Here is a 576,716-nt window from a genome sequence, read left to right as displayed (position 1 = left end):
ATGGCCAGGTAAGTAGAACATACCCTTGTACGGTGCTGGTCGATTTGTTTGTGTTGGTTTTAATTTGGCAGCCAGACTGACTATTCCCACTCACTCCTGGTTTGCACCAGCTGCTGCTCTGCCCTGATTCATTATTCAGAAGATCATTAGTGCTGTTTGGGGGAATTGACCTCTGAAGGGCTCACCCTTCTCAAACCCAGCTTGTTTTGGGTATGTCTTTGGAATGGCATCTCAATTATCCTTTGGCCTGTAACACCCAGGTGGAGGCTTCCCTGGGAATGTGGAGTGGTGGTGTTGGCCCACTTAACAGATGGCTGTGAAATTGTCTGGGTAAAGATATTTGTCACCAGGGAAAAGAGCAGCAGCCAGGACATGGCCTGCCACATGGATTAGCACTGTGCTGGCAGGTGCTGCCTTGATGCCAAGGGCTGAGGCGCCAAGTCCAGGATTCCTGCTCTTTGTGATCCTTCCCATTCCAATTCTTTCCTACTCCTTCAGTCACTGAAAGTCCTGAAAGCAAGTCAGAATGTCTTTCCTTAGTAACAACAGAAAAAGGGGAATTTTCACAGAGGGACATTAAAAGAACAAAAGGATTGAAATTTTTTCTCTTTAATGGCTTACAAGTTAATTTTGATTCCTTTAAAAGTCTTAGTTCATTTGACCACACTTGAAGAAGCAACTCATTGATGTCTCCTTATCTTGGTGGTGTTGAAACATCTCTAACACCCCTTTTCATGCTTTTCTCTGAAGAACAGCAGTGCCACACAGAATTTTCGTCTGATGTTTGCCTTCCTTTTCTCACCTTTTTGGCAAAGGGATTACTTTACCTTTTACAGCAGCAGTTGCAGATGTTGGTAGATTGCGATTGTTCTGATTCTTTGGGTCTGGCTGGCCTGAACCTTGCTCAGACCATCAGATATTCTGCTGAGCCTTCATCCTTTTATTTCTCTGGAGGCAGTCAGCTTCATGATATCATTCAAATTTGTAGTAAACAGGACAACAGATGACTTGTAGATGTTTTGGAAAATAAGGCAGTGAATTCTGTGGGTCTTTTTTTTGTTTGTTTTCTTGTTTTCCCACCTCTAATACTGCCAGTTGACCAAATCCCAAATAGGAAATTACTATGAAGGAAACAGCAACTACCTTAATATCTTCCTTTTACCAAGAAATGTGAATATGTGATATATCCAGTTTCTTCTTAGCAGGTTGTTGTTTCTCAGGGCATTATAAATTCATTCTAAAACCCAGCTAGGGAAAATCCACTCCTGTGATGGTCTTTGGTGTAAAATTCACCCCAGAAGTCTCAGACCTTTTCTTTTCCTTTCTCCATCTGTTGCTTTGCTGAGTGCCTTGCAGAAACTCAGCAGCCCAGTATGAAGAACTCATACGTCATAAGAAATGGGAAGCAGGAACTTCCCTGTGTTACCCCTGGGTGCAATAAAGCCAATGTTTTTAAAAGAAAATTCTTTCTGTGGAACTCTTCCAAGGCCAATTCTCTGTGCTTGCATATTTTCCCCATTTTATGTAATTGTATAGATGACATTTTGTATGCTACATTAAATCACTTCAGGTTTTGGAAGGCAAATTCTGGCAACACGCTCTGAGTAGCATGAGATGGGAAAGGATCAGATTGAGGGAGGGAGAGCCCAAATGGAGAGACAGCATTCCATCGTGGTGGATTCCTCCAGTGAGAGGAACTGTCCCGGGCGCTGCTGTTAACAAGCAGTCAGGCAAAAAACAGGAGTGGGAATCAGAGATCAAAAAGCTGAGCCAAAGTGCAACATCAAAAGCCTGCAAGTACAGCTGAGCTGTGCACAGCCATCATCCTATGTCTATTCTCATCTAACAAGGGGACAAAAAGTGAATTTCAAAATACTTATTCCATCAGTGACTATCAAACTGAAGAGTTTGACAGCGGGGCGCTTCTAAATGCAGAACAACGGGTAAAAGTATTCTTCAAATAGCATTGCCAGAATTCCCATTAAATATCAATTAGATCTATTTTTTCTTAATAAGAAATTACCTGCAAGGTAAATGATCATGATAAGCAGGATCCACAGATGATTCTGCTCTGCTAAAAGGTATTTTTAAAATAACTATTCCAGTTAAATTATTTTTTCTTGTCAATGAATATTAATGTCTCTCACTGCTCCTGTGTCAAAAGGCAGGCAGAGAGCTGTGTTTGGGTTTGGGCTTCAAATATTTAAAGATGTTTGGGGAAGTCTGAATGCTGTGTGGGCACCAGCCTCAGTGCAGCCAGGGAAAAGGCCATCCTGGAATGATAAATGAAGTAGCAGAGCAAAAGCTATGTTGTGCATGAGTATGGGGATTGATATGGACTGTGAAAACCTCCCCACAATCCCTTGTAGAGGAGAGAGTAACCATTCGGTGCTGGCTTCTGTGGGCAGGACATTTTCTTCTGCAGGGGTGCTGTAGTCTAGTCAAGTAGAGGAACTGGTTTTCTGTGCTACTGTTGCGGTGTGCATTTCCCAGGACGCACAAGGCAGCATTGGGGTGCGACACATTTCCCCCCGGGGAGACTTTTCCTCCCCGCTCTGGACTTCGGTGGTCTTGGCAGTTGCTTTTGGGGCGCAGAGATGTATCAGAGGCGAGACAGGTCTTGGGGTAAACTAAGGAGATTTATTACAGGTATAACTGAAGCATAACAACTAAAAGCTGGACTCCAAAGACAGGGAGCACATGTCCTGCCGTGGGTTTTATAGACGGGGCGATACAAAGCAAACAACCAATGAGAATGCACTCATGGAGGAGTCTAGGGCAGGGAATACAGAACTAGATCCAATGGGAATAGCAGAAGCAGTGTCATGATATGAAACAGCAAATGATATATCGAGTTAGAGAAGATTGGCAAGGAAGGTTCTAGAAACAGAGGCAGGGACACAGAGAAATTACACATAACAGCATGTATAATTTAAATCATAACACACAAATGAAATATAAAGCTAGCTTGAAAACTTAAAGCAGAAAATCCACACCACAACATGCTACTACATTTCCAAGGTATAATGAGTAAAGGATAGTGCAGTTTGGGGAGAAAACTTTGTCCTCTGTTGTTTGCAGAGCTACATAACTTACAGCAGTACGGACCAAAGGACATTTCTTGGCTGTATTTGTTGCTACCGCTGCCAAAGCTTATTGAACAGTAAGTAGCAGAGTCATAGAATCCCAGAACAGTTTGGGTGGGAAGGGACCCTGAAGATAATGGAGTTCCAACCTGGCCTTGGACACTTGCAGGGATGGGGCAGCCACAGCTTCTCTGGGCAATCTGTGCCATGGCCTCACCACTCTCACAGGAAAAGAATTTCCTAAAATCTGGTCTAAATCTACTTTCTTTCAATTTGAACCCATTCTCCCTTTTCCTGTCACTCAAGCTGTTGTAAATATCTTTCCTGTAAGTTCCTTTCAGGTACATGAAGGGCCAATTAGATCACCCCAAAGCTTCTGTTCTCCAGGTCTAACAATCCCAATTTCCCCAGCCTTTCCTCATGGCAGAGGTGCTCCATCCCTCTGATCAACTTGGTGATCTCTTCTGGGTTCACTCCAACAGTTCCCTGTCCCTGTAGTAACCAGGGCTCAGAGGCTAGTTTTGCTGGGAACCTTTTTATTTTCATAATTTCCAGAAGATGTGCTGTATTGGGATAATTGTGCCAGTCAGCTGTGGAAAGTGGCAGGAACCACCCCAAAGCACAGTGTGACCATTTAGCATTCAGGCCAGCTCTTCTCATTAGTGCCAGAAGGATTATACCTGAGTACAGCATATTAGAGCCCATTTGCATGGAAACTGAAACCACTGAATTTTTATCAGCTCCTCATTATTCCAAATGTTCTGTAAAACTCACTTTTATTGATTGAGTTTAAGGCATTATGGTTGGGAATTTTGCTGAGGCAGGTGAGGATTTCATTCAGCAATGGAGGGATGATTATCGGCAAAGAAAGGAAAAATTAGGAAAGCAAAGAAATGAAGTTACAATGGAAATGGAGAATATATTTAAATCTGTTAAAGAAATGCATAAAGATGTCTCTAAGATTAAAGTAATACCTTTCTCTCTTCTGTGGTTTTTGACTGGTCACAACAGACAGCCACTAAATGACTACAGAGCCTCTGCTGATTCTGCTTGTGCTTATAGACAGAATTTGAGCCTGTCTTGGTTTTCAAAGATAGTATTGTGAGGTTTTTACAATTCTCATGTAAATTTAGTTTTCATATTAAAAAAAAGGTTGGTTAGTGATGATCTGGACAGTGCCAAACTACAGAACAGCCTTGAAGCCTCTCTTTCCCTGTGAAATCAGGCAATGTTCAGGTCTGCCCTGTCCCAAATTGCTCAGAAATACAGATTTTGTCCCATTTTCCTGCCTCCTACAGCCATGCAAGCGTTTGGAGCCACATTCCTTCTAGAGCTGGGATGGAACCAACCCTCCTATGAGCTTCCAAGCAAATTGTTTTAGTATCCACAGAAAACCAGAACAATTTTTATGGCAAGGAAGTGTAACCTGGCTGAGTTAGAGGATTAGTGGAAACATTACCGTAGTTTAACATGTCCCTTTTAGACTCTGGCCTTTGAACAGAAGAAAACTGAATGGATCTCTGCCTCACAGAACTCATGAAAAGATAATCCATAGACTTAAGGGTGGCCTGAAGGCAAGAAGTGGAATTCCATTCAACCTCTGAATGGCTTTCCCTGACTGTTTTACATAGATACTGAAAAATTTCATGTTATCCCAGCCCCTAGATTTGTGGTTAAGGGGTCTTTTTCCAAGTTGTATTAGAACTCTTTTTTTTGTGTTGGTTGAAAGTTAGGCTTAGACTGTAACAATACAAAGTTGCTCCAATTCCAAGCACAGTTCAGTGGAAAGAGAAATAAAAAAATGCAGTTAATTGGTGTAATGTTATCTCATCAAATAATTAGGGTAAATGCGCAATCCAATTTCTGCTGTACCACAGCTTACTCCTCATGTACAGCAATGTGCAATGATGTTATTAAGTTGTTGTGCACACCTAGTGGAAATTGAAGAGTGTTCACATCCTAAATGCACCTACATTTAAAAGTTTAATATACCGACTGCTTTTAGTTGAAATGCCTAAACATGAGTCATTAAAATATTTTAAATTAGTACCTGCCTCTGGAGGTGACAACGCTCAGTTCCCACATCACATTCACAGTGATCCATCATCACTTGGGTACAATTCCCTTGACTGCAATTAATCAGAAATCAACTCCCACCATTCTGGCTAAGGTAACCAAGGCACTTTAGTTGATATTTTCAGGGCCACATTTTGTCATGTGGCAAATATTGCCACTTTTCCCGTCTGACCACTTGGGCAGCCAGGGAGGATGAGGGTGAAACAACTGCCAGGGGCTCTTACTGATATTATCAGTAAGATAATTCCAGATATATTATTATCTGGAAATAAAATAAAATATAAATGCAGCATGACATAAAATATTTAAAAGATCTGTTTAACAGCCAAAAATGTTAGAAAGCCAGCTTTATTTCTGAAATAATATCTATTTATCTATTTGGATACAGCATGTATTTTCATGTTAATGGAGCCCTTTAGATTATACCGGGTTTTTTCCTCATTGACTTTCCTCTTTCAGTGTGAAAAACATTTATTTCATGAACCCAATTTTCTCTGAAGTTAGTGGCAAATGCTTCTGTGCGGAAACATATGAAGAAACCATTAGTCTGAAGACCTAAAGAGCCATTAGTTAAAGCACATAGAACTGCACTAATAAATAGATAACAGATCAATCTTTAGTGCAAACCACCAGAACATTCATAGTGTGGGTTTCAGTTCAAAATTAATGGGTTTTTCATTGCTTTGTAAAAGAGCCATTAATGACCTGACTTTGATCACTTTTCTATAGCCATAAAATGAACTGGCAGTGAATGAAGAGGAGTAAAATTAGAACTTTTTTTGGTGAGCTCCAGATGCTCTAAGGATGAAAAATGAGCCAAATGTGAAATGATGGTCACTCTGAATTTAATGGTAAAATTCACTTTGCATTCAGAGGGGCAGAGTTTAACAGCATGGCAGTGTTGGTAAATACATCATTTCATAAAGCTTTGTCATAAAAATCATGTGACAACTTTTTTCAATTAAATCCAACACAGAAAAACTAGATTTGTGTGTATGCAAGGAGAAATTATTGATTTGCAATATCTATCCTATTCAAGTCTACTTGGACAGAGCCATTCAAATCTTAGTCCTCACTTCTATGCAGTGTAATGTGCTGCTGGTTTTGCTAAACTGATCTAAACCTCTGGTGCCTACAAATCGAAGCTAGGAATTATCAGCAGCCAATCCATGGGATTCCCATACTTTGTGCTTCCATACATTGTGCAGACAGCTGGGCTGGTGGATTTCTGGGATGGAAGCTGCAAAGTCCTGAGCACAGCAGCTCTGCTTGGCTTGGTTTTATTTTGAGAGGCTTCGTTTTTCCAAAGCACGTGCCATGGGTGCTGTAATTAATCCTCAATCTCCCTGATTCTCCATAAAACCTGGACTTGCACACGGGCAATAAAAGATATTTATTTGAGCACTGCAAGCAGGCAGTTATTTCTTGGGAAAAGGTACTTGTAGACAGATTTAGTGATTCCTTCAATAAACACTCAGAGAGAGCCAGCCAGAGGAGCCCTTGATTGACAGTGCTCTCCGTTCCCTCATCCTGATGAGGCTGGGCCAGTGGGGAGTCTGACCAGCAGGTCAAATATGTATTTGGGGCAAAAACTGACAAAGAATATGCTAGAAAAAGTGATTTTCCAGCTGTGTGCAGCCATTTTCAGCACCCTGGGTGGATTATTATTTGTGTGTAATGGAATAGCTGGGGACAGCAGGACTGGGAAAACAGGATTAGGATCACTGTGGTGGTAAAACACTGACACTTTGTTGAAGAGGGAGAGTTGCCTTCTTGGTTATTATAGTGCTTTATTTTGCTTTATTTTATTTTTGGCCAGACAAATACCTGATGCGGTCTGAGCATTTCTGAGTCTGACTGAGCTCTCTGTGTTCCTTCGCCCATTAATAATTTGTGAAATCCCCCTGGAGATTCCATCCACACCCTGAACACAGCATCTCCTTACCTGCAAAGGCAATGAACCCATGGCTTAAAAGCAGATTCTAGAAACAACGTTTCTTTTGATTTACTCCTGTTTGCTGTTTCTTTCTGAGTGATTTTAGTGCAGGAGAAAGACATGACATGATAAATGAGTAACTTCAGTGCACTTCAGGATACATTTCTTGGGCCATTGCAACCCTTCTCCTGAGGCACAGATGATTGATTCTGACTTTATGTCCATAAAGTATCCTGCACATGCCTCTATAGCTGAACATATGGCCCCATTGTGCTATCCCCTGGGAATCCTGATGCTGCTGGAACATAAAGCAGTCTTCTGCAGAAATGGTTTGCTAAGTCTAGGTTTGCCTTTTCCTGTGCAGCTTCACAGAAGGGGCCTTCCCTGACACCAGAGTTTCGCCCGAACGTGGATGCTGAGAGGGTCTAAACCACAACTGCACGGCTTCACCTCAACTCCAGGCTTCTCTTGCTGTCAGAGGCTTTACAACTGACCTGCAGAAACCACCCTGCTTCTGATGGCCTGCACAGAGCCATGGGAGGAAGGAGAGGTCTTTGAACACAAAATGCACTACTCCTTAGACAAACGGTGCAATTTCAGAGAAAGCAACACAATCTTTCACTTTCATTCATCTCAAATAACATTGCTATGTCTTAAAGTATGCCAGAAATCTCTTTCACTATAATGTAAACCTTAGAAAAATTTTCCACGTACCACCTGCCAGCCTTTTTTCTTTTTTTCCTGACAATTTGCAGATTTCAGTTTTTTCTTTTATCCTCATTTTGATTCTTAAACGTTCTTAACTCTCTGCATTATAGGGATGAACTGGGACCTTTTGTATAGCTATTATTTAAGAAGTCATCTCTCTAGTGGTATAATTTAATATTATTTGAGGTTAGTTATAAATAAAAACTAACAGTAATGTTATTGACAACAGTCAATAGACTGAAACAGTCAAACGAGCTCCTCATTGTTATGTGGATGTGTAGGATATTTGCTTGACTTCCTGCAGGAGAGTAGCTGCAATCTATTAGTAAATGGGAGCACATGGATTATACTCAGGTAAGGTGCACCTTGGGTAACTGTTATCCTGTTTAAAACAGAAACAGGTTTTCAAATAGCCTGTGAAGAGTACAGGATAGAGGCAGGGATAATTGGGGTAAAAGATTTTGATGGAGACAGGAAAAAAGCCATGTGTGAGAAGGGAGGCAGAGTATGAGGTGCAGTGGGTGTTTGGGTGAGAAAACAGCATCTGCACATCACTTACTTTGACATTCTTCCTTGGCTGCAGGGAGCTGGTCTGAGTTGGTTTCACAGGTGATTCACCCACTGTGCAAGTGGAAAGTACAGCCATGTGCTCAACAACTGTGAGCAAATGTCTGCCTCACCCAGAGCAGAAGTATTCCACCTAGCTCACTGCTAAATACCCAAAAGTCAAATATTGCTGCTTCTCACAGTCCACAATCCACAGACCTAGCAGGGAAGTACCAGTATTTAAATTCATAGAAAGAGAAGTATCAGGTTGTTTCCCTTTAGCTGCCTCACACTGCACAGCATTGCTTGTCCTGGATTGGAATATACTTAATGTCACAGGCTCAACTTTGAGATTTGGGCATGTCAACAGGCTGCCAGAATGAGGATCTCAGTGTGCTGCCTGATGACAGCCTCTGTAATTGTCATTTTACCTGCTTAAGTGCTCTTTGGTGTGACCCAGAGACATATTTGGACAGCCTGGGAATGATCCCAGGGGAGCAGTTCTTCAATTAAATCACTCTACAGAAAAAATGGATGAGATTTAGGTACCAAATAATTAGAATCATGCAATTCAATCTGCATATTTGGTAATAATTTTTTTTCCTGTGGAAAAGAGTGTGGTTCTGTACCCATTTTCCCTACCTCATCTCATCTCACTTCCTGAACAAACAACACCAGGAAAAAACCCCACAAAGTTTGCATTCCTTCATTTAACTGATGAAAATCTGGAATCTGGCCACAGTTACAAAGCTTTGAATGTTGTCTTATGTATGTTGCTATACCTTCCAGATAATCAAAGAAGCCATATAGGACATTCTGCTGTGGCTCTCAAAAATATGGAATACTTTGGAAGTAAGACCATGTATTTCCTCACATATTGGCACACGCACACATGGAAAAAACACATCCAAAAAAAATCCAATGTTGACTTACATACATTTTTAAGCACATTTATACTTCAATATAGCCCTCTGGAATGTGATTGGTGATTTTCCATGTGACTCATAATAATGCAAATGAACTTTGTCATGAGCTTAGAACCCCAGTTTTAGATAAACGTGGCCAATTCAGGAAGAGATACTTTGCAGGCAGGTCAGACTGAAAGCTGGAGGTGTGTCACATCCCTGTTTCACTCTCAGCTTTCCTCTGGCTTTCAGAGAAGTTTAAGAAACTGAAAAAACTCGAAAATTCCATTTTTAGAGTTGGGCATCTATTGCATGTTTTTATTTCCCTTCAGACTTGTTGTTTTGACACAGTTATAGCTTTTTCTGTAGCCCTGGGCTACTTTTTAGGTCTTTTCTGACGCACCAAGCGCTGATGCCCACTGGCTATCCCCTTTTTGGGGACGGTGTTGCCAAGAGTGGCCACCCCCAGACCACTACAGGTCCCGGTGGCGGTAAGGCAGGGCCACTGCTCTTCCCAGCAGCAGCAGCTGCCTTAGGGAAGGAAAGGCTGTGTGATGGAATCCGCATCGAGAACCAGGATAAAGGAAAGAGAGGGGTCTTCGGTTTGAGTCCAAGAGAATTTACTGTTCAGGGTGTCAGGGACCCAAAAGACCAGGAACAGCTCGTTACACCTTTTAAGGAGAGGTGGAACTAGGGAAGGGTACAACACAGGAACCAGTCAGGGGCCAACAGGGGAGGAGCTGAAGGAGGGACTTACAAAACCACAGCCAATAGCCAATAGCAGGATACAAGGGGAGGGAACAGCCTGGATAAGTCAATGGGGGCCCAAATTGCTCAGAACTTTCTAGAACCAGGGGAAGGGCTAAACACAGATTGACATTTGGGTAGGTGGGGTAGGCTTGAGGGAAGATGGACATAGGGGTTTCTGGAAACAGAGGAGCAGCTTTGGGAATAAATGACAGGGAGGAAGGGGAAGGGATAACTCAGGGAGGGATAACATTCGTATTCAGGGGAGAAAACGGCGATCAACCATCTGAAAACTTTAACAACAATAGAAATGCACTGCCACATTTTCCTCCTGGGTAGTACTTTTAATTTTGCCTGTGTGTCATTCAATCCTTGTAAGTGATAGAAAGTTCTGCCAGAGATGATGTTGGCTCCATTCTGAGCTCCAGTGAGTTACTGACTTGCTCTGCATTGCTTTTTGCTTATAGCAGTGCAAAAGAAGAAATCTTGCAAATATATTTTGAAAGCTTTAAAGGTGTTCTTGGTAACAGCAGTCATCATTAAATGAAAACATTTCTATTTATTGCATGCAAGTGCAGTCATGTTGTTTGTGGCCTTCATACCCAATGAGCAAGAAATCCACTGTATTTGTACTTTTAATTTTGCATCTCTGTGAGCAATGTTTTCCCTGGGGGCTTGCAGAGGAAACCTGAAGCATAATCTTGATTTCAGCTGCAATGCAGAAATACAGCTGCTCCTGGTGAGCGTGTGGATGACCTTCACGTACACATCGGCTTTTGTTTGACTTCTGAAGACTCCTTTTGGAACTTTTTTTGGCTGCTGGCTACAAAACAGAACCTAGAAGGCTTAAGAATATGAAAGAACAATCACTTTCATGAGAGGAGGGGATATTCCATCCCTTTCTCAGGAGGTGAGAAGAATGCCTCACTCCCAGGGATGGCTGACATTTCTGTGCCAATCCTTATTGCCACAGCAAGCAAACAGTGGTGATGCAGGACATATTGCAGGCACACCTTCTCATCCTTGTTTTCAGAATGGCAGTGGCAGTTTAGGAGACAAAAAAATCTTTCCTAAGTGTGAAAACTGATAATGCACAAGTCTCACCATGGACCTCTGCAACACAAGTCAGCCTGCTCCAGCTTCAGGCAGGTATTGGCAAACAACAGCCTAGAGAGGTTTCTGAACTTCAGCACCAGGGCTGTGCTCCCTGGCTTCTCTGGGAGTCAGGGGCTTGAGAATTAGCACATTTTACACGTCTGGCTCTCTGGTACCTGCTGAGTCAGTTTACCTGGCAGGCCACTAGGAATGGTGATTTTGTGTGAGCCATGTCTGCAGGTGAAGTGGGAAGCAACACCTGGACTGTGCAAGCAGAAAATCCAAAAGGAAAAGAACCTCCATGTTTTATCTCGCCACACTTGTCCCTGAGATTTTTGGAGCTGTTGCTCACACCATCTCCAGCACCAGAGGAAGTGCTGAGGGACTTCCTTCCATCACCAAGAGGCCTCTCTGGGTGTTTGTGGAGCTCCACAAATGTGCTGAACCTGTGGCTGTGCTGTCATATTTCCCAGTGACACATTTCAGGACGTGCTGTCCTGCCCTGTGCTCCACTGCTGAATTGCCATCACCTCCCCTCACTCACAGAGGGTAATCCAAGTAGAGCTGTCCCTTGGAAACAGGGCAGTGCTCCCAAGCTTGAGAGGAGGTAATTTAATAACTTTTTAGGCTAGAGGCTGAAAGAAAGCTCTTTCTTTCATGCTTATACATGTCCAATCTTTATTTACCAATCTTTCTATTTTTCTCTTTTTAATTAGACAATATATTCACTGATGTCATCACTATTAATTTGTATCTATCAAACCCTGACAATACTCAACACCTAATTCCTCTTCTTATTATTGAACTCTTCAAAACCCCAGAGGGTAAGATCAGGCAATTCTTTAGAGCCAGAGTCTCCCCAGCCAGAATCTCTACAGCCAGAATCTGAAGTGAATGAAAAACTTGTGTATTTCATCTGTTGATTAGGTTAATCAGCCATTGATCCAAAGACTTCAGTGGGAGTGTGACAATCTGGGGTACGTGAGGACAAAGGCATCGGGGTGGGGTTGGTGTAGGATGACTTTGCATGGATTAAAAATGGATTTGATATTTGGTGCTCCTTTAAGTTGTGATTGTGCTGCTGCTGTGCACTTAAGCCCGAAAAGAAGCATGTGACCAGTCCCATGGATTCAGTGGATTGATTTCTGTGATGGAAGTCAAGTACATACATTTTGGAAGGACCAAGAGCTTAATTTAGGATTCTCTTGGAAAAGCAAGCAGGCAAGCAAAGTGTTAGTAGTCATCTGCTGCAATATTTCCAGCAAAATTTATTTGGGTGAAGAGAGAGTAAATATTTTGCTCACAACGCCATCCAGGCTCAGATGTGCACACACAACCATCCTGTTGAGTTATGTTTTCAGGGCTGTACACATAAATAATAACAATTCAGCCAAGGTTTCAAAGCTCTTCACAAAGGCAGGGAAGTATTATCTTCATTTAAGATGGAAAGGACTTTAGATGAGGTGCCTGAGGTCACAAAATAACTGTATTAGATTTGAAACCTGAGCTTACTGTCAACCAGAATTGAAATGTAATTGTCTCTGTTCAATTGTAACTTGATTTTCATCTGTGGATTAATGTTCAGATTTAATGGGTAAGAAGGTCAAATCTTTCTAATGGAAACATTTTTAGTCAAATTCGCCGTCTTTACCTAAGCCTCATTTTTAATCACTTACAATTTATAGCTCCACTAATTGTGACCAATTACACCACTGTGCTGCTAAGGTAACTTAATTTCTTTACAGATTTCTGATGTTCATGGTTTCCAGCTTTATTGCTGTCAGTTGAAGCCCTGCTTGGACAAAAGCAACAGTGTGGTGGGGATCTCAAATATTCCTCATCACCAGGAAACCTCTGGGATCTCAGGAATTGTGTCCTAGGACAGAGTGACTCTGTACTTTCTAATGCCATGATGTATTTAAAAATGCTACCTCAAATACCATTTTTAAATTGTCACTTTTTGAGCTCTCAGCATCTCTTACTTCCGTGGAGCCCTGTGAACCCACTTTAAGCAGTAGCAAACACAACACTGACTCCAAAGCACACGTGAGGCTGGAAGGGGGATAATTTCATCTGATTACATTAATATTTTATTGGAAGCAGAGTGACAAAGTGGAGACTGATTGCAAACAGCAGACAATCACTGACTCCTGAGACTGAGAGAATCCTGGCACTCCACTGGCACTTCAAATGCTTAAAGGAGCCATTCCAAATCTGCAGGATAATGGTTGAAACATTTTAATTCTGTGGTTTAACTTGCATCACTCACTTAACCAGTTATTTTGATTGTGATTATGAAAACATTGTGATATGCTTAGAAAAACCTTAAACAACCTATAGCAGTGTGTATTACTAATAGACTTGTATGTTTTCCTTATCATTTTCTCTACCAGTAATTTATTTTAAACCAATGAAAATGTAACTATTTTGTTTCAATTGCAGAGCATTTTTAGTTTGACTCAGATTCTTTTCCCAGAGCCACACGAGGTAAGAGATTATTAATGACTTTTTCCTTATTATCCGTTACTCTGAAATGGTTGCTTTAATTACGGCATCTTGATTTAATATATGTAAAAGCATTTTGTAACAGAAACCTTCACTATTTATAGAATGACTTTCACTGTTTCCTGAGATGCTGCAGTCAGGTCTTATTAACAAAGTACAGCCTAATCCTCCAAGCATCTCTCCACAGCTGTTCCCAGATTCAGCAGCTCAAAAATGCTGAATAATAAGGATGCTGCAAATGCTCACGGAATTTTGAAGGGATTGCAGTGGGTCAGTGTGACGCCTGTGAAAGTCTCAAGTGAATTGCTGCTTTTACTGACTCAGAGTGACGCAGAGCTGTGAGGCATGCTTGGAGCAGAGGGGCAAACCTCTGCCACTGTGCTGTGGGGATTTAGTTCAATGTGTAAGTAAAACCAACAGCCAAACCCACAACCCCCAGTCCAAGGGGACAGGGGGAGAGTCAGCAGTCCCAGGTGGAGCTTGTAGGGCAGATGTTTGTGTTCCAGCACTCCCACACCCCACAGAGGTGACAGGGCTCTGCCAGGAGTGCAGGGTGTGGGTGATATCCCCAAGCTCCAGCACTGCTTCAGCCCCCAGCTCATGCAGATCCCTGACCTCTTCTGTCTTTCCCTGGAGATCAAAGAATGCCTCAAGGTTCAGCCAGAAGTCTGAGCAGACATTAACAGTTCTCCAAATAAATTACTTTGACTTCCATAAGTAAATCCTTCAGAAAATTTGCTGCTCTTGCCTGAATCTGCCATAGTTTAAAAATTCTTATTATGGGGAAATGTTGCCATGAATTTTCCTGGTTTGCTGAGTGTTCATATTAAAGGAGAAATGTGCAGTTTCTCATGCTGGTGAATTGTAAACACAGGACCATGTTTTGTAAATATTGGCAATGTTATGAATTCCTTCTCCAAGAGAAGGGGAGGTTGAATGACAGCCTCCTGGACCAATGTGGCAGGAGAGGTGGCGATACCCTTCTCCAATCCATGGTCACCTTGCCACAGGTATATAATGGAAAAATAAACTAAGGGGCAGGTCTTCTGCTCTGCTGCTCTGTTGCACCCAGATCTGTGTCCCCAGTCTGTTTTCTGGCTAGGCCTCCACGGTGATAGGGAAATTGCACTTTCTATGGTTTACAGGCTCTGTGAGAGGGAAATGTCTCCGGTCCACTACAGTGGGAGGTAAAACTCTAAACACAGATAGAATAGGTATTTTCACTTGTTTATTCCTGTGAAGGAAATCCTCCTAACTTCGTGCTTCCCTCAGTAGGGTTGCTGATAACTTTTACCATACCATGCTGGTGAATTTCTCCATCAGTGCCTCTATCCTCTGTTGCTTAAACCAGCAAATTTTTAGTTTGTTTATACGCCCTTAAAGAATTTTCAAGTTTGTTGGAATGTTTGCTATGCTCTCTGTATCAGATCCTGAAAGAATTTCCTAACAGGCCAGACCTGTAATTGATTTAATTCTTGGACATTTAAAAAGAAATCCTGGCTGCCCTTACATGAAGAATTAATATGGTTGAAAATAGGCAATACTTTACTCAAAAGATGAAAAACTTATTAAAATATTAAAATGCAAAAGTTACAGATTTTCCTTGCAATACAGAGATAGATGATCAAAACTGTAGCAGGAGTGGAAAACTTCTACACTTACTAAAAGATAGAAAGGGATAAGGAAGAGTAAGAATGCTTTATATCAGATTTGAAATTTGATTCATTCACTAGTGGGTCAAGAACCCAATCAGCTGCAGTATAAGTGCTTTACTGTCGTACTGATATGAACATGCTCCTCCCACCCAAAATCTGAAATTTGTTACTTACTATGTGTTTTTATATGTGTAAAAATTAGTTCTGTGTATTGCAAAGTTGAGCAGTACTGAACGTAGATCTAAGTATTCCCCCCAGGAAATATCCAGTCATCTTAATCATGTGCTTGAATTATGCATATGAGACTGTGGAGCCTGGAGATTATTGCTCAGGGACTGGCATCAGTGTAAGTGTATTACTAGGGTGGATGAATTGCACCCAACAGTACAATTACGGCATCCCAGTTTGCCAGGTTCTGCCTTATCTCCAAAGGCTGGCTTCAGGGCTTAGGGAGGCTGCAGCTGCCAAGTCCCCCCTCATTCCTGAGGTCTGTTTTATAACAGGTGTGATCAATGTGTCAGTGTAAAGCCTGAGACTGTTCCTTGTTCTTTCACAAGCTGCCCCCGTCTCTTTTGTACATAAATGTTTATTTGTATACAGCAGGAGACAAAAGCATTACGGCCCCACATACAGACAGACATGGAATATTCCCATGGATAATGTATTTCACAAGTATTCCTTGCAATTGCAAAAGCTCTGTGGGACAAAACATGAAGAACTAGGAAGACCAGCTTTTAAATTATTACATCTAACAATAGTTTGTCACCTACACAGGATCAGCTTCTTGACTGTTCCAGTCCTTTTTGGGTTGTACTTAACCTTTGGTGTTTGGTTTTGTGGCTTCTTGCTGGTTTAAGTTTTTCTACTTCTGTCTCATAGATTAAAAACCTTCTGATAGTTTTGTGTCGAAGTCATGTGAGTTTGGCAGGGTTGTCAAAAAACAACACAAATAAACAAAGAGCAAACAAAAATCATTTGGGGCAAAATTGGATTGGACTCCTTGCTGTCCTCCCTGGGTGAGCTCTTAGCTCTTGGTTGCTCTCGATGGCAGTGTCTAATCAAGCTCTGAGCTGAGAAACGTGCACAGGAGACCACAGGGAATTGTTTTCATGAAACCTCAGTTAATATCCTGTCAGTTTTGTTTATTATTTTAATAGAGCAGGATTTACTCTGCAGTCACAAACTTCACATTATATTTGCAATTGTAATATTATTTGAAAGTGATGCTCCAAAACCTCATCATTTGGGAAGTTAATGGGAATCATTCCAGCCAGTTGTACTGTGTGTTTGCACCACGTGTGTTTGCACCAAGAATCTGGGAACACATGAGCACAACTCCACTGAGAATTCTCACTGAGCCCCTCAGTCAGGAGTTTTGCAAGAGATGTGACACTTCTTGTGCATCTCATCTTTGTTTTCAACAAGTTTCTGATCAGGAAATAGAGTTCATAATATATAATTTATGTGACTCTTTACACTGTCAGGCAGCAGTAGCAGTGCATCATTTGCAAGTGGTCTATAGATGGAAACATCTCTGTGTGAATTAGCGGTCAGATAAGTAGTATTTGTTCAAAACAGCTCATGAAGAATTAACAAAGAAAAACCAAGAGGCCAAATGAATCCATTTAACACCCTATTGCAAGCAGTTCCCCCATCTCTGTATTTGTGATTTCACTGCTGTGTTGTTAGTATCCTGTTGTGTGAAAAGCCATAATATTTTTTTGTGGAATCCATGGTCTTATTTCTGGGAGAATAATCTCCACCACAAGGCTCACAGATGTCTGGAGCTATTTGATTCCATTTCTCTTGGCAGAAGGCATCCCTGGTTTTTAGTGCAGGAGGAGGGCTGAACAGGCAGTGCTGGGAATGCAACTTACTTTCTACACTGCCTCTTTTCCTGTAGGATTGACAAAAATCATTAGTTACAGCATGATTGCATTACAACTGTACTGCTCTAACTTAATAAACAAGTCACACCTAATTAGGTAACATGAGAACATTTCATCCTGGTGGAGATGTTCTCATGTTGCCTAATGCTGTGCAAGGTGCCAGAACCCTTGTTCTGCCATGGACATGGGTGTTGGGGCATGGAGTGACTGATGTGAGCCCTCTGCAGCCATGCTGCTCCTCCCTTCCTCCTGCCAGGCAGCTTTGAGGCTCCAGGAGGCACCCGGGTGTCCCTCCCAGTGCCCAGGCAGTGCCAGCTGGCCTCACCTGCAGCCCCACGGAGCAGGGAAGTGCCTGGGGAAGGTGTGCGAGGCTCCGCGGGCTTTGCTGGGCACAAGCAGAGACAAAAGAAGGGATTCTGGGTTGTCACCCCAAGTGGCTTGTGGAAAGCCACGAGTTACTGCAGAACTCACTGGCAGCAAAGCCCTGAGGAAGGATGTGGGGGAGGCAGCGGTGGTGGTGAGGCTTTGATGGGCTGCTGAGATAATCAGCCCATCGGCTGCTGCAAAGGTCACGTCACAAACCTCCTCCTCCAAAGCTGTCGTATAAGAATTCCTCAATTCAAACCCTGTATTTTTTTTATCACGTGTACAAGCAGCAGATGTTCTCACAGCACATCCCACAGAACTTTCACTCCTGTACAGAATGAGGGGTCTTCCTTGTTTGTTAGAGTTGACACGTGGACACAAGTTGTTCACGAGGACACGACACCATGTGCTGTAGGAGGATTCCTACAAGTCAAGCACCCAGGAGGTCTCGGTTCTGCTGGCTCTCAGCCTCCAGAGCTGGAGAGGCCCACTGGAACCAGCTGTGGGCACTGGACTGTCCTCAGAGCACCCTGCAGCCGATGCCCAGTGCTGGCACTCTCCGCAGTCCTGTGGGTGATCCTCATCCAGCACCGACCCTTCTCTCCACACTGACCCCCCAGCAGGCTGCAGCCTATCCAGCTGGGAGGTGGCTCTCAGGATCAGTCCTCTCCTCATGCCTGAGGCCTAACCCTGCTCTGCAGGGAGCCCAAGGGCTGAGGGCAGCAGATCCCTGAGGACCTCTCCCAGCCACAGGCTGTGTGTCTCTGGGATTTTCCAGGGCTAATACTGCTCCAGAAATCATATTATATGAGATACTAATCTCTGATATAAGAGATGTTAAAAACATATTCTGCAAAACTGATTCTCCGTTTCCACTCTGTTTTCAGCAGAAACCAAATACATCCCATTAAACCCAATGAGAACTGTAGCCAGCTGCCTTGACAGGGCATGTTAGAAATACAGCTTATTTTTCCCCTCTTCAAATTCACAGAAGGTTTATTGATAATATTTTCTGTTAGCCTAAAGCATCTTTTTTAGAAACAAGTGTCTCTCTTGTGGCTCTTTATCAGTGTCACTTCAAGCTGAAATGTTTGCAGAGCAGACCAGGAGTGCTTTCTAACTCACTTTGTGTAGATTTAAATGAATATATTATGCAGGGCAATAGGGGATCAGACTCAGTGGAGTATCTTCAGGAATAACTGAAAGCAAGACTTGTTCCTGGTACTTTGTAAATAGTAGCAATAACTCTTCACGTTTCACACACTATTTGAGCTTTTAAAATTCTGCTGTACCATTCTGTGGCCAGGAGTGAAGAGTGAAATCCTTTCAGATCTCTTGTGATTTAGCAGACAGCTTTAAGGGGTAAATCTGAGATAAAGAGGAATAATTAACTTTTTCAGAAGTCACTTTCAGCAGGAGAATTTAAATCTTTTAATCTTTCAAATTGACCATGAACCTTGCATTCATTCTATGTTGTATAAAATTACGTGTTACAATATTTAAGTAGGTAGAACTGCACCGTGGACAAAATGAAGTGTGGAAAGTGTTTTGGAGGAGATAGAAGCAAGTAAACATGAAGTATATGAAAAATCTAATCAATAAGATAACAATTTCAAAATAAAAACATTAGCTGCTACAGTCCAATAAATCACATCAGTTGTGTGGAGTAGCACCATTGGATTAAATTATAGAGTGGTGAGAAGCAGAGCACATCAAACACAAATAATCTCTCCCTCTGGTTTATTTTGGTTTATAGTTGAAGGTGTAGGAATTGCTTTCCCCAGCAAGATGGGGAAAAGGAGGAAAGGAGCTCATGTAGCAATTGCAGTACAGCACAGCCTGAGCCAAGTCACACGTTTACAAAATGTCACACTCTGCCATGGCAAACGAGCCACTGTCACACCCTTAAACAGCTCTTTTGATCTATCCTAATGCACAAATTATGGTTGTTATCACGTCTTATTACTGTTATCTTGTGGAAGATTGAAATGTTTTACTCTCTGATAGCAAATTCCTAATAATTTACCTGCCTGAGACACAAAGAAATTAGGTAGAATGCCAGTTCTTTCTGGAGTTGTTTAATATTCCCTCAGTGGTATTTACTACACTTTGCTGCAGAGATGTATTTTGAAAATCCAATGTATATAACTTCAGGACAAACTGTATGGCTTTGGTTTGATCTAAAGCCCCCATGGCACCAGAGGAACCTGCTGGAGGGGACAGACAGTGCAGCTTTTTGCCACTTAGCCAATACATATCAACAGGATGGCTGGGATACTTTCAGTGAGGTGAGGGGGGACTGTGCTGAGAGGAAGATGTGATATTGGGCATTGTCCTGCTCAGCCAGTGGTACAGGTGTCACAGCAAAAATGGTGACAGCAGCACAGTGCCCCTCCCTGGGGCATGTGCCATGCATGCCCCTGGCATGTGCCATGCCAGCAGAATAAGTTTTTGCAGCATTTTAAAAAAAACAAACACTAATCCCCTGCTTGTTTCAGTCCTTCAGTCTGTCAAGCAAACAGGAAAGATGAAAAATAGAAATCCGTAAGGTGGAGTTCAGTCAGCAGGGTGGCAATTTTTACATGGCTTAAAGGCAGGATGTGGATGCTCACACCTGGGAGCAGTCTGTCTAGGATTATCCAAGCAAAAAGGCCTTGGAGGAAGCTGCTTGGTCATGTTTTCCATACATTTGGAGGAAAATCACTGGCATGTTTGCTTGGACCCCTCCAGCAGGCAGGACACAGCTGAGTAAGGGTATGCAGAGGGCTTCTCATCTCCAGGGGAAAAGTCCAGTGCAGGGTAGGGAGTGGAAAGAAAGCTACTGGAGTGCTGGGAACAGTGCACAAAATCACTCAGTGAGGAGTTTTGTCTGGGCAACTTTCTGAAGAGTATCAGAATATAAATCACACTGTCCAAAATTAATAGACTCCTCAACCACTTCAGTTTATTAACATTCCTGGCAATTCTGCAGAAGCTGCAGTTAGTTTGGTGAATTCCATCGTGCTTCTTAAGTGGAGAGAATACTTCCTAAGCAATTTTATTGTCCTTTTAATGTCTGAACCTGAGACTGTTAGGGCTGCAGAATGATTTATAATGATGTGCTAAACTGGAGTCATTTCAGTCATTTTATTAAGCCCTTTGTGGATGAAATGGACACTTGCTAGGGCTGTGTTTTCTTTGAACACACTCCCTGTGCCTGTGTAAAACACGTGTGCAGCTCCTCAAGAAGTGAGGATGCAAACCATATGGTAGAGCCTGGGGTGCCAAAGTGCAGTTCAAATCTCTTAGTGGTAATTTAGATGTGTTACAGCAGTGTCTCCCCAAACACTGAGGAACTCTTCTGGTTTTAATGTATGTTACTTCTCATAGTGACATGATCTGTCAGTAACTGTAGTGATTAAGTTACTGTTCCTAAGTAACAGTGGTCCTAACAGTGGTCTCTCATTATTCCCTATCCATATTTTCTATCCTGTAGTTCCCAAAGATCATTTCCTTTGAGGTGATGATTGGTTAAGTTCATGTGATTTTATTTCTGGATATTTTTCTCTGTAATTACCTGCAGGACAGTTACTTTTGACAAAATTTGTACATAAAGAAATGTTAATATCTAAATGTGGTTTCTCTTTGAAATTCTCTTGAGACTTTCCAACTTTGTATTTTTCACAGTGTGCCAAGAAGACATGTTTAGGAATATGCAGTTCTCTGGTTCTGCAGGATCTATTATTTGTTTTATTCATTAGCTGAATTGCAGGTTCTTTGGGGAAAGACATATTTTGAGTCTTGGGTCACCATCTGTGAGATGCTGGGGTACAGAGAGTAGAGCAGATGCAGTAACAGACAATGAACTGAGAACAGGACATGGAGGAATGCTCAGGTCAAACATTTATTGATGCCCTTTAACATAACGACTTGATAATACTTAACATTGAGGACATCTCTAGCAAACTAAAAAAGCTACTCTGAATTTAGCACAGAATCTTCCATAATACTGAATTCACAAATGTAGTGTTAGTACTGCTTCCTCTACTTTTTTTTTTCCTTACAGTCATTTGAATATTGCTTTTGTTTTTCTCCTTGGTTTTGAAATCTGGTTTTCTTTCAGGCCAGTGTAATACAGGCTGGCTGTCACCAGGATAATTAACAAAGCATGAGGGAAAATGTACAGATTTTTTTCAGTTACCTTTGCAACTGTGAAAAGCCAATTTCTCTTCCACTGCTTTTCCCAGTATCATAAATGCTCCTCAATGTTCAATCAGTTATAATTGCACATAAAATCAAAGGATCTTCAGGATCAACACCTTAGAAACCAAAGAAATCTAAAAATGACTCAACCTGGGATAGAAGATCCTAAAAAGAAGTTGAAGACAGTGCTACATATTCATGAGGTTTTACAGAAATGAATATCAGAGTTATGAAAAGTGTATTTGAGTGTAAAACGCCCATGTTCATTAATCTCTCTTCAAAAATTCACAGGGTGGCACAGCAGCTTATCAGCTTTTTGGGAGTACAGTTCAAGGGAGATGTTCTGTCTCGGAGCCTATCTGTGGTTGCTTTTCAGTGGCCGTGAACAGATGCTGCACAGGTAGGACTCATCAGACAAACATATTTAGAGCTCTGTCAAGTCCATGATAACTAAGAAAAATTGATAAGGTTTGAGTTTTTTTCCTTTTCTCTCTGAGGGATGCATGTTCTATTTTATTTCTTGTTTAAAAACTATCATGACTATGAAGAGTTTGACTTCACCATAGAGTTTTAGAAGATATAGGAGGTGGTTCCAGGAATGGAGGGTTGTCTGGGTTTAAGGGAAAAGAAAAGCAATTCTCAGCGATCTGTTGAAATTTATTAGAGTTTTTGTTATAACAAGGCCATCATGCTGCTCTGGGTGCCATGGAAACAGGCATTGCTGCAAACAGGGGAGGCTGCTTTCAATCCATTCCTAGTTCAGAAAAACATAAAAGAAAGTGGGGTTCTGTGAGCTGAGCTGTTTAAAGGACTCTGCCCGTGTCTTTAGCAGTGCACATGGTCGCTGTCCCAAGGGACTGACAGACACCTCTAACTGCTTCCAGTCTCATGGAGCAAAACTGGAGCGGCTCTCCACTGATCTCCCATCATAAATAAATGGGCAAATGGGGATATGGCTGGTGAGCAGCCCAGATGGAGTGGAAGGGGAGGGGGTTTCTTTCCTAATTCTAATTTGGACCATGATGCAGCTTCAATTGCAGTTTGGGCTTCCTGGAGCTAATCTGGGTCCAAACCAGTCAATTCCTAATGGTCTTCCATAGGAGAGAAGGAAGGGGCAGGAGAGCACTGACATCACCATGAACTCCTGCATTTTATTTCTGTACTCAGAGATCTCAAATTTTAGATCATTTTATGTGTTTTAGTGCAATATATTTCCTCTCCATAGTCTTAGTAAAATATTGTAAGTAATTTCTCACTCCAAAAATAATCTGTGGGAATCAGCATAATGGTTTTCCCTTTAGAAGCACAGTAAGTGCCTTGTGCAGCAGCAGGATTCAGAGAGCATCTGTTGGGATTGTTGTCATAGAGATCCCAGGATTGCTGCACTGAATGTATAATAGTTCATGCAACAATTTATGTGCTAAGTTTTATAGCTGTAATATATCAGCTGGAGATTGCCATCTGAAGTTTCTTCAGCTTTGCTTGCTGGGTGGGAGGTGGGGTTTCCCTCAAAACTCAGAGAATGAAATCAGAGAGATGAATGTGAGATTTTTGTAAAACCTTACATGTTAACAGTCATCTTAAAATATTGTGAAATTGATAATGATCACATCTTTCTATAAGATTCATGAAAAATCCAGATTTCTCTCTGAACTGCACATGTATTGTTTGTTCTTCCTGTTATTCAGTAATACAGCAATTTATTATTTTTTTCACTGTTTCTGTGCTTATGTGAAGATGAAGTCAAGGAGAGTCTGGAGTAACACATCCTTGCACTCCATGCTTTATCCATTTATTTGTATTTTCTGTGATTTTCAAGGGATACTAGAAAATAATCTAAATAAATCGCCGCATCGAGCTGTATTACAAACCTTGAAGGAAACCTAAATAACTTTGGCAGGTCATAGGAAAAATATTTTTAAAGCTATTAACTGTCTGTCAAGTTACCCACCGCAGAGCCTTCAGCTGATTAGCTGCTTTCTGCCCCAGTGGAAATCAATTGCACAGAAAACCTTGAGAGCAAATCATTGGATGTAACATGGAAAACCTGATCTTTTTTAGGATATGGAGAAAGTTTCTGGAGAACAATAGCATTTATTTACTGATAACTGCCAAGGTTGGCTGTTTGATTACGTGTTGGTCCTGCCAAGCTTCGATGTTTGTAAGGATAAAGATGTGGGTGAACTGTGCTCCAAGTGGGAGCCTGGCTCTGCTTTGGGTTTCTATCAAATAGATGCTGCCTCATCCAAACAATCAAGGAAGCAACATGCCAGGCTTGGCATAAAGATGTGCTTGGTGAAATACCCCTGGGGTGAAGGAAAAGCTGTGATCACTTTTGTCTGTCTGCAAACGCTAAAGAGGGATAAGAGAACCCCCTGGGGCAAGGATGTGCTGTCATCTCCAGATGGGCAGGAACTGGGCATTTATTGTGAGTTCCATCAAGTATCACATAGCACAGAGGGACAGACAGACAGGGCTCTCATCAGCCTTAGCTGAGAGGTAACAGAGTCCACCACAAGATTTTTTTGTCCCAGGACAGGAACCCTAAAACTGCTGTCAGACCAAAGCCTATCCCAGCCCCTTGGTGGGTGCAGAGCTGCAGTGGGAGCTGAGGCTGGGGCCCGGTATCCCTGGGCTATCCCTAGGCTTTCCCCACCCAGTGGATCACTGCACAAAACCAATAAACCATAAGCTCTTGCAGCTGGCAGAGCTCTCTGCTGCCTGACACAACCTGTTTGTATCCATTTTAAATGCAGGATTGCACGTGGCAGATCAGGCAGTAGATGAGATGAGGGTCAGAAAGCCAAGGACTCTCGTTTGTTGTAAACACCATTACCAAACCCAGTGGGCTTGATGCTGCTTATTTGGGGTGGGAAAGAGCATGGATGAGGGACAGGGCACCTATGGAAACAAACTGGGGATCAGTTTGTTCTGATCTCTTGGACAGCACCTGGATGATCATTACTACACATGTAGTTAGACACATGTATAGTATCTAACTTAGAAAGGGACAACCCCTTCACTTGACTTTCACCTACCAGATTGTGTGAATATGACATATAAAAACGCTGAGTTGAGGAGATGCATTTTCCTGCAAGGGGTTCAAAGGAAATATTTGCTTTGCTCTTTCTTGTCTCTCTATTTTCACTGCCAGGGACAGGGACCATATAATGGTCCTTGTCCAGGAGGGAAGAGCACAGAGTCCATCTTTTGATCCTACAGCAGTTGGGATGGAAGGGCTTGAGTTGTGTTCCCCATCCCCACAGGTCTTCTGGGCTAATACAAAATGCATAACTAAGCTCTGTCAATTACTTGAAAAGTAAAATAGCAATTAGAGAGGAGAAAAAAGAAGGATGAAAAGCCCTTGGCATGTTATCACTCTTCCTGCCAGGAGACAATTAAGCAAAGCGAGCAGCAGCTGTGGGGAGCCACCAGCCATCCTTCAGCATGGGATCATTGTCACTCACTGCAGATGCCATCCTCTTCCTCAGCTGGGATGTTCCATTTATTTCAATTACTGGAGCTGAGGAAATATTTGCTTGTTCCTCTGGTTTTACATCTCTCCTGTACCTGAAGTTTCTGATACTTGTCTCATCATTAATATTTCTTACCGCAGTGTGCCTTCTCCATCAGCAAAGGTCATTCCCTATCAGCTCACACACCAAGAGAGGCATCATCCATCTTTCCAGGACAGTGTGAGGTACTCAGCCATACCTGTCTGTCTGACTCTTGTTTGTCTTGCCATCTGTCTTGTTCCCATGTGTAACATCTAATTAACACTCATGGTAATTAATAATGCTGTGGTGTCTTTTCTATTACCTATTATTGGTGTCAGTGGGAATAAATCATCATATTCAACACAAAGGGAATTGTGGTATTCAGTGATGGAGAACATAAAAAATGCACTCACAGATTTTACATATTCATAAAATAGAAGGCAAGGACCATAATTTTTAATAGAAGATTTTGTATCGTGAATAAAACTACATTTTTCTACTTCTATGTAGAGTACTAACAGGGCATTGCATAGCTGAGGTCCCTGCACACAGTGAAGACAGTTCAGTGATCAGTTCATGGCCACTGCCTTGGAGAAATAGTTGATCTGTACTGTTTTTAAGTTTAATTATTTGCAGGTTTTGACAGTGGTGTTTGGCCTTTTTGAAATTGTCAATTTGAAATGTATTGGCATAAAAAATTGCAGACTAAAGGTTGAATGCAGTCATTCTCCATGGATAATCTCAGAGCAGAACATTTGGCCATCGATGTCATAGAACATGGTTTCTGCCACAAACTTCGTGGATGATCATAAATGCAAGTATTTCTGGTTTAAAAATCAGATTGATTTCTGCTTTTTTGCATGATAATTCATTTTAGTTAATTAAACAGACCTTTGCTTTTAGGTCCCCCAAACATGTAGGGGAGCAGTGCCCCAGTGGCACCAAAACCCATGCCCTGTGTATGTAACATCCAGGGAAGTGGGGTATGGATACCAGCTGCCAAGAGATCTGTCCCAGAACCAGAAAGAAAAGAAACACAGCCAGTGGCTGGAGGAGGAATTCCCATCCCCAGCTGTTTCCCTGGGTACCACCCACAGACACATTGCTTTGTTATTCCACACACATTTGAGCCAGAAGTAATAAACACTTCACCCTCTCAGATCTAAGAGATAACACAGAAATAGTTGCCTAAACCCTGTTATTTTGTCTAGGATGCTTTAACAGAACTTCAGGAAAACCTTACCTCTCACTAGTGCTGTTAAGCTTTCCAGGAAAATACTAGAGAATGATTCCAAATTTTCAGTCTTCCAGAAGCTGAAAATATTTTACTGATTTAATTCCTATCCTGCTTACATTTTCATGCAGGATCAGGTTTCCCATTCTTGAGGGATATTTGTTTTCAGCTTAGGTCAGTTTTTTATAGAAAAAAAAAAAAAAGACTTTCTCATGCTGGGAGCTGTTTTATGAAAGAAAAATTACCTTTCTCACCATCAAGTTTTCCAACTCCCTTGCAAAGATGAATTAAATCTGAATCTGTCTCAATTACTTGGGGATTGCATTTCATTGTAACTAATCACATTCTATTATTTTTGCAGATTAAGCATAGGGACTGGCAGTGTGATTTCAGAGCTTACTGACAGTTCTACCTGCAGTGCTGGGTTTCTGAACTTGAGAGGAAAAGTGATTTTTTTTTCCTGCCCTGTGTTGCTTTGAATGCAAAATCTTGTCAGGGCAAGAGGCAGTGACTATAAATTGATTTTCAGGGAATTCCAATTGTTGATTGCTAAGGGGTTTTTTGTTGTTGTTGTTGGGCTTTTTTTTGTCCAACTGGACACAGTCCTAAGTAACCTCTTCTGACTGTGCTCTGAGAGGTGCTTGGACTGCAGGATCACCAAAGATGCCTTCCTACCTCAGCTTTTCCCCCTTCCATGAATTATCATCAGGAAGAAGGTACAGAACTGCAAATGTCTGAGCTCTGTGTTAATCACAGGTATCCCCTGCACCCACCTGATCAGCCAAAAATTACGAAAAGCAAGGGAAGTACTGGGGGAAGTGTTCCCAAAATTGCCATTTGCTTTCTGCCCTGATGGAGTTTGGTGTTATTTTAATGTCACAAAAAATAATGAGTGGAATATGATAAATGAGGTGCCTATTTCAATGAGCTTACACACCCAGAAACAGATGCTGTCCATGCATTTCTTAAATATGCTTTCAAAGAATTGAATTGCTCTTCCCCAGAATTTACAATTAAGTAAGTGCAGAGAAAGTAGATAAATCAAAAAAGCAGTGATTGGGACATAGCGTGACGTTTACTTTTTACATTTAATGTCTGACTGGTATGTTTTTATTCCATCCTCTTTTGTCATATTTGAATGTTGAAGGTAATTTTAATCCTGGCTGCAGTTTCCTGATGATTCTCCTCTAGTTCTTTTTTATCCTCCCATTTTCCAAAGCCCATTGAAGCCTCTTACTGCAGCCCTTTCTTCATGTCTTTCCAAACTTTCTTGGCTGCTGTGTTGCCACCCAGAGAAAGGGAAAATTCATGGTTCAGGGAAAATTCAATTGTTATATATGCTGGTGGGTTACTTGTCCCAGAATTATTTCAATAACTAGTAGTGATTTATTTATTTTTAGAAGAAAAATGATCTCCTGTTTTGTTTCAGTCCTATGAAAGCAAAAGATAAAATAGAAAGAGAAGGCAGCACTTCTTTTTGCTGATGATGCATTTGATGGATGTCTCTCTGAGGACCTGATTGAACTTGGTGTTATACCTCCCAAATGAAGATAAATCACTGGTGAAGGGGTTGTGGAGTACATGCCCAAAATCAATTATGCTCACATGGAGATCTATTAATCTATTTCTTCCTGTTCAGTCTACCCAGCTTCTTTTAAATGGCTTTTTATCATTCCAAACACAGGTTACCTTTTTTAAGTGGTGGTACAGTTCTGGTGGTTTGCATTAAAATCAGAGTTGAGCCTCATATGTGAAGAACCCTTTCACCCCTTCCCTGTACTCAGACCAATTACCTTAACTCAGTTCTAAACCATTTCTCCCAACAAAATCTCTGAGTCACAGGGACACTGACCCTTTCTGCAGAGGCTTGTGGGGTTTGACACCTTTCCTTGTTGATAACACAGCAGCCTGGCAAAGATTCCTGTATGAAAAACAAAGTCATGCATATATGAGGATGTACAGTTGGAAACACGGCAATGAAAAAGACATATCCAGGAAATTGTCTCTAGTGGATGGGAGTTCAGGGAAATCCAGTGAGGTTTGGAGCTAGAATGTATCAGATGGTCTCTCCATTCCCAGGGAAAGGCAATCTGATCACAGTCCATGTCTCTAATCAAGGAAGATGAAGGGGACAGAGCAAGCATTGAAGGGAAGTTAAATAACAGTTGGGAATTTAAAATTTTGAAATTTTGTCAGATATTAAATTTTGAGGTCACAATTTTCTCAACCAAAATGATGGCAAGCAGCTAACTCCAGTCTACTGCTTTCCATTTCATATTTCATCATGTTAACAGTGTAAAGGGCTGTTGACCAGGCATGGAAGCAAAGCATTCTGAATGAATCCCAAATCCTAGCCCAAATAATTGTCATTCTGTCAGTGAATGCCTGGCATTAGAATGACCCACTAGTTCTGTCTTCAGACTGAAATATTGGCAGCTAACATAAAGAAATCCTGTCACTGAGTTCTAGCATGGGATACTGGCTGGATTTGATGATCTTAAGGGTCTTTTTCAACCTAAATTATTCTAAATTAATCCATTCAATGAGTGGTGTCCATGCACTGTTTTTATGAGGCCAAAAGCATTGCCATGATTTGGTGTCGGGAACAGTAGCACTCCAATGACACAAGAAGCAGTGTCTTGGGTGATTTTTGTGGCTGTACTTGTAAGTTCAAGGAGCTGTGCACTAAAGCCTCTAAATCCCACATGAACATATTGCGTGGGAGAATCTCCTGAAAGACAGGAGGCACTCAGGCGTCTTTGCATTTAAGATTCCATGTTTTGCTCCAGGGCTGGATTTCCAACTTGTAGCTGGAAGAACAGCTCTTCAGGGACAGAATTCTCTGTCTTTAGAAACAGTGTCTATGTTAAGCAGCCCCAAGGAACGAGAAAAATCACCTTAATTTTAAAAGGTGGTGCTTTACAGCTCTGCAGGTGGGCTTTCACTCAGATGTGCTCACAGATATCTGTCTGAGACTTCTGGGGTTGTCCAATGAAGTGTTTGAAATGCTGTTTTTTCTTTCAGTAGCTCTCTAGAGACTATCAGAAAGAGCTAAGAGGAAGCAGCAGGGAGAGTGCATCCAGCCCTGTGGCACTCCAGAGCTGTGGCCCTTAGGAATTTTGCTGACATGTACCATGTAGTTGCATTTGTGAAATAAGGGACCCTCACAGATCCCTCTCCTCTGCAGAAGTGAATTAACATTCTGTCATAGACCCTTACCAATTATCTCAGCCCTGGGCTTGAGTGCAGAGTTCCTGTCAATAAAGCCTGATAAACAAATGCAATACTTGGAGTGTTTAAAAAGATGGCATCAGTTTCGTGGCTGTGAATTTCATTGACTTTCTAAGCAGAGCTGGACTTTTGCTGGTAATTCATTCAAAGCAAGTAGCCAGTGCATAAATCCTCACTTCTGTGGTAAAGCCCTTGCATGCAAAATTAAACTGGATGAAATCTAGAAGCCTGTGGGTGTTCTGGGTGAATTTACAGCTTTTATATTCAGCCTTTCTTCTGACAAAATTAATAAATGTTTGGGATTGTTGCAGCTGCAGACAGCTCCTGTAACATATTGATTAGCAGTATATTGACAAAAATTGGTCTCTGTTAACAAGAAACAACACAGTGATTGATAGGTTACAAAAGTTATACAAAGTGTGTGGACATGTTTGGAGAAGTGACACATCCCAAACAGTCAATTATGATAGAAATGATGGAGCAGAATTCTCCAGCTCAGCCTTGATTACCTTGCAGAAAGTGATCCTAGGCTTTTAGGTAAGGAATAACTTATTTTCATTCTATTGTTGTTGTTTTTATTGCTACTATTATTGTTACTATTATTGTTATCTGTTGACTGTATTTTCTAGCCCATAACCATCAGGGCTACAAAAGTGATTTTCTCAGTTTGCACCATCAAGACTTTCTGGTTCCAGGTAAATCCAGTTTGGCAGAGCATGCACTGAAACTGCTGCCAGCTCTCTAATCTGGTTCAAGTCAAAATCATGTTTGAGATTACTTCAGCATGACATGAGAAGGAAATCTGTTTTAAATATAGGGAGATGACTTCAGTATACATTCCTTGAGCTTTATTTAGTGTGAGGATTTTTTGTTTTCCAAGTAAGTTGACTTTGGAAAGAGATGTTAGAGAGACAGGCTATTTTCACGCCTCTTTCAATCTGTCAGAGGAAACCACAAAGGTTGTTGTTGTTCTTAGAGTTCTAGTTTGTTTTCTCAATTTGTGGATGCCAGTCTGATAAAAAAACCTCTTTAAGAATGTTAGAATTGAGCCCAACTATCATACTTGTCCAGCTCCATTGCTTTTTAAATTTTTCTTACTTAGTGTAGGAAGAAAGGGGCAGATCCAACAGAAAGGAGTTGCAGCTTATGAGAGAAGGAGAAATAAAGGAGTACCTTTTTCTAGCTGAAACCTGGCTTCAGAGAAGCATTTACTTTCTTAGCGCTGCTTAGGTCTGAAAAGATCTATTCATAGTAAATTCTGGGCCAGGAAAATGGTTTTTTAAACTCATTTGGCTTTTGAGGCCTATTTTTCATTTTCCTTTTGTTCTGTGCAAATACATATTTCCAGACCTTTGTGCAGAAGCTTCTCATGTTCCCTATACCATCCCCCTTTACAGGTAAGTCACTGAGTGGACTTTTCCACAAGACAGAATTATAAATGTTACAGTACAGCCTCCAGTAATGACACGTGGTATCACATTTCCAGAACCCTTTCCATTCTTGATTTCACTGAGCAATTTCTTCATGTGGGTTTTCCCCTAAATCACTGCAAATGATTGCGGCAACCGCAAGACTTCACATGGGTGAGGGCAGAGAAAACCAGTCCAAGGTGGCTCAGTGAAGACTTTAAAGTGAAGCTTCATCCTTCTGAGCCCTACTGAAGGACTGAAAATACTCTCACTGACTTAAGGAGAGTAGATCAAGGTCTAAAGATGGTCAGTGAAGCATTTTCAAAATAAGGATGGGAAATATTATCTGTACCCTGAAAGGGCCTGCTGTATAGAAGGATAAAAGGGAAACAATCGTGCAGACAATGGGTTTGCAACAAGACAAACCACCAAAGCCTGCAGACTTTATTTTGTGTGACTTTCTATGAGAAAAAACATAAAATGCAGTGAACACAGCCCTCACAGATACGTACACCTGGCTAACTCATGGCACATTCGGCATTGGTTACCTGTGAATTTAATAAACCTACATTTAGTTGTCTCTTGTGGCCGCAGTCCTACCTAGTCCATCTGGGATATATGTACAAAGAAAGAAAAACCTCACAGCACTTCCTTGGTCTTTTCCCCATTTCTATTTTGAATCATTTCTGTCAGCTTACATGATGGCAATTGCTGCCTTTTATTCATTGCAGGAGTATATAAATGGCTGAGCAGCCCTGACTGTATGGCCAAGAGCACAGAGGGGCCTTTGGGGCATCTCCTCTTTCAGGACTCACTGATTTCACAGGTCCCCCCATCAGCCTGTGGTTCATTTACAGACAAGGGGGTTTGTCCTGCATTTGCTGAACTCGGTGAATCTTTTTGGACTGATGTGAAAGACAAGTAACACTTGAAAAACATCTGTTGTGTCAAAGGGATGCAGCACAGGGTAGGTTTTTAAAGCTAATTTCAGTCAAAGCGAAAACTGGGTGGGAGTAAAGCAAGCAACTCTTCTGACATTTGGTACAAGGATCTACTATAGAAAACAGGGTATTATCTCCCTCATTGTCAAAGGAAACAAATTACATACGCTGGATTAAATACAACTTATGGAGGTGGTGCAAAGACTTTACCAAACTGCAGGGTAAGAACAGGTGACCAAAGCCAAGGGGCTGATTGCAGCACACGCACTCAGGTAACTCCGCTCAGCTGTGGCGGAGCCCCAGAGCGCTGAGGGGGCACCACCTGCAGCAGGCGCCGCATTCCCAGTTCGGCAGCCAAACAGGGCAGTTCTGCTGCCTTTGGAGGGTATTGCTGGTGTTGGATCCCTCCTGGCTGTACGGTATTCCTGTCCCTGGATCCCTCATGGCTGAGAACAGCAGCTGCTTCTCTGTGAGGGCGGGAGCTGGGTAAGTGCCGGAGGGCTGGCAGCTTCGTGTGGGGACCTGGTTTGGGCAGGAAAAGGGAGCTGTTCTTTGCACTGGAGACGTTTGTGTTTTTGCTGAATTTGAGGGCTGTGTATGTTCATGCTTCGTGAGGTTTATGACATTTAATTTAATATTATGAGTATGTGGAAGTGCTGGGGTTTGATGGAGTCTTTGTGCTTGGGTTTTTTCTTTATTTCTTCTTTTTTTTTTTTTTGCGATCAGGTTTGATGTGTTAAAATATTGAAGTTAGGAGCAACACGTATAAAAACTTGCTTTCTTGTGCCATACCCTTGAAAAAGAAGGTCCTGGTGCAAGGGGGAACTGTATGTAGGTTTTGGGGTTTTTTTCCCTCCAAATGTTGTTAATGGAGAAGAAGAATATGGAGGGAAAGAAGTGTTTGCTATGTGAGGGAGAAAAGGTCTCTCTTGCCTAATTGAGTGATCGTGGAAACACTGTGGCTTAAAACAAAGCTGTTCTTACTGTTCTTGGGTCTCGTGTGAGGGGTTTTTTTCTGCATGGTAACCATAAACACAATTTACAGTGGCTTATCTTACTATAAAAAATAGAAATTAACCAATTGAATCTACCTATGGCTTCTATCTTCTGCCCTGCAAAAGTACTTGGTGGTGGCAGCTGCAGTTAACAGGCTCAGCTGGGAATGATGAGCGGATGGGTCCTCAGAGGAAGGGTTTGGGTTGTGTTAATGGCATTTGTGCCATGTGTATTAAATATTCCTAAAACATTTATCAAGTTTAAATGTAAATAGCAAGGAAAAGTATGCAAGAGCTTGTTAATGTTTTCTTCCTCTGCATATCTTGCTTATGAAATGGACCATTACTGCCTTCTGTTTGCATTCGTTTTTAATATGAAAATCATTTTGCTAGTTGGAAAATTAATATTTTTTTGAAGTTGTTTAAATGAACAGAACATGTGTTTAATGGTTTGTGGGGATCTAAGTTAGAGCAGCTAAAGCTTTGGTATAGAACCAGTGCTAATGTGGTTTTGTATTAAAAGCCCATTTTAAGACATCTACCAGAAACAATACATTACAAAAGGAAATTGGTAGGTGCATGGCTAGGTACCATATGAGTTTTTAAACCTATAAAATGGAGTTTTTAATAATAAATTAAATTTTCTTTACTAAAAAACCATCTCTTGCCGCAGTATTATTCATCATTACTACCTGAACCTCCTCCTCCTAGAACCTGCAAACCTGAGCTACTTCTGTTTTAAAAAATAAACTACAAAAAAAACCCCCTAAACATCAGAGGTGTTAAAATACAGTCCTAGTAGGTTTTGGTAGCTTAAGATTGTGGTTCTGGTTTTTTCCTTTCCTTTCTGTTGAGAGTTATTGTAGAGCTTCCTTTTTGTCATTTTTCTTCATATCTATGTCTTTTTGTATTCCCTGGAGGAAAAGCCAAATGCCAAGCTGATATATAATTACAAATACACCTCGCTGTATTCCATTAAGACTGTGTTTCATTAAAAAAAAAAAATCTCAAAATCCCAAAGCTATCACCACTAATGATGTTTGATGCCTGCTGATTGAAATTATGACTAACAGAATAATATCTGCTACATGTGCTTACTTGGATTGTTGGCTCAAGAGTCATGTCTAAAAGATGCATTTAACTCTGACCACAGAGATTCAGTTCCTTGGAATTCCTTCAGCTTTCTAGGGTAGTCTCATGATATTCTGGGAAAAAAAAAAATGGAACAGCAATATTTTAAGATTAATTGCCCTGTATCTAACTATTGGTCACTAGTAGGTTGAGAAAATGGTTTCGTTTTTGTCTTTCTGACCTCTTGCAGCAGTGAACCAGGGTGAGCTCACAAGGACCCACCACTGCATAAGCACCTCTTGGAGGGATAAAAGAACACTTTTAATGGATGGTGGAAATGGCTGAAAGTGGGGGTTGCTGAAGAGTAGTTCCAAAGTCAGGATTTATTCTGTTTGGCAGGAGGCAAGAAACAGTCAAAATGGACAATGCAAAGCACTGAAGGTCAGAGAAGAGCATTTTGCTCTATCAGCATCCTTTGATGCTTTAATGAGCATTTTTTGATTATTCATCCAATTATATAATACCTTAAACTGATTTTACTTGCAAATATATTGCCCATTCGCAAGTCAAATGTGCCAGAGAACTCTGCAGTTTTTCATTTCCACAATATTTCATGACTTTTAGTGAAGTCATTATAATAGTGGCCTTTACTTTTTACAATAAATCCCAGGCATCAATTATATACTTAGAAATATGAGACATTATTTGTGACTTTGGAGATGCTAATATAGACATATTTTTTCCCCCGAAAAAGAACTTTTTGTGCAGTTATGAGTAGTGTCTTTCTGGGACTGAGTTAATGAAGTCCTTGAATTTGTGCTGGGTCAGAATCTGCTCTAGTGTTGCCCGTTTCTTACACAAGGGATTTAAGATGTACAAGAGGCTTTGCTTCCGTACCCCTGACTTTGCTGGCAGTGAAGCCCAACGTTTCCCCAAGGGAAACTGAGTTCTCAACTCACCCTGATTTTGACTGCTGTCCCCACCCCAGGCTGGAGTGCTCAAATAGCTTCACCCAGAGTAAAATGCTGTTCTGCAGGGCTTGGGTTTGAGCACCCACCTCAGCAATTACAGAGCCTCTGGCACTTGATCTGGGAATATGCCTGTGTGAAGGGAGGATAAAATTGCAGCTTTTAGCTGGTGTTGATGGTGCTCTGATCTAGCTATATCTGGCAGCTGAAGTTTGGCCATCTCCAGGCTCTTCCCCACAAATTAATTCTGGGCTATTATCCTCTTGGGTACTTTTCTCTTTATTTTTCATTTAAAATACAAACTAATCCGAACCTTGGCTAACATTCTTTCCCAGGTTAGAAAAATCTTAACCAGCCTGAGGTAGAAATTGTGTTAATTGTGCTTGTACCCAGCCAGTGAGAGGGTTGCACTGAAGCCCTTTACCTGCAGCCCAAAACAAGCCAGTGATTAAAAGGCAGCATCCTTGGAATTAGCCTTCCTGCTCCCTGGAATTGCTGTTCCCATGGTAAATGCTGAGATGCAGGAGGCCAGGCCCTTCAGCATCAATCACACTGGTGACTCGAGTCATGGGCTTGCAAAACAGTGATCTGCATAATCTTTTTTTCTGAAACCATTACTGCCATGTTGGCTTTCTCTGATGGAAGGCCAATAGTTCTGCTTCCCCTCAGAAATTATTGTCAGATGGAAGGAATGAATCACAAGAGAAATTCTTGCATCAAAGCTGCTGAAGCCAGCTGTTATGGAAATTTCAGGGAATATCTGCCTCTGTGGCCAGGCTGCAAAAGCTGCATGACCCAAATGCAGTGGCAGTTTGGAAAGACAAGCACAGATTCATTAGCTCAGATTTTCAGCTGTTTGGCTGTTTTATTTTCTAGCAGGCATTACCCTTTTCCAGTGGATTGATGTAGCCTTTGTTTTTCCATGTGTGACAATCCATTTTCAGACCCTCAAGGATCCGCAGCTCCCAGGCTGCAGTGTGCTGCTGACAGGAGCTGCAGTATTTCTTACCCTAGGAGCAGGAATTGTGCATGCAGAGCAAGTACCTTTATAAATGAGAGAGTCCTGCCAAGTTGAGCTATCCTTGGGATTTAATAGATGTCCCAAAACACAGCAGATGTCTTGGGCCTTGCAAAGAACCATGCCGTTGTTACTAAGAGCAGTCTTGGGCCCTCTGAAGACCTTCCTGTAACCCTGCCGAGCAAACCTGATACTGACAGTCCTTCGTATGGATTGTTTTCCATCCCTGGACTCTGAGGCCACAGCCAACAGGTTTCAAGAGTGCACCCTGCCAATATTTTCCACTTACATGTGCCATGAACACAAACTTCCATGTATTGTATAAAAAAACCCCTGTCAGATTCCTGAAATCTCCAAACCAGAGGAGTTAAATATTTCATAAAGAGAGCTAAGAATGGTTTTCTATGGTTTTTCATATTCCTGCATTTCACCGTGTTTCACGTTGGACTGTTTGTTTGCCTCTGATGTTTATTTTTGTTCCATTCCCCAGCAAGTAAGAACAGCTACAATCTTGAAACATCCTCTCTGCCATCTTTATCTGGAAGTACACTGCTGTGGAGGGAATTTCTTATTTAAGAGCTTAAAAACAATTATTTGGGTGAGTAGTATTGATCTGAGGATTGTGTTCAAAATACAAGTGTGTGTAAACTAGCGGGTTTAGTGATAGCAGTTGGTACATGGCTTCAAATAATTCACTTCAAAATGGTGCTGGAGTGTTACTGTGGATTCTGCTGAGTGTTTTGTGTCATGTTTGGAGATCTGTATTCTCAGAAGAGTTGCACTGCATGGTTTATGTAGAATCAAATTATATTCACTTTGATGGCGGAAACTGCCAGCAATGAGCATGACCCCTTTCCTCCAGCTGATATTAAAAATGTTCTTTGATATGATGGGAATTACTCAAATACTGGGAGTTTTATAAGAGCTTGAAAGTAGGTGAGATGTGCTGCTGCTTTGTGGGAGAAAATATATTATTTAATGTAAGAAACTATGCCTGGTACATGAAAGAGAGTTGCTTGGCTTGAATGCATTTGAATTCTTTATCATGACAGTTTGCGCTGCTAATGAGGCGCTATTGGGAGAGAAAGCCATTTTGCAGACTTGCTTCCTCAGCCATTTGGCGTGGTAATGAATCCCCTCCAAGCCTGGGACCACAGGATTTGCCTTTCCCTCTCTCCCGTGGAAGGGGACCCCTCACTCCGGCAGAAGCTGCAATTAGAGCTTTGCTGGAAGGGCCTGTGCTCTCCTGTATGTGCACCTTGTGGGTGTGGAGTGGGAAGAAGGCCACTTGGGGAGCAAAATGCACACACTTGCCTTCTAAAGTTACTCAGAACTGAGTTTTAAAGTGGTTAAAGTATTTTATCCTGCTTTTATTTCAATTATTATGAATTACATATCACTCATAATCTGTACTATGGCATATTTTCTCCCAAACCTGTGCTGCTTCCAGCTTTTACTCTCCTGTGGCAGATCCAGGTTCATAACCAAATAAGCCTGTTCCCTTCTGAGCAATGCCTTCCTCTCTCAGCTGTTTCCCTGAGGGCTGCACAGCACAACATACACACGTGGTCCTGAAAGAAAAGCATTTCCCCTGTGCCTCCAGTCAGAACAGCAAGACTTTTAATCACCTGTCAGGCCTTTCTGATAGGCTGGCACATTTAAACCTTAAATCAAAATGTGTTTGCTTGGGTTTTTTATGTCCTTTCCCCCTCTACACATACAAACCTCAGCAGAGGAGATGTGACAGCTCTGCTTAGCACTAGCACAAGCAACTCTCAGGCATGTGAAGGGACAAGATCTCTGCTGTTGGATTACATACAGCAGCACCATCACAGTGATCTATACTGCTCATTATCTACTTTAATACTCCCTCGGAGTGTACCAGACATGATGGATTTTATCATCAGCTGATATCTTTGATTCAGCTGCATTTATCTCACCAGGGCTCTACAGATGTCTGCAAACCAATACCTGGCTTTAGATGTTAAACAAACAAAAATGTGTCTTCTCATCAAATACCCTGTTGAGGTATCTAATTTTTTTAATCTTCTATTTCCAGTTTTAATTGCTTTTTTTTTCCTTGCAAAATCTCACTGTAACTCTCTCTGCCCTTCTGCCTTTCCACAGAGAGCAGGAGCTTTATCTTTATTTTTTAACAGCAGCTATCTGAATGCCTCTGAAAAAAAGAACTGATTAAAAATGTTTTTAAGAGTGGCTGTTTTCTTCTAAACAGGAAGCAGATTGAGCAACATACAAATATTCTTAATAAAAATCGTTCAGCTGAAGTTAATGAATGTGAGCATGAGGAGATCAATCAGCCGTATACAGGAAATGATACAGAAACACATCATGCCAAGAGCTCACCACAACTTCAGCTCAGATGCCTCAACAAAGTCAAGCCATAGTTTAGCCCCCAAATCTTATCAGATGCTGGTAGAGGTAAATCTGTGCTTGAGTGGAGAGTGGTTTACAGCCAAAAAATATGGATTTGAGGAGGGCTGCAGGGAGGCTGCAAAAAGGAAAACCCCACAAACCTTCAGCTCTTCTGGAGTGACTTTGTCAGTGCAACACCAGAATCTGTTGAGAAGGAAATGTGAAACTTTTGAGGGCTGGTTGGTTGTTTTTCTCTTGTTAGAAATATTTTCAAATGTTCCTTAAATCACAGAAAAGTTGAATGCACTTTTCCATGGAAAAAGTTGAACCCAAATTTTCCATGGACTGAAGAAGACTGTGCTCACCTGGCAGTGGACCAATTTGCCCCTAACCAAGTGACATTTGACTTTTGTTTTGTTTTGTTTTTCAAACATTTGCTCTAAAATGAAACACCAGATTTGGGTTGGTATTGTTTGGGTTTGGGGTTTTTGTTTGTTTGGAGGGGGTTTTTTTTGTGGTGGTGGTAAAAATTCCTTTTATCTGCTTTTTGACTTGTTTTTGCCTTCCTGCTGTTCACATTCTGTCCACATAGCTCTGGGCTGGAATGAGTATGTGTCCCTCGATAACAACAATCAGGGAAATTTTTATTCCTGGCTGCAAGTCACTTCATTCAGAAGTGCTTTTTAATTGCAAGGGGCTTCCACTAAATGGAAGATAGCTGGGATTAATTTGTGTGGAGCAGCTAATTGTGTTTAATATTCAACCTTGCTTGCCATTGAGCTGACAGAACCATCAGGAACAAACATGAAGTCTGGCTGGGGCAGCTGAGTTCATCTTGGCAACCATTAGGAAAAAAGAAAAACCAAAATCCCAAAAATTATGGGGAGAAGGGAGTGCTGTGAGAGCATGGCTGTCTCCACGGGCTCTTCCTCAAAAGCAGAGATGAAATTTCTGTCTGTGGCACAAGAACAGTGCATGGAGTAATAACATTGTGGAGCCATGGCTGTTTTTATTCCTAATTGAGGAACACCAGAACTACTGTCATTTTCCCTGCTCCTGTTTGCCTTAGGCCGGAGGGGTGGAGCAGCTACTTGTTTCCATGGAGATGCTTTTTTAGCAGGAGAACTTGGCCTCGTGTCTCTGAGACAGCAAAGAGCTGATTTCCATCACTGCTTTTGGAAGGACATTGTGGGTGAAGGGGTGTCTTTCGTCTTAAACCTGGAGGAGAGGGTGGGATGTTAAAAAAGGTCATCAGCATATTGGGATTTTACAGTTCAAGTCCCAGAAGTCATAAACTGCCCCTTCACATCTGGAGCTGCTAAAAATCTAAGCATGGATCTCCATAACAATCCTGTGACTTTATAAAATGGGAAATGCAGTAGATGAGAGAGTAATGGAAGTGTCTTCTTGTGGGATTTTTGGGAATGTGTAACTTGAAATCAAGGCTCTTTGCAGATGGGAAGGGAGACAACAACATAAAGCATGGGTGGATTGGCTTATGTTAAACACATTGTTGGTCTCAAGGTTTTCTTAAAACTCCTGGTCCTTGCATCTTACAAAACTAATGGGACAGTCTGGGCTTGGAAAATCCATTGAAACAAAAGGGACAAGGTTTCCCATTGGCTTCAGTGAGAAATACCTGGGGCTCTGCTCTTGCAGCAAATGAAAGACTTCCAGATGTGCAATGATATTAGCAATGAAAATTGAGAGGCTGTTCCTGTGGAAATTTCTTTCTGCTGGCATTAGTGAAAGAAAGATCAGGCTCACAAGGTAAAAGAATTCCCTTCTGTTTGCAAAATGAAATGAAAATCAAAGCCAAAATTTGGATAGAGCTTGCAAAGGAATGGCATTCTAGATATCTACTAATGTTCTATGCAAAACTTGTAGAACTGATCCAGTGTAGGTTCTCCCCAATCCAATTTCTAGGTAAAATCCAGTCTGGGTTATTCCCCCATTCCAGCGTCCGAGCAAAATCCTGTGCGGGTTTTCCCCCATTTTTGCTGCCTGCTCTGTTCCCTGAGATTTGTGTAAGAGAAATAAGGGGAAAAAGTAGAGTTTTGGAGTGAAGCTGGGACACGGTTTGGAAGCATCTTATATTCAGTGAGCTTTCTCATTGGAAGCAGCTGCTTCCCTCTTGCCTAAATATTTCCAGCTAATTGGGCTTGTGGCAGAAATTCTGTGTGAGAATTTACAGCCAAAATGGCCTTAATGAAGAGAACAGCAAATGCAGACAAATTCAATGAAGTACTTTATCCTGCCTGACAGTAATAATTACTGGCACAAGTATCCAGGCAGGTTTCTACCAAAATGTGGATGCTTTTTAGTGCACAGAATTCAAGTTTTCCACTTCAGCATAAAACCAAACAAAAACAGACCCCTAAGAGATCTGTTCAATTTCTGAATACTCATTCCCCATCCTGTATTTATTTCTGTGGCCACATTTGTGTTTCCTTAAACAAAGTTTCATTTTAATCATCTTGCATCCCCCAAATAACTTTGAAAATTCTGAGGTGGAATCTTTTTAAGGAAATTAGAGCAAGGATGAGCATTTTGCAGCACTTCAGACTCTGCCCAATGTCATTGTTTCTCCAGTAACAAGGCCAGCATGCTTTCAAGGACTATGCTTCCAAATATCCCATTTTTAGAGGAATTGCCAACAGAGAAACCATTCTTCATCTTTAATTATTTAGGAGAGAGACTGCCAGCAGCAGGAACCCAAGCACAGACCTATCAAATGAATGGCAGCAATTTCTGGGGCCAATATCTGCTGGGGTTTGTTCAAACAAGCAAACAAGGCCTGAGCACTCCCAATTACAGATGTGTCCAGGGCAGCTTTTCATGGGATGGGACCCCTCCTGCCTCGGCAATGAAGGTACTTCTCCTGGCATGATAAAGAAAGCTGCTCTTGGAATGAGGTCTAATTTCCATTTCTCAACTGCAAGAAGGTAGCTCCCTCACCTTCTTCAATTCCAGCTGAATTTCTTGGTTTCTTCTTTGCAAATTCTCCTGTTCCAGTGGGGTCACAAATTTGCAGCTGTGATTTATGTGGCTGTAGAGCTGTAGGAGATCCTCAGTCCTGGCTTCTGTGGTGATTACAGACCCTGGGAAAAGGAGGTGGTTTTCAGAAAAACCATGGCAGAGTTTGTATCTGGAAAACAGGCCAGATATTTGTGATAATTACCTCTACGTATAAATTGTCAGGAAGTCCCAGACTGAAGGGGAAGAACATGGGTTGGAAGTTTGTGGTACAAACCAGGATCTAGTTGCTGCAGGGTTAATAGTGTCAAGATGATATTTGCATTAGCTAGCTAATTATTTAATTCATCTGCATGTTAAATGTCTGATTTTTATGTTAATTGGACGTATTTCTGGCAAGGGAAAATAACATCTGACAGTGACATTTAATGTCATTTGAATCTAGTTAATGTTGAAGCAGTAATTTCTGTTCTGGTGTTAGCATGAAAACAGAAGGGCTCAGTACTTTGGTAGCAATTCCTGCATCCCACAGCTGCAGGGAGAGATGGACAGAACTCACCCTGCCCTGTCTGGCTGTGCCATCACTATCCTTCCATTCTCTTATTATGATGAAAACACAGGGATACAGTTTCTCCTCCTCCTCCCTCTGCCCTCCATTGTGCTCTCTTGTCAACTAGAACAGAAGGAGCTGAAAAAAAAATAGCTGTGTAATTTGCCAAACCCCTTAACTTAATGACTGTGTTTTGTCTGGGTTACTAGGCTTGCATTTTACATCAGAGTATCTTAAAGCAGTTCCTCATTGTTAAAATTTTAAACTTGGTGGAGATCTGGGGGGAAAGAGCTCCTTCATATTAATAATTAAATGGCAACAAACCAACAAACCCATTTCTTTTTCTACCACTTTGATTAAAAGGAAATAGCACAAGGTGGTTTGTGCAAGTATTGCAGGGAAAAGACCAGGTGATCTGAGAGCCTTACACACTCAGATGATGGATGCTTGTGTTCAGCAAGGCACTTACACACGTGACTAACCTTAAACACCTTGGACAAAATCATTACTGCCCAGAAGTCAATATCATTGACCTCTGGTTCCTCCAGCACAGGCAGTGGATCATCCATTGCATGCATTGGTCTTCCTTGCCAAGCAGCAGCGTAAATGTACCCTCTTGGAAGGTGTTATTTGTATTGTAAATTGATGTATGCACACATCAATTTATCTCTCAGCTGTTGGGAGGGAGAGGAATTCTTGTACTTCGTGATATCTTAAAAGCTTGCAAATATTACTCAGCAAACAGTAGGTCTGAGCCTGTGGGGCTGTAAATGAGTTGTGTTTCATTGATTTCCATGGCTCTGTGCAGTTTACTGAAGGACAAGATAAACTTCTGAATTTTTCCATGCCCCATTGCTGTTTGTTGTTCCCAGAAGCTGCTGGAAGCAAGCTGAGTTTCTATCCCATGAGCTGCTGACAGCAGAGCCCTCAGTCCAGGGCTGAGTTGTTGTGTCTAAGAGCCAGGCAGGGTTCTGGAGGATCTGCACTCCTCCCGTATCAGCCAAGGGGTGTCTCAGTCACAAGAGCAAGTTGGCACCAAAATTTACTGATTGGCTCAGCTGGGTTTTGGTAGGAGACTCCTAAATGTGTTTTAAATCCAAAGGCATAGGGGGGTGTGTCTGAAGCATGAAAATACCAGCATTCTTTCATTAGCTGAAAGAAAATCAGAAAGAGGATATATGAAACTTTACCTCTCTCCCAGGCAGAAGTGCCTACCTCCAGCTTGGCTCAGTGTTGTTGGAGAGTTACAGCCCAGAGCTATTGCTCCTTAACACCTCATTTGTCTTCCTGGCTGTGGGCAATTGGATTACACTCCCTTAAAGCAGGGAACAGCATTGTCTGCTTTGATGTAGTGACCTGAAGGACACACTGAGGAAGTGGGAGACTCGAAGCTTTCTCTCTTTTTTTGCATCACTTTTTGCAAGCGTGGTTTAGAGGCACCGTAAATCAATCACCTCTTGCCACCACATTGTAAAGAGGACAAGTGAGAGAGCTGGCCTAAGAATACAGGACTTTAACTCCATATTCCAGTGACATGGTACTTGCCAGAGGGGGAGGCAGTCCTGGATTTTGGACAGCTAGCAGTGGCCTGGATGTGCTTAGGAGAAGCCTGTGTTAAAACTGGAATGGCAGGAGTGGAGGTGTGTTGATATTCTATCCAGAAAACCAACCTAAAGGTTGCATTACATACAAAATATGCATAGTTTAAGACAGTGATTTAGATACCTAAGAAATTTCACGTTGGAGCCAGCCTTTACTGATGAGTTATTGACTGTATCCGTAGCTCGCTGAACAGAGCCCCAGCTCAAATAATTTGTTTGCTATTGACAGGAGCTGAAATTGAAGTAAATTAATTTAGTCAAGCTTATTGATTTTTCACCATTTATGAAGAAGAGAGGTAACATTATCTAGGTGCTGCAATCACAAGACTCCTCTCAAAGGGTCATATTCTACTTCCTGTGAAGGTAATTCAAGGAAGATGATAACTCTGTGTGTGCCTGCTGCATTTTCCCAAAGAGGAGCCAGTTCTGACAGTGCACTTAAATTAAGGATGACACTTTCCAAAGGCTGAAATGTTTTTGAAAATCAGAGAGATGTAGTCATATCTATAGATATTCTACAATCTCAACAAAATGAACAGTAAAACACCAGGAGCAGGAATTTTTCAGCTTCATTTGTGTTCTGTCTCCTGTCTGGAAATACAGTGTGATCAGAACTACAAGGTGGAATTTATCTTAACATGTCCGAGAGAAACTCTACTCATAAATTACGACTTGTGAGCCTACAATCCCTTTCTAGTTAGGACACGCCTCAGGGCTGGGGGAGGTTGGTTAAGGCACCAGGGGACTGGAGAAGGGAAATGCCTGGTGCTTCACTGAGTGCCTCTTCTTAGGGGCACTTTGCCTTAATTCCTAGGGATGTCGTGTTCCCATCACTGTCCTCTGAGTGATGCCACCAGACTGAGTGTCCTCCTGCAGTTCACTCTGATGTGCCACATGAAGTGTCTTAGTGCCCTGATGGGGAAAGGCAGTTTTTTGTGAGAGGGTAGCTGAATTCTCTGAGCAGAGATCAGTGAATTGGTTCCGTGTTTTATTTATACTTTAGTGCTGTGTAGCAATTGCTCTCAAAAGAAGCCAACATCTTTCCTTGTATCCTGAAACCCCTCTGGTCAGCCAGGCAGGCTATTGTACTGCTAAAATTATCCATTATTTACCTGTGGACATATCCATTGTTGCTTCCTTGATTGGGCTTGTTCTTTTCTTTATTAGTCTTCTGAGGGGGATTAAAATTAGCCAGATATTGAATGGCTCTTGTATCAATCAAATGGAGATGCATTTATGTACAGAATAAATGCAGCTTTGTCCAAGTAATGAATCAGTGGAACTGTGAGTAGTGTGGGCTCACCGTGTGTGGCTGTGGCAAGGACTTAGGGAGATGTTAGGACTGAGACTGCTAAGCCCAGGTGACTCTGATTGACATTTGCTATTCATAAATGGTTTTATTTCATTTATTAACAAAATTAAACTAACCAATGTCATTTATTGAGACTGGTGGAGGGAAAAGTATGCAAAAATTACTTATCTCATTTGCTTGCGTGGAACTTCCTTAAGACAAAAATCACAGAAGCATAGTGTAAAGTGTATAGGAAATGGTCCTGTTAATTATTTGAGAAATTATCAAAGTTTTATGTTGTATCTGGAATTATTAGAAAGTCTGGTGTGCTCTGCATCCGCCTCATTGATATCAAAGTGTTGAGTACTCCGTGGTGCTTTGTAAGCGTTTCTGTGGTGCCCTGTGGTTTGTATGTGCATGACTGCCATGGCACAGATTTGTGACACACTCCTTAGTCTTCACCTGTCACCAAAATGCCTCGTTTGGGCAACATGGCTGTGCTTTGATCAGTCATTAATTACTCAAAAAAGCCCTTTTGTTATATGGGTGATGTGACTGCAATTACTTCTTATTTAAGTGTGGGAAAGGTGTGATAACTGCTCACTGTGTAGCTGGAGTTGAGCTGATGGTGTGCAGTGTAATTGCAGTGTAGTTAAAATGCAGGGATTTCTAATAAGAAAAGCACTTCACCTATCAAGTGGCACTAATAGGTGGATCACTCACAGGAGCTTCCCAGTTCCAGTACTCATCCCGTGTCAGAGCCCAGAGTTTCCAGCACTGTCAGTGCTCAGCTGCTCTGGGAGCTCACGTATTCAAACACAGAACTCCTGCAGAACAAGCTCAGTGATATTTATTCATTTGAAATGATCTGGATGATTTTGATTAAATGGTTATGTGTGACTTTAGGAGTAAAAATACCAGCTTTCTCTTTTTAAAGTATCTACCAAAGAATATGTATGTTGTAAATGTAATTGCTTGGCAGTTGTTTTCATCTTGGGACAAGTGTGATCATCTTCCAGAGGGAAAACCATAACACAAAAGCCAATAGAGTCACAGGTTTCTTCAAGATTATTGTATTTGCAGGTATAAAAACAAAACTGGTACCTGTAACTTCTATGGGAGGTATTAAGTAATGATAGGGAGGTTCAACATGCCATGTAAGTTTAACCTCTGCAGCTTGCAAACCAGTTTTCTGCAAGTGTGAAGGAAAAGAATCCTGTCCTTTGGTGCTGAGCTAGAAGGGGAATTAGAAGAGTCCTCCTCTGCACAGGATGGCAAGAAGCACTGGGTAATGGCCTGGTCCCACTGCTGTGGGGGATCTCCGCTGCCTTTACAGGCTGCTAGCATTGCTGCTGGAGGAGAGAGGTGTGGCCACATTTATCCCAGGAAGAATCTGCTGAGGCTGAGCTTGACTCCAAGTGGATCAGGATTGAAAGTCTCACCCTGATAGCCTGCAGGGTTAGGTTATGTGTGAGCAAAGGCAGAGCTGTGAAGTTTGGGGGAGTAGTATGACTGGGCATACATAATTTCCAGCTTCTGCTGTTTGTAACCATGTAGGGAAGTATCTCTTATTGTTTGTAGCCATGTAGAAGCACCTCTAGCCACTCTCTCCTCAGGGTTTTGGAAGCATTTTATAAACAAGGGATGTTTGCCTGGCTGCCAGCAGTTGTCCTGGGAGGGATACAGAAGTAATCCATTTATGCCAAGTTGAGTTTGATTGTGTTGAATTTAGAGCATGAGGGCTCTAAATAATCAGGGAAATTAGAGTAGAGAGTGATCAGCAAGCAGATATGAGCAATGTGATCCAAACGCTCTCTGCTCTATGGGCAAAGAGATCGGGTTGATAACATTGTGCTGCAGGAGACAAAAAGGAGTTTGGATCATAAAGCAGCTGAAACTTGCCAGACCAATTTTTTTCCCCACTTTTTATCTCTGTTTGAACAGCACAGAACTCCCATAGCACAGACACTGGTGTGGAAACACAGATGCAGAAGGGGAAACACCGAAGTGTGAGGGTGTCCCAAACTGGCATCCAAATTGTGGTATCCAGGAGCTCTGTGTTTTGAGAGAGGGAGCTTTGTAGGGTGTCAGGAATGAGCTCTTGGCCATTTTTGGTATTTTGCCATTTTTGGTCTCTTATTAAATTTGTCATTGAGGATATGAAAGTAACAGTCTTGGTCTGAGACTGCTCTTCAGCTGGTCACTGTGGCTTTGTGGGCAACACCACCACATTCCTTCCATATCTGAGGCATTTACATCTTCCAGAGCTCTTCATGGACCAGTGTGCACTAATTCAGTAGTTGCTGAAAGACAGATGGAATAAGTAAAGTGAGAGTAAAGATCCTTGCTAACTGCACAGAGCAGATACATTCCTTTCCCTTGAAATTCCCATTAATTTTTGGATTTGTTTGGGTAAAACGGTGTCTTTTGGTCTGAAAATATCAAAAGCACTGACCTTTATATACAAAACAGGCATTTTGGTAATTTCCCCCTCTATTTTTCATGGCATGTGGTCATTTGTTGTTCAAAGCCCTTTAAACTTCTTATCTGAAAACTTTAGATCCTTCTTCAAAGAAAGAAATGGTTAAGAAAAGGTTTGAGCCTGTAGTATTCCTAATTAGAAGTGGGATGTAAGAGATCATCTCTTAGTTAAGGATTTCTTGAGTGTTGGTGGAGAAAAAAAAGTGGAGAGTGGCTAGCATATATTTTTGATTCCTTTTAATTAAAATGCTACAGTACTTTTATTTTCAAATTGGCATGATGAGCTTTATGTTCTGGGGAATATTGGAGAAACTCTTTGTATGTTGTTCATATGGGTGTTGTGAGCATCAAATTGCAGCAAAGTGTCAGCATAGCCCAGGGCTGGTGGAGTCTGTGTCCTTTTATTTTTACTGGCTACATTTTAGATTGCTGTCTTCTTGTTGGGTTGTCTGGTTAGTAGATGAATTCCATTTTAAAAAGAGCCTGATTTATTTTTTTTCAGGCTAGTCATCTGAATGGAGATCACACTTACTGAGAATAACCTTAGCTGTTTAGAATATTGTAATTGGAGTTTTCTCTGCTGTTAAGTTGGAATAGAAACAAAAACCATCTGCTTTTCAGCTTTGTCAGTGGATATCCATCATCTCAGTGGCAATTTTGTTCAATGTGCTCTCAGCTGATGTGTTTCCTCTGACTAAATTCCCTGGAAAAGCACAGGGTTGCTGTGGTATGGTTCCTTCTCTCAGAAATGGCAATGAGAAGCACAACATAACAGGGTGAAATAAATAAATTTCAGGCAATTGAGATGGGGAAAAAATGCTCAAAATGTATCAGGTTAAAACGACATAGACATGAACCCCACCTTTGTGGCTGGCAGTGATGAGGTAAAGCAGCAGGCAGTGATTTTTAAATGTTTTGATTATTGTGCTTTTTCACCTAAGGGATATTTTAATACAGCAATAACTTAAGGCTAATGTATTTTAATGTACCATAGTGACACAGCCAGTAAAATCCCAGCTAGCTCTGACTCCCGGCTGTGCCAAGGGCCGATCCCGAATCACCAGCAGATTCAGGTAACAGTGCAGAACAAGGCTGTTCCTCTACAGCAACAGGTGTTGCATGCCTAGACTTCAGAGCAAGGACTAGAGAAGATTCTTTTTCATAGGATTTCTCAGAGACCTTTATTCCCCAAGAGGGGGGTACAAAAAGGAGCAAAGAACAAAGCCTGTGCCCACTTTAAAACCCAAGGGGTGGGGGTGTGGAACAAGCAGATGATTGGTCCCGGGACAGATGGACAGGGGTTTTTTTCTGTAACATAGGGCAGGGTCAGGGGAGAGATGGACAGCTGACTGGAGCTTCTAGGGACAGGGCAGGGGTAGGAGAGAGACACAAAGAGACAAAAAGGGGGACATGCCTGGACATCACCCGACGCATCGAGCAGGAGGAAACCGGGGAGAACCATTGAACTACAGAACTCAAAACAACAAAAACCCACCACCACACCATAGCATTTTCAAGAGTGCCTTGTAGTAATAGTTAAAATCACAAAACAGTTTCTGTTAAATTTTCCTGTTTTCAAACACTCCAAACTTTCTCTGTTAGCATAGATGGCCTGGATCTGAGCTGTGCCCAAAGCAGATTTCTTGGGGTTTGTAACTTACTTCTATGCATTATTAAAAAAAAAAGAAAAAGGCTTCACTTCTTTTTAGTCATGGCCATCATAAAGATTGTCCTTTGTATTTGTAAAATTGCAAATTTCCTCTTTTTGGGTTTCAGAGAGAGGAACCATTTAACTCTGAACTTCAGCTCTTACCCAGAGCCAAGTCCTGTGTGCATTTTCATGTGTTTAAGCCTCATGTTAGTTGGATGAGGATTTGAAGATCTTGCTGCAGTTGACATTTTCTATTTTACTACCTAGAAAGAATCATTCAGTCTTGCATATTCCATATTTTGATAGAAAACTCAATGTTTTTGAACAAAGAAAGGTGATTGTTTCTCTTTTTTAAAACCAAATGAGCTGGGATGCCTTTTGAATAGCTTCAGTGGCAGGCTGAAATTACCTGTAGATGGTTCATGCTTTTCTTTGCAGAGGCTGAAGACCCAATTTCTCTTGTAGCTGATTCTGGCAGGTTTGATGTTCAAAAGGTCAATTGCATGAGAAGAAAAAGGAAAAAAAAATCTTAAATGGCATCTTTGAACAAGACAGACAGTAAAATTAAAATTCTAAACTGTTGATATGAGACTTGAAATGTCCCTTGAATAGAAGACTAGGAACAGTCACCTCATTATGGAGGAATCTTTTCTTGAGGGTTGGCTTTTCTGCTTTCGTTGCTGAAATTTCCATGCAGCTATTTTATTGTCTAATTACTGCCAGTAAAAGTTATTTCTTCTGTCTAACAGCCATTTCTAAAAGTTCCGTGCAGAAAACGCTCCTTCCTTCATTTCCTTCTGTTGTAAGCAGTCAGTGTGTCGATTCTTTGCTTCCTTTACCCCTTGATTTTTATAGTCAATATTACCTAAAGTTCAGATCTGATGATTGAAATCACTTGGGAATCTCCAATATACACAGAAGTGACCAAAACTGCAGTGCTCAGAGAAGATAACACATGGGATGGAGGTGTCTGGTCCCCCCTCACTTCCAGCATCTGTGTGAAGTATAAATGTAACCTGCCTCCATTTACCTCGATTTTGGGTCAGTATTTTAGAACTAGGTCTGCCAAACAACGTTTTTCTCTTCAATTTTGTCTATAGTCTCAGCTCTAGTTAGTGCCTGTCTTTGTCTGAGGAAAATAATCTACTTTCTGATTTTTTCCATGCTTTATAGTTTGGGATCATCTCTATGTTTCATCAATATCCAATTGGATTTTTTCTCCAGTTCATTATTAAAGATATGCAATTGTATCACTCAATGTGACAGCAAACATTGCTGTATCTATTCCTTCCACTTTGAGTCTATACCCTTGGTTTCCTTTTTAATTAAAAATTTTCAGTGTTTTTCTGCACACTGTTCAAGTATTGCCTTACCAGATTACTTACTTTAAAATTCCATGGTTATAACCAGCTGGTAAATTGTAGTCAAATTAAAAGCATCTTTCTCTTTCCCCATCTTTCCTCTTTGCTCCATCAACCAATTTTTTTCCTCATTTGTACTTTTTGCAAAATAAAGCAATTTGGGTTGTTGCCATAGTTGCTTTGAACTTTCATTTCTCAGGCCTGAGCATTGCAAACAGTTCTACAAATACCTTCTGCTACTGATTTATTTTTATGAAAATGTTCAGCCTGTGCCAAACACGAGAGGGACCTTAACTGGAACACAGGTTCAGAGGTGTTAGAGGCAGAAGTATCCATGGAAACAAACTTCTTTGCAGATGTGCAGATATCCTTCAGCCCTGCCAGCCAGAGGTGGGAGGTGCCATTGGCTGACCTGTCGGTGAAAGCTTTCACCTAAACACCACCACCTGAGCCCTGTTCAGTGTCTGCTCTGAGCAGCTCCCACAGCTTCCCCGCACAGGACAAATTCTGCAGCGATGAAATAATGGATCCAGCACCTGATACTGTCTTTGTAGAGAAAAGAGTAACCTTTTCCTGAAGGCTTTATTGTCTCATGTGGCATCATTAGTTATTCCCTCCCATTCTTCTCTTTTTTTAAGCAGCTGTGTTAAATCCTTTCTTTAACCTTCATCATTTTCACCCTTCTTGAGTCTGAGCTAATCCAAGCAAGGCCTGCAGCCAAACCTGACTTGTCTGGGTCAACCAAGCAGTTCCACTTAGGAATATCATAGCTGGGATTAGGTAGACAAAAACATGAGAAGGAAGCAGCGTTCAGGTGCTCAGCACACATCTCATAAACCACCCCTCAAGTAATTCTCCCTGAATTCCTAGGAGACCTCTCTAGAAGATGATGGGTTTTTTTCCTTTTTACATTTTTTTATTTCTTCAAAATAAATCTAACCTTTAGCTTAGGTAAAGGCTTTTCATGTGGATAGAAGTTGGCAAAGGGAGATGGGAGCTGACAGCAGAATTGCTGGCCTGGTGGCCCCCCCTTCATCCCATTCTCTGGTTCATTCCTCTGTTTTTGTAGCCAAAATAGCTACTATTTGTGAAGAAAATTCTTAACTTAATTAACATTAACTATACAACATGTAATTATAGACGCAGGAGCAGAAAATATTAACTGTTATATTAAGGAGTCTTAGTGTAAATAATGGATCTTAAAGCTGCAGTGACTTTTTTAGAAAGATGTCAAAAATCCTAAAGGCTTCTCAGATGACTCGTGGGGGTTTTTTCCCAATTCCCATCATGTTTGCATCCCTCTGTAGTTCAGTTTTGTGCATAAGTGCTGTGATGTGCATTTGTTATACAGGACTGGGCGTGAGCTGAGCAAAGGATTCCCCAGGAGTCCCAGTGGCTGCTTTGGCACCTCCTCAGGTGTGAGGGTTGAAGCCCAGGAGCCACCTCAGACTGTTCCTTTCCAGCAGTGTGTTCTTCCAAAGTATGACAAGAGGCTCTTGCCAATTTACAGTTCTTCTGTAAATGGGACAGTGAAAATAAGTGGGATTTGTCTGACAACAGGTCAGAAAAAGCTTTTTTACTTTGTTCTTTCTGTTTAACTTACTGGCTTCATAATGGGGGCAATAAATTCTTCAGAGAGGTCTCCTGTGTTGTGTCATAATCTGTGGCACTTGGATCATATGCTCTGAAATAACAGCAAAGGAATGAAGCTTCATTTATTGTTTTCTGAGTAAATTATGGTGTCATATTGCAGAAAGAGATTTTAAAAATGTCAACTGTGAGTAAGCAGGGACTCCTGCACCTCCCTAAGCACTTAGCTGTGCAAAGGAGTGAGATTCCCTCTGGACATGAGTCAGTGGGGCGAATGTGATCTGTGGATTTACCTTAAAACATGGAATGGGTTGGCATTGGCAGAACCAAGTACCTCAGGGAGGGAGCAGTGATGGCAGAGCATTACAAAGGCCTGGTAAATGTCATGAATAATTAGATGCTTCCCACAAGGACTGGTTTAGACAGCTATAGAAATTGTTCCTGGATAATTCACAGCACTAGTTGTGTTCGTTTTCCCATAATCTGGTGGGATTGTAAACCATTTGCATTATAAAGGACTGAGAAATGTGGTCACTGGAGCCAGGATAATTATTAGTAATTAATATGGTAATTAATAATGGCAATTATAGGACCAATGGGTCCCATCTTTCAATTAGCTGGCATGAGATGAGGATCTTTCAGGAGCAAAGAGGGAAGAAAAAATACTCTTTGTTTCCTGTGCTCATAGCCAGCCCTAGAGCAGATAAGGAATTACAGCAGAAATTTGTAACTGAGTTTGTGGCTGCTCTCTTATTCTTCCAGTATCATTTGTATAATCTGTTGACATCATCAGCTGATGTAGCTGAGTCTGCCCTGCCTTTTGCTTGAAGTTTGCTGCTGCATTATCAGCCAGAGGAAAGCCTTGTGTGCCCAAAAGCTGTGTGTGCTGCTATAATAGGCCAATGTCCTGTGCCTGCAAGCTTTTCCATAATAGGGGAAAATTTATTAAAGAGCGTTGTTCATGGGGAAAATCCACTCTGCTGCTCTGGAAAGCAAGCCCAGTAATGCAGGTTAATTCCATGAGCTCCACCTGAGGCTCAGGCAAAGGATAGCCAAATCAGATATCGATCACTTGGACCTGGCAGGGCAGTGCCTGAAGTGACCTGGGGTGTGGTGGTCCGTGGACCATCCACAGAGGATGATTCACTCCCTTGGAGAATATGCAGCCCCTAGGCTGCCTCAGTTAGCAAAGACTCTACTTTGGGAAGTGCTTTGGAGAGTTTTCCTTGTGGCTCAAGGTGAGAGAAAATAGATCAATCCATGAGCCTTTGCAGGTCTAGTTAATGTTTCATACCCCACTGGTTATTTGCCTTGTTCCTGGTTTTTAACCCTCCTGACTGATTCTTTTCAGAGCCTTCCCTTGATTGGTCCCTTTCCCAATTCCTTTCCCCATTGGCCAAGTTGTGAAACCCTGCCCCTGGCTACCCTACATAGTCCCTCTCCCCTGGGACCATCTGGCTTTTTCCCCTCTGGACCTTGGGGAATAAAGAAGCTCTCCTAGAGATTGGACAGACCCAGTTTTGCACCTTTTCCTCCTGCGTCGCCCGGGGTAGCAAACGCAACTTTGCTGCTCAGACAGCCTCACAAGAGCTGATCCCTGTGTGCCTGCGAGTGCACCCAGAGCTGATCCCTGTGTGCCTGCGAGTGCACCCAGAGCTGATCCCTGTGCCTACGAGTGCACCCAGAGCTGATCCCTGTGCCTGCGAGTGCACCCAGAGCTGATCCCTGTGCCTGAGAGTGCCTGTACCTCCATAGAAATGGGTGTCTTTTTAAAGAGAGGAAGGTCACAGCATCTTTACTATTGAATCAGGCCACGACACTGGGGATGAGGGTATTTTATGGGAAATAACACTCAAAAACCTTTAAAAAGCCAAGGAGATGTTGAAGGTAGTAACCACTAAGGTGGACTCATCTTCCCAAATTAGCCACAGCTTCAAAAGCACATCTGCTCCCTCGGACAATTCAAACCCCATGAATTCATTCACTGATATCAACCTCTTTACTTTTCTATTCACCCTCCAAGAGTTAGCCTCTTCTCAGTGAATCCGTGGGAACTGGGAATCCGTGGCCCATGTGCAGAATGGCTTTTTTGGGAGAGCTGTTGTGTGTGGCAGGTAGGAGGATGCTGACTTGGGAATCATTTGTCAGAGCACTAATCAACCATGCAGTAGTTTCCTACTGCAAGCTCAGCCTCTGTCATCCTGAAATACTGAAACCGGGGAGATTTAAATGCTCTGCAAATATAGGCCCAGTCATGGGGAAAAATGAAAAATGCCAGCCCCTGATTAATGACATTGAAAGTATTGTGACAATGTGAAGCTGAGTGTATGATGCTCTGCCCTGGACTTGGTTTCAGCTGTGCTTCTTGGGAGCTGTTGGAAATCTGCACTTGCTGATGCAAGCTGGAGGAACTTGGATGAGCACATTCCATTTCCTGCTGCTGCCATCAGCATCCCAATTTTAGAAGCAGTTAATGGGAGGAGACTGTTTGGTGGGTTGGGCTTTTTCCTCATTTTTACCTTTTATTTTCCCTTCTTTCTGCCTATCCAGCCCCGTCAGGAGACCGTTCCACAATCTGATTGCTGTAGTGGTGGTGAGGAGCATTCGTTCCTGGGAAGTTCTGTAGCTCTCACACTTCAGCCTATGGAGCTGTTTTCCCTCCTTGGGCCTTCCTTCAATCACACTAGGAGTGACAATTCCATTCCTTTCTACTTTGGCTAATCAAGCCAAGGTCTATCAGTTCCCAGTTTCCTTCTGTTCCGTAATTACCCAGGTAGTTATTTTCAGACCTGTTTTACTTGCTGGCTTTTTTTACAGCTCTGGTAGGCTTTGCTCAGCATTTCAAATGAGGTCATTAGGCCTTTGTACAGCAGCTTGAAAGCTCAAAATAATTCTCATAGATTCAATTCTTCCTTTTTGTCACTGCAAGGCACCTTAAAATCAGTCTCTGATCACCTTGGTGGTTGTTCAGTGAGTTTTCTATGCCACACATTTACATCAGAAAACTTTACTACTTCCTGAGTCTGAGTTTGTACCTTGTGCTGCTGAGTTTTACCCTGTTCTGCTTTCCCTCATCATTCATAAACTTGGGTTTGCATGAAAAAAAATCAGCAGCTGACAAAAATTGGTAATAAAAGCTGCTCAGAGAAGAGCACTCTTACTTTAATTCAGGGAAACAAAAATAGACAAAGCAGATAAATCTGAGAGTATGTTAGTGTTTTATTTTGAAAACTGTTTTCTATGGTTGTTTTATACTTATTTTCTACTCCAAAGTGGAAGAGAGCAGTAGAACAGGGGCAAAACCCCCAAGCTCCTACATTAATCATATATGAAAAGCCACCTTTCAAAATTGATTTAGGAATGATAACATTATTTTAAAACCTTTGTGGCAACCCTAAATTTTGTAACTGCATTTAATCCAGTAATATTTTGAGCTTAGTCTCACAGGCTTGGAGACCTTTTATGTTTCGGCTTTGTCTTTGCTCCTTATCTTCCAGCTTTACCAGAGCTCCTCATGGAATCCCATCTGAGGCGGAATTCATCTCTCACAAAGAACCTGAAGACTGAAATCCAAAATTCCATAGGTCTGCAACTCAGACAAGGTCCCCAGAGTAAAATCCCCAAACTCAGATGCTGCTGAGAAGACATCATACCCTTTTACTGCAAAATATATTGGAAAAACTGCAAGTTGTCATGTTTAACAAAGCTCACTTTTTTTTTCTTTTTTTAGCACATAATCTCCAAATTTGATATCTTGACAGAAAGATTTGGGAGTGAGGAAAGTTATGCACAGAAGAAACTTCTGGTATTTGCAGCTACTTAAGCAATATATAGATTATAATACGTTTGCTGAGACTTTGATTCTTTCTGCACATTGGCCAAATAAAATTAACATTGGAAGAAAGATTTCAGCAAAGAAAAGTGGGTGAAATTCATAGGAGGAGCTGAAATTTGCACTTGGCGCGTTACTGCACATCTGAGCTTCTGGTTTATCGGTAAATCAGCTTTAGGTAAAATAACAACAAACCACATCCTCCTGTCTTGACTTCTGCGCAGCTCAGATGTTGTAGGAGATAACTTCCAGTTTAATTTCCAGATGTCCTATGCAGTCAATGGAGTGCAAAAGTCTTGAGCAAAGTCCTTTTGGATTATCTGATTTAATAACAGGAGAAAATAAAATTTCCTCCTGGGTTCTGCATTAGTATAAATAGATACAACTTTTGACTTGTGGAGGCTGTTCTGAGTTGCTGAGACTGTGTCTCCAATACAGGGTTTTTGTCAAGTTTTCTGCCACAGAAAATGTAGGTTCTTTTAAATGGAAAGGGGACAAAAAAAGCAAGGGGAAAATGTTTCCATTGTGCAGGGTAGAGGGAGAAAAAACCAACAACAAAATGGCAAAGCATTTCTCTTTCAAAACTTCATCTATTCATGTTAAAGGTCATTAACTTTATTTTATATGGAAAAAAATCAAACAAATTTGTTGAAAAATGTAAGCATCTAAAATTCCCTTCAAGAAAGAAGGTCTCTGTGGATGCTGTCACTGCAGAGTTATTACTGAGCTGGTTACAAATAACGTTTGGATCACAGAGCCCAGTCTAATTTTAAGATCTGCCATTATCATAAATGGTTATTCATTTTGGAGGATTTTAGAGCAGGTTCTCAATGAACACGGAGTGTGCTAAGTGCAAGGGGCCTTTCTGGGTGAGAAGTTGTCTTTCCCTGGATGGGGAAGTCCTCTTTGCATCTGGGAGTATTTATCAAGTCTTAACAAATGGCAAAAATAGGAGCCAGATCCTCAACTGACATTGGAAAATAGTTATTTTTGAAAGTCAGGTTTTTTTGATTCATTTTTTTATGGGCAGAGATGTTTCCTGACTCGTGACAAGGGATTTCTGTTTTCAAGGGGTCTGTATAAAGCGTTTTGTCATAATGACAAATTAATATCTTTGTGTCAACATTAAGACTTAAAGCCTCATTCAGCTTCATTAATGCAGCAAATTTATTGTGCATCCCACCTGCATCATGCTCAAGCACATAAATGGCACCCTTGATATTCTGTAATGACTGCCCGTTCCCTGGCAGAGCAGGATGTGTGGCATTAACATGAAGAAACAAATCCTTTCTAATTATTTATATTTTTTACCATATTCAAGATAGAGTAATTAACATGCAGCAGGGTATAGTCTAGATGACCAATTAACTTCAAATAAATGTGTTCTGGTAATTACTCCCCATACAGCAGTGTAAATATTAGATTAAGTTTTAGGAGTGAATTTTATGGATCTTTGAGTTTGAGTAATTTAAGATTAAATAAACTGACTGAACTTCACCTGAAATTTCTGTTTAACCTCCAGGCCATTTTCCCTTCCTTCAGCCCAAAGATGGAACTGCTCGGGTCAGCACAGCCTGAAGTTCCCACAGAGTCCCTTTTGCCACTGAACTGGATATAAATCAGGAGGGCTGCTCAGAGACACTCCTGGGCCTCTCTGGATTCAGGAGGTTGAGTTTGCTTGCATCATTTTCATGTTGCACACATATCTAGCAAATATTCCTGGAAATCAGTCAAGGCCATGAAGTTAATACCAGAGTCAAACAGCCTTTAAATTAATAGTGAGCAATTGGCTGCATTGCAGCCACTAATTAAATGTTTCAGCAGAGCTGCTAGTACCTGTCATCCAGAGCTGCCGTGCTGACAGACCAAAATTCCATATGAGGCATCCTTACTTTTCCAGACATCCCTCAGAATTCCTCATGGCCTTTTCCTCTCAAGGTCCACCTTGGCCCCAGCAAACCAACAAGTGGTGCTGTAAATTTCTGCTCATAGGTCAGCAGTTTGTAAATGAGAAGGTTGATGCATCTTAATAGAATAATAATAATCTGAATAGAGAATAAAAGTAAAAGCAGTTGGGGTTGTGCATTCCCAAAGCCTTTCGCAATCCCCATCTACAGGGAATCAGCTCTGTGGTTCAGGAAATCCATAACCCTTTTCCAACTGGTCAGAATAACACAAAGCAGAAAAGAATAGTTAATCACACCCTTGGAGAAGGACCAAGTTCCAGACTGGGCAACTGCAGGAGAGAGATCTGGAAACACTATTTAGCAGTGCCTCTAATTCCTATGGTTCAGCCACGTTTCCATGCCTAAGCAACCCCTCTTTTGCTCTGTATTCAGACAATTATTTCCATGGACATTGACTTTGCATTTGTGGAGTTACAAGAAGAGTGGATGTTGCCACCCCACATTGCAGCCCTTACATTAGGAACATTAGTTAATATTGTTAATATGATTAACATTAGTTAATAAGCACTGGTTGAATCAAATTCATGTTTTCATTGCAACAAATCCAACTGTCCAAAGGTGCTTAATCTCATTACATCACTTTATCTCATTAAATTATCTCATTACATAAATTCATCTCTACCTCATGAAGGGCTCTTAGAGAGACTCATACAAGCTGGTGCAGTGAGCTTTTTAAATAGCACTAAAATTGAAAACTCAACATGTTTCCAAGTGCTGTTTAACAATTAATTTGCCAAATATCAAATTTGATTTAACTATTTTCAAAATCGAGACATGCATGGGAAATTTCAGGTGAATGGGTTTAACCCAGTTGACATTACATAGAGATTTCACAATAGCTGGATGTCATAAAGGAGGTCGGTTGTAATTAGTTTGGCATTGAAGACCTGTCTGCCTTTACCATGTGCGCTTGAAACCACTTAATTTCTGAAAAATAGCAGATTTATAGCCCTGGCAAAGGTCATGCAGTGTAGGAATAAGTCTGTGCTACACCAGAGGTGATACCAGGCTTTCAGAGCCTGAAAAATATTGGTGAGCAGTGTTCCTTTCAATCAGCTTTTCAGAAATTTAAACCTTTTTAACATACAGTCTCCAGTCTCTCAAAAATACTAACGGCCAGGCTGGGTGCCAGCATGTAACAAGCTGCTTTCCGAGGTACTAGCTCTCACCTTTATGTAGATTTGATGGGATTAAAAGCTGTGCTGCAAGAACTCTTTGATCAAAGAAGCAGCTGAAAATTGTACAGACTCCATCTCTGTCTTGCTGTATCCAGTTCATCCAAGTCTGGCATCCTGCTCTGTCTGTGGCACCATTCTGCCATTCCTGCCTGCATTCAGCATGCTAGTCTGAAGCCCAAAATCCGAATTTCCCATAAGCCAGCCATTTGCCTGAAATCCTGAGGATACTTTGGTATTTAAAAGTGGAGTTTTTTTCTGAGACATATCACAAGCATTAAAAAAAGGGAAATTAAACAACTGCAGAGTGGATTTTTTTTTCAAACTTTGCAAAGGTTTTTATTATACATGAGGATATGAGGGAAAGATCACTATAATGAATGTCACAAGCCTTTGATTTACCTGCTTGGTTTTAGTCTCTTACTATTGAATTACAGTAATAAAAGACTGTTCAGGACAGCAAGCAGGAAATGAAGTAGCAACTGGTGATAAAAGAGGCTTCTGGGGAAAATACATCGAGAGCCCTTCAGGAAACAGAAAGATGTTCTTGCTTCAGAAACGTCTGTGGGCCTGCTTCCAGTGGGGCTGACAGCCTTGGTTTAGTTTGGTTTCCTGGTTTATTCCCAAAGCTCTCTGAGGTTGGAGCTGGGGCTTCTCTCTGTCCTGCCTGTGCTGAGCCAGCAGCTCACGGGTGGGTTTGATGGTGTGTCTTGGTTTGGAAAGACAGGTATCTGTCAGAGAAAAGAGAAGTTTCCCTTGGAATGGAGAATGTAAAACCCCCTCCCTCCAAATTATTACAATTTTCCAATTAGGATCTTTCAGGCAAAAATATGGGAATTGGAGTAACAGTTCTTTACTAGGAATATTAAAAATGCAAATGCAGTAATTAAATAAATAAATAAATAAAATAAACAAAAGTCCTAGAAAACCCTGACAGAGCCAGAGATACAGCCTGACACCCTGTCGGCCAGGGTGTTGGAAGCAGTCCAAGTCAGTTCTCCTGGAGTGACAGATGTGGTTCTGTTGGAGTAGAGATGATCCTGTAGTGGCAGTGAGATGAGTCTGGTCTTCCTCTGAGAATCCAGTGGAAAAGAGGATGATCTGGGGTCCCTGTGTCTCTGTTTTATCTGGGTAGGGAATGGTTGGTTCCTCCGCACTGTGTGGTGCATCTCACCATGGGATGATGTAATGTGTCATGTCATTGGTGAGCCATAATGGCCCATTAACAGAAGATATCCCTCTGAGGGTGGACAAAGTTGATGGAAGAGATAAAAAACACTGCCACACCTGGTTTTAGCAGATGATCTGTTATCAGAAGGCATCCACCCTCCATTCCCCTGGAGCTACAAGAGAGAAAAAAAAAAAAAAAAAAAAAAAAGAAACCATCTCCCAGCTGCTTTCTACAGATGAAACAGAATACACATTTTTTTGTTTGGTTACATAACCCAAGACATGGGGGGACACTGAGAGCTGGTGTCAGTCAGGAAACTCTTGCTGGGAATTTTGTGGCCCTCATTTGTTTGCAGCTGGAACTGGCATTTTGCAAAGTGCTTTTTTGAATCACCTGAAGCGAATGTAATATGCAAAGATGCAAAATGCCTGGAAGGGCTGGAGCTTCACTTTGCCAATGGCATGGGAATGAATAAATGAAAATCAATTGCATGAGAAACCTACAGATTTGGCAGAGGGGTTGTGACAGTTGCTGATGTTTCAGTTGCTTGCAGTTCATGCTGCATCTGAAGTACAGCATGAATGGGTCCGTTTCAAAAATGTTGAATGTTAAGATCCTCAGTGAATGGTTTTCAAGGGCTGCTCTATTAAATCTCACCTTTATCTGTAGTGGTCTGATTCAGGAACCTCCTTCTGGCACAGAAGTGGCAGCAGGATATGTGAAAGCAGGATTTGAGCCCTATTTTGAGAAAGCAATGTTGTGTTGCTTATTTGCAGTCAGCCCCAAAACCTGGTGTTTTGCATCTGGAAGGTGAACCACAAGTACATCAGAGGTTGTCCTTGTAGATGAGAGCCAGTTCTGCTCTTTGCGATGTAATTGTGGCAAAAATGTGTTCTACCAGAGCAAAAAACATCAAAGGAACCAGGGTAGCACCCACCAGCAAGGGATGTGTCCAACAAGTCTGAATGCATGTTAGCACATGTGTTATGTTCTGCAGTGACAATCCTGACCCTGCAGCAGTTGGGAGTCTTTCCCAAAGAGAAGTTGGGTTTATGCTGGCACTGCTAAAGCAAATCTGAAGGAGAAAGGATGGCGCACAGGAATGTTTCTTTGCTCAGTAACAAGTGAGGGGAAGTGCCAGTTGTTTATCAGCAGTTTGGAAGTCTGTGAATCTGACACTTGATCAGTGGCCTGTGTGAGCACTGCCTGGGCTTCCCCTGCTCCTCAAAGGTGCTCTGACCTGGCTGTGGCTTAAATCAGAGTAAATGCTTAAATCAGTTTGCTTAAATCAGAGCAAATGCTTGGAACTGCAGGCTGGGTGTTTGCATGCAAAGCAAATGCTCTAAAGCTGATCAGAGGAGCTACAAAAGGGCAAGGGAGTGTATTTCAAAGAGAACTGGAGCAGTAAAATTTGATTTCATTGGAACATCTGACTGGCAGATGGTAAGGAATAAACTGAAGAACGTGAAAACCATGTGGGTGTGTCAGGGGAGTGAGTTACCAGCAGGTGAAGTGTGGGACTCGTATAGGATAAACCACAATTCAGGCTCTGAAATAGTAACAGTCGTGACACTTTCCCAGAGGTGAGGGTGGCTCTGATCTGTGCCAGCCTGTGGCCACAGGAGCCAGCAGAGTCTCAACATCTCCAGAAAGGCAGCTGCAGGAAAAAGATGTGGACTTGTTCTGTTGATACTCCCACTATATTCCTTTTGGGAGACAGGAATATGTCTACAAGGTGCAAAGTGACACTGGCTGTCACTTTTTCAACCAGCCAGCAAGCTAGAACTGCACTGATGTGATCCTCCCACCAGGCCTGCAGCATCATTCTCCAGGGTGGAGCTGCTCTTTGCAGGAGGTCTGAATGGGAGCACAGAGGGCCAGTGGGTTTTTGGATGGCAGGAGAACATGCTCCTTACTTTCTTCAGTTCCACAGTTCCACGTGGCTCAGTGGTTTGGTGTCTTGCTCAAGAGCACAGCTGGTCTGTTTTGACTTGCCTCCTTGGATCTGTGACAATGTTCTGGATTTAAATGGGAAGAATTCATTATTTCGATTCTTGGACGTACTCTATCTTTTAGACTTAAAACAGCAGTAGTAATGAAAACTTCCTGGCAAGTGTGTATATATATATATATATATATATATATATATATTTGGTGAATGTGCTTTCCCTAGGTTTTCATCTCTTGTTTATCCCAAAGAAGGTAGAACATGGGGAAACTTGTTAATGGACCTCACAGGAATGAAAAAGGCTGTAATGTCTAGTTTTTGAAGGGGCAGACATTAGCCTTGGGAACTGTGCTTTTATATATTAGTCACAAATTTTGCTTTCAAGGCTGTACAGAATTGGAGAAGAATCACAAATGGAATTGTGCTTGCACAGACAGGAGGTTGCATAACTGGGCTGAGATGTCAAAAAGCTGTTGTTGAAATCAAACCTGCACGTCTGTGGGGAATTGTAATTCCCAGTTAAAAATGCAAAGCATACGTCTCTAACTGAGGGTTATATTAATGGACTTGTGTAAATAACAAAGCATTCAAGTTTTTAAAAGCCTTTTCAGAGGAAGGGATAAACCTGTGGCAAATTCAGCATGGCCTTGGCAAGTTCAATCCTGTGGTCTTTGCTGTCACATGACATTCAAGGCTTTCTTCATCATCTTCATCTCTTCACACCCTCCTGGTGAGACTGGATGAGCACCCCCAGCCCACACGTGTGTTTGGCAGTCACTGGTGTGCAAGGAGGGAGTAAAAATGTCACTGCTGGGAGTATATATAGGAGGCTTCAGGGCATTTCTGGCTTTCTTCACAGTCAAAAACTTTTTAGACATAAAAACTGCTGGAAAAATAAATGTCCTGTGTACTGCTAGAAAGAAGTGCTCCTGAGAATTTGTAGGGCAAGCCTTGGAAGGGAGGGGATAAATAACAACAGCTAGGAAATTGTAATAGGGAAAAAAAGTAAGATGGATTAAAGTCAATTCTAGGCAAGAAACTTTACTCTTGTACTTTAAAGTACACCTCTCATAAGACATAGCCTTAGTTGCACTGGTTTTCATGAGACATAATCACATACTTGAAGCTTTTAGAGAGTTCATTCTTGGAGGTACTTTTTCATATCAGGGTTTTTTCAAAAAAAGCACAAACCCACTCATGTTGCTGGATTACTTTTTCCCATCCAGTGCTGCAGCATATTCCTGTCCCATCCATCCTCAGGCTTTTCACTTGTATCTGTAATGTTTTGCAAGGATTTCACTGAAGTCAATTAAATTAATCTGGATTTATCCTGAGAGTTTGCAGAGCAAGAACTGCTCCATCTCATTTTTAAGGGTCCTATCTTTTTCAAACATGGGGCCTGCCTGTAAAGGGGTGTGGGTATTTTTTGGGAAGAGAGTGTAGGACCAGGTGTCTGCTGCTGTTTTTTCATCAGTGAATGGACTTTCCATCAGGGCAGTAATCTCAGGGACACCCAAAGCAGCTTTTCCTAGAAAGGGAAAGCTAAAAGGGTGTTAGCTGTGGGGCTCTAAATAGGGATCCAGGATGTGTGGTTAGCAGAGGAGTTGTGTGTGTTTAGTACCACTGAGACAGGATGGAAGCCAACTTCCCAGTTCAGGAGGGTGCAGGATAACTGCAGAGGTGATGGTGAGGAGCACACATCTGACGTGGTGTAGGTGAGAGCTAAAAATACTTTCTTCCCCACCAATGTGGAACAGACATCGTGGTAATTAGGCATCTTTTAAGCTTGGTTTGCAAATTGGCTTAACAATATATAATTGTGATTTACTTTGAGACAAATTAGCATTTGACTTTGAATTTTGGATAAGTCACCTGCATTCCTGGTGTGTTGTTATCATGGAGCTCATGCTTGGCACTTCATGGTTTTTAGGTCAACAGAATGAGCACACTGGACAGCTTTTTTCTTCCTAGTTCAGAAGATTTAACCTAAATCGTGGCATTAAGCAACATTATGTGTATCTGGTTATGCTGTTTATGAAAAGTGCACAACACGTTCCTTTTACCTTGGAATCCAGCCAGTCAGTTGTTACTGAGTTTCTGGGTTTATGCCCACAGGGTCTAATTGATCATATATTGATCATACCACAGGGTATTATTGATCATACAATACAAGAATTTTTGTCAATGAACTGAAATCCCCATGTTGCCCAAGTTAAGATGTGTTTGTGGCACAAGGAACTGACCCCAGCACTTTGGTGCATGACACACTGGGGTGTGTGGAAATCTAACACACTGAAATGTGTGCTTTTCTTCCCTTTTTTTTTTTTTAAAGAAAAAAAGACATTGCTTTTGAAAAGTAGAAATAAATCTTAACTGCCTGTTTCCACTATGACCCACATTCATTTATTTCTCTGTTTGCTGTGGTTCTTATATCTATCAAAACTTTTGGTTATCATGGAGTGTCAAAGCACAAGACCTGGCAGCTTGACTCGAGTGTCAGGGCACTCACCAGAAGGGAGCACAAAAAGGAGGTGAGAGCTGCACTATGTCCATTTAATAATCAAAATCAACGGGCTGAGCAGGAAGAGCACATTCCGGGTATTTTTTCTGCTTTATGGTTTGCATGCTGCTGCTCCAGTTGCACAAAGCTCCTGAGAGTCTCTATAGTTTATAGTACATGACTCATTGGTCTTTTGACACTGAGCTGTTTGACACAGAGATTTTTATTTGTACTTCCACGGAGAAATGTGTGTACAGATAAAGGTTACAGAGGCAGGCGAGTGGCCCTCAAATTGTGTTAACTTTAAAAAGCCTGTTCTCCTCTAAATTATTAAATAGGATGGCAATGATGTCCCTTCAGAAGGCTCAGAACGTGCCTCTGTGGTTTGTGTACATATAGCCAGAATGGGGGTACAGAAAATACCTTTTACAGGCTGTTTACTTCTCACATAATCAAAATGGCAGTGGAAGAAGCCATATTTGAAAGTGCCTTATTGTAACCCAGAACTGCTTCTCCTCAGCTTGGCTTAGCAAGCAGGTGGGAATATTAAGCTAGGGAATGTGACCATACTGCAGTGTACTTCCCTTTTCCTTTCCCTTTTCTAATCATTATTGTGGTGCCAGCGATCTCAGGTCCTTTGGCTACTGCCTTTTAGGAAGGGTTTTGTATCTATTATTGCTCAGTCTCCAGCAACACTTAATGGGAAGTGCCCTAAATATATTTGCAAATAAACACCTGGAGCTCAGCAGCAAACTCCCCCAGGCTTTGCTTAAACATTCTGTAGGTTCAAAAATGGAAAGGTAGGAAAGAAAATGCTAAGGATAACAAGGGGATCTGTGCCAGGTAGGTTCTCCTGGGAGCTGCTTCGAGGCAGGGAATGATTTTATCTCCCACTGCCCTCAGGAGCCACCAGCGTTTCTGTTCCTCATTCCATTAGAGCAGCACAAACGAGCCAGAGCTGTGCTGCATGACGGTCAGACTGTGGCCATCCCTGTCTTTTAAAGAAATTTACTCAATGGTGCATGATAATTTTTTTCTTTCAGTGCATCAGTTAGAGACAATGAGAGCATTTTGCCCAGAAACACAATAGCTACTTTCTTGGCTGCAAAAATCAGTGGTTATTTAGACTTCCTGGAGCCTCAATAACCCCAAAGCAGTCACTTGCTGTGAACCCTTTGCTCTGCCTCTTTCTAATGCCCTGCACTTTGTATTCTTGTTGGAATTATTATTCAGTGGTTTAATCTATCTCAAAGATATAGCAAGGAAGACTCTGCTATGCCATCTCTAGAAGAGCTCTCCTGACAGACAGCTAAAAGTTTCTCTAGTTATCTCCAGGTTTTTCAGAATTCAAAAATTGCTGTGGAAAAGCATAAATTGTTTGGGGCAGAGTTGGTTGAAATTCTGTCAAAATGAGATGATTTTAATGAGTGTGGAAAGAGGCTGCATACAGGAGTCAGCCATGCCAACCTGCTCAGAACCTCAAATGATTATAAATAGTCTTGAGATAACTTGAAGTGATAGGTTCTCATTTTTTGAGTGGTTGTTCTGTGTCTGAGGACAAAGATTCTGTATATTTAAGTTTAAAGCCCTCATTCTATACTCATCTGTCTTGATGGGGAGATAGAGTAGAGAAACAAGACAAAAGGAGCCTGCTGTTGGTCCCCACTCTGCCCTGGTGCTGATGGAAAGGTGTCAATAAAATAGTCATGGTTTGGAGCACATACAGGTATGGATATTCTGGGATTTCCTGCTGCAGCTTTCAGGCTTCTATTCCAAATCCTTGCATTCCGTACACTTCAGATTTTGCAAATCTTCTTGAGAGGTGAATAAAAGGAATTACAACCTACATGGGACCTTTCAGTTGATTAACTATTTCGTCCTCTGAGAAGAAATCCTTTTTAGAGGTTGGGAAAACAAGGTGGTAAAATGTGCCTAATTACAGTTGACTCCAGTGGACAAACTTCAGTTTTAGTCTGGAAAAGCTGAAAAGAAGTCCATGGTTATTTTAAAGTCAATTATCACTCTTCTGAAGTCCTGCTGAAAAAAAAAAAAATTAACAGCTAGGCAAAAACAGGCAGTAAAACTACTCACAGATGAGGCAAAATCTACCATATGTCAGCTCCACCTTAGAGCCAGTGGGGTGCTGCCTTTGTTTGTGTCAATGGGATATTTTTGCTGAGGTATTCCAGGACACCTTGTGCTTCCCATGGAAAAGCCCTGGCACTTGGTGGGTCTCACATGGCAGGAACAGCACTGAGCCTATTTTGGTTTAGGGTTCATTTTTATTTTACAGTTAGGTGCTGAGGCCCTCACAGGACTTACAATTACAATGTAAATATTTGAATTTTTATTTTTCAGAATTGATCACCTGACTTTAACATCTGCTGAGTACAGGCAATGCAGGAGCTGAGGGGTAAAAATCACATGTATGGATCTCCTCAGCAGGGCATTGGCTCAGCTCTCCTCAGCTATTTGCTCCCTACGTGTTGGTGCTGAATGTGTGGGCACTTCCTCCCTGCTGGCATCAGTACTGTGGCTGCTGAGGGCTTTGGTGTGCTCCAAGTCATTTATACTGCCTAGAAAATGGGGAGCAAAGCTTGCTGAGAGGCTCCTGAGCAGTGCTCTGTCCAGCAGGCACAGGGCAGGTGGGAATTTCCCTTGGGACATCCCTGGAAAGGGGAGAACTTGCTGTCAGGCTGGCACAGCCTGTTGTGTGACTGAGGGGGTGTGATAGCTGGCAATGACGCTGTCCCTGATCATGGCAGCCCCGGCCACGGACGAATCCCATGAACCAGGAGGGACAGAAAGCTGATTGAAGTCTTTGCCTTGGAGAGAGAAAAAGAACTCTGTCTTCCCTCCCTAGGAATAGGGAGATCTGTCATTTCAAAGCTCTGTTTCCGGGCACTGTTGATCCACACCCTCCCAAGCATTGCACAGGCTGTTGAAGTGAGTGCAGCACTCAGGAGTGCTTTGTCCAAGAAGCTGTGTAGTAAAAAGGTACCAGAAAATGCTGCAATGGAGCCTCAGGGCAGGAAAGCAGCTGCCGCCGTAGTGATGGGGATTCTTTTCTTTTGGCTTCCTTATCATCTTTGCTCTCATGGATGACAGAGGAAGCAAACTCTTGCCTCCTCATGCAATTGTGCGACTTGTAGGCGCAGCAAAACCACCTCAGTGTGCTATGGAGCCCTAATAAAATACTTGTTAGTAGCCTTGGCTATTTATGGACCTTACGTTGGAGCTGCAGTGGGGGTTTCCCTGTTGACCCATGTTACAGGGAGCTGCACCACAGACAAGGAGCTAAAATCGTACTTTACAGTCTGGATCAGCAAATTTCTTTGAAGTTCATTGATTAAAGCTCGACACAAAGTTATTTTTGGATGGCAATTCCCTGACTGACCTCTCCCTGACTTTGCAGAGAGAGTTTCAAGAAACCCAGGGCTTCTGTATGCTGTGGCACTTGGGTTGGTACCGAATGGCAGAGGAGGGTGGTGGCCAGGGAGGACACTGGGTTAAGCACAGCTGTGGCAAGCACCGGGCAGCTCCTTGTGGAGCGCAGACAGATGTGGATCCGTGTTTCCTGCAGGAACAGGCTCCCAGTACCTCTCTGAGGGAGGCAGCAGCTCAGGCAGGGCTGCAGAGACCTCCTTTGGGCAAAAAGGAGGCAAAAAATCCTTGTGATTCAATGAATGAGGCTCTGTTAGACTTCCTGGACAGTGGGCTTGCTGTACTAAAAGAGAAATTGCAGAGCTATTGAAGAAGGGCAGAATCCTCTGAAATCTGCAGGTGTAAGGGCTGCTAGAAGAGTTTTAGATGTATTGTACTAAATTCAGCAAAAGTTGAGAGTAAAGTTTTAAGAAGGAGTTAAGGGAGAGAAAACATCTAAAATAAATCTCTGACACAGACTATGTGCTAAAGGGGAAGACAAGAAGAGGAACAAAAAAAGTGGGTGAAAGCATTTTATGGAGACTGGAAATCCTTTGTGGAGTGGAGCTGCTCTCTTTCCCTCTTGTTTGAGAAGGGACTCAGTATTTGTCTTCTGGGCCCAACTGAGAGAAAATGTTCCATGTGGTTTAGGAAATGAACACAATTTATTCAATTCACCTAGAGAAAGAAAAATCACAAGACATCACCCTTGATTAAACTAATCCGGTGCCATCCTGTTCTGGTCTCAGACATTCCACAATCAGAAAAACAAGGGAACACCTTCAGATGGGTTCTTTGCTGGATAAGAAATGTGGGGTGATTTCTTTTTCACCAGTCAATGTACTAAATGTACAAACAATGTATTTTCAATGTACTTAAACCAAAACTACAGAACAAAGCTTTAAGTCAGTATTATGAAAAACCACCAAAAACTACCCCCAAAACATATCCCCCCACCAAAAAAACCCAAACAAACAAACCAAAAAACCAACCACACAAACAAAATCAACCAACCAAACTAAAAAAACCCCAAACAAAGCCAGAAGGAATGGTAAATGTACTCTTATTGGTGTTCTTGGAGAACTCTCACCTCTAAATGTTACAAAGTGATGGTGCAGACAGGTTTTTGTCCTGAACATCTTCTAAGAATGATTATGTGTCCTTATTCGTTGCTTGACAAGAGTCCCTGTCCCTCCAGGTCAGTCGAGGAACACCATGCACAGCTCCCTGGGATCAACCAGGGAACTTTGATTGTATTAGTTTCAGGCTCATTATTTTTCCAGGGAGGGAAAAAAAGGTGGAGACATGAAATAAGATCAGCTACCCGTGGAGGTAATTTAAGTTCTCTCTCTAGTTAATAAGCAAAGTAGACAGGAACCTAAAGATGAAGGTGATTATGGCAGTGCTGTCAAAAGCTCTATAAAAGTGGCTGAAAGTCTAAGACTAAAATAATGATTTTGTGTATAATTAACGGAAAGTTCTCAACAATGGGCAATAATGTTCCCAGGAAGGTGATGCAGATGTTTGGTTATTTGACTTCAGTCAGACTTTACATACTTAAAGCAGAATCACAGCTGATGAAACAGCACTGATTCCTAAATCAGTGACTAAAGTCACTGATTCCTGCCTAACGAGCTTCCTTAGCATCACTAGGGTAATTCATTCCCAGCCCTTGTGGAACACAGTACTTGTGATTAACGGGGATGAGAGAATTCACCACGTGAGGCTTTTGAGTTGGGAAGAAATGCAAACCTCCATCCCAAACTGCCATTTGTACACTGCTTAAAGCAGTATCCCAAATCCTGAGAGCAGTTTTTCCCATTTTGTAGAACAAGTAGCTAACATCCTGCTGGAAAAGATCCCTGTCAGGCTTTTGCTGTGCTATCTTCGCATATATTTTGTATCCAATATCACTAATTTCTGTGTTGAGAGCTATGGAACTTGCTCATGGCAGGGATCGTCCTAAGGATGTTTGTGTTTTACACGTGTCATCCTGGATTTGGGATACTCGGGAATGTCTTTGCTGTGCCCGCTGGGTTTGTGGGATGCCTTTGTTGCCATGGATTGGCTGCTCAGTCTCAGTTTACTCACCCCTCTGCTTTGCTTTAACAGTTCTGCCACTGCAAAGCAGCCCGGAGAGACGAAGTCCTGAGCCGAGCCGTCCTAGACTCATAAGAGCACTGATAAACACCGGGAAGAGACAGGATGTGCCGCTGGAACTGCTCCCTCCCCGGCCACCGAAGGGCTGCCTCCCAGAAGATGGAGCTATTTCCCTGAGACTGTTGATGGAGACCTTGTAAGTTCAGTATCACATGAAATTGGGGAATTCTTACAGATGTCAGGGAACTATTCTTCACAGCTGAGAGAAAGAAGAAAGAAATGAGCTTGCTGACCATAGTTATTTTATTATAAAAGAAATTTCTATTTGTTTTTTTACCTCAGTAAATTATATTTCTTAATAGAAATAGTACATGAAAGCGATCTCAGTTATTAAGAATCCAGATGCCAGCCATTTTTTTTTACTTCTAAGCTATACATGGTTCTTGGCAGATTTAGGTGTATAAAGCATTGCAATTTTCTTGAATTTATCACTTGATTAGGGAGGGAGAGATTTTTCTTATTGACAGCAGTCACTCCCTTTTTGCTGGAAGCAAATCCATTTATTTCTCTCTGGGGTGGAGAGGGGTATTTATTCCTGGTGTGCTTTGGTTTCCACCTGTGAATGATAATGCTGGGAGGCATCTTAAATTTCCACATTGAAAATCAGGTGAAAAAGTAATGAGCATAGGAGGCTGAAAGCAAAAGATGGATGTTGATTCTTGCTAAGGAGGGATGGTTTGTGGGAACCCACAGTCCCTTGAGCTGGAGCTGAGCAGCAGAGCCCTCCCGGGATCAGATGATGAAGGAAATTGCAAGTACCTGGGGATTTGAATACATTTATAATGTGTTTGTGTGTTTAGTGTCTGATCTCCCTCCCTTAAAAGCAGCGTTAACACTCTCCCTCCTGCCCTTCCCTGCTCACCTCTGAATCTAGAATAAGGCTCTTGGTCGTGCTGAGGCCTGGACACTCTGAGGAGTTTCTCTGGGAACTGGACAAAACTGCTGTTAATGACACCCAACAACTGTCGGTGTCTCAGCCTCGCCGTGGTGGCTGCTGTGAACATTTTACTTTTCATTTTATTGCTGCAGATCAGATACTGGTTTTTACAGCTCGCATGTGTGCTATCTAAACTGCAAAAAAGATTAAGAAGAAGGGAAGTTTTATAAGCACTGACGTGGTTGTCATGACTACCTAAGCCACTTTGCTGGTGCCATACAAGTTTTTCACTTTATCTGTCTAGTTCTTATACAAAAAAAACCTCCACATCTATTTTTGCATGAGAGTCTGAAGAAACAGGGCTCAAGAAACATCTGTAGGCATCAATATGTGTGTGGGGTGTGACATGCAGGTGAAGCTGAGGCTCGTCCCCCCCCAATCAAATCACAGATGCCTGTGTTAAATTGTGTTAAGTGCCTTGGACAGGGAGAGAGCCAGGTCCAAAGTATCTCTGCCTTTGTCTGAACTGACAAGATTGGAGTGCTGGCAATCAGGGCTCCAAATGACATGGGGGAGCAGGCTGCTCTGACCTACTGGGAGGTGCAGATGTGCTTCCTGAAGCTGTCAGTGTTAGAAAGTTCAAATTTATTGATAACATATTCTTAAAGAGCCTCCCCGTCTCGCTTTTGAAGTCTGTAAGCCTCTTCCACAGGCCCGTAAGGCTGGAACAGCTGGGATGTGTGAGTGCTTTCTTGAAAAAGTACAGTTGGGCCTCCAAAGCCTTTTTTGGTGGTTTGGGGGTTTTCTTTTTCCTTTTTTTTCTGTAAAAGAAGGGTTTGCTCAGTGACAAAGTTGGGGATCATGTGCAAGGAAACAACCAGAAACAGGAGTTACCTGTGTGTAAATGTTAGCATATTCCTGGTGCTTTATTTCAGGATAGCAATGGGTAATCACAAGGAGAACAAGGAAAAGCACTAAGTGTGTTTGGAAGAAGAAAAGATGTACCATGCTCTGAGCACAGGGTCTCCAAAACAACAAGGGGCAGTTTGAGATAAAGTTTTGTTGCCAGGAGACTGTAACCATGAAACAGAAATGCTGATTAGCTGAGATACTTGTGAGATGATGAAAAAAGACAATTCCGTGTCTGTGTTATGTCAAAAGCATAAAACAACAGTTATCTTGGAAAAGCTAAACACAACAATGCAGATCCTAACAGCAGTAAATCCAGCCCAAGTGCAAGTGATCATAGGCTGATTTAAAGTTTAAGAACATAGCTGGAGTTGGTCATTAAATGCTCCAGGGGTTAAATTATTGGAGGAGGAAGTAGGTGAAGACAAAGAGGTGAAATGTATGCAGGAGCTCTGGCATTCTTTGAGCACTGAATCAGCTCAAACCTGTTGGAGAATGGGCAGCTGAGGTGAGAGGAGTCTCTGTAACCCGTGTGTGCACAGCTTTGTGCTTTCCTAAGGAGCCAGGAACTTCTGAAGAGGATCATTACAGCATAGAAAAGCATTTTAAGTTCCAGGTGCGCATCAAAGAGAAAAGTTTAGGAAGAAATCTCAGAGAAATCAAATTAAAGGAAACAAGGATAGCATTTCAGAAGACACAGGTCTGGTCATCAGGTTCCTTTAATGAGAATAGGAAAATAGTAACTTGTCAAAAAAGAAGCCTTCTGTTAAAAATCTCCTCTTTTATGTTACCTTGGAAAGGCTGTCATGGTCAGAGGGAAGGAAAATTGTCCACCATGCAGAGGCAGGTTTGCATTCCTCTCTGTCATTTGGTTCCTGACAAAGCTGGCAAATGCCTGTGTTAGAGAAAACATCTGCAAAATGCTCCTGTAGCTGGTGTAGATAGGAAGGAAGTTTCCGTGTGAATTCCATACGAATAGAACTAAAACCATTTCAATATGTTCATTTGCTTTTTTTGTGTCATGACAGTCTGAAGTTGTGAAAGCATTTGCAACTCCTGAAAAAATTGTAGACTACTCAATCATGTTATTAGAATAAAATCAATGATTTATAGTAAGCATTCCTAAAACCTGCAAAATGTAATTTAATTATTTTGCCAGTGGGAAATGATAAAGAAATGAGTTGTGCATGCTTAACCTAATTTTTGTTTCTTAGCACAAGGTTTGTAATTACTTTAAGTAAGCAAGTTATTTGTTTCTATTAGCAGTAATTGACGAGCAAATGTGATAGGGCCATATTTTCTCCTGGAAAACTCTACTAGCAAATCCCTGTAGTTAAGAGCTCAGACCAAAATTCCTCTGCCAGGTGGGCCTCCAGTGTGTCATCCCACAGACTCAGCTATCCTTAGCATAATGCATCCATTAGTAATTGGAAGCTGCAGGTCCCTGTTACTGCACACTCCCTGCAGTGACACCCCTCAAATCCTCAGTGAGAAGAGGCAACACTAGCAAGGTAACGAGGTTTTATTGCTATTTCTCAGCTAATCTGTTTTATTGTGACTTAGGCTGCTCTGCCGGAAACATAAACTAGGCCTGGATCTCTGTTTTCTACCTGTGGGATAAGTGGAATTTTGATTGTGTTACTGCAGAGGCTTTCCTTCTGTGACACTGCTGCTGATTTGTTATTCCCGTCCTGGGGGTGTTGGAGTCACGGTGTCTCTGCCAGTTCCCAAGTCCTGGCTCCCTGTGCCTCTCCAAATGCTGTTCCCCAGTGTTTTGCAGTGATGGGTGTGATTAGCTGCTGCTGTTGTTCTATTGACTGATACCAGGTTAAAGACAACCTGTCAGGTTTGGCTTCCTTGAAAAATGTGTGTCAGAAGCTGGATACTTCCAGTAACTGTTTGTCACTGGGTATTTGCTCCTGTAAACAACTGCTGGTAGCTGCCTTCTGTAAATGCTAAATAAAAATGCCATTTCCCCACAGCATGTCCTCAGAGCCCCACGGGAGTCACTGGGGTGGCTTTTACCAGCCTGTGGCACAGTTAGTAGGGAATGCCCAATCCCCTGCAGCTCACAGATGGTTCTGGAGCTCCTCAAAGCTGAAAATCATCAAGCAATTTTAAAAACCAGGAGTTCATAAAAATCAAGGGGTTTTTCATAGGCAGAGTGCATCTCAGAGAACATGCCCTGTGTAGCTTACCCCCAAGTAGCTCAGGAGTGAGAAATTACAGAAAAAAAGCAGACTGGGGAGACACATAGAAATCCACAGGGAATCATAGCTGCCTGTTTTCTCTCTTCTCAATTCAATTATTTCCTACCACAAGGACATGTAGGAAAATAAACAGAATTATCACCCGGGAAAGGACAATGCCGATTGATGAGTGCATTGTGTGGCAGCAATCTCTTCATTGTGCTGGGAGATGACAAAAACCATTCCTAATGAGGGCTTTCACTGCTTGCAAACTCAGCCACTGCTGATCACCCCCTCATGGATTAGGGATGTTCAGGAGCAGCCAACTATCTGCAACAAAGGAGTACATTTTCTCAGGATAAAAAAGCAAGCTGAGGATTACAAGGACCCAACAGTCTTTATCTGCAGAAAATCCTTGTTTCAGGTTTCTTACCTCTTCTTAAAGGCTTGGAATAAATAACATTGATTTCTTTTAAAACTTAATGTGTTCACTGTTAAAATATTCACACAGCTTAGAAAAGAGAAGGGATTATTTTGCTTTTAAGCCTTCCTTCAATGTGAGAAGAGATCTATTCTGCCAAATTTGTCTACAAATTATAACATTTTAGACAGATATTATATATATACATTTATACTTATTTGACCTGTTCCTTCTCACCTGCTAACTGAAGGTGAAAACATTTTCGGAAACTTTCCAGTTTCTATCTCTTTGTGTCGATGCAGATACGTAGATGCAGGGGAAGGCCCTTAAGCTGAGATCAGTGGAACTGTTCCCTTGAACTCTTTTTCCTGCCTTTTCCTGCCCTTTGAGCTCTTTCCTGGCAGGGATAGCTCTGAGTCCAAAGGAAATACCTGAGTGAAGGTTCATTGTGCACAGTCTCTGTATTATTTTGTGGTTTCCTAGTGTTGAACTCCCAGCCAGTCCATAACATCTGGCTGCATTTGTGCACTTGGCACAGAAACCTGTTTGAAGTGCTCTGTTTCTGCAAAGTCATGGAAGATACTCTCAGGAGCTGGCCCACAGCAAAACATATCCTGGGACAGCAGAGCAGCCATGGATCACCTGCCGGGGCACAATCGATCCCAGCACCTGCTTTACGGGCAGAGGGAATCGAAGCCTTCCCACTGGGGCTTTGCCTGGCTCAGAGTTGTCTCTCCATTAAGGCCTCATTGTCAGTGCTGCCCCAGACTGGAATAGGATGCACTCAGCGGGGGAAACAGCCACCACTGGCAGGCATCACGAGCAGTATTTGTTCTGGAAGTGAGGTGCTGGGCAGGAGCACCTGCCCATAAGGTGCTGCCCATAAGCAGGAGCCAGTTAATACCTCACTGTTCTGGGCATTGGGGTTTGCAAAAATTCCCCTTAGTTGGAACACTGCTGCCATATCCAGAGTTCAGCTGTGGCTTGTAAGCTGCTTAAATATTAAATGGTTATTGATTTCTTATCCTGGGAAACTTGATTGTTTAAGCCAACTGAAAACTCTGTAGGTCCTTAACAAAACTGGAAGTGATGGGTTTGAAGGGAGAATAGGGTAGAAGAGCTGGAGGGGGGAATAGCCATTACTGCAACCAGGGTGTTACTGCAGGCCAGGCAGAATAGCCTGGAAGTCCTGGATTGCCTTGGTCTCGTGTTGATTGGGGACCAGTGCAGGGCTCAGTGGCTGCAGCAGCACAGAGTTTGCTGGTAGAGGATATTTGCACTAAAGAACTTTGCTCTACAGTTAAACTGGAATGGATTTTGGATGGATTTAGAAATAAGGTTGTTCCTAACTCATAGGCTGGGGCTAAGGGACGTTCCTTTCTCCTGTGGTTCAGGTTCTCTCTCAGTGGCTTATATCCACTACAAAGAGTTTCCAGGAAAGGTTATTCAGCATTAAGTGCTCAGCCCTTGGAGACCTCCAGGGAAGAAGCCAAGGAAGTGAAGTGCATATTTTTGCTGAGTATTTTTCCATCCAGCCCTGGCCCTTTGATCTGAAATGTGGAACCTGTAACATGCCTATTCCATAGCAGCATATCCAAGCCCTCAGTTTAAGTTCAAGTAGTGAGCAGGGTCATTTGCAGAGGTGGATTTAAACTTCTTCAGAATTTTGAAAGATTCTGTTTTTAATGAAATTCTCTTCACTATGTGTTTCAGATTACAAAAATCTATGCTGCATACTTTTATTTTCTCACCTGATTTCGGCAGTGTCTGGGTTTGCTGTTGTTCTCCAGGCTGTATTTTTCCTTTATTTTAAAATTGTCAGACATTTAAAAATGAGCAAGCTCCTGATTAATAACTAATTGGCTTTAGCAAACAGCTCTTGCTGGGTGGTTACCTTGAGCCAATTCTTATTAGTATTCCAACACACGCAGGAAGTGTTCTCCCTCGTTGGAGGCTGATGTTACATCTCTTTAGCCACTTATAAAATAAAGCTAAGTGAATTAGTATTGATTCCCTTCCTTGTAATAACAGGAATGCAACCTAATCACCTCTTCAAATCACCCAGGCATTCCTGACTGAGGCTGGAATGGAAAAAATGTATGGAGAGGGCAGGAATTTTGTGTTGCTGAGGGCAATTCTCTGTGACAGGCATTTCCCCGGGCAGGGCTTGCTCCCCACCTGGGCAGTGAGAAACTGAGAATATTTTGAATATTACAGTTGCTAGGTACAAGAAGTTGTTTTTCCTTCCACAGTGTCTTGAATTATGTTTGGGTTTTATATTGACAGCAAAGATTAATTAATATTTCACAGGCTTCACTCAGGAGTTCAATCCCCCAAAGCATTTCTCCTGTTTTGTTAAGCTCACACTCCCACTCCCTTAGGAGAGTTTTTCTTCTTTATCCGTTTTTCTGAGCAGGCCAGGAAATTTATTACTCTTATTACAGATTGTGAATGCAGGTACTGTGGAGAGAAAGACAGATAGGAAGTTATTGAGATTTTCTGAGCAGCTTTTTTCCTTTTCCTGTCTGAATAATTCTTCCTTCCCTCAGCCTTAAAGAGGCTAAAACCCCCCTCTGTTTCCTTTTCTCTTCCTGCAAATCCTGGGACACCAGAGCAGAACACTATGTTGTGCTGGACAGTTTACAGAAGTTCTGTGCATACTGAAAATCCTCTTGCAGGGCTCAAAATACCTGCCAGAAATGCTGCTGCTGTTCAAAAAGTAATAATATAAAAAGAGACCATACCAGAATAGAATTTGTCATTAAGAAATGCTGACCAGCTTTCCTGATCAACCTACTTCGTGCGCAGTGTTTGACTGGCTACAGGGAGCTATTCCTAGGTTATGGTTCTCCTGGTAAGGGTCATACAAATACTCAAAAAATGCCATGCACAGCTTTTGCAGGGCATTCAAGACATAATCAAACCCAGCAAGGAAAGGAACTACTTGAAAAGTAAATGAAATCAGGTTTTGAAATGTTTAGCCTAAACTACTGATGTTTACACAGAGAGCTGAGTTTGGAGAGAGGTTTGTTCTTCACTGAAGTTTTCCAAGTGCAGTTCTTCCACTCTTCATTGCCTCAGCTTTCCAAAACTTAAGGCGGAATTGCATCTTCAGTGGAGGCTCCATGGAATGTCACCTGCTGTGACATCCCAGTGCTCCAACCCTGGGTCCCTTTGCCCTGCCCAAGGTGTGTGACACACTGGCTGTGTTTGCCACTCAACTGGTCTGGGATGATCCGGAAAAGATGAAAAGGGACCCACCCAGCTCCCAGTTTAGTGTCACAGATTCATGAATTCTCTTCCAAAAACCTTCGGTCAAATGATCCTTGTAGTGGCTGTTTGTGTGCAGTAGAGACCACCATAAGGATGAAATGTGCAATAAATTTCCTTAGGGAAGTTGTCTTTGAGTGAGCAGTGACCAAGGAGTATTTCAGAGGACAGAAAAATTTCTCAATTTCTTTATTGAGAAACTCCTTGCATCTCTTGAAATGTAACACCCAGTGCATTTGTGCAAACACAAAAGTGATAATAATAAACTTCCCTGTTTCTCATGCCCCTTTCTACGTAATCAAACATCTGTTTCATTTCCAGAGTGACACTCCCCACCTGCCACAGATGAGCCTGGAATGTTTGGTGCTTTTATTCCAGAGAGCTTTCGCAACACAAATCAGAACAAATCTATTCAATATTCTTTTTGTTGCTGTTGATTTTGGGATGCCAACAAACTCTGCAGCAATTTGCTGTAAATGCAGTGGTAGGGAAGGGATTTTCGTTAAAAAAGCAGGTAGAAAATTGCAAACTAAAACCCAGTGATCAGGACTTTGCTGAGGCAGAAAATCTCTAACAATCAGTTTAAGCAAGGCTGGAGTGTGCTCTTAAGGATTGGATTGAGACACCTTGACCTTTCTATGGAGACTCCTTCAGGAGCTGGGGTTACTCCTACTATAATGTTCCTTTGTCTGACAGCTGAAGGGCTGCCTGGAAGCTGAATTCCCAAAGCTGTTCCCAGGTCCTGTTGTGTAGTGAGAGTGTTGCAAGCTGGCTGTAGGACCCAGCTTTCCCATGGGAACACCATGGCTGTTTGAGAGGGTGGCACCCTCAGGAAGCTGAGTAGTTCATTTAACAATCTGTGTTTGAAGCAGATACAGGAATTCTGTAGTGTCTCTCATCTGGAATTTCACTGTTGCCAGTGTTGGTATGGATGTCACACATAAAATAACTCCACATTTCTGTTTCCTTCATTGTGATTGTGATGTGAAAGAAACTAGGTTGGGTCTTGAGGTATGGTAAAATGTATTTTGCCGTGTGCAGGGGCAGTGATGTCCTTTGGGGTGCTTTTATTGAGCATGAGTTACTGCTAAGTTGGCTCAGAGGCTAAAAGAAAGAAAATTCAAGCCCTGAAAAGCCCTTTTCCAGCCATTTTTCACTTCCATTTTGTTCCACTCCTTTTCCTGTCACTCTGCTGTACAGACCTGTGTAATGCTTAAGATATACAAACTATTTTTAAGGTTAGAATGTTCATATCTCAGGATGAAAAGTTACCCATGTAATTCCTACCATTGCACAACGATGATCACCAACAGGAGTTGTGGGATTCTTTAACCAGTGAGAATCAGGAGAGATTCCTGTCACAGCAGGAATTTATAAATATGAAAGTGGATTTCTTTATGATTAAAGGCTCGTTTGACAGGTTATGGTCTGGTGAAAATAAGTCATGGTTAAAAAATAAGAAATATCTTTCAGAAAACAGAAACTTTCGATTTTTTTCACCTATTATTAACCTGAACATCATTCTTCCCTGAGAGCCTTTTAGAATTTGCACACAGACATATCTGCTTGTCTTTGTCATATCTGGAAATAACTATTTTGAATCAGGAGAGGTATTTTCCTGCGTAATGCTTTTTCTCCACTTTCAAGACTTTTTTTTTTTTCCATCCAGAAGTAAGAAGTGGTTCATTTCTGAATATTACCATCTATTAACACCCTCTGCTAAATGAGATTCAAGCCTTTGAGCTGGATTCAGGTGAAACCATCCTGAGCTCAATCCATTAACACCTCCTTTAGGAAAAGCTTAGATTTGCTCATGTCTAAAGTCACTGTAGGGCAGTGTGGAAGATAATGGAAAATCAAGTGTCAACTGTTGTGTTTTTACAGTAAAAACATGATCAGTATTCCAGGGGCCCATTATTTTAAAGGAAGGTTTCCAGCACCATAAAGCTGAGATGTTTGACTGTGAGCAGAGAGTGACATTGCCCAGACTTGACCATTTTTGGCATTATTAATAAACCCCAGTGTTCCTCAGAAAGGGCAAAATCACCTTCTGTCATTCAGTTTTGTGCACTTGCTAATACTTACATGTGTTAGAAGCTGGTCTTTCTGGGCTTAATTACTGGGGGGACACCTTGCATATTAAACTGAATCATTTTTAATATTAAAAACCTGCTTGAAACTCTTGTGCTGCAGCATGAAAAGCTTTCTACTCTCTTATTTTGCTCCTTAATGGGGGATCAAACACTGTCTGTTTGCTTATTCCAGGAACAAGTGCAAGCAATGGCACAAAAGTATCCTGTACATCGTTTTAGTTATTGGGGGGAAAATTATCACCACTTTATTCTTAATTTTTGTCCTAGATCCACTGACTCTATAATTCACTGCAGGCAGCACTTTGGCTTGGTGCTGTTCATGGGCTGAGCCCTTCAGCTGGCAGGAATCGGTGTGGTTTTATTTGATCAGCTCTGAGTGGCTCCAGAAGTGGCATTTGAAATACCAGAGGTGCCCAGGCAATGAGAGAGCTTTAAGCATATTTATTCTCTAAGGGGAAAAATCCCCTGAGCTCCCATCCATGCTGAAGGCAGGAACCCATCTCTTGCTTCCTCTGCTCACAATCAGATGTCAGGAGGATCCCTGCTCTCCCCAGAGCAGCTGTGTTGGCCCTGCTCAGCCACACAACTTCCTTTCCTTTTATTACAGAGATGGAAATGTTAGCACAGCTCAGCTGCCTCTGAACCATTGATCCAGATCAGTAACTGAGCACAGCAGTGTCAGGAGGGGAAAGAAGGGAAATTACACATGGCTAATAAGTACTGGCTGCTAAGGGAAGTTTTCATAGAATCATGGAACGATTTAGGTTGGAACAGCCCTCCAAGATCATCCAGTCTGGCCATTCACCCCGCCCTGCCAAGGCCACCACTGTCCCCAAGTGCCACATCCACACAGCTTCTAAATATTTCCAGGGATAGTGACTCCCCCAGTGCCCAGGGCAGCCTGTTCAATGCTTGATGATATCCCAGTGCAGAAAATTTCTCTAATATCCAATTTAAACCTCCCCTGTGAGCATTTATAGCTGATGCCACAGGGTGGCAAGATGCACATCCACAGCTGATGCAAGAAGAGGCTTTCCCAAGAATTTACCACTAATTGTGTCTGTAAAAGGCAGGATTGCTGGGCTAATTTCAAATGATGGATTATGTGTAAAATTAGCTTTCCTTTGGAAAAAAAATCTCCTTTTTCGTCAGTAATGAAAATAATACTTCTCTGGTCAAGCTGAATATGTTAGTGATTAATATAAAATTAAGATAAATCACTGCTGAACAGTGCAGTAAATACGCACTGAAATCAATCAAGTTGACATCACATCCTAATTATTACTGGGATTCTCTTCCACCAGGCTGTGTTTTGTTGTGTTCACTGTGTTCTCATCCTCCTGAGCCACTTCCATGCTCACATCCCAACTCTCCTGGGGCAGTTTTATTCCCCTCACTACCCACTCAGATCTTAGCAAATAGATCCTCGTGTACTAAATACCACAGCATCGGCCAAGGACCTTCTGTGCTGGAGGTCACAGTGTCTTTAGGGGGATTTAAAGCTGATGGTGCTGCTGAGGAATCTTCAGTATTCTGCTCCAAAAATAAGCAGGGTCATTAAGGAGCCACCTAATTTCCATTCCCAGTTTTGTTCATGTCCAATAGAACTGAGAAAGTGGGAGGTCCTGTGATGGCCACCAGTGACGAGCGAGTTTTTTTGTGTCTCTCACCTTTTTTTTTTAATTATTATTATTAAAATTACCCATTTGTTCTCTGTTCTAAATATCTAAATACCGATGGACTCGGCCATGGGCTCTGCGCTGCAGCTGGACAGCAGCGCTGTCCGTCAGAGATCCCGGGTGTGGGAGGAGCTGGAGGCTGGAGCAGGTGTTGCCATGAGTTTTTCCCGGTTTTGCTGAGCACTCATATTAAAGGAGAAGTTCGTACCTTCTCAAGCTCTTTTAATGTAAACATCAGCTATGTTCTATAAACATAGCCATTGTTTTTAGATTCCTTGCCAGGACAAACAAGACTGTGTGACAGTCCCCTTCACCAATGTGGTATGGAGGTGGGAATTCCTTCCTCCAATCCACAGGCCTCATAGTAAAAGTATAAAAGTAGGTTCTTGTAAATAAACCGGGGCTTCTGCCCTGCTGCTGTTGTTGCACCCAGATCTGTGTCTCCAGCCTGTTTTTTCCTGGTTAGGCCTCCACGGTGATAGAGCAGGGACACATGGGACACCCGGCGTCTCCCGGCTTCCCGACCCCAGCTCCAGCTCTGGGCAGAGCTCCGGGGCTGCTCTGCCCCAGGAGGGGGAATCCTAAATCCAAAACACACCAGGGGGTGTTTTTCCTCGTGTGACTCTTTGTGTGGAGAGAAAGGAAAGGGAGAGGAAGGGAAAGGAAGAAAATGTACAAAAATCCCACCAGCTCTGGTTTTCCACGCTTTGTTTAGAGCTGGTGTGCACTGCCCAAGCCAGGAGCACGTGTCCTTGTGCAGCGGCATTGGCACAGTCTGGGCTCCTCTTTTTCCCAGTGCCCAGTGTGCCGAGCTGGTGCTGCTAGTGGTGTGTGAGTGACAGTGGCCTGGAGTCTCGTCCCTGCCCGTGTGTCCGAGCTGTAGGCCCGGGTCACCCACGACCCGTGGGGTGCTGGGGCAGAGCCCTCCCTGTGCGCCGCTGCAGAGCTCAGCCGGACTGAGGCTGGGCCAGGAGCCCTCTGTCCCCACGGCCACGTTCACTACGGGCCATTTTCTGCTTTCATTGTGTTTGACATTTTGAACGCTGAGCCTCCTTCCAGGTGGGCAACCGGCGGCACTAGGCTGGGAAATGAGCTCTGTAAGATGGAGAACAGATAAAAAAGGGGGAAAGAGTGACCACAGAACTTAAATGAGATTTAAGGCAGATTTTTGTCTTATGTGATATCTGTTCAAACAAGAACCTACAATCCTGAGACGTTAAAAATGAGAGCAAATGCAGACCCTCTTGACCCTTTGGGAGACAGAAACACACTTGGTTCATTTGGTGTGTTTAATGCTCAGAACACAAATTCCCCTGCTGACATACCAAAAATGCTACTTGCAAGGTCAATGCTGCCTTTGTGAGTTGTATTTTTTATAATCCAGCTCTCCTTCTCTTTCACCATTCTGTATAAATGCTGTTTTCTGCCAATATCAATTGGCTACTGTAGCAGCAAAGTCCTGTACCAGGGGCCAAAGGAAGGCTAAAGAAAAACACAGCTCCCGAGCATCCTCCTGGAATGCTGGAGCAAGCAGGCAGATGGCACAATTTAAGTGTTTGTGTCTGTATCAGCGACAAACTAAATTTCACTTGCAAACTCAGTTTCTGCCCTTCTCAGCCTCTTAATGAGGCTGATGTATCTTCTGAGAATGTCAAACAGTGACTCCAAAATAGAATAAATTCTTAATAATGTAATCAGATATTTAAACATTAGCACTTGCAAAAATTTAGGCATTACATGTTCTCATTAAAGTCGGTTTCTTCCTTGTTTATGGCAAATAGGGCTAGGAATGCTGAGGCAGCAGGATCTGTGTCTCCTTCAAAACCACCCTGTTCCCTAGATCCATCCTGAAATGACGTGGCAGTGCTGAGAAAGCCAAGCCCATGTCCAGTAAAGTCCTAACTGAGTTTGAGCAGAAATCGTGCCCAAAGGGTCTGCCCAAGGTCAGGCTGGTTTGCCCTGGGAGCCAGCAGTCAGCTGGGCATGGAATCACAGAATCTCCTGAGCTGGACAGGACCCAGCAGGGTCACTGAGCCCAACTCCTGGCCCTGCACAGACACCCCAGGAACCCCACACCAAGACCTGTGCCCAGAGAAACCTGCACCTCAGAGGGCTGGGGGAGGCAGAAAATTTTCCCTCTAGGCAAGCAACGCTGAGGCACAGCAAGTGCTGTCTCTGCTAGTGGAAATTCTGGAAAATCAGTCTTGATTTCTGCAGTTGGGGAATTTCTCTTGGGATCCTGCTGCTGTCCTAAAGCTTTTTTGATAATGACTTATCAATAGGTTGCTCTCACTGATCTCATTTACACAAGACTTTGTTTGGGGCTTTTTTTCATCAAGTAGGATTATTTTTGAAAGGTCAAAATGCTAAAGAAATTACAATATTGGAAGCATGTTATAAAAAACTAGGAAAAATATTTTTTTAATAAGGACTCAAAAATGATCTCCCAGTGTAAGGTCCACTCTAAGCTGCAAAGCCTGGCTCACCAAAGCTATGTTAAAGGGGTCTGGAAAATTAAATACGAACTGATTCTGCTGAACCCACCAAAATGGGTTTAATTGTTTGTTTGGCTTTGTTTCTTAGAAGGAAATATTTAGAGGAAATGAAAATGGGAAGTTAACAGATCTGTAACTTCCCTTCTAAACATTTTTGTGGAAAACCCTCGAAGGAAGAACTGTACTTCTGTGGATGTGAACATAATTGAGTCCTCCAATATTCTGTGCTAATGGTTATTTCTCCTGTAACAATGAATCCTGAAATGTATCCTGCAAGGAGGATGGAAAAATAGTTTTAAGTGGAGACTAGGTAGTATTTTGACTTAATCGAGAGAATAATATTAAATAACTTGTAAAACAGTTGGCCAGGTGCAATAAGCAGAGCTTGGAAAAAAGGCAAAGATATTCCATTGGTTCAAGGAATAGATTTCCAAAACATAACAACCTTTAGAAATGTGATTGAAATAAAAAGATACTGTGCCCCGAGGGGGAGTCTGCACACACAGGGGTCTCGGCTCAGTGGGGCAGCAGTGAGGGAAGGAGGGAACAGGAGGAGTCAGAGAAGGGAACCTTTCTCTTGCAAAAATGCTGGGAGAGAACCTCCTCTTAGAATCAGGATGTACTGCAAAATGTACATGTGATTCTGGTGGTGAAGGAAAGCCCATTTTGCATTCTGGGAAAACTATTTTAGCCCCTTCAAGATATTAAAAAAGGAGAAGAGCTGAGCTGGGGCATTGGGTAATGAGGCATCCCAGCTTGAGTGCCTTCAGTGATCCACCGAATTCAGGAGACTTTAATCAGCACTGGCTCCAGAGAGAAAAGTAGTCCAAGTGGTAATTGGGCATTTCATTTGCTGAGATGACCAGAATAAAGGCTACAAAGAGGTTTTAAGACTGATAGGCTACCTTTTGGAATATCTTTCCTAGATGAGTGCCATGAGTTTCACCATATTCCTCTCTCCTTTCAGCCAAATTGGGAATTAATGGTTTTCGGACAAACTATAAATGGAGAGATGTATGTACACACAGTGGTTTCTCATACCTTTATTTATTATAAATAATAAGAATACCTGCAGGGCCCTACAAGCATTTGCTTTGCTGCAGCTGTTTCCAAATGGTTTTTCCACTTTAGGGCTGAGAATGAAGGCAGGTCTGAAAGCAACACAACACAAACATGGATGGGGGATGTTGTGGTTTTTAATTGCACATTTCTGTCTCCTTTGCAGAAGCTGAGCAGTTTCTCTGCAGTGCTGAATTCAGCCCCACTGCTCTGTCTAACCCCCAAGCTCACCAAATTCCTGCAAGGTTGGAAACCAACTGTCTGTTAAATGGGGAGTTGCTCCAGGAATCCAACAAAATGCTGATACCCATTTTTAATTTATTAATTGAACCCTTGAAAGCATTGCTTTGGCAAACAGCTCTTTTTGTAGCTCTGTTAATTACTGAATAGGGATAATCCAGCCCTTCCTGCTATTCCGTGGTGTACTGGGAGTGTACACATTGAATCATCTGGTGCCCCAAGTTGGGCTCAGATGCCAGCATGAGTTAGTGCATAGTTAAATATCTGGCAAATTAATAAAAAGCATTCCCATCCTCTTTCCATGTGCAAGATACTTGCAGTGAAAATGTATGTGAGGAAAATAATGTATTGGAAAAATAAAGCCATCTGGTGTGAGAACAGCAAAGCTTGTTGAAAACTGGTGTCTGCTCTGAAATGGGCACAAAACAAACAAACAAACCCCCTCCCTGTGATTCTAATTTCTTCCAGTTGCCTTAGTTCAATAAATATTCCATTATTTTCCTCTCCTCCACTGAAGTGTAGTTTTCAAGCTTTAGAAGGAAGAGCTGCTTTGAAATGAGTAATTGAACCATTCAGTTTTCATTCCTTAGGAGAGAAACACGATTTTTTTTTTCCTAAACAAAACACTGGAGTGTAAGGTTTGACTCCTGCAGGAGTTCATCCAAAAAATGCATAAATCTGGGGAAAGTTTATTTTTAAAGACAGGGGCATTTTTCAGTGAAAAATATTAAGTTTGAAAACATTAAATCTGAAAGTTTCACCCAGAAATAGTGAACAGGGTCCAAAGGCAACTTGAGTCAACAAATGACTGAAGAAAAGCCATAAACGGCATAACATAATCCTGAAGGAAAATTTAAATGACAGCCCTATGGCACAAAAAAAAAGTGAGTTACAATTGCAAAACCAGGCTGTCAATATTTTGCTCCTCCACCGATACAAGTTTACTGAAGAAAATTCCAGCTAGTCTCCAATTTGGCATGGCTGTGGGAACAGTAACAAGCACATGGCAGGTAAGAACCACTGGATGGATGGAAATAGGATCAGGAAGGTTCTCATTCCTCTCTGCCCACCACACTTAAACAACACTTTGAAGCAGCTGACCTTAACAGAATTCCTAGGTAAAAGAAGAAAATTCAGTATCCTGTTACTGCTTAGCTCAGGTCCCAATTTCATGTGATCAAACTTGACTTACCAAGTTACTGAATTAAAGAGCATAAAATTTCCAAAGTCAAACAAAAAGCTTGTATCTTTTCTCTTTCCAGCTACCACCATTGTTCTGTGCCCTCCAAATAGTTGTAGTTAATTAGTGGCAACTCTGGAGGAAGGAAGAGCAGAGATTCTACAAAAGCTGTCCAGTTTTAGAAATAACTGTAGCTGAAATGCATCACTTAGCATATTTTTTAGAAATAGACATTAGCAATATAATCAAATATGCATCCTCCTCTAAAAAGCCATTATTACAAATCGATTTTCACATTCAGATGTTCAATGCCACATTTTCTGAAGATGCATCTTGAGAGAAGTTCAGGGTTTATATGTGATGTAAGATTTGTTCTTTCTTCTTCTGAAGGGTCTTCCTTGACTGTCTTTACCAATTGAATTTCCATTCTTAGGGGAGGAACGTTTTCACATCTTGCATTATTTGTATTGCTGAAAGCTCGGTTTGTGTTACCTTCCAGGCTCTCCCAAAGTGTCACATTCTGAACTGGAGGGATCCTGGCAAAGCGGTTCCTGTAGGTGCCCCGAGGGACGGCAGAGCCAGAGCTGTCACCCCCACATTCAGACACCACCAGTGCCCAGTGCCAGTCTGCACCAGCCCCTGACCTTTCAGCTGGAGCGAAGAAATCGGACATGTGGCCACAGCAACTTTTTAATGACCTAAAAATTCTAATTCAGAGACTCATTAGAGCTGATACTATCCCTGCCTCTATTCTGGAAAGCAATTAACCAGTTTAGAAAGTGGCACATCCCTAAATGGTCTTCCAAACCATAGAGATTAGGGACCACCACTCTGGATTAGGCAATGGATTACAACATGGAGAAAAAGAGACTTGGCTGGTAGGGTTATGTCAAGAAAAGGAAATTATGCTGTTTGATTCATGCACCCAATTAAAACTGTCTCAAAGAGCTCAAACTCAATCACAGGCACAAGGAAGTGCTCACAAATGCTCTGAAGAGCAATAATTGTTCATTCAAATTATTTAGGAGAAAATTTGTAGAAGAAAACATGCTGGAGAAAATCTAAACTCTTCACAGTCTGTTTGGAGTAGAAACCACCAAAAGTCATTAAATTATTCACTAACCATCATTTGTTCAGCTCGGTGTATCACAAAAGTTACTGATTAGGAAGTTTATAGGAGTTGGATGTATTTACAGAAATGTGTTTCTCTTCCTTCTTGTTACATTGCAGCAGGTTGGGGTTTTGTTGAAAAAATGCAGAGGGATTAAGTTGTGCATTATTTATGGCAAATGCTCCCTACTCGGATCCTGAGCTAATGGGGATGGCACCATGAGAATTTTTTAACTATTCAGTATTGCATTTCACTTTCCAAAATGAACAGCTTTTGCCTAAAAAGTACATTGGAAATAATGAGAGGAAAGCCAAGCAAAAATCATAAACATAATACATATAAAAGAGTAAAAGCTTTCTGGTGGATATTTATCAAAATCTTTGTTGTTTGAAAAGCAGGACTTTTTTTTTTCTCACTCTTTACTTCAGCACAGAACTTTCCCAGGTGGGATTCAACAGCTTTTTACCTTACAGCAGCACAAATTCTTGACTCTCAGACTGGGCAGTGTTGGGTATCATTTGTTATAAATCCTTGAAAGTGCCTGGCACCTACAGAGGGATCCACATGGCCATTAATTAATTAATTACTGTAGCAGGCGATCAGAAACTTTTCACTGTTCACTAACAGAAACAAAAATGCCTCATCTTGAACAGTGAATTCCGAGTGTGTGGGAGGAGGTTTCCTCCAAAAGCCATGAGATGTAAATCCCTGTTTCCAAACGTGCAGAGCTGCAGGGTTGCTGCAGCACTCACTGAGATCAGGGAGGGACAGGGGGGTGGTGAAAGGTATCATCTGACTGGCGTGGGATGGCCTTCACTGGAAGGAGGAAAGTAGGACAAGGAATGTTCACTCTCTGATTACTCTGATCTGGCATATGTTTTTAATCTCTTGGAAGGAACGGGAGAGTTTAAGCCTAGAGAGGATTATTTGGCAGTCTTCTGTTACTTGTGCTTTGTAAATGTAGGCTTAATGTTCTAAGTGCCTTACCCTGTCCCAAATCTCCCAAACTTTGACACGCTGTTATTTCTGGGTTTGGCCCCTATGTACATTCAAAGGTAGTAAAATTCCTTTAGAGTATGGATGAAAACCCAGACTGTGGGTGTGGGTCTGTAACAACCAGCTCTGTGACTGTGATACTAAAACTCCTCCAGTGGAGCACCTGTGCTGCAGCTCTCCGAGCAGGAGGTGTGGATGGAGGTGCCCGACTGCTCCCAAGAATCCCTGACTGCCAGCTCAGCACACAGCTGTTGTTATACAAGAATATACAAAATAATTGGGGCTGATTTCACTGGCACTTCCAGGAGCTTCTGTGCCAGCAGCCACAAGTCCTGTATCCTGAATGGTAACATATGCCAATATGGAAAGGGCCTGTTGCTTTCAGTGGAAATCATTTTACAGCCTTTATTTCCTGCAGGCTGACAGGACCCACTGTTGCAGCACCAGGAGAATGCTGGGCACTGCTCAGTCAGGGACTGGAGAAAGTTGATGACTAAAAATTACAAAATCATCTCCCTTTTTAGGGCTCTTGTCCCTTTTCCAGTTACTGTGCGAAGGTTCTTACATTGCAATGCTAAGCCCTTTTTCACCAGTGGCTGAAAGCAACAGATGTTTGAGTGTTGCAGATTATTTAGACAATTTCTTCCTAGTTCATAACTGCTGAAGCATCAGCACAAGGAAAATGCAGAGTTGTGCTTCCCAAGGCTTACGGTTGAGATTCAGTGTCCACAACTGGAGCTGCAGGAATTAAGCAGAAGTGATTTTTAATGAGGAATTGCAATTGGTTCCTTGCTCCCTGGCAAACTGAAAAAGACACTAAATCAATCAAAACTCAGTGCAAATTATTCATCTGACTTGACTGAGTTTAACACAAACAACCCATCGGGGCAGCAATAAAAGGCCCTTTGCTCTGAAGGGCAGCAGAGCCCGGAACCCAAAGCACAGCTGAGTTAAAAAGCTCCAGTTCGGATCGGATCTCGGGTCCTTTCCCATCCCAGATAAACAGACATTTGTAACTTCCCAGAGTCTGCAGGGAATACAGTTGGTGTTTAACACGAGGAAAAGTGCAGGAACCATCAACATTTCACACCCAGTCTTAAAAAAGGTACCGATCTGGATTAGGAGAATAATGGATCTTCAGATGAACAAATGTTCAAATCGTGGAGCAATGTGCTGGTGAGACAGAGGTTTAATTAACTCTTTAGAGGTGGTGTAAATTGACACAGCTTCAATGGAGCCCACAAAAAATGGCTCTGGCTTTATATAAATATACAGTAATGATCTCCCTCTCTTCTGTTTGGAACCTTTTATCCTCAAAAGGTACGTTCCATGCGAATTATCTTCATTCCCCCCCCCCCCTCCCCCCCCGCCCCATTTTAAGCTACAGGCTCTGGCCTCTCTATTTAACTGTAGCATTTTCTATCAGAAAATCAGGCAGTGCTTTCTAAGGGTAGCTCATGCATTGAATTCGGCTGTCACAGCTACTTGTGCTGCCTTAGGTAATTGGTTCCTCACAAATCTTTATCTAAAATATAAAGGCAAATAACTGTTAAAAACCTTAACCTAAATGGAAGCAGTAAATTAGCCCACAAATTTCTTTTACTGCTGCGTTTTGCTTGGATTTACTCAGCCCATAAATCAGAGCTGAGTGGGAAGTTTGCAGGGTGGTGGTCACAAGGGGCTGAGCCTCGAGCCATAAATGTTAAAGCTGAGGAGGCTGAACCAGGAATGATCTGAGCTCTCCTCCACACAGGGTCTGCAGGTTCTGCTGCTTCCTCAGGACCACAGGACTCTGTGTCTAGTTTTAAATACTTGTAGGATTGTTTCAGGGATTATTTTTTAACTGTAGAATGGCAGGTGGATGGTGGGGGCCCAGCTTTCTCCAGTGAGAAATGGTTGGAGCCACCACTCAGACCACAGGATGGCAGGATCTGGCTTCCTCTTTAGCCCCTTTGATTTGAACTTGTGTGCACAGAAAAGTGCTGGGAAGCAGGGGTGGAAAAGGGCAGGAAGAGCAAAGGAAATGATGGCTGAAAGAATGGTGGGGAAATTTCAGGCAGGGCAAGGCAGAGGGCCTTGCTGGACTGAGCCTCCTGTCTCCTAAAGAACATTTCCAGGAATTGTCCAACCCCCAGACTGTTAAGCTTGGGAAAGCAAGCCTTGGGCTGTAAATACTTCGGGGAAGTCAGCTGATGGTTCCGACTCTGGAACTGCTGTTTGATTTATGCTCTCAGTGCAGTGGGTCCTTGCCCCTTGAATCCAACTGCACTCAGTGTGTGACAGACCAAGTGATAAAATCCTGGGGCAATAGGGATTGTCTTGTAAAGGTCACTTGAGCTCCTGGGTGCTCTTTCAACCTGCAAGGCTGAGGAAATCCATAAAATTAAGATTTGCTGCTGGTCCTTTGTGCTGCTGGCTAAAAGCGTTGCTGGGTTCATGGAGCTGCACAAGGAATGTCATGGGCTGTGGAATTTACTCACCTCAGGGCCACTTCTCGAGCCTGCAGCAGTCCTGTAGGTGTGTGGTGTGGATTGGGCTGAATAAAATGTGCTGAATTCCTCATGTGAGTCCTGGAGGAATGGACAATCCAACACTGAGGAACTCAGCTGTGAGGGTCTGGAAAGATGGATATCTGGAGACATTCTGTGGGCCAGGCCTCCTCCTGCTCCGCACCCCATTCCCAGAGCTGTATCCCAGCCTGGCAGTGTCCACCAATCCCTGGCACAGCTGAGGCAGTGTCCACACCTGCCCCTGGAGCCTAGTGCAGCTCCTGAGGGGCCAAATGCCAGCGAGTCCCACCTGGGAAAGGGCCGGGGAGGGCCAAAGGGTAGTTAGGGCAATTAGGGCCCTCTGTTGGCCCCGTGGCCTCTTGCAATTCCTAGCAGCTGAACACTGCAGGAACCCAGGGGTTGGTACCTATGCCTGACTTTCTGTATCTTTTCTGTCTTTCTCTCCTTCTAATTCTCTCTTCTTGGAATTTTTGCGTAAATTAAAATTACTTAGTTTCCTAAGTTAATGCTTTCAGAGGTGTTTTATGTTGATTGACTGTTGCATTAAACCTTTTGCCACAGTTCTCTGATATTCTGAAGCTGCCAGTAAAGTCTTTAGTGTTGTTTTGAGCTCTTGAGGATGTCTTGTCAATATTTCCCCCATGTGTCTAACTTAGAGTACAGGAACCATTTTAAGTCCTTTCAAAAGCCTCATCAGGTGAATTTTCTGGGACCTTACAGCACTTCAGTGGATTGAGGATAGTTGCAGGTAGGACTAAGTCCTTGTTGGAATATTCCTGTGTTTTGTTAAATGCCATACTGGATATGTGTTCTCTGTTATGGAAGTAGGTCAAGGAGTTTGTTTTCTGACATTTTCCCCTCTGCATCTCTGTTATATTTTTGCAGTCAAATTCTTCTTTAAAGTACTTGTCAATTAAAAATTCACGGCTTTTGTCCTTATACTACACCAGCACTTGGAGAACAGGGCTGGGGTGTTAAGATCTGAATTTGTATTTCAATAGTGTTGCTTGAAGATGAACATCAGAAAACTCATGTTTTTCTGGACCTGGAGTGCCTTGTTCTTTACAGCAGCTGTTCTGTAAATGCTGAGGGTTTTAGTGATGTCTAATAGCAGAGTCTTAGACAAATTCACACAGTTTAGCCAACAAACATTTTGTAATACCAGCAGAGAAGATGAAATAACTGGATTTTCCCTTTCTATCCTGGGGTTGGATTTTTGCCTCCCAGTATTCAAAATAAATTTTCTTCAGAGGGAAATGCTATTCTAAAGTTCAGTGAAATTATGACACGAACTCTTTAAAACCTCCTTGACACCAGTTTGTAGTGGGTTTTGGTGCTTGGTCTCCGTGATTCCCAGTCTCTGAATTCCTCTGTGATGTCAGTGTTTGTCCATGTCTGTCTCATGCCATGTAAATTCTGTATAACGTATAGCATTGGACTGGTGTGAGGGGTGATTATGTGAGTTACCGTAGCTAAAGCATGAGAAGGGGCAGTCAGTAATTAACTGCGTCACATTCCTTCATCCTAACACAGAAAACGTTTTATACACAAGTCTTTCAAGTACTTCTGGCTCAGGTTCTGCATTTTCCCTTTTGTTTGGGTTCTGAATCCCTACACACCAACCCTGGTCAGCCTGACCTCTTACTTCTGCCACCTGCGCTTCACAGTACAGATTGTTCAGGAATTCTTGAGCAGAGATTCTTTTCTATAAATTTGATGCCCATGAACACTTGAAATGTGTTGATCTTCTTTGTGAGTTGTAAATACTTTAAAAAGCCATTTTGCCATTTACATTCCCTGTGTGCTTGTTCCAGTGCAGATCTGCTGTTTGTGTTCTCCAAACCACTTCTTTTGCTCCTGCACCTCAAATATCAGCAGAGCAATCTGGTGCTGCAGTCTCAGTCTCTGCTACAAATTCCTCTACAAACTTGGCCAAATCACTGGATATTTCAGTGTTCTGTTTGTAAGCTGTGAAATGGCACCTGACTCTTCTGTCATGGTGCTTTATACCTTTTCAAAGCAGTGTGTCTAATCTTTGCTGAATTATTAATTAAAGCTTATTAAAAACAGTAATCATGGTCTGAACTTGTTTGTGACCTGCACATTCAGTGGGGTGGGGTAGGGCAAAGCTGCTCATTGATTTGCTACAATTTCCTGTAAATTTAAGCCTTAATTTCTTTGGGTTAACTGACTTATCTTTTCTTTGTTTTTCAGGAATGACAGGCCTCATGTAAATCATGTTGGGGTGTTCTGGGCCAGCACTGCTGCCTCTGTTCCTGCGCTGCAACTGCAACGGCACTGTCCCTCGCTGTCCCTCGCTGTCCCTCGCTGTCCCTCGCTGTCCCTCGCTGTCCCTCGCTGTCCCTCGCTGTCCCTCGCTGTCCCTCGCTGTCCCTCGCTGTCCCTGCTCCATCAAGAGCATTCCTGGCTGTGCTGAGCAGGACACAGTGCTCTCAGGGAAAGGTGAGTCCTGACCAGCTCCCTGTGCCATGGTTCCCACCTGAAAAGTGAGTAGAAAATTGTTCCTTCCTTCTATTCTTAGACAGCAGTAAAAAGGCTTGAGGTTGGTTGGGGTTTTCCAGCAGATATTTTTGCTTGTAGGAGTTTCCTAAGGAGGCTTATGCCCACACATGGCTGTAGGAGAAGGAATCTCTCCCTCTGGCTTTGTGCCGTCCTCGCACAAGGGGGTGCTGAAAATCCCCCTGTGCTTTATAGACTAACTAAAACTAATTCTATTTGTCTTTTAATTGAGTCCCTTTGAGGCAGCAGTTGGTATGTTTGTGGGTATTCATTACTTTCTTGGTGCCCTCTCTCCTGAGTTTAGCTGGCTCCTTTTTATGGCACATGCATGTGGTTCAGCAAACCCTGTTTCCCTGTCACTCCAGAGCATGTTCTGGAATGGGCCAATTCCAACTGCCTGGACAGGGGAGCAGCCTTTGGCTGGGCATGAGAAGTGACACATGTTACTTGAGAGCTCATGAGGGGAGGCTTCGTGTTTGCACCAGAGAGAGTCTATGGAACCTCAGCTCCCTCAAAAGAATTAATTTAATATTTACTGTCAGAGATTTTGAGCAACTTAGCTGGTGAGGGTGGGGAGATGCAGTTATTTTGTTTCTGTAGTGTATCAGAAATGTTCTTACATCCTTTTCCCTGGAAGCACACTGAGTGTTGGATGCTGATTTGGTCCCACTGCCCCTCAGAGACCAGTTCTTTCTGGGAATGTCCACGTGGACACATCCAGTATGGAGGAGAAAACATAGTCTGGCTCCTCAGGTTGAAGGAGAGGCTGGTTCACAAGTAACCATGGTAACCACATTGTCACTGGGAGTATTGAGACATTTACATACCAAAAATAAAAAGGTCCAAACCCACAACAGACATTACTGCTCCAGCCCATTCGGAAATCTTACCCTTGGTTTTGTTCCTCAGGGATGCTGGCAGCAGCGGCAGGTAAGGAAATTTTTCCCTCCTCTATCTCCTGCATCAGCAGCAAACCTTGTTTCTGCTGATAAACCTAATAATGGCTTCCAATTAAAAGGGGATATTTGAGTTTCAAGTTGGAGAAACACTGAAAATGATTTTATGTTCACCTTAAAAGGTTTCCGTCTGTCACACACTTCCCAACCCAGTGTGCTCACATCAATATTTATAACACCCAGCCCAGTGTTTTCACAAAAGAGCCATTAATACAACATATCAGCTCTGGTGACAAGTTATATTTTATTACTGTCAACAAACAAGGATGTTCTTTGTCTGCAAACTCTCCTTTTTTTCCCTTTTTTTAATCAACCGTTAGGTTTGAGTTTTGAAGGAAACGTGTAGATGTGCTTTCCAATGTTTTCTGGAGGGCTACTGAAGACATGACAGATGGAGCTTGTAGGAGCTGATGGAAGACACTGATTAATTTTCCTAGGAGATGAAATAACAGTTTTGGTGTAGGATCTTCGTTTGGGATTATAAAACTCACCAAATTTCTGAGAACCAGGGAATGTCAGGAGTTCCTGAAGTCTCTGAAATAAAGATTTTGAAAACCCCTCAGAGTATTGATCATGACACCATTGTTCCAGGTTAATTCCATTTGTACTTGTTCCCACTGTGTAAAGGGGACAGGGGCTAGATCAAAGCCATAATACTTGGGAGTCTCATGTCACTGCATTGTGGAGGCACTTCACGCATCCAGGTGTGCCTGTCCTGCTCAGAGGGTGTCCCTGGGGCTCTGCCACAGCCCCTCACACCTCTCTCCACCTCTCACCCCTGCAACTTGACACGAGATCTTACAGGAGCCCTCTGGAAAACCAATGTTTGGATGCACTCTATGAACCATGTCACGGTTTATTTTTCTTCCCATGCCAATGAGTCTCTTCAATGACTCTTCAGCATGTATGGAAGTAAGAAACTTGATGTAAGTGGCTTTTTTTTTCAAAACAGAAACTATTTTTAAAAAGAGACTCATGCCAGTGGTCAGTTCCAGTGGTTTTAGTTGGATTTAAGCAGCAGGAGGAGAAAAATGGAATATCTGTACCAAACCTGTCAGCTCTGCAGCTGGTTAATGAAACTAATAACTGTGTAATGATCCCCTGCTAATACCCAATTTTTAAATAACTTAAAATCTGATAAAATAGCTCTGTTCCACAAAACTATCCATCGAGTCAGCTGTGCCTTATTGTTCCAGAATTCTCTTTTCCAGTCCTTGTGGAGGTGTCCAGCTGCCAGATCTGTTACAACAGCCAAATGACCTGCACACACCTGCTGTTATTCCTTACCACGGGCTCTGAGGGAAAGGTGGGAGCACCTGGGAATAGTCCTGAGTTTCCATTGGATTTTGGAGCTGATTACAGAGACTCCCATTTCTCTGAAGGAGGAATGTGTCATCCTTGGTGTTCTGCCAGGTTCTGTTTAATTGCTCTTCATTAAGAGCAGCCCCAGGCATGAGATAATCCATACGGAGGCCATGATCCATCCTGACCGAGCTGCATCCCAGGACTTGGGAGGAAGCTGCTGCAAGGCTCAGCCAGGCCAGGTAAGACTCTCTCAAAGCTGCAGAAAAACCAAATGCAAGGTGGTCTCCTCATAAGGACAAAGGAGCTCATGTTTTTAATTTTCTGTCACTAATTTCCTCTCTCATTCTGCCATGTGATGCATCTCTCATCTCATTTAGAAAAGCAAGGGAGAAATGGAAACACACCCAGAGATCAACACTGTTCTGACAGTGCTGGTGGTGGGATGATCATCCTCAGCTGTGCTCACTCATTTGGATCTCTTTTGAAGGTCATGGCTTTGAGTATCTCTGCAAACAATGCACAGAGCTATGACTAAAGTAGGGGGGAAATTCTAGACTAGGATCAAAATGTGGAACTCTTAAAAATCCTCTCCAAACCCTAAGAGTCCATAGCTGTCCATACACAAACTGTGGTTGTACTTGGTGTAGCCTGAAGATCTGGCCAGCCTGTGAGCTGTCGTTCCAGCTGGTGTAGACTGGAGGCATCGCAGTGGTTCATCCACATCCAGCTGACTTTAAATCTGGTGACCTCCTGAAAATGCACTGGTGATCCCAGCTGTACTGAGCTCAATATTAAATCCCACTGAATCTGAAGGCACTGGGATTGTGTCGCCAGTGTCTGATACGGTGACACACAGAAAACAAAAAACAGCAAAGGGAAATCAATTGTTTTTTCCTTTTCTACTTTCAGTTTTTGACCAGCACGGTCAGGGAATGTTACATTTGTGCTCTTCAGCTGGATTTGGCATTGGATATTTTGGTTATCAGTATGGAAAAAAGGCAGTTTGAAGTAATCTACCGACAAAATAATTTTGAAGGTGTTTTTAATGTCTTGTTTTAAGAAAGAGAGTGGCTGAAGCTTGGATTCAGGTAGCAAATCCAATTTCCTGTTCTGAATGGCAATGCCAGTGGTTATTAGACCATGAAGGACAATACTAATTTTAAGGTGTATGTGGGTGGAGAAAAAAAAGGAGATTGAAATAATCAACATGTGAAAATTGAACATGTGAAATCATAAGTGAATCCAGTTTCCTTGGCAACTTCTACTGTGCAGCCTGTGTATCCCTGAGAATTTCACAGAAGCAAGCAGGTACTTACTGGAGATGGGAATGCTTTGGGGGGAGAGAAGTGGGAAACTCTGTTTCAAACCTGTTTTATGTGTGGTTTTGTGTGTCACTGTTTTCACTTCCCATTGAACTGTCAGTTCCTTTCCCTGGAGCTGTGGATATGGCACTGGGAAGAGCAGTGGATAGGGTTGTTGAAGTCCCCCTGTTTTTTTTTTTCATTGGGAAACTGAGTGGTCATTAAATTGTGTTACAGAAATAGTTACAGCAGAAGAGACTTTGGTTAGAGATAGACCAAAATCAGTTGAAAAAGTAGTAGGAAAGTATTTTGCTTTGGTGTTCCAGACACAACAATCCCTTCAACCAGGCTCTGGGCTGATGTCTTCATCAGTCCCTCTGCTTCCAAGCATTAAATCATCACAACTGAAGCATCAAAGAGCTCACAAGGCTTAAAAAAAAGAGGAAGTGTTGGGTTGTTTAGCTTTTCCCATCCATCATTTCAATCTTTGCATGATATCTTCCAAGATTTTCTTTTTAATAAAAATGGAATTGCTCTGCAATCCCATGAGGGGTCCTTTCAGGAAGGAAGTAAAATTGCAAGACCCTGAAAATCACAAGGAATGAAAATGAAGCTGAATGACAGACTTAATTGGCTTTAATTGGAAAACCAGCTACTGGGAAAAAACCCTCAAATGTAGCTAAACAATACTGCAGGTCAAAGGGAGTTCCTGAGGAGAGGAGTAATGGTTATAGGGGATCAGGAAAGGAACAAGGGCTGTTTAACCCAAAAGAGGAAAAATGGAATAATTTGCTTTATACACCTCCACATAAATACTATTTTATATATATATATTTATTTATTTATATGTGTATATAACTATTTAACTATATAAATATATAAATACCATTACCCAGTGTAAATCTTCTTAGATTTCTTGTACAAAATATTATTATTGGGATAAAAAGTTTAAAGATATTCTTTAATACTCTCACTTCCTTTGCCTTTCCTGTCTGTGGTACCTGCAATAAAAGTGGAGCTAATTCTGTTTTATGTTTGGACACACATTCTGATTTGACCACAGGAAACTGCCACAGTGCTATTGCCGAAGGGTTTTTTTGGATGGGTTTCCCAGTGTACTTCCCAGAGGCAAAAAGCACTCTGGAACTAATGCCAGCTCAGGCCAGAAGGGCAGACTTGGCACATGGGCTCAAAATCACTTTCTGTGGCAGTTGTTGACAGCAGCGAAGTCTCTACAGGAGTTGGGTGTGCTGAAAAGGACAATTTAATGTTCTAGAGAACAATTCTAGAGAACTCTGATCAGGATTTACAACTCCAGTGCATCCTTGATACAACCAGCACCAGGTGTCAAATGAAGGAGCTTGTGAGGTATTTCTCTAGTTTCTCCAAGGTGCTGGTACCAGATCTAATGCCAGCTGCTCATTTTAATATTAATATTTCCTGGTGTGTTAACTCAGCCTAATCCCCTAAAATAGCCACTTTTTTACTGTAATTTATATGTGACCTTTGTGAGCAGAGTATCTGAGGACACACAGAGGTTAATGAATTCTGTCTTTTCTCACCAGTGTGAGGCACTGAAGTAATAATCTCTGGTTAGAGAAGGGAAAAGAGGGCACACGTCATGTCCAATATTTTAGCCTGTGGCTGAGCTGTGAACTAAACCCAGCTCTCCAGAGCCAGGCTCAGAACTGAAGCAAATAGGTCACTCTTGCTCTCACCAGACCATCCATGGGATGAATTGCAATGCACATTTAAAAAGCACTGCAAGTTTGTGAATCTAGGATCCAAATTTTCCTCTGCAGATTTTGTCTTCATTGCTCTGCCCCCAGCTCCCAGGGTGGTTGTGTTGTAACGAGTGCCAAAGTTCTGGGTTTGCTGGGGGAAAGCAACGCTTGGAGCAAAGACAGCAAAGGCTTCTTCTCTCCTGTAATAATCCTGTGCAGCTCTGGGCCAGAGGAAATGCCTCCCTCATGGCAGAGCCAATGCTGAAACACTTTGCAACAGCCTTCCCATTACCACTGGGGCTTTGTTAACTTGCGAGAACATTAGCAAATCTAGCAAATCAAGTTCAAAAGATTTTGCTGCTGCCTCTCGTAGCACAACCCCCTCCCAGGTCATCACACAGCATCACATCAGGCACAAGCCTCTTCCAGCCCCCTCCCTGCTGCATCACTGCAGAGCGGGGCAGGACCTACAAGGCACAGGGGGTGATGATCTTCCCTTCTTTCACTTCGCTGTTTCCAGTTTTCCTTCCTTCTGCCCTTCCATCCTTCTTTCTGTTCTTCTGCCATCTTCCATCTGTCTTTACTCAGTTTTTATCCTTCCTTCCTTTCCCTTCCATCTCTCTGTCCTTCCTCCTTCTGTTCTTCCATCTTTCCATCTGTTTTGCCTTCTCTGTCTATACATGTTCCTCCTTCTACCCTTCCATCCTCTTTTCCATCCTTCTGTTCTTCATTCTGCACTCCACTCCTTCCTTCCTCCTTTTGCCCATGCTTCCATCCCTCTGTTCCACCAGTCTTATTTCCATCCATCTCTCCTTCTCTGTTTGCCCTTTAGTATTGCTCTCTCTTTCCACCTACTCTTTCCTCCTTCATTCATTCTTCTGTTTGTTCTTCCTTCCTTCCTTGCAACTGACTCTTCTGCCTTTTTTCCTTTTGTCCATCTGTTCCAAAGTCTGTTCTCTCTTCCATTCATTCTCACCTTTATATACCCCTTACATATCAAATCCACATATTTATAGTGGATAAAACTGACTCTTTCCTGGCCAGCAGCAACAGATCCCCATTCGTGCTCTGTTTGGGGGCTTCTGTGTGTCCATCTGTAATTCCCTCCTCTGTCCCTTGTCCATGTGCTGCCATCCTGACGGTGGCACCTGGGGGCAGCTAAAGGGCCTTTTCCTGCTGCTGCAGGATGAACTCCATCACCACCATGCAGAGCATGCATGGAGTAAGAAGGATTTGATTTTCATGCAGAGGCACAAGTTCTGTACTACAATGCATGGCCTTTGTTCAGTTCCCAATGAATATCCCGTGTGACTCCCTACCAGCACTCCACTGTCCCTCTCCACATTCCTCTCTAACGCAGCTCAGGTGAGGCGAGAGCAGCATCAGGAGTCTGGATTCAGGGAATGTGTGCTTTTGGCAAGAGCCCCAACAAGTATTGCTCCCATCCATCTCCTATTACTGCGCTGACACCTTCAAATGGCAGCAGCCTTTACAAGCTGTGTTGGGAATTATCCTGCACCTGCTCACTGGAATCACTGTATATGTATTTATCCTTTTCTGCTCCCATCTTTGTACCACATTGATTTGCCAACAAGGGGGAAAAAAAGGCATTTATCAACACACCACCATTTTGTGCAGCACTCGGGCAATTCTGAATGGATTCTGTTTGGATCAGATACCCAATATTGTTCATCCAAGAAAAACAAAAGCAAAGAGGCCAGGGGTGATTATACACAAGAGTTTACTGCAACACACATACAAATACCCCCCTCCTGCTTTTTCCCAGCCATAAATTTTAAATGACTGTGGTGGAAGGAAAAGGTTTTTCCTCTCTCTGAAACAATTCTGAATACCTGTTCTGACTTACAGGACCCACATTGATCTGCCTGTCATCCTGCTCCATTTGGAGTGATAGAGCTGCAGAAAAAAGCTTTTGTTTAATTGAGATAATATTGTATTTTTCCTTTAGGAGAGAACTGAGGGATGAGGGATGTTCTTCCTGCAGTAAAACAACACTGGCAGGCAAAGTCTTGACAGCAATGCCCTAATTCAGCACTTGCTTAATTCTGCTGACTAAACAAGGCCCTGTGCTGAGCTGTGAGCACTGCTGGTGTCCCACGGTGAAATCCAGTTCACTGAGAGCAGTTTTTGTGCCCAGACACATCCCTGGCATCGGGCTGGGCACTGGCTCGGAGGGGATGTGGAACTTCCCTCACAACTGGAGCAGGGTCAGCTACCCTGGTTCTGGACTGCTCTCAAAACAAAGGGGTTTTCCCCTTCTGCTCATCCTGAGTGAGGACTTGAAGCACTGATGGACATTCCTGGCCTTGCCTCAGGGTGCAGAGCCCTCTCCATGTGTTTGCCTCCTGTCCAGGGGCAGCCAGCTGGAGGGACCAGCTGCTGAGAACGCTGACACAGGGACAGGCCCGGGGTGACTGTGCCAGATGTGCCTGAGCTCCCCAGGGCCCCAGGCACTGTTTGGGGTGACAGTGTTCTCAGGAATTCTGCTGCTCCCATTGCCCTGCCAGCAGCTGAACTCAGCACTTCAAGGGAGTGACACAAAACAACCTGTACCACCAAAAGAGGGGAGCTCTCATGCATGACCCAGGGACTGCACACTACAAAAGACCATTTTATTACTAATTTCTGGGATGTCAAAATCTGCTTAATTTGGAACCATAGGCTATTTCTTTGGGAAATACTGTGCCTCCATCTGCACAAACCCATCACTTAGATTCCATAGGATTTCTTCAGCAGTAAATCATGGCCTTTAAACAAGGAGGTTTTTAAAAGCACACATAACTCAGAGCCACCCAAAAAATAAGTTTTCTTAGAGAAAATTGAAATGACAAGACAGTACACATTTATTTTATCAAATTGAAGACAATATTAAAAGGGAAGGGGGAACATATTAAAAAAAAAAAAAAAAAAAGAAAAAGCTGAGTTGCTACATTGCCTTGCTTTACCATCAGGAATGTTTCTGGCAGTGTCACTTTGTCCTGATTAAAGCCCTCGGTGGCAAAGGGAGGCCTGAAATCCTTTATTCTGGTCAGGATTTAGTGCGGGTTAGTGAGGATCCCTTCAGGAGACAAACCAGTGCAGTCACCCCTGTGTCGAGGTGTGAGGAAAAGGGTCAGTAATTATTCCCTACCTGCAGTCCTTTGGCAGCGGGAGGGCACCAGATCCACCCCCACAGGCCAGGGGCAGAGCAGCAGGGAGGGAGGGATGCTTGGAGAAGGAGCTTTAAGCTCCAGAAAAAATTTATGTAAAGCTCTTTTTCAGAGTCCACTTTTGTTTTGAACCAAAATTTTCCTGCTTTACTTGTTCTTTGTCTCTTGAAGAGATGAGGAAACAATAGCTATCACTTCTTTTTCTTGGACTGTCACCTCAGCACATAACTACACGTGGTCTGCTCCACACACATGGAATGGGATCCACACCATCAGCCACCACAGGACTGAGGAGACACTGTGACTTAGGCATCAACTGGACTGGAGGGAAAAGTCAGTAAGAGTTACAGGTTTATAGAAAGGAAACATAGATGGAATGTTTGAGTCGATGACTTGTTTGTAAAACAAATAATATTTAAACATAGTATCCAAAATTAGAGTGGGAACCTGGCTAGAGAGCAGGTGCCCAGATTCTATCCCTTGCACCCCATACACACACAGGGCTATTTCTGCCTGATAGTTCACTGATATTAAAATCATGAGGTGTCCACAATAAACTATTAAATAAAATATTACAGCACTAATTCCTTCACTATCTTGTCATTTAGACGATAATCCAATTGTCCCAGTCAAATCCTGCCTGGCTTTCCCTACCTTCTTAGCAATTCAGACTGGACAGATTCCCTAGAGCTGCTCTTCAGATCCAGGTCAGGATTTTATCACCAGGATGTTGCAGGAACAACAAATTTCTGCTGTGTGCAAGGCAGTGGGGTATGAATGATAAACAGATGAGATAGTAGATAAGAGATGTCAGACAGACAAATGATAGATAGATAGATAGATAGATAGATAGATAGATAGATAGATAGATAGATAGATAGATAGATAGATAGATAGATAGATAGATAGATAGATAGATAGATAATAAATCTGTCTCTCATCTGTACCAAGCCAAGCTGCTGTTGCTGCACAGGCACAATCCAAGGCCATGGGCAGCACAAAGTGGAGTGTGTGGCACTGCACCCTCAGCTACCATGCCTTAGACAATGTGGTGACAGCCCTCCAGCCCCTTCTGCCCTCCTGATCCCCATCAAAAAAGAGGCTAAAAAAGTAAGAAAAATATTTTTGCATCCACACCTTCCAATTCTGTTTAACAAACAGTACATTGGTTCTAGTGAAATAACGATTTCTTGATGGACTCTCATCAATGGCCTGTTTCCACATTATCTAAAATAATTGCTTCAGAGTGACCACAGAAGGAGCAGCAGGTAGGAAATGAGGCTGCACTTGCCAAAACATAATGGATCATTTAGTCCTTCTCGGAAGGCTTTAACACTTCTGTGCCTGATGGCACCATTCTGATGATAAACCTGGCTGTGGGGATCAGGTCCTACACATCAGCAGGTCAGAATTCACATCTGCCGTATCAGAATAAGGCCCCCAGAAAATAAACATTAAAAAACAGAAGTATTCAAAATGTACTCCTGGCTTGCAGGCTCTACACCCTCTGTCTGAGCTGATGAACATCTCAGTCAGGAAGGAGGTCTCTCCTTCCTGTTTTTAGCGAGGGGGGGTGTTGGGAAGAGGGTGCTGGTTTTTTCCCATATTTTGCACCTTTGAATGTTTCCTTTCTTTCTTTTCCCCTAATTTCATTTCCAGCCCTACTTTCTCCAGCTACCAATATGGATAAACCCAGTTGTACAAACACTTAAAATATGCCAAAGTCTTGAAGAATTTTCATTTTTTGCCATTAAAATCCTTGTGTGAAGCACTGGCTCCATACATGTTCAGGGGACAGAATAATCCTTCTTAGGGGTGACCTGCTTTATGAAAAGGAGCCAGTCAAGCCATTTAAATAAATGTAGATTTTAAAGTGTCCTATAATAGAAATTGTATTTGAATTATATTTTTTATCTAGCGCTTTCCAAGTGGTATTGTGGGATAAGTTTGAAAATAGTCTTAATTTTTCATGAGTGTTTTAGTGTACTTTTAGAAGAAGATGTAATTAAGACTGTGTTTTCCCACATGGTTTCTCAGCAAGGAGAGCTGCATCCATGGATGCCACTCAAGATGGTTTTTGTTGTGGCTCCATAATGAATCGGGCTAGGAGGACAAGGAGCAGCTTTGCAGAGAGCATTAGGACTGATCTGTGTATAGCAGCTATTTCTGGGATTGCAGTCTGGGTAATTATGGCCCTAAGTTGCCACACTATTTGTGTAGAGCCTCCTCCACGACTGTAATTCCACTTGTACTTTGCACACCCAACTCAGCCTGCACTGAAATGCCGTCAGATTTGGCTGCAAGCTTTTGCAGTAGAATGAAAATGGAGATCCATTGGAGAAACCAGAGCTACCCCTCCCAAAGCAGGCTCCAAGTGCAATGGCCCATAATAAAATGAAATTAGGAGATGCTGGATCCTGCACCTGGAACAAGGGACTGCAAAGAGGGAAGACTGCACTGACTCAGGGTGACAACGAATCCCATCACAGGGAGAGGGGAAAATGTTACAGTCGAGGACCTTCAGCTCCTCAACAGGCATGCTGGAGAAGGAAAACACAAGAAAGGGAGTGGGAAACAGCCTCAGCTCAGAATCACACACAGGACTAAGGAAAAACTCACACAAATGTGTTTAGAACTGTTTAGGGTTAAGATGGCGTTCACAATTTGCAGTTTATGAAAATAAATAAATACAGACCCGTGAATTTCTAAAGTGCTGCAGAAACAACAGGCAGCTGATCCTTAGGATCAGTTGCATTTGCCTTCGGTCCCCTTGCATTTGCCTTACTGTCACTCATATCTGGGTAAAGGCAATGAGAAGGGACACATTTGTCCCGCTCAAATTTGTAGTTCAGAGATCAGGAAAAGGGTATGTGTTCTCTGTCATAGTGTGCTAAACAAGTGTGTTTTCTTTCCCTTTCATAAAAAACATCCCCTGCACCAGAACCCAAAGCATGACCCTCACAGCAGATGATTCTCTCCTCCAGAACTTCACCAGCTCAAACAAGACTGAGATAATCCCAGATATGTCGGAAGCACAATGTTCTCATTTTCAAACTGAAAGAATCAGAAAGTAACAAAATTGTTGAGTGTTAGAACCCATTTTAAATATGACTGGCCTAAATATTTAATGATCTGTGCTTGGGAATTATGACTTCACCAGCACCACCAATGACAGGCTATTTTTAAAACAGAAACTCCACTGGATTAATTTCCCCAATTTCTATCACTCAGGCATGGTGTATCCAGTTTGTGCTGCAGCTTTTGAATTTTAGTGTTTCCAATAATTACTAAACCCTCCTACCTTGACTCTTCAGTTCACCCACTCTAGATGAATCAATCAGTAGTTATTAAAATTGTTTGTCTGGGCTTACCTCATTTTCTGTGATGTTTCTATTCTGCAAAGTAAAGAGCCAATACAATGTTTTGGGTATCACCAACACTTTTCCAAAAACCACACAAACAGAAATGCTCAAAAAGGAGATGGATTTGTAAATACTGTAGGAAATTCCCTTGCCAGGAACCTCATGGGCCTTCAGTTCAGTCTTCCCAGTACTGAGAACACCAAAGGAGACAATCCTGCAAACTCCACCCAACAAACACTGTGGAGAGTTGTTTGTAAAAATAGGTAAAAATAGGTTGGTGAAATCCTACAGTATTTTTTCTTAAATCTGAGATACTTTGATTACAAAATGCTCTTACAGCATTTTGTACTTGCTTGGCTGCTTCCTGCTCCTGGCTAAACTCCTTGGAAAACAAAAATGAAGTACTGATGTCTCCCTTTCTTTCCCAATCTTTCCCAAGGTTTTAGGGTTTTTTCTATTCAGGAAAAGTTGGGTTGGTTCCCAGGGTTGATTCCTGGAGAACATTGTTCAACCCAGGATTGGTACTGTGAGGCCTTACCATGTGGGAGCAGTCCACTCCTTTTTAAAGGATATGTAAACTCTTATCCCATAAAAATGTATTACTCTATCAAAGTGCACATGTTTCCAGGAAGGAAAAGCCAATACTTACATTCTAACTCCCAACTTGCTGTTGAACCACAGCAGTAGCTGTAAAACTGAACCTGAGCCATAGAAAACACGTTCAAGTCTCTGTAATTTGGGCTTGGATCTCAACAGGAAGCCCAGAACAGAGGGGGAACTATCATCCCCAGCAGCCACTGGGCCAAGAGGCTCCAGCCAGCGCCTCTCACTTAAGAGCCACTGGGAGCTGATGCCAATTCCTGCCTTCCCCAGCACTGCTGCTGCCACAGTGCTGACAGGACAGACAGACCCTGCTCCTTCACCAGGGCTGTGTGTGGGGCGAGAGGAACTTCTGCAGGTGCTGTAAAATAAAGCAAACCATAAGGGAAACCAGGGCCTGAATTCCAACTTTACCATTTGCTATTACCACTGACAGCCTAATGCTCTGTACAATGATCCCCTTCAGTTGCTAAATTAGCTTTTCCAAGGGGGATTTCATCTGGGGAAAGCAAAACAAAACACCAGCTTAACAGAACTTGAGGGCTTAAACATTCTGATGATACAAAAATAAGCCTGAATTATCATCGCTCGATATGCACAGCTCACAAAGCTTCCAAAACAACTCCCAACAACTGGTAGCAGCTCTCAGATCAAAGGAGGCTCCTGGGCTGATGTGAAACTGCACAAGCCTTTCTATTAAATATTGAGATGAGAAATAGGATTTATCCTGCAGGAATGTGGGCATACCTGCACACACACACCTATAGGATCTGTGCACACACACCACTCCAAATTCTCTATGGCTCTGTTTCTATATACCTGAACATACACAAACCTCTGTGTGTTTGTACACATATAAAGTCTTTTCAATCTGGGATCAAATTCTATTCAACAACAAATTAGATATTTTCCCCCAGCAATCCTGTAAATATTCATGTGGTTTCTTCTCCCTAAAAGTTAAGACTGTCACCCTCTTCTAGAACCTGCTAAATAATTCCAAGGAAATGAAATGCAGCTTTTGGGATGTCAGTTGTTCCATTCCCAGGTTTGCCAGCAGACAGGGAGTCACAGAATATTCTGAGCTAGAAGGGACCCACAAGGACTGTAAACCACTCATTCCCAAATCATAAGCCCTAATTTTCAGCACACAGATGTTCATGTCAAATCTGTGAGTTCAGTGTATTGGCAGCACAAAGTTTGATCACAGATTGATCAAATTTCAGCTACCTTATTACAGTGAAATATCCACCTTAAGTAGTTGCCAATAGTCACATAAATCAAACCAAAATGAGTCTTAAAGGAAGGTTCATATGCAGCAGATATGAAAGAGCTTCCTGATTATACTAAATTCTGATTTAATTAACACTTACTCCTAGTCTGCCTTTATTTTTTCCTTTTCATCTCCTGCCTGTCATTCACTTGACATCTCTACCATGATGAGAGTAATGCTTATTATGAATGGGAAACACACACAGAGACACACAAGAAGGAAAACAAAAAAAGAAAAACAACAACAAAAACCCCAAACAAGCAAAAATTCTCCTCACATTTCCAATACTTTCTCTGCTTAAAGAGATTCTGCTGATTCACATTGGAACCTTTGTCCTGTAATCTTTTTTTTTTTTTTCCACTTCATTTCAGACCCATATCATGATTCTAACAGAAACCTTAACTCAGGACAGAATTTCAAGAGAACAACTCAGCTTCTCCTCTCCCCAGCATATTTCTCTATCAAACACCAATCCTTGGCTGCTAAGTGCCTCCAAAATCAGCCTGATGCTGAAGCTTTTCAATGATGATGAAACAGAAAAGTAGGGCAGAGAAGGAGAGGAAATTTGTCAAATGTATTCCTGATTGCCCTGAGTTCTGATCCACTGTAGTGGGAATGAAAACAGGCATCACTTCCAGTGGATGCAGTTGCAGTTGTTTTCTTCATGATTTCCTCACTTGCAGATTATTTTTTATTATGCAAAGCACATTGTTAAATGCTGAATTACAGGTGAGCTGACCTTCATTCACTCAGTTTGCTCAGGGTCTACATTATAGGAGAGAGAGAATTAATTTGCCTCCAAGGCTTCTAGCTGGCCAAGTATGCTCTGTGGAATGAAAAAAATCAACTTCTGCTGCAAAATGGGAGATTGAAATTTTAGTTGAAATACAGAAGCAGATTGACTCACATGTTTCTCTTTCCATGAGCTTTCTGCCAGTACACAATTACATTGCATGCAAACAGACACGAGGTGCACACAACCTGGGCAACACAACAGCTGCTCCACGTTTGCAGTCAAACTGTGCAGAAATTATATTGGCCACTACAGCCATCAATATTTTTTCTGATGCAATTTCTACCTAGTTTGATCCCAATTAAGCACCTGAAGTGCACTTTCCAAGTTACGTCAAGGGCAAAGTTCCCTTTGCTCAGTATTTTGTCTTGTCACAACCACATTGACCCTGGAATTCAGACAAGCCTGCAGCAAGGTGCCACAGCTCGGCACAGTCAAAGCTGTCAGTTTTGCAATATAAAGGTGGGAAAACTCATATCCTTACAGGATTATGGGGATGAAAGGGGAAAAAGTGCCTTGAGCTTCCCCCCCCTGCCCCGCCCCGATGACCTCACACCCGGGGAAGGAGAGAGGAACCCAACCATCCAAGAGACAAACACTTTCCCCCCCAGGCCTGAACTTTCCAAACCACTGCTAAAGAAGGGAAGACCTTGGAGGACTTGCAGATGAGTGTAACAGTGAGGTAACAGAGATCTGAAGATTTTATTCTTTGTTGAGACTAATCAGATTTTTTCATGGCATATCCTGTGGAAGTCACCCCAGGGAAGAGTTTGGACTGTTGGCTGATAAAGTTTTTCATATTAAATTATATTTTTGCCTTTGAAATTGCCATTAGAGACACCACCATAAATGGTGAAGGCTAAAAATTTGTCAAACAACAAGTCTTAACAAATGTCTTGTTTCCCTACCCAAGTCCTGTTAAAGACAAAGCTATCATGAGTAAGATTTGAAGATTTGTGATCTATATGAATATTGGCGGGTTTTTTCCAGTTTTACTGCAAAGTTTTGCTGTTTTGTGGCTTGAAAGATCTTCCCATCACTGAACCACTGCAGACCAGGATGAATCCCTGGCCTGGAGCTCAAAACCCATTGACTTTCTACTCCATATTCATAGGGGAAAAAGCCTTCAGAGTGGTGGCAGTAGATATGCCAAAGATGCAGGACTCAGATACAGCTACCAAAGAATCAGTTTTTTCCTGATGGCTGCTTTGTGTGGCTCCTGGGATATCTGTACTTTTGTAATGAGCAAAATAATTATAAAACTAATAACTTAAGACAAGCAGCAAAAAAGTATTGAAAGCACGTGTGTTTTTGGGGATGTGTGTAGCAGAGATCACCCTCTGGATCCAGCACTGGGGACTGTTTCTCATCCCACAAGCCAAGATAATACACATTTCAGAGCCGCTGTTGTGAGCTAGTATTTAAAGCCAAACATTAAAGGAAAATAAACCTTTCCAATCAATTGTGAAAGTAAGACCAGCAGTGAAACTGCTGCAGAAATGGAAGCACAACTAGAAGAAAATTAAAAACAGCAATCCCAGAATATCTGTCCTAATTAAACATTAGCTGGGAATATGTGAATTAAAATAGGAGTGACATTTGAATTAATAAAAGACCAACAAAATATTTCAGGAACTGTTTTTCCTTGACTGATAGTGTAATTTCCTGAGCTGCAAGGCATGTTGTCTGTCTGACCAGCTTTACATGGACACTTTGTAGGCTCATGCCTACAAAGTGTCCATTTTTGGGAACTGATTAACCTTGTCTATCCAGGGTGTCCAACCAAGCCACCTCTACGGCTTGGGTAGTCAAGAAATGATCCATGGAATTTTTTTAGCCTATAAGTAAATGTACAAAATAAATTGCAAGAAAGCCAAAAGGTGGTGAAAAGCACACAGTGCTCAGGAGAGAAAGAGAACCTTGAAATGCATCCACAACTTTCCTGTGCTGGGCACATTTTCCAACACTTCCCTTTGTTCCCAGCATAGATACAAACTGAGCACCACTACAAAGCCCCACAATACAGCAAGATACAGTGAGATTAAATATAAGAGCTAGTTGAGATTGCTGGAAAAACTAAAAGATAAGGCTGTTAAATCACAGGACCATGTTTACATCTACCATGTATTTCCACATTTGTAAGACCATTTTTCTATGAGAAAAACATTTGACCAGGGAAGGGTTGTAAATACAGAACTGAATTGGTTTATACTGCCACAGCACCCGAGATTTTTGGCTGCAAGGTGAAAAACAGGCTTAGTATTTCTTAAAAATACAGATTTATGACAAGCCCTGCAGAGGAGGCTCCAGCAGACAGAAAGCTCTGTTTGGAGCCTCCAGTCTCCCTGTGCTGTATCCCTGCAAGCTCCTTTCTGAATACACAGCAGGGGCTTCACGCACCAGTTTTTCCTTTCTTTCCCACTTTGCTCCATTTCCTGGTACCACAAACCCATTTTTCTAAATGGATGTCTTGGATCCTGAGTGCCCCCCTGGGCAAGCCCGTGTTTGAGCAGCCCTGCAAGAGGAGAAATGCAGCCTGATACTCATTAAAAGTCTGCTGATGAGCTCAGCCTCTCCTGCTATTGAAGATTCATCAGTTTCTTTTTCCAGGAGAATGTATTTGACTGCAGTATTTGGAAAGTAGAGCAATAGGACCAATTATATCCTAGGAAAGCATGTGTCTGCATACAAAATTTCTGTTGTGGTGGGATGGCATTAAATTCCCTGGTAGATTGCCAGAGTTTGGAGATATTAATGCTGGATTCTGACATGGTGACAAAGCTGTGTTGCTGCGGTGCACCAGTGCCCGGGGGAGGATGTTTGCACACTCCTGCACCAGGCACAGGGACAGCACAGAGCTCAGAAACCTGACCAGAACACCCAGACAGAACCCAGACTACCCATGGCACCCACTATTGCACCCCACAAAGGTGGGAGTCCCTGTGCTCTGTCTGCTCAGTGCCACAGCTTCTGGACTGAAGATGTGAAACAGCCTCAAAGGTAAAACCAGGGGCTGGTTTTACCAGGGCTCAGCTCCTCCAAACATGGGTTGTGACCCTCAGGTCTTGTCCCATTTATAGGAATAACCACGTACAACCTACAAAACCACATAAATGATACAAAGAGTTGAAAGTTGGGACTGGCTTCCAAATGCTTTTGAACAGAGCTAGTTCTTAAGTCACACGGGCACTTTTAAAGTGTCTTGGTCATCTTGTTCTTGTACAAGGATGCCCTTGATATTCTGCTGCCTTAACGTCAGCCACTAATATCCCATTGCCTTCCATGAGGAACAGCTGCCCCAGCTACTGCAGCTCAGGATGAAGAGAGGAATGCTGTAAAATCCCAGGGAAACACCACTCAGAGTAAAAAACTGGGAGCAGAAGATACCTGGGGTGGGTGTGCAGGACACCAGAGCATGTCTGTCAAAATAGCAACAGGACATGAGGCACTAAATCTGCAGAGCAGCTCCCAGCTTCCACAGGGAGATATTTGAAATGAATTGCCTGGGGGAGCAGGCTGTGGGGAGGGGAAGGAATGGCAATTCAAAGCACAGAGTGAAGGAGAACCTTCCTTTATTCACTCCGAAACCTGCAGACAGCAGGTCTGAACTCAGAAAACTGCAGTGTAATGGAGGGGGTTGGGTGAAATAAAATTAGTCTGTCAGAGAACGACCAAAGAAAAGTTAATTAGAGATTAATATTAAATGAAGGCAAGAGAAGTTGGAAAGGATAAATTCAGCCAAAAAGGTTTGTAAGAAAGGGGCATTCTGTGGCCTGGTGGAAAACAAGGAGAGCAAGACCATGCTACTGCTTTTTCTACATTCCTCATACAGGAAAAGGAAGCAAGCCTGAAGGAGAATATAGAGCAAACAACCCCTCCACATTTAGTTCATTTCAGCATCACATAGAACTTGCCCTGAAGAGCAACATTCCTGTGCCTGGTGAAGCTCCACCAGATGTAACACTGGGACACAAACCCACCACTGCACTGCAGTGCCAGTAGTTCATCCTCAGCCAAAGGCCCTGTGCAGCCCATGGATTCAGGGGATTGTTTCCAGTTTACAGCAGCTGCAATGAGGGGCAGATTTGCAAGGGCAGCAAGGCTGCACAACCAGGAGGACACTCGGCAAACAAGAAGAGCCCCTGGCTTCCCCTCTGACCGCTGCAGCTGTGGATGCTCTGCCAGGCACAGATCCTTCACACACTGAATACTGAGTGTATTGAACACTGTGTGTGGATACTGGGAACTGTTGTGAAAGGGATGCCCTGTTCAGTATCAGTCTTCATGAATGTCTTCATGAATGTCTTCATGAACTGTCCCACCTGTTCTCAGTCCCTCCTGACACCCACAAGTTAGAGAACTCTCCTGGGTTATTTTTCTAGGCAACTTCAGAGAAAAGGTCATGACTGGAGAACCAAGTACATGGCCCAGAAAAAAAAACAAAAAACAACAACAACAACAACAACAACAACAACAACAACAACAACAACAACAAAAAAAAAAAAAAAAAAAAAAAAAAAAAAAGGTTTGTTATGGGATTTCAAAGAGAAATATTCAAAGCTCTTGCATATAAAAACCTTATTAGCTGACCAAACATTTGAATACTGAATAAATAACCTTTCCCTGGCAAAAATAAAGCTGAATGATCTGAAACAAAATAAGGGCATCCATCCAGCAAGGAGAAGGAAAAGATAAGCTATTTTGCTCTCTAAACTTCCCCAGCTTTCATTAGAGGTCACACAGTTCAAAGAGGATCGAGTTCAAACAGGACTCCAGCGTTTGAGCTCAGCCTTGATCACAGTACAGTGTTCCTGGGAAACACAAAGGGGGAAATGATCAGCCCTATCCCAAGATAAGCTGACACATGAAAAAGCACAGACCTGTCCTGCACCCTGGTGCAGCAGCTTTGAGTTCCCTCCCTGTGCAGGGAGCTTGTCCTTCCCAATCACCTCCATAATCTCCTGAAAGGCCAGGAATATACACAGAATTCCTACCCAGCAATGGGAAATTTCACCCATTCCTTACAAAACGGGCTCTGCACCTCCCAGCAATCTCCCACTTTCTTGCTCACTCTTCAGTAAGTCCCACGAATCTCCAAGGGAAGGAGCCTCCCCCTCCTTCCCTGAGTGCAGATCCTACTGATCTCTGCTTTAAATAAAGCAAACCAATGTTGTCTGCCCCAGGGATGTTTGCCATCGAGTGGTTTTCCACAGAGAGAGGAAACACAATGCCCAGAGGAGATGGGAAGACACATCCCACACAGAGATTCAGGCAGCTGCAAGTCCTGCCTTAGTGCTTGATCAGGTTGCAACTTTGGAGTTATTTATTCAAATTACTCTTTTAATTTGAATCACAAGTGGATGCTTCAAGTAGCTCAACCTGTGTTTTTCAGGCTTGAATATCCACACTGAGTCAGGCCTGTCTATAAAAGCAGTGAATTGAATATTTTTATTAGGCTCTTACCATGCATTTTTCTCCTGAGCTCAAACTCTGGCAATTTATTATGCAGCAGCTCCTTTCCCGAGCCAGGGGAAGAACCAGCCTTTTGTCAGTACATGGAACCACCAGCACGCTCATATTCCCCACAAAACCCCCTCGTTTCAAAACATCAGCCTGACTCAGAGTGGCGGGGTTGGGAACCAGCTCGTAGGGGAGGGTAATGAATGCACAATGTATGCACAGGAACAAACAGCCGGTGAGTCATCCCAAATTTGTCCTACATTAACTTCACAGCCAGTCCCTGCTGGGGAACACAGAGGTGCTGCTTTAAAAGAGCTGGAGAAAAACTCAGGGGACATGCTGAACTCTCAGCTTGTTCACCAAAACGTGTAATTTGGCAATATCAACAACGCTCAGAAAACATCAGGGCAATGCATTTACTTTCTCGAGGATTTCTCTGCTGCAGGTAGGAAATACACAGTTCAGCCCAGCCTTGCCAATCAAAGAGTAGCTCAGATACACTTATATAAATGCCTGCAGAATTACCACGAAAACTGAACAATCCTACAGGAGATGCTTTCCCAGCTTTACTGCGATGTCTGACAGCAAGAGCACACCATCTTTTCTTACACTTTCATTTAAAAGAAGCTCTTCAGCCTTTTGCTTGGGGATGTTTGCAATTTTGGGTGCTTTCCAATAGAATGATTTTTTAAGCAAGTAACAGTATTTGGCCCATATTTCCAGAAAGAAAAGCCTTCCCTTGCCCCAAGCACAGAGAACCAATAATGGCAATTAGTGCAAAGCAGAGTTAATGAGTTTTTTCTCATGGAAACTCAGCCACTGCATGTGGGCCTGATGTTCACCTATAGGTACGCAGGCCACAGGGGTGTTCAAACCCACAAAGCCATCCCTGAGACGCTCCTGTGCTTGAGCTCTGCAGGTTCTCTCAGACAGGGCCTGGCAAAAACCCCACTTGTACCTTCAACCACGGGGTTTCACCTTGTGAGTTGGTGTCACAAAACATGATGCAGACCCTTCTGTTCCCTGTCCCTCACAGGCTTGGTTTAGTGCCCTGCAGTGAAATCTGCTTTATAGAAGCTTTTCTTCCGGAATAATTCAAATTAAGATCTCTGTTGGAGCATGCAATTATCCTACGTGTGTCTGAAATCAAGGAAAGTCAGTCAGAGGCAGATCTGGAACTGGGGATTATTTTCACAGCATATAATTTTCAGATCACGCACATCAATGTTATAATTGGGCTGTGGGAGCAGAGGGTATCTTTATTTACACACAGTTCCTTTAACTCAGCAAAGTGCTGTAATTTCCTTTCTCCTTAGTAAATATTTTTCTCTCCAAACAGGCATGGCAGGGATGGTCCATGACTGGGAAAGCCCTGCTTGCTCCAGAGGTCATTGCATTTGATAAATTAATCCTAATTGCAAGCAGTTCCTGTGACGCTTGTTAGATGGAAACCTTGGGAGACTGAAATGGGTTTGTGATTTTATTCAGGAAACATTCCAAGCCTAAACATTTGCAATTCTCCAAAATATAATAAGATCACCTACTTAAAAAAAAAAAGGAAAAAACCCATGAGACTTGCAAAACAGCAACAGACACCTTTTAGGACCAGGCTGTTTCATGACCCAATAAAATCTTGTTTATATTGATTTGTATCTTTTGGTAGATTGGCAGAGGCAATAGCGGAGTTTTTCTCCAGACTACCTTAATCAAATTTGCCAAAGTAAAATTTTTCATGTCTGCTTAAAAATCCTTACTGGAGTCTTGTATGTGGGTTGGACTTGGACGAGGTTACTTACTTCCATCTGCTTCATTTCATGAAATTTTTAACAACCTAATCATTTGTGAGACTTCTGCTCTTCTTCCTTGCAAACCTTGGTTGGATTTGTCAAATGAATTTAAAAATTTTAAACCCATGGAAGAGCACAAGAGACAAAATAGTTTTGCTCAGGGCACAAGTGACTGAGATGCAGACACTACGATTTCTTTGTCCTCCTGTTCCAGTCATTAGGAAGTGCTCAGGTCACGTTACCAATTTATTTTCAACAGGAAGACTTGGCATATTTTTTTGCCCCATGAAAATAAAAAGCCATTTTAGAGCCAAGAGCTCATTTCAAGGAAAACACACAAAATGCTACAAATGGTTTGAGCTCGTTATTTACTCCAAAATCAGCATCACACTTTCAGCAGCTGTACACACCTAATGCAGTGGCCACAAGCCTGCTCAGCTAAGAGGCAAGTTATATTTCTGATTTGATTCATGTCCTGTGCAGCCAGGACCTGGCAGTGTCAGCTGGGCAGTTCTGGTGTTGTGAATAGTCATTTGTTGGGAACTGGTTTAAAGACAAAATCTGCTCAAGAAAGCAAAAGTAACACAAAAAAGGGCAAAAGGAAAGATTAGCAGAATGTTATTTATCTTTTTCTTAGCAAGCCAGCCATACTGAGAGTTCTGTGTCATTAACTTTAAATACAGAGGGGTTTATAGGTTTATCTTCATGTTTTCATTCAAGCACCTATGAAAACCACATGTGCGAAAGAAAATACAATAAATTAGAAGCTGAGGTTTCTTTCACTGAGTACCCAAACAATGTGTTAGTCACAATTCCAGATGAACTCATTCTGGAAGATTTCATAACTATCTTTTGTTTGTTTTCAGCTGTTCTGCTGATATTTCATTGAAGTTTGCCCCTGCCTTTTCTGCAATGTGTTCCTTGCCTACAGAGCTTTCAGTTCCCAGAGTTTTCCAGGCTGACCTTCCTGCTGTCCTTGCCACAGTGTGTCTGCGTCTCCTTCACAGGATCCCACTGCTCTGCCAATGCCACTAAGCAGGGCTCTGGGGGCAGGAAATCCCTCTTGCACTGGAGTAACTCTGGAAACTTTGTCTAAGCAAAGCCCTCAATATGCAACCTCCGCAGAGCATCACTCCATACAAAATGGAGCTGATTCCTTTAAAGAAATAATGACTAATAATCATAAAGTGAACCAAACCAGAATATTTTTGCTGGTTGTCTGATTTGTGAAGGATGAAGATACTTCAGGTCATGCCACAGGATTGTGCCTACAGTGCTAAGTCCAACATCGAAAATAAACACAAAAATCTCTTTTGAGTAGCCTCAAAACCTCCACCAGTGTTCGTAAAGACAGACTTGGATTTTTCTTTCAATTACAAATATCATATCAGTTTGGGTGGGATGGATCTCAAAGCTCATCTCATTCCACCCCCTGCCATGGGCAGGGACACCTTCCACTATCCCAGGTTGCTCCAAGCCCTGTCCAGCCTGCCCTTGGACACTTCCAGGGATCCAGGGACAGCCACAGCTTCTCTGGGCAGCCCGTGCCAAGGCCCTTCCACCCTCACAGGCAACAATTTTTTTCCTAATATTGGAAAAAACCCACCCTCTGTCAGTTTAAAGCCATTCCCCCTTGGCTCTTGCATATGTTTCAGGATTTTCTGCTGGGAGTCTGTGATCACCAGAACAAAACTATCAATTGCTCTAATTTAGCTTTTAAACTGAACTGAATTAAGATTCTCTATTATGTCCTCATTCAGGGCTTTTCGAAACCAAGCCTCTTAGAAGAGAAGGGGAAAGGTACCTGTAATAAGAGGTGGCTGCAACAGAGCAGGCCAATTTCCTGCCATTTAACATCACAATGGTGGAGTTATTGCTAATAACATTCAATTTGTAAAGCCATTAAAACAACAAAACAGCCCAATTCGCTGTATAAAAATTAATGGCTTTGTCCTAGAAGAAAAGAGGTTTGTTTCAACAAGACAGGGAAGAGAGCTGTTCTTGTGACTGCTGTCCTTTTTGCCCCCTCTGCTTACCCAACACACAAGATCCGTAAATGTTCTTACTTCCAGCAGCTTCCCGGGGCCAGTCTCTCCCTTCAGCTGTTCTCATGAAAACCTGCTTCAAGCCACAACTGAACCAACATCCAAATGAGGACGGAAGCTGACCCAGATGTGTTCAAGCAAAAAGACTCAGAGGCTCAGCAGGAATTCAAGCAAAAATGGGAATAAGGAGCAAAGGAAGGCTCCCACTGCTGTGGGTTTCACTGTCCAAACCTGGAGGAGTTTTGCCCTGGCTGAGCCGCCAATGCCACAGGCTTCATGCAGCTCCTGCAGGACGCTCCTCTCTAGATGTTATTGATGGTGCCCACCGCAGGATTCCCCCCAGGCAGGGCACACAAATGGCTCTGGAATGCTGGCAGTGCTCCAAGTGCTCAGTGTCCCTTACAGCCACAGTCATTGACTGCAGAGGTTCTGGACTCAAAACATCACCACAAACATTCTGAAGGCAAATATCAAAAACCTGAATCATTTTACACATCTTTCAGCAGAAGTCTTTGAGCCCTGCAAACTCAATTACAGAAATGAATGATGAGACATCTGATAGGGTAATTATTCATAATTAGATTTTGACAATTGTCACAGCACCCTAACGATGTGCTTTAACAGGGGATGACACTCCCCCGGGGCCCTGGAATCCCCAACCAGTCACCGCAGATCAACGCAAATGAAAGATGAGACAGGCCTTGCTTGGAAATCCGAGGATTTCTGAACTCAAATGCTGATCAGAGCCAAGGGCCCAGAAAAAAGAGTGCGTAGTGGGTTTTAAGGGGTAGAATGAGGGGGGAGTTTAGGGTCAAGGACCAATAGCAAAAGAACTGGGGAGGAACACAAGGTGGGGTTTACAATTCACGGACCAATAAGCAGAACAAGGGGAGGGAAATGAGTCACAGGGGTCAATGGGGCATCCAAGATTAGGGCATTTCCAAAAGGGCGGTGCAGGCAGGGGGCTGGCATAAGGGAGGATTGACAAGAAACAAGGGAACAGGGACAGGGTAAGACTGACAACTCAGTGAGAGGACACAATCTCAGGATGAACCAACAACACAGGAGGATACAGAACAATCCACTATTAACAGAACATACCGCAACATCTCACCAACAACCCAAGGTGGTGGGGGAAAGAGCAAACCATTGGGGCAAAAACACACTGCAACAGACAATCTTTGTGAGATGGGCATTTGAGTGATGGGGAGAGAAGTTCTCATCTCAAAATTCACCAAAATGTTAGTTACTGTATTGAAAAGTCATATGCAGCAGTGTATGCAAAAAGAGAGGAACACACACAAGCAAGAGACACCAAGCCCTGGCACCACCTCTGCTGTTTCTGTGCCTGGGAAGCCCAGGAAGGCTCCAAGGGGTGTGTGCCCAGTGCAGCAGCAGCAGCACTGTCCTGCAGTCTCCTTGTCCCACCCCCTGGGCGAAATACCCTGTGATGTGCCAGGCTCACAAAGCAATTTCCTGATGTATGCCCTCCTCACCACAGCTTTTGTGGCAGTCTGTGACTCGCCCCTCCTTAAACCCAGCACCTCCCAACACCTGCAGTTAACTAACCCAAGCACTCAACAATAAGGAGGGAAAGAGGGAATGAGCTCCCCAGTTATTCCAGATGAGTGCCTGTCCCACAGACTGTGAGCTGCCTGCAGGGAGGGCCATCTCCATCTTCTTGTAAACAGTAGAAACAACACCACTGGCATATCACAAAAATAGTAGGTAATTTTATCTTAGACCTGGACTGAACAAACAGAAATGGAAAAAAAACCTTTTGGCAGATGTTAGTCAGAAAGTGAGAAGTAAAAGAGAAGGGTTCAAGTTTTCCTTCATCCTTGCCTGATGGCAAAGAGGAATTTGCCCCATTTTCCTTCACTAAATAGAACCGTAACTTTATGGAAACTAAAAATAACGCTGACCTGGTCATTGCTCTTTATGACTGCATTCTTATTTCCAGTTTCCCTCCTTTATTCTGTTTCCCTGACTAATTGCAAATTGGTTTAATGTTTCCCCTTCTTCATGAGCATCCCTCCCAGAGGGCACAGCCTCCTCATCTCTTGCGTTTTTGGCTTTGAATAGCTGAGAGCCACATTAGCATCCCCTGACTGGAGCAGGACCAGAGCCTTGCTTTGCCTTTCTTTCCTCAGCCTTCAGTAATCCTTCTATTTGAAACTTCCTTTTCAAGTGGCTGAATTTCCCTTTAGCCCATTTACACTCTCTGAGGAATATTAGCACTAAGGAATCAGCCACATCCACTCTTCCTTTGGTCCTGTCTCCTTCCTTCATTCCTGACCCTTAAATACAGATCACTGGTCTTCAACTTCTGAGTATCCCAACGATGTCTGTCAGCCCCTTCCGCTTCTGCACTAAGGAGCTGACAGATACATCATGAAGCAGGACTTGGGGTTTTATTCCACTGAAAGTATCTTGAACAGACCAGGAGCATCACATTATAACCCCACACTGAAGGCAGCTCTAATTGAAAGGCTCATTCCAGTTTGGAGAAGACCTGCGGGCAAAGCTCACATCCAAAGCAGATCCCAGCTCCCTCAGATCCAAAAGCAACACAGGATGTACATTTGGGAACCACTGAAGGCAATAACGTGCAGTTACTTAGTCCTTCTTCATGGAATGAGAATCTGTGTCTCTGCATGTGTGTCCGTGTATTTGTTACCCAATAATTCTCTAGTGAGAGGCAGCAAACACAGAGGAATGGGGAAGAGAAAAGTACATCCCTTTGCTCTGGCACATGGCATGTGACAGAGCAAGGAAAACTGAAATATTTGGGAATCTAGGCCTCCACCAAAGCAGCCCCCCTAGGGCCTGCTCTGGCTCCACACTGGACATGTTCCTTTCCCTGAACCATCCTCAAGCCTCTACCACGAGCCAGTCAAAGAATTCTGTTTGCAGGAAGCATCTAGAAATAAGGTATGACCTATGCACATGCACTTAACCTGAGAAAAAATGAGCCAGTAATCTTCCCGTGGCCTGTAGAGAAACAGGACACATTTTATCTCCTGTGATTAAATTAGTGCTTGGCCTGCAAGAAAGTTGTAGCATAGGATTTCTCTGTATTACTCCTGTGAAAAGCACTTTTCCTATTTTCTTTCTGATTCCTTATTTGCAGCCAGAGTCCCATTTGGGGAGAGGACCATTTACTGCGACACATTTTTCTTTGCAGATTACACCACCTCCAAGAGGTTTTCATTCCTTGCAGCCCTTACTTGTGCTTCTGTTTTCTAATGCATTTTGCTGCTGCTGCCCTAACATATGAGAAGCCAAATATCTAAGATAAGTAGCAGAAGGGGGAGATTCAGGGATGTGCGCTTGCCCAGATTTCTTCATTTCACAGTAGGTCCAAGAGAAATGCACATATATTTTTCAAGAGATCAATCAATAATCCTATTTTGTTTGCTTGCATCCTCAGTGCAGCATTTCCATCTTATTCCCATAGAATACAAAAGGCTCAATTCTTATTTACCTGCCACTGAGCAACAGGTGAATGTTTATGCATAGGCTTCAAGGAGGTTTAAAATAAGAAAAAACAAACCCTTCTCTGACAGCAAACATGGAAATAATAAATTGCCTTAACACAGAACAGTGGTCATGGCCAGTGAAAAATAATGAGCACCCTGTCTGGTTTTGAGGGATTCCCTAGGGATGTTGTAGAACCAGCAAACATTTTCTTGACTAACCAAGAAAAATCAAAGTACAGCCCCGTCAGCCTTTCTTGTCCATTCCCTGGACGGCTTTGGATTGTACCTGGACAGCACAAACTACCGTAGCTGCTCCTGCATGGAGCACAAAGGATGATAATCTCAGTAGAGTCAGCCTGAACCACACCTACACTGCTGCAAATGCAACCTGCCCAGCCTAGGAGAAGGACTTCCATGATCCTTGTGGGTCCCTTCTGATTCCATGTGCCCCACTCAAACATGCAGCTGACAATCTGGCCCTTGGAAATAATGGAATTACACAGAAGTCTCCCTGCTCTGCCCTAGAGTTAGCCAGGAAAAACAATGAGTTAAGTGGAGAACTAGAAAAACTAGTGTCATTATTGAGTATGGTGTTGGAAATACTGAATTTTTCCACCTTTGTCACCATGAAAAAAATGCACCTGATTCCAAGTTAACAAATTGGTAGAGGACTTCCAAAGGATATGGAATAAGTGGCTGCAACTCCTCATTTCTGTGTCCCAAAACTTAGTGTAATGTCTTTCTGACTGTGCTGGCACAGCCTGGCCTGGCACTCAATGCCAGCGGCTGCTTTTTGCTGCAGAATTGGCAGTTCAAAGGTGTAAAGCTCTATTTCTGCACTAACCTGATTTGGGGCTGGGATGGATTATGTAAGGTTTACAGAGAGGTATTCATCAGCACAGGCTGACAACATTTCATCTTGCACAACTCCATAGCAGAAACTAATGAGACATTTAAGAAAGAAGATGAAAAGGAAGAAAGAGGAGAAGATAAAAGAAATGCATTGTTTCTTAAAAAAACCTCAAACACTAAAACAACAATAAATAATAAGCAGAACAACTAGAAGGTAAAGGAAAGAACATTTTTCTGAAACCTTTGTCTTTTTTGTTCCTGAGACGTGTTGGTGTTTGTCTCCCTTGAGTTTTCTTACCGTTCTCAATGTGCGTGATGAATTCCTGCAACTGCAAAGAGCAAAAACCCAAAGAACATTAAATGTGATTTCTCCTTTTAGTCCATTTTCCCAGCACAACTTTGCAGGCTGTATTATTTACCATTAAACAATTTTACATTCAACACTTCAGGAGACATTTTCTTCAGTAGCAGTTCTGTTTGTCACTCTGAGATGAAACTGCTGACTTTAGAGTGGAGAGGATTTTAACAGCAGCCAGCAGAAATGTCACTGGGTGTAAGTAATTCTTCCTTAATAAATACAGAAAAGTCTCTTTAATTTGCACAGCTCTGGTAGAACTGTAGAGGTGGCAGCTAAGGGCTGTCCTCTCCGTGTAATACAGGGACAGGGGACACGTGGCTGCCCGTGGGAAGAGAAAGGAGGCTCTAAAGAAGATATTGAGTTGTTAATCTGTTACCACATTGCACCTGTGACAGAGATGGGGTGTAAAGGGCTGAAGTTATTTTTCTTACATATTCTTATGCCATTTTTTATCAGGGAAGAGAGGACGCCATCAAGTTTCTCAGGTACATTTCTTATGATTAAAAGCACAAGTTAATGATGTCAAGTGTTACTTCAGCACCTTCTGCAAACTCATCTCCCATACTCTTGGATGAACTTGTTTTCCATTCAGTAACCTTCTCTCAGGCTGACTCTGAGATGCAAAATGCTGCACAGTTTTGGGTCCCAGAGGATTCAAACAGGAACAGTATCACAGAAAAGAGAGTGGGAAAAGATCCTCCCAGGTCAGTTACTCCTTTCTCTTCCTCAGGGCAGAATCAGCTCTGACTTTGTCTAAAGTGATCTGAAGAACCCAACAACAGCCCTGAAATGTGCAATGCCAGAGCCTGCTCTGCAGGACCCCTCCCAAGAGTTGTCCTACTCACCCTGTGCCCCAGGGGCACCTGAGCTGCACAGCAGGGAGCCCTCACCGCAGGAATTTTCGGGTGTTTGACTCTCCCAAGCAGTAAAACGACAAGATTCCTCTACATGCAGGTTAGAAATGAGGCTGCACATTTAGGACTTACAGTTTGCATTCTGTAATTGTATTCCCATAAACTCAGAATGATTTTATCAGTTCTCTTTGTGCTAAACAAGGAAATGCGTAATGCTTGTGGTCACCCTTCTTTTGATATTCCAGGATTCTCATTTATTTGGTCCCACAGACAACAGTGAATGAAAGCCCCATGGAACAAACTCAATGAAAGGGCAATGAATTTAAAGCAGCCTCCATCCTACAAATGCAGCATAAACCACAGGATTCATTGCCAACACCACCAGGCACATTCATACAACAAATTTGCTTCTTGCAATGCTTTCCTGTGACAACACAAGGTGTTCAATGAGCTGAAGGCAGGGCTGACATGGTGCAGTTGGGGAGGGAGAAGAGTCCCTTTCCCCCCTTGTTTGGTTTTCCTATCACAGCTACCAACTGGGATTGGAGAGAACTGAAAAACTCTCCACCAGGCCAGGGCAATCTGTGCCAGCACACACTGGCTCCTCCCAGGAACTGCGCACAGGGAAGGTTTTCACAGACCCTTAAATCCCAAGGCACACAGTGACAGTAAAAACAGAGAGAAGAGTTCAAGGAGAGTCATATTATTCCACTGATGTGTTACACCAGTAAAAGCTGAATGTCCGCAAGGCTGCTGGAGTAACAGCAATGCTTTCTCTTGAAAAAGAGTAGTGTTGAAATTTCATTTAAAAGCACCCAAAACACACATAGCTAGAGGTGATACGAAGGTTAAAAAGTTAAAGCAGTAAGAAAAAAAATGAGGAAAAATGGAAAAATCAGCTAGCTGTTGATAAAACCAATCAGTCGTGGTACATCCACAGACTGAAGGGAAATCTTGGGCACTTTTGACAGGAATCAGTGTTTGGATATTTGTGGATGATCTCAGTACTTTCCATTGCCCCCTTTCAAAGTGACTTTGAACTGGTGCCTGCCACAGGACAGGGTCAAACATTCCTTGTCTCCACAGGAGGGAAGAGCCAGCACCAAGCAGAGTTGTTCTCCCAAGTGCTTACGCACTGAGGTCTTCAGTCACTTGGACATACACAAATAATTTATCCTACTCTGCTGCAACAAGATCTGCTAAATTATCCTGCCTGTCCCTGGACAGGGGAGGGCTTGGAGAGACGCCAGCCACCAGCTGAGAGCTCTCCTTGCCAAGTCTGTCAAGCAAATTGATTTTCCTCCAAGACCTTTGGGCCCCTCTGAGCAAAAAGAAACCATATTTCATCTCCTTTTTGCTCAAAGGGCTTGGAGCAAAAATCTCCAATCTGGACTAGGGGACACAGAGGGCCACCTCTGGTCACTTACAAAACTTTTGGATGTGGCCCAAGACAGCAATGCTGTACCAGTGGCAGCTGATGAAGGACCAGCTGTGACAGGTCTCACTTCTCTGATATAAACACATTGGTCTGTCTCCTTGTTCACTGGAGATATTTTGAAGGTTCTGTGCTTGGACAGGTTTGTATCCCTTTCCATGATACAGCTGCTCCTCTAAACAGTTCTAGAAATTCGTGACAATTAGCAGGCTTGTAAAAAGTAAATTGAGGATGTTTTTTGCACCGGAGTAAGCTTCAACACATCACTCTGGTGCATCATTGCCGCAAGTGAAAATAACCAGGGAAGATTTATTGTGTGCCCTCAACAACAGAGGAGGAAATAAAATCTGAGGCCAAGGGTTTTCCACTCAAAATATCCTCACTTCTGCCTTTGTCTGGGCAGCTCCTATGGCTTCTCCTGAGTTCTGAGGAAGGGAAACATAACAAAACCAGCACTTTTCCTAACACCAGAGATGGCACATTTCTGGTTTAGGGACGTATTCCACACCAGCACTCCCATACAGGCTGTGGGAGCTAATGATGGCATTCCTTTCACGCAATGGCCATCAACTATTCCTTGCCTGAGACAGGGAGAAACTCCATTCCCAGCTCCAGCAAAATCCCCACCACAGCACACCCTTTGCTCAGCAGCACCAAATGGGTGAAGAAGGGAGTCTTGTATCCCCAATTTTTCCCTTTTCCATAGGGGCTGTGTGCCTCGTGCTGGCACTGCTCAAACGTTGAAATAACCATTTTGTCCTGATATGTCACACACAGCTCTTCTTAGGGATTCACTGCTGTGACAAAACTCTTCCCATCATCTCAATGTGTTTTTAATGGAAGCCAATGCTAAGCACATAATGGTTTAGCAGAAACACATCTTCAGTGTGCAGAAAGGAAGAGAACCAACAATGCCAAGCTTTGGTCAAATCTAAATTATTCTGTTTCAAACCTAAACAGTTTTGGTTTAATTACAATTATTGTTGCCAATTTCATTAGGACAATCCCTCTGTCTTCCCTGTCTTTCATCTGCATTTCCAGGACTTGAATAAATAAATATACATTCCAGTGAACAGCAGCATTTCCATGAAGCTTTCTCTACTGTACACAGATGTCTGCCTGAGAATTTCACTCCACCCCTGCCAGAAAGGAGAATAAACGATGATATAATTTACTTTGAACACTGTCAAGCTTTGGATCCAAGGTTTTGGTTTAGTCTACACTAAGAAAACCAGACGTGAAATCTACATTTGCATCTGGGATTAAATATAAATCATTTATAGGGAGAAACGAGAGGAAGGTCATTTAATCTCAGCATTTTATCTTTGATTTCCTCCACCCTCAGCAATGTGCCAGGTGGGATCAAAACCTTGTTTGGAAACACTCAGGTCAGAACAACCCATCACTGTTTATGTTACAGGCTTAAAATATGATAAACTGTATCATACCTCAATTCTCTACTGTTTAATGTAACCTCTAATATTTCCCTTAGTGACTGCAAATCCAGTCCCTCAGATTTTGCCATGCCAGGGACAGTTCTGAGTGCTCCAGGTCAAACAGAGGAACTGACCTCAGTGACGTGGTTGCTCCTGAACTCCAGCAAGTCCCTCAAAAGTGGCATTGGACACGGCCAGGGATGATTAGGGACCCTTGCACGAGTGCTGGCCATGCTTTGTTCATATGAAATTTAGTGCATCAGCTCTCCAGGATGCTCCCACTAAATCCAGTTTCAAACAGACACAAAATTTTCAGCTTTTCTATATATAAGCCAAGCTGATTCCTTATCCCATCAAATTTACATGTTTCTCCATGGTAGGTACTGAGGAGAGCAGTAATTAGGAATAGTGAGGAATGCTTTCTCTCATGCACAGAAAAGAAAGATTTAACTGTTCAGTTGTTAACAAGGTGGTCCCCAATGGTAACAGAGTTGGATACTATTGATACAGCACATTTCCAATATTTCTCCAAGGAAAAAAGGTTCAAATAAAAGCAGCAGAGTGTCAGAGATTTTACCTGTCAGAGCAAGAGACGTTACAAATGTAGTGCATTCAAGAAGGAAGGGGAGCTAAAAAAAACAAGCACCACTTCCCCACCACACTGACTGGGATACAGTCCAGGTACAAAACGTACCTTTTTTGTCCAGTTGTGTAGTGCCCCAAAGCACTGACCAGTTCAGATATTCTCCCAGATTGTGCGTGGAGAGGGTTGACTCTGCCCTCTCAAACTGGAAAATTACCCAAATCACCTTTAACCTTGCTCTTCTATTGTATTGGTTGCATTTACCTGAGCACACACATTTATTTAAATGCAAGGCTCATGGCATCAGTTTGCTTTAAAAAAGAAAAGCTCTGTAACAAATCTTAAAAAAGCAACCAGCTGAGCTGTGAGACAAAATTGGCAGAGATATGGAAGGCTTGGCAGAGCCCATTTGCACTCCTCACAGCTGGACACAGGAGTGCTGCTAACCCCATCTCCACTGGGAGCGCAGGTCAGAGCTCTGCAGAGATTTCTTTGAGACATCCTCTTTTCACTTGCAAAGGGAGAACATTTCTGCTGAGAAATAGGAGTGATATAATCCAGCAGGTCAGGGATAAACAGCATCCCTCTCCCACTGCCCTTCACAGACACATCCCAGCAGACAGCTGGGTTTTATTTTCAAAGATCACTTCCTTGGCAAAAAATTATGCAAGCAGATAATAACACCCAGGTACAGAGACCGCCCCCTTATGTACACAGCCCTGGTACCTGCTGACTGTTCAACAGGGAATCCCTGTCTAATTTGATGCAGTTTATGGTTTGTTATTAAATAGGAATACAAATAAATGTTCTTTATTTTCTGTTGGATAACAGCTTCTCTACAGATAATCTTCCTAGATCAGGGTGCAGTTTACCACACCTGACACCTCACTAGGGAATCCCATGGGTGTCCCAGCTGATGGCTCTGTGTTTGCTGCAGGAGCCAGCCAAACCCTACCCAGTCCCACCAGCCAATGCTACATCCCTGACAAAAGCTCATTATTCAAGATGTTATGCAAGGGACAACACAGAGAGAGGCTGTATCAGAAGGGCAGGGAACAGGTACAGAACAGGGTGGGGCAAATCAAGGCATTCCTGGGCCCCACAAGTCATTACAAAATTCGTATTAAAATTCTCTTGCAAAAATAGGAAGGGAAAGAAAATTGCTGACAGAAGTATGGAGCCCAGGCACTGCAGGTTTGAGGTTTGTGGGGGAAAAAAAAGAGAAATCACTGTACTGTGTTTTTTCTTTTTGTCTCTCAAATGGCATGACCCTTTTTCCCCAAAGTATTCTCCAAGAGTTTTTTGTTTCCAAAAAAAGACAAAGATTTCCACAGACAGTTCTGTAGGAAGCTCATCATTGTCTCACCAGCAGCACTGATTGCATATATAATTCATAATTTTTGCCTTCTTTAGTGACTGCAAACTGACTTTCATAAAAAGCTCTTGCCCTGCTAATGTCTGTCCTGCAGGAAAGGCTTTGCCAAAGCCCAATCAATTAGGAGGTATAAATCCATGAGCAATCAGGCTCCATTATTTCCCAGCTCAGGTCATTCAGCTACCTTTGCAAAGCTGATGCCAGTGTCAGGGTAAGGGAAGAAGTCCCTGTATGTGGTAGATGTGACCTTGGTTGGAGGCTGGTTCTTCACGGGCTGCTCCATCCCTCCCCCAGGCAGGACAGAGTAGGGAAAAATTCAGATGGGAAAGTCTCGTGGATCAAGAGAAAGGCAGTTTACAGAAGCAAAGGAAAACAAAATATTTATTCTCTACTTTCCATCAGCAGGCAATGTCCACCCACTTCCAGGGCTGTAGGACTTCAGGATGCATAGGGAGTGCTCCTGAAGACAAACAACATCATAACAAATGCCTGCCTTTGTCCTACCCTCTCGCAGCTTTTTCTGCTGGTGTATGTGGAATGGGGGAATCCCCTTGGTCAGCTTGAGCCCCTTGTCCTGGCTGTGTCCCATGCTCTTGCCCACCTCCAGGCTGCTGCTGAGGGGAAATGCTGGGGAGACAGCCCCCATGCTGTGCCAGCACTGCTCAAAGCACTGGGGTCCGACCAACACCTTTTAGCTACCAAGACAAAGCTCAGCACTGTGAGGAAAACCAATTCCATCTCAGCCAGACACAAAACAGCCAGAAACTCAACAAGTTTTCAAGAGGTATACATTTGGCTCAAAATTATTTATGGTTTTCATAATGCATTTAATTTTACATGTCCATGTGTGTCTACTGCATGCCATGTTTCACTTTGAACAGGAAGAAAATAAAGTATAATATCTCAAGCTTTGTGAATGCACTTAAAAAAAAAGTCAACTGTCAAAACTGCTCTTAGAGAAAGGTTTATTTTCCAGTGTGTCACCGTAATCAGATCGGTGTCTTCAGCTCACTGCACTGCATTTCTCCCTGACAGCAGCAGCAGTCACAACAGCAACCAGTGAGAGTCATCAAAGACAACACTTGCTGCAGGACAGAATCCATCCCCAGCACTAGGCTGTGCCAACTGCTCCAACAAGCTTCCCCAGGAACTCCATGTGAAGGATAGACAGGGCTATTGAGGCACAGACATGAATTCCAGAAACCCAAGCTTCATCCCAAAGTCCAAAATCCCTGGGTCTTGTGGGTTTAGACCACTGATTTCATCTCAATGCACTGAATGGTCTGGAAAACCTGTGGGAAACCTGCACACAGTGGTGGAATCGACTGAATGTCCCTCGGGTGGGATGTGCCTGGTCCCTTCCCTTTGGAATCTCCTGGCTTCCAATGGCTGACAATGTGCCAGTTGCTGCCAGGCCTAAGGCACCACAGCACAGGGAAATCAGCACAAACAAAGCCAACATTCTGTTCAGTGTTGCCATCCATGGCACCTCAGTGAGGACTGCAGGGAGCACAGTGCCAGGGAAAGAGCACTGACCTCACTCAGGCACGAGCGTGCATTGAAACAGGCCCCAAAGTGATGGCTGCAGGCACATTTCAGGGGGGTTCTGTAACCTCAGAGCTCTCAGACAATGACAAAATCCAGACAAAGGTGAAAAAAGGGGTTTTGCTTGTTCTAAAATTGAGCTCCAACAAAGACATGAGAAATAAATACACCAACATTAGTCCCTTAAAAGTTGTGAGCTTCAGGTCCCTTTCCTTCCAAAACCTTCATCAAGGAAATTGGCTTCCACAAAATCATTTTACTGGAAAGGGTCACACCAAAACATTCTTTTATATCTCTCCCCAGGTAAGCTTTAAGAGACAGGTTCAAGGCAGGCAGTCAAGACACGGGCAAAGCTGCACCGGAGTCCCTCTAGGGGCAGATCTGCCAGTAAAGCCTTTGGTCAAAGTCTCGCGTGTCCATCAGCTGCAGCAGTGCACAACAGGCAAGGTCAAGGTCAGCTCCCATATAATAAACAGCAAGTATCCTTGGAAAGGAGGAAGAGAAGAGGCCAACTCTTTGTTCAGTGTTCAGTTTTACTTGTGGGAACTCTTGAAAGAGCCATTTCTGTGCCCTTTCCTCACACATGGATCATCTCCTGCCTTCTGCGACAGCCAGGGCACCCAGCATCCGCTTATTCACCCTGAATAAGCTGCAGCACGAGTCAAGAGCTGCACGTACACTTACTTTCTTGTTCTAGGACGACTTTCCAAGAGGACAAACCCTAGCTATCTTCTTGGTTGTCTTATAAACCCTCCCACCACTGCAGTGGGCACTGGCATGCAGCCATGCCCACAGCCTTCTGGAGGTGAAATCCCTGTGGACAAGCCTGGAGCCAAGATGGAGTCCAGCCCAAAGAAAGAGAGAATCCTCCTGCCCAAGGTGTTGCCCTTTCTGCCAACTGTAGGAGCCTGTGCATTTCAGCAAGGTCTGTCCTTTTTTTTCCAAAGTGCAATAGAAGAATCAGGACTATTGTTCACACTTTACCACTTTTCTTTAGCTCTCTGTAAGAGGCTTTCTAGAGGAAGGAGTAACTTCTTTTAACAAAGGCAGTTCTTTAACAGAGCATTCCTCTGATTCATCACTTTCATCCTTTGTGTGTTTACAAAATTCATGCCACCCTTCAAACAATCCTCTTGCCACCAGATCCTAAGAGTTTCAATCAATATTCCACTTATTCCCGTACACAACTATTTTTTTGAAGTGCAAACCTCCAGAAAAGATTTTAGCTTAATGCCAGAATAGCTTGAATTTTTTTCCAGCCTGAACCAGTTGATTTCCAGTGGCACCTGGGGAAAGCTGAGGGTGAGATCATCTATCCCTGCTCTGAAATGAAGCTCACACAGGTGCAACTCCCACTTAATCCAGCCTCCTTTTCATCACAGGTATTAAGGATTCATCTCCAAGCACTTATGCTCTTCTGTTTAATCTCCCCTTATCTCCCAAGTGGCCATCGAGCAGCCTCTTGGAATTAAGAGGGTTCAGTGCTAATAAGCCCCGGAACAGCTCCAGAGTACTCTGTTTTGGAAATGCCATGGAAGACACTCCTCAGCCCCTCCCAAAGCACCTCCTTGAATCGCTTCCCTTTGCAGTGCAGTATCCACAGATCCCCTGCTCCACACCCAGCTCATCAGATGAAGGCAGAGAACAAGCAAACTTCCAGAAGGGTGCAAGTCACGGAATGCTGGTCCCATATTGGCAGCTGCCCTAGATAGCAACCATGTCTCAGAGAGAGGGAAGGGGCTGAGTGCTCAGCCAAAAGCTGCTGCCTTCAATTAAACAGGTATGGGAGACACTGACTGGTGCTTTTACCCTTCTGTGGTGGGGGAAGAAGGGTGAAAGCATCAGCAATTCTCTGGGGTGGCTGGGGCTTTTAGCCCCTCACCATTGCTGGGCTGCAGGGCTGCAAAGTTCCTCTGCACTCACTGGGCTCAGGAGGAGATTTCCTGCACACAAATCCGAGTCAAACCAGGAAATCTCTTGTGCTGGGTTTGTGCCTCTGTTATTACAAGCTGCCTGTCTGGCAGCTTGAGCAGGAGATCCTTTCAGTATTACTAAAGCAATAAAGAGTTGGAAAGGAAAGAGAAGAAAGGACAATGTGGATTTTTGCAAAGGGAAAGAGCAGGAAGGCCCAGGAGAGTGTCAGAAGAGCCAGAGAGGGACATTTTGGCTATATCCTCACTGTGCAGTTATCCCAGGCTGTGAGCTAGGTTTTATCCCATTCCTCACATCCATCTGGACACTCTTTACTGTGGTTCTGGAAGAGTCAGGTCTGAAACTCTCCTTTTTGCTCAGAGAGGGAGAACTTTTTGCAAATTAATGCAGCTGGGTCAGAGAGGATCAGGGATCTTTCCCAAAGGAGACAAAATCCATCCCTCCATCAATGTAACTGACCAAAAGCAATTGTAGATCACCAACAAGCACAATATTTACCAAAAAAAACTCCCAGACCTCAGAAAAAGTGAGGACATGCTAATTTAAGTAGGGTGTCAGTACATCTGCACTCTCACACAGGCTGCCTTCAGCAATTTGATTAGAGTGCAGTGCACAAAACAGAAACAGAGCCCTACCCATAACCTGTAAAATATATTTATTCTTGGTTCATGTTTCCACCAACCCGAGCACAAGAGTTGGGTTTCATGGTGACAGCCATTCTGCACTTCTTGCAAAAGAAACACCATAAAATAGATTTAAAACTCTCTACCTACAAATCAAAGGTGTGCCAAATGTGTGCAGAGCTGAGATTCCCAAGCAACATGGCCTTGTGCTCTTAGAAAGCCCTGTTACTCCCCTGAATATAAATGATAAAGACATCATATAACATAGAAAGGAATGAAAAAATCCCTTCACAACACAAAAAAAATCCTTCTAGTGACTTATTGGCAGGCTCAAGAGATAAGAAACAGAAGATAAGTGAAGGCAAGCACCCCAAGTGCATTTCAAATACCAGTCCCAGTCTAAAAGAAGAAAATCTATTACTCTTCTCAGGAGAAGGAATCAGGCTCTCTATTGTCTCCAAGTATGGAAAAAAGAACAATATCTCAAGACAGGGTTTGTACTTCTTGGGAGACAGATGGGAAAGGTGTTTTGTCATTTTTTTGTTGAACTTTTCTCAGAAAAGTCACTATTTTACCAATAAATTACGTTTTTTCATAGAATTTGTGCTCTGAACTGATACAGAAAAAGGATTTGTATAGAAGATGTTAGAAGAGAGTTTTTCAGAAGTGATCCCACATCACTTGACTGGGTGTTACATCTCTGCAGAAGTTGCAGGAATAACAAAAATGAACACACCCGAGGCTTTCTTCAGAGCCTTCCAAATGTACTCTTATACTAATTCACACTACAAAATTTCCCTCTTTAAGACCAGGTGTTTAAGTTGAGTTGGAGGTACTTGAGAGGGTGTTGTATGAATCCACTGCTACCCTGAGCCACCCAGAGCAGTCTGACAGGGAAAGGACAGATGTACCCACCCAACTCCTGATTTTTAGACAACAGCAATAAATAAGTCCTGTGACAGATTGGAACCTGTCCTACTTCTCTACCAAACTCTCACAGGAGACAACATTTTTACTAGGCTTAATTAAAACTCATATTAATAAGATAAAGTGCAGTAAACTAAACATAGCCAATATCTTATTGTAAGAAAAAATATTGTTATATCTTCATTATATTGGCTATATGATGTGCTCACCATATGTTTGAAGTATTAAATGTAAACCAGAATGTATGGTTAATAAATAGAAATGTTAAATATACATATAATATGGATATGCTTAAATGTAAATTGAACATCAATATTTTCTACAGCACACTGCTTTCCCTTATGGTAGGTAAAAAATTACTGACTTATCACATGTAAAAGCTCTAAGCTGGTAAAAGCTTATTTCTGAGATCCCTGTGCTATCACTGATGTCCTGTGCAGCCTGTGCTGAGCTCTGCCCAACCACTGATTTTCTTGCAGCACTTTGAAGGCAATTCAGTCAGATTTATTTGATTACCCTGAAATGTAAGACCATACATGTACAGCAGATTGTTAAAAATGCTGGTTACCACCAAAAGCACAGCAAGACACAGCTGGTTTGACCAGGCCATGCACAGAATCACCCCCTTCTCATAATTTGGCCCACTCTTCACCATGTGTACAACAAACACACTGGCAGCTACCAAACCCTGCCTGGGCTGCAGCCATCCTGATCCCATCTGCTCTGCAGCAAACAGGCCTGGGGTATCCAGCCAAGCTCCTCCTCAGTGCCCATCAGCTGTGGCTTGAATTACTTGTAGGTGAAATATTGTTCCTGGCTTGAAACCCCAGTCTGGACTCAGTGGTGTCAGAGGAGCAGTCACTCCTCAGTCTGGTTTCTCAGCTCACCCTCCTCTTCCCTCCCAGCAGAGAACCACTCATGACTTCTTTAGCTGCATTTGTTCTCCTTGTGGTTCTAAGGCTCACTCTCTACAACAGCAAGATGCAGTTTCCCCACAGTAATGGATAAAAAGTACAAAAATTTCATTTCCAGCATAGATCTGTTTTCTTAGTCAAGCACAACCCACAGGAGGCCATGCCTGCTTTAGAGCCCAGGCCATACAGGAGAATATGGATTACATGATTTTTTTACTATTTTGCTGGTTTGGCATCACTGTCCTTTGGGTTTTTAAAGCTCATTCCAACTTCTGCTCATCACAGGGACCAGTAGAACAGACCAAAGCAAGCACGGGCCTGTGGTCCCCCAGCTGGAGGGAGTGAACATATTTCAGGTATGTATCATGTGCTGTGACAGAGGTGTATGGTCAAGAACATCTACAGTGTTTTATAGGACATAAAGGAGAAAATGTGCTGTAATAAATTGTAAAAGTTATGCCTTTTAGCATCTGGATGGCCACTTTAGAAATTTAAGACCTCACCTTTAGAAAGTGAAACAACTGAGCTATAACTCATTTTTATTTCACTATTTTACTTCCCCATCAAAGATTTTCACTCCACATACACAGCCTTTTTTTCAAAAGCTGTCAAGAAAATAGGAAATTTTGCCTTGAAGAAAAACACAGCTATTTCTTTCCATTCTACAACATTGTGTGTTTCAATCCAGACAGGGTTGCAGCAGTTCCATTTATGCAGATTATATTTCAGGAGAATCCGTCAAAGCAGGGAATGATTGTTTCACGTGAGAAAGCCTCAAGATTGGATTCTGGAAGGTAAATATTCCAGGAAGGACTCATAGAGCCATTCTACACTGTAGGTTCACCTCATGCACAAGGCTGAAGCAGCTTCAGAGCTGTTATCTACTTTAGCCTTTCCAAAATGTGATTTCATAGTCACAGTGTCTTGTTCAAACAAGCTCTGGGCACATAGCACTTCGGTTCAATGTTGAGTTATTTTGCCATTTCTGCCCTTACATTTTCAGCTGTCCAGGTGGAGCAGCACCTGAGCCATGGACACCTTGAAAAAGCAAAGTCACATCTCACCTGGACCCCAGTGGTCACCATTTCTTCAACAGCCCATTTTTACTGCTGCTTGGGTGAAAGATGTTTGTGCAACAACTCTTAAGTGCCTTCATTTCTATACAGAGCTTAGACACAGACTTTTACTAATCCAAAGCAAAGCCAAGGTCCTTCACTCTTATTTTTTTGGAAAAGTGGAACAACTTTGCAGTTCCTTCACCCTTGATGATGCAATGAAGGTTTCCCCTGCTTCACCCAGTTTGACCCCTGCAGAGTTTATTGTGCTGTGTATCACAGGTTCCTTCCTATGAGCCTGCAAACTCTCACAAAAAACTGAGTGGGACCTATTTCTGCTGTCTTTAGTTTAATCCAAGGTCACACAGAGATCTTTTTAAAGGAATTAATGCTTTTTAGGACTCCAGTCCTTTGGGTCCCATTTTGCCTTGGGTAATCGAAGCTTCCCAAGAGAAAGTGGGTTTGGGCAGTATTTTATGCCTCCTTTATCAATCAATATACATAAAACACATGCTGAGGTCTCTCTCACAGCTCCAAGGAGCCTCCCAGCATTGAAGCAGAGCTGCCGGGAATACTTGATCTTCCTCCTTGCTTTTGCCTGCAGAGTGGCCTCCCGTGGTGCCCTCAGCTGGAGGACAAAGCTGTGTCATTGCAGAGGGTTGCAAACGAGCCGCTGATTACAGAGCACAATTAAGAGACATCGTGCCGGTCCCTGCAGGCTGGTGCATCACAACCTTCCGCGCTCCAAAGGTCAGTCGAAGCGAGCACAGTGGGAAGCTGGATCCCTGTCACTGGGAAGCTCATTGCAAGCAGGTTCTTGTCTTTTGGGGAAGGCACGTAGAAACATTTGGATTTAATTGCAAGCGGCAAACCAGAATGCCAACGAGATGACAGCAAGCTGGTCCTCTGCAAGCACGTGAGCTTCAGTCACCAGCACAAGCCAGGAAAAAAAAATCAATGTTATGAACTTGGGAAGGTGATAAACTTCTCTACAAGGATATAAGGATATTCCTTAGCTGCAAGTGTGACTTGCATATATTCATAGTCTTTGAGACATCTCACTCAAGCACAGGTTTTTTTACACTGTGAGTATGATGTGGCTTTCACTTACACCACATTTATAGCACTTTTCTGCTGAGTTTGACAACATTGGAGTTTGGAGAAGCAAAGCTCCACAGGAGTTCTCAGACCTCTGCGATTTAGGCATGTCCTTCCATATTTTAGATTCCTATCTAGATATGTAGAGGTTTACAAGATTACTGCCCTCTGTGAGCAAACCCAAAGGGAGTAACAGCAAACACCGTGTGAACACACAGCTCTCCCTAACACCAGTCCAAGTCCTTTCCCATTCCACCTGCACATCCCTGCTCTGAGCTGGTACCACAGGGATAAAGGCAGCTGATGCTACAGACCTCATGGGCTAAGGTTTGTCTCTGTAAATAAAACCAGTGCTATTTTTTCTTTGAACAACCTTTAGCAGCTTGATCCTACCTCTGGGAATGATATTTCCTTTACAGAAGCACATTTGAAGGATAATTCACACAGACCCACTAAGAGCTGAGGAAAACCTCCAGAGAGAGCAGACCTCGAGCCTGCCCCAGCAGGTGAGTGCCACTCACTTTGATCTGCAAACTCTCACATTTTTGCTCCATTTCTGCAAACTTCAAAAATTCGAAGTTTCTGCAAACTTCCTATGCTAGGATGCAACCGTGCTAATTTTGTTTTATGTAGACTATTCAAGAATAAACTTGTAAATAAATTTCTCTTTTTCCCTATGTCTTCAAGGGGTTTGATGGAGTGTCTGCTTATATTTGGGCCAACTGTTGCCAGAGGCTTACAACAGCAGAGTAACTCCCAAACTTGAAGTGCTGGGTTGGCACAGTCTGATCAGAGAGAGACAGACTGACACTCTTAAAAATATTTCTGCTCAGATTTTCCCTTCTGTCTCAGAGGAATAAAACATTTTCCAGTGAGGCTGAATTTTCCTTTTTGTGATGCCTTCACTAGAGAGGCACCATTCTCTCAGGCTCCAGAGACAAAAGATTTAAAAACAATCTTTCATGTCTAATTTCAGTTTAACTTCTGACTCCCGGTCCCTGGCTCTATACCAGGATTTCCGTGGCCTTCTGAAGCAAGAGTAAACTTAAGTATTAAACAAAAATTTCTATTTAAAAAGAAAACAACTGAACTTTTCATGTGTAAATCTACACAATTGTTCTAGAAATTTAAACATGACCTATCATCTCTAACACCTCTATCAAAAAACCCCATGCTGAACAAAACTGAGGGCTTCTTCCCTTTTGTTGACAATACAACAAATAAACTCAAAGCAAGAGACAACTGTGCACAGGCAATGTGAGAGTCACAGCAGATGAAGAGCTAATGTAGAAAAGCTGATTTCCTGTTCATTTTCTGTGCCTGAGTTCTCCTCTCATGTTTCAATATCTATACTGTACTATGATTTCACAGAGATCAGAAAGCCCTCACAGACACCGGTCCTTGTGTCACAGGCAAGCGGGTCCTGCACAAGCAGGACCTGCTGGGACACCCCCTGCCCCCAACAGCACAGAGAGAGAGTTACAAAGTCAGCCCTCAGATGTAACAGGGAGAGGAGAGAACACAGAACAAAAAGGGAGACAATTCAGATGGAAAAGATAAGCTGAGGACACAGCACAGCCTTGATCTGTAGCTGATCTCATGCCCTCAGCACTGCTGGAAGCTCTGGCTGGAGCACAGCAGACTTACATAGACCAGCCCCAGTTTCATTTACTTAGAAATGAAAGGCACTGCTGGCAGAGGCTTAACACACAGCCAAGAGCTCAGGAGCAAGTTAAAGCCAGCTGAGGTACCTCAGGTGGCAGACATGGCCCCTTACACACACTCAGATGTGGAGGCTGAGCTCCTTCCAGCCATGCTGAGAGCTCTCCATGCCTTGGCAGGGATTTGGGCACAAAAGCAGGAGATCAGGGAAGGACAGATCCACTGAAGTGGCCAGCGAGGTCTGCAGCCACCATCAGGCACTGTAGCTGCAGGGCTGCTAAGTCTGTGAAAGGAGGTATGAAATCATGCCCAAACAGTTCATTCTGAAAGTTGCAAATATCGCTGTTTGTGCAAGAATCATCACAATACACTCCCGCTATAATTTTTTTAAAATAATCTTTTATGTACCTAGGATCAGAAGTATGCAGAAAGAAGTTTAAAATGCAGGAACAGAAGACTAGAGAAACTTGTTCTCATTGTTCTTACAAGAACAATACTCCAGATTCCCCAGAAAATATATTTCCTTATAAAGCCCAAGTGCTATTTTCCAATGAACTTAAAATCTACCAGGGCCCACCAGACACGTGTATACTCCCAGACACAGAGCCACTGAACACCAGGAGAAACTCCTCAAAGATTTCAAGCACAATTTTTCCTCACGGCGTTCTATGCAACACCCACAGCCCATTTCTGGCAGCACCGGTGTAGGGGTGGAGCCCCATTCTCACCCCCTCATCCACAATGTGGCAACGCTGGCTTTAACAGGATGCTTAAAATTAAATTCCAGCAGAATCCACAGGACAACAGCTCAACATGTTTTCCTCCAGGGCAGAAGTCTGGTGTTGTTCTATAAGTCATGTTTTTGGTTTGGGTAACAACAATCCAGAGCCAAGGCCCCAGCACTGCACAGCCCCAGGAGCAAGGGCATTTCAGGTGCTGAATATGGGGATATGGCATTAAAAAAGGAGTAACTTCTGGCTGTATAATTATAAACTGCATCATTATGCATGTGCACAACCAAAGGAGAGGACAAACTGAGGTCACCCAGGAAACTTTGATGCTGGCATTTCTTCACCTCCAGGTGTCTGACTTTGCAGCTTTAATGATATTCTTGTCATGAAGGGGTTTTGTTTAATTTATATATAGATTATGGGTTGCTGTCTATTGGCAGACACCCACAGTATTGGCTGGATGCAGTTTAAACAGCAAACCTTCACTCTGTTGGAAACACTTGTTTTAGCCAGAAGAGCCTTTCATTGCAGGTGTTACACTCTGAATGAAATAAGAATCTATTTTGATTCTGTGATCTGCCCAGGGATGACAGCATCATTTAATGTACCCATCAAAAGTTACTAACTTGATCATTATGTAATGGGGAATGGTGCATTTGACCTTTCTTTTAAATTACCATCGCAGACTTTTAATGGGTTTCTCAAAAGTTATTGTTATTAACATGAATATTTCAGAAATAAAATCAGCCCCTTACAGTCAGTTATCACAGTGCTTATCACAAAGCTGAGATCTGCAAACAGCCTGCTCAGGTATCAAGAACTCTGTTGTTCCTAAAGGAAGACTTAAATGGAGACAAATCTATTACCTGGTTGAGATAATGGTAAAGATAGCACCAGAGTTATCAATTGTTTTAAATGGGACAGAATTTTACAGCGTGTCCTGTGGTTAGATGGGCACAAGCTGATCTTTTGCATCTGCCATGCCTGATTGGCGTGTGCTAGAGGTGGCTGTGAGGTGCAGGGCACTGATCTGTCCCACATGCTGTGAACCTGCAGCTCCAAGGTCCTGCAGCCACACATCAGAATTAATGTCACATTTACAGCCAAGGTTAGCCAGCAACACAAGAGAGCAAATTCCTAAACCATGTGGACTGCATTTTTTTTGAAGATGCCCCCTTTTAATTTTAATTTTTTAATTAGGAGTGAATAAACTGTTTGGTCATCCAGAAAGAAGGACAAAACCTCAGTCACATCCAACTCTGTTAGTCTGCTGTTCATCTTTCTTTGGTGCTACACCCACTCAGATAAGGGCTCCAGTGGGTCTCACATCTGCTGTGTATATTTAATTTTTTAGTCACTGAAGGAAAAACTGTAGTAGTGGGTCTGGAAAAGGTACAATGCACACAGGAGGGATCAGTGGTTCCCTAAGGATGTCCCCTTGCAGAATGTCCCAGTCCCTGGTCAAAGGCCAGCCCCAGGTTCCAGACAAGTGTTTGTGCTTTGGCCTTTTCTGGGAAGAAAGGGGTGAGTTTTGAGGGTGTGCAGAATTTTTTTCATAACAGCCTCCCACTTCTCATGGCCCCAGTGAAGAGTTATCAGAGCCCTGAGTGCCCTCTGAGGGGCCACTACTCCATTTAATGTGCTAAATGCCACCTTGCAAGCTACAGTACCATTTACTGAAATCAATGTAGAGCTAAGTTACTAAGCATGTGAACTTGGCTACAAATAGCAAAGGCATTCTTCAGGGAAGATTTACTTTTTTTTATCATGCCATAGTTTCCAGCTATTATTATTTCTTAAATATAATTATATATAGTTAGTGCTAAACTGAGTTTAGAACCCGTTGTAATTCCATGCTTTCATCTATTTTTCTGCCCCAGCAAGCCTAACTGCCAATAACAGGAAAAGTCCACCCCATTTATACTTGATTCTACACTTAGAGCAACTTAAATACCACAAATTTTAATACTGGGCACTGCAAAAGGCACTTAGCTACGTACTATGCTGCCTCCACTGATTCAGGATATGCAATAACTGTGCAATACATGTCACTAAAGACTCCAAAAGCTACTGGAAATGGAGCATGTCTGGACTTGTGGAGCACCATGGCAATATTGTGTTACCCAGCTTTTTACCTGGCAGCAGGCCAAAGCCAATACAACTAATTAGCATGAGAGATTTTTTTTTTTTACAAATGGAAAGGCTGCAGTTAGAGACAATCCAAGTGCTGAGCTCTGTGTAACAGGCAAACACCACTGTCATTTTTTTTCTTGTGAAGAAAGGGGCAATTTGCTCCTGCTCACTCCAAGAGAGAAAGTCACAGCTCTGTTCTCCGGATCTGCTGCTCCTGGGAGACAGCAGCAGAGAGGACCTGACTATCACCACTATGATGAAGATTATTCCCTTGGTGCACTGTACTGAAACACTTACTTGCAGATCCCCTTCCATTATATGCAATTTTTAGTTGCTTTTTGCAGATCATATTTTTCTCACACATCCTTCAATCTGCCACTGCTACAGGGTTTCATCCAGTCAGGTCCAACATGCAGACACAATTTCCTGTTACAGAGAACCCCACAGATGCCTTCAACTCAGCACTGATATAGAAGCTTTCTGAAAATTGTCTACTCCCTGCCAGAGCTTTCAGATTTCATACCAGAAATGAACTTATGGCTCATAGTCTCACTGCCACTTGCTTTTAGCATGTGGCAGGGGTTCACTAGTGTGACACAGAGCTCCTGGCACAGAGCAGAGGCACAAAAAAGCTGCAAAAGCAGTTCTGGTGCCTCCAGCCATCACACCCAGAACTGTTTGCCACCAGTACCACAGCACAGCCCAGTCTCACATCAAGGATTCTGTTGGCACCAAAAAGCACTGTTGATATTTACTCTGATCCTCTGAAAAATTAGTGGGAAATGAAAAAACAACAAGGAACAAGAGTCTTTATTCAGGATGGCAAAACCAGGCAGATTATCAGATCAGGAGAATAAATCTGTCTCCTTCATAGGCAGTGGTATTTGGGATGGCACTGAGCAGCCATTTTCATGGTTCCAGAAATTCTCTTTTTGGTCTCTGACTACAGAGACCACCATCACTGTTGGATGTTCCCATCCCGTTTCCCACTCCACACCTAACTCATCTTTGCACTACCAGAATGTACATACAACAGCAAAGTGGCTCCCTCACCCTGAAGCCAGCCACATGCTTCAGAGCCTCCTGGCTTAGGGCCATTGCCCACTGCTCCCCACACATATCCATAGCCTGTGGCTTTTGGAGCAGAACACATCATTCACTGCTGGAGGGGCAGCTGGAAGGCTTGGTGCACTGAGTCTAGATAAAGTTCTTTAAATTATTTGAGAATATTTACTGGCAGGTGCCAGCACAAGGCAGTTTTTCACTCTTTTTCATTAGCTGTTACTCCCATCCTAAAGGACCCTTCCCAGAGCTCTCCTGGGAATAAATCAGAGACCTATCCTCTCCTGCCAAGACTAGCCCAGAACAGTGGCTGATAAAAGGCAAGTGGCATCACACCAAGTAAATGGCTCATTAATGACAACATTTAGCAAGAGACAGACACCAAAGGTCCACCTCAAATGGGGAGATCTGTGGCTGACAATGTGTATGTGACTGCAGGGAGAGCAAAAAATAGCACGGTATAAGGAAGGACACACAGCGAGGCTCCCAGGGATGCTTCTGCCCAAGAAGAAATCTTTCCCTGAGAGTCTACAGAAGCCATTCTTTGTGTCGCCTGCTGCCCCATTTACTCTGCTCTGTACAGGTCAGAAGAAGTCAGCTCAGAATGTCCAGGTACAATGGAACATCACTTTCAATCCTCAGCCTCCAAAGCAAGGCAGGCACCACACTGCCATGGACACCTTCAGAGTGGGGGACTTGGACCAGGATCTGTCACTTCTGTAAAGTTTCAAGGGCATTCCCTTCCTCCCAGAGAATGTTGCCGGAGCAGATGACTGCACCATTGTGGAGCACTTTTCCCACTGCTGCGGGCACCTCTGCAGGCTCTGAACACTTAGTCCAGAGCTTCCACCAAAGTCATATGCATTTTGAAACACAGTGACTCTGCAGCCTTGGCCGAGGATTTCAGCTGCATTCCCTAAGCGTTATGCTCACTGTGCTAAAACGCACCTGCAAAGCAGTTCTTTCTGATATTTACTTTGTAAAATTAAAGTACAGGGAGGGAAAAAAAATAGAAATCAGTATCTTTCTGCTATCCCTTAGTTTGCATAAGCAGTCAATGGTAAATGTCAAATGCCAGCAGTGCATTAGAAAAGGCACACTGAAAAATTCTGTCTTCAAGGCCAGAGCCCAAACTCATCAGTCCCAAAACTGCTCTAGTTTCACACTCCACATCCTATATTAGGAGCAGGTACACTAGTGCCTAATTTAGCCATCACAACTCCAGGAGTGAGGGAGTCAGAGAGACTCCAACAGCACCTATGCAGAGGGTTCTCTCTATGCTGAATTTTAGGAAGTGCTCCCCTGCTTCAGACAGATCTGCCAGGTTCAAAGGAAGGAACATGGAATATTGTGAGATTTGAGCTCATTAGAGGAGCAGGTGGGGATGTCTGCAGCTGAATAAGCAGGTTGCTTTGGGAATAACATGAAACAGATGTCCTGTCTTTGCACTCCTTGAACATTCTCTGCAAATAAATTGCAAGTTCAAAGTTTAGGGGTGAATCTGTCATTTATCTCTTTAGCAACTCCTCTTCTGTCTTCTTCTGCCCGTTTCCTTTCAGGGAAGAAAAGCTCTTCTGTAATAAGATGACTTTAGAAGTTAGAGAGCAAAATCTGCTTTTTTATTGAGCAAGGGAAATGAAGGACTCCCTGCTAGATGAGTTTACTGATATTTCAGGTAGAGAATACCAGGAGATGCTCTGCACATGGTCCAGGACAGGCACACATTCAAATATCAAAGCTCACTGAAGAAAATTATCAACAAGGCTTTATTAAGGGGATTTCCCTTCAAGATATTTACCCCAAAATGTTTATTGTTCAGGCTGGGAAAGAAGTTGGGTTTTTACATATGTTAAGTATAGGCTGCAAACTTATTTCAGCAGAGCAATGCATTTACTTATATTAAATGTCTGAAAGAGATGAGGGATACTGGTTCTGACCCCATACCCGAGTCCTGGGAAATAGTCTGGGCTAGAACCATATTTGCCAAGAGATTACTTAAAGTGCACATTAAGGAGGCTTGATTTCCCTCCATTCAGGAACATTTTGCTTTGAAAGACCAAAGCACACAGCATCTCACGCACAGGCAGTGTTCTGGGATGTCTCCGTCTGGAGACACCCCCTGCCTCTACCAGAAAGCAGCTATTGATCATCACAAAGTCCCTATCACTTCCTGTCTAGAAGGTCTCACTGAGATCCATTCAGGTCTGGCAGCCAGCCCCACTGGTCAAAGCCCAGACATATTTAAATAACATCACACAGGTAACCTACAGGGGACTAAAATAGGTAACAAACTTCCAACTCTTACTAGCACAAAAAATGGGACTTACAGTCTACATAGCAATGTGTCTCTTCTGCCTGTATTGCTGGGATAACCTTCCCTGTGTGCAATTCTCTTAATAATGTGCCTAATTCAAAACTGTGCAAAAGAAACTTCCAAAAATCTGCTCAGAGGATTAGCTCAAATCTCAAGACAAAGAGGCAATAATTCACCCACTCCATCAGCACTACCAGAAGCTAATGTAAAATAAATTCCATAAGAGTTTCCAAAAATGTCAGATGACAATAATACCTTATCGAGGCAGAGCATATTTTATGTATCCTGTTCATTAGCTGAAAAGTCTGTCTGCATGACTTTTTTCTCATTTGAATTAATCGTACTGTATATTAAGAAGAGACCCGCTGAGCTCTTTAATACATAAAGTATTTAAAAGATGTTATTTAAAAAGTTATTTTGGAAAATTGCAATTACACATCTATGTGTACACTTGTGTTTATTGCTTCTGTTCCTGTCAGCCTGCATCAAGAAAGAGACACATGAGCATTTCCACAGCCAGAGGTTTGGAGCCACCATAGGGATGTTTACAGGGAAGTAACAGTATTACAGTATAATCCTTGTGAAAGGCTACACATCTTCCAACACAAGTTAGGTTGGCACAAGTAGATTTGCCTAAGTATTTCATACTAACTTTAGAGAGTACCTCAGCTTTGATCTATACCCCAGTTCCAAACTCAGGAACCCAGAAAATCCTAAGCTCAGCCTAATCCATACGCAGTGCCAGCAACCTCCAGCTGATGCTGTGCATGGAAGCTCCTCTGTGTGCAGCATCTCAGTTAGTCTGGAGCCTTACATATTTTAAAAAGCCCTTTGCAAGTCAACAAACTCATGTCTACCAATGTACATCCCCTTATGTGAATTAAGTGTCATGGCTAAAAGGAACTTCAACTTTTTGCTTTGTCCTTTACAGACAGACAATTTTTCTAGCTTGAGATTCTTTTCCATCTGATACAATAAATACAGCCACTGCCAGTTTATCCCCATTTACTCCAGCATCTGGCAGCTCTTCTCCCTTCCTACTGTTCACCCTTAAACTATCTATAAGAAACAGCCTAAAACATCAAGTCAGCCCCTAAAGTGAGATTTGGGCACTGATTTTTGTGTACAAGACAAGCACAATTTATGCATATAGGGCTATCAACCTGCTACCATGATTAAAAGCAGAAGAATAGCAAGGTATGAATTCCACAGCCGTAACAAATCTCATGAAATTTGTGGATCACATCAGCAAACAGGTCTCAGAGCCCCATGGACAGCATTGGTAAAAGTTGACACAAGGGCAGCAGCTCCAAGTGCTAAACAGATAAAGTGGTATCCCCAGCAGAATCTTTCTTCATTCATTATCAGTGCATTTTTAGAGTCACCACATAACACTACCCACCCTTCCCCACAGGGATATGGGTATCAAGTAATTTGTCAGCAGAATATTGTCACATTTTACAATATCACCCTTAAGTACATGAGCCCTCAATAGGACTGTGCTGGAGGGTATTGATTTTGAACCACTGACACAGCAAACAGCATCCCCCAGCAGGAGAGATGCCCAAGGTCAAATGCCTTCTTAAAATACACATTTGGCTACAGGAGTTTCATTAAGTTCAATAAACCATCAGGTATCGACTGGCAGCACTATTTATAAATAATCAGCCTGTGCAGTGCTGACCCCTTTTTTTATTTAATGAAATTTGCTTCCTCTTGTCAGTGTCAAGTATTTTGAGTCGGCAAAAAGCTGTGACCTTTCCTATGCTAAAAATGAAACTGTGTATGAAGACTGTCATAAAAACCCAACACCAGCTCCCAGAAATAGCATGTATCTGTTTAGGTAATATAAACAAGATGTCAAGTCTCTAGGAGCGTGAGCTGTTGAAGCAAGCACCAAACCCTCCCTAGACATTTGCACACCACAGACAGGGAGCGAGGGAGCTCTTTCATTCAGCTTTCATTAAATAAATAATATATTATGCACAAGCAAAATTTGTGTTATTGCAGCAGTGAAGCAACTCATCCTGAATTAAGAGATCGAGGAATTAAATCGCTCACTCTTTGTGCATTTCCCAAAGGGAAAGAATTTCCTAAAAGCAGGATTTCTTGTAGAGGAGCTGTCCCACAGCACTGTGGGCCCAGCCAGGTCAGGGCTGGGCCTCAGCAAAACCTCCTTTCTCAGAGCTCCAGCACAGGACCAACATCCTGCTGTCCTCAAGCCCCCACACTCCCTTAGTTCAGCATTGCTTCCTCCTCCTTAGCCCAGAACTGACAGGAGCTTTATCCACCACAGGCTGGCAAAATCTCATTTTGAGTTAATGGCCCTTTATTTCCCAATGGAATTTCCTTACTCCTATTCTTTATACCACAGTGGCCAAAGTAGGGACTGCTTTTCCTCTTTCAGAGGTAGTTTGTTCACCTCACCTTTAAATTCTCCTGCACCATCCATAAGGCAGGTAGGGGTGGGGAATCACAGCAAAAAATCCAGGAAACATAAGCTCATCCCTCCAGGCCATTCTATATTTAGCAGTTCCCTGGTGTGCTGCTATGTTTCTAATTGCTGTTGTCAGAATGCATGCAGGAGAGGGAGCTGCTGTATTACAGGAGAACAACCCTTCCTACCCAGGTGTGAAGTGTGGGACATCAGCTGACCCGGAGCAGGAGCTGCCAGGGTCAAACACAGCACCCAGACTCTTCTTTCCCTAAGGCCCAGCCTTGCTGGAAGCTGCCTTGGTTTGCTTCCATGCACACCCCCCATTCTCACAGCAAGGAGCGCACTCCTGGGGGGTGTGTGTGTACACAGTTATAGTCACTACCTGGCATGGGGACATTCTGATTTGCAAGCGAGCAGCGTTCAGCGACACCACACTGTAACGAATATGGGGGATGGAGAGATAAGGAGTTATTACAAGGCAGGATTAAAACGCTTCAGTTGATCTGTATTGATTTTATTTTTGCCGTACTGCCTGCCTGATCATACATCTTCCCATTCCCATCCCGCTGCTGGGCAGGAGAGGGCACGGCTCAGCCGAGCCTGCAGAGTCCAGCATATATCCACGGAGCAGAGGAAAAGCCGCCGGCATCCTTGAGTGGTTACAAATTACAGACCTCTCACCAGCGGACTGGGCTGGAGCCAGGATCCAGCTTTCAGCGTGCCAAAGCCAAGTACAGCTAAATTACACTCTCAGCTGCTCTGCCAAACAGCCACTGTGGCAGACAGAGTCCCCAGCAGGTCCATGCCCAGGGCCACCATGTGCATCCACCCACAGCATCCCAGGCACCAGGACAGAGGAGTCAAACTCCTCCCTGGCTGTCACGCTTGGCCCAGTTTAGCCCTGCCCACGTGTAACAGCCAGAGTCCCCTCGGGGAACAAGAGACGAGAGCTGCACATGGGAGTGCTGACGGAGAGCTCCCACACCTGCACACCCAGCAGCCACAGGTGCTGCAGTGCTGCCTCCGCACCAGCAGGGAACTCCCTCTCTTTCCAGCCCAGACTGAGCCAGGAGCAACTAGTGTGTGACCAAACAGCTCCCACCCCTCCCTGCTGACCAGAAAGCAGCAGATCATTGGAAAGCAGGAATTATTTTCAACCTTGTTAGCATTTGCCAGGTGTCATTTCAGCACTAACATTATAGGTGTTTAATAGGTCCATACTGAAAGTCTTTGAACCTTGCAATCAATGCAGCTGAGCCGCTGCACAAAATTTACCATTGATCTGTGTTTCACTTCATTAAATGTTAGTTTTACAAGCTTTGAAGATAGGCCCACTTAAAATTGTTTAACAACCTGTGGCTGCATCATCAGCTCTAAATGGCCACGCAGTACTGACTGCAGGCTAACCCACTAGTCAGTGATTTCTTGCCCTACAACAGTATCAAACTCACCTTTAGAAACCTGTGACATGTTCAGCAACATTCCCTTTAAGCTCAAAGCACACTGACACAACCACTTAGAGAGAGCACAGACAATGAAACTGAAACCCTGAGCCCACCTTTGAACACCCAGCTCAGCTGTGGCCGAGCTGCCCACTCTACAGGCCCCAAGGAAGGACTCTCAAAAATTCTTCAAACACCAATTTTTTAAACATACCAGCTCCCCTGGAGCAAGCAGGCACATGCTAGTTACTTAGAGACCACACAATCCTCAGATAAACTAAGCCATACAGATTTTCTGCAATAATAATGTGCACACCCAGCAAATTAATCATCAAATCTGCTTTCTGGCTTCTCTTCTTTGATCCACTGAGTTAAGAGTGAAACACAAAACCTTCATTCCTGCTACACCAGGATGGCTGAGAGGATCTATCAAGCTCTTAGTCCACAGGCAATGCTCTGCATGGAATAAATTATGAGGGCTGATAGCAAAACCATCACTCTGCTACCACTACTAACACACAGTGTTACTTATCTTCTCGACAACGGTAATATTTTAGTGCAAATGTGTTTATGTACTAGTATTTCCTCACTTCTATGGCCTTGCCTTGCCAGCCTCTATATTTTCACTTCCACAGCCAACAGCTAGTAATGAAGAAAAATATTTTACATTCATTACAGAGGAAAACAACAACAAAAGAATTACATATCCATTATTCCTTTATGCTCTGCCCAAAGGTTACACTTTCCTCTTCATTCTTGTCTCCTGCAATTTATTAAGTCCTTTGCCAGGTAAAATTCATGGCAATTCTTGGAGTAGGTAAAAATCTATTTACACAAACAACTGATATATAACACAAATCACCAGATAAGAATCAGCATCCTTGAAAATTAATATATATATATATATGCCTCTTTAAAGCATAGCAGTAGCTGAGGAACTTTGTCACCTACCATGTGCAGACAGGCTGGGGCCTCCTTGCTTCTGCTGCCACCCAGGAGCTACTTCTTGAAACACTGCTCAGGTCCTTTGGAAATGGCTACTCATGGTTGTTTGTGCTGAGTGCTGCTGTGATAGTCCTGCACCATGCCTGGGTGCACTGCTCCCCTTCAGAGGGAGCCCTCCTCTTTGGCAGTGGGGGGCTCAGTGAATCAGGTCACATCTACAGCCCAAAAAAACGCAGCTCCCCCATTCACCAGGCAAATAATTGAACATGGCAAAAGCATAGAAAACATTTTTGCATTGGTGCTCCACATGACAGACCAAAATCTCCCAGATGCCACTACTGAGGTATTACCCTTCAGTAATTACTCATTCTCATGCCAACAAATGGGAAACCTCTTTTGATTGCCATGAGCTCCGTGGCCAGGAGGGAGACACACATGTATAAATGTTGAGATGTGGGGGTCTGCACTACACAGAGTGATAAAAAACAACCCCTGCAGTACATCCCAGGGGCATTCACAGCACCCACAACAGCAGTGGCACTCAGAGAATTCTCCTTTGTGCATTATTTCTCTCCCTCACCCATGGCTTTTCTTTGGGCCAAGGAGACAGCAGAGGCTGGGAAGTGGAATGTTGAATTTGGAGCTAAAGCATCATACAATGCAATGTTCATTGTCACTGTCTGCAGGAGAAGGCTGCTTTTCTGACAGACTGACATTTACACAAAACAAACACACACCTACAGGATAAAAGGAGTGGGGAGCTGCTCCAGCCACAGCCCAGCATGACTTCACAAGGCCCAGCAGCCTCTGCCAACTTCCCTGGCACAGCCACAAAACCAGCTCCAGACCCAAGGCAGGAAAGGAGAAGAACTGAAATCAGCGCTCAGCTGATGGTTCCTCTGATTTTTCCTCCAAAGTTTTATTCCTCCGAGCATCAACAAAACCCAGATGGTCTTTTCTCTGAGTGAAGACCATTTTGCACCTGGAAAACACCAGTTGGGAAGAGAAACCAGAAGGCAAAGGGGAGAAATCTGCTCATGGAAGCATTTTGCTTTGCAAACAGAGCTGTACCCCTCTAATCAGCAGCAAATGTTCCTGTGCACAGCAGGAATATGTGCAAACCAAACCTGTCTCTCAAAGAGATGAAGGCATTTCTTCATGTCAATAAATATTTCACATTGATGTAAACAAAAAAACCCAAACAGACATCTGTTGGAAGGTTTAAAATTGAGGGAAAATGTGTTAACAAAAATGGTGTTAATGAGGCTGTTTGGGATCTACCTTTCTTTTCTGAAATTATTTGAAGGACTAGGGCCAAAGTCAGCAGCAAGTTGAAGGGGCCTTCCCTCAGGAGCAGAGTTCAAACAGCAAGATTTTTCTGAGCAGTGTTCCCAAGCAAAGACCAGATGCCTTCCAGTAGTACCACGGCAAACAACACCACATACTAACATAAACACTAAGCTAAGAGCAAATAAAATAAGCCTGCATTTCAGGCCCTGGCTCCACAAACCCAGAGTAAACCCCATTCAGAGTTACCCCTCTCTACCAACTGCAAGGTGAAATTGATTTTTAAAGCTTTTTAATCACTACATGTAACAATTTCCATGTAATTTACCCATTCCTTAGGAAATCGTAACAGACACACCAAAACAAGAATAGAAAATACATCGTTTTGAGGTAATTTTCCAGTCATTTATATGCATGAGATCCCAGTTAACAGGACTGTGTCTGTAAATCAGCAATAGAAACATGAAGAGATTTGGGTCTCTTTTTTTAAGTGAATATCTGGTAAACCAGCACTAATTTTCTGGTGGGTTGGAATATTGTACGGATGACTCAAGTAATTGAAAACAGACTAAGAATTTGGGTTTGTGTGCAGTTTATAGCTCAGCACTGCAGTAATTTTTGCTCCCCTTTGGATGTCTTTATCTGAAAAGAATGAAAACTCACAGGACATGTCTGAGCAGAGACGTCTGTATTTTGGTTACACAGCCCTCTTCTAATACTATCCCTTAATTTATATAATTTCAGCTCCTCTTGTTCAGGCCACTGGAATTCAGAGGCCAGTAACATGTGAAATAGGAACTAGAAATGTGGTTAACAGGCAGTTTAGACCAGAACCCTTTTGGGAGCATATTTAATTACTCCTAAGGAAAAAAAGAAAAAAGGTCTGCCTAATATTTCCTCCCCAACCAAATGAATAGCACAGGGTAATTAGACTAAACATCTTTCCCTCTTGCAGTCACTCCAATTTATGGACTCTTTATATATTTCCTACAGTGACAGAAAACTAAAATGCAGCAAATGTGACTTAGAACCTTAGAACATAACCAGCCTGAGTTACCCACGGGCACAGGTGGAGGCACAAATTATTTATGTAGATTCCATCCAGCCCAAAAAAATTTCCCTCCCTCTATGACACAAGGACTGGAAATCTCCAAATTCTACCTTTTCTAAAAAAATTCTTTCCCCCCCAGACTCTCCCAGATCACTCCCAGATGAGTATTTTCTGTATTTATGGTAGAACCTGTGCTGGGGGTGAAGGCCCAGCCCTGGCAGCGCCGTGAGGGGAGAACGGCGGCCGTGAGGGGAGAACGGCGGCCGTGAGGGGAGAACGGCGGCCGTGAGGGGAGAACGGCGGCCGTGAGGGGAGAACGGCGGCCGTGAGGGGAGAACGGCGGCCGTGAGGGGAGAACGGCGGCCGTGAGGGGAGAACGGCGGCCGTGAGGGGAGAACGGCGGCCGTGAGGGGAGAACGGCGGCCGTGAGGGGAGAACGGCGGCCGTGAGGGGAGAACGGCGGCCGTGAGGGGAGAACGGCGGCCGTGAGGGGAGAACGGCGGCCGTGAGGGGTGTGTGAGGGGCGTGCTGCTCCCACATTCCTGGCTGCATCATGTGAAAAGCCCCACTGTAAAAACCAGCGCCAGGGAGCTGAGGGCACAGAAACAGCCCGAACAACTCCTGCCCCAATCCCAGCAAGTGAATCTTGGGACACAGCAGGACTAAGCTCTCAGTGCTTTCCTCAGTCAGGCAAGGACACTTCCAACTGAGATTTCAACATCAATTAATTAATCAAGATCCAAGATAAAATCTTATCAGCACCAGTCTGGGCACTGATCACTGGCTGCCTCTTCTCTCCATTGTTCCCTCTTCCTGCTAAGGTAGGGATATTAGCAGGGAAAAAGACAAGCCCGCTGTCACATGGAACTATCCTCCAAGAAAAGAGAAGGCAGCTTCAAAAGAGCAGAGGGAACCAGCTGGGAAAGCCTTGAGTTGTCTATTTTTCATTTATTTGTATTTTTTTAACTGATTGCTCATTTTTACACCTGAAAATATCTCCAAAGCGCCTTTAGAGCAGCACATTTATTGCTCTCTGCTGGCACATACCTGCCTTCCCATCCAGCTCAGTTTTCCATCAGTGCTCACAGAAACATTTTCCTGGACATAGTAAAGTTATTACTTAATATAAGCACATATGGATTATGGATGCAATGTATGGATATCCCTGTAGTTTCCATTCTGTCAGGGTACCAACACAACTTCTTCCCTGCCTCTTTGGCTTTGTTTGTCCAATGCTACAAATGCGGATAAACTGCTCCAAGACAATGCACACATGCTGGAATAGCACAGGAGGAAACTAAAACCTGCAGTCCATGTTTAATAGCATAAAGTGAGAGCACCCAAGCAACACATCCAATCCCCAAAATACTCAGTGCAAAACTCTGAAATCTCTAGTGAGAAGCCAAAGAGATGCAGCAAAACAGTCACAACAGACTTAAAAATAAAAATCAAAAGGAATTATGAAAATCGTGCTAGAAAGGAGAAAAAAGAAACCAAAACAAAACACAAAAACCCCACACTGTTTTAACACTAGAACATACAAGAATGCTCATAAAGAAGGCTTTAGAATAAGTTTAATAATTTGTTGTGGTTAAAGAAAAGGCCTTATTTATGACATCACTCATCTGGCACCTAATTGTATGTGCATGTTGGGGTTCCAGTCTGAAGCAATGGATTAATTCTCCAATTATTTCACAGGATTAAAACTACTACTCCCCCTAGGAAATGTACTGTTATTGTGAAGCCCATCAAGACTTGCTATTTCATAATTAATACTAAATAAAAAGTGAATTCTCTCCTTTGTCTAAATAGTTTGCTTTGGCTCAGCTAGGAGCAGCAATTAGCAGGAAAGCCTCCCTGAACACGTTTGATCTGCTACAGGGTTTCCTGCTGCAGATCAGAGGACCAAACCTGATTTCACACAATCCGTGGGGCTTATGTTAGCTGGATGTGCTGTAATTAAAATGATATTTTCTTTTTTTTTCCGCCCCAAGGGCTTTGTTTATCTACTTGTGCTTTCTCAGAGAGGCATGCACGTACCTAATTTAGCAGTTCTGTTGATTTGCACTTCTGCTCTTTACCAGCTCCCTTTGTAGCATTCACTGTTTGTAGTTTGGTGCAGAAACTGGGACCTGTTGTCACTGGTGTTATAGGTCTGTTTTATTAGCAGGAGTAGAGGAACAGTTCCCATGGAAACATTTCCATGTTTCATGGTGTGCTTTTCCTGGGATGCTCAAGGTTGGATAGGGTGGGATCTGGGCCTTCCTAAATGGGAGCATGCAGCAGTCTGTGGAGACTTCCCCTTCTGCAGGGGGAGGAAAATACTATATTTTTGGATTATTTATTCCCTCTCTTATGAAGTCTAATGCCTGTGAAAACAGAGCAGCTCAACAGCCCCACATCATTGATTGATGTTGAGGCCAACTCCCACCACTGACAACAAACCGGATTCTACTCAAAAGAGCACCTCCAAACCCAAGAGAACATTTTCCTTTCACTCTGACCTTTACACTTAAGCTGTGAGTGAAGCTGTGGTTTAACAGGGTTCAGCACACTGGCCTGAGCCAGGATGGCCCTGTGTCACATCAGGGCCTTCCCAAGCTTCCTGAAGAAACCCCCATCAAACCCCTCCTGCTCCACAGGAGAGGGATTCAGGCCTCAGAACACCACTGCTCACTGGCCAGTCTGAGCCTCTGTCATTTACCAAGAGTGGTGATAAAAAGAAAATGAAGTCACCTGTGAAGGGATTAAACCACCTTCTCCCTCTCAGTGTTTGCCACACACAGATGAGCTCATTGCAAACAGATCACCTAAACACAGCACAAGATTCACCTGCAGCCTGGATCCTGGCAGAGCAGGTCCCCATCCCCCTTCCCTTTGTCCTCCTTCTTCCCTGAAGCTGGCAATGGGCTACCAGTGTTATTTTTTTCCTTTTTTTTTTTTAAATCTGCAGACTTACAAATATTTTAAAAAATCTACTTCAACCTATACACAGTAGTGAGGGGCAAAAAAAATACAAAGAAACTCCAATCTTCAGGGCCACAGCCAGTGCTTTGAAGACATCATTATAACAAGTTTATATTCAAGAGGAGAGTAATTATCATGTTCTAACAAACACATTAAATAATTCAATGTTATTACTTTGGCAGTTCTTTGTGAACCAAGTGTTTAGGAAGCTGTTTCAGACAGAAGAATGTGATGCAGTCCTGGTGTCCCTCCCCACAAGCTGGTGGCATGAGGAGAGCCACTGATGTTTGGACTAGGGTGCAGCTCCCCAGAGCCTGACTGCAGCAAAGCCTTCACATCAATATCACAGGACACTATGGTTTCACTTATTTCTCATCATTGTCATCAATATTTCTCAGTTTTTGAATTACTCACATGGAATTGTCTGAGCTTTCACAGCCAAGAAAGATTCAAATAACATTTCTGTCTCTGGTCTATGTTATCATAAGCTTTTAAAAAACAGTCATATTTTTATGTATGTAAGAGTATTCAAAAGTTCATTGTCCTTTACCATCTCTGTGTTGCTTGACCCCTACCAATCACATATAGTCTTGCTAAGCGCCTTCCCCTCCTCTGACCTTCCACACATCAAAAATTTCGACCATGCCATGCTATTTCTGGGATTAAAAAAAAACGAAACAGGAGGCATCTGCAGCCACCAAGCAGGAAGGAAAGGAGCTTTTTCTTTAAGAAAAGAGAAATTCCAAGCAAAATGATTCGCTCATTCCTCCTCTGGCAATTCCCCTTCCCCCTCACTCCCAGTACTGCACACATCAGATCTGAGCTGCCAGCTCTGGCAAACACCACCTCACAATCCACTCTTGGGCCCAACTGTACATGCTAGAAAGTACCATAACCACAAGGCAGCCCAGCAAATCCCTGTTTGCTGCTCAATTAATTAATGCAGAGCCTCTATTTACTCATTCCAAGCAGAGCTGCTATCGAGTCAGCTGTTCTTACCTTGGGGAACTTCAATGACCAGAATTGCAGTGTGGTGTCGGTTTGGGGACATTCATGGCTGGTTCACCTGAGCCTGGAAAACACAAGTGTGGAGACAGACAAAGATTTTGGCATTCCATACCCAGCAGCTGCATTTGCTGGCCCATTCTGCTCAAAATAAAGGACAGTCTCATCAAGACTTTTTTCCACTTAAAAGTGGGGGAAAAAAATGGCTGAGCCATTTTCTTCTGTATCAAAGTGGTGAGATCAGTATAAAGAATTCACACCACTCTGGGACTTATTTCAAAAACATTTTGGGAATTAGACAAACCAGTGCCCTGGCATGACTGGTATTTTTTGGGGAGACAACACAGAGAGACTGGGGGGCATATGGTGTTTGAGAGGTTTGGGTAACACAAAGGAGCGGAGGGCCAGGCACTGTCCCCAGGCCACAGAGGCTGCTTGGGCTGGTTCTCCTCAAAACATTAAAAAGGGCACTCTGCCTTTATGCCACATTCATAAACATGTCCATCAACTGCAGCCTTTGGGGAACAGGCTCTACTGAAACTAGTCACTTGCTGAAAACAAAGTGCCATTCTTTACCTTCTAACCCTTCAGCAAAGTAGCTTTTCTGCAGTAGAGAAGGTAAAATCCACTCCATACATCCACTACACAAGTGCTATTTAAAATTCACAAATTCACTCGCACAGTGAATTTATAGTTCATTCAGGCTCAGCTCAGATCCTGGGAAAGTAACAACACGTGCAAATCTTCAACCAAAGCAGAATTCTGCTAAAAACAACTGCACAAAGAGTCCACGAGGCTTGGCACAGTTACATTTCACTGAAAAAAGCTTAACCACTGGGGCGGGGAGCAAGACAGAGGAGCTGAAGGTCCTCGAGTACTACAGCAATTTTTATTCATTAGCACAGCGGCATTTCAGCAGGCTACAGACCCTCCCAAGAGCACTGACCCCCTTCTCCACACACTGCCCACTTTCTCCTCTTAGGAAGGGACATTTTAAGGAGCTTCCATGGGATTTATTAGCTTAAAGATACTGACTGTACTAAAAATCTCTTTTCTCAAGAAAATTTAGTTAAAGTTCTGTGCTCTGCAGTATGAGCCAGCCCTTTCCCCTGGCCCACACAAGCCCAGCCTGGCACAGGAATGTGGTGGCACACAAGGCCATCAACAGACTGTAGAACACTTCCAGACTCCCCTAGCCCCACCAGCACTCCTTACCTGAACAAGAAGACTCCAGGACCTCCACATTTTCCTGTCATCAACTCCAGACTGCTCTGTGAGGAGGGCAGGAAGAGAGAACCAGCACAGGTGTCCTGGGGCTACAAACACAGCACAGCTGAGGACTGAACAAGTTGCACCTGGTCACAACCCCCTGCACAATTACCTACAGCTATTCCTCCTTTAGCAGAAAACAGAGAAGCAACTTCACCTTGCTGGGATTTTTTAAAGACACCTGGCAAGAAAATGAAGAAAAATGCACAGCGTGCAGCTCATTTCTCACGCAAGCAGGAAACATTTCCAAGGGCTCCTGCCTGTAAGTCCAAGCAGCTCAGAGCTTCAGTCAGTAAAGGAGAGCAAACAAGGGTGGGATTCTATAATTTATTACCGTTGCTAAGATGAACACAATACTTGATACCCCATTGTATGCAGAACTGTAAAAAAATAGCTTTAATACAGTATCAAAATTTACACAAGTGTAGTGTCAAAAGACCAGTGTCCCTCGCTTGGCCCCTGCACATCCAGAGTGCAGGCACAAGTACAGGTGTAACAGCTGTTCATACATACAGAGAGATAGGAATACAACTATTGAAATTGAATTCTGCAAACAATATAGCAGAGAAAACAACATGGGAAGAAAACAGATAGCTGTCTGGGATGGGGGTCATATCAGAAACCACGCAGGAGGGCAATGGTTTAAAACAGAAGGCTGGATTCTGCATTTCCAACTCAGGGAGAAGCAGTGAACGGGAGTTTTGCCCAAGAAAGCAACGCTGGATCAGAGGCCTTACACTGAATGGTACCAAGTAAAAATAACAACAGAAACCAACAGAATTACTGATGCAAATTAATACACTTTTCCTGAAGACAGATAGCAGATTTACATCATATTCTTATATAACAAAAGATTGTACAGCAACCAAGCTACATTTCACTGCAAATAGCCCACGGTTACAATCCAAGCTCAGAAAAACAGAGGTTCTGACTTTGGCTCAAATCTTAGTAACCAAGAACAAACCAGAAACCCAGGAATTGTTGCATTCCTATTTAATTTTTTAATTAATTTTTATTAGTCTTTTTGATACTCAGGTAAAGGTAAAAAGTTAAGCAACAGCATTCAGTCACAAGCCTGTTGCACATTCATACATGAAACTATCATTGCTTTAAGATATACACAAAATATCTATCATTGTAATTCAATACACACAACTAGGATCATACACAGAGATAAAAATAAACTAAGCACATCTAGGGCGCCGTCTGGTCAAATCTCAGGCAATCTGAACAAGAGCTTTCTGCCTCATAATAATGAAAGACATGCTCTGAGGATAATAAAACCTTTTTCTTTGAAAGAACGCTACATTGGCAAGAAAAGCTTTTTTAATAATGCAGTGCAATCTTTTAGATCCTTGTAGGCTCTTGTTAAACAAACCAGCATGTCTCTAAATTAAATAGTAGAAATTAGCATCCTGACAATTGGAAAATACTTTCCAAAATAAATTCTGATGGAAATCCTGACTTGAGACTTGTAATAGTGATGCCTAAGTATTCTATTCATTAAAGGGCCATTCATTAAACACCTTACACCTCTTCAGAAGATGTGCATCAAAGTGAATCAAAAAGAAAGCTATCTTGACTTTCATTTAGAAAGAAATTGTGGAACACTACAAGTACTGTAGTTATGCTACACTACCGGCTGGTTAGGACTTTATGGTCTTTTAGCACCTCCAAAGGCAGGTATTCTACCAAAGCAAAAAAATCACCTGGAAATTGCCTAAGCACCATTAGCGGATCCTTTACAGACTGAACTGTGAGTTACTAAGAAGCGACTTTCTCAAACCTACGGAGACCAAAGGCACAGTTTATCAGTGTCTCTCCAGTCTGCTGTAAAATCTCTCTTAAACCCAGTGGAAAACTCATTCAGACCTATCAGAGATTCACTGTAACTAACCAAAATAAAACTTATTTTGCGTAACGCCTGCAGAATCCCAAATATCTTTTGGTTAGGATGGCAATACCTCAATGCTTTTAAGGGTGGAGTGTTGCAGTGAGGGTGCAGTGCTTCATTAGCCAGGATATTGGAACAGCAGGACTGGGGGACACTGCCACACGACTCCCCACCAGACCCCTGTGCAGAATGTCCCCCCTTTCCAGCAGTCTCTCGCAGTGCAGACCCCCCGTTGGCAGCTGGGAATTGCGGCGGACACAGGTGGCTCTTCCTCTCTCCTGGGCAGTTCAGACCGTGCTCTTCAGAGAGAGGACATGCTCAGGGCCTCTTACATAGGTCCTTTGTACTGATTTCCTGACAAGTGTTGTCTAATTCCAGGGCACGACCCTGCAGCATCTCCAAGTTTCCTCCACACAACCTAGAGGGAGGGATGGAAAGAGAGCTCATTATCTCCAGTTAAGGAGCACTGGCATTCCTATGGACATGCATCTGGGAATGCCACAGCTCGGCACACACACCATGCAGCACAGCTAGGACACAGGGCAGGGACACACAACAGGAACAGAGATTGTCTCTCAAAGGACACAACATTCCTTCTGAACACAGAAAGCACATGCTGCCAGGGAAAAATGATTAAAAACAGGGACACATGAACTGGCACGTGCATCACTGGGATATTTTATGCTTCACACACAAGACTGAGGGTTTGCAGACCTCAACAGAAACTCCTGTCCAACTGTTTCCCCAACCACACCTCTTGCAGAACGTGATTCAGAAGCACAAAGATCCATCCAGAAGTGTCTAAATGTCTCCAGTTTAAAAACCACAGAGCAGTTCTCTGTTTCAAAGATTTACTTGTTCTCTTAAAATCAAGCAAGGCATTAGAAGTGTTTACTGCACTATTTCTTCCTTGAGGAAATTGTGCCTGCACATACTGTGCTACACTTTGCTTAACACCTGTTTCAATACTGGAATTAAAAAGGTAGAGAAGTGATACACCCCAACACTCAGGGAAGTATTTTATAATGATTTATAGAGAGGTTGATGGAATATGAGCACAAGAGCAGTAGCTTGTGTCATGTCCCCAGGCCTCTCAGGGACCACTAGAGACAAGAATGGTGATTCCCATCAATTGTATAGCAATTTCAGATTATTTTTTTGTAACTGCTACTAAATCACCCACTAATCTCCAGGCCAACAGCAATATGACTGTCAAGAAAGGTATAAGCTGTTTTCCATTGTCATCATTCATTATTTGTATTTTACCAGTGTCTAAAGTTCAGCAGTCAACAGACACTGCATTATCTGGTACTGAATAAAGGCAAAGGAGCTGGATCCTGGGAAGCTGACATCCTGAAAAGGTAGTTCCTATAGCTGATGAGCAAAGGCAGAACAAACCCAAGGTCCTACTGCGATTCAGTGCAAGAGATGGGAAAATAACCCAGTTTCTTTGAGCTCTTGCTGAAGAAAACCTGAGTGTAAGCAAGAAAACCAGAAATACTTTAGACTGGAAGTGACATGAGTACAGTGTTAAAGCACAGGGCCTGACAAAGTTGTCTTTAAAGGGAACTGTCTTTAATTCCAATGGATGGGCATGACCCAAACCCTGCAAACTTGCCATATGACCAAAATTTTGCAGCCAGAAATCCCAAGTCACCATCCTAAAAAACATGTGTGCTTTAGGCACATTTGCTGTGCAGTGGAACACTGCAGTAGTGAGAGCATGAAAAATGGGGGTTCAGTGACACCTCCCCAGTTGGGTGTCTGTGGCACAGCCAGGCTGGATCTGACTATACTTTCCAGCCTCTGGTTCCTGATTTTCCTAACCTAATACTAGCAAAGAGGAAGGTTTCCTGGACACCTTTTCTGAGAAGGCACATTGCACCTACCCATGACTTTCAACAATTTTTCTTGTCAATAGATATTAACACAACATTTACCATGCAGCTAATGCTGACACAGTAATAAACTAGGAGGTGACACTTCCCAAAGTCCTCTATTTCCAATTGAATGAGTGACCCCTGCTTGCTAGGAGGGGACAAACCCATACAAGAGAGCCCATGTCCTGAGCACAAGTGACAAGCTGGGGTCAAAATGTCACTCAAAATCATTCCAAATTTCAGCAGAAACCTCAGCTAAAGAACAGCTGTGAGGCTCACGGTGCAGCCATGGAGATTCCTTTTTAGCTTACTTCTAACACAGCAGAGTCCCGGGATGCAGGAATGTCCCTGGAAGCCAGACAGGAACCCCACTGCAGGTGAGAGCCATTACATCTGCTGGCTGCAGCAGCATTCCAGCCTTGTGGTACTCTGCAAGCAACAGGAAATACCCATGGAAATCTCAGCTCCCTGGGCCCTCCTGCCCAGCTACACCTCTAATCCCAGCTGGTGTATCTCACCTTCCCTTGGCCTCCCTTCCCAAGTGAACTGCAAACAAAACTTCTCAGTAACCTGAGAAAAATAATGAATAAAACCCCTCCAGACATCTCTGTGCTTTGGAATTACCCCCATGCTCACTAATAGACAATGAGCTACCTCTAAACCTGCTGCCACATGTGGCTACATTCGTAAAAGGCACTACAGTCTTATAAATAAAAAGTAAAACCATTCCCAAATACATTGTTGATGAGGAGGCACCAATTCCATCCGTACATCCTGAGGAGACAATTCCCACCTCCGTTATCTTAATAAAATACCAGCATGATCATATACCACTGCAAAATTCCTACAGCATGAATTACACATCCATATTTGCATTTTGCAATATTTTGGTACCAGATTGCATTTTTGTACCAATCAGCACCATGCATCAAAATTCTGGAGCTCAAAACTAAACTTGTCATCATTCCACTGTTTTCACAGGCAAAAAAGATGCCATGGCAAATGTTTCCTGTGAAACACCCACAGTGCATCAGGCTGCAGCTAAACACTGAGTTACAGACTGGCAGGAACTGCAAGGAAAATGTAAAAGAAAAGAAACATTATAATTAGTTCATCACAAATCCACTGTGCTTTTAACATGGACGGGGTGGGTGTAAGAGAAGACAAAACCAGAAAGGAAATAACCAACTATTAAAAAAGTATAACAATATATCAATAGTCAAATCAGGCACAGCTTATAAAAGAGGAACAGAGAGCATTTCAACACCAGCAGCAGAGCTTTGAATGGCTGGGGAACAAAGGGACAAGGTGGGATACAAGCATATATTTGAGACTTACGCAAATGAAGTGATAATGTCAACTTGAGCATTTTAGAAGTGGCATTACTTACATCACAAGAATTTTATGGATTACTATTAAATATGTATGACTTACAAACTGGGGTTTTATCCAAAAATTGTGAGGGAATATCACAGGCAGAAAAATACAAAAGGGCCATTGTTCAGGTGGGGAAACTGAGGTTGCCAGGTTTCATCACACTTGCCAAGATTTATTCTTATGAAGGACAAATTCAAGTCAGCTGAGTCATACAGTACTTTATCCCAGATATATTATACACATAGATTTTTCTGATCAATACTAACCCACATGTTAGCATTACAGTGTTCCTAATGAAACAGTAATTGCATTACAGAAATAGTAATTGACTTAATTTCCATATAAAATCTTCAAGGGCATACTGTCAGCATTTAAACAAAGATTACTCTGCATCTTCAGGTGTTTCCAGGCTCAATATGGAATATCAAATTAAACACCTTAAACTCACACTGCATGTTTTTCCATCTGTCTCAGTGTAAAGCCAATCTGTATGGAGCACCACATGCAGTTTGGTCAGATACAAGTGGCCCAGGCATGGAGACACAGACGAGGTAACTTTTTCTTCCAACCATCCTGCCTGGCAGAGTAGCTCATGGAAGATCCTTGGCCAACCAGCTGCATGGCAAAGCCCTGCTCTTGATCCCCACTTCCTCCACCAGCAGGAGACTCCAGGCAATTTTTAAAATATTTTTTTCATTTTTTTCAAAACCAGGAAAGCAACAGCGCTATTTTAACAACTCCCTCCTCTGTTTTCTAATGGAAATGTCCCTTTAAAACACACTCCTGCTCTTTAGATTTCTTGCTGTGCACAAGTGGGTTGCACTAACAATGAGGTTTTATAACAGAGACTATTTCGTTGTTGCAGGAATTCCAAGTTGCCAAATTTGTACAGAAAAGCAGGCTCCTGATGCTGGCTGGTTCTTCCTCCTGGACCTGATTCTTCAGAATGTGCATTCCCCAGGAAGGTGGGACCAAACCCATATGTCCACCCTGGGAAACAGCAGGGTCTGTGCCCTGACTGTGGATGGGGAAGTCGGGCAGTCTGTGAGCTGACAGCTCACTCTCCATTTGGATACAACACTTCATTTATATCAATTGCTGCAGTACCTCCTTGTGAACTTAAAGCTCAGCTTTCACATCATATTGAACTAAACTCTGTGTATTTCTTATCAATCCATTTCAGCAACCAAAGTGTCAGCTGTTCAAATATTTCACTTACACAGACCAGCTGTTATTACAAGTTGTCAAAAGCACCTTGTTAAATGCTCTCTTCAGGGAAGAGCCTCTGCCAAAGGGGATTTTAAGAGAACTACAAAAGGCTTTTTTCCATAATGACACATGATCTCTTGACAAAATTACCCGGCATAGCTTTATTTTCTAGGCGGCAGCAGCAGGTGAAATATGAAAGATGCAGAGAGGACCTGGAGCACTCTGAACCAGGCACTCCTCGGGAGCTGGGAACGTTGTACCGGGGTGAGATCGGTGCACTCCTGGGCAGAGTGCTGCTCGCAGGGACACGGCTGGGGAAGCCACTGCAGAGGGGACCTGCCAGCAAGGGCACAAGAAGAGGGGCTGCAGCATTCTCCGCTGCCTCTCCCCTCTGGATGCCAGGAAAACAGGCAAGGTGGCTGCGGGGAAGTACTGCTGTGCCCGAGGGTTGTGTTACAGGAAGGGATCTGATTGCTGTAATTTGTGCTTGGCTCCACAGAGGAGAAGCCAGTGTCACCCGGCCTGAGGGACATAATCACCCTGCAAAAGAACTCGGATGTCCAGGCAAGCCAACAGCACTGCTGAGCTCAAAACCAGAGTAAATGTCTACAGAAGTCCCTTCCAGAAAGAAGACAAACCTTTGCCCCCCAAGTAAGTCCTTGAAATACCTGTATAGGTGGGGAAAAACACCCAATTAACCTAAAGCAGGTTAGAAAAGAGTGAAGCACGAGAGAAGAGGTGCCCAAAGCCCCAAATAATCACGAGTGAGCCAGCACTGGGAGAGAGGAATATACAGTCCTCACTCTGCTCAGCTCTCTATCAGTTTTATTCCTCTCCAGAGGAACACAGACACCACTGGCACTTGTGCTGCAGTGAGACAGTGAACTCAGCCACTTGTTGTCTCACCTCACCCCATAAACCTTGGAAACTTGTAACACGTTCTAAGTTTCTTTAGTTGCAAAGTTTTACTGCTGACAGAAGGGAGAACTTGAAACTTTACCCTCTGATTACTTGTCAACTGCTGTGTATCAATGCAACGCAGTCCTTTGCAATCCAGCCCAGACTTCAGGGTAAAACACATCTGCTCCCAAGGGAGTTCCAACACTGACCTTGGGATTGTGGTTTTTGCTATTTTTAACACAAATATACTGCATGCCTGGGCTTTATCTCTGCATTAAAGTCTTTCTGCACAGGTTACAGGAATCCCTTGTATTCCACTGGAGCACCTTATTCAGCATAACACCACCTCCAGCTTCAAAGAAAAACTACAAATGTAACGTGGAGAGCAGTTACAGCTGGAATCAGCATGGCTGTGAGGGCTGGACCCTGCCCAGGAAACACACAGTCCACAGATGCAATGAGTGACAAACAAAAACAACCCCACTCATGATGGTAACATCGCGGTGGTGCCCACGGGGATGTTGCCAGGACAATACACACATGTCAAGGGACAGACAGGACGTTTTGTATGGACTGTACCAGAGCAGCAGTGTTACCTTCAGAGCATTTACCACTGAGTCAGACTGCTGAGAGGCTGAGCCATGTCCACTGATGTTGGCTGGCTCGTTTGCAGAGCAGTGATTCCCCTCCGCCCCTCCTGGCATCCTAATGGCATCCTTCGCAAAAAATTAAACACTATTTAATACACAAAAGGCTTGGTCACTGATTAAAACAGATGTCAGGTATTTATTTTTCTTTTGCAAAAAGCTGAGAAGCCCTGAAGGCGTGTGTTACTCCGAAGCCCCCCTCTTTCCGTGCCACAGTAACCAAGGGCCACGTGAGGCAGCGTGGGTGGCACTGCAGAGCATCACCCAAATGCTCTGGCCCTCAAGGGCGTCTCCCTGGAAAATCAAGGCATAGTAACAAAATTTCTTATGTGTGTACATCGCCTCACAGAAGTGCTACTAAGTTTAGAGAGATAATTTTAACTTCAGAGGAAGGTTTTGAGAAGGTCTAATTTTATCTCCATAATCCTGGAGGTTGTTCCTTCAACAGAACTCACATTTTTGAATGTTGCTGCGAGGTTTGCAACACGAGCTGAGCCGCAGCTGACCAGGGAAGGAGCCAGAAGCTCCGGGCTGCCAACTCACTCCTTCCGTGTCTCCAGCTCCTCCAAGCAAGGGCATGGCCCCCTTGGCCCGAGAGATGTCAACTTGTCCGCAGCAGTGACAACCTCGGGGCTTTGTCCTCCCAGTGGACACCTGAAAGGGCTCTTGAGGACATTGCCAAAAAGATGCAAACTACCTAAACTCTTCCAGCCCAGTCACCTCAAACTTTGCAGGATGTGAAGCATCTCCTGGAGTGAGGTAACCTGAGCAAGCAGGTGGCTCTGGAGGAGTGCTAAAAATACCCCTGCTGCATCTGTGGACAGCAATGTGAATGCTGCGGCCACAGGGACCGCCCCAGCTCCGCTCCTGAGCTGCTCCCAACTTGCCCTGCTCTTCCCTTTCATTCCTCATGCAGAACTTTGTGTAAAATATTGAGAAATACAAAGAAGCAAAACGTTTTAAAGACCCCGGGATGGAAATTTCCTCCCTTAGAGAGTAACAAACACCATAGAAAACATTAAGAAACAATGTAGTGGTAATTCCTGCTGGAATGTGTGGGAAACGCATTTCTGAAAGAAAAATAATGACAGTGGAAAGAGCCTCTGATGAGGATCAGTGCCCCATGTGCAGTCATTTGCCCTGCTGAGCAAGCACATAGCACAGTGTAGAGTTTTTGGGGGTGTCTCTAATCTAAACAATAGGAAGGATGAAGATAGGTGTGGGAGAAAAAGGGCACAGAGCAAACACATGAGGCTGAACTTCACAGATCCAATCTGCCTGAAAATTCATTGCAAAGTAACCCGGTCCAAAGCAAGTTCCTAATGCTCTTGGACATGCTAAGGCCATTGTAACCAATGGTGCAGGCCCAGAGCAGCACCAAGAGGCAGAGAGAACCTCCCAGGCACCCAAAACATCGAGTTGACCCCCACAGTCATCTGCAGGACTAAAGCCCACATAAAAAAAAAAAAAAAAAAAAAAAAGTGCTGCATATGCTAAACCACAGAAAAGGTATTTTAAGCCTGAATCTGAAGCCTCATTTTATACAGAAACTTGTCCTCCTGCCAAGCGCCAGATCCATGTAATCCATTAGAGTGGGCACTAATGGATCTCGTAACCAGGCTGACAACAGCAGCACACACTCGGTGCTGTGTAAGGCAGCATCCTGTAATCCCCTCCAGCAATGACCAGGACCAGTTTTCTGTGAGGTATGGAGGGAGTTTAGGACTTATTTTGCTTTGGGAAGGATTTACAGATCTGTTAGTGACTGGCCAGACTTAATGCTGTGTTTTGAGAAAGGAAGTGAAAGTTGAAAGGAAAGGCGTAATAAAGCAGATTGTAACAAGTCTGGGTTAGGATAAATTCAGTCTGTCAGCTTTGGAGCTTTTATCAGTAAAAGTATTCTGTTTCTTTACTAACTCCAGATGCAGTAAAGATTTTGGTCTGTTTTGAATAGAAAATAGAAATATTACCATTAAAATGCTAAGAAAATGAGTATGGACTATGCATGTAAAGCCTCCTGAACACAATAAAATCCAAACTTCCAGCAAGTGGTGCTGCTCTCAGAGTTCAAGCCCTCCTCCAGGCAGTTGTGTTCCACAGCCTCTTCCCTGCCATATGTAGCATATTTTTGTCTCATTTCATGAGAATGAGAAACTTGTGAATACATTGCTTCAAGCATCCAGCACATGTTGGTAGGAGAATGAAAATTAGTATTTTCCCTGTAGACATCCTTCTCCTTCCTCCCTCTGTCCTTGATAAGAAACATAAGCTTTTCTTAAAAAAGCAAGGCAGATTTTGCAGCCCTGAAGGCCCTTCCTCAGCTCAGGGACTTCTCATATCAGGTAGGGCCACTCCACTGAGGCAGTGAAGCTTCTGCCTTCCTTGGCGGAAGCTTATTCCAGGGGATGATGGGTATGCCCAGCCTGAGCATGGGCCCTGTGAGCTGAAGACTCTCTTAGCACTGCTGTTAGGAATTCCTGAGGTAGTGAAGCAAAGCAGGGGGAAAAGGGACTTTGCCAAAGCGGTGGTGTCTGAACACAGGGCCTTGGGGGATAAGGAACTGAGGTCTGCAGAGCCTCTGGCACAGCTGCAACTTTTTCCCAAGGGGAGCACGGACATGTTTCAACTTCCACAAAAACCTGGTCTTGGTGTCCTTGCACTGAGCCCCTGGTCACTATCCAGCCTGGAGTACAACTGGATCCTGAGCAGGAGACTGAGGATGGGAAGAGAAATCTGCTCCCTTCCTCCTCTTCCCTAGCACCACACCGTGCCTGCATCCAGTCACTGGAAGCATGTTCCATGTGACAGAGCTTTTCATTTCTTATCCAGTAACAAACTGTGGTCATGGATCCAAATTGGACAGGAGAGATGAAGTCATAGCTCTGTAGAGCTGAAATCTCTACAAACATCTGAAGTAATTGTGAACAAATAGTGCTGTATAACAGCACCTGAAAAATAATTCACTTTTTTGATCATCCCACACAACCAGCCTTCCCTACTGGCCCTGGCCAGCCCTTGTGCCCAAGTATAGCAGTGTGCATATGGCCTCTTCTGAGTCTAAAGGGACTTCTGTGCAGGCCATCCCACTGCAGAGAGCAGGTAAAACCCACACTATATCCTGTGTATGGCTTCCCACAAGGGTAAGAATCCCTGAATGTGCAGATCCATTTGCTGTTAGAAGTATATCTAACGCCAAAACGCAACTCTAGTGAATAGAAAGAACAGGAAATCTGACTCAGCCCTGTAATATCACCTAACAAAAAGCCCAGATGAATGGAAATCTAGCATTTCACTCACACTAACTGCAAAACGTTACTACTCAGGCCATTTTCCCACAGTGCCAGAGGCAAACCCTGCACTGTACCCTGGTGAGGGTCAAAATAAAGACCCCTGTGTAGAACAGGGTATTCTGTGATGGAGAGAATTAATCATGAGCTTTTCTACTTATGGCAGTGGAAAGCTTCATTTTTTCAATCTGTATTGTTGATAAGGACAGTCATGAATGAAAACCACTGCAGCACCCAGCCCAGTGTCCAGCTCAGTCCGTGGGAGTCTATATGCCAGCCCCTCCGGAGGTGCCTGGCAAGCAGGGAGAGCCAGCAATGGAAAAGCAGTCCAGCTGCCCCAAGGACACTCACAGTCACCTCATAAAAGCTTCCAAGAGAGCAGGATTTTCCTGCCTGCTGGGCACTGCTCTGTTCACTCACCATCCAAGCCCTACCTCGTTCTGCAGCAGCCTCTTATCCCAGAGGCAAGTGGTTTACTGGGAAGCAGATCCTTCCTGCTGGGTAACTGCCATGCCAGTTCAATTACTACCTGATTTTCAAAGCTTTATTCCCTGATTTCCCCAGCCCTCAATTTCCCTGTACAGCTAAAAGCAAACACAGAGCATGTTTGTCAGCTTGTTTCAAACAAGCAGGAGAAAGGAAAACCAGAATGCAGTAACTGCAGCATGTTGCTCTGCTGGATTAATAACACACTAAAGAAAACAGTGCCTTTTTTTAGGGAATATTCCTGTCAATTAAAACACACAATCTTCAGACACTGCAGTTTTTCACCTGTCCTGAAAGACCTCAGCAGAAACCTTTCCAGGATATTGCTGCCAAAATCCACACACTCTCACAGTGGGTTGGATGCACACTCAGATTTCTGAGTGGCCAAAAGCATTGCTGGCTACACCTCCTCAGAAACAGCCATTTCCAGTGGGCCCTTCAGAAACTTCTTTTGATAATGAACAGGCAAGAGAAAAAGATTCTGGGCCATGGCAATTCCAAACCTTGGAGGCCACACATGTAAAATCTAGAAGATTCCATAGAGTCTACTACAAAATCCTGAGGACAAATTCCAGACTTTTAGAGTTACAACTGGAAAAAAACACGATCTGTCCTCTGAGAACTGCAACTCTCTGTACGCCAAGATTTTCTTGAATTTGTGTCTTGATAACATGAAGCTCATGAGCTCTTGTCTTCCAGCCCTCCCCTGCCAAGCACAATGGACACTGCCCAGAACTCAGCTGCTGGGAACTGGACCCCTTCATTAATGCCCTATTAATTTACTAGGGGTGGGAGCACATGAAAGGACTGGGTGGGCAGATGCTCTTGATTAATCTTCTTCCAGCAAATATTTGATTACATGATTAGGAAACATCAGTTTGTTCAATGGCTTTTAATCACGTTTTGGTTGAAGGATTCCCTATTCTACATGCTAAGGAAAGGAGGAGACAAACACTGTGGGACTATGAGTGACACAGATTTTAGGAAAAAACCACTAATCAAACAGTTCCCACCTTCTAATTAGATTTATAATTTAAAAATGTCACGAAGGGGGAAAATAAAAATCACAGATCTCAGTGAAAGGTTTTTGAAAGATTTAGAAATGGGTTGAAATAAAATGTGATAATCTAATGGAAAGAGGAAGAAAGAAGGAAATGGAAATTTTGGAAGAGCTTAAAAATAAACTAATGTGTGCCTAAGAGTCATGCCTGCCATTTCCCAGTTTAACATACCAGGACTGGAATGGACTAACAAGGATGCAACCCCCCCTCCCCGCCAAAAAGGGCCTGAAGCAACAGTGCAAGTGAAAGAAATACAGCAAAAAGAGACAGAAAAGGACGAAAATCCTTGGAAAGACAAGAATGAGGAAACAGAGGCAGCAGAGCCCAGGTGAGAGGGAGCAGAAGGGCTCCAGTTCAGCCTAGCACCAGAGCTGCTTCCTGGTCCTGTGCTGTGGAAGCCAGGAGCTCACTCCCTGCATCCGAACTCCAGTCCCACTGGCACTTTGTCTGCAGCATCCTGGCATTACTTCCCCTCCCCTTCACTAAAAGGTAAAGCTGAATTACAAGGACAAAGAGCTCAAAGGCGAAAAGTCTCCTCCTCTCATGAAACAAATAAGAACTGAAGCAATTTAAATTGGGTGACTTGCCAAGTTTATCTTTTGCAAACGCATTCACTGTCATTATATGACAGATGTCCACATTCCCAGAGTATTTCAGCTGAGCTGATCAGCCCTGAAATACCATCCCTACAAAAACTCAGGGATATCTTCAGCTAATTGATGTGTGGATGCCAGATCCTGATCTGGCTTCCCCCAGCATAAAACACAGGGAGCAGTCATGCACCACAGCAAGTCTGAGAGGACACTGCTCTTTCCAGGCCTCTGAAGTTACTCACTGACATAACAGGGCTGTCACAGCCCACAGAGCTGCAACTAGGATCCAAATGTGATCTTTGATCCCTAGGTATTTTATTAATTATTGCTGAGTATCTTCATTACAACAGCTTAAGTGCTACATCCTGGTGTAGTGGACTGTTGTGACAAGATTTGAGTGGCAGAGGAAGATTTAGGGGTTTAGTAATGGGGAGGCTTTAGGGATGGCTTCCCAGTTCTCAGCCCTGCAGCTCAGTGCAGATGAGTTACATGTTTAAGAAGGAGGAAAATTGCCTTGTCCACCCTGTGCTTCTGATGGGGAAGAGATAGAGAAAATTAGGAGTAAAGCTGAGCCACGGAAGAAAGGAGGGATGAGGGGAAGGTGTTTTAAGATTTAGTTTCTATTTCTCATTATCCTACTCTGATTAGAGTGGTAATGAATTAAACTAATTTCTCCAGGCCAAGCCTGTTGTGCCCATGACAGCAACTGGGGAGTGACCTGTCCCTGTCCTTATCTCAACCCATGAGCCTTCTGCTGTGTCTTCTCCCCCTGACCAGCTGAGGAAGGGAGTGATGGAGCAGCTTTGGTGGGCATCTGGCCTCCAGCTAGGGTCAACATGTTGTACGTGGTTAGAGCACTGCTGATGCTGCATTTTCCCTTTTCGATGTCAGCTGCACAGCCCAATCCCCAGTGGTGCTGCAGTTCCATGTGCACTTTGAGTCAGCAGAAGGCACTGCCAGAGCCCATGTGCTGCTCCTGTTCCTGCCCCAGCCCACAGGGAACTACTCTACCTGAACCCCATCCAGCAAACCAGAAAGGTTCTTGCTCAAGCCCTGCAGCCCCCAGGCTCTGCTGTCACACAGCCTTGCCCACAGGAGTGTTTGAGGAGCACCACTGCAAACTGCTTACCCCTCAGCCCAGCCACAGCCAGCACAGTCTGGCATTCCCAACAGAAGACCCAGCTGCATGCCATAAATCTTGGAAAGTATGTGCTTTCTTGCTCAAAAGTCTTGCTTGTGGCCAGAAACTGAAAGGGTCTGGATCATTTTTTACTATTGGAAAGAAGGAAAACAGAACAACAACAACAACAAAAGAACAGCTTTCACCAAACCTGCAACCTATGGCTCCTTGTAACTCTGAAATCCCCTACTATGCTCTGAACAGCCTTCTCAACCACTGTGCAGCACAGCAAGAGACATTAACAGGCTTAAGTGAATATTCCCATTTTTATACCTTTTCTATTACCTGATCAAACTAAAATATTGACTCAGTAGTGGTACGGCAATTCCCCTGACAAAGCAGCCCTTTGGTACAGCAGAGTGAACTGAAACTCAGGTTCCATTTGAACAGTCACGGCAGCACTTAAAACCATTTGCTTTGGAAATGCTCTTGCCACTAAATATTAATAAAACCTTTACATTAGAGGTCTGTGGGGTTTTGAAAAGAAAACTAATACATATGGAGGGAGACAAGCAAAGCAAAAGAAACTGGAAAAGAACCACATCTAAGTGACAGAGGAACAGAATGATTTGTCTGGAGAGGTGTCGACAAATGTGTCAGTGCATTTCCATGAGTGACACATAAGCAGGAAAGCAGGAGAAGAAAGGATATCGAAAGCAGAGAGGAAAAAGAAGAAAAGCATGGCAAGAGGAGAGAAAAAATCCTGAGACAAGGCCAGGGCTCTTCAGCAGAGACAGCAGAGGTGTCACACTCACAATCATGAATTGTCACCTCTCTTCTAAGTGCAATCCTGCAATTCCCAAACCCTCCCAGTGCTCCAGCACCCCATCAGGGAGGGACTATCCAAAAAGCAAAAGGAATCTCTCACTGAGGCACTTCGGAAATTTTAAGGCAGGACACTGTAACTGAATAAGGGCTGGGCCAAAAAAGCTTCATCAGTTGCAGAGCTTATTGTAGATTTTTACTTTATTTGTCAAAAGCACTTGGCTTGGCTTCATGCCCAACAAACTCCCATTCTTCCCATTAAATGGAATCAAACCAGTGCCAGGAGTTTATGCATTTCCATCCTGCATCCTTGTCTTTGTGACAGGGCTTGATCACAGCTGAGGTGAGCACATTCTAGGTGGGACCCATAGGAATAACAAACCCCCAAAACAAACTCAGGCAAATGTAACACCGAGGTGATGAGTGCAAAGTTACAATAAGCTTGGTGTCTACACTTCCTTCCTCTCCCCAAAGCCATGACTTCAACCAGGAGGAAGAGTAAAATATGCCAGGAAATGTGAACTCTTGCCACTCATTAAGTCTTAGAATGAAGTACACAGAGATATAAGGAGATTTTTCAGAACTCTACCACAGATCCTTGTGCCAACAAAACCACATGTAAGACAAACTGATCTGGCTATTTGAAAACAAAAAGTAGTTTCCAGGCTTGCCCACCTTGCTCTTCCTCTTCAAAACCCTACCCTCAGCATCTTTTGTTTCAATGTTTTTTGCAGCAGCTACAGGCTTAGGTGCCGGGCTGTTTCCACAGGCACTATTCTCTAGTTTGGCAACCCAGCAAAGGTGTTTCCACTGAACTCAATGCACACTGTGTGTGTGTTCCAGGCTTTGGTAAGATTTGGGAATGCTTTTTGTGGGTTCTGCCGCAGCACCTCAAACCCAGACAAATCAAACATAAAACACACGGACACTTCTAAAGATTTGGCCCATGAAGAATGTTCTGCACAATTTATCTCCCAGTGTCATTCCAGACTCAAGACAAACCACACAGTATTTTTGGGTGAGTTTGTTAATATTTGCCCTGAGAATCATTCTTGAAAAGAAAATAATATTCGTTATCACTGAGGATCAACATTTTGTCTTTCCTACTGAAAATTGTTTACATGTTAATGGGCAGACATTTCTCGTTGTCTTTCTTTTCCAGATCCAAAAATTAGGGTAGAGAGAAGCAAAGAGCCCAAGATCACCAAGCAAAAAGCTGCAGAGGCCCTTCCAACTGTCATATGAAGGGTGGGGGGAAAAGCTACCACACTTTACTTAAAATCTGCCTTAGGAAAAGGGCAATCAATCTGAACCAATGGATTTTACTTCTTACTGCATCACGGTTACCTTAGATTTTACAGTCACACAATGGTACTAAGTCCAACAAAAAGCACTTTTCTTCATCAATGACTAGTGTTCAATTTAAACAAAATCCAATTTATTTTCTTTTCTAGTGGGCAACTTCATGTGAAGATGTGATGGATTTTTCTAAGGATTATTTAATATAATATAATAGAAATACATTCTAGTAAGTATGTGTATATATGAAAATTACAAGTGTTTTTGATTCATTTGTACTGGACTTCTAAATTTTTCATTCTTAGAAACATGTTAGGAACACCTTTAACATTACATTTGCTTATTCATTCAACTGAATTTCAGTCTTGCATTAATGTAGCTAATATATTCCTTGAAGAATTAAAAATAATATAACCCAGTTATTAATTAAAATGTTTGTGCTTTTGGAGCAAAATATTTTGGATAACTACAAGAAGGAGTTGATATTTAACAAGAACCTCTTGGAATAAAACCAGAATGCAAAGGGTCAGTTTACTGTGATTCCCAACCCATAAATTAACTAATTAATTAATTTGAAGTAGCAGCTTCCAGGAAATTTTCTTAGCAAGGTATCAAAGCCTGAAAAGGAAAAAAAATAATGAAAGGATTGTCACAGCCTTGAATGAATCCCCTACTCAAACACAGCAAAATGAGCAAACGGATGTGAGAGTCTTTGGTTATCTGAGTGTTAAAAGCAGGAAGGACAAGGCTGCTGGTCCCTCTGCAGCCCGGGCACTCCCGCGGGGCTGTCACCCACCTGGGGCAGCATGCGATTTTCCTCCTCCAGCTGTCTTACTCTGGCCTCCAGCTGCCTAACATAGGACAAGGTTGATTCTAAAAAATCAAACAGAAAAAAACTCGTATTATCCACAGAGATCTGCTTGTGTTTACCAGTGCCAGAGCCTGTGCCACATTCTCACTTGTACTCACAGCAGATTACCTGTCTCAAATATCCATGGAACATCCCACTCTGCTCCTCCCAGGGCAGAGCAAACAACACTGACCCTGGAACTGATCAATTCCTTACTGCTTGTGAATCTGAACTGCTGCACCTTAAGGTGGTCCCTTCTCAGACCCAAAGAATCTCACAGAAAGACAACATAGGCTTGAGTTCTTCCAACCCACCCCCACCTGGAAACACTCCCCAGGGGTAATGCATTATCCCAGTGGGTCAGCACTGTGGAGCCCAGGGAGAGCAGAGGGTGCTGTGCAGGCTGCCGGGGTCAGAGGGAACCCTTGCACTGTCCCAGAGAGCTGGGGCACACAGAGCCTCCCCGGGCAGCACAGCAGCTCGTGGTATCCACCTCAGCTCCTGCCAGGCCATGCTGCCACAGCTGGGGCTGGGCAGCAGCTGTGTGTCCCCAGGGCCTGGGAAGTTCCCAGCTGGTTGACAGCAGGACCAGCCAGGGCACAGCACGGCTCACGGCATGTCCTCCTCTCCCCTACACAGCAGGGACATGCTGCTGGCTCTGCCCTCAGAACTGCACAAAGAGCAAACCCTGCTCGCTCTGCTCAGTCATTCACTGAGCTCCACCAGTGCAACCTTTGGTGCATTGTGAAGAACATGAGTCACTCCCAGTTTGCTCCTAAGAATTTGACATAAAAAGAGGAGGTCCCTGATCTGGCACTAAAAGCACCCACGAGCTTTACCATCACACATTTCTTGGGTCACACAGAATTGCTGCTCCTTAAGTCCTGGATCTAAGAGAGACACACGTCTAGGAATGTAGCACTCAAGTGTAAGAAAAAAGGTGCAGAAAAACTGCTTCGACTCTCGCACCTCCTTGTATGTAGGTGGAATTCCACATGTACTCATTCCTGACTCAATGATCCACTCAACTTCCTCTGCGATGTCAATTCCCATCACACGTTTGTACTCACATTGCCATGTAATTAGCAAAATTGATGATTGATGGTACAGAATGGGTATCGGGGCAGTGCTGATGGCTGATACAGCCCTGCAAAGATGCATTAACAACACAGCTGTTCACTGGTTTAAATTGACAGATGAATTTGGGCATGAATTTCCTCTGATACCTCATCACTGCTGCAGCCTGCCTGTAAAGTGTGGGGAATAAGGTGTCACTTACTGCTCTTATGAGACTGAAACAGGCTAAAATATGCATAGAAAGTTACACGACATGAAGACAACACACAGTAATTTGTCAAAGATGATTAATGCCCAGCCAGGCACTGGATTAAAAATAGCCTTGTGCAATAAAAGAGGAAGAGGTAATCTGAGGTTCTGCGCGCTCTGCTGCGTGAGGATTTTCATGGTTAGTGATGGGTGCATCTCTGGAGAGCCGCTGAGCCCGGCTCAGATGAGCACTTAGGAGATGAACAGCTCATTCAATTAACTCCCTACGACAGGGGCCCTCCCACCAAATCAGCTCCTTCCCAGCACAGGCACTCATGCGACGAGCTGCAGGAACTCCCTCACCATCACGGCCATCAGCACAGGCACCAGCTCCCAGCACATCCCAGCCCTTCTCTCCATTATTTTCTACCTGAGATGATTCCCGAGCACCAATCTTGTCAGAGGGGCTGGACCTGGGGCTCCCTCTGGCACTAGCCAGGTCCAAGTTCCTTGGTTACAAGTTCACTGTTGTGTCAGCGCGGGTTTGGACTTCATGCTCGAGTCCAACTTCCCAGCTGTGCTGACCAGTTCTCTCTGTGTGAGCTCCCCTCTGGATTCTCTTCAGCTCCAGGCCTTCTGTGATTTCCTGGCTGAGCATTCCTTATCTCCTCAGACAACATACACCTCTTGGCAATGTCTGCCTCTCAGTTTTATTCCTTCACTTGTCTGTTGGGAGTCCAGAGCAGAGATCCCTGCTGCTTCAAATCACACAAGTCAGCCTCAGTTCTTAACTTCCCGATGCCAGCTTCTACCAGCCAAGGATTTGGTCTGGAATCTCTGTGTCTCTTACCCCTTCTAAAGTGTGAAACAGTTACTTAAATCTCCTCATATAATCTGATTAAAAGGGAAAATTAGGTCATCTACCAAAGGCTTGAGCAAGCAAATGCTAATGTATGTGAGTATTCTTGACACATAGACTAGGCACATATATATTTCAGGATCTGTTAGTATATTTATGCTGGGATGTTATGAGCTTAGAGGAAAAATCAGCAGAAAAGTCAGGCAAGGACATAGGAGATGGAGAAACTGAAAACACATGAAGTGAAACACTGTCACCAAACTTTAAAAAAACCCAACCAAACAAAAGTTGCACCTAAAAGTCTTTATGAGAAGACCTGTATAATCCATCTCGTCTGCTCTGGAACAACCTGTGTAAACAGGACAGTCACTGGCACATGCCATTACTGCCAGTTTCGACCCCTGTGGGCCCCTTGGTTACATGATTTCCACTCCACCTCATCCTCCTTTGTGAGCCATTGCTAAGGGCATAACAATTTGGAAAAATTCCCATTCTCAGGAATAGGTTACTACCAAATAAGCTTCTCTTCTTGAACTTCCTATGCTCTTAACATCATTGAGAATGTAATCAACATGTGGTGCTTTATTCCAGGGCTGAAATAAAACTATTTTCTGAACTATTAAAGACACAAAAATATCTTGCTCTTAGGGAAATTCAGTGACAATTCATCCTCTCTCCACATCTGTCACTCTAACATGTTGTTAGAGAATATCAATATTTACGTAGCTGATCTCTTTTTCTTTTGACATCCACGCTCTTGAAGCAAGAAGATATTTTGGGGTTATGTCAAACTTTATCAGACACTTACGTTGCTGCCAAAGGCATATTTGTGCATTGGTTTTATCCATTTTTATATGACTGTGCCTGGTCTCAGTCTAGCAAGGAATTCATAATATTCTTTAAGCCAGATTATCCTCTACTGTTTTAGAATGGGTGAGGATGTAATTTTTAATTCTGATATTTCCCTTTTTCTTTCTGGGTTTGGTTTTCTTGGGGGAGTGGGGGGGGTTGTTTGTTTGGATTTTTTTGTTTGGTTTAGGGTTTTTTGTTTGTTTGGGTTTTTTTTTAGTTTGGGGTGTTTGGTGTTTGGTTTTTTGTTGGGTTTGTTTTTTTGTTTTTTGTGGGTTTTTTGGGTTTTTTGTGGGGTTTTTTGGTTTTTTTTTTGTTGTTGTTGTGTTTGGGTTTTTTTGGTTTTTGGTTTTTGGTTTTTTTTGAGGTTTACAACTCACAGGCAGCTGTGGGACTGCACTGGAGAACATCTTTAAGTCTGAGGTTCTCTACATGCTTATTAGATCCCTGGAAAGGAGAGGAGAACCCCACAGAATGCAAAAACCCAGAGGTTCAACCTGCTTTTCTACTTGTTCATAGGAGCTAGAGTAACAAGCCCAATACAACGGGTATTGGTACGGAAGGGATTCTATCCAACAGAGGGGTATTTGAGGCAAAGACAGAATGGGAGACCCAAGATCCAGAGAGAAGGCTGCTCTGAGGCAGTCCTTACTCATGGCCAGAAAATGGAGAAACACAACTTGGTGATAATGCAAAATTCACCTGGATTCTGTTACCAGCAATACTTCCTGCTTTGGTATTCATGTTCCTAAAGGAGATCTCCAGAATCTGTGGGAGCCACATCCCAAAGCACTTATTTTAAACACTGAGGGCATAAATGAGGGAAACTGCCAACAGTTTACCTGGGCAAAGAATTCAGCACATTTGGTGTAGGGATACTTTGATGTGTGACAACAAGAGTTCACATATATCCAGCTTTGACAAACTCCATTTGTTATGCTGCTCTTCCAGAATCACAGAATTAACTAGGTTGGAAAGGACCTTTGAGATTCCTGCACTGTGCTGGCAGGAATTTAATAATTGCACATCAAATCAGATTTTGGTCATGCAAATCCACACCCAGCACACTACAGTAACAACTAAATAATCTTTCAATAAATGGGAAATGAAAACCAAGGTTGTGCAAGGGGTACTTTAAACCCTCCTGTAACTATCTGGCAGCTCCACATGTTTAGGAAAGGGTTTCTCTGCTAACTTGGGAGAGATTCAATGACACGCAAACCATCTCCCTGTCCTAGAATTCCAAATCATCTGATTTAATTACCTCAATATTAATATTCATAACTGAGACATGCAATCACTGCAATCCATTCCCTTTCAGCTACCTTGTTTGTATATAAAAAAAATAAAATGGCACTGTTGGATTTACACTCTCAGCACCCCTTGTACTCAATGCTGGCACTGGCAGTGTCCACCTCCCCAGGGCAGCATCAGAGGACCTCCCAAGGTCATTTTTAGTCCTGTCTCCTATGATTTTTCTATTAGAGCTGCACATCTTACATAACATCCCTTACTGAAGAAGTGCTGGAGAACTTCTTGTTAGAGTGCAGCCGAATTCCCCCGCAATGCAGCGACACTGGGATTAGTGCTATCATGTAGAAAGAAAGACATCTGCCCAAGGCAGGATTTTATTAAGCTCACCAGAATGTTTAGGAGATATTTACAACAAAGGCACATATTCTCAGGAAGTTTTGGGACAGCGAGCACCGTGGCAATAAGAGTTTGCATTTCTCAGTCTTCTTGTTGTCTGAAATTCTTCCACCCCAAGCTCAGATTCCTTGTGATTATGGATCCAGCAATACTTGACTTCTCCCAGTAATTAAAAATACAATTACCTAAACTGAGCTAGTTCACCAAGTGTGTCAAAACTGAATCCTAGCAAAGGGAAAAGCTAGCACATGCTGGTTCAGACATCCAGGATGCAGAGGCAGCCCTGACACTTCTCAGGCATCATGTGCCAGGTTTCCCCTTTTCAGCACACATTACACACAGACAGGTGCTAATTACTTTATCTCTGTAATCAGAGAATTTTATTCAGATTTCACACAAAAAATGTGTGATTTCTCAGGCGCAGCATCTTTTAATCACAGATTAACTATTTATAAGAAGAAAGCATACTCTCCTTATCTCAAGGCAGCCCTTGCTGTGACTTTAACAATTCAGTGATGGGGTCTGACTCAGATTCCAAGGTGTTTGCATTTGCCTAGATTTAGGTGCCACTGTGGATCAGACAGTTTAGTGAGCAGGTCTGGGCTGACTGTGCACACACATCCCTGTGGTGAAGCTCTCCCAAGGCTTTCCTTCTTCCCAAGGTCACCAAGAAATGCCCCAGGTCACTCAAATGCTGCCTGGTACACAACTTACTAGAAATGTATTGTTAGCTTCCACTTAAGAATGTTACTGATTTAGGCTTTCTTTAGGCAAAAAAAAAGCTAATTAAAAAAAAAAAAAAAAAGTTTAAAAACCTTGCATGGAGAGTAAAGGATTCAACTATAGGAGCAACTAATAATTATCTCAGATGTCAGCTGAGGTAACGCTTTTGCTATCAGCTGGATAACACTGTCAGACTAATGGGCTGCTGAAACACTAACTTTGCTTTGTTTGGGGTTTTTTGGTGCTAGAGGTGACAACAGCAAAGCCTTCCTTGCTGGCCTGTTAGATACCCCATTAGCACCCCTTCAGCCTGTGCTAAATGCATTTGGCACATTATCGATGCAAACAGAGAAAATCAAACCCATTATGCTGTTGCTGAAGCCTTTCCCACTGGCTGTCAGCTTGTTCTGGTATTGATTGGCTGTGGTTTATGATCAGTAAAATCTTTATTGGTTCCATTTACTCAACCACTCGGGTTTGTCCTGTGCCACTGCACTCTCCTGTGCTCATCAGGAGTGTCCCCAAGAGCAGGCACAGCCCCTGGACTGGAAACATAGCAGAAAAAAGGGGGAATGGATATTCAGCAGGCTCCTGCACGGAATCAAATGGAAGGCTAGAAAAAGCACTAGCAGAAAACAGCTTCGCTTAGGCAAGGAAGGGAGAATAAACACTCGTTCATCTCTGCAACCCAGTGCCCTCATCTCCTTCCTTCCCTAAGCCAGGCTATTCTCAGGCTTGCCTTTTCCAGCTTTCCACCTGATTTCACACAGGAATCTCGACCTTACACTGCTGTCTCCTGGTCACACAGAGTTGCATCTCTTAGGTGTCCCCTGCTGAAAAGGCCCCAAGTCCCCTGCAAACCTGTGGCCACTGAGAGACTGAATCCACTGTATCCATAGAGCCACCTCCAGCTTCTTCCAGTTCTGCTGTGCCTCTGTTAAATGAACATTTACAGAACAAAATGGAAAAATACTATAAATGAAAATACAAGGCTTCCCAGCAAAAGCAATATTTGAGCAAAAACCAGAGTCAAACCAAGACACCAAATACATGTATTAAAGGTTGCTCACAATCCCCACAACTCCCCATAAATGCTCACAGCCGCTTTTCTTAGCACATAAAATTGTATTTCTTAGGCTCCAGTCATCAGATGTTGAAGAGATGTAGTTTAGAAAAGTTAGTTTAGGTGAGGATTTTACTATTGGTATGGCAATCTCAAGTTAATAATACATTGGCTTCCACCTGGCAAACTGCAGCTTAGGCCAAACCTGAAAACTACATCTCCAGGAATTCTGAATCAGACCTCTCAATCCTTTTTATGCTCATCTAGTGCCTCGTTAGGAGGCAGTTATCCAACCTGTAAACTCCTAATTTATGGGTTACTGTTTGTGTGACTCAATCCCAAAGCCAAACGATGTTCCTGAGAGTACAGAAATAGAAGCTCTCGTATTACTGAAACCATTGAACCATTGAACATTTTCTTGCTACAACTACAAAAGAGATGCCAAAACTCAAAACAAAGATCAATAGCCACATGAATATGTGGAGGAACAGCCAACCCACAACTCTTCCTCCTCCCTGTGTGAGTGAAACCAAGTCCCTCTTCTGGGTTTATATGGGGTAAAATTGGATGGAGAGGCAGGGGCTCCAAGAGATGTTTGGGCAGCAGGCAGTGCCAGGAAAGCAAGAGGGGCAGCAGGGCCACTCTCTCAGGCTCTGTTTCCAGCTCCTTGTCTCACTTCTGATCCTGCTGATGCTTCGTTCCCTGCAACAGGAGCATCCTGCATGAACTGTGGTGTGCACACTGCATCCAAAGCCTCCTGTAAACACAGCAGGAAACCTACAAAACCAGTAAGGGAAAAAGCAGCAAGATGCTGCCATTATCCCTCTCTAGGAGAAGCCATGGGGAACATTCCCATGAGCAGGCAAGAGCAGAAGCTGGGGAACTGCCAGAGGAAGATAGGCCAATCTGGGCAAACACAGTGGAGATTTAAAATTATCAGGACAAAAGGAGGTTTTGGATTAATTTATCTACACTGAGTGATTAAGATGTAGGAAAGGCTATTAAATGCAGTAAAAGATGTTACAAGATTAAATATGTCCTGGAGACTGAAACCACCCTCTTGCTTCCAGAGCCCATTAATGAGCCATGGTACTGTAACGCCTGCCTGTCCCTCCTGAGCTAGGCACATTCAAAAGCAGGAAAGATGAGCATTTTGTAAAATTACTGGACCAGCAATCTCAGCACAGAACCTCATTCCAAGAAAAAATTAGCTCTATCCATGGAAAAATTAGCTCTATCCATTTCAGCCGGCAGCTGCACAACAGCAGAGGAAAAAGCTGTCAGTACTGTCTCCATCTCCTCTGTAAGACCCTTTTGGAATGATTGGGGAAGGGATAATGAAAAGAAGTATTCAAATGACAAGGTATTTAAAATCTATCAGTGCAAGCATGTCATTCTCTAGGGACTCATGTCTCCTGGGCTGCTCCCTTCACAGCTGGAGCATCCATGCCTCCAGATGAAATCCCTGCAAGGAGAAAGCCCCAAGAGGGACCTCAGAGATCAAGAATCAGTCAAAGTGTCCAGCTTTGGCTGAAATCAGCACTCAGCTACTTCAGCACTTTGGAAAACTCTGCAGATGTCTCCTGCATGTTCCTGATAGCCCAAACATCCTTACCTTAGGGGCACAAAGATTCCTGTGCCAGAGCAGACCAGACCAGACATCACCCAACAGAGGATACTGCCCAGCTTCAGCTCATTATTTCCCTAATTTCTGAGGATCTGCATGTCTGAGCATTATCTCTGTGCTCCTGATATGATGCTGGGATTATGAGATTATTCCAGAGAGACTCCCAGCAGCCAGGGCAGAGGGGACTCAGGTGCTGCAAGCCAACCCCTGCCATATTACACTTTCAGGCTTCCAAGCTCTCCCAGGGATGGGGTTTAGGCATCCTTTACATATTTCCCTATGGTGAGATTCCCTATCCACATGATGAGTTTCTTTCTGTCCCAAACCCACATTTTCCCTGCCTTGTTGCCTTTGCTTCCTTCCTGAGATTTCTGTGGCTGCATCCTGCACTGTTGCAGCTGAACCTGGGAACTAATCAGACTGTGCTTTATTTTGTGAAGGTGCACAGATACAAATCGACATCATGTACTGATGCCTTGTGAGAGGCATAAACCATGGGAGCCCATGTTTTATCAGGGCTTCAGAGGAAGCCAAATGGTCCACATAAACAACTTTCTGGTTTCTCAGTGTTATTTCACTGCAATCAACATAGACTGCTGTTATATTAGTATGATGCTGATTAAAACACTCATAATTTAAAAGTAATCTCAACACAGATAACAAAACACAGCACTTATTACTGAGAGCTGTACTAGGCACATTTATCTGCTATAAAGCTGTTGAATTAATGACTTACAATGATTTACCCCCAGACATGGAGGCAGACAAATGGAGCCCCTTGTCCTCTCCTTTGCTGTGGTTGTGGATCTGCAATGCCTTTGTTGCAAAACCAGCTGAGATTTCCCAAGTCAGCACATTTAACAAGCAGCTGCCCATTCCCTGGGCTGCACCTGAGACTTCTCCAGCAATCCTGCAGATATCAGGCACAGCAGATGTGGCAGCTTCCTTAGGATGCTGCTGCCTGGCAGCTCCCCCACTGAGGAGTCCCCAGTGTCAGTGAAGCCGATCCTTGGGCTTTAAATGTTGTGAGCCTCTTCCCGACCAAAGAGGTTAACATGAGCTTTCACTTTAACGTGCTTCCAAGACTCAACTATCTCTCTGTGCAGCCCTAACTAAAGGACTTAAGTGCCTTCCATGGAATGATCTGTCCACCTTTGTGGACGCGTGTCCATCCAAATCAGCCACCCAGCACAGCCATTCCCAAATCCACGTCCCCCTCTGAGCTGTCCCTCAAACATGGGAATTGATACCACTGCAGTTGGCTGCCCCAGCAGCTTCTCCTTTTATGTTCCGAGCACCATTTCGCCCAGCAGGGATGAAACCAGCCAAATGCAGGAACTGCTCTAGAACCTGAAAATGGCAAATTAGCAGCTGCAGTAATTCCTCAAGTTTCTAAATAATCTGCATCGATTTGCAGGGCCATAGAGCTGTGTTCAGCATGAGACTCTTCAACATCCAGACAAAGCTGGGATGACTCAGGGAGAGCAGTTCAACTTGAGAGCTCTCCCAGCTGCTTATCTTCATCATCGGAACAAAACAAGCATTTTAAACAAGGTCTCCTCTGTTTGTTTCCTGGTTACTTCACTAATGGGAAAGCAATTTACGCATTTCCTCTCCCCAAACATACGAATAATTGTGCAGGGCTTTTAGTTCCAAAGGCTGTTGGAAGCAGTCATGTCCTTCTCACTGAGGTTTACACAGAGTAATTTGTGACTAATCCTCTGCCCCCGGCACAAGGAGCTCCCCAGGGCCCTTTCTTGCCTCTCCTGGGTCACACAACACACGCTGAAAGATGAATCAGACTCAAAAATCAAGTGCATGTGTTTGTGGGGATATGTGCATGTGAGGTGAGGGTCTTCCCATGAACTACCTGCCCTCAAATTACCAGGATTTTGTTCTGGCTACTCTAAAAGCTCCTTTTATAGGGTTACAACAAGGAACAATTTGCCCCATTGGCAGGCAAAAAGCTACAAGAGACACGTAAGCATTTCCCAAGTAGGTGGTACAGTCCCATTTATCATCTCTGATTAATACTGCTAATGAAACTAGAATATACTAATGTTGTGAAATAGAATAAATTCTAGAAAACTAAAAAAATACTGACATTTTTCTCTACCAGTAGTTGCAAAGTAGGACTGAATCTCTTGAGATTTTTTAGAATGAAGACAAAAAGAATTATTCCTGGGGTTCTGGGCATAAAATACAGATGTGACTGTAACTACAAACTGCAGGAAAACTCCAAGTACAACAGCAGGGCAGGGGGGAAGATTACAAATCCCATTATATTATATATGTATGACCACAGCAAGTCATGTTAGAGACACAAGCAAACCAGCCTGCCTACTGCTTTATTACAGAGAGATCAGCTCAGATACTGTAATGCTGTGGGCAAGGGAGGTAAAATCAGTGTATAAATAGGCTGTCAGGGCAGCTGTTGTAACAAAACGCAGAGAGCATCCTGAAAATTCTGGAGAAAATTGAGACATATAGACAGCCTTGAAGGTTTAAGGCTAGAAAAATGCTATTAAAACAAAGCAGTCTGGCTTCCTGCCCTGCAGAGACACAGGAATTTTGATAATAATTCCAGGAATGCCTGGTTTCCTTTTCGCTGCTGGAGATGGATATGGTCAAAAGAAGTCTGTGGGCTTTTTCCTGTAAAGAAAATCTTGGCAGAAACAATTGGACCAAAATTAAATTTATGAATGAGGCTTTTTGTGTGATTTGGGATAGGAACATAAGACGTGTAGCAATAAATTATTGCAGGAGGGTTATATATTTCATGGGTTTTGTGCGCCCGACAACCAGTTCCAATCTATGTGCACTATTTCCTGCCACTCCTCAGGACAACCCTGCTTTCATGTTCACCTACGGAAATAGCAGGAGAAAATCTGTATCAATTATCCTCTGTCACTTCGTTTACAGCACGCTCAGCACAAGAAGCAAACCCATCCACCCCAGCTCTGTGGAAAACCCAGAACATTCCAGTTTTCCCAGTTCTGTGGAAAACCACAGAACACCCCACAGCATTTCCTCCATCCACCTGCTCTGCAGGGGTATGGAATTGCCTCCATGGCACTAAGATCTGTCACACTACATTTGTTAACAACGTCCCTAAATCTTACACTAAAGATGACCCTCAGCAGCCCCCCAGTATTTTACAGATAGCAACAAGCAATCCTGGCCTCACCAAGGGTACAGAGAACTGCCTTCAGCTTTAAATCCCACAGAAGCTTCCAGTCCTAAGAAAGACTAACAGAAAAACAGAGCACAGGATTGGAGACTAAAAGGAATCTCCTTTCCTCCCATTCTTCCCGGAGCAGCAATTATGACACACTGACCCCAGAAAGAGTTGACACACAAAACAATGCCTTCCTGGAAAGGTGCCAGCAGCTCAGGAAAATTATAAGCTCACTTTTCCTGTAGCATAAACACATTTCACGGAGGTTCCTTGAAAAATAATGGCGGCGGCAGCTCCTCTGTAGAGTAGCCACTGAGAGCTCCATACTTCCCTACCTGGCCTGCTCTTCCCAAGGGAAAGGGAACTTTCTGGGACAGCTGAAATAACCCCTTCTTGGGCACTCTGTTCTGGTGGGAACTGAACTCTTCCAGCAATGGCAAGTCCCACCATTCCTCATCAGCCAAACTGTGACCAAAGCACTTGGGCAGCAAGTAGAGTGAGAAGTAATGGAACTGCTCCATTTGCTCTGTTTGTTCAGTTTTGGGTTGGTTTGGGGTTTGGTTTGGAATTACTTTTTTTTTCCCCCACTCTTACAAATAGGCAGAAGGCAAAAAGGACATTTAACACATCTTTAGCCTCTATCCCAGGAAGCAGTAGTGAGTTTTCCCACCTCAATCTCCCCCTGCTCCCACACCTGTTTGTTCAAAGACAATATTCCCAGGTTTCATTTTCACTTTTTGGTACGGGAATGCTTGCAGAGGCAGCTGACACAGCTGGCTGAGTTTTGCTGAGAGCATTTGTTCTATGCTGACCGGGGCCTGGCTCCACAGTCAGCACACAGGGACAATTTACACTGGGCAGGACAGCAAGAAAAGTGCTCCCACTGCAGAACACACATGGTGACAAGAGGGGGTTGTTAGAAGGCCATGGGATTTTCCTGGTTTTAGTCAAGTCCTTCCTTTAGTCAGTGATCCAAGGACACTACAAAGGGTTATACCCACACTCGCAGGAACACTGACTCCAAGGCATGCTTCCCATCATCAGAGAAAGAGGAAAAGCAACAGGATCAAACCAGGCTCACACAGGTGTATGACACTGGCAGCCGTTTTTGGTGGAGTCCCTAAGTAAAAAGGACTGCGAGCTGCATGGTCAACATTTTAATGAGACATCATTTCCACCTAAACATCAGGAGCTTTATTTAAAAGCCAATGAGCCTTGTGTCAACTTCCAGATTTGCTTGCTGATTACTGTCCTTACTGAGGATGTTTTATATTTTGATATAAAATCCTTCTCTTTGAGTTAAGCAGGAACACACAAGTTATTGCTCTGTCTTAGAATATGAGATTAAAGGGTCAGATCTCTAAAGGACTGGAACTTTTAGTAAGAGAGAGATTAAGGGATAGACACACACCTGGATTTGAACCTTTTGGAAGGGAAAGACAGGGTGGCAGATTCAAAGAAAGGAAATTTGACCTCAGTTTGAACTAACAAGTGAGACAAATCTCTTCTTGTGGAAGTCAGAGGAATGCAGACCTCTTCAGGAAAGTAAAATCAGAGGAAGTGAGCAACAACTAACAATCTTATTTTGAGAAAAGCACCTTATCTTTACTGCTTAATTCTTAACACAGTGTTTCTTGTGTGGCAGTAAAGAATTCCCTGTAAAAAAGTCGTGCTTTTTTCTTGCTGTCCATTACATCCAAAGTCTAAAATCTCTTGAGCACCAAGCACTTGCCACTGGACACGGTAAATGTTGGCAGTGGCCAGTTTTGTTTCAGTGTAATTGTTCATTTTGTCATGTCAATTCCTACTTTATTCTCCTGGTTCTTTCCAAAGCCCAAATAACATCCACAGCTGGGGCCACCAAAGCAGCTTCTTTCACAGAACTACACAACAGTCTGAGTTGGAGCAAGAGTACATTTCAGAACCACAAAATAAATACATTAAAATAAATCGAAAATATTTTTTTGTTGAAAGCTCTTCCCTTGAAACAATAGCTGCCTCAGTTCATAATTCCCAGCTGTTTAGACCCTCCCTATGTAACAGGGATTTCCTAGGAACAGGAAACCCCATCATAGACACAAATTACTTCAAGATCCAAATCAGTTTTCCTAGTCTCTGATTAGAGACACTTCACTCTTCAATATTTAACACATTGACCTAGGACAAATGCAGAACACTTGTGATTTGAGTATCAATTTTTAAAGTGCTTCTGAAGCCTCAAGAGGCTTTTCCCACTAAAATTCAGACCATGCTTAACCTATTTACACAGTCTTTCATCTTCCTGTTGTAAGAACAGTCCATCAAATCTGCTGAGTCAGATAAACCTCTTTACAAGAAAAAGGATATTTGTCCTTTGGATTCAGGCTTAAAAAATATAATGGAAACCACAAGTTTTCACAAATTCTGTAGTAACTGCTAATATTCTGGGGAAACATCATTGTGAGTTATTATTTGCTGCCTGGGGAGAATATCTGAGGAAATTTTGCCTCACAGAAAAGCTCTCCCATGCTGTAAAAAGATAATTTCCCATTCTGTACATTGCAACTTCTCAAATTAAATTCCTTTTCCTGTTGAAATACCGAGTCAAACCCATCCAGCCTACAGTTCATTTAGGGTACTGAGCAGATCACATGTCGAGCCAAAGTCACTTTGATCCTAGGAAAAAAGTAGACTGTTGAATCAGCAGTGTCATCCACTAGATTAAATTTGCCACTAATCCAATGAGATCCAGCACTTACTTTGCCCTACATGTTAAGCATCCCCCTCCCAGACTATTAAGGACAGCATATTTCATTAAATGGTGCCGGTTCATAATTCCCAGTTCACGTCTCAGCACAAATTAAAGGGCAGTTTAAATTCCACTTTCCCTTGCTGATGTGTATCTCTGGGAGTGCCTGCCTTGCCACACTGGCGGGGTGCAGCACCACGAAACCCTTCCCTTTGCACAGGGCAGTAAAATGGCTCAGAAAGTTTTGGAGATGACGGATGTGGGAGCACCAGGAGCCTGACACTGTGAGGGAGCCACAGTGGAGCCAAGCGTGGCTGCTCTGCTGGCACAAGGAGGGAGCCAGGTGAACACAGCAGGGGGGTGAGCAACCCGCTCTGCAACTCCTGGGCAGAGGGAGGTGGAAAATAGGATATTTACATAGTGTAGATATTTGTATTTTGTATGTATGTGGACACACGCACTTATGTGGCAGCTGGGCACAGGTTCAGCTGCACCCCTTGCTCTCTGCTGTGCCAGTGTCGCTGTATCACAGCCTCAGGGGAGGCCAGACTCCCTCCTTCCAGAGTTTCCATATCAGCCAATTGAAACCCACAAAGCAGAGACCAAAACGAGATACAAATGCGGCCTCCACCTCGTGCCCACCCAGCTGTTAACACTGTGAGGTTCACAGCTGCAGCGTCAGAGCAGGGCTGGGGTAGCTCTCCCAGGACAATCCCCTTCCCTCTCCAGCAGCCTGGAATCCATATTATGGAGTGGTGTATCTGTTCATTCTGCTGGAAGTCAGTTTTTAAACACCAGCCTTTACTTGCTTACTGTGGAGTTCCCATTTTTCACCAGGAATTGCCTTTCACCTGTAGCTCCAAACTTCAAGAGACCTTAAACCCTTCTCACCCAGAGCACAGGGAGTGAGTCATTTCACACTATAATTAATTCCTCCTGGCCCTGGGAAAGACAATACAAAAGTTAATTAAGCAAAAGAGACATTAAGGATGTTGTTACTCAAAACACCCAAATTTCACAAGTCGTATTTCTTGACTGTGAGATTACTTCACATCTGCCATTCATTAGTTAAAGCTCCTCTATGAAAGCGCTGCAGAAAAATTATGTTTATTTGAAATGTCACCTTTAAGGAGCCTCATACCAGGTTTAAGCTCAGTTAGTTCATACCACACTAAATTGAAAATCTGTTGAACGAAAGATGAATATGACCAAATTGCAGTTTTCATAATGCAATAGCACATAATCAAAGGTAGGATTGCTGTCCCCAGCAGAATTCTTTCTAAAAAAACATCTGTTTCATTGCAACATGGCAGGTTAATTATTTTTTTGCCCCCCAATAAAATTACTTTTATATAGTTTTTGGTTATTACGTTAGAACAAATGATGCATGGACAATTTTAAACATGATTTCTCTCTCCGTGAAGACAATCAATTAGCAAACTCCCAAATCCTTTTGCAGCTTTTACTCTGGGTTTATTGAAATTCTCTTTAGCTTATACCCCATTCTCATTACTCTCATTGCCTGGTTATTTCTGAGACTGGGAATTAATAAATAAGAAATTAACTTCCTTACATCTTCATATCACCCATTAACATAAACTACTACCTTGAACACCTAGAGATGTGCCAACAAAAACACCTGAAAGCCCATAGACAGCAGTAAGAGTGGACATCTGCCTCCAAATCCTCAAAATTTTTCTCCTCTCTCCTCGTCAAACATATCTCTTACACTTGACATGTTTATCAGCTGGATAAATCCGCACATTGTTAAACCTCACACTCAGAAGCATCACTTGGGCCCTGGGGCAGATATTCACATTGTATATTTTTGCAGCTGGAGGACCCACAGAAGAGAAATATGCTTTGAAAAAGGCAGCCAGGCCGAGACCATATGAATCAAGATTTAACATTAAGATTTATTTAAGCAAAACAATTTTTTAAAAGAATGAACCCCCGCCCCCGCCCCCCCCCGAAAAAATAACATTCCAATGAAGTTAAATCCTGTTGCAAAGAAAGGTGAGGGGACATGTTTGAAAGGAGTGAGGAAGGCCATTTCCAAGGGTGCCATTTAGGGTCTTTTCAAGGGGTTGGAATTCACACAGATATCTTGAATGCTAATTAATCCAGTATATGAAGGGGCTTTCCTTGGCCATAGTCACTTCTTTTACTTGTCTGACCAGTCACTGGTACTTCTGGCATTTTGACTGTTGCTCTGCATCCCCTTTGCAGCCAGTCAAGGACTCAAGAGTTGTTTCTTTCCATGGGTATTTTCAGCAATCGTCCCCAACATTTTTGCTCCTAACTGGCCTGTTTTGTTACAGGAACAAATTGTAACCCTTCCAAATGCTCCTTTCAAAATGAGAATTGCCCATATTCATTCCTGGAGTCTGTCCCATCTCCAAAGAGGAAATGTCTAATTACTCAGTTCATTTCAGAGATTATTCACTCACCCATTTAGCTCCAGGGGAAGTGAGTGCTCGTGGCATTTTCTTTTAAAGGCTTCTAATACTGATAGTGTCACCAATGTAATGAACATTATTATATGAATGACCAGGACACATTTTCTCTAATAAACCAGCTCAAGCAAGATCTCAGTCCTAAAGAGCCACAATGGGAAGCTGTATGGATAAGATACTTAATATGCAGGGGATGAGTGAAAATTTGGTCTTGATTTATTTACTTGAATTAGTCAATACAAGCACGTGTGAAGGGAAGTAATTTTTTTCCTAAAAATGCAGGAAAAGCTTTGTATTCTTTATTCTCTCTGGCTTATGTGTCAGAAAACCATAAAAGCTTTCTAGCTTATCTTTTAGAAAAATAAGAAGCCAATACATAAAAGCTGCTTTATATTACAGGATCTGTGAAGTCAGTGCCTGAAGTGATGGACACTGCCCCAACACCATCCTGGATGTGCTGTCAGTGGGGAATGGGGTCACAGCTGCCCCAAAGTTGGGAACAATCTGCGAACAGCCTTGCCCACACCCCTGGGCCTCTGGCAAATGGGAGCAAATGAGCAAACAGTGAAGCCACAGCTCTTCCCAAAGGTGCATATCCACCCTCGCAGCAGAAAGTGATGGTTCTGAAGAGAGACATACAAATGCCCACCATAGTGGCTCTGCCACCTACAGGCACCTCTGGGTTCAAGGTAGATTTGAAACAGATTTAGACACTTTTAGAAGGACTTGAGTGGAACTCAGGGTGCCAGATCCAAACTGTGCTCTTTAGATGCACTGACTTGGGCTCCCTGGATAGGGAGCTGAGAAGGGAATTCACCAGCACAGGAGAATGTCACAGGGCAGCCCGGCTCCAGCACAGCCACTGCTGGTCTCTGTAGTTCCTCCCACTTCAGCCCAGGGAAAGCACAACAATCTAATTTTCACTCCAACATTTTTCTAGATACCGTACAAAATAGATACACTCTTATTTGTGTCTTCACACAACTGCTGCATTAATAATTGCTCCAGGTACTGTAAGAGGAACTCTGGCTTGAGTCAAGAAGTACAGCCTAGCAGAAGGGGCAGGAGATGGTCCCAAGAGCAGAACACATATTGTCACTGGCACATCAAACACGGGAGCTACTGTTGGGCTGAGACTGGTAAATCACAGGAGCTCTCCATTGCTCTTTCCCTTCTCCAGAGGCAACTCCATTCAGCACAGAGACTGCCCACACTGCAAGATCCACAAGGACAAATTCCCTAGGAAGGAGCTCTCTGCATCCAGCCAAACCTGGACAGCCTGGGCTTGGCTAGCAGTAACCCTTCCACTTCTGGAAGGATTAATCTAATGGGGATATGTATGGTGTAAATGCTATTTACAGCCACTGCAAATGCACACATACACTGTAAATGCTGATAGTGATTTCTTGTTTATTAAGTTATGGGTCTGATTTTCAAAGACAGCCAAGTGCCAGCTTTGTTCTCATTAAAGCCATAAGGAAAAATCTCCCTTGATTTCAGAAGAGTCAGAGGAAGACTCAATACTTACCAAAACTCTTAATTGTACAGAGATGCAAAACCTCACTGAAACAAAATAAGCTTAGAGAAACTGAAAATGATCCAAAAATTCTTCAAGTTCACATCAAGCAAAATTTTGCAGTTTGCAGGTATTTCACATCAAAGCTATAACAGATGTGAAAACAAAAAGGAGCAAGAGAGAGAGACGTAACTGAGATCCATGACTCTTCTGTTTCTTAAATCCAGATATAATGCAGAATGACTGAGTCTTAACCTTGCCCTGAAGTATAATACATGACAGTACATTTCTCACAGAAGTAGAATCTCGGTCTTGTGGCAGTAGCAAGTAAAATTTAAATTACATGAATTTTAAGAAGATATTAATAGGTACCTTAAATAAACAATATGTCATGAAAATAGCATCACGTACATGTTTTAAAACCCTTAACTGAAAGTGTAGTAAAGAACTTGCAGGAACTAATTTTTACTCTCATAAAAGAGTCTAGAACAGCAGCTGAACACACTTTCAGAACTGGCATCAAAAGAATAAAGGTTTAGCTGTGGATCACAGTTCTCAGGACAAACCCAACATCCTCAGTAAATCCCAGTTTATTTCAGAAATATCTCTGATCCCATTGCTAGCACATCATCCTCAGCACCCAGAGGTTTAGGTGCACCCAGGGAGACAGAGCCCAAAAATCAAAAACCCCTTTCAGCACTTTCAATAGCTGAAATCAGCAGCTGCAATTCCCATGGAGCCAATAGAACTTCCTTGTTGTCAAGACAAAGGTAACAGGAATAGATCTCTAATACATAATTATTACTAAAATAACTCCTACAAAGGTATGAGGTAAATCCGGAGCTCTTAAAATGCAGAGGCTTTTGCCGATTCAGGCATTTGGGTGCAAATTCCGTAAGCCAAATTGCAGATAACGGTATCAGGCCAACTTCCCAGCCAGGACACCAGAGACCTCACACAGCAGCTCTCCCCTCAGAATAAATGGTTCAATGTTGAGTCAGAAACCCGCAGAAATAGAACTTTAAGATTGTCATTTTCACATTCCCTTGGCTAAGGTGTTGCTCTAAAAAGAAACTGCTGAATAGAGATCTATCACTGAATTAAAAATTCAGGGCAGGTAAGTTCCATACGGAATGTCTATGTATTTAGGAAACCCATTTATCCTATGCATTTATATTTCTCCCTGAGCTTCCTTTTCATGAAATTGTATTTGGAATTAATAGGATTTAGAATGATATTTAGAATTACACAGTCAACACTGTACAGCTGTGTCCATCTTTTTAAGATGCTTTATAAACCAATTTTCCCAAAAATTTCTCAGCAATCTGAGCTAGATATGGATTTTCTCCCTCCATTTTGCAATTCTATAGATATTTGGATTAAAAAAAAATGCTTAAACAAAATTAAGCTTAAAAAAGTACCTGCTAATGACAAACATTTGCTTAATGGCAGTTGTTCAGCCAGTGCAGCAGGAGACTGCTTACATCTGCCAACAGAAACCATTTTGTAAAAATTAGTCTTGTAAACCACCACACATAAATCCATGGAAAATCAATGCCCGTGGTTTCCATTAGGAAGTAGCAATGAATTATTCCTTATCCAAGAAGTAGAATAAGCTGTTTGGTTTTTTTCCTTCCCACCTGCAAAATTCTGGAGGCCACATACAAACCCTTTATCAGTGAACTCCTCAGTAACTTCTGTGGGCTTCCGGTGACTCCATTTGCCTGTCCTTAATCTTGTCAACAAATTCCATTGTATCCTTCGGAGAAAATCCTGCCGTTGTTTTAAGTATGTCTAATCCATAAGGACAAAGCTTTAATGAGTTTCTAAATTTGTATCTTAAGAAGTAAAATAAAATTAAATTAAAAAAACCTCAGTGACCTAGAATCAGTTCCAAAGCACTGCTCATCGCTTGATTCTGCAGTGAGGTCTCAAGATGGGATTTATCCCACATCCATGAAAAAGAGGCACAAAGCAGGAAAGTTCCCAGTGCTTCAGAGATGGTTTTCATATTCCTCAGAAGACACCAAAGGGCCCACACTCTGCACATTCCCTGTCACAGGGGAAGTGCAGGTGTGTGTGTGTCTGGCAGCGTGACACCATTTCTACATGAGAGACAGCAGTTTTAGTAAAAACAAGGAGTCCAATAACTGAGAGGTGGAGGAGGCCCCTGGGAACAGCAAGAGATTTCTCAATTCTCACTGCCCATCCCTTAGGTGGTTTAATAAAGGCCAGGATATTGAGCATGGCAAAATGAAAGAGATAAAATTCATAAGAACACCTTGTGTTCCGCAGAGTTTGTTTATAATTTGGCAGTTGTGTAATTTAAAAGAATTGAGCAGCACTTCCCATGGAGACTTTATCAACCTGAGAGCAATAACATCCTTGCCTGTTACCTGGGGTTTATTACACTTCCAGCAAAATGACAGATGAAACACTAACCTTTCACCTGCTTCTAGTCAAGAATTTAAATTCCTTCAAATGACCCAAATCCATACCCTGCAGGAAGCTGCAAGGCAAAATCGTTACTTGGTCCTTTTTAATTTAATTTTTCATTTCAATCTATTCACTTAGGTAAAACAAATTAAGGCTGGTAAGCAGGTAGGGGAGTGAAGACAAGTAAGTGTAAAAATAGATGAGGTTCTACATACTGCACCTCTTCCTTTATAGTCCTGTGGCCTCTTCCCTCTTAATCCTGGTGCATTTGTAGGAAGGAATGCCTTTGCTCTCATTTGCAGACACTGGTGGAGGGCTCCTCCCTTGTTTCATATTTTATTTCTACTGAACCTCTTCCCTGACTGCTCAGCCACATTTTCACAGAGAGGTATGTGCATATCTTTAGAATGCAATCTGTGTGGTGTTATGTCTGCACATCTAGCCCAAACAAAATTCTACTTGCAAATTCCCTTAATTATAACCATCCACTGCACTAAAATAAGGCACAGTGTTTAAAATCAGAGTGTTCTCAGGGTGTGCTCACATGAGTGCAAGTCAAGCCACACACACAACCTGTAGCTACACTGCAAATGCAGGCAGGCTCTGCACGGAGGGATCCCCTCCAACAAGCACAGCTCAGTGCCTGATCTACTAAAAAATTACAAACAATTGATGGGGTAGGATTTGAGAATGAAATGAAGCTTCAGTATAAAAGGGTAAAGACAGCTCTTAAATGGTCAACTCAAGTTGATGTTGCAGCATGCAGGAGTTGGCACACTGAGCTGCAGCCAGATTGCTGTGTCACTCACGAGTTCCTAATAGCCACATTTCAGGTTTTTTTCTGCTATGAATTGCCTCTAAGTATCAAATTTTATTTATGTGTTCAAACAACATCTTCATTTCTCTCACTGCTTTTGAATTTCCTGCTACTGCATTTCATAGAGCATCTCCATCTTCTAAAAGTAAAATAAAGCTTCAGTCTCTTTTGCAGATAAACTCATTGCTTATATAAATAGTTTATATATTTTCACTTTTCCCCCACCCTCCTCAGAGATTCAAGTCTTTTCCAGTTATCCCTAACCAACTAATTATTTTTTTGTCCCCGAGGAGGAGATGACCAGAGCTTCACTTATTACTAACAATGAAGCTTATACAAAACACATACATTTGTATTTAGGTTAATTTATATCAAATTCTAGTGGAATTGAACTAACTTATGATATTCAAGCAAGTTGATCTCAAATAAGTTCGTTTTGCTGGGGGATGCATCTTGAGTAAGTTTGTTTTCCCAGGCATGACTCATTTCTAAAGCAAACATTATCCAGAGTGCAGTTTTACTCCCAGAGACATTTGAATCTCTTGCTAAAAAAGTGACAGAAGGACAAATATTTGAGACCTCCTCTAGGAAAAATCTCTGGTCAATCATTGCCTTAACTGGGGTTTTCCTCCTGATCTCACTTACACATTGGTTGTGAATTCTGCAGATGGTCCCTTGTTCACTTTTAAATGTCACTCTATTTTCATGTCCCAACCGTTTTTTAAAGGCAGATTTTCTTAGCTGGTAAAAGGGCACTTGAGAAGGCATAGCAGCAGTCTAAATTTTCAGCTCCAGTCTTGCACTGTGTCAATTTAATCTCATCACTTGCCTGAAAGTTCTTTCATTCTCCTTGTTTTAGAACCTACAGACATATGGCAGTAATTGTCTAGAGGCAGAAAGAAGTGTCATGTGGCATGAGCTGAGAGCAAGCTAAGGAAAATAACAGGCAGAATGTGAGGGTTTTCACTGGAGGTAACAGAGTTAAATATAGAACTGAAGTGTCCCAAATACAATAACAGCACTTTCTAAGGTGTGCATGTGCTATAAATACCTGGGTTTCTGACGGCAGACTCCAGGTGAGGAGCAAGATTCCTTCCCAGCTGAAATGTCAGTGCTTCCTCCAGTGAAGCCCACAGGAGACAACAGCAGAAGCACACAGCAGCAAGGGACCAGCAGTTCCCACTCATCTGCAAGGTCAATACTTCAATACTTTGATGACAGCGTAAACCACTCTGTGTGAACCTGCAAGTATTTGTTTCTTTGGTTGCTCTTACATTGGCTCAGCAAGAGCCCAGGGAACAGGGCTGGGGGACCTGCTCCAGCACTCAGTGAAGAGCAAAAGGCACTGTGATGAAATTAGAGGAAAGGTGATTTAGTCTACATAGATATGAAGGTATCTGCTTCCTTTTCTTTAGTGAAATTATTCCAAACTCAGAGTAAGGACCACCTCACAGTCAGGATTTATACAAGCCCATGTACCCAGTATACATATTTTCAGACGCAAATCAAATGCAGAGCAATACAGATGCTCTTGTAAGTCAGTGGTGTTTAACCCCTTGTGCACCACACCCTCACCTGTCTAAAATTAAAAAAACTGCTCTGCGTACCCAGACCTCTACAGAGTCAAAGCTGCAGCTGAGAGAGGCTCAAGCAATACACCCAGCCCACCGGATGTAAAATGATGGATATCCTGTTTTAACTGATGCCTCTTCATGAGACTTTTCCTTTACCTTCCCAGGAAATACTGAAAAATGTGTTGTCTTTTGATAAGCTTTAGTTTTAAGCCTTTAGGAACGAAAGGGAAAATTAGTGGGGTTAATGTCTGAGCATAATAAAAACAACTGCTGGTAAAAATCCCTATAAAGGTGAAATACAGCTTATTCTGCCTGCAGCTTTACATGCAGCTTGCATTTCTTCCTAGAGCTTCAGCAAAGCACAGGAGACAGACTATTTATCAGAAAACCATCAAGCTGGAATTTCACATCAGGCTAAGAGATCCCAGCTGAGCTGTTTACTTCTAAATAAAAGAACCCATGAAGTATGGTATGGGGCTTGAATTCCTTCACTTGGAACCCCAAAGCTGAATGGTCAGATCCAGAAAACTCTCTCCACAGTTTAATTAATTTCATTTTTGAAATTCTGCTGCACCTAGTAACCAGCTCCACTGTGTAGAGCACAGCTTTAGCCAAATCCATATCATGAATTGCATAAAATACACTGGCTGAGCTTATCAGGTAAAATGGACTATTTTATTAAGCAGTAAAGTCGGGGTATGGAAGGAAGATGGAAAAGAAAAACTTCTGCATCACTGGGGTGGCCACAATCCAAATATTTGCAGCTTTCAGAAGAGTTGTCATGATTTGATGTCATGTATGAAATGCCCTGAAGATCTGAAAACAAAGGCAAATTCTCCATCAGTCAGAAGCCCTTTGCACTATGCCACCTTAAATTAGTTAAGGGTTTGGCATCTCATCTGTTCCATTTTTACACTTTTTTCTGGTGATTTGGAACACCCACACAAACCATTTCTCATTCCCTGTGGCTGCAGGGGACTGGTTGCATGGAGTCACGTTCACAAGTCCTTCTCTAGTAAGAGAGACAGAAAAAGAAAGGAGGGATTTAATTTCCACAGCTCTACGATCAGGAGTAATTTTCTTCCCTCCTCATTACAGTGTCTTTACATTTGTTAAAACACTTTTGGGGAGAAAAAGGAAAGAAAGTGAAAGGAACAAGATGTATTAAGATGCATAAACAGCTAAACAAAAAATCCCTGTATTCCAGCTGTTACTAAATCAGATTAAAGCAGCTCCTGCAGTCAGAACCCCCTCTTACTGAGGAAAGAAGTGAAGCAATGGCTGAGAAAAGAATGGGCCTCAAGAAAAGCTTCATTATTATTTCCTTTCCACTTCAGAACTTTAAACATATTCAGTCTCCCTTCATTTCATCAGGATGCTGCCTAGGCAAGTAAAAATAGTGTCAGCACCAGGACTACTTGCACGGCCACTTCCCTGCTGATCTATCCCTGCTGACACGACATGCAGACCATCACTGCAGCTCGGGATCAGGCTGTGGCGCTCGGCATGTGCAGCTGAAGCAGCTGCCGGGTTGCGGATGGGCCATCTCCGCCCGAGGAACCCCCAGCCTGCCCCTCCGCGGGAGGATGGCACTGCCGAGCACAGCGCTCCTCTCCCACTCTGACACAGAACATGCTTCCAGGGCCTGCACACTCAGCACAACTCAGAGCAGCCGTGACAGGAATTCAGGGTTTCTTGTTCTGCAACCTCTATTTTCCCTTTGAAACAGTTACTATTTATGTGTTCTATCAGACAAAACCACCCTCAGCACATCCCAGTGCTTCCTGCCTTTCTCCCCTTTTCTTGGCTCTGGTACAACATCTCCAACACTTGACACTAAACCTGCTTATTGTTTTAACCACTCATTGCATTAAGTGTAAGCAATACTGCCTAGAAAACTATATAGTGCCCTTTTTCCCTATCCTCCTGTCCTTCAGAGACTTCTTCCTGCTGACACTGCCCACCTGCAAAACCTCAGCTGGAGGCAAGGATTTCAGTTTGCTTTCTCTAAAGAAAAGAATATTTTAAAAATAAGAAACAAACCACGCCATTAAACAAATTGCCTTACTCATTACTCAGGCAAACATTTGGGGGTTTTTGTTTCATTCATGTACAAGAGTTTCATTTCTGTTCCCTCTGGATTAAAACCAAACCTTCCACCACAGCACGTACAGAGGGACTACAACTTCACACACTCAGAGTTGGTTCAAATTTGTTCTGGATTTCTAATGTAAGACATTCATTCCTTCTCTACTATTTTTTTGCCACTTTTTAGCCTTTCAACCAGGAAAAACTAAATTGAAGCATGCAGTGCAAAATGGGCATGTAATACCTCAGAGAGGCATCAAATCCAAATTCTGCCCTGGGACATGAGGATAAAGCTTCTGCAAGTGTATCAGAAGGAGAGAGAGAACTCTGTCAACATTTAATGGAGACCACAAAGCTCAAGTCTGAATTTCCAGAACCAGAAGCTGGAATGATACCTGTGGCTTTAGGAAGTACAGTCAATTTCCTTTCCCTGCTTTTAAAGGAATCTAAACTAAGCTATGAATCCTTCAGTGTTTCTTATCCCAAAGTTTTATCCTGTTTCAAGATCATCTCTCATTCCTTGCTGACAACAGTCAGCGTTTTAGAAGTTTTAATTCTACTAATTAATTATATTCCCAAAAGTAGCATTTTTGATGCACATGGCTGTTCTTTACCCTTTTTCCTACCCCAAGGAAACATTTTTGTTTGCTAAATATCCAGGGAAGGGGCCCTGTACGAGCACTGAAACACACAGCATCTCTCTGTCATAAAAATGAAGCCCAGCCTGCCAACTGTTGGATCTGTCACAACCCACACTTCCTGAAAAAGAGAAGCTTGATCATCACCAATCGAGACTTTGATAGCGTGACCATGGGCTCCTGTCTCAAGGATACTAACAAACTGTTGGGTCTCTTCTGACAGCACCCATAAGGGATTTTAAACTTACAATGAGATTCAGAACTATACTTGTAGCAAGAGCAGAAATGTCTTATGGAATGAAGGTTGAGCTATCCCAAACTAGGCCTCAGATTTGGGCCTGCAAGGCCTCAGATTTGGGCCCATGTAGTAGCAGATAAACCTGTGGCGCAGTTAGAAATTCACTTAAGGTGTGTGCATACTTGAGCTAGGACAGTTAGGATGGAAATATGGTCGCTGCCTTAAACTGAAATACTTTACATATTTGCTCATGCTGAATACCAATAGAAATGCACCTGCAACTGTAAACTATTCTGCACTGTATAAAACCAGCCATTTCGAGAATAAAGAGAATGTATGTTATTAACCATATTGGTCGTATCTGCGTTTGTTCTGTCTCCAATCCCAATTAGAGTCTCTGATTTCATATACTAATTCCCCCCATCACTCACAATAGTAATAGAAAGGTTTATTATTTCTGTTGACAGGAAAGTGAGGAGACAGAAGAGAAACTGAAGCAGCATTTGCAAAAGAAATCAGTAAAATGTGTTTTACCACTGAAAGCAAAGCCAAGGCTGAGAAGTGCTGAAAGTTCATTCCTTGAGCACCTGGAATGACAAGGCAGAACACCTCTAGGAGATGTGGGAAGACTCTTCCAGAGGAACAGCAAACAGGGCCCAGTTCAGCCAGGTTTGTTCTGTCCTGCCCAGGCAGGAGCACACAGTGCCAGTCCAGCCACATGAGGATCATTTCAGAGAGCTACAAAGTACCCACAGAGGTTTGTCTGCTGAGGAAGACAAAAATATTTTTGACCTCAGATACGTTTCTCCAATACAAAAAGATTTTTACATAGCAGAAGTTTGATGACTTCACATTCCAGACATCAATAATTAGAAAGCCCTCTTCTATGACTACCTTGAGAATAAAGCTTAGTCCTTGAAAACAAACCCATGTCTCCCACAACATCATTCATTTTTCACAATTTCCCCAGGGGTGAAGTCCGAGTGCCAATAGCCCTTTAAGGAAACTGTCTCATGGCCACAGTTGTTCGTCAGACAGTTTGGCCGGATTTAGGGATGAAAACCCAAACATAGATCATTCTGATGAATCCAAGATGACAGATGACAAAACAGAGAGATGTAGAAAGAATATGATTGATTTTTACCAAACAGAATATTTCCAGGATTGTTGCACTGCAGGGCTTGGTGTCTGTAATGGATAGAGAAGTTGTGAGCAGCTCAAAGTCTGAGGAGCAGAGTCACCTGATACTTATTTACTTAAATATGAGGGCCAAAAAACTGGCTTACAGACCGTAAAATTCTTTAGCACTGAAGTTTCTGAAGATTTGTAGGCAAGCATAAGGAAAACAGAATTTCCAGGAGAGAAAGCAGGTCAGAGAAGGGAGGTTTTTCCACAGAATGGGCATGATTCTTCTTGACGTAGTCCTGCACCATTCCCACCCTCAGCAGGCATTTTTGATTACAATTAAATCTATTTTATCTACCAAACCACCAGCAGAGTGCCAGGGACAAGGGGCAAAGAGATGATGTAAGGATGGTTGTGATAAAGAGAATAAATAGGTGCTGTGATGACAGAAGAGAACATGAGTCAGCTTCAGGACTCAAAGCAGAGGGGGATACAGAGGCTGTGTTTGCTTGGAGCACACGGCAGCACCGCACAGCAGCTCCTGACAAAAAGTGAATGATAATTCCACCACCAATATTTACAGAGAGCCTTGGAACAACTTTCAAGCTCTTGGTCTTTGGTATTTCAAAGAGCAAGTAGAAAGAATCTCAGCTTAATATTTCAACCTTTACCCTCACGGTATTTATGACTGACTCCAAAGATAATGGTTTTTCCACCACAAGCACACACATGTCCTTTCCAGAGGTTAAAAATCCAGGTAACAATCCAGACTGACCCTGCTCAGCTTTCAGATGCTGAGAAGAGCCTTGTTTGCAAAAGTACAGCTTCTTTCCTTTTAAATAAATAAAGGATTAAATGAAACACGGAGCCTTTGTTTTTCACAGCTAAGACACTGCTGAGTCCTTGTGTCACCCTGGACCTGCACAGAAGCCTGAGCTTAAAGGAGAATTACGAAACAACTTCTCACAAAGCCAAGTCATCGGCTCACCTCAGCTCTGTAGGGCAAGGACCAAAACTGCTTAAGGACCTACAAAATTCCACCTAAGTCCAACATTTAGTTGCTGTGGAGCCTGTCAGAGCACATATCCTAAGTTGCCTAACCCTCTGGATTCCAGAAGCACAGCTGATGCTGATGGCTCCAGCAGCAGACACGAACAGCCCTGGAAGCCGACACTACCAAGCTGAGCTGCTCTTTGCTTGGGCAGGACTCTGGCTGAGCTTCTCACCTCTAGCACCCATCAGCAGCTCAGCTTATAGACCCAACACAGCCAAAATGAGACCTCCAGGACAGGCTAGTACATAAATGTGTATTTTTGCAGAGCTCTGAGTGCAAGAAACCCACTAGGGGAGCAGCCCAGGTTTTTCCATATCCCCACGGTGCAAGAGGCAGACCTAAGGCTTGCTTGCATCACAAGAAACCCCAAAACTCTGTGTCATGTGGTGCTTGTGCTCCAGAGAGACAAGCACAGCACATTTAATAATTTTCCTTGCCTCTCCCATCTCCATCTCCTGCTTCTGGATTCTTCTCTCCGTTTCCTAGTGCTAATCCTCTGCCTGAGTAGATTTTTCACCCAAGAAGTAAAAGCAGCTACAAGACTGGGAGCTGAAAATTCCCCTGGCTGAGTGAGCCCTGCTACAGGCATTTCCCTGTGAGTGGAATCCCAGTGCCTGGGGTTCCAAACTGAGGGCTGTCAGCTGGGATCAGCCCAGGGACTGCCACGGGGAATGAAGGACCACACACAAAGGGATCATCCATACTCTGGAGCTTCCCTCAATCCCCTGAGAGCTTTACAGAGTAAAACCAGTAATTTGATAAGAAACCAGAATAAAGTGAGCTATAAACATCTTCTGCAGCACAAACTGATGCTACATTAGGTTTGTAAAACATCTCATGGGGAAAAGGGGGGTAAAATGCGCAAATCTTAAAATCTCTAATAGTTAATTTTCGAGTTTGGGTTTTTTCTTTTAAATTATGTTTATCAATCATACAAGATTCCAGGGGGTAAAAACAATGAATAATCCACTCAAAATTAATTCTGCACAATGGTTCTACAGTTTTGAAGGTAATAAATCATCAATCACTAGCACAGGACCACAACATCTATTTCATGCACGAAGCAGCACTTTATCATGGTAAATTTAGCTGTGTCTCATTAAACTGACTGCAGTCTCTGGCCAGCCAGTTAAACCTGAATAGGTTTTCACATTATATTCCTCAGAGCTCAAACTAAATCACAAAGTTTCAGCCTCATGTATCTACGTGATCTTTAGAAAATGAGTTAACCATTGCCACTACTGAACAGTGTGGAGTTAGTCCGAGCAGCAAAATTTCAGGGAGAATCTTTCCTCAGCCTCCGTGGCTCCACACTAACCATATTAGATATTTAAAAGCTAATTTAGTCTCTATGCAGTGAAGTAGATTTTGTTTATTTGTGGTGGTTTTTCTTTGGGTTGGGGCTTTTTGGAGTGTCACTGAATTAGTCAGTACCGAGAGAAAAGCACAGTCACAGGCAAACGAGGTGGCACATCCCATTCCTCCAGAAATCAATGGCAATATTCCTGCAAGAGGATCAAACTGTGTATGATCAATTTCTCATTCAAATCATTTCTTCTTCCCACTAAAAAATGAAATTAAAGCCAAATCCCTCTGTCCCTTCTCCCCGTCATTTACTGGCCACACTTTTTCACCTCTGTTAATGCTCAAAAAGATGTTCTACATGTGGCCAACTGTGCCAAGGTTTTATTCCAACCCCGCCTGTTTCCCTCACTGCATTCCCACTGATTTGTCATAGTTTAGTTATGGTGGGAAGCAAAGACTTAAGGAAGGCATTGACTATTAAACACGAAACATATGTTCCCGTGAAAATAAAATCAAGATAATCACTGTGTGAATGGTTCTTTGCAGCAAGATAGATGTCCTCTCTCCCTCTGACATTCCATTTTTCATCAAAATGGAGTTGAACAGGCTGGGAACTCTGTTTTGGAACTACCTCTGTGATCTGCCAACTTAAGCGCCCTAAGTGTTGAAAGGTCAGTTGTTGCTCCTGGCAATCCTAATTCTTATTCCTGCTTCAAGGACTCCACTCCCAGCAGGAAAACAGGCTCAACAATCCTAGTGCAGTATTTCCTTGATCCTACTTCAAATCTCTCTCCTGCATGTGTAAGAAATAACCTAGGCTGTAAGTGTATATGGATTTTTCTTTTTTACATCATTAGTCGGAAAAAGCATATAGTCCTCTTTTCATTCAAGATATTTAAACACCAGAACATCTCATGTTAAGATACTTTCAAGATTCTGGGCTTACCATTGCACTATGTTTGTTCCTGCGATGCTCACAACAGTAACTGCAACACAGCAGAACTTTATCCAAAAGTTACACAATTCTGTGCTTCGCTCTCCCCACAATTTAATCACCACCGTATTTCTCCATCTAGTTCCATTTTCCAGTGAAGTGCTTTAAGAAATTCCTTGGCTCAAGAGAAAAAAAGCTCCAAACCACACCCAAGATCACACAGTAATGGTGATTTTTAATTATCAGTAACTAAAATCTGTATTTCCTCAAGGAGCCATCATCCTCTTTAGCAAACACTGCTGGCCTTCAGCTGTCACCAGAGTGATGTCAAAAGAAAATAGGCAAAACGCAACTTCAGTCTCCAGAAATGCAATCACAGATCATCACATAGCCCAAGTGCAAGTCACAATTTTTCTTTGAAGAAAGGCACTAGGCAGAGCCTGGCGCCCAGCAAAGATGGATCCCAGACTTCCATAACATTAATTTGTGGCAGAGAGCTGATTTCCTGCCCTCAATACAGTAATGGACTGGTAACGCTTGTATTAATTCTATTTTCTCCCTTATTGTGGCATCTCAGAGAGATTGTACATTTGAATATTGAGTTTATTTGTACAGCTAGAGAACAAGCTCTATGTCACCTCCAGTGCAGCTTCCTGCACTTATCTATCCCTTGGATACAGACTTGGAATTTCCCACCAAGAGCTCCACATCCAACCTGAAAGCTTGTACAGGGGCATGGAGGGAATGGGGTGTGCTGACTGTGAATGAATGCAGCCCACAGCTATATATTTCCCTAAAAAGCACATATTACCTTACAGTGAAATTGGAAATACAAAAACTCTCCCTGATAAACATTTTGACTCTTCACAAACACCCTGGCAGTGGGATGGATGGATGGATGAATGGATGGATTTTCCCAGGCAATGCACATGATAAATTTCTGTTTTCAAACCAGAAAGGCAATTTCATATTAGCCTGTTAATTATTAGCCAATTAAAACCTAACATATTTATTTTCTGCGTAATCTTCCAGGAAAGCTTTCTATCCTACCATACCATTGATTCATGTTAAATTTAGCAGAATGACCATTTAGACAAACTGAGAGGTTAAAGGTACTTTAGGCTATATATAGTTAAAAATAGTCCTAAGGCTAAAACTAAGCATTACAAATTATTCAATAAAGCTTTCAAACCTTCTACCTTTGTAAAGCTATTTTCCTAAGTTCCTTGACAATGCTGAAAACAAAATAAAAACCCCTTCAAAATTCGTGTTGGATCACACATTTGTAGTTTAACACGCTAGTTATAAGGTGCCTTCTACCTGTGTAACATAGGATTAAATTATTACTGAGCAATTCATGGCAGCCTTAGTAACTGAAGTTAATTCACTGCTTTTACTTTAATTAATCTGATCCCATAATAGGTGTACAGATGGATAGTCCTATTTGTGCAGCTGAGTGAGCATTTTCTAGTTGAATTAAAATGAGACAAGTAGTCCCTTAAATGAGTTGCTACCCTGTATGGCCAAATTTTAAATGAACCATCAGATTCTTACAGACTGACTTCACCTGGGATCTTTTTCCAAGCCCCAAAGCACAGGCATCTCTAGAAACTTCTTAGTACCATAAACTTCAAACGGCTGCCAGGCAGGGACTAACAAGGGGAGCCAGGAGGAATTCCTAGATCCCTATCTCACTCTAAATAATAAATCTCACACTATCAAAAATAAATCAAGGAAAAGAACTAGAACTGTAGGTTTTAACCTCACAATAGACTTTTAGTTGGTTTTCCAATGTAATTGCTTTTCCACGAGCAATAATAATCAAAGGACTCATAGTAATGACTCACACAAATCGTTAAGATTAATTTAGTAAAAGTGGATAGAAAAAATATTTTGTTTTCTCCTTTTTAATAGGAAGCTCAGGTTCAGCAGCAGAGTTCAACTAACACAGAGTATTGACTGATACTGTGGCAGCAGTCATTTGAAAAATTAAACACTCCATAATGAAAGATTTCTGCCTTCCAGCACACAGGGGGGCTTGGAATCCTGCTTCACGGAGAACTCTGGTAGAGGAGGAGAGGCCACACAAAAAGAAATTTGCTTTTGTAGACTATCAGCTGCCAGGACTGCCAAAGCTCCATTCCCCGTTATGAGGAAAGACTGGCAGGAGCTCCTCCAAGTGCTTGAGACACCAAAAGCCACAGGGAGCTCAGAGATGCTACAGAAACACAAATCCTGAGCAGCCTCTGGGAGCTGGTGAGGATCAGGAGCACCACGATGGTCACTCCACCATGGCTGGCACTGTGACAAATGTCCTGTTTTCCACCTGCCAGCAGAATGAGGTGGGCAGCAGACCAAACTGATACCTGTGACTGACTGAAAAACTACAGTCATTAACAAAGACCTTCAGTTGTATTCAGCATCCACAAACAAGTGATATATTAGTGATCATTACCTACAGATTTTTGAAATCTTGAAATGCTGGAGCTCTGGTTATCCTGTAATCAAATTCTGCTCTCCCATATCTTCATTTTTGGGGCTGTTGAAAAACAGGGCAAATTTAACATAATCCAGCTTTGAGTAACTGGATTATGACATTTTCCCTTGCCCAGAGTCCTTCTAACATTTTTGTTTTTTCAGTCCTTCACTTTACAACCTATGCATTCTTAGGTATAACTCTGAATCTGTCTGACCTCATCCACTTTCTTCTTCTCAAAAAAAACCCCTCAGAAACTATATTCTGAGCAACTCTATTGTCTGCACTCAGCAGGGTGCAACTCCAAACTTCCAGCATCAAACACAGACTGCTCTCATTACAGCCACAGAAGCTACCTCCACATCTGAGTGATGTTTCCCTAGAGATGGTAATCAGTCCTGAGCCCAGTTGCAGGAGAAAGGAGATCCTGTTCAGTCCATCCTTCTCCTGCCTTTCCACTTCCAGCAATTGTGCGTTTGCTGCTGCTCCATCTGTGATCCCGTAGGGGGACAGAGCTCTGCTCCCCAGGCATGATGGCCAGCTCCTCTCTCCTGGAGACTGGAGATGTTTCATCCCTGCAGCATTTTCCAAGGTACCTGGCTTGTGAAGATCTCCAGCCTTGGCTCAGCATGTCCAAGGCAGCAGAGAGGGAGCCTGGCATGCTGCCCCTGGAATGCATTTCCCACTGCTGTGTAAGAAGGGTTTTAGATCTGCATCATTCCTGAGATACGTATCTTTATACATTTCTAAATACGTTTATTTAACAGGCCAATTAGCCTCTCACTAATCATCTCTCATGCTGGGTAAGAGTCTAGCAATGTAGACAAAAACATACAGAATATTCCTGTTATTCCACTCCTCTGACTCTCCTGGCTATGCCACACTCAGGAACATTTCCAGTCTCCCTTTATTGTATATAGATGAATGTACTGCTGGTTTACATTTTTTAATGCATGCTCCTGACTCAAGCTTCCCATGGCTCAGGCAAAAGGAACACCATCATTTGGGAAGTGTGTTCACCATACTGAACTCAGAGACCACCAGCTCTCATGTAAGGATTCTGGACACTGTATTAGAGCATTCCATGTTCACTGATGACTGCTAGTGATGGCACAAGAGTTCATCTTAAAAATAAAATTACTGTTTTGACCTTTTCAAACTATCTGGGATGTGTTTTGATTAACTATTTTATTTTCTTTATACTATTATCACTATTTCTTACTACTGTCTTTGAATTTCTAACTACTTACTGCTCATTTTTCTTATTCAGGGTTCAGAGTCTAATTTCTTGACCCACATCCATTAAAAGTTTGCAATTATAAAAACGTGATAATCCCATTAAGTAACTATAAAACCAGTTAAATACAGTAGGAATGTTTTTACAGGAGAAAATTATATGGCTCTGCAGAAAATTTTACAAGCAAAGATATTTAGACAAGTGCTACCTCAGAAGTAGCACCATATGTTCCTGTACTTCAGCATGAAAGACAAAATGTCTGCCAAATGAAAAGCAATGAATTTTTTCCAAAAGTTGCTGCCACGAGAATTTAAAAATATACACTTAATTCAAGTACCAAATAATCAGAGCAATTGAATTAGGAAGGAGATAATTAAAAGACTAACAGGTTGCTAAATCATGCTCAGGACACACAACCTGGTGCTTGCTCTGGTTTGTAATTAAGATGAAAATAGTAGCAGTACTAATGTCTCTTTAATCTCTGCCCATGTCTGAAACATTAGACTGCACTCAGAGCGCATTCCGGCTGAGAAGGGCCATTAAGGACTGGCTGCCTGGCACGGCAGGAAGCTGCTATAATTGCAGGAACGTTGTGCTCCCAAGCAGGATTGCTGCTGCAGTACTGTCAGCGCATCTCCCTGGCCGGGAAGGTCTGGGCTGTCATCCCGGGATTTCAAATCCCGGCTCTCGACGGGGTGCACAGCACTGGGGAGCTCTGGAGCCTCCACCGACCCCTGAGCAGGGCCATTCACAAACCCTTCTCGAACAGACCCTGCTGCAGTGACTTTGCACAGGAAAGCTCCAGATTCTGGCAGGCTTTCCTCCAGCCCTTCCTCCAGTGTTCCCTTGAACACAGCCCCGGCTTCACAGGAATTTAAGCAAACATTTCAGCCCGCAGTGTTTGACAGAGAGCAGCAGCCACCTACCTGCTAGAACGGAGTCTGCTGGCACCCAGCCAGAACAGCTCCAAATCCCGAGTTCCTCCCTTCCACATCTGCCAAGTCACAGATGTTCAGCCTGAGCCTCGACATGGAGATTTATATCTGCTAAGCACCACTTCCCCCCCTCCCTGGCACAGTTGCAACATGCCACACTATTGATGGATGCTGAGGGCCAGATGACCATCTTGCCAAAATACTGTGTTCTCTCTATTTTTTTTAAGCTCAAGAATGTTCATTTTCAAATTTTATCCTGATGGAAGACGAATGCTCCTTTGGATTGTACCAGTTAGCAGCCTGAAATCTCCAGCAGAGAGCTGACCATGCCTCTGGTTGGTACCAGAATCTCCTTTTCCCAAATCAAGACAACTACAGCTACCCAACTACTCTGCAACAGTAAAAACAGGTCACGAGAAACAAGACAGGAAACAGAGCTTCCTCTAGTAAAGCTATCATAGCCCTTCAGGTGTGGATCCATTGTAAATCACTTTGTATGCCAGGACATCTTTAAGCAGCCCTGTAATTGCAAAGGGTACATTAACAGCTTCTAATTGGACTGTTGCACACAGAAAAGAGAATTAAAAATAGCTTTGTTTCCCACTAGCCCAATTCAGAAAATTCAGGAAGGAAGGACACATTGCCTTAAAAGTTGATTTTGAAAGGAAATACATTGAAAACGTTTGTCTCGAGCTGATTGTTCATAAAGCTGTTTTCTAGGCATGTGAGTGACTTCAGCCCCAGTTTTTACACCTTGCTGAAAACAGACTAAGAATAAAGCTGTTAAAAAACTGGCATGATGCAATGGAATAATCAGCAACAAAACCTCAGGAAACCTGCATTAGTTGGTGGCTGATGAAACCTGTCTTGTCTTTTGTTCAGCTCATGGTTCTTAATACCCAGGTGATGACAATATTTGTGTGGTTGGTAAATTGTTTCCACAAGTGTTGATAAGAGCTGCAAGTGGGAACCAGGCACTACTGACAAAAGTAAGCATTTGCTCCGGGTAACAGCACACCCACAGCTCTTCATACACATCAAGCTCTCACCTTCATAAAGACATTTTTCCTGACTGGGCTGCCACCAGGGGAGCATTCACACATGTAAATTGATGTTCCACACATTGATGCTATCCCAGCCCACACATACAGGAGCTCTCCAGGACCAGAACTCCATGAGTTAGTCCAGCCAAGCTCTCTGGGCAGAGCTGCTTTCTCTCCTCAGTTACACCAGACTCATGCCAAACCCACTGTAGGCTCAAACTCCAGCATTACAAGTTGGAGCAAGGACAGGACTTTCTGATGGCTTTCCACAGCAAGCAAGGGACCAAAGGAAAGCAGCAATGTCCTCCTCTCGTCTGGGTACCCAAGTCCCACCTCTGGAGTCACAAACTTGCTCTGGACCTTTCAGAAGGTCACAGGACACCACGGAACTCAGAAAGCTTCTGCACCATGAACCAGAGCAGAAGCTTTTGGGCCTGAAAAGGACAGACATACTGCAAAAGCCATTTCCAGAAGAGGCATAAATGTTGTTAATCTGATGACCAATATGTTACAGATTTTCAGTCTTTCCCTCTGATGATAAATTCAGCATGTAATACCAAGGTTGTGGGTTCAATCTTCATACAGGTCATTTACTAAAGAGTTGAACTCAATCTTTGTGGGTCCCTTCCAACTCAGAATAAGCTGTGAATCTGTAAAAATAGATGTCACTGAACGTTTATTTTGCTGGCTTTCAGATCTGACATATCCTTGGGTTTGGGCAGAGGGAGAAGTTTTCTGCACAACACATACACATGTTCACAAAACCAGAGCAAAACAGGATGCAAGGTCTGATTACCCCCATGTCTGATGAGCTCTCCCCAAAATCCCACAACTCCACACAGTCAGCCTCTAGCCCAGCTGATTGGTTTGCCATCAGGGCACACCTTCCATGGTGTGGAGAATAAACACAGATGGAGCTGGACATGGACAGATCCACAGGTGACAAGTCAGCATCATGCCAAGACAAAGTCTATAATCTCATCCACCCCTGGTTCTCCACAGATCTGAACTGACTCAAGCCCTCAGATAGAACTTGAATACTGTATTTAGACTGCTGAAGGCATGGTGGTCAGAAACAGAACTGTACCTGCAATCTGTAGGGCAAAGAGCTCTGATTTACACCATTAAAACAGAGAAATCTGTGTTTGCTGAAATTTATCTCTATTTTGCAACAGATATCTCTGGGTGTGGCCAAACTGAGATTGTGCTCTGCTGATGACTTCTGGAGCAGTGAAGAAACTCTTCTAAAGAACCCTTCCCACTGCATTTCCACAGATACGATGGGACACAAATTTGGTACTTGGGCCCCATATCAGTAGTTCCATGAGCTGAGATGCAAATCAAGCCACTGGTTCAGCCAGCGGCCAACTCTCCTGACACCTGATGGGCAAAGCCACAGACCAATACGCCTCAGTGTTTGGAATGGAAATGCTCCTGGTTCCCTGGGGAACAGCATTTCCTAATAAACAAAATGCAAACACTACCCAGATTTCTGTCCTTCCAGGTTGTAAAAACTTACTAGTAACTTTTATCTTTCACTACAGATTCTTTCCTAAGATTTTCCAGAGCCTCCATGCTTCCTGTGCATCATGATGTGTTCCTGAGCAGCAGAGCACAAACAAATAAATCAAAATCCAACAAAACTGGGAAGGTATTAAAAGCACTTAAATGTCAAATTTGACAACATGTATCACCTGACTGCATCTTTGCAGTCAAGATCCTGTTTCCCCTGCAACAAAGACAAGGAATATTCAAAAATCCTACATTAGGTTTAAGTGACATGTAGGATTAATATCTAACATTGACTGACTGAAAAATACATGGGCTAAGTGCAGCTCTACTAAGCACAAAGCAGGTACAGCTAAGGTTGCTACATTTAAACTATAGATCTTTTCAGTGATAAATTCAACAGTATATTGCTTTCAACACCAAGATAAATTGTTTCTCATTCAAACATTCTTCACTAATCCTTCCAATATCCATTTTCTAAAGCAACATTGGAATCAACTCTCATTTTTTTTAGTTAAAAAAATAAAATAAAAACACATGAAACACAAAAAGTAGAACAGACTATGATGCCCAGGAAACTGACTCCTGTGCCTGAAGAACACATTTCCAGGTGACAGCTGATAAGTAAATACACTTTAATTTGCATTGCTGTAGAGTTATCACGAAAGTGGGCCATGCAAGTCCTTTTGTGCTACATCTCCTTTTGGAGGTCCCCCAGCCAGGAATTCCATGCATACAACTGGATGCATTTGCAGTATTTGTGATCAGCATAAGGAGTGAACACTGTCCAACTCATTCTTGACAAATCCAGGATGATGGAGTGACTTGACAGCATAAAACTCTGGGATCCATGCTTCCAAGACAGTCTGACCAGTCACTTCCATGCTGTTGGCCAATCTGGCAATTCAGGCTGAATATAACATTCTAGTACACTCAAAAGTTTAAAAAAAACCTTCCCACTTGATTATGTTCATGGAGAAGCTAAAACACTTAAATCCCAATGCCCTCATGCTGAAATTAGGATTTTTTTAAAATAAAAACCGAGGGGTTTTTGTCCTCATAGTTCTCCAGAATATTCGCATGTGCTATGGTTTTAAGCGGTCACAATGTAGCATGCGGCAGTCTGGACAGGAGTGTAGGCCAGGCATCAACATCATTCATCTGCCTCCAGTGTAATGTTCTTTTTGTTTCTTGTAATCCAACACTATTTTTAGAGGCTCATCCTAATGTCCTCAGCACTGTTTGCAGACCACAAAAGTCATAAGATGGATTTTGAACATCATTAAAGTTTGTTCACTCTAAACCAAAAACAGACAGGAGCCAAGAGGGGATGTGGGTCAGGAATCAATGCGTTTCTCCAAGCTCATCTGCACTTGGCCTAAGTGGGAACTTATCATGGAGTGATGAATCAGCCTTGTACCATTTGTAGAAAGCACTGATATTTTCCTTTGAATCCAAGCCACGGGTACAGGCTCCACAGTTGATCATGGCAAATTTTCACAGCTAGCAGGAGCTTAAAGAGATGCAGTGAAAGAAATCTAGTGAGTTTTGAGGTAAAACATTTGAAGGAGCTATCTCACTACTGATGAGATTAGAGGTGTTTAATACTACAGGCATAAAGGCTCTGGAATAATTTGTGTAATGTTGAGGAAGTACCAAAATGGAGACCTTTAGGAGACATTCTGTATTGTTGGTTACCACATAGCTCACTGGGCTTTCTCACCTATGACACATCTTTTGACAGTGCTTGAACACTGCTGTTTCACTGGTCCAAATAACAACTTCATTTATTGTATGGACTTCTACATACCTGTTAAGTTCACATGAATCACACAAATAAAAAATAAAAGGTAGAAGAAGCATGTTCTTGCTGAACTACACCAGAGCTGCTGGCTTCTTCACTCCCCATGAATGTTACAGAAACAATGCAAATGTGCCCAAAATTTTATAGCAGAAAGGATGAGTGGAACTAAGACTATTTGTTATTCACAGCCTTCACAGAACTGTTCATCTTTTAAGACAGCCTAGCTCAAGATAGCAGCTTTCCCATTCACAATCAATAAATTTGCACACACTACCATGCTGCATACCAAATGCTCACAGACACATCTCAGATCACAATTCTGACCCTCCTCTGTGTGCCTTGCAGAATTAAAAGCACTTAAAAATAAATTTACAAGCCCACTAAACATGCACAGAGTAATATCATTACTGCTTATTTTTTTAAACACACCTTTAGTTTACACCCTTCATCCCCCATGTTATACTTGTATAACTCATTCCCTCTCAAAGAGATTATTGTACTGCTTTCTGCATAAAGCAAAATTCAAAGCTGTATTTCAGTCCTAGCTGATTCTCTTCACAGAGACCACCCTTTAACCAGTGAAGAAGCACAGGCAGACAAGATTTACATCAAGATCATGACTTGAAGATAATTCTCAGTGCTCCCTCAATAACTATATATCTCTGGACATGACAATATGACCCAAGATAAGCTGTGCTTCAGTTTACTAATTAAGACATAACTTACTAGCACAGAAGCCAATGAATTTTCATTGCCAGAGTAATTTTCTTATGTACGCAAGGCTTTATTATACCTCATTCTGTCCCTTACTCCTGTCAACATCTCTGCACTTTGTGTGTGTGGCAGTACAAAATCTGAACTCCACACTACACTGCCTGCCATGCTCTTCCCTAACTACCCTGCACAATCTGCACAACTCTCCACTCTTAAGTACACAATAAAATTTAAAATTAAAAAAAAACATTAACAGATGAATAGAAGAGAAAGGACATTCTGACTGGCACCCTACAAGGTTGAATGTCTTAAGCAGCACTCACCAAAAGTTACTGTAATATACTGACCCTATTCCAAGTGCCATAGTTTAGAGAATTTTACATTTTATTAACTAATATTTCTAAATCCATATTCTATTCTAAAATCACAACAGTAACGCCAAAAGCTGTGTGAAGAACTGATACATGAGGTCTTGAGCTCAGGCTAAAGGTACTCTCTCTACACAAGGACTCAGACAAGGCTTTAATGAGAGGATTTGCCATTTTAGCACTAAGAAAAATAAAAAAACCCATAAATGTTCCCACTTATTTCAGGCAGACAACACTAACAGCCACGCAAACTTCTGATAAGCTCCCTGAAGTAAAGGCAAATGGGTCACACCTTGACCCAATCACCATGAAAAAGAAAGAAGCTTCTCTACAGTTTCCTGTACACACCAAAACAAACTCACTACTCAGAAAATACATTGTTTCTCAAAAATGTCCAATGAAATAAAGAAAACAGACGAAAGATCAGTATGCCAGCTCCATCCCAGCTGTACCGGTAGTAAGTAAGAAATGCTGCCTCAGGCTCCCAGGTGTGCAGTCGTGGGTGCCACCAGGACAGGTCAAATCACACACAGAGTGCTGTGCAGTGCCATTAATAACAGGCAGATTATTTGCATTTCAACTTTAAGAAACACAGCTTGTAAGCAAACATAGAAGGAAACATGACATCATCCCACTCTTCAGCCAGCAAGGAGAGCTGTTTACACAGAGAGGGTATCAGTTAACTCAGCAATATTGTGAGTTTTTCTCTCTGGAGTCACTCTGCTGGTTCCCCTTTTGACTCAGTACAGTGTTTTCTAATTTAATTTTCCTTCTCACAAGTGCATTTATAAGAGAAAGTGTCCAAAATTCATGCTGAGTCATTGTTTAGCCTATGAACACCTTTGCTCAAGGAGAGGTGATGCTGCATTTGTTCTGTAAGAGCCCTCACGTCTCCAGCAGTACAGGAGGTGTTAGTCAGCAGTTTGGCTTCTTTTCATTAATAACCTCAGCAGGAAGCGAGAAGCACACATGAAAGCCTTTGGATACCTTCCTTTCACACAGAAGTCAAAGCTCAGAGTAAAACAAAGGACTTCTTAAAATAGAAATTTGAAAATAAATCACTTAGATTAAAAAACCAACACTTAGACTGCAAATGCTGAGAAAGTAGATCAATTTATAGAGGCACTTACACCCCAGATATCTGTGTCAGAGCTAAACTGTCACATATTCTTCTAGGGTGTGTTAATGCTCTCTTCTCAAAATTATTTTATTGCTGGTATTTTCTCATCTAATTTCAGCAATCTTTCTATCCCAAATACTCTTGTTCTCATTATCTAGAACATTTAGGTGTGATTACAGCAAAATATTGTTACCATGTTTTATTCGGTTAAAACCTCTAGAATTAAATACATGTGTTTTCAATTAACAGGCACCAAGCCAAATTTAGCTCTCCCATCCCATTTTCTATCACTCCAAAGACTAAGAACACTCATTTCAGAAAAATATGTAGGAGAACCATGAAGTAGAGGGCTTTTTTAAAGCCTTATAAATCTTATAAATGAAAGCTGACATGTCATACAAGAAAAAATACCAAGATCAAACCCTTGAGCATAGAAGATGAGAAGAATTACGAAAGGAAATGTTATCACCTCATCCTTTATTCCTTCAGCTGTGCCTGTGAGCAGGAGGCTGAGGTAACTTCCCACATAGCTTAAAACATGCATGAAGGCCAATGACTAATGCATAAACACATCCTGCAAAGCAGCTCCAGCTGCACATCACATTTCTGATGGCATTGTAATATTATACTGCAACTGCTCTGACTGCAGCTCCAGTCTGTCAGGAATCTGCAAACTCTCGGATCCATCCCACATGTCTACCTATAGCCCCGGTTCTGGGAGAGCTAACACCACCCTGTGGAATCCACTGCTTCCCTGTGGTCACCAGGTGCTGACAGGATCCCAAACCCAGGTAAATGGGAGCTGCTAGAAGCTCCCATTTCTCCAGAAATAGCCAGGCTTTCCCCAAACATGATTCCAATTAGGAACACCAGGTCCAGGTAGACAGTACAGCACTTGTGGAATGAGGTTTGACATGCAAAGGAGTAACTTCTCCTCTCAGACATGATTCAGAGTCCAGTTCAGACCAAGGAAGATGAGATAGGTTTGTACTGACTCTGGTAAATTTTGACTACGTAGTTAAAATATTTTGTTTTACTCCTTTAAGTATCAAAACATGTTTGTCTCTGCCATTCATCATTTAGGGTCACCAACATGTCACTCCTGCTGCTCACACAGCAGTCCACAAGAACTACAATAAGTTTAGAAGAGCCCTGCAAACTCATGACACAGATGTGCAAATGTCTGCCAGCTAGAGATACTCCAAATTTGAAAACCAACTGGATTCCACCAATGTGATATAATATACTTACTGCATGACTTTGGGATCACAACCAAAATATTGTCATTTTGTATTGCTCATCAGAGTTTAGAGCCAGGCTTCCAGGCAGTTTCCTAACTCCCATTGTCACAATTTCAGCATTCCTTACTACAAGATCAGGATTTTTATAGCTTTTACTCAGCTGGCAGGGTCAGGTAAACACAGAATTAAGATTTACACACTATTTTCACAATAACAAATTAAAATGACCAGCACTTCTACCACTTCCATATTAACTGTTCCCCACAACTTTACAGTAGCTGACAAAATCAAAACACAAAATACCCAGAAGTATTCAGCCTTGCTGTGAAGACCAACTATTTCCCTGAAGTTTAAAGCCTTTCCTTCACAGCAGAGCTGTCAAGAGCCTTACCAAGTTTGATCAAGGTCAGACAGATGTCACATTAAAACCTTAAGCTTGCATCAAATTACATAAATATGAAAGAAGAGAGGTTTGACAACTTTCTGGTGAGAGAAGTTGTCAAACCAAAAAAGACTTCTCTGTAAAAGTGATTATATAAAGCACAGGGCAGGCAGAGTTCTGATTAAAGTCAGTAAAGAGCCTCCCAAAGCATCAGCTGCCCTGTCCAGCACCTTGTGGTCTGAGTCCAATCTTTTGACAGCTAAAATACGCTGCACAAAGGATGCCAGTCAACTCAGGCATAAAGTAACAACTGCTTTCACTGCACTGTTAGGAAAATGGTTCTTAACAAGGCTACTTGGGTAAAAAAAAACCAACCAAACAGAAAGCCTACAGTGCTGGCAGCAGAAAAAACAGATCTTCCTTCCCCTGTGAGTTTTAAAGACACATACTTAAAACCTTGGACCACCTTCCTACATAAACTGTGGTGGACTGAACATCATGGGTACAAGAAACAAGTAAATTTTAGGAAGTCTGGTTCCATACTTTGTGCTACTTACAGAAGGTCAATAGTAAACACAAAGAACTGAATGGAGAAAAATACAGCATTTAATGGAAGTTGCGTAAGGCCAACTTTAATAACTTCTGTATTGCACATCTTCACATATTTGTCACACATTCACCTTATTAATAATTTTAAAGTCTTTAAAAAGAAGAGTCTCTACACTTACCGTGTTGGGGTTAGTCAGCCCTGTCAAAAATACATATCTCATGGACACAATGTGGATTTGCCCCTGCAGAGAGGGGTTAACTGAAGGCATTGTGCAAGTGAATCCCAACAGGTAACTGGACTAGTGTGACAAAGGCTGAGGACAGCACCCATCTCACAAGCACATGCAACAAGTGGTCACTTCCACTGATGCCAGCACAGCTTCACACAGCTGCTTATGAAATGGAAACACAGGAATTCCATCCAAGACAACTTGCTAAGGCAAAATCATCACTTTCTGCAGAGCTTGACTTCAAATCTAAGTGTAAAGGTCTGAGAAAACGGTTTCCAACCAGGAAACTAATAGCCTTTGTGAGAACATCCCAAAGCACATGGAAGAAATACAAGGCAGCAGGCTACAGGAATTCTGCTAAGTCTAAAATGATTTATTTCTATAGCAGAGTAGGATGTCAACTTTGTAGCTTTCAAAATAACAAAATACTTAACATTGTGACTCTAAGAAATAATTTATTTCCATCAGTCAGGATACACAGCTCTTAAAAACTAGGCATGTTTATCGGAAACCTTTCTAAAAGGCAGCAACAACAACAACAAAGAAGGCCCTTTCCTAAATTTTTAATTTGTTATGATTGAAAATATGCAAACTCAAAGCTTTGAAAAGATTTAGGAGCTATTAGATTCCTTTTTATTGAGCCTACTCCTCATCTGGGGTCTTTTCCAAAGTTTATGGAAAAGGATATAAGAAGCCTTCAATCAATAAACAGGAAATTTTAAAATCTTTAAAGTTACAGACAAGGCAGATTAGGAAGGTGGGAATGAAATTGGAGACACTCAGCTCCACTCTGCTGACTCAGATATAGGCAGGGCAAGAAACATAATGCGATTCCTCTCTTATGCAAAGACAAATCCACCTCGGGAGAAACAGATTACATCTACCAACCACAGAGAAGGGTCAGGGTTGAGAGCTTCTCCTGGATACTCTACACCAAAACTCAAAACACACTTTTCCCCTACTTCTTTAATCTACCCCACACCTGCTGAATGGACAAACGTACTCCAGTTAAATCATCTGCTAAAAGGAATAATGGTAAGACCAGACTCATTGCCTTTCATTTCTCATCAAACATCATTCCTGCTGCAGAAATAGCTGGAATAACACTGAAACTAGCTTAGCAATTTTCAAAGTGAGCTTTCGCTCCAAGTATTGACCCACCATTCATTCCGTTGTACAAACTCCTGTGGTGAGGAGACAGCTCATCTGTCACTTGTCTCCTGAGGGTACCTTCTCTGCTGCCTCCGCTGAGGTGTTTGAGGTGCTCTGGGCTCCCTCCATAGTGTTGTTTGAGATGCTCCGGGCTCGTACCCCTCACCTTGTGCAGGTGCTCTGTGCTTCCACTGGACGTGTGCTTTTGAAGGTGATCTGGGCTGCCACCACTGTGCTTTTGATGCTCAGGGCTGCCACCAGGCCTCTGCTTTTGAAAGTGTTCAGGGCTACTACTCAGAACATGCTTTGGGATAGTTTCTGGACTGCTGCTGCTGTGCTTCTGTTGTTCAGGTACTTTGACAATGGTTTTGTGATGCTCAGGGCTTGGCCCTTTCAGGTGATGATCAGGACTGCCAGAACTCCTGGGCTTCTGCAGGTGCTCTGGGCTGATACTTCTGTGTTTCTGGTGCTCAGGGCTTCCTTCCCCCCGAGGTTTTTGGAGGTGTTCTGGACTGGTGCTTGGGTGGTGTTTGTGATGGTCTGGGCTATCTGTGCTGCCCGTGCTGGAAGTGCTGCTGCCATCCCCAACATCTCTGATGTACACGCTGGTGGCAGTCAGCTGGCACAGGCTGATCTGGCTGTCGATAGAGCTCCGGCTGCCTGCTCCTCCTCCACTTTTCTCCTCATCCAGCAACACACACAACTCCTTCAGCTCCAGGTTCTCCTTAACCACTTCTTCTTGCCTCACTTCCAGCTCTTTCAGCTTCTGCAGGTATAAGGCCACCTCCTTGTGCATGACACTGGCGCTGTACCTGCCCAGCCTCTGCCACTCGCGGGACACCCTCTTGCCCTTCTGCCGGTCATCATCCAGGAAGCAGCAAAGGTCCCTCAGTTCCTGGTTATCCTCCTGCAGCTTCTGGTTGATGTCCTTTAAAAGAAAGATTATCATGACAGAGGAGTGTCTACAGGAATTGATGTTAAACTGTTAAACAGGCCAATGGACAGCACTTATGCAAACTCATATTTAATCACTCCAGTGAGGCATAGACAATGCCATGTGTAGACACGGCATGTTGTAACAGCACCGTGCTTTGAGCAAACAAAGATGCTGTCCAGCAAAACCTGCCCCTAGCTTGGAGTTAATTTCTAATTTCTGATACAGTAGAAAAGTTTCAGGTGCTTAACTGATTTTCATGCCAAATATCAGAGTCATTTAGCTCCCAAACTGGGCAAAGATTGTAAGTGCTCTCATGATGATCTTGCTCCCCTGAGAAATATTCACCTGCGAGTTACTGCTAAATAAAAGTGCTAGGTACATCAGAAATTGTAATCTCTCTTAAATAATTAAGATTTATACTCCCTATTCCCTAAAGCATACTCACATATAAAGATGACCATTTTAGAGATTTTTTCAAAATTTGGGTTTGCTGGATACTGTTTCTGATTGGCATAAAAGCCTTGTCAGTCATCACTTAACCAGGATTACTTCAACCACTCTGAAATGAAATAACCTGCTTAAAACAGATTCTTCAGCTCTAAAAAAATGAAGTACATGATTCTGTGCCCTTCCCTAAGTGAGGAACAGTCTGAAGCAAATGCTCTGAAGTAAAAATGCTCAGGGTATTATTACAGCAGAATAAAAACATTTTCAGTATCTTATCCTTCTAGTTTGGACTGTGACTATATTTCTCTTTCTCCCACCATCTACATATTCATTCCTTACACATGGCATTACAACTAGAAATTAGCCACATTTGTTGAAAAAGTCAGTCTTATGGAAACAACACTTTGCAGTTTCCTAGGAGAAGGAAGCTTTTGTAACTCCACTGGATTTAGGTGCATGAATGCATGTGTTTGTCTGATTTTTGCCTCAAAATAATTCAGAATTTCAACAATTTCAGCCTGTATTTGACAACAGAAAAAAAATTTAATGAGGCTTTAAGGTATCCTTAAAAATCTCTGGTAGTGAGAGATGTTTGAAATGATCCCACAGTGGAATAAAAAAGTTGAGGAAGTCCACAATTCCTGAGTCAGGAAGCAGGAGACACCCATCCAGCTGGTCACTCTTACTGATGGAGCAGTTATTTCACACAGGACAAAGGAGGGAGATTTCCAGACACCAAGACAGGGCTCAAGAAACCTCCTTCTCCCAGATTCTTTTTGAAAGTTCCAGCTGAGGCATCTGAACAAAAGGCGGAAGTCAAACAAGACTTTGGAGTTTGGAATTGAGAGAGGAATTTGTGACTCCTTCCTACCCATCTTAAATGTGTTTGGTCAGTTATCTGGAGGATGCAGAAATCCAGATACTTCTGCAGGTAACTGGAAGAATGATACTATTGTTGTAACTGAATTTACATTTAAAATATAAGCTTCAGTTTTACTCAATACTACCATGCGTGGGTCTCTTTTACCCTCAGACACCACCAAAGTGACACACATACTCATACTTTGCAGAACTCAAAAACTTGGGAGGCAAGAACTGTTTTCCCCCACAAGCTATTTATTTTATGCCACACTATTATCAAAGACACTTTCTCAACAATTCTGTAATTTAAAGCAATTCTACAAGTGAAGAACTCTCTTCTAAGGCACTTTTCTGGAATAATTCAAAAGCCCAGACTGCATCTCTGTCTCTTCTCTCCTTCCCTCCAACCTCAACTTGCTGAAGGAATCTCCTGAAAATTCTCAAAGCACTATGCCAGAAAATGTTCTGTAGTCCTGTCAAAGATAACTTTCTAGGTCTATAACCTACGAGGAAGGTAAGGCTTTGTAAATAGTCACACTTTCTTCCCAGTCCTCAGAACTGGGAAGGAAGCATTAGGGACTAAGCTTCTCATCCACCAAGAGAGTGAAATTAAGACAGGAATAAGCCATTACAGAGTTGGTCTGTCTTTGACTGCAGCCTGCACAAGCACACAACCGAGAATGGTTTGATCAGAGATGTGTTACCATATGTCTTTTTGGACAATAAACTAGGGATTGGTTCTGATCATCCCAAAGCTGAGCCCAAGGGTTTGCTATCACCTGCCACATGCTACACTGTATCCTGGAAATGACCAACTCTCTTCAGCAGCCTACCAGCCTGCCTGACAGATTATGTCATCTGAAAATAGTGACAGAAAATACTGTGAGCTACACAAACCCTTATTTCTCGTGCACTTCAGGCAGGATCATTTAACCCCACTCAAAACCAAGTAAGTCTATCCTAAACTGACAAGACTTCAGGGTTTTTATCAACCCAAAAGAATACTGGGGCAGAGCAAAAACCACCTGTTCCCCACAGCCTGACAAATAGCCGGTCATCTCTTAGCCGGGCACTTGACTGATTATTAAGTGGGATCAAACGCTATTCACTACAGTCCTCATCCAGTTTTCATGTGGCTGTAGGGAGCGGCTCCTCCCAGACCATCCACTGACGAGATTGCTCCCGGCGTGACAGGCGAGGGACGCGGAGACACCGCACAAACTTCAGGGGTCCCATCCTGCCCACCCCACTACCTTCAAGCCGCGGATCTCGCCGAGGTGAAGCTGGAGACGGCGGTTCACCTCGCGGATGAGGTTGCTGTGGTCCAACATCGCGCTCATCTTCTCGGCCTCGGCGCGGCGGAGGCTGCGGATCAGCTCCTCCTTGCTCCACTTGAGCAGCTCCTCGTCCGACACCTTGGACAAGTCCTCGGCAGGCGCTGCCCCGCAACTTTCCGCCGCCACTTTGGACATGGTAGCGGCCCGGCAGCCCGGGGCACCCGCAGAGCCTCCCGGGGCCGCCCCGCCGCCGCCGCCGGGGGAAAGGGCGAGCCCAGAGCCCGCGGGGTGCCCCCAGCTCCAGCGCTGGGCCGGGGGTAATGAGGGAGACTTCTGGCCCCAGGCAGCGGATCCTGGAAAAAAGGAGGAAAAGGAGGAGGAAAGGGTGTGGAGGAAGCCGGGCCACAGGCTGGGGAGCAAACTTCCCCCGTCGAGAAGGAAAAAAAAAAAAAGAAACAGAAAAAAGACCTAGACAAAAAGATCCCCAAGACAAGCTAGGCTCTTGCAACAGGTCACCGCCAGCTGCGTGCCCCTGATCCCCGCCGCAGCGCCAGAGATGCGCGGTGGCTCTCACGGCACCCGCCGTCCCCGGGCTGCGGGATGCAGGAGAGGATCCGAAGTGCCGATGCCGCGCACCATGGCGTATGGCAGAGCGGGCGGGCGGCCGGGCAGGAGGAGCGGGATGGAGCGGGATTTAGCGGGAAGCAGCGGGAAGCAGCGGGAAGCAGCGGGAAGCAGCGGGAAGCAGCGGGAAGCAGCGGGAAGCAGCGGGAAGGACGGAGCGGAGCGGGCGCTGCCAGCGCCAGTGGCGGGCGCGGGGCCGCTCGCGGCTTTTCAGCGGGGCGCGCGCCACGTGCGGGCGGGGGCGGCGCGAGCCCCGCGCGGCTGGCGGGCGCCCCCTGCCGGCCAAAGCCCGCCGGCGCGGCCGGAGCCATCCCGGGGCGGCGGGCGGGACGGACACACCTGAGGGACGGACACGACACACCTGCGGCAGCACCCCGGCCCTCCCGGCCCCGCCGTCTCGGCTGGTGACCGCCGCGCCCTGAGAAATGGAGGCACAAAAGCAGCCGCCCGCGCATCAATGCGATGCCTCCAGTGGGGCGGCTGGCGAGAGGTCACATTACATCACCGCCGCGCAGCACCGCCTCGGCTCCGTGCAGCTCGCAGGCACCGACTGGCTCGCACCGAGCCCGAGCCCAGCTCCTTACTCCAGCTGAAGGTCGCATGCCATGAGCTAAACCCCTCACAGGAATTAGGCTTGGGCTGCTTATAGACCTTCCGAAGAATATTCAGCCGCAGTGTAGCAAGAGACTCATATTCCCCGATTTGCTTAGCGATACAAAGACTCCGCGTAAATCTGCCTTGCAGATGATTTGAGAATGAAACTTGATAATCCATTCATGTACTTACAAAGAAAGATGAGAAGACAGATCTCAGAGGCAGAGGTGGATTAACTGAAACTATTAGGAGAGTAATTGGTTGAATCTCTGTTTTTCAAAGGGATTCACAAAGTTCTCCCTGAACAATTCCCCTGCGGGCAGAGGAGGCTGCCTTGCTTAACGGGCCCTTCCTACCTCCAGTTCTGCAATTTTAGAATTATGTAGGATTAAAAAAGATTTCTGGTTCTTGAGGGGAAAATTGAAGTAGTTAATACCAACACTGGCAGATCACGAGGTTGTAGCAGGCAGCTGCAGAACCTGTCCCACATCACTGTTCCAGCTGGCTCCTTTGGCATTTTCCTGCCAATGCCAGAGGACCAGACCATGGATTATCTTCTGCTCTTAGTCCTATTTAAAAGTTGCTACAAGAATGATTAAATCAAACACTTCATTTGTTCTTACTGCTAATTCTCTCCTTGAACTGCCAGCTGTATGAGACCACAATAAAAGTTCTCCTGCTCCTATCCCTCGCGGACTACACTTGGACTCTTCACCACACGAGTCCTCTGTGCTTTCCCTTTCCAATTGTCACAAAGAGATGTTCTTTCAGCTGATCCATTTTCCATGTACTGCCAGCCTCCCAGGCACATGCCAGACACTCTGGTACCATCCAGGATGGGTCCTGGCATGGGAAACCCACTTGAGCTACTCCCACAGGGCCAGCCTGCTGCTCAGGATACTCTGCCCCTATTCCAAGGAATACCTGTGCCACAGGAGAGGGGCATGTTGGCTCAGCTGTAGGAGGAACCCCAAAGCCCATCACTGTCAACAAGAGCTCCAACCAAGCACAGAGCTTTGCTAGCATGAAATCCCATTTCTTGAGCAGCACCAAGTATTATGTGGAAATTTTATTTTCTCTGCAAACTCTATCACTCTTCTAAATCCTCTGATTTTTTTTCACTGCTCAGAACAAAGCTTGAAATAAAAGCATCTGACCAGACACAGCAAAAATACAGTAAGAGGCCATGAAAAGGAGCTGTCATCTTTTATGCCCAAATATATTTCATTTTAATGCAACTGAAAAAAGAACAGCTTGGCAGCAATAAATAAGGAGTTTTCTTCTTCTAATTCAGCAGTGTATGAGTTGAAAAGTCATACGATGTTGGATTTTTAAAAGTTTAAAATAATTTCCATCCCTGAAATAAACAGTTAACTGAAAAATGTCCAAAAACTTTTTAATCCAAAAGCTTCAGGGAAGAGTGTCCACTTGCCTCAACATTACCAGTGTATTCTGGAACAGCATTTCAGTTTTTGATCATGAGGAGCCATGGAAAGCAAGGATCTGAGGGGAACAGCTCTAGGGAGCACCTTGTTCCCCACAAATATGAAGAACCTCCACATTTGTGTCTTCAGGAGGCACAACATTATTGTACAGGCACCAGTGACATGGGGAATTCACAGAGTATGGACACTGGAAGTCATTCAAACTTCAAAATTTGGGACAAATGCAGCTCTAATAATGGAAGCAAAAACGTATCAAGTGAAACTAATCTGGAACATTTCTATAAGGAGAGGATCTAATTTCACATTCCCTCACGCTTGTGTAACAAGATCAAATGAGAGTGGGAAGCGCAACATAATTACTCCCATCTCCTGGCAAGTTTAAAACTTTCCTTTTAGACAGTCCTGCTCACTGCCCACATGCCAAGTATTTCCCTATTCCTGGCTTTACCTTCAGTGGTGAGGACAATTGCCCCAAAACAAACACTCTAATTTTCACACTAAAGCTGCATTTTTGCAATACTCCCCTGAATAATTCTCATTCACAGCCTGAAATGGAGAGTCTGGGTAAATGAGTTTGGAGAGCGCAGTGCTGGGATTGCTGCAGCCTCTGTCCAGTGGCAAGGGGAATGGCAGTCCCTGTCCATCCTTCCAGTTCCTTCACACCAGGTGCCAAATGCCAGCAGCAATGCGGATCCGCAGCCAATTGAATCTCCATAGCTGACCATGCTTTGCCAGCTTGGTAACATTTTCACTGCTGTGTCCTGCCCTTCCCTGGACATGCAGATACCCAGCAATTGTTGCTGGAAAATTTCTCTGGCATATCCCCATGGACTTGCTTTTCATTGCTGCCTGCAGACCCTCCAGTGTTTTAAGTCTCTGACTGCTGGGCGGAGTCTCTAAGGATTATCATAACCAATAATAATTATCTGATGATTTTAAAAATTCTTGGACATTTCCAATGAGGCCCTAAAGCTGTTCACTAGCTCTCTGCCAAAAATATATCATAGCCAAGTACTTGCCTAGCAGTCATTTTACTCAAAGATGGCTAAACTGTTTTTGTTCAGACCTTCCAAAAATACTTTTGAGAGGAGTTCAAACTTGAAAAATGTCATTCCCAGATTGGAAGGAAGTGGAGAAAGCTTTAAAAATGAAAAGTTCAAGTAATTTTAGTTACAGTTGCTTCTAGATGTTCTTCCCATCAGTCATGTGTCTGTAGCTGACACCCAACACAGCATCCCCAACAGCAGCTGCTCTCCAGTGCAGCCTGTTCATTTCTCTGCTGGCTTGTCCCCTGTCCCTGGGCAGAGCTCCACACCTTCCCATCCCTAACCAAGGAGAGAGTTCCCCTTCCTCACCTTCCCATCCTGTCCCTACAGAGCCTCTCTCCACCATGGCAGCACTCCAGCCATGCATCTCTTGCCTACCAGGTCTGGTCCATTATTCCCTCATTTGTGTCATTGTCATCAGCTCTCTCTGTCCATTCCTAGGTTAAAGTTCTCCTCAGCAGCTTTGCCAGCACATCAGCAAAAATGCTTTCGCCTCATTTGGCCAGGCAGATCTTACCTCTTCCTAGCAATCCTTGACACTCAAAATGGTCCAATGGTCACAAAAAACATCCCTGCTGTCAGTGCCAGCTGTGCCAGCACTTACTGGCCACAGGATCCATTCACTCCTCCTCCGGCTCTTTCACCATCATAGGATTCACTTTCCAGCCCTGACTACCACTCCTGCAGTCACTGTACCAGCATAAATTAGATAATGCATTTTACAATACAATATAGATCAACTTTTCCTAATGGAGTCTCCAGCAGTGTTCACACAGTGTTGGTACATATGAAAGTTAATAGTCTGACACCAGGCCATCCACACAGTATTTCCTACTTCATTGCATGCCCACTTCCACTGCACAAAGGATATTATGGATAATGACATCAAGCTAAAGCTGGCCACAAACAAAATCCTTCAGTACAGACACCTTTGTACTCAACGCATTTACAGATGGAATCCTCGTCCTTTGCTCCTGACTTGACCACAGGTAAACATAAATGGCCAACTCTGAACAAACCAAACCAGGCAACACGCATTTTTCTCATCCCAAAAATACTTTTGAGAAAGAAGTTCATGTATTTCCAACTAGGATAAAATGTAAAAGAAATCTAGAAAAAATGTTTTCAAATTAATAGTCTGAAGAGAGGGAGCAAGCTCAGCTTGCATTAGTCATTGAGCTTTTTAAAATTTCAGAAGTTGCAACTTAAACCCCTTTACTTAATTACTTGTGGTAAATAGTTTCTATTTATTCTTCAAGAAAACTAACTACATAAAAAGTTTTTTCTTCTTGAAATTGTGGAGAAGTTTACCTCCATATTTCAAAATTCAGAAGTTCTCATAAAGCAAAGTTTTCTGTGAACTTCTTCCTGCTGCCACCTACACCTTCCTTATGGTCCAGTGACCATGCAAGTGTGTAGTAAACTGGATCAGCTTTGTGAGTCAATGAAAAAATAATGTTAAAATCTACCACTTATGAATAATAACTGGTTTTCCCATGGATGACTGCATTAATCTGGCTCACAGAAGCTGCATGGGATGCAAGGGAGGTGGAAGGAACACACAAGGCCAGGGATGGAGATGGAGCAAGTCCATCCCTGCTGACAGAAGCCTGCATTTGTGGAGAAGACTAAATACACACCCTGACTCAGGACAGCCACCAAAGATGCCCCAGAGGAGAAGAGTGGAGAGCAACGAGCACATCCTGCTTAAGCTTAGGCAGTGCCTGTGGCTCGGCCAGACTTGCAGCTTTGACATGAAATCTGTAATAGAATGAAAAGTCCAGGAAAGTCTCACATAGGCACTTTGCCTTTTATTTCAATTTCAGACTTGTGTGTCCCTCCTCCAGGACAAATCCAGGATCCTCAAGTCATGGGTTACTCACAGGAGGTAAGGAAAAGACCTTTTCCTGAGCCAGGAAAAGATACTGCCACTCAAACTGACAGGGAAATTGCTTCTGCGGGTGTTGGCCCATGCTCCTGAACTCGCCGGTTCATGTAAATGAACATGCTTTATAACTGCCCAAGGTTAAACAAGTGGGCTGATGGCTGATCCTTAAAGACAACATCAATATGGAAACAGGCACCTTTCCAACTCAGCAGAGAACATTCCTGAGACCATAACTTAAAGGCATCCATAGACGTTAGAGGTAAATCATTAATTATAACATTTTTATGTGGTTGATTTTATTGTGGAGGGCTTGGCAACTTTTCTGCAGAGCTGAGAGTTTGTTCTGGCTGGGATCCAATGGAGACACATAACCAGAGCATCTGTGGGGTTGTTTTAATTGTGCTCCCATTCTTCACTTGGGTAACACTGGTCTTTGCTTCCTGTTCATACTTGATTAGTGAGTAATTAAGGGGCCAGATGCTTCTTTCCACTATTGTTGATGGAAATAAAGTACATGCCCATATGGTGGGGAGTGAGACAAGGTGCATGTCCTGCAGCATCATCCTTTGCTCCCCCAGCCCCAGAAGAATGGCAAATACTGGCACAATATCTACAGACATTAAGATGGAGACCTTCTGTCCTCCTCTAAGACATCAATAGAGCTTTAAGCATTTATAACAAACTTAGTAAACTTAAGTGTTGGAATGAGAGTAAGGCGTTATTGATACTTGTTAATAAAACCTTTTTACAAAAAGTGAATACTCACTGCATTTTTTTATAAAGCTGTGTGTGCTTAAGCAAAACTAATCTACAATGGAACAGACCTCCAATGGTTTCTAACATTGTTTTTAATTTAGAATCGTCTTAATTTAGCAAAAAACACTTAAATCAGCCACCCATCCACTCACTCTGGCCGAATCATCATTATATGATGGCCTTTTATATCCAGCTCCTTCCTTGGTAGGGCAGGATTTTGTAATTTGTAACAAATCTCCCAAAATTTCAGGTTTTGCCTGCAGTATGGTGGGCTCTGTTGTGAAATCATTGGTTATTTACTCACCACTTACTTTGTCACAGAGACACCAGTGGTCTGTTGCAGAAGCCAATTTCTCCCTGTCTCTTGCTGCTTCACTTCCACAACTTCCACAATGCAGCTCAGTGGGAAACAATTCCAGGGACTTCCAAGCTATCCAAACATCCCATCCTAAGGTTTTCACATCTCTATAGGATTACCTCTTTATAGAGAAGCAAAATTAGATTATTTTGAAGATTTCCCTGGAGTTACTTTAAATACTAGCCTGGTTTAAAAACACAAACAAAACCATTCATCCAGCCAAGCATGGGTCCTTGAGTATAAAACTGGAAACCAAGTAATGAAAGAAAAGCCTAAAGCTAAGGAACACCCACAGGAGATATTTGCACATCAGTCCACATCAGTCTCATGTCCTCACTGCAAGCCCAAGTCCATCTCAGCACTTTCCAAAGCCAGTGGCCAAGCCATAGCATCTGGAGTGCTGCTTTCCACGATGTCCTTCCTTGTTTGAGCTCCAGAGATGGGACAGCAGCTCAGGAACAGCTTATCTCCTGACACGTTGACCTGCGATGCTGCCCTGCCAGCCCTGACCCAAGCTTCATCTGAAGGGTGCTTAGCTCTGCACAGCTCCTGCTGCAAGAAAGAATTCCAAGACAAAAGCTCTTTAACTTTTAGATAATAAAAAGCAGCAGGAGTAACACAACGTCTCCAGCAGATGTGGCTGTGATAACATTCATTTCCTTTATATCAGTTGCAGCTCTGATAATTCCCATTTCCTTATCCCTATTCTTTAAAACTGGGCTTTTTTTCTGCCATTCCTTTTTAATTAAAGACAAACAAACAAAAGAAAAAGAACAGAAGACAAACCCAACAGCAACAACAACAAAACTCTCCAAAGTTTGGACTCCTATGAAGTATTCAGAGCTTATCTAATGGAACATAGCACTTCCTATTGAGTGCATTCCCTCTGCTGCTCCAGCAGTTTAAAAACAACTGCAGTATTTCTTAGGTTTGTATCTCACATTTGAGCAAATCCTGGGTCCCCAGCTCCCTGGCAATTCCTCACAGGGCTCTGGTGGAACATGGCAATGACACGGGTGAAAGAGTGGGCGCTCAGAGCCCTTTGGGCTCACTCGCAATGTCACTGAGAGGGCCAGTGAGCACAGACTCTGACTGGAACAGCAGACACCTTCTGCCTTTTTTCTTTTTTTTTTTTTTAATTGCCATCTACAGATTAGTTTTGATGAGAAAAACGAGCAAAGCTGCCCAGAAAAAGAGAGTTAATGGTATGGCAGTAAGGCTATCATGATGCCTAGTGGAGTTCTAAGTTCTAGCTGGAATTAAAGCCCAGCTGGATTTAAAGTCATTGCCTTCACATGAGTTGGAAACTACAGGACTGTAGAAGGAAGCTGCCTGCTAATAGATAAACTGCACACTTGCTCCAGCCCCTTGCAGACCTCAATGGCTCCATAAATTAATTAATTATCAACTCTGACAATGCCATTCAGGAGGGAATAAAGACTGCAGAGTATTATCTATGCTGAGCCTCATTTATTTATTTATTTGCAATGCAATAGCATCCGAGACCCCCCGCCATGGAGTGGGACTCCTTGGAGCTGTGGCTATAGTACCACTGAAGGAGAGGACTGTCCTCCATAGTGCATAAAAAGACAGTGCCCCTAGAATTTACAGGATACACCTTTAGACCTCTGATCTAAAGGAAAAGGAAAGAGGCAAAAATTGTTAAATCTGAGTGTCCCATTTAATATGTGGGCATTTCTCACTGCAAAGCTGCACTCACATTAAACTAAGGAAGGAACAAATCACTGCTTTATTGTCAGTTCAGCAAACAGTAATCAACTGAACCTTTACCATCATGTCATGCAGCAAAACATTTGAAGTTCTTCACTGGTTTCGAGCCACTGAAATATGCATCTACATATCAATGTATCCAGTGCCCCTCTTGGAAGGAAGGTACACAGTAATTGGAAAGGCAGTTCATGAGGTTATTGAATGAACAACAATCCCCACAGATCACCTTCCTCTGCAACTTTCATCTCCAGGAACACACTTGTTAGTTATTCTGCTGATTCCTCTCAGTGGGAAAAATCCATTAAATATTTAATTAGGCTGTGTTCAATATATTAGGTAAGTGAACTACTCTATCTAGTGCCGACTTAACGTTACATGCTGTATCATTACAGCACTGTGCTGCAATGCCATGCATATTATTGGAGATTTTGCTCTATTTCCTTATGAACAGGAACAGCAAAACAAAAAAGAACACCCAAATGATGATTTCTATTCTAAGTATACTCCTTTGGGCTATTATTACTTAATCAATTCCAGAGGAAATGCATGAACTCAGGAAACTGGGCACTGGAGTGAGGGGTTTTTTGGCTTGTTGGAGTTTTTAAGCGGAGTGGGAATTATTCAATAGGGAAAATCCCTGTGTATGGCTTTCACAGCCACAGGCATGACAGACCAGAGTGGACATCCTAAACTGAATGAAACAGAGCTAAAACAGAGAGAGGGCAACTTAGCAATTCCAAGAAATAAGATTTAATCAACTAAAGCACAAACCATTCCTTGAGAACAGCCAGAAAAATCCTGCTGACCTCAGACACTTCCCAGCAATTTGGGATGACACACACCATAATGTTTGGAATACACAGGGAGAGGAAAGAGAATCTCATTGCTGTACATTTTGTCACAGCTGAGGTATGAAAAATGCCCAGGGCAAGTGGTTCTGAAAATAAACTGATAGGTTGCAGCTGAAACAATTGTTTCCAGCAAGGAAATATTAGACACCAAAAACCCCAACCCCCAATCTTCAGGGGGTGAGCATTTTCTCTATTTGTAACATTAGATAAACAACATGCACAAAGATCTTCACACAGTGAACTCTTGCAGCCTCAGCACCGTGAGAAACAAAGGAGGATCTAACCCAGAAGTGAGATTCCCTAGGCTGACTCAGCCAATGTTCTTCAGGGCTAAAGAACAGATTGTAACTTTCTAATATCTGTGGATGGGGACAATTGGGGTCATTCCTGAAGAACCGGGAATATGATGCCACTACCTAAGATGCCAGAACTGACAGACAAAAAGTTATGATTATGAAAGGAAACAAATGTCACTAATTTTTAATAGGAATACAGTGCTATGGAGGCAGAGACGAGTTAGATATTTTAGAATTTGTCCCAAAAGTCACTGGCTCCAAAACATGGCTTTCCATTATTTGTAAGGAGTCCTGGACTCATAAGCTGCTGAATTGCTTCTTATTAGCCTTGGTCCTCATCTCTTTTTAAAAGCAGAATGACATTTAGATAAAGAAAATGACAGAAACAAAATCAAAAGAGGGAAATAGCTAACAAAAATAATTAGGGAAAAAAGTCACATTGTCTACCTTTTTCTCTTGTCAACTAAAATCCTTACACAGCTGCAGTAATCTAAGTGGTACTTCCTTATGTTGCCAAAGAAGCAAAGATGTTAAAGAGAATTTTGCAAGTCAGCCATGTGTCAGAAAATCCCAGCTGAATGTACTTTGATAAATGCCTTTTAAAAAAGAGTAATTGTGCTTGTATTCTTTTTTCCACTATAACACCTTTTTTATTTTGGTGGAAGATTTTTTAACAGTGGTTCTTATAAGCATCAAAATCAAAACATTTGGAGAAAATGCAGAACACAGAGCCCTGTTGCAAACAGCCACAGGAAGATGTGCAGCTCAGAAATGACTTTTGGAAAAAAAGCTGGTTGTGGAACTGAAGACCATCTTCAACTTCACACAAACCCAGAATATCCCTGATCTATCACAGGGGCGGGGGGAAGCAGTTCGAACCAAGCTGAAAGGAAAACCTCCCAGAGGTTTTCTTCTGAGAGGATCAGATGTTGATGTTTCCCTCAAAAGCAGCTATTTACAAATAAATAAATAAATAAATAAATAAGGCTGAATAGAAACAGTTATTTTCCATACAACCTTCTAAAGCTCAGACAAGAACGAAGGACAAAGTCAGAGGGTTTCATCATGATTACAGACACAGAAATAAAAGAAAACAAACTAAAACCAGATCCTGTTAAAAATACTACTGCTTTAAAGACAATTCCCCTTCTTCAAAGGGTGACAGAGATGTGCTGGCCCCGCAGGAAAATTGAGAATCTTTCTCATCTCTGTGCTTTAATCTTGTTGTTTCTCCTCTTCCAGGGACATAAATCACTGCTCAGCCCCATGTCACATCCCTCTGTAGCAATACCATCAGCAGGCCGGGCTGAGCGTGTGCCAGCCTGAGCCTAAACAAGGAGTTTTTTGGGGGAGAAGGAAGCCATCAGATTCAATGTCCACGTAGGACAAACCTAAGAAGATTTCTCTATCAATCTGCATAACAAGGCAGTCTCCTGATCTGTATGGATGGGCACTGCAGCTGATCACTTCACCAGGATTCTGAGGACAGCTTCTGGTATGAAATTATCTTTGCCAAGTTTACATCTCAATAATCCACTTAAAATGTACAAGAATTAATTAAACTTAGTGGATAATGATCATAACAATAGTCCATAGTAATTTCTAGCATTTTCTATCTTCAATGCACTTTACAGGCATTAACTAATTAATGGATAACATGAACTATAAAATCAATGCATGAGCATAGCATATGATTAGGATTAACATTTCAATTACTCTCCTTCGCTGACCACTACATTTACAAAACGCTTCTCACTTCTTTGCACGTGTGTGTAATAATTAGAAAGGATCCTGTACAACTTATTACAAAGTAATAATAGAGCTTCAGAGCTGTCCTGTACACTCAGTGAGAACTGTCATCTGCTCCGAAATTGTCCCTGAAATTCTGCCTTTTTCCCTATCTCCACAGATCTGTGTTATTGTAATCTCTTCTTCCTTAAGCTTTGCTCATGCACATGGATACTGTGAACTTCCTGCAGCTACTGGAGTGCTCACACCCAGGCAGAAAAGCTGCATTTGAAAAGCTGCAATTGACCAAATCCCATTGCTTCTTTCCCCATGGCAAATACCCCCACCAGATACCTGGTAAGTGCAGCCCTCGCTGAGGCACCTCAAAAATCATCTCTAGTGCTAAAAGCAGAGCAGTGCAGAGCTCTCCACAGGACAACTGCTCTGGATCCGCTTCACAGGACATTTATTTTAGCCAGAGCCTTCTGATTGCGCCACAGCAGATTAAATGAAATGCAAGTGTATCTGTGCAGGGGCCAAACATGGAAATCTCCCACTAGGAGGAATTGAGGCTTTCAAAAACACAAAACAAAGACAGATTTTGGCAACTCATCTTTCCCTGCTGCCAATTTAAACCTTACAGTTTAAAATGACTTCCTTTCAACATCTGTTGTTTTTGTGGCAAATGGATTGACCTCTATGAGAAGGGAAAAGTTCCTTCTCTTTTTTTTTGCCGGCCACTGCTCTGCAGGGATGTAAGTGTCTGGATAACTCACAGCTGTTAGATTTTTTCCAACAGTTTTTGAGGGTTTTCAGGTACTAAAATCAACCCAAACTAACAATACCCAAAGCAACAAGGACCCACACACATTAGCTACCACACACAGCCTGCAATAAACAGAAACCTCCCGCAGCTGACAGGGTGAATGCATTTGCTTTTTCTCCAAAACACCAATTTGCAGCATTTTCCTTGCTGGTGCCTTCCTCCCACTGCCCTTTCCATCTGCAGAGACTTGCAGTTTGTCCTCCTGCTGTTCCATGCACTTTTTAAATGAAAATTAATTCATGTTGCAGCATTTTCCCTGATAGTTGTGTAGGCTGAGCCTGCCTTTTCTTTGCTGTTCTCCTCCTTCCTTTATGGACCAGTGCAAATTGCCCAGCCAGAGTCTCCCGTAGGAATCTCTTTTTCTCACAAGTCCCCATATAATTCTTGAGTGTTACATGTGTGGAGGGACAAAAGCATTTCTCCAGCCTGACACAGTTACCTCTTTCAAATGACTTCTCTGCTCCTGTCTAACTCTTTAGGTGGCTGTAGCAGTCTCTGAGCAGATGGTCCTGTTCCAATTCCCCTTTTTTTTTGGTGCTGGTTACATGTTTCCAGTCAATGCAATCAATAGCGCACTTCTCATGTTTGCCGGATTACATAAATAAATATAGATCCAGAGCTCCCAGTGCACAGGTCGAGGTGACAAACGGAAGCACAGCAGTGAAAGCTAACAGCAATCACTCAAACCCTGCCGAATAAAGTTCTTACAAATAATTCAATTATCAGCTTCCTCTTCCCATTTAAATTAATTAAATGCCCATAAACTTTTAACAGGAAAGGCCAGCACTGATTTTAATCTTGCTCATTACCTCTCCTGCGTCTGACTAATAGGGCTGCAAATATTCATTCTCGTGTTAATTATTTTTTATGATGGTATTATTCTTTAAAATGGAGTCTTTTTTAATTTAGGCAAAAGCTTGCTGGTGAGGTCTATATAGTGAATTTTCCAGCTCATTGGATTTTACTTTCAGCCATGAAAAAAACCTGTGAAACTATGAAGACAAGTTTCAATCTGATCACTTCATAAAAGCATTTCTGGACACTGTGGATGAAAGAACTGTGCTAATAAAGTTTTCTGGACCCTGAATGGAAATTCTCATTGGAATTCTCATGAACAGGACAGTCCTAAACCCTTACTAGTAACTGTGGGGAATATTTCACAATTTTAAAATAGCATTAGTGAGGCAAACAGGTTGAAACTGGAGAAAACCTCCAGGGCCACTACTGTGACACTGTGAAGCTGAAACATTAGGTAGCCACAATGTAGGAATCAGATTCACTGACAGAATTTTCCAAGCAAACAGAAGATGGAAGGGTTCCAGGTACTCTGACATGGAGCCCATCATCCCAGGAATCCCCCTGAATCCATCCCTGTTTGCAGCAACCTCTGCTGCCACTATTGCTCTGTGAACTCATAAGAGGATAATGAGGGAAAACCACCCAATTTCTAAAGCACAGGAAAATGTTTTGGAAGAACAGTAATGAGTCCCATCTCAGATGGCTTGGGAGAGCTGGAGAGGGATATTGCTCTGAGCCTAGGAGATGATTTTAGACAAGTTTCAGGCACTGGCTCAGAGCACAAGGAAATTTCCACTGCTGTTGGTACCATATATCATTGGGATAAATAAAGGCTTTCCTAAGCTATCCCCTGCTCATTGCCTTTCAGAAATACTGCAGTCACAAAAACCAGCAAAAACTTGAAGACTGCAGGAAATGCAAAGTATTTCTCTTCTATAAAAATGTTCCAAAGCAAAGAGGTATCATATGGAGCAATATTTCATAAGAAATTACAGCCTCATAGCTCTGCTTTTTGCTTTTCCATTTAGCAGTTCTACCCACCTGCTCTCCCACCCACGCACCCCCAGCATTATTAACACTTATGAAAGGGCATAAAGTTTTCATAATAAAGAAGGGGTTTGTCCATTATCTAGAGAATAATGTGGTTCATTCAATATGCTCCCTTGGGGAAAAAAATAACACTTTGGTCTGTTCTAACTAGATGCTCTTTCTTGGGACAATACATCCTGATTTTCTTTGCATTTTTAAGAGTACCAAACAGTTCTGCCTGGAGACAGTGCTTTTCACTGAGGCAGTGTCAGGTGTGCTGCTAGCATGTTACACATCATCATCCCATACCACGTGTTGTTAGGTGTAGAACAAGATGTATCTTTGATTCTAAAAGCTGTTTTTTTATCTCATTACTGAAAATGAGATTGCTAATGCTCAGGTTTTTGTACACAATATCTACCTCAAGGGTATGATTTGTCACCATTCATTGTTTGCTTCTGGAAAGTTCTTGAGTAGCCAGAAATTTGGTGATGTCATTAAACCATACACTTGCAAAACAATCTAAATAAGCATTTGCTTGCACTAAGGTCAAGGCCAGACTACAAATTTGAAAGTCAGTGGTGGAGCCAGGAATTTCAGCTGACAGTGCTTTAATATCTACAAGCTTAATGTTATGGTAAAAAACAGCAGGAGCAGTCCAGGCAGGAATGTTTTGGCAGAAGGGAGAAGCAGCTCTCAAGGCAGCCCAGCGCCCTCTAAATGCAAACCAAGGTTTGGATGTGCCCGTGGCAGGGAGGTGACACTGGCACAGAACAAGAAAGCACTGGTACAGGTGTCACACTGTGAAACTGCTGGTCACCTTCAGCATCACCTAAAGCCTCCAAGCAGTTGTCAAGGGTAACAGCCCTCTGTTATTCCACTTCATAGTGACTTAGACTAGAAGAAGCCAGGCAGGAGTAACTTCTTGTGTCAAGGCTTGTCAGAGCCCTCAGCAAGTATCTAGCAGGGAGGGGAGAGTCCCCTAAATATCACTCCCCTGGCTGAAATAACCAATTCCATAGCAGCCTCATCTGTCCATGAGAAGTACTGCATGGGAAGTAGGGAAACAGCAGTGGAGTGACTTCAGTCAGTTCAGTGAAATGTGTGTGAACATCACTTGGGGATAAACAGACAAACAAATCAACCCTTGGACCTAGTTACTGAAATTTTCAAAAATAATTAATATGAGCACCAAAACTGCAGAAATTAGACATAAAGCATCAGATAAAACATAATTGTACTGAGGAGCCAAGAACTACATTCCTCTCTGGCTTTTATATAGGTAAGTCAAATACAGCTTAAATAAACTTTCTCTGTATCTGTGTTTGATAGGAAATGCTGACCCAGACTTGACTTCCTCAGCTTTTGCCACCTATCCAGCTGCACCCACATGGGGCCGGTCACTCCAAGGGCTCCATGGGGCAGGCGTGGATCTGAGAGGATGGCTCAGCTCTTCAGGACCCTCTGGATGCAACACCAGCACACAGACCCCGGGACTGAGGGCTACCTGCTTCAGGCCAGCTGTGCCCACAGGGCACATAAGGCAGGTCCAGGTCTTTCTGGCCGAGTGTTCCGATCAGAGAGAGCCAGAACAATTTGTGACCTCCAGCACCACAAACCAGAGACGAAGGCTGTGAGCACTGGGAGGGCAGCCCTGTGTGGGAGCAACTGCTCGTGGAGAACAGGGTGCCGTAAAAGAAATCCCTGCTGGCATTAACAGAGACAGTGAAAGATGACCGGGCATCTGCACTGAGGGCTAATCTCCCCAGAGTGCAGAGGATATTTCCTCTGGGGCTGAGAGCTTGGCTCTCCCTTGGAGAAACTTTAAAAAATGGCGGAATAAATCTGGGTGACATGTAACACGTCATGTGGACCTCGCCCACAGTTCAAAATACCTGCAGCCTGCCCAAGCCGTTCCCTGCTCAACCAAATCCCCTCACGACTCCTCCCTGGATCCCACAGAAAGCGGCGGGGAAAACGCCGGGAAGAGCGGCGGGGAAAAGGCGGAAAGGGCCGTGCGGCCGGCAGGTGGCGCCCGCACACAGGTGGTGCCTGAGCGCCGGCCCGAGCGGATACTGGCACGTATAAAATACACACCAATTATACACTTATATAAATATGTACATCAGCACTCCGCCGGCCGCCTGAGACCCCCTCCTGTTTGAGCTCCACGGAAAAAAGGGGCTTCACCTCAGGCCGTGGTCCTTAACGGCCCTTTGGAGCATCCCACGCCTCCAGGCCTGCGCCTGCCTCCAGCCTCCTCTCCCGGCACTGGTAAAGAGGCAATGGCACCTCAGAAAGCGATTGCAGAGGAATTGCCTTCTGCCTCTCCCGAGAAAGGCCAACGGCTTTTGTGACTCACACGAAGAGCCACGAGTATCGGGATGATTCCCAAGAATCTCCTGACATTTTACAGGGTTTCTCCTCACAGACCCCATTCCTGTGTATGGATGTTGCACACGATATTTTGTACCACTGGCCACTTTGATGTTATGCACCGAAGGGATTCCTTAATGTACAAATCCAGGATTACAGTGTCCTTTGATAGAGGAAGGAAGTTCAGGCATGGCTTACAGGCAGAAGTAAATCAGTCCAGAACAGGATTCCTGGTCCGAGCCTTTGCTTTAGCTACACATCATTCCCCCAGCATCGCCATGAGTCAGTGCTATCACACTGTGTCAGACAGAAATCCCTGCGAACGTGCACTCAGAAAGAGGAGGTGAATTGTCTCAGTGACAGTGAGCCATAGCTGAGGCAGGGAAAGAACAGAAATCCTGATCCTTGACTGCTGCTATAACCATCGGGACCACCCTTATGAAAACTGCCACCTCACTCTCTTCTCTTGCACCCAAGTCAGGGAAGTCTGTTCAAATCAAATCAAATCAAATCAAATCAAATCAAATCAAATCAAATCAAATCAAATCAAATCAAATCAAATCAAATCAAAATAAAAACCAAAACCTGAGCAATTTGCTTTTACTGCAGTGTAGCACACGTAAAGTTGAGTGTGCAGTAACTTGTGGTTACAGCTCTCAAACAGTGATGAAATAAAACCAAGGGACATTTCCCAAAAGGACCACAGTCCATCCGGCTGCAGCTCATAAGCTTGAGAGCAGCTGATAAAATAAGCACTAAGAAAGCCAGAATTTGAGTGCCATAGCCACCTCCAAAAGCATTTGTTCCTAGAAATGCATCTGAGAAACATCTTTCGCCCCCAGTGCATTGCCTTCTTCAGAGGAAGGTAGGAGGAAAATATGCCTCAGCTTAGAGTACTGTATTTTACTACAAACAGTAGCTGGATTTCTATAGGATTGGACAATTCCCTCTCTTGAGTAATGGTATCTCACCCTCTCTGCTCAGTGATCTGTGCCAGAGTCCACTGGCAAAGGGACCTGACAGGCTTGTTCCTGCTTGTGGGGCTGAGTAAGTTCATTAAGCTTACAAAGGAGAACAAGCTCAAATAAAGTGCACACAGGGCACACATTACTGTGCCCTGTCTTAATTAAAATATATGATCACCAAACAGCTGACACCTAAAACACTGCCCACACAAAGGAGGCACACGTGTCCCTCAGTTAACAATGCTTTATTTTCTGTCAAAACTTCTCAGGCAAGGTATTTTGTTGGTGGGCTTGAGGTTTATTTTTTGGGAGGGGCATAAGAGGCTGCACCATGTGAAATGGGGCCCCATAAGTTTTTGGATGTGTTTCAGAAAGCACTTGAAATACAAAGGTTTTCAAGATAATAATTGGAAAAGATGTATATCTTTTAATGACTTGATGACATTTTTGCAATCGAAGATTTTGCAAAATACCATACAAGCAGTGACCATCTTTTCTGCTTTTTCCCATTTTCGTAGCTGATGACAACATTCATACAAATCTAAAAGATTTACATCTCAGAAAGAAATATAAGCATCTAATTATACAGGTTTCCTCTCTGGAAGGGAGAAAAAAAAGGAGAAACAGTCCTGTGTTCTACTTTTAATTTTGCCAGACCTCAAGTAATGAACAATTGCCATGGGTGTTTCAACACTGCTCTGCCCACTAAGTGTTCCAGAATATATGATCCAGGCTTTCTTCTGACAGCTAACTAATTGATCCTCAGAGAGAATCAGCTTTCCAAAGGTGAGGAAAAATTATTTATGCAATCATTTTTTTGTCACAGAAAGCAAAGCTCTAAAGAAAATAAAAATTTTACTTGGAATATGATAAGAAAAAAAGTATTTCAGCAAGCAGGATTGAGCTGGCTTATGTCGTTTCTGAGAAGAAAAATATATGGGTTTTTTTTTTTACTTTGTTCTATTATTTGAGATATAGAGGGTTTAGATTTAAGGTTATCTTTTTTATGTCCACTTTTATCACAAACCTTTCCAACAATCTTGTTCATTCTGGCTGCAGAAACTGGGGCACATAATGTTATGCCATTTGCAACCCATTACGATATGTTGTTCCAATGACTTGCAATTGAGTGCAATATAAAGCTGTTTATAAGGCAGTTACTTGAGTACAGAGTTTACCATAACTAAAAGATATTGAAAAGAAAGGCTCCCAGAGCCATAGTATTTTTATTTGCTCATAAAACTATTTTGGAACTGTAATATTCAAGCGTAAATTTAAGCCAAATTAAAGTGCTGAAATGTTTACTGAGAGTCGTATTTTAGGAACAAGTAACTTCAAAAGTATTAAGAAAACAAAAACTGGGATCTGAAGGCATACCTCTGCACAGGACAGCAAAACTCAAACAGGATGGTTTAGCTGGAAAACAGTGCATTCACTGAAAGTGAGAAGTAATGAATAACCCTCTTATAAAGGCGCTTCACATGCACAAAACCCATCAAACACAAGAGGCTGAGAGACACGTCCAAGTCCTCTTTGAACATCAGGAAAAACACTAAATCAAATGTACATTTCCTTAAAAGGGGCAGGTCTTTGGGAGGTAAAAATAGTTGAGCTTTGCTAATTTAAGTCCAGGACTTGAAAGTGTTTTGCAAACCATCTGGGCTCAGCACTATTCCTGGGAAGTGAAGTGAAGGTGTTATTGTGTCCTTTTTAGAGAGACTGTGTGAGAAGTGGATTTTTGCTCTCATAGTTTGAAACATCAATCATGAGGTAGAAACAATTTTGAAGCACATCTGTCCTTAATGGAGTTTTAGGTCAGCTGCTGCTGCTGGAACACTGAAGCATTCATCTGATTCAGCACAGGAATTTCTGTGTTTTCTCAGAATTCCCAAAACTGAGGGGAGAGAGGCTAAAGGCTGTCACAAAGGCTGGGGCGCAAATTCTGCTCTATCACACTGGGAGTAAGCACTGTGTGGTTACTGACACTGCTGATCCAAGGGGAAAATCCTCTTGTCATGGACCCATATATGAGCAACCAGGAGCAGATGCTGAGTGGCCAGCACAGCATCTTCTCCCAGATTATTACAGACAGAGGCTGCCCAGGACCAGGAGAACCATTGCCCTACCGGAGCAGCCCTTTGGGGAAGGATCAGAGGCTGAGCTCTCTGGGAGGGGACAGTAATTTCCCCAAGGAGCTCTGTGGTGGCATTTGGCAGTTTCATTGCTTTCCACATCTGCTGGTTTGCATTACTGCAAAAAGGCAGCATGAAGTGGAAAAAGCACATGTTTTCAGAGTTCTGACAGTTTATACAGTGTGCCATGCAAGACAGCCCAACTATTTTCCTTTTCTGAAAAAAGTTTCCCCTGAGCAAGCCTTAATTCCCAGTTCCAAACTGACTGGCAATTAGGAGTAGATGAGCACTCCACGCTCCATCACAATACAGTTACAACTATTTAAAACCCAATTAATTTCTTTCTAACGTTCCCATCAAGCTGTAAAGTTCCAGTTGGCAAGGATTTTTACTTTGATTTTGAATTCCCGCTTGGAAGATTAACTGAAAATGGATTTGGCTCGAACAGATGCTCCGAACATATTTTGTTTTATTTTGTTGCCATCTCAAATAACAATACTTAGCACTCCTCATCTTCAAAGCATTATACAAACATTGAGTCACATTCCCTCACAACAATCTCGTGACATCACCTTCTGAGAATAAAATCATTCTCATTGCAAAGATGTGGAGAAGCAGCAAGAGATCCACAGTTTCTGTGGGGTCACAGGAAGAGCCCTCGGCTGAGGCAGATGCAGGAGCCAGAGGTTCACAGGCCCCTTCTGGTCCTCACTTTATTAACCTCCACTTCTGCAGAGGTGGGGGTTGCTTTGGGGTGGAGTTTGCTTCTCTTTTTTATTTATTCAGCTCTGTTCATCCCAGGATAACAGTCATGGTAGCCAGCAGTGCACGTAGCAGCTTGCAGGGGCTCATGCCACTACTTGCCCTGCCACCCGAAGTCAAGCATGCTTGGCTGCGTCCAGGGTAGGGAGTTCCCTTTTCCCTCACTGAATAAATGGTATTTTGGGCATGGTCCTATGCAAGTGTGTCTCTGCCCTCGAGTCACTGAGCCCCATGGATCTGGCTACATCCAGCAGGGAAGGAAGATGATGTTTCTTTTCAGCCACACTAAAGTCTGACCAAGTCGTGATGTCTGAAGAGTTCACTGCCTGTGGGGGGAAGCAGTGCCAGGGCCAGCCCTTAATCCCGGAGTGCTATTTACTCAAGGCTCACACACTGCACACGTGGCTTATGGGCCTAAATTAGGAACCTCATGTTGCTCTGAACTCGCTGGTGAAAGGTGCCTCCTTTCAGGGGGTAACTCAGAGACCTTCATTTAGGCTCTGCTGACAACAGAGTGCGCTTGTGCTCCTAACTTAGACATCTAAATCAGTAGTCTGTGCGAAGCAAAGTAGTGTGAATACATCCCTATAAATACATATTCTCTGCAGCGCCAACTCCCATAAAATGAGTAAATGTCAGACACGTTCAGCACACAGTTGTCAGGGCTTTTTTTTCCTGAAGAAAACTGACAAAATCTCCCATGCAATTTGTGGTCTTTTGCACGTCTTGGTTAGTTCCCCTCCTTATTTGGCTTCTTCCCAAATACCTTAAGAGATTTTTCAGACTGAAGGAATTGGATTATTCCCTACAAAACTACATCATTACCTAGAGAGCCCCTTTCCAAAACATTCCAAGGCAAAAGCAAGAGAACAGTTCCTCCTGAAGCATGACAGGTATGTGGTGACAAAATCTAGATTTTGCTGAATTTATGCCTTTGTGACGTCAAACACTCTTGTTTGTAGACTGGGAGGCACTGGAAAGAACTGGCCTCAGGAGGCTGCATCATTCCCAGGCCCACTCCTGCACAGGCGCTTTTAACAAATTATTTCACCTTCATCCTACTATGAGGTACCCTCCATCTCAGCAAACACTGCCGGGTGCTTTCTCTACTAAGGCCTAGTGCCAGTTTTTGAGTGCAAACTGCTTACAGAATTCCCAAAACCAGCTGAATTGTTGCTGCCTTGAGTGCAGGAAATTCCAGACAGGAAGAGAGTCCTTCAACTAAGAAAGCTGGAACCAGTGAACCTGAATGCAGATGGACTAGTTAAATTGTCCAAAATCTCACTAGAGGTGAGGTCACTCTTGCCACTCTTCTCAGCATAGATAATCTTTTTCTGGTATCTCAAACTAAAAGAAAACAATCACAAATAAGACAACCATAAATAAACCCACCAGTGATATGCATCTTTCCAAGCAGGACATCTGACTCCAGAGGTGAACACTGTGGCAGCACTGACCTAGCTCTTGTCTTCTGCAGCAATTTCTGGCATTTTAAGTTCTCCACAGGGAGCCATTATGGCCTTTCTATCACTGGGATAGTAGGAACACCTAAAGACACCAAGATCACACAAAAACACACAAGGATAGAAAGAGGATGCAGCTGAAAGAATTTTTGAAAACTTCATTCTCTCCATAACAACCCTCAGTTGATGACTTTTGTTTTATTCTGGATCTCCTTTGTTCCTTCTGAGACTGTATTAGCAGCTGCACACCTGGGGACTGAAATGCAACCATTGTACTCACTACAGTGTACCAAGTGTGTAAAATAATCATTTTGCCATATTTATCATCCATCTCTACACATTCTAGTTCCAGAATGGCAAAACACTGCACGATAATCTCTGTGATAGAAGAAGCGAGAACAAAATCTTGTGCTGTTCCTCCTGGACATGCTTATGTGCAGCGAATTAAATAGCAAGGAAGGATGAGTTTTAAATTGATATTTCTCATTGTGCCATAATGCCACTAAAGTTTACAAGGTAACAACATTGGCAGCTGAATCAGGTTCCCACTGGGATTTCAAAAGTGACATGTAAGACCTTACATGAACCACTACTGAAGTTTCAGGCACTGTTTCACACCAGAGCAGTGTTTTATACAAGCTTCACTTCACAGGAGCATCACTTTTTTTCAGGTATAATGAAGTGATGAGCTGTGGAACAAAAAGGAAGAAAGGTAACCAGATACCAAAGGCCTGTATGTATTTATTACTTCAAAGTGAAAACACAGTGCAGATTGGAAGGGGGAAAGGTTCAGTAAAAGCAGTTCCAGCAGAGGAATTTAAAATTGTTCACATATTCCTTGGAAAGAATCCATGGCACTTTCAACTGGTAAGAGTGGTGCTGTGTTAGAAGTTGTGTCATCTGCAAGAGCAAGAAAATAATAATCTAGCTAACCCTTGATTTTGAACCAGTTGACTTGTCCAAGAGCAAAGAAAGCAGTATGAGAAGAAACAGGAGTAAAAATACACCCTGACCAGTCCAGGGTCGAGAGCAAATTTTGTGGACTGTAACAGCACAGATCCTCTCTCCTGAGAAACAGCTGTTATTCCAAATGGCTCCTGAATAGCACTTTTATGAAAATTCCATTGCTAAAAAAATAAACAAGGAGGCAGAACGACCACCATAAATATAAAAATAAAGATTAAAAATACACACATGAATGTAACATATATATAAAAATATAAATATAGACAGAGAATGAAATGTTCTTAGTTAAGTCTGAGACACCAAATGTGAGGTTCTTGCCAACCACGGACAGAAAAAGCCCAGCAATTGTGGCTATTAAAGATTTACAGGAGATTCCTGTAAAAAGCAAGAGGCAAAACCCCAGAAGTCACCAAAGTCATTTTATTAGATAGGCCAACTTAATTAATTTGTTCAATTTGCTTCTCTTCCATGCAAGGGTGTAAATGCAGAGTGGGAAGCAGGAAGCTAGAGGTGGTGGAGACAAAGCTCATTAGGAAGCAATAAAGAAGGAAGAGACACCAGAAAATTAATGTTAGTTCATTGGGAGAATTTTAAAAAATGCCATTTGTCTTCATGACACAGAGGCAGAGAGCTCAGCGGGCCTGTGCGCGGGGCAGGTTTGAGGAGGCCTCTGGCCTCTGACCTCAGTGTTCAATCAAGGCAACACTGAGCTGTGCACGGGGCCATCTTGGAGTATCCGGTGAGTAGAGAGAGTCCTTAAAGATTACAAGCCAGACCCAGAGTCCCAAGAGACACCTAATACACCTGACACAGGATTTCAGCAGACTGCAGACTACTAGTGCCAGTGCAGAAAATTGAAAATCCAAGCTCATACACGCCTTGGCTCCTGCCCAGCCTTGCCTGACATGTCACACACAGAACTCCTTCTTACTACATGCTTGTGTGACATGCATGGATATTACTCTCTGAAAGGGCATTCCATACTTCCATGCTAGACTGGAGTTAAATGCCATTTACCCAGGGAAAAAATTTACTTCTGCATAGAAACTCATTTCCTATGAGCAAGAATTCAGGGGAAGGCCAGCTCTCCCTTAGGAAAGGGGATACAGACATCGAGCCAGCAGTCTTCTGGAGGAATCTCCATGAACCACATCCCACAGATAAGTCAGGCTCAATTATTTTATACCAAAACAATATCTTAGCTTTAATGAGTGCAACTGCCAATACAGAGAGACCCACGTTATGAATTGCTATTTTCTCCTTCCCAGTACTTTCTAATTTCCTGCTAAGGAGGCAGTGGAATGGAGTCATTAATCTGAATTAGGAATACTCTGAACCTGCTCTGCACTTTATCTGCTAACATTTTCTGGCACAGCAGTATCAGATGGGATTCTGTATGTGAGACAACAGGGGAGGTGAGAAACGTAGGGCCTGATTTAAATAACCTCAGAAGAGGTATATTTTTACTAGCAAACTCTTAAATGCAAAAGCAGCACAGGGCTCCCTATCTTGAAGCATCACAGGAGATGTGTTAAGCAGACGGCAGATAACATGTTCTTTAAATGAACTACTTTTCTACTTTACCTTCAAATTAAATATTGGAACATCATTGAAAATACATCACTGAATGAGATCACAAAACAAACATAAATAAAAATATAAGGTATTAAAACAGAAAAAGTACGATTAATAACAATTGTCAGAAAAATAATGGAAACACGGTTATATTTATTGAGCAAATTTCCTCACTTGGGAGCCCAAAGGCCCTGACAAAAGACAGGTCATGCTGTGTCTGTGCTTTTCAAGCAGAAACACAACAAGAGAGACACAAACAAGATATAGCCGAAGGGGTCCAATATCTGAAAACACCTACGCACTCAAGCCTTGCTTTCTTTTTTATTAATATTTTTTATGGGACTAAAATAGAAAGTGCAAGCTGTAGTCATGGAGTGCATTCCCACTGCGTGTGGCACAGGACAGACTCGGACCAACAAAAATACACGGCCAGGACTGAGACCTCAGCGCTGCCCACACCCATTGCCAGCTGTTATACAAAGGAATGCACCTCCCTCAAAATAACTTTCCACAAATGGATAATCCCTGCAAAGTCAGTGGGAGTTTTCCACAGGATTTAAACTGCTCATGGAAAGGAGAATTTCCAGCAGCCAGCCCAAGGCCCTGATGAGCTTGTACGCAAGGTGTCACGAGTTTCCAGGGCTCCTCTAGCAGGACTGGGCCTAATTCAGAGAACAGCTTCACAAAGGCCACACCTGAAATGGTGAATATCCATCACCTGGGACACAACATCCTCACAGCAGCAGCACCACAGGAAGCTTTGTCTGAAGACATGGAAGAAATGCTGCACACACATCTAACCCAGCAGAACACAGCCAATTCTCACTACAAATTACTTAGTAAGTATTCTCCAGTCCCTCCATATATTTGAGAAGCCAAGAAAATTAAAAACCAGTAGTACAACCTTCCCACCAACATATTTCTTCAGTAAAATCAGAATTTTCTCCTGCCTATGGCTGTTCTACTAAGCCAAAATCCCTTCAGCATTTCTACTCAGAACTAAGTGATCTTTCTTCTGCTCCAAACCTCTGGCTCCCAGGGTAGCACATCCATTATCAGGGTTGCATAGTGCAAAGATTTTTCATCTCTGAACCTCATTGCTAAATGTGTACCTAGGCAGACTAGAACTTAGAGCCAAGGAAGTTTATTAAGGCAGAAGACAAAGCTTTTCAGTTGTTCATATTTCTGCGCTTGTTATTTGTTGGCTGTGCCTCAATTTTTCTCAAGGAGGCAATCAGCTCATTTCAGCCTCTTCTCAGCCTGCTGACATGACAGAGAAGAGGGAGAAAAGCTAATGCTGTGCTCCTGAAGCTGACAGGTATCAAGAAACAGATTTGAAAGTTTGAAGCTAAGATCCCTCCAATTTTTGTACAACAGATTCTTCTCCAAACGAGCAGTGCTGTGGTGTCCCCCTCCCTCATCCTTGCACAGCTCACAGCAAGAGAACATGAGATGAAATATTTGTGCTGGAAACAAGATGAGCATTGACAGGTGAGGTGATTTCTTTCATTATTTGATATAAAGAAGTTTTACAGGAACACCAGAGTTTTCTATTCCATGCAAACAGATTACAAAAAATGCAACATACAGGCTACAGAACTAATTCTTCTTTTTTTACTTCTGTTACATGTGACACACAGAAGATAGGATGGAGCTGGAGAAAATGCAAACAGTTTATATAGCTTCCTACCATTCCCAGTCCTGCTACCTTTGTCCCATCTCCCTTTCTTCTTACCCGGACATAGGAATTACCATAAAGGATATAACTCCCCGACTTAAAAAGACATTTTGTGCTGGAAAAAAAAAAGATTACAGAGGGCAAAGGGCTGGAAGCTCCTGTCTTGATTGACTTTATTTATTTTTTAAATATATATGCTGCTGGTATAAGAGCTAAAAAGAGCAAGGTAGCCTTTAAAAGTGTGGGTGTACCCAGAAGGAACCTCTCTGCTGCTTATTCAGCTCTGAATTCCTTTTATTCCAGAGAAAGAACTGCAAACTGCGGAGCTGATGACCTGTGGTTTGACAACTGCTTTAGGACCAGGAAACCACTTGCTCTACACTGGACAGGCACTGGTTTATTTCATTTTTTTTCCTATTTTCAGCCTTTCACTATAAAAAAATTATTACCTTTTGGCAAACAGTTAAGAGTGCAGGAATTGCTGGTCAGCAGTCCTGCTGCCTCAGCATCCTGCCCTTGCCAGCGGCTTTCAGGAAACCCATTTCTTTTTTGGGCAAACTTTACCAGTTCCTGTTGTTCCTAGGGCCACCCAAACATTCCCTTCTGGCTGTGCCCTCACAGTTGAGCACATCAAACAACCCTTCCTGAACTCTGAAGATGCTCCATCAGCCTCCTTTATTGCACACTACCAACCTTTGAGGAACGGCATGGTTTCTCAAGGAAAACCTCATGATTTTGCACAGACATTCCACCCCTGAGCAGTCCTTTTGTTCTATAGGTGGGTCACAACACATGAAAAATATGAATTCTACCCCCAAATTAATGCCTTGCCCCATTTGAGTTGTGACACAAACAGGTAAATCCTAAGCTCTGTTTCCAAATCCCAGTAAAGCTGAAACATTCTAACACTTTTTTTTTCCTCTCCTTCCACTGCCATCCAGTTTTTCCAAAGGAAACAGAGCATCTCTTTTCATGAGCTTTTTGAGAATTTTGGAGGCTGACACTCAGCCATGCAGCAATTCCTAGAAAAAGGAAAGCAGAACAACTGAACATTTGAACTCCCGCAAATAACCTCCACGATGATTTTCCACATGACCCAGAAGAATTATTTTTAGAACCAGAAAAGTAGCTTTATTCTCTATTTCCATTTAGCCCTTGCAGTGTTGGAAAGGACATTCAGTAAGGATGAGTATTATTATTTCTCCGTGATGTGGATTCCCTTGGAAAAGCAGTAATTCTTAGAAGTACCAGCCATGATGAAGACAGGCTGTTCTAAGCACGGTGTAACTCATGGTGAGAGCTTCTCCCTCCTGAGGATTTTCAACCAAAGCAGGCAAAACAGAGCAAACAAAAAATGAGGAGTTTGTTTTGGAAGCCAGAGATCTTCTCTAGCTCCCATTTTGCTGTAGTTTTGTGTGAGATGAGACAAGCCAACAACTCCTCTACACTTTAGGCTCTATTTCTAGGCAGAAATGCCTCCATTACCTTTCCATGAATTGAGAGGTTTTGGCAAAAGCTCTCAACTGCCCTTTTGCACCTCAGACCAAACAGGCAACTTCCCTCCATCCCTGACTTCTTCTTTCCACTCTCCAGGGCCTGGAGGCACCAGGTGCCATTGCATGGTCACAGAAGAGGCTCAGTGGTGCAAACCAGACCACCCTGTTTCCAGTTTTGAGACCTCCACAGCTTCACAGACCACAGAAATTAAGGTTATTTCCACAGCATCCCTGCTCTCTTAATTTCTCGGTGAACATATTTTGTTCAAAAGCCCAGCAAATGCAAAATGCTTATGTCCACCTGGCAGGACCCCACAAGACCCTGGTTCCCATTGACCCCTCTGAGTACAGTGCTGAGGGGAGGTACACAATGTAAAACCGTACACCATGGAGTGACATTTCCCACACAAATGTACCTGTCTGATTTGCCAGTCTCATACTTATTTCTGTGGACAAACCTGAAGACAAGCAGCAGCCAATGACAAATGCTGTGCAAGCATATTTTTCTGTATGAATTACACAGAACTTTCATTTGCATGGCACATGAAATGAAGCAATGATTTCTACTTGCTGTAAAAGCCCATTACATACATCCTATTACAGACTAACACAAACTCTGATGAACTCAACTAAAATGCATCTCAGCAAATGGTTGGGGAGGAGCTGAGCTCTGTTTGAAATCCATGAAAATTAAGAAGATGCATCAGTTGGTTAAAATAGATTTGGGATTCAGCACAGTGTTCTCAGCACAGATGAGAACCAGGACTTGGCTCATGTCTGGTTTCTTCCATAATATTGAAAGTCTATCACAACCTTTCATGGCATTTATATCCCTGTTTGTCAAATTAAACTGGTCTATGCAGACCTTTTTGTGCTGTGCAGTGCTGCAGATAAAAAGCCTTGGCTTAGGAAATGCTTCTTTCCTATTTGTAGTGTCTCTCTCCTGCAATGTCCAGTTGAGACAACTACATGGATACAAGTTCAGATTGAAAACTGGAGTGATTTCTAAGGTAAAAAAATATTCCATGAGAATAATCCCTTTTAAGGAACCACTGAAAAGCTGCTGTGAGAACCATGCAATTTATAGTGAATCAAAAGAAGAAATTCCAGCTACAGAATTTATAATTTAGGAATTTTATACAGTGATTTTTATTTTGTGGTCTCATAGAAACTCTTGAAATTTTGTATGCGTCATCTGTTGGTTATTTATCAACATGTGACATACTATGCTACCTATTTTAAGGAAGTTGTATTAATTTCCATGTTGTTAAGAGGCTATCTTGGTTTTATCCACATTTTATGTGTAGGAAGAGTTAAATGACAGACTGAAGGAATGTCACAGGTGGTATTTGTGCCTCCCTCCCTATGTGCAGGACACTGCCCATGCTCCAGGCCGACACAGAAATTCATTTACTGCAAAAACACGCCCAGGAATATTCCCAGAACAGACGAGGCAAAACTGCCTTATCAGCCCTTCTTCCTTTGCCCCTTTCCACAAGCCCTGCTCGGGCCTGCTCTGAAGAAAAGGAGATTATTTTTCCTAGAAGCTGTACGGGTTGCTGTGGTGTTATCCCAGTGGGCAGCAGGTGCTCAGCAGGGCAGTAGCTGCACTCGGCATTATCCCACCAGGTGTGGCTCTGCCCCCCAGCAAAAACTCACCCGGCCCCTTCCCTTCTGCTCAGGGCTAGGCAGCACCTGGAGAGAAACTGGGAGTCCAAGGGCAGGGGAAGGTGAAATAAATTCCACAGGTGAACTCTGGCACCTGGTGGGCAGGTCGGGGCAGAGAAGCTCAGTGAGCTCACTGGGGAGGCCTGAGGTGGCTGTGCCTCCTCATCCAGGCCCTGAGGCCAGCCCTTTGGAGCGAACTCCAGAGGCCTCTCCCGGTAGGATCCACAGCCATCAGACCCTTGCTGTGGGCACAAAGTTCTTACATTTTTGGGGGGACAGGCCACAAATTCCTCCTTCCAATGAGAACCATGTACAGATGAATTGGCATTTAGCTGCTCTTTCAGTCTGCAAATCTAACAAAACCATTCAATCTGCCTTTTGTTTGTTTGTTTGGTTGGTTGGTTTTTTGGGGGGTTTTTTGGGGTTTTTTTTGTTTTTGTTTTGTTGGTTTTTTTGTTTTAATAGCAAAGATCATCATCATCATTCATCATCAAGAAGTCAGAATTGAGAGAAGCTTTTTTTTTTCCTAGGTTTTGTTCCTTTTTGTCCCTCAATGAATGAAAACTATGATGCTGCAGAGGCCAGGAGAAATTTAGCCATAATTCAAGCAATCACACATACATCTCCACAAGTGTGCAGGGTCAGTATGCCAGGTTTTGTTTGCTTAGGTGGCTCCCATCATTATCTGATTTCTTTCCCTCTGTGGGTCGTGGCTGTGCAGAGAAGCACGTTCCATTTATACAAATAGCATTTCAGTTCTTTAATTAAAATGCAGCATAATCACAAACAATTGAACAGCCATCACTGAGGCACAAGGCAGAACAGCTTGTCACACACAAGCCATAGAATTAAGGCTGGAGACAATTTTCATTTGTTTCCTTATTAAGGAACATAAAGAAGCCTTATATTATTTGAAGATGCTTAGAGAATATAGGTATGAGCACTTGGTGGGTTAATCACTTCCAGACAGAAGACTATTGGTAATTTCTTTAATTACAGTACAACTAATCAAACACACAAAACTCAAAAGAATTGGCCGGTTCCTATGGATTAGACTGCAGGGGTCCCATCTAATTTCAGAGACTTAACCCACGATTTCCAGTAATGTATTTCTACTCCAACTCCAGAACAAAAACCAAAGCTGCATAGCAGATGGTGAGGTTACCATACCAGTTTCTGTATTTTTATTTAATATAGCCACAGCTGAGGTTTGGTGGGAAGAGAACATTAACAATCAAGTGAATTGATCGAATGCAGGTCTTGCTATGGAGTCAGAATAACCAGGTTAAACTTCTGCAAAAAGCTAAGTTTGTAAACCCATAAAAGTCACCTAATTGGAACCCTTTTTCAAAAGAGTAAATACAACTTTCAGAGCAAATGCAAGTGTATATGCTGCCTTGGCGTGCTTTAGTGCTTAAGACTGGAATTTTTCTTTATATTGCAACTTAATTACATTTATTTAAGGGGTTTAAATGTATTAAATAATTTACTGCTATTACCTTAATATTTTCCTGAATTATCTAATTTTCTATTTATTTTTAACATGCATTTTTCATATTTTTAAAAGCCTTTTATAAAATTAAGATGTTTATATTTGGCTGATTCTGACATAAAAATAGAATGAGCTACTGCTAGAGAAGACCTAAAGAATCTTAAATGTATTCACAGTGACACATGGAATAATAATTAATTTTACATAGGCTGTGATGGAGAAGGTAACTGAGGATATTACAATGCATGAAAATAATAAGCTGTCTTTAATCCAACATATGGTTTTCATGAAAGATGAACTTTAACTACAGACTAAGCAGAGAGGGGAAAAATGGAAGGCCTGTGAATTAACACAGGGACAGACAATTTACTACCTTAATATTAATAGAGAAAGGAAAATATCTTTCTGGTAGAGTCTATTCACACAAGAACAAAAAGATAAATTTCAAGGAAATTCCCTTTGTCAAATACAGCAGTTGGAAAGAATGTAAGTGCAATCCTTTGCTTCGTCATCTTAAAACAGAAAGGGATTGCCCAAAGATTTTGAGACACCTCTGGATTTTCACAACTGATTTATGATATGCACTTCTGCATCTTGGTTCTCCAGAGAACCTGGTATCCTCCTGCTAAATCTCATTTATAGTCCAGCCAATTCTCACCTAGAATTTTCTAGGAGCCTCCTGACCTCAGGTGCACAGTTAATTCTTCCTCATAATTTATCTTATCCTTCTTTCCACCTAATTCAATTACTGCTTGATTAGTGACACAAGACAAAGGAGAAAATAAACATGGGCTATCATTAATGAACAGAGCCAGGGAATTCACCAGTAGGTTTCCATGAGAGGCCTCTTCAGTGGGGCACAGTGACATGAGGAATGACCAGGGGATCCCTATGCCACCCTCCAGAGTGGCACTGAGGCTACAGGACGGGTCATACACCACTGTTCACTTGAGCTGGTCCTGCTCAGCACTGAGTCAGTGCTATGGGATCCAGGCTCCTTCCTCTCTGGAGACTTGAGCAATTTCCCTGAATTCAATTCCCAAATTAAAAAATAGTAAGAATGACACTTGATTATGTCAATAGGAAAATAAAGGCACCAGTGCCTCAGTGAAGGGTAGGAGTGGTGTAAGTCACAGAGATGAACACAGAGCTGACAGCTAACTGGGAAATTTGCTTATCTCAGAAATGCTGGTTTCAAGTTATCCAGGAAAAGATGCAGCCCTGCATCCCAATGCAGGCTGCTCTCTGGGCAGCAAAGCCCAGAAGTAATGAATGATTTGCTGCACATGCCTTCATAAGGAGCTTTGCTGACCACAGGAAGTTTTAATCAAATACTCAGAGTGTTTCCCAAATGCTTGAGCGGATACTCCAGCACACTGCTCCTCCTCCTACCTGCTCACTTAGCAGCATTTGCTCCCTGTGCTCTGAAAACACTTCCGTTTGCTTTGGCTCCATCCAGAGAGGATATGAGAGGGAAGTGGAAGGCAAATTCTGCTGGTCCCAGAGCTCCAGGGAGTCCTCCTGCTGTAGTTTGTTAAACGACACTGTTAATAGTCCTGCTTTAACAGCCCTGCTCACTCACTGCTCCAAAGCTGCTCTCAAGTCTTCACAGATGGGAAAATATTTTCCTCCTTCCCATGTCCTCCAGCTGGAAGAGGATTGCTCCTCTAGTAAATCCCACCGAGTGACAGAATCATGTGCTGCTGCAGCACGAGAGGCAAGACACTGCACCTTGTGAGCGAAAACTGCATATGCTGGGCAAGGTGAATGGGCTGCCATGGAGCTCTACTGAGATAAATGTAGTTTTGACACACAAAACAGAGGGTATGAAGAATATTTTAAAAGGCATCATTCCCCAGCATGTCAAATTGCTGCCCCAAAACCAGAGTTTTTAGCATTCATCTAACTGGCCTCCTAACAGCATAAATAGAATATTGTTATCTCCAGAGCAATGCTCCAAAAGGTGATTTCAGATAAAGAGTAGCAGGGAAAGGTGATGAATTTGGAAAAAAACCCCATTCTCTGAAGATGTTTCTGCTAGCACATATGGGTTACAGCAAAAACCACTTACAGCCAGAACAGAGATTCCTCAAAATTATTTCACAGGGTTTGCCACATGGTACTACAGCAGCCTCAGACATTTCAGGGATCTAAAAAGTGTCACCTGGTGTCATACCTGGGCTCATATAAATACTCTGCTAGTGATTGCTGGTGGTAAACTCAAGAACCAGACAAATATTATCCTTTGAGGAGACTTGAGCTCCAGAGTAAGTTTCAAATGTAAAATTTTACACCCTGCCTAAAGAAACTCAAGCAGCAATTCAGGATGTTCCGAGTTCTCCAGTACCACTGCAGCTCCACTGTTTTATTCTCCAGTGTTAACATATGCTTGACTTGAAAACAGGGACTGCTTTAATCAAGACTTATATGGCTATTGTACTTTTGGAATTATGAGATCACCAAAGGACCCAGCTTAGGATAATGATAGTGAATAGAATAACTTTGGCTTAACAGGGAAGTATAAATTATGTCTAAAGAGGATATATCCACCTTGTGCCAAATGGTTAAGCAGTGCTCCCACAGATATTCATACGTACAAACTTCTCAAATCCCATCTTTTCATTAAAAAATGACCGTAAAAATTCAGATGCTCAGCTGAAGATGACTGCTTCACCCAGTGCCACAGACATGTTTTTCTTATTTCATTTAATGTTTTGAAGCATGGTTTGGAGCCATGCCCTCTTTGGTCAGTACACTGGAGCTCATCCTGTAGTATTTACACTGTGGGTGTTGAATGGAGCAATCCAGAGTTAAGGCACTGGTGGTGTTGAGCTGCCACTGCCACGTCCTTGGTGGTGCAGGGGTAGAACCACCCCCACTGCTGGAGGCAAAACCACAACCAAACAAACAGCTCCACATAAAGCAAGGAAAAATCATTTGTCTTCCCTTGATCCACAGAAAGAAGAAACTTTTCCAGGGAGCCCACAGCTAGCAACAGACTGTTCAGTGCCCGTTAGCTGCTGGCCGGTGCCACGGGGCAGTGAGGGACCCACAGGATTTGGGACAGCCCTGACACCCCCAGTGCTGCTGGGCAGGAATCTCCCACCCAGCAACACCCCGTGTCCTATCCCTGCCCTCCAGGATGCTCTGCATGCCCTGCAGCCCCTCTGCAGGTAGATGGCACCTCCCGGAGCCAGGAACTCAGCCACCACTGTGAGGAAATTTGTTGAAGGTGCAGCATTTCTGAGCAAACGCAAATTCATGGCTCTCCCTGGAACAAGGCTTCCAGTATAGCTGTGGTCAGAATCTGCTCCAAAGGAACCTATGCTTATTTATATTCTGGAGACAGATTTGAGCCCTTAGTATCTTGTTTTCCATACTCACTTTAACAAAGCATACCTTTTCCAAGGCTTGCTAATGAGCCTAACATACTTAGGGAAAAAATGTAAAATATACAAACAAACTCACTGTCAGATGAGTTTTTCCAAGACCTGGCCTGAAACTCAGAGAAATAAGAAATAAATGCTATATCCCTCCAAATATCTTACAAACTCTGATGAAGAAAAAAACCCCAACCTTGATTTTTCAGCCAAATCTCCCGGCTGCTTTTGCAATTCATAATAGGCCTGGCTGAAGAGTTGGTTCATTTTTATAAATCCAGTTCCTTTTCACAAAAAAACATTAATAACATCCAAATCCTGATTAATTCATGCTTAAAACCAAACTTTGTTAAAAGACAGTGCCTTTTCCTGCACTGCACTTTCACCCAACATACATAAAAGCACTTCTAAATTTCTTTTGGAAAGAGTATGCCCCTTCCAGAACCAATGCTACTACTCAGGGATTAGGAGGGGTGAATTTGAGAAGAAAAATCATAAATCAAGATAAAAAATCAGCATCTAAAATCCTGGAGAGATCAGTAAGCCCTCAAAACATGCATGACACTAAATCTTCAAAAACCACGTATGTTCAAAAGGCACATCATAACAGATGAACAATCAGTGCAAGTTCCAAACTGATAACATCATTTCAAACACCAGGATACCCAAATGTCAGGTTTCGAAGGATATATTTCACTGGATTTACTTTATTTCATCAATGCTGATCAGGACTGGACTCTCAAGGATTCTTCTCCCTTCCTGCAGGTGTAACATTTTCAAGGATTCCCTTACTACCTCACTGCTCTGATTTCCTTGGAAACTCAGGAGTGGTGTGTATTTTGTGCCTGAACTGTTGTAAGAAGACGCCAAAAAGCATTTTTGCTGTATATGCACACATTGTTCATGGAATTGTGTGCAAATATATCTGTGAGTTGTCAACTGCCTCACCTGAGCAAGCTCTCCTCCACATGAGTTCTGTCCTGACAAATGACACAAAAATAACCCTCTAGGAACCAAATGTATTTCTCAGAAATGCATCTGCCAGCCTTGCCACAAAGTGTTTTTCCACCTCCAAGCTCCATTACCCAAAATAGCTCTGAATGACTTCCAAAAGGCCATCAGAACACAAAGCAACTTTCACATGTTGCTTGAAGCCTCTTGTTTCTCACCTTCTCCATGACAGTGGAGGGGCCTTGGGGAGGTTTGGACCAGATTAAACTTTTGCTCCACACATGTACCAGAAGTCTCTATGGAGCTGCATCCTGTAACGTGCTTGGCACCAGACTTACAGAAATAAATACTGTAATTTCTGACATCTGATGAACTTTTCCTGAAGGAAAACACAACAAATCTTGGCCAGGGACTCTCCAACGCCACAGAAAACAGGAAACACAGTTATCCCTCAAATGAATAATTGATAGAAATTTGCTTAATGAAAATGTAGGAAACAAAAAATCATGCCAGCATTAGCAGCTTGCCTTTCAAAGAAGTTACCTGCTAAGGTCAAAAAGCTGTCACCTCTAATAGGATCTACCAGCCAGAGATCCAGATGGAAATTCAGCTTTCTTAGGTCAAGTTCTCTAGCTGGTCTTGTTGTGAAGGGAAGCACTTCTTGCTGTGGGTCCTCAGCATGTCCTCACTCTGCTGCTGAGCATCAACCACAGACACTTTGTTGTTCCCTTGTGTCATGTTAGTCGTGAGGCCAGCTCAGTAACCAAATCTGCAGAAACTCAAGGGAAACCAAAGGCAGCACAGGCTCTGCCATACAACAAACCTTGCAAATGCCACACCAGGGAATAGTTTGGACCCAGTGCCACCAAGAACTCAGAGACACCCAAAGAGTGACACAGCAGCAATCCAGAACTCAAGTCTCCTTTCCTGAAAAGTCAGTCCTTGAGGACTTCAGGCAGCAGAGCTCCAAACCCTAATAGAGATTTTGAGAATTCCAGAGTTTGCTGCTCCAAAAACACACAGTTCGACCAGTCTGCTGTCAGAGCTGATTCCTACTAAAACAAACATTTAACATGTGCAAATACTAAAAGATGAATTTCCTGTTTGAACAGTCAGCACAAGAGAACATTGCCAAAGGAATCATTGCAACATCTGTCAACGTAACCAACCAACTTCCAGCCAGAAAATAAGACAACCATGATCTGTCATCAAAAGACAGAACCAATGCCCCAGCACAGCCTCCCTATACCAAATTCCACGTGGAGACAAAAGATGAGCAGGACAATGAGGAGTTGCTGTGATCTCTTATCCTTCACTTCCTACACAAATAAGCCAATACTCAGTTTAGGAGTGGAAGTCCCTATGGTACTTAGCAAAAGAACCACCCTCCTGGCAGTGACAAGTTTGAGACAGTACTGTTCTCCCCCAGAAATAAGTTGCTTATGACCATGGAGCTGCTTTCTTCAGACATCTCATTAACAAAGTTACAAGCCTGGCCAAATCTCAACAGCCAACATGTTAAGGCATTGCAGTGATGGCAGTGACAAGTCATTAATATTGACTTGAAATTATGCCTGAAGGTTTTTTTAATAAATATTTCCAAGGTCTTTGCTCATTTTCTAAGCAATCACACATTCCTTGTCACTTACAGGGAATCACTGATAACAAAAAGGTTTCATTTCAGTTGTAAGGGGAAAGGTGTTGCTGCTGAGAGCCCATTGCACAGGTGTGTGCTGGTCTCTGCAGGTATGTCCCAATCCTCAGCACTTCCTTCCTGTAAGGACTGAAAGCTGCTTGGATGTGCAATGGGACACTCCCTTCCATGAGAGATGTCACTTTATCAGTGGAAATGATGCTGATGTGGCTACGGGGGCCTTAACCTTTTTCAGGATCCAGAAATTCCTCTACAGCCTGAGTGCCTGAAAAGTTATTACACTTGTGTGCAGAAAAGGCAAATGTTATCAATTTCGCTTTTAAAATTATGTAGAAAAAAGCAGAGGGAGCCAAATTAATCCAGTCTGATTTTCCCAGGTGGTTAAAGAATCCTCCAGTATCAAAAAGGTGGTTTCTGGCCACAAGTGGCTTGAGGAAAATTTCTTTTGTGAACTTGCTGCCATTGGAAAGCTGGTGAAGACTTTTCTGAGCCACTTTTTACTATTGTGCACATGGAACATACCAGGGAAAAAGAAAAGAAAGAAGAAAAAAGAAAGAAAAAAGAGTGTAGCAGAGCAGTTTCTGTTATTTCAATAGAAGATGCTACAGAAAAGCTGCAGGAGCAAGACAGCTGATTTCCCAGTGTTCCCTCCCAGGATACCTGCACAGAGCCTGCAGGGAGAAAGGAGCTGCTGCCACCCAGCCAGCTCGCATACCTGGGAATGTGTATGTGAACGAGGCCCTTAACTTCCAAAACCCTTCTTCCTGTTTCTATTTTAAACTAAAAGGAGCAAGTCAGAACTTGCAGAAGGCACAGCCCTAAATCTCACCAGGCTCGGGGCATCTGAAGCAGCAGCAGAAAATGTTGTGCTTGCAAGTTGTTGCTACTACTTTTTGTAACTCTGTTAACAAACTCTGTGATTTTATTTTAAAATACAGAAGGTGGAGGTGGAAGAGCGGGAAAAAAGCACAATTGGCACAGCTCAAGTCAGACACCCGAGTCAATATATCAAACATTTCCAGTGCAATACTCTGTTTCCAGCTCACTTCCATACATTGTGGATGGGAGTTGCCCTTGTTTCCTTTGGGATACCACCCTCAGACATAATCCAGCTCATTATGAAGAAGCTCCTCTCTATATCCAAGCACAGTATTCTCTTTTCATTACTTTTATCTTACCAGTCTTGATTATGATTTCCCCCTTGTTCTAAATCACTCCTTTATTACTTGGATATATTAATGGTTTCCCTCTCAGCAATAATCAACGTAGCAGTTGCATTCAGAAAAAACTCAAGATTAACTCAATTAATTAAGAAGAAAAATCTGTAAATCACTGCCATACTCTCTAATTAGCCACTCCTGCACAACAGCAAGCCCTGTCTTGAGAGTTTGAACTCAATTATTTGCCCCAAAGTTTGGAGGATGAAGACCCAAATGCATCTTTAAACACACAGAACAGTTTCCTGAAGTGAGGCCATGCAGTTTGAAGCAGTTAAATCCAGCTGGCTGCATGATCCATACAGCTGTGTCTTCCCTCAACTCTTAAATAAAATATTAGGGTGTGTTTCTATTGTTTGTTGGCTGTCATCAGCCCATCTTTCAGCTGACGGGGGTTAAAGGCTATGTAGATTCCTGGGACAGCTGTTTAGTAATTGTCACAGGCAGTTACTTGGTAACCCAGGAACAGCAATCTCAGGAGGTGGATTCTTGGTTGCTAAGCGATAAATTCAGGTAAAATAACCTTTTCCTGGATTTTATTGCAACTACAGGCTCCAACTGTATAGTCCTAGGTTTTTGTTGTTGTTGTTGTTGTTGTTGTTTGTTTTGTGTTGTTGTTGTTGTTGTTGGTTTTTTTTGGTTTTTTTTTTTCCCCTTGCTTCCCAGGGATGGGATTTAAAATTATTGCTAAATAACCTTTCTGGGATCTCATGCAGCATTTAGCATGGGTTAAATGAGGTGGCACCATATTCTACTGCTATTTAAAAGGATAAATCCACAACAGGCTCCTATAGCACATTGCAGCATGTGCTGTTCATTTGCTGGGTGCAGAAGAGAGATTTATACAAGCTGAGCAAAACAGAGAAAGGGGCAGGTGCTGCTCCAGAAAGGACTTGTTGTTCCTATTTCCCTTTTTGGGGGTAGGAATTTTATTTATTTATTTATTTTTAAGAAATTGCAACACACAGATTTGAGCTGAGCCAGATGCTTTTGTGCCTAAGGCTCACTGAGCAAAGCACTGCAGCCCCCACTGCCCTTGGCAGCATCATAGGGGGTCAAACTCCCACATGGACACAAAGTTTCTTCAAGTGTATGTCACAAGCAGGAGCTCAAACAGAACCTCAGCTTTGGTCTCAGCTCTCAGTGCTCTGTAATTTCCTCCCCTATGAAACAGATACTGGCAAGACTTATTTTTCTGCATGGCAATGTTATTTATGAAGGCCTTAGAGGGTGAAATCTTCAGTCTTCATTTTTAATAAAGGTATTTTTATTAGTTGCTACCTTACCATTATTGAGTAATTCTCATGTCCATTTTCAAGGAAATTACAATAAATCAACACGTGCCTTCCTCCAGAAGAGATATGCAAACAGAATTTGGCTGAGTTGGCTGCACTAACCCCATCCTGCTGTTACAGAGCAGGACAGAGAAGGGCTGTGGTCAGGGCTGGGCTGCCAGATTCTCAAGAAGGTTCAGCATTGGCTCCAGGCTGGGAGCCAGGTGGAGCTTCCCAAAGGATCTGTGTGGTCACTCCCCTGTGTCAGCCAGCAGCAGCACCCACCAAGGGCAGGTAGCACCCCAGTTCCCTTTTTAGGGGCCTCTGACCAGCACAAAGAACATTCCATCCTAATTCCTCTAACATCCCATCTTCCTCTCCCTGTGGATTCAAAGAGAGGTGGTAGTCCCTGCCCCGGGATCATGCTGTCTAAGCCACTTCATTTCCCAAACACACCAGAAGGACTTTGAAGAATTCTCTTATGTTCCTTTCAAGGGGAAGAAATCAAAGGTGTCCCTGCGTTCAGATCCTCGTACAATAACCTGCGATCTGGGAATAATTAAGCTCTAAAGAGCTGTCGAGCTGACATCAGGAATCTTCAGGGAGGATTTCTGCACCCAGTTCTTCAAAATCCCAGTGATCAAGAACAATTCTTGCCTCATTGACAGGAACTTTACCATGTCCAGACTCACCTTATTCCTTTGAACAGGAAGAAGTGAACTCCTCCAGCCACACTAAAAACCTAAGGACATCTCAGCTAGCTGAGGAACCCTTCTGTTTTACTAATAAATGTTAAAGGAGTGGACTGAAACCAGAGAATTGGTTTGAATGAGAAACACACTGACATGTAACAAACCCTTTTTTCACAAGGATCACAGAACTGTTCCCCTTTCAATCACTACAAAAATTGCTGTTAAGGAGAAAGAAGATCTGGGCTGTGCATATACAAAACCAGGAGAAAAATTATGGTTTCCAGTGAGAAAATAGGCACATTTTTCAGAGATACTGTATTTCTGGTGAAGGAAGAAGCCCATTTGCTGACGTTTGCCCTCATACCTGGGGAAGATGGCTCACTCCAGGATGAGCCAAGGTTTTGATCCTTGCAGGCTGCTCAGGGAAAGGCTGACACGAGTGGTCAGGGCCTGGCTCTCAGCTGAAGGGCCAGCACAAGTTGTGCGTTCCACTCCTTTATTGTGCATATGGCAAGTGGAGGAGTTTGGCTGTGATTTCTTGCTGATAATTTTGGCCTGATGCTCAATTTCTACAGCCCCAGGAACACAAAAGCTCTAAAGCTGCATTGTTGTTCAAGGTATTAAGTTTGCATGCAAGCAGATAGAATATCACCTGCTCTGGAAGAAGTCAGCTGAAATGATACATAGAAGTCAATATTCAATGAAAGATTGGGGTCTGAAAACAGTGGAGGTCCAAGAAATAATGGGCAGTGGCTTTCAAACACACAGAAAAGCACAGAAACAAAATCCAGTAGTTGGGAATGGCACAGGGTAGGAATGGGTCACATTTCACACTATGGACTTATAGGACATACATATTTCAATACATCTCATTTAAAGGTATGAGAATCAGGCCAGATTAAACATAATAATATTCTATACCCATCTATAAACCACCCGTCCTAACTCATTTCACTGCTTCTTCAAATCAGGGAAAAGCAACTGTATCCAAATAAAGGCAAATATCTGTTTGTGATCTGAGGCTGCTCCAGCACCTACGGAGTCAATTCCTGTTGACTCCAGTGTGGTTTGGATCAGGCTCCTCATAAGAGTCTTATACCAGGGAATTTTCTAATGCAGAAGGAAAACATCTTGGATTCTGTCTCAGAATTCTCTTTCTGTTCGTCGAAAATACTTTTTTGAGGAAACAAGGTGTCAGCTTTTGTGAGACATTTTCAGCTTTAAATGCTGAGCAAAATTACTTTGATACAGAAATCTCATTGATAAATGGTTATTAAACACGTTTTGAAATGCTACAAAGACCTGTCTCAAGAATTAAGCACAATATTATATCTGTGTTATGCAGAAAGGAAACAAATGTACCTTTTCCCACAGCATATATATCATCCTGTGCCTAGGAGTAATTTCTTCCCTTAAAAAGGCATTATTTTCATTACATTTCTTAATCCTTTTTTTTTAATGTTTCAGAGGATAATTAAACTTTTAACAATTAAGCAATGCCTTCCTGAGAATGGCCAGGCCCTGTTTCTGTTTCCTTATTCCTCTGCTGTTTAGGCAGTATCCCTACCTAAAGCAGCAGAGAGTAAACAAGCCACGACTTTTTGGGACCCAGGCAAATGGAGAGTAGAACAGACAAGGCAAAGATTTTTAACTCACACAAACCTTAAAATAGTACCCTCCTTGCTTGTCATTTTTGTCCCTTGACAAGATCTCCAGAAAAAAAAAATTTTGCATTTTCAGTCTCATAAAAACCATGGGTTCTCCAGCAACGAGGCAACGGAAAAAATCAATACTTGCCATGTACCATGTAACCAATAGAATAAGGGCAATGATTTATGTATGGATGGATGCAGACTGAATCAGCTGGGGCCTCAAACACAGGCACAGAGAGAAGGAGCGAGAGAGAAACAGAGGTGTGGGGGTGAGCTGGACTGCAGTGATTATTCCTCCACTATGGCCAGATTTTTTTTTCTGCAGCAATAATCCCCCTCCCTGGCACTGCAGGATGTGGAGGAAGGACTAGCAATGTGTGGAATATATGCTGGACCAGCTTTTCTCTTTTTGCCTCAGAATAATTATGCTATGTTGAATTCTGAGGTACAGTAAAAAAGGAAGAGCGATACATGGGCTGCAGTCTTTCAGGCTTCCAGCTACCTCCACCCTAATAAAGAGCAGCCCAGTGGGGCAACAAGAAGTAGTTTAAAGAGAGTCAAATTATCAACAGGATAAAAATGTACCATCACTGCTTCATGACAAGAAAAAGCAGGAAGGGCTCACTGAAGAGAACTACTTATACCCAGGAGTTTCTGCTGAGAATAGAGTTTTGTAAATTGGATTACCAGGGACACAGCACCATAAGGTATTTAATGACTGTGGTAACTTTTAGGATATCTAATGCTGCTGTTGCTTTAAAAACAAAAGCATCATGCTAAAGATTTACTTGTCTGTTTGTGTGATGTAGGCTGGCAATAAACACTTATCCAAACTATATTCAATGTTTTATTGCTGTACTGTTAATAAATAGCTTGTAGATGACTTTAAAGTGAGAGTAATTTGCTGCAGAAATGTCATGCTATTTTATTAAAAATATCTCCTGTATAGTTTGTGCCAAGTGCTAAAATAATTCATAAACATTCCTACAATTCCTCAGAATTCAGTCTGTATTTACATTTTGCAGAATCAGATGTTCATTCAGGACTTCAAATATTGTAGCTTGCCATGAACTAACCTTGCTATTATTAATATTTCTGCCACAATTACCACTGATGATTGAATCAATTCTCTTTTCTTTCTATAACATTTAGACAACGTTTAGGCCTTGGTATTTTCAGTCTCTCTCTTGAAAGGCAAAGTATTTCCAATAATGCTATAGAACAATAGGAGGCCACCAGTTATATACACCAGTTAGGCAATGTTAGATCAATTAAAGCTTTAAGAATTGGGGAATGTTTGAAAGCCTTGAATTTTATAGGTGTCTGGGAATTTATCAGGTTAGAACAGAACAGAAATAATTTCCATTCTGCCTTCCCACATGATATTATGACAATCTGCTCACGAGATTAATCACCAGCTACCAAACAATTGTGTTTTTTGGCGAAAATATCAATGAATATAGGGACAAAATTTAGTTAAAGCATAAATAAGTTTTTGTTTTCTAAAGAATGTGGTTGCATGTCACTAGACTTTGCACTTGAATTATAAAAATTCTGAGTATTTTGCTTTGCTATTACCTACCTACACTGTGCTTAGCATAACAGAGCATACACCTGTATGGGCATAGCAAAAAAGCAGGAAAATAAGACCCTGAAAACAGAGCTGGTATATGATTTCCCAGTCAGCTGACAATAGCAGACAACAATGAATTTCAGAGAATGGAAGTATGAAACACGTTCTAAAGCAGAATAACTATAGACAGCTCGTTCTTAATTCAGTTAGAAAATCCTTCTGGTGACAAACACTCAACAGCAGTAACAACTATCTGACTATATGTTCCTAGATCCCTCATCCTTCTCCTTTTATTCATCCCATAGAGTAGAATCTTGGTAAATTTAAACATTTTAGAATTATGTTAGGATACAATGGACAAAAGCGCAGCCCATGAGCCAAACAAAGCACAACAGACCACAATCCACAAGAGAAAGACACCTTAGCAGCAACTTCTGATGTAGAAATGAAATGATGTGCTCAATTCAAGGGGATTTTTCTAACTGCCCAAAGTCCTGGAACAGAACAGGGTATGGAGAGTCTTACCTTGGAGCAACAATAGTAATTCTCCTCCTGCTTTCTCTCTCTCAATAAACAGAAGAGAAACTCTACAGATGATTACGGACTTCCTTGAGTTTAGTTCTCAGCTTCAGCCATAAGGCCATGGACCTACACCCTTTGGAGGTGGAGAGGGAATAGCATGGAAAGCTTGGGACCAGCCAAGGGAAGAAGTGAAGAGCCAGCAGAACAGGTACCGGGTCTGCACAGCACCAGGGCCAGGTGAGTTACACGAGCAAACAATGCTTTGGAGGCAGGGATGTGGGAATTTGTGTTGAAAATCAATGAAAGCATTTTCCTTTCTCCTGGCCCTGCACTGCTTTGATAACTTGAAGCACAAGGTTGTGCAGTTAAAATACCTGAGCAAAGCCTCTTTTGGCATTTGAATAGAGCAGCAGAGTTCATTTTAAAGCAACGCCACACAGGTTCCTGTTTCCTAAACAAAAGGAGAGGCGCACTGTCACTTGTGCAGTCCTGCACTGCTCTCTCAGCTCAAAGGTTCTGAATGGCAAAGGAATTTCAGAAATTGAGCCAGAGTGTTATAATTAGGAAAAGATTACATTACAATAAATTATTGAATCTGCAATACAGAAAATTGTCCTAATGTTTCACATGTACCAATAAATGTCTGTTTCTATTCTATTTCTCTATCCAAAGAGAACATGATGTTCTCTTTGCAAATCACCATCTGAAAATACACTGAGGATGAAGAGAACACGGTGAAATCCACAGCTGAATTTTTAAAAGCTGACATATAAAATACTAGAAAAAAAAATCTTATTTATCATTTTAAAAGGAAAGTATTTTAATCTGGTGTTTACTGCAATTCATTTCCTTAGAATGATTTTAGCTTTTACTAAGAGAAATACACAGTTAGGCTTGCTCCCATTTACACTAATGGGGACATTATCAGTAAAATTAAATTATTGTTGTTGATAACTTCTTACCATTTTTAATATTTGTGCTTTGGAAACAACTAAAAAAAGGAAGTGGGTGTGCGACATTAACAAATGTGTAATTTTTAATTCATTTTCTATACCAGGAAATAGGTACAAAACTCTGTGTTAATTTGGTTTCAAATGAACAGAAATTTCTTATTTCCCTACAATTATTTAAAATCTAAAATTATTTAGGGACACACCTATAGAAACACATTTACAACTTTTTCTGACATTAAAGTATTGTAGTTTGTCCCATGAATAAGGAAATGTCACAGAATGTCACAGATTGAAATGCCTTATAATGCTGTAAAAACTGGGATACTGTGGAGCAGCAACATCTGGATTTTTGATGTCTTCATCATTTTTTGTTTTGGTGTGGTCAAAGGACCATGGATATTTGTTGGAAACTACTAAAGTACGTCTGCAAAGTGCAGCATTGTCAGCTCCAACTGAAGCCAGCTCCTGGGGAAATGAACAGCCAAAGATCCTGCCTAACATAAAGCAGAGGGAATCTAACAGAAATGCAATGTCTGTAAGGTGTCAAATTTAATACACAGTAAAAGGGAAAAAAATCAACCCCAAAGCATTGTAGGTCCTGATTTTGGAAGTGCTTGGATCACAAAAGCAGCATCCACTCTGAAATGAACCCAGGGTTGTCCAGGCATGGCCTCAGTGCAAGGAAAAAAGTCCAGAGGGGAAACTGAGCCCTGATATTTGCCATATAACAAGCCCCAAATATTGGTGTATCAGCACCCCCTGAGCAGTTGGAGAGCTGCAGTGATCATTTGCAATTACTGTAATTGCATTTATTCTCTGCTATCATTTCCCGTACTTACAGTGCACAACATCTGATTCTTTTATCTCATGCAAACCTCCCCAGCTCTGTCAACAGCTCCTGAATTTTTAAACAGATACCTTTTCCTCCCCTCTTTTATTCTGCCTGAAATTTTCTGACCCCAGATCCTCAGATAGAGCAACTTCCATGGATTAAACAGTTCTATAGCAGTCACCTAATAAAACACTATTAATTGTAATAGATTTTTGTTTCTTCTTCCAATGGTATTTCCATGGCAACATTTTCAGGTTCTATTGTTGAGGGTGTTCTTCATTCCCAGAGCGGGTTAACCACAGGGCAGGAAGGGCAGGCTGTTGGTCAGCCTTTATTTTCTCTGGTCCTTCAGCAAAGGTTAGTTGAGGTCACCAGAAGCCAAAGGGTAATTACTTTTCCTCAACAGGGTTAAAGTCACACAGATTGCTATTGAGACAATTGTATGGACGACCTTCAGGATTTTATGTTCAATCTTCCTTTCTTTCAGAAGAGCAAATTTTAATAAGGAAGCAGAGAGGGTAAGAGCCTGGCAAACTGGACACTCTGCAGCTCCACACTCTGCAGTTCTGCTCCCGACTGGTTGAGCAGTTTTAAACAAAAATCCCTTTAGGTGAGCCCAGACCACAAAAGGTTGCACAGTGATTAAGTACAAAAGCTATCAATAGCCAAAAAGGACCTGCTCTGGGATTTCTCTAGTCAATTAACAATATTCCAACTCAAATAAGAAATTTTTAGGGGAGCCAGCACCCCCACATTCTGTTTCAGTGGCCTCCATTTCATCATTCATGTCACTTCCTTCACTCAAAACAATGAGCTGGAATTGAAGGTTTTAACTAGACAAGATTTCAGTGTGCAGGGTCTTGGGCCTGGCTCCTTCTTTCAGCTTCCTATGGAACAGCCATCAAGGCAGGAGCCTGGTGGGGATGAAGGAGAGACAGCAGTTCAGACCTGAACTGCAGGGAAAACCAAGGAGATCATTTGGGTAAATAAGGGATTTCCATGGATTTGGGGAAAGGAAAATGGGCTGGTAGCATAGCAGTATGCTACATAAAGTGGAAATGCACTCACACTGTGAACCTACCAACAACAGAGAGCCAGTCCATATAAAATCCTGATGTCTAAGTGTAAATCCAGCTAGATCTCAGGCTGGTGGGCAGGCGATAGGTACAGGCGGCACCTGGAGCACTGGGAGCCAACGTGTCCCTGCTCGCAGTCCCTGCACCAGCACTCATAGCCAGGCACCAGTCTGCTCCTTTCCCTGCCGCAAACTGAATGTCCCCTGTGGCTCCCCAGGCACCACTGCTCTCATTACCAAAGTTAACAGCCCTGTTACTTTTTGTAGTACACCTTAAAGTAAATATTGCAGCAGCGAAAGTCAATAATGCAAAGTAAGGGGAAAAAGAAGGGGAGAGTGTTGTCCTTCTCAACCTTAGTTTCAGTTTTGTGTTGTCTGGCTTCTCAGGTTTAATGTTGACAAAATAAAATTAATAAATAATACAAGGATCAGGTACTGATCATTAAAATATCCATTTTGAGTCAGGGAAGTGCAACTCAGCTTCTTGATTGATGTATTACAGCATAATACAGCACAAGTTATAAATAATCCCAATGCTGATAGATGACAAATGGAAGATTTGGTAATCAATCAATTCAAATGGGGCTAAATGGAAGAATAATGCATCATTTATACTTGGCTGTGTTGTACAGTACGTAAATTATTGAGCACTTGCTACAACACTGTCACATCAAAGAGCTGGTGGACAAACAGATGCCCATAAAAAACAATTATCAGACTCTGTTTAAGCACCTGTGGGACACAGCCAAAGAGCCACAGAAACTTTCTTCTCTCCAGCGTGAACAAGGGCAGATCTGTGTGCTCAGCAGTTCCCCTTTTCTCAGGGACAGCAACTACTGTCTTCAGAGTTCAAATATCAGTTCCCAAACAGAAATCATGTTAACCAGCATTGCAGACAAGATCAAATTTAGGATAAGTGCATTAAGGGACCATCCCCCAAGAAAGAGCTCCAAATACAGGAATCCAAGAGCTATAGTTTCAGATAGAACTTGCATCTACAACATTTAAGAGAATCAAACACACTGTGCCAGGAAAAACTGTGTTTTAAAGGCTCTCAAGCCTAATTCCATTATGAAATGATGGAATGAATAGAAATAGAAATGATGGGATGAATAGAGCAATCACACAGTCACAATTTGTTCTGAACTTGCAGTCTTACACGCCACTACACTAATTAAGATGCTACATTTGTTGGAAAGAGAACTTTCACTTGGAAGTGTGTCAGCCTCAGGCAGCAAAAAGCACAGATAACCAATGCCCAGGGGCCACTCACACCACATTGCTTCTACCTAAACCACAGAATCATGGAATGGTTTGGGCTGGAAGGGATCTTAAAGCAGATCCATGTAGTAGTAGAAGTCCTTCTGTTCCATCTGTTTTGGGAAAATTGGGCTTTCAGGAGAACTTATAAACATCTAGGGTGAGACTAAAACATCCAAGGAAGCCCTTAGGAAATTCAGACAGTTGTCCTGGATTAACCTGCTTCCTTAGGACTTGTAAACAATGACAAGAGCCACAAAGTGCTGATATTGGCAGGTCAGAGAGCCAAGGAACATTTATCCACTCTTTTTTCATCATATTTAGAATATACTTCATCCAATTTCATTGTCATGACATTCTTAGAGCCAAATGCAGGCTTTCTGATTGCTATTGAATCACTAAAAGCCACAGTGACATGATATACCTAACAAGTATTTTTATAGATTTAAAAGATAGAAATACCAAACCCTATGACTAAATTATAAATTTTAGCTTCTTTTTACTTGAGTGAATCTATGGTAGGGTACCCCAATTACTAATGATTTGTAAATGGTCATTGGATACACTTTTCATCTACAAACCCTGACTGAAAATTGCACAGACGTGGAGAAGTCCAACTGCACAGGTTGCTTTGGAATCTTCCTCTTGGGTTCCTTTTGTTGCTTTGTAATGAACAGACACTTAAAACACATTCTGAAAACCACCAAGGCTTGAAAATCATGCTCTCATCTCCAAAGTACAGCCTGCCTGGGTCACTCTGTGCTCATGGAGATCAAAAATTATATGGGGTTTAGCTGAAGAGAACAATTGGAAACCCAAAACTATTGAAGGTGTTTCCTGATGGTTTATCCATTTCCTTCAGTTTTCTTATAATTCCTGGTCTCAGGATTAGTCATACAAAGATAAGCATTTTCTAATTGTAGTGTAGAGATGATGCTTTTAACCTAGGCTTTTAAAGAGTGCAATTAATGGTGCTTGAAGCAAAAGAGGCATTTAGATGTCACAGTTCTTAACCAGAAAAACACAGCTCCAGCTGCACATACCTTTGCAGGTGATCACCAATAGCACAGGGGGAAAAAATACCCTAGTAAACCTGTCTTGGAGCTGGCAGGAAATCTGTGGCACCCCAAGTATCACAAAGGAAATTTAAAGAGGTTTCCCAAATGAAAAAACTGAAAAACCTGAAAATACAACAAGCTGGCAAGTCCACTTTATCTCAGAATGGCAATCTTGCCTAATTTCCCATTTCATGGTCAGACTAGCGAGAGGATAAACTGTTCCTACATCAGTTCCACCTCATCCCTTCAAGCCTATGCCATAAGCCAGGTGAGAGCTGAAATGTCCAGACTGGGTAACTCCTACAAGGGAGTTACAGGCAAGGGAGAAGGAAATCAGTGTTACTCTAAGTCACCTTTTCCATTTCACCCCGTGTGCCATAAGAGCACGTGGCAAGTGGGTTGTGGGATCAGTGTTTCTTTGGATGTCATATGTGGGAAAAGCACATTCCTGGCACAGCGTTTATCTGTTAATCTATGACAAGTCCTCCCTTCCACGCTGTGACCCTCTGCATCTTGATTTTCTGTCAGCTCTTAAACCCCAGCTAATTAGAAGATTCACTACTCCTTATGATTCCTGACTTTCACAGTTTCTAATTAGCTTCTGCAGCATTCTTGTTACCTAAATGAATTGTGATAGTCCACTTGGCGTGTTAAATGAGAATCACCAACAAACATTACATTTTCTCCTTAGCATTATTTACCTCACATTAAAGTAATTTATTTCTGAGGACAGCATGTTTTAACTTTGACATTCAAATGAAGGAAGGTGGAAGGAAAAAAAAAGAAAGCAGGTTGAATATTAACTCCAATTCTCATTTCCAAAATGATCCATCAGATTAGGAGTCCTAACTGGGAAGATCTATTACCCAGAGGTAGGGCTGAAAGTCTGCATGCAAGATAGGCACAGCCTAGGGCAGGTCCCGGGGACAGCTCCGTTCCCCACCCCAAAGGCAGAGCTCAGCTCCGTCCTGTGCTGCAGCAGCTGCGGAGTCACCAGGCAGAATACTCCGAGAGGTAAGAGATGAATGGAAATTATTCCTAAATTCAGAGCGAGTTCCCTCCAGAGGGAAGCTGAAGTATGAGGTGTAGGATGCTGAGGGCTGTTTTCCATGGCAGGGTTGGAGCGCCGTGCACCCAGCAGGTTCTGAGCTGTTCAATATCCCAGGGGTTGTCCAGCAGAAGCTCTGAGGTCTAAGTGACCCTCTGGAGCTGCTCAGTCAGCAATGCTGGACATTGACAGAAGCTTTGAACAGTATCTGCTTGGGAAAAAAACCCAAAGTTCCTTCTTTTGTTACCACTGACTCTTCTGGGAAAGAGAGCACCAACAGCTTAGACAGGGTGATGTTCTTTAGCAACAGAAATTTGAGCAGCAAATCATAAATATTATTTACCTCTATCTTCATCCAGTGCAGCAGCTTAGTTTTCCGAGCTTAGTTTTCCGTTTCTAATTTTAAGATCAATGAAGGGAGTATTATCCTCTTCATGCCATTTATTGAATTATAAAAACTTCTTTCAATCTCATGCAGGTTGCATCATCTGATGCAGCCCAGCCACAGCACAACTCCTAGTGGTAGTTAGCAGACTGCACTCTCACAGCTCCTAATTTTGGGCAACAATAGTAAAAAGCCTTCACTGACTGCTGCACAACACCTGTAAAGAGAGGTTTTTAAAAATACCAAATCACATAATCACCAGTCTGAAAATCCAGAAGACTCTAAAACGAGTATTTTATTTAGTTTCTTCTTGCTGCTATTGTCATTAGAATATTCTGCTGAAATCAGTAATTTTAGGCAAGACCTAACAATTAAATTCATATCAGAGTATCTGAAGTGTCTCACTGAATTTGCATAGGGCAGTTCACACCACCCAGGCTCAGAGGACTGAATCCATCTCAGCTCTTTGTGGTTTATGTATTTCTGCCTACAAAAGGCACTTCTGCAAAACCAGCAGGTTTATCTGAACATTTCAGCATCATACACACCCAAAATGCCCTTTCCAGGAACAATTAAGCATTCAAAAGCTGCTTAAACTGCACTACAGTTTTAATGGTGCTTTGTGGAAATCTCTTGTTATGTATATTTGTAACGGGGCAGATTTGTCCTAATATCCACTACCATCCATTTGTCAAATCATGTTAGGAAAGCAAACTAGCAAGATGCAAAAGAACAACTGAAACAAATGTCTCAATTGAAATAGATTTCAGAAAAGCATAAAAAGTTTTTTATACTTTTTGCTTGTCACACGTTTTTATTCATTGCTAACTAGGTATTACTCTGCTACAGTTGCTGCTCTTGCCCACAATAATAGAAGAATCAGAAAATTAGTTATGATCTTCATCCTGTGGATCCCAAAATGTTCCTATCCCTGTAGAAAAAGTAATTTGCGGATTCCACAGAGCTAAAAAGATCCTTCCCTATTTTAGTGTCCATCAGATTTCTATCAGCACTGAACATTTACAGGAAAGATTTCCAAAACAACATTTTTGATGTGCAGGACAAAGTGATTGTATTTAATAACCGCTTTAACAAAAGCTTCCCCTGCTCCATTAATTTAGTTGCCAGTCTGCACACCAGCAGCAGACAAAGAGTTAATGTCAAAATACATCTTCTGATACCCCGATGTCCTTTCCCCAACCATTGTTTTCAAACTTCTTTTGAATGGTCAGAAATTTTCTGCCTGAATAAACTCTCAACAGAAAAGAGAACTGGAGCAAACAGAAAAATGCGTAAAAAAAACCAAACTCTGTGGGCAACGTAGAAAGGAAACCTGATAATAAAATCTCTAGCACCAGCAATTATTTTGAAAGTAAGGTAATTTAAAAATGTAAATTTTACTCCTTGAAGCAAAATTCTGTAATGGTAACAACATTCTGAAAACTATCATAAACCTGGTAAATTTATCTTTGGATGATTTGATACTCAGAATAGCAATTAACCCAACTCTTTGGGAAGCATATATAAAGATTATTTTCAAAATAACAAATCCCTGCTTTCATGTTGCTGTTCATGTCCAAGCTTTCCTTTAGACTAAAATTTAGGCAAATGCTACTAAAAGTACTTGTCACTAATACACAAGAGCTTCCAATTACAACTGTTTTGCTCACTCTTAGCATTCTCATTTTACTGTCATGAGCAAAAACTCTATTCTTATAAAAACCAAGAGCTGTATTTCAGTTATGGTTATCTATTGATTCAGTTACACTTGAATTGATCTCAAATTGTTTCAAGCAACTGTTCTGCACCCAAAACACCACATGAACCACAGAAACCAGATCAATAGATTTCAAGTGAAATAATTGTTTTCCTTTGTAAGACCCCATTACTCCTTGAATGCAGAACTGTTTGATTGACCTCCAGAAAAGCAGCAGATGTGAATAAGCCAAACACCTCAGGCCTTATCGGTTAAAGTGAGGCCTTGGAAATTATATGGAAGCGCAGGGAACGTGCTCAGAGCTGTGGGAAAGGCACAGCTGGAAAAGCAGCAAACCTGCATTTGACTCTGATAACAGGAGAGCAGTGGGACACACAGGGAAAGAATGGAATTTGGGAGTTACTCATGAACAGACAGCAAAATATTTCACTAGTCAAGAAAATAATTCAAGGATTCTCCAATGACTGGTTTGGTTTGCACCAAATTGGTATTAATATTGGTATTAGTATTGGTATTAGTGAGGCTTTGGTCCTGTTTTGTGAAATTTCACACCACTGTGCCACTGAAGTAATTTTTTCCCAGTTCCTTACTAAATAATTGTAAGGCTTTCTAAGGGCAGTCATTTCCAGATTACCAATTTCCAGTACAGCAGCTGAGAAAATCAGGGGCAGCACATGAATTTCACTGGCAGGATAAGATTTATAACAGATTAATAATTCAGTGGTGTGCCTGAAGTGAGATTTTATTTCTTTTAATAATAATAATACTGAAAACGAACTAAATGCTCACATTAGAGCTTAGAGTGTTTTTGTAAGGAATCTTGGTTGGCTGTTTGCATGTATTAGACCTGGTCTGAGCTTTACTCTTTTACGAGCGCAATTAACTGCAAACACCTTGTCATAAACATTGCAAAAGGTCAAAGAGATTGCAACAATTTTGCTAAAGAGATAAATGGTCAAATAAAACATTGAATTGTTAATTCCCAGGTGACAAAAAGCTGCATGAGTCAGATCAATAGAAAGACATACAGAATGAATTCTGGGATAAAGGGCGGGTCAACCTTGAAGTGTTATTAACTCTCTCCTGTTGTTTTGCTGGGGCACATCCTGTGTTCCAGCAGGTAACACGGCTCTGAGCAGCAAATTGATGCTCACAGAACTAAAACTGGGCAGCAGAGATTGTTGAAACAAAAAGTTCTGGAAGGATTCAGCTCTATTAACTTCACTTTTATTAAATATTCTCAGACACATATAGCCTCTCATTCCATCTTATTCCTAAATGCCAATAGGGAGCATGAAAGTGACAAGTTTGTCACTTGAAACTGTGTTTTGAATGACTGCAGTCCCTTTTTTACCAGTGAGGTAGAATAGGCTCCTATTTTCTGCTTATTTTTAGAATATTAGGAAGAATTTCAGGCTGTTGGGAGGGGACCACCTGAAGAAGTCCCTTGTCAAAACTATTAGATTTTTGAGACCCCTCCAGAGCAGATCACAAGATTGAAAGTTATATGCAAATAAAATCATCTCAGCATTATTTAACTGGGGACATTTACAAGTAAAAGAGAGGCTTTTCCTAAAGAAGACTAAGCTACTCCAGAGAAGAGTTGAGAAGAAGAGAACGTATGGAAAATTGTAAAATATTATCACTAATAAGCAACTCTCATATGCAGTGGAAAATATCTACCAGTATCCATAGGAAGGAACTGAGGAGCTCAAACTACTCCAGAGCAATAAACAGTGGTATAAAACACAGACAGCAGTGCCTATAATGATCCCCCCATTGGACACTTGAAAATGAACATTTCAAAGGTCAGGAATTTTACTTCTGCCAAATTGGATGCCAGTAATTTGCATAAGACTGAAAGTCAAATATCAGTGTAAATTCCCCTAGTTATATGCAAATGTAATCACCCCATGGCTCTAACAGCAGTTTTATGTCAGCCAGCATGAAAAATGTAGAGAAATCCCATCAAGCACGTTGGGCTTAGGGATATAAGTAACACAAAACATTACATGATAAACTGTGCTATATAATTGCCATGAAAACATATTTTACTCTGAGAGCAAATTTTAAGGTGCTGTTAAGTACTCATTCAATGATTTTTATAAATGAAGAGAAACTCTCCTTTTGGAGTGCACTTCAGGAATATTTATACTTACACAAAACTTGTGGCAACTTTCAGGTGTAATTTTAGCTTTGAAAAGAGGAAGGCACATTTGTGGGTTTTTCCTGAAAAGATATTTTCACTCTGTATTTTCTAAAAACATCACTTGATATCTATAAGAGAATGCCTCGGGGCTCACTAAATTAATGGCAGTTATGCCACTAAAATTAATTGCTCTGGGATCAGAACTGACTTAGGTTTTCCTACAGTATTTAAAATTTAAAGAGAAGCCTAAGAGTCTTCCACAATTCTAATATAATAGTAATAAATAATTCCCACTAAATGGGTCTGTGTCAAACCAGTCATTTAAGCCAAGAGGTTTATGAAGCAAAAGGGTGTAGAAAGCTTTTCTCATGTTAACAAAGAAGAGAATAAGCTGGTATAAAACTCATGGCTATTTGCTAATTTTTGGTTAGTTCAGATATAATGTCAGACATGACAGTATTTGTATTACCTGAGATACAACACAGAATAAAATTACTCTGTATTCTGCATATCATCCTTTTTATCAACACAAACCACTAATTTAAATAACTATTTTAAATTAAAGAGAGGAAAATCAGCAGCACTTCATCCACACCTCCATTACCAGCAGTGATGCTGATGGAACATAAATGTTATTTTATTAAAGTACAGGGCAGTTCTTAAATATCCATAATACCAGATATCCCAGAGTGACTGCTGCATGGTCTAAATGGTTCAATGTGCTCTTACAATTTGTTACAAATCCAATAATGTGACATCCACAAAGTCCAGCAGTTTAGCTACAAAAGCCCTTCAGATTCACACATGGAGCCTGGCAAGATGAAGTGCAACTAATTCTTGTGCAGTTTTATTAATTACATCAAAAGAATATAATTTGACCTCAGAACTGTGGTCTTTTCAAGAAGAGAGCGACAACTGCTGTGAAAGTGCACATCTGATGCACTCACAGCTTTCCTTGTTCCATTAAAAAGCCCCAGTCCCCTTGTGGGACCCCAGTGGCACAGACACAAACAGCAGAGCCCAGCAGGAACATGCTCAGAACAGGTGCTCCGGCTTTTTGTGGAGCACGTGGAGCGGGAACAGCCCGGGCTGTTCTCCCACTTGGAGGAAGAGATGTACCTGGGAGCTCTCTTGCCCTCCCTCATGGCTCGGACAGGGTCCTGGCAGGTGCTGTGCTCCCTCACGCCTAAACACCAGGCAGGCTCTGTCTGGAACAGACACAGCCTTTAGGGGTGAGACTCACAATCCAGAATATAGCATTAAATCAAATATATTCATCTTTGATGCTGCTGTTAGGTAGCATCACTGCACCAATGCAGCACACATATTTTTGCCCTCAAAAAAAATACAGATTATTAGTGGGACAGCAATTAAAAACATCATCTTTCACTGGAGAGTTTTGGTTCTCTCTCCTTCCATCTTTTCTGCCTCCCTTGCATTCTGCCTGCATGGCCTGAAGCCCCTCAGGAAGGGGGCTTCCCACCAAGCAGTGTTCCCAGCACCACGGACAAAGAGGCTCAGCTCTGGTCCTACCCATTGCCACAGTAAACACAGGCAAGGGGGATGAAAATAGAATCTGGACAAATATGTACTGTACGTACAATTGCCTCCTAATACAGGGAGAGCCACAACATCATTTTTTGCTCAAATCCTATGTTCAAACCTGAAGACACCAAAACCACAGGTACAACTATCAACACAGAAGCCTTTAAAGCTCTTTCTCCATGCAAACTGCTTCTGCCACACAACACAACTTTTGTAACCACCTGCTTGTGCCCAAACCGTACATTTTAATACCCCTTTAATGCTCACAAGAAGAGATAAAGCAAACACGAGGTTCTGAATCTCGCTGATTTCCTCCCCACCTGTGTCACCAGCACAAGTGCTTGCATGTATTAAGCAAAATTGCATGAGTATGAAATTGCAAGGAGACCAGAACTGCTCATTAAAATCAAACTGCTGACCTTTTATAATGGCAATATAAGATTGCTGTGACTAAAGAAACAATAAAATTGCATTGGAATCTTTTCAGTCTGTGCTCACAGTCAGCCACGGATTGCTTCTGCTAAATTAACACAAATTGAAACGACATGATGCAACTCGGCAGAGGTGGAACGTGATGCAGTAAAAGGAGACCTAAGTGTGTTGGCAAAGATATTTAAGAATTTCTGCTTTCTAAAATTCAGACCTCAAACAAAACTTCATGCACAATTACACCCTGAATTTCTGTGGTTGATTACAATCATTTCAAGTGAAAAGTGGGCACTGCTGACACAAATGTCCAGGTGGAATCATAAACCCAGTCATGAAGGCTAAACATTTCCTTCAGTTTATAAAACTGAGGGAAAAAAGACGAGAAAGGCACTAAAAGTCTCCCAGGGAGCAGCTGTGACACACGGGGCTGTGTCATTGGTGTGGAGCTAACACTGCTGACACTGCAGTGTCTAACATAAAACAGCATCAGTCCCACACTACACCATAAAACACAGGCTGGTGCACAACAAAAATCCTTGCCTTGAAAGAATTTTCCACTTCTTTATTCCAAGTATGAGCAACTGCTGTGGTTCTTGGGGACTTGCTTCTCAAATAGCCACTTGTGCAGGCAGGAGAAGGCAAAACTTGGCTGCACCTCGCAGAGCAACACAGGTGACTGCAGATACATCATCTCACACAGCCCTCAACTCTGGAAAATCAGGACGCTGCGTCTGTTATAGCCCCACTTCCACCTGTGTTACAATAACCTCAAACCTCTCTGTAAGCATCATATTAAAAAATGAAATACTCATTTGTGTCTCTAAAGTCCCAGTAAACTTTGACAGAGTTCAGGACAGGTGCTAATTTAGGGCTGAAGATAAATTAATGAGACATAAAAATGTCCCTTTGGTAATTCTTTTCCAATGCAGCAGGGGGGCATTTCTTGTCTGCCAGCTCCTCTTATTAAATGTCCATCAATGGGAAATTTGGAATATCCTTTCAGAGTGTTCCTTTAAGAAAACAGCTGAAACCTCTGAACTGTGTATCACTGCAAAATTCTTGTTAGTATCACAGTTCATATAAACTCATTTTCAAAATCAACTGCTCAACTTGGGGGTTCAGATTTTCTCCCCACTTCTCAAGGCTTATATGTTATATATTTGTTTTTAAAATCTTTAGGAACACAGAATAATCTGTTCTCTGGCCCAGTGCCTCCCAAGGTTTTGCAAACAGCAGGATTTCTTTAATGCTTCTGATTGAATTTCCCTACTTTTGCATTTAAGGGTAGGAAAGCAACTTCTATTCTGCACCCCTCTTAGCAGATTGTGGCAAAAGAGGAGAGTGGGGGAAAAAACCTCACTAAAGCTCTGACAGATGGTACCCAGCGTTTGACTCATGCTGGGCTCAGCAGGATCTATAGTTTAGAAGGTTAGGACTGTCAAAAAGACTCTGCTTATCAAGTGAATAACAAAGTGGGGACTGCCAGGCTGTTTCCTATAGAAAACTTGGATTTTCCTTGTAATTCTCGGCTATCTCTCCAGTGCTTCCGAAATTTCAGAGGAGCAGATGCTTTTCTGTTTGAGAAATAAGTTGGGAGCTGCCATGCCGGGAGCAGCCGGCGGCACAGTAGGCCTGCCTTGAGGAAGCTGTGCCCCCGTGCTGGTGTCAGCGCCGCGGTTTGGGGACCTCAAAGGGGATTTGAGAGCAGGGAGAGAACTCTTCCTCCTCTCCACTCGCCTCCTTTTGCAGTCAGTGACAAATTAATCTGCTCTTAGATTACTGCCCCAGCCTGAGGAATCATTTTAGCACGTAATTGTGGCAAACTGGGAGCAAAGGCAGAAAGGTCTGGGCGTAAGGCAGGGCTCACCAGGCTTTTCTTTTTGAGTGATTTCAAGCTCACATCAGGCAGCATCTATCCCGGCACAGGGTGTCTGAAGTGACTGCAAATGTTAGTGACCAGGCTGGAAGCAGAACTGGAGTCTGCAGAAACACAGCTGAAAGGTGAACAGCTTGTAGCCATGTTTTCTGGTAAGTCTGGACTTTTAAATTTGGGGGGGGTGGGGAGCTGGTAAATAACTCCTGTTATTAATCACTGCTATAGCTCTGTAGATATTCCTAATGCTTTCTTCCTGAAATTAATGTCAATTTATTTGTTGAACAAGACCATTGGTTTAGTCATAAAGTAAATTGGTACCAACAGTCAGCAGCTGCTCTTCAACAGTTAGAATTAATGAGATAGTAATTATACAGCAAAATACAATCTTATTATTGCTAACACTCAAGCCTCTGTCATTGCCTCATTTGCTTTTTGTTCAGAACTATGAAAAATGAAATGACTTAACTGAGTTCTGAAGTTCACAGAATATAATTAATTCAATGTGAACTCATTGCTGTTTCTGGAATCCAAGCTGCTTTCTAACAAACTTAAAACTAGTTTGGTACTAAGGAGGGCAGGGGGAGGAATCAGTGCTGGTTTGCAGGGAAGCAGAGTGGGGTGACTGCACACATGATTAGGCTGAGTTACTCTGCTGCCAGAAAACCTCCACCAGAACAAGCATGTGGCCAAAAACTTTATAATAATTATTTATTATTTGAGATCACACTGATCTCAAGGAAAAGCCATAACCAGTGTGATGCCTCTGAAGAACATAGCTCAGGGCATGCATGAAGCAGGCTGTGTATCAGAGAGTTTTTACCTGGTTTGTGGATTAAAACCTTGCTTTGAGTAAGTAAATGGACAATGAGGATAATTCTTTCATTCTTCTTTGACATTCTGGCCTAAAATGTGGCTAATTTATTTAAGTGCTAATTTATTTAAGGCTGTTCCCCTTCAAAAATGGGAGGGGGAATAGGCTGAGTGTAAAACCTGTTTATGTTCTCCCTCATCTTCTTGCTTCAGCTCTGTTTCCCTTCCCCAATCCAAGTATCTTTTAACATATCATGTAGAGATCACAACAGGAAATGGATCTGTACAAAAATTGAGTTTGATTTAGTTTTCATGCAGTCAGTCATGAGCCCAAGCAAAGGAAGCCATCAAGCAATACAGTTCTGAAACACATGTGAAAAATGAGCAGTGTTCTCACCCAGCACTTCAGGGCACACATGATGTATCCCTGCAGAAGCTGGCATTCCCACACCATTGTTCGGCACAACCCACACAGCCATCTCAGGGAACAGACAATTGTCACCTGGGCTCAGTGCAGCCAGGTACTGAGCTCCCCACAGCTCCCAGCAAAGTCTCCTCCAGTTGCTGCCTAAAAATCCCTTGGGATTTGGCCCATCCCTGTGCCAAATTGCTTTGTGCTCTGGCTCAGGAGCCATTTTCCTGCTCTTTCCACTGTTCCAAGGCAGGTCCCAGAGAGGGACTTTGCCAGTCAGGGCTCAGGACAGGCACACGTTGTCCAGTCCTGTGGTCACTTACCAGCCTGACCTTTGGGTTTAATCCCTGGATGCATCCATGGGTAACTGCTGATCATCCTTGCTGTCATAGGACTGAGCAGCCCATAAAAAACAGAAGCTGTAGCAGTGATGGGATGTGGAACAGAGGGAAGAGAAGCAAAGCACTTTCATGGTTAGATACAGCATGGAACCTGCATTAAGCTCCCATATAAAACGAGCTTGCAACTAAGTCACACTGGTGACTGATCTACACAGGAATGCCCAGATTTCTCAGAAAAAAACTTTACAATCTGTAAAATCAGTCTTAGAAGATACACTTCCTCTAAGTCATATTCACAGCTGCATTTCAGCCTTTCTATGACTTATTTGTTCTCTTCCAATGACACAACTTGGTCACCAGTAGCCTTTTATTTTTCACTGCTTGGATCTGTTGCAAATCTTTGGGAAAAGCTCAGCTGTGAGCAGCAGAAACTTTGTCCTCACTCTGTCCACATGTGCCTCGGATCCAGCTCAGGCCCAGGCGTATCTAAGCTACAAATAAGGTATGTGCTCTGTAACAAAGGCAGCAGATGGACCAGCCCAGCAACACCTACCATGGCTGTACCTTCAAGAAAACTTTATCTCAAAAATGTGCCATTAAACAAATTCCATGAAGTAAGGCCCTGAATACTTGCATTGTTCTCCAGATAACAAAAAATAAAAAATTAATTATTAACCACAATCCTGAGGGCTTGAACCTGCCACTGGGCTGTGAGTGAATTTCAGGAAAATTGGGACAGTTTCTCATCCAAGCTTGGGGAGCTTTTTTTTTTTTTTGTGCTTAGTTCAGAGTACAGTATAAAATCAGGTTACACAGCCAGTACCTTTTTCAAAACAAGATTTCACACTACCTATGCAACAGAAGAGCTTCAGAATGCCTAAAAAAAAAAAAAAAAATAGGTAGATCAGCTTTAACTGCCTGCTCACTCTTTCCAGAGAGATGAATCCTTTTATTACAGGCTTTCCAGAATGTCACTGAAACGTTATATTTATGTAAACCCCAAAGTAAACACAAAAATAGCCACTATAAATTTTATCAAACAGACAGGAGAGGGAGCTCTCTCTTCATCCCACTCGATTAGGAATGGATTTTGCTGAATTTATTAAAATCTAACCACATTTTTACTCTATGTCACATGTTACTTGTCCCTCTTTTGTCTTGGGACTGTCTCCTCTTAGCAAACCACTCTAGCTCAAACATTTCTGTTACCAAAAAATTTTTTTATATATATATAAATTCAATACATACATCTGTAACACACATTTAATTTTGGTACAGGAAAAAATGAAATGTAATTCCAACTGACAAAATTTTGCTTCCATACTTACTGATACACAAATAAATGCATGTGCTTCTGCATTGTAGGTATACTTTCATATTTTTCAACTTAAAATACCAAGCAAGTTATTTTTTCATGGTTACCATCCTTTCCATAGTCACAGATAATTTTGTATTAATCCTGAGGCCTATCAGCCTAAGAATTCTGGTAGATCCAAGTGCATTTTTAAGATAGACCCCTGAAATATCAAATTCATCAGAAATACATACAGGCAAAGAAACCACAGCTGACAAAAACCCAGGACAAAAGAAAGTCCTGGAGTAATCTTAATGTTTGCTTGTTCTCACTGGATTATTTGAAATCTTATTGGAATAGGGTCTTGATTCCCATTCCCAAGACACAATTTTGACAGCAGAAATGCTTGTATCAGCATCTGGATAGAATGCTAAAAATCAAACTGTGAGTTACATCTGTCTCGCAAAGGCTGGATAATAAGATTTACTTAATCCATTTGAAAGAAAGAAAAATGTTTTTGTCCCCCAATTTGTTGCAACATCTGAAAGTTCACGAGGTTATGACCCCTCTTTAAGAAAGCATCTTCTACCACCTGCAAATACCCCAGGAAAGCAGTTGGAAACAATAAAACACGTGCTAGTTAACTGTTTCCAGGGAAACAGTTATGCTCCAGCAATGGGAGGTTTCAGCCCCACAGTGGCTTTGTCTAAAGAAGACATGGCCCAGCTGTTACTGAATAACCATTGTTGTAGATCATTGGGAAATAACAGTCAGGGCATCAGAGAAGCCCTGTGGAAGTTTTATTTTCCTCTCTGCCAGACGTACATGGAGGTGACATGACAGAAGTACAACATAACCCAAAATATAGGGACAGGAAAGATACTGAAACCAGCTTCTGGTTAAATACACAAAAACGTGTTCCCTTGTGCACTTTTAGGATGATTTTTCTAATGCAACATCCCCTCAAGTCACTACTGGCAAATATTAACATGAGTAATTAACTATAAAAAAGTTAGTTAGAAACTCAGAAAGTTTCAGAGCCTGAGGATTGAGTTACTCTTTGTGCTTAGAAGTGAATCAGCACACAAGCCCATTTTTTGTTCCTTACATCAAAGGGATGCAGCAACAGATTAGTCTCCTGCTCATTATAGGGTTTTCCAGAGCCACACAATAGTTAATTTCATTGTCTGGAAACACAGCATCAGAGTCTGCAGTGCCAATTTTCATTCCCTTGAATATGGAATTTGGCTGACTACACTCATGAATTTGCAGAACAGAGTGCATCATTTAACAAGGGTGTTCTGCAGGTTTTGCCTAATTGTTTGAAACAGGGAGAGTCAAACTCTCAATCCCAGGCAGCCAGGGCAGAACTCACAGTAACAGTAGACCAGCAAGGTTTCCTTCTGTATTAAGGAGAAATTTTCCCTCTTATTTTTATCTATTTTCTCACTCTACAAGGATTACTACTGGCTGCATTAAGGGCTGCTGTGCTGAAAGGGACCATGCAGAAGGTGCAACACAGCCCCATTAATGGTGCAGTTCCTTCCCAGAACGGGCAGGATGAGGTGACTGATGGGCTGAGCACAAGAAACACACAAAAGTCGCAGTGAAACTGGGATGTTCCATATCCTAAATGTATTTCACCTGAATACAAGCTGATTCCTCTGGTGCTGCAGGGTGTGGTGAGGGGAAAATGTGGCTCTGGGTGTTCATTTCCCCTTTCCCAGTGCTCCATGACCATTACAAAAAATGACGAGAATTACTTGTTCTCTAGAAAGAACCTTTTCAACCTCTCCTGATAATCTGCTTAGCAAGGACACAAGCTGTTTCTCATTTGTTTATACTGTACAAGCAGTCACAGTAAGTCACATCTCAGGGAGACTTTTTTTGCATGGCTTTTTCAAGAATTTGCTACAAAACATCACTCCCAAAAGGCAAAGGGAAACAAATAGTGGTCTTCAGTTCCCTTCTAAAGCATGTTAAAGATTTTTCACAGCAAAGGACACTAAAGATCTGTTCCTCATCCTTCAAATTCTTTGGATCACTTAGCGTTGGCAAAAACAAATCTCTTACAATGAAAGCTCCACACCAGAAATGAGTAAATTAATCTGAGGCTTTTATAGCCTCCTTTGCTGCTTACAAAAAGAGTATCAAAGTAGGGTAAAGTAGGATATTTTTTCCTTTTTTTATTTCCTGTGCTTACTGTTTGGAATTAGAAGAAGGTTAGAAACTTGACAGTCCTCTCATTCATTTGTATTTCTTCCCATTTTAAAGCCCTGAACAATACAAGCCTATTCATAATCTGTGCCTCAAAGAATGCCCAATGTAAATGTAAAAATGCACAACAAGACATAACAAGTGGGAGAGTCATAAATGAGGTGACAATTGTATGGACTGAAGGAGAGAGGTTTGTTCCAGAGAAACTACTCATGGCTGCAGCCAAAGGGATAGTGATGGCCACCAGAGAACATTTGAATTTTCTCTCTTTTCCAACAGCAACAGACAAAAAAAGGGACAGAGAGAAGATGTTATAGAAAATAAATCATTGCCACTTGATTACAGATAGAATGTGTGTAGTGAAGGAGAAAATTACAGTTGTTTCAGTAGAGACCAAACAAAAGTAATGGAGTTGGGCAAGAAGTACCCAACAACAGAAATTTAGAGGAAAGGTGCTGTTCTCAGTGCCAGCTGATTGGGAGGCATCCAAAATGCAACCTTTGGAGGCCAGGGTTCCACTGGGAATGCAGTGTCAGATCCAGACAATATTGAAATTATCAATATTATTGTCTAGTTTTCTTGAGTTGTATCTCATCTTTCAATGACAGAATCTTCTTCAGCTTCTTAGTCAAAATTCAATTTAAAATATTACAAGGAATAGCTGAAAGGAAATATTTCTCTCTCTTCTTCAACATGGATAGAAGTCACAGACTGGGAAATCTCTGCAGGCAAGTGTGATGTCTTTATAGCAATCTCACAATTACCTGTAGAGATTCTACAATCTGGCATCTTTGTGCACAGTAATTATAAACTATTCACTTCTTCAGCCTCTGCACCTCTGCTGAGTTGAGCTGAATTCCATCCAAATTGCCTAAGTAGCATGGAGCTGACTGCAAGCTTTTTACTTGATCATTTTCATAAGTCAAAATTTGAAAACCAAAGCATAAAACCTACATAAATTAACCAACTGGACACTGGAAAAATACTAAAGGACAAAGTTACAGGCTATTTTTCAACTATGAGGCCTTAATATTCCATTCCTAGGCTACACCTACTATTTGCTGAATCACAACTGGGTTTTCATGGGTGATGAGTTCATGCAGCACCAGATGAGTTCAGCTTTTTTTAAGTGATGATGCTTTGAAGAGCTGTTTGGCTGATGAACATTCTCATATCAAGCTCTGGACATGGTGGAAGCAAGAATAAGCCACTTTGAAAGAAGGGAATACCCTTCTTCATAGCCATGAAGGCAATACAGGCCTTCATGGGAAGAATAAAGTAACCTTTCTTTTTGTCATTAAAAATGTTCCTAGAACTGATATTCGTGAAGTTTTAGCTCATCCTACTTCAATGACATTGAACAAATTAATTGGACAAATATTTATCAGGGCTCAGAAAGATGTTTGTTCCTGAGATATCTAGGCATTGATCATGCTCAAAAATGCATTCCCAGGTCAGCTCACAGTCACGGCACCAGAACCTGTGCCTACACACTCCAGGAAACTCACTCCACCTGAACAACACCTACAGAAATTTTGGCTAGAAGGACAATTTGGTGTGAAAAGACATCAATGGTGATACTGAGCTTTTCGTGTAAGAAGACAGAGGACGCAGGATTATAATTTTACCAAGCTGCAAGTGGAAGACCTGGATCTTCTCAGTTAATGCTCTGCTGGAGGACTCTCAGACAACATTTGTCCCTTTGAAGAGCCTTCATATCCACTTGCTTCCTGCTGAGAAGTCAGATATCTCCCTGGGATGAAAAGCTACCATTCAGGCTGTGCCTCAGCTCCTTTGGGCACAGGGGAAGCCAAGCTGCCTCTTTGTCAGCATTGCAGCTCTACCAGGAGCTGCAGGGGAAGGGAGCAGTGGAGAAGGTGTGGGTGTTTTCCAGTGCAGGGGCATTATTCCTGGGGGAGGCACAGAAACATAATTCTACTTGAGTACAACAGACAGGAGCACAACAGTGCTCTTGGAATGGTTTGGGCTCTCATTATCAAACTACACAAAATCCAACAGATGTGCTCCACCCCTCACTCTAAAAGGATCAGCAATTTCCACACTTTCTTTTACTTCCTCATTTAACATCTCCTCTGTTCTCCCTGTTTACAAGAAATATATCTTTAGTTCTGCACACCCTTGCTACATTCCCAGTTTCCCAGTTCCCAGCACTTGCCAGCAAACCACTACTCTTCCAGAGGAGTTATCACCTTTATTCTAGATTGGAATGTACATGAAGACTGAAATAAGGCTATGAATTTAATCTGTTCTTCTCAGACAAGTGTTAATTGACAAATGATGATGGCAAGCATTTGCCATGATTACGGCTGATAATTGTGCATGTGGGTACAATTGACTTGTCAGCATCTGCAAATAAAACCTGTGGTGACATCTTAGAATAACTCCAAACAATGGCAAAGCCCCACTCATTTCAATACCAAGTTTGTTTCAACATAAGCTTTATGTATTAGTTCTGGACTGGAGGCAAAATTGCAGCTGGAACAGATGCACTATCCCAAATCAGACGCTTACAATTTATCATTGTTTTTATTGAGCCAACTTGTTCTTGTCTACTGAGTCTTCACTGCTTGAGTACGTCATAAAATGCTGTGCAATAAAAAAATCAGTTACCTTGTATGATTTTTAAAAATTTATCTGACAACTCCACTCAAATATTTTAAATCCCTCTTCAATTATTCAGCCAGCCCAAGCCCTGCAGAGACATCAGAGTGCCACACATTTCCCAAACTCCTGTTGATGAATAAGGTGGAACCTGTCCTTCCATTTGGATTGACAAAAAAATGCCTCAAATAGAAGCTATGCTGGCAAATCCAGTCCTGAAAAAGAAAGCCCCATTCCAGGCACTGACTCAAATCAGCGCTAGAATCACTCCAGGCAAATCTCAAATTTTAATCCCTTGATTATTTTATATGATTTTCTTCTTATGACTCTTCTGGTTAAGAGGTTCTTTTGGTTCATCTTACATGCTTTAAGTTTCTGACATAATTTTAAATACTTCTTCTTCTCTTGCCATCCTGCCAGAATTACCTTTCACACCTTCCCCTTCAGAATGCTGCCACTGCATTAACTGAAACAAGAGAAAATAAGAGAAAAACAAAATTTTCAGCAAGTTTCAAGAGTTCATCAAAAAACTGTAGTAATTACACCAACGACAATAATGTGCACTTATTATTTGCTGGATAAAATCCTGCCTCGGTAAAATCAAGACAAGTTTTTGCATTATCTTCCATGGGATTATTCCAGAAGCCTTTCATCCTTCCTCTAATGACTTCTTTCCATCTCCCTGTTTACGAGCAAATCTCTTTAAACGAGACATACAAATGAGCACTAAAGCTTGGGAACTAGTTGGAACCCATCAAGCTGCAATAGTGGAAAATTAAATAGCACAGACTAAACAAAAACATTTTTGCAGAACAGAAAGAAAATTCTTAAACACTTTCCATCAGTAAGGAGAATATGCAAACTGGTAATATAAATCTGCAGCTGCAGCAAGTCACCAGTAAACGAAGAGCTCTTTTGTTGGTGAGCTGCCCAGATTTCAAACATTGATTATCTCTTAAATACTGATGTAAAATACAAAAAGTCTGAATCTTTACTTTTAGCAACATGTAAAGCTGGAGCACCACCTTCTATTTATCCAACTCCAAATGTAAGCAGATCTTCATTATGTCTGAACTTTTCATTAAAAGTTTGCACTGCAAATTACAATAGTAAAAAAAAAAAATCAAGATTTATAGTTTGATCTTTGTGCTGGAAGTTCTAAATTCTCTTTCAATCAGTCTTGAATTCATTACATAATGTTATTTCATTCATTAAAACAAAAGAAAAAAAAAAAAAAGCTGTGCCATGGGTTCATCAAGGCTGAAGAGCTGAAGAGTCAAGCAATGAAAAATTAAAGTGCCAGGGCTGAGGTTGCCTCTGTCCCCTCTGTGCCTCTGCAGTGTGAGACAGAGTTTAAATTACAGGATTACATGTGTTAGAGCAAGATTAACATTCTTTTACCATAAGGCTTTTATGCACCAGCGATAAGGGAGAGGATAGTCCAACCTTTCCCTTCTCACTCATAGGGAAGCTATGAGGCAGAAAATGGATACTTAGCCTTGGAAAAACATCTAACCTGTGCAGGGACCTTCTGTACTATTAATCCATATCTATTTGCCATGTTTTTGTAGGGTTTGTCTAAATTCCTGTCTACAAATGGTCTCCTCCTACTCCTTTGAAGCCTCTGCTTCCACAGAAGTTCCATGATCATACATTTGGAGGACTAAATTTTAAAAAATCCCAATCTAAGAGCCATTCTCCACCCACAGCAAACTGACTCTGCTTTCAGTGCTGTGCCATAATGGTATTTTCCTGATAGCCAGCACTGCATGCAGGGCTGGCAGCAAGGAAAGGGCACTGGCGAAAAACCACCAAACAAGAAGAGCAGCCACAGGAACTGACCTACACAATTGTAACTCTTTTGTCACCGATGGAAAACAATTGAAGCACCACAAAAGAAACACAAAGAAATCAGAATTCTCCCCAGTGCAGTGTTTAGTAGCCTGCCACACAAGAACCAAGAGAAATGATGCAGCTTCTGCTCCGTGTGCCTTCTCATTTCCCTTCACTTTCCCAGATCAGCAACAGATAAGGTAGTCTGGTCATGTCTGTGGTCATCTGGAGCTTTGTTCGAGACTGATGCCACCTGATGCCTTCTTTTGACTGGCAAATACTGTGAAACTGGCTGAGCAAACATAATCAGACCACCTGCCAGGCCTGCCTCTGGTTTGTTCCAGTGGAAGCTTGGTGCTCCTGAGGATTTTCTGAGCAGCTCCCCTGCCAGTATGCCCCAAGGCTGCTGGGAATTTATTCCAGAGATAATCCAACACTCCCCATCAGTGATGGCATAGGCCCTGCTCTGTGGCTTCACGGCTTTAGCTGGCAAGGTAAGGAAAGCAGCTCAACCTTGCACAAACCCCTGGTCCCAGCACATGTCCTGCTGCTCACTGGTTGGCTGGAGCAGGGCAAGGATTTCCCTGGAATTGCCTGGGGGCCCACAGTTGCCCCTCCAGCAGCCAGAGACTTCCTGCAGGGAATGAACAGTTGGTTGTCCTGGCTTCAGTGTGCTGCTCTTGCAGCAAACCATGATGAAACACACAGGGAAGGATCTTGTTATCATGTCCTGCAGGTCAACAGCTCTAGGAAACAACTTGATGTTTTACTTCATCTTCCACAAAACTTTTGTACAGCTTTTTCCACAACAATCTCTCAATACCTTCTTTGTTCTAATTTTATCAGATGGCTCCAGTACATCCAACTTCTTTTGATTCTTTTCTTGTTTGCAGTTTTGGCACTTCATCCCTAAACGTATGAGATTTAGTGCCAACAGGAAAGCAGGGCTTGGTTAGAGCTCCCTCGCCAGGTGGGCTACCCTGGCTGGAGAGTGCTGCTCAGCAGAGTTCCAGGAGCAGTAAAGGAGGTAAGTGAAGCAGATGAAGAAACAGGCACATCATTTTTAATGTTTTACACAAACGATGTTTGTTCAGAAGTCAGAGAGCTCCCTTGAATGGGTATTTTATTGTCTTCCTTATTATACAAGGGGAGCCAAATATGCTGAACCAGAAAGAACAAGTCTGCTTTATCAGTTTACACCCAGACTGGAGCATGCCAAAGATCACCAAACAAACCAGGTTTATTTAGCAAGTTGCTTAATAATAGTTCTCTCAGAGAAGATGCAGTGAGAACCTAAATGTTTTAATGACAGATATCCACAGCACCAGGTGTTGTCTGTGGAATTATGACATTTTTTCCTGTGTAGGACATTCAGGGAAGAAATTTAGCTGACATGAACCCACTTGCAGGCATAACCTGGATGGCTGTGAGTTGGCTTAATCTCAGCTGGCAACTGTGAGCAGTTAATAACTCTCTCACAGTTGTAGCTGGGATTATGCTAAACACAGCAATTTCTTTGCTCTAATGGATTAGCAGACCTGCGTGGCACCTTCATCACAGACCCAAGAGACATTTCTGCAGTGCACAAAGCCCAGATACACCACATACACAAGATGAACCTCATGGCCTCATCCAGACCGTACACTGGCCTCCAGGCTTTGCCTTGCTACCTCCTGCCTTTTTCAGCTTCCCTGGTGCAGCATCCTGCAGCAGCAGAACAATCTCTGCATTAACTGTGTTCACAACTTTTTCTGAAGTCACATCTCATTTCAACCACCCTGAAACTGTTACTTGTCAGAATATCTCCTGAAGCCCCTGATTTAGCCCTGAACTGTAGGGCTGATGATGACTTTTCTGTATTTAATCCTTTGCATCTGCAATTTTTTTTAAAGATACACACAGTTCTGTGTCCAGACTTTTCACAAGTTTAAAGACTGTTGTTCCATTAGAACCACCCTCTATGCTGAATCTTCCATTACCCAAAACAATTGCAATCCATTTTTCCCATGTTTATTACCTTGGTAACATCCCAACTCAATCCTCTCGGTCAGGATTCTTGTAACTTGTCGGCAGTTTAAGTTCCCCTGCTCAAGAGGAACAATCCAAAGATGCAGAAATCAGTACAAGATTCCCATAAACATTAGATGGCTTTAGTCAGCCTATGGATACATAGCAGAAAGAAATATTATATATAGTCAGAGCACATAAAATATATTTATTACATCCCAGTTTTGTGTCTGAAGGCTCCAGATGGCCAATCGTTAGAGAAACATCCCTAAGTTTTATTTCTGTGTGAGATTCTAGGGAGCATTTGCAGCCTGCCAGAAAATATTCCTGTTTTACACTAGGGATCAAAGGAACCTGCTAAAAGATGGCTCACTCTGATGTACAGAAGTTGATGCTCAACAAGACCAGGTATGACCTAAGTTCTTTTTAGTCCTGCAGAATTTTACATGAAAATTGTTCTGAGATAAAATTCCCTGTCTGAAACAACCCTAGTGAAGGGACACCATTGCTGCCTCAGGAACTGCTAACAGAAGTACCCCTGATGTAAAAGTGTAGCTTGTGCAGGGCATTTATAAGGATTTAGTTCTCCTTCTCATTAGTCACTACATGTCACCTGACAACTCTCCTGTCCACCGTCAGCATCTGTCTTTCATACCCAAAGTTGAAGTTAGTGAAAATACCTGTGCGACACAGATTTCACAGTATTTTAGGACAAACCATGTGTGCCACGAAAGCAGTAACAAAACAATATTTAACACCAGTTAAATACAACCAGGGCACCCCTGTGGGAAGAGCAGCTTCATTAAATCAGTCAGGCACATTTCAGATTATTTCTTTTTAGGCCTTTTTATTCCTTTTTAGGAAACAGAAATACAAACCTCAACTGTCTCCAAAATAATTGAATTTCAAACAGAAGTGGGCAAAAGCAGAAATCCTGATGTCTGAGGACTGTGATGACCATACGCTCCTTAAGTGGGGTTGCAATTTGCTCTCAGTACACCCAGACCTACAGCAAATGGATAAACATCCCTGGCACACACCCATCCAGAGGACACTCAAGGCCTAGGTCTGGAACTAGGTTATTCCTTTTCAATGCAGTATTTTCTCTAGATCCAGCACAAGTGTGAGAAATAGGACAGGAACATTAGGTCTGTAGTTCTCACTGCCAAAGTGCTGCATACAGAAAGCCCACCCACGCTGGCACAGGGCTGGAGTTTCTCCTGAATTTCACAACTCACGCACAATGAATTTGCAGACTCGCCCTGCTGCAGGCCTACATCATTTCCTGTCCTTCTGAGAAGCAGAACACACTTGCTGACTAATTTGTGTTCAAGTATTCAACCAGCAAACAACAGGTCTGAAGAACTAAAAAGTAAAACTTGCGCAAGATGTATAATGCTCTCCAGCAGTGCTACCTAGAGTGATTCTTGGTAATATTTATTCTTAGCATTTCTTAGATAAAAGGTATAAATTTCTTTAAAAAACTGAGCGATGCAATTAAATTGGAGTTTTTTCTTCTTTAACACTGACCTTGTTAAGATTCAACATTTGAAGTTTAAAACTAAAAAAAGTTTAAAACTGAAAACCACAAACCACTGCAGAGTTTTTGATGTCGCAGATACTGCATCAGGAACTGATTGGATAATAATCACTCACCATCAGTTCCTAATGCATTGCCTTCAGCATCTAAACAAGCATCCAGGAGTTCCTAGCAGGAACAGCTGCAATATTATGATGGTGACACAGGAGCTAAATGTCATCCCACCAAAACTTTGGCAGCTCTCCTATAAAAACACAACCTTATCTCAAGGGGAAAACTAAAGGTACTGGTGCTGTTGAATATGACACCCCACTCCCTCCCAGATTAGGGTGCTGCAATTAGAACCAGATTGGGAGAAAAAATATAGAAGGAAAAGAGTTGTGTCCTTGCCTCAGGTGGTTACTTCCACAACGTATTCTCTTCATACAGGACTTACAAGACATACCTAAAATTTAAAGATAGTGACAATGACAAGAGTAATTTCCATCCAAAGGATTTCCAAATTACTTGAAATTATTTCAAAGTGTTACAAAATTACTTACAATATGCTTTGTATTGTTATAACACACACAAAAATATGCCTATGGATTTGTATGTATGTATGTTTCCATGTGACAAATGAAAAAGCAGAGAGGAGCCCTTTGTTTGTTGATGGAGCAGAAGCCACATGGAACTGGAGCACAGTGAAGGGCAGTGTTTAACATTAACGTTAACAATTCCCTCGGGGACTGAACAAAGTCCCGGGGGGACTTTGAACAAAATTCCTCGGGGACTGAACGGAAAACTATCCCGTTTTCATGGGTGTGACACCTGGGCAAGTGCAGGGCATTAATTTGACAGACCTTTGGGTTCTTGTGTCTTGAAAAGAAATCTGAGCCTCACCTGCAGAGCACAGATCTCAACAGCACAGTTTCTATTCATACCACAGTTTTCCAACCGAGCATTGGCTCAGAGCAAAGCACCTGGATCCTCCAGTACATCCGTGGATATGTTGGAGGTCTTGTATCTCCAATCTGAGCATCCCAGCCCACATGAATTTATGATCTTGAAGCGGAAGGAAGCAGCAAGGTATCAACTCTATCACAGAACCTGTTGGTATCAACTGCTCCAAAAGACCTGGCAAATCTTACCTGCAATCTGACAGACAGAACATCACCTCCACAGCTCTCTGAGGGGCAAGGGGATGGCTCAGAACATAATTAGGATATAGCAGAGTGAATTGACATTGTTTTATTCATTACTCCTACTCAGACCTGAAGCTCAAAAACTAAATGCAACCTCCTGGCTGTCTCCATGTGAGTTTTACCCATTTCTTCTACACAGAGATGAGTCTGGCCACAAGCTCTGAATGAGGATCTGGAACTCGTCTGCATCCCACAAATTGTTGGCATTTTTTTAACCAAAGGCGTGTTTCATTATGTTCCATTGGCAGGAAGTTAAATTGGCATTCAGATCCTTAATCCATGTATTTGGAGATGAGAAGTGCTGGCACAGGCGCACAGGTTAAATCCTCGGAGTGAACCATTCCCCAGAGAAAGGAATTTGCATATCCCAAAGCTGACGGGAGGTGCTGCCAAACATGCAGAGACATGGAGCACTTTCCAGAGGCAGGAAACATGGCTGGGGGCAAGAGGAATTCCAGGAGCGAGACAAGGAGCCTGAGTAAGCAGATGTTGTCTGCAAGGTTGGAAAGATAAGTGCCAGTTTCACAGCACTGCAGCTCATGCAGTGACAGTGAACTCCTTCCGGCCCCTCCAGAGAATCCACTCCTTGGTTTGTCTGGGAGCACATGGAACAGGGACTGACAACATCCATACAGAACCTGGATTCCTGCACATGGAGATCCACATTGTCTGCAGCTGGCACTAAGGTTCCCAAAAGAAACCAAAGTGGTTAGCCCATTTTTTTCTCCATCCTGGGAAAATAATTCAAGACTACAAAGATCTAGAAACACGGGTCTTTCACTAATTTTTTTCCCCTGCTATTGCCTATAATTTTTAAATAGTTGTATTAAAAGGGAAATACATCAAACATCTTTATTTATTGCTTTACTTATTTTGACCTTTACTACTGCCAAAAATGCATCTAGCACATCATTCATGCCTGAATGGCATAGTTCCACAGACCAAGCACACACAAAGTGTGAGGAATAAGTGCCACAGAAAGGAGCTAGCAGTAAAAGAATGGAAAAAAACTTATTACTCTTTGTAGGTTTTATTTAAATTTACAAGACTTCAAGGTGACTATATCACTTGACAGTAGTTCTGAAGTGCTCTAATTTTGGCCTGTTAGATAAATGCAGTTACCTGTGCAGTTCAATGTGCAGCTCCCTATATTCCTGACTTGTCAGTCATGGGAAGTGGGACTGGCAGCTCTGGCCCTTTGGACCACGAAAGAATTAGCATTTTATTATATCTTCAGATCCTGATCAGCCCAAGTAGAAATGCCGTGAGAAAGCCAATGGGTGGGAAGACTGAAGGGAGTTGATGTCATGGAGTTCATACTGTAATCTAATTCTAGATTGTTTAGGCCTCCCATCTCTCAGGCTCTTCTTCTCTTCCTGTTTCTAGGAAAGTAAAGAGCCTCCACCCTGCTAATGATCCCCCAGGGGAGGCAGTGTCAGGAGGCAGCACTTGCTGCAGCAGAGAAGAGCCACGGCTGCTGCGGCACACGGCATCAGGCTGAGAGCAGCCACAGCCCAAAGAGATCAACCCAGCAAAGGGGGAGGAAGGAAGCCTCCTCCTGTGGGAATGCAGCTGATTCAGAGAGGGAGGGGAACAGCTTCACAGGAAAAACAAACCACCAAGCTTCTCAGAACCCCAATAATGTCCATGCATTCTCCAGGGAGGATTTGCAGAAAGACGTGAAGAAACATAAACAGAAAGATGTGTGGTTGGAAACACCACTTGAAAATGACATTTCACAGTGAAATGTCAGGGCAGAGTGTTTCAGAAGGTGATGGGGTCCTCACACTTGGTTTTTCCATAACTTCTTTGCTTTCCTCCTCTGCTGAATTCTCATGGCCAGCTTCAGAACTCCCTCACTGAAGCCTCACAGGAAAGAGGATAGAGGCAAAAACCAGACCATTTTTTCCTCCCCTTTCACACTTCTATCCCAGTTCAGTTACTGTCTAATCAGCCTGAAGTGAGAGCCACAAGAAAATGGCATCAACTGTATTTCTTCTCACTTCTCTTATTCCCACTCCCAAGAGAGTATTCACCATTTCTTGCCCTGGGACTCCTTTGCCATCCCAGAAGGAAAGCTACCTTTCCATTACTGGCTGCCACTCCCTGGTTCAGCCTCTGCCAGAGCACAGTGTGCAAATGAGATGCTGCACTTTAACACAGAACACCACATTCACTTACTACAGGATGAGCTGGGAGAAAATGAAGAGAGAACAGGGAGGAAGCATTTGACAAGGCATTCATTAAATACTAATGTGTTTCGTCTCCCCCTCTCCTCATTGCATTTGAAATCATACTGGTATTTCCTAGGAATTCTCTATACAAACAAAAAAATTATATGAGGCAGGCATTCCCTACAACAAAACTTATCTTAATGATAACAGACCAAAGATCCAACTAATTCACCTGGCAGCAACTAAAACAAGGTGCAAGTACAAGGTAAACTCAGAGATATTTTCCCAAATGGTCTCCAACAGTTTGTGGCTCATGAACTCCCTAGGACATCTGTTTCCATGCATTTAGCATCCCTAAAAAATTGGTTCTCCACAAACCTGTCCAATATCCCCCCAAACCCACCTAAGCTGCAGCATCCACAATGCCTGAGCCAAGGAGCTCTACAGCTTCACTGCATGTAGTAACAGAGATTCACTTATCTTTGTACCTCTGCTCACTTGGGGTTCCTTCAAGATTTACCTTAGTAGAAAATCTATTAACTGAGTGCATATGAAAAACAATAATTCTTCCCCAAAATCATGTAAATTTTACCATACTATTCAACAATTCCTGCTGGAAATGGAAGAAATAACAAAGAAACAACAAAACATTGGTGGGGGCAGGAAGCCTTGGCAATGAGGAAAAGAATAAGGTGACTGTGGTGAAACAGGTTATGGTATCAAAAGAGAGAATCTATAATTCCTCCTTTAAGGACCCAAAGAAGACTTCCAGATAACTTTACACATCCTCTGAATTTTGGCCCAAGTATCTCAGCAAATAAAGTATGTTTTAAACGACAGCCCCCCTGTCCCCTGACTGCATGCTTGGAAATGTTTAGATGTCATATTTATTCCATCAGGCTCGTGCAATTAGTTACACCCAAAGCTGTGCTCCAGAGATGCCCATTGCAGGCAGCAGGCTTTGAGTAACGAGCACGGAGGTCCACGGGCTCCCAGTTTTGGTTAATCCACCTCCCACTTGGCCCATTCCTCAGCACAGACAAGGAAGAGCAGAAAGCTGTCCACCCTTTTGGATGACTCCACAGTCCTGATGGAGCAACAGCTCGGGGCACACACTGCAGTTTAGCCACCCACACACATAGGTTAATGCACTTTTTGATGATTCATAAACCCAAATCTAACAGCAGAATCAAGGCTTTTGTTCATTATTTTGGAATGAAACATCCACTAACATTTTTTACAGATGACTGTCAAAGCAAAATCCTGGACTGCAGAGTCCTGCTTATCTGAAATGATTTTCAGCTACGCCCTTCAAGGCAAAGCCATGTCTATTAAAAGAAATACAGAAAATCCCAAAATCATAATCCTGGAACATTCAGCTGTGTATTGTACTCCATGCAGTTCATTACGTTCAGATTTTGCATGGATCCTCCATACAGAAAATGCTATTCCTGTGTGTCTTGGTTTGAAAGACAGGTATCTGCTAGGGAGGGGCACAACCTCCCTAGAGATGGAGAATTCAAATCCCCTACCTCCAAATTACTGTAATTTAGAAAATTAAAGGGGCTTTCAGGCAGAGGTATGGGCATAGGAATAACAGTTCTTTACTGGTATGTATGACAAAGCAAATCAACAACAACGACTACAGCATTAATAATAAACAGAACCAGGAACCTCGAGGGGCTTTCTTTCACAAAGCCCGGGGCAGTTTGATGTCGGTGCCCTTGTGGGTCTCCCAGAGCACCAAGCTGGAACAGTGGAAAATCCTGGGCTGGTGGATGAGCTCAGAAGCTCTGCAATGGTAACTGGAACGGCAGGGATGTCCTGGCAGAACAGGGGCATTGCAGGGCCACAGAGTAGCAAAAAGCCTCAAAGCAGTGCTGAAGAAGCAGTGGAGATGGGGCAGAGCCGGCCCAGCAGGGCAGGAGGAGGAGGCAAGCTCAGAATTCCTGGGCACATGAGCAGATTATTGTAGATTTCCCAGGACCAGATAGGGTGGTGACAGTGAACTCTTCCAGCAGCAAACAGCAGCCCAACCATCCTCTCCCCAATGCCGAGAGCAAGAGAGCAAAAGTGCCCCAAAACTCACATTTTATCTCCCCTCTCTGAGAGAAAACTCCCAGAGACCCCCAAAAATAGGTGTAGCCTGGTGCTACCTTCTCCTTTGGCCACTTCTTTGTTTTGGTGAAGCACTCACAATACCCACTAGTTAGTCTCCTAGCAATTTATGGCGGAAAAATCTATAAGTAAAAAAGAAACAAATCTAACCCCCAACATTGTGCTACATAATTTCTACTCACTACGGACTTGTTAAGGATGGATTTGTACAGTCTTAACTGCAAATTCTTCTGCTTAGGGGTGTCCTTGCTGAATCTTTAATAACAAAGCTTTGAAGTTTAATTACTCTCTTAGCAGCTGCAACCATTATACTTGAGATATATACAAGGCAAGTAATAAGGTTGGAAAGTAGGAGTTAACTTTAATTAAAAGGGGAAAACATGAGGAAAGTTTATCAATGGCTTTGACAAAATTAACTTTAAAGTCATACACATCAAGGCCAACTTTCAAATCAGCAGAATCTACCCTCTTGCTCCTTCCAGCAAATTCTATTCAACGCCCAATTACGAGAGGCAGAGTTGCCAGTCAGAGGGGCAGGGTACAAGAAGATTCACAAATGCCAGTTCACTTTGCTACTAATATAATGGAAAAAACATGTGCAGAGCAGCCACTCAGAAGAGAAGGTGCCCACAACATCCTGAAGGAAGAGTTACATCAGGAGGGAAGACGCCACACTGGCACGACTCGTGTGAAGTGCAGAGCCAGAGTGGGAGACCCTGGACACAGAAGACTGCTCTGACAAAAGATATATTGCTATGCTCCCTTTTTCAGGGAAAGACGAATGATTAACAACCCACATGTCAGGTACCAAGGGAAGCATTTCCAGAATATTTTCTATGATTGATCAGCTTCTTTGACCTCCCCACCGTACTGAGATACCCTCAGAGCAAAACTGCTCATGTTTGCAAAGGGAACAGAAAGGAAGGCACTGGAAACATAGATCCAACTAGAAATCTCCTTTTCCATCATTACTGTTGTTTGCCTGATGAAACAGACACAGTTTCAGGTGGTAATGTACACAGATATAAGTAATATTCCATCTGGATCAATTTTTCTTACTCAGCTTATTTGTTATATACACCATATAAGTACCAAATACAAACTTCTTTTTTTTCCACTCTTGCCATTTTCCAATCTATTGCGGCAGCCATATTATTTTAAATATGTATCACATATTCTATTGGTTCTCATCAATTTATATTACAGATGAATACTTACATTTAGAACTACACCCCCTAAAAAAAACAATGCTGAAAGAACGTTAAATTTGCAAAGTCCAAGCTCCAAACGTCATGAAGTGGCAAGATTCAACTTGTGCATTTTACACACTTAGGAAAAAAAGTTGTTTCTACCTCACTGGTGTCTGCAGAACATGAAGGGGAAAGACATCAAGGTTATCTAGAACCCTTTGATCCAAATAGCTGATGTAATATAATGCCTGCTATCCATTAAAAAAAACCAAGTTCAGCACTTTTATATTTTTTTCTAACAAATTCCCCAAATGTCAGATATTTTAAGAAAACTGGAGTGTTGTTTTCTTTCTCAGTGCAGTACCTACAGTTGATAAGGTACTTGTAAATTCTGAGAGAGAAAACATGAGGGTAAGACATGGTTTTAGCCAATTTACCCTGACTTTATAAAATGAAAAACCATCCTCTTTGCCATCTAAATACATCATGACTGGTCTCTCACCAGAGGAAAACACTGACAGAATTTAGAAACTGCTGTCATCTAAATATTTCTGCAGAAAAATCACAAAATCATATTCTTATTATTTGGTAACTTGACTTTTCTATTTCCAATCTCCCTCCACATCAAGATACTACAGAGTGGTTTGCAAACTTGCTGGTTGAGAAGCAGAATTTATTATCTCCCCAAATCATTAATTTTGGGCTCCAATAAAAGTACAAGGTCATTTGTGATGTGCTAGATTATATGCCATCCCTGAAGTTGCTAAGTCAAGAGGAGGGACACGCTCCAAATTACCCTGGCCAGAGACCACCAGGTTTAGAAGCTCTGCTGAGAATCCATCAGCACTGCAAGGGCTCCAAGAGCTGCTTGCACACTGTGCTGGCCGCAACTGCAGCCACAGAAAGCTCCAGCTGCCTGTGCCAAAGCCCTTTACGCAGATGCACAATTGGAACTTGTAAGTGACATGGAGAAACAGCTACGGCTTATGAAACTCCAAAACATTTCTGCTTCGACCAGTGTGGTCAGCAGGGTTGTAATTTCTGTGAATCCAGTATCTGGGCTTCTTGGAATTTACCAGCCCTGCTGGCAGTGCAGTCACATCTTCTAACTTCCTTGCGGGCAGGAACGAGGCTCAAGGAACTTACAAGCTCCCCAGGGCAGCTGGACGAACTGGCAAATTCAGTTTGACAGATACCTGGTGTTTGTGGGGATCTGCCAAGCCCTTCGGAAAACAGCTCCCAGTTCCTGCCGCTCGCAGCTTTGCGCTGCTGAACCGACAGAGAGCTCCGCTGCAGGGGTTACGCTCCCCCTGGAGCAGGAGAGGGAAAGGCTGTGCTGGGAAGCAAAGTTATGTTCTTGGCTCTGAAGCTACAGGGCAGCAGGAACTGCTGAGAGATCCAACTGCTCTGTCTTCTACCCGATGCCTGAAGGATCTATAAGTGTGGTTCTCATGCAAATTAACCTCCGCAGGTAGTCTGGGGAACATCCTTGACACAGATTGTATCTCACACAAACTAAAACAGACATCAGAGGAGCCAGCAACTACTTCACATTCCAGCCTCAGAGCAGTTCTGCAAGGCTTGATGAAAGGTAAAAATGTCCCTAAGCACAGAGCAGTCGTTTGCTCCTCTGTTGAGTGTTTTTCTTCTGTTTGAGATACGCCAGACTACCTGCTGAACTAAAATCAATGAGAAGCACTGAATCAAAGTAACACAGGGGCAACACTGAACCCTGAGGAGTCAGGTGGGGTTAGGGGGATGGGACAGATGGGAAAAGCAAGGAAAACAGCACCTACTCCTGGATATGTTGTACTGTGTGATGTGGGACAAAATATCATGAAGGGACACAAAGGGACAGATGTAACAAAATACCAACAAATTACTATTTCACTGTTGTTTCATATGTAGTAGTTTCAGCTGTCGTGTGCTTCAGTCTAATCCTTCTAGGCTCCGAAGTCTGATAAGGTTTAAAGCCTCAGGCTGTTATTATAAGAATATTACATGTACATCAGTGTAGTGGATTATGAGTTAACATCCATATGAATTAACATCTATATGAATTGACATGATATTTTACTCCCTGCCCTTGGATAACTGGACTTAGTTATCCCTGGAAGTTTCCATGCAACTTATCTCCTAGTGTCTATAAAATCACTAAGCAGTTTCTGCAGAGAATCTGCATCTCCCTACATCAAAAATCAGCATCAGATCCTACAGTCAGCCTCTGAATTCAACCAGATTCAAGACAGACCAAAGAATACCCTCACCAATGGAAGTGAGCCACAACGTCTAATCTTACCTTAGCAGAAGAGAGTTCCCCTTCCCTTGGAGGGGAACAGTCATCAAGATGAATCAAACATCTGCCTACCAAGGAAAAGATTTTGCCTCATTCACAGCAACTTAGAGAAGGCCAGGATTTTCTGGAGTGAGATCTTTGACTGTGGCCTCCAGCACCATGCTCTGACTTCCCAGTTCTGTGTTCCACGAGGCTCCTCCTAACTCCTAATCCCAGAGATAACCTGCAGCACCTGCTTTGTGTAGAGAAGCCTCTGGAAACCGAGCAGGTGCCCCCAGAAAGGCCCTCACAGAGCTGCAATTGCTGTGTGTGTGCGTGCAGGTACGTGGATGTTCATCGGTCTTGTCCATACTTCGAGGGCTTCTGCACCCACAGAAACTGATTTTTATCTTCCAAGCAGCATTGCTTTCATTAAGAGCAGAATAAAAGAGACAGTAGGAAACATGAATAGGAAGGAGATGTGCCTGATAAGCATGGATAAAGGGAAGCCTGACTCATCAGTGCTCCTTGGATTCTACCTATTACGCTGACTTCCCTAGGAGAAGTCCTCCCTCTCTTGGGTCTTTGAAGACTGCACATCGATCAAAACTCTTTGCCATCAATGTTATCTTTACTTCTCCTTTTATCTACACTGATATTAATACACACAAAGAAACTTCAACAAGAGCCTTTCATACCCTTCCCCTCTGGATCTTGCTCTTTCCCCTCACGTGTATCCACTGTCATCTCAAAACACACACTGGAGTAACACACCCCCTCCCAGATTCCCTTGTGGTGCACTCCGTGAGTCTGAAACAGTCCCGTATTCCCAGAACCTGAACCTTAAGACAAATGGTTGTATTTAGGATTCCTAGTCTTTTCAGGCTCAGATTCTCTTCCTGAATTTGTCTTACACAACTTTAACCAAATGGAAACAGAAACTATATTTTAGGGTAGCAGCCTCAGAAAACACCATGCCAGGACAGAAAAGTTTAACCCTCACTAAGCAGCCCTGCTGCTGCTGCTAAGATCACAAGGAAATTCAAGGCATCTCAAGGCATTCCCTAATATTGTGCTACCTTTGCTTTCCCCAGTATCACTGAGGGACTGGTAGTTGCTTTGGCAAGGCAACAGCTGAAGCCTCACACAGGACACAAGGTTTGTAGGTAGCAGTTTGCTACATCACTTACATAACTTACTCTTTTCTCTTTTGTGCCATGTTAAAGAGGCAAACTGACTTAAGGGGTGTGGAGGGGAGTTATTAACACAGTTTAAACATGAAGAAAAATGAGTTTAATTGCATATGTTAGACTATGCTGGCAATCTCCGCAAAGACATTATCTCTCTTGTTTAAGGTGAGTTTGCTTAGACGATTCATAATTTTGGCTCATTTCATCCATTTCTTCATGAATTAGAGTAGAAGACTTTGCAAACTAGAAGCGAAGAGGATTAATGTAGCATGAAGGGAGGAGTTCTTTCCTCTGGCTGAGAATAACTTTGGACAAAGCCACCAATTCAGCAGTTCCAGACTAGGGCAAGTTCGGCTATGTCTCATATCCTCTCTTCTCCACTGCTGCCCTGGCATTTGAACTGTAACTACCCAGTACTTTCGGAAATATTTGCACGTTTCTGTTTGCCTTCCAGCCAACATCCTGCGAGTTCCTGGAGACAAACCCCCTCATGCCGCCACTGGAGGGCAGCACTACATTTCCAGAGACTTTTCCTTATCTCCCAAAGGAATTAATTCCATCACATTCCAACACAATGGATCCACGACCTATCACTTCGGCTTAAGACTCTCATAAAAGCCTTTGTTTTACAGCAAAGCACGGTGATACCATTTAATTCCCCACTTCACTATGCACTTTTCTTTGAAAATTTGGAGTATCCCTGTGAGCAGGGTTCAGAAGGAACTCTGCTGAGCTTTTTAATGGGGATCCATTTAGGAAACATCTCTTTATTTTGCCAGGGTGCTGTTGGTTTCCATGGTGCATTCCTAATCTCACAGGCTTATGGTATTTTTTGCTGCCTGTAAGTGTATATGCTTTAACCAGCAACAATAGCAAATCATCTAAACTCACGTTTTTAAAGGTCAGCATTCTTTTAATGTGCACTTTTACTTAAAACCACAAATCTAACTTAAGCAATTTTCACCCGAAAAGAACTGGATGGTTCAAATTTCTTCGGTTTTTTCTTCTTTTTCATTTTCTTGCTATCAACTCCCCTATCATTTGGATAAATCTCCACCAGTGTTAGATGTGAACGTTTGCTTTTAGATTTACTTGTTTGCACATTCTCCCCTGGCTGCTGCCAGTGGGGAGCACAGTCTCACTCGCCACATCCTCAGTGGCATTCCCTGGACAAGGATCCAGGGATGGCAGCTCCACAGTGCCCTCACATATGGCTTGAAGGGCAGTCCAATTTCCATGGAGCTGTAGGCACAGATGTGCATGGACAGAGCCTGAAATATCCACCAAATAAGCCCCACACAGAGGTTTTGCCATCCCACCTTTTCTGTTGAAATGACTATCAGACAATGCATCACGTTACCACATCTCTCATTTACCTTATCTGATAAGTTCCCCTAACTCTGGTCTCTTATTTCTCAGAAAATTCTGCCAGGGGATGCAAGGATTACCAAGGTTCCAAAGGCAGCTGTTAGTATTATGCCACTACAATCTTGGGAAGCATGGATTGAATTTCCAGCCTCATTCAGGGACCTGGTCCCACTTCTGACCCCATGTATACCCACCTCACACAACTGCATGGCACTTGGTGCAAGGCCAAAGGGAATTTTTTCTGGCACTACCATATTAAATTGCTATGAGAACACCCCACTAATAAAAACAATATGTTGTACAAGTTCCTTTTCCTATTAGAAGCCCTACAAGTCAAGCCCCATAACTAAATACTTGTTCTGGAAATCTGGAAATTTTCCAACCGTGACTGGAAAAACACGCTGACACGAGCATTTATTTTATAAGACACCAGAGGGGTCACTTCCAGATTAGACCAGATTGAATTCTCCTCACATTTTGTGAAACTCTTCAGGAGATCTGTTGCAGCATTCCAAAGTTCGCCAGTCAAACAAACAAACAAACAAACAAACAAATAACAACAACAACAACAACAACAACAACAACAACAACAACAAAAAAGCAGCCAAACATAGTGTATAGAGGTTGCAGATACAAGAGTTGAACACTTCTTTTTAGAAAATACCAACCTACAATAACAAATAATTTTGCTATTCACAAGAGAATCATTGAGTATTGCAAAACTTGATAATTACTGATTCATGACAGATTTAGGAAAAACATCAGCTTAAGTAATCAGGTCAGGGCACTGCTGTTGACCACAGTGTTGGCAAAAGAAACAGTTTCTGTCTTCATATCTTTCATCAACGTTTAACATTTTACAGTATTTAGCTTTTAGCACTTCATTGGTCCAGACCAGTAAACAACTGATAGCTTGAGAAGTAGAAGTTCAATTGTGAGCAAATGTCTCTAGTTAGTATTATCTTCCAATTCACTTACACCATTCACATACTTTTAAATTCAAGCTAGTAAAATCACTGAGGATCCTGAGAGCTCTAATTTATTAATGCTGTTAATAAATTCACCAGATGATTAATCCCTTTTGCAGCCTGTCACCAAAGGCATGCTTTGTTACACATTGCCAGCTGGGAATAAAGATTCCATTCAGATCTCAAAATGGACAAAAAAACAACCCTACCTTTTCGTGAAGGAAATGTGGGTGAACTTATTTCCTCCTGGAAAATTAGGATTTTTTTTCTCTATGAAAGATTACTGCAACTAAATCCATTCCTCTTTCTTCCATGCCTCCAGGATATTTTTGCCGGACACTGGAAGTCATTTTGAAAAGGCAGCAGTGCAGTGGAAGAAGGCCACCTGACTCCAAATGAAGTACTGTAATAGCACTTTTTTCCCTTCCTAAGATTCACACTAAAAATCCCAAATTTCTAACAGTGAGAAACTGCTAATCCACACCAAGTAAAGATTTGTTTTGCAATGTCCTTACCCTTCACCCACCGATGCTAAACCTGACTGACACAATGAAGTGGGTTCTACACTTTAAACCACTTTGAACACCACACCTTGCCACACTTCAGGTCTTCCTCCCAGGTACACTTCCTACTCTGTAGAAGGTTTTTACTAAATAATGACAGCCCTGCTGGAGATGAAAGTCGATTGAATGAAGAATCTGGAATAATTCTATCCAAAAAATGTCTTTTGACATTCTTTACATGGAAGTGTTTTATATACATATTATGTGACTGTTAACTTTGAATCATTATTAGCTCTAAAGGAATGTTGTAAACCCCCTCAATCCTCTACCTTCAGAGAAAAAAAATTATATTTCTCCTTGTGCTTTTAGCTAATGTCCTTTTGAATCCCCTAAAGCAAAGCACAGGAAAAACATGGAAAGGCCCTTTTTAATACTTGCAGTGCCACAATCCTGAGGCCATAGCCTCCTCCTCTGTTTTTGTGCCCTTCCTTTCAAAGCACCAAGGAATTTACCAGCAACTACAGGACCTGTCCCCAAAAGCCACATGCACAGCTACCCACAAAAATGGAACAGGCTCCCAACCCACTGCAGTCAGACCACACAAGTTTTGATGCATCTCCAGTGCAAGGCAGAGAAAGAATCTGACCCCTAGTCCTACAGCAACAAGTGCCAAAAAAGCTATTTTACAATCACACAATCAAGCAATCTGCTTCAACAGACCTAAATCATCCATCTTCAGGATGACATATTTCCATGTGTCCACAGCTTCCTCAGAGATACCAGTCAGGAGCTACAGTAACATGCAGAGATTTGTATATTAAAGGCTTTCCTGAAAGATTTACAGATTCCAGGTACTTAAAATCTGAGACAGATAATTAATAACTCAGCCACAATTTGCTGAAAAAATGTTGAATCAAGGGCTCTCCTTTGATTTAAGCTCAATCAATTCTGCTTTTTCTGCTCTGGTGTTTTCTTGCAGAGGTAGAATTTCTATGGTAAAAGCTCTATTAAGAGATCTGCATCTGAAAAATGAATGATGAACATGAGCAGAAATGACCAAGCTCTAAAACTCTGACACATTCTAAGTATTGCCTCTAGAAGTCAAAATTTCTACAACCACAGCTCACTGTTTAAAGTGCTGTCAAACATTACAGTGAAAAAGGTATTTTTTTCCAAGAGTAAAGGAGCTGAAAATCAAAAACCTTTTCTACCATAAAATGGCATAAAAAGTAAGTCTGGAAGTAAGTGCTAGTCAGACACTGAACAGGTGAATCCACTCCCCTCCTCTGCACTGATGCAAGTGGCTGTTGCCACATGCCCTCTTGCTCTTTTAGTTGGGATTTATAAATGCGTGGAAAGCCACAAGGACACCGCAGTGCTCCAACTGCAGCTTGGTCTGGACAAAGCATCCAGTGCTTTTCTTAAAGGATCTACATCTCCTTTGCCTGATGGTCACTGAATTGTTGCTCAGCAAACCTCTGTCATCAACTTGGTGGAGCTTTCTGCAGGAAGTGGGAGCCTAGAGCAGCAAACACTCCCTGGCTGGCAGAGGAAATGGCAAACCACACCATTGCTGAGGACAAATCCTCACGTGGGAAGCTCTTGGCACGTGCTCCATGCAGCACCTGACAGCCCAGGGAGGCACCAGGCTGCTTTGGGGACACAAGGCAACACCTCAGGCCCTGTTGTGCAGCCCCCAAAGAGGCAAATTTTAATATCCTAATCTCCAGAACTGCATTTTACGACCTGCAGCTGTGGTGCCAAAGAGGCCCATGGCCTCTGTCACACTCAGACTATTGTTGGCCAAAGAGAGCTCTGGGGTTTCTGGAGTGACATAAGAGATTGAACTGAACTGCACTGGGCTGCAGTGCATTGCAGTGGAGGGGGGGATTGGGGGTTTTTTGTATCCATCAGGTTATTTTGGGCCTTTATCACTTCTAAATTACAACAGTTCAAGCACAGTAATGGGTGAATGAGCAGGAATTAATTTGCCAGGGCTTTGGGCTTCCAGGGAATGAGAACTAGAACTGATTAATTACAAGAAGAATCCCCGTGTTTCACATGACTTAAAATGAATATATCGTAAGTGATGCGTTAGTCTGTGACACAGATGACATGTTGGGGTTGTTCTGCAGTCCCTCCACCTCAGTGACTTGGAGATGGGGTGTTCCCACTGCCTCACTCCCAGAACTGAATTTTCTCCTGATGTGCTTAAACTCCTTCAGAGCATATTTTGGGAGCATACAGGGTTATGGGCATTTCTTTGCCAGCTTTTTTATGGTATCGTCTTCCAGCCTTTTCCAGAATTTTGATCCCTTTCAACCACAGGTATCTGCAAAGAGGGGTGAGAGGATAACCCCATCAATCTCACAGAGAGGAAAATCCTCACTGGTATTTGGATTTTGCTTTCTGTATGACAGCTTAAAAACAAGCACTAAGCTTAATATTCCAGGGAATTCAAATATTCTGATATACATCCTGTAGTATTAACAGATATTGAGCAGAAAAATTCTGTCTCTGGACAATAATTGATAGGTTAACTGTACAGGTTGTTTGCCAAGTTCACCCCCACACAATATAAAAAAGAAATGTTCCTGCTTTTCCCCGATAACTAACTTTTTTCTCAAAAGAGAAAGAAAGGAAAATTCAGAAAGTTCAGAAGATGCTTATGGAACCAAGTTATTGTTTAACATATCTATTTATCCTGATGTTCCTGAATTATAAAAAGCAAAACAGTCCTTAGCAAGACCTCTGCCTTGCAAATCGGTTCTGCTAAGGTTCTCTTTCACCACAGTATTTCTGAGAGGTCTCAGTTTGGTTGTGCTGGAAGATCACAGCACTTCACACTCGGGTTTAGGCACACGAGGCTCTGCAGAAAGCTTTGGTTTAAGGGTTTCAAACATGAATGTCTGCTTTGAAGGTCTTTAGCACTTTCTGACAATCAGGAATATTCTAAGTCCTCTTAAGAAAGGTTAAATTATTAAAACTAATTTCCAAAATCTGGAGCTAAATACAAAGCTGGAAAATTGCAAAAATGAAAACTAGAGCTTGAGCAACCTGCTGGAGTTGAGCTGCCAGTCAGAAATCCATGCTGGTCATACACAGGTTTTCCATTCGTACCACATATCACCACATTTACCCTTTTCAGAAGGGTAGGGAGGGAAATGGATTTCCTACATGAAGAGAGGATAAAGAGAGGACACAGAGCTTTCACTCATCCACACCCATGAATGTTGCAGTAGATGAGTTCTGCCTGATTCTCCTTTCAGCTGAGGGGATGCTGAGGTGCCCACAGCAGGGCTGAAGGCAGCCTCACTTTGGAAGACAAGCATCCAAACTCCTGGACTTTGAATGGGATCTGAGTATCCAAGACTATCACCTGTCTTTGGAAATCATAGACAGGTAAGTGAATGCACCCTCCCTGCTTCCCTGGGCAAGAGTCACATCTTTTTCTCATTTCATAGAGAGTGTACCAAGAAATAGATTAAATGATTTGCACAAAGTTTCACAGGAAGCCAAAACTAGAGTTGAAAGCTGTCTCCAACATATTCTGGGTGATACTGGATTTGAATTCTGGCATTTCTATGTTGCCTCTCAGCCAGAGCAAGGAACTGCACTGACACAGTTTAATCAGAACACTATATATTCCAGCTAGGATTTTGAATATCAGAAAGGATGTCTACTCCTCAGATAGGTTATATTTCTGGGAAAAAGTTCTCATTTTAACCAAACTGGTTGAAACCTAGTACAGCATGAGGCTTCGACATAGACTTATGCAACTATTATAACATTCAACTATGTGCAGCAATGCTGGTTTTGCAGAAGAAAAAGGAGAAAAAATGACAACTCTAGTGTTACAAAAACCACACATCTACACTGATGAATGTTTTCTGGGCTGCTGTTTCTCTTATCTGGCATGAGAAGAAGAATAAAAGAGAAGGAAAATCACTGATAGAGAATGGAAAAGAGTTGCTGCACACTCTAAAAATATGGGGAAAATCAGAATTAGAAGCTAAAGAGAGGAGGAATATTTAAATTGCAGGTACAATTTCTTACCAAAAGCAGATCATCACAGTGCAATTTAAGCTACAGCCCAGATTTGCCATATTTGAAATTCTTACCACATCAAAGGGTCATTACCTGTATGGTTAATCCATGAAAACAGATATCCTGGGGTTGTGAGTAAACTTGTGTAAGATGGACCTCAAAGTTACAGCCTTGAAAACACTGAAAAAACATCCATTAACCATATTCTCTCATTTTCCAAAGGGGAGCCTAAAATCAACATCACCCAAGATTATCAACATGAGAGTTTTCCAGTCCTGCAAAATCCTTATTCCCTGAGAAGCAAGAGGTGATGAACCACACATGGAAAGTGAAATGGGCTCATCCTTCCTCACACCATCACACCCTCATTTCTTGTGTTGTTTTCAGCTATATCTGAAAACCACTCACCCTTCCAAAGCCCTCCAATTCCCAATTTATCAGGGCTGCACATCTGCACCAACAAAAAAGATGGACAACCTCTGGGAGATGACTTTCCTACTCACTCACTCTCTCTCTCATGTTTCTTTTACTGACAAAGGACTCCAGTGGGAATAGTCACCACCTTATCTGGGCATCCAGATTTCTGCTGGAGTCCACAGAAACACACAAAACACAAGATCCCATCCTCATAAATTGCAGCAGACAAGCAAATTGCATGCTTGACAAATTGTATGCAGACCACAGGCTTGATCTTTAGCAAAAATCAAAATAAAAAATGGCAACAACATTATACTTTAATATCCTCAGAGCATTGTTAGACATTTAAAAATGAAAGCACGGGTTAGCCCAAGTTAGCCAGAGGCCTCAGCATAACAAAACTCATGAAAGATCTCACATATAGGAGATAACTTGATGAAAATAAAGGCTGAAATTCTACAACTAGATTTTTCTAATCCAACTTTCACACCTTTTCTTTGTCAGTTTTCTCTAATCCTGTGTTTGCATCATCTGTCACCTACGAATTCTACTACAAAGCAATAAACAAAGAATAACAATAAATATATGTTTAGATTGAATGGGAGGATTAAGCAGAAGGAGAGAATTTGTTCTCTGTCCCTTGCTACTGACATTTTGGTCCTTATTAACTTTTTGTCATTTCAACACCTGTGATAAGGAACTGATATGGTGAATTTTTACCTCTATGTCTGCTTTCTGTGAAAAGTGAGAGTAATTTCCTAACACAGACCTTCTTTCAAATTAGGTTTACAGGACAGTAACATCTCATGGCCCATACAATATGCTCAGGATACCTCCCTTGAAGATAAATAAACTTGTAAAATATTACCTCAAATAAAAGTTTAACATTTGTCATGTTTAATCAGCAATAAAAAAATCAGACATCCAATTCTTCACAATTTATCCTTCACCAACACTATGTCACTTCCAAGCTGAAACATGGAAAAAATTTGACATTTGCAGGCAGCGTGGCAGAAAGGCAGCCTGCCATGTTATCAAAATAATTTATGTTTGAAAATTCCTGTGAGTCCAACACGAAAATAACATCTCCACCATTCCAGCTCTGAGTTTAGACAACTCCAGTGTTACTTGATATGACACACTCAGGGACAAAAATCATCTTAAATTGACACCGATGGTCCCTCAGGCTGACAAACACAAGTTGCTAAAGTTCTCCATGTGCTTCATTTTCTGTTCTAGGGAGTGATGTTTGAAACAGGAAAAGGGGGTCAGAGCTGGGAGTAGAAGAGATTAAACTGCAATTTTGTTTTCCTTCTTTTGGGGCTAGCCTCTAGTATCAATCTCAGCCTGCTCTAAATTATGTCCAGCTGTCTGTTGCCCCCAGGGACAATTCTAGCAGCCAGAATTAGTTGGGAGTGCAGTGACATTTTAACCACACACAGTTTTCCCTCAGCCTACCTATCCTTGAGTTTTTGAGGACAATGGGGGGTGGCAACACATCCTGCCAGGAAGAAAAAATGTGAACACTAAAGTCGTAAACACATTCGAGCTAAAGAATTTATGAAAACGATGGGGTTTAAAGAAAGCAAAAACTGAGATGGGACAAGAGTTCACTAAAGCAGTAGGGAGTAGAGTGCACAGTTTTCAGAAGGAGCCAAAAATAAGGAAAAAAGGAAAATTAGGGACCAGCCTGACATGGCTTCTTCAACTGTTACAGGGATTGGCCTCAGCAGTGCCAAGCTGCTCATGGTCACCATGGAAGAAGGGGTGGTTGGACCACTGGAACATGTCCGGACACCCCAGATATGTAAATAAGTTGTCCTTCAGTTCGTTCACATACCTCACACTCCCATCAGCATTTCCAAGCATTTAAGTTCTGCTCTCCCAAACCAGGCAAGTTTCCAGTTGTCTCAGCAGGGAATATCTGAAGCACCAAATCATGGACTGAGTCTCCTACCTCCATTTAAAGGACTGACAGCCATCCTTGGCAGTACGGGGCATTTCAGCAAACACATAACGTTCGCTGAAGCCAAGGGAAGGGGGTCCCTGCTCAGCCAGCATTCAGACATCTTCCAAAATGATGCTCCTGCTGTTCTCTGCTTTGCAGAATATCTTTCCAGAGGGGAAAAAAACAACTGCACTCCTGTAATACAGTCAGTGTTTTCCTTTGTGGTAGCTTAAGACAAGACTGTTTAATTTTTTTTACTTAATCCAGAACCCAACAACATAAATTCTGTTCTCTTTGCGTGGCATGGATGACAATGCCACAATTCCAATGACAATTCAAGACTCACTAAGTAGTCTTGCCAAGTAGATAAAGGCAATTATGATGCTATTTTGCATTCAGTAGATTATCAGAAATACCTGCATTTCTTTCTATAAGCAAGAAACAGTAAAGTTTAAAATATGTGAGGGACCGTATCACAAATAGGAATCCAAATTCCACCAACAGAGGTGAACAACTCAGAGCCAATCTAACACTGTGAAGCTGTATTCTCAAATAATGAAATGCAGACTTTAAAGGAATCATTTTGGAGCAGGAGAACACATGTTAAAAGACAGCCTGTCAAATATGAAATAAATATGCACACAAAAGTACATGCAAAATGTCCTATAATGTAGTCAACTTAGATTTTCTTTATCACACCATATGGTTGCTTCTGTTATTTACCAGTACGGTGTGTGGATTGTAAGGACATTTGCAGGAGTCCCACTTAACCTGTAAGCACAGAAATTGCAATGAGGGAGGGAAAATCCTTTCTTCTCTCAAAACCACCTAAAAAATAAAAGGCAACATATGGTTGCAGCTACAAGTATTCTAAAATTACCAGCTTGGCTGATTCTAGAACAGATAAGAAGTGATTTGATTCAGAGACAAAATTAATGAGCACTCTATGGCTGTCCAAAAAAAGAACTCATGCTTTATGTAAGATCAACTATAGTTTAATGTTAAGAATTTAAGGGATTGTATAGGAAAGCCATTCTCTAGGCCAGCAGTGTCAGCAGTCTGCAGCCTTCTCAGACATTTTTTCAGATTCCAGTTCTCCAGGCCCTTCAACGTCTATATTAAGGAGGCAAAAACTTATTTTAAAACTGAAGACCTCCTGTTGAACTACAGGAACAGAATAGAGTTGCTCTACTGTGCCACAGGCCCCCCAGAAGCAAAACTGGGGAAATAAATAAAGATCCAGTGAAGACGTTCCTAGACACCCTCTCCACACCCAAACCCACCAAAGCTCCTAAACCCTTGCAATGCCTCCTCATTCTTCCTTCTGTCCATGAACTTTCCCCTGGATGGGGAAATAACTGCATTTTGCAACCTGAAAAGGTTTTTAGAAGCCATGATTGCTGAAGTTAGGTGGTGTCTGAGGAACAGGCATTGCCATGTGGAGGGCTGCTCATGGCTTTCAACTACTGAAATTTTAACAGCCTCAACACATCGGTGCTGCTGCTATTTTGAATTTCCAGGGGGGGTTAGATTAGAAATTACTGAAAAAAAAATTTCAAGGAATGGGTTGCAAAGCTCTGAAGAGGATGCCCAAAACAGTGGTGGAGTCAGCATTCATGGAAGTATTCAAAAATGTGTGGATGTGGGACAACAGGGCAAGAATATTGGAAGGAAGTTCTGTTCGCAACCAAGCGCAGGGTAAGAGATCTAAAAGCCTTCTTGTAAGTTTAATTTCTTTTAAAAATAAAAAAGTTGTGTCTGGTGTTTGGCTTGCATAATGCATGTCATGGAAGGAGAGGAAATTACACAAGCTTGGACTGGGGAAAACCCCACGTTTCCAGGCTCATTTCCACATCTGGTTAAGGTTGTAATTGAGAACATGGTAGTGATGGACCCGATAATCTTAAAGGTCTTTTTTCCCCAACCTTAACGATTCTGTAGTTGCATGACTCGCGACACAGCCCAAAACGATGGCCGGTGCTGAGCTTCCTTGAAAATCCCAACCGGGAGCGGCCCCGGGGGCTGCGGCCGCGCTCCCCTCACGCCTTCCCGCCCGGGGCCGCCGGGGCCGTGATCGCCGCTGCCCTCACGGCCCCAACATGGCGGCGGGGCCGCACCTGCCCCGCGCGCGCCCGCGGGGCCGCCAGGGGGCGCGCTGGGCGGCGGCGGGAGAGGCGCCCGTTCTATTTAGCCCGGGGCCGGCACCGGGCACGCAGTGACCGCGGCGGGGGAACAGCGGCCGCGGGCAGCGGGAGAACGGGCACGGCCAGCTGCCGGCGCCGCACGGCACCGGGAGGAAAGACAGCGAGCGGCTGCCGGCACCGCACCGACACCGCGGGAAAGGGAACGAGCGACCGCCGGCACCGCACCGGCACCACACAGGCACCGGGGGGAAAGGGGACGAGCGGCTGCCGGCACCGCACCGGCAGCGGGGCAAGCAGAGCGAGCGGCCGCCGGCGGCGCAGCGGAGGCGGCGGAGGGGAGCAGCGGCCGGCGCCCGCCCGGTCCCGCAGGTAGGAGCGGGCAGCGCGGGCGGCTCCCTGCCCGCCGCCCCCGGGCACGGCTCTGCCCGAGCGGGTCCGCGGCAGAGCCCGGCAGGTGGGGGGTGTCCCCCACGCCTTGCTTTGACCGAAAAATTACTTTTCCGTCCCAAAGCGTGCGCCAGCCGGGCAGTGCTGCTGCCCGCGCCTTGTCCGGCGCTGCTCCCGGTGAGCGCTGGGGTGTTTCAAACTCCATTGACTGGTTATTTCCGCCCCTCTCTCCCAGCTGGATAAAATCCCCGGGCTGGGAAGCACGGCCAAGCCTCACCCTCTCCTTGCGGGAGCGAGCGGGCAGCGCCCGACCGCCTCTCCCAGGTAGGGGCTGGGTGGGCTCCCCGGGCAGGACCCGGTCCCGACGCGGCCCCAGGGGTGCTGCAGCCTCTGCCAGCAAAGGAGACCGCTAAAAGCATTCTTGCCTGATTTGTTTTTCCTTTCTTTCAAGGTTCACGATGTTGACAGCTATGTTCTTGGCTGCGCTCTTTCTTATTACAGTACATTCGCAGGAAACTGAGGAAACCATAACGTACACGGTAAGGTTTAATAGACTTGGAGATAATTAGTGCTTTGCGGAGATTCTTTGCTAAATGACCTTTAAGAAAAACCGAATTTCTTGCCAATGTATAGCATGTGCTACAGAGGTCGCTGAGTTCGAATGTTAACCATAAAATAAATACTGTTTGAGTGCTGTTCCTGCACTCAAACAGTATCTAAAAGTTCAAGTTGACAAGATTGAGCAAAATACATTACAACTGCTTGTTGGGAAAAGTTCATCTATGTACTCAGTTTGAGGGACTGAACAAAATTAGGAGGTTTTAATATTTCTTTAATCTATTTTCATAAAGGCAGGGTCCCTAGAACCTTCATTTGAAATATATGGAGTTTGACAGATAATTAGGTCAGACATTCTTTTGTGTTTTCATATGGATATTTCAAGCTGTTTTTAACAAAATATAAGTACTTCCAAATTTGGGGCTTTTAATGAAGCATCTGAATCCTGGAATGATCATGGGACTGTTCTTTTCTGAGCTGGATTTGACAGTGGTTTTGCATGGCTTGATAAAATTGTTCAAGAATACTGGAAATAGGTTCTGCTTGCAAACAAGTGTCAGGCTAAGAGATTTAAAGGCCTTTTTGTCAGGCTTTTCTTTTCAATCTGCTTGTGTTCAGTGCTTGGCTTGCATAATGCATGTCATGGAAGGAGACGCAATTACCCCAGCTAGGGCTGGGGAAAAACCTGCATTTTCACATCTGATTACAGCTGTAATCCCCTGCAACTTGCTTCATATGGGTGGACCTCTGGATATATGCACACACATCAGCCCAATGCCACACAAGCAGAAAATTCTGCACACATGCAAAAAGTTAGAGAGCCACAGCCAAAGCCCAGGATTGTGTCTTATACAAGTAATCCTACTGAAGTCAGTGGGATGGCTCAAGCAAGTAAATATTGCAGACTTCTTGTAGAAGTCAGGGCTTAAAGAAGTCTCAAGTGAGCATCAGGAAGTCAGTAATAAAATACTTTAACACTGGGCTTTAGAAGCATTAGGATTTTGAAGGCTGGGAGTAGTTTTATTTAGAGGCTTCTGTAATTTACTGGGTTTTTTTAAGCCCTGATATATACGTGGAAACTGAAGATATAAGTACCTTTTGAAAATCTGGACTAAACAGGGATCCCATCCTCCTCCTTCCCCACTGTTATTATACGAGGGGGGTTTTAATTATGTAGCATTTCACATAATTCTGATTATACCAATTGAAATGTCTAGCAAACCTATGTGATTTGGGCCCCTATGCTTCATTTTCAAGGAGGTCTTAGCCTTTAGGTGCTTCACTGATCCTTAAACACTGACCATGTAAAATGAACAAAAAACCTCCAGCTTTGGGAGATTTTGATTTTGGGATGCTACTGTTTCTCATGCACACATTGTATCCACAAAGGGCCAAATCCTTTGCTATTGTAAAAGCCTTTGGCTGCAGTAACAGATGGACTTGGCTCCTCACAGTTAAACAGACAGTACTTCTGTTGTGCATTAACAGGAATTGGGTGATTCAGTAAATGCATGAATTAGCTATTTTCCTTTGGGTTTGCCTTTTCATAGCTACAGTAACTTTGGAGTTGTCAACTCAGCATGTAGTCAATCCTTTAGAGAATGTCCACTTACCCCTTGAGGAGAAAAACCCTTCCAAGATACAACTCGCTGCCACATTTGACAAATCGCTGGTGTCACCTGCAAGAGAAGAAAGTATTTTCAATCCTCCTGCTGAGTCAGAGTCCATCAGTAATGAGTCTCTCAAAATAACTTGAGGACAGGACCTGCAACAAGTGGATCTTGGCATCAGAAAATCAAGTTTGTCACTTGGAAGTCCCTCAGCAGCAGACGAGATGCAATAAGATTTAGCTTGCTTGACTGTGACTAATTACATTAGTCAATTCCATTTTTTTTTGTATGGGGCCATTAAAGTAATACCCTGAGTAGCCCAGGATGCACCTACATTGCACAGCCTAGTTGATTCAATGATATTTTAATACTTTAAATGTTTCTGCTGCAGTTGGTAGCACCATGATACTTTGCTAATCAGGCTCTGTAACTGGGACCTGCGATTAAAATTACTGCTCTCCAGATAATTTAATGTTTTAGGGTGGAAGAATAATGAAGATGCAGAGCAGACTATTTAAAATCTTTTCTGAACTTGCTGATGTGCATTGATATGAATAGTTGCTGAGTAGAGCCTTGTTTGAATTTTGCAAAGTCTTGTATAACTAAGTAGTCCTGCTGTTATAAACTCTAACCATTTATTGTGTGTCTCACAATATAAATTGTCCTTCCTAGACTGCAGTTCCTGGAGTCATGTGATTAAAAAGCATGTGAATGAATTTCCAGCTGTCATGGGATCCTTCCCCATTGCTAGAGTGCTAATGGGAGAGAGGACGAAGTCCGGGGTTCACCTGTTGGAAGGCAGGGAATGAGGTCCAAATTCAGAAAAACTTGTTCTTTTTCATTAGAAGACTTTCATTCTGGTCAGCTTGGTCACACCAAGATCATCCAAGGATTCAGCCAGGGAGAGATGGTATAACGCAGGGCATAGGAACAAGGCAAGGAGAAAGCAATGGTTTTCTCAGTTTGCTCCCCAGCCTGCTCACAACAGACAGTATCTTGGGAACTTCCCAAGACAGAGGTGCTCTCTGTGTATCATAGAGTTATAGAGCATTCCAAGTGGGAAGGGACCCACAAGTTTTGCTGTTCCTTCACAGCAATGCTGTACCAATTGCCATTTTGCTAGCCTATCAAGGTATTGCATTTCCCTCTGTGTCACACTTTGAGTTCACTGAATACACTCTGTTTTCAAAACAAAGAATCTCAAGTAACCAAATTTCTTTTCTTCTCCACAGCAATGCACAGATGGCTATGAATGGGATCCTGTTAGGCAACGGTGCAAAGGTACAGTAAATAATTTTCAAAGACAGACTTGCCATTGATATTTTTTAAGTATTCTCATTGCACACCCCTGTTTTGGACACAGAGGTTTGTGTGCATGTCTCGTCGTGTTCTTTATGTTAATGGCTGTTGCAGAAGGTTTGACTGTTAAAAGCATGACTTGTGTTGTTGCTAACCACAGATATTGATGAATGTGAAATAGTCCCAGATGCATGTAAAGGTGGGATGAAATGTGTTAACCACTATGGAGGATACCTCTGTCTACCCAGAACAGCGCAAATTATTGTAAATGAGAGAGAAGAAGCAGCAGCTGAATCCACAAGTGGTCGAAACAACGTCATTCGCCGGACCCCAGCCGACCCCCAGCGCACCCCTCCCAACCCAACCCACCAAATCCAGTGTGCAGCTGGGTATGAGCAAAGTGACCACAATGTGTGCCAAGGTAAGCCAGTGCCTGCCTCCGTTCTGCTTCCGTTGCAGTCGCAGTGTGGGTGACCCCAGACCCGGGAGAATGACAGCCTCTAGCCCTTGCGCTGACTGGAAGGGGCTGTTGCTCCATTAACACCTTTAAAGATACAAAAATAAAATACATGAATGTCACTGTTGTTGTTCAAGGTATCAGAATGTGCAGTTTGTTGCAGCCTTACAGTCTGTTCCATCTATTTTGGGCGAACAAGTTGAACTAATTCCGTTGTCTGTAGCTCCTAAAAAGTCTTAAAACAACTCTAGTGAAGCATTTTGTGTTGTATTAAGTGTGTCTAGGAAAGAAAGTGCTCTGAGAAGAGTGAGCAATGCAGCAAGGCATAAACAATCTGTGGAAAGGTTTGCAGAACTCTGTATTTTTCAGTAAGTGAATGCTGAATGAACAAAAAATAACCACAGGATGAGCTTTTGCTTAGAGCAGGCTGCAGTGCCGAAGGGTCCTGTGTTTTTATTGTGGATAAGGAATATTCCTGCAGCAGTAGGAACCCGAATTCTGAACAGCCTGTGCTCTTCTTACTTCCAGTCCTAGCCTGGCCACTCTTTGAAACTATGGCAATGAAGAGCTTTCATCTGAGTGTACATACACCACACACAGTGCCAAAAATTCTCAGGGCATTAGCAATGTTAATTGTATGCGTTCAGGAACCAGCCTCACAAGCACTCCTGTAAACTAAGACTGTTTCATTTATTATTTTATATAAATAGTTTACTCTTCTACTTGCTGAATTAACAAATGTTTTGGCCATTGTTTTGTTTTCTTTCATAGAAATATATTCTACCCCTTGCTCACAAACTTGCTTTTCATGCACATTAGAGGGACACCCGTGCAAAGAGGGGCCATGGTTCATCTTTTCCACTTTGTGGCCTGTAACAGTATAATCAAATAAAGTAGTACTTGAGGGACTGTAATCAGGGCAGACTGTAATACACAGTGGTAGTTTCCTTCTCGCTGGTATTCATGTACACAGGACATTATTTATCACTAGTAAGTAAATTCGCTGTCATTCTGGAGCACAGTAATCATCATGGAGGCTGGAGGAGTTATTTTTGTAGGCAAAGCCTCAGAGTTGCATTTCTGGCTTATCTGCTCATGTCCAACATTTCTGTCACTCTGATTCAAGAATGTCAAGTACAGAACCTACCATAGGAGGTCAGATCCCCTTAACCCTGGGCGTTCACTGGGGGTCATCAAAGGAAAATCAATGCTTAGGATGGAAAATTGGCTTTTTCCCTAGTTTAACTTGGCAAAGCAGCAGCAGAACCAGGAGCAGAACTGCTGGGTTTGGCCTGGCACTCCCTCTTTCAGGTGATGCTGCTGACACTACTCTTCACTACTGAACTGTAGTAAACTGTTCCAAATTCAGCACGTAACATTTTTAATTGATAAAAATGCAAGTCATGCTAGAAAATTTCAAAACATGATCATTCCTTTTGCTACTGTGGCTTTAGGGATAAATTTGGGATATAGTAGGGTCATTTTACAGCATTTAGTACCCATAGACTGTGCTCCAAACAAAGGTTCTGGGTTAGGTTTAATTTAGAGACTGACAACCAGCTGAGGTTTCTGTTTTGAGGAGAAATTGATGGTGATGCATTACTATTACTTTACTCCATGCTCTGGAGTAAATAGTATTTCTATTCTATACTAATAGTATTTCTATTCAATTCTCAGTCTTTGGTTAATTTATAACAACAACTAAGTGTTGTTACAATACCAGAACTTTTAACCGGCAAGCACACAAACTATGGGGAAATCTTGGGTTTGACTGAATCAAGCTACTCATTTCCTCATGCCAAAATTTCAATCTAAATGCAGAAAGCAGGGAAATATTAGTGTTTAAAAGCTGAAGTGTATTGTACTGAATGTGTTCCAGCTGGAAAAAGGGCAGTGGACAGTGTGCTTGAAATGAAGGATAAAAGAGTTTTGAAGCACTTAAAGCATGCATTCAGCTTCATGATCTTCATGCTTTCCACTGCTGAAAATATCTTATAAAAGATAATCTTGATCAGCAATGGTCCCACTGCGGATTTATTTAATTATGGTTAAAAGACTTTGCTATGATAACTGCTCAAGGCTCCTAGGGAGTGTAACTTACAGATATAGTCACACTTAAGCTTGTTTTATTGTTTAGTAAATCAAATATGAAGTCCAGCTCCTTCTAATTGTTTGCAGATGTATGACATTTTCCTTCCAGTCCAGCAGCACTAAGTATTTTATATCCAATGTGAAAGTGTGTGGAGACCTCTGTTTCAAACAATAACACTCTCTGAGGAGCTGAATTACTGACATCACGCTGCAGTGTGAGGGGCCTTCTGTTTAAACACAAATGTCCACTCCCTTTTAAAGCATGGAATAGTGGGGGAGTGACAAGCCAAACACACTCCTTTGCCTCCTGTGCTTGGAATGAATGCCCCTAAACGACACTGGTCCTGGTGGACTTCACTCCAGTGGTGTGCTGATACACATTTTTATAACTACTAGTGAACAGAACCATGTTCTAGTGTGACCACATTGATGTTAGATGTGAGGGTAGCAAACATTTCCTGGGATGTTCTTAAGATACTCTTTAGGGGCAGTGATGCCAGGAACCCCCAAACTGAAGCAAGGATGAGGGAGGTTATTCTGGAGGAAGATCTCTGATGTGGAAAAAGTTGTGTTTGAACGTAAACACTTGAACCGTACTTTAAATTCTGAGTTTACAACCTTACCTAATCTCCTTCCTCCCCATCCCAATCAGTTCCCACTTCATTGTCAGTCCTAAATTTGGTCGCTAAGGGAGGTTCCCATATGTGGCACCTGGTCACACTTTTAGGAAGCCAGTTGGATGTTCAGTCCTGCCCCTGTGAGGGTATCACTGTAATGGGGAAGAGCAAAAAACAGAGTAAGAAATAATTTGAAGCAAATTACTGAGTTAACTCACGTTCCCAGGTGTTTTTTCCTGATAAAAACCATAAATGGCTGCATACAGGACTGAGCTGTATCACACTTTGTTGTTAGGCTCTCTGTGATTTGAGTCTGCTCCTATTGAATTCAAAAGAAAATCACCCAATTAATTCAATTGTGTCAAACCTGGTCTGCAAGAAAATACTGGCTTCTCCTAGAATGTTAATGACACTTGAATGAAAAAAAAAGGGACCAAATAACCTGTAAACTTGAGAAGGGAAAAGAACTTATTTTCCTTAGTTCTTATCATGCTGGCAATACAAGCAATAAAGTAAGCAAACATTTTTGCTCCTCAGCTACATTTCTTCAGCCTGCTTGTAACCCTTTGTGCTGTTGCAATGTCAAGTACAGGAGGGAGACAGATTGCAATACAAGAGATCGGTGCTTGCTTATGTGGGAGAAAGGTATTTTTCCAGAGCTCTGCCCAGATTTGGTGGACATTGGTTGCTTTTTTCCTCCTCTGTGGAAGGAGAAAAAAAAAGAATTTTTTTCTGTGCTGTGGTTATTTTTCCCCCTGCAAAATCATTTTAGGTATCTTTACCTAAATGATTGCTGGTAGGGGTTAGGGGTTTTTTTGTTTGTTTTGTTTTCTGGTACTTTTCAAAGTAACTTACCATACTCAAGCTATGCTTTTAACTCAAGAAGTTAATTATGAATAAGTCAAATAAGGCTAAATTTTGCATCTGTAGAATCCTTTTTGTTGTTGTCCTGTTATGGAGGGAGGGACAAGATGGAGCAGTTCATAATGTCTTGTTTTCCATGGAAAAATCACTTTATATTATATATATTTACATGTGTCAAGGATGTGCAGCTGGCATGTAAAGGACATAAAAGGTGTGTGAGTGCAGGTGCACTTGGCTGCCCTTGGCAGAGCCTGGCTGTGCTCTTGCAGGAGGCTCCTCCCTGGCATTTGGCTGGGTCGCTGCAGCTCCTAATGAGCTCCACTCACTGTGCTTTGATTCCCCTCCCCAAGAGTTCCTGGAACGTGCAGGCACCTCCAGCCCAGCTGAAACAACCTGAAACGCACCCCAAGGGTGCCACTAATGTGGCACAACCACTAACGAGCACTCAGACTCCAGGGAGCCTCAGAAGTGCATGGACTGGGATTTCTGGAGCCTCTGCACCAAGCTGGGCTCTGCTCCTATGGGTTCAAGCCATTTGCTAACACAGACATAGCCTAAAATACAGTTATAGAAGTTCCTTAGCCATGGAAAAGTTTTGGAGAGCTTTTTGTAAAATATTGCACCATCCCAAGTTTTCCTCCTTCCTGTACACAAGGAGTACTTCTAAAAACACTTCAGGGCTGCTTGTAAAAGAACCTGAGCTGTGACAAGTTTAGTTCCAGAGTTGTTCTTCTCAAGGCAAGACAATTTACAAGGACATGCAATGACAGGACAAGGGGGAATGGGTTTAAATTGAAAGGCAGTAGGTTTAGATTAGGTATTAGGAAAAAAGTCTTCTCTGTGGTGGTGAGGCCCTGTCACAGGTTGCTTAGGGAAGCTGTGGCTGCCCCATCCCTTGCAGTGTCCAGGGCCAGGTTGGATGGGGCTTGGAGCAACCTGGGATAGTGGAAAGTGTTCCTGTCCATGGCAGGGGTGCAATGAGATGATCCTCAAGGCTCCCTTCTAACCCAAACTATTTTATGATTCTGTGAACACCACTAAGCCTGTTGAGTTTGAGGACAGGGTGAGGACAGAGGCTATGGCAGGAAAAATAAGGCTTGGTTCTGTGGTTTAGCATGGCAGTAGCTCAAAGTGTTCCCTCAGGCCGTGTGTTTGTGCAGCATTCCAGCAAGTGGGGAACACTTGTTGCCAGCTGTAGCCACTCAGAAACTGACCTGGTTACATGTCATTCAATGCTCATTACTGGGACAAGCCATAGGAATTCTGCAGGTCTAAGAGGATCCACAGAAGGACACACGCTGACACTTTCACGACTCTTTATTCATAGCTTCCAATGAATTCCTTGTACATTTGGATACATCATGCAGAGATCATCTTTCATCAGCCCATCCTGAACCAACTGTTAATCTGTGAAACTGCTGCATTCTCCTGCAAAGCAGCATCTCTTTAGTAGCCCTGAGGGTCTAGAGGGGCGTTCACAAAAACCCATCTTGTTTTGAGGGCCTGGTTTTGGGCATTTTTGAAATCTGGCCACTCTGAATCATCTTCCCATCTGTGCTATTTGCACAGCTGTGGGTGTCAAGTCAAGACCTTGGAGAGATATTCTCTGTTCTGTCTGACCATTTTACTGTGAACATCCATCACAAGCATAAATACTAGCAGCTGCTTTCCTTTTCTTAGTTAGTTACTGCTTTCCCATTGTCCTGACCCCTGCAGGAATACTCTCAGTGTGTTGCAGCTGAAGATTCCTCCCATATGCTCATCGGGCTAAGTGTACTCGAGGCAAGCAAGCTTCCCTGAGTCGTATTTACCTTAGCTTCCTGAATTGGGGTTACGCAGGCAAGCACTGGACTTCAAGTTTAAGTAAACTCATTAGCAGTTCTCATGGCTTCTTGCAGCAGAAGAATGGGATCACACAGTAGTCACCCCGGCTGTCATCCTTGTGGGCTGCATTTCTTGATTTTAAAGCCTGTTGCCTTAGCTGCTTGGAGGAGGCTCATGTTTTGACAGACAAAACACAGCAAATGGATTCAGGAGGCACATGGCCTGAAGAAAGTCCAAACTCCAGCCATCTGTCCTCCTTCAGAATTCCTCTCTCTAAGCCGGAGGTCTTTTCCACAAAGTAATCAGGAATAACACCAGATAGCAAAGGGGAAGAATGTGCTTATGCCTGATCCTGACTTGGCATCCCACAGTACTTGGCACCTCATGAAACAGCTCAGAGCACTTATTTCTCTTTCTTTAAGGAATTCCCTGTACCTGTTGCAGACACTCAGATCTCAGCTCCTACAAGTCAGGAGAACCACAGCAGGAGTGAGGGCTGTCACCTGCTGCTCTCAGCAACACCAGATGGCACAAAACAGAACTTGGGCAGCACGGGCTGTGCTCCCTGTGCCATAATCTGCTCTCAAAGGAGTACGTTCCCACAGCATCACAGTGATACAGGCACTTTCCCCAGCAGTGCCAAAGCACCCTGGCAGCTGCTTTTAGCACCTCTCTCAGGTAACTTTATAGTGACACTATTGCCACTGGGATGTTCTCATTGTGCTTGCTCTGAGCACTTGTTCCCTCCCGGTATCCTGCACTGTCACTCATCAGCCTCCTGAGAAAGGCTCTTGTGCTCCTCCTCTCCCCAGTGTTTTGCTCAGGATGATTTTCTCTTCACCACCACTTTTTCCCTCCATTTTCAAACCTGATTCCTACTTCAGATTAATTAGTGTATAAAGGAAATCTCTTACCTGTGGGGTTTTTTTTTCACTCTTGCAGTCTGGGTTACTGAGTCACCTTTGCCAGAATGTTTCTGAAGGATCTTAGCATTGCAGACACATTTTTCAAGGGTCTAGGATTTTTCTTGAGCATCTCCAGTGATGGGACACAAATTTAGGAAGCTGGAAAACTAGTTCAAGAGCTGAAATCTGAAACCCATTTTCCTCATTTTATTCTCTTTCCAAGTGATATCTCCCTTCCCATGCTGGCCAAGGAAGATGATAGTTGCTGTTTCTGTGTGCCAAAACAGCCCTACAGGAAGAACAAAACTTCCTGCACAGGCAGTAGAGTCCTGTTTGATTCTTCCCTGCACCACACAGGGTTGCCTGTGTTCCTTTCCCTGTCCTTTGCTAGGGAATCCCATCTGCGGCCCCACAGCCAAGGACACCAGTCTCCAGCACTGTGGGAATTCATTCAGAGTGGTGTTTAGTCTTGCTTGTTTGCCATTCTCCTACTGTCAAAGACAGTGGGATTGTTAGAGGACTCCCTTCTAGCAAGATGTTTTTGGTCTGGTAGAAACCACAAGGAGAGTAATTTTTGAGTTCACCTACCACGTTGCATCTTAAACATTCCATGGTTTTTTGTGGTGTAGTCAACTGCTCTTGTGCAGCACTTTGTCATGGCAACCCCTTTGTGCTGTGTCCATGTTAACTGAGATTAATGTAAGCTGAGCTTGACCACCTCCTTTCATTGCACTTAAATAATATTTATTCTTTTTTTCCCCTTTGTGATGCTTTTTGTGATACTTTTTCTGAGTTACCATCATTTATGTGTGGTCTAGAATAAGTCACATGAAATTTAAGCCTCCTTTGGGCTGAAGGGTTCTTATCAAAGAGAATTTTGCCACATAACTGTCAAAGTTCAGATGCTTCTATCCACAAGGATGGAAGATCTGAACTGGGCTTGTAAGATCTCTGTTCTCTGTATGACACAAGTACATGGAATAGGTAATCAGGCATATAAAGTTCATGTGTAAATGAAATTTTACAAAGAAATATCTGTTTCACCTTTAATTTGCTAAGTTCTGTTTTCATAGCAGCCAGAAAGCAACAGTTCTGGAGAGAAATTTATTTGCCATAATTCAACAGACAGCAAAATTTAACTTGGGAAAAAACCCATACTAAACAGACAATAATGCTGCTTGTACATTCTTTCATCTACCTTTTAACTTTACCAAAAATACAAGAGGGATTTGAAAATTACAGAGCTCTGAAGTATTTTAGCACACACATAGCTATTATAAAATACCTTTAATACTCGTTCACATTTGTGTCTCATTTGTTAATCTGAAATCATGTTAAAGGTTGCTCCTGTTGTAAGCAGAGTAATGTCTAATTTTTGTTAGGTTGAATTATATGATCAAAGCTGAAAAAAGTGACTAAGAAAACATTTGTTACACACTTTTACATTTGTTACACACTTAGCTACAGTGCTAAGAAAAAGTTCTTGAGGATCAGAAATGAATTAGACCTTTTCTGGAAAAATGTATCTCAAGCTCTTAATTAAGCATTTTTAAAATTAGATATTCAGTAGCTGCTTGTATGTTGCTGTTACTGAATGGCTTAAATAAATAACTTTAAAGGCCAATTCTTCAATGGAATGACAAAGGATTCAGTGTGTGAAGGGATGTTTACTTTGGGAAACTCTGAATCTGGCTTTATTAACTCCTGATTTAATATCCATGCCTTTGAGTGGACATATTAATTAATTAAGCCTGTTTTGATCAGCTCTGAGGAGGAGAAGATATTGCTGAGCCTTCCTCTACAAGCTGAATTTAACCTGAAGGAAACTCCTCATCTGGTTCATGACCCGGTGTGAGATGATTTAAGCAAATCTGACACTGCATGTGGGCATGTTCAGCCCCGTGCCTGAACAGATGTTTCATGGAGATTCCTGAGTGCAAGCAGAGCTTGTTCCAGGGTTTTTATGTGCATCTGCCTGCACGGGTGGGATTCCTGTGAACAGGTAACTGGGCAGAACCTGGGCAATCAAACAAATCCCACTATCAGATGGAACCCAAAGGCAAACTTTGACCAGGCACATTGTTTTGCAAAACTGGGCCTTATACCAAGAGTTAAGTTTGGGGTTCAATTTCAATTAAAATTCAGCACAGTTAAAGAAACTCAAGGAGGGAAAAAAACAAAACCAAAAAACCAAAAAAAACCAAAAAACAACAACAACAAAAAAAAACCCCACACACAAAAAAAAGGCATCACCTATAACCCCCAATAATTTCAGAAAAGCAGTAATTTGGACAGTTGGTTCCTGAATGTCTTGTAGCATTATAAATTTAGAAAGAAATACTTATCAATCCTGTAACAGCTGACTGTTGTCAAAAGTACTTAGAATTGGGAAATGCAAGGATTTTTCACAGGTCACAATGTTCTGTGTAGTTTTAAAGGGGTTGCCAATAAGGTAACATTTAATGACAATCTTGCACAGAGAAAAGGAATCAAACATGGCAAAGTGAGCAGAAATTCAAGTGTGATTTTAGCTGATATGACCTATCTTAGAAAAATAAAAACCAGGAGAAACAATCTCTTTCTTGTCTAAACTTACTCTGGGGAGAATTTTGAGCATCTGGGGTACAGAGTAGGTGAAATTAAATACACTTTTAGAAGCAACAAATACTTGCTTGTAGTTTTTAAAGGCACTTTCTTCATAAATGAATTTGTTCTCAGGAGACTTTCTTATAAGGAGCCAGTTCTCTACAGAACTTTGAGATGATAAAACGAGGACTGGGTAAAACAAGGACTTGCATGTCATGCCTGGAGTGAGTTAAAAGCAGGAATATAGGAATATTTCACAGGGCAGTGAGCTCAGAATCGCATCAGGAATAAGCAGTACTTTGGAGCAACCCCTGCTCTGCCCCTGTGGGCTGTGGATGACACCTGCCTTCATTCCTCCCAGAAGTTGTTGGAGACTAAATCAGGAAAGAGTGCAGAATCCAAAAGTCATTCCCACTTTCCAACGGGAAAGAAAAAAACATGTTCTTCTCTGACATCATCCTGCCTGTATGTACTCTGCATCCAGACCTTCCTCAGTCTTATCTGGCTTAACTTGAAGCATCAACACAGATTTTTTCCCACTCTCTCCTTATATGTTACTGGAGTAGAAAATAATTTGAGGATGGTTGCATTACCCAAAGATATTGCTGACATTTCCAGCACTTTTTCCCTGGAGCAGAAAGCACTGTATAAGTAGAAAAAAATGATAAAACCACTGAGCACCTCTTGGATTTCTGATGTTTGCAGGAGCAGGAGAACTTCATAGCTTAAATTAACCTGAGGTGGAAGGGAGTTAAAACCACACTTCTGATAGCATTTTTGCAGGAAAAGTTGGGTGCAGGAAAAAGCCCCACCCATTTTCTGCATTGTAAACACTGACTATTATTTAAATAATCCAGAAACTATATTCATAGGTTTCAATCTATTAATCAGCATGTGAAAAGGGATGATTCTGGGGAATGGGAAACTTTTTTGTTTGTGCTCCAGGACAAAGTATTCCTCTGTTAGAAACTGTGGCTCTCAATGCCTATAAAAAGGAAAATTCCCCATTTATAGACAAGATATTTTTATGAAAAGGTTCCTTCGTTATGTATTTAAATCAAAACATTCTCTCCATTCTGGTTACACTCAGAGTTCAATATCCACTGTGAGGAGAATCTCTTCCTTACTATGTATGCAGATTTATAAGGCTCCAGGCACCTTTGAAATAAATTGAAAGCACAGCCATGTAATAGAGCCAAACCCTAAAACCAGCCAAGGAGATCCACCCAGCAACACCCTCGAACATGCTCAGCTCTTCCCCTAAGCACAGCTCTGGTCTTGATCTCGTCTCTCCTTTCCCCACCCTCCTAAAAGCTTCCTGGGGGATTCCCCAGCTCCAGAGCTGTGCAGGGGCTGTTTGGGATGCAGGAATAATTCACTTGCTTGGTTTCCTTCCCTCTCAAACAGCCCAGGAGCAGGCCAGCTGTTTGCTGAGCCTGGGACAGGGAGATACTGAAAAACAGGAGCAGCAAGAGAAAACAGCAGCTTGGGGATGAAGAGAGGTTTGAACAGCAGATAAAATATAGCAAAACCATACAGAAATAATGAAGGCAGGTTTGCAGCTGCTTTTTCTGACTTTAAAATTCACAGTTTGAATATTTGTGGTGTTGGAAGGTGGCATGGTTGGAAAAGCCCCCAAAAGGAAACACTTCCCAAAATCTCTGCCATGGGATAGTAGTGAGGCCAACAGTTTAGGAAATTGATCAAACAAAGGTCTGGAGATTCTATAGAGTGAAAGCAGAAGTTAAAAAGCAGCAACTTTTAAAAAGATTAACAAACCTAATTGATGCTTAGGGCAATCCCCAGTTCTTAATGAATGACATGAAGTTGATTGTTGAAGAGCAGAATGGTGATATCTGTACTTTTCTGAGGTATCTCCCAGGGCCCAGTTTGAAAAAGCAGGGTCTGTATGTTTTCCAACTTTCAGGATTTGGTGGCTGTTACCTCTGAGCTGAGCAGAAAGCCAATTCCCCAAAGCTCTGGCTAATCAGCCTGGTGGACATCAGATGTTCAGTCCCATAATGGAACCACTCCTGGCCCTACAGGCTGAAGAAGGTTGAGCCTTGTTTGGGAGAGAACAGACCTGTGTAGTTTTGTTAAAAATTAAAACCATTGGGAAATTCAGACAAAAGTTTCTGTAATTCTGACAAAGCAGTGTGTAAATAGTCTGATTGTTAGCTGTCAAATACAATTTCTATATCAAGAAGAAATCATATATTGATATCTGAACATTGTCATCATAGGAATCAGGGTTTGTTGTTGTGGGGCAGAGTAAGCAATACTGAAATTCAGTGACACTGAGTACTGGTAGAACTTCCAGGGGCCCTCCAAGGCCCCATTCTCCTGAACAATGTGCACGGAGAAGGAACTGTCCTTCACTAAAACCAGCCTCATGGGGCAATGCACTTCCCTACCTTAAGGGTCAGACTCGATGATCTCTTTCAACTCGGAATATTCTGTGATGTGTGACTTAACCAGCACATCACGCCCCACCATTGCCATGTTCAGTGGTGCATTTGGGACAAAAGCAGCAGCACAAGCAGATTATATCATTCCTTGCATTTGATTCTTTGTTTTAGTATCTGTCATGGCCAAGCCAGCCAAGAAGTGGCCTCAGCACATTCTGGCTGGTGGAGGCTGAGGGAGCCCCAGGGGCTCCATTCACATGCCTCATGTGTGACCAAGCAGGGGCTGAGGAGCCACTGCACAGCCTGGTCCTCAGGGTGGGCTCCCACTCCTGCTGCAGCCCCGAGCAGTAAGCTGGAAGAAAGCATTAAAGAGACCAAGGGGACCGGTTGGGATTTTCACATACTCAGTGGCCATCGGGGGGTTCAGCCCGCAAGAACAACCCCAAGTGTGTAAGAACAGGAAAAACAGCAAAAAGGCAGCACAAACCAAAAAAGGGTTTTTAATTTGGCTGTAACATTGGAAGCGGGACAGCCGTGGGATCTGCCTGGATGGAGCCCATCCCCGCGGAACACACCAACACACACGCACTCAGCTTTATGGCCCAGAGTTCCAGAGCTGCCTCTGTCACACAAATCCAGCTTCAAGACAGCATTACTGTTCCTTTGGGATGCACTTGGGATGGGCTGCACAGACAACAGCCTTTAAAAACTGGAATGATAATATGCAGGTTTTTCCATTCCTATCATTTGTCCTTAATTTGAAAAATTAAATGCTTATGTCCCATTGTTAACTATTCTTAGCACTAATTTCACAATTTAGCCCAGTGGTGACCAACTGGTTTCCCTACAGTTCTCTTAATTCACAGCTGGGCTGAATTTATTTAGTTTGGTGCTTAGGTTGCATAAAAAAAAAGAAGATGTGTGACAGTCTCCACATGTTTTAATCAGAAACCTCAATGCACTCAATTCCTGCCTGAAGGACACTCTTGAAAAGTCAGAGGAAAGAAAGGTAGTAGAGTTCTGCATTCTGGTTTATAGCTTAGAGTATGTTTTCAGCAGCCCAGAATAAGTCAGGTGAGAAGGGGCCTTGGGAGGTCTCCAGCCCAACATCCTGCTCTGAGATCAGACCTGGGAGATTTATCCACTCGGGGCTTGAAAAACCCCCTGGAAGGAGAGCACAGAGTTTTTCTGGGCACCTGTTCCAAACCTTGACTGCCCTAATGGTGAAAAAGGTTTTCCCTATACTCAGAACCCCTTCTTAGAATTCACCCTGGATTGACACAGACAAAAGAGATGTCCTAAAAATGCAGGCTTGGGGGAAAACAGGTTTGTTTTCTTAAAAATGCAGAGGTGAGGAAGTATTCTCCATAAGGAGAGGTAACAACTCCGGGCAGCCCTAGGTTTGAATGGAAACCATTTCCTGAGGAGCAGACTGGCTGAATGTCATTTCCAACCTCCCATGACCCAACTCCTGCTACAAGTGAATCTCTGCAGCTTTTTCATTTCCAGTTAAAAGCAAAACAAAAAAATCATAATATCAGTGTGCATCCACACACAAGGAAAGAAGTGAAATTTCACTGATCTGTGACTGTGCTTACTTGAAAGCTGAATAACTGCAGGTATTTTCATAACTAGCGCCCACCAAGTTTCTCAAAGTACTGAGAGAACATCAAGACTGATTTTAATAAACAAAACCACTGTTTATACTTTGAAGTGCCATATTAAGACACCTTCAGTTGCATCCCAGCATTTAAAGCACATGCTTAGATCCCAGTATTTTCCCTGACACCTTTGCACATGCCTCAGTTTTGCTCACTGCTGGCCTCAATCAGTCCTTTACCTTGTTGCTAGGAACTTTTATTTTAAAACCCCTCAGTAAGAAACTTGCCAGAGCAAGCCTGCAATACCAGGCACAGGCTGATCCTGCTCATGGGTGGGTAGGAAATGCTTGAGAGTATCGGAGGGAGTAGCCTTGATCTGGAGGAATTGGCTGTTTACTCAGCTTGCAGTTTCATTGCTGGGACAGTTTTCTGATCCCCCTGCTGAATATCCCAGCTTGTCTCACATCTACCAATGCTGCCCCTTTTAGATACCCTTCAATTCTTGTTTCTCTTTAATTCCTTACTCTCCCTTCCTCTTTTCTGTACTTAAACTCTTGGCAAGAGGGGCCAAAACCTGACTGAAAACAGCAGTTCACACTGTGGTCCTGGATAAATTACAGTACAATTAGCGACGTCACTTTCAAAATGTTAATGAAATAAAGCTGCTCCTTTAGGAAACCAGATACTTTATAGCTGATGATTTATGGTGACTCCAAACAGGACTGTGAATTTGCAGTGCCAGATGAGGCCATGCTGTCATTTCTACTCACTAAATACTTAATGCCACTTCTTTAGGAAATGAGACCTGGCTTGGTTACAAGAACCATCTCCCTCAGTGTCTTCTCTATAAAATCTTCAGCCTTCTGGAAGCTGAATTTTCATCTTATTGCTGATCTGCAAATGAGATTCATTCTGTCCCTTTTGAGGAGCAGATGGATGCAGGGGCTGGTTTGGGACAGAATGACATGTAACTGTGCATCCATAGAGATCTTTCAAGGAACCTCTTGGATCCCTTTTCTGGCTCAAGGGGCCTTGCTCTCCACCACTGGACATTTTGAGCAAGCACATGCACATGCAATACATGTGAAGCCTTGTGGGGTAAATAAAAATTCCTGCATAAATAAGGAGAATAGTAAATCCAGCCCAAGAGTTTTAAGTCAATAAGAAGAATTAATCAATTTGCTGAACCTTCTGTAGATAAGAGGCCATTGTTCTTTGCTTTGAAAAGATTTTTGTTTTTAATATGTATTTAGCCTCGCTTATCTATTATGCTTTGCTTCCTTTTTATTTTCCTTGCATTGAAAACAAGACCTAACTCCTTAAAAGTCATTTGGATTTGATCCTAAAACACATTGAACATTTCCCAGTCCAGAAAATAACAGGGCACAGGAACCTTCATGACTTGGATTTCATTTGTCAGAGGTGTTTTTGAAACTCTGAAGTCCCTTCAGAAGACCTCTGATTAATTATTTCTTCTTTCATGCTGATTTTTTTGCCTGTCCGTGAAATCTCCAAAGCAAACTCACAGTCTGTTAGGTCCTAAATAAATTTAGATACAGATCTCACTACAGAGGTTGTTCAATTAACTGCTACAAACCAGTCTTATCATTAGCCTTCCACTGGTGTTTTGCATATTTTTCGGTAGCATCTAATTAATTAAAGCCAACCTCTAAATCGGGGAAGTTAGTTAAATGCTATCTATGAAAGTTTTTAAGCTACTGAAGCCCACATGTTTTTAGTCTGCTAAAAAACTTCAGTAGTCCCTATCTGGAAACCTTGTATTTTGAAAAAGCTTTAAAAAAAAATCTCTATAACCCACAATTTTCATTACCTGGTTCTTGCTGTCCTCTGAAATGCCCCTGTCTCTCCTCTCTGTTTGCTGCTTTAACATAGCCCTGGGTTTTGGTTCAGGGTTTGGAGCAGCACAACATGGGAAATCTTCTCCACTGCCAGAGCTTCTGAAACCCAAGAGGACAAAGAAATCCAGGTTAGATCTCCCAAGTTTTCACAATGAACTTGAGGTTGATTAGCTTGGGATAAGGCTTAATGTTGCACACAGTGGTTTGGGTTATTCCAGCTGACAACTATAATTGCATAAATAATAAGATTAGTAAATTACTTTAAGAAATTATTTTAAAACACTTGAGGTTTAGAACTTTAGTTGATTCCCTCCGTTATCCTATAGGTGAGAAATGAGTGTGCTCGTAGATATTTATTCTTTCTCTACTATAAATAGACCATCTTCCTAATACTCAGCTACATCTCTCCTTGCTTCACCTTTTCATTCTAGTCTTTGCTCTTGGCATTAATTACTTGGATATAAGTAGCCTCTCATAGATTCATCTTCTGCCAGTTCACCTCTTGCCTCATCAGTTCCTGGAAGGCAGCACTTCCATGAGGAAAGAGCCACCAGTCAATTTGGTTGCCATCCAGCAGCTCATGGACTTGCCCTGACCTGCTCCGCTGCAAACCTGAGTGGACAATCAATGCACTGGAATTAAATCCATCTGGAAGTCATTCGAGGCAGCAAGGCATCTCTGAGAACCCTAAGTGTGATTGACAGCTTTTTCCAATAGCTTTGATGAAAGTCTAAGTTGAGAAATCTCTTCTCCCATCCTGCAAGAATTTATGAGCAGTATTTCTTTTGACCAACCACCATTGGCCTGTGTTCAGCAGCATCTGAGGCCCTCATGTTTCCCTGTGGATCCTGCCCAGCCATTAACCTCTACAGTGGATTTTAATCACACATTCATGGCTGTCTGCTTAAAGCTCCACACAGCCAGGCACTGCCAAATAATGTACTGACAATGTCCTGGGCATCCCTCACATGTGCCAGGATGCAGACAGGCATCCCTGGCACTTGGCTCATACATTCCATTTGCAAGAGCATAAGGATCTGGGATCTCATACCTTTTAAAGAGAGAAATGGAACACACAGAGAAAAGAACCTTTGGGAAAAAAAAAAAAAAAAAAAAAAAAAAAGAAGAAAGCCTTCAATGCTTTTTCAGGAAGGATGGCTACAAGAAAGGGAGAGGGATTCTTTACCATTTACTTTTTCACATTGAGAGAGTAGGTTTACATCAGATATTAGGAAAAAATTCTTGGCTATGAGGGTGGTAAGGCCCTGGCACAGATTGCTCTGAGAAGCTGTGGCTGCCCCTGGGTCCCTGGAAGTGTTCCAGGCCAGGTTGGACAGGGCTTGGAGCAACCTGGGATAGTGGAAGGTGTCCCTGCCCATGAAATGAGGTAGGAATTGGATGAGCTTTTAGACTCCTTCAAACCCCAACCATTCCATGATTCCAAAGCTGCTCACTCATCTTTCTTCCTGGGGCCAGAAGCAAGAGAAACATCTCAAGCCACAAAGTATTAAAAAACTTGTCCAGTGAATCTGTGAGGGCCTGTTCCTTCCCTCTGGTAGCTGCAAAGCCAATTCCTTTATTCCCGCCGTTCTCTGGAGGCAAAAAGCGGTTTGGATGGGCATCAGTGCTAATGATTGTCCCACAGATCTTCTCCCTGTGTCCTGGGCTCCGTGCTGCTGGAGCTTTCCAATCCCTGCCAGTGACCCAGGACTCTCCTGCTGTGGGGCAGTGGCCCAGACCAGTGTTCCCTCCTTAGAGGGGTTCATTTCTTCCTGTCCTTGGTTCGGCTGCTCATGGAGCATCATCACGTTCTGGGGAGCGCCTGCACTTGGTCACAACCACAAATGGCTTCAAAAGCATCAATTTTCTTCAATTTGGTTCTAAAGAGCTCTTTCAGGAATTTCATCAGCTTACAGGGAGTAGCAGGGATTGTCAGAAGAGCTGCTTGTCCTCTCACGACCACCTTGCAAAAGCTGATTTTCTCACCAGGCTGTGTCCTGACAAAGCCTGGTTGTCTCCCTGTGCTCCCTTACCTGTGTTCTGTACATTTTAGGATCATCTGGAGACTTGCACAGGGCTGTATCTATTTTAGAGTGTTTTTATTGGCAGCTGGTGTATACTACCATGCACCCACGTGAACAAAATTACAGAGTCTGGACAACTTTTGTACAGAATTACTTTGGCCACGGTTTCTCTGTGGGTTTCATTTGGCAGAAGTGATATCAAGCAAAAGTCTTTCCCTCAGCTTCTGATGTAAACTAAAATACACCTTATAAACAGAAAACACAGGCTTTAGGAGCAGTGCCTTTAGGCAATCAGCCACCTTTGGGCTCTGGGAAAAATTCAGTTAGATATGATTCATAAATATAATGAATAGGGTGCCATAAACTCGCCTTGCTCTTCACAAACAAAGGCACATTCTCTGCCTTGAAAAATTAGAAGGGCAGAACCCAGAGGAACAGGGAAAGAAAAACAGGGGAAGAGTGGGAGATTTAAGGGGGAGAGTGAAAAATGGGGCTTCAGTTGTCAGTGTAAAGTATAATTTTGAAGCCCACCAGACAATGTGTGGAGCAAAACACCACTGCATCCCTCCATGCTCCATTCCTGCTGAGCTCCAGCTTTGCATTACAGAACTCACCGTGTAGGACATTTCAAAAAGCAGTCAGTTTGTTCTTCAGGCTCTGGTTTAGCTGAAGGCTCCTATTGATTACAGCTGGAGCTGGATCAAGCTGGGGCTGCCTGTGTTCTGCTGGCAGCCTCTGGTTTGTAAATACCTTTCATCTCATCCAGCAGTGATGATGATGTGCTGGGATGATGTGGCAGCAATTATTTATCTGCTGCGTTGGGTTTTCTCCTCCGTGCTTGCCAAGAGCCCTAAAGTCAGGCCATAGAGAGGGATGCTGACATCTTTACATTTCCATTAAATCTTCCTGCTCCTTCTGAAGGAATTCTAAACAGCTCTATTGTCATTTCACCAGGCATTTCTTTCCTCACTCTCACACTTTGGAAGCACTGAATCTATTCCACCAGATTTAGCGAGTTTAAACTTGTCACAAATAACCTTGTTATCTGATTGCACTCTCCAAAGGAAAACCCCCTCCAAGCCTCCCTTTTCCCAGCTTTCTGAGCATCCTGTCTATATCCAAAGATGAAGCAGGAAAAGCAGGCCTTGGTTACCCTCTGAATGGATTTACACACTTGCTTAATACCATGTAAATATGGACAAATAAAGCATGGATCTTGTCAAACTTAAGAACTTAGCAAATAAGGAGCATTAGAAACAGCAAATAGAGCTGAAGTGTCTACTGCCAAGTCAGTGAGAGATCCCACGTCCTGCCTGGCAATCACTCTAAATACATCCTTTCTCCCACTTCATGTGACCTTTCCAGGTCAGCAATGTTGTGTGTTAGTTTAATATTTTAAAACTGGAACTTTACTGGTATTTGGCCTACTTTTTGCTATTTATTTTCTAAACAAACGATAGCCACTCCCTTCTCAAACTAACCTTTTAAGCTTCGCCAGGAGTCTGTGAAGATCACAAGGTATTTAAAAAAAAAAATCACATGCTCAGGCAAACAAAGCAGGTTGCTGCACTTCCCCCTCCCGCCAGCCCTGCAGCTGGATGTTCAGGATGCTTCAGGAGTTCTCCACTTACTCTAGGAAACACTGCTGAAATCTCATTTTCAGTGAAAAGTGCCAGGATTGTGGTAGTACTGCATCTATTCTGAGGCAAACCCATGTAACTTCCCAGCCAAACACCAGGGGTAAAAAAAAAGAAAGAAAGAGAGAAGCAAAGCTGTCCCAATTGCTACTTCTACTTGATTGCTTCAAGGCAGCTGGAAAGGCAGGTCCTCAGCCTGAGAGCAGAGCACATCCCAATTTTAAGGGAAAGGAAATTTGGAAGAAAAAATAGCTCTCTCTTCCCAAGGAAACTTCTGGTTTTTAGAATGTTCATTTTTATTTATTACTGACTCATTGAAAGAACAAAGTATTTTTTGGTGTCTTTTTTTCTTTTTTTTTTTTCTTCTTTTTTTTTTTTGTTCCCAAACACAGAAAAAAAAAGTGGCTAAACCCCAGAAAAATCTTAGAGTAGGGCCAAAAATAATAATAATTTTCAGTTTTCAGAATTTTTTGTCAGGTTTTTGAAAGAACAACAAATACTTCCCATGCACTGCTCTCACTTACAAACTTCAGCGGGCTGCACACCCTCAGCTTATTTCAGTTACCCCTCTCATCCATCTCCCCTTTTCCACGACTTCCCCTGGGCTCCTGTCTTGCTTTTCCCATGTTCATTTTCCTTCCTTCTGTAGTATCCATACTGCATTTTTTCTTTTTCTTTTTTTAATTTCTTTTTAATTTTACCTTCAAAGGATTAATTTTTTTTCCCCTAGTGCCTCTGCCTCACTTTTAATCCTGACTGGCTTTACCTCTTGTATCTATTCTCTTGCAAACAAACAATTTTTAAAACTTCAAACTCAATTTTAAGCCCTCTTCATGTGAAGAATTACATGGAAAATTGAAATTTCCCACTTAAGTTCTAAAGAGGAAGCAGTTAACAAGAATTCTTAGGGCAAAACAAACAAACAAGAATTTATAAAATCCAATTCCTGATGGTTTTGTTAGATCAGAACTGTCTAACACTGCTTGGTTTTGGCATAGTCAAATTTATATTGCCACGGGAACCTTAACTTCTGTACATCCTTTCACTTCACTTGAACTGTGCAACCTGAACATTGTGTTTTTCTATTCATCTCTTCCAGTCTCCTCCCATCCCTAGAGTATATTTTGGACCAAATCAACTGATGTGTCTTTTTTAGAGTACTATTTCCACAATTTGCTTCTATTCTTCTATCATTCAAAAGTCGTAGAAGGCATGAAAGTGAGATTTTTTTTAACCATTTCTATTTCACAGCCCAGTGCCTGCAAATAACACTTTAAATATGTTTTAGATACATTTCTACAAAACAAGACATCTGTGGGTACATCCAGCTAGATGCTAAACGTATCACATAACCACATAGGGAAAGTTTAGAACTGAATAATGCCTTCAAAGGCATTTCTGAAGCTGGAACAGCATCAGGAATCTGCTTATTTATGTGGGGAGCTGTGGAGATTGCAGCATGTTGGTACTGCCAACAGATAGGATGATTAGTGCTAAAAACAATATCATCATTTAGATAAGCCCTCTCCTTCGGAGAGTTGCTATTGAACTCAGCTTGAACTTAAATGTTCTCAGCTTGGAAATTGGAATTCCTAAAAAGGCTCATTCAGCCTGCAAAAGCTGAAGGGGAATGAGATGGTATTGATAAAATTGGTCTCATATCAAATATTCTAAGTCACTTGTCCTACATCTGGAGTTCCTTCTAAAGGTCCCTTGTTTCTTCAGAGCTGCTCTGATCAGCTGCAAATCCACTACCCCAAAACCCCCCAAATCAGGTTTCTGTACTTCTGACTGGGACTAAACCAGTGGAAGACATGCCAGCACACAAGATAAGCAACATGTTTTGCATCTAATTAATTAAACCCAACCTCTAAATCAGAGAAGTTAGTTAAATGCTATCTATGAAAGTTTTCAAGCTACTGAAGCTGTTTTCTGAGCTGTCTCAAAATGAAAGTTGATTTTTAAAGTGTGCACTGAACTTATTTTCTGGGTAGATATTTATATTTTCCTTTGCAAGGATCCAGCAGCAGCCAGTGTAACTGCTGTGAAAAGGCTTGCAAAGCTTTGATGAGCTTCAGCTTCCTAATTAAAAACCACAATGAGCTTTCAGGCCCTGATTTCCCCAATATTACAAGTTGTAGCAGTGATATTTTGTTCAGTCAAGCCTAGCTAAAGGAAAATGCTTATGAGGTTTCCAAGGAGAGAAATAAACAAAATGGAAATGAAGAGGGAACTTGGAACTTTTAAGTGTACGTAATTAAGAAAAAAATACATCCTTCAGATAATTCTGGAAAGTATTAGGATACATTCATAATTCATAAGCAGTTGTTTGGTTTTCTTTCAAGCAAGGGGGCAGCTTTACATCAAACACTGACTAGCTTTTCCATTAACTTAAGTAAACAAACCAGTATGCTTCAAGTTAAGTGGCCATTCTTTTTTTTCCCCTTTTTTTCCTCTTTTTAAAGCTTTTTTTAATAACTGTGAATTAGAAATAAGAACAAGACATTTACTTTCAAATAGGAAATTAGTTTGCATGCTATTTCTTCATGTTAAAAATACTTTGGAACACTCACAAAAACAATGTTAAGCTGAATTTATGGAAATGTTCCATATCAGTTTTGAAGATGATATGCCAGATGTCAGGGAGAGCTCTTTCATCTGCAATAATGGAATAGTTTAATCCACCCTTGTTGTTTTTGAGCACAGTCCAAGTGTATTGGTCATCATGGGTGGGTGATCCTCACTTGGGCAGGCATGAACCAAAAAGCACAAGTTGTTAGACCTCTAGCATAAAATCACAAGAAAGCAACAGCAGGAAATACTCTAGTGAAAGTAAAAATAAGATATAGCAAAATATAAAGCGAAAAGTTTACCATTATGACAACTCACGTTTTGAAGCACTCAGGGACTCGCAAATACATTGCTCTGAATTAGTGGATTGTAATGACTCCATTTAAGGCTCCATCAAAAAAAAAGTCAACAACACAATTTTTAAATTAATCTAGATCCATCAAAAGCATGAAATACTTTTTTTTTTGGTGAGTGGGGAGACTCATCAATTACGATGTGGTCTTCTAATGGGTGATTAAAGTGCTCTTCCCTTTGAGAAACGTTAAACACAAGGACACATTATTGTCCATGTTCCTATTTTAATGATACACATTGAAGTAACATTGGATAGAAAACCCTTTTGGGAATAGCTTGTGGCCTTGTATCAGACTAACACCATGTCAGCCGTAACACTCTCACTTGCAGTGATCATTTTAATTCCTGTGTACTTGACCAATGTTTTATTGTCAGATTCATTAAGTTGCTGTGGATGTGGCTGGATAATGAGGTGTATCCATCTAATTCCAAAGGATCTTGGAATTAGGAGCCATTTCCCATGTTCAGTGCACCTCCCAGAGTGCTTGGTGTGTTTGAGAGGGAAGGAGCATCTCAGAATGTGGGAAAGAGCAGGAGAAAGGAAGAAATGCATTTTCAAATGCATCAGTTCAAATCTTCATTCATTTTTTTTCTCCTTTCTCAGCTGCCTGCCACTGGCAGGCATGTGGGAGATGTTCTAGTGCTGAAAGCTGTGGCTCACTCCTTTATTGAGCTGTGCTGTGTGATAAGTCAATTTGCTTTGGACATACCAGAGACAATAGATAATTGTGACAGAAAACTGTAGGGCAGTCTCACTTACAACAGCTTGTTAACTCTGTTCTGTTAATAGAAGAAAGCTTTTCCTGTACCTTCCCATTCCTGGAATCACCATGCTTGGGTTACTTGCCCAAATCCACAGAGGTTGCTCACACTTTTGCAGTCCAAATACAAAAATCACACAATGAGTTGTGGTGCATTCAGTTCTCTTTTTGCACATTTACCACATCAATACTTTGCTTCTCCTGTGTTCTGTCATGACACTCTGCAGCAGTAAGAGATGAATACACAAGGAACTTGCTTCACTCTACTCTCAAACTGGAGACATGAAATGTTTCAGCACACCAAAGGAGTCGTGCTGTTTTTCAGGAAAATCTCATTAATTTAAACATTCTACCTCATCTATTTGCTTAAATGTAGGTCTTGGCTCTCACATCTCTTTTTCCTGTGCAAACAAGTATTTGTGCAGGTTCCCTTTGCTCAACTGTGAAAACTTGTTACCAGGGCAATCAGGCCAATATACCTCACATGAAAGGGCAAAGGAATATTTAAAAGGGAAAAAGCAGCAGAAAAAAAAAAAAAAGGGGGGGGAGGTTTTGGGCTGCTGCAGAGCTGTGCAGAATTAAAGAGGGACTCTCATGACACCACTGAACAGTGACAGCACTTGGAGTGAAGTTCTTTGCATTAGCAGGTTTTGCCACTCCAGGAATGGGAAATTTCTCCAGAGAGTTCATATCCTGCTGCCTCCTGCCCTGATGTTATGTAACAGATTTTATGCTGGGCTCTACCATCACAAAGCATAGCCTCCCAGCACCAATGAGTTAAAAACTGTCTGGGCATCCAGCCCAATGAATAACATTGCAAATTTTGAAGGAAGTAGCAAGGGAAATAGAAAAGCCTTTGACAGAAATTGCTGATAGCTTGCTAAGGCTGGGGAGGGAACCAGGGAATTTGGAGGTTGCTAATGTTGTTCCTATGTGTAAGAAAGGATCAGGGAGGATCCAGGAAATGACATAGCAGTGAGCTTGGCTTCAGTTGCAAGAACAATATAAGAAACATAAATAAGGGACAGAATACTTAATTTGGTCAAATAAAAAAGTCCATACTAATGGATGAACATTAGAGGTCTAATTTCTCAAGTATGTTATCTTCAGGTGGTTCTTTCTAAAAGATGCTGGTTTAAAACATCTTAAAGACAGAATAAAAGTTAATGGAGTGGGCAGAAAGGGTAAGTTTTGACAGAATCCTGAGGTTAAATAAATTGCCAGTGATGCTGCAGCACTGTGCAGATCATTGTGTGTCTGATATCAGACTGTCTGGTGCCATCACTGACATGGGAGCTGATGTTTGCTCTTCAGATGAATCCATTAGAAAAACAGACCAAGTCATTTTCTGGCCTCACTCACACTGAGAACTCAAAAAATTTAAACCCATTAAGTAAAATATTTATGGTTTACATTCAAAACAAATTGAGAACAGGTTTGCTGCAGTCCATGACAAGTGCAACACTGACATAAGTGGGACCATCATGGATTTGGATTTCTGTGAACCATTCAGAATCTGCTCCACTGGTGCTCCGCGATGGGGACAGAAACATGAATTTCAATACCATAAAATATTTTAAGAGCCTTCTTTTTTATGTGGAGGAATATTAATACTGCTGTGGACCAGGACACAGAAAAGCAACCTGGAAACATTTTGTTTGGACAGAGAAGGATGTACACAGAGAGCAAGAAGATCCTGTAATATATTGCAATATTTTGAGAGCCAGTGAGCAGCAACAAGCTGAACACTTCAGTCACAGCAGCAAGACACTCTTGAGTTAGTTAAAATGTTTCTCCAGCTCTGAGCACAACATACTGGTATATGCTAGAAAGGAGAAAAGCTTCAAGTGCTTTAAATAAGGTGAAGGTGGATGTGGATAGCATTTCTTCTCTAGGAGTCTGAAGCCCTGGTGAAATGCATCTCCTGGTTTTATGTGCTGCTTCTAATGATATGAAGCAAATTGCAGAGATTAAGCTGTTGCATAAGTGAGCGAGCAGCATGAGTCAGGGGGTTTGGGAAAAGTGAGTCACAGCGGGAAGGGAACGGGGCCAAGGTTGTAGCTCAGAAAGAGAGACTCGCAAGAAAATTTTAAGGATCTAGATAAGAGCCTGAGAGAATGGAGTGCAGGAGAGAAGCAGAAAAATTACCTCTAAAAGAGGGAGCCATACAGGAGGGTTAGGGAAAGCTATAATTAAAAAGCAGGTCAGGCAAAATTTTTGTACACAACTGGTGGTTGAAATACAGACCAGGCTGCCAAAATCAGCAGTGGAGGGTCAGAATTGTGTAAATCACTTCAAGAGGCAGTGCGGGCACATTTTTGCAAAATGAGGGAATCACAGGGTACAGCCATTAGTGAGACTTGTGGAATTAAAACTGTGAAATGCAAGTTGATTTATATTTTGAAGGAATACAGGAGCAAGCTCTGCTGCCCTCCGTGGTTCTCACACTATGGCTGTAGCACCCTGCAAACCTCAGACCACTTGCCTGTGCAACTCAGAGTATTCTCTTAATTTGCAGAGAGTTGTGGATGGCAAAGTCTTTCAAAATGAACTTTCTAGAACAGCCCCAGAAACTGCTGCAAAAGGCAGTATTTACATCAGGGTGAGTCACTGGGGTCTGAAGCCCCTATTTACCACGGCACAGTTGAGAACTTCCATTCCCATTTCTGGAAGAGCGGTGGAGCTCACACATCATTTAATTGAGACATGGCGTCCTTAATTGTTGTGTTTCTGCCTCACTTCTCCTTAGACTCTGACCTTGACTTTAATTTAAGGATTTTATACAGCAACTTGATGGAGACCCACACCATCCAACCCATTCTGGGCACAGCAAGGTCTGATGAATCACAAACCAGCAGGAAAAACAGTGAGATTAAAGACTGTGTCATGATGCTTAATGGATCTGAATTCAAGTGTTCAAAGAACCTGAATTCTGTGCTTTGCCACATCCTTTCAGTGCAGTATTCTGGGTGTAATACTTACAAGCAGCAGACAAAAATTAAAGTACTCAATTCAAACCCATTTTGCAAATATTTTTTCTAATCAAAGTACAAATAAATCCTTTAATAAATTTGATTTTGAGTGGCCTACTGAAAGACTACATAATTATCTGAGTTCAGTTATTACAATGATTGAGACACTGAAGGTAACCCAGCTCAAATTTTCAAGTAAGATTGATCTGCAAAAGGATTGTTAAAGACACCCAGACCATTTCAAAGGAATTTTCCACCTACACAGGATGTAACTGTCCAGAGGAAAACTGTCTGGGAATAAAAGTCTGAGTAACATCATTGACACAGAGACACAGAGAGTTTAAGAACTAATCTATATTTCACAGGTTGCATGCATCAATAATCAAACACCTTTCAGGGTTTTTAACTACCTAATACAAACTTACAGCCCTTGTTTATGTGTAGTGAACAGCACAACCTTTAGAAATGTTAGCTGAGATTAGAATATAAAAAGAAAAAAAGAAAGATCAGACCACTTTCGTCACTAGTTACTGGTGTAATTGATATGGCTTACCTGGACAAGGAAATGCTTGTACAACATCTAGAAATGAAATTTAAACCAAGTTGAAGAGGAATGATTTGGGAGTGTTTTCAGGTGTTTTCTTACCAGGCAAGATATTTGCTTAAGGCAGAAGCCTCAGCTATGGAAAGAGCTGCTGAAACAGTTCTGGAGATGAACTTTATCATGATGACACTAAATTTGGAAAAGAGGATGAAAAAGAAAGATGCTCAAGAATGAGCTTGTAAAAGCCCCATATTTTCTTTCTAGATCTGTTTCTTATACTGCACTCATCACTGTGGTATCTTGAGTGCTTTCCAGTAGTGCATTAAGCAACACTACAAACATCTGTCACATGTTTGTTCTCTCACCCTCTCCCCAGAGGGACAAGTGTGTGCAGTGGAGAGCCTTGTTTTAATTTTTTTAATTATTATAAATACACATGCACGTAACACATTATTAAACATTCATGCTAGAGAGGAAAGGTCAGATAAATTTATCTTGCTCTCAGGATTAGAGCTGATGAGCTCTGTGATGTTCCTGTATCACACCCTTGCCCCAGACTGCAGAGTCTTCTCAGAGACCAAATCATGGCTATGGGTGTCTGCACCAGGCAGAAACCAAAAGTTTGGATTCCCAATGCCTCATTTACTGTTCACACTTAAGCCCAGCGATTCTGTCACGAAATATCAAACGGAATGAGGTGGTAGAATTTAGGGAAGAATATGTGCTTCGTATAACTCCCATCTCATTCCCATATTTGATACAGGCTAAAAGCAGGATTTCATGGAACCTCAAAATCACTGTCAGGTCAGAGGGCACTGCGAGAGTCATGGTAAATCTAGGAATCTCATGGATTGGAAAAGTCTGATTTCAAGTGGAAAAATAAGTCCTTATAATAATGAAGACCTGGGAGTGAATGATTTCCCTACAGGGGGGACGTAAGTGGAAAAACAATCTGGAAACTTGAGTTTGGCAAGACCTTGAAGAACTGCAGATAGACAATCTACCCACTCAAGAGCCATAAACACATAGTGGGAATCCCAAATCAATCCCCAGTTCCCAGTATGGGATGGTGCCATTTCCCACAGAGAAGCAGGTGTGCACTGGTAAACGAATAACTCTGCCTCTACCACTTCAGAGAGAAATGGAGCCCCTCTGCCACATGCCAAGTGGCAGAGTGGCTCCATTGCTACTCCAGTGGAGTAGTTACTCCACTTCCAGTGCTACTGTTGCTTCCTTCCGATGACTTCCACACCTCTATTTCTCCAGTAACTCTCTGGACAGTTAGGAAACAGACTGTTTCTGTAATGGACAGTGATCTGGGTCACACTGAGTGCCAAGAGCTGGAGCCTCCTCTCTGGCCTCGCTCAGAGGCAGAGCTGCAGCTTCACTGCTAAATCCACCAGTGCTCCTTCCCATACTCCACAAGGGCTGGGCTACTCTGGGACTGAACCAACACAATCCACATTTGGCACTGCTTTCAGCACAGAAATCTTTGCTCACTTCCTCACCCCTGTATCAATCACAACAGGAGGACATCTGTAACTACTGCAATACTGGAGATGCCAGCACTGAAACCTTTCCAGGTGCCTGTTCTCTTCTTGCTGTGTTTCCCTCAAACACAACCTTCAGGCCACCAGCCTTTCTCTACCAGCACTGATTTCCCTGCACAGGTGGGAGCAGATCCACTCCAAGCATGGCAACCTTACCACACTCTTCCCTAGGGAAAGCAGGAGGCTGTTTTCCTGCCTACCCTCACTTTTCACCTTTTACAAACCTAGGTCTTGGCCAGAACATCAAAGCCCTCCAAGGGTTTCCAGATGGGAAAGCAGCAAGCAGGCAATAATTGGGAATAATTGTTTTTCTGTCCAGCTGAACTTACCATCAGGAATAGGCAAAGACCATGAGTACATTAGTAAATCTGTGAATCATTTTAGCTGGAATAGCTCATTATTCAATGCATTTTAACTAATCCATCTTAAAAGGCAACTCATGTTTACTCATATACGAAGCTCCTAAAGATCAAATAAACTTTCTTTGTTTCGGCACAGTCTGCAACAAAGAGGATTGGAATTGTACAAGCATTTGATTTCCAGCTCTTGTAGGAACCAGTACAAAGCTCACAAGGTCTCTGCAAAGACTTGCCTTGAGCTGCCCAATGTTGTGGTGGCAGGAGGTAGCCAGTTGTAGTCCCCAAAAGTCTTCACACCTGGGAATGTGTTTTTCAGTGTCAGGACACAACAGTGAACTCAGCAAATCCTGCACCAGCACAGCAGCTTCAGCACTGACACTGGGCAGATATGCAAAGAGCAGCCTAACTTAAAAGGCTTCCCTGTTGAAAAAAGGGAAGATGTATGTAAAATATTTGGACATTTAAGGAAAGGGTAAACGTTGAGAATTAATTTAAACTGTTGATGGTTTATTTCTTATTGAATCTTATGGTAGAAATTGTTTTCATTTGTTATGAGAAAGAATCCATCATTTTTTCCAAAGCACCACCCAGAATCTGCCACTGGTGATGTTCTAACATCCCCAGTGCCTATACAAATAGAGAGGTCAGCTGAGATTTGTAAACTAGAGATCATAAGTTTTAAAGAATTTGTTTATTCAGCCCAGAGTCTCCAAATTGTGTACGATGCCAAAATTAAAAAGTCATCTCACTGTACTGTGTCATGTTACAATAAAAAGCTCTCCAACATTTTGGATGTTCAGATGAGAAAGCAAATTGTAATTCATTTGTCAGCACATGCAGTTTAATTATAATTAAGTACCTCCAGCAGTCATAATGAGCAGGCAAAATGAAAATGCTGTTTTTATACTTGTATAAACCTGCATTGAGTGCAAACTAAAAGCTGCCTGAATTACTCTGAAAAGTATGGGGCTGGAACTTGCCGTTTTAGTTGTACTGTGCAACTACAAACATACGTAAACTATTTCCAGAGACTTGAACAGATTGACTGAATTAGGGGAATTTTCATGGGAATGACAAGAGGCTGATCTCTTCCTGATGAGATGGCCACCACATACCAAGTTCCAAGCCCCTGTCCAAGGCAAGGAGTACAGGAACCATGCAAGAGATCACCAGAGTCCTTTTAGTACCAGCAAAACAACATATTTCTAACTCCTCTCCTTCTTGAGAAAGAGCTGAACTACATTTGCTGAAATTTTCTGGAGTAATTCAGCATGAAACATCCAACCAGCGTGGGAAAAAAACCAAAGCAAAACAAAACAGGCAAATGATTCAAATATAATGAAGCTGCAAGAAGTTTACAGAAAATTCTAGACTAAAATATTAATGGTATTTGACAAACAAATGTTTAAAATAACCATGTCTGAAAAAATCTATGAAGGCAGCTTCCGAGAATCAAAACGTTACAAGATTTCTGATGTCTGCAAGTGTTGAGATGACATCTTGGGAGTCCATTTGAGCTTTTCTGCCTGTACTTATAGGTAGCTTGAAGATGTGTGAAGCATTTCCACAGGGTAAATACCTTAAGTAAATGTAATGACTAATATTGCACTTGTTTTCTTTTTTGTAAAGATATAGATGAATGTGCAACTGGAACCCACAATTGTAGAGCTGACCAAGTGTGTGTCAATTTAAGAGGGTCCTTCAGCTGCCAGTGCCCTCCAGGCTACCAGAAACGGGGGGACCAGTGTGTTGGTAAGTGTTGCTTTTCATTGAAAGGTTTTCTTTCATTATCTACAGTTGCAAACTTCATATTGGTCATAGAGTAGATGGGTATGTGTGGTGTGAAACAGCTGTCTCACTTTGGAATGCAATGGAATAGTCACTTTACCACAGTAATTAATCACTAAAACATGGGATGAGGAGCTATTTTTAAGGATAACAGCACTTGGAGTTCACAAGCTGAGTTTTGCTAAAAGTTCCCATTGTGTGATTGTTTGTGTTGGGGGATTGCCCAGTGTCCCAGATATTGCCACGAGTCCCCAATGGCAGCAAAGCACATCTTTTCCCCAAGACTCAACTCTGGGTCTGTGGGACACAGCACTCCCTCCCCCAGCCCTGCTCCAGGACTCAGCTTCATGAGCACAAATGAAAGAGATGGAAACCCTGAATGCAGGTTCAGGAGCGCTGCAGCCTCTAAAACCCAGCAGGCTTTATTCTCCGTGCCAAGAGAAGCTATTGGCACCCTTGGGAGCCATGCAAGCATAGCATGGATTTAAATCGAAGTGCAGGGCAAACACTGCATCTCTCCTGTGTCATCCTCAGGTGGGGACATCATGCCAAAATGCCATCACCCTGTTCCTTCAGCCTGCATTTCACACCTCTTTAATCACCATTTCAATGGATAAACAGCTTCTAGAGGCACTCCAGCCATAAGCCTTGGGTTTGTCAGATAATAAAAACAACTATGAAGGAAAAGAGTCACATCTACACATCAGGAGGTGACATTCAAGACAGCCTCTTCTAAGACACTGCACTGGTTTTATGCAGCTTAGGAGAAAAAAGTTTGGGGTTGGGGTTTTTTTCCTCGACAGAACTCAAGGTTTTCCTCTTTCAGGGATCCTGCATTTCCAAGTATATAAGAATTTTAAAATTGTTATTCTTAATCTTGTCAGAAAGCCTTGCTAAGGCCATAGGTAACTGAGGAGATTTTAGTACACACCTAGAATAACTTCAGTTTCTGGGCATGGCTCTTTCTTCAGGATTCCAATCCAAAGACTGTAGCAATAAACCACAAAATTGTTACCTCTTTCCTAAGAGATGTAGATCAGGCCCTGAACTGTCAAACTGGTATAAACACAGGTGTATCTGATTTTTCTCAGTTCTCTGTGCAAGAGTAGGATGACTAATTTGGAATGTAGGTAGAGGAATAGTTTTTGAAGGTGATGGGTTTATGTTTTAATATCTGGGGGTTATTTGGATTTTTTATACAGCAGGTAAATTATATTACTGCCATGCAACAGCACTTCTGATATCAAGACCCATGGTCGTAAATGAAAGTCTCATTGGAAAACAGGACAGAAGTGAGAAGAAATGAGAATCCTACACCCTTATACCTAAATGTGAACACATTTATGCATTAAATCTATCCATGAAGATGTCTGGAAAGTGAAACTTCCCTTCTCCTATTTAGGTCAAAACCAAGAATAACACCTGTGTTACATATTACACACTGACCTAAATTACAAGTACATCCCAACAGTTAGTACTGTCAGCATTTCAGAATAAAGCCTGTCTTCGGGGATTTTATAACAGCTTAGGCAGAAAATGTTCTTGGGGCCAGATCTTGATAGAGGTTCTCCATATGGGAGGAAATGTTTCTCAAATTTGAATGAAATTTTTCCAGACTATTTTGGCTTGAAGGTAGAGGGAGAAAAAAAGACACATTTTTAACAATTGGTTGATTTTAATTTAAATTCACTAACAATTTCTGACTTTTTTTCCATTTTTTAAAAAATTTTCTTGTTCATATATTGCTGAATGAGTCTTTTCTGAAATGCATGACTGCAGAGAGAATGAATTGTTTTCCAGTGTCACTTCAAACAGATTTGGCCCGATTGATCAGATGAATCTCAGCCCTTAGATCTCCCCAGAGCTGATGTGCCTAATCCCACAAGGAAAATTCCCCCTGAATAAGAGCCAGATCCTGAAAGCATTTATGTGTATAAATGTACCAAAGCATTGCTCATATGTATAATCCTATTTTTTAAAAGTTGCTTAAAAGAGCTTAGTCCTGTAAAAGTCAAGGATGGAAATCTACTGTGCTTCCTTAATTTATTCCATTTCCACTTCCAAATTTCTCTCTGCAACAAGAGTTAAAGTGACAATTGCTACTGTATGGATAGCCAGGAATTTTCCAGCATAAGCCTTTTCATTCGGAATCATCCAAAACACCTCACTAAGTTCAGCCTTAAATTTGACAAAGAAAGAGTTAACTTCCAAAGATTATTTTATCACTTGATATTAAAACAAACACTTTCCTCATTATTTAAAAAAAAAAAAAAAAAAAAAAAAAAAAAAAAAAAAAAAAAAAAGTCTTGGCCTCTTATTAAACACATCTATGGTGGAAACAGCTGGAGGTAGGAAACTCAAGATCTGGCATGGATGTGGGAAGTGCCTGTCTTTGTTCCAGTGAATACTGGTCTGATTTGTGTGAGTGTTGATCCTTTGAAATGTCCCATTGTGTACAAGCCTGGAGCATGGTGGAGGATTTCTTCACCAAGCTCCAGCAGGCCACGGCTCAAGGCAGCCACTGCACACACACACACAATAATGGAATATAAAACATGTTTTACAGGCAAAACCAGAACCACTCTCTCCTCCAGGCTCCAGGAAAGTCTTTTAAAATGCAGAGGGGTAAGGGAATGGGGTGGTGCACTTTTTGTGTGGCTGGCAGGTGAAAGCCCTGCTCCGATGCACACCAGGAATGCTGACTCTTGGGGAGGCACACTGCTCCACCTCAAAAGCAGGGCTGACCTGCAAGGAGAGGCTATGGAAGGCTCTCAGTGCCTGAAAGGCACGGCCAGGTGTGGTGCTGCTGGGTGGGAAGGTATCCAGGTCAGGCAGCCAGGGGAATGGGAGCAATGGGAAACCCTTGGGGACCAAGGCAGGATCTGGGGATCCCTGTGAAAGCACAACCACCTGTTTCCTTTACAGGCCCATTAATTCTCTATCCTTGCCATTCCCCTGTACTTGCACAGAAAATCTGGACTGTTCCTAGTGGAGCTGAAAAGATTTAGTACATGCAAGTTTTTGGGAAAATGAGCTCCGAGCCACATTGGCTGTTGGTCAGCACCGTGTCTGATCATGAGGGATCAGAGAAAGCTGAACAAAACAACTGAGTTTTACCTACACAAAATAAACCAGACCAAGCACTACTGCAGGACCGAGTCAATAAAATAAAGTTGGAATGCATAGTGAAGATGACGAGCATAAAAGCTTGTTACAAAATAGTCACTTACAGGAAAAGTTGAAGTGTATCCTGTAATATCCATGGAAGCAGTCTCCAGCTCATATAAGCTTTCCCCCTGCTTTTAATCAAGTGCAATTAACTTTCCTTGGACAGGAGAGAGCAGCAGGGCAGTGCTGTGCTTCCAGGTGAACTAACTGGTGTTTTTTGGTGCCCCAGACATCGATGAGTGCACCCTGCCCCCGTACTGCCACCACCGCTGCGTGAACACGCCCGGCTCCTACTACTGCCAGTGCAACGCTGGCTTCCAGCTGGCATCCAACAACCACACCTGCGTAGGTAAGGACTCCTCAGCAGCTCCCCAGACACAGACACCGGCACGCCGCTGCCATGGCACAGCCTGGAAGGAAAGAAACAGTGGCTGCACTGAGAGGCTGCTCTGTGCGTGATCCCAGCGTTACAGGAGGGCTGGGGAAAAAATTTAGAGCTTTCTTGAACACCTGCTGTTTGTTGGCATAGCAGATTTCCAAGGAACATCTGAAGCCTTATATTCAGTATTTAATCCTAGATTTAATTATTCTTTCAATTCTGCTTTATTATTGGCTTTCCTGATATTATTCCCAGTTCACGCAACAAGGGTCAGAACAGGGAATCAAAGGAATTAATACTATACTTCTGCAGTTAAGGATAATTACTGTCAGCACATGGTAAAGAAAGTCTTTAGACCACATATGAATATCTAGAAAAAGTTAAAAATTGAAACAAGGGCCGCTAAGAGTGACCTGTCAGCAGTGATGTTGCCCTTAGATATAAAACACTAAGGGAAGCTGCACAGTAAAACCTTAGGACTAATGTCAAGTTTGAAATCATAACATCTGTTCTAGAAGGATGAGAGTAATAATAAAAGGTAACTCTGAAGCACAGAGAGAAATGGTCAGTTCTTTATAGATGTAATTTGTGTGTATAAAACCTGTATCAAATACAGAGAAAATCAGGCTGCATTTTCCAGCTTCCACCATCCCTTCCAAGCACTGCCAAACGTCATCAAGCACTCTGGCACAGTGCACAGCTCTGAACTGAAACAGGAATTGCTTGGTTCTCACCCAATCATAGGATTTTAAAAATTGCCCAGGTACACAACAGAACCACGTGACAAAAGTCTCAAGTTTGTGCCTTTCCATGGCTCAAATGGAAAATGGATTATTTCGGCACTTCACCAAACACCCCTTCCTTGGCTTTCCAGCCTGTCAGCCTCATCAGGCCCATTTCTACCAGGTGAAGGGGAGGAAGGCTTAAGGAGAAGATTTATAAATGAATGGTTGCTGCATCAAGATAAACTCTCACATCTGCCACAGCAACACTTGACAGCTGTACATTTACACATTACATTTGTGTCAGAACTTCTGCCTATATTGAAAACAGGTCAATATTTCTTGGAAAATGAACAGGAGTGGGGCTTTGACCACCTAATTTATTCCTCCTGGTAGTATTGGAGGAGGAATGATGTACATCCTTTGCACTGCTGCCAGAAGGAGGAAGAAAAAGACATTGCTATGAGTTTTCCCCTATTATCATTCATTTTCAGGACTAGGACGTTCATTATGCAGAGAATTCATACCCTCTTCATTGGTTTCATTTTTCTGAGTGCCTCATCTTTGTCAGTTTTTTAGGTGTATCTGTAAATTTACAGTGTTGCTGACATTTATAAGGCATAAACTCAGCGGTTTTTTTCCAAGCACAGCTCTCTACTCATGAAGATATCTGATAAACACAAACATGAATGGAAAACATGCAGGATGGAAATACAAGGGAAAACACTAAAATCTACAGACTGACAGGAGCAGCAGTTAATCAACAGTCTGTGCCAAACAAGGGCTATAGATTCCAGAGGTGATTAGACTTATATAAACTTCTCATTTAAAAATGCTTCTCTTCTCATACCAGTGTCCTCAAAATGTTCTTGGGATGGGCAACACCATGGAAAATGTAGCACAGAAAAATACCTTCCCCCAATATGGTCTAGGCCTTAGAGCTCTGCAGAACTCTACTGGCCTCAAAGGCTCATGTTATAATTGCAATGGAATTTAAAAGAACAAATTTTCAGAGTAATAAATAGCTCAAATAAATCTTAACCACTGCATGCTGAGAGGTCTTATCAGTACGTGTTCCTTATATCAATTATTTATAGAGACTTGGCATTTCATACCTGAAAAAAAGGCGCTGGAATGTGGAGTTTATTACACACATTAAACATTTTTGTGAGAATTCATCACACATTAGAATAACTCTCATTCCTGGAAAAATACTGGTTTTTACGTGGAATGTAAAGCACAGATCTAACATTGCTCCAGCAACTGCAGATCTACATTGATAGAGCCAACTGAGCTTCTGCTGAGCAACAAGCCCAGCATAAAGACTAATCCACCAAGCCTAATTACCACCTACACAAGATAAATATCTAATTTTTCCTTTCAGACATAAACGAATGTGATGCAAATAACCCATGTGCACAGCAGTGCTACAATATCCTGGGTTCTTTCATCTGCCAGTGTAATCCAGGCTTTGAGCTAAGCAGTGACAGAATCAACTGTGAAGGTGGGACTTTTTTTTTGTCTTGGAAAAGCAATTTTTTTGTTTGTTTTTGTTTTCCCAGAAACCTTTCTGTGAACTAAGGGACAGAATTGAAGTGGAGACACTCTGTGGGTAGACTCTATAACCAAAATCCTTAAGATACCTGTTTTTTTGTGGTACAAAGGGTGCTAACTCACACTTGAGTAGCTGCAGCTGCTTTCAGGTACAGGTAGGAATGGTCTCTGTATAGCAAGTGCAAAACAGGACAGAGATTGCTGCACTTCAGATCCCAAGTGGGAAGAAAAAGATTTCTGAACCCTGTTTGCACAAACTCTCTGGAATTGTGGGTGGTCTAATGCTGATGACCATTAAATGAATCGGAAAGGAATGCACACTGAAAACAACGGCAATTTTGTGTGTTGTTAGGCTCTTCTGAAAACAAACCCTCCAATTTCTGATTTTAAGGGGGCAACAAGTGTACTTTTGAGGTGCTTTGCAGCCTGTAGGCACAAACAGCATGTCTTCTGATGACTATACAATCACCACTTTATTTCCCCTGCCAGAGGCTCCACAGGGGTGCCCTAATCTCCTTTTGGACACATGATGACCTCACCCTTAGAGTCCACATCCTTTCTACCAGCCTTGGAGCCAGAGAGGTCCCTGCTTCACCACTGCCCTCCCCAACAAGCTGGAAGAGCTGTTACAGATGCTTCCTCTGATAAGCCAAGCTGCTTAAGCTAATCCTATTTGAACAGAACAGGGAACAGCAAGTATGCAGCCTCCAAGGACATCCCTGACCCCAGCCCAAGAGCTGGGCTCATCTCAGTGGTAGGAGGAGGGAGCTCTGTGCTTTCCAAGCCAAGCCCTCCTCTTGATGGGTTTAAATTCATTTCCTGGTGATAGCATACACTGTTCAGTCCTGTTTCACACCAGGCTTCCCTCACAAGGTACTGATGGATACACAAGGATAAAAAAGCAGGAGAATGGTATCCACTGATTATTATTAGAAGGCGAAAAAAGATCTTTCCCAGAGAGCTACTCCATGAGCATAGGGCAAAAGTACAAAGGCAACATTTTTGCCTTACTAACTAATCTCACAGCTGTGGGTTTTTTCCTCAAAGTCATCACATTTTGGAATACTGCAAGTACGCACAATTTCAAGAGTTATTTTCCAAAACCTGTTCTGAAGTCTAATTTAGCTTCTGCTTCTTCAAATCCCAAATTCTTCTTTTGGAGGATTACTAACAAAATCCCAGTAGAGCTCATCCTTCCATTCTCAAGGTGTTAAGCAGCACATTTCAGGTTTTGGATAATTCTTTTTAGATTTTTTTTTCCCCAAGCATTTTGCCATTATATTTAGTTCTGTAACAAGGTGAACTTTAAAAGCCAGTAACACAAAGATCTTTTGCTCTCTGCAGACACTGACGAATGCAGGACCTCAAGTTACTTATGTCAGTACCAGTGTGTCAACGAGCCAGGAAAGTTCTCTTGTGTGTGCCCCGAAGGATACCAGGTAGTAGGAGGCAGGACATGCCAAGGTAAGTGCCCTCCCCTTGGCAGGCTCAGCCTGCATTATTTACACCACTTCAGGCAAGGCTAAGGGTGATTGTTAGCTAAATGGTTGTATTTCAAGACAGGATTACTGTGCTGATAGCAGAAGATATGTTGATAAAGCACTTGATGAATCATTAAATGTCTTCTAATCTCATTTGAATCCATCATCTCAAACTGCAAGTCCTTTCAATTCCTAGGACAAAATTTCAGTTTTTGCAACCCGCAGGTAAAACTTGTCTTGGATGTCATAGTAGTGGCTCTAAATTTGAAATAAACATCCCTGAATAAATCTAGGTCATTTTTTACAGACATGAAACATGGCTTTATATCATTTTTCTTCTCAGAGAGATTCCTAAATCCAGTCACAGTAGAAACTAAAGATATGTTTCTTCTGATAACAGAAGAAAAAAAATGCAAGCCTTCAGCAGCTTAGATAATTCGTGTGTAGAAAAATAAATGTTCTGGCCAGGTGCCACCAAATGCCAGGATTTTCAAGTTTGTGGTTTTTTCTCAGTGGTGCTAAAAGTCTCTGCATCTTATTAAAGAATACTGTAGAACAATATATTAAGTGCAAGAACTATTGCTTCTGTAATGCAGACCCTGATTTAACAGTATGTATTTTTAGAAATAAAGAGGTGTGATAATTAGGGGCAGAAAACATGAGAAAATAACTCTTCTTTATCAGTATTTTGTCTTACAAAATCCTGATTAACTTCTTTCCCTTCTGAAGAGCAGCAGCTGACACTGAGCATTGCAGGACGGTTGATTTAAGCATCAAAAAAACCTGTTTGTGTCTTCCAAGAGATTACACTTGGATAAAGCCTTTCTGTGCCTGTGTGAAATTCAGGAGACCGTGTGGGTAGACAGAGGGGCTCTGGCATTGCCAGGAAATGGAGCATTAATACAGTGCAAGGCTCACAGTCCCCACCTCCCTTCAGGGTTCTTTTCCCAGGCAAAAGAAGAAGCGTTACTTTTCACAATAAGCGAGTTTTCACTGCTCCTTCTAAAGTTATTTTAGTGAAAATGTAGCCATTAATGAAGCACCTTAGACCATGAAACCCAGGTTATAACAACTTAGAAGCTGCAAAAGGCAGGTAATCACAATTCTTCCTTGAGACCTATTCCTCTGTCTCTAGGACACCTTCTGCTGTAAAATCATTCTTTACTAATTATAAACTTGACAGCATTTCCACAGTTGCATTATATATGATTAATGAGCGTCTCCAGTCAGCTAAAAACATTCAGTCTTGCTTAACACCGAATAAGCAAGTTTATTCCACTTCTGCTTAGAGAAACCCTTTATAGCCAGGTCCCAGAAAACAAGACAAGGACAAGAATATGGAAAGCTGATGGGTTTCAAAAGACAAGCAGGTTTTTTTTGTAGTACCTTTGTAGCAACCCCATTTCCATCTGCTTTGACACAATCCCTACTCCTTCCTCCTAGATATAAATGAGTGTGAGACCACTAATGAATGCAGAGAGGACGAAATCTGCTGGAATTACCATGGAGGGTTCCGTTGTTACCCCAGAAATCCTTGCCAAGAACCCTACATCCTTACCTCGGAGAAGTAAGGGGAAAAATTAAATCTTGTGGGTTTAGGCTCATCCTCAAGAGGAAACATGATGGAAAGAACCAGAAAATGGTATTTTAATGTCTTTTCCTGTGCTCTTACCCCTGTTTGTGTGGCAGCCGCTGCGTGTGCCCAGTGTCCAACACCATTTGCCGGGAGCTGCCCTACTCGGTGGTATACAAGTACATGAGCATCCGCTCCGACAGGACCGTGCCCTCCGACATCTTCCAGATCCAGGCCACCACCATCTACCCCAATACCATCAACACCTTCAGGATCAAGTCTGGCAATGAGAACGGAGAGTTCTACCTGAGGGTGAGTATTGGGGGCACTCAGACCCTGCCTCCACACTGCCCCTTCCTTGTGACAACCCCAAATGTCCCCATAAGGCTTCCACAAGACCCCAAGGTTCAGCAGCTTTTTGGCACTGCCTTACTAAGTGTGTAGTTTTTAACAAGCCTTTTACTTTCTTACCTGAAAACCCTAAACTGTGACTCCAACTGTTTCTTTCAACTCAGGAATATTTAGCAATCCTGGAACACCCGTGTCAGATTCACGCGAAATAACACCCTGCCTTCCCCTCTCTGTACCAACACCTTAGATAAATCTATTTAGGACACAATTATAGAAAGACTCCTTGTACAATTACCTTAATTTCATTTCTCATTTTGCAAATGAAGAAATCAGTAACAGCATTCTAGAAACCTGTCCCCTATCCCAAGCTAAGCTCAGGCCAACTTACAGTGCTTTTATGTTGAGACAAAATTAAACCTTTATTTCCCAAGGAAGTTCAAAATACTTGGGATAGCAGTATTTCCTGTTAGTGAGATACATCCAAGTAGATACACATCAATGGAAGTGTCTAGAACACCTGCTTTTTAAGGGGGTTTTTGGGAAGAAATCTCATTTTCTTGAACCCCTATAATATTTACAAATTCCTGGGAAATTCTTTTTCCTTCATATGTGGCTTTACACTCATTAAAACAGATTCAGCACAAAAATCTTATATCAGAAATACAATAATTGGGAAGTTTTAATGTTTAATTATTTTCATTCAAGTCAGGAGATTATGGGCTTTTGATAGTACATCCAACAAGTGCTATTGCCATTTACACCATATTTACCCAAGGTGGGACTAGGGAACTACTCACCCATATCTCATTTGCTGTGACCCAATAAATCCAGGAGAAAGCACTAGATTACAGGTTACACCTCAAAACCCCCTAATTACTCCCAAAATACAAACAGATATTTGCTTAAAATAAAACCAAGATCACTGCAGGCCCCACTTGAGCTAGACCCTAGTGTGGCCCACAGACTGACCTTTGGAGTATCAATTTTCATCTCCTGTTGCCACCCAACAAGAAATCACAGGCTTTAAATAAGGAAGCACGTGTTTATTCATGCCAGGGGACTGTGGTGACCAAAAGCTTACTTGGAAGTTATTCCTACCTTGTTGCAGTAAAATGCTGAGCTGGCTCCTGGATGCAGCAGATGGATTGGATTCATCTGTGCACCCAACTCATGTGACACAAGGGGAAAATAGTAGGCAAAGGGAGAGATGGAGTTGACCTTTTTATCATCATCTGTAAAGGACAAAGCTGTTTGAAAAACCAGCAGCACAACTCCAAAAGATGGGAGGATAGCAATAGGCACACACCAGTAACAAAATTTCCCAGCATTTACAAGGACAGCACAACTTCTGGAGCATGGGCCACAAGACAAAAGACTTTTGAGTTTCCCTCCACTGAACCAACTACCTCCCTGTTAAACACATTAGGGCCCTTGGTTTACTTATTCTCTATTTTAAGACTCGTAGATGGGGTTAAAACAAAGACCATCCTGGGATAGATTACCACTTCCCACATCCTCTGAGGGAGTCAGCATAACCAGGAACAGATTTTGCAGTGCAATTTATTCCTCTGGGCCTCAGTCAGGTGGAGTTTTCCCTGCAGCACAGCCAGGTGTGAGATTAGTCATGGCCCTCTGGAAGTATTAAAAGCACCCTCACCTGGTGCATGCCCGTGCTGAGACAGAGCCCTGCACAGAGTGGTGACACAGCAGCACAGATGCCGCTGGGAGTTGCTGTGGGTGGGACTGAGCTGGGCTTTGTTGTGTTGCTGTTGTTGCAGCAAACCAGCGCTGTCAGCGCAATGCTGGTGCTGGTGAAGTCGCTGTCAGGGCCCAGGGAGCACATCGTGGACCTGGAGATGCTGACAGTGAACAGCCTGAATTACCGCACGAGCTCGGTGCTGAGGTTAACCATCATCGTGGGACCTTACGCCTTTTAGCATTTGCAATAACCCTCCACTGGCACTCGCAGCAGCCAAAGAATATTATCGGAAAGAAAGCACTTACTATTTTTATTTATAGATTCTGCTCTCTTTTTTAAAAGAATTTGTTTAGTAAGTTGATATTTCTTATTCATACATTACACCTGTAATTCCAAATTAGTAGATGTGGATGTGTTCCATAGTATAACATGGGCATTGTCACTTTCTGTATAAAGATTTAAATCTTTTTTATTACCTTCCTTGGACTAGATGCATACTAGGCTTTTTTATGAGAACTGTATGTTCATACTATCCTGTAAAACTTCACACACCCTTCCTAGCCAAATAGGTCATGCAATTTAAAAGTGATCTTCTGTTTTGTTTTTATTTTAAATTCTAATGCAGCTACACTGAATCTCAAAAAAGAAAAAAATTATGTAGTACGAATGATACACAAAGTAACAGTTATCTGATAAGCTAAAATATATTTCTTATTTTTAACTACTTTGTAACAAAAGGTGACAGTAAATAAAAATATATTTCTGTAGACATTTATGTGCTATCACAGTTGGTTTTTCTAATCTGGGTTGGAGGTAAAGTGACATTGTGAGAAATGCTTTGCGTCAGGTTTTTGTATGCAGATTGTGTTAACCATACCATGGAATAACATTATGCTCTCTCCAAGAAAAATAGACCGTAGTCAGAAAATGTCTCCAACAAAGAAAGAAACTCCAAATGGGAGATCACCAGGTAGGGCACAAATGTCCATGAGAACACTGTTGTTAGTTACTGCTCAGAGGGATACAGCATTTTCAGACTGAAGTTAACATACTATTTTTCCAGAAATATTATGTTGTATTGAGTGCATTTTCTTATTAAGTTATATCCTTTCCAGGCACTCAGTCCTGTTCTTACTCTTACAACTCAGATGTATCATGTACAGTGTTCATAAAATTTATTTCTAATTCAAGAACTAATAACATCTTTTGTAATATGTAAAATCTTGTTTAAAATGTAGTAGTTAATCCTCTGATGTACAAAATTTTTAATAAAGATCTCTTACCATATTGTATTTGATCTATTTTGAGGTAGTTACTGCTGTTATTGTCATGTACTGTGGGAGTTGGCAAAGCCGTGTTGAGGTCTGAACAGTCAGCGGGATCCAGATCCCAGCCTGTATAGGATGAGTTCTTGGAAGACTAAAAACACAATTCCTTTGGAGAAGGACAACCCTGCTGCCTACTGAGATTTAGTTTTACTGACAGCAAAAGTAAAAGTTTTACTCCAGAACAAAACTTAGAACAGGCCACAACCACTGTGGTTGAAGGCAACACATCCCCCCTGCCTGGGCAGATTGCAAAGCGGGACCCCATTATCCAATGATCATTCCTTCAGGAAGCCATTTGTGGCTTTAAACAAACCTTTCATCTGCCAAAAGCTTGGAGCACATGGCTGCAGCACAGGCCAGAAAATGGTGCTGGCTCATGTTCTCTTTGCTTGGGGCCCAGAGCAGTGGGGTGAGACCTCTGGCAACCTCATCCCTCCCCACAGGGAGGGACTCACCAAGACAAATCCCGTTGCTCCGTAGTAGGATTTAACTGGGGCTTGCCATGGTGAAAAGCCTCTGCTACAGAGTTTGGCTTGTAGGGAGCTCCGTCCTCCCCATTCATCACTACAAATCCACTCAGTCCGAAGGGCAGCTCCTCGTTCCACACAAGCACTGAGCAAGATGCCTCCAGCCCCCTGCTCCTCCATGCAATTCCCAGGGCAAACAGCACACGTTCACCTCTACACATTCTTGAATTAACTTTTTCTCTCAGCTCAGGTTGTCCTCACAAATGAGCTGTGCCCCCTTCACCCCCAACATCAACAATGTTCTTTTACACTAACTTTTAGCTTCCAAGTTGTGCAATTCAGCATTGCTCACTCCAAGAAAATCAGTTTTAGTGCTTTTAAGTTTAAAATGGGCAGTTCTCTCTTGAGAGGTGCCCAGAGGAAGCTCAAGTGGCTTTGCCTCCTCAAGACCCCAGACTTGAAGGGCACCAGGCTGGTCCCTGGAGCAAACTAAGGAACCACAAATCATCCCTGAAATACCCAAGCTGCCAAGTTTTGCCCCAAGGATTTACTCTACCAGTTTTTATATCAGTTTCACCAACAGCCCTTTCAAGCCTTCCTTTTAAGTCTCTGCTCATCTGAAAGTAAACCAAAACTGATCACTATATAAAAAAATATTTATACACCTCTCAAAGGCAGGAGCAGCAGAGGCAGTTGTACCTCACACGTGTGCCCAAGTCATCCTGAGCCTGCACAATCCTGCACACCTCACTGTGCAGGATACTTGGCTCAATCCATTTTATTCACACACAACTGTCCTGTTGCCCTGCTCCCTGTTTGCAATATCCAGGTGTCCGGCAGACCACAGAGCGCCCAAGCTGGCCGAGTCAGAGGTGGTCACACAGCTCAGGAGTGCAGATCCAGCCATTTGTCATTATTCTGCAGGCTGGTTGAGCCTGAAGGCAGTCACAGTGGTGGGCAGTGCTTCCATGAGAGCCAGGAGCTGGAATAACAGCAGCCCCTCCAAACCAAAACAGGAGCAGAGGTGAGCTGTGCAGAAACTAGCAGGGGGTGGTTGGTTTTGTTTTGGGTAGGGGTGGGGTACATGACTGAGCCTGTAAGGAGCCCATAGTCAAAATGAGAAGATGGTTCAGAGCCTGAACAAGGAGAGCTTTTATACACAAAAAACCCTGCACGTTTTTAGGAGGGAAACCTAAAGGTCCTCCATTTCTCCAGGCAAGCAGAGCTTCACTTGTCCCTGCAAATTGTTTGGAAGTGCATAAAACGTAAGAAGAGTTTGGAGAGCTACTTGGATTATAAGGGACACTGAAATCACAAAAAAATTATATGAGAGCAGAGTGTTTGCTCAGCCTTCTTTGTATCCCACTGCCGTGACCATTACCAAGAGCACACTCCAGGAAGGATTCTCATATAAATCAGCCAATTTTGGAGAAGAGTCTAAATCAGGATCACATGCAAAGTTTAGTATCTTTTCAGAAACAGAAAACAGGGAGAAAAGAGAAGAAAAAAAATGTGACTGAGTAAACAGAACTTAAGGAAATCAAAATGCAAGTTCATTCACTTCCCCAGGACCACCTGAACACAGTGCAGTGGGATTATTTTGCTTGGAAGGCTCACAAATGCAAGTTTGTTGTTGAATCTCGTTTCCATGGCTGCAAAGAGTTGCTTGTGTTTTGAATGATCATCCATGTTTCTAACTTTATAAGTCTCCTAATAAAATATAGAACAGCTGCTGCCCCAGTCAGCTGTTGCGCATATGGGAGCCCACCAGGGACAAAGCCCACTGTTAACATGGAGAATTATTTTTAACGCCCTCACATATCTAAACCTCCCCATCACCTCAGCAAAAATGGCCCAATTCCACACTTCCCAGCTGGGGGAACACCTGCATCATGCAAAACTGAACTGGGCTGCATCTGCTGCAAAATCCAGTTTTATTTCATCTGGTCAGCAGAGAAAAAGTGATCAGCCTCAGTGAATAGGGCAAAAAGTTAACTGTGTTTTATATCTGGGGAAAAGCAGATGTCTAGTTAAGATGTTTATACAGCAAACATTTCTGTATATATTAGGAGGAAAGAGAGCTGTTTAATAAAACAGGGTTGGGTTAGAGTTGCCAAAGCAAATTTGAAGGGCAGTACAACAGCTTTTGTGATTTTTGCATGTGAAAAAAATATAAAATCCTGGTTTATATTGGTATTGATTATGTGCATCAAACAAGGAAATTTTTTTTTAAGTAAGTGACCTCAAAGTTAACTCTTTAAAGCCTCACTCTTACTGTATGTGTTTGTTCAGCAGAAAAAAAATGCAAACATCATTGCACAGAAATATGACAAGGTAGCATTGAAAGCACCCCCTGATTTATTCTCTGCTATCTCAGCAATCACCTTGATGCTGGATGAGGGACTAAGACACCCCAGCAATGCTTCCTGAAGATCAAAATACCGGAATCAGGTGAGCACCAGGTTTTGTTTGCAAACACATTCACTCCATCCGTCACATGCTTTCTTGTGAGATAAACAATTTTGCTTTCTAATCCAGACACCCCAATGCTCCCAGAAGCAATATCAGCACTCGGCATCCCTGCCCTCTCACGGAAATGCATCTGAATAATTAATATTTTTCAATGTTAATAATATTTTTTGTAATTTCTACATAACCACACAGTACATATATATTCAAACAGGATAAATATTCAAAAGGTGCAGGTCTCAGCTAAACACTCTAGCAGCTCCTGCCCTTGAAACACACTCTGCTGCACTTCATTGAATTGCTGTAATAAAACATACTTTTTTTCTCTCCCTCCAACGCTTAAGACACCCCCTAAAGCTTCTGCAGGTCCACAAAAACTTCCAAAGCAAAGACATGGCCCATCCCCATCCATACACCTGAACAAGCACACAGAGGCTTTCAAATGGAGCAGCCTGCCAGCTGGGTTGACAAAAGCAACATATTTATGCTGTTAAACTCTGAAACCACAGCCATGGAAGTTAAACATCCACCTCAAGGTTTAAATCCTGCCAGTGCCACTCCAGAAACATCTGAACCTGTGATCACCTCCTCTGGAGGGTCACATTTTCTTCTTGCACTAGAGTGTTTCTGGAGTATCTCTGTGCAACATACAGGAATGTTTCCTATACAGAATATATACAATAAACATCCAAGTGGGAAGTCAAAAGAGCAAAATTCCTCCAGGCGGCATGGAAACTAGGAAAACAAACAAATTTTGGAAGCTCAGAGCAAGGGCTGCAGAGGGAAAGCCAACATACCAAAACAGCAGGGTAAAAGGCATTATTAAAATAAGTAAGTCATTCTCTGAGAAGCTGAGGCTGTACATCAACAAGGCAAATGGAAATGTTCCTGAGCTCTGGAAGGTCATGGGTGAAAACAAACACGGCAGGCCAAAGCAGCAGCTTGCAAATGCCTGCACTGGCAAATCAAAACTCTCCCAGTCACAGCAAAAGAACATCCCAAGAGGATGACTGGGCCAAAGGGGGGCCCCCACATTAGGGAGACCAGCAAAAACCAATAATGCCATGGCAAAAAAAAATGAAGTGAAACTTTCTATTGCATGCCTGGAGGAGGAATTTGGCACAACAGCACTGTTCCAGAGCTGCTCTTATAGGCAAGGTATCAAAGGACCTGCTCCGGAGTATGGAGCAGATAAAAGAAGAGGAACAGAACATTTTGTTAATGGTATACAGTTGTTCAGGTAAAGAAGAGCATCCTCTGGAAAACAGAGCCCTTACAGTGCTCTGAATATTGAGCAGGAAATGCCAAATAAAACCAAAGGGGATAAATGCAAACTGATGCACATGCAGGAAGTTATCCCAGCTTTATTTGAACAGCAAAGGCCTCTGCACTGACCACCACCTCCCAGGAGAGCATCAGGGTTATGGCAGACCATGCAAAGAGGAAACCACAACTCCACAAAGCTAAACCAGCATCAGGAATAACTGGGGATCAGAGCAAGGAATGAAGCTGAACCTTTGCACACTATGCACTACAGCATAAACACAGCTTGCAGCTTGGATCCTGTCCTCTCTTACAGTAGGATGCTGCAAATGTTAAAGCCCAGACAGGCTGAGATTTAACTGCACACATTCACAGCAAATCCTCCCAAGAGCCATTAAATACGTGGCTGTCCTGGACAGGAGCTGTTCCCCTGGCACCCACAAGCATGGGGGAAGCATTTCCAGTTTGCCATCGGCAGTTCCAGAGCTCTTTCACGTTCTTGCCAGGAGCTCTGCCGTCAGCACCAGCTCTTATGATGCCAAATGCCCCAAACCTGGAAATCCCACCAACAGAAAAAGGGAGCAGCCTGCACAGACCATGCTGGTGCTGTGTCCATCACCTGTATTAGTGAGGTTTTTGTGTAGTTGCTGCCAGCACCGGGTTCGGTGTCCAAATATCACATCCAGCTCAGCAGTGGCCACACCTGCATCAAAGCCAACTTAGCCACCAGCAAATGCTTGCAAAAAAAAAGTCACCTTCCAGAGAGAAAAATTTCATTTCTGCCCAGGCACTGCCTGGGGAAAGGCAGCAGGAACCAGAGCACTGCAGATAATGGTGTTTCCAGGAAAGCAGTTTCTGCACACATTAATTAGGCATGAATTGATCTTTGGAGTGATTAAAACAGATTTACATTTGCTGCTTTCTCTCCCCAAAATAAACCTGGTTTCAGAAAATTTGGCAAACCACGGTCAGTCCAGAGACTAGACCCCAAAATTTAGTAGAGCTGTTTTGTTTCAGGAGAGCTCTACAAGCTGGCAGAGGTAGGTAGGCAGAAGAACATGAACAAAAGTGCCAGAAACTCCCTGCAAGGCCTGTGATTTTGTACTAAAAACCGAATCATGAGGGTCAAAAAACTTTAATGGGGTCAGGAGATTTCTGTTTCTGTTCTGGTATGTTGAGGAGGAAAGATCTGAATTGTACAGTGAATATCTCCAATAAAGCTTTGAAATTTTATGGACAAACAACCATACCAGGCTGAACGCTACCCAGTTCTAACAAGTAAACATTTTGCAGGAATATGTTTCCTTACAGGTTTTCAAAACTTGTTACCTGCATTCTCTGGGGTGACAGAACCTAAGAGGCCACAGTGACATTCCTGTGAAGCTTCACTTTGTGCTTTGCACAAAGGCTGTTTGCATAAGAGTGTAAAGAAAAGCTGCAGAGGCACCACCCTCACATCACAGCAATCAACGCTCTCCTGAAGGATTACTCACACATACCTGCTACAGGTGTATGATACATAAAGAAATGTATCCAGTCAGTACCAACATCCCAACCAAATCCAGCTGCCTGCAGGTACCTAGGTAATGGAAACATTGTAGCAAGACTTGTAGCACATTGGTGATTGATGTTAGAAGTATTAGCAGCTTTGTGTGGCAGCACCCCCTGTAATCTGGCAGCTTGTTGGCACAAAAGAAAGCACTTAAGTTACTATTCATCTTGTCATAATTTGATGTTTGTACCTAGACCAAAATTCCTAAACCAGCCATTTTGCAAATGTTAAGTCCTGTAGTTTGGTATGTTTTTCTTCCTCAGACTGGGATAAGCAATAACCAGCTCAGGAAAAAAAACAAAACATTCATAAAATATCCAGATTCTGGTTTTAGCCTCTATTACTGAATTTACAAGGTTATTTTGAATTTGAGCACTGAGTGTTCAAGCACATTTTGGAGAAGGGTGGAACACCCCCAGCCCTTCTTTACTCTGCCTCTTCAATGAGCATTGGGCAGCATCACAACACATCCTCCACCAAAGCATGTTCTCATATGAATCTTATCTGAACACTTGCACTGTTGTTATACTGCTGCAGGGATAGTTTTTAGATCTGCACAGCAGACTATTCCTTTGCCTCTAGGATCCCCCAAATTTACACACACTCAGACACTTGGGATTGAAGGCTTTTGGTCTGATTGCTCCTGACCACCATAAACCAAAATGAAAATACTGTGCTTCAGAGGGGAGAAAAACTTTCTAGAAATTTAGATTTATCAGCTTGGCCTTGAAAATTAGTCAGTGCTTTCAAGCAGTGGAAAGTATTTGGTGGTGAGGGGGTGCTGCCACACAATGCTGCTAATACTTCTAACATCAATCACCAATGTGGTCTGCTACAAGTCTTGCTACAATGCATCTTTCACAGCCCTGATTGTCCAAAGTATCTGGTAAATTTGCAAGGTCATCATTTGAAACTTGTTTCCAGTTCAATTTCTCTCTCAACAATGTCTTCTCTATTCCATGCCCCTTCTAAGTCAGCATAGCTCCTTATCTCAGAGTTCCATACAGATGTACAAGACTACCCGAGCTTTCAGTCAAGCTTTAAGAATGCTCTAAAAATCCAGTTCTCACAGGACACCTCCTGATTTAACTTTCTAGCTGTGCCAAAAATGAAAAAATTCTACGGAAGGGTGTGCATCTGCCCCGACTCTCTCCACTGCCCTTCCTAGTCATGGCATGGGGGCCGGAAGCAACTTCCAATTGAGGACAAGGTGAGGGCTGAGCACAGCTCAGCCTCACACAGAGGTGAGGGGAGAGCTGGGCTGCTCTGTGGTGAGAGGAAGGGTCTTGTGCCAGCCTAGAGAGCCTGTGCACATTCCCAGGGAACAGTTGTGCCCTGCATGTGCCCCCTGCAATGAGCTGTGCTGCTGCCAGTGCCCCGTGTAGCTGTAGGGCTGCTGAGGCGTGGGGCAGGGAGAGGAGCAGGAGGGTGCATGTGCAGCTGAGCCGTTGCTGGAAAACACAGGGCTCTGGGCTCCCTGCAGTCCCAGGGCAGCCCAGAGGCCAGGGTGTTCCTGTGGTAGCTCTGTGCAAGTGGCTCAGGGTTTCCCCTGGGCCTTCCTTAAGTGGCTTCCAGCAGGAGCATGTTTCCCTGTGCAGCTGTTTAGAAGTTTCCAGGAACGTTTCTGTCCCATGAACTATGGAGCTTGAGCTGCTTTAGGTTTGCATTGCAGTCTCTGTTATATTTTGTGTCTCCACTTTGCAGACCTGACTGACTACCCTCCTGCCAAGAAGATTTCTCGGCATACTCCCTATGTGCCTTTAGGCACAAAACCCTTGCCTCCTGTCCAGAAGAGCTCTCTTTCCTCTGAGCTCAGGAAGAAGCTGCTGCTTGTCCAAAGAGTGATCGAAGAATAAGATTTATGTGTTAGTGTTTATAGTTACAGATGTATATATGTTCTGATAGTTAGCTGTATGTTTGAATAAATGTGTTTTGATTGTGTCTTTTAAATTTTGTTGATATATTAATTGTATATATTTTATTTTGTTGAGATGGGATTTTTTTACATTATAAATAAAGTAATTTTTAAAATACAAAGCAGAGAATGTGAGACCAGGATCTTCTTGTTTACAGATTATCAGGGTGCAGCTCACCTGATGCGTCAGTGTCTCATCATACCTTTTCCTTGCATGGCCTCTCCTCTTCCTTTTTTGCCATGTTATCTTTGTATCATTTCTGCTGCTGTTTGTGACATGGCACTACAATGGGGCCACCTACTGACATATTTGGGGAACAACGGACCCAAAAAATCCTGTATAGTCAAAAGTTTTCTACCTAGAGGTGTTCTGTGCTCGCAAAAGGCCTGAGCACGGAAACAAAGAGAAGTGTGCCCCAATGCCAGAACTTTGCTCCTTTGCAGTCTCACACAGATCTGGCTCAGAGGTGTCTTCAGTCACAGTTTCAGAGGTAAGAAGAGGCTGTGTATTTCACTGGGAAATGAAGCACTGCTTTGAAAAAGTCATCTGTGTGTATATTTATCCAGCAGAGCAGTCCAGCTGTGTTCTTTGCAACTGGTTTGCAGAAGGATGAGTGAACAGTGAGGTCAAGAACAGGTGACAAGGGTTCCTCAACTCTTTACCGCAGCCTGGTTGCCATTCAGCGCAGGGCTATGGGATCATTTGTTCCCATGGACCAGTGCTTGGCAGCATCATGAATTCCTGCAAGACTAGAACAAGCAATTGTTGTTCTCCAGGTGTATGATCATTGAGAATGCTGCCTTTCCAGAAATGATTTTGCAGTTTCCTTTCATAATCAGAGTGTTTGGAGTTGTTTTTACGGCCTTTATGAAAGATGTGTGGAACAGTATGCAGGGCTCTGCTAGCAGAAAACTGCTTGTCCAAGCCCAGGGACATAGTGCTGGCAGAAGCGGAGCAGCCCCGCTCCCAGCCCAAGAGTCTGTGGGCCCAGCCGTGCTGGGGAGAAAAGACCCGGAGGAGCTCCAGCCCAGCTGCTGCACCTGCTGTGAGCATTGCACGGAGCTGTGCCATTGGGAGAAAGTTGATGATGGAGTGTGGAATTGCATTTTATTGAAATGGTATGCTCTGGCTCACCTCCTGAAAATGTATGGTTTATCCTAAGTCTGTAACTTCCCCTGCAGTATCGCATATCTCCAAACTCATTGGCTTGAGAATCTATCGGCTCCCACTTTGAATCTCCCTGTTAAGAGTGCAGAGGGAATCGGGCTCGCCTTCTTTGCTCTGGAGGCCTCTGGTGGCTCTGTTTCTCTCCCCTTCCCTCTCCCCTTCCCTCTCCCCTTCCCTCTCTCCCCCTCTCCCCTCTCCTTCAGTAACTATGCTGTCTTCTTGGGGTCAAACTCCAAATAAATCAGCACTCATCTCATCAGCACTTCACTAGCCATCTGAAGTTTCCTTGCTTGCTTGCATGCAAATACCAATGAACCTAGAGCCCGGGGGGCTCCTGGGGACCCCTCCCTGGGAACCCTCCTAAATCTAAACTACAACAGTAGACACACCAACCTGGAGCAAGAGCAGCAACCACCCTGAGACAAAGATGGACCACCGCACCACCAGCACAGCGCAGAACCCCGCGGAACACTGCTTCAGCGCTGTCTCCAGCAACGCGGAGTAGTCATGGCGGGCCACAGTCACGGCCCCACCCCCACGGCGCAGAGACCTTGCAAGCCACCACGCCACCTTCCCCCCACCGCCAGCTGGTGCGGCGCGGGCCTGGATCCCAGCCCCTCAGGGCTCCGGCCTGAGGTAGGGCGGCCCTGGCACGGCTAAGCTCCGGTGCGAGCCCTGGCACGGCGGGAGAGCCGCCGCAGCATGGGCCTGAGACCTGGTGCAGTGTGGCCCCGGCTGCGCCACTGCGCACGTGCGAGCTCTGGCACCTGGAGAAGCCACGCGGAGCACACCCGGCCCGCCGCCCGCGGCACCATTGCAGCAGCAATGGGGCCGAGACAGCCCTCCCCCTGCCCGTCAGCGGCGGCGGGAAGGGCCCTGCAGAACAGGCACACCGTGCAGACCGTCAAACCCGAGCAGCCAACGCCCTAGACAGCAGCGAAAAGAACTCAGCGAGAGAGCCATCAAAGAAAGAAAAGGCAGTCTTCAGCTGTGCCCAAGCCCCACACCTCCCAAAACTTGGTTTTGTAAATTCTGTGACCTCCTTCCTCACCCTTACTCCCTTCTCCCTTTGCTGCTCCTTCTCCCTAACCCCCCTTCCCCTAAACAAACCCCCGAGAGTTAACTCTGTCCTGCTAAGCCCGGCACAGCACAGCTGCCACCACGTGCACTGTGGCCGCGTAGTCAACATGGCCACGTGCCTCCCCTCCAGTTCTTAGTTCCCACCTTCCACTTTCCAAGTCCCACAAAGTAAAAGCTAAGAAACCAAAACCCAAAGCTAAGGTAAATTTGTAATACCGGTTTTACAGCCTTGTATAATTGTTAATTCTACTTTATGATCTCCTTTCCCTGTTATTCTGCCCCTGTCCCTCCTGTCTCTCCTCACCCCAAAATGGCTGAGACCCCCCCCCCCCCTTACTGTTCTGGCCAAACACCAAGGCGATCCAAACCCCCTACTTCTCCAACCCTAAAACCCCAAACCTGTTGTTTCTCCATTTCCGTCCCATCCCCATGAAGTAGTTTTACAATTATGCCTTTCTAGTTTGTGTGTGTGTTCATATTGCAGATTGCCCTGCTTTCAGTTTTAGAAAGCAGAGGCCTGTTCAGGTCAGAAGGCTAAATCCATGGGAAGCAGTTTTTGAATTGTTTTCTTAAATAGCGTGATTCAGTAGTAGACAATTGAATCAGAATCGCTTTTGGGTTTATGCTGTCCTCAGTAGGTTCTGAGGGTGACTGATAACTTAAAATGGTGTCTGAGAAAGTGTTTTGGAAAAAAAAAAAAAAAGGGAAACAATAATTAAAAAAAAAAAAAGTTTTTCTTTTAGTGACCTAAAACTGGGGGTCTTCTGTTAGGTCTCTCGACACTTTTAGTGCAAATATAGATGAAAAAAATCCCCAATGGGTACTTATAGACGTATATAAACAATTGCATGCAGAGTGTTGCTCCTTTGGTTGAGCCAGTTGGAAAGTGGAAAGAATAATTTAGCTCAGATCCATGGGTGAGAATCTGAAGCCTTGTGTGGAGCTCAGGGAACTCCAAGTGTTTTCCTGTCCCTGGAATGGGAGCAGAAGTCAGCACCATAGCGTAGAACTGAGGGCTATGGTAGTCTGAAAAGCCAGCTAGAAAAAGCTAGACACCATTAGGCCAGTCACGCTGAAAAAGCTAAACAAAATTTGTTAATTTGTTTAAATCTTGCAATATAAACCCACATAACCCGTTTATTGCAATTACATAGTCAGATAAACTGTTCACAGTATAACATAATCCTTACTGCAATTGTATTAGTTTTTATGCTGCAAAACTGTGTAATTACTGTTTCATTTTTAGATTGTTAATTGTCATATGTCATATTTATCTTCTCACATTTTAACAAAAAAAAAGGTGAATTTGTGGAATTGCATTTTATTGAAATGGTATGCTCTGGCTGTGAAATACAAAGTTATGTTTCGTGTCAGGGAAATGAAGAAAATCTGTGTAATCATAGTGATGGAACACAGCCATGGGACAGTTATAAAGATGAGTTCTAATAAACAGCTGAGGAAAGCATGGAAGGAAGTTTTTGAATAAATCTTTTGCTTGCAATTATCTATTATAAGTCTCAAGCTATTCTGCAATTAGTGTTCTTTAATTATAACTTTAGAAGCTTGCTTTGTATTAAAGAATTTAAACTGTAGTTTTAGAGTGCAAAAAGGTTTTCTTTTAGACAAAAGAAGGAAAAAGGAGGGGGCTCAAGCCTCACACAAGGTGAGAAAACATCCTGGACATGAAGATATGACTTCAGCTCACTGATTTATGACTCCAGGAGAGGGAAACGGGACATCAGCCTTGGAGATTGATGGACTTGAAAATAGAGATGGGACCCCCACATCTGGAAGCCAGATCCCACCACCTGGAAAAACATATCCTGGAAGTACATCCTGGAGTATTGAAATATCAGAATAGATCACAATGGTCCATAGAATTATACAGGACAATCTATAGATTTATGGCTGTTAGGTATTGAATTGTGACGTTAAAACTAGAAATGGAAACTGCTGAGAAAGCTTATGAATATGTATAAAATACCATCAAAACCAGCAATGGGTGTGCAGTTGGAAGGGAAAACCCCTGCCACTGTACCCAGCGCTGCCTCTTTGCTCACACTTTACCATGTTAATTAATTAATTATTAAATTGCTGCTTGATATATTGGCCGTGTCAAGCGTCTCATTTTTAACATGGCTCACCCCTGGAAAATGTATGGTCTATCCCAAGTCTGTAACCTCCCCTGCAGTATAGGGTCTCTCTAACCCCATTGGCTTGAGAATCTATCCGCTCCCACTTTGAATCTCCCTGTTAAGAGTGCAGAGGGAAGCGATCTTGCCTTCTTTGCCCTGGACGACTCCGGAGGCTCTGCTCCTCTCCCCTTCCCTCTCCCTTTCCCTCTCTCCCCCTCCTCTCCCCTCTCCCTCAGTGACCATGCTGCCTTCCCTGGGGTCGAATTCCAAATAAATCCTCATCTCATCAGCACCTCACCAGCCGTCTGAAGTCTCATTGCTTGCCTGCATGCAAATACCAAAGAACCTAGATCCTGGGGAGCTCCCAGGGTACCCTCCCCAGGGACCCACCTAAATGTAAACTACAACAGTGGACGAGCCACTGAGCTTTCCTCTACTGCTGGAACTACTCCAGGATAGCTCATGTTTTTCCCAAGGGAGAACCTGGAGCCACCTTGTAAAGCGTGTCATGCGGGGATTTTCCTGAGGCATTTTGGGTCTTTGTTCCGGTGCAGGGACGGTGAGGTCTGACAGTTTGATATCTAGAAGTTAGTGACATGTTTTTCCTTGCTTTGTAGCCATTCTGTTTGTAAATAAGCTGTTGGGTATTTTCCACTTTCATCTATTAGTATTCATTTCTTCTTGTTGGAAAGGGATTTTTTGGAAGACTTTAGAGGAGACAACTTGTTCCAGAGTGTCCTCTTTTAAGGTTTCTCCAGTGGTATGAGACAGATGGCTCCACACAGGAACATCCCCAAGGCTGCTGAGAGGAAGGCAGAGAGGAAGACCAACCGAGTATTTCTGAAGGAAATTCTTTGACACCAAACCATCATGAGTCCTCACACAGCTGACCTGACATTTTGAGTCATGGGCCAAAGCGGAAACCTTTCAGTGTGTTTGGTCAAGGCCAGGTTATGCTCAAGGCAAAGGCGTGTCAGTGCACTTGGCTCCTTCTCTCCTCATTGTGTCCGGCACGCACAGGAGCCCACAGCTCATGCAGAAACCATCAGAGCACTCAGTGGGAGCAACTTGTGTCCAGTCCTCACATCGAGCTGTGGTGTCCAGCACTCCACCACATTGAAATGGGGAACTGTTCCAGGCCTCTTAGAAGGGGCTAAAGAGCTTTGGCCTTTGCATCAGCTCCTTCTCAGCTCTTGATTTGCTGCTCTGGCTGAGTAGCTGCCTGTGGCAACACTTATTTCACAGCTGACAGCCCTGCTCTGCCAGTGTGCAGCCATTGCAGGAGCTTTTGCTAGGAACATTGAACACTTCAGATCTTACCTTAGGAAAGTTCATGGCAGAACTTGCCAAAAGAGCATTGTCTGGGCAATGCTTTTAACATGAAATCTTTGCCCTGTGCTCCTTGCCTCCCACAGTAAATACTGGAGGAAGTAAGTTTGCTGCTGCAGAAATTCCTCAAAACAGTCAGTTTGCCTGCAAGAGAACACAGATCTGGGATGTGTAATCTCACTTGAATTCATTGTGCAGAAGAATGGAAGAGCACTGCTTGTGAGCTGTGTGTCTAACCTAAGTGACCTTGAACCAAGATCTTAGAGAAGTGAGGAGAGATGGAATCAGTAGCACAAGGATCTGCATTGTGATTCTCCCACAGGCCTGAGGAAATGGCCCACTTCCACTGGGCCAGGCTTTTTACCCTACATCAAACCTGATGCTTCAGATTGTGGTGGTGAATCCCCCCCGGCCTTGTCAGGCATCACTGTGCTCTGAGAAATGCTTGTTCAGCAAGGCCTACCTCGGCCTTGCTGAACAGACCCTGTGCTCAGCTTCTCTGATCAGAAACACTGAGTGCTCCCAGGAACATGTGCGGTGCAAGGAGCTCCTGGGGTTTTCTGTAAACAGCCTTAGAAACAACTTCTCCCGCCTGAATGGCATAACATCCTTCATCTCCCACTTCCAAAGACGGCGTGCTGACTCAAGGTGCGGCCATGCTGAAGCATTTCACGCCTGAGGCCCACTCTCCTGTGGCACACAAACAGCGGTCCAAAAGGAGGCCCTTGGAGCTCTCCTGGAGCACAGTGGCTGCCAGCAGCAACCTCCCTCTGAGTGGGGCCTCTTAGAGGCATCGAGCTCTCACGTTTGCTGTACTGGCAGGATCAGCCATCAACAATGGATCCAGGGCCGATAGTCCTGCTCCTGGAGGCTCCAGTTTAACTGCTGTTAAGCTTGAGTGCTGTTAAGCTTTTAGACCGTATTCCTTTTTATCCTTGTCCTTTCTGTCCCTTTGTCAAGCACACCTAAGCATATACACATAACCGACTAGTAAGTAATAGTGTGAATGTTGCCAACTGATTTTGTAGAGCTGTTGCTTAATGTTCAATCTGATTTTTCCTGCTAACGTTGCCAGTGAATATTTAAGCCATCTGAAATGCTTGTTCATAACAAGCCTTGGGATCTTGAGGTACAGGGTTGGCATTGTGAAGCAGGAGAGTTATTCTAATGTGATTAATTTAATCGCCAATTTTATTAATTTTCTATGTAGTTCACCCTAATAAGCTATGCCAAGATTTTGTTACACGCAGAATATATGGGACGCACTGTGGTATTATCGCATAGCTCTGCGCTGAATGGCACCCAAGTGAGGGTATAGATAGATTTGAGGACATCACATTCCACTTGTCCTTCTGCAAACCAGTTGCAAAGAACACAGCTGGACTGCTCTGCTGGATAAATATACACACAGATGACTTTTTCAAAGCAGTGCTTCATTTCCCAGTGAAATACACAGCCTCTTCTTACCTCTGAAACTGTGACTGAAGACACCTCTGAGCCAGATCTGTGTGAGACTGCAAAGGAGCAAAGTTCTGGCATTGGGGCACACTTCTCTTTGTTTCCGTGCTCAGGCCTTTTGCGAGCACAGAACACCTCTAGGTAGAAAACTTTTGACTATACAGGATTTTTTGGGTCCGTTGTTCCCCAAATATGTCAGTAGGTGGCCCCATTGTAGTGCCATGTCACAAACAGCAGCAGAAATGATACAAAGATAACATGGCAAAAAAGGAAGAGGAGAGGCCATGCAAGGAAAAGGTATGATGAGACACTGACGCATCAGGTGAGCTGCACCCTGATAATCTGTAAACAAGAAGATCCTGGTCTCACATTCTCTGCTTTGTATTTTAAAAATTACTTTATTTATAATGTAAAAAAATCCCATCTCAACAAAATAAAATATATACAATTAATATATCAACAAAATTTAAAAGACACAATCAAAACACATTTATTCAAACATACAGCTAACTATCAGAACATATATACATCTGTAACTATAAACACTAACACATAAATCTTATTCTTCGATCACTCTTTGGACAAGCAGCAGCTTCTTCCTGAGCTCAGAGGAAAGAGAGCTCTTCTGGACAGGAGGCAAGGGTTTTGTGCCTAAAGGCACATAGGGAGTATGCCGAGAAATCTTCTTGGCAAGAGGGTAGCCAGTCAGGTCTGCAAAGTGGAGACACAAAATATAACAGAGACTGCAATGCAAACCTAAAGCAGCTCAAGCTCCATAGTTCATGGGACAGAAACGTTCCTGGAAACTTCTAAACAGCTGCACAGGGAAACATGCTCCTGCTGGAAGCCACTTAAGGAAGGCCCAGGGGAAACCCTGAGCCACTTGCACAGAGCTACCACAGGAACACCCTGGCCTCTGGGCTGCCCTGGGACTGCAGGGAGCCCAGAGCCCTGTGCTTTCCAGCAACGGCTCAGCTGCACATGCACCCTCCTGCTCCTCTCCCTGCCCCACGCCTCAGCAGCCCTACAGCTACATGGGGCACTGGCAGCAGCACAGCTCATTGCAGGGGGCACATGCAGGGCACAACTGTTCCCTGGGAATGTGCACAGGCTCTCTAGGCTGGCACAAGACCCTTCCTCTCACCACAGAGCAGCCCAGCTCTCCCCTCACCTCTGTGTGAGGCTGAGCTGTGCTCAGCCCTCACCTTGTCCTCAATTGGAAGTTGCTTCCGGCCCCCATGCCATGACTAGGAAGGGCAGTGGAGAGAGTCGGGGCAGATGCACACCCTTCCGTAGAATTTTTTCATTTTTGGCACAGCTTCAAGGTGAAATCCCGAGGTGTCCAACTCAGCACTTTGTCAGCTTCCTGGAGAGCAGCCAGCCTTCACCAGCCCAATATATTGGAGAGGTTTTCCCAGACATGTGGAGCCTGGCTGGCAGCACTCTTCTTCAGCTTGGTGCCCATCACCTTGTAGAGGGCACAGGCAAGCTTGGTGACCACAGTGCGGACATTGGCGCTGCGGACAGGCAGCGCCTTTTTCCCCAGGAAGGACCAGAGCACGGGCAGGGCACAGCGCTGGACGACTTCAGGGCTCCTGGCATAAACCCATTCCACAAGCACTGCCGGCAGAGAGACACAAGCTTCTTAACCACCAACCTTCATGCAAACAAGCATCTACCTCGACTTTGCCTTCTTGGAGCCTCTCTAGCGAAGACCAACAAAATAGCACACAGAGCCCCATGATCCAGAAACGGGCAAAGCAGCAGATGCTCACTGAAACAGAGCCACCAACCCCTCCGGACTAATTTCTCAAACAGAGACTTGTACCTGTGGCAGACTTTGTACCTTTACTAAATTATTGCAAATCTCTCTCTGCATGAACAATGACTGAAATATTAATTGCTGGTTTTGTCCACTTCAGAAGTTGTCTACACCCACACTGAAGATTTTGAAATGCACCTTAGAGAGGCAATTGAGAGGTTTCTCATAAAAAGGATGATTCCATTTTGTGTCCTTTGATGTCAAGTGTCAAAATCTAATCTGGCTCTTCCCTTTCCTCAGTGGCACACAGCAAAGAGCACTATTAGACCACACTTCAAAACCCCAGCCCACCAGAGATGGATGCTGCTTGGCACTTGGATTAGAAACATCACTGACTAGCTGGTGTCTTTGGAAGAATGCCTTTGTGCCTTCTAACAAACACCTGTTTCAAACCTCAGGGTGTCTTAGATAATTACCCAGACCCCATTGCCATGGCATTTGAGCATCTCCACATTTTCTTGGCATTTCCCCATGCAATGGTAATGCCATTTTTACTTACAATGTGCTTACTGAAATAGGGGCATAGAGAGAGACAAATGCTACCCAGTGAACTGAAATTAAACAAAAACATGAGTGTTTTCTCACATTGTCTCTCTAATCTGCTCTCTGTTAGTTTTCTGAACTGAACTTTATCAAACACAGACAGAAAAAATACTACCAATAGGCTCCTTGCATGGCACAGTTCATTGAGAGATCAAAACATGAAATGCTATGGACACAATTCTTATTTTCTAATCAGGCACAGCGTTATGTAGTAGCCCATTCATTATTCTGTGGTGGAAGAGACTTCCTTTTCTCTAATCCACCAGCAATCATCAACATTTTAACAGCTCCTCAAAGTACCCCAAAACACTTCTGCTAAGCAGGAAAAGGCTCGTGGTACTCATTTTACAATGGCAGTTAATTAAAGTATAAATGCAATTAAAGACATTGGATACTATGGAACTTGAGAAGAGAAAGAGCTGCCTCTTCCAACCAAATCTCAGAGAGAACATCTGCTCTTGCTAAAGTAGTCCTAATTTATGTGGAATTCCTATATTTGAAAAAGACATCAAAATAACTGCAAAACTAAATTCCCTATTCCTGGACATCTACTTTATTCAAATGCTCTCTAGGGGCTTTTGACACTCCCAGTCACTGAAAGCGTCCTTTTGAGATTCCTAATGAAGACACAAAGTGCACTGAACCTTGCAGTTAAAGATGCTGCCAGAATTAGCAGTGGATTTAGCCCCAGTAAAAGCAAGGCTATATATTGTCTTCTCTGCTATATATTGAGATTATCATTTTTCCATGCCTTGGCTATTGCTGACATAGCAAGCTCCTCTGAGGAATCAAATATCAGCTGCATTTGTGGCATTTGGGACAGCCCACACACAGGAAGACACTGTCTGCACACCCTGAAATGCTCAGTCCAAAGCCACTTCGACAGCACAGCCAGGGAGTCTCAGCATTCTGCTTCTGTCCCGCTGCCCCAAAGGCTGCCTTGCACTAATCCATGCCTCTAATCTGAGTGTTGAGTTTTGACCTAAGATGTGACCCCCAGGCTCTGCAGGCTTCAGCCTCAACACTTTCCCAGAGCAAAACAAGAACTCTGGGAGGACAAAAGAAACCGATTCCCTGAAACACCATGCCCCACCATTTTCCTGAAAGGATCACAAATGTCCCTGAGCTTCCAAGACAGGAGCCAGCCAGGGTAGTTTGAACCCCTCCCTTTCCTGGAGGGGGGTTCTGAGATGCCCCAGTGAGAGCTGAACCCCGAGGCCGAGCACCGCCCCCATCTCAGAGGCTGCACCCCTCTGCAGCAGCCAGGGCAGACCTGCCAAATACACCTGCCAGGGCTATTGGGCAGCAGCGACAAGCTCAGCACCTCCTGCTTTGGACGAGCTGCTCTACTGTCTGTCCACACACATTCCCTGTAAATACTCCCTCGGAAGACCTCTTGCCTTACAAGGGGAGGCCATACCTGTGATACGCTCCGTGACATCCAGCAGAGCTTGGCCACTCAGTTTACTCCATTGGTAGCTGAACTGTTTCATCAGTGAGACTTTATCTACAAGAGAAACACACCTTTGTGCTCACTCTTCTGAGGTCATAGGAGAATGGACAGTGCACAGGGAAAGGGCAGGGGCATCCCCATTTTTTAAAACAAAGTCATTTTCTGCTGATATTTGAATCCTTTTCTTCTTGCCTTCCAAGCCTACTTGGGAGGATCCTAAATTCCAAAAGAAAAGCTCCCATTTTACATTTGCAGATCCAAAGCTGTCTGCTTTACCAGGAGCTATGTTAAACATTTCACATCAGGGACCTCAAGAGTTCAATCACACGTAAGCACTGAAAAGGTTTTGCATCCCAGAGCAACCAGGAAGAATCCCACACTTGGGACACAGGAAGGCACTGAGTCAGGCAGTCCATGAGCTCACAGAGCAGCTGAGGTGAAGAAAGTGGAATCTCCCCTTCAAGACCTTCCTCTTCAACCCTCCATTCTTCAGGCATATTTCCCCAGTGTGGCATTTTCAGAGCTGACATAAATCTGTGTGCCAAAGGAATTTGCAGCAGCCCTTGCTGTATTGCTTGTAAGTATTTGCTAAAGCCACCTTGCCCCGTGCAAAACGACATGTGGAACAAGGCATCACTGACAGCTGGATTTATACATCTTTGTTATACAGAAATGAACTTGGTGAATTGTAGGAGGATAGCTTATATCATAAGGTAGAGCTATCCACACCTGGGCCTCAACCCAGGCCTCAGACCAGGCCTCAGGCCTGGTCTAACAGGCCTTAGTACGTTCAGCATACGTAGTAGCAGATAAACTTATCTGCTACTAGGAATGTGTGAAGGTAGTAGTGTTACTAGCATAGAACAGTTACTGGGAAGACACGGTGGCTACCTTAAACTGCAATAGCTTACATATTTCTGTATTCTCACTGCCTATCAGAATGCACCTGTTCTTGTAAACTATTCTGTCTGTATTTAACCTGCCATCTCAAGGAATAAAGGAAAAGAACGTGTGATATACCCACATTGGGTCAGACCCCGTTCTTTAGTCCCCGATCTTTAACTGTTCCCAGCTTTCAGTGAATCATAAGTTCCCCTTTGAAAAAGGAAGACAAAGAAGAGAGGTGGAAAATAGGCAGCTAATGCCTATAATGTCGAGCCTTCCAGGAGGCTGCTCTACAGAAGCTCTGATGGGCCAGTGTCCCTTCATGCCAACAGCAAAGCTATTCATTTGAGAAGTCAAATGGGGCCCAAATAAACTCCAAAACCCCCTTTGCCTCTGAAGTCTAGCAAAACTCTTGTCCAGGACTTCCTTTTCACACAAGCAGCCCAGAGCCAAGGGCTCCTGGGATTTTTGGGAAATGCTGATGCACATTCATTCAAGCCTGTTGGGGAGCTGGTGTGTAAGGACTGCACGTCCACAGCTGCTGGTGGAAGTCAGCTGGAGCATTCCACAGACAACAACAGCTGTCAAGGCGCTCTGTGTTCTCTCGTGTCGCGGAGGCAGAGACACGGTGGAGGAGAGTCCATGTCAGGGCTCAGCCTTACCTAAATGAGCAATGGATTCTTCCAGTGCTTTCACAGCTGCAGAGCGAACCCCAGGATCCTTTGAGTTCAGGTTGGTTGTTATTCCTTCCACCAAACCGATGATCACAGGGTTCAGGGCATCTTCCAGGACACCTATGATTTCTGCCAGCACGGCCAGCGCCTTCTGCTTCACTTTCTTATGGCTGTCAGCAAGTCTCAGGACAAAATAATCAAAAATCTGTGAAGAGAACAAACAACAGGAAAGCTGCATTCAAATGGCCTTGTTTGAAGAGGGCATGTAGACACGAGCACTCAGCAATGTAAAAGATGGAAGTGATCCTTTCTGTCAGGACAGCACTTGCTTGCACAATTTCACTGTCTTCCTGTGGGCCACTCACTGGAGTGGTTGCCCAGCCTCCTGCTGGTTGAAAGATTTCCATCTGTTTTTAAGAGGTTTGGTTGGGGACAGAAGAGTTCCTATGGTGTTTCTCTCCACCTATAGATCATTAAATTAATCCCATTTCTTAATGCAAAACAGGATCTTTTCCGCAGAAGTATGGAAGCAGATATTTACAATGCCTGATTTTCTAGACAGTTGCCTCAAGTACGGAGGGCAATTATGACTTTGCCAAAAGTATGACTGGAGCAGATCCAAGGTTTGTTCTGTCTGTCTCAGAACCTGTGTCTGGAGAGTGCAGGGCTCTAATCAACTCTTATAGCATGCACATCATTTGTCTAACTAACAGGCAGACTTCTGAAATTTATTGTGCTGTACAACTCTTATTGGAGCAGGTTCAGTCCCTTGACAGCCACATCATCAGGCACCATCTTCTGGAAACAGGGAAAAAGCAACTATTGGGATGAGACAGAAGAGATCTGTCCTCAGTCATTTTCCTCCTGTTCCAAAGAGAAAAAAAAGGCTGCCCAGGAAGGGTAAGCACTGTTTTTAGCAAGAGAAATCAGGACAAGGATGGAAACAAGTAGCCAGATTTGTGCTTGTGCAAGACAAGATGGAGTTTACAGAAGTATTGTTTAAAAGAATCAGAGTTTACAGCAACCCAGCCTGATACTTTGTTTCGCCATGCAAACCCATTTCTTATCTAGAGAATAACTGCCATGCTTTCAGGGGCTGGATTCCTTTCACTTTACCCAACTGGGAGTAGGAGACAGCAGAAGTTACAGCAGCAGAAAATTCTGTCATCATCTGATGAGCAGCATCAATAGGCACCTGCCAGACCAATACAGCTGGACTGCAATAACTGGTCCTGAAGCCTGGATCACAATTAAATTTGTCTGCCTAAGAGGGGCCAGCCTGTCCCAAACAGCCAGGATGCAATGCCAAGACACACTGAATGAACTTCACTGCTACAGGCTTGGGAAAGGAGGTAAAGGAAAGGAACAATGAAGATACCCTACATACTTCAGAAATGTTGGTGGAGATGAGCTGGGGGCTGCTTCTGCACAGGTCTAAGAGGAGTGCCACTCCTTCAATCCGTGCCTGAAACCCCTTGCTTTCCAGGAGATTGTAAAGCTTCTGGAGTGCCTCTGTTCCTTCCACAGCTGGAGGTAACGTGACCTGGGCTGTTGCACGCCGTAGGAGGCGTCCATCAGAGGTAGACTTCACCCTGCAAAATAAAAACAAATTACGACTTGTTGGTGATTATACCTTCAGATAACTGTGAGCAAAACATCTTGAGGAGCTTTCCTAATGATGGGATTTCAAGCTAGAAAATCATGAGGCTCTGAAAAACAACGTGGACATCATGACAATCATTACAGGAGACAATCTGCAACTAATATAATCTCATGTGCTCCCTCAGGAAAACCAAGGATGAGATGCATCTGGTCTATCTTCAGATGGCTTCCCAGGCACACAGGTTGTAATGCTTTGTGGGAAAGAGAGACAATGCTTCCATGTTTAAATGCCTCCTCATGTGGGAGGTGTGTGTCTTCTTATAAGGAAACTCATCCCTCTGGAGAAGTGGCTCCACACCAGGCATGACCATCTGGAAAAGCAGCTGAGATGCATCTGAACAGATGAACAGGGGCATATCTGAAGGATCCAGAAGATCAGTAACAGAGGGAAGAACAGAAGCCAGACATGCCAGAACTATGCTCACATTCTGTTTCCTTCCCTAGAGACTGGATCCACAGCTGAACAAACCCACTGGGAACAATTCTCCTGGATCAACCTGTCTCTTCCATGAGCACGGGAAGATCGTAGCTATGCTACTGAGGCATATGGTCACTTTCCCGCCACCACTGAGCATGGCAGAGCTGAAGAAATTCCCTCTGATATCAGAGGAGAACAGGTACAAGTAGCTCTGCCAGTGGCATGAAGAGACAGCAAGGACCAAATTCCTGTCTTCAATGCTGATTGCAGCACAGGGGAAATAAACCAAACATGCTGTCCATCAACAAACAGTGTGCAGGACAGCAATAGCAAGACAAAAAGTCCACATAGAGGCACCTGTTGACCAAAGTTGCTCAGGAATTGCCTTGCTATTTACTACTCAAACTTGATACTCTCTGAGGGTAAAAAAGCCACACTTCAGCAGGGTCAAACTGCTTGCATGGAAGTGCTTCTTTGGGGAATGGCATCTCACTTCTAGACTGGGACTTCTCATCAAAACATCCAGCTGAAAAACACTCTACTCAGATGAAAAAAGAAAATCTGTTTGAATTTATTCGTCCCATGTCAGGCAGCAGAGACATGGCCCTGTCCTAGGCTCCACAACACTGCCTTTGCCACTGCTCGGAATCATCTGAGCTGCAACCAATGGGTGTCTTTTGGTCACCCAATTTTTGTGGAGACCCCTCCAGAGGAGCTGTGTGCGGCACAATGCAGATGTTGACATGTTTTATCGTAGAGCATTTGTAGGGAAAGGAAACAATCTGTGGCACAGGTCATCTCTGCCAGGGGAAGAGGCATGTAAAGCTTGTCATGTGCTTTGTCACATCTAACAAAAGTGCTCAGTACCCTTTACTAGAAGGCAATGTGGCCTGGGGCTTCTTGGAGCCAGCATTCCTCTTCTTCTCCCGCTTCCTGACAGATGGCTGTTCACTCTTCTGGTTTTCCATCCCCTACAAAGACATAGAGAGAAACCCCATGAATCTTTACAATAGAAAATAGGGAATTCTCTGTCTAAAACACAAGTTAGAACCAGGATCACTCTTACCCAGGCTTAGGGAAACATTTCCTAACTTACAGAAATAAACAGACCAGAGATTCAGTGATGCCAACTCTTTGTTTTCAGTAGTTCAAGGCAGGTTATGGGTGCCACCATACTGAGCAGCAGTCCAAAATCCCAATTTGATAGGTCTTGAGCATAAATGGGATAAATACAACCTTGTAGGCAATGACTGTTCTTATAGGAACCAGCAGAAAAAATGGGAATCTTTTGGAGGCAGGTCCATTGTGTTGGAAGTTGATTTGACACACCACTCACTCTCCCACTCCTGCACAGTCACACTGTCTTCTATAATGTAGATGAAAAGAAAAAAAATCCCCCCACCCAAACTAGCAAATGATTTTCCACTGGATACTACTGGATTCACCAAGCTTCTTCCAGCCCCACAGGCCTTGACAGCAGGGCAGTATTCTCAGAAGACACACAGTAACTGTAGTAATTAGGATTGACTTGGACATCTTTTGTGTATTTGGAAATTTTCTTGGTACTACTTCCGGTGTCTTTTGCAAAGACTCTCTTCAGAAGCACTATTCTCACTTAATTGCTATACTGGAGCAGAGTGGGGAGAGTACAGTGGAGGGTTACGCTTAAACGTAAACCCATTTTCTCCTCTTTCCCTTTCCTCTTTGTGACCAATTTTCAAAATATTCAAACCCCCACTTTTTCTCTAATGATATCTGTTCCTCTGTGGCGTGCAGATGAACAGTCTGAGGATTAACAGCTCATTCCCAGGAGCAAAATGCTTCAGCAGAAGAGGAATGAGATAAAAACACATTGGATATGGTTGATCTCATATTAGCAGTGGCAGTACTTGCAGAAAGGAGACATTTCTCCTGCCAAGCACTTACTTTCTTCTTCATTCTTGTCAGAATATCTGCCAGGTCAAGGGTGGAAACAGATTGTTCCAAAAGCTTTTTGAATGTTTCATGATTCAGCAACATTTTCACCATCTCCTGTCCACAATGCCTAAGGAAGGAAGGAAGGAAGGAAGGAAAAGAAAGGAAAGGGAACAAGCAAAGGAAGAGTGTTAACAGAAGAGGCTGATGCCTAAACTCATCAGGTGCAATCCTTGCAGGAGAAGGCATTACCTCCTCAGCAGAGACAGACATTTACCTCCACTTGTCACTGCACAGAGCTGTCAGCTGAACACAAGAGGCAAGAGGAGAATGTGGGGCAACATCAAAATACCATTTCCCTCTGGAAATGAGTGTGTGCTTCTGTGGGATGGAAGAAGCCCAGGGAACAAGCAAAACACATCTGCTTTGTTGTCTGAACCTCTTAGCAGTGTCTTCCTGCTATGGCACAAGAATTTGCCTTTCTTGAACTGGCAGGGAAGGCAGGACAAAACACCTCATGCTTGCTTTGGATTATTCTAGACTATATGCAAGCAAACTACAGGTAGTAGTTGCTCCTGTGTTCTTGACAGCTCTTAATGAGAATTTATTCATCAAATAAGGGGATTTGGGTGGTTTGGGTTGATCTGGCTACTAGGAAAACACCATTTTCTTCAACAAGAAATGTGGAAGTCATTGAGCCACACATAACAGAGTTTGAGAAATCTGCAGATGAGGTTTACAAAGACTGAATACATTGGCTAAAGACCCCTGAAATATTTCTAGGAAAGTCTTAAGTTACTGAGAGATAGGTGTTTGGGATCCTTCAGTGATGAACATTAGCCAACACTTTGGCTTTATGTCATGCACCTCAGGCCAACCAAAACTGGCTAATCTGAGCTCTTTTGATCTCAGTAAAGAATCCCTCAAATCACAGGAAGTTGGCAATGCTCCTTCCTGCTGGCCAACCTCAGGTTACCCACTACATTCATTTCCCCCTGCAACAGAGTGCAGAGGTCACAGCACCAAGCCTGAGAGAGCTCAAGAAGCGTTTGGAAAATGCTCTTGGGCACATGGAATGACTCTTGGGATGTCCTGCACATGGCCAGGAGGTGGACTCAATGACCCTGATGGATCCCTTCCAACTCAGGGTATTCCATGATTCTATGACCCTTATCCAGACTGTGAGGTAACTGAATGTTTCCTTTAGTTCCCACTCCTTTGTGGTTTTACCCTTTATAGCCAGACACCAAACAGTTTTCCTGTTGAGGAGGTGAATTGAAGATCATTACCTTGTGTCCTGGTCACAGTCCTGAGCAAGCTTCCCTGCCACGTGCGGCAGCCTCTCAGCCCTGGGTGTGCCTGCGAGCTTCGTGACTCCCATATGCTCCATCAAGGACAGCAGGAGTTGGGCCACACACTTCCGCACCTGGACATGGCGGCTCCTGGGAAGAAGAGAGCAAACACTGAGCCACAGGGAGAAGGAGGCACAGTAGCACAGGCCCTGGCCACAGCGTGCTGCCTGTCTTTGCTGGGGGAAGGAGGCCTGTGTTCTCCCTGCAACTCCAGACACCTGTAGAAGGTTCTGTCCTCACAGAAACACAAAGTGAGCACTGGACAGAAGGACTGCCTGCAAGGAAGAGGGAGGAATTCAGTCTCCTGGCACCAGCTGAGACTCAATTTCTTTCCCAAAATTTACTCTGAGAAAGGTTAAAGAAATTGATTACATGTGAGTTATTTAGAAATTCAAGACAGTTCATGCTGACGCATCAGAGGGCACCCACTACACAGAGCTGCAGCGGGATTGAGGCTCTTCCCACTTATCACCAAGTCTGCAGACCTTTGGAAAAAAACAAATGCAGAGAGAACGTGCTGTGGGGTGTGAAGTTGCAGAATATTCAGCATTGCAGCCTATTTCTTCTGTGAGCCTTGACAAGGGATACATCTGAATGACTGACCCTACTGCAAAGCTGAGGAAAGGGTGGCAGTCAGTTTAGCTAGGTTGTCCTGTTCTGGAGAGTGTCTTTGGGGAGCTATCAGGTCCTGCACCAACACTTAAGGCAGCATTTGCTTCAGCTGTCCCGTGGCAATTGGCCTGTGAAGGTGCCTGTACAGTGTTTCATCATCTCAAGGCTAACATGAAACATCAGTTTAAATAGAAAGTAGAGCTCTAAGGCCAGGACAGTCATTCAAGACTCCTTTTGGCAGAAGCTGCATCTGCTGTGCAGGCTGTGCCACACCCAGGACATTCTCCCCCATGTGCTCCATGCCGCAGCAAGTACCCTCCTGATTTCTAAAGTTCATGGCATAATGAGGATGCAAGGTTTTTCACAGGGCCTCTGTGGTTAGCACTGTGAAATATCAAAGAGCTCTCACAGCTGCAATTGTAATTGTCCCTCTTCCCACAAAAGCACAAGGCTCTATCCTTAGCTGTTGCAGGCACTTTCACTTCCCCACAAACCCACGAATATTCACCACGTCTAGGAAACGCTGACAGACTGGGAGAATTCCAGGAAGCAGCAGGAAGTTGAGTTCAGAGGAGGTTGAGGTTGGATACCAGGAAAATGCTTTTCACCCAGGGGGTGGTTGGGCACTGGAACAGGCTCCCCAGGGCTGTGGTCACAGCATCAAGCCTGAACGAGTTCCAGAAGTGTCTGGACAACAATCTCAGGCACATGGTTTGACCCTTAGGGTGTCAATGCTAGGCCAGGAGATGGACTTGATAAACTTGATGGGCCCCTTCCAACTTCCCATATTCTACAGTTCTGTGATCCTGTGAACTAATAGGCTGCAAGAGGGCAGAAAGAGGTGACAAAAGGAAAGAAGTGAGGTGGACCAGAGAATCAAGTAATGGAGTTCACTGAAGATGCAGGATTCAGGCCCCTTCCCTTCCACCATTCTTCCCATTCTTTCTCTCATCCCTTCCCCCACCCGCTCACTAGAAGGTGAAGAATTGCACTAAAAGAAGGAGAACCTACTGCAGTCCACTGTCCATGAGAGCAGTCATTGCTCGTGCAGGAGTCACATTCGCCACCATGGTGCCCAGGCTCTGAGTGGCTGCTTTCTGAACAAACTCTGGGCAGTTGCACACTGTGTGGAGAAGGACCCGAACAACCTCATCCACCTCAGAGTCCATGTCCTTCTTCAAGGTGGCAAAGAGCTCTCCCAGAGTGACGATGGCTGCGTAGGACACCTTTGAGCGGAGGTTGGTCACCTGGGGATGTCATGAGGGGAAACATGAGAATCGCCTTCAAAAGAAAACCGGTTGTCTTGGACAGAAGTCCCCAGTAAATGACAACACTTCTGGCTGCAGCCAGGAGAACATAAACGCACATCAAGAGAAGAAGAGCACAAGCACAGAAAGGCACTCTGGCACCAATGTCTGGCCTCACACCTCCTTACTGCAGGCCTGAAAAAACATCATTTCACCCAAGCGTTCTGATTAGCCCTTCTATAATGTCCACTCCTTTCATTTTAGGCCCTTTTATTTGAAAAACAAGGCACCAAATTCAAGCAAGGGCTGCTTTCAAACCACAAACCATAAAGGCACAAGTCATCAAGACAAAGGAGTCGTGTGCTGCTCTTCAAAAATCCAACACCAGCAGTTGAAGCACTCAACCAGGAAACAGAAAACACACACTCAGGTCTACAAACTAATTTGCAGTGCTGAATTACAGCGCAAGCAGAGACTACGACTCTGGAAATAATGGAATGAGTGTCTTCGTTTCTGCATTTGCACATTGCATTCTAATGGCAGCTCACTCAAAGACGAGTGTCAGATACCTGACCTGTCAGTAAATCCAGCCACATCTACACACAGATCCTACAGATAGCTGATAGACATTAGAAGTAGAAGGTCTAAAACCAGAAATGAAGGCAATCCCTGAGCACACATGGAGATGTACAAGCACATATTTACTCTACACACTGTGTATGAAGTACGGGGACAATTCAGGACAATGTTCTCACCTCGCCAATAACTGGACAGCAAACGTCACGAAGTCTACAAAGAAGGACTTCTGGATGGGACCCAGCCAGGTGTTTGATGCTGAAGAGTCCCTTCTCCTTCAGCTCCCTGAAAGGCAAGGACCCAAAAGATTGAATTTTCTCTCCACCCAAGAACTAGGCAGCGCCCTCAGAAATTACGAGGCTGGCAGCTCAGTCAAACAATGGCAGGTGCCTTTCAAGGAGTACTTAATGAAATTGTGGAACTCCTTGCCACACCATGCTGTGGTGTCAAAAGCCAAGTCCTAGAGGCAAAGAGAGGGGTTCTGAGTCTTCATTTGTGCCCATTTTTGAAGACAGCCTTTCTGAAATCGCTGGCCCATGAAGTCCCTGTGTCACTGCTTCCTAGAAGCTGTGAGATTGGGCCATGCTGCTGTTGCTTGTCACCTCCCTGTACCTGTCGCTGAGACACAGTCTTTTTGGGCTGTTACTGGAGCATTTTCTTTCTTGGCCAGCCCCAGCAGGCAGTTCAGCAGTGAGAGTCTGCATTGGCACTCTGGAGCTGAGGTTCCACTCTACAATCTAGGCCTGTCTGTCACCCACTCCCCTCCACCTCACACATTCCCCAGAGGAGGAGTACGATGTCCCAGAAGATTCCACACCTGGGCAGGAACAGTTGAAATTCTGGCTTTTCCCAAAAGCCCCTACCTAAAACAACCCCCGCAACAGCAACTTATTATTTAAAAGGTGCAAACCTTTGTGCAGGCCCTGAGCTACAGGAAGGTATGTGAGGCATCAGGGCTGCAGCACAGGGCTGGCGACCGACCCCACGGCCACCCCTGAGTGTCATCCACACCCCCCCACACCTGCAGAAGCTCTCTGCACCTCACAGGGCACCAGAGAGAAGTGGGGAAGAGAGAGCAGAAGAGAAAGGACAAAGCAAAGGTGACTACACAAGGAGATGCATCGAGGCAGACATTTCTTTCTTATCCCTGTGGGAAGGAAGCCTCCACCAGTGAATGGATGCTAACCCAGACATGGAAAAGATAACCAATATCACCTAACATTTCTAGGGTTATCACCTCTTGGCCTTCCCATGTCTGTGTCTAATTTTGGGACACATTGTGTCTCTGGTCCATATGAAGCAGTGAGAAGGAAAAAGCTGAATTCCAAAAGGGCAAGATTCCAAGAGGATTTATCTTCTTCCTTTTCTTCTGCCATGAGCCCTTCAGCAGTAATGACGGGCTGAGGGACTTTAGAGCAAAACTCAGTCCATTTCTCAGAAAGAGGAACTCCCTGGAGCTGCTTCTGGGACTCACATGCAGGAGGTCACAGGGGAGACCCTGTCACCTGCCATTGCTGTCAGCACTTGGACCAGACAGAAATCTTACACAGTCCCACTGAGCTGGTGCCCCAAGGCACCCAAATCTCGACACTCCAAACTGCTGCCACCCTGCTTCTGGCTTCAGCCAGCAAATCATCTTGTCCCACAGCTTTCTCTCTTCCCTCAAGATTTCCTTTGCAGCTTCATGGAGCAGTAGGCAAAGCGAGGAAACAGCAGGGACCTGCTGCAGCTGGAGCACTGCTGCAGACCAAGGCCAAGAAAAGGCAGCTCTCCAGTCTTGATCCTCTCACTGCTCTACAGTGGTTTCACCAGTGTCCTTTGGCCCTCTGCGCTGTCGGGGCTCAGAGGCACGAGCAAGATTTACTTCTAACCTACCGTAACGCTAAGAGGGAGACAGAGGTAACAGGGCCTTGCTTACCAGTCATCGCTGCCCAGCAAGGACAGTGCCTTGAGCAAGGACTGTTGTGGATCAGAAGAGGCTGTGTCCTTCTGCCCGTGCCCATAGAGCAGCTCCTCTGTGTGCTCGGCACCCGTGGCCGTCTGTGAGGTCCCTGTAAGGAGAGGGGCAGCCCTGAGCGCTGCAGCCGGGCAAGGCACCCCGCCATGGAGTGGCCTGCAGCCCCATGGCCCAGCCAGGCTTCCATAGGGTACAAACTGGCACTGGGTCACAGACTGCCCTCCTCCTTGGGCTCCTTGCTTTCTCCCAGCCAAGTTGGGCACAGCTCCAGGCTAAAGCTGACAATTGCCCAGCTGACACAGCGCCAGCTCCCAAGTGCCACACGGACCACAGGCGGCAGCAGGTTCCTGAGGCCGCAGAGCTCCCGCTCCCTGCCAGACAGTGCCCACCAGCAGGACTTGCTAGCCCAGGAGGGAACCCCTCAGCTGCCTCTCTTGTCTCTGCGCCCTGATTTTCCCCAGCCCTGAGGGCAGAGGCACTCTGCAACTCCCTGAGGAAATACCTGCAGCTGCCTCGCCATAGCCTCAGGCCAAGCCTGAACAACCCAGCCCTGCTGGGCCCGGCTCAATCCCCACAGAGCAACTACCAGGGAGCAGCCATACCTGACCCTTCACACCTGACTGTGCCTCTGTTGCCATCGCTTCAAATATTCTAGACAGCAGGCAGCTGAGTGCACATACATTTTAGCCTACTGTTGGGCAAGGAGTAATTGATGGAATTATTTCTTTCCAAGCATCATGATTCTTTACTCTTTCAGAGGTACACACTGGCTGCATTTCAAAGATGCCGAGGTGAAATTTATTTGTCATCAAATGGACATGTTTGCACACTGTGCAGTGCCTAAGCTTTCTCTTGTGGAAAAATGCAATTTCCAGTCTAGATGGTGGATTTAAAGCCTTCCAAATGCACTCTGGGGATAAAAATACGCAAATACAGATGCAAATTGTCGGCAGACGCACTCTCTTGGTCATCAGTTTACAAGCTATGAGAAAACTCTGGTGACAGATGCATTTCTTATGAAACCCATTTGTCACCATAGCATAGTCAATCGAAAATTTCATGTCATGCACTCAAAAGCTCATTTGCTTATGTGTACATGAGAACATCTGAGCTGTCTAAAATGATGGAGAGTAAATATTGCACAGAATCTAGATGAACTGCTCTAGACTCTGTAGGGGTTTTGTGCTACCTTGCATGTTTGCACAAAGTGTGGAGGAACCAGAATAACAAAAATATTCAAACGAGGCCAAATCTGGATTTCACTGATGTAGCCCAGTCACTGACAGCAGTGATGTCACTGCAGAAGTGTGCAGACAAACACATCTAGATTCAAGGTGAATGGAGAGCCACGTCATGCTACTTCTGGTCAATTCTGAACATGGAAGTAGCACCACTAGAAAAGAGCACTCAAAGTATCATTCCCAGCTCCCTTCTTCTTATCTCACCCTACTTGGGATCACAGCACAGGCTGTGCACATAGGAGAGACAAGAGCCTCTAGGGACTATCTGCAGTGTATTTACTGCAGGCAGCAAACAGCCTGGAGCACCAGGCAGCCCCTCCTGGCTCTCATCTGCTACCCACGGCCGCTCTGTTTGGGTGGGTGGCATGGGAGGCACTGCTTGTTCCCTCTTGGCACTGCAGGCCGTGGCATGGCGGCAGCAAGGAGCCATCGGCACTTCTGGGAGCAGCAGCACGACTGCACCAAGCTGCTGACTGCCATGCAGAGACAAGCCTTGCTGGGATAGCAGACAAGCTGGCTGCAGAGCTGCACAGCAGCACAGGCAGAGGGCCGAGATGATGAATGAACAACTGATCATGGCAGCACTCGTAGGTGCACAGTGAGCACATCCTGGCAGACTGCCCCGCAACTCATCCCTGCAGTTACAGCTGCCTCCTGGCACCAGTGCTGCAGTTTGGACTATCAGGGTGTCCAAAAGCCACAGCTCAGGCCTTTAGCCCTACTTTCTTCAGCTCAACTTTCCAGTGGCTCTCTAAGAACCAACTGCTCCAGTACTACCAAGCTGGAGTAACTCCAAAGTAGATTTGCTCTTCACTCTCAGGACAGGCTATGGAGCCAAGATCCCAGACATGCTGGCTGAGGCAGTTTGTGTTCCTTGTGCAAGGAAAAACCCCTGCGGGAAAAAGCTGCTACACAGCAGGCTTACCTGAGGACTTGCGTGGGATGATGAGCATATTGGGCACTACGGGCACGTTGTCCTGCTTCCTCAAGACTTTCTTCTTCAAGGCACCACCAGGGTGTTTTCTCTGCCCACTGGAAGCTGTGCCATTGATAGGCGGTAGGCTAAAGCCTGCAGGGAGCAGAGAGGAGCTTGTCAGTGGAGGGTGCATGACAGGATGGAAATAGGTAACATCTCTTTGTTATCCCACAGAACTTCAAGTATAACACTGGCACACTACCATGGGACAAGAATCACAGAATCACAGAATCCTCAAAGAGTTTGGATTGGAAGGCATCTTTAACCACCATCTAGTCCAAGCCCTGTGAGCAGGGACATCTTCATCTACATCAGGTTCCTCAGAATCCCGTGTAAACTGGCCTTCAACCCTTTCACGGATGGATCAACAACAGCTTCTGTGGGCAAAGCCTTCCAGCATTTCATCCCCTTCATTTTAAAAAAATTCCCCCAATATCTGATCTAAATCTACCCTCTTCTAGTTTAAAACCAAATTGCATTGATGCTTCCTCAAAGAAAGAAGGAAAACCCAGCATTGCTTTGCTTTTGTTTTCCTGTTTCAGAGGCTGGCTGGGGAAGCTACCAAAAGAAAGTGCAGATAACCTTGTGTGATGCCCTCGGGCTGAGTGCTGCCTCCTAAGGTCCCCTCTGCTGCCCTTCCTCCCTCGAGGCAGCACACACATCACTGCAGTCAGAGCCCCTCAGTCGGGATTCAGTCTGGAATGCTGCTTGCTCCTGGGGCTACAAACAGAAGCACTGGCTCGGGGCTCCAGCACAGCTCTACAGCACCAGCTCCACAGCAGGGAGCTGCAGGAGAAGGATCTCTGGTGTTTTCATTAGAAGGACTTGAATTTTGTTGCTTCCTGGTTGCCCCTTGCTTGAAAAGCATTCTTTTGGACTCACCTTCCCTGGAGCCTGCTCTCCAGGAGAGAGTCTGAAGCCCCAGTCAACATTGCAAGACAGAATTTTCTACTCTGAAAGGCTTCAGAGGTGAAGGTGGGAAGCTGATATGCTGCTACTGACTCTGTGAGGCCATGGGCAGGACACTTCATGCCTCTGTATTTTTCTTTGGGGAATGGAAAAAATACTATGCCAACTTCCACTCAGATGCAAGCTGAACAGCCTTCCAATCTGATTGCAACACTGTGCAAAAGGTGAGCAAATGGTCAAAAAGGACCACAAGTGTAGCCATCGCTTACTTGCTTCAGCTGCATCCCCAGGGTCCACTGTCTGTGGAGGCAGCTGCAAGGACACTTCCTTTTCTTGCCTTTTCTTCATCTCTCTCTCCAAAAGTTCTACCTCCTTCTGGCCTAAGTTCTCTCGAGCCAGCTTGCACAATGCAGCACGGATCTAGTTGCAATGGAAATACATCACAGACTGTAAGCAGACACACACAAACCAGACACAACATCTCCTCAGGAGCACAGAGTCCATCCAGTGCCACAGTCTTTAATGCAGCTCCATATCCATTCCAGTAGTTCCAGAAGAATGCTTCCCCTCCTCGCCTTGGCAATTACACACAGTGAGCTGGAATACTTTAGTGCCACAACCTTACACTGTTCCAAGTGCAGCCTAGGTCAGGAAGCCCTGCCTGAAGCATGAAAGTCATAGGAGTGCTCCAAGACAGATGAAGAGCTCACATGACCAGTGAGCAGGCAGTTCAGCTCCTGCAGGCCATGGCAGGAGAATAAAAACCATGTGCAACAGGCAGGAAGGGGGGACAATTAGCTGTTGCTTAACACTCATGGCCAGAAACTGCAGCTGTTTCTCACTTCCTGGCTTGGGAAGGACTCAGCTCTGAAGGACTCTGAAGGACTTGGTCTCTGAGACCGGGAGAACAACCAGAGGAGTCATGTGAAAACAAGTTGCAGAAACATTGATGGTAATGAGCAGAAAAACTGAGAGGGCTGTGAGATACAGCCAGAAAGGTAACCAGGAAAAATCAAACTCTCCCATTTTATTTTGCAGCCTTGCTTACACCCAACATTGAAATCTTTGCTTCTCTGCTTTCAAAGGCTCACTCTGCCCACGTTCACTGGTGTGTAGCTTGCTCTGAAATTCAGAACTTCTCTAGAACAGTCTTTGCACATAAAGAATGCTTCTGGCATGAGCATAGCACCATCTCCAAACCGGTGACGTTGACACCACTGGGAATAGTCAAGCAATTGCTCTGTAGCTGTCAAATGTATTCCCAAGAGAATCCCCATCCCCCAGGAGGGGAAGATTGTGATTCTCACTGATATTTTGGGCCAAGCACTAAACAGCCACTGGAAAGGAAGTGGGCTCATCCCTGTCCTTATCCCTTACCTTTTCACAGACATCCCTCAGGTCTTTGTTAAGACCAGGACTGGTGGGATGATCCATCTCCTTGGCCTGGCTCAGTGGGGGGCCTGCTAATGGAAGCAAAGGTTGGTGTAAATCTCTGGCTGACTTCAAGCCCCCAGAAATGCCTTGCTGGGCAACAGGCAAGACATGTTCCAGGTTGCAGAGCTCTCCTAACACACAGAGATTGTGTGTGAGAGCAGCAAGGTACAGATGCTGGACTGTCTCCCAATGGATGGGCTAGTGGCAGCAGACATGACATTACTCTGTTGGCCAGCAGACTGAAACCTGCTGCATGATGAGGGCCTCAGCCCCTGCGTGCTGGGGAGCCTCTGTGTTTGACAGAGAAGGGCAGAGATGGAGATTGCTCTTGACAGAAATTCTTATCTGCCCTTATGCTGATTTTAATAAAAACCTTCTTTCCGGTTTCTCAAAGAAGTCCTGGCTTCTAATACCTGTATGAATTTAGATCAACATTTTCTTCTCTTTGTTGGAATATTTCAGAGGACATTAAAAGAAAAACTTGGCATTGCAGGAGTGTTACCCAAATGGGAACTGTGTTCTTGACACTAGATCATTGGTCTTCCCCAAGGAGTTTCATTCTAAACTGTAGGGCCAGCATGACTAAACGCTGATTTTCTCAATGCATGTAGAACAATGAAGTTCATTCAGAAATACTCTCCGGCAGAACTGGTAAAATTCAGAGAACTAATCATTCCATACTTCCACAGCTTCACAGTGGGTAAAATCAAGTGGCAGCAAAGTAAAAAAAACCCCAATGTCTGAAATCAGGATTTGTGGCCCCTGCACAATGTCAGCTTTAGAATAAACGAGAGTTAGATATGGACTTGGAGGAAGGAGGGCAATTCTGAGTGGAAGTAATTCTGGATGCCTCAGAAGGGAAGAGCATTTGGGAAGCTGGCAGGGAAACTACTGACCCAGGGTTACCTCCTTGGGAGCACTGCAGTCAGTGAGGTCTGTAAAATGGACAGGCAAAAGGTAACAGGCTGCAATGCTAACCTGAAGCCTCTGAAGCTCCATATTTCATGGGACAGAAACGTTCTTGGAAGCTTCTACATAAATGCATAGAGAAACCTGCTCTAGGCAGAAGCTGCTTGAGGCAGGCCAGAGGGACACCCTGAGCCACTTGCACAGAGCTACCACAGGAACACCCTGGCCTCTGGGCTGCCCTGGGACTGCAGGGAGCCCAGAGCCCTGTGCTTTCCAGCAATGGCTCAGCTGCACATGCACCCTCCTGCTCCTCTCCCTGCCCCACGCCTCAGCAGCCCTACAGCTACACGGGGCACTGGCAGCAGCACAGCTCATTGCAGGGGGCACATGCAGGGCACAACTGTTCCCTGGGAATGTGCACAGGCTCTCTAGGCTGGCACAAGACCCTTCCTCTCACCACAGTGCGGCCCAGCTCACCCCTCACCTGTGTGTGGGGCTGAGCCATGCTCGGCCTTCACCTTGTCCTCCTTGGCAGTGGCCCCAGCGGCAGCGCTGGTCAGCTGCCTCTGCCGGGGCTCCTGGGCCAAGGCCCCGTGAGCAGGCCGGGAGCCGAGACCTCCATTCCCAAGGCCAGGGTTCTGCTCATAAGTCTGCAAGCTGAACACCTCAGCCAGTTTTCTTGGGAACAGAGGCGTCCCAGGTCCCATCCTACAGCAAGAGCTCTTTCCTTTCTTCCTCTGGCTGTTTGGTTGAGTCTCGGAAGAAGCTGTAGATCAGGCACAAGAGAAGAAGTGAGTTAATTGAACCTACACCTTTACAATCAACCCATCTAATGGGTGGGGAACTCCAAACCTATTTTAGTTACTTTAGAAAGATTGGTTGGTTTTTGACTTTTCATGAAACTAGCATCAGTTTAATTGCTCGGAACAATATGGAGCTGGCAAGCCAAGGGACAAGGATTCTACTACTTTATGTGTTGCTCGTTGCCTCCTCACTACTACAGGATCCCTTTCCTTCCAAACACTGAAACTCACAGTGATCTCTAGAATTTGGTCTAGGAAATCATTCTTTTCAAACGTACATTTCAAAGCTTTTGTTTCTGTATCTCCCACTCATTTCTAGGTCTGGCTTGGCACTTTGGGGATTGTCTCTATTACTCTTTACAACAAAGGAAGTGCTGGGACACAAATATTGGAACAACAAGTTAGATGCAAGAGAAGCTATGCTTTCCCCATGAGTGGGGCCCCAGAATTCTGCAAGTCTGCATTTTTAAATGAAGTGCTCATCCAATGTTCCACTTTTGCTCTACTTACCTGCTCCAGGGGTTTATTCCCTGATGTCTTTTCTGCTGAGACACCCAAACCCAAGAGACACATAACCTTTCTCAGAACACTTCTGATCTCGACTAATACTGACAATTCAAAGTTTTCTTATTGGAAATAGGAGAGGTCATTCTGAAATATTCTCCAACAGAGCTGGTAGAACTAAGAAAACTAACACTTCAGAGGGCTTCCCAGAAGATAAAATCACATAGCAGTCAAGAACTAAAAGAGGAATACTTGTGTTCAAACTGCATTCTTTCACCCTGTGTAATGTTCTGGTCAGTAACAAAAGTGCAACAGGTAAGGCTTCAGGAGATAAGTCATTTCTAGTCCAGAACTAAACCAGCAGAAATGTCACGTCATTTACTGAACAGCAATTCTCCCTAGCTGTATTCAGCATTCGAGCAGCATATCAGCAATTAAGGAGTCATTCCAAAGGGGATGTAGCCAGGATTTGGGAAAACCAGCCCTGAGCAAAGGGACCAGGGTATCTGATCCCATTTTTCTTCCTCAGAAAAATTATTTCCTCAACATTGTTTCCTTCTCCTGTGCTGCATTTCCAGGGCCTCAAGGTAAGACTCCAGCTCCTGCCACCCAACACTTCACACGGGAGGAATTTTCACTGCACCACCAGAACACACTCCCAGTGACTGGGAGATGGGAAAGTCCACTGAAGCCGTCAAGGAATTGAAACAAATTTAAAGAAATTCTAAAAAGAATTGACTATAAACAAGCTTTCAAAATGTCACCTCTGAGTCAAGCTTCCGATGGTCACTTTAGGGCAGACATGCCCTGTACATACCTGCATGTTCAGAGTCCTTCTCTTTGTTTTTGCTGCTGGATCTTGGCCTTGAGAAAATGGAGGACAAAAGAACAGATGAGCAAAGAGAAGGGAGGAAATGGGCGTACCATGAAAGGACAAAAAACTTCTAAGTAGGATCACTCTGATAAACAAAGAAATGCAACACGTAAACCCAAGAAGATGCAAAAGTGATTAATTATCTTCAAGATTTCAGTTGCTGGAGTCAGACAGAGCTGCCCAAGTTCCGGCTCCTATCTTTCCATCAGGTACATTCCTGTAACTCTTCTCCAGCAGCTCGCCCACTTTGATCTTAAGCCCAGATCAAACTATTAAACATCAATCACATTGTACATCTCTACCCCAAAACTTATCTGCGATCTCATTCCACACTAGAGGCCTGGGCACAGAGAAGCTATGCCTGACATTTACAGAAGCAGCACCTCCATTTGCAAACACCTCTAGAGCAGCCAATATTTGCCCATACACATTCTCATGGCTGCAGAAGTTGACAGTCAAGGATCACAGTATTCAAAGAGCTGCAAGATCTTTGTTCCCAAATGCTCTCGAGTTCCCAAATGACACCACAAACATTACAGAGGGAATCAAGAGCCGAGTCCAGCAGAGGACTTGTCTTGAGGTGCTTGTAAGCCCTGCCTCCTCTTCCCCACCTCCACCTCTGCTCTTGGGACACATGCTGTTGGCTTTGACATTGTGCTAGATCATCAGAGATGGGCCAAATGGGGAATACACAGAGATTTTCCTACATACATGGGAGAGCTGACTGTGCAAAATAACCTGACAAGACGGGAAGTCTGAGGTGAACAGCACCTTGGAACAGCAGGCACCCTGGCTTACCTCATCTCCCAGGACTCCTGCAAATCCACCTGCTGAGAGCTTTGCAGAGTCCCTGCAGCACTGCCAACATGGGGACTTCCTGCCTTGCCCACAGTGGGGATCAGAGGCGGTCCCAATGACCCCTTCTTCACATCCCCACCATGGGAATACAGCAAGGAAGCCTGGAAAGAGTAAAACACGGTGCTCAGATCAAGCATCAAGCCTTGCCCCCATTCATGCCTCTAGACATTTAGCCATGCATTCAACTGAGACCTGGCAGGAAGAGACAAGTCAAACTGATGGAGCAGCTTGGTCCAGGATGGGGAATGGAAAGGGAGGTGGTGAGGGAGAGATCATTTCACACATTTGCCACCCCATTCCTCGTGATCACTTCTCTGGAAGTGGGGCAACATTCCCAGCTGGGATCAAGATGTTTTATAGCATCAAAATATTCTGGGGTGCCACTGCCTCCACTGGCCTTTGGATGGTATGGCAATGGGTTTAGATTCTCTCCATGCCTCTAAGGTACCTAACCACCTGTGCTGATCTCCAGGCAAGTGAGCACAAAGCCATTCTGCAGAATATCAAAATCTGCTTTTCTCAAGCCCCTCATTCCTTCTGCTGCTGCCCTTCCCTCCTACAGTTCCCCAGCAGCCTTTCAGCCCACATGCTGCTGAGCTCTCGGGATGCTCCGTGCTCTCCAGCTCCCACCCATCCATCATCTCAGGCTCACTGGCATTTCAGAATTTCAGCACAGCTCCCTGCCCTGCTGCTCTCTGGAAGGTCTCTGCCTGCCCAAGTGGCTCCAGGGCCCACATGCCATGGCCAGGGTGAAGGCAGCAGGGGCAGATGCACACCCTTCCTTAGCAGCCATCACTTTGGGCACAGCTAAAGAGCCAAATCAGGGCCTGTTCAAACTTCACTGAAAAAGTCTCAGAGCTCTGCCTACACAACATGGACTGAAAATCTACCACATAGGACTTAGCTTGGTCTCCTTACCTCATGTCCATTTCCCTCTGAACGCAGCTCCTGTTTTCTGCTGTCATCATCATAGCCGCTGCCAATTTTCCCATTATCCTGCTCTCCGCTGTCCACCTTGCTTTGCTTGGTGGAAGGAGAGCTTTGGCAGATGGGAGGCAATGGCTTGGAGGGAAGGAGCATAGAGGGACTTGCCAGGAGAAACCTCTTGGCAAGAGGGTAGCCAGTCAGGCCTGCAAAGTGGAGACACAAAATAGAACAGAGGCTGCAATGCAAACCTAAAACAGCTCATGCTCCATAGTTCATGGGACACACTTCCTGGAAACTTCTAAACACCTGCACAGGGAAACATGCTGCTGCTGGAAGCCCCTTGAAGCCGGCCAGGGGAAAACCCTGAGCCACTTGCACAGAGCTACCACAGGAACACCCTGGCCTCTGGGCTCCCTGCAGTCCCAGCCTTGCTCACAAGAGAAGTGACTTTGATTACCTCCCACCTGTACAAGAAATCCATGTAATGGGTGAGGCATACAAGGGGATTCTGAATTATTCAGAAGATGGCTTTGTTTGTGTTTTTCATGAAAATATCATCACTAGAATTCTTCTGAATTTTATGGAGCTGCTAATCCAGCAGAGAGCTTCTACTACTTTGCTTATGTGGAGCTCTGTACTCATCCACTACCTGGAAATCCCTTTCCTTCCAAACAGTTGGCAGGCCACAGTGGTCTCCAGAATGTGACAATTAGACCTAGGAAGCAATTGCTTTGCAAAGCCTGTTTTCATGGCCTTTCTTCCTGCAATACCCACTCAGTTCTGGGTTTGGTCTTGGTTTTGGTTGCTTGGATTTCTCTTCACAACAATGCAAGTGCTGGTACATAAAAGATGGCACCCCATGTTAGAAACAAAAGAGGCTTTCCACTCCCCAGTAGATGTCATCAGTGTTCAAGGACCCAAATCTGTAGGTGTCATGGTGCCTGTAGGAACAATGTTCCAGCTTGCCGGGCTAGCTCTGGCACCACGGTATGCAGTGCGTAAGGCCAAGTGAGCAGCGGAGGCCAGCCAACCCCGTGGGTCTTGGTTCCTCTAATGGCAGCAGACACACTTTGTAGAACGCCAAGAGTGGCGGGAGATTGAAGAGAGGAGGCAGTGGAGCAAGTTCAAAGGGGTTTATTGAAGACCAGCAAAAGGCCTCCTCACCACCTAAGACCTGCTCATGCTGAGCCCACACGAGCTCTGTGACAGCCTGTTCTATGTGGGGGTGGAACAGGGGGTGGTGAGGAAAGCGTACCCAATGAGGAACAGCCTGGGCATTACCCAGGGGGTGAGGGACAAGGGCAAGGACCATACACCAAAGGAAGGCAGGATGGGAACCTAACCTATTTCCTTGACACTCCCTGTGGAACTTTCTAGCTCTAGGGCAGGGCCCTGAGCTGACCTGCAGGCTCCAGAGAGGGAGGGGGAGGGACTGACACATGCCTAGGGCACGGAAACATCAGGGACCATTACAGTGGGAATAACAGGGGTACACAGAGCGAACCATGTTACAGTGACATCACAAGAGAACTTTCAACAATCCTAACTAATACAAAGTAAAAATGCACCACTAAATTTAGGGAAGAAAGTTTTCAATCCTTCTGCTTTTGCTCTGCTTCATTGCTCCATGGGTGTTTATTCCCTGCTTTCTTTCCTGCAGAGACAACCAAACTCAACATAAACATGACCTGTCGCAAAAAATTGCTGATCATGGAAGTTCATAACAATTCAAAAAATTTTAAATGGAAATGAGATAGGGCAGATCATAAAAAGAAAACCACTCCTTAATCTGTGTTGTTCTCTCCCTGTAGCATTGTCAAGTCATTTATAAAATGCAACAGCAACGTTTCATGAGATAGATCCTTTCTAGTCCAGAACTAATCCAGCAGAAATGTCCCCTAACTTACTGAGCAATAATTCTCCCTAGCTGTTTTCAGCATTCCAGCTGCGCATTAGCAATGAAGGAGTCATTCCAAAGGGGCTGTAGCCAGGATTTGGTAGAACCAGGCCTGAGCAAACAGACCAGGGCATCTGATCCCTTTTTCTGTCTCAGCAAAATTATTTCTTCAAGTCTCATCTCTCCTGTCATTACACACCCAGAGATGGTAAAGGAACAACGACAGACTTTCATTCGGGCTTTCAGCTTGAAAGCATTGGCTGACACATATGCCCCAGGGACCCCATCTTGTCTGGCACAATTCCACTTGTCATGGATCAGGCAAGGCATGCATGGGGGACAAGGCAGAAGGCATCTCCTCCCCCAGCCTTAGCCTGCAACACTGACACAGACAGAGAGAGTCAGGGAAGACATTTGTCACTGTGAACCTGCCATAGGTGCCTTTGGGCTTGTGCTGTCGGAGGATGACAAACTCCCACCCTGCATAGGCTGCATCCATTTGGAAGTCTCCTTCTCTCTAACTGCAAAATTCACAAGGACTTTCTGTCACGGTAGGTTTCCCTGTTTTTCGTAGTGCAAAACCAGGCAATGTCCATGAATCTCCTCCTGATCTCCCAGGGTTCAGCTCAGAAACTGCCTCAAGGAAAGACTTTCTTCTTAAGTACAGGAAGAAAGAGGAGGAATATTTCTCATTCATGCCCAATGCCTTCTTTTTCTCTCCTAATTGAGACACTAGAAAGGCTGCAGGGAGATAAAAGCCTTGTGCAGGATGGAGAGGAATGGTTCCTTCTCCTCTGCTGCATTTCCAAGGCCCCAAGGTCCCACTCCAGCTCTTGCAAACCAACACTTCACACTGGAGGAATTTTCATGGCACCACCAGAGCACACTCCCGGAGACTGGGAGCTGGGAGACTTCACTGAGCCCATCAAGGAATTCAAACAAATTTAAAGAAATTCCAAAAACAATTGATTTCAACCAAGCTTTCAAACTGTCACCTCTGAGTCAAGCTTCCAATGGGCACTTTAGGACAGACATGCCCTGTACCTACCTGAATGTTCAGAGTCCTTCTCTTTGTTTTTGCTGCTGGATCTTGGCCTTGAGAAAATGGAGGATAAAAGAACAGATGAGCAAAGGGAAGGGAGAAAGGGCAGGGAGGGACTAGGTGTACTGGGAAAGGAGGCAAACCTTCTAAGCATCATCGCTCGTATGAAGAAGGAAATGTAGCACATAAACCCAAGAAGATGCAAAGCTGATTAATTGTCCTCAAGCTTTCAGTTGCTGCTGTCAGACAGAGCTGGCCAAGCTCCGGCTGAAACACAGCAGTCATTCTACCACTTGCACCATCACTCCCAAGTTCTGCTGTGTCTCCTTTGGGAGCCAGGGGGCTCCTAAAGCATCTGTGAAGCAGCAAGAGCTGCTGAGCTGAGACACAAGTCTGTATGTAGGGCAGCTACTTTTGGACTGCTGCCCAAGCTTGACTTTGCCTGCTTGTGCCTTACCCTGGGGACAGTCTTGTGCTCCATGTGGTCAGAGCACTGCTGTCTCCTGAGAATGATATTACATTTCCTTGCGATATCAAGAAGAAAAACCCTTTTTCCAACTCAGTTGCTAGGGAAAGATATTCAGATTGCACTTTGAAAGCCTTAAAAAGGCTTTTCTATTGCAATGATACTTCTGTGATTCCTTCTTTATTGTTATCGCTTCGATTTAGCTTGACAGTTACATTTTGTCACACTTATCCAAGCCACTACCTTTCCATCAGGTACAGTCCTATAACTCTTCTCCAGCTGCTTGCCCTTTTTGATCTTAAGCCCAGATCAAACTATTAAACATCAATCACATTGTACATCTCTACCCCAAAACTTATCTGCGATCTCATTCCACACTGGAGGCCCAGGCACAGGGAAGCTACACCTGAAATTTACAGAAGCAGCACCTCCATTTGCAAACACCTCTAGAGCAGCCAATATTTGCCCATACACATTCTCATGGCTGTAGAAGTTGACAGTCAAGGATCACAGTATTCAAAGAGCTGCAAGATCTTTGTTCCCAAATGCTCTCGAGTTCCCAAATGACACCACAAACATTACAGAGGGAATCAAGAGCCGAGTCCAGCAGAGGACTTGTCTTGAGGTGCTTGTAAGCCCTGCCTCCTCTTCCCCACCTCCACCTCTGCTCTTGGGACACATGCTGTTGGCTTTGACATTGTGCTGGATCATCAGAGATGGGCCAAATGGGGAATACACAGAGATTTTCCTACATACATGGGAGAGCTGACTGTGCAAAATAACCTGACAAGACGGGAAGTCTGAGGTGAACAGCACCCTGGAGCAGCAGGCACCCTGGCTTACCTCATCTCCCAGGACTCCTGCAAATCCAGCTGCAGAGATCTTTGCAGAGACCCTGCAACACTGCCAACATGGGGACTTCCTGCCTTGCGCACAGTGGGGATCAGAGGCGGTCTCAATGACCCCTTCTTCATATCCCCACCATGGGAATACAGCAAGGAAGCCTGGAAAGAGTAAAACACGGTGCTCAGATCAAGCATCAAGCCTTGCCCCCATTCATGCCTCTAGACATTTAGCCATGCATTCAACTGAGACCTGGCAGGAAGAGACAAGTCAAACTGATGGAGCAGCTTGGTCCAGGATGGGGAATGGAAAGGGAGGTGGTGAGGGAGAGATCATGTCACACATTTGCCACCCCATTCCTTGTGCTCACTTCAATAGATGTGGGGCTACATTCCCAGCTGGCATCCACATGTTTCACATCAAGATGTTCTGGGTGCCACTGCCTCCACTGGCTTTTGGATGGTATGGCAATGGGTTTAGATCACTCTTCTCTCCATGCCTCTAAGGTACCTAACCACCTGTGCTTATCTCCAGGCAAGTGAGCACAAAGCCATTCTGCAGAATATCAAAATGTGCTTTTCTCAAGGCCCCAATTCCTTCTGCTGCTGCCCTTCCCTCCTACAGTTCCCCAGCAGCCTTTCAGCCCACATGCTGCTGAGCTCTCGGGATGCTCCGTGCTCTCCAGCTCCTACCCATCCATCATCTCAGGCTCACTGGCATTTCAGAAGTTCAGCACAGCTCTCTGCCCTGCTGCTCTCTGGAAGGTCTCTGCCTGCCCAAGTGGCTCCAGGGCCCACATGCCATGGCCAGGAAGGGGGGTGAAGGCAGCAGGGGCAGATGCACACCCGTCCTTAGCAGCCATCACTTTGGGCACAGCTAAAGAGCCAAATCAGGGCCTGTTCAAACTTCACTGAAAAAGTCTCGGAGCTCTGTCTACACAATATTAATTGAAAATCTACCACATAGGACTTAGCTTGGTCTCCTTACCTCATGTCCATTTCCCTCTGAACGCGGCTCCTGTTTTCTCCTGCTGTCATCATCATAGCCGCTGCCAATTTTCCCATTCTCCTGCTCTCCATAGCATATCTTCCTTTGCTTGGTGGAAGGAGAGCTTTGGCAGATGGGAGGCAATGGCTTGGAGGGAAGGAGCATAGAGGGACTTGCCAGGAGAAACCTCTTGGCAAGAGGGTAGCCAGTCAGGCCTGCAAAGTGGAGACACAAAATAGAACAGAGGCTGCAATGCAAACCTAAAACAGCTCATGCTCCATAGTTCATGGGACACACTTCCTGGAAACTTCTAAACACCTGCACAGGGAAACATGCTGCTGCTGGAAGCCCCTTGAAGCCGGCCAGGGGAAAACCCTGAGCCACTTGCACAGAGCTACCACAGGAACACCCTGGCCTCTGGGCTGCCCTGGGACTGCAGGGAGCCCAGAGCCCTGTGCTTTCCAGCAACGGCTCAGCTGCACATGCACCCTCCTGCTCCTCTCCCTGCCCCACGCCTCAGCAGCCCTACAGCTACACAGGGCACTGGCAGCAGCACAGCTCATTGCAGGGGGCACACGCAGGGCACAACTGTTCCCTGGGAATGTGCACAGGCTCCCTAGGCTGGCACAAGACTCGTCCTGCTGCCACAGGGTGGTCCAGATCCCCCCTCACTTCTGTGTGAGGCTCAGCCTTGCTCACAAGGGAGGAAGTGTGTTGATCTCCCAACTTTATCATCATCAACTCTAATCGGTGAGACACTCAAGGGATTAATGATATGTTTAGTGGTTTTTTTTACATGGGACAAGTGTACATTTAATTCCTCTGAACAGCATTGAGTTTGCAAGTCTGAAGGGAAAGGTGGAAGGCTCCAATGATAAGAAGGCAAAAGTGATTCCTTCTTCAGGCTGGCCTTCTGTGAATACCCAGTAAATACCCACAGAGCTGTGACTGCTATTTCTGCAAACCACACAGACCTCTCAGCAAGCAGGCTGGCCTTATTGGTGTTTCTAGAGCACAGTAATACCATCCTCAGGCTTGGACCTAATCAGCAAGCAGAGGAAGAACAGGATCTGTAGTGAGATCCAACATTGATGGCAAAGAAAGAAACAGGACTCGCATTGCGGGGCCATGCCCAATTTGTGCTCAGCTGTGGCCACAGTCCCTGTCCTGGCTGACACTAGGAGTGATTTGGCTGCTGTCAAAACGGAGACAGCAGAGTAAACTAATGACAGATTGTTTTACTGCCATGGGCATCCTTACAAGGATCATCTGTAGCTGTCAGCCACAGACTCTGACACAGAGCCAGCACTGACCACCATGGACCAGCTTTCCCTGAAATCTGGGGGGATTTTTTCCATTTGCCTCAGGCCTTTCAGCTCCTTTCTAGCCTCACCTTTCCCTTCAGTGATCTTTCCTTTTTTGCTCAATTCCATGTTTGAACCCATGCTTCTGCCTCGCAGCAGTATCTGGGTTTTAAACTGGAACACTCTCAGAGTAGACAGCTACTGGAGCTTGGTACCCAGCCTTAGAACAAGGTCGAGTGACTCCAGTCACCAGTAGTGGGCACAGAGAGGCAGAGCCAGACGCGTCTCCTGCCTCTGTGTCCGTGTCAACCACAGCCGTTGCAATCCCTGTGCAGGGCTGCCCCTTTGTGACGCGCTCGCCCGTGGTTCTCTCGTTTCCATGGCCGCAGAACCCCCACCCCAACTCCATCCCTTTCCCTTCCGCTGTCAAGAGCAGCCAGCCCAAGGCCCAGCCAGAACAAGCCTAAGCCTTTGACACTCTCAAGGAAGTCAACGCTTTCCAAAGCTACTTTTCAAGGCCGTTATTTCTGTAATTCCCACATAGCTCTAGGATGCAGCTTGTTGGTGTGGGATTCTGTTTCTTTCTCTTCACATCAAAGGGGTGGGACACAAACACTGGCGCCAGGCATTGGAAGTAAAAGAGGCTTTGCACTCCCCAGTAGATGACCCCACAATTCAGTTGGCCGATATCTGTAGGGGATAAACTGACCATCCAAATGTTCCACTTTTGCTCTGCTTCCTTGTTCCATGGCTTTATTCCCTGCTTTCTTTATTGCAGACACACCCAAACCCAACAGAAATATGATCTGCCTCAAAACATTTCTGATCGTAGCAGTTCCTGACAATTCAGAATTTTCTCAGTGGAAATAGCATGGTGCAGGTCATTCTGAAATATTCTCCCACACAATTGTTCAAAAAAATCCTGCTTGATTTGGCAGAACTAAGCCTGAGCCAAGGCACCAGTGGGTCTGATCCCTCTTTCTGCATCAGCAAAAATATTTGCTGAACTCTCCTCTCTCCTATCTCTTCAAAGAAGCTTTGCACTCTGCATTAGATGCCCCCAGCATTCAGTGGGCTGATATATGATATGATATGGTATGATATGATATGATATGATATGATATGATATGATATGAGGTACATAAGGTTTTGCAACACATCCATGAGCAAGTCTTTGCCAGAACACAAAGCACAAGACAAATACTCCCAAATCTGCCACCCATGGGGAAAGGAAGCAAAAAAGCAGATGAAACAAGTGCCCTTGAAGCTCAATTGCCTGCATCTATTCCATGCTGCAACTTTTCTCTTCAAGAGCACAACAATTCAATCAACACAGCTTACCATCAAGGAATAAAACTGTTCCAAGAGCATTTAAAGCCTGACTCTTAATCTTTTCAAGCAAAGGTAGATGTGAAATTCCTTAAAAACACAAATGCGGGTCTCTTTTGGACTGCAGCCTTCAAAACAAGGAATGGAGCTTTAGAATTGCAGAACTGTTTCCATTGGAAATGACTTTTCAGATCAAAGATCCCCCAAAAACCTGAGACTGCTAACACTGCCAAGACCACCAATAAAGCCTATCCCAGGACAGGATGCTCTTGGCCTTCTTGGCCACCTGGTCACACGCTGACCCACATTCAGCCACTGCAACCAGCACCCCCATCTCTTCTGCTGGGCAGCTTTCCAGACACTCTGACCCCAGCCTGTAGCCTTCCATGGGGATGTTGTGGTCCAGGTGCAAGATCAGGCACTTCACCTGGTTGAACCTCATACAAGTGACTTCAGCCAATGATCCTGCTTGTCCAGGTCTCTCTGCACGGACTTCCTACCCTCCAGCAGATCAACACTCCCACCCAGCTTGGCCTTGTCTGTAAACTGCCTGAGCTGCCCTTGATCCCCTCGTCCACATCACTGAAAAAGATATGAAATATGACTGGCCCCAGTGCTAAACCCTGGGAAACACCACTGGTGATCAGGCACCAACTGGATTTAATTCCATTGAATCCCACCATTCCCTGGGCCTGCCCATCTTGACAGCTTTTACCCAAGGAAGAGTACATTAACTACTTCAGTCTTTCCCTCGTCCTTTGTTCTAAGTTTCTTCCCCACATCTGATAAATGAAAGAGTTTCTCCCTAGCCCTCTTTTTGTTGCTGATGTATTTACAGAACTTTTTTTACCGTCTTTTGAAAGTTTCCAGGAAGAAATTCTCTAGTGTTACGCTGGTGAGGCACTGGGAACATGCTACCCAGAAAAGCTGTGGATGCCCCATGTCTGGAAGCGTTCAAGGCCAGGTTGCATGTGGCCCTGAGCAACCTGGTCTAGGGGAAGGTGTCACTGCCCACAGCAGGGGGTTTGGAAGTAAACAATCTTTCAGGTCCTTTACAATAGATATCACTCTGGGATTCTAGGATTTCACTGCAGTAGCCAGGTTAAACTTGACTTTGTCCCTTCTAATTTGTCCCGGCACCTATATTGTCTCGTCATCACCTCATGATATCCTTAGAGTCCTCCTGAGTTGCCTGTCCCTTTCTCCAAAGATGATAAACTCTCCCATTCCCCTGTGTTCCACACAGAGCTCTCTGTGGGACCCATTGGCAATGGGACTAGTACATAAAGCAGGGAGTCAGGTATATCTTCCTGGGTCCCATTCCATAGGAACAACAGCTAGCAAATATGTCAATGCCATTTCTTGGCTATTTAAGATCACCTCATCAATGAGGAAGACCATGCCCCAATGCCTAAGGTATTAAAAATGGCCAAGTGAAAGTGAAATTCCAGAAATTACTGTATCCTGTAGCTACCTCTGCTATTGGCTTACCTGGAACACAAAGACAGCTTCCACATGACATGGGTTTTTTCCGCTCCCAAGCAGTTCTACCTCCAAACTAGCCTGCTACACAGTGTTACCAGGAAGGGCATTACTTGTGGCACCTCCCTTCAGGGTGTCCAAAGGCTTCATTGCCTACATTCAGCACACAGAACCTCATGGAGGCCAGCTAAGTCATCTGGAAAACACCAACAGCAAAGCTATGTAGCACCACCCCTTTCTCACTTGCAGCAAAACCACTGCAGCTGGAATGACCCTGGCAAAGCAAGATGCCTGCAGCCTGGGGGAGCCCTGCATGTGCAGGATTCATCTGCTGCCTCTGCTGGTTGGAGCATGGAAAACGAGCTGGGGCTGTCCTTGGTACAGAGGAGGCCAGTGGCAGTTATTCACTGCTGAGTGCAGAAAGGTGTTACCACATGACTTTCTGAAAAGGCAAAACCATACACAGCTGCACTTGAACAGCTCCAGGCCCTGGGGTGTTACAGTAGACAGGACTGAACTCCTTGTCACCCTTCTGCTGGTTTCATCATAAGGAAGTGAATCCCCTAGACTTCCCAGCTTCTTAGGATCATTAGCACCAGGTAAACCAAACAGAGCCTCTTGAATGCGATCCTGACTTTCCTTCCCAACTAACAAGCTGGTTATCTGATGTCTTCCCAGTGCAGCAAACATGCAGTCCTGTGATATGAACCATGGGGATCCCAACCATGCCACAGAATTCATCAGGACTGGAGCTGCTTGGAGGTCAAATGCAGTTTATCACCACTCCAAGCCCTGTTGGGGGGATCAATTTCAATGATGACAGTTCCTTTCTGACTCCTGAAATTTCAGCTTAGAAATCATGTATCTGAAGCATGACGTTTTGATGTAGTGTAAAAAGCCCAGTGGAACAGGGCAGTTTCTTCAGGCCTGTGGGAGAATCACAAGGCAGATCCTTGTGCTACTGATTCCATCCTTCCCCACTTCTCCAAGATCTTGGTGGCAAGGTCACTTAGGTTAGACACACAGCTCACAAGCATTGCTCTTCTATTTTTCTGCACAATGAATTCAAGTGAGATTACACATGCCAAATTGTGTTCTGTTAAGGTTTAACTGACTGATTGGAAGAATTTCTGCAGCAGCAAACTTGCTTCCTCAAGTATTTCCTGTGCGAGGCATCTATTACGTGTAGTCCATTAAGGCACAAGAAGAAAAAAAAAGCGACAAACAAAATCCACTCTATCAAACCACAAATCTACTAAGAGTTATCTATGTGTGTGTGTGTTTAGGTATGTCTGACAAAGGGACAAAAAAGCACAAGGATAAAAAGGAATACGGCCTAAAAGCTTAACAGCACTCGAGCTTAACAGCAGTTAAACTGGAGCCTCCAGGAGCAGGGCTATCGGCCCTGGATCCATTGTTGATGGCTGATCCTGCCAGTACAGCAAACGTGAGAGCCCGCTGCCTCTGAGAGGCCCCACTCAGAGGGAGGTTGCTTCTGGCAGCCACTGTGCTCCAGGAGAGCTCCAAGGGCCTCCTTTTGGACCGCTATTTGTGTGCCACAGGAGAGTGGGCCTCAGGCGTGAAATGCTTCAGCATGGCCGCACCTTGGGTCAGCACGCCGTCTTTGGAAGTGGGAGATGAAGGATGTTATGCCATTCAGGCGGGAGAAGTTGTTTCTAAGGCTGTTTACAGAAAACCCCAGGAGCTCGTTGCACAGCACATGTTCCTGGGAGCACTCAGGGCTTCTGGTCAGAGAAGCTGAGCACAGGGTCTGTTCAGCAAGGCCGAGGCCTAACAAGCATTTCTCAGATCACAGGGATGCCTGACAAGGCTGGGGGGGATTCACCACCACAATCTGAAGCATCAGGTTTGATGTAGGGTAAAAAGCCTGGCCCAGTGGAAGTGGGCCATTTCCTCAGGCCTGTGGGAGAATCACAATGCAGATCTTTGTGCTACTGATTCCATCTCTCCCCATTTCTCCAAAATCTTGGTTCAAGGTCACTTAGGTTAGACACACAGCTCACAAGCAGTGCTCTTCCATTCTTCTGCACAATGAATTCAAGTGAGATTACACATCCCAGATCTGTGTTCTCTTGCAGGCAAACTGACTGTTTTGAGGAATTTCTGCAGCAGCAAACTTACTTCCTCCAGTATTTACTGTGGGAGGCAAGGAGCACAGGGCAAAGATTTCATGTTAAAAGCATTGCCCAGACAATGCTCTTTTGGCAAGTTCTGCCATGAACTTTCCTAAGGTAAGATCTGAAGTGTTCAATGTTCCTAGCAAAAGCTCCTGCAATGGCTGCACACTGGCAGAGCAGGGCTGTCAGCTGTGAAATAAGTGTTGCCACAGGCAGCAGTTCAGCCAGAGCAGCAAATCAAGAGCTGAGAAGGAGCTGATGCAAAGGTCAGAGCTCCTCAGCTCCTTTGAAGAGCGCTGGAACTGAGACACTAAGTTGGAAGATTTTAGACAAGCTAAGGTTCTAGTTAACAGTAGATGTGTCTGAATTCGCTGAAATGAATAGATAAGCTTTGCTGAAATCAGTTAAAAGTTAGAGGATGGTTAAAAGAAACCGGATGTGAGGACTGGACACAAGTTGCTCCCACTGAGTGCTCTGATGGTTTCTGCATGAGCTGTGGGCTCCTGTGCTTGCCGGACGCAATGAGGAGAGAAGGAGCCAAGTGCACTGACACGCCTTTGCCTTGAGCATAACCCGGCCTTGATCAAACACACTGAAAGGTTTCCCCTTTGGCCCATGACTCAAAATGTCAGGTCAGCTGTGTGAGGACTCACGATGGTTTGGTGTCAAGGAATTTCCCTCAGAAATATTAGGTTGGTCTTCCTCTCTGCCTTGGTCTCCTCAGCAGCCTTGGGGATGTTCCTGTGTGGAGCCATCTGTCTCATACCACTGGAGAAACCTTAAAAGAGGACACTCTGGAACAAGTTGTCTCCTCTAAAGTCTTCCAAAAATCCCTTTCCAACAAGAAGAAATGAATACTAATAGATGAAAGTGGAAAATACCCAACAGCTTATTTACAAACAGAATGGCTACAAAGCAAGGAAAAACACGTCACTAACTTCTAGATATCAAACTGTCCCCGCACCAGAACAAAGACCCAAAATGCCTCAGGAAAATCCCCGCATGACGCTTGACTAGATGGCACTGGGTTCTCCCTCAAGAAAAACAGGAGCTCTCACGGAGTAGTTCCAGCAGCAGATGAAAGCTCGGTGGCTCGTCCACCATCGACTTTCTCCCAATGGCACAGCTCCGTGCAATGGAGCAGGTGCAGCAGCTGGACTGGAGCTCCTCCAGGTCTTTTCTCCTCAGCACGGCTCAGCCCACAGACTCTTGGGCTGGGAGCGGGGTTGCTCCGCTTCTGCCAGCACCATGTCCCTGGGCTTGGACAAACTGTTTTCTGATAGCAGAGCTCTGCATACTGTTCCACACATCTTTCATAAAGGCTATAAAAACAACTCCAAACACTCTGCCTACAGCAGTGTTTCACACAGGGCTGCAGAAATCTAAAACAACAGCAAGTGAGTGTCGGAAGAGTTTTTTCCTGTACTTGCCTCTCAGGGTTGTTGTTTCCCTGAGATTCTCCTTGGGGTTCCTGTTCCCCAAGGTGATAAGGGTTTCCCCAAGGTTGCTGTTCCCTGGGAGCTTCCCCTGCGTTGCTGTTCCCAGGGGTAATAAGGTTTTCGGTCTTCTCTTCGCCCTGGGTGTTTCACACCGAAGCCAGAGACGACAAGTTGAGTCCAGCAGTTCGTGTTATCAAGCTGTTTATTCTTAATTATCTATCAGTTCTTGTCCAGCTTTGCAAGGCGTCCCCAGCAAAGCAAGACACGCGGCTGGACTGGGATGGATCAGAAAGCCACGCACCTTAAGTACGGTATCTTTGACCCAACCACTGTCCGAAACGTATTTTTTATTTACAAAATTTTGCCAATGCCTATTACCTATACTAACATGTCAGTCCTACTCTAAGCCAATCTCTAAAACCCAACTCAGCACAAAATGGGGGAAGAGAGCAAGAACTAGGAGGACAAGGGCCACTCCCCAATTCCTCCATCTTGCCTCTTCAGCCCCATATACTAAGAATTCTAATTTCTATATTTATATTCTATAATAAACTATCCACTACTTATTCTAAATTCTTAGGATTCGTGATTCTTCCTGCATGTGAGTGTTCACTCCCATGGACAGGAATCAGAGTCAGTGTCCTTCCTCCTGGGATCTGTGTGGGTCTAACTGACCCCCCTGTACAGATCCCAGACCCCCCTGTACAGTCTTCAAATCCTCCAGGGCGGCCAGAGGAATATCCTGGACTCCAACACTTGCCAGCAGAATTCTTAATGGTCTAAAGCAATTTCATTCACATGTAACATGGCATCTGAATTTTTTTCCATTCAAATGCTTCATGATGAGTAACAAGCCTTGGGAGCAAGAGGTACAGGGCTGACATGTGAAAGCATGAGCCAGAGTGACCGGTTTAATTGTCTATTTTACTACTCTTCTAATTATTCCACTCGAAGAAGCAAAGTCAAGCTTTGCTTGGATGCAAAACAGGCATGGGATATGCTACAGTCCCTCACAGGATCACCAGGACTGGCAGTGACAAAGCAGGCGATCTGCTTCATTGTGAGTCACTACAGAGCTGCATCCCAATCCATTCAGAAGTAGCCCGGTATTTCTAAGAGCTCCTCTCCTTCATGAGATGCAAAAAGAAGGGCCCTAATGATCTTCTTGCAAACATGCACTAAAGAACTCATCCTGCTATCCTAATGAACCTTTGGCTTTGGCAAGGACACTCTTCCCATTCACCTTCTCACACAGATACTACAGGTTTTCCCCCACACTCTGGCAATGCTGGCAGTCGCTGTTTCCCATTGACTGTTCTTCCCTAGAGCTGGTATAGCGTCTGCTTTGAAACAACAAGCCCTGAGATCCGGGTATCCTGAAGGAGCATGAAATGCTAATGAAGTGTTCATATTGGTAGCTACCCAGATCTTCACTTCCCAGTACTCAGAAGCACCAGCAGGAGCACCTTGCATCATTCCTGTTTGGGCATGCTCCTGTTTCTGGTGTGCAAGAGCAGTGACTTGGAGGAGGGACAAAAATGCCCCTATACAAACAGCACGTGTGCAAGGAGATGGGAAGTTTCACTGCCTTTTCTAGGATACTTTAGAAAGAGCTAAGAGAATTCTGTGGCATGGAGTGAGTCCCTAATTTGGTCTGCAGTGGAATCCGCAAAAGACACATTCACTCTGCTGGGGATGGCAACCCCATAAGCTCATGGACTAGTTTTCCCTGCAATGCGCCACCCTGCCCGGCCGTTTACTAGGCCACAACTAGACCCCCAGCTAAGCAACTACATGCAGCCACACGACACAGAGTTTTTCCTTCTGAAAATCTAATCAGACATTCACGTGCATTTTCTTCTGTAACATCAGAAGCTGGCAACCATGAGGCCTTTGCTGTCAAAAGGTTACATTTCGCACTGGGCCCAGAAGTGGTTTTTTTCCAAAGGCAAAGCAGTTTGAAATGTGAAGTAGAAAACTTCAAACTGCCTGTGAAAGGAAAGTGCAAAATCATTTCTGGAAAGGCAGCATTCTCAATGATCGTACAGCTGGAGAACGAGAATTGCTTGTTCTAGGCTTGTAGGAATTCATGATGCTGCCAAGCACTGGTCCATGGGAACAAATGATCCCATAGCCCTGTGCTGAATGACAGCCAGGCTGAGGTACAGAGTTGAGGAACCCTTGTCACCTGTTCTTGACCTCACTGTCCACTCATCCTTCTGCAAACCAGTTGCAAAGAACACAGTTGGACTGCTCTGCTGGGTGAATATACACACAGATGACTTTTCCAAAGCAGTGCCTCATTTCCCAGTGAAATACACAGCCTCTTCTTACCACTAAAATTGTGACTGAAGACACCTCTGAGCCAGATCTGTGTGAGACTGCAAATGAGCAAAGCTCTGGCATTGGGGCACACTTCTCTTTGTTTCCTTGTTCAGGCCTTTTGTGAGCACGAAACACCTCTAGGTAGAAAAATTGTGACTATACAGGATGTCTTGGGTCCGTTGTTCCCCAAGCATGTCAGTAGGTGGCCCCCTTGTGTCAGAGTCCAGAACATCCCTCTGGCCACCCTGGAGGCTTTGGAGACCGGACAGGGTGGTCTGGGATCTGTACAAGGGGGTCAGCCAGCCTCACACAGAGCCCAGGAGGACATTGCCTCTCATCCCTGTCCATGAGAGTGAATGCCTACATTGTATGAAGAATCACAAGCTGAGAGAATTCAAAATTACTAGTAGTTAGTTGATCACAGAGTGCAAATGTAGTCTCTAGGATTTGTAGTATATGCGTTTGGAGAGGCAAGATGGAGGAATTGGGGAGTGGTCCTGTCCTCCTTGTTCTTGTTCTTTTCCCCCATTTTCTGCTGAGTTCTATTACAAGGATCGGTTTAGAGTAGAAATGACATGTGAACATAGGTAGTAAGTATTGGTAAGATTCTGTAATAAAAAGTTCATTGTGGATGGTGGTTGGATCAGGGAAATGGTACAAAGGGTCTTGGACCTTCTGATCCGCCCCAGTTTGCCGCATGTCCTGCTCTGCTGGAGATGTCTGGCAGAGCTGAAAAAGAACTGAGAGATAATGAGAGATCATAAACAACCTTGGAAACATGCACTAGCGGACTCAGCTTGTCTGCTCTGGCTCCGGCATGAGACCTTTTGGGCAAGGGAAGCTCGAAAACCTTATTACCTCGGGGAACAACAACCCCGAAGAGAATCTCAGAGAAGAGCAAAAACCCTGAGAGAAAACCTTATTACCTCAGGGAACAGAAACCCTGAGGACAATCTCATGGAACAGCAACCCTGAGACCATTGTAGTGCCATGTAACAAACAGAAGCAGAAATAACACAAAGATAACATGGCAAAAAAGGAAGAGGTGAGGCCCAGCAAAGAAAATGTATGGTGAGACACTGACACATCAAGGGAGCTGCACCCTGATAATCTCTAAACAAGAAGATCCTGGTCACACATCCTCTGCTTGGTTTTTTTAAAATTATTTTATTTTATATTTTTAAAAAATCAACAAAATATATATACAATTAAAATATATCATCAAAGTTTAAACGATACAATCAAAACACACTTATTCAAACCTAAAATTATCAGAAAATATGTACATCAGTAATTATAAAGTCTTAACACATAAGTTCTATTCTTAAATCACTCTCTGGACAGGCAGCAGCTTCTTCCTACACTGGACCGGTTGGTGTCTATAATGTCCATAGAAGGAGAACTAAAGCTGTTACTACCCAATTTGCTAAATTTCCATCCAAGGGTTATGTAACATAAAGCTTTCCTTTTCAGAGTGAGCAGTGATCTCTGCTTTTGGTTTCTATGGTTTGCGTTCACGAGTTGACCAAAACACAAGTTATGTTAGTTGTTTGTGTTGCCAACTAGCAGAGAAGCTGCTGCAGAATCTTTCCTGAATCATCCATTACGGGCTTACACTCTGGACCAGTTAGTGTTTCCCATGTCTATAAAGCAAGACTAATGCTGTTATTGCCTAATTTGGTAAAGTTCCATGGAAGAGCTTTCTCGATCACAAGGCTTTCCTTTTCAGACTGAACAGTGAAGTTTGCATTTGGTTTCAATGTGTTGCTTTATGGAGTTGATCAAATCACAGTTCTTGTCTTTTCTTTTGTTCTCATGAAATAGAGAAGCTGCTGCAGACACTTTCCTGCCTTTTGCAGTACGGGTTTACACTTTGCACATGGATGTGTTTTCCTTGTCACCACACCAAGAATAAAGGTGGTTAAGTCCTAATTGGCTTGATTTCCATGAAAGGGCCATTATCACCGTGGAGGCCCAACCAGGAAAACAGACTGGGGACTCAGATCTGGGTGCAACAACAGCAGCAGGGCAGAAAGCCTGCCCTTAGTTTATTTTTCCATTATATATCTGTGGCAAGGTGACCATGGATTGGAGAAGGGTATCGCCACCTCTCCTGTCACATTGGTCCAGGAGGCTGTCATTCAACCTCCCCTTGTCTTGGAGAAAGTATTCATAACATTGCCAATATTTACAAAACATGGTCCTGTGTTTACAATTCACCAGCGTGAGAAACTGCACGTTTCTCCTTTAATATGAACGCTTAGCAAACCAGGAAAATTCATGGCAACATCTCACCCTTTTAAGTATATTAAAAAGAAAACAAAAAAGAAAAATGAACAATTCTATGACAGGAAAAAAGAAAGAAAAAAAAACCTGTATAAAGTTCACCGACCTTCATTTAGGTGACGGTGTGAGGGCTACATGTTGGTCTGATTCTGCCTTTGCTACCCAGGGTTTCACCCTGAACCCCTTGCAATAACCTGCTCAAAATATCTCGAGCATAGTCTAACATAATTCAACCAACACCCTCATATTTTTAAATTTTTATAAGATACAAGGGAATATACGGTGCAAAAGGCAGGAGCATTCCAAGAAAAATTTTTCTACTCAATTGAAAATTCTGAACCCCAAAAGTTCTGTCCCAAAAGCACAACCCCCAAACAACGTGCACTTTCCCCACAGAGGTCACAATGGCTACCATACATAAAACTGAGCCATAGCAAACAATTCCTCTGAGTCCATGATTAACAGTCCGCTGGCTCTCAGCATCACACTGCTTCAGTCAGTCCTTGTCCAGCAGCTCCACAGGATCCAAAGTCTCTATGGAGGCCATATAGGAAAAGAGAGGATGCCAGTCCGTGTCCATGTCAATCAGATCTCGAAGAGGCTTCTCTGATGGGTGGCACTAGGGTGGCACAGGATGCACAAGGTTTCAGGATCAAACAGGATCAGTCCAGTGCACCTGAGGCAGCTCAGCAGACTTTCAGTGGCCACCTCCATGGCAAAGATCCCAGAACCTGAGGATAGAGAACTTAAAAAACACAAATTGAGCAATTGACTTTTTCTCAAAGAATGCATGCAACATAGGATGTGGACGTAGAAACCCACTGCAAGGTCCAAGGAAAACTGACCATAGCTATGTGGCAACATCAACACTTCCTACACTTGAGATGATGGCTGTACACCAGCCAGAGAATTTTGCTCTTGTTCTAGAGCTTGGGAAACTGTTTCGTCCCCCTGACGTCTTCGTCTTTTTCTTCGCCTCCGAATTTTCGAGCTTGGCGTGGGCTCAGCATGACCCACTGCTTTGCAAGTTTCTGCAGTATGGTCTGAACCCACACCTTGTGCGCAGAAAAACAAGGGAGTCACTTTCTGTGCCTCCTTTTCCTGTTCTCCACTAGGCTGAATATCTGCCTGTGTCTCATGTCCAGCATTCTGCCTCTTTTCTGCCGGCTGTGAAGCAGCCGTTGGGGTAATCACCATAGAATCACAGGTGTTTAGAACTACACAGGTCTGGACCATCTCCAGGATATTAGAAGTCTCCGGAATGGTTTCCAGGAGCCTCTGGCAAGCCAAATTAGCATGGCTTCTTGCTAATTGCTCCAAAATTATCATTGTCAAAGTTATATCCTTGACTCTCGTCTTTAAAAATTGCATCAGACGCGATATAAATTCATTAAAAGCTTCCTCTGGCTTCTGTGCTATGTCTAAGAAGTCTTCCTTTGGGGAGAAGGATAACTTGGTTTTTATCAATGCAGATATCCCTATGTATCTGCACGAATCTAAAACAATGAAAGAAAGGCCAGCTTGCACATCAGGGCAAGCATATTGACCCCTCCCCATAAGTAGGTCAACTCCGACCCCAAACAAGGGATCATCTCGAGGCAGGTGGCTATTTTCGACAGCCATTTGTCCAGCTAGGAATTTCCAATTTCTTTCAAAGGTAAAAACCTGTTGAGGTTCAAGCATCATTGTTGCAAGACCTCTTATTACATAAGGAAAGATCAGATTCTCAAATTCTGCACTGATCCATTGAATTGCCTCAGTGAAGCTTATATTATCTTCTGCCACGTCCCTTGATAAGGGAAGCGGGACTGCCCATGATGGGTCATCATGGCTATGATGTTGTGGAACCACGTCCACAGGTCCCTGAACTGGCTCGGGCAAAGCTGCATCTGCAGGCAGCAGCTCCGTTAGGTCAGCAGCCTGGTTCACCTGGGATGCAAGACTAAAATTCTCATCCGATTTCACGACAGGGAAAGCGTGCACATCAGACAACGCTTTTGCCCCGTTATCATCTCCCACAGCCGACCCGGCCCCGTAGGGGGGGTGGGCGGGGGACAGTGACTCGCTCAGACTCCTCTCTGAGCGGGGGGGCGATTGTCGCGCTGGGCAGGGAGGCGTGGCCGACGGGCCACAGCCTTCAGCTCCTGCCCGGCCAGCCGATGGGTCGGTGGCCAGGTCGGCGGCAGCAGCGGCAGCCGAGAGCCCCTCCCGCTCGGTGCGGGGGGGCATTCCCCGAGCGGCAGGGAGGGGACGCGCGGCGGTGCCGCGCGGCGGCGCGGGGGGGCTGTCCAGCGCGGGTGGCCCCGCAGCAGCGGGCAGCGTTGCGCCCAGCCCTCCCCCCGCGGCGCCGGACCGGCACCGGACGCGTGGGGCGGGGCGCGGCGCGGTGGGCGGCGGCGGCGGCTCCGCTGCGGGCACCGCACAGACCGCCGGCGGCGGCGACCCCGCGCACAGCATTTGGCGCGGCGGCGGGACGGGGCAGGGAGGGGCCGTCCCCGCCGGGCTCGCCTGCCGAATCCTGCGCGGAGCAGGTCGCGGCGGGGCGAGGCGGGCCGGGGAGGCGGCGCACGGCGGCCCCCCCGGCTCCCCGCAGGGGGCCCGAGGCGGCGCGGCTCTGCGCGGCAGCTGCAGGGCGGACCCCGCAGCGGTGGCGGGCAGCGGGGGGGTCGCCGCGACACGGCGGCCCGGGGCGGCGCGGGCGATCCCCCGCGCTCGGCGTGGGACCCGATGCCGAGCGCTCCGCCCCCTCGGCACCCCAGCTCCCCGCCCGGGCAACCGCGCGGGGAGCGGACCGAAAAAGGCTTCCCCGCCCTTCCAAAAACCCCGCTGGGCGCGCCCAACCCCCGACATGGGGGTGGGGGTCTCCTGCATCGGCTCCAACCCTGTATCAGAGCAATCCTCGTCAGAAGCGACGGAGCTCGCAGGGGAGCTTCTGCTCTGTGTCGAAAACCCAGAATCAACTTCAAAGTCCTCTCCAGCCTCTTTTAGAAGTGGGAAGACTGTTCCCCAGATCCCTAGGAGAGCGCTAGCTCTCATATTTCCGTTCAGAACGGATAAAAAAAGTTTTTCCCCCAGGGTTTTCCATGGGTCGATTGAGAGTGCTTTTTCAGCACTATAAAAAATTCCAAGTTTCTTTCCCCAGCTAAATAGTTCTCTCACGTGTTTCCTGGTCAAGTCAGCGTCACAGGACAACAAAAAGGAGTGGAGCAGTTCCATCATCAATCGTTCCTCTGAGAACATCGTGGGTTTCTTCTTTTTGCAGCTGTAGAAGGCAGATTTTTTTTTTTTTTTTTTCTTCTTTTTTCTTTCCTCACTAGCTTGCAACTTGACCACGTATAGGCGCCAGTTATCACCGTGGAGGCCCAACCAGGAAAACAGACTGGGGACTCAGATCTGGGTGCAACAACAGCAGCAGGGCAGAAAGCCTGCCCTTAGTTTATTTTTCCATTATATATCTGTGGCAAGGTGACCATGGATTGGAGAAGGGTATCGCCACCTCTCCTGTCACATTGGTCCAGGAGGCTGTCATTGAACCTCCCCTTGTCTTGGAGAAAGTATTCATAACATTGCCAATATTTACAAAACATGGTCCTGTGTTTACAATTCACCAGCGTGAGAAACTGCACGTTTCTCCTTTAATATGAACGCTTAGCAAACCAGGAAAATTCATGGCAACAGGCCATGTAACAGAAAACTTTCCTTTGACACTCTACTGGTCGATGTTTCTCATGTCTATAGAGCAAGACCAAAGCTATTACGGCCTAATTTACTAAGTTTCCATGAAAGAGCCCTGTAGCATAAAGCTTTGCTTTTCCAAGTGAACAGTGATCTCTGCTTTTGGTTTCTATGGTTTGCTTTCACAAGTTGATCAAAACACAAGTCATGTTAGTTATTTGTGCTGCCAACCACCAGAGAAGCTGCTGCAGACACTTTCCTGCCTTGTGCAGTGCCGGTTTACACTTTGCACATGGATGTGTTTTCCTTGTCACCAGACCAAGAATAAAGGTGGTTCCTTCCTAATTGGCTTGATTTCCATGAAAAGGCTAGGTAACATAAAGCTTTCCTTTGATACTCTACCGCTTGATGTTTCTCATGTCTATAGAGCAAGACCAAACTGTTACTGCCTAATTTACTAAGTTTCCATGATAGAGCTACGTAACATAAAGCTTTGCTTTTCCGAGTGAACAGTGATCTCTGCTTTTGGTTTCCATGGCTTGCTTTCTGGAGTTGATCAAAACACAATTCTTGTCTGTTGTTTGTGTTGCCAACCAGCAGAGAAGCTGCTGCAGACACTTTCCTGCCTTATCCATTACTTGCTTACACTCTGCACCAGTTAGTGTTTCCCATGTCTATAGAGCAAGACCAAAGCTGGTATTGCTTAATTTGGTAGAGCTCAATGCAAGACCTTTTCGATCAATAGGCTTTGCTTTTCAGATTGAACGGTGAAGTCTGCATCTAGATTCAATGTGTTGCTTTCTGGAGTTGATCAAAACACAAGTCTTGTTGTTAGTTGCTTGTGTTGCCAACCAGCAGAGAAGCTGCTGCAGACACTTTTTTGCCTTATCCGTTACTGGCTTATACACTGCACCGGTTGGTGTCTTTCATGTCTTTAGAAGAAGAACCAAAGCTGTTGCTGCCTAATTTGCTTAATTTCCATGAAAGAGCTCTGTAACATGAAGATTTGCTTTTCCGAGTGAACAGTGATCTCTGCTTTTGGTTTCTAAGTCTTGCTTTCTGATGTTGATCAAAACACAAGTCATGTTAGTTATTTGTGCTGCCAACCAGCAGAGAAGCTGCTGCAGACACTCTCTTGCCTTATCCATTACTGGCTTATACACTGCACCTTTGGTGTCTTTCATGTCCATAGAAGAAGAACTAAAGCTGTTACTGCCTAATTTACTAAGTTTCCATGAAAGAGCTCTGTAACATGAAGATTTGCTTTTCCGAGTGAACAGTGATCTCTGCTTTTGGTTTCTATGGTTTGCTTTCAGGAGTTGATCAAAACACAATTCTTGTCTGTTGCTTGTGTTGCCAACCAGCAGAGAAGCTGCTGCAGACACTTTCCTGCATTATCTATTACTGGCTTACACTCTGCACCAGTTAGTGTTTCCCATGTCTATGGAGCAAGACCAAAACTGGTATTGCCTAATTTGGTAGAGTTCCATGGAAGAGCTTTCTCGATATCAAGTCTTTGCTTTTCAGAGTGTTCAGTGAACTCTGCTTTTGGTTTCTATGGCTTCCTTTCTGGAGGTAATAAAAACACAAGCCTTGTTAGTTGTTTGTGTTGCCAACCAGCAGAGAAGTTGCTGCAGACACTTTTTTACCTTATCCATTACTTGCTTACGCTCTGCACCAGTTAGTGTTTCCCATGTCTATAGAGCAAGACTAATGCTGTTATTGCCTAATTTGGCAGAGTTCCATGGAAGAGCTTTCTCGATCACAAGTCTTTCCTTTTCAGATTGAACAGTGAAGTTTGCATTTGGTTTCAATGTGTTGCTTTATGGAGTTGATCAAATCACAGTTCTTGTCTTTTGTTTTGTTCTCATGAAATAGAGAAGCTGTTGCAGACACTTTCCTGCCTTTTGCAGTACGGGTTTACACTTTGCACATGGGTGTGTATTCCTTGTCACCAGACCAAGAATAAAGGTGGTTACGTCCTAATTGGCTTGATTTCCATGAAAGAGCCATGTAACAGAAAACTTTCCTTTGACACTCTACTGGTTGATGTTTCTAATGTCTATAGATCAACAGGTAACAGAGACATCGGCTTTTGGTTTTAAAGACTTGCTTTCTGCAATTGATCAAAACACAAGTCTACTTGTTGTTCTGTATTCCTAGCAAGTAGAAAAGCTGCTGCAGACACTTTCCAGCCTTTTCAAGCGCTGATTACATTATCTACTAGATCATGATTTCTATACTTGCAGAGCAATAAGAAAGGTGTTACTGGCTAATTTGCTTCATTTCCATGAAAGAGCTATGTAACAAAAAGCTTTGATTTTCAGAGTGAACAGTGATCTCTGCTTTTGATTTCTATGGCTTGCTTTCTGGAGTTGAACAAAACACGTATTGTTAGATGTTTGTGTTGCCAACCAGCAGAGAAGGTGCTGCAGACACTTTCCTGCCTTATCCATTACTTGCTTACACTCTGCACCAGTTAGTGTTTCCCATGTCTATAGAGCAAGACCAAAGCTGGTATTGCTTAATTTGGTAGAGCTCCATGCAAGACCTTTTCGATCAATAGGCTTTGCTTTTCAGATTGAACGGTGAAGTCTGCATCTAGATTCAATGTGTTGATTTCTGGAGTTGATGAAATCACAATTCTTGTCTGTTGTTTTCTTCTCATGAAATAGAGAAGCTGCTGCAGACACTTTCCTGCACTTTGCAGTACAGGTTTACACTTTGCACATGGATGTGTTTTCCTTGTCACCACACCAAGAATAAAGGTGGTTACGTCCTAATTGGCTTGATTTCCATGAAAGAGCCATGTATCAGAAAACTTTCCTTTGACACTCTCCCGGTCGATATTTCTCATGTCTATAGAGCAAGACCAAAGCTGGTATTGCCTAATTTACTTAGTCTCCATGAAAGAGCTCTGTAACATAAAGCTTTGCTTTTCCGAGTGAACAGTGATCTCTGCTTTTGGTTTCTATGGTTTGCTTTCACAAGTTGATCAAAACACAAGTCATGTTAGTTATTTGTGCTGCCAACCACCAGAGAAGCTGCTGCAGACACTTTCCTGCCTTGTGCAGTGCCGGTTTACACTTTGCACATGGATGTGTTTTCCTTGTCACCACACCAAGAATAAAGGTGGTTCCTTCCTAATTGGCTTGATTTCCATGAAAAGGCTAGGTAACATAAAGCTTTCCTTTGATACTCTACCGCTTGATGTTTCTCATGTCTATAGAGCAAGACCAAACTGTTACTGCCTAATTACTAAGTTTCCATGATAGAGCTAACATAAAGCTTTGCTTTTCCGAGTGAACAGTGATCTCTGCTTTTTGTTTCTATGTCGTGCTTTCTGGAGTTGATCAAAACACAATTCTTGTCTGTTGTTTGTGTTGCCAACCAGCAGAGAAGCTGCTGCAGACACTTTCCTGCCTTATCCATTACTTGCTTACACTCTGCAGCAGTTAGTGTTTCCCATGTCTATGGAGCAAGACCAAAGCTGGTATTGCTTAATTTGGTAGAGCTCCATGCAAGACCTTTTCGATCAATAGGCTTTGCTTTTCAGATTGAACAGTGAAGTCTGCATTTGGATTTAATGTGTTGCTTTCAGGAGTTGATCAAAACACAAGTCTTGTTGTTAGTTGCTTGTGTTGTCAACCAGCAGAGATGCTGCTGCAGACACTTTTTTGCCTTATCCATTACTGGCTTATACACTGCACCGGTTGGTGTCCTTCATGTCCTTAGAAGAAGAACCAAAGCTGTTGCTGCCTAATTTGCTTAATTTCCATGAAAGAGCTTAGTAACATAAAGCTTTGCTTTTCCGAGTGAACAGTGATCTCTGCTTTTGGTTTCTAAGTCTTGCTTTCTGAAGTTGATCAAAACACAAGTCATGTTAGTTGTTTGTGCTGCCAACCAGCAGAGGAGCTGCTGTAGAAACTTTCCTGAATTATCCATTACGGGCTTACACTCTGCACCAGTTAGTGTTTCCCATGTCTATAGAGCAAGACTACTGCTGTTATTGCCTAATTTGGTAGAGTTCCATGGAAGAGCTTTCTCAATCACAACCCTTTGCTTTTCAGATTGAACAGTGAAGTCTGCATCTGGTTTCAATGTGTTGCTTTCTGGAGTTGATCAAATCACAATTCTTGTCTGTTGTTTGTGATCCCTTGAAGCAGAGAAGCTGCTGCAGACACTTTCATGCCTTTTGCAGTACAGGTTTACACTTTGCACATGGATGTGTTTTCCTTGTCACCAGACCACGAATAAAGGTGGTTACTTCCTAATTGGCTTGATTTCCATGAAAGAGCCATGTAACAGAAAACTTTCCTTTGACACTCTCCCGGTCGATGTTTCTCATGTCTATAGAGCAAGACCAAAGCTGTTACTACCTAATTTACTAAGTTTCCATGAAAGAGCTCTGGAACATAAATCTTTGCTTTTCCGAGTGAACAGTGATCTCTGCTTTTGGTTTCCATGGCTTGCTTTCTGGAGTTGATCAAAACACAAGTCTTGTTGTTAGTTGCTTGTGTTGCCAACCAGCAGAGAAGATGCTGCAGACACTTTTTTGCCTTATCCGTTACTGGCTTATACACTACACTGGTTGGTGTCTTTCATGTCCATAGTAGAAGAAGCGAAGCTGTTGCTGCCTAATTTGCTTAATTTCCATGAAAGAGCTCTGTAACATAAAGCTTTGCTTTTCAGAGTGAACAGTGATCTCTGCTTTTGGCTTCCATGGCTTGCTTTCTGGAGTTGATCAAAACACAAATCATGTTTTATGTTTGCGTTGCAAACCAGCACAGAAGCTGCCGCAGACACTTTCCTGCCTTTTGCAGTACGGGTTTACACTTTGCACATGGATGTGTTTTCCTTGTCACCACACCAAGAACAAACGTGGTTACGTCCTAATTGGCTTGATTTCCATGAAAGAGCCATGTAACAGAACACTTTCTTTTGACAGTCTCCCGGTCGATGTTTCTCATGTCTATAGAGCAAGACCAAAGCTATTACGGCCTAATTTACTAAGTTTCCATGAAAGAGCTCTGTAACATAAAGCTTTGCTTTTCCGAGTGAAAAGTGGTCTCTGCTTTTGGTTTCTATGGTTTGCTTTCACGAGTTGATCAAAACACAAGTCATGTTTTTTGTTTGCGTTGCCAACCAGCAGAGAAGCTGCCGCAGACACTTTCCTGCCTTTTGCAGTGCCGGTTTACACTTTGCACATGGATGTGTTTTCCTTGTCACCAGACCAAGAATAAAGGTGGTTCCTTCCTAATTGGCTTGATTTCCATGAAAAAGCTAGGTAACATAAAGCTTTCCTTTGATACTCTACCGCTTGATGTTTCTCATGTCTATAGAGCAAGACCAAACTGTTACTGCCTAATTTACTAAGTTTCCATTATAGAGCTAACATAAAGCTTTGCTTTTCCGAGTGAACAGTGATCTCTGCTTTTTGTTTCTATGTCGTGCTTTCTGGAGTTGATCAAAACACAAGTCTTGTCTGTTGTTTGTGTTGCCAACCAGCAGAGAAGGTGCTGCAGACACTTTCCTGCCTTATCCATTACTTGCTTACACTCTGCAGCAGTTAGTGTTTCCCATGTCTATGGAGCAAGACCAAAGCTGGTATTGCTTAATTTGGTAGAGCTCCATGCAAGACCTTTTCGATCAATAGGCTTTGCTTTTCAGATTGAACACTGAAGTCTGCATCTGGATTCAATGTGTTGCTTTCTGGAGTTGATCAAAACACAAGTCTTGTTGTTAGTTGCTTGTGTTGCCAACCAGCAGAGAAGCTGCTGCAGACACTTTTTTGCCTTGTCCATTACTGGCTTATACACTGCACCTTTGGTGTCTTTCATGTCCTTAGAAGAAGAACTAAATCTGTTACTGCCTAATTTACTAAGTTTCCATGAAAGAGCTCTGTAACATAAAGGTTTGCTTTTCAGAGTGAACAGTGATCTCTGCTTTTGGCTTCCATGGCTTGCTTTCTGGAGTTGATCAAAACACAAATCATGTCTTTTGTTTGCGTTGCCACCCAGCAGAGAAGCTGCCGCAGACACTTTCCTGCCTTTTGCAGTACGGGTTTACACTTTGCACATGGATGTGTTTTCCTTGTCACCAGACCAAGAATAAAGGTGGTTCCTTCCTAATTGGCTTGATTTCCATGAAAAGGCTAGGTAACATAAAGCTTTCCTTTGATACTCTACCGCTTGATGTTTCTCATGTCTATAGAGCAAGACCAAACTGTTACTGCCTAATTTACTAAGTTTCCATGATAGAGCTACGTAACATAAAGCTTTGCTTTTCCGAGTGAACAGTGATCTCTGCTTTTGGTTTCTATGTCGTGCTTTCTGGAGTTGATCAAAACACAATTCTTGTCTGTTGTTTGTGTTGCCAACCAGCAGAGAAGCTGCTGCAGACACTTTCCTGCCTTATCCATTACTGGCTTATACACTGCACCGGTTGGTGTTTCCCATGTCTATGGAGCAAGACCAAAGCTGGTATTGCTTAATTTGGTAGAGCTCAATGCAAGACCTTTTCGATCAATAGGCTTTGCTTTTCAGATTGAACGGTGAAGTCTGCATCTAGATTCAATGTGTTGCTTTCTGGAGTTGATCAAAACACAAGTCGTGTTGTTAGTTGCTTGTGCTGCTAAGCAGCAGAGAAGATGCTGCAGACACTTTTTTGCCTTATCCATTACTGGCTTATACACTGCACCGGTTGGTGTCTTTCATGTCTTTAGAAGAAGAACCAAAGCTGTTGCTGCCTAATTTGCTTAATTTCCATGAAAGAGCTTAGTAACATAAAGCTTTGCTTTTCCGAGTGAACAGTGATCTCTGCTTTTGGTTTCTAAGTCTTGCTTTCTGAAGTTAATCAAAACACAAGTCATGTTAGTTATTTGTGCTGCCAACCAGCAGAGAAGCTGCTGCAGACTCTCTCTTGCCTTATCCATTACTGGCTTATACACTGCACCTTTGGTGTCTTTCATGTCCATAGAAGAAGAACTAAAGCTGTTACTGCCTAATTTACTAAGTTTCCATGAAAGAGCTCTGTAACATGAAGATTTGCTTTTCCGAGTGAACAGTGATCTCTGCTTTTGGTTTCTATGGTTTGCTTTCACGAGTTGATCAAAACACAATTCTTGTCTGTTGCTTGTGTTGCCAACCAGCAGAGAAGCTGCTGCAGACGCTTTCCTGCATTATCTATTACTGGCTTACACTCTGCACCAGTTAGTGTTTCCCATGTCTATGGAGCAAGACCAAAACTGGTATTGCCTAATTTGGTAGAGTTCCATGGAAGAGCTTTCTCGATATCAAGTCTTTGCTTTTCAGAGTGTTCAGTGAACTCTGCTTTTGGTTTCTATGGCTTCCTTTCTGGAGGTAATAAAAATACAAGCCTTGTTAGTTGTTTGTGCTGCCAACCAGCAGAGAAGTTGCTACAGACACTTTTTTACCTTATCCATTACTTGCTTAGGCTCTGCACCAGTTAGTGTTTCCCATGTCTATAGAGCAAGACTAATGCTGTTATTGCCTAATTTGGCAGAGTTCCATGGAAGAGCTTTCTCGATCACAAGTCTTTCCTTTTCAGATTGAACAGTGAAGTTTGCATTTGGTTTCAATGTGTTGCTTTATGGAGTTGATCAAATCACAATTTTTGTCTTTTCTTTTGTTCTCATGAAATAGAGAAGCTGCTGCAGACACTTTCCTGCCTTTTGCAGTACGGGTTTACACCTTGCACATGGATGTGTATTCCTTGTCACCAGACCAAGAATAAAGGTGGTTACGTCCTAATTGGCTTGATTTCCATGAAAGAGCCATGTAAGAGAAAACTTTCCTTTGACACTCTACTGGTTGATGTTTCTAATGTCTATAGAGCAAGACCAAACTGTTACTGCCTAATTTACTAAGTTTCCATGAAAGAGCTCTGGAACATAAATCTTTGCTTTTCCGAGTGAACAGTGATCTCTGCTTTTGGTTTCCATGGCTTGCTTTCTGGAGCTGATCAAAACACAAGTCTTGTTGTTAGTTGCTTGTGTTGCCAACCAGCAGAGAAGCTGCTGCAGACACTTTCCTGCCTTATCCATTACTTGCTTACACTCTGCAGCAGTTAGTGTTTCCCATGTCTATAGAGCAAGACCAAAGCTGGTATTGCTTAATTTGGTAGAGCTCCATGCAAGACCTTTTCGATCAATAGGCTTTGCTTTTCAGATTGAACGGTGAAGTCTGCATCTAGATTCATCGTGTTGCTTTCTGGAGTTTATCAAATCACAGTTCTTGTCTTTTGTTTTGATCTAATGAAATAGAGAAGCTGCTGCAGACACTTTCCTGCACTTTGCAGTACAGGTTTACACTTTGCACATGGATGTGTTTTCCTTGTCACCACACCAAGAATAAAGGTGGTTACGTCCTAATTGGCTTGATTTCCATGAAAGAGCCATGTAACAGAAAACTTTCCTTTGACACTCTACTGGTTGATGTTTCTAATGTCTATAGAGCAAGACCAAACTGTTACTGCCTAATTTACTAAGTTTCCATGAAAGAGTTCTGGAACATAAATCTTTGCTTTTCCGAGTGAACAGTGATCTCTGCTTTTGGTTTCCATGGCTTGCTTTCTGGAGCTGATCAAAACACAAGTCTTGTTGTTAGTTGCTTGTGTTGCCAACCAGCAGAGAAGCTGCTGCAGACACTTTCCTGCCTTATCCATTACTTGCTTACACTCTGCACCAGTTAGTGTTTCCCATGTCTATAGAGCAAGACCAAAGCTGGTATTGCTTAATTTGGTAGAGCTCCATGCAAGACCTTTTCGATCAATAGGCTTTGCTTTTCAGATTGAACGGTGAAGTCTGCATCTAGATTCATCGTGTTGCTTTCTGGAGTTTATCAAATCACAGTTCTTGTCTTTTGTTTTGATCTAATGAAATAGAGAAGCTGCTGCAGACACTTTCCTGCACTTTGCAGTACAGGTTTACACTTTGCACATGGATGTGTTTTCCTTGTCACCACACCAAGAATAAAGGTGATTACTTCCTCGTTGGCTTGATTTCCATGAAAGAGCCATGTAACAGAAAACTTTCCTTTGACACTCTCCCGGTCGATGTTTCTCATGTCTATAGAGCAAGACCAAAGCTGTTACTGCCTAATTTACTAAGTTTCCATGAAAGAGCTCTGGAACATAAATCTTTGCTTTTCCGAGAGAACAGTGATCTCTGCTTTTGGTTTCCATGGCTTGCTTTCTGGAGTTGATCAAAACACAAGTCTTGTTGTTAGTTGCTTGTGTTGCCAACCAGCAGAGAAGCTGCTGCAGACACTTTTTTGCCTTATCCGTTACTGGCTTATACACTGCACTGGTTGGTGTCTTTCATGTCCATAGTAGAAGAAGCGAAGCTGTTGCTGCCTAATTTGCTTAATTTCCATGAAAGTGCTCTGTAACATGAAGATTTGCTTTTCCGAGTGAACAGTGATCTCTGCTTTTGGTTTCTATGGTTTGCTTTCACGAGTTGATCAAAACACAATTCTTGTCTGTTGCTTGTGTTGCCAACCAGCAGAGAAGCTGCTGCAGACACTTTCCTGCATTATCTATTACTGGCTTACACTCTGCACCAGTTAGTGTTTCCCATGTCTATGGAGCAAGACCAAAACTGGTATTGCCTAATTTGGTAGAGTTCCATGGAAGAGCTTTCTCGATATCAAGTCTTTGCTTTTCAGAGTGTTCAGTGAACTCTGCTTTTGGTTTCTATGGCTTCCTTTCTGGAGGTAATAAAAATACAAGCCTTGTTAGTTGTTTGTGTTGCCAACCAGCAGAGAAGTTGCTACAGACACTTTTTTACCTTATCCATTACTTGCTTACGCTCTGCACCAGTTAGTGTTTCCCATGTCTATAGAGCAAGACTAATGCTGTTATTGCCTAATTTGGCAGAGTTCCATGGAAGAGCTTTCTCGATCACAAGTCTTTCCTTTTCAGATTGAACAGTGAAGTTTGCATTTGGTTTCAATGTGTTGCTTTATGGAGTTGATCAAATCACAATTCTTGTCTTTTCTTTTGTTCTCATGAAATAGAGAAGCTGCTGCAGACACTTTCCTGCCTTTTGCAGTACGGGTTTACACTTTGCACATGGGTGTGTATTCCTTGTCACCAGACCAAGAATAAAGGTGGTTACATCCTAATTGGCTTGATTTCCATGAAAGAGCCATGTAACAGAAAACTTTCCTTTGACACTCTACTGGTTGATGTTTCTAATGTCTATAGATCAACAGGTAACAGAGACATCGGCTTTTGGTTTTAAAGACTTGCTTTCTGCAGTTGATCAAAACACAAGTCTACTTGTTGTTCTGTATTCCTAGCAAGCAGAGAAGCTGCTGCAGACACTTTCCAGCTTTTTCAAGCGCTGATTACATTATCTACTAGATCATGATTTCTATACTTGCAGAGCAATAAGAAAGGTGTTACTGGCTAATTTGCTTCATTTCCATGAAAGAGCTATGTAACAAAAAGCTTTGATTTTCAGAGTGAACAGTGATCTCTGCTTTTGATTTCTATGGCTTGCTTTCTGGAGTTGAACAAAACACGTATTGTTAGATGTTTGTGTTGCCAACCAGCAGAGAAGGTGCTGCAGACACTTTCCTGCCTTATCCATTACTTGCTTACACTCTGCACCAGTTAGTGTTTCCCATGTCTATAGAGCAAGACCAAAGCTGGTATTGCTTAATTTGGTAGAGCTCCATGCAAGACCTTTTCGATCAATAGGCTTTGCTTTTCAGATTGAACGGTGAAGTCTGCATCTAGATTCATCGTGTTGCTTTCTGGAGTTTATCAAATCACAGTTCTTGTCTTTTGTTTTGATCTAATGAAATAGAGAAGCTGCTGCAGACACTTTCCTGCACTTTGCAGTACAGGTTTACACTTTGCACATGGATGTGTTTTCCTTGTCACCAGACCAAGAATAAAGGTGGTTACTTCCTAATTGGCTTGATTTCCATGAAAGGGCCATGTAACAGAAAACTTTCCTTTGACACTCTCCCGGTCGATGTTTCTCATGTCTATAGAGCAAGACCAAAGCTGTTACTACCTAATTTACTAAGTTTCCATGAAAGAGCTCTGGAACATAAATCTTTGCTTTTCCGAGTGAACAGTGATCTCTGCTTTTGGTTTCCATGGCTTGCTTTCTGGAGTTGATCAAAACACAAGTCTTGTTGTTAGTTGCTTGTGTTGCCAACCAGCAGAGAAGATGCTGCAGACATTTTTTGCCTTATCCGTTACTAGCTTATACACTGCACTGGTTGGTGTCTTTCATGTCCATAGTAGAAGAAGCGAAGCTGTTGCTGCCTAATTTGCTTAATTTCCATGAAAGAGCTCTGTAACATAAAGCTTTGCTTTTCAGAGTGAACAGTGATCTCTGATTTTGGCTTCCATGGCTTGCTTTCTGGAGTTGATCAAAACACAAATCATGTTTTATGTTTGCGTTGCCACCCAGCAGAGAAGCTGCCGCAGACACTTTCCTGCCTTTTGCAGTACGGGTTTACACTTTGCACATGGATGTGTTTTCCTTGTCACCAGACCAAGAATAAAGGTGGTTACGTCCTAATTGGCTTGATTTCCATGAAAGTGCCATGTAACAGAACACTTTCTTTTGACACTCTCCCGGTCGATGTTTCTCATGTCTATAGAGCAAGACCAAAGCTATTACGGCCTAATTTACTAAGTTTCCATGAAAGAGCTCTGTAACATAAAGCTTTGCTTTTCCGAGTGAAAAGTGATCTCTGCTTTTGGTTTCTATGGTTTGCTTTCACAAGTTGATCAAAACACAAGTCATGTTAGTTATTTTTGCTGCCAACCACCAGAGAAGCTGCTGCAGACACTTTCCTGCCTTGTGCAGTGCCGGTTTACACTTTGCACATGGATGTGTTTTCCTTGTCACCACACCAAGAATAAAGGTGGTTCCTTCCTAATTGGCTTGATTTCCATGAAAAGGCTAGGTAACATAAAGCTTTCCTTTGATACTCTACCGCTTGATGTTTCTCATGTCTATAGAGCAAGACCAAACTGTTACTGCCTAATTTACTAAGTTTCCATGATAGAGCTACGTAACATAAAGCTTTGCTTTTCCGAGTGAACAGTGATCTCTGCTTTTTGTTTCTATGTCGTGCTTTCTGGAGTTGATCAAAACACAATTCTTGTCTGTTGTTTGTGTTGCCAACCAGCAGAGAGCTGCTGCAGACACTTTCCTGCCTTATCCATTACTGGCTTATACACTGCACCGGTTGGTGTTTCCCATGTCTATGGAGCAAGACCAAAGCTGGTATTGCTTAATTTGGTAGAGCTCAATGCAAGACCTTTTCGATCAATAGGCTTTGCTTTTCAGATTGAACGGTGAAGTCTGCATCTAGATTCAATGTGTTGCTTTCTGGAGTTGATCAAAACACAAGTCTTGTTGTTAGTTGCTTGTGTTGCTAAGCAGCAGAGAAGATGCTGCAGACACTTTTTTGCCTTATCCATTACTGGCTTATACACTGCACCAGTTGGTGTCTTTCATGTCTTTAGAAGGAGAACCAAAGCTGTTGCTGCCTAATTTGCTTAATTTCCATGAAAGAGCTCTGTAACATAAAGCTTTGCTTTTCCGAGTGAACAGTGATCTCTGCTTTTGGTTTCTAAGTCTTGCTTTCTGAAGTTAATCAAAACACAAGTCATGTTAGTTATTTGTGCTGCCAACCAGCAGAGAAGCTGCTGCAGACTCTCTCTTGCCTTATCCATTACTGGCTTATACACTGCACCTTTGGTGTCTTTCATGTCCATAGAAGAAGAACTAAAGCTGTTACTGCCTAATTTACTAAGTTTCCATGAAAGAGCTCTGTAACATGAAGATTTGCTTTTCCGAGTGAACAGTGATCTCTGCTTTTGGTTTCTATGGTTTGCTTTCACGAGTTGATCAAAACACAATTCTTGTCTGTTGCTTGTGTTGCCAACCAGCAGAGAAGCTGCTGCAGACGCTTTCCTGCATTATCTATTACTGGCTTACACTCTGCACCAGTTAGTGTTTCCCATGTCTATGGAGCAAGACCAAAACTGGTATTGCCTAATTTGGTAGAGTTCCATGGAAGAGCTTTCTCGATATCAAGTCTTTGCTTTTCAGAGTGTTCAGTGAACTCTGCTTTTGGTTTCTATGGCTTCCTTTCTGGAGGTAATAAAAATACAAGCCTTGTTAGTTGTTTGTGTTGCCAACCAGCAGAGAAGTTGCTACAGACACTTTTTTACCTTATCCATTACTTGCTTACGCTCTGCACCAGTTAGTGTTTCCCATGTCTATAGAGCAAGACTAATGCTGTTATTGCCTAATTTGGTAGAGTTCCATGGAAGAGCTTTCTCGATCACAAGTCTTTCCTTTTCAGATTGAACAGTGAAGTTTGCATTTGGTTTCAATGTGTTGCTTTATGGAGTTGATCAAATCACAATTCTTGTCTTTTCTTTTGTTCTCATGAAATAGAGAAGCTGCTGCAGACACTTTCCTGCCTTTTGCAGTACGGGTTTACACCTTGCACATGGATGTGTATTCCTTGTCACCAGACCAAGAATAAAGGTGGTTACGTCCTAATTGGCTTGATTTCCATGAAAGAGCCATGTAAGAGAAAACTTTCCTTTGACACTCTACTGGTTGATGTTTCTAATGTCTATAGAGCAAGACCAAACTGTTACTGCCTAATTTACTAAGTTTCCATGAAAGAGCTCTGGAACATAAATCTTTGCTTTTCCGAGTGAACAGTGATCTCTGCTTTTGGTTTCCATGGCTTGCTTTCTGGAGTTGATCAAAACACAAGTCTTGTTGTTAGTTGCTTGTGTTGCCAACCAGCAGAGAAGCTGCTGCAGACACTTTCCTGCCTTATCCATTACTTGCTTACACTCTGCACCAGTTAGTGTTTCTCATGTCTATGGAGCAAGACCAAAGCTGGTATTGCTTAATTTGGTAGAGCTCCATGCAAGACCTTTTCGATCAATAGGCTTTGCTTTTCAGATTGAACAGTGAAGTCTGCATCTGGATTCAATGTGTTGCTTTCTGGAGTTGATCAAAACACAAGTCTTGTTGTTAGTTGCTTGTGTTGCCAACCAGCAGAGAAGCTGCTGCAGACACTTTTTTGCCTTGTCCATTACTGGCTTATACACTGCACCTTTGGTGTCTTTCATGTCCATAGAAGAAGAACTAAATCTGTTACTGCCTAATTTACTAAGTTTCCATGAAAGAGCTCTGTAACATGAAGATTTGCTGTTCCGAGTGAACAGTGATCTCTGCTTTTGGTTTCTATGGCTTGCTTTCTGGAGTTGATCAAAACACAAGTCATGTTAGTTGTTTGTGCTGCCAACCAGCAGAGGAGCTGCTGTAGAAACTTTCCTGAATTATCCATTACGGGCTTACATTCTGCACCAGTTAGTGTTTCCCATGTCTATAGAGCAAGACTACTGCTGTTATTGCCTAATTTGGTAGAGTTCCATGGAAGAGCTTTCTCAATCACAACCCTTTGCTTTTCAGCTTGAACAGTGAAGTCTGTATCTGGATTCAATGTGTTGCTTTCTGGAGTTGATCAAAACACAATTCTTGTCTGTTTGTTTGTGTTCCCAGGAAGCAGAGAAGCTGCTGCAGACACTTACTTGCCTTTTGCAGTACGGGTTTACACTTTGCACATGGATGTGTTTTCCTTGTCACCACACCAAGAATAAAGGTGATTACTTCCTATTTGGCTTGATTTCCATGAAAGAGCCATGTAACAGAAAACTTTCCTTTGACACTCTCCCGGTCGATGTTTCTCATGTCTATAGAGCAGAACCAAAGCTGGTATTGCCTAGATGACTAAGTCTCCATGAAAGTGCTCTGTAACATCAAGCTTTGCTTTTCAGCTTGAACACTGAAGTCTGCATTTGGTTTCAATGTGTTACTTTCTGGAGTTGATCAAATCACAGTTCTTGTCTGTTTGTTTGTGTTCCCAGGAAAGAGAGAAGCTGCTGCAGACACTTTCCTGCCTTTTGCAGTACGGGTTTACACTTTGCACATGGATGTGTTTTCCTTGTCACCACACCAAGAATAAAGGTGGTTCCTTCCTAATTGGCTTGATTTCCATGAAAGAGCCATGTAACAGAAAACTTTCCTTTGACACTCTCCCGGTCGATGTTTCTCATGTCTATAGAGCAAGACCAAACTGTTACTGCCTAATTTACTAAGTTCCCATGAAAGAGCTCTGGAACATAAATCTTTGCTTTTCCGAGTGAATAGTGATCGCTGCCTATGGTTTCCATGGCTTGCATTCTGGAGTTGATCAAAACACAAGTCTTGTTGGTAGTTGCTTGTGTTGCCAACCAGCAGAGAAGCTGCTGCAGACACTTTTTTGCCTTATCCCTTACTGGCCTATACACTGCACTTGTTGGTGTCTTTCATGTCCATAGTAGAAGAAGCGAAGCTGTTGCTGCCTAATTTGCTTAATTTCCATGAAAGAGCTCTGTAACATAAAGCTTTGCTTTTCAGAGTGAACAGTGATCTCTGCTTTTGGCTTCCATGGCTTGCTTTCTGGAGTTGATCAAAACACAAATCACGTTTTTTGTTTGCGTTGCCAACCAGCAGAGAAGCTGCCGCAGACACTTTCCTGCCTTTTGCAGTACGGGTTTACACTTTGCACATGGATGTGTTTTCCTTGTCACCAGACCAAGAATAAAGGTGGTTCCTTCCTAATTGGCTTGATTTCCATGAAAAGGCTAGGTAACATAAAGCTTTCCTTTGATACTCTACCGCTTGATGTTTCTCATGTCTATAGAGCAAGACCAAACTGTTACTGCCTAATTTACTAAGTTTCCATGATAGAGCTACGTAACATAAAGCTTTGCTTTTCCGAGTGAACAGTGATCTCTGCTTTTTGTTTCTATGTCGTGCTTTCTGGAGTTGATCAAAACACAAGTCTTGTTGTTAGTTGCTTGTGTTGCCAACCAGCAGAGAAGCTGCTGCAGACACTTTTTTGCCTTGTCCATTACTGGCTTATACACTGCACCTTTGGTGTCTTTCATGTCCATAGAAGAAGAACTAAAGCTGTTACTGCCTAATTTACTAAGTTTCCATGAAAGAGCTCTGGAACATAAATCTTTGCTTTTCCGAGGGAACAGTGATCTCTGCTTTTGGTTTCTATGGCTTGCTTTCTGGAGTTGATCAAAACACAAGTCATGTTAGTTGTTTGTGCTGCCAACCAGCAGAGGAGCTGCTGTAGAAACTTTCCTGAATTATCCATTACAGGCTTACACTCTGCACCAGTTAGTGTTTCCCATGTCTACAGAGCAAGACTACTGCTGTTATTGCCTAATTTGGTAGAGTTCCATGGAAGAGCTTTCTCAATCACAAGCCTTTGCTTTTCAGCTTGAACAGTGAAGTCTGTATCTGGATTCAATGTGTTGCTTTCTGGAGTTGATCAAAACACAATTCTTGTCTGTTTGTTTGTGTTCCCAGGAAGCAGAGAAGCTGCTGCAGACACTTACTTGCCTTTTGCAGTACCGGTTTCCACTTTGCACATGGATGTGTATTCCTTGTCACCACACCAAGAATAAAGGTGATTACTTCCTATTTGGCTTGATTTCCATGAAAGAGCCATGTAACAGAAAACTTTCCTTTGACACTCTACCGCTTGATGTTTCTCATGTCTATAGAGCAGAACCAAAGCTGGTATTGCCTAGATGACTAAGTCTCCATGAAAGTGCTCTGTAACATAAAGCTTTGCTTTTCAGATTAAACACTGAAGTCTGCATTTGGTTTCAATGTGTTACTTTCTGGAGTTGATCAAATCACAGTTCTTGTCTGTTTGTTTGTGTTCCCAGGAAAGAGAGAAGCTGCTGCAGACACTTTCCTGCCTTTTGCAGTACGGGTTTACACTTTGCACATGGATGTGTTTTCCTTGTCACCACACCAAGAATAAAGGTGGTTCCTTCCTAATTGGCTTGATTTCCATGAAAGAGCCATGGAACAGAAAACTTTCCTTTGACACTCTCCCGGTCGATGTTTCTCATGTCTATAGAGCAAGACCAAAGCTGTTACTGCCTAATTTACTAAGTTTCCATGAAAGAGCCCTGTAACATGAAGATTTGCTTTTCCGAGTGAACAGTGATCTCTGCTTATGGTTTCCATGGCTTGCTTTCTGGAGTTGATCAAAACACAAGTCTTGTTGTTAGTTGCTTGTGTTGCCAACCAGCAGAGAAGATGCTGCAGACACTTTTTTGCCTTATCCGTTACTGGCTTATACACTACACTGGTTGGTGTCTTTCATGTCCATAGTAGAAGAAGCGAAGCTGTTGCTGCCTAATTTGCTTAATTTCCATGAAAGAGCTCTGTAACATAAAGCTTTGCTTTTCAGAGTGAACAGTGATCTCTGCTTTTGGCTTCCATGGCTTGCTTTCTGGAGTTGATCAAAACACAAATCACGTTTTTTGTTTGCGTTGCCAACCAGCAGAGAAGCTGCCGCAGACACTTTCCTGCCTTTTGCAGTACGGGTTTACACTTTGCACATGGATGTGTTTTCCTTGTCACCAGACCAAGAATAAAGGTGGTTCCTTCCTAATTGGCTTGATTTCCATGAAAAGGCTAGGTAACATAAAGCTTTCCTTTGATACTCTACCGCTTGATGTTTCTCATGTCTATAGAGCAAGACCAAACTGTTACTGCCTAATTTACTAAGTTTCCATGATATAGCTACGTAACATAAAGCTTTGCTTTTCTGAGTGAACAGTGATCTCTGCTTTTTGTTTCTATGTCGTGCTTTCTGGAGTTGATCAAAACACAAGTCTTGTCTGTTGTTTGTGTTGCCAACCAGCAGAGAAGGTGCTGCAGACACTTTCCTGCCTTATCCATTACTTGCTTACACTCTGCACCAGTTAGTGTTTCCCATGTCTATGGAGCAAGACCAAAGCTGGTATTGCTTAATTTGGTAGAGCTCCATGCAAGACCTTTTCGATCAATAGGCTTTGCTTTTCAGATTGAACACTGAAGTCTGCATCTGGATTCAATGTGTTGCTTTCTGGAGTTGATCAAAACACAAGTCTCGTTGTTAGTTGCTTGTGTTGCCAACCAGCAGAGAAGCTGCTGCAGACACTTTTTGCCTTGTCCATTACTGGCTTATACACTGCACCTTTGGTGTCTTTCATGTCCATAGAAGAAGAACTAAAGCTGTTACTGCCTAATTTACTAAGTTTCCATGAAAGAGCTCTGTAACATGAAGATTTGCTTTTCCGAGGGAACAGTGATCTCTGCTTTTGGTTTCTATGGCTTGCTTTCTGGAGTTGATCAAAACACAAGTCATGTTAGTTGTTTGTGCTGCCAACCAGCAGAGGAGCTGCTGTAGAAACTTTCCTGAATTATCCATTACGGGCTTACACTCTGCACCAGTTAGTGTTTCCCATGTCTACAGAGCAAGACTACTGCTGTTATTGCCTAATTTGGTAGAGTTCCATGGAAGAGCTTTCTCAATCACAAGCCTTTGCTTTTCAGCTTGAACAGTGAAGTCTGTATCTGGATTCAATGTGTTGCTTTCTGGAGTTGATCAAAACACAATTCTTGTCTGTTTGGTTGTGTTCCCAGGAAGCAGAGAAGCTGCTGCAGACACTTACTTGCCTTTTGCAGTACAGGTTTACACTTTGCACATGGATGCGTTTTCCTTGTCACCACACCAAGAATAAAGGTGATTACTTCCTATTTGGCTTGATTTCCATGAAAGAGCCATGGAACAGAAAACTTTCCTTTGACACTCTACCGCTTGATGTTTCTCATGTCTATAGAGCAGAACCAAAGCTGGTATTGCCTAGATGACTAAGTCTCCATGAAAGTGCTCTGCAATATCAAGCTTTGCTTTTTAGATTGAACACTGAAGTCTGCATTTGGTTTCAATGTGTTACTTTCTGGAGTTGATCAAATCACAGTTCTTGTCTGTTTGTTTGTGTTCCCAGGAAAGAGAGAAGCTGCTGCAGACAGTTTTTTGCCTTAGCCACTACTGGCTTATACACTGCACCGGTTGGTGTCTTTCATGTCTTTAGAAGAAGAACCAAAGCTGTTACTGCCTAATTTGCTTAATTTCCATGAAAGAGCTCTGTAACATAAAGCTTTGCTTTTCCCAGTGAACAGTGATCTCTGCTTTTTGTTTCTATGTCGTGCTTTCTGGAGTTGATCAAAACACAATTCTTGTCTGTTTGTTTGTGTTCCCAGGAAGCAGAGAAGCTGCTGCAGACACTTACTTGCCTTTTGCAGTACCGGTTTACACTTTGCACATGGATGCGTTTTCCTTGTCACCACACCAAGAATAAAGGTGATTACTTCCTATTTGGCTTGATTTCCATGAAAGAGCCATGGAACAGAAAACTTTCCTTTGACACTCTACCGCTTGATGTTTCTCATGTCTATAGAGCAGAACCAAAGCTGGTATTGTCTAGATGACTAAGTCTCCATGAAAGTGCTCTGCAACATCAAGCTTTGCTTTTCAGATTGAACACTGAAGTCTGCATTTGGTTTCAATGTGTTACTTTCTGGAGTTGATCAAATCACAGTTCTTGTCTGTTTGGTTGTGTTCCCAGGAAAGAGAGAAGCTGCTGCAGACAGTTTTTTGCCTTAGCCACTACTGGCTTATACACTGCACCGGTTGGTGTCTTTCATGTCCTTAGAAGAAGAACCAAAGCTGTTACTGCCTAATTTGCTTAATTTCCATGAAAGAGCTCTGTAACATAAAGCTTTGCTTTTCCCAGTGAACAGTGATCTCTGCTTTTTGTTTCTATGTCGTGCTTTCTGGAGTTGATAAAAACACAATTCTTGTCTGTTTGGTTGTGTTCCCAGGAAGCAGAGAAGCTGCTGCAGACACTTACTTGCCTTTTGCAGTACCGGTTTACACTTTGCACATGGATGCGTTTTCCTTGTCACCACACCAAGAATAAAGGTGATTACTTCCTATTTGGCTTGATTCCCATGAAAGAGCCATGGAACAGAAAACTTTCCTTTGACACTCTACCGCTTGATGTTTCTCATGTCTATAGAGCAGAACCAAAGCTGGTATTGCCTAGATGACTAAGTCTCCATGAAAGTGCTCTGTAACATCAAGCTTTGCTTTTCAGCTTGAACACTGAAGTCTGCATTTGGTTTCAATGTGTTACTTTCTGGAGTTGATCAAATCACAGTTCTTGTCTGTTTGGTTGTGTTCCCAGGAAAGAGAGAAGCTGCTGCAGACAGTTTTTTGCCTTATCCACTACTGGCTTATACACTGCACCGGTTGGTGTCTTTCATGTCCTTAGAAGAAGAACCAAAGCTGTTACTGCCTAATTTGCTTAATTTCCATGAAAGAGCTCTGTAACATAAAGCTTTGCTTTTCCCAGTGAACAGTGATCTCTGCTTTTTGTTGCTATGTCGTGCTTTCTGGAGTTGATCAAAACACAATTCTTGTCTGTTTGGTTGTGTTCCCAGGAAGCAGAGAAGCTGCTGCAGACACTTACTTGCCTTTTGCAGTACAGGTTTACACTTTGCACATGGATGTGTTTTCCTTGTCACCACACCAAGAATAAAGGTGATTACTTCCTATTTGGCTTGATTTCCATGAAAGAGCCATGGAACAGAAAACTTTCCTTTGACACTCTACCGCTTGATGTTTCTCATGTCTATAGAGCAGAACCAAAGCTGGTATTGCCTAGATTACTAAGTCTCCATGAAAGTGCTCTGCAATATCAAGCTTTGCTTTTTAGATTGAACACTGAAGTCTGCATTTGGTTTCAATGTGTTACTTTCTGGAGTTGATCAAATCACAGTTCTTGTCTGTTTGTTTGTGTTCCCAGGAAAGAGAGAAGCTGCTGCAGACAGTTTTTTGCCTTAGCCACTACTGGCTTATACACTGCACCGGTTGGTGTCTTTCATGTCCTTAGAAGAAGAACCAAAGCTGTTACTGCCTAATTTGCTTAATTTCCATGAAAGAGCTCTGTAACATAAAGCTTTGCTTTTCCCAGTGAACAGTGATCTCTGCTTTTTGTTTCTATGTCGTGCTTTCTGGAGTTGATCAAAACACAATTCTTGTCTGTTTGTTTGTGTTCCCAGGAAGCAGAGAAGCTGCTGCAGACACTTACTTGCCTTTTGCAGTACCGGTTTACACTTTGCACATGGATGTGTTTTTCTTGTCACCACACCAAGAATAAAGGTGATTACTTTCTATTTGGCTTGATTTCCATGAAAGAGCCATGGAACAGAAAACTTTCCTTTGACACTCTACCGCTTGATGTTTCTCATGTCTATAGAGCAGAACCAAAGCTGGTATTGCCTAGATGACTAAGTCTCCATGAAAGTGCTCTGTAACATCAAGCTTTGCTTTTCAGCTTGAACACTGAAGTCTGCATTTGGTTTCAATGTGTTACTTTCTGGAGTTGATCAAATCACAGTTCTTGTCTGTTTGGTTGTGTTCCCAGGAAAGAGAGAAGCTGCTGCAGACAGTTTTTTGCCTTAGCCACTACTGGCTTATACACTGCACCGGTTGGTGTCTTTCATGTCCTTAGAAGAAGAACCAAAGCTGTTACTGCCTAATTTGCTTAATTTCCATGAAAGAGCTCTGTAACATAAAGCTTTGCTTTTCCCAGTGAACAGTGATCTCTGCTTTTTGTTTCTATGTCGTGCTTTCTGGAGTTGATCAAAACACAATTCTTGTCTGTTTGGTTGTGTTCCCAGGAAGCAGAGAAGCTGCTGCAGACACTTACTTGCCTTTTGCAGTACCGGTTTACACTTTGCACATGGATGCGTTTTCCTTGTCACCACACCAAGAATAAAGGTGATTACTTCCTATTTGGCTTGATTCCCATGAAAGAGCCATGTAACAGAAAACTTTCCTTTGACACTCTACCGCTTGATGTTTCTCATGTCTATAGAGCAGAACCAAAGCTGGTATTGCCTAGATGACTAAGTCTCCATGAAAGTGCTCTGCAACATCAAGCTTTGCTTTTTAGATTGAACACTGAATTCTGCATTTGGTTTCAATGTGTTACTTTCTGGAGTTGATCAAATCACAGTTCTTGTCTGTTTGTTTGTGTTCCCAGGAAAGAGAGAAGCTGCTGCAGACAGTTTTTTGCCTTATCCACTACTGGCTTATACACTGCACCGGTTGGTGTCTTTCATGTCCTTAGAAGAAGAACCAAAGCTGTTACTGCCTAATTTGCTTAATTTCCATGAAAGAGCTCTGTAACATAAAGCTTTGCTTTTCCCAGTGAACAGTGATCTCTGCTTTTTGTTTCTATGTCGTGCTTTCTGGAGTTGATCAAAACACAATTCTTGTCTGTTTGGTTGTGTTCCCAGGAAGCAGAGAAGCTGCTGCAGACACTTACTTGCCTTTTGCAGTACGGGTTTACACTTTGCACATGGATGTGTTTTCCTTGTCACCACACCAAGAATAAAGGTGATTACTTCCTATTTGGCTTGATTTCCATGAAAGAGCCATGGAACAGAAAACTTTCCTTTGACACTCTACCGCTTGATGTTTCTCATGTCTATAGAGCAGAACCAAAGCTGGTATTGCCTAGATGACTAAGTCTCCATGAAAGTGCTCTGTAACATCAAGCTTTGCTTTTCAGCTTGAACACTGAAGTCTGCATTTGGTTTCAATGTGTTACTTTCTGGAGTTGATCAAATCACAGTTCTTGTCTGTTTGGTTGTGTTCCCAGGAAAGAGAGAAGCTGCTGCAGACAGTTTTTTGCCTTAGCCACTACTGGCTTATACACTGCACCGGTTGGTGTCTTTCATGTCCTTAGAAGAAGAACCAAAGCTGTTACTGCCTAATTTGCTTAATTTCCATGAAAGAGCTCTGTAACATAAAGCTTTGCTTTTCCCAGTGAACAGTGATCTCTGCTTTTTGTTTCTATGTCGTGCTTTCTGGAGTTGATCAAAACACAATTCTTGTCTGTTTGGTTGTGTTCCCAGGAAGCAGAGAAGCTGCTGCAGACACTTACTTGCCTTTTGCAGTACGGGTTTACACTTTGCACATGGATGCGTTTTCCTTGTCACCACACCAAGAATAAAGGTGATTACTTCCTATTTGGCTTGATTTCCATGAAAGAGCCATGGAACAGAAAACTTTCCTTTGACACTCTACCGCTTGATGTTTCTCATGTCTATAGAGCAGAACCAAAGCTGGTATTGCCTAGATGACTAAGTCTCCATGAAAGTGCTCTGTAACATCAAGCTTTGCTTTTCAGCTTGAACACTGAAGTCTGCATTTGGTTTCAATGTGTTACTTTCTGGAGTTGATCAAATCACAGTTCTTGTCTGTTTGGTTGTGTTCCCAGGAAAGAGAGAAGCTGCTGCAGACAGTTTTTTGCCTTATCCACTACTGGCTTATACACTGCACCGGTTGGTGTCTTTCATGTCCTTAGAAGAAGAACCAAAGCTGTTACTGCCTAATTTGCTTAATTTCCATGAAAGAGCTCTGTAACATAAAGCTTTGCTTTTCCCAGTGAACAGTGATCTCTGCTTTTTGTTGCTATGTCGTGCTTTCTGGAGTTGATCAAAACACAATTCTTGTCTGTTTGGTTGTGTTCCCAGGAAGCAGAGAAGCTGCTGCAGACACTTACTTGCCTTTTGCAGTACGGGTTTACACTTTGCACATGGATGTGTTTTCCTTGTCACCACACCAAGAATAAAGGTGATTACTTCCTATTTGGCTTGATTTCCATGAAAGAGCCATGGAACAGAAAACTTTCCTTTGACACTCTACCGCTTGATGTTTCTCATGTCTATAGAGCAGAACCAAAGCTGGTATTGCCTAGATGACTAAGTCTCCATGAAAGTGCTCTGTAACATCAAGCTTTGCTTTTCAGATTGAACACTGAAGTCTGCATTTGGTTTCAATGTGTTACTTTCTGGAGTTGATCAAATCACAGTTCTTGTCTGTTTGGTTGTGTTCCCAGGAAAGAGAGAAGCTGCTGCAGACAGTTTTTTGCCTTAGCCACTACTGGCTTATACACTGCACCGGTTGGTGTCTTTCATGTCCTTAGAAGAAGAACCAAAGCTGTTACTGCCTAATTTGCTTAATTTCCATGAAAGAGCTCTGTAACATTAAGCTTTGCTTTTCCCAGTGAACAGTGATCTCTGCTTTTTGTTTCTATGTCGTGCTTTCTGGAGTTGATCAAAACACAATTCTTGTCTGTTTGGTTGTGTTCCCAGGAAGCAGAGAAGCTGCTGCAGACACTTACTTGCCTTTTGCAGTACAGGTTTACACTTTGCACATGGATGCGTTTTCCTTGTCACCACACCAAGAATAAAGGTGATTACTTCCTATTTGGCTTGATTTCCATGAAAGAGCCATGGAACAGAAAACTTTCCTTTGACACTCTACCGCTTGATGTTTCTCATGTCTATAGAGCAGAACCAAAGCTGGTATTGCCTAGATGACTAAGTCTCCATGAAAGTGCTCTGCAATATCAAGCTTTGCTTTTTAGATTGAACACTGAAGTCTGCATTTGGTTTCAATGTGTTACTTTCTGGAGTTGATCAAATCACAGTTCTTGTCTGTTTGTTTGTGTTCCCAGGAAAGAGAGAAGCTGCTGCAGACAGTTTTTTGCCTTAGCCACTACTGGCTTATACACTGCACCGGTTGGTGTCTTTCATGTCTTTAGAAGAAGAACCAAAGCTGTTACTGCCTAATTTGCTTAATTTCCATGAAAGAGCTCTGTAACATAAAGCTTTGCTTTTCCCAGTGAACAGTGATCTCTGCTTTTTGTTTCTATGTCGTGCTTTCTGGAGTTGATCAAAACACAATTCTTGTCTGTTTGTTTGTGTTCCCAGGAAGCAGAGAAGCTGCTGCAGACACTTACTTGCCTTTTGCAGTACCGGTTTACACTTTGCACATGGATGCGTTTTCCTTGTCACCACACCAAGAATAAAGGTGATTACTTCCTATTTGGCTTGATTTCCATGAAAGAGCCATGGAACAGAAAACTTTCCTTTGACACTCTACCGCTTGATGTTTCTCATGTCTATAGAGCAGAACCAAAGCTGGTATTGTCTAGATGACTAAGTCTCCATGAAAGTGCTCTGCAACATCAAGCTTTGCTTTTCAGATTGAACACTGAAGTCTGCATTTGGTTTCAATGTGTTACTTTCTGGAGTTGATCAAATCACAGTTCTTGTCTGTTTGGTTGTGTTCCCAGGAAAGAGAGAAGCTGCTGCAGACAGTTTTTTGCCTTAGCCACTACTGGCTTATACACTGCACCGGTTGGTGTCTTTCATGTCCTTAGAAGAAGAACCAAAGCTGTTACTGCCTAATTTGCTTAATTTCCATGAAAGAGCTCTGTAACATAAAGCTTTGCTTTTCCCAGTGAACAGTGATCTCTGCTTTTTGTTTCTATGTCGTGCTTTCTGGAGTTGATCAAAACACAATTCTTGTCTGTTTGGTTGTGTTCCCAGGAAGCAGAGAAGCTGCTGCAGACACTTACTTGCCTTTTGCAGTACCGGTTTACACTTTGCACATGGATGCGTTTTCCTTGTCACCACACCAAGAATAAAGGTGATTACTTCCTATTTGGCTTGATTCCCATGAAAGAGCCATGGAACAGAAAACTTTCCTTTGACACTCTACCGCTTGATGTTTCTCATGTCTATAGAGCAGAACCAAAGCTGGTATTGCCTAGATGACTAAGTCTCCATGAAAGTGCTCTGCAACATCAAGCTTTGCTTTTTAGATTGAACACTGAATTCTGCATTTGGTTTCAATGTGTTACTTTCTGGAGTTGATCAAATCACAGTTCTTGTCTGTTTGTTTGTGTTCCCAGGAAAGAGAGAAGCTGCTGCAGACAGTTTTTTGCCTTATCCACTACTGGCTTATACACTGCACCGGTTGGTGTCTTTCATGTCCTTAGAAGAAGAACCAAAGCTGTTACTGCCTAATTTGCTTAATTTCCATGAAAGAGCTCTGTAACATAAAGCTTTGCTTTTCCCAGTGAACAGTGATCTCTGCTTTTTGTTTCTATGTCGTGCTTTCTGGAGTTGATCAAAACACAATTCTTGTCTGTTTGGTTGTGTTCCCAGGAAGCAGAGAAGCTGCTGCAGACACTTACTTGCCTTTTGCAGTACGGGTTTACACTTTGCACATGGATGCGTTTTCCTTGTCACCACACCAAGAATAAAGGTGATTACTTCCTATTTGGCTTGATTTCCATGAAAGAGCCATGGAACAGAAAACTTTCCTTTGACACTCTACCGCTTGATGTTTCTCATGTCTATAGAGCAGAACCAAAGCTGGTATTGCCTAGATGACTAAGTCTCCATGAAAGTGCTCTGTAACATCAAGCTTTGCTTTTCAGCTTGAACACTGAAGTCTGCATTTGGTTTCAATGTGTTACTTTCTGGAGTTGATCAAATCACAGTTCTTGTCTGTTTGGTTGTGTTCCCAGGAAAGAGAGAAGCTGCTGCAGACAGTTTTTTGCCTTATCCACTACTGGCTTATACACTGCACCGGTTGGTGTCTTTCATGTCCTTAGAAGAAGAACCAAAGCTGTTACTGCCTAATTTGCTTAATTTCCATGAAAGAGCTCTGTAACATAAAGCTTTGCTTTTCCCAGTGAACAGTGATCTCTGCTTTTTGTTTCTATGTCGTGCTTTCTGGAGTTGATCAAAACACAATTCTTGTCTGTTTGGTTGTGTTCCCAGGAAGCAGAGAAGCTGCTGCAGACACTTACTTGCCTTTTGCAGTACCGGTTTACACTTTGCACATGGATGCGTTTTCCTTGTCACCACACCAAGAATAAAGGTGATTACTTCCTATTTGGCTTGATTTCCATGAAAGAGCCATGGAACAGAAAACTTTCCTTTGACACTCTACCGCTTGATGTTTCTCATGTCTATAGAGCAGAACCAAAGCTGGTATTGCCTAGATTACTAAGTCTCCATGAAAGTGCTCTGCAATATCAAGCTTTGCTTTTTAGATTGAACACTGAAGTCTGCATTTGGTTTCAATGTGTTACTTTCTGGAGTTGATCAAATCACAGTTCTTGTCTGTTTGTTTGTGTTCCCAGGAAAGAGAGAAGCTGCTGCAGACAGTTTTTTGCCTTATCCACTACTGGCTTATACACTGCACCGGTTGGTGTCTTTCATGTCCTTAGAAGAAGAACCAAAGCTGTTACTGCCTAATTTGCTTAATTTCCATGAAAGAGCTCTGTAACATAAAGCTTTGCTTTTCCCAGTGAACAGTGATCTCTGCTTTTTGTTTCTATGTCGTGCTTTCTGGAGTTGATCAAAACACAATTCTTGTCTGTTTGGTTGTGTTCCCAGGAAGCAGAGAAGCTGCGGCAGACACTTACTTGCCTTTTGCAGTACGGGTTTACACTTTGCACATGGATGCGTTTTCCTTGTCACCACACCAAGAATAAAGGTGATTACTTCCTATTTGGCTTGATTTCCATGAAAGAGCCATGGAACAGAAAACTTTCCTTTGACACTCTACCGCTTGATGTTTCTCATGTCTATAGAGCAGAACCAAAGCTGGTATTGTCTAGATGACTAAGTCTCCATGAAAGTGCTCTGCAACATCAAGCTTTGCTTTTTAGATTGAACACTGAATTCTGCATTTGGTTTCAATGTGTTACTTTCTGGAGTTGATCAAATCACAGTTCTTGTCTGTTTGGTTGTGTTCCCAGGAAAGAGAGAAGCTGCTGCAGACAGTTTTTTGCCTTAGCCACTACTGGCTTATACACTGCACCGGTTGGTGTCTTTCATGTCTTTAGAAGAAGAACCAAAGCTGTTACTGCCTAATTTGCTTAATTTCCATGAAAGAGCTCTGTAACATAAAGCTTTGCTTTTCCCAGTGAACAGTGATCTCTGCTTTTTGTTTCTATGTCGTGCTTTCTGGAGTTGATCAAAACACAATTCTTGTCTGTTTGTTTGTGTTCCCAGGAAGCAGAGAAGCTGCTGCAGACACTTACTTGCCTTTTGCAGTACCGGTTTACACTTTGCACATGGATGCGTTTTCCTTGTCACCACACCAAGAATAAAGGTGATTACTTCCTATTTGGCTTGATTTCCATGAAAGAGCCATGGAACAGAAAACTTTCCTTTGACACTCTACCGCTTGATGTTTCTCATGTCTATAGAGCAGAACCAAAGCTGGTATTGCCTAGATTACTAAGTCTCCATGAAAGTGCTCTGCAATATCAAGCTTTGCTTTTTAGATTGAACACTGAAGTCTGCATTTGGTTTCAATGTGTTACTTTCTGGAGTTGATCAAATCACAGTTCTTGTCTGTTTGTTTGTGTTCCCAGGAAAGAGAGAAGCTGCTGCAGACAGTTTTTTGCCTTATCCACTACTGGCTTATACACTGCACCGGTTGGTGTCTTTCATGTCCTTAGAAGAAGAACCAAAGCTGTTACTGCCTAATTTGCTTAATTTCCATGAAAGAGCTCTGTAACATAAAGCTTTGCTTTTCCCAGTGAACAGTGATCTCTGCTTTTTGTTTCTATGTCGTGCTTTCTGGAGTTGATCAAAACACAATTCTTGTCTGTTTGGTTGTGTTCCCAGGAAGCAGAGAAGCTGCGGCAGACACTTACTTGCCTTTTGCAGTACCGGTTTACACTTTGCACATGGATGCGTTTTCCTTGTCACCACACCAAGAATAAAGGTGATTACTTCCTATTTGGCTTGATTTCCATGAAAGAGCCATGGAACAGAAAACTTTCCTTTGACACTCTACCGCTTGATGTTTCTCATGTCTATAGAGCAGAACCAAAGCTGGTATTGTCTAGATGACTAAGTCTCCATGAAAGTGCTCTGCAACATCAAGCTTTGCTTTTTAGATTGAACACTGAATTCTGCATTTGGTTTCAATGTGTTACTTTCTGGAGTTGATCAAATCACAGTTCTTGTCTGTTTGGTTGTGTTCCCAGGAAAGAGAGAAGCTGCTGCAGACAGTTTTTTGCCTTATCCACTACTGGCTTATACACTGCACCGGTTGGTGTCTTTCATGTCCTTAGAAGAAGAACCAAAGCTGTTACTGCCTAATTTGCTTAATTTCCATGAAAGAGCTCTGTAACATAAAGCTTTGCTTTTCCCAGTGAACAGTGATCTCTGCTTTTTGTTTCTATGTCGTGCTTTCTGGAGTTGATCAAAACACAATTCTTGTCTGTTTGGTTGTGTTCCCAGGAAGCAGAGAAGCTGCTGCAGACACTTACTTGCCTTTTGCAGTACCGGTTTACACTTTGCACATGGATGTGTTTTTCTTGTCACCACACCAAGAATAAAGGTGATTACTTTCTATTTGGCTTGATTTCCATGAAAGAGCCATGGAACAGAAAACTTTCCTTTGACACTCTACCGCTTGATGTTTCTCATGTCTATAGAGCAGAACCAAAGCTGGTATTGCCTAGATTACTAAGTCTCCATGAAAGTGCTCTGTAACATCAAGCTTTGCTTTTCAGATTGAACACTGAAGTCTGCATTTGGTTTCAATGTGTTACTTTCTGGAGTTGATCAAATCACAGTTCTTGTCTGTTTGGTTGTGTTCCCAGGAAAGAGAGAAGCTGCTGCAGACAGTTTTTTGCCTTAGCCACTACTGGCTTATACACTGCACCGGTTGGTGTCTTTCATGTCCTTAGAAGAAGAACCAAAGCTGTTACTGCCTAATTTGCTTAATTTCCATGAAAGAGCTCTGTAACATAAAGCTTTGCTTTTCCCAGTGAACAGTGATCTCTGCTTTTTGTTTCTATGTCGTGCTTTCTGGAGTTGATCAAAACACAATTCTTGTCTGTTTGGTTGTGTTCCCAGGAAGCAGAGAAGCTGCTGCAGACACTTACTTGCCTTTTGCAGTACCGGTTTACACTTTGCACATGGATGCGTTTTCCTTGTCACCACACCAAGAATAAAGGTGATTACTTCCTATTTGGCTTGATTCCCATGAAAGGGCCATGGAACAGAAAACTTTCCTTTGACACTCTACCGCTTGATGTTTCTCATGTCTATAGAGCAGAACCAAAGCTGGTATTGCCTAGATGACTAAGTCTCCATGAAAGTGCTCTGCAACATCAAGCTTTGCTTTTTAGATTGAACACTGAATTCTGCATTTGGTTTCAATGTGTTACTTTCTGGAGTTGATCAAATCACAGTTCTTGTCTGTTTGTTTGTGTTCCCAGGAAAGAGAGAAGCTGCTGCAGACAGTTTTTTGCCTTAGCCACTACTGGCTTATACACTGCACCGGTTGGTGTCTTTCATGTCCTTAGAAGAAGAACCAAAGCTGTTACTGCCTAATTTGCTTAATTTCCATGAAAGAGCTCTGTAACATAAAGCTTTGCTTTTCCCAGTGAACAGTGATCTCTGCTTTTTGTTTCTATGTCGTGCTTTCTGGAGTTGATCAAAACACAATTCTTGTCTGTTTGGTTGTGTTCCCAGGAAGCAGAGAAGCTGCTGCAGACACTTACTTGCCTTTTGCAGTACGGGTTTACACTTTGCACATGGATGCGTTTTCCTTGTCACCACACCAAGAATAAAGGTGATTACTTCCTATTTGGCTTGATTTCCATGAAAGAGCCATGGAACAGAAAACTTTCCTTTGACACTCTACCGCTTGATGTTTCTCATGTCTATAGAGCAGAACCAAAGCTGGTATTGCCTAGATGACTAAGTCTCCATGAAAGTGCTCTGTAACATCAAGCTTTGCTTTTCAGCTTGAACACTGAAGTCTGCATTTGGTTTCAATGTGTTACTTTCTGGAGTTGATCAAATCACAGTTCTTGTCTGTTTGGTTGTGTTCCCAGGAAAGAGAGAAGCTGCTGCAGACAGTTTTTTGCCTTATCCACTACTGGCTTATACACTGCACCGGTTGGTGTCTTTCATGTCCTTAGAAGAAGAACCGAAGCTGTTACTGCCTAATTTGCTTAATTTCCATGAAAGAGCTCTGTAACATAAAGCTTTGCTTTTCCGAATGAACAGTGATCTCTGCTTTTTGTTTCTATGTCGTGCTTTCTGGAGTTGATCAAAACACAATTCTTGTCTGTTTGGTTGTGTTCCCAGGAAGCAGAGAAGCTGCTGCAGACACTTACTTGCCTTTTGCAGTACGGGTTTACACTTTGCACATGGATGTGTTTTCCTTGTCACCACACCAAGAATAAAGGTGATTACTTCCTATTTGGCTTGATTTCCATGAAAGAGCCATGGAACAGAAAACTTTCCTTTGACACTCTACCGCTTGATGTTTCTCATGTCTATAGAGCAGAACCAAAGCTGGTATTGCCTAGATGACTAAGTCTCCATGAAAGTGCTCTGCAACATCAAGCTTTGCTTTTTAGATTGAACACTGAATTCTGCATTTGGTTTCAATGTGTTACTTTCTGGAGTTGATCAAATCACAGTTCTTGTCTGTTTGTTTGTGTTCCCAGGAAAGAGAGAAGCTGCTGCAGACAGTTTTTTGCCTTATCCACTACTGGCTTATACACTGCACCGGTTGGTGTCTTTCATGTCCTTAGAAGAAGAACCAAAGCTGTTACTGCCTAATTTGCTTAATTTCCATGAAAGAGCTCTGTAACATAAAGCTTTGCTTTTCCCAGTGAACAGTGATCTCTGCTTTTTGTTTCTATGTCGTGCTTTCTGGAGTTGATCAAAACACAATTCTTGTCTGTTTGGTTGTGTTCCCAGGAAGCAGAGAAGCTGCTGCAGACACTTACTTGCCTTTTGCAGTACGGGTTTACACTTTGCACATGGATGCGTTTTCCTTGTCACCACACCAAGAATAAAGGTGATTACTTCCTATTTGGCTTGATTTCCATGAAAGAGCCATGGAACAGAAAACTTTCCTTTGACACTCTACCGCTTGATGTTTCTCATGTCTATAGAGCAGAACCAAAGCTGGTATTGCCTAGATGACTAAGTCTCCATGAAAGTGCTCTGTAACATCAAGCTTTGCTTTTCAGCTTGAACACTGAAGTCTGCATTTGGTTTCAATGTGTTACTTTCTGGAGTTGATCAAATCACAGTTCTTGTCTGTTTGGTTGTGTTCCCAGGAAAGAGAGAAGCTGCTGCAGACAGTTTTTTGCCTTATCCACTACTGGCTTATACACTGCACCGGTTGGTGTCTTTCATGTCCTTAGAAGAAGAACCAAAGCTGTTACTGCCTAATTTGCTTAATTTCCATGAAAGAGCTCTGTAACATAAAGCTTTGCTTTTCCCAGTGAACAGTGATCTCTGCTTTTTGTTTCTATGTCGTGCTTTCTGGAGTTGATCAAAACACAATTCTTGTCTGTTTGGTTGTGTTCCCAGGAAGCAGAGAAGCTGCTGCAGACACTTACTTGCCTTTTGCAGTACCGGTTTACACTTTGCACATGGATGCGTTTTCCTTGTCACCACACCAAGAATAAAGGTGATTACTTCCTATTTGGCTTGATTTCCATGAAAGAGCCATGGAACAGAAAACTTTCCTTTGACACTCTACCGCTTGATGTTTCTCATGTCTATAGAGCAGAACCAAAGCTGGTATTGCCTAGATTACTAAGTCTCCATGAAAGTGCTCTGCAACATCAAGCTTTGCTTTTTAGATTGAACACTGAAGTCTGCATTTGGTTTCAATGTGTTACTTTCTGGAGTTGATCAAATCACAGTTCTTGTCTGTTTGGTTGTGTTCCCAGGAAAGAGAGAAGCTGCTGCAGACAGTTTTTTGCCTTAGCCACTACTGGCTTATACACTGCACCGGTTGGTGTCTTTCATGTCCTTAGAAGAAGAACCAAAGCTGTTACTGCCTAATTTGCTTAATTTCCATGAAAGAGCTCTGTAACATAAAGCTTTGCTTTTCCCAGTGAACAGTGATCTCTGCTTTTTGTTTCTATGTCGTGCTTTCTGGAGTTGATCAAAACACAATTCTTGTCTGTTTGGTTGTGTTCCCAGGAAGCAGAGAAGCTGCGGCAGACACTTACTTGCCTTTTGCAGTACCGGTTTACACTTTGCACATGGATGCGTTTTCCTTGTCACCACACCAAGAATAAAGGTGATTACTTCCTATTTGGCTTGATTTCCATGAAAGAGCCATGGAACAGAAAACTTTCCTTTGACACTCTACCGCTTGATGTTTCTCATGTCTATAGAGCAGAACCAAAGCTGGTATTGTCTAGATGACTAAGTCTCCATGAAAGTGCTCTGCAACATCAAGCTTTGCTTTTTAGATTGAACACTGAATTCTGCATTTGGTTTCAATGTGTTACTTTCTGGAGTTGATCAAATCACAGTTCTTGTCTGTTTGGTTGTGTTCCCAGGAAAGAGAGAAGCTGCTGCAGACAGTTTTTTGCCTTATCCACTACTGGCTTATACACTGCACCGGTTGGTGTCTTTCATGTCCTTAGAAGAAGAACCAAAGCTGTTACTGCCTAATTTGCTTAATTTCCATGAAAGAGCTCTGTAACATAAAGCTTTGCTTTTCCCAGTGAACAGTGATCTCTGCTTTTTGTTTCTATGTCGTGCTTTCTGGAGTTGATCAAAACACAATTCTTGTCTGTTTGGTTGTGTTCCCAGGAAGCAGAGAAGCTGCTGCAGACACTTACTTGCCTTTTGCAGTACCGGTTTACACTTTGCACATGGATGTGTTTTTCTTGTCACCACACCAAGAATAAAGGTGATTACTTCCTATTTGGCTTGATTTCCATGAAAGAGCCATGGAACAGAAAACTTTCCTTTGACACTCTACCGCTTGATGTTTCTCACGTCTATAGAGCAGAACCAAAGCTGGTATTGCCTAGATGACTAAGTCTCCATGAAAGTGCTCTGTAACATCAAGCTTTGCTTTTCAGATTGAACACTGAAGTCTGCATTTGGTTTCAATGTGTTACTTTCTGGAGTTGATCAAATCACAGTTCTTGTCTGTTTGGTTGTGTTCCCAGGAAAGAGAGAAGCTGCTGCAGACAGTTTTTTGCCTTAGCCACTACTGGCTTATACACTGCACCGGTTGGTGTCTTTCATGTCCTTAGAAGAAGAACCAAAGCTGTTACTGCCTAATTTGCTTAATTTCCATGAAAGAGCTCTGTAACATAAAGCTTTGCTTTTCCCAGTGAACAGTGATCTCTGCTTTTTGTTTCTATGTCGTGCTTTCTGGAGTTGATCAAAACACAATTCTTGTCTGTTTGGTTGTGTTCCCAGGAAGCAGAGAAGCTGCTGCAGACACTTACTTGCCTTTTGCAGTACCGGTTTACACTTTGCACATGGATGCGTTTTCCTTGTCACCACACCAAGAATAAAGGTGATTACTTCCTATTTGGCTTGATTCCCATGAAAGGGCCATGGAACAGAAAACTTTCCTTTGACACTCTACCGCTTGATGTTTCTCATGTCTATAGAGCAGAACCAAAGCTGGTATTGCCTAGATGACTAAGTCTCCATGAAAGTGCTCTGCAACATCAAGCTTTGCTTTTCAGCTTGAACACTGAAGTCTGCATTTGGTTTCAATGTGTTACTTTCTGGAGTTGATCAAATCACAGTTCTTGTCTGTTTGGTTGTGTTCCCAGGAAAGAGAGAAGCTGCTGCAGACAGTTTTTTGCCTTATCCACTACTGGCTTATACACTGCACCGGCTGGTGTCTTTCATGTCCTTAGAAGAAGAACCGAAGCTGTTACTGCCTAATTTGCTTAATTTCCATGAAAGAGCTCTGTAACATAAAGCTTTGCTTTTCCGAATGAACAGTGATCTCTGCTTTTTGTTTCTATGTCGTGCTTTCTGGAGTTGATCAAAACACAATTCTTGTCTGTTTGGTTGTGTTCCCAGGAAGCAGAGAAGCTGCTGCAGACACTTACTTGCCTTTTGCAGTACGGGTTTACACTTTGCACATGGATGTGTTTTCCTTGTCACCACACCAAGAATAAAGGTGATTACTTCCTATTTGGCTTGATTTCCATGAAAGAGCCATGGAACAGAAAACTTTCCTTTGACACTCTACCGCTTGATGTTTCTCATGTCTATAGAGCAGAACCAAAGCTGGTATTGCCTAGATGACTAAGTCTCCATGAAAGTGCTCTGTAACATCAAGCTTTGCTTTTCAGCTTGAACACTGAAGTCTGCATTTGGTTTCAATGTGTTACTTTCTGGAGTTGATCAAATCACAGTTCTTGTCTGTTTGTTTGTGTTCCCAGGAAAGAGAGAAGCTGCTGCAGACAGTTTTTTGCCTTAGCCACTACTGGCTTATACACTGCACCGGTTGGTGTCTTTCATGTCCTTAGAAGAAGAACCAAAGCTGTTACTGCCTAATTTGCTTAATTTCCATGAAAGAGCTCTGTAACATAAAGCTTTGCTTTTCCCAGTGAACAGTGATCTCTGCTTTTTGTTTCTATGTCGTGCTTTCTGGAGTTGATAAAAACACAATTCTTGTCTGTTTGGTTGTGTTCCCAGGAAGCAGAGAAGCTGCTGCAGACACTTACTTGCCTTTTGCAGTACCGGTTTACACTTTGCACATGGATGCGTTTTCCTTGTCACCACACCAAGAATAAAGGTGATTACTTCCTATTTGGCTTGATTCCCATGAAAGAGCCATGGAACAGAAAACTTTCCTTTGACACTCTACCGCTTGATGTTTCTCATGTCTATAGAGCAGAACCAAAGCTGGTATTGCCTAGATGACTAAGTCTCCATGAAAGTGCTCTGCAACATCAAGCTTTGCTTTTTAGATTGAACACTGAATTCTGCATTTGGTTTCAATGTGTTACTTTCTGGAGTTGATCAAATCACAGTTCTTGTCTGTTTGTTTGTGTTCCCAGGAAAGAGAGAAGCTGCTGCAGACAGTTTTTTGCCTTATCCACTACTGGCTTATACACTGCACCGGTTGGTGTCTTTCATGTCCTTAGAAGAAGAACCAAAGCTGTTACTGCCTAATTTGCTTAATTTCCATGAAAGAGCTCTGTAACATAAAGCTTTGCTTTTCCCAGTGAACAGTGATCTCTGCTTTTTGTTTCTATGTCGTGCTTTCTGGAGTTGATCAAAACACAATTCTTGTCTGTTTGGTTGTGTTCCCAGGAAGCAGAGAAGCTGCTGCAGACACTTACTTGCCTTTTGCAGTACGGGTTTACACTTTGCACATGGATGCGTTTTCCTTGTCACCACACCAAGAATAAAGGTGATTACTTCCTATTTGGCTTGATTTCCATGAAAGAGCCATGGAACAGAAAACTTTCCTTTGACACTCTACCGCTTGATGTTTCTCATGTCTATAGAGCAGAACCAAAGCTGGTATTGCCTAGATGACTAAGTCTCCATGAAAGTGCTCTGCAACATCAAGCTTTGCTTTTCAGATTGAACACTGAAGTCTGCATTTGGTTTCAATGTGTTACTTTCTGGAGTTGATCAAATCACAGTTCTTGTCTGTTTGTTTGTGTTCCCAGGAAAGAGAGAAGCTGCTGCAGACAGTTTTTTGCCTTAGCCACTACTGGCTTATACACTGCACCGGTTGGTGTCTTTCATGTCCTTAGAAGAAGAACCAAAGCTGTTACTGCCTAATTTGCTTAATTTCCATGAAAGAGCTCTGTAACATAAAGCTTTGCTTTTCCCAGTGAACAGTGATCTCTGCTTTTTGTTTCTATGTCGTGCTTTCTGGAGTTGATCAAAACACAATTCTTGTCTGTTTGGTTGTGTTCCCAGGAAGCAGAGAAGCTGCTGCAGACACTTACTTGCCTTTTGCAGTACAGGTTTACACTTTGCACATGGATGTGTTTTCCTTGTCACCACACCAAGAATAAAGGTGATTACTTCCTATTTGGCTTGATTTCCATGAAAGAGCCATGGAACAGAAAACTTTCCTTTGACACTCTACCGCTTGATGTTTCTCATGTCTATAGAGCAGAACCAAAGCTGGTATTGCCTAGATTACTAAGTCTCCATGAAAGTGCTCTGCAACATCAAGCTTTGCTTTTCAGCTTGAACACTGAAGTCTGCATTTGGTTTCAATGTGTTACTTTCTGGAGTTGATCAAATCACAGTTCTTGTCTGTTTGTTTGTGTTCCCAGGAAAGAGAGAAGCTGCTGCAGACAGTTTTTTGCCTTATCCACTACTGGCTTATACACTGCACCGGCTGGTGTCTTTCATGTCCTTAGAAGAAGAACCAAAGCTGTTACTGCCTAATTTGCTTAATTTCCATGAAAGAGCTCTGTAACATAAAGCTTTGCTTTTCCCAGTGAACAGTGATCTCTGCTTTTTGTTTCTATGTCGTGCTTTCTGGAGTTGATCAAAACACAATTCTTGTCTGTTTGTTTGTGTTCCCAGGAAGCAGAGAAGCTGCTGCAGACACTTACTTGCCTTTTGCAGTACTGGTTTACACTTTGCACATGGATGTGTTTTCCTTGTCACCACACCAAGAATAAAGGTGATTACTTCCTATTTGGCTTGATTTCCATGAAAGAGCCATGGAACAGAAAACTTTCCTTTGACACTCTACCGCTTGATGTTTCTCATGTCTATAGAGAAGACCAAAGCTGGTATTGCCTAGATGACTAAGTCTCCATGAAAGTGCTCTGCAACATCAAGCTTTGCTTTTCAGCTTGAACACTGAAGTCTGCATTTGGTTTCAATGTGTTACTTTCTGGAGTTGATCAAATCACAGTTCTTGTCTGTTTGTTTGTGTTCCCAGGAAAGAGAGAAGCTGCTGCAGACAGTTTTTTGCCTTATCCACTACTGGCTTATACACTGCACCGGTTGGTGTCTTTCATGTCCTTAGAAGAAGAACCAAAGCTGTTACTGCCTAATTTGCTTAATTTCCATGAAAGAGCTCTGTAACATAAAGCTTTGCTTTTCCCAGTGAACAGTGATCTCTGCTTTTTGTTTCTATGTCGTGCTTTCTGGAGTTGATCAAAACACAATTCTTGTCTGTTTGGTTGTGTTCCCAGGAAGCAGAGAAGCTGCTGCAGACACTTACTTGCCTTTTGCAGTACAGGTTTACACTTTGCACATGGATTCGTTTTCCTTGTCACCACACCAAGAATAAAGGTGATTACTTCCTATTTGGCTTGATTTCCATGAAAGAGCCATGGAACAGAAAACTTTCCTTTGACACTCTACCGCTTGATGTTTCTCATGTCTATAGAGCAGAACCAAAGCTGGTATTGCCTAGATGACTAAGTCTCCATGAAAGTGCTCTGCAACATCAAGCTTTGCTTTTTAGATTGAACACTGAATTCTGCATTTGGTTTCAATGTGTTACTTTCTGGAGTTGATCAAATCACAGTTCTTGTCTGTTTGGTTGTGTTCCCAGGAAAGAGAGAAGCTGCTGCAGACAGTTTTTTGCCTTATCCACTACTGGCTTATACACTGCACCGGTTGGTGTCTTTCATGTCCTTAGAAGAAGAACCAAAGCTGTTACTGCCTAATTTGCTTAATTTCCATGAAAGAGCTCTGTAACATAAAGCTTTGCTTTTCCCAGTGAACAGTGATCTCTGCTTTTTGTTTCTATGTCGTGCTTTCTGGAGTTGATCAAAACACAATTCTTGTCTGTTTGGTTGTGTTCCCAGGAAGCAGAGAAGCTGCTGCAGACACTTACTTGCCTTTTGCAGTACGGGTTTACACTTTGCACATGGATGCGTTTTCCTTGTCACCACACCAAGAATAAAGGTGATTACTTCCTATTTGGCTTGATTTCCATGAAAGAGCCATGGAACAGAAAACTTTCCTTTGACACTCTACCGCTTGATGTTTCTCATGTCTATAGAGCAGAACCAAAGCTGGTATTGCCTAGATGACTAAGTCTCCATGAAAGTGCTCTGTAACATCAAGCTTTGCTTTTCAGCTTGAACACTGAAGTCTGCATTTGGTTTCAATGTGTTACTTTCTGGAGTTGATCAAATCACAGTTCTTGTCTGTTTGTTTGTGTTCCCAGGAAAGAGAGAAGCTGCTGCAGACAGTTTTTTGCCTTATCCACTACTGGCTTATACACTGCACCGGTTGGTGTCTTTCATGTCCTTAGAAGAAGAACCGAAGCTGTTACTGCCTAATTTGCTTAATTTCCATGAAAGAGCTCTGTAACATAAAGCTTTGCTTTTCCGAATGAACAGTGATCTCTGCTTTTTGTTTCTATGTCGTGCTTTCTGGAGTTGATCAAAACACAATTCTTGTCTGTTTGGTTGTGTTCCCAGGAAGCAGAGAAGCTGCTGCAGACACTTACTTGCCTTTTGCAGTACGGGTTTACACTTTGCACATGGATGTGTTTTCCTTGTCACCACACCAAGAATAAAGGTGATTACTTCCTATTTGGCTTGATTTCCATGAAAGAGCCATGGAACAGAAAACTTTCCTTTGACACTCTACCGCTTGATGTTTCTCATGTCTATAGAGCAGAACCAAAGCTGGTATTGCCTAGATGACTAAGTCTCCATGAAAGTGCTCTGTAACATCAAGCTTTGCTTTTCAGCTTGAACACTGAAGTCTGCATTTGGTTTCAATGTGTTACTTTCTGGAGTTGATCAAATCACAGTTCTTGTCTGTTTGTTTGTGTTCCCAGGAAAGAGAGAAGCTGCTGCAGACAGTTTTTTGCCTTAGCCACTACTGGCTTATACACTGCACCGGTTGGTGTCTTTCATGTCCTTAGAAGAAGAACCAAAGCTGTTACTGCCTAATTTGCTTAATTTCCATGAAAGAGCTCTGTAACATAAAGCTTTGCTTTTCCCAGTGAACAGTGATCTCTGCTTTTTGTTTCTATGTCGTGCTTTCTGGAGTTGATAAAAACACAATTCTTGTCTGTTTGGTTGTGTTCCCAGGAAGCAGAGAAGCTGCTGCAGACACTTACTTGCCTTTTGCAGTACGGGTTTACACTTTGCACATGGATGCGTTTTCCTTGTCACCACACCAAGAATAAAGGTGATTACTTCCTATTTGGCTTGATTCCCATGAAAGAGCCATGGAACAGAAAACTTTCCTTTGACACTCTACCGCTTGATGTTTCTCATGTCTATAGAGCAGAACCAAAGCTGGTATTGCCTAGATGACTAAGTCTCCATGAAAGTGCTCTGCAACATCAAGCTTTGCTTTTTAGATTGAACACTGAATTCTGCATTTGGTTTCAATGTGTTACTTTCTGGAGTTGATCAAATCACAGTTCTTGTCTGTTTGTTTGTGTTCCCAGGAAAGAGAGAAGCTGCTGCAGACAGTTTTTTGCCTTATCCACTACTGGCTTATACACTGCACCGGTTGGTGTCTTTCATGTCCTTAGAAGAAGAACCAAAGCTGTTACTGCCTAATTTGCTTAATTTCCATGAAAGAGCTCTGTAACATAAAGCTTTGCTTTTCCCAGTGAACAGTGATCTCTGCTTTTTGTTTCTATGTCGTGCTTTCTGGAGTTGATCAAAACACAATTCTTGTCTGTTTGGTTGTGTTCCCAGGAAGCAGAGAAGCTGCTGCAGACACTTACTTGCCTTTTGCAGTACGGGTTTACACTTTGCACATGGATGCGTTTTCCTTGTCACCACACCAAGAATAAAGGTGATTACTTCCTATTTGGCTTGATTTCCATGAAAGAGCCATGGAACAGAAAACTTTCCTTTGACACTCTACCGCTTGATGTTTCTCATGTCTATAGAGCAGAACCAAAGCTGGTATTGCCTAGATGACTAAGTCTCCATGAAAGTGCTCTGCAACATCAAGCTTTGCTTTTCAGATTGAACACTGAAGTCTGCATTTGGTTTCAATGTGTTACTTTCTGGAGTTGATCAAATCACAGTTCTTGTCTGTTTGTTTGTGTTCCCAGGAAAGAGAGAAGCTGCTGCAGACAGTTTTTTGCCTTAGCCACTACTGGCTTATACACTGCACCGGTTGGTGTCTTTCATGTCCTTAGAAGAAGAACCAAAGCTGTTACTGCCTAATTTGCTTAATTTCCATGAAAGAGCTCTGTAACATAAAGCTTTGCTTTTCCCAGGTAACAGTGATCTCTGCTTTTTGTTTCTATGTCGTGCTTTCTGGAGTTGATCAAAACACAATTCTTGTCTGTTTGGTTGTGTTCCCAGGAAGCAGAGAAGCTGCTGCAGACACTTACTTGCCTTTTGCAGTACAGGTTTACACTTTGCACATGGATGTGTTTTCCTTGTCACCACACCAAGAATAAAGGTGATTACTTCCTATTTGGCTTGATTTCCATGAAAGAGCCATGGAACAGAAAACTTTCCTTTGACACTCTACCGCTTGATGTTTCTCATGTCTATAGAGCAGAACCAAAGCTGGTATTGCCTAGATTACTAAGTCTCCATGAAAGTGCTCTGCAACATCAAGCTTTGCTTTTCAGCTTGAACACTGAAGTCTGCATTTGGTTTCAATGTGTTACTTTCTGGAGTTGATCAAATCACAGTTCTTGTCTGTTTGTTTGTGTTCCCAGGAAAGAGAGAAGCTGCTGCAGACAGTTTTTTGCCTTATCCACTACTGGCTTATACACTGCACCGGCTGGTGTCTTTCATGTCCTTAGAAGAAGAACCAAAGCTGTTACTGCCTAATTTGCTTAATTTCCATGAAAGAGCTCTGTAACATAAAGCTTTGCTTTTCCCAGTGAACAGTGATCTCTGCTTTTTGTTTCTATGTCGTGCTTTCTGGAGTTGATCAAAACACAATTCTTGTCTGTTTGTTTGTGTTCCCAGGAAGCAGAGAAGCTGCTGCAGACACTTACTTGCCTTTTGCAGTACTGGTTTACACTTTGCACATGGATGTGTTTTCCTTGTCACCACACCAAGAATAAAGGTGATTACTTCCTATTTGGCTTGATTTCCATGAAAGAGCCATGGAACAGAAAACTTTCCTTTGACACTCTACCGCTTGATGTTTCTCATGTCTATAGAGAAGACCAAAGCTGGTATTGCCTAGATGACTAAGTCTCCATGAAAGTGCTCTGCAACATCAAGCTTTGCTTTTCAGCTTGAACACTGAAGTCTGCATTTGGTTTCAATGTGTTACTTTCTGGAGTTGATCAAATCACAGTTCTTGTCTGTTTGTTTGTGTTCCCAGGAAAGAGAGAAGCTGCTGCAGACAGTTTTTTGCCTTATCCACTACTGGCTTATACACTGCACCGGTTGGTGTCTTTCATGTCCTTAGAAGAAGAACCAAAGCTGTTACTGCCTAATTTGCTTAATTTCCATGAAAGAGCTCTGTAACATAAAGCTTTGCTTTTCCCAGTGAACAGTGATCTCTGCTTTTTGTTTCTATGTCGTGCTTTCTGGAGTTGATCAAAACACAATTCTTGTCTGTTTGGTTGTGTTCCCAGGAAGCAGAGAAGCTGCTGCAGACACTTACTTGCCTTTTGCAGTACAGGTTTACACTTTGCACATGGATTCGTTTTCCTTGTCACCACACCAAGAATAAAGGTGATTACTTCCTATTTGGCTTGATTTCCATGAAAGAGCCATGGAACAGAAAACTTTCCTTTGACACTCTACCGCTTGATGTTTCTCATGTCTATAGAGCAGAACCAAAGCTGGTATTGCCTAGATGACTAAGTCTCCATGAAAGTGCTCTGCAACATCAAGCTTTGCTTTTTAGATTGAACACTGAAGTCTGCATTTGGTTTCAATGTGTTACTTTCTGGAGTTGATCAAATCACAGTTCTTGTCTGTTTGGTTGTGTTCCCAGGAAAGAGAGAAGCTGCTGCAGACAGTTTTTTGCCTTAGCCACTACTGGCTTATACACTGCACCGGTTGGTGTCTTTCATGTCCTTAGAAGAAGAACCAAAGCTGTTACTGCCTAATTTGCTTAATTTCCATGAAAGAGCTCTGTAACATAAAGCTTTGCTTTTCCCAGTGAACAGTGATCTCTGCTTTTTGTTTCTATGTCGTGCTTTCTGGAGTTGATCAAAACACAATTCTTGTCTGTTTGGTTGTGTTCCCAGGAAGCAGAGAAGCTGCTGCAGACACTTACTTGCCTTTTGCAGTACCGGTTTACACTTTGCACATGGATGTGTTTTCCTTGTCACCACACCAAGAATAAAGGTGATTACTTCCTATTTGGCTTGATTTCCATGAAAGAGCCATGGAACAGAAAACTTTCCTTTGACACTCTACCGCTTGATGTTTCTCATGTCTATAGAGCAGAACCAAAGCTGGTATTGCCTAGATGACTAAGTCTCCATGAAAGTGCTCTGTAACATCAAGCTTTGCTTTTCAGCTTGAACACTGAAGTCTGCATTTGGTTTCAATGTGTTACTTTCTGGAGTTGATCAAATCACAGTTCTTGTCTGTTTGGTTGTGTTCCCAGGAAAGAGAGAAGCTGCTGCAGACAGTTTTTTGCCTTAGCCACTACTGGCTTATACACTGCACCGGTTGGTGTCTTTCATGTCCTTAGAAGAAGAACCAAAGCTGTTACTGCCTAATTTGCTTAATTTCCATGAAAGAGCTCTGTAACATAAAGCTTTGCTTTTCCCAGTGAACAGTGATCTCTGCTTTTTGTTTCTATGTCGTGCTTTCTGGAGTTGATCAAAACACAATTCTTGTCTGTTTGGTTGTGTTCCCAGGAAGCAGAGAAGCTGCTGCAGACACTTACTTGCCTTTTGCAGTACGGGTTTACACTTTGCACATGGATGTGTTTTCCTTGTCACCACACCAAGAATAAAGGTGATTACTTCCTATTTGGCTTGATTTCCATGAAAGAGCCATGGAACAGAAAACTTTCCTTTGACACTCTACCGCTTGATGTTTCTCATGTCTATAGAGCAGAACCAAAGCTGGTATTGCCTAGATGACTAAGTCTCCATGAAAGTGCTCTGTAACATCAAGCTTTGCTTTTCAGCTTGAACACTGAAGTCTGCATTTGGTTTCAATGTGTTACTTTCTGGAGTTGATCAAATCACAGTTCTTGTCTGTTTGTTTGTGTTCCCAGGAAAGAGAGAAGCTGCTGCAGACAGTTTTTTGCCTTAGCCACTACTGGCTTATACACTGCACCGGTTGGTGTCTTTCATGTCCTTAGAAGAAGAACCAAAGCTGTTACTGCCTAATTTGCTTAATTTCCATGAAGGAGCTCTGTAACATAAAGCTTTGCTTTTCCCAGTGAACAGTGATCTCTGCTTTTTGTTTCTATGTCGTGCTTTCTGGAGTTGATCAAAACACAATTCTTGTCTGTTTGGTTGTGTTCCCAGGAAGCAGAGAAGCTGCTGCAGACACTTACTTGCCTTTTGCAGTACGGGTTTACACTTTGCACATGGATGTGTTTTCCTTGTCACCACACCAAGAATAAAGGTGATTACTTCCTATTTGGCTTGATTTCCATGAAAGAGCCATGGAACAGAAAACTTTCCTTTGACACTCTACCGCTTGATGTTTCTCATGTCTATAGAGCAGAACCAAAGCTGGTATTGCCTAGATGACTAAGTCTCCATGAAAGTGCTCTGTAACATCAAGCTTTGCTTTTCAGCTTGAACACTGAAGTCTGCATTTGGTTTCAATGTGTTACTTTCTGGAGTTGATCAAATCACAGTTCTTGTCTGTTTGGTTGTGTTCCCAGGAAAGAGAGAAGCTGCTGCAGACAGTTTTTTGCCTTAGCCACTACTGGCTTATACACTGCACCGGTTGGTGTCTTTCATGTCCTTAGAAGAAGAACCAAAGCTGTTACTGCCTAATTTGCTTAATTTCCATGAAAGAGCTCTGTAACATAAAGCTTTGCTTTTCCCAGTGAACAGTGATCTCTGCTTTTTGTTTCTATGTCGTGCTTTCTGGAGTTGATCAAAACACAATTCTTGTCTGTTTGGTTGTGTTCCCAGGAAGCAGAGAAGCTGCTGCAGACACTTACTTGCCTTTTGCAGTACGGGTTTACACTTTGCACATGGATGTGTTTTCCTTGTCACCACACCAAGAATAAAGGTGATTACTTCCTATTTGGCTTGATTTCCATGAAAGAGCCATGGAACAGAAAACTTTCCTTTGACACTCTACCGCTTGATGTTTCTCATGTCTATAGAGCAGAACCAAAGCTGGTATTGCCTAGATGACTAAGTCTCCATGAAAGTGCTCTGTAACATCAAGCTTTGCTTTTCAGCTTGAACACTGAAGTCTGCATTTGGTTTCAATGTGTTACTTTCTGGAGTTGATCAAATCACAGTTCTTGTCTGTTTGTTTGTGTTCCCAGGAAAGAGAGAAGCTGCTGCAGACAGTTTTTTGCCTTAGCCACTACTGGCTTATACACTGCACCGGTTGGTGTCTTTCATGTCCTTAGAAGAAGAACCAAAGCTGTTACTGCCTAATTTGCTTAATTTCCATGAAAGAGCTCTGTAACATAAAGCTTTGCTTTTCCCAGTGAACAGTGATCTCTGCTTTTTGTTTCTATGTCGTGCTTTCTGGAGTTGATCAAAACACAATTCTTGTCTGTTTGGTTGTGTTCCCAGGAAGCAGAGAAGCTGCTGCAGACACTTACTTGCCTTTTGCAGTACGGGTTTACACTTTGCACATGGATGTGTTTTCCTTGTCACCACACCAAGAATAAAGGTGATTACTTCCTATTTGGCTTGATTTCCATGAAAGAGCCATGGAACAGAAAACTTTCCTTTGACACTCTACCGCTTGATGTTTCTCATGTCTATAGAGCAGAACCAAAGCTGGTATTGCCTAGATGACTAAGTCTCCATGAAAGTGCTCTGTAACATCAAGCTTTGCTTTTCAGCTTGAACACTGAAGTCTGCATTTGGTTTCAATGTGTTACTTTCTGGAGTTGATCAAATCACAGTTCTTGTCTGTTTGTTTGTGTTCCCAGGAAAGAGAGAAGCTGCTGCAGACAGTTTTTTGCCTTAGCCACTACTGGCTTATACACTGCACCGGTTGGTGTCTTTCATGTCCTTAGAAGAAGAACCAAAGCTGTTACTGCCTAATTTGCTTAATTTCCATGAAAGAGCTCTGTAACATAAAGCTTTGCTTTTCCCAGTGAACAGTGATCTCTGCTTTTTGTTTCTATGTCGTGCTTTCTGGAGTTGATCAAAACACAATTCTTGTCTGTTTGGTTGTGTTCCCAGGAAGCAGAGAAGCTGCTGCAGACACTTACTTGCCTTTTGCAGTACCTGTTTACACTTTGCACATGGATGCGTTTTCCTTGTCACCACACCAAGAATAAAGGTGATTACTTCCTATTTGGCTTGATTCCCATGAAAGAGCCATGGAACAGAAAACTTTCCTTTGACACTCTACCGCTTGATGTTTCTCATGTCTATAGAGCAGAACCAAAGCTGGTATTGCCTAGATGACTAAGTCTCCATGAAAGTGCTCTGCAACATCAAGCTTTGCTTTTTAGATTGAACACTGAATTCTGCATTTGGTTTCAATGTGTTACTTTCTGGAGTTGATCAAATCACAGTTCTTGTCTGTTTGTTTGTGTTCCCAGGAAAGAGAGAAGCTGCTGCAGACAGTTTTTTGCCTTATCCACTACTGGCTTATACACTGCACCGGTTGGTGTCTTTCATGTCCTTAGAAGAAGAACCAAAGCTGTTACTGCCTAATTTGCTTAATTTCCATGAAAGAGCTCTGTAACATAAAGCTTTGCTTTTCCCAGTGAACAGTGATCTCTGCTTTTTGTTTCTATGTCGTGCTTTCTGGAGTTGATCAAAACACAATTCTTGTCTGTTTGGTTGTGTTCCCAGGAAGCAGAGAAGCTGCTGCAGACACTTACTTGCCTTTTGCAGTACGGGTTTACACTTTGCACATGGATGCGTTTTCCTTGTCACCACACCAAGAATAAAGGTGATTACTTCCTATTTGGCTTGATTTCCATGAAAGAGCCATGGAACAGAAAACTTTCCTTTGACACTCTACCGCTTGATGTTTCTCATGTCTATAGAGCAGAACCAAAGCTGGTATTGCCTAGATGACTAAGTCTCCATGAAAGTGCTTTGCAACATCAAGCTTTGCTTTTCAGATTGAACACTGAAGTCTGCATTTGGTTTCAATGTGTTACTTTCTGGAGTTGATCAAATCACAGTTCTTGTCTGTTTGTTTGTGTTCCCAGGAAAGAGAGAAGCTGCTGCAGACAGTTTTTTGCCTTAGCCACTACTGGCTTATACACTGCACCGGTTGGTGTCTTTCATGTCCTTAGAAGAAGAACCAAAGCTGTTACTGCCTAATTTGCTTAATTTCCATGAAAGAGCTCTGTAACATAAAGCTTTGCTTTTCCCAGGTAACAGTGATCTCTGCTTTTTGTTTCTATGTCGTGCTTTCTGGAGTTGATCAAAACACAATTCTTGTCTGTTTGGTTGTGTTCCCAGGAAGCAGAGAAGCTGCTGCAGACACTTACTTGCCTTTTGCAGTACAGGTTTACACTTTGCACATGGATGTGTTTTCCTTGTCACCACACCAAGAATAAAGGTGATTACTTCCTATTTGGCTTGATTTCCATGAAAGAGCCATGGAACAGAAAACTTTCCTTTGACACTCTACCGCTTGATGTTTCTCATGTCTATAGAGCAGAACCAAAGCTGGTATTGCCTAGATTACTAAGTCTCCATGAAAGTGCTCTGCAACATCAAGCTTTGCTTTTCAGCTTGAACACTGAAGTCTGCATTTGGTTTCAATGTGTTACTTTCTGGAGTTGATCAAATCACAGTTCTTGTCTGTTTGTTTGTGTTCCCAGGAAAGAGAGAAGCTGCTGCAGACAGTTTTTTGCCTTATCCACTACTGGCTTATACACTGCACCGGCTGGTGTCTTTCATGTCCTTAGAAGAAGAACCAAAGCTGTTACTGCCTAATTTGCTTAATTTCCATGAAAGAGCTCTGTAACATAAAGCTTTGCTTTTCCCAGTGAACAGTGATCTCTGCTTTTTGTTTCTATGTCGTGCTTTCTGGAGTTGATCAAAACACAATTCTTGTCTGTTTGGTTGTGTTCCCAGGAAGCAGAGAAGCTGCTGCAGACACTTACTTGCCTTTTGCAGTACTGGTTTACACTTTGCACATGGATGTGTTTTCCTTGTCACCACACCAAGAATAAAGGTGATTACTTCCTATTTGGCTTGATTTCCATGAAAGAGCCATGGAACAGAAAACTTTCCTTTGACACTCTACCGCTTGATGTTTCTCATGTCTATAGAGAAGACCAAAGCTGGTATTGCCTAGATGACTAAGTCTCCATGAAAGTGCTCTGCAACATCAAGCTTTGCTTTTCAGCTTGAACACTGAAGTCTGCATTTGGTTTCAATGTGTTACTTTCTGGAGTTGATCAAATCACAGTTCTTGTCTGTTTGTTTGTGTTCCCAGGAAAGAGAGAAGCTGCTGCAGACAGTTTTTTGCCTTATCCACTACTGGCTTATACACTGCACCGGTTGGTGTCTTTCATGTCCTTAGAAGAAGAACCAAAGCTGTTACTGCCTAATTTGCTTAATTTCCATGAAAGAGCTCTGTAACATAAAGCTTTGCTTTTCCCAGTGAACAGTGATCTCTGCTTTTTGTTTCTATGTCGTGCTTTCTGGAGTTGATCAAAACACAATTCTTGTCTGTTTGGTTGTGTTCCCAGGAAGCAGAGAAGCTGCTGCAGACACTTACTTGCCTTTTGCAGTACAGGTTTACACTTTGCACATGGATTCGTTTTCCTTGTCACCACACCAAGAATAAAGGTGATTACTTCCTATTTGGCTTGATTTCCATGAAAGAGCCATGGAACAGAAAACTTTCCTTTGACACTCTACCGCTTGATGTTTCTCATGTCTATAGAGCAGAACCAAAGCTGGTATTGCCTAGATGACTAAGTCTCCATGAAAGTGCTCTGCAACATCAAGCTTTGCTTTTTAGATTGAACACTGAAGTCTGCATTTGGTTTCAATGTGTTACTTTCTGGAGTTGATCAAATCACAGTTCTTGTCTGTTTGGTTGTGTTCCCAGGAAAGAGAGAAGCTGCTGCAGACAGTTTTTTGCCTTAGCCACTACTGGCTTATACACTGCACCGGTTGGTGTCTTTCATGTCCTTAGAAGAAGAACCAAAGCTGTTACTGCCTAATTTGCTTAATTTCCATGAAAGAGCTCTGTAACATAAAGCTTTGCTTTTCCCAGTGAACAGTGATCTCTGCTTTTTGTTTCTATGTCGTGCTTTCTGGAGTTGATCAAAACACAATTCTTGTCTGTTTGGTTGTGTTCCCAGGAAGCAGAGAAGCTGCTGCAGACACTTACTTGCCTTTTGCAGTACCGGTTTACACTTTGCACATGGATGTGTTTTCCTTGTCACCACACCAAGAATAAAGGTGATTACTTCCTATTTGGCTTGATTTCCATGAAAGAGCCATGGAACAGAAAACTTTCCTTTGACACTCTACCGCTTGATGTTTCTCATGTCTATAGAGCAGAACCAAAGCTGGTATTGCCTAGATGACTAAGTCTCCATGAAAGTGCTCTGTAACATCAAGCTTTGCTTTTCAGCTTGAACACTGAAGTCTGCATTTGGTTTCAATGTGTTACTTTCTGGAGTTGATCAAATCACAGTTCTTGTCTGTTTGGTTGTGTTCCCAGGAAAGAGAGAAGCTGCTGCAGACAGTTTTTTGCCTTAGCCACTACTGGCTTATACACTGCACCGGTTGGTGTCTTTCATGTCCTTAGAAGAAGAACCAAAGCTGTTACTGCCTAATTTGCTTAATTTCCATGAAAGAGCTCTGTAACATAAAGCTTTGCTTTTCCCAGTGAACAGTGATCTCTGCTTTTTGTTTCTATGTCGTGCTTTCTGGAGTTGATCAAAACACAATTCTTGTCTGTTTGGTTGTGTTCCCAGGAAGCAGAGAAGCTGCTGCAGACACTTACTTGCCTTTTGCAGTACGGGTTTACACTTTGCACATGGATGTGTTTTCCTTGTCACCACACCAAGAATAAAGGTGATTACTTCCTATTTGGCTTGATTTCCATGAAAGAGCCATGGAACAGAAAACTTTCCTTTGACACTCTACCGCTTGATGTTTCTCATGTCTATAGAGCAGAACCAAAGCTGGTATTGCCTAGATGACTAAGTCTCCATGAAAGTGCTCTGTAACATCAAGCTTTGCTTTTCAGCTTGAACACTGAAGTCTGCATTTGGTTTCAATGTGTTACTTTCTGGAGTTGATCAAATCACAGTTCTTGTCTGTTTGGTTGTGTTCCCAGGAAAGAGAGAAGCTGCTGCAGACAGTTTTTTGCCTTAGCCACTACTGGCTTATACACTGCACCGGTTGGTGTCTTTCATGTCCTTAGAAGAAGAACCAAAGCTGTTACTGCCTAATTTGCTTAATTTCCATGAAAGAGCTCTGTAACATAAAGCTTTGCTTTTCCCAGTGAACAGTGATCTCTGCTTTTTGTTTCTATGTCGTGCTTTCTGGAGTTGATCAAAACACAATTCTTGTCTGTTTGGTTGTGTTCCCAGGAAGCAGAGAAGCTGCTGCAGACACTTACTTGCCTTTTGCAGTACGGGTTTACACTTTGCACATGGATGTGTTTTCCTTGTCACCACACCAAGAATAAAGGTGATTACTTCCTATTTGGCTTGATTTCCATGAAAGAGCCATGGAACAGAAAACTTTCCTTTGACACTCTACCGCTTGATGTTTCTCATGTCTATAGAGCAGAACCAAAGCTGGTATTGCCTAGATGACTAAGTCTCCATGAAAGTGCTCTGTAACATCAAGCTTTGCTTTTCAGCTTGAACACTGAAGTCTGCATTTGGTTTCAATGTGTTACTTTCTGGAGTTGATCAAATCACAGTTCTTGTCTGTTTGTTTGTGTTCCCAGGAAAGAGAGAAGCTGCTGCAGACAGTTTTTTGCCTTAGCCACTACTGGCTTATACACTGCACCGGTTGGTGTCTTTCATGTCCTTAGAAGAAGAACCAAAGCTGTTACTGCCTAATTTGCTTAATTTCCATGAAAGAGCTCTGTAACATAAAGCTTTGCTTTTCCCAGTGAACAGTGATCTCTGCTTTTTGTTTCTATGTCGTGCTTTCTGGAGTTGATCAAAACACAATTCTTGTCTGTTTGGTTGTGTTCCCAGGAAGCAGAGAAGCTGCTGCAGACACTTACTTGCCTTTTGCAGTACGGGTTTACACTTTGCACATGGATGTGTTTTCCTTGTCACCACACCAAGAATAAAGGTGATTACTTCCTATTTGGCTTGATTTCCATGAAAGAGCCATGGAACAGAAAACTTTCCTTTGACACTCTACCGCTTGATGTTTCTCATGTCTATAGAGCAGAACCAAAGCTGGTATTGCCTAGATGACTAAGTCTCCATGAAAGTGCTCTGTAACATCAAGCTTTGCTTTTCAGCTTGAACACTGAAGTCTGCATTTGGTTTCAATGTGTTACTTTCTGGAGTTGATCAAATCACAGTTCTTGTCTGTTTGTTTGTGTTCCCAGGAAAGAGAGAAGCTGCTGCAGACAGTTTTTTGCCTTAGCCACTACTGGCTTATACACTGCACCGGTTGGTGTCTTTCATGTCCTTAGAAGAAGAACCAAAGCTGTTACTGCCTAATTTGCTTAATTTCCATGAAAGAGCTCTGTAACATAAAGCTTTGCTTTTCCCAGTGAACAGTGATCTCTGCTTTTTGTTTCTATGTCGTGCTTTCTGGAGTTGATCAAAACACAATTCTTGTCTGTTTGGTTGTGTTCCCAGGAAGCAGAGAAGCTGCTGCAGACACTTACTTGCCTTTTGCAGTACGGGTTTACACTTTGCACATGGATGTGTTTTCCTTGTCACCACACCAAGAATAAAGGTGATTACTTCCTATTTGGCTTGATTTCCATGAAAGAGCCATGGAACAGAAAACTTTCCTTTGACACTCTACCGCTTGATGTTTCTCATGTCTATAGAGCAGAACCAAAGCTGGTATTGCCTAGATGACTAAGTCTCCATGAAAGTGCTCTGTAACATCAAGCTTTGCTTTTCAGCTTGAACACTGAAGTCTGCATTTGGTTTCAATGTGTTACTTTCTGGAGTTGATCAAATCACAGTTCTTGTCTGTTTGGTTGTGTTCCCAGGAAAGAGAGAAGCTGCTGCAGACAGTTTTTTGCCTTAGCCACTACTGGCTTATACACTGCACCGGTTGGTGTCTTTCATGTCCTTAGAAGAAGAACCAAAGCTGTTACTGCCTAATTTGCTTAATTTCCATGAAAGAGCTCTGTAACATAAAGCTTTGCTTTTCCCAGTGAACAGTGATCTCTGCTTTTTGTTTCTATGTCGTGCTTTCTGGAGTTGATCAAAACACAATTCTTGTCTGTTTGGTTGTGTTCCCAGGAAGCAGAGAAGCTGCTGCAGACACTTACTTGCCTTTTGCAGTACGGGTTTACACTTTGCACATGGATGTGTTTTCCTTGTCACCACACCAAGAATAAAGGTGATTACTTCCTATTTGGCTTGATTTCCATGAAAGAGCCATGGAACAGAAAACTTTCCTTTGACACTCTACCGCTTGATGTTTCTCATGTCTATAGAGCAGAACCAAAGCTGGTATTGCCTAGATGACTAAGTCTCCATGAAAGTGCTCTGTAACATCAAGCTTTGCTTTTCAGCTTGAACACTGAAGTCTGCATTTGGTTTCAATGTGTTACTTTCTGGAGTTGATCAAATCACAGTTCTTGTCTGTTTGGTTGTGTTCCCAGGAAAGAGAGAAGCTGCTGCAGACAGTTTTTTGCCTTAGCCACTACTGGCTTATACACTGCACCGGTTGGTGTCTTTCATGTCCTTAGAAGAAGAACCAAAGCTGTTACTGCCTAATTTGCTTAATTTCCATGAAAGAGCTCTGTAACATAAAGCTTTGCTTTTCCCAGTGAACAGTGATCTCTGCTTTTTGTTTCTATGTCGTGCTTTCTGGAGTTGATCAAAACACAATTCTTGTCTGTTTGGTTGTGTTCCCAGGAAGCAGAGAAGCTGCTGCAGACACTTACTTGCCTTTTGCAGTACGGGTTTACACTTTGCACATGGATGTGTTTTCCTTGTCACCACACCAAGAATAAAGGTGATTACTTCCTATTTGGCTTGATTTCCATGAAAGAGCCATGGAACAGAAAACTTTCCTTTGACACTCTACCGCTTGATGTTTCTCATGTCTATAGAGCAGAACCAAAGCTGGTATTGCCTAGATGACTAAGTCTCCATGAAAGTGCTCTGTAACATCAAGCTTTGCTTTTCAGCTTGAACACTGAAGTCTGCATTTGGTTTCAATGTGTTACTTTCTGGAGTTGATCAAATCACAGTTCTTGTCTGTTTGTTTGTGTTCCCAGGAAAGAGAGAAGCTGCTGCAGACAGTTTTTTGCCTTAGCCACTACTGGCTTATACACTGCACCGGTTGGTGTCTTTCATGTCCTTAGAAGAAGAACCAAAGCTGTTACTGCCTAATTTGCTTAATTTCCATGAAAGAGCTCTGTAACATAAAGCTTTGCTTTTCCCAGTGAACAGTGATCTCTGCTTTTTGTTTCTATGTCGTGCTTTCTGGAGTTGATCAAAACACAATTCTTGTCTGTTTGGTTGTGTTCCCAGGAAGCAGAGAAGCTGCTGCAGACACTTACTTGCCTTTTGCAGTACCGGTTTACACTTTGCACATGGATGTGTTTTCCTTGTCACCACACCAAGAATAAAGGTGATTACTTCCTATTTGGCTTGATTTCCATGAAAGAGCCATGGAACAGAAAACTTTCCTTTGACACTCTACCGCTTGATGTTTCTCATGTCTATAGAGCAGAACCAAAGCTGGTATTGCCTAGATGACTAAGTCTCCATGAAAGTGCTCTGTAACATCAAGCTTTGCTTTTCAGCTTGAACACTGAAGTCTGCATTTGGTTTCAATGTGTTACTTTCTGGAGTTGATCAAATCACAGTTCTTGTCTGTTTGTTTGTGTTCCCAGGAAAGAGAGAAGCTGCTGCAGACAGTTTTTTGCCTTAGCCACTACTGGCTTATACACTGCACCGGTTGGTGTCTTTCATGTCCTTAGAAGAAGAACCAAAGCTGTTACTGCCTAATTTGCTTAATTTCCATGAAAGAGCTCTGTAACATAAAGCTTTGCTTTTCCCAGTGAACAGTGATCTCTGCTTTTTGTTTCTATGTCGTGCTTTCTGGAGTTGATCAAAACACAATTCTTGTCTGTTTGTTTGTGTTCCCAGGAAGCAGAGAAGCTGCTGCAGACACTTACTTGCCTTTTGCAGTACGGGTTTACACTTTGCACATGGATGTGTTTTCCTTGTCACCACACCAAGAATAAAGGTGATTACTTCCTATTTGGCTTCATTTCCATGAAAGAGCCATGGAACAGAAAACTTTCCTTTGACACTCTACCGCTTGATGTTTCTCATGTCTATAGAGCAGAACCAAAGCTGGTATTGCCTAGATGACTAAGTCTCCATGAAAGTGCTCTGCAACATCAAGCTTTGCTTTTTAGATTGAACACTGAATTCTGCATTTGGTTTCAATGTGTTACTTTCTGGAGTTGATCAAATCACAGTTCTTGTCTGTTTGTTTGTGTTCCCAGGAAAGAGAGAAGCTGCTGCAGACAGTTTTTTGCCTTAGCCACTACTGGCTTATACACTGCACCGGTTGGTGTCTTTCATGTCCTTAGAAGAAGAACCAAAGCTGTTACTGCCTAATTTGCTTAATTTCCATGAAAGAGCTCTGTAACATAAAGCTTTGCTTTTCCCAGTGAACAGTGATCTCTGCTTTTTGTTTCTATGTCGTGCTTTCTGGAGTTGATCAAAACACAATTCTTGTCTGTTTGGTTGTGTTCCCAGGAAGCAGAGAAGCTGCTGCAGACACTTACTTGCCTTTTGCAGTACGGGTTTACACTTTGCACATGGATGTGTTTTCCTTGTCACCACACCAAGAATAAAGGTGATTACTTCCTATTTGGCTTGATTTCCATGAAAGAGCCATGGAACAGAAAACTTTCCTTTGACACTCTACCGCTTGATGTTTCTCATGTCTATAGAGCAGAACCAAAGCTGGTATTGCCTAGATGACTAAGTCTCCATGAAAGTGCTCTGTAACATCAAGCTTTGCTTTTCAGCTTGAACACTGAAGTCTGCATTTGGTTTCAATGTGTTACTTTCTGGAGTTGATCAAATCACAGTTCTTGTCTGTTTGGTTGTGTTCCCAGGAAAGAGAGAAGCTGCTGCAGACAGTTTTTTGCCTTAGCCACTACTGGCTTATACACTGCACCGGTTGGTGTCTTTCATGTCCTTAGAAGAAGAACCAAAGCTGTTACTGCCTAATTTGCTTAATTTCCATGAAAGAGCTCTGTAACATAAAGCTTTGCTTTTCCCAGTGAACAGTGATCTCTGCTTTTTGTTTCTATGTCGTGCTTTCTGGAGTTGATCAAAACACAATTCTTGTCTGTTTGGTTGTGTTCCCAGGAAGCAGAGAAGCTGCTGCAGACACTTACTTGCCTTTTGCAGTACGGGTTTACACTTTGCACATGGATGTGTTTTCCTTGTCACCACACCAAGAATAAAGGTGATTACTTCCTATTTGGCTTGATTTCCATGAAAGAGCCATGGAACAGAAAACTTTCCTTTGACACTCTACCGCTTGATGTTTCTCATGTCTATAGAGCAGAACCAAAGCTGGTATTGCCTAGATGACTAAGTCTCCATGAAAGTGCTCTGCAACATCAAGCTTTGCTTTTCAGATTGAACACTGAAGTCTGCATTTGGTTTCAATGTGTTACTTTCTGGAGTTGATCAAATCACAGTTCTTGTCTGTTTGTTTGTGTTCCCAGGAAAGAGAGAAGCTGCTGCAGACAGTTTTTTGCCTTAGCCACTACTGGCTTATACACTGCACCGGTTGGTGTCTTTCATGTCCTTAGAAGAAGAACCAAAGCTGTTACTGCCTAATTTGCTTAATTTCCATGAAAGAGCTCTGTAACATAAAGCTTTGCTTTTCCCAGTGAACAGTGATCTCTGCTTTTTGTTTCTATGTCGTGCTTTCTGGAGTTGATCAAAACACAATTCTTGTCTGTTTGTTTGTGTTCCCAGGAAGCAGAGAAGCTGCTGCAGACACTTACTTGCCTTTTGCAGTACGGGTTTACACTTTGCACATGGATGTGTTTTCCTTGTCACCACACCAAGAATAAAGGTGATTACTTCCTATTTGGCTTCATTTCCATGAAAGAGCCATGGAACAGAAAACTTTCCTTTGACACTCTACCGCTTGATGTTTCTCATGTCTATAGAGCAGAACCAAAGCTGGTATTGCCTAGATGACTAAGTCTCCATGAAAGTGCTCTGCAACATCAAGCTTTGCTTTTTAGATTGAACACTGAATTCTGCATTTGGTTTCAATGTGTTACTTTCTGGAGTTGATCAAATCACAGTTCTTGTCTGTTTGTTTGTGTTCCCAGGAAAGAGAGAAGCTGCTGCAGACAGTTTTTTGCCTTAGCCACTACTGGCTTATACACTGCACCGGTTGGTGTCTTTCATGTCCTTAGAAGAAGAACCAAAGCTGTTACTGCCTAATTTGCTTAATTTCCATGAAAGAGCTCTGTAACATAAAGCTTTGCTTTTCCCAGTGAACAGTGATCTCTGCTTTTTGTTTCTATGTCGTGCTTTCTGGAGTTGATCAAAACACAATTCTTGTCTGTTTGGTTGTGTTCCCAGGAAGCAGAGAAGCTGCTGCAGACACTTACTTGCCTTTTGCAGTACGGGTTTACACTTTGCACATGGATGTGTTTTCCTTGTCACCACACCAAGAATAAAGGTGATTACTTCCTATTTGGCTTGATTTCCATGAAAGAGCCATGGAACAGAAAACTTTCCTTTGACACTCTACCGCTTGATGTTTCTCATGTCTATAGAGCAGAACCAAAGCTGGTATTGCCTAGATGACTAAGTCTCCATGAAAGTGCTCTGTAACATCAAGCTTTGCTTTTCAGCTTGAACACTGAAGTCTGCATTTGGTTTCAATGTGTTACTTTCTGGAGTTGATCAAATCACAGTTCTTGTCTGTTTGGTTGTGTTCCCAGGAAAGAGAGAAGCTGCTGCAGACAGTTTTTTGCCTTAGCCACTACTGGCTTATACACTGCACCGGTTGGTGTCTTTCATGTCCTTAGAAGAAGAAGAACCAAAGCTGTTACTGCCTAATTTGCTTAATTTCCATGAAAGAGCTCTGTAACATAAAGCTTTGCTTTTCCCAGTGAACAGTGATCTCTGCTTTTTGTTTCTATGTCGTGCTTTCTGGAGTGATCAAAACACAATTCTTGTCTGTTTGGTTGTGTTCCCAGGAAGCAGAGAAGCTGCTGCAGACACTTACTTGCCTTTTGCAGTACGGGTTTACACTTTGCACATGGATGTGTTTTCCTTGTCACCACACCAAGAATAAAGGTGATTACTTCCTATTTGGCTTGATTTCATGAAAGAGCCATGGAACAGAAAACTTTCCTTTGACACTCTACCGCTTGATGTTTCTCATGTCTATAGAGCAGAACCAAAGCTGGTATTGCCTAGATGACTAAGTCTCCATGAAAGTGCTCTGTAACATCAAGCTTTGCTTTTCAGCTTGAACACTGAAGTCTGCATTTGGTTTCAATTTGTTACTTTCTGGAGTTGATCAAATCACAGTTCTTGTCTGTTTGGTTGTGTTCCCAGGAAAGAGAGAAGCTGCTGCAGACAGTTTTTTGCCTTATCCACTACTGGCTTATACACTGCACCGGTTGGTGTCTTTCATGTCCTTAGAAGAAGAACCAAAGCTGTTACTGCCCTAATTTGCTTAATTTCCATGAAAGAGCTCTGTAACATAAAGCTTTACTTTTCCCAGTGAACAGTGATCTCTGCTTTTTGTTTCTATGTCGTGCTTTCTGGAGTTGATCAAAACACAATTCTTGTCTGTTTGTTTGTGTTCCCAGGAAGCAGAAGCTGCTGCAGACACTTACTTGCCTTTTGCAGTACGGGTTTACACTTTGCACATGGATGTGTTTTCCTTGTCACCACACCAAGAATAAAGGTGATTACTTCCTATTTGGCTTCATTTCCATGAAAGAGCCATGGAACAGAAAACTTTCCTTTGACACTCTACCAGCTTGATGTTTTCTCATGTCTATAGAGCAGAACCAAAGCTGGTATTGCCTAGATGACTAAGTCTCCATGAAAGTGCTCTGTAACATCAAGCTTTGCTTTTCAGCTTGAACACTGAAGTCTGCATTTGGTTTCAATGTGTTACTTTCTGGAGTTGATCAAATCACAGTTCTTGTCTGTTTGGTTGTGTTCCCAGGAAAGAGAGAAGCTGCTGCAGACAGTTTTTTGCCTTAGCCACTACTGGCTTATACACTGCACCGGCTGGTGTCTTTCATGTCCTTAGAAGAAGAACCCAAAGCTGTTACTGCCTAATTTGCTTAATTTCCATGAAAGAGCTCTGTAACATAAAGCTTTACTTTCCCAGTGAACAGTGATCTCTGCTTTTTGTTTCTATGTCGTGCTTTCTGGAGTTGATCAAAACACAATTCTTGTCTGTTTGGTTGTGTTCCCAGGAAGCAGAGAAGCTGCTGCAGACACTTACTTGCCTTTTGCAGTACGGGTTTACACTTTGCACATGGATGTGTTTTTCCTTGTCACCACACCAAGAATAAAGGTGATTACTTCCTATTTGGCTTGATTTCCATGAAAGAGCCATGGAACAGAAAACTTTCCTTTGACACTCTACCGCTTGATGTTTCTCATGTCTATAGAGCAGAACCAAAGCTGGTATTGCCTAGATGACTAAGTCTCCATGAAAGTGCTCTGTAACATCAAGCTTTGCTTTTCAGCTTGAACACTGAAGTCTGCATTTGGTTTCAATGTGTTACTTTCTGGAGTTGATCAAATCACAGTTCTTGTCTGTTTGGTTGTGTTCCCAGGAAAGAGAGAAGCTGCTGCAGACAGTTTTTTGCCTTAGCCACTACTGGCTTATACACTGCACCGGCTGGTGTCTTTCATGTCCTTAGAAGAAGAACCAAAGCTGTTACTGCCTAATTTGCTTAATTTCCATGAAAGAGCTCTGTAACATAAAGCTTTACTTTTCCCAGTGAACAGTGATCTCTGCTTTTTGTTTCTATGTCGTGCTTTCTGGAGTTGATCAAAACACAATTCTTGTCTGTTTGGTTGTGTTCCCAGGAAGCAGAGAAGCTGCTGCAGACACTTACTTGCCTTTTGCAGTACGGGTTTACACTTTGCACATGGATGTGTTTTCCTTGTCACCACACCAAGAATAAAGGTGATTACTTCCTATTTGGCTTGATTTCCATGAAAGAGCCATGGAACAGAAAACTTTCCTTTGACACTCTACCGCTTGATGTTTCTCATGTCTATAGAGCAGAACCAAAGCTGGTATTGCCTAGATGACTAAGTCTCCATGAAAGTGCTCTGTAACATCAAGCTTTGCTTTTCAGATTGAACACTGAAGTCTGCATTTGGTTTCAATGTGTTACTTTCTGGAGTTGATCAAATCACAGTTCTTGTCTGTTTGTTTGTGTTCCCAGGAAAGAGAGAAGCTGCTGCAGACAGTTTTTTGCCTTATCCACTACTGGCTTATACACTGCACCGGTTGGTGTCTTTCATGTCCTTAGAAGAAGAACCAAAGCTGTTACTGCCTAATTGCTTAATTTCCATGAAGGAGCTCTGTAACATAAAGCTTTACTTTTCCCAGTGAACAGTGATCTCTGCTTTTTGTTTCTATGTCGTGCTTTCTGGAGTTGATCAAAACACAATTCTTGTCTGTTTGGTTGTGTTCCCAGGAAGCAGAGAAGCTGCTGCAGACACTTACTTGCCTTTTGCAGTACGGGTTTACACTTTGCACATGGATGTGTTTTCCCTTGTCACCACACCAAGAATAAAGGTGATTACTTCCTATTTGGCTTGATTTCCATGAAAGAGCCATGGAACAGAAAACTTTCCTTTGACACTCTAACCGCTTGATGTTTCTCATGTCTATAGAGCAGAACCAAAGCTGGTATTGCCTAGATGACTAAGTCTCCATGAAAGTGCTCTGTAACATCAAGCTTTGCTTTTCAGCTTGAACACTGAAGTCTGCATTTGGTTTCAATGTGTTACTTTCTGGAGTTGATCAAATCACAGTTCTTGTCTGTTTGTTTGTGTTCCCAGGAAAGAGAGAAGCTGCTGCAGACAGTTTTTTGCCTTAGCCACTACTGCTTATACACTGCACCGGTTGGTGTCTTTCATGTCCTTAGAAGAAGAACCAAAGCTGTTACTGCCTAATTTGCTTAATTTCCATGAAGGAGCTCTGTAACATAAAGCTTTACTTTTCCCAGTGAACAGTGATCTCTGCTTTTTGTTTCTATGTCGTGCTTTCTGGAGTTGATCAAAACACAATTCTTGTCTGTTTGGTTGTGTTCCCAGGAAGCAGAGAAGCTGCTGCAGACACTTACTTGCCTTTTGCAGTACGGGTTTACACTTTGCACATGGATGTGTTTTCCTTGTCACCACACCAAGAATAAAGGTGATTACTTCCTATTTGGCTTGATTTCCATGAAAGAGCCATGGAACAGAAAACTTTCCTTTGACACTCTACCGCTTGATGTTTCTCATGTCTATAGAGCAGAACCAAAGCTGGTATTGCCTAGATGACTAAGTCTCCATGAAAGTGCTCTGCAACATCAAGCTTTGCTTTTTAGATTGAACACTGAAGTCTGCATTTGGTTTCAATGTGTTACTTTCTGGAGTTGATCAAATCACAGTTCTTGTCTGTTTGTTTGTGTTCCCAGGAAAGAGAGAAGCTGCTGCAGACAGTTTTTTGCCTTATCCACTACTGGCTTATACACTGCACCGGTTGGTGTCTTTCATGTCCTTAGAAGAAGAACCAAAGCTGTTACTGCCTAATTTGCTTAATTTCCATGAAAGAGCTCTGTAACATAAAGCTTTGCTTTTCCCAGTGAACAGTGATCTCTGCTTTTTGTTTCTATGTCGTGCTTTCTGGAGTTGATCAAAACACAATTCTTGTCTGTTTGGTTGTGTTCCCAGGAAGCAGAGAAGCTGCTGCAGACACTTACTTGCCTTTTGCAGTACGGGTTTACACTTTGCACATGGATGTGTTTTCCTTGTCACCACACCAAGAATAAAGGTGATTACTTCCTATTTGGCTTGATTTCCATGAAAGAGCCATGGAACAGAAAACTTTCCTTTGACACTCTACCGCTTGATGTTTCTCATGTCTATAGAGCAGAACCAAAGCTGGTATTGCCTAGATGACTAAGTCTCCATGAAAGTGCTCTGCAACATCAAGCTTTGCTTTTTAGATTGAACACTGAAGTCTGCATTTGGTTTCAATGTGTTACTTTCTGGAGTTGATCAAATCACAGTTCTTGTCTGTTTGTTTGTGTTCCCAGGAAAGAGAGAAGCTGCTGCAGACAGTTTTTTGCCTTATCCACTACTGGCTTATACACTGCACCGGTTGGTGTCTTTCATGTCCTTAGAAGAAGAACCAAAGCTGTTACTGCCTAATTTGCTTAATTTCCATGAAAGAGCTCTGTAACATAAAGCTTTACTTTTCCCAGTGAACAGTGATCTCTGCTTTTTGTTTCTATGTCGTGCTTTCTGGAGTTGATCAAAACACAATTCTTGTCTGTTTGGTTGTGTTCCCAGGAAGCAGAGAAGCTGCTGCAGACACTTACTTGCCTTTGCAGTACGGGTTTACACTTTGCACATGGATGTGTTTTCCTTGTCACCACACCAAGAATAAAGGTGATTACTTCCTATTTGGCTTGATTTCCATGAAAGAGCCATGGAACAGAAAACTTTCCTTTGACACTCTACCGCTTGATGTTTCTCATGTCTATAGAGCAGAACCAAAGCTGGTATTGCCTAGATGACTAAGTCTCCATGAAAGTGCTCTGTAACATCAAGCTTTGCTTTTCAGCTTGAACACTGAAGTCTGCATTTGGTTTCAATGTGTTACTTTCTGGAGTTGATCAAATCACAGTTCTTGTCTGTTTGGTTGTGTTCCCAGGAAAGAGAGAAGCTGCTGCAGACAGTTTTTTGCCTTAGCCACTACTGGCTTATACACTGCACCGGTTGGTGTCTTTCATGTCCTTAGAAGAAGAACCAAAGCTGTTACTGCCTAATTTGCTTAATTTCCATGAAGGAGCTCTGTAACATAAGCTTTACTTTTCCCAGTTGAACAGTGATCTCTGCTTTTTGTTTCTATGTCGTGCTTTCTGGAGTTGATCAAAACACAATTCTTGTCTGTTTGGTTGTGTTCCCAGGAAGCAGAGAAGCTGCTGCAGACACTCTAGTCGCCTTTTGCAGTACGGGTTTACACTTTGCACATGGATGTGTTTTCCTTGTCACCACACCAAGAATAAAGGTGATTACTTCCTATTTGGCTTGATTTCCATGAAAGAGCCATGGAACAGAAAACTTTCCTTTGACACTCTACCGCTTGATGTTTCTCATGTCTATAGAGCAGAACCAAAGCTGGTATTGCCTAGATGACTAAGTCTCCATGAAAGTGCTCTGTAACATCAAGCTTTGCTTTTCAGCTTGAACACTGAAGTCTGCATTTGGTTTCAATGTGTTACTTTCTGGAGTTGATCAAATCACAGTTCTTGTCTGTTTGTTTGTGTTCCCAGCCAGGAAAGAGAGAAGCTGCTGCAGACAGTTTTTTGCCTTAGCCACTACTGGCTTATACACTGCACCGGTTGGTGTCTTTCATGTCCTTAGAAGAAGAACCAAAGCTGTTACTGCCTAATTTGCTTAATTTCCATGAAGGAGCTCTGTAACATAAAGCTTTACTTTTCCCAGTGAACAGTGATCTCTGCTTTTTGTTTCTATGTCGTGCTTTCTGGAGTTGATCAAAACACAATTCTTGTCTGTTTGGTTGTGTTCCCAGGAAGCAGAGAAGCTGCTGCAGACACTTACTTGCCTTTTGCAGTACGGGTTTACACTTTGCACATGGATGTGTTTTCCTTGTCACCACACCAAGAATAAAGGTGATTACTTCCTATTTGGCTTGATTTCCATGAAAGAGCCATGGAACAGAAAACTTTCCTTTGACACTCTACCGCTTGATGTTTCTCATGTCTATAGAGCAGAACCAAAGCTGGTATTGCCTAGATGACTAAGTCTCCATGAAAGTGCTCTGCAACATCAAGCTTTGCTTTTTAGATTGAACACTGAAGTCTGCATTTGGTTTCAATGTGTTACTTTCTGGAGTTGATCAAATCACAGTTCTTGTCTGTTTGGTTGTGTTCCCAGGAAAGAGAGAAGCTGCTGCAGACAGTTTTTTGCCTTATCCACTACTGGCTTATACACTGCACCGGTTGGTGTCTTTCATGTCCTTAGAAGAAGAACCAAAGCTGTTACTGCCTAATTTGCTTAATTTCCATGAAAGAGCTCTGTAACATAAAGCTTTGCTTTTCCCAGTGAACAGTGATCTCTGCTTTTTGTTTCTATGTCGTGCTTTCTGGAGTTGATCAAAACACAATTCTTGTCTGTTTGGTTGTGTTCCCAGGAAGCAGAGAAGCTGCTGCAGACACTTACTTGCCTTTTGCAGTACGGGTTTACACTTTGCACATGGATGTGTTTTCCTTGTCACCACACCAAGAATAAAGGTGATTACTTCCTATTTGGCTTGATTTCCATGAAAGAGCCATGGAACAGAAAACTTTCCTTTGACACTCTACCGCTTGATGTTTCTCATGTCTATAGAGCAGAACCAAAGCTGGTATTGCCTAGATGACTAAGTCTCCATGAAAGTGCTCTGTAACATCAAGCTTTGCTTTTCAGCTTGAACACTGAAGTCTGCATTTGGTTTCAATGTGTTACTTTCTGGAGTTGATCAAATCACAGTTCTTGTCTGTTTGTTTGTGTTCCCAGGAAAGAGAGAAGCTGCTGCAGACAGTTTTTTGCCTTAGCCACTACTGGCTTATACACTGCACCGGTTGGTGTCTTTCATGTCCTTAGAAGAAGAACCAAAGCTGTTACTGCCTAATTTGCTTAATTTCCATGAAGGAGCTATGTAACATAAAGCTTTACTTTTCCCAGTGAACAGTGATCTCTGCTTTTTGTTTCTATGTCGTGCTTTCTGGAGTTGATCAAAACACAATTCTTGTCTGTTTGGTTGTGTTCCCAGGAAGCAGAGAAGCTGCTGCAGACACTCTAGTCGCCTTTTGCAGTACGGGTTTACACTTTGCACATGGATGTGTTTTCCTTGTCACCACACCAAGAATAAAGGTGATTACTTCCTATTTGGCTTGATTTCCATGAAAGAGCCATGGAACAGAAAACTTTCCTTTGACACTCTACCGCTTGATGTTTCTCATGTCTATAGAGCAGAACCAAAGCTGGTATTGCCTAGATGACTAAGTCTCCATGAAAGTGCTCTGTAACATCAAGCTTTGCTTTCAGCTTGAACACTGAAGTCTGCATTTGGTTTCAATGTGTTACTTTCTGGAGTTGATCAAATCACAGTTCTTGTCTGTTTGTTTGTGTTCCCAGGAAAGAGAGAAGCTGCTGCAGACAGTTTTTTGCCTTAGCCACTACTGGCTTATACACTGCACCGGTTGGTGTCTTTCATGTCCTTAGAAGAAGAACCAAAGCTGTTACTGCCTAATTTGCTTAATTTCCATGAAAGAGCTCTGTAACATTAAGCTTTACTTTTCCCAGTGAACAGTGATCTCTGCTTTTTGTTTCTATGTCGTGCTTTCTGGAGTTGATCAAAACACAATTCTTGTCTGTTTGGTTGTGTTCCCAGGAAGCAGAGAAGCTGCTGCAGACACTTACTTGCCTTTTGCAGTACGGGTTTACACTTTGCACATGGATGTGTTTTCCTTGTCACCACACCAAGAATAAAGGTGATTACTTCCTATTTGGCTTGATTTCCATGAAAGAGCCATGGAACAGAAAACTTTCCTTTGACACTCTACCGCTTGATGTTTCTCATGTCTATAGAGCAGAACCAAAGCTGGTATTGCCTAGATGACTAAGTCTCCATGAAAGTGCTCTGCAACATCAAGCTTTGCTTTTCAGATTGAACACTGAAGTCTGCATTTGGTTTCAATGTGTTACTTTCTGGAGTTGATCAAATCACAGTTCTTGTCTGTTTGTTTGTGTTCCCAGGAAAGAGAGAAGCTGCTGCAGACAGTTTTTTGCCTTAGCCACTACTGGCTTATACACTGCACCGGTTGGTGTCTTTCATGTCCTTAGAAGAAGAACCAAAGCTGTTACTGCCTAATTTGCTTAATTTCCATGAAAGAGCTCTGTAACATAAAGCTTTACTTTTCCCAGTGAACAGTGATCTCTGCTTTTTGTTTCTATGTCGTGCTTTCTGGAGTTGATCAAAACACAATTCTTGTCTGTTTGGTTGTGTTCCCAGGAAGCAGAGAAGCTGCTGCAGACACTTACTTGCCTTTTGCAGTACGGGTTTACACTTTGCACATGGATGTGTTTTCCTTGTCACCACACCAAGAATAAAGGTGATTACTTCCTATTTGGCTTGATTTCCATGAAAGAGCCATGGAACAGAAAACTTTCCTTTGACACTCTACCGCTTGATGTTTCTCATGTCTATAGAGCAGAACCAAAGCTGGTATTGCCTAGATGACTAAGTCTCCATGAAAGTGCTCTGTAACATCAAGCTTTGCTTTTCAGCTTGAACACTGAAGTCTGCATTTGGTTTCAATTTGTTACTTTCTGGAGTTGATCAAATCACAGTTCTTGTCTGTTTGGTTGTGTTCCCAGGAAAGAGAGAAGCTGCTGCAGACAGTTTTTTGCCTTATCCACTACTGGCTTATACACTGCACCGGTTGGTGTCTTTCATGTCCTTAGAAGAAGAACCAAAGCTGTTACTGCCTAATTTGCTTAATTTCCATGAAAGAGCTCTGTAACATAAAGCTTTACTTTTCCCAGTGAACAGTGATCTCTGCTTTTTGTTTCTATGTCGTGCTTTCTGGAGTTGATCAAAACACAATTCTTGTCTGTTTGGTTGTGTTCCCAGGAAGCAGAGAAGCTGCTGCAGACACTTACTTGCCTTTTGCAGTACGGGTTTACACTTTGCACATGGATGTGTTTTCCTTGTCACCACACCAAGAATAAAGGTGATTACTTCCTATTTGGCTTGATTTCCATGAAAGAGCCATGGAACAGAAAACTTTCCTTTGACACTCTACCGCTTGATGTTTCTCATGTCTATAGAGCAGAACCAAAGCTGGTATTGCCTAGATGACTAAGTCTCCATGAAAGTGCTCTGTAACATCAAGCTTTGCTTTTCAGCTTGAACACTGAAGTCTGCATTTGGTTTCAATGTGTTACTTTCTGGAGTTGATCAAATCACAGTTCTTGTCTGTTTGGTTGTGTTCCCAGGAAAGAGAGAAGCTGCTGCAGACAGTTTTTTGCCTTAGCCACTACTGGCTTATACACTGCACCGGCTGGTGTCTTTCATGTCCTTAGAAGAAGAACCAAAGCTGTTACTGCCTAATTTGCTTAATTTCCATGAAAGAGCTCTGTAACATAAAGCTTTACTTTTCCCAGTGAACAGTGATCTCTGCTTTTTGTTTCTATGTCGTGCTTTCTGGAGTTGATCAAAACACAATTCTTGTCTGTTTGGTTGTGTTCCCAGGAAGCAGAGAAGCTGCTGCAGACACTTACTTGCCTTTTGCAGTACGGGTTTACACTTTGCACATGGATGTGTTTTCCTTGTCACCACACCAAGAATAAAGGTGATTACTTCCTATTTGGCTTGATTTCCATGAAAGAGCCATGGAACAGAAAACTTTCCTTTGACACTCTACCGCTTGATGTTTCTCATGTCTATAGAGCAGAACCAAAGCTGGTATTGCCTAGATGACTAAGTCTCCATGAAAGTGCTCTGTAACATCAAGCTTTGCTTTTCAGCTTGAACACTGAAGTCTGCATTTGGTTTCAATGTGTTACTTTCTGGAGTTGATCAAATCACAGTTCTTGTCTGTTTGTTTGTGTTCCCAGGAAAGAGAGAAGCTGCTGCAGACAGTTTTTTGCCTTAGCCACTACTGGCTTATACACTGCACCGGTTGGTGTCTTTCATGTCCTTAGAAGAAGAACCAAAGCTGTTACTGCCTAATTTGCTTAATTTCCATGAAAGAGCTCTGTAACATAAAGCTTTACTTTTCCCAGTGAACAGTGATCTCTGCTTTTTGTTTCTCTGTCGTGCTTTCTGGAGTTGATCAAAACACAATTCTTGTCTGTTTGGTTGTGTTCCCAGGAAGCAGAGAAGCTGCTGCAGACACTTACTTGCCTTTTGCAGTACGGGTTTACACTTTGCACATGGATGTGTTTTCCTTGTCACCACACCAAGAATAAAGGTGATTACTTCCTATTTGGCTTGATTTCCATGAAAGAGCCATGGAACAGAAAACTTTCCTTTGACACTCTACCGCTTGATGTTTCTCATGTCTATAGAGCAGAACCAAAGCTGGTATTGCCTAGATGACTAAGTCTCCATGAAAGTGCTCTGTAACATCAAGCTTTGCTTTTCAGCTTGAACACTGAAGTCTGCATTTGGTTTCAATGTGTTACTTTCTGGAGTTGATCAAATCACAGTTCTTGTCTGTTTGTTTGTGTTCCCAGGAAAGAGAGAAGCTGCTGCAGACAGTTTTTTGCCTTAGCCACTACTGGCTTATACACTGCACCGGTTGGTGTCTTTCATGTCCTTAGAAGAAGAACCAAAGCTGTTACTGCCTAATTTGCTTAATTTCCATGAAAGAGCTCTGTAACATAAAGCTTTGCTTTTCCCAGTGAACAGTGATCTCTGCTTTTTGTTTCTATGTCGTGCTTTCTGGAGTTGATCAAAACACAATTCTTGTCTGTTTGGTTGTGTTCCCAGGAAGCAGAGAAGCTGCTGCAGACACTTACTTGCCTTTTGCAGTACGGGTTTACACTTTGCACATGGATGTGTTTTCCTTGTCACCACACCAAGAATAAAGGTGATTACTTCCTATTTGGCTTGATTTCCATGAAAGAGCCATGGAACAGAAAACTTTCCTTTGACACTCTACCGCTTGATGTTTCTCATGTCTATAGAGCAGAACCAAAGCTGGTATTGCCTAGATGACTAAGTCTCCATGAAAGTGCTCTGCAACATCAAGCTTTGCTTTTTAGATTGAACACTGAAGTCTGCATTTGGTTTCAATGTGTTACTTTCTGGAGTTGATCAAATCACAGTTCTTGTCTGTTTGGTTGTGTTCCCAGGAAAGAGAGAAGCTGCTGCAGACAGTTTTTTGCCTTATCCACTACTGGCTTATACACTGCACCGGTTGGTGTCTTTCATGTCCTTAGAAGAAGAACCAAAGCTGTTACTGCCTAATTTGCTTAATTTCCATGAAAGAGCTCTGTAACGTAAAGCTTTACTTTTCCCAGTGAACAGTGATCTCTGCTTTTTGTTTCTATGTCGTGCTTTCTGGAGTTGATCAAAACACAATTCTTGTCTGTTTGGTTGTGTTCCCAGGAAGCAGAGAAGCTGCTGCAGACACTTACTTGCCTTTTGCAGTACGGGTTTACACTTTGCACATGGATGTGTTTTCCTTGTCACCACACCAAGAATAAAGGTGATTACTTCCTATTTGGCTTGATTTCCATGAAAGAGCCATGGAACAGAAAACTTTCCTTTGACACTCTACCGCTTGATGTTTCTCATGTCTATAGAGCAGAACCAAAGCTGGTATTGCCTAGATGACTAAGTCTCCATGAAAGTGCTCTGTAACATCAAGCTTTGCTTTTCAGCTTGAACACTGAAGTCTGCATTTGGTTTCAATGTGTTACTTTCTGGAGTTGATCAAATCACAGTTCTTGTCTGTTTGGTTGTGTTCCCAGGAAAGAGAGAAGCTGCTGCAGACAGTTTTTTGCCTTAGCCACTACTGGCTTATACACTGCACCGGTTGGTGTCTTTCATGTCCTTAGAAGAAGAACCAAAGCTGTTACTGCCTAATTTGCTTAATTTCCATGAAGGAGCTCTGTAACATAAAGCTTTACTTTTCCCAGTGAACAGTGATCTCTGCTTTTTGTTTCTATGTCGTGCTTTCTGGAGTTGATCAAAACACAATTCTTGTCTGTTTGGTTGTGTTCCCAGGAAGCAGAGAAGCTGCTGCAGACACTCTAGTCGCCTTTTGCAGTACGGGTTTACACTTTGCACATGGATGTGTTTTCCTTGTCACCACACCAAGAATAAAGGTGATTACTTCCTATTTGGCTTGATTTCCATGAAAGAGCCATGGAACAGAAAACTTTCCTTTGACACTCTACCGCTTGATGTTTCTCATGTCTATAGAGCAGAACCAAAGCTGGTATTGCCTAGATGACTAAGTCTCCATGAAAGTGCTCTGCAACATCAAGCTTTGCTTTTTAGATTGAACACTGAAGTCTGCATTTGGTTTCAATGTGTTACTTTCTGGAGTTGATCAAATCACAGTTCTTGTCTGTTTGGTTGTGTTCCCAGGAAAGAGAGAAGCTGCTGCAGACAGTTTTTTGCCTTATCCACTACTGGCTTATACACTGCACCGGTTGGTGTCTTTCATGTCCTTAGAAGAAGAACCAAAGCTGTTACTGCCTAATTTGCTTAATTTCCATGAAAGAGCTCTGTAACATAAAGCTTTGCTTTTCCCAGTGAACAGTGATCTCTGCTTTTTGTTTCTATGTCGTGCTTTCTGGAGTTGATCAAAACACAATTCTTGTCTGTTTGGTTGTGTTCCCAGGAAGCAGAGAAGCTGCTGCAGACACTTACTTGCCTTTTGCAGTACGGGTTTACACTTTGCACATGGATGTGTTTTCCTTGTCACCACACCAAGAATAAAGGTGATTACTTCCTATTTGGCTTGATTTCCATGAAAGAGCCATGGAACAGAAAACTTTCCTTTGACACTCTACCGCTTGATGTTTCTCATGTCTATAGAGCAGAACCAAAGCTGGTATTGCCTAGATGACTAAGTCTCCATGAAAGTGCTCTGCAACATCAAGCTTTGCTTTTTAGATTGAACACTGAAGTCTGCATTTGGTTTCAATGTGTTACTTTCTGGAGTTGATCAAATCACAGTTCTTGTCTGTTTGGTTGTGTTCCCAGGAAAGAGAGAAGCTGCTGCAGACAGTTTTTTGCCTTAGCCACTACTGGCTTATACACTGCACCGGTTGGTGTCTTTCATGTCCTTAGAAGAAGAACCAAAGCTGTTACTGCCTAATTTGCTTAATTTCCATGAAAGAGCTCTGTAACATAAAGCTTTACTTTTCCCAGTGAACAGTGATCTCTGCTTTTTGTTTCTATGTCGTGCTTTCTGGAGTTGATCAAAACACAATTCTTGTCTGTTTGGTTGTGTTCCCAGGAAGCAGAGAAGCTGCTGCAGACACTTACTTGCCTTTTGCAGTACGGGTTTACACTTTGCACATGGATGTGTTTTCCTTGTCACCACACCAAGAATAAAGGTGATTACTTCCTATTTGGCTTGATTTCCATGAAAGAGCCATGGAACAGAAAACTTTCCTTTGACACTCTACCGCTTGATGTTTCTCATGTCTATAGAGCAGAACCAAAGCTGGTATTGCCTAGATGACTAAGTCTCCATGAAAGTGCTCTGTAACATCAAGCTTTGCTTTTCAGCTTGAACACTGAAGTCTGCATTTGGTTTCAATGTGTTACTTTCTGGAGTTGATCAAATCACAGTTCTTGTCTGTTTGGTTGTGTTCCCAGGAAAGAGAGAAGCTGCTGCAGACAGTTTTTTGCCTTAGCCACTACTGGCTTATACACTGCACCGGCTGGTGTCTTTCATGTCCTTAGAAGAAGAACCAAAGCTGTTACTGCCTAATTTGCTTAATTTCCATGAAAGAGCTCTGTAACATAAAGCTTTACTTTTCCCAGTGAACAGTGATCTCTGCTTTTTGTTTCTATGTCGTGCTTTCTGGAGTTGATCAAAACACAATTCTTGTCTGTTTGGTTGTGTTCCCAGGAAGCAGAGAAGCTGCTGCAGACACTTACTTGCCTTTTGCAGTACGGGTTTACACTTTGCACATGGATGTGTTTTCCTTGTCACCACACCAAGAATAAAGGTGATTACTTCCTATTTGGCTTGATTTCCATGAAAGAGCCATGGAACAGAAAACTTTCCTTTGACACTCTACCGCTTGATGTTTCTCATGTCTATAGAGCAGAACCAAAGCTGGTATTGCCTAGATGACTAAGTCTCCATGAAAGTGCTCTGTAACATCAAGCTTTGCTTTTCAGCTTGAACACTGAAGTCTGCATTTGGTTTCAATGTGTTACTTTCTGGAGTTGATCAAATCACAGTTCTTGTCTGTTTGGTTGTGTTCCCAGGAAAGAGAGAAGCTGCTGCAGACAGTTTTTTGCCTTAGCCACTACTGGCTTATACACTGCACCGGCTGGTGTCTTTCATGTCCTTAGAAGAAGAACCAAAGCTGTTACTGCCTAATTTGCTTAATTTCCATGAAAGAGCTCTGTAACATAAAGCTTTACTTTTCCCAGTGAACAGTGATCTCTGCTTTTTGTTTCTATGTCGTGCTTTCTGGAGTTGATCAAAACACAATTCTTGTCTGTTTGGTTGTGTTCCCAGGAAGCAGAGAAGCTGCTGCAGACACTTACTTGCCTTTTGCAGTACGGGTTTACACTTTGCACATGGATGTGTTTTCCTTGTCACCACACCAAGAATAAAGGTGATTACTTCCTATTTGGCTTGATTTCCATGAAAGAGCCATGGAACAGAAAACTTTCCTTTGACACTCTACCGCTTGATGTTTCTCATGTCTATAGAGCAGAACCAAAGCTGGTATTGCCTAGATGACTAAGTCTCCATGAAAGTGCTCTGTAACATCAAGCTTTGCTTTTCAGATTGAACACTGAAGTCTGCATTTGGTTTCAATGTGTTACTTTCTGGAGTTGATCAAATCACAGTTCTTGTCTGTTTGTTTGTGTTCCCAGGAAAGAGAGAAGCTGCTGCAGACAGTTTTTTGCCTTATCCACTACTGGCTTATACACTGCACCGGTTGGTGTCTTTCATGTCCTTAGAAGAAGAACCAAAGCTGTTACTGCCTAATTTGCTTAATTTCCATGAAGGAGCTCTGTAACATAAAGCTTTACTTTTCCCAGTGAACAGTGATCTCTGCTTTTTGTTTCTATGTCGTGCTTTCTGGAGTTGATCAAAACACAATTCTTGTCTGTTTGGTTGTGTTCCCAGGAAGCAGAGAAGCTGCTGCAGACACTTACTTGCCTTTTGCAGTACGGGTTTACACTTTGCACATGGATGTGTTTTCCTTGTCACCACACCAAGAATAAAGGTGATTACTTCCTATTTGGCTTGATTTCCATGAAAGAGCCATGGAACAGAAAACTTTCCTTTGACACTCTACCGCTTGATGTTTCTCATGTCTATAGAGCAGAACCAAAGCTGGTATTGCCTAGATGACTAAGTCTCCATGAAAGTGCTCTGTAACATCAAGCTTTGCTTTTCAGCTTGAACACTGAAGTCTGCATTTGGTTTCAATGTGTTACTTTCTGGAGTTGATCAAATCACAGTTCTTGTCTGTTTGTTTGTGTTCCCAGGAAAGAGAGAAGCTGCTGCAGACAGTTTTTTGCCTTAGCCACTACTGGCTTATACACTGCACCGGTTGGTGTCTTTCATGTCCTTAGAAGAAGAACCAAAGCTGTTACTGCCTAATTTGCTTAATTTCCATGAAGGAGCTCTGTAACATAAAGCTTTACTTTTCCCAGTGAACAGTGATCTCTGCTTTTTGTTTCTATGTCGTGCTTTCTGGAGTTGATCAAAACACAATTCTTGTCTGTTTGGTTGTGTTCCCAGGAAGCAGAGAAGCTGCTGCAGACACTCTAGTCGCCTTTTGCAGTACGGGTTTACACTTTGCACATGGATGTGTTTTCCTTGTCACCACACCAAGAATAAAGGTGATTACTTCCTATTTGGCTTGATTTCCATGAAAGAGCCATGGAACAGAAAACTTTCCTTTGACACTCTACCGCTTGATGTTTCTCATGTCTATAGAGCAGAACCAAAGCTGGTATTGCCTAGATGACTAAGTCTCCATGAAAGTGCTCTGCAACATCAAGCTTTGCTTTTTAGATTGAACACTGAAGTCTGCATTTGGTTTCAATGTGTTACTTTCTGGAGTTGATCAAATCACAGTTCTTGTCTGTTTGGTTGTGTTCCCAGGAAAGAGAGAAGCTGCTGCAGACAGTTTTTTGCCTTATCCACTACTGGCTTATACACTGCACCGGTTGGTGTCTTTCATGTCCTTAGAAGAAGAACCAAAGCTGTTACTGCCTAATTTGCTTAATTTCCATGAAAGAGCTCTGTAACATAAAGCTTTGCTTTTCCCAGTGAACAGTGATCTCTGCTTTTTGTTTCTATGTCGTGCTTTCTGGAGTTGATCAAAACACAATTCTTGTCTGTTTGGTTGTGTTCCCAGGAAGCAGAGAAGCTGCTGCAGACACTTACTTGCCTTTTGCAGTACGGGTTTACACTTTGCACATGGATGTGTTTTCCTTGTCACCACACCAAGAATAAAGGTGATTACTTCCTATTTGGCTTGATTTCCATGAAAGAGCCATGGAACAGAAAACTTTCCTTTGACACTCTACCGCTTGATGTTTCTCATGTCTATAGAGCAGAACCAAAGCTGGTATTGCCTAGATGACTAAGTCTCCATGAAAGTGCTCTGCAACATCAAGCTTTGCTTTTTAGATTGAACACTGAAGTCTGCATTTGGTTTCAATGTGTTACTTTCTGGAGTTGATCAAATCACAGTTCTTGTCTGTTTGGTTGTGTTCCCAGGAAAGAGAGAAGCTGCTGCAGACAGTTTTTTGCCTTAGCCACTACTGGCTTATACACTGCACCGGTTGGTGTCTTTCATGTCCTTAGAAGAAGAACCAAAGCTGTTACTGCCTAATTTGCTTAATTTCCATGAAAGAGCTCTGTAACATAAAGCTTTACTTTTCCCAGTGAACAGTGATCTCTGCTTTTTGTTTCTATGTCGTGCTTTCTGGAGTTGATCAAAACACAATTCTTGTCTGTTTGGTTGTGTTCCCAGGAAGCAGAGAAGCTGCTGCAGACACTTACTTGCCTTTTGCAGTACGGGTTTACACTTTGCACATGGATGTGTTTTCCTTGTCACCACACCAAGAATAAAGGTGATTACTTCCTATTTGGCTTCATTTCCATGAAAGAGCCATGGAACAGAAAACTTTCCTTTGACACTCTACCGCTTGATGTTTCTCATGTCTATAGAGCAGAACCAAAGCTGGTATTGCCTAGATGACTAAGTCTCCATGAAAGTGCTCTGTAACATCAAGCTTTGCTTTTCAGCTTGAACACTGAAGTCTGCATTTGGTTTCAATGTGTTACTTTCTGGAGTTGATCAAATCACAGTTCTTGTCTGTTTGGTTGTGTTCCCAGGAAAGAGAGAAGCTGCTGCAGACAGTTTTTTGCCTTAGCCACTACTGGCTTATACACTGCACCGGCTGGTGTCTTTCATGTCCTTAGAAGAAGAACCAAAGCTGTTACTGCCTAATTTGCTTAATTTCCATGAAAGAGCTCTGTAACATAAAGCTTTACTTTTCCCAGTGAACAGTGATCTCTGCTTTTTGTTTCTATGTCGTGCTTTCTGGAGTTGATCAAAACACAATTCTTGTCTGTTTGGTTGTGTTCCCAGGAAGCAGAGAAGCTGCTGCAGACACTTACTTGCCTTTTGCAGTACGGGTTTACACTTTGCACATGGATGTGTTTTCCTTGTCACCACACCAAGAATAAAGGTGATTACTTCCTATTTGGCTTGATTTCCATGAAAGAGCCATGGAACAGAAAACTTTCCTTTGACACTCTACCGCTTGATGTTTCTCATGTCTATAGAGCAGAACCAAAGCTGGTATTGCCTAGATGACTAAGTCTCCATGAAAGTGCTCTGTAACATCAAGCTTTGCTTTTCAGCTTGAACACTGAAGTCTGCATTTGGTTTCAATGTGTTACTTTCTGGAGTTGATCAAATCACAGTTCTTGTCTGTTTGGTTGTGTTCCCAGGAAAGAGAGAAGCTGCTGCAGACAGTTTTTTGCCTTAGCCACTACTGGCTTATACACTGCACCGGCTGGTGTCTTTCATGTCCTTAGAAGAAGAACCAAAGCTGTTACTGCCTAATTTGCTTAATTTCCATGAAAGAGCTCTGTAACATAAAGCTTTACTTTTCCCAGTGAACAGTGATCTCTGCTTTTTGTTTCTATGTCGTGCTTTCTGGAGTTGATCAAAACACAATTCTTGTCTGTTTGGTTGTGTTCCCAGGAAGCAGAGAAGCTGCTGCAGACACTTACTTGCCTTTTGCAGTACGGGTTTACACTTTGCACATGGATGTGTTTTCCTTGTCACCACACCAAGAATAAAGGTGATTACTTCCTATTTGGCTTGATTTCCATGAAAGAGCCATGGAACAGAAAACTTTCCTTTGACACTCTACCGCTTGATGTTTCTCATGTCTATAGAGCAGAACCAAAGCTGGTATTGCCTAGATGACTAAGTCTCCATGAAAGTGCTCTGTAACATCAAGCTTTGCTTTTCAGATTGAACACTGAAGTCTGCATTTGGTTTCAATGTGTTACTTTCTGGAGTTGATCAAATCACAGTTCTTGTCTGTTTGTTTGTGTTCCCAGGAAAGAGAGAAGCTGCTGCAGACAGTTTTTTGCCTTATCCACTACTGGCTTATACACTGCACCGGTTGGTGTCTTTCATGTCCTTAGAAGAAGAACCAAAGCTGTTACTGCCTAATTTGCTTAATTTCCATGAAGGAGCTCTGTAACATAAAGCTTTACTTTTCCCAGTGAACAGTGATCTCTGCTTTTTGTTTCTATGTCGTGCTTTCTGGAGTTGATCAAAACACAATTCTTGTCTGTTTGGTTGTGTTCCCAGGAAGCAGAGAAGCTGCTGCAGACACTTACTTGCCTTTTGCAGTACGGGTTTACACTTTGCACATGGATGTGTTTTCCTTGTCACCACACCAAGAATAAAGGTGATTACTTCCTATTTGGCTTGATTTCCATGAAAGAGCCATGGAACAGAAAACTTTCCTTTGACACTCTACCGCTTGATGTTTCTCATGTCTATAGAGCAGAACCAAAGCTGGTATTGCCTAGATGACTAAGTCTCCATGAAAGTGCTCTGTAACATCAAGCTTTGCTTTTCAGCTTGAACACTGAAGTCTGCATTTGGTTTCAATGTGTTACTTTCTGGAGTTGATCAAATCACAGTTCTTGTCTGTTTGGTTGTGTTCCCAGGAAAGAGAGAAGCTGCTGCAGACAGTTTTTTGCCTTAGCCACTACTGGCTTATACACTGCACCGGTTGGTGTCTTTCATGTCCTTAGAAGAAGAACCAAAGCTGTTACTGCCTAATTTGCTTAATTTCCATGAAGGAGCTCTGTAACATAAAGCTTTACTTTTCCCAGTGAACAGTGATCTCTGCTTTTTGTTTCTATGTCGTGCTTTCTGGAGTTGATCAAAACACAATTCTTGTCTGTTTGGTTGTGTTCCCAGGAAGCAGAGAAGCTGCTGCAGACACTTACTTGCCTTTTGCAGTACGGGTTTACACTTTGCACATGGATGTGTTTTCCTTGTCACCACACCAAGAATAAAGGTGATTACTTCCTATTTGGCTTGATTTCCATGAAAGAGCCATGGAACAGAAAACTTTCCTTTGACACTCTACCGCTTGATGTTTCTCATGTCTATAGAGCAGAACCAAAGCTGGTATTGCCTAGATGACTAAGTCTCCATGAAAGTGCTCTGCAACATCAAGCTTTGCTTTTTAGATTGAACACTGAAGTCTGCATTTGGTTTCAATGTGTTACTTTCTGGAGTTGATCAAATCACAGTTCTTGTCTGTTTGTTTGTGTTCCCAGGAAAGAGAGAAGCTGCTGCAGACAGTTTTTTGCCTTATCCACTACTGGCTTATACACTGCACCGGTTGGTGTCTTTCATGTCCTTAGAAGAAGAACCAAAGCTGTTACTGCCTAATTTGCTTAATTTCCATGAAAGAGCTCTGTAACATTAAGCTTTGCTTTTCCCAGTGAACAGTGATCTCTGCTTTTTGTTTCTATGTCGTGCTTTCTGGAGTTGATCAAAACACAATTCTTGTCTGTTTGGTTGTGTTCCCAGGAAGCAGAGAAGCTGCTGCAGACACTTACTTGCCTTTTGCAGTACGGGTTTACACTTTGCACATGGATGTGTTTTCCTTGTCACCACACCAAGAATAAAGGTGATTACTTCCTATTTGGCTTGATTTCCATGAAAGAGCCATGGAACAGAAAACTTTCCTTTGACACTCTACCGCTTGATGTTTCTCATGTCTATAGAGCAGAACCAAAGCTGGTATTGCCTAGATGACTAAGTCTCCATGAAAGTGCTCTGCAACATCAAGCTTTGCTTTTTAGATTGAACACTGAAGTCTGCATTTGGTTTCAATGTGTTACTTTCTGGAGTTGATCAAATCACAGTTCTTGTCTGTTTGTTTGTGTTCCCAGGAAAGAGAGAAGCTGCTGCAGACAGTTTTTTGCCTTATCCACTACTGGCTTATACACTGCACCGGTTGGTGTCTTTCATGTCCTTAGAAGAAGAACCAAAGCTGTTACTGCCTAATTTGCTTAATTTCCATGAAAGAGCTCTGTAACATAAAGCTTTACTTTTCCCAGTGAACAGTGATCTCTGCTTTTTGTTTCTATGTCGTGCTTTCTGGAGTTGATCAAAACACAATTCTTGTCTGTTTGGTTGTGTTCCCAGGAAGCAGAGAAGCTGCTGCAGACACTTACTTGCCTTTTGCAGTACGGGTTTACACTTTGCACATGGATGTGTTTTCCTTGTCACCACACCAAGAATAAAGGTGATTACTTCCTATTTGGCTTGATTTCCATGAAAGAGCCATGGAACAGAAAACTTTCCTTTGACACTCTACCGCTTGATGTTTCTCATGTCTATAGAGCAGAACCAAAGCTGGTATTGCCTAGATGACTAAGTCTCCATGAAAGTGCTCTGTAACATCAAGCTTTGCTTTTCAGCTTGAACACTGAAGTCTGCATTTGGTTTCAATGTGTTACTTTCTGGAGTTGATCAAATCACAGTTCTTGTCTGTTTGGTTGTGTTCCCAGGAAAGAGAGAAGCTGCTGCAGACAGTTTTTTGCCTTAGCCACTACTGGCTTATACACTGCACCGGTTGGTGTCTTTCATGTCCTTAGAAGAAGAACCAAAGCTGTTACTGCCTAATTTGCTTAATTTCCATGAAGGAGCTCTGTAACATAAAGCTTTACTTTTCCCAGTGAACAGTGATCTCTGCTTTTTGTTTCTATGTCGTGCTTTCTGGAGTTGATCAAAACACAATTCTTGTCTGTTTGGTTGTGTTCCCAGGAAGCAGAGAAGCTGCTGCAGACACTCTAGTCGCCTTTTGCAGTACGGGTTTACACTTTGCACATGGATGTGTTTTCCTTGTCACCACACCAAGAATAAAGGTGATTACTTCCTATTTGGCTTGATTTCCATGAAAGAGCCATGGAACAGAAAACTTTCCTTTGACACTCTACCGCTTGATGTTTCTCATGTCTATAGAGCAGAACCAAAGCTGGTATTGCCTAGATGACTAAGTCTCCATGAAAGTGCTCTGTAACATCAAGCTTTGCTTTTCAGCTTGAACACTGAAGTCTGCATTTGGTTTCAATGTGTTACTTTCTGGAGTTGATCAAATCACAGTTCTTGTCTGTTTGGTTGTGTTCCCAGGAAAGAGAGAAGCTGCTGCAGACAGTTTTTTGCCTTATCCACTACTGGCTTATACACTGCACCGGTTGGTGTCTTTCATGTCCTTAGAAGAAGAACCAAAGCTGTTACTGCCTAATTTGCTTAATTTCCATGAAAGAGCTCTGTAACATAAAGCTTTGCTTTTCCCAGTGAACAGTGATCTCTGCTTTTTGTTTCTATGTCGTGCTTTCTGGAGTTGATCAAAACACAATTCTTGTCTGTTTGGTTGTGTTCCCAGGAAGCAGAGAAGCTGCTGCAGACACTTACTTGCCTTTTGCAGTACGGGTTTACACTTTGCACATGGATGTGTTTTCCTTGTCACCACACCAAGAATAAAGGTGATTACTTCCTATTTGGCTTGATTTCCATGAAAGAGCCATGGAACAGAAAACTTTCCTTTGACACTCTACCGCTTGATGTTTCTCATGTCTATAGAGCAGAACCAAAGCTGGTATTGCCTAGATGACTAAGTCTCCATGAAAGTGCTCTGTAACATCAAGCTTTGCTTTTCAGCTTGAACACTGAAGTCTGCATTTGGTTTCAATGTGTTACTTTCTGGAGTTGATCAAATCACAGTTCTTGTCTGTTTGGTTGTGTTCCCAGGAAAGAGAGAAGCTGCTGCAGACAGTTTTTTGCCTTAGCCACTACTGGCTTATACACTGCACCGGTTGGTGTCTTTCATGTCCTTAGAAGAAGAACCAAAGCTGTTACTGCCTAATTTGCTTAATTTCCATGAAGGAGCTCTGTAACATAAAGCTTTACTTTTCCCAGTGAACAGTGATCTCTGCTTTTTGTTTCTATGTCGTGCTTTCTGGAGTTGATCAAAACACAATTCTTGTCTGTTTGGTTGTGTTCCCAGGAAGCAGAGAAGCTGCTGCAGACACTCTAGTCGCCTTTTGCAGTACGGGTTTACACTTTGCACATGGATGTGTTTTCCTTGTCACCACACCAAGAATAAAGGTGATTACTTCCTATTTGGCTTGATTTCCATGAAAGAGCCATGGAACAGAAAACTTTCCTTTGACACTCTACCGCTTGATGTTTCTCATGTCTATAGAGCAGAACCAAAGCTGGTATTGCCTAGATGACTAAGTCTCCATGAAAGTGCTCTGTAACATCAAGCTTTGCTTTTCAGCTTGAACACTGAAGTCTGCATTTGGTTTCAATGTGTTACTTTCTGGAGTTGATCAAATCACAGTTCTTGTCTGTTTGTTTGTGTTCCCAGGAAAGAGAGAAGCTGCTGCAGACAGTTTTTTGCCTTAGCCACTACTGGCTTATACACTGCACCGGTTGGTGTCTTTCATGTCCTTAGAAGAAGAACCAAAGCTGTTACTGCCTAATTTGCTTAATTTCCATGAAGGAGCTCTGTAACATAAAGCTTTACTTTTCCCAGTGAACAGTGATCTCTGCTTTTTGTTTCTATGTCGTGCTTTCTGGAGTTGATCAAAACACAATTCTTGTCTGTTTGGTTGTGTTCCCAGGAAGCAGAGAAGCTGCTGCAGACACTTACTTGCCTTTTGCAGTACGGGTTTACACTTTGCACATGGATGTGTTTTCCTTGTCACCACACCAAGAATAAAGGTGATTACTTCCTATTTGGCTTGATTTCCATGAAAGAGCCATGGAACAGAAAACTTTCCTTTGACACTCTACCGCTTGATGTTTCTCATGTCTATAGAGCAGAACCAAAGCTGGTATTGCCTAGATGACTAAGTCTCCATGAAAGTGCTCTGCAACATCAAGCTTTGCTTTTTAGATTGAACACTGAAGTCTGCATTTGGTTTCAATGTGTTACTTTCTGGAGTTGATCAAATCACAGTTCTTGTCTGTTTGGTTGTGTTCCCAGGAAAGAGAGAAGCTGCTGCAGACAGTTTTTTGCCTTATCCACTACTGGCTTATACACTGCACCGGTTGGTGTCTTTCATGTCCTTAGAAGAAGAACCAAAGCTGTTACTGCCTAATTTGCTTAATTTCCATGAAAGAGCTCTGTAACATAAAGCTTTGCTTTTCCCAGTGAACAGTGATCTCTGCTTTTTGTTTCTATGTCGTGCTTTCTGGAGTTGATCAAAACACAATTCTTGTCTGTTTGGTTGTGTTCCCAGGAAGCAGAGAAGCTGCTGCAGACACTTACTTGCCTTTTGCAGTACGGGTTTACACTTTGCACATGGATGTGTTTTCCTTGTCACCACACCAAGAATAAAGGTGATTACTTCCTATTTGGCTTGATTTCCATGAAAGAGCCATGGAACAGAAAACTTTCCTTTGACACTCTACCGCTTGATGTTTCTCATGTCTATAGAGCAGAACCAAAGCTGGTATTGCCTAGATGACTAAGTCTCCATGAAAGTGCTCTGCAACATCAAGCTTTGCTTTTTAGATTGAACACTGAAGTCTGCATTTGGTTTCAATGTGTTACTTTCTGGAGTTGATCAAATCACAGTTCTTGTCTGTTTGGTTGTGTTCCCAGGAAAGAGAGAAGCTGCTGCAGACAGTTTTTTGCCTTAGCCACTACTGGCTTATACACTGCACCGGTTGGTGTCTTTCATGTCCTTAGAAGAAGAACCAAAGCTGTTACTGCCTAATTTGCTTAATTTCCATGAAAGAGCTCTGTAACATAAAGCTTTACTTTTCCCAGTGAACAGTGATCTCTGCTTTTTGTTTCTATGTCGTGCTTTCTGGAGTTGATCAAAACACAATTCTTGTCTGTTTGGTTGTGTTCCCAGGAAGCAGAGAAGCTGCTGCAGACACTTACTTGCCTTTTGCAGTACGGGTTTACACTTTGCACATGGATGTGTTTTCCTTGTCACCACACCAAGAATAAAGGTGATTACTTCCTATTTGGCTTGATTTCCATGAAAGAGCCATGGAACAGAAAACTTTCCTTTGACACTCTACCGCTTGATGTTTCTCATGTCTATAGAGCAGAACCAAAGCTGGTATTGCCTAGATGACTAAGTCTCCATGAAAGTGCTCTGTAACATCAAGCTTTGCTTTTCAGCTTGAACACTGAAGTCTGCATTTGGTTTCAATGTGTTACTTTCTGGAGTTGATCAAATCACAGTTCTTGTCTGTTTGGTTGTGTTCCCAGGAAAGAGAGAAGCTGCTGCAGACAGTTTTTTGCCTTAGCCACTACTGGCTTATACACTGCACCGGTTGGTGTCTTTCATGTCCTTAGAAGAAGAACCAAAGCTGTTACTGCCTAATTTGCTTAATTTCCATGAAAGAGCTCTGTAACATTAAGCTTTGCTTTTCCCAGTGAACAGTGATCTCTGCTTTTTGTTTCTATGTCGTGCTTTCTGGAGTTGATCAAAACACAATTCTTGTCTGTTTGGTTGTGTTCCCAGGAAGCAGAGAAGCTGCTGCAGACACTTACTTGCCTTTTGCAGTACGGGTTTACACTTTGCACATGGATGTGTTTTCCTTGTCACCACACCAAGAATAAAGGTGATTACTTCCTATTTGGCTTGATTTCCATGAAAGAGCCATGGAACAGAAAACTTTCCTTTGACACTCTACCGCTTGATGTTTCTCATGTCTATAGAGCAGAACCAAAGCTGGTATTGCCTAGATGACTAAGTCTCCATGAAAGTGCTCTGTAACATCAAGCTTTGCTTTTCAGATTGAACACTGAAGTCTGCATTTGGTTTCAATGTGTTACTTTCTGGAGTTGATCAAATCACAGTTCTTGTCTGTTTGTTTGTGTTCCCAGGAAAGAGAGAAGCTGCTGCAGACAGTTTTTTGCCTTAGCCACTACTGGCTTATACACTGCACCGGTTGGTGTCTTTCATGTCCTTAGAAGAAGAACCAAAGCTGTTACTGCCTAATTTGCTTAATTTCCATGAAAGAGCTCTGTAACATAAAGCTTTGCTTTTCCCAGTGAACAGTGATCTCTGCTTTTTGTTTCTATGTCGTGCTTTCTGGAGTTGATCAAAACACAATTCTTGTCTGTTTGGTTGTGTTCCCAGGAAGCAGAGAAGCTGCTGCAGACACTTACTTGCCTTTTGCAGTACAGGTTTACACTTTGCACATGGATGTGTTTTCCTTGTCACCACACCAAGAATAAAGGTGATTACTTCCTATTTGGCTTGATTTCCATGAAAGAGCCATGGAACAGAAAACTTTCCTTTGACACTCTACCGCTTGATGTTTCTCATGTCTATAGAGCAGAACCAAAGCTGGTATTGCCTAGATGACTAAGTCTCCATGAAAGTGCTCTGCAACATCAAGCTTTGCTTTTTAGATTGAACACTGAAGTCTGCATTTGGTTTCAATGTGTTACTTTCTGGAGTTGATCAAATCACAGTTCTTGTCTGTTTGGTTGTGTTCCCAGGAAAGAGAGAAGCTGCTGCAGACAGTTTTTTGCCTTAGCCACTACTGGCTTATACACTGCACCGGTTGGTGTCTTTCATGTCCTTAGAAGAAGAACCAAAGCTGTTACTGCCTAATTTGCTTAATTTCCATGAAAGAGCTCTGTAACATAAAGCTTTGCTTTTCCCAGTGAACAGTGATCTCTGCTTTTTGTTTCTATGTCGTGCTTTCTGGAGTTGATCAAAACACAATTCTTGTCTGTTTGGTTGTGTTCCCAGGAAGCAGAGAAGCTGCTGCAGACACTTACTTGCCTTTTGCAGTACGGGTTTACACTTTGCACATGGATGTGTTTTCCTTGTCACCACACCAAGAATAAAGGTGATTACTTCCTATTTGGCTTGATTTCCATGAAAGAGCCATGGAACAGAAAACTTTCCTTTGACACTCTACCGCTTGATGTTTCTCATGTCTATAGAGCAGAACCAAAGCTGGTATTGCCTAGATGACTAAGTCTCCATGAAAGTGCTCTGTAACATCAAGCTTTGCTTTTCAGCTTGAACACTGAAGTCTGCATTTGGTTTCAATTTGTTACTTTCTGGAGTTGATCAAATCACAGTTCTTGTCTGTTTGTTTGTGTTCCCAGGAAAGAGAGAAGCTGCTGCAGACAGTTTTTTGCCTTATCCACTACTGGCTTATACACTGCACCGGTTGGTGTCTTTCATGTCCTTAGAAGAAGAACCAAAGCTGTTACTGCCTAATTTGCTTAATTTCCATGAAAGAGCTCTGTAACATTAAGCTTTACTTTTCCCAGTGAACAGTGATCTCTGCTTTTTGTTTCTATGTCGTGCTTTCTGGAGTTGATCAAAACACAATTCTTGTCTGTTTGGTTGTGTTCCCAGGAAGCAGAGAAGCTGCTGCAGACACTTACTTGCCTTTTGCAGTACGGGTTTACACTTTGCACATGGATGTGTTTTCCTTGTCACCACACCAAGAATAAAGGTGATTACTTCCTATTTGGCTTGATTTCCATGAAAGAGCCATGGAACAGAAAACTTTCCTTTGACACTCTACCGCTTGATGTTTCTCATGTCTATAGAGCAGAACCAAAGCTGGTATTGCCTAGATGACTAAGTCTCCATGAAAGTGCTCTGCAACATCAAGCTTTGCTTTTCAGATTGAACACTGAAGTCTGCATTTGGTTTCAATGTGTTACTTTCTGGAGTTGATCAAATCACAGTTCTTGTCTGTTTGTTTGTGTTCCCAGGAAAGAGAGAAGCTGCTGCAGACAGTTTTTTGCCTTAGCCACTACTGGCTTATACACTGCACCGGTTGGTGTCTTTCATGTCCTTAGAAGAAGAACCAAAGCTGTTACTGCCTAATTTGCTTAATTTCCATGAAAGAGCTCTGTAACATAAAGCTTTGCTTTTCCCAGTGAACAGTGATCTCTGCTTTTTGTTTCTATGTCGTGCTTTCTGGAGTTGATCAAAACACAATTCTTGTCTGTTTGGTTGTGTTCCCAGGAAGCAGAGAAGCTGCTGCAGACACTTACTTGCCTTTTGCAGTACGGGTTTACACTTTGCACATGGATGTGTTTTCCTTGTCACCACACCAAGAATAAAGGTGATTACTTCCTATTTGGCTTGATTTCCATGAAAGAGCCATGGAACAGAAAACTTTCCTTTGACACTCTACCGCTTGATGTTTCTCATGTCTATAGAGCAGAACCAAAGCTGGTATTGCCTAGATGACTAAGTCTCCATGAAAGTGCTCTGCAACATCAAGCTTTGCTTTTTAGATTGAACACTGAAGTCTGCATTTGGTTTCAATGTGTTACTTTCTGGAGTTGATCAAATCACAGTTCTTGTCTGTTTGTTTGTGTTCCCAGGAAAGAGAGAAGCTGCTGCAGACAGTTTTTTGCCTTATCCACTACTGGCTTATACACTGCACCGGCTGGTGTCTTTCATGTCCTTAGAAGAAGAACCAAAGCTGTTACTGCCTAATTTGCTTAATTTCCATGAAGGAGCTCTGTAACATAAAGCTTTACTTTTCCCAGTGAACAGTGATCTCTGCTTTTTGTTTCTCTGTCGTGCTTTCTGGAGTTGATCAAAACACAATTCTTGTCTGTTTGGTTGTGTTCCCAGGAAGCAGAGAAGCTGCTGCAGACACTTACTTGCCTTTTGCAGTACGGGTTTACACTTTGCACATGGATGTGTTTTCCTTGTCACCACACCAAGAATAAAGGTGATTACTTCCTATTTGGCTTGATTTCCATGAAAGAGCCATGGAACAGAAAACTTTCCTTTGACACTCTACCGCTTGATGTTTCTCATGTCTATAGAGCAGAACCAAAGCTGGTATTGCCTAAATGACTAAGTCTCCATGAAAGTGCTCTGTAACATCAAGCTTTGCTTTTCAGCTTGAACACTGAAGTCTGCATTTGGTTTCAATGTGTTACTTTCTGGAGTTGATCAAATCACAGTTCTTGTCTGTTTGTTTGTGTTCCCAGGAAAGAGAGAAGCTGCTGCAGACAGTTTTTTGCCTTAGCCACTACTGGCTTATACACTGCACCGGTTGGTGTCTTTCATGTCCTTAGAAGAAGAACCAAAGCTGTTACTGCCTAATTTGCTTAATTTCCATGAAAGAGCTCTGTAACATTAAGCTTTGCTTTTCCCAGTGAACAGTGATCTCTGCTTTTTGTTTCTATGTCGTGCTTTCTGGAGTTGATCAAAACACAATTCTTGTCTGTTTGGTTGTGTTCCCAGGAAGCAGAGAAGCTGCTGCAGACACTTACTTGCCTTTTGCAGTACGGGTTTACACTTTGCACATGGATGTGTTTTCCTTGTCACCACACCAAGAATAAAGGTGATTACTTCCTATTTGGCTTGATTTCCATGAAAGAGCCATGGAACAGAAAACTTTCCTTTGACACTCTACCGCTTGATGTTTCTCATGTCTATAGAGCAGAACCAAAGCTGGTATTGCCTAGATGACTAAGTCTCCATGAAAGTGCTCTGCAACATCAAGCTTTGCTTTTCAGATTGAACACTGAAGTCTGCATTTGGTTTCAATGTGTTACTTTCTGGAGTTGATCAAATCACAGTTCTTGTCTGTTTGTTTGTGTTCCCAGGAAAGAGAGAAGCTGCTGCAGACAGTTTTTTGCCTTAGCCACTACTGGCTTATACACTGCACCGGTTGGTGTCTTTCATGTCCTTAGAAGAAGAACCAAAGCTGTTACTGCCTAATTTGCTTAATTTCCATGAAAGAGCTCTGTAACATAAAGCTTTGCTTTTCCCAGTGAACAGTGATCTCTGCTTTTTGTTTCTATGTCGTGCTTTCTGGAGTTGATCAAAACACAATTCTTGTCTGTTTGGTTGTGTTCCCAGGAAGCAGAGAAGCTGCTGCAGACACTTACTTGCCTTTTGCAGTACAGGTTTACACTTTGCACATGGATGTGTTTTCCTTGTCACCACACCAAGAATAAAGGTGATTACTTCCTATTTGGCTTGATTTCCATGAAAGAGCCATGGAACAGAAAACTTTCCTTTGACACTCTACCGCTTGATGTTTCTCATGTCTATAGAGCAGAACCAAAGCTGGTATTGCCTAGATGACTAAGTCTCCATGAAAGTGCTCTGCAACATCAAGCTTTGCTTTTTAGATTGAACACTGAAGTCTGCATTTGGTTTCAATGTGTTACTTTCTGGAGTTGATCAAATCACAGTTCTTGTCTGTTTGTTTGTGTTCCCAGGAAAGAGAGAAGCTGCTGCAGACAGTTTTTTGCCTTATCCACTACTGGCTTATACACTGCACCGGTTGGTGTCTTTCATGTCCTTAGAAGAAGAACCAAAGCTGTTACTGCCTAATTTGCTTAATTTCCATGAAGGAGCTCTGTAACATAAAGCTTTACTTTTCCCAGTGAACAGTGATCTCTGCTTTTTGTTTCTCTGTCGTGCTTTCTGGAGTTGATCAAAACACAATTCTTGTCTGTTTGGTTGTGTTCCCAGGAAGCAGAGAAGCTGCTGCAGACACTTACTTGCCTTTTGCAGTACGGGTTTACACTTTGCACATGGATGTGTTTTCCTTGTCACCACACCAAGAATAAAGGTGATTACTTCCTATTTGGCTTGATTTCCATGAAAGAGCCATGGAACAGAAAACTTTCCTTTGACACTCTACCGCTTGATGTTTCTCATGTCTATAGAGCAGAACCAAAGCTGGTATTGCCTAGATGACTAAGTCTCCATGAAAGTGCTCTGTAACATCAAGCTTTGCTTTTCAGCTTGAACACTGAAGTCTGCATTTGGTTTCAATGTGTTACTTTCTGGAGTTGATCAAATCACAGTTCTTGTCTGTTTGTTTGTGTTCCCAGGAAAGAGAGAAGCTGCTGCAGACAGTTTTTTGCCTTAGCCACTACTGGCTTATACACTGCACCGGTTGGTGTCTTTCATGTCCTTAGAAGAAGAACCAAAGCTGTTACTGCCTAATTTGCTTAATTTCCATGAAAGAGCTCTGTAACATTAAGCTTTGCTTTTCCCAGTGAACAGTGATCTCTGCTTTTTGTTTCTATGTCGTGCTTTCTGGAGTTGATCAAAACACAATTCTTGTCTGTTTGGTTGTGTTCCCAGGAAGCAGAGAAGCTGCTGCAGACACTTACTTGCCTTTTGCAGTACGGGTTTACACTTTGCACATGGATGTGTTTTCCTTGTCACCACACCAAGAATAAAGGTGATTACTTCCTATTTGGCTTGATTTCCATGAAAGAGCCATGGAACAGAAAACTTTCCTTTGACACTCTACCGCTTGATGTTTCTCATGTCTATAGAGCAGAACCAAAGCTGGTATTGCCTAGATGACTAAGTCTCCAATGAAAGTGCTCTGCAACATCAAGCTTTGCTTTTTAGATTGAACACTGAAGTCTGCATTTGGTTTCAATGTGTTACTTTCTGGAGTTGATCAAATCACAGTTCTTGTCTGTTTGTTTGTGTTCCCAGGAAAGAGAGAAGCTGCTGCAGACAGTTTTTTGCCTTAGCCACTACTGGCTTATACACTGCACCGGTTGGTGTCTTTCATGTCCTTAGAAGAAGAACCAAAGCTGTTACTGCCTAATTTGCTTAATTTCCATGAAAGAGCTCTGTAACATAAAGCTTTGCTTTTCCCAGTGAACAGTGATCTCTGCTTTTTGTTTCTATGTCGTGCTTTCTGGAGTTGATCAAAACACAATTCTTGTCTGTTTGGTTGTGTTCCCAGGAAGCAGAGAAGCTGCTGCAGACACTTACTTGCCTTTTGCAGTACGGGTTTACACTTTGCACATGGATGTGTTTTCCTTGTCACCACACCAAGAATAAAGGTGATTACTTCCTATTTGGCTTGATTTCCATGAAAGAGCCATGGAACAGAAAACTTTCCTTTGACACTCTACCGCTTGATGTTTCTCATGTCTATAGAGCAGAACCAAAGCTGGTATTGCCTAGATGACTAAGTCTCCATGAAAGTGCTCTGCAACATCAAGCTTTGCTTTTTAGATTGAACACTGAAGTCTGCATTTGGTTTCAATGTGTTACTTTCTGGAGTTGATCAAATCACAGTTCTTGTCTGTTTGTTTGTGTTCCCAGGAAAGAGAGAAGCTGCTGCAGACAGTTTTTTGCCTTAGCCACTACTGGCTTATACACTGCACCGGCTGGTGTCTTTCATGTCCTTAGAAGAAGAACCAAAGCTGTTACTGCCTAATTTGCTTAATTTCCATGAAGGAGCTCTGTAACATAAAGCTTTACTTTTCCCAGTGAACAGTGATCTCTGCTTTTTGTTTCTCTGTCGTGCTTTCTGGAGTTGATCAAAACACAATTCTTGTCTGTTTGGTTGTGTTCCCAGGAAGCAGAGAAGCTGCTGCAGACACTTACTTGCCTTTTGCAGTACGGGTTTACACTTTGCACATGGATGTGTTTTCCTTGTCACCACACCAAGAATAAAGGTGATTACTTCCTATTTGGCTTGATTTCCATGAAAGAGCCATGGAACAGAAAACTTTCCTTTGACACTCTACCGCTTGATGTTTCTCATGTCTATAGAGCAGAACCAAAGCTGGTATTGCCTAGATGACTAAGTCTCCATGAAAGTGCTCTGTAACATCAAGCTTTGCTTTTCAGCTTGAACACTGAAGTCTGCATTTGGTTTCAATGTGTTACTTTCTGGAGTTGATCAAATCACAGTTCTTGTCTGTTTGTTTGTGTTCCCAGGAAAGAGAGAAGCTGCTGCAGACAGTTTTTTGCCTTAGCCACTACTGGCTTATACACTGCACCGGTTGGTGTCTTTCATGTCCTTAGAAGAAGAACCAAAGCTGTTACTGCCTAATTTGCTTAATTTCCATGAAAGAGCTCTGTAACATTAAGCTTTGCTTTTCCCAGTGAACAGTGATCTCTGCTTTTTGTTTCTATGTCGTGCTTTCTGGAGTTGATCAAAACACAATTCTTGTCTGTTTGGTTGTGTTCCCAGGAAGCAGAGAAGCTGCTGCAGACACTTACTTGCCTTTTGCAGTACGGGTTTACACTTTGCACATGGATGTGTTTTCCTTGTCACCACACCAAGAATAAAGGTGATTACTTCCTATTTGGCTTGATTTCCATGAAAGAGCCATGGAACAGAAAACTTTCCTTTGACACTCTACCGCTTGATGTTTCTCATGTCTATAGAGCAGAACCAAAGCTGGTATTGCCTAGATGACTAAGTCTCCATGAAAGTGCTCTGCAACATCAAGCTTTGCTTTTTAGATTGAACACTGAAGTCTGCATTTGGTTTCAATGTGTTACTTTCTGGAGTTGATCAAATCACAGTTCTTGTCTGTTTGTTTGTGTTCCCAGGAAAGAGAGAAGCTGCTGCAGACAGTTTTTTGCCTTAGCCACTACTGGCTTATACACTGCACCGGTTGGTGTCTTTCATGTCCTTAGAAGAAGAACCAAAGCTGTTACTGCCTAATTTGCTTAATTTCCATGAAAGAGCTCTGTAACATAAAGCTTTGCTTTTCCCAGTGAACAGTGATCTCTGCTTTTTGTTTCTATGTCGTGCTTTCTGGAGTTGATCAAAACACAATTCTTGTCTGTTTGGTTGTGTTCCCAGGAAGCAGAGAAGCTGCTGCAGACACTTACTTGCCTTTTGCAGTACGGGTTTACACTTTGCACATGGATGTGTTTTCCTTGTCACCACACCAAGAATAAAGGTGATTACTTCCTATTTGGCTTGATTTCCATGAAAGAGCCATGGAACAGAAAACTTTCCTTTGACACTCTACCGCTTGATGTTTCTCATGTCTATAGAGCAGAACCAAAGCTGGTATTGCCTAGATGACTAAGTCTCCATGAAAGTGCTCTGCAACATCAAGCTTTGCTTTTTAGATTGAACACTGAAGTCTGCATTTGGTTTCAATGTGTTACTTTCTGGAGTTGATCAAATCACAGTTCTTGTCTGTTTGTTTGTGTTCCCAGGAAAGAGAGAAGCTGCTGCAGACAGTTTTTTGCCTTAGCCACTACTGGCTTATACACTGCACCGGTTGGTGTCTTTCATGTCCTTAGAAGAAGAACCAAAGCTGTTACTGCCTAATTTGCTTAATTTCCATGAAAGAGCTCTGTAACATAAAGCTTTGCTTTTCCCAGTGAACAGTGATCTCTGCTTTTTGTTTCTATGTCGTGCTTTCTGGAGTTGATCAAAACACAATTCTTGTCTGTTTGGTTGTGTTCCCAGGAAGCAGAGAAGCTGCTGCAGACACTTACTTGCCTTTTGCAGTACGGGTTTACACTTTGCACATGGATGTGTTTTCCTTGTCACCACACCAAGAATAAAGGTGATTACTTCCTATTTGGCTTGATTTCCATGAAAGAGCCATGGAACAGAAAACTTTCCTTTGACACTCTACCGCTTGATGTTTCTCATGTCTATAGAGCAGAACCAAAGCTGGTATTGCCTAGATGACTAAGTCTCCATGAAAGTGCTCTGTAACATCAAGCTTTGCTTTTCAGATTGAACACTGAAGTCTGCATTTGGTTTCAATTTGTTACTTTCTGGAGTTGATCAAATCACAGTTCTTGTCTGTTTGGTTGTGTTCCCAGGAAAGAGAGAAGCTGCTGCAGACAGTTTTTTGCCTTATCCACTACTGGCTTATACACTGCACCGGTTGGTGTCTTTCATGTCCTTAGAAGAAGAACCAAAGCTGTTACTGCCTAATTTGCTTAATTTCCATGAAAGAGCTCTGTAACATAAAGCTTTACTTTTCCCAGTGAACAGTGATCTCTGCTTTTTGTTTCTATGTCGTGCTTTCTGGAGTTGATCAAAACACAATTCTTGTCTGTTTGTTTGTGTTCCCAGGAAGCAGAGAAGCTGCTGCAGACACTTACTTGCCTTTTGCAGTACGGGTTTACACTTTGCACATGGATGTGTTTTCCTTGTCACCACACCAAGAATAAAGGTGATTACTTCCTATTTGGCTTCATTTCCATGAAAGAGCCATGGAACAGAAAACTTTCCTTTGACACTCTACCGCTTGATGTTTCTCATGTCTATAGAGCAGAACCAAAGCTGGTATTGCCTAGATGACTAAGTCTCCATGAAAGTGCTCTGTAACATCAAGCTTTGCTTTTCAGCTTGAACACTGAAGTCTGCATTTGGTTTCAATGTGTTACTTTCTGGAGTTGATCAAATCACAGTTCTTGTCTGTTTGGTTGTGTTCCCAGGAAAGAGAGAAGCTGCTGCAGACAGTTTTTTGCCTTAGCCACTACTGGCTTATACACTGCACCGGCTGGTGTCTTTCATGTCCTTAGAAGAAGAACCAAAGCTGTTACTGCCTAATTTGCTTAATTTCCATGAAAGAGCTCTGTAACATAAAGCTTTACTTTTCCCAGTGAACAGTGATCTCTGCTTTTTGTTTCTATGTCGTGCTTTCTGGAGTTGATCAAAACACAATTCTTGTCTGTTTGGTTGTGTTCCCAGGAAGCAGAGAAGCTGCTGCAGACACTTACTTGCCTTTTGCAGTACGGGTTTACACTTTGCACATGGATGTGTTTTCCTTGTCACCACACCAAGAATAAAGGTGATTACTTCCTATTTGGCTTGATTTCCATGAAAGAGCCATGGAACAGAAAACTTTCCTTTGACACTCTACCGCTTGATGTTTCTCATGTCTATAGAGCAGAACCAAAGCTGGTATTGCCTAGATGACTAAGTCTCCATGAAAGTGCTCTGTAACATCAAGCTTTGCTTTTCAGCTTGAACACTGAAGTCTGCATTTGGTTTCAATGTGTTACTTTCTGGAGTTGATCAAATCACAGTTCTTGTCTGTTTGGTTGTGTTCCCAGGAAAGAGAGAAGCTGCTGCAGACAGTTTTTTGCCTTAGCCACTACTGGCTTATACACTGCACCGGCTGGTGTCTTTCATGTCCTTAGAAGAAGAACCAAAGCTGTTACTGCCTAATTTGCTTAATTTCCATGAAAGAGCTCTGTAACATAAAGCTTTACTTTTCCCAGTGAACAGTGATCTCTGCTTTTTGTTTCTATGTCGTGCTTTCTGGAGTTGATCAAAACACAATTCTTGTCTGTTTGGTTGTGTTCCCAGGAAGCAGAGAAGCTGCTGCAGACACTTACTTGCCTTTTGCAGTACGGGTTTACACTTTGCACATGGATGTGTTTTCCTTGTCACCACACCAAGAATAAAGGTGATTACTTCCTATTTGGCTTGATTTCCATGAAAGAGCCATGGAACAGAAAACTTTCCTTTGACACTCTACCGCTTGATGTTTCTCATGTCTATAGAGCAGAACCAAAGCTGGTATTGCCTAGATGACTAAGTCTCCATGAAAGTGCTCTGTAACATCAAGCTTTGCTTTTCAGATTGAACACTGAAGTCTGCATTTGGTTTCAATGTGTTACTTTCTGGAGTTGATCAAATCACAGTTCTTGTCTGTTTGTTTGTGTTCCCAGGAAAGAGAGAAGCTGCTGCAGACAGTTTTTTGCCTTATCCACTACTGGCTTATACACTGCACCGGTTGGTGTCTTTCATGTCCTTAGAAGAAGAACCAAAGCTGTTACTGCCTAATTTGCTTAATTTCCATGAAGGAGCTCTGTAACATAAAGCTTTACTTTTCCCAGTGAACAGTGATCTCTGCTTTTTGTTTCTATGTCGTGCTTTCTGGAGTTGATCAAAACACAATTCTTGTCTGTTTGGTTGTGTTCCCAGGAAGCAGAGAAGCTGCTGCAGACACTTACTTGCCTTTTGCAGTACGGGTTTACACTTTGCACATGGATGTGTTTTCCTTGTCACCACACCAAGAATAAAGGTGATTACTTCCTATTTGGCTTGATTTCCATGAAAGAGCCATGGAACAGAAAACTTTCCTTTGACACTCTACCGCTTGATGTTTCTCATGTCTATAGAGCAGAACCAAAGCTGGTATTGCCTAGATGACTAAGTCTCCATGAAAGTGCTCTGTAACATCAAGCTTTGCTTTTCAGCTTGAACACTGAAGTCTGCATTTGGTTTCAATGTGTTACTTTCTGGAGTTGATCAAATCACAGTTCTTGTCTGTTTGTTTGTGTTCCCAGGAAAGAGAGAAGCTGCTGCAGACAGTTTTTTGCCTTAGCCACTACTGGCTTATACACTGCACCGGTTGGTGTCTTTCATGTCCTTAGAAGAAGAACCAAAGCTGTTACTGCCTAATTTGCTTAATTTCCATGAAGGAGCTCTGTAACATAAAGCTTTACTTTTCCCAGTGAACAGTGATCTCTGCTTTTTGTTTCTATGTCGTGCTTTCTGGAGTTGATCAAAACACAATTCTTGTCTGTTTGGTTGTGTTCCCAGGAAGCAGAGAAGCTGCTGCAGACACTTACTTGCCTTTTGCAGTACGGGTTTACACTTTGCACATGGATGTGTTTTCCTTGTCACCACACCAAGAATAAAGGTGATTACTTCCTATTTGGCTTGATTTCCATGAAAGAGCCATGGAACAGAAAACTTTCCTTTGACACTCTACCGCTTGATGTTTCTCATGTCTATAGAGCAGAACCAAAGCTGGTATTGCCTAGATGACTAAGTCTCCATGAAAGTGCTCTGCAACATCAAGCTTTGCTTTTTAGATTGAACACTGAAGTCTGCATTTGGTTTCAATGTGTTACTTTCTGGAGTTGATCAAATCACAGTTCTTGTCTGTTTGTTTGTGTTCCCAGGAAAGAGAGAAGCTGCTGCAGACAGTTTTTTGCCTTATCCACTACTGGCTTATACACTGCACCGGTTGGTGTCTTTCATGTCCTTAGAAGAAGAACCAAAGCTGTTACTGCCTAATTTGCTTAATTTCCATGAAAGAGCTCTGTAACATAAAGCTTTGCTTTTCCCAGTGAACAGTGATCTCTGCTTTTTGTTTCTATGTCGTGCTTTCTGGAGTTGATCAAAACACAATTCTTGTCTGTTTGGTTGTGTTCCCAGGAAGCAGAGAAGCTGCTGCAGACACTTACTTGCCTTTTGCAGTACGGGTTTACACTTTGCACATGGATGTGTTTTCCTTGTCACCACACCAAGAATAAAGGTGATTACTTCCTATTTGGCTTGATTTCCATGAAAGAGCCATGGAACAGAAAACTTTCCTTTGACACTCTACCGCTTGATGTTTCTCATGTCTATAGAGCAGAACCAAAGCTGGTATTGCCTAGATGACTAAGTCTCCATGAAAGTGCTCTGCAACATCAAGCTTTGCTTTTTAGATTGAACACTGAAGTCTGCATTTGGTTTCAATGTGTTACTTTCTGGAGTTGATCAAATCACAGTTCTTGTCTGTTTGTTTGTGTTCCCAGGAAAGAGAGAAGCTGCTGCAGACAGTTTTTTGCCTTAGCCACTACTGGCTTATACACTGCACCGGTTGGTGTCTTTCATGTCCTTAGAAGAAGAACCAAAGCTGTTACTGCCTAATTTGCTTAATTTCCATGAAAGAGCTCTGTAACATAAAGCTTTGCTTTTCCCAGTGAACAGTGATCTCTGCTTTTTGTTTCTATGTCGTGCTTTCTGGAGTTGATCAAAACACAATTCTTGTCTGTTTGGTTGTGTTCCCAGGAAGCAGAGAAGCTGCTGCAGACACTTACTTGCCTTTTGCAGTACGGGTTTACACTTTGCACATGGATGTGTTTTCCTTGTCACCACACCAAGAATAAAGGTGATTACTTCCTATTTGGCTTGATTTCCATGAAAGAGCCATGGAACAGAAAACTTTCCTTTGACACTCTACCGCTTGATGTTTCTCATGTCTATAGAGCAGAACCAAAGCTGGTATTGCCTAGATGACTAAGTCTCCATGAAAGTGCTCTGCAACATCAAGCTTTGCTTTTTAGATTGAACACTGAAGTCTGCATTTGGTTTCAATGTGTTACTTTCTGGAGTTGATCAAATCACAGTTCTTGTCTGTTTGTTTGTGTTCCCAGGAAAGAGAGAAGCTGCTGCAGACAGTTTTTTGCCTTAGCCACTACTGGCTTATACACTGCACCGGCTGGTGTCTTTCATGTCCTTAGAAGAAGAACCAAAGCTGTTACTGCCTAATTTGCTTAATTTCCATGAAGGAGCTCTGTAACATAAAGCTTTACTTTTCCCAGTGAACAGTGATCTCTGCTTTTTGTTTCTCTGTCGTGCTTTCTGGAGTTGATCAAAACACAATTCTTGTCTGTTTGGTTGTGTTCCCAGGAAGCAGAGAAGCTGCTGCAGACACTTACTTGCCTTTTGCAGTACGGGTTTACACTTTGCACATGGATGTGTTTTCCTTGTCACCACACCAAGAATAAAGGTGATTACTTCCTATTTGGCTTGATTTCCATGAAAGAGCCATGGAACAGAAAACTTTCCTTTGACACTCTACCGCTTGATGTTTCTCATGTCTATAGAGCAGAACCAAAGCTGGTATTGCCTAGATGACTAAGTCTCCATGAAAGTGCTCTGTAACATCAAGCTTTGCTTTTCAGCTTGAACACTGAAGTCTGCATTTGGTTTCAATGTGTTACTTTCTGGAGTTGATCAAATCACAGTTCTTGTCTGTTTGTTTGTGTTCCCAGGAAAGAGAGAAGCTGCTGCAGACAGTTTTTTGCCTTAGCCACTACTGGCTTATACACTGCACCGGTTGGTGTCTTTCATGTCCTTAGAAGAAGAACCAAAGCTGTTACTGCCTAATTTGCTTAATTTCCATGAAAGAGCTCTGTAACATTAAGCTTTGCTTTTCCCAGTGAACAGTGATCTCTGCTTTTTGTTTCTATGTCGTGCTTTCTGGAGTTGATCAAAACACAATTCTTGTCTGTTTGGTTGTGTTCCCAGGAAGCAGAGAAGCTGCTGCAGACACTTACTTGCCTTTTGCAGTACGGGTTTACACTTTGCACATGGATGTGTTTTCCTTGTCACCACACCAAGAATAAAGGTGATTACTTCCTATTTGGCTTGATTTCCATGAAAGAGCCATGGAACAGAAAACTTTCCTTTGACACTCTACCGCTTGATGTTTCTCATGTCTATAGAGCAGAACCAAAGCTGGTATTGCCTAGATGACTAAGTCTCCATGAAAGTGCTCTGCAACATCAAGCTTTGCTTTTTAGATTGAACACTGAAGTCTGCATTTGGTTTCAATGTGTTACTTTCTGGAGTTGATCAAATCACAGTTCTTGTCTGTTTGTTTGTGTTCCCAGGAAAGAGAGAAGCTGCTGCAGACAGTTTTTTGCCTTAGCCACTACTGGCTTATACACTGCACCGGTTGGTGTCTTTCATGTCCTTAGAAGAAGAACCAAAGCTGTTACTGCCTAATTTGCTTAATTTCCATGAAAGAGCTCTGTAACATAAAGCTTTGCTTTTCCCAGTGAACAGTGATCTCTGCTTTTTGTTTCTATGTCGTGCTTTCTGGAGTTGATCAAAACACAATTCTTGTCTGTTTGGTTGTGTTCCCAGGAAGCAGAGAAGCTGCTGCAGACACTTACTTGCCTTTTGCAGTACGGGTTTACACTTTGCACATGGATGTGTTTTCCTTGTCACCACACCAAGAATAAAGGTGATTACTTCCTATTTGGCTTGATTTCCATGAAAGAGCCATGGAACAGAAAACTTTCCTTTGACACTCTACCGCTTGATGTTTCTCATGTCTATAGAGCAGAACCAAAGCTGGTATTGCCTAGATGACTAAGTCTCCATGAAAGTGCTCTGCAACATCAAGCTTTGCTTTTTAGATTGAACACTGAAGTCTGCATTTGGTTTCAATGTGTTACTTTCTGGAGTTGATCAAATCACAGTTCTTGTCTGTTTGTTTGTGTTCCCAGGAAAGAGAGAAGCTGCTGCAGACAGTTTTTTGCCTTAGCCACTACTGGCTTATACACTGCACCGGTTGGTGTCTTTCATGTCCTTAGAAGAAGAACCAAAGCTGTTACTGCCTAATTTGCTTAATTTCCATGAAAGAGCTCTGTAACATAAAGCTTTGCTTTTCCCAGTGAACAGTGATCTCTGCTTTTTGTTTCTATGTCGTGCTTTCTGGAGTTGATCAAAACACAATTCTTGTCTGTTTGGTTGTGTTCCCAGGAAGCAGAGAAGCTGCTGCAGACACTTACTTGCCTTTTGCAGTACGGGTTTACACTTTGCACATGGATGTGTTTTCCTTGTCACCACACCAAGAATAAAGGTGATTACTTCCTATTTGGCTTGATTTCCATGAAAGAGCCATGGAACAGAAAACTTTCCTTTGACACTCTACCGCTTGATGTTTCTCATGTCTATAGAGCAGAACCAAAGCTGGTATTGCCTAGATGACTAAGTCTCCATGAAAGTGCTCTGTAACATCAAGCTTTGCTTTTCAGATTGAACACTGAAGTCTGCATTTGGTTTCAATTTGTTACTTTCTGGAGTTGATCAAATCACAGTTCTTGTCTGTTTGGTTGTGTTCCCAGGAAAGAGAGAAGCTGCTGCAGACAGTTTTTTGCCTTATCCACTACTGGCTTATACACTGCACCGGTTGGTGTCTTTCATGTCCTTAGAAGAAGAACCAAAGCTGTTACTGCCTAATTTGCTTAATTTCCATGAAAGAGCTCTGTAACATAAAGCTTTACTTTTCCCAGTGAACAGTGATCTCTGCTTTTTGTTTCTATGTCGTGCTTTCTGGAGTTGATCAAAACACAATTCTTGTCTGTTTGTTTGTGTTCCCAGGAAGCAGAGAAGCTGCTGCAGACACTTACTTGCCTTTTGCAGTACGGGTTTACACTTTGCACATGGATGTGTTTTCCTTGTCACCACACCAAGAATAAAGGTGATTACTTCCTATTTGGCTTCATTTCCATGAAAGAGCCATGGAACAGAAAACTTTCCTTTGACACTCTACCGCTTGATGTTTCTCATGTCTATAGAGCAGAACCAAAGCTGGTATTGCCTAGATGACTAAGTCTCCATGAAAGTGCTCTGTAACATCAAGCTTTGCTTTTCAGCTTGAACACTGAAGTCTGCATTTGGTTTCAATGTGTTACTTTCTGGAGTTGATCAAATCACAGTTCTTGTCTGTTTGGTTGTGTTCCCAGGAAAGAGAGAAGCTGCTGCAGACAGTTTTTTGCCTTAGCCACTACTGGCTTATACACTGCACCGGCTGGTGTCTTTCATGTCCTTAGAAGAAGAACCAAAGCTGTTACTGCCTAATTTGCTTAATTTCCATGAAAGAGCTCTGTAACATAAAGCTTTACTTTTCCCAGTGAACAGTGATCTCTGCTTTTTGTTTCTATGTCGTGCTTTCTGGAGTTGATCAAAACACAATTCTTGTCTGTTTGGTTGTGTTCCCAGGAAGCAGAGAAGCTGCTGCAGACACTTACTTGCCTTTTGCAGTACGGGTTTACACTTTGCACATGGATGTGTTTTCCTTGTCACCACACCAAGAATAAAGGTGATTACTTCCTATTTGGCTTGATTTCCATGAAAGAGCCATGGAACAGAAAACTTTCCTTTGACACTCTACCGCTTGATGTTTCTCATGTCTATAGAGCAGAACCAAAGCTGGTATTGCCTAGATGACTAAGTCTCCATGAAAGTGCTCTGTAACATCAAGCTTTGCTTTTCAGCTTGAACACTGAAGTCTGCATTTGGTTTCAATGTGTTACTTTCTGGAGTTGATCAAATCACAGTTCTTGTCTGTTTGGTTGTGTTCCCAGGAAAGAGAGAAGCTGCTGCAGACAGTTTTTTGCCTTAGCCACTACTGGCTTATACACTGCACCGGCTGGTGTCTTTCATGTCCTTAGAAGAAGAACCAAAGCTGTTACTGCCTAATTTGCTTAATTTCCATGAAAGAGCTCTGTAACATAAAGCTTTACTTTTCCCAGTGAACAGTGATCTCTGCTTTTTGTTTCTATGTCGTGCTTTCTGGAGTTGATCAAAACACAATTCTTGTCTGTTTGGTTGTGTTCCCAGGAAGCAGAGAAGCTGCTGCAGACACTTACTTGCCTTTTGCAGTACGGGTTTACACTTTGCACATGGATGTGTTTTCCTTGTCACCACACCAAGAATAAAGGTGATTACTTCCTATTTGGCTTGATTTCCATGAAAGAGCCATGGAACAGAAAACTTTCCTTTGACACTCTACCGCTTGATGTTTCTCATGTCTATAGAGCAGAACCAAAGCTGGTATTGCCTAGATGACTAAGTCTCCATGAAAGTGCTCTGTAACATCAAGCTTTGCTTTTCAGATTGAACACTGAAGTCTGCATTTGGTTTCAATGTGTTACTTTCTGGAGTTGATCAAATCACAGTTCTTGTCTGTTTGTTTGTGTTCCCAGGAAAGAGAGAAGCTGCTGCAGACAGTTTTTTGCCTTATCCACTACTGGCTTATACACTGCACCGGTTGGTGTCTTTCATGTCCTTAGAAGAAGAACCAAAGCTGTTACTGCCTAATTTGCTTAATTTCCATGAAGGAGCTCTGTAACATAAAGCTTTACTTTTCCCAGTGAACAGTGATCTCTGCTTTTTGTTTCTATGTCGTGCTTTCTGGAGTTGATCAAAACACAATTCTTGTCTGTTTGGTTGTGTTCCCAGGAAGCAGAGAAGCTGCTGCAGACACTTACTTGCCTTTTGCAGTACGGGTTTACACTTTGCACATGGATGTGTTTTCCTTGTCACCACACCAAGAATAAAGGTGATTACTTCCTATTTGGCTTGATTTCCATGAAAGAGCCATGGAACAGAAAACTTTCCTTTGACACTCTACCGCTTGATGTTTCTCATGTCTATAGAGCAGAACCAAAGCTGGTATTGCCTAGATGACTAAGTCTCCATGAAAGTGCTCTGTAACATCAAGCTTTGCTTTTCAGCTTGAACACTGAAGTCTGCATTTGGTTTCAATGTGTTACTTTCTGGAGTTGATCAAATCACAGTTCTTGTCTGTTTGTTTGTGTTCCCAGGAAAGAGAGAAGCTGCTGCAGACAGTTTTTTGCCTTAGCCACTACTGGCTTATACACTGCACCGGTTGGTGTCTTTCATGTCCTTAGAAGAAGAACCAAAGCTGTTACTGCCTAATTTGCTTAATTTCCATGAAGGAGCTCTGTAACATAAAGCTTTACTTTTCCCAGTGAACAGTGATCTCTGCTTTTTGTTTCTATGTCGTGCTTTCTGGAGTTGATCAAAACACAATTCTTGTCTGTTTGGTTGTGTTCCCAGGAAGCAGAGAAGCTGCTGCAGACACTTACTTGCCTTTTGCAGTACGGGTTTACACTTTGCACATGGATGTGTTTTCCTTGTCACCACACCAAGAATAAAGGTGATTACTTCCTATTTGGCTTGATTTCCATGAAAGAGCCATGGAACAGAAAACTTTCCTTTGACACTCTACCGCTTGATGTTTCTCATGTCTATAGAGCAGAACCAAAGCTGGTATTGCCTAGATGACTAAGTCTCCATGAAAGTGCTCTGCAACATCAAGCTTTGCTTTTTAGATTGAACACTGAAGTCTGCATTTGGTTTCAATGTGTTACTTTCTGGAGTTGATCAAATCACAGTTCTTGTCTGTTTGTTTGTGTTCCCAGGAAAGAGAGAAGCTGCTGCAGACAGTTTTTTGCCTTATCCACTACTGGCTTATACACTGCACCGGTTGGTGTCTTTCATGTCCTTAGAAGAAGAACCAAAGCTGTTACTGCCTAATTTGCTTAATTTCCATGAAAGAGCTCTGTAACATAAAGCTTTGCTTTTCCCAGTGAACAGTGATCTCTGCTTTTTGTTTCTATGTCGTGCTTTCTGGAGTTGATCAAAACACAATTCTTGTCTGTTTGGTTGTGTTCCCAGGAAGCAGAGAAGCTGCTGCAGACACTTACTTGCCTTTTGCAGTACGGGTTTACACTTTGCACATGGATGTGTTTTCCTTGTCACCACACCAAGAATAAAGGTGATTACTTCCTATTTGGCTTGATTTCCATGAAAGAGCCATGGAACAGAAAACTTTCCTTTGACACTCTACCGCTTGATGTTTCTCATGTCTATAGAGCAGAACCAAAGCTGGTATTGCCTAGATGACTAAGTCTCCATGAAAGTGCTCTGTAACATCAAGCTTTGCTTTTCAGCTTGAACACTGAAGTCTGCATTTGGTTTCAATGTGTTACTTTCTGGAGTTGATCAAATCACAGTTCTTGTCTGTTTGTTTGTGTTCCCAGGAAAGAGAGAAGCTGCTGCAGACAGTTTTTTGCCTTATCCACTACTGGCTTATACACTGCACCGGTTGGTGTCTTTCATGTCCTTAGAAGAAGAACCAAAGCTGTTACTGCCTAATTTGCTTAATTTCCATGAAGGAGCTCTGTAACATAAAGCTTTACTTTTCCCAGTGAACAGTGATCTCTGCTTTTTGTTTCTATGTCGTGCTTTCTGGAGTTGATCAAAACACAATTCTTGTCTGTTTGGTTGTGTTCCCAGGAAGCAGAGAAGCTGCTGCAGACACTTACTTGCCTTTTGCAGTACGGGTTTACACTTTGCACATGGATGTGTTTTCCTTGTCACCACACCAAGAATAAAGGTGATTACTTCCTATTTGGCTTGATTTCCATGAAAGAGCCATGGAACAGAAAACTTTCCTTTGACACTCTACCGCTTGATGTTTCTCATGTCTATAGAGCAGAACCAAAGCTGGTATTGCCTAGATGACTAAGTCTCCATGAAAGTGCTCTGCAACATCAAGCTTTGCTTTTCAGCTTGAACACTGAAGTCTGCATTTGGTTTCAATGTGTTACTTTCTGGAGTTGATCAAATCACAGTTCTTGTCTGTTTGTTTGTGTTCCCAGGAAAGAGAGAAGCTGCTGCAGACAGTTTTTTGCCTTAGCCACTACTGGCTTATACACTGCACCGGTTGGTGTCTTTCATGTCCTTAGAAGAAGAACCAAAGCTGTTACTGCCTAATTTGCTTAATTTCCATGAAGGAGCTCTGTAACATAAAGCTTTACTTTTCCCAGTGAACAGTGATCTCTGCTTTTTGTTTCTATGTCGTGCTTTCTGGAGTTGATCAAAACACAATTCTTGTCTGTTTGGTTGTGTTCCCAGGAAGCAGAGAAGCTGCTGCAGACACTTACTTGCCTTTTGCAGTACGGGTTTACACTTTGCACATGGATGTGTTTTCCTTGTCACCACACCAAGAATAAAGGTGATTACTTCCTATTTGGCTTGATTTCCATGAAAGAGCCATGGAACAGAAAACTTTCCTTTGACACTCTACCGCTTGATGTTTCTCATGTCTATAGAGCAGAACCAAAGCTGGTATTGCCTAGATGACTAAGTCTCCATGAAAGTGCTCTGCAACATCAAGCTTTGCTTTTTAGATTGAACACTGAAGTCTGCATTTGGTTTCAATGTGTTACTTTCTGGAGTTGATCAAATCACAGTTCTTGTCTGTTTGTTTGTGTTCCCAGGAAAGAGAGAAGCTGCTGCAGACAGTTTTTTGCCTTATCCACTACTGGCTTATACACTGCACCGGTTGGTGTCTTTCATGTCCTTAGAAGAAGAACCAAAGCTGTTACTGCCTAATTTGCTTAATTTCCATGAAAGAGCTCTGTAACATAAAGCTTTGCTTTTCCCAGTGAACAGTGATCTCTGCTTTTTGTTTCTATGTCGTGCTTTCTGGAGTTGATCAAAACACAATTCTTGTCTGTTTGGTTGTGTTCCCAGGAAGCAGAGAAGCTGCTGCAGACACTTACTTGCCTTTTGCAGTACGGGTTTACACTTTGCACATGGATGTGTTTTCCTTGTCACCACACCAAGAATAAAGGTGATTACTTCCTATTTGGCTTGATTTCCATGAAAGAGCCATGGAACAGAAAACTTTCCTTTGACACTCTACCGCTTGATGTTTCTCATGTCTATAGAGCAGAACCAAAGCTGGTATTGCCTAGATGACTAAGTCTCCATGAAAGTGCTCTGCAACATCAAGCTTTGCTTTTTAGATTGAACACTGAAGTCTGCATTTGGTTTCAATGTGTTACTTTCTGGAGTTGATCAAATCACAGTTCTTGTCTGTTTGGTTGTGTTCCCAGGAAAGAGAGAAGCTGCTGCAGACAGTTTTTTGCCTTATCCACTACTGGCTTATACACTGCACCGGTTGGTGTCTTTCATGTCCTTAGAAGAAGAACCAAAGCTGTTACTGCCTAATTTGCTTAATTTCCATGAAAGAGCTCTGTAACATAAAGCTTTACTTTTCCCAGTGAACAGTGATCTCTGCTTTTTGTTTCTATGTCGTGCTTTCTGGAGTTGATCAAAACACAATTCTTGTCTGTTTGGTTGTGTTCCCAGGAAGCAGAGAAGCTGCTGCAGACACTTACTTGCCTTTTGCAGTACGGGTTTACACTTTGCACATGGATGTGTTTTCCTTGTCACCACACCAAGAATAAAGGTGATTACTTCCTATTTGGCTTGATTTCCATGAAAGAGCCATGGAACAGAAAACTTTCCTTTGACACTCTACCGCTTGATGTTTCTCATGTCTATAGAGCAGAACCAAAGCTGGTATTGCCTAGATGACTAAGTCTCCATGAAAGTGCTCTGTAACATCAAGCTTTGCTTTTCAGCTTGAACACTGAAGTCTGCATTTGGTTTCAATGTGTTACTTTCTGGAGTTGATCAAATCACAGTTCTTGTCTGTTTGGTTGTGTTCCCAGGAAAGAGAGAAGCTGCTGCAGACAGTTTTTTGCCTTAGCCACTACTGGCTTATACACTGCACCGGTTGGTGTCTTTCATGTCCTTAGAAGAAGAACCAAAGCTGTTACTGCCTAATTTGCTTAATTTCCATGAAGGAGCTCTGTAACATAAAGCTTTACTTTTCCCAGTGAACAGTGATCTCTGCTTTTTGTTTCTATGTCGTGCTTTCTGGAGTTGATCAAAACACAATTCTTGTCTGTTTGGTTGTGTTCCCAGGAAGCAGAGAAGCTGCTGCAGACACTCTAGTCGCCTTTTGCAGTACGGGTTTACACTTTGCACATGGATGTGTTTTCCTTGTCACCACACCAAGAATAAAGGTGATTACTTCCTATTTGGCTTGATTTCCATGAAAGAGCCATGGAACAGAAAACTTTCCTTTGACACTCTACCGCTTGATGTTTCTCATGTCTATAGAGCAGAACCAAAGCTGGTATTGCCTAGATGACTAAATCTCCATGAAAGTGCTCTGTAACATCAAGCTTTGCTTTTCAGCTTGAACACTGAAGTCTGCATTTGGTTTCAATGTGTTACTTTCTGGAGTTGATCAAATCACAGTTCTTGTCTGTTTGTTTGTGTTCCCAGGAAAGAGAGAAGCTGCTGCAGACAGTTTTTTGCCTTAGCCACTACTGGCTTATACACTGCACCGGTTGGTGTCTTTCATGTCCTTAGAAGAAGAACCAAAGCTGTTACTGCCTAATTTGCTTAATTTCCATGAAGGAGCTCTGTAACATAAAGCTTTACTTTTCCCAGTGAACAGTGATCTCTGCTTTTTGTTTCTATGTCGTGCTTTCTGGAGTTGATCAAAACACAATTCTTGTCTGTTTGGTTGTGTTCCCAGGAAGCAGAGAAGCTGCTGCAGACACTTACTTGCCTTTTGCAGTACGGGTTTACACTTTGCACATGGATGTGTTTTCCTTGTCACCACACCAAGAATAAAGGTGATTACTTCCTATTTGGCTTGATTTCCATGAAAGAGCCATGGAACAGAAAACTTTCCTTTGACACTCTACCGCTTGATGTTTCTCATGTCTATAGAGCAGAACCAAAGCTGGTATTGCCTAGATGACTAAGTCTCCATGAAAGTGCTCTGCAACATCAAGCTTTGCTTTTTAGATTGAACACTGAAGTCTGCATTTGGTTTCAATGTGTTACTTTCTGGAGTTGATCAAATCACAGTTCTTGTCTGTTTGGTTGTGTTCCCAGGAAAGAGAGAAGCTGCTGCAGACAGTTTTTTGCCTTATCCACTACTGGCTTATACACTGCACCGGTTGGTGTCTTTCATGTCCTTAGAAGAAGAACCAAAGCTGTTACTGCCTAATTTGCTTAATTTCCATGAAAGAGCTCTGTAACATAAAGCTTTGCTTTTCCCAGTGAACAGTGATCTCTGCTTTTTGTTTCTATGTCGTGCTTTCTGGAGTTGATCAAAACACAATTCTTGTCTGTTTGGTTGTGTTCCCAGGAAGCAGAGAAGCTGCTGCAGACACTTACTTGCCTTTTGCAGTACGGGTTTACACTTTGCACATGGATGTGTTTTCCTTGTCACCACACCAAGAATAAAGGTGATTACTTCCTATTTGGCTTGATTTCCATGAAAGAGCCATGGAACAGAAAACTTTCCTTTGACACTCTACCGCTTGATGTTTCTCATGTCTATAGAGCAGAACCAAAGCTGGTATTGCCTAGATGACTAAGTCTCCATGAAAGTGCTCTGTAACATCAAGCTTTGCTTTTCAGCTTGAACACTGAAGTCTGCATTTGGTTTCAATGTGTTACTTTCTGGAGTTGATCAAATCACAGTTCTTGTCTGTTTGTTTGTGTTCCCAGGAAAGAGAGAAGCTGCTGCAGACAGTTTTTTGCCTTAGCCACTACTGGCTTATACACTGCACCGGTTGGTGTCTTTCATGTCCTTAGAAGAAGAACCAAAGCTGTTACTGCCTAATTTGCTTAATTTCCATGAAGGAGCTCTGTAACATAAAGCTTTACTTTTCCCAGTGAACAGTGATCTCTGCTTTTTGTTTCTATGTCGTGCTTTCTGGAGTTGATCAAAACACAATTCTTGTCTGTTTGGTTGTGTTCCCAGGAAGCAGAGAAGCTGCTGCAGACACTCTAGTCGCCTTTTGCAGTACGGGTTTACACTTTGCACATGGATGTGTTTTCCTTGTCACCACACCAAGAATAAAGGTGATTACTTCCTATTTGGCTTGATTTCCATGAAAGAGCCATGGAACAGAAAACTTTCCTTTGACACTCTACCGCTTGATGTTTCTCATGTCTATAGAGCAGAACCAAAGCTGGTATTGCCTAGATGACTAAGTCTCCATGAAAGTGCTCTGTAACATCAAGCTTTGCTTTTCAGCTTGAACACTGAAGTCTGCATTTGGTTTCAATGTGTTACTTTCTGGAGTTGATCAAATCACAGTTCTTGTCTGTTTGTTTGTGTTCCCAGGAAAGAGAGAAGCTGCTGCAGACAGTTTTTTGCCTTAGCCACTACTGGCTTATACACTGCACCGGTTGGTGTCTTTCATGTCCTTAGAAGAAGAACCAAAGCTGTTACTGCCTAATTTGCTTAATTTCCATGAAGGAGCTCTGTAACATAAAGCTTTACTTTTCCCAGTGAACAGTGATCTCTGCTTTTTGTTTCTATGTCGTGCTTTCTGGAGTTGATCAAAACACAATTCTTGTCTGTTTGGTTGTGTTCCCAGGAAGCAGAGAAGCTGCTGCAGACACTTACTTGCCTTTTGCAGTACGGGTTTACACTTTGCACATGGATGTGTTTTCCTTGTCACCACACCAAGAATAAAGGTGATTACTTCCTATTTGGCTTGATTTCCATGAAAGAGCCATGGAACAGAAAACTTTCCTTTGACACTCTACCGCTTGATGTTTCTCATGTCTATAGAGCAGAACCAAAGCTGGTATTGCCTAGATGACTAAGTCTCCATGAAAGTGCTCTGCAACATCAAGCTTTGCTTTTTAGATTGAACACTGAAGTCTGCATTTGGTTTCAATGTGTTACTTTCTGGAGTTGATCAAATCACAGTTCTTGTCTGTTTGGTTGTGTTCCCAGGAAAGAGAGAAGCTGCTGCAGACAGTTTTTTGCCTTATCCACTACTGGCTTATACACTGCACCGGTTGGTGTCTTTCATGTCCTTAGAAGAAGAACCAAAGCTGTTACTGCCTAATTTGCTTAATTTCCATGAAAGAGCTCTGTAACATAAAGCTTTGCTTTTCCCAGTGAACAGTGATCTCTGCTTTTTGTTTCTATGTCGTGCTTTCTGGAGTTGATCAAAACACAATTCTTGTCTGTTTGGTTGTGTTCCCAGGAAGCAGAGAAGCTGCTGCAGACACTTACTTGCCTTTTGCAGTACGGGTTTACACTTTGCACATGGATGTGTTTTCCTTGTCACCACACCAAGAATAAAGGTGATTACTTCCTATTTGGCTTGATTTCCATGAAAGAGCCATGGAACAGAAAACTTTCCTTTGACACTCTACCGCTTGATGTTTCTCATGTCTATAGAGCAGAACCAAAGCTGGTATTGCCTAGATGACTAAGTCTCCATGAAAGTGCTCTGCAACATCAAGCTTTGCTTTTTAGATTGAACACTGAAGTCTGCATTTGGTTTCAATGTGTTACTTTCTGGAGTTGATCAAATCACAGTTCTTGTCTGTTTGGTTGTGTTCCCAGGAAAGAGAGAAGCTGCTGCAGACAGTTTTTTGCCTTATCCACTACTGGCTTATACACTGCACCGGTTGGTGTCTTTCATGTCCTTAGAAGAAGAACCAAAGCTGTTACTGCCTAATTTGCTTAATTTCCATGAAAGAGCTCTGTAACATAAAGCTTTACTTTTCCCAGTGAACAGTGATCTCTGCTTTTTGTTTCTATGTCGTGCTTTCTGGAGTTGATCAAAACACAATTCTTGTCTGTTTGGTTGTGTTCCCAGGAAGCAGAGAAGCTGCTGCAGACACTTACTTGCCTTTTGCAGTACGGGTTTACACTTTGCACATGGATGTGTTTTCCTTGTCACCACACCAAGAATAAAGGTGATTACTTCCTATTTGGCTTGATTTCCATGAAAGAGCCATGGAACAGAAAACTTTCCTTTGACACTCTACCGCTTGATGTTTCTCATGTCTATAGAGCAGAACCAAAGCTGGTATTGCCTAGATGACTAAGTCTCCATGAAAGTGCTCTGTAACATCAAGCTTTGCTTTTCAGCTTGAACACTGAAGTCTGCATTTGGTTTCAATGTGTTACTTTCTGGAGTTGATCAAATCACAGTTCTTGTCTGTTTGTTTGTGTTCCCAGGAAAGAGAGAAGCTGCTGCAGACAGTTTTTTGCCTTAGCCACTACTGGCTTATACACTGCACCGGTTGGTGTCTTTCATGTCCTTAGAAGAAGAACCAAAGCTGTTACTGCCTAATTTGCTTAATTTCCATGAAAGAGCTCTGTAACATTAAGCTTTGCTTTTCCCAGTGAACAGTGATCTCTGCTTTTTGTTTCTATGTCGTGCTTTCTGGAGTTGATCAAAACACAATTCTTGTCTGTTTGGTTGTGTTCCCAGGAAGCAGAGAAGCTGCTGCAGACACTTACTTGCCTTTTGCAGTACGGGTTTACACTTTGCACATGGATGTGTTTTCCTTGTCACCACACCAAGAATAAAGGTGATTACTTCCTATTTGGCTTGATTTCCATGAAAGAGCCATGGAACAGAAAACTTTCCTTTGACACTCTACCGCTTGATGTTTCTCATGTCTATAGAGCAGAACCAAAGCTGGTATTGCCTAGATGACTAAGTCTCCATGAAAGTGCTCTGTAACATCAAGCTTTGCTTTTCAGATTGAACACTGAAGTCTGCATTTGGTTTCAATGTGTTACTTTCTGGAGTTGATCAAATCACAGTTCTTGTCTGTTTGTTTGTGTTCCCAGGAAAGAGAGAAGCTGCTGCAGACAGTTTTTTGCCTTAGCCACTACTGGCTTATACACTGCACCGGTTGGTGTCTTTCATGTCCTTAGAAGAAGAACCAAAGCTGTTACTGCCTAATTTGCTTAATTTCCATGAAAGAGCTCTGTAACATAAAGCTTTGCTTTTCCCAGTGAACAGTGATCTCTGCTTTTTGTTTCTATGTCGTGCTTTCTGGAGTTGATCAAAACACAATTCTTGTCTGTTTGGTTGTGTTCCCAGGAAGCAGAGAAGCTGCTGCAGACACTTACTTGCCTTTTGCAGTACAGGTTTACACTTTGCACATGGATGTGTTTTCCTTGTCACCACACCAAGAATAAAGGTGATTACTTCCTATTTGGCTTGATTTCCATGAAAGAGCCATGGAACAGAAAACTTTCCTTTGACACTCTACCGCTTGATGTTTCTCATGTCTATAGAGCAGAACCAAAGCTGGTATTGCCTAGATGACTAAGTCTCCATGAAAGTGCTCTGCAACATCAAGCTTTGCTTTTTAGATTGAACACTGAAGTCTGCATTTGGTTTCAATGTGTTACTTTCTGGAGTTGATCAAATCACAGTTCTTGTCTGTTTGGTTGTGTTCCCAGGAAAGAGAGAAGCTGCTGCAGACAGTTTTTTGCCTTAGCCACTACTGGCTTATACACTGCACCGGTTGGTGTCTTTCATGTCCTTAGAAGAAGAACCAAAGCTGTTACTGCCTAATTTGCTTAATTTCCATGAAAGAGCTCTGTAACATAAAGCTTTGCTTTTCCCAGTGAACAGTGATCTCTGCTTTTTGTTTCTATGTCGTGCTTTCTGGAGTTGATCAAAACACAATTCTTGTCTGTTTGGTTGTGTTCCCAGGAAGCAGAGAAGCTGCTGCAGACACTTACTTGCCTTTTGCAGTACGGGTTTACACTTTGCACATGGATGTGTTTTCCTTGTCACCACACCAAGAATAAAGGTGATTACTTCCTATTTGGCTTGATTTCCATGAAAGAGCCATGGAACAGAAAACTTTCCTTTGACACTCTACCGCTTGATGTTTCTCATGTCTATAGAGCAGAACCAAAGCTGGTATTGCCTAGATGACTAAGTCTCCATGAAAGTGCTCTGTAACATCAAGCTTTGCTTTTCAGCTTGAACACTGAAGTCTGCATTTGGTTTCAATGTGTTACTTTCTGGAGTTGATCAAATCACAGTTCTTGTCTGTTTGTTTGTGTTCCCAGGAAAGAGAGAAGCTGCTGCAGACAGTTTTTTGCCTTATCCACTACTGGCTTATACACTGCACCGGCTGGTGTCTTTCATGTCCTTAGAAGAAGAACCAAAGCTGTTACTGCCTAATTTGCTTAATTTCCATGAAAGAGCTCTGTAACATAAAGCTTTACTTTTCCCAGTGAACAGTGATCTCTGCTTTTTGTTTCTATGTCGTGCTTTCTGGAGTTGATCAAAACACAATTCTTGTCTGTTTGGTTGTGTTCCCAGGAAGCAGAGAAGCTGCTGCAGACACTTACTTGCCTTTTGCAGTACGGGTTTACACTTTGCACATGGATGTGTTTTCCTTGTCACCACACCAAGAATAAAGGTGATTACTTCCTATTTGGCTTGATTTCCATGAAAGAGCCATGGAACAGAAAACTTTCCTTTGACACTCTACCGCTTGATGTTTCTCATGTCTATAGAGCAGAACCAAAGCTGGTATTGCCTAGATGACTAAGTCTCCATGAAAGTGCTCTGTAACATCAAGCTTTGCTTTTCAGCTTGAACACTGAAGTCTGCATTTGGTTTCAATGTGTTACTTTCTGGAGTTGATCAAATCACAGTTCTTGTCTGTTTGTTTGTGTTCCCAGGAAAGAGAGAAGCTGCTGCAGACAGTTTTTTGCCTTATCCACTACTGGCTTATACACTGCACCGGTTGGTGTCTTTCATGTCCTTAGAAGAAGAACCAAAGCTGTTACTGCCTAATTTGCTTAATTTCCATGAAAGAGCTCTGTAACATAAAGCTTTGCTTTTCCCAGTGAACAGTGATCTCTGCTTTTTGTTTCTATGTCGTGCTTTCTGGAGTTGATCAAAACACAATTCTTGTCTGTTTGGTTGTGTTCCCAGGAAGCAGAGAAGCTGCTGCAGACACTCTAGTCGCCTTTTGCAGTACGGGTTTACACTTTGCACATGGATGTGTTTTCCTTGTCACCACACCAAGAATAAAGGTGATTACTTCCTATTTGGCTTGATTTCCATGAAAGAGCCATGGAACAGAAAACTTTCCTTTGACACTCTACCGCTTGATGTTTCTCATGTCTATAGAGCAGAACCAAAGCTGGTATTGCCTAGATGACTAAGTCTCCATGAAAGTGCTCTGTAACATCAAGCTTTGCTTTTCAGCTTGAACACTGAAGTCTGCATTTGGTTTCAATGTGTTACTTTCTGGAGTTGATCAAATCACAGTTCTTGTCTGTTTGGTTGTGTTCCCAGGAAAGAGAGAAGCTGCTGCAGACAGTTTTTTGCCTTATCCACTACTGGCTTATACACTGCACCGGTTGGTGTCTTTCATGTCCTTAGAAGAAGAACCAAAGCTGTTACTGCCTAATTTGCTTAATTTCCATGAAAGAGCTCTGTAACATTAAGCTTTGCTTTTCCCAGTGAACAGTGATCTCTGCTTTTTGTTTCTATGTCGTGCTTTCTGGAGTTGATCAAAACACAATTCTTGTCTGTTTGGTTGTGTTCCCAGGAAGCAGAGAAGCTGCTGCAGACACTTACTTGCCTTTTGCAGTACGGGTTTACACTTTGCACATGGATGTGTTTTCCTTGTCACCACACCAAGAATAAAGGTGATTACTTCCTATTTGGCTTGATTTCCATGAAAGAGCCATGGAACAGAAAACTTTCCTTTGACACTCTACCGCTTGATGTTTCTCATGTCTATAGAGCAGAACCAAAGCTGGTATTGCCTAGATGACTAAGTCTCCATGAAAGTGCTCTGCAACATCAAGCTTTGCTTTTCAGCTTGAACACTGAAGTCTGCATTTGGTTTCAATGTGTTACTTTCTGGAGTTGATCAAATCACAGTTCTTGTCTGTTTGGTTGTGTTCCCAGGAAAGAGAGAAGCTGCTGCAGACAGTTTTTTGCCTTAGCCACTACTGGCTTATACACTGCACCGGTTGGTGTCTTTCATGTCCTTAGAAGAAGAACCAAAGCTGTTACTGCCTAATTTGCTTAATTTCCATGAAAGAGCTCTGTAACATAAAGCTTTGCTTTTCCCAGTGAACAGTGATCTCTGCTTTTTGTTTCTATGTCGTGCTTTCTGGAGTTGATCAAAACACAATTCTTGTCTGTTTGGTTGTGTTCCCAGGAAGCAGAGAAGCTGCTGCAGACACTTACTTGCCTTTTGCAGTACGGGTTTACACTTTGCACATGGATGTGTTTTCCTTGTCACCACACCAAGAATAAAGGTGATTACTTCCTATTTGGCTTGATTTCCATGAAAGAGCCATGGAACAGAAAACTTTCCTTTGACACTCTACCGCTTGATGTTTCTCATGTCTATAGAGCAGAACCAAAGCTGGTATTGCCTAGATGACTAAGTCTCCATGAAAGTGCTCTGCAACATCAAGCTTTGCTTTTTAGATTGAACACTGAAGTCTGCATTTGGTTTCAATGTGTTACTTTCTGGAGTTGATCAAATCACAGTTCTTGTCTGTTTGTTTGTGTTCCCAGGAAAGAGAGAAGCTGCTGCAGACAGTTTTTTGCCTTATCCACTACTGGCTTATACACTGCACCGGCTGGTGTCTTTCATGTCCTTAGAAGAAGAACCAAAGCTGTTACTGCCTAATTTGCTTAATTTCCATGAAAGAGCTCTGTAACATAAAGCTTTACTTTTCCCAGTGAACAGTGATCTCTGCTTTTTGTTTCTATGTCGTGCTTTCTGGAGTTGATCAAAACACAATTCTTGTCTGTTTGGTTGTGTTCCCAGGAAGCAGAGAAGCTGCTGCAGACACTTACTTGCCTTTTGCAGTACGGGTTTACACTTTGCACATGGATGTGTTTTCCTTGTCACCACACCAAGAATAAAGGTGATTACTTCCTATTTGGCTTGATTTCCATGAAAGAGCCATGGAACAGAAAACTTTCCTTTGACACTCTACCGCTTGATGTTTCTCATGTCTATAGAGCAGAACAAAGCTGGTATTGCCTAGATGACTAAGTCTCCATGAAAGTGCTCTGTAACATCAAGCTTTGCTTTTCAGCTTGAACACTGAAGTCTGCATTTGGTTTCAATGTGTTACTTTCTGGAGTTGATCAAATCACAGTTCTTGTCTGTTTGTTTGTGTTCCCAGGAAAGAGAGAAGCTGCTGCAGACAGTTTTTTGCCTTATCCACTACTGGCTTATACACTGCACTGGTTGGTGTCTTTCATGTCCTTAGAAGAAGAACCAAAGCTGTTACTGCCTAATTTGCTTAATTTCCATGAAGGAGCTCTGTAACATAAAGCTTTACTTTTCCCAGTGAACAGTGATCTCTGCTTTTTGTTTCTCTGTCGTGCTTTCTGGAGTTGATCAAAACACAATTCTTTTCTGTTTGGTTGTGTTCCCAGGAAGCAGAGAAGCTGCTGCAGACACTTACTTGCCTTTTGCAGTACGGGTTTACACTTTGCACATGGATGTGTTTTCCTTGTCACCACACCAAGAATAAAGGTGATTACTTCCTATTTGGCTTGATTTCCATGAAAGAGCCATGGAACAGAAAACTTTCCTTTGACACTCTACCGCTTGATGTTTCTCATGTCTATAGAGCAGAACCAAAGCTGGTATTGCCTAGATGACTAAGTCTCCATGAAAGTGCTCTGTAACATCAAGCTTTGCTTTTCAGCTTGAACACTGAAGTCTGCATTTGGTTTCAATGTGTTACTTTCTGGAGTTGATCAAATCACAGTTCTTGTCTGTTTGTTTGTGTTCCCAGGAAAGAGAGAAGCTGCTGCAGACAGTTTTTTGCCTTAGCCACTACTGGCTTATACACTGCACCGGTTGGTGTCTTTCATGTCCTTAGAAGAAGAACCAAAGCTGTTACTGCCTAATTTGCTTAATTTCCATGAAAGAGCTCTGTAACATAAAGCTTTGCTTTTCCCAGTGAACAGTGATCTCTGCTTTTTGTTTCTATGTCGTGCTTTCTGGAGTTGATCAAAACACAATTCTTGTCTGTTTGGTTGTGTTCCCAGGAAGCAGAGAAGCTGCTGCAGACACTTACTTGCCTTTTGCAGTACGGGTTTACACTTTGCACATGGATGTGTTTTCCTTGTCACCACACCAAGAATAAAGGTGATTACTTCCTATTTGGCTTGATTTCCATGAAAGAGCCATGGAACAGAAAACTTTCCTTTGACACTCTACCGCTTGATGTTTCTCATGTCTATAGAGCAGAACCAAAGCTGGTATTGCCTAGATGACTAAGTCTCCATGAAAGTGCTCTGCAACATCAAGCTTTGCTTTTCAGATTGAACACTGAAGTCTGCATTTGGTTTCAATGTGTTACTTTCTGGAGTTGATCAAATCACAGTTCTTGTCTGTTTGTTTGTGTTCCCAGGAAAGAGAGAAGCTGCTGCAGACAGTTTTTTGCCTTATCCACTACTGGCTTATACACTGCACCGGTTGGTGTCTTTCATGTCCTTAGAAGAAGAACCAAAGCTGTTACTGCCTAATTTGCTTAATTTCCATGAAAGAGCTCTGTAACATAAAGCTTTACTTTTCCCAGTGAACAGTGATCTCTGCTTTTTGTTTCTATGTCGTGCTTTCTGGAGTTGATCAAAACACAATTCTTGTCTGTTTGGTTGTGTTCCCAGGAAGCAGAGAAGCTGCTGCAGACACTTACTTGCCTTTTGCAGTACGGGTTTACACTTTGCACATGGATGTGTTTTCCTTGTCACCACACCAAGAATAAAGGTGATTACTTCCTATTTGGCTTCATTTCCATGAAAGAGCCATGGAACAGAAAACTTTCCTTTGACACTCTACCGCTTGATGTTTCTCATGTCTATAGAGCAGAACCAAAGCTGGTATTGCCTAGATGACTAAGTCTCCATGAAAGTGCTCTGTAACATCAAGCTTTGCTTTTCAGCTTGAACACTGAAGTCTGCATTTGGTTTCAATGTGTTACTTTCTGGAGTTGATCAAATCACAGTTCTTGTCTGTTTGGTTGTGTTCCCAGGAAAGAGAGAAGCTGCTGCAGACAGTTTTTTGCCTTAGCCACTACTGGCTTATACACTGCACCGGCTGGTGTCTTTCATGTCCTTAGAAGAAGAACCAAAGCTGTTACTGCCTAATTTGCTTAATTTCCATGAAAGAGCTCTGTAACATAAAGCTTTACTTTTCCCAGTGAACAGTGATCTCTGCTTTTTGTTTCTATGTCGTGCTTTCTGGAGTTGATCAAAACACAATTCTTGTCTGTTTGGTTGTGTTCCCAGGAAGCAGAGAAGCTGCTGCAGACACTTACTTGCCTTTTGCAGTACGGGTTTACACTTTGCACATGGATGTGTTTTCCTTGTCACCACACCAAGAATAAAGGTGATTACTTCCTATTTGGCTTGATTTCCATGAAAGAGCCATGGAACAGAAAACTTTCCTTTGACACTCTACCGCTTGATGTTTCTCATGTCTATAGAGCAGAACCAAAGCTGGTATTGCCTAGATGACTAAGTCTCCATGAAAGTGCTCTGTAACATCAAGCTTTGCTTTTCAGCTTGAACACTGAAGTCTGCATTTGGTTTCAATGTGTTACTTTCTGGAGTTGATCAAATCACAGTTCTTGTCTGTTTGTTTGTGTTCCCAGGAAAGAGAGAAGCTGCTGCAGACAGTTTTTTGCCTTATCCACTACTGGCTTATACACTGCACCGGCTGGTGTCTTTCATGTCCTTAGAAGAAGAACCAAAGCTGTTACTGCCTAATTTGCTTAATTTCCATGAAAGAGCTCTGTAACATAAAGCTTTACTTTTCCCAGTGAACAGTGATCTCTGCTTTTTGTTTCTATGTCGTGCTTTCTGGAGTTGATCAAAACACAATTCTTGTCTGTTTGGTTGTGTTCCCAGGAAGCAGAGAAGCTGCTGCAGACACTTACTTGCCTTTTGCAGTACGGGTTTACACTTTGCACATGGATGTGTTTTCCTTGTCACCACACCAAGAATAAAGGTGATTACTTCCTATTTGGCTTGATTTCCATGAAAGAGCCATGGAACAGAAAACTTTCCTTTGACACTCTACCGCTTGATGTTTCTCATGTCTATAGAGCAGAACCAAAGCTGGTATTGCCTAGATGACTAAGTCTCCATGAAAGTGCTCTGGAACATCAAGCTTTGCTTTTCAGCTTGAACACTGAAGTCTGCATTTGGTTTCAATGTGTTACTTTCTGGAGTTGATCAAATCACAGTTCTTGTCTGTTTGTTTGTGTTCCCAGGAAAGAGAGAAGCTGCTGCAGACAGTTTTTTGCCTTAGCCACTACTGGCTTATACACTGCACCGGTTGGTGTCTTTCATGTCCTTAGAAGAAGAACCAAAGCTGTTACTGCCTAATTTGCTTAATTTCCATGAAGGAGCTCTGTAACATAAAGCTTTACTTTTCCCAGTGAACAGTGATCTCTGCTTTTTGTTTCTCTGTCGTGCTTTCTGGAGTTGATCAAAACACAATTCTTGTCTGTTTGGTTGTGTTCCCAGGAAGCAGAGAAGCTGCTGCAGACACTTACTTGCCTTTTGCAGTACGGGTTTACACTTTGCACATGGATGTGTTTTCCTTGTCACCACACCAAGAATAAAGGTGATTACTTCCTATTTGGCTTGATTTCCATGAAAGAGCCATGGAACAGAAAACTTTCCTTTGACACTCTACCGCTTGATGTTTCTCATGTCTATAGAGCAGAACCAAAGCTGGTATTGCCTAGATGACTAAGTCTCCATGAAAGTGCTCTGTAACATCAAGCTTTGCTTTTCAGATTGAACACTGAAGTCTGCATTTGGTTTCAATGTGTTACTTTCTGGAGTTGATCAAATCACAGTTCTTGTCTGTTTGGTTGTGTTCCCAGGAAAGAGAGAAGCTGCTGCAGACAGTTTTTTGCCTTAGCCACTACTGGCTTATACACTGCACCGGTTGGTGTCTTTCATGTCCTTAGAAGAAGAACCAAAGCTGTTACTGCCTAATTTGCTTAATTTCCATGAAAGAGCTCTGTAACATAAAGCTTTGCTTTTCCCAGTGAACAGTGATCTCTGCTTTTTGTTTCTATGTCGTGCTTTCTGGAGTTGATCAAAACACAATTCTTGTCTGTTTGGTTGTGTTCCCAGGAAGCAGAGAAGCTGCTGCAGACACTCTAGTCGCCTTTTGCAGTACGGGTTTACACTTTGCACATGGATGTGTTTTCCTTGTCACCACACCAAGAATAAAGGTGATTACTTCCTATTTGGCTTGATTTCCATGAAAGAGCCATGGAACAGAAAACTTTCCTTTGACACTCTACCGCTTGATGTTTCTCATGTCTATAGAGCAGAACCAAAGCTGGTATTGCCTAGATGACTAAGTCTCCATGAAAGTGCTCTGCAACATCAAGCTTTGCTTTTCAGATTGAACACTGAAGTCTGCATTTGGTTTCAATGTGTTACTTTCTGGAGTTGATCAAATCACAGTTCTTGTCTGTTTGGTTGTGTTCCCAGGAAAGAGAGAAGCTGCTGCAGACAGTTTTTTGCCTTATCCACTACTGGCTTATACACTGCACCGGTTGGTGTCTTTCATGTCCTTAGAAGAAGAACCAAAGCTGTTACTGCCTAATTTGCTTAATTTCCATGAAAGAGCTCTGTAACATAAAGCTTTACTTTTCCCAGTGAACAGTGATCTCTGCTTTTTGTTTCTATGTCGTGCTTTCTGGAGTTGATCAAAACACAATTCTTGTCTGTTTGGTTGTGTTCCCAGGAAGCAGAGAAGCTGCTGCAGACACTCTAGTCGCCTTTTGCAGTACGGGTTTACACTTTGCACATGGATGTGTTTTCCTTGTCACCACACCAAGAATAAAGGTGATTACTTCCTATTTGGCTTGATTTCCATGAAAGAGCCATGGAACAGAAAACTTTCCTTTGACACTCTACCGCTTGATGTTTCTCATGTCTATAGAGCAGAACCAAAGCTGGTATTGCCTAGATGACTAAGTCTCCATGAAAGTGCTCTGCAACATCAAGCTTTGCTTTTTAGATTGAACACTGAAGTCTGCATTTGGTTTCAATGTGTTACTTTCTGGAGTTGATCAAATCACAGTTCTTGTCTGTTTGTTTGTGTTCCCAGGAAAGAGAGAAGCTGCTGCAGACAGTTTTTTGCCTTATCCACTACTGGCTTATACACTGCACCGGTTGGTGTCTTTCATGTCCTTAGAAGAAGAACCAAAGCTGTTACTGCCTAATTTGCTTAATTTCCATGAAAGAGCTCTGTAACATAAAGCTTTGCTTTTCCCAGTGAACAGTGATCTCTGCTTTTTGTTTCTATGTCGTGCTTTCTGGAGTTGATCAAAACACAATTCTTGTCTGTTTGGTTGTGTTCCCAGGAAGCAGAGAAGCTGCTGCAGACACTTACTTGCCTTTTGCAGTACGGGTTTACACTTTGCACATGGATGTGTTTTCCTTGTCACCACACCAAGAATAAAGGTGATTACTTCCTATTTGGCTTGATTTCCATGAAAGAGCCATGGAACAGAAAACTTTCCTTTGACACTCTACCGCTTGATGTTTCTCATGTCTATAGAGCAGAACCAAAGCTGGTATTGCCTAGATGACTAAGTCTCCATGAAAGTGCTCTGCAACATCAAGCTTTGCTTTTTAGATTGAACACTGAAGTCTGCATTTGGTTTCAATGTGTTACTTTCTGGAGTTGATCAAATCACAGTTCTTGTCTGTTTGTTTGTGTTCCCAGGAAAGAGAGAAGCTGCTGCAGACAGTTTTTTGCCTTATCCACTACTGGCTTATACACTGCACCGGTTGGTGTCTTTCATGTCCTTAGAAGAAGAACCAAAGCTGTTACTGCCTAATTTGCTTAATTTCCATGAAAGAGCTCTGTAACATAAAGCTTTACTTTTCCCAGTGAACAGTGATCTCTGCTTTTTGTTTCTATGTCGTGCTTTCTGGAGTTGATCAAAACACAATTCTTGTCTGTTTGGTTGTGTTCCCAGGAAGCAGAGAAGCTGCTGCAGACACTTACTTGCCTTTTGCAGTACGGGTTTACACTTTGCACATGGATGTGTTTTCCTTGTCACCACACCAAGAATAAAGGTGATTACTTCCTATTTGGCTTGATTTCCATGAAAGAGCCATGGAACAGAAAACTTTCCTTTGACACTCTACCGCTTGATGTTTCTCATGTCTATAGAGCAGAACCAAAGCTGGTATTGCCTAGATGACTAAGTCTCCATGAAAGTGCTCTGTAACATCAAGCTTTGCTTTTCAGCTTGAACACTGAAGTCTGCATTTGGTTTCAATGTGTTACTTTCTGGAGTTGATCAAATCACAGTTCTTGTCTGTTTGGTTGTGTTCCCAGGAAAGAGAGAAGCTGCTGCAGACAGTTTTTTGCCTTAGCCACTACTGGCTTATACACTGCACCGGTTGGTGTCTTTCATGTCCTTAGAAGAAGAACCAAAGCTGTTACTGCCTAATTTGCTTAATTTCCATGAAGGAGCTCTGTAACATAAAGCTTTACTTTTCCCAGTGAACAGTGATCTCTGCTTTTTGTTTCTATGTCGTGCTTTCTGGAGTTGATCAAAACACAATTCTTGTCTGTTTGGTTGTGTTCCCAGGAAGCAGAGAAGCTGCTGCAGACACTCTAGTCGCCTTTTGCAGTACGGGTTTACACTTTGCACATGGATGTGTTTTCCTTGTCACCACACCAAGAATAAAGGTGATTACTTCCTATTTGGCTTGATTTCCATGAAAGAGCCATGGAACAGAAAACTTTCCTTTGACACTCTACCGCTTGATGTTTCTCATGTCTATAGAGCAGAACCAAAGCTGGTATTGCCTAGATGACTAAGTCTCCATGAAAGTGCTCTGTAACATCAAGCTTTGCTTTTCAGCTTGAACACTGAAGTCTGCATTTGGTTTCAATGTGTTACTTTCTGGAGTTGATCAAATCACAGTTCTTGTCTGTTTGTTTGTGTTCCCAGGAAAGAGAGAAGCTGCTGCAGACAGTTTTTTGCCTTAGCCACTACTGGCTTATACACTGCACCGGTTGGTGTCTTTCATGTCCTTAGAAGAAGAACCAAAGCTGTTACTGCCTAATTTGCTTAATTTCCATGAAGGAGCTCTGTAACATAAAGCTTTACTTTTCCCAGTGAACAGTGATCTCTGCTTTTTGTTTCTATGTCGTGCTTTCTGGAGTTGATCAAAACACAATTCTTGTCTGTTTGGTTGTGTTCCCAGGAAGCAGAGAAGCTGCTGCAGACACTTACTTGCCTTTTGCAGTACGGGTTTACACTTTGCACATGGATGTGTTTTCCTTGTCACCACACCAAGAATAAAGGTGATTACTTCCTATTTGGCTTGATTTCCATGAAAGAGCCATGGAACAGAAAACTTTCCTTTGACACTCTACCGCTTGATGTTTCTCATGTCTATAGAGCAGAACCAAAGCTGGTATTGCCTAGATGACTAAGTCTCCATGAAAGTGCTCTGCAACATCAAGCTTTGCTTTTTAGATTGAACACTGAAGTCTGCATTTGGTTTCAATGTGTTACTTTCTGGAGTTGATCAAATCACAGTTCTTGTCTGTTTGGTTGTGTTCCCAGGAAAGAGAGAAGCTGCTGCAGACAGTTTTTTGCCTTATCCACTACTGGCTTATACACTGCACCGGTTGGTGTCTTTCATGTCCTTAGAAGAAGAACCAAAGCTGTTACTGCCTAATTTGCTTAATTTCCATGAAAGAGCTCTGTAACATAAAGCTTTACTTTTCCCAGTGAACAGTGATCTCTGCTTTTTGTTTCTATGTCGTGCTTTCTGGAGTTGATCAAAACACAATTCTTGTCTGTTTGGTTGTGTTCCCAGGAAGCAGAGAAGCTGCTGCAGACACTCTAGTCGCCTTTTGCAGTACGGGTTTACACTTTGCACATGGATGTGTTTTCCTTGTCACCACACCAAGAATAAAGGTGATTACTTCCTATTTGGCTTGATTTCCATGAAAGAGCCATGGAACAGAAAACTTTCCTTTGACACTCTACCGCTTGATGTTTCTCATGTCTATAGAGCAGAACCAAAGCTGGTATTGCCTAGATGACTAAGTCTCCATGAAAGTGCTCTGTAACATCAAGCTTTGCTTTTCAGCTTGAACACTGAAGTCTGCATTTGGTTTCAATGTGTTACTTTCTGGAGTTGATCAAATCACAGTTCTTGTCTGTTTGGTTGTGTTCCCAGGAAAGAGAGAAGCTGCTGCAGACAGTTTTTTGCCTTAGCCACTACTGGCTTATACACTGCACCGGCTGGTGTCTTTCATGTCCTTAGAAGAAGAACCAAAGCTGTTACTGCCTAATTTGCTTAATTTCCATGAAAGAGCTCTGTAACATAAAGCTTTACTTTTCCCAGTGAACAGTGATCTCTGCTTTTTGTTTCTATGTCGTGCTTTCTGGAGTTGATCAAAACACAATTCTTGTCTGTTTGGTTGTGTTCCCAGGAAGCAGAGAAGCTGCTGCAGACACTTACTTGCCTTTTGCAGTACGGGTTTACACTTTGCACATGGATGTGTTTTCCTTGTCACCACACCAAGAATAAAGGTGATTACTTCCTATTTGGCTTGATTTCCATGAAAGAGCCATGGAACAGAAAACTTTCCTTTGACACTCTACCGCTTGATGTTTCTCATGTCTATAGAGCAGAACCAAAGCTGGTATTGCCTAGATGACTAAGTCTCCATGAAAGTGCTCTGTAACATCAAGCTTTGCTTTTCAGATTGAACACTGAAGTCTGCATTTGGTTTCAATGTGTTACTTTCTGGAGTTGATCAAATCACAGTTCTTGTCTGTTTGTTTGTGTTCCCAGGAAAGAGAGAAGCTGCTGCAGACAGTTTTTTGCCTTATCCACTACTGGCTTATACACTGCACCGGTTGTGTCTTTCATGTCCTTAGAAGAAGAACCAAAGCTGTTACTGCCTAATTTGCTTAATTTCCATGAAGGAGCTCTGTAACATAAAGCTTTACTTTTCCCAGTGAACAGTGATCTCTGCTTTTTGTTTCTATGTCGTGCTTTCTGGAGTTGATCAAAACACAATTCTTGTCTGTTTGGTTGTGTTCCCAGGAAGCAGAGAAGCTGCTGCAGACACTTACTTGCCTTTTGCAGTACGGGTTTACACTTTGCACATGGATGTGTTTTCCTTGTCACCACACCAAGAATAAAGGTGATTACTTCCTATTTGGCTTGATTTCCATGAAAGAGCCATGGAACAGAAAACTTTCCTTTGACACTCTACCGCTTGATGTTTCTCATGTCTATAGAGCAGAACCAAAGCTGGTATTGCCTAGATGACTAAGTCTCCATGAAAGTGCTCTGTAACATCAAGCTTTGCTTTTCAGCTTGAACACTGAAGTCTGCATTTGGTTTCAATGTGTTACTTTCTGGAGTTGATCAAATCACAGTTCTTGTCTGTTTGTTTGTGTTCCCAGGAAAGAGAGAAGCTGCTGCAGACAGTTTTTTGCCTTAGCCACTACTGGCTTATACACTGCACCGGTTGGTGTCTTTCATGTCCTTAGAAGAAGAACCAAAGCTGTTACTGCCTAATTTGCTTAATTTCCATGAAGGAGCTCTGTAACATAAAGCTTTACTTTTCCCAGTGAACAGTGATCTCTGCTTTTTGTTTCTATGTCGTGCTTTCTGGAGTTGATCAAAACACAATTCTTGTCTGTTTGGTTGTGTTCCCAGGAAGCAGAGAAGCTGCTGCAGACACTTACTTGCCTTTTGCAGTACGGGTTTACACTTTGCACATGGATGTGTTTTCCTTGTCACCACACCAAGAATAAAGGTGATTACTTCCTATTTGGCTTGATTTCCATGAAAGAGCCATGGAACAGAAAACTTTCCTTTGACACTCTACCGCTTGATGTTTCTCATGTCTATAGAGCAGAACCAAAGCTGGTATTGCCTAGATGACTAAGTCTCCATGAAAGTGCTCTGCAACATCAAGCTTTGCTTTTCAGATTGAACACTGAAGTCTGCATTTGGTTTCAATGTGTTACTTTCTGGAGTTGATCAAATCACAGTTCTTGTCTGTTTGTTTGTGTTCCCAGGAAAGAGAGAAGCTGCTGCAGACAGTTTTTTGCCTTATCCACTACTGGCTTATACACTGCACCGGTTGGTGTCTTTCATGTCCTTAGAAGAAGAACCAAAGCTGTTACTGCCTAATTTGCTTAATTTCCATGAAAGAGCTCTGTAACATAAAGCTTTGCTTTTCCCAGTGAACAGTGATCTCTGCTTTTTGTTTCTATGTCGTGCTTTCTGGAGTTGATCAAAACACAATTCTTGTCTGTTTGGTTGTGTTCCCAGGAAGCAGAGAAGCTGCTGCAGACACTTACTTGCCTTTTGCAGTACGGGTTTACACTTTGCACATGGATGTGTTTTCCTTGTCACCACACCAAGAATAAAGGTGATTACTTCCTATTTGGCTTGATTTCCATGAAAGAGCCATGGAACAGAAAACTTTCCTTTGACACTCTACCGCTTGATGTTTCTCATGTCTATAGAGCAGAACCAAAGCTGGTATTGCCTAGATGACTAAGTCTCCATTAAAGTGCTCTGCAACATCAAGCTTTGCTTTTTAGATTGAACACTGAAGTCTGCATTTGGTTTCAATGTGTTACTTTCTGGAGTTGATCAAATCACAGTTCTTGTCTGTTTGTTTGTGTTCCCAGGAAAGAGAGAAGCTGCTGCAGACAGTTTTTTGCCTTAGCCACTACTGGCTTATACACTGCACCGGTTGGTGTCTTTCATGTCCTTAGAAGAAGAACCAAAGCTGTTACTGCCTAATTTGCTTAATTTCCATGAAAGAGCTCTGTAACATAAAGCTTTACTTTTCCCAGTGAACAGTGATCTCTGCTTTTTGTTTCTATGTCGTGCTTTCTGGAGTTGATCAAAACACAATTCTTGTCTGTTTGGTTGTGTTCCCAGGAAGCAGAGAAGCTGCTGCAGACACTTACTTGCCTTTTGCAGTACGGGTTTACACTTTGCACATGGATGTGTTTTCCTTGTCACCACACCAAGAATAAAGGTGATTACTTCCTATTTGGCTTGATTTCCATGAAAGAGCCATGGAACAGAAAACTTTCCTTTGACACTCTACCGCTTGATGTTTCTCATGTCTATAGAGCAGAACCAAAGCTGGTATTGCCTAGATGACTAAGTCTCCATGAAAGTGCTCTGTAACATCAAGCTTTGCTTTTCAGCTTGAACACTGAAGTCTGCATTTGGTTTCAATGTGTTACTTTCTGGAGTTGATCAAATCACAGTTCTTGTCTGTTTGTTTGTGTTCCCAGGAAAGAGAGAAGCTGCTGCAGACAGTTTTTTGCCTTAGCCACTACTGGCTTATACACTGCACCGGTTGGTGTCTTTCATGTCCTTAGAAGAAGAACCAAAGCTGTTACTGCCTAATTTGCTTAATTTCCATGAAAGAGCTCTGTAACATAAAGCTTTACTTTTCCCAGTGAACAGTGATCTCTGCTTTTTGTTTCTATGTCGTGCTTTCTGGAGTTGATCAAAACACAATTCTTGTCTGTTTGGTTGTGTTCCCAGGAAGCAGAGAAGCTGCTGCAGACACTTACTTGCCTTTTGCAGTACGGGTTTACACTTTGCACATGGATGTGTTTTCCTTGTCACCACACCAAGAATAAAGGTGATTACTTCCTATTTGGCTTGATTTCCATGAAAGAGCCATGGAACAGAAAACTTTCCTTTGACACTCTACCGCTTGATGTTTCTCATGTCTATAGAGCAGAACCAAAGCTGGTATTGCCTAGATGACTAAGTCTCCATGAAAGTGCTCTGCAACATCAAGCTTTGCTTTTTAGATTGAACACTGAAGTCTGCATTTGGTTTCAATGTGTTACTTTCTGGAGTTGATCAAATCACAGTTCTTGTCTGTTTGGTTGTGTTCCCAGGAAAGAGAGAAGCTGCTGCAGACAGTTTTTTGCCTTATCCACTACTGGCTTATACACTGCACCGGTTGGTGTCTTTCATGTCCTTAGAAGAAGAACCAAAGCTGTTACTGCCTAATTTGCTTAATTTCCATGAAAGAGCTCTGTAACATAAAGCTTTGCTTTTCCCAGTGAACAGTGATCTCTGCTTTTTGTTTCTATGTCGTGCTTTCTGGAGTTGATCAAAACACAATTCTTGTCTGTTTGGTTGTGTTCCCAGGAAGCAGAGAAGCTGCTGCAGACACTTACTTGCCTTTTGCAGTACGGGTTTACACTTTGCACATGGATGTGTTTTCCTTGTCACCACACCAAGAATAAAGGTGATTACTTCCTATTTGGCTTGATTTCCATGAAAGAGCCATGGAACAGAAAACTTTCCTTTGACACTCTACCGCTTGATGTTTCTCATGTCTATAGAGCAGAACCAAAGCTGGTATTGCCTAGATGACTAAGTCTCCATGAAAGTGCTCTGCAACATCAAGCTTTGCTTTTTAGATTGAACACTGAAGTCTGCATTTGGTTTCAATGTGTTACTTTCTGGAGTTGATCAAATCACAGTTCTTGTCTGTTTGGTTGTGTTCCCAGGAAAGAGAGAAGCTGCTGCAGACAGTTTTTTGCCTTATCCACTACTGGCTTATACACTGCACCGGTTGGTGTCTTTCATGTCCTTAGAAGAAGAACCAAAGCTGTTACTGCCTAATTTGCTTAATTTCCATGAAAGAGCTCTGTAACATAAAGCTTTACTTTTCCCAGTGAACAGTGATCTCTGCTTTTTGTTTCTATGTCGTGCTTTCTGGAGTTGATCAAAACACAATTCTTGTCTGTTTGGTTGTGTTCCCAGGAAGCAGAGAAGCTGCTGCAGACACTTACTTGCCTTTTGCAGTACGGGTTTACACTTTGCACATGGATGTGTTTTCCTTGTCACCACACCAAGAATAAAGGTGATTACTTCCTATTTGGCTTGATTTCCATGAAAGAGCCATGGAACAGAAAACTTTCCTTTGACACTCTACCGCTTGATGTTTCTCATGTCTATAGAGCAGAACCAAAGCTGGTATTGCCTAGATGACTAAGTCTCCATGAAAGTGCTCTGTAACATCAAGCTTTGCTTTTCAGCTTGAACACTGAAGTCTGCATTTGGTTTCAATGTGTTACTTTCTGGAGTTGATCAAATCACAGTTCTTGTCTGTTTGGTTGTGTTCCCAGGAAAGAGAGAAGCTGCTGCAGACAGTTTTTTGCCTTAGCCACTACTGGCTTATACACTGCACCGGCTGGTGTCTTTCATGTCCTTAGAAGAAGAACCAAAGCTGTTACTGCCTAATTTGCTTAATTTCCATGAAGGAGCTCTGTAACATAAAGCTTTACTTTTCCCAGTGAACAGTGATCTCTGCTTTTTGTTTCTATGTCGTGCTTTCTGGAGTTGATCAAAACACAATTCTTGTCTGTTTGGTTGTGTTCCCAGGAAGCAGAGAAGCTGCTGCAGACACTTACTTGCCTTTTGCAGTACGGGTTTACACTTTGCACATGGATGTGTTTTCCTTGTCACCACACCAAGAATAAAGGTGATTACTTCCTATTTGGCTTGATTTCCATGAAAGAGCCATGGAACAGAAAACTTTCCTTTGACACTCTACCGCTTGATGTTTCTCATGTCTATAGAGCAGAACCAAAGCTGGTATTGCCTAGATGACTAAGTCTCCATGAAAGTGCTCTGTAACATCAAGCTTTGCTTTTCAGCTTGAACACTGAAGTCTGCATTTGGTTTCAATGTGTTACTTTCTGGAGTTGATCAAATCACAGTTCTTGTCTGTTTGTTTGTGTTCCCAGGAAAGAGAGAAGCTGCTGCAGACAGTTTTTTGCCTTATCCACTACTGGCTTATACACTGCACCGGTTGGTGTCTTTCATGTCCTTAGAAGAAGAACCAAAGCTGTTACTGCCTAATTTGCTTAATTTCCATGAAGGAGCTCTGTAACATAAAGCTTTACTTTTCCCAGTGAACAGTGATCTCTGCTTTTTGTTTCTATGTCGTGCTTTCTGGAGTTGATCAAAACACAATTCTTGTCTGTTTGGTTGTGTTCCCAGGAAGCAGAGAAGCTGCTGCAGACACTTACTTGCCTTTTGCAGTACGGGTTTACACTTTGCACATGGATGTGTTTTCCTTGTCACCACACCAAGAATAAAGGTGATTACTTCCTATTTGGCTTGATTTCCATGAAAGAGCCATGGAACAGAAAACTTTCCTTTGACACTCTACCGCTTGATGTTTCTCATGTCTATAGAGCAGAACCAAAGCTGGTATTGCCTAGATGACTAAGTCTCCATGAAAGTGCTCTGTAACATCAAGCTTTGCTTTTCAGCTTGAACACTGAAGTCTGCATTTGGTTTCAATGTGTTACTTTCTGGAGTTGATCAAATCACAGTTCTTGTCTGTTTGTTTGTGTTCCCAGGAAAGAGAGAAGCTGCTGCAGACAGTTTTTTGCCTTAGCCACTACTGGCTTATACACTGCACCGGTTGGTGTCTTTCATGTCCTTAGAAGAAGAACCAAAGCTGTTACTGCCTAATTTGCTTAATTTCCATGAAGGAGCTCTGTAACATAAAGCTTTACTTTTCCCAGTGAACAGTGATCTCTGCTTTTTGTTTCTATGTCGTGCTTTCTGGAGTTGATCAAAACACAATTCTTGTCTGTTTGGTTGTGTTCCCAGGAAGCAGAGAAGCTGCTGCAGACACTTACTTGCCTTTTGCAGTACGGGTTTACACTTTGCACATGGATGTGTTTTCCTTGTCACCACACCAAGAATAAAGGTGATTACTTCCTATTTGGCTTGATTTCCATGAAAGAGCCATGGAACAGAAAACTTTCCTTTGACACTCTACCGCTTGATGTTTCTCATGTCTATAGAGCAGACCAAAGCTGGTATTGCCTAGATGACTAAGTCTCCATGAAAGTGCTCTGCAACATCAAGCTTTGCTTTTTAGATTGAACACTGAAGTCTGCATTTGGTTTCAATGTGTTACTTTCTGGAGTTGATCAAATCACAGTTCTTGTCTGTTTGTTTGTGTTCCCAGGAAAGAGAGAAGCTGCTGCAGACAGTTTTTTGCCTTAGCCACTACTGGCTTATACACTGCACCGGTTGGTGTCTTTCATGTCCTTAGAAGAAGAACCAAAGCTGTTACTGCCTAATTTGCTTAATTTCCATGAAAGAGCTCTGTAACATAAAGCTTTGCTTTTCCCAGTGAACAGTGATCTCTGCTTTTTGTTTCTATGTCGTGCTTTCTGGAGTTGATCAAAACACAATTCTTGTCTGTTTGGTTGTGTTCCCAGGAAGCAGAGAAGCTGCTGCAGACACTTACTTGCCTTTTGCAGTACGGGTTTACACTTTGCACATGGATGTGTTTTCCTTGTCACCACACCAAGAATAAAGGTGATTACTTCCTATTTGGCTTGATTTCCATGAAAGAGCCATGGAACAGAAAACTTTCCTTTGACACTCTACCGCTTGATGTTTCTCATGTCTATAGAGCAGAACCAAAGCTGGTATTGCCTAGATGACTAAGTCTCCATGAAAGTGCTCTGCAACATCAAGCTTTGCTTTTTAGATTGAACACTGAAGTCTGCATTTGGTTTCAATGTGTTACTTTCTGGAGTTGATCAAATCACAGTTCTTGTCTGTTTGTTTGTGTTCCCAGGAAAGAGAGAAGCTGCTGCAGACAGTTTTTACCTTATCCACTACTGGCTTATACACTGCACCGGTTGGTGTCTTTCATGTCCTTAGAAGAAGAACCAAAGCTGTTACTGCCTAATTTGCTTAATTTCCATGAAAGAGCTCTGTAACATAAAGCTTTACTTTTCCCTGTGAACAGTGATCTCTGCTTTTTGTTTCTATGTCGTGCTTTCTGGAGTTGATCAAAACACAATTCTTGTCTGTTTGGTTGTGTTCCCAGGAAGCAGAGAAGCTGCTGCAGACACTTACTTGCCTTTTGCAGTACGGGTTTACACTTTGCACATGGATGTGTTTTCCTTGTCACCACACCAAGAATAAAGGTGATTACTTCCTATTTGGCTTGATTTCCATGAAAGAGCCATGGAACAGAAAACTTTCCTTTGACACTCTACCGCTTGATGTTTCTCATGTCTATAGAGCAGAACCAAAGCTGGTATTGCCTAGATGACTAAGTCTCCATGAAAGTGCTCTGTAACATCAAGCTTTGCTTTTCAGCTTGAACACTGAAGTCTGCATTTGGTTTCAATGTGTTACTTTCTGGAGTTGATCAAATCACAGTTCTTGTCTGTTTGGTTGTGTTCCCAGGAAAGAGAGAAGCTGCTGCAGACAGTTTTTTGCCTTAGCCACTACTGGCTTATACACTGCACCGGCTGGTGTCTTTCATGTCCTTAGAAGAAGAACCAAAGCTGTTACTGCCTAATTTGCTTAATTTCCATGAAAGAGCTCTGTAACATAAAGCTTTACTTTTCCCAGTGAACAGTGATCTCTGCTTTTTGTTTCTATGTCGTGCTTTCTGGAGTTGATCAAAACACAATTCTTGTCTGTTTGGTTGTGTTCCCAGGAAGCAGAGAAGCTGCTGCAGACACTTACTTGCCTTTTGCAGTACGGGTTTACACTTTGCACATGGATGTGTTTTCCTTGTCACCACACCAAGAATAAAGGTGATTACTTCCTATTTGGCTTGATTTCCATGAAAGAGCCATGGAACAGAAAACTTTCCTTTGACACTCTACCGCTTGATGTTTCTCATGTCTATAGAGCAGAACCAAAGCTGGTATTGCCTAGATGACTAAGTCTCCATGAAAGTGCTCTGTAACATCAAGCTTTGCTTTTCAGCTTGAACACTGAAGTCTGCATTTGGTTTCAATGTGTTACTTTCTGGAGTTGATCAAATCACAGTTCTTGTCTGTTTGTTTGTGTTCCCAGGAAAGAGAGAAGCTGCTGCAGACAGTTTTTTGCCTTATCCACTACTGGCTTATACACTGCACCGGTTGGTGTCTTTCATGTCCTTAGAAGAAGAACCAAAGCTGTTACTGCCTAATTTGCTTAATTTCCATGAAGGAGCTCTGTAACATAAAGCTTTACTTTTCCCAGTGAACAGTGATCTCTGCTTTTTGTTTCTATGTCGTGCTTTCTGGAGTTGATCAAAACACAATTCTTGTCTGTTTGGTTGTGTTCCCAGGAAGCAGAGAAGCTGCTGCAGACACTTACTTGCCTTTTGCAGTACGGGTTTACACTTTGCACATGGATGTGTTTTCCTTGTCACCACACCAAGAATAAAGGTGATTACTTCCTATTTGGCTTGATTTCCATGAAAGAGCCATGGAACAGAAAACTTTCCTTTGACACTCTACCGCTTGATGTTTCTCATGTCTATAGAGCAGAACCAAAGCTGGTATTGCCTAGATGACTAAGTCTCCATGAAAGTGCTCTGTAACATCAAGCTTTGCTTTTCAGCTTGAACACTGAAGTCTGCATTTGGTTTCAATGTGTTACTTTCTGGAGTTGATCAAATCACAGTTCTTGTCTGTTTGTTTGTGTTCCCAGGAAAGAGAGAAGCTGCTGCAGACAGTTTTTTGCCTTAGCCACTACTGGCTTATACACTGCACCGGTTGGTGTCTTTCATGTCCTTAGAAGAAGAACCAAAGCTGTTACTGCCTAATTTGCTTAATTTCCATGAAAGAGCTCTGTAACATAAAGCTTTGCTTTTCCCAGTGAACAGTGATCTCTGCTTTTTGTTTCTATGTCGTGCTTTCTGGAGTTGATCAAAACACAATTCTTGTCTGTTTGGTTGTGTTCCCAGGAAGCAGAGAAGCTGCTGCAGACACTTACTTGCCTTTTGCAGTACGGGTTTACACTTTGCACATGGATGTGTTTTCCTTGTCACCACACCAAGAATAAAGGTGATTACTTCCTATTTGGCTTGATTTCCATGAAAGAGCCATGGAACAGAAAACTTTCCTTTGACACTCTACCGCTTGATGTTTCTCATGTCTATAGAGCAGAACCAAAGCTGGTATTGCCTAGATGACTAAGTCTCCATGAAAGTGCTCTGTAACATCAAGCTTTGCTTTTCAGCTTGAACACTGAAGTCTGCATTTGGTTTCAATGTGTTACTTTCTGGAGTTGATCAAATCACAGTTCTTGTCTGTTTGGTTGTGTTCCCAGGAAAGAGAGAAGCTGCTGCAGACAGTTTTTTGCCTTAGCCACTACTGGCTTATACACTGCACCGGCTGGTGTCTTTCATGTCCTTAGAAGAAGAACCAAAGCTGTTACTGCCTAATTTGCTTAATTTCCATGAAAGAGCTCTGTAACATAAAGCTTTGCTTTTCCCAGTGAACAGTGATCTCTGCTTTTTGTTTCTATGTCGTGCTTTCTGGAGTTGATCAAAACACAATTCTTGTCTGTTTGGTTGTGTTCCCAGGAAGCAGAGAAGCTGCTGCAGACACTTACTTGCCTTTTGCAGTACGGGTTTACACTTTGCACATGGATGTGTTTTCCTTGTCACCACACCAAGAATAAAGGTGATTACTTCCTATTTGGCTTGATTTCCATGAAAGAGCCATGGAACAGAAAACTTTCCTTTGACACTCTACCGCTTGATGTTTCTCATGTCTATAGAGCAGAACCAAAGCTGGTATTGCCTAGATGACTAAGTCTCCATGAAAGTGCTCTGTAACATCAAGCTTTGCTTTTCAGATTGAACACTGAAGTCTGCATTTGGTTTCAATGTGTTACTTTCTGGAGTTGATCAAATCACAGTTCTTGTCTGTTTGTTTGTGTTCCCAGGAAAGAGAGAAGCTGCTGCAGACAGTTTTTTGCCTTATCCACTACTGGCTTATACACTGCACCGGTTGGTGTCTTTCATGTCCTTAGAAGAAGAACCAAAGCTGTTACTGCCTAATTTGCTTAATTTCCATGAAGGAGCTCTGTAACATAAAGCTTTACTTTTCCCAGTGAACAGTGATCTCTGCTTTTTGTTTCTATGTCGTGCTTTCTGGAGTTGATCAAAACACAATTCTTGTCTGTTTGGTTGTGTTCCCAGGAAGCAGAGAAGCTGCTGCAGACACTTACTTGCCTTTTGCAGTACGGGTTTACACTTTGCACATGGATGTGTTTTCCTTGTCACCACACCAAGAATAAAGGTGATTACTTCCTATTTGGCTTGATTTCCATGAAAGAGCCATGGAACAGAAAACTTTCCTTTGACACTCTACCGCTTGATGTTTCTCATGTCTATAGAGCAGAACCAAAGCTGGTATTGCCTAGATGACTAAGTCTCCATGAAAGTGCTCTGTAACATCAAGCTTTGCTTTTCAGCTTGAACACTGAAGTCTGCATTTGGTTTCAATGTGTTACTTTCTGGAGTTGATCAAATCACAGTTCTTGTCTGTTTGGTTGTGTTCCCAGGAAAGAGAGAAGCTGCTGCAGACAGTTTTTTGCCTTATCCACTACTGGCTTATACACTGCACCGGTTGGTGTCTTTCATGTCCTTAGAAGAAGAACCAAAGCTGTTACTGCCTAATTTGCTTAATTTCCATGAAAGAGCTCTGTAACTTAAAGCTTTGCTTTTCCCAGTGAACAGTGATCTCTGCTTTTTGTTTCTATGTCGTGCTTTCTGGAGTTGATCAAAACACAATTCTTGTCTGTTTGGTTGTGTTCCCAGGAAGCAGAGAAGCTGCTGCAGACACTTACTTGCCTTTTGCAGTACGGGTTTACACTTTGCACATGGATGTGTTTTCCTTGTCACCACACCAAGAATAAAGGTGATTACTTCCTATTTGGCTTGATTTCCATGAAAGAGCCATGGAACAGAAAACTTTCCTTTGACACTCTACCGCTTGATGTTTCTCATGTCTATAGAGCAGAACCAAAGCTGGTATTGCCTAGATGACTAAGTCTCCATGAAAGTGCTCTGTAACATCAAGCTTTGCTTTTCAGATTGAACACTGAAGTCTGCATTTGGTTTCAATGTGTTACTTTCTGGAGTTGATCAAATCACAGTTCTTGTCTGTTTGGTTGTGTTCCCAGGAAAGAGAGAAGCTGCTGCAGACAGTTTTTTGCCTTATCCACTACTGGCTTATACACTGCACCGGTTGGTGTCTTTCATGTCCTTAGAAGAAGAACCAAAGCTGTTACTGCCTAATTTGCTTAATTTCCATGAAGGAGCTCTGTAACATAAAGCTTTACTTTTCCCAGTGAACAGTGATCTCTGCTTTTTGTTTCTATGTCGTGCTTTCTGGAGTTGATCAAAACACAATTCTTGTCTGTTTGGTTGTGTTCCCAGGAAGCAGAGAAGCTGCTGCAGACACTTACTTGCCTTTTGCAGTACGGGTTTACACTTTGCACATGGATGTGTTTTCCTTGTCACCACACCAAGAATAAAGGTGATTACTTCCTATTTGGCTTGATTTCCATGAAAGAGCCATGGAACAGAAAACTTTCCTTTGACACTCTACCGCTTGATGTTTCTCATGTCTATAGAGCAGAACCAAAGCTGGTATTGCCTAGATGACTAAGTCTCCATGAAAGTGCTCTGCAACATCAAGCTTTGCTTTTCAGATTGAACACTGAAGTCTGCATTTGGTTTCAATGTGTTACTTTCTGGAGTTGATCAAATCACAGTTCTTGTCTGTTTGTTTGTGTTCCCAGGAAAGAGAGAAGCTGCTGCAGACAGTTTTTTGCCTTATCCACTACTGGCTTATACACTGCACCGGTTGGTGTCTTTCATGTCCTTAGAAGAAGAACCAAAGCTGTTACTGCCTAATTTGCTTAATTTCCATGAAAGAGCTCTGTAACATAAAGCTTTGCTTTTCCCAGTGAACAGTGATCTCTGCTTTTTGTTTCTATGTCGTGCTTTCTGGAGTTGATCAAAACACAATTCTTGTCTGTTTGGTTGTGTTCCCAGGAAGCAGAGAAGCTGCTGCAGACACTTACTTGCCTTTTGCAGTACGGGTTTACACTTTGCACATGGATGTGTTTTCCTTGTCACCACACCAAGAATAAAGGTGATTACTTCCTATTTGGCTTGATTTCCATGAAAGAGCCATGGAACAGAAAACTTTCCTTTGACACTCTACCGCTTGATGTTTCTCATGTCTATAGAGCAGAACCAAAGCTGGTATTGCCTAGATGACTAAGTCTCCATGAAAGTGCTCTGTAACATCAAGCTTTGCTTTTCAGCTTGAACACTGAAGTCTGCATTTGGTTTCAATGTGTTACTTTCTGGAGTTGATCAAATCACAGTTCTTGTCTGTTTGGTTGTGTTCCCAGGAAAGAGAGAAGCTGCTGCAGACAGTTTTTTGCCTTATCCACTACTGGCTTATACACTGCACCGGTTGGTGTCTTTCATGTCCTTAGAAGAAGAACCAAAGCTGTTACTGCCTAATTTGCTTAATTTCCATGAAAGAGCTCTGTAACATAAAGCTTTGCTTTTCCCAGTGAACAGTGATCTCTGCTTTTTGTTTCTATGTCGTGCTTTCTGGAGTTGATCAAAACACAATTCTTGTCTGTTTGGTTGTGTTCCCAGGAAGCAGAGAAGCTGCTGCAGACACTTACTTGCCTTTTGCAGTACGGGTTTACACTTTGCACATGGATGTGTTTTCCTTGTCACCACACCAAGAATAAAGGTGATTACTTCCTATTTGGCTTGATTTCCATGAAAGAGCCATGGAACAGAAAACTTTCCTTTGACACTCTACCGCTTGATGTTTCTCATGTCTATAGAGCAGAACCAAAGCTGGTATTGCCTAGATGACTAAGTCTCCATGAAAGTGCTCTGTAACATCAAGCTTTGCTTTTCAGATTGAACACTGAAGTCTGCATTTGGTTTCAATGTGTTACTTTCTGGAGTTGATCAAATCACAGTTCTTGTCTGTTTGGTTGTGTTCCCAGGAAAGAGAGAAGCTGCTGCAGACAGTTTTTTGCCTTATCCACTACTGGCTTATACACTGCACCGGTTGGTGTCTTTCATGTCCTTAGAAGAAGAACCAAAGCTGTTACTGCCTAATTTGCTTAATTTCCATGAAGGAGCTCTGTAACATAAAGCTTTACTTTTCCCAGTGAACAGTGATCTCTGCTTTTTGTTTCTATGTCGTGCTTTCTGGAGTTGATCAAAACACAATTCTTGTCTGTTTGGTTGTGTTCCCAGGAAGCAGAGAAGCTGCTGCAGACACTTACTTGCCTTTTGCAGTACGGGTTTACACTTTGCACATGGATGTGTTTTCCTTGTCACCACACCAAGAATAAAGGTGATTACTTCCTATTTGGCTTGATTTCCATGAAAGAGCCATGGAACAGAAAACTTTCCTTTGACACTCTACCGCTTGATGTTTCTCATGTCTATAGAGCAGAACCAAAGCTGGTATTGCCTAGATGACTAAGTCTCCATGAAAGTGCTCTGCAACATCAAGCTTTGCTTTTCAGATTGAACACTGACGTCTGCATTTGGTTTCAATGTGTTACTTTCTGGAGTTGATCAAATCACAGTTCTTGTCTGTTTGTTTGTGTTCCCAGGAAAGAGAGAAGCTGCTGCAGACAGTTTTTTGCCTTATCCACTACTGGCTTATACACTGCACCGGTTGGTGTCTTTCATGTCCTTAGAAGAAGAACCAAAGCTGTTACTGCCTAATTTGCTTAATTTCCATGAAAGAGCTCTGTAACATAAAGCTTTGCTTTTCCCAGTGAACAGTGATCTCTGCTTTTTGTTTCTATGTCGTGCTTTCTGGAGTTGATCAAAACACAATTCTTGTCTGTTTGGTTGTGTTCCCAGGAAGCAGAGAAGCTGCTGCAGACACTTACTTGCCTTTTGCAGTACGGGTTTACACTTTGCACATGGATGTGTTTTCCTTGTCACCACACCAAGAATAAAGGTGATTACTTCCTATTTGGCTTGATTTCCATGAAAGAGCCATGGAACAGAAAACTTTCCTTTGACACTCTACCGCTTGATGTTTCTCATGTCTATAGAGCAGAACCAAAGCTGGTATTGCCTAGATGACTAAGTCTCCATGAAAGTGCTCTGTAACATCAAGCTTTGCTTTTCAGATTGAACACTGAAGTCTGCATTTGGTTTCAATGTGTTACTTTCTGGAGTTGATCAAATCACAGTTCTTGTCTGTTTGGTTGTGTTCCCAGGAAAGAGAGAAGCTGCTGCAGACAGTTTTTTGCCTTAGCCACTACTGGCTTATACACTGCACCGGTTGGTGTCTTTCATGTCCTTAGAAGAAGAACCAAAGCTGTTACTGCCTAATTTGCTTAATTTCCATGAAAGAGCTCTGTAACATAAAGCTTTGCTTTTCCCAGTGAACAGTGATCTCTGCTTTTTGTTTCTATGTCGTGCTTTCTGGAGTTGATCAAAACACAATTCTTGTCTGTTTGGTTGTGTTCCCAGGAAGCAGAGAAGCTGCTGCAGACACTTACTTGCCTTTTGCAGTACGGGTTTACACTTTGCACATGGATGTGTTTTCCTTGTCACCACACCAAGAATAAAGGTGATTACTTCCTATTTGGCTTGATTTCCATGAAAGAGCCATGGAACAGAAAACTTTCCTTTGACACTCTACCGCTTGATGTTTCTCATGTCTATAGAGCAGAACCAAAGCTGGTATTGCCTAGATGACTAAGTCTCCATGAAAGTGCTCTGTAACATCAAGCTTTGCTTTTCAGATTGAACACTGAAGTCTGCATTTGGTTTCAATGTGTTACTTTCTGGAGTTGATCAAATCACAGTTCTTGTCTGTTTGTTTGTGTTCCCAGGAAAGAGAGAAGCTGCTGCAGACAGTTTTTTGCCTTATCCACTACTGGCTTATACACTGCACCGGTTGGTGTCTTTCATGTCCTTAGAAGAAGAACCAAAGCTGTTACTGCCTAATTTGCTTAATTTCCATGAAGGAGCTCTGTAACATAAAGCTTTACTTTTCCCAGTGAACAGTGATCTCTGCTTTTTGTTTCTATGTCGTGCTTTCTGGAGTTGATCAAAACACAATTCTTGTCTGTTTGGTTGTGTTCCCAGGAAGCAGAGAAGCTGCTGCAGACACTTACTTGCCTTTTGCAGTACGGGTTTACACTTTGCACATGGATGTGTTTTCCTTGTCACCACACCAAGAATAAAGGTGATTACTTCCTATTTGGCTTGATTTCCATGAAAGAGCCATGGAACAGAAAACTTTCCTTTGACACTCTACCGCTTGATGTTTCTCATGTCTATAGAGCAGAACCAAAGCTGGTATTGCCTAGATGACTAAGTCTCCATGAAAGTGCTCTGTAACATCAAGCTTTGCTTTTCAGATTGAACACTGAAGTCTGCATTTGGTTTCAATGTGTTACTTTCTGGAGTTGATCAAATCACAGTTCTTGTCTGTTTGGTTGTGTTCCCAGGAAAGAGAGAAGCTGCTGCAGACAGTTTTTTTGCCTTAGCCACTACTGGCTTATACACTGCACCGGTTGGTGTCTTTCATGTCCTTAGAAGAAGAACCAAAGCTGTTACTGCCTAATTTGCTTAATTTCCATGAAAGAGCTCTGTAACATAAAGCTTTGCTTTTCCCAGTGAACAGTGATCTCTGCTTTTTGTTTCTATGTCGTGCTTTCTGGAGTTGATCAAAACACAATTCTTGTCTGTTTGGTTGTGTTCCCAGGAAGCAGAGAAGCTGCTGCAGACACTTACTTGCCTTTTGCAGTACGGGTTTACACTTTGCACATGGATGTGTTTTCCTTGTCACCACACCAAGAATAAAGGTGATTACTTCCTATTTGGCTTGATTTCCATGAAAGAGCCATGGAACAGAAAACTTTCCTTTGACACTCTACCGCTTGATGTTTTCTCATGTCTATAGAGCAGAACCAAAGCTGGTATTGCCTAGATGACTAAGTCTCCATGAAAGTGCTCTGTAACATCAAGCTTTGCTTTTCAGCTTGAACACTGAAGTCTGCATTTGGTTTCAATGTGTTACTTTCTGGAGTTGATCAAATCACAGTTCTTGTCTGTTTGGTTGTGTTCCCAGGAAAGAGAGAAGCTGCTGCAGACAGTTTTTTGCCTTATCCACTACTGGCTTATACACTGCACCGGTTGGTGTCTTTCATGTCCTTAGAAGAAGAACCAAAGCTGTTACTGCCTAATTTGCTTAATTTCCATGAAAGAGCTCTGTAACTTAAAGCTTTGCTTTTCCCAGTGAACAGTGATCTCTGCTTTTTGTTTCTATGTCGTGCTTTCTGGAGTTGATCAAAACACAATTCTTGTCTGTTTGGTTGTGTTCCCAGGAAGCAGAGAAGCTGCTGCAGACACTTACTTGCCTTTTGCAGTACGGGTTTACACTTTGCACATGGATGTGTTTTCCTTGTCACCACACCAAGAATAAAGGTGATTACTTCCTATTTGGCTTGATTTCCATGAAAGAGCCATGGAACAGAAAACTTTCCTTTGACACTCTACCGCTTGATGTTTCTCATGTCTATAGAGCAGAACCAAAGCTGGTATTGCCTAGATGACTAAGTCTCCATGAAAGTGCTCTGTAACATCAAGCTTTGCTTTTCAGATTGAACACTGAAGTCTGCATTTGGTTTCAATGTGTTACTTTCTGGAGTTGATCAAATCACAGTTCTTGTCTGTTTGGTTGTGTTCCAGGAAAGAGAGAAGCTGCTGCAGACAGTTTTTTGCCTTATCCACTACTGGCTTATACACTGCACCGGTTGGTGTCTTTCATGTCCTTAGAAGAAGAACCAAAGCTGTTACTGCCTAATTTGCTTAATTTCCATGAAGGAGCTCTGTAACATAAAGCTTTACTTTTCCCAGTGAACAGTGATCTCTGCTTTTTGTTTCTATGTCGTGCTTTCTGGAGTTGATCAAAACACAATTCTTGTCTGTTTGGTTGTGTTCCCAGGAAGCAGAGAAGCTGCTGCAGACACTTACTTGCCTTTTGCAGTACGGGTTTACACTTTGCACATGGATGTGTTTTCCTTGTCACCACACCAAGAATAAAGGTGATTACTTCCTATTTGGCTTGATTTCCATGAAAGAGCCATGGAACAGAAAACTTTCCTTTGACACTCTACCGCTTGATGTTTCTCATGTCTATAGAGCAGAACCAAAGCTGGTATTGCCTAGATGACTAAGTCTCCATGAAAGTGCTCTGCAACATCAAGCTTTGCTTTTCAGATTGAACACTGAAGTCTGCATTTGGTTTCAATGTGTTACTTTCTGGAGTTGATCAAATCACAGTTCTTGTCTGTTTGTTTGTGTTCCCAGGAAAGAGAGAAGCTGCTGCAGACAGTTTTTTGCCTTATCCACTACTGGCTTATACACTGCACCGGTTGGTGTCTTTCATGTCCTTAGAAGAAGAACCAAAGCTGTTACTGCCTAATTTGCTTAATTTCCATGAAAGAGCTCTGTAACATAAAGCTTTGCTTTTCCCAGTGAACAGTGATCTCTGCTTTTTGTTTCTATGTCGTGCTTTCTGGAGTTGATCAAAACACAATTCTTGTCTGTTTGGTTGTGTTCCCAGGAAGCAGAGAAGCTGCTGCAGACACTTACTTGCCTTTTGCAGTACGGGTTTACACTTTGCACATGGATGTGTTTTCCTTGTCACCACACCAAGAATAAAGGTGATTACTTCCTATTTGGCTTGATTTCCATGAAAGAGCCATGGAACAGAAAACTTTCCTTTGACACTCTACCGCTTGATGTTTCTCATGTCTATAGAGCAGAACCAAAGCTGGTATTGCCTAGATGACTAAGTCTCCATGAAAGTGCTCTGTAACATCAAGCTTTGCTTTTCAGCTTGAACACTGAAGTCTGCATTTGGTTTCAATGTGTTACTTTCTGGAGTTGATCAAATCACAGTTCTTGTCTGTTTGGTTGTGTTCCCAGGAAAGAGAGAAGCTGCTGCAGACAGTTTTTTGCCTTATCCACTACTGGCTTATACACTGCACCGGTTGGTGTCTTTCATGTCCTTAGAAGAAGAACCAAAGCTGTTACTGCCTAATTTGCTTAATTTCCATGAAAGAGCTCTGTAACATAAAGCTTTGCTTTTCCCAGTGAACAGTGATCTCTGCTTTTTGTTTCTATGTCGTGCTTTCTGGAGTTGATCAAAACACAATTCTTGTCTGTTTGGTTGTGTTCCCAGGAAGCAGAGAAGCTGCTGCAGACACTTACTTGCCTTTTGCAGTACGGGTTTACACTTTGCACATGGATGTGTTTTCCTTGTCACCACACCAAGAATAAAGGTGATTACTTCCTATTTGGCTTGATTTCCATGAAAGAGCCATGGAACAGAAAACTTTCCTTTGACACTCTACCGCTTGATGTTTCTCATGTCTATAGAGCAGAACCAAAGCTGGTATTGCCTAGATGACTAAGTCTCCATGAAAGTGCTCTGTAACATCAAGCTTTGCTTTTCAGATTGAACACTGAAGTCTGCATTTGGTTTCAATGTGTTACTTTCTGGAGTTGATCAAATCACAGTTCTTGTCTGTTTGGTTGTGTTCCCAGGAAAGAGAGAAGCTGCTGCAGACAGTTTTTTGCCTTATCCACTACTGGCTTATACACTGCACCGGTTGGTGTCTTTCATGTCCTTAGAAGAAGAACCAAAGCTGTTACTGCCTAATTTGCTTAATTTCCATGAAGGAGCTCTGTAACATAAAGCTTTACTTTTCCCAGTGAACAGTGATCTCTGCTTTTTGTTTCTATGTCGTGCTTTCTGGAGTTGATCAAAACACAATTCTTGTCTGTTTGGTTGTGTTCCCAGGAAGCAGAGAAGCTGCTGCAGACACTTACTTGCCTTTTGCAGTACGGGTTTACACTTTGCACATGGATGTGTTTTCCTTGTCACCACACCAAGAATAAAGGTGATTACTTCCTATTTGGCTTGATTTCCATGAAAGAGCCATGGAACAGAAAACTTTCCTTTGACACTCTACCGCTTGATGTTTCTCATGTCTATAGAGCAGAACCAAAGCTGGTATTGCCTAGATGACTAAGTCTCCATGAAAGTGCTCTGCAACATCAAGCTTTGCTTTTCAGATTGAACACTGACGTCTGCATTTGGTTTCAATGTGTTACTTTCTGGAGTTGATCAAATCACAGTTCTTGTCTGTTTGTTTGTGTTCCCAGGAAAGAGAGAAGCTGCTGCAGACAGTTTTTTGCCTTATCCACTACTGGCTTATACACTGCACCGGTTGGTGTCTTTCATGTCCTTAGAAGAAGAACCAAAGCTGTTACTGCCTAATTTGCTTAATTTCCATGAAAGAGCTCTGTAACATAAAGCTTTGCTTTTCCCAGTGAACAGTGATCTCTGCTTTTTGTTTCTATGTCGTGCTTTCTGGAGTTGATCAAAACACAATTCTTGTCTGTTTGGTTGTGTTCCCAGGAAGCAGAGAAGCTGCTGCAGACACTTACTTGCCTTTTGCAGTACGGGTTTACACTTTGCACATGGATGTGTTTTCCTTGTCACCACACCAAGAATAAAGGTGATTACTTCCTATTTGGCTTGATTTCCATGAAAGAGCCATGGAACAGAAAACTTTCCTTTGACACTCTACCGCTTGATGTTTCTCATGTCTATAGAGCAGAACCAAAGCTGGTATTGCCTAGATGACTAAGTCTCCATGAAAGTGCTCTGTAACATCAAGCTTTGCTTTTCAGATTGAACACTGAAGTCTGCATTTGGTTTCAATGTGTTACTTTCTGGAGTTGATCAAATCACAGTTCTTGTCTGTTTGGTTGTGTTCCCAGGAAAGAGAGAAGCTGCTGCAGACAGTTTTTTGCCTTAGCCACTACTGGCTTATACACTGCACCGGTTGGTGTCTTTCATGTCCTTAGAAGAAGAACCAAAGCTGTTACTGCCTAATTTGCTTAATTTCCATGAAAGAGCTCTGTAACATAAAGCTTTGCTTTTCCCAGTGAACAGTGATCTCTGCTTTTTGTTTCTATGTCGTGCTTTCTGGAGTTGATCAAAACACAATTCTTGTCTGTTTGGTTGTGTTCCCAGGAAGCAGAGAAGCTGCTGCAGACACTTACTTGCCTTTTGCAGTACGGGTTTACACTTTGCACATGGATGTGTTTTCCTTGTCACCACACCAAGAATAAAGGTGATTACTTCCTATTTGGCTTGATTTCCATGAAAGAGCCATGGAACAGAAAACTTTCCTTTGACACTCTACCGCTTGATGTTTCTCATGTCTATAGAGCAGAACCAAAGCTGGTATTGCCTAGATGACTAAGTCTCCATGAAAGTGCTCTGTAACATCAAGCTTTGCTTTTCAGATTGAACACTGAAGTCTGCATTTGGTTTCAATGTGTTACTTTCTGGAGTTGATCAAATCACAGTTCTTGTCTGTTTGTTTGTGTTCCCAGGAAAGAGAGAAGCTGCTGCAGACAGTTTTTTGCCTTATCCACTACTGGCTTATACACTGCACCGGTTGGTGTCTTTCATGTCCTTAGAAGAAGAACCAAAGCTGTTACTGCCTAATTTGCTTAATTTCCATGAAGGAGCTCTGTAACATAAAGCTTTACTTTTCCCAGTGAACAGTGATCTCTGCTTTTTGTTTCTATGTCGTGCTTTCTGGAGTTGATCAAAACACAATTCTTGTCTGTTTGGTTGTGTTCCCAGGAAGCAGAGAAGCTGCTGCAGACACTTACTTGCCTTTTGCAGTACGGGTTTACACTTTGCACATGGATGTGTTTTCCTTGTCACCACACCAAGAATAAAGGTGATTACTTCCTATTTGGCTTGATTTCCATGAAAGAGCCATGGAACAGAAAACTTTCCTTTGACACTCTACCGCTTGATGTTTCTCATGTCTATAGAGCAGAACCAAAGCTGGTATTGCCTAGATGACTAAGTCTCCATGAAAGTGCTCTGTAACATCAAGCTTTGCTTTTCAGCTTGAACACTGAAGTCTGCATTTGGTTTCAATGTGTTACTTTCTGGAGTTGATCAAATCACAGTTCTTGTCTGTTTGTTTGTGTTCCCAGGAAAGAGAGAAGCTGCTGCAGACAGTTTTTTGCCTTAGCCACTACTGGCTTATACACTGCACCGGTTGGTGTCTTTCATGTCCTTAGAAGAAGAACCAAAGCTGTTACTGCCTAATTTGCTTAATTTCCATGAAAGAGCTCTGTAACATAAAGCTTTGCTTTTCCCAGTGAACAGTGATCTCTGCTTTTTGTTTCTATGTCGTGCTTTCTGGAGTTGATCAAAACACAATTCTTGTCTGTTTGGTTGTGTTCCCAGGAAGCAGAGAAGCTGCTGCAGACACTTACTTGCCTTTTGCAGTACGGGTTTACACTTTGCACATGGATGTGTTTTCCTTGTCACCACACCAAGAATAAAGGTGATTACTTCCTATTTGGCTTGATTTCCATGAAAGAGCCATGGAACAGAAAACTTTCCTTTGACACTCTACCGCTTGATGTTTCTCATGTCTATAGAGCAGAACCAAAGCTGGTATTGCCTAGATGACTAAGTCTCCATGAAAGTGCTCTGTAACATCAAGCTTTGCTTTTCAGCTTGAACACTGAAGTCTGCATTTGGTTTCAATGTGTTACTTTCTGGAGTTGATCAAATCACAGTTCTTGTCTGTTTGTTTGTGTTCCCAGGAAAGAGAGAAGCTGCTGCAGACAGTTTTTTGCCTTATCCACTACTGGCTTATACACTGCACCGGTTGGTGTCTTTCATGTCCTTAGAAGAAGAACCAAAGCTGTTACTGCCTAATTTGCTTAATTTCCATGAAAGAGCTCTGTAACATAAAGCTTTGCTTTTCCCAGTGAACAGTGATCTCTGCTTTTTGTTTCTATGTCGTGCTTTCTGGAGTTGATCAAAACACAATTCTTGTCTGTTTGGTTGTGTTCCCAGGAAGCAGAGAAGCTGCTGCAGACACTTACTTGCCTTTTGCAGTACGGGTTTACACTTTGCACATGGATGTGTTTTCCTTGTCACCACACCAAGAATAAAGGTGATTACTTCCTATTTGGCTTGATTTCCATGAAAGAGCCATGGAACAGAAAACTTTCCTTTGACACTCTACCGCTTGATGTTTCTCATGTCTATAGAGCAGAACCAAAGCTGGTATTGCCTAGATGACTAAGTCTCCATGAAAGTGCTCTGCAACATCAAGCTTTGCTTTTCAGATTGAACACTGAATTCTGCATTTGGTTTCAATGTGTTACTTTCTGGAGTTGATCAAATCACAGTTCTTGTCTGTTTGTTTGTGTTCCCAGGAAAGAGAGAAGCTGCTGCAGACAGTTTTTTGCCTTATCCACTACTGGCTTATACACTGCACCGGTTGGTGTCTTTCATGTCCTTAGAAGAAGAACCAAAGCTGTTACTGCCTAATTTGCTTAATTTCCATGAAAGAGCTCTGTAACATAAAGCTTTGCTTTTCCCAGTGAACAGTGATCTCTGCTTTTTGTTTCTATGTCGTGCTTTCTGGAGTTGATCAAAACACAATTCTTGTCTGTTTGGTTGTGTTCCCAGGAAGCAGAGAAGCTGCTGCAGACACTTACTTGCCTTTTGCAGTACGGGTTTACACTTTGCACATGGATGTGTTTTCCTTGTCACCACACCAAGAATAAAGGTGATTACTTCCTATTTGGCTTGATTTCCATGAAAGAGCCATGGAACAGAAAACTTTCCTTTGACACTCTACCGCTTGATGTTTCTCATGTCTATAGAGCAGAACCAAAGCTGGTATTGCCTAGATGACTAAGTCTCCATGAAAGTGCTCTGTAACATCAAGCTTTGCTTTTCAGATTGAACACTGAAGTCTGCATTTGGTTTCAATGTGTTACTTTCTGGAGTTGATCAAATCACAGTTCTTGTCTGTTTGGTTGTGTTCCCAGGAAAGAGAGAAGCTGCTGCAGACAGTTTTTTGCCTTATCCACTACTGGCTTATACACTGCACCGGTTGGTGTCTTTCATGTCCTTAGAAGAAGAACCAAAGCTGTTACTGCCTAATTTGCTTAATTTCCATGAAGGAGCTCTGTAACATAAAGCTTTACTTTTCCCAGTGAACAGTGATCTCTGCTTTTTGTTTCTATGTCGTGCTTTCTGGAGTTGATCAAAACACAATTCTTGTCTGTTTGGTTGTGTTCCCAGGAAGCAGAGAAGCTGCTGCAGACACTTACTTGCCTTTTGCAGTACGGGTTTACACTTTGCACATGGATGTGTTTTCCTTGTCACCACACCAAGAATAAAGGTGATTACTTCCTATTTGGCTTGATTTCCATGAAAGAGCCATGGAACAGAAAACTTTCCTTTGACACTCTACCGCTTGATGTTTCTCATGTCTATAGAGCAGAACCAAAGCTGGTATTGCCTAGATGACTAAGTCTCCATGAAAGTGCTCTGTAACATCAAGCTTTGCTTTTCAGCTTGAACACTGAAGTCTGCATTTGGTTTCAATGTGTTACTTTCTGGAGTTGATCAAATCACAGTTCTTGTCTGTTTGTTTGTGTTCCCAGGAAAGAGAGAAGCTGCTGCAGACAGTTTTTTGCCTTAGCCACTACTGGCTTATACACTGCACCGGTTGGTGTCTTTCATGTCCTTAGAAGAAGAACCAAAGCTGTTACTGCCTAATTTGCTTAATTTCCATGAAAGAGCTCTGTAACATAAAGCTTTGCTTTTCCCAGTGAACAGTGATCTCTGCTTTTTGTTTCTATGTCGTGCTTTCTGGAGTTGATCAAAACACAATTCTTGTCTGTTTGGTTGTGTTCCCAGGAAGCAGAGAAGCTGCTGCAGACACTTACTTGCCTTTTGCAGTACGGGTTTACACTTTGCACATGGATGTGTTTTCCTTGTCACCACACCAAGAATAAAGGTGATTACTTCCTATTTGGCTTGATTTCCATGAAAGAGCCATGGAACAGAAAACTTTCCTTTGACACTCTACCGCTTGATGTTTCTCATGTCTATAGAGCAGAACCAAAGCTGGTATTGCCTAGATGACTAAGTCTCCATGAAAGTGCTCTGCAACATCAAGCTTTGCTTTTCAGATTGAACACTGAAGTCTGCATTTGGTTTCAATGTGTTACTTTCTGGAGTTGATCAAATCACAGTTCTTGTCTGTTTGTTTGTGTTCCCAGGAAAGAGAGAAGCTGCTGCAGACAGTTTTTTGCCTTATCCACTACTGGCTTATACACTGCACCGGTTGGTGTCTTTCATGTCCTTAGAAGAAGAACCAAAGCTGTTACTGCCTAATTTGCTTAATTTCCATGAAAGAGCTCTGTAACATAAAGCTTTGCTTTTCCCAGTGAACAGTGATCTCTGCTTTTTGTTTCTATGTCGTGCTTTCTGGAGTTGATCAAAACACAATTCTTGTCTGTTTGGTTGTGTTCCCAGGAAGCAGAGAAGCTGCTGCAGACACTTACTTGCCTTTTGCAGTACGGGTTTACACTTTGCACATGGATGTGTTTTCCTTGTCACCACACCAAGAATAAAGGTGATTACTTCCTATTTGGCTTGATTTCCATGAAAGAGCCATGGAACAGAAAACTTTCCTTTGACACTCTACCGCTTGATGTTTCTCATGTCTATAGAGCAGAACCAAAGCTGGTATTGCCTAGATGACTAAGTCTCCATGAAAGTGCTCTGCAACATCAAGCTTTGCTTTTTAGATTGAACACTGAAGTCTGCATTTGGTTTCAATGTGTTACTTTCTGGAGTTGATCAAATCACAGTTCTTGTCTGTTTGTTTGTGTTCCCAGGAAAGAGAGAAGCTGCTGCAGACAGTTTTTTGCCTTAGCCACTACTGGCTTATACACTGCACCGGTTGGTGTCTTTCATGTCCTTAGAAGAAGAACCAAAGCTGTTACTGCCTAATTTGCTTAATTTCCATGAAAGAGCTCTGTAACATAAAGCTTTGCTTTTCCCAGTGAACAGTGATCTCTGCTTTTTGTTTCTATGTCGTGCTTTCTGGAGTTGATCAAAACACAATTCTTGTCTGTTTGGTTGTGTTCCCAGGAAGCAGAGAAGCTGCTGCAGACACTTACTTGCCTTTTGCAGTACGGGTTTACACTTTGCACATGGATGTGTTTTCCTTGTCACCACACCAAGAATAAAGGTGATTACTTCCTATTTGGCTTGATTTCCATGAAAGAGCCATGGAACAGAAAACTTTCCTTTGACACTCTACCGCTTGATGTTTCTCATGTCTATAGAGCAGAACCAAAGCTGGTATTGCCTAGATGACTAAGTCTCCATGAAAGTGCTCTGTAACATCAAGCTTTGCTTTTCAGCTTGAACACTGAAGTCTGCATTTGGTTTCAATGTGTTACTTTCTGGAGTTGATCAAATCACAGTTCTTGTCTGTTTGTTTGTGTTCCCAGGAAAGAGAGAAGCTGCTGCAGACAGTTTTTTGCCTTAGCCACTACTGGCTTATACACTGCACCGGTTGGTGTCTTTCATGTCCTTAGAAGAAGAACCAAAGCTGTTACTGCCTAATTTGCTTAATTTCCATGAAGGAGCTCTGTAACATAAAGCTTTACTTTTCCCAGTGAACAGTGATCTCTGCTTTTTGTTTCTATGTCGTGCTTTCTGGAGTTGATCAAAACACAATTCTTGTCTGTTTGGTTGTGTTCCCAGGAAGCAGAGAAGCTGCTGCAGACACTTACTTGCCTTTTGCAGTACGGGTTTACACTTTGCACATGGATGTGTTTTCCTTGTCACCACACCAAGAATAAAGGTGATTACTTCCTATTTGGCTTGATTTCCATGAAAGAGCCATGGAACAGAAAACTTTCCTTTGACACTCTACCGCTTGATGTTTCTCATGTCTATAGAGCAGAACCAAAGCTGGTATTGCCTAGATGACTAAGTCTCCATGAAAGTGCTCTGTAACATCAAGCTTTGCTTTTCAGCTTGAACACTGAAGTCTGCATTTGGTTTCAATGTGTTACTTTCTGGAGTTGATCAAATCACAGTTCTTGTCTGTTTGTTTGTGTTCCCAGGAAAGAGAGAAGCTGCTGCAGACAGTTTTTTGCCTTAGCCACTACTGGCTTATACACTGCACCGGTTGGTGTCTTTCATGTCCTTAGAAGAAGAACCAAAGCTGTTACTGCCTAATTTGCTTAATTTCCATGAAAGAGCTCTGTAACATAAAGCTTTGCTTTTCCCAGTGAACAGTGATCTCTGCTTTTTGTTTCTATGTCGTGCTTTCTGGAGTTGATCAAAACACAATTCTTGTCTGTTTGGTTGTGTTCCCAGGAAGCAGAGAAGCTGCTGCAGACACTTACTTGCCTTTTGCAGTACGGGTTTACACTTTGCACATGGATGTGTTTTCCTTGTCACCACACCAAGAATAAAGGTGATTACTTCCTATTTGGCTTGATTTCCATGAAAGAGCCATGGAACAGAAAACTTTCCTTTGACACTCTACCGCTTGATGTTTCTCATGTCTATAGAGCAGAACCAAAGCTGGTATTGCCTAGATGACTAAGTCTCCATGAAAGTGCTCTGCAACATCAAGCTTTGCTTTTTAGATTGAACACTGAAGTCTGCATTTGGTTTCAATGTGTTACTTTCTGGAGTTGATCAAATCACAGTTCTTGTCTGTTTGTGTTCCCAGGAAAGAGAGAAGCTGCTGCAGACAGTTTTTTGCCTTAGCCACTACTGGCTTATACACTGCACCGGTTGGTGTCTTTCATGTCCTTAGAAGAAGAACCAAAGCTGTTACTGCCTAATTTGCTTAATTTCCATGAAAGAGCTCTGTAACATAAAGCTTTGCTTTTCCCAGTGAACAGTGATCTCTGCTTTTTGTTTCTATGTCGTGCTTTCTGGAGTTGATCAAAACACAATTCTTGTCTGTTTGGTTGTGTTCCCAGGAAGCAGAGAAGCTGCTGCAGACACTTACTTGCCTTTTGCAGTACGGGTTTACACTTTGCACATGGATGTGTTTTCCTTGTCACCACACCAAGAATAAAGGTGATTACTTCCTATTTGGCTTGATTTCCATGAAAGAGCCATGGAACAGAAAACTTTCCTTTGACACTCTACCGCTTGATGTTTCTCATGTCTATAGAGCAGAACCAAAGCTGGTATTGCCTAGATGACTAAGTCTCCATTAAAGTGCTCTGCAACATCAAGCTTTGCTTTTTAGATTGAACACTGAAGTCTGCATTTGGTTTCAATGTGTTACTTTCTGGAGTTGATCAAATCACAGTTCTTGTCTGTTTGTTTGTGTTCCCAGGAAAGAGAGAAGCTGCTGCAGACAGTTTTTTGCCTTAGCCACTACTGGCTTATACACTGCACCGGTTGGTGTCTTTCATGTCCTTAGAAGAAGAACCAAAGCTGTTACTGCCTAATTTGCTTAATTTCCATGAAAGAGCTCTGTAACATAAAGCTTTGCTTTTCCCAGTGAACAGTGATCTCTGCTTTTTGTTTCTATGTCGTGCTTTCTGGAGTTGATCAAAACACAATTCTTGTCTGTTTGGTTGTGTTCCCAGGAAGCAGAGAAGCTGCTGCAGACACTTACTTGCCTTTTGCAGTACGGGTTTACACTTTGCACATGGATGTGTTTTCCTTGTCACCACACCAAGAATAAAGGTGATTACTTCCTATTTGGCTTGATTTCCATGAAAGAGCCATGGAACAGAAAACTTTCCTTTGACACTCTACCGCTTGATGTTTCTCATGTCTATAGAGCAGAACCAAAGCTGGTATTGCCTAGATGACTAAGTCTCCATGAAAGTGCTCTGCAACATCAAGCTTTGCTTTTTAGATTGAACACTGAAGTCTGCATTTGGTTTCAATGTGTTACTTTCTGGAGTTGATCAAATCACAGTTCTTGTCTGTTTGTTTGTGTTCCCAGGAAAGAGAGAAGCTGCTGCAGACAGTTTTTTGCCTTAGCCACTACTGGCTTATACACTGCACCGGTTGGTGTCTTTCATGTCCTTAGAAGAAGAACCAAAGCTGTTACTGCCTAATTTGCTTAATTTCCATGAAAGAGCTCTGTAACATAAAGCTTTGCTTTTCCCAGTGAACAGTGATCTCTGCTTTTTGTTTCTATGTCGTGCTTTCTGGAGTTGATCAAAACACAATTCTTGTCTGTTTGGTTGTGTTCCCAGGAAGCAGAGAAGCTGCTGCAGACACTTACTTGCCTTTTGCAGTACGGGTTTACACTTTGCACATGGATGTGTTTTCCTTGTCACCACACCAAGAATAAAGGTGATTACTTCCTATTTGGCTTGATTTCCATGAAAGAGCCATGGAACAGAAAACTTTCCTTTGACACTCTACCGCTTGATGTTTCTCATGTCTATAGAGCAGAACCAAAGCTGGTATTGCCTAGATGACTAAGTCTCCATGAAAGTGCTCTGCAACATCAAGCTTTGCTTTTCAGATTGAACACTGAAGTCTGCATTTGGTTTCAATGTGTTACTTTCTGGAGTTGATCAAATCACAGTTCTTGTCTGTTTGTTTGTGTTCCCAGGAAAGAGAGAAGCTGCTGCAGACAGTTTTTTGCCTTATCCACTACTGGCTTATACACTGCACCGGTTGGTGTCTTTCATGTCCTTAGAAGAAGAACCAAAGCTGTTACTGCCTAATTTGCTTAATTTCCATGAAAGAGCTCTGTAACATAAAGCTTTGCTTTTCCCAGTGAACAGTGATCTCTGCTTTTTGTTTCTATGTCGTGCTTTCTGGAGTTGATCAAAACACAATTCTTGTCTGTTTGGTTGTGTTCCCAGGAAGCAGAGAAGCTGCTGCAGACACTTACTTGCCTTTTGCAGTACGGGTTTACACTTTGCACATGGATGTGTTTTCCTTGTCACCACACCAAGAATAAAGGTGATTACTTCCTATTTGGCTTGATTTCCATGAAAGAGCCATGGAACAGAAAACTTTCCTTTGACACTCTACCGCTTGATGTTTCTCATGTCTATAGAGCAGAACCAAAGCTGGTATTGCCTAGATGACTAAGTCTCCATTAAAGTGCTCTGCAACATCAAGCTTTGCTTTTTAGATTGAACACTGAAGTCTGCATTTGGTTTCAATGTGTTACTTTCTGGAGTTGATCAAATCACAGTTCTTGTCTGTTTGTTTGTGTTCCCAGGAAAGAGAGAAGCTGCTGCAGACAGTTTTTTGCCTTAGCCACTACTGGCTTATACACTGCACCGGTTGGTGTCTTTCATGTCCTTAGAAGAAGAACCAAAGCTGTTACTGCCTAATTTGCTTAATTTCCATGAAAGAGCTCTGTAACATAAAGCTTTACTTTTCCCAGTGAACAGTGATCTCTGCTTTTTGTTTCTATGTCGTGCTTTCTGGAGTTGATCAAAACACAATTCTTGTCTGTTTGGTTGTGTTCCCAGGAAGCAGAGAAGCTGCTGCAGACACTTACTTGCCTTTTGCAGTACGGGTTTACACTTTGCACATGGATGTGTTTTCCTTGTCACCACACCAAGAATAAAGGTGATTACTTCCTATTTGGCTTGATTTCCATGAAAGAGCCATGGAACAGAAAACTTTCCTTTGACACTCTACCGCTTGATGTTTCTCATGTCTATAGAGCAGAACCAAAGCTGGTATTGCCTAGATGACTAAGTCTCCATGAAAGTGCTCTGCAACATCAAGCTTTGCTTTTTAGATTGAACACTGAAGTCTGCATTTGGTTTCAATGTGTTACTTTCTGGAGTTGATCAAATCACAGTTCTTGTCTGTTTGTTTGTGTTCCCAGGAAAGAGAGAAGCTGCTGCAGACAGTTTTTTGCCTTAGCCACTACTGGCTTATACACTGCACCGGTTGGTGTCTTTCATGTCCTTAGAAGAAGAACCAAAGCTGTTACTGCCTAATTTGCTTAATTTCCATGAAAGAGCTCTGTAACATAAAGCTTTGCTTTTCCCAGTGAACAGTGATCTCTGCTTTTTGTTTCTATGTCGTGCTTTCTGGAGTTGATCAAAACACAATTCTTGTCTGTTTGGTTGTGTTCCCAGGAAGCAGAGAAGCTGCTGCAGACACTTACTTGCCTTTTGCAGTACGGGTTTACACTTTGCACATGGATGTGTTTTCCTTGTCACCACACCAAGAATAAAGGTGATTACTTCCTATTTGGCTTGATTTCCATGAAAGAGCCATGGAACAGAAAACTTTCCTTTGACACTCTACCGCTTGATGTTTCTCATGTCTATAGAGCAGAACCAAAGCTGGTATTGCCTAGATGACTAAGTCTCCATGAAAGTGCTCTGTAACATCAAGCTTTGCTTTTCAGCTTGAACACTGAAGTCTGCATTTGGTTTCAATGTGTTACTTTCTGGAGTTGATCAAATCACAGTTCTTGTCTGTTTGGTTGTGTTCCCAGGAAAGAGAGAAGCTGCTGCAGACAGTTTTTTGCCTTAGCCACTACTTGCTTATACACTGCACCGGCTGGTGTCTTTCATGTCCTTAGAAGAAGAACCAAAGCTGTTACTGCCTAATTTGCTTAATTTCCATGAAAGAGCTCTGTAACATAAAGCTTTACTTTTCCCAGTGAACAGTGATCTCTGCTTTTTGTTTCTATGTCGTGCTTTCTGGAGTTGATCAAAACACAATTCTTGTCTGTTTGGTTGTGTTCCCAGGAAGCAGAGAAGCTGCTGCAGACACTTACTTGCCTTTTGCAGTACGGGTTTACACTTTGCACATGGATGTGTTTTCCTTGTCACCACACCAAGAATAAAGGTGATTACTTCCTATTTGGCTTGATTTCCATGAAAGAGCCATGGAACAGAAAACTTTCCTTTGACACTCTACCGCTTGATGTTTCTCATGTCTATAGAGCAGAACCAAAGCTGGTATTGCCTAGATGACTAAGTCTCCATGAAAGTGCTCTGCAACATCAAGCTTTGCTTTTCAGATTGAACACTGAAGTCTGCATTTGGTTTCAATGTGTTACTTTCTGGAGTTGATCAAATCACAGTTCTTGTCTGTTTGTTTGTGTTCCCAGGAAAGAGAGAAGCTGCTGCAGACAGTTTTTTGCCTTATCCACTACTGGCTTATACACTGCACCGGTTGGTGTCTTTCATGTCCTTAGAAGAAGAACCAAAGCTGTTACTGCCTAATTTGCTTAATTTCCATGAAAGAGCTCTGTAACATAAAGCTTTGCTTTTCCCAGTGAACAGTGATCTCTGCTTTTTGTTTCTATGTCGTGCTTTCTGGAGTTGATCAAAACACAATTCTTGTCTGTTTGGTTGTGTTCCCAGGAAGCAGAGAAGCTGCTGCAGACACTTACTTGCCTTTTGCAGTACGGGTTTACACTTTGCACATGGATGTGTTTTCCTTGTCACCACACCAAGAATAAAGGTGATTACTTCCTATTTGGCTTGATTTCCATGAAAGAGCCATGGAACAGAAAACTTTCCTTTGACACTCTACCGCTTGATGTTTCTCATGTCTATAGAGCAGAACCAAAGCTGGTATTGCCTAGATGACTAAGTCTCCATTAAAGTGCTCTGCAACATCAAGCTTTGCTTTTTAGATTGAACACTGAAGTCTGCATTTGGTTTCAATGTGTTACTTTCTGGAGTTGATCAAATCACAGTTCTTGTCTGTTTGTTTGTGTTCCCAGGAAAGAGAGAAGCTGCTGCAGACAGTTTTTTGCCTTAGCCACTACTGGCTTATACACTGCACCGGTTGGTGTCTTTCATGTCCTTAGAAGAAGAACCAAAGCTGTTACTGCCTAATTTGCTTAATTTCCATGAAAGAGCTCTGTAACATAAAGCTTTACTTTTCCCAGTGAACAGTGATCTCTGCTTTTTGTTTCTATGTCGTGCTTTCTGGAGTTGATCAAAACACAATTCTTGTCTGTTTGTTTGTGTTCCCAGGAAGCAGAGAAGCTGCTGCAGACACTTACTTGCCTTTTGCAGTACGGGTTTACACTTTGCACATGGATGTGTTTTCCTTGTCACCACACCAAGAATAAAGGTGATTACTTCCAATTTGGCTTGATTTCCATGAAAGAGCCATGGAACAGAAAACTTTCCTTTGACACTCTACCGCTTGATGTTTCTCATGTCTATAGAGCAGAACCAAAGCTGGTATTGCCTAGATGACTAAGTCTCCATGAAAGTGCTCTGCAACATCAAGCTTTGCTTTTTAGATTGAACACTGAAGTCTGCATTTGGTTTCAATGTGTTACTTTCTGGAGTTGATCAAATCACAGTTCTTGTCTGTTTGTTTGTGTTCCCAGGAAAGAGAGAAGCTGCTGCAGACAGTTTTTTGCCTTAGCCACTACTGGCTTATACACTGCACCGGTTGGTGTCTTTCATGTCCTTAGAAGAAGAACCAAAGCTGTTACTGCCTAATTTGCTTAATTTCCATGAAAGAGCTCTGTAACATAAAGCTTTGCTTTTCCCAGTGAACAGTGATCTCTGCTTTTTGTTTCTATGTCGTGCTTTCTGGAGTTGATCAAAACACAATTCTTGTCTGTTTGGTTGTGTTCCCAGGAAGCAGAGAAGCTGCTGCAGACACTTACTTGCCTTTTGCAGTACGGGTTTACACTTTGCACATGGATGTGTTTTCCTTGTCACCACACCAAGAATAAAGGTGATTACTTCCTATTTGGCTTGATTTCCATGAAAGAGCCATGGAACAGAAAACTTTCCTTTGACACTCTACCGCTTGATGTTTCTCATGTCTATAGAGCAGAACCAAAGCTGGTATTGCCTAGATGACTAAGTCTCCATGAAAGTGCTCTGTAACATCAAGCTTTGCTTTTCAGCTTGAACACTGAAGTCTGCATTTGGTTTCAATGTGTTACTTTCTGGAGTTGATCAAATCACAGTTCTTGTCTGTTTGGTTGTGTTCCCAGGAAAGAGAGAAGCTGCTGCAGACAGTTTTTTGCCTTAGCCACTACTTGCTTATACACTGCACCGGCTGGTGTCTTTCATGTCCTTAGAAGAAGAACCAAAGCTGTTACTGCCTAATTTGCTTAATTTCCATGAAAGAGCTCTGTAACATAAAGCTTTACTTTTCCCAGTGAACAGTGATCTCTGCTTTTTGTTTCTATGTCGTGCTTTCTGGAGTTGATCAAAACACAATTCTTGTCTGTTTGGTTGTGTTCCCAGGAAGCAGAGAAGCTGCTGCAGACACTTACTTGCCTTTTGCAGTACGGGTTTACACTTTGCACATGGATGTGTTTTCCTTGTCACCACACCAAGAATAAAGGTGATTACTTCCTATTTGGCTTGATTTCCATGAAAGAGCCATGGAACAGAAAACTTTCCTTTGACACTCTACCGCTTGATGTTTCTCATGTCTATAGAGCAGAACCAAAGCTGGTATTGCCTAGATGACTAAGTCTCCATGAAAGTGCTCTGTAACATCAAGCTTTGCTTTTCAGCTTGAACACTGAAGTCTGCATTTGGTTTCAATGTGTTACTTTCTGGAGTTGATCAAATCACAGTTCTTGTCTGTTTGGTTGTGTTCCCAGGAAAGAGAGAAGCTGCTGCAGACAGTTTTTTGCCTTAGCCACTACTGGCTTATACACTGCACCGGTTGGTGTCTTTCATGTCCTTAGAAGAAGAACCAAAGCTGTTACTGCCTAATTTGCTTAATTTCCATGAAGGAGCTCTGTAACATAAAGCTTTGCTTTTCCCAGTGAACAGTGATCTCTGCTTTTTGTTTCTATGTCGTGCTTTCTGGAGTTGATCAAAACACAATTCTTGTCTGTTTGGTTG

At 42.7% G+C, this 576,716-nt stretch overlaps 2 protein-coding genes and 1 long non-coding RNA gene across 13 annotated transcripts; 1 reads left to right on the top strand and 2 right to left on the bottom strand.

Moving 5' to 3' along the window:
* Positions 1–94,885: 94,885 nt before the first annotated feature.
* Positions 94,886–156,250, bottom strand: LOC134547804 (uncharacterized). Its single transcript, XR_010079611.1, has 3 exons — positions 156,153–156,250; positions 154,932–155,004; positions 94,886–95,149 (listed from the first exon to the last, which is right to left on the bottom strand). It is a non-coding gene; the product is annotated as an uncharacterized LOC134547804 (long non-coding RNA).
* Positions 156,251–157,198: 948 nt separating this feature from the next.
* On the bottom strand, positions 157,199–370,545 carry CCDC85A (coiled-coil domain containing 85A). 10 transcript variants are annotated; one of them, XM_063391403.1, is made up of 7 exons: positions 369,536–370,545; positions 333,466–333,592; positions 316,986–317,051; positions 218,528–219,446; positions 173,581–173,657; positions 164,063–164,182; positions 157,199–158,518 (listed from the first exon to the last, which is right to left on the bottom strand). In XM_063391403.1, the coding sequence occupies exons 2-7, from the start codon at positions 333,523–333,525 to the stop codon at positions 158,429–158,431; spliced, it is 1,332 nt and encodes a 443-aa protein (XP_063247473.1). In that variant the 5' UTR covers positions 333,526–333,592; positions 369,536–370,545; the 3' UTR covers positions 157,199–158,428. The 10 variants fall into 10 exon arrangements, with proteins under 10 accessions (XP_063247473.1, XP_063247470.1, XP_063247471.1 ...); XM_063391400.1 differs by lacking the exon at positions 369,536–370,545 and adding an exon at positions 351,284–351,443; XM_063391401.1 differs by lacking the exons at positions 333,466–333,592; positions 369,536–370,545 and adding exons at positions 222,017–222,393; positions 228,705–228,870 and having other exon boundaries at positions 316,986–317,005.
* EFEMP1 (EGF containing fibulin extracellular matrix protein 1) lies at positions 314,456–360,277 on the top strand. 2 transcript variants are annotated; one of them, XM_063391412.1, is made up of 12 exons: positions 314,456–314,796; positions 315,050–315,138; positions 315,266–315,353; positions 318,215–318,263; positions 318,442–318,702; positions 347,895–348,017; positions 351,451–351,570; positions 353,707–353,826; positions 355,221–355,340; positions 356,801–356,924; positions 357,047–357,242; positions 359,060–360,277. In XM_063391412.1, the coding sequence occupies exons 3-12, from the start codon at positions 315,273–315,275 to the stop codon at positions 359,216–359,218; spliced, it is 1,353 nt and encodes a 450-aa protein (XP_063247482.1). In that variant the 5' UTR covers positions 314,456–314,796; positions 315,050–315,138; positions 315,266–315,272; the 3' UTR covers positions 359,219–360,277. The 2 variants fall into 2 exon arrangements, with proteins under 2 accessions (XP_063247482.1, XP_063247481.1); XM_063391411.1 differs by lacking the exon at positions 315,050–315,138.
* Positions 370,546–576,716: the final 206,171 nt, after the last annotated feature.

Source organism: Prinia subflava, chromosome 2, assembly GCF_021018805.1.
Source record: "Prinia subflava isolate CZ2003 ecotype Zambia chromosome 2, Cam_Psub_1.2, whole genome shotgun sequence".
NCBI classification, from domain to species: domain Eukaryota; kingdom Metazoa; phylum Chordata; class Aves; order Passeriformes; family Cisticolidae; genus Prinia; species Prinia subflava.
This window is presented reverse-complemented; position numbering and strand designations above follow the sequence as displayed.

Excerpts from the sequence above, each read along its gene's own strand:
- EFEMP1 (XM_063391411.1), top strand. The coding sequence starts at position 315,273 with ATGTTGACAGCTATGTTCTTGGCTGCGCTCTTTCTTATTACAGTACAT. Across the intron at positions 353,827-355,220 it reads TGACAGAATCAACTGTGAAG|ACACTGACGAATGCAGGACC; the intron begins GTGGGACTTTTT and ends TGCTCTCTGCAG. Across the intron at positions 356,925-357,046 it reads TACATCCTTACCTCGGAGAA|CCGCTGCGTGTGCCCAGTGT; the intron begins GTAAGGGGAAAA and ends TTTGTGTGGCAG.
- CCDC85A (XM_063391400.1), bottom strand. The coding sequence starts at position 351,336 with ATGAGCTGGAGACTGCTTCCATGGATATTACAGGATACACTTCAACTT. Across the intron at positions 317,052-333,465 it reads CAGAGGACAGCAAGAACCAG|GTGACACCAGCGATTTGTCA; the intron begins GTAATGAAAATT and ends CTTCTCTTGCAG. Across the intron at positions 158,519-164,062 it reads CAGTGGTAAATGCTCTGAAG|GTTGTGTGGAGGAAACTTGG; the intron begins GTAACACTGCTG and ends CCCTCCCTCTAG.